The 503696-nt window shown below is 41.3% G+C and overlaps 9 protein-coding genes and 1 long non-coding RNA gene across 19 annotated transcripts; 5 read left to right on the forward strand and 5 right to left on the reverse strand.

The window, feature by feature from the left end:
* Window positions 1-48705: 48705 nt before the first annotated feature.
* Window positions 48706-49200, reverse strand: LOC140458292 (achaete-scute homolog 5-like). The gene has a single exon (XM_072552694.1). It carries the CDS (start codon window positions 49198-49200, stop codon window positions 48706-48708), a length of 495 nt encoding a protein of 164 aa, XP_072408795.1.
* Window positions 49201-50012: 812 nt separating this feature from the next.
* On the reverse strand, window positions 50013-51708 carry LOC140457799 (uncharacterized). The gene is made up of 3 exons (XR_011953365.1): window positions 51481-51708; window positions 50653-50730; window positions 50013-50037 (listed from the first exon to the last, which is right to left on the reverse strand). It is a non-coding gene; the product is annotated as an uncharacterized lncRNA (long non-coding RNA).
* Window positions 51709-54030: 2322 nt separating this feature from the next.
* On the forward strand, window positions 54031-79169 carry prdm4 (PR domain containing 4). Of its 4 annotated transcripts, none has more exons than XM_072552204.1 (12): window positions 54031-54049; window positions 55192-55258; window positions 55843-55973; window positions 60041-60226; window positions 60556-61350; window positions 64221-64370; window positions 65142-65260; window positions 67453-67538; window positions 67834-67961; window positions 71265-71531; window positions 74564-74732; window positions 77729-79169. In XM_072552204.1, the coding sequence occupies exons 3-12, from the start codon at window positions 55844-55846 to the stop codon at window positions 78036-78038; spliced, it is 2340 nt and encodes a 779-aa protein (XP_072408305.1). In that variant the 5' UTR covers window positions 54031-54049; window positions 55192-55258; window position 55843; the 3' UTR covers window positions 78039-79169. The 4 variants fall into 4 exon arrangements, with proteins under 4 accessions (XP_072408305.1, XP_072408306.1, XP_072408303.1 ...); XM_072552205.1 differs by lacking the exon at window positions 54031-54049 and adding an exon at window positions 54114-54232; XM_072552202.1 differs by lacking the exon at window positions 54031-54049 and adding an exon at window positions 54119-54874.
* A 4966-nt stretch (window positions 79170-84135) lies between these two features.
* ndufb2 (NADH:ubiquinone oxidoreductase subunit B2) lies at window positions 84136-91960 on the reverse strand. 2 transcript variants are annotated; one of them, XM_072552207.1, is made up of 4 exons: window positions 91781-91960; window positions 87842-87986; window positions 85234-85330; window positions 84136-84439 (listed from the first exon to the last, which is right to left on the reverse strand). In XM_072552207.1, the coding sequence occupies exons 1-3, from the start codon at window positions 91924-91926 to the stop codon at window positions 85256-85258; spliced, it is 366 nt and encodes a 121-aa protein (XP_072408308.1). In that variant the 5' UTR covers window positions 91927-91960; the 3' UTR covers window positions 84136-84439; window positions 85234-85255. The 2 variants fall into 2 exon arrangements, with proteins under 2 accessions (XP_072408308.1, XP_072408307.1); XM_072552206.1 differs by having other exon boundaries at window positions 84136-84233; window positions 91781-91957.
* Window positions 91961-97370: 5410 nt separating this feature from the next.
* Window positions 97371-133951, forward strand: LOC140458115 (uncharacterized). The gene is made up of 8 exons (XM_072552208.1): window positions 97371-97862; window positions 108837-109049; window positions 112908-113267; window positions 114704-114843; window positions 117575-117743; window positions 119409-119637; window positions 123743-124483; window positions 133339-133951. The coding sequence occupies exons 2-8, from the start codon at window positions 108846-108848 to the stop codon at window positions 133347-133349; spliced, it is 1854 nt and encodes a 617-aa protein (XP_072408309.1). The 5' UTR covers window positions 97371-97862; window positions 108837-108845; the 3' UTR covers window positions 133350-133951.
* A 7329-nt stretch (window positions 133952-141280) lies between these two features.
* adck2 (aarF domain containing kinase 2) lies at window positions 141281-158270 on the reverse strand. Its single transcript, XM_072552209.1, has 8 exons — window positions 156814-158270; window positions 152339-152485; window positions 150842-150970; window positions 146321-146416; window positions 143333-143584; window positions 142323-142451; window positions 141936-141989; window positions 141281-141834 (listed from the first exon to the last, which is right to left on the reverse strand). The coding sequence occupies exons 1-8, from the start codon at window positions 157738-157740 to the stop codon at window positions 141697-141699; spliced, it is 1872 nt and encodes a 623-aa protein (XP_072408310.1). The 5' UTR covers window positions 157741-158270; the 3' UTR covers window positions 141281-141696.
* Window positions 158271-164183: 5913 nt separating this feature from the next.
* LOC140458118 (DENN domain-containing protein 2A) lies at window positions 164184-308239 on the forward strand. 5 transcript variants are annotated; one of them, XM_072552212.1, is made up of 20 exons: window positions 164184-164322; window positions 241730-241825; window positions 253771-255036; window positions 256550-256701; window positions 258741-258889; window positions 259621-259821; window positions 260150-260243; window positions 261004-261054; window positions 264586-264773; window positions 265746-265855; window positions 266935-267004; window positions 267127-267204; window positions 270133-270273; window positions 273609-273757; window positions 289116-289293; window positions 294217-294258; window positions 295095-295206; window positions 303325-303564; window positions 305584-305670; window positions 305878-308239. In XM_072552212.1, exons 2-20 carry the CDS (start codon window positions 241740-241742, stop codon window positions 305907-305909), a joined length of 3426 nt encoding a protein of 1141 aa, XP_072408313.1. In that variant the 5' UTR covers window positions 164184-164322; window positions 241730-241739; the 3' UTR covers window positions 305910-308239. The 5 variants fall into 5 exon arrangements, with proteins under 5 accessions (XP_072408313.1, XP_072408312.1, XP_072408314.1 ...); XM_072552211.1 differs by lacking the exon at window positions 164184-164322 and adding an exon at window positions 195616-195956; XM_072552210.1 differs by lacking the exon at window positions 164184-164322 and adding an exon at window positions 195617-195961.
* Window positions 308240-309207: 968 nt separating this feature from the next.
* Window positions 309208-355771, reverse strand: agk (acylglycerol kinase). Its single transcript, XM_072552217.1, has 15 exons — window positions 355564-355771; window positions 349466-349505; window positions 347276-347355; window positions 346365-346440; window positions 342296-342388; window positions 338091-338123; window positions 337574-337668; window positions 336014-336083; window positions 333338-333417; window positions 331460-331517; window positions 327522-327669; window positions 321195-321292; window positions 316765-316835; window positions 315488-315572; window positions 309208-314922 (listed from the first exon to the last, which is right to left on the reverse strand). The coding sequence occupies exons 1-15, from the start codon at window positions 355662-355664 to the stop codon at window positions 314800-314802; spliced, it is 1251 nt and encodes a 416-aa protein (XP_072408318.1). The 5' UTR covers window positions 355665-355771; the 3' UTR covers window positions 309208-314799.
* A 19365-nt stretch (window positions 355772-375136) lies between these two features.
* LOC140458293 (stimulated by retinoic acid gene 8 protein homolog) lies at window positions 375137-412386 on the forward strand. Its single transcript, XM_072552695.1, has 10 exons — window positions 375137-375182; window positions 377066-377272; window positions 378203-378278; window positions 387158-387239; window positions 389861-389929; window positions 392834-392986; window positions 394363-394648; window positions 397257-397345; window positions 402705-402816; window positions 412225-412386. Exons 2-10 carry the CDS (start codon window positions 377072-377074, stop codon window positions 412384-412386), a joined length of 1230 nt encoding a protein of 409 aa, XP_072408796.1. The 5' UTR covers window positions 375137-375182; window positions 377066-377071.
* A 39264-nt stretch (window positions 412387-451650) lies between these two features.
* Window positions 451651-489355, forward strand: slc23a4 (solute carrier family 23 member 4). 2 transcript variants are annotated; one of them, XM_072552219.1, is made up of 13 exons: window positions 451651-451674; window positions 452373-452613; window positions 457709-457855; window positions 459034-459191; window positions 460979-461138; window positions 465089-465270; window positions 475576-475696; window positions 477530-477686; window positions 480595-480848; window positions 481923-482087; window positions 486095-486203; window positions 487844-487939; window positions 488837-489355. In XM_072552219.1, exons 2-13 carry the CDS (start codon window positions 452566-452568, stop codon window positions 489061-489063), a joined length of 1824 nt encoding a protein of 607 aa, XP_072408320.1. In that variant the 5' UTR covers window positions 451651-451674; window positions 452373-452565; the 3' UTR covers window positions 489064-489355. The 2 variants fall into 2 exon arrangements, with proteins under 2 accessions (XP_072408320.1, XP_072408319.1); XM_072552218.1 differs by lacking the exon at window positions 451651-451674 and having other exon boundaries at window positions 452244-452613.
* Window positions 489356-503696: the final 14341 nt, after the last annotated feature.

Below are 503696 nucleotides of genomic sequence, written 5' to 3' on the forward strand. Positions count from 1 at the left end.
TACCCAGACTTTCCAAAGTCTGACAACCATTAGTCTTTTCTGTTGCTTTATGACATTGGTAGAGTTCAACACCATTTCATGCCTGAAATTTATTGAGGCAGGGCCAAAGCCAGGTTACAACTAGCTCTACACAGAGTCCTAGACGTACAGCATGGAAACAGACCCTTCGGTCCAACCCGTCCACACCGACGAGATATCCCAACCCAATCTAGTCCCACCTGCCAGCACCTGGCCCATATCCTTCCAAACCCTTCCTATTCATATACCCACCCAAATGCTTGTTAAATGTTGCAATTGTACCAGCCTCCACCACTTTCTCTGGCAGCTCATTCCATACATGTACCACCCTCTGCGCAAAAAAGGTTGCCCTTTAGGTCTCTTATATCTTTCCTGTCTCACTATACCCTCTAGTTCTGGACTTTCCAACCCCAGAGAAAAAAGACTTTGCCTATTTATCCTATCAATGCCACTCATAATTTTGTGAACTTCACTAAGGTCACCCCTCAGCCTCCGATGTTCCAGGGTTTCTTTGTTCAGCAACACTCCCTGGGATCTTACCATTAAGTGCATAAATCCTGCTAAGATTTGCTGTCCCAAAATGTAGCACCTCACGTTTATCTGAATTAAACTCCATCTTCTACTCAGTCCATTGGCCCATCTGATCAAGATCCCGTTGTAGTCTGAGGTAACCTTCTTTGCTGTCCACTACACCTCCGATTTTGGTGTCGTCTGCAAACTTACTAACTACCTCTTGCGCTCACATCCAAATCATTTTATATAAATGACAAAGTAGTGGACCATTCATCCGATCCTTGTGGCACTCCACTGGTCACAGACCTCTAGCCTGAAAAACAACCTTCCACCACCGCCCTCTGTCTTCTACATTTGAGTCAGTTCTGCATTCAACTGGCTAGTTCTCTCTGTGTATTCCATGAGATCTAACCTTGCTAACCAGTCTCCATGGGGAACCTTGTTGAACGCCTTACTGAAGTCCACATAGATCACATCTACCGCTCTGCCCTCATCAATCCTCTTTGTTACTTTCAAAAAAACTCAAGTTTGTGAGACATGATTTCCCATGCATAAAGCCATGTTGTTTATTTCTAATCAGTCCTTGCCTTTCCAAATACATCTATATCCTATCCCAGAGGATTACCTCCAACAGCTTGCCAACCACCAATGTCATACAGTTGACTTCTCTATTAAGGAGATGAATTCTGATTGATGGACAGTGGCCATCAATCGGAATTCATCTTAATAGGGAGGTCAACTATATGTAGAACTAGTTATCAGGTAGTGGCCCTGCCTCAATGAATTTCAGGCGTGAAATGGTGTTGAATTCTGTTGTTTTCATTTCCATGTCAATTTCCTTAGGGAAAAGTCCTGTTACTGTCCCACAGACCCCTTCGCAAGCTTCCAACACATTCCCTTACTCTGGCCTTTTCCTGCACTTAGCATTGGTTGCCTTAATTTTTTCGCCTTTAGAATAGTCCCTGCAGCATGAAAGCAGACTGTTTGGCCCATCAAATCCACACCAACCCTTCAAAGACCATCCCACCCAAACCTATCCCCGTGCTCCTGCATTTCCTGTGGCTAATCCACCTGGCTTGCACAGCCCTAGACACTCTGGACAATTTTTAGCATGACCAATTTGCCTAACCTACACATCTTTGGACTGTGGGAGGAAGAAACCAGAGCACCCGGAGGAAACCCACATAGACATAGAGAATGTGTAAATTCCACAGTCAACCCAATGTTGGAATTGAACCCAGGTCCCTGGCCCTGAGGTAGCAGTACTAACCGTTGAGATACCATGCCACCTTACTCACTGGTTCAACCTATGTCCCTTGAAGCTGACTGTATTTCATTCTTTCGGATCCAACCCTAACTAACCAAGTTTGCTAATAAGGGTGGTGCTGTTGTGTGGCACACTGACCTCTATTCAGCAGAAGCTGACGGACATCACCTACCAACCCAGTAAGGCCCGCTATGACCTTCCCCAAAATCTACAAATAGGACTGCACAAGTAGACTCATTTATGCCTGCTCCTGCCCCATGGAACACACCTCTTCCTAATTTAACTTGATTTTTTTTCTAGTCATTATGCAGTCCCTTTTTACTTAACATCTAATTCTTCCAACACTTCTGTCAGTTTCAGAATTTCCGGTTTAAAGGCACAAATTTCCTCCTCTTACACCATGGACATGCAATCACCCTACATATCCATCCCCATCCTTCACCATTCCTTTCCATCTAAGACGATAAGACTTGGGAGTGAAGTAAAGCCATTTGACCCATTGAGTCCACTCCTCCAATTAATCTTGGCTGATGGATATTTCAATTCCACTTACCTGCACTCTTCCCATAGCCCTTAATTTCTTGCGAGATCAAGAATTTCTCAATCTCTGCCTGAAGACATTTAACATCCCAGCCTCCACAGGTCCACCACTCTGGCTGAAGAAATGTCTCCTCATTTTTGTTCTAAATTGGCCCCCTCTAATTCTAAGGCTGTGCCCACAGGTCCTAGTCTCCCCACCTGACGGAAACAACAGTCCAGCATCCACCCTTTCTAAGAGAAAGTGAGGACTGCAGATGCTGGAGATCAGAGCTGAAAATGTGTTGCTGGAAAAGTGTAGCAGGTCAGGCAGCATCCAAGGAACAGGAGAATCGACGTTTCGGGCATCAACCCTTCTTCAGGCCCTTCTTTCCTGAAGAAGGGCTGATGCCCAAAACGTCGATTCTCCTGTTCCTTGGATGCTGCCTGACCTGCTGCCCTTTTCCAGCAACACATTTTCAGCACCTCCCTTTCTAAGCCATGCATTATCTTGTAAATTTCTATTAGATCTACCCTCAACCTTCTTAGCTCTAATGAATACAATCCCAGGATCCTCAACCGTTCATTGTATGTTCGGCCTACCATTCTAGGGATCATCTGTGTCAATCTCCGCTGGATACACTGCAGTGCCAGTAAGTCCTTCCTGAGGTGTGGAGCCTAAAATTGGGCATAGTATTTCAAATGGGGTCTAACTTGAGCTTTATAAAGCCTCAGAGGCACATCACTGCTTTTATATTCCAACCCTCTTGCGATAAATGACAACATTTGCTTTCTTAATCACTGACTCAACCTGCAAGTTAACCTTTAGAGAATCCTGGAGTTGCACTCCCAGATCCCTTTGCAATTCAGATTTATGAATTTTCTCACTGTTTAGAAAATAGTCCATGCTTGTATTCTTTTTTCCGCAGTGCAGGAGTTCACATTTGCTCACGTTGAATTTCATCAGTCATTTCCTGGACCACTCCTAAACTGTCTAAATCTTTCTACAGCCTCTCCACCTCCTCAGTACTACCTGTCTGTCCACATTACTTCGTATCATCGGCAAACTTCGCCAGAATGCCCCCAGTACCTTCATCCAGATCATTAATATATAAAGTGAACAGCTGCAGCTCCAACACTGAACCCTGCGAGACATCACTTGTCACTGGTTGCCATTCTGAAACAGAACTTTTTATCCCAACTCTGCCTTCTGTCAGCCAATGTTTAATCCATGCCAGTAGCTCACCTCGAACACCATGGACCCTCACCGTAGCAGCCTCCCGTGAGACACCTTATCAGAGGCCTTTTGGAAGTCTAGATAGAGGACATCCATGGGTTTCCCTGGTCTAACCTACTTGTTACCTCTTCAAAGAATTCTAACAGGTTTGTCAGGCGTGACCTCCCCTTACTAAATCCATGCTGACTTGTTCTAATCTGACCCTGCACTTCCAAGAATTTAGAAATCTCATCCCTAATGATGGATTCTAGAATTTTACCAACAACCGAGGTTAGACTAATCAGCCTATAATTTTCCATCTTTTGTCTAGATCCTGTCTTGAACAAGGGGGTTACAACAGCGATTTTTCCAATCATCTGGGACTTTCCCTGACTCCAGTGATTTTTGAAAGATCACAGTCAGCGCCTCCACTATTTCCTCAGCCACCTCTCTCAGAACTCTGGATGTAGCCCATCGGGGCCAGGAGATTTATTGATTTTTAGACCTTTTAACTTTTCTAACACTTCCTCTTTTCCAATGACTACCATACTCAACTCTGCCCCCGACTCTCCTTAATTGTTGGGATATTTCTCATGTCTTTCACTGTGAAGACTGGCACAAAGTACTTATTAAGTTCTTCAGCTATTTCCTTCCAACATCCCCCAATTTGGAGTGGCCCAACTTCTACTTTTGCTTCTCGTTTGTTTATTATGTCTTGAAAGAAACTTTTCCTATAGTTTCTAATATTACTGGCTAGCCTACCTTCATATTTGATCCTCTCCTTCCTTATTTCTCTCTTTGTTAACCTCTGTTTTTGTAGCCTTCCCAATCTTCTGATTTCCCAGTGCTCTTGGCCACTTTATAGGCTTTCTCTTTTTCTGTGGTACATTTCCTGATTTCCTTAATCAGCCATGGCTGTCTAACCCCCCTCCAGATAATCTTTCTTTTCTTTGGGATGAACCTCTGTACTGTGCCCTCAATGACACCCAGAAACTCCTGCAATTGTTGCTCTACTGTCTTCCCCGCTAGGATCTGCTTCCAGTCAATTTTCGTCAGTTCCTCTCTCATGCTCCTGTAATTACCTTTATTTAACTGTAACACCATTATATCCAATTTTGCCTTCTCTCTTTCAAACTGCAGACTGAACTCTACAATATAATTATTGCTGCCTTTTAAGTGTTCCCTTACTGTAAGATCTTTTATAAAGTCTGGCTCATTACATTGCACTAAGTCCAGAATAGCCTGCTCCCTTGTGGGCTCCATCATAAGCTGTTCCAAAAAGCCATCCTGTAAGCATTCCATGAATTCCCTTTTTTTGGATCCACTGGCAACATTATTTACCCAGTCCACCTGCATATTGAAGTCCCCCATGATCACTGTAGCCTTGCCTTTCTGACACGCCTTATCTATTTCCTGGTACATCTTGTGCCCCTGGTCCTGACCACTGTTGGGAGGTCTGTACATAATTCCCATTATGCTTTTCTTGCCTTTGTGGTTCTTCAATTCCACCCACACAGAATCCACATTATCTGACCCTATGTCATTTCGTGCCATAGATTTAATTTCATTCTTAACTAACAAGGCAACCCCGCCCCTTCTGCCCACCTACCTGTCATTTCAATAAGTTATAAATTCTTAGATGTTTAACTCCCAGTCCTGAACCCCCTGCAACCACGTCTCTGTGATGCCTACCACATCATCATCATTCACACTGATTTGTGCTGTTAATTCATCTGCTTTGTTACGAATACTACGAGCATTCAGGTAAAGTGCCTTAATGCTAAGTTTCTTATCATTATTGGAGATATTAGAAATTATAAGAACCTAAGTTACCCTTCCTTTTTGCTGCATTCCAGTCTGCCTCGAGCTTAAACCCACCTGCACACGTGCTATCCTGCTGCTTATCTTTCCATTTAACTCCATACTCTCTGTCACTTTCGCTCCCCCCTCCATCGACTCAGAAGTTTAAGGTCCTACTGATCACCCGATTTATCCTTTTTGCTAGAACACTGCTTCCAGATCGGTTCAGGTGGAGACTGTCCCAATGGTACCGATCACCCCCCCCCCCCCCCCAGTTCCAAAACCGATGCCATTGCCCCATGAAATGGAATCCCTCTTTCCCAGCCAAGCTTGTTCTCACTGAACAACTTCTTTAAAGCTTCTCTCTTTTCTCGGCTCAGATGTGTGGCCGTGGATACCTGCATGTGCCAATTATGCCTTTCTCTTTGTGGGGTTCATGGAATCTTGTATTTCGAACCTACTTGGGTCACACCCCATAATTCTCTCTGGTACAGCAATGACATCTTTAGTGCTGCTTCCCCCTTGTCTAAAATTGGAAATAAATTATGCACCCTGCTCACATTCATATGGTCTGTCTCTGACTCTTGCCTTACCTTTTTTTGTCATTTATGTTTCTATTTTTGGGGATAGTCTAGCCACCAATATCCACTACAAACCCACTGACTCCTACAGGTATCTAGATTGCATTTGCACACCTGGAAAGAGTTCATTCTCCTTGTTTTTCCATCTACGTTACATCTGTTCTGTTGATGCCATCTACTACAGGGTGCCCTCAGAAATGTCCATTTTCTTTCCTCAACTGAGGACTCTACACCACCGTGTTTGATGGATTCTAGCCGTTTAACCTATTTCTCCACTTATATCCTCACCCTGTCTCTTCCCACCCACAATATCAATAATGCTTCCCCAGTCGTCATTTTCCATCTACCAGCATTCACATCCAAAGGATTGCAAGCTTCCACTTTCATCACCTCCAGGGGGATGCCCACCAGACAAATATTGCCCTTCTTTGTCAGCCATCCATAGGAATCAAACCCACTGGTGCACCTTGGTCTGCTTTGCTGCCAAGCTTTCCCCTCAGCACCTGCCTATGAATTGCAGAAGGTGTAACATATGCCGTTTATTTCCTTCTCACTATCCAAGACTTTAGATATCCTTTCCATACAATATTCTGTGTTCACTGCTCACGATATAGTCTCCTCTACAACACAGACTGGGCAACTGCTTTGTGAAACACAATGTTCTGTCTGATTGCCTGGTCAACATTTCTACCTTGGACTTGCTGCAATGTTCCGACGGAGTTCTGTACAAACTGGAAGGACAGCATCTCATTTTCTACTTAGGGACCCTGACGCCTTTAGAACTCAGTATTGAGTTCAATAATTTTAGGGCCTGAGCACTTCCTTCACTGTGTCTTACTCATCCCCACACCCCAGGCCTTGTCATCAAATGAGTTGCTTTCCTCACAGCCAGTCCATTTTCACCCATTAATGGTACCCATTAGCTTTTCTTTCTCCCCAACTCACCATTATTCATTCTTTTGTTTATCCAATGCAGGTCATTCTCTCTGGAGTCCATCCCTGACTATCATTTACTCCTTTCTTCACCAAACCCCGATTTCAGCATACATAACAGCTTTTCCTAATTACAATCAGTTCTGAAGTAGAGCCACTGAATCCAAATCGTTAACTTGGTCTTCTTTCCACAGATGTTGCCAGACCTGCTAAGTTTCTCGTGCAACATTTGTTTCAGCAGCATTTACAGTACCTTCATTTTGGTCATTATCCTAGTAATTCAAGGATCATTAGTGTGAAGAAGTTCGCTTTTTTGAATAGTAGACAGTAACTTCATTGTGCAGTGAATCTTGGGGAGAGTAGAGAGAGAGACAACAGCTCAGTCAACAAAAAAATGCCATGATCGTTGTGAGCAAGGAAAGTCCTTTGAAGGGGAAACCTGCAAGTACACATTTAATAGAACATAGAACAATACAGCACAGAACAGGCCCTTCGGCCCACGATGTTGTGCCGAACTTCTATCCTAGATTAAGCACCCATCCATATACCTATCCAAATGCCGCTTAAAGGTCGCCAATGATTCTGACTCTACCACTCCCACGGGCAGCGCATTCCATGCCCCCACCACTCTCTGGGTAAAGAACCCACCCCTGACATCTCACCTATACCTTCCACCCTTCACCTTAAATTTATGTCCCCTTGTAACACTCTGTTGTACCCGGGGAAAAAGTTTCTGACTGTCTACTCTATCTATTCCCCTGATCATCTTATAAATCTCTATCAAGTCACCCCTCATCCTTCGCCGTTCCAACGAGAAAAGGCCTAGAACTCTCAACCTATCCTCGTACGACCTATTCTCCATTCCAGGCAACATCCTGGTAAATCTTCTCTGCACCTTCTCCAAAGCTTCCACATCTTTCCTAAAGAGAGGCAACCAGAACTGCACACAGTACTCCAAATGTGGCCTAACCAAAGTCCTGTACAGCTGCAACATCACTTCACGACTCTTGAATTCAATCCCTCTGCTAATGAACGATAATACACCATAGGCCTTCTTACAAACTCCAGGGGAATGCCCACCAGATGTCCAACACATTTTCCTTCCTAACAAGTATCTCTTCTAGCTTACCAGTCCGTTTCATACTCTCGTCTTCAACAATACGGTCCCTCTCGTTCGTAAATACTGAAGAGAAGTACTTGTTCAAGACCTCTCCTATCTCTTCCGACTCAATACACAATCTCCCACTACTGTCCTTGATCGGACCTACCCTCGTTCTCGTCATTCTCAGGTTTCTCACATACGCATAAAATGCCTTGGGGTTATCCTTGATCCTATCCGCCAAGGATTTTTCATGCCCTCTCTTAACTCTCCTAATCCCTTTCTTCAGCTCCCTCCTGGCTATCCTGTATCCCTCCACTGCTCTGTCTGAACCCTGTTTCCTCAACCTTATGTAAGCCTCCTTCTTCCTCTTTACTAGACATTCAACCTCCCTCGTCAACCAAGGCTCCCTCACACGACCATTTCTTTCCTGCCTGATAGGTACATACATATCAAGGACACGTCGTATCTGCTCCTTGAAAAAGTTCCACATTTCCACCACATCCTTCCCTGACAGCCTATGCTCCCAACTTATGCTCCTCAAATCCTGTCTTACAGCATCGTAATTTCCCTTCCCCCAATTGTAAAATCTACCTTGTTGTGCGCACCTATCTCTCTCCATAACCAAGGTGAAAGTCACAGAATTGTGGTCACCATCACCAAAATGTTCACCCACTAACAAGCCCATCACTTGTCCCGGTTCATTACCGAGTACCAAATCCAATATGGCCTCCCCTCTGGTTGGACAATCTACATACTGAGTTAGAAAAGCTTCCTGGACACACTGCACAAACACCGCCCCATCCAATCTACTTGATCTAAAGAGCTTCCAATCAATATTTGGGAAGTTGAAGTCGCCCATGACTACGATCCTGTGGCTTCTGCACCTTTCCAAAATCTGTTTCCCAATCTGTTTCTCCACATCTCTGCTGCTATTTGGGGGCCTATAGTAAACACCCAACAAGGTGACTGCACCTTTCCTATTTCTGACTTCAGCCCATACTACCTCCAGAGGCAGATCCCCCTCGAACTGCCTTTCTGCAGCCGTTATACCATTTCTAATTAGCAACTCCATCCCCCCCTCCTTTTTTACCACCCTCCCTAATCTTACTGAAACATCTGTAACCAGGAACCTCCAACAACCATTCCTGTCCCTCATCTATCCACGTTTCCGTGATGGCCACAACATCGTAGTCCCAGGTACCGATCCACGCCTTAAGTTCACCCACCTTATTTCTGATACTCCTTGCGTTGAAGTATACACACTTGAGCCCATCTCTGTGTCTGCAAATATTCCCTGTCAGTGCTACCTTCTCACAGCCTCCCTACAGTCTTGGACATCTGATACACAGCTAGTTTACTTGCTGGACTACAAGTCCGGATCTCATCCCCCTGCAAAATTAATTTAAACCCCCCTGAAGAGTGCTAGCAAACCTACCCCCCAGGATATTAGTGCCCTTCTGGTTCAGGTGCAACCTGTCCTGTTTGTACAGGTCCCACCTTCCCCAGAATGCAGTCCAATTGCCCCAATACCTGAAGCCCTCCCTCCTACACCATCCTTGCAGCCACGTGTTCAACTGCACTCTCTCCCTATTCCTTGCCTCACTGTCACGTGGCACCGGCAACAACCCAGAGATGACGACTCTGTCTGTCCTAGCTTTTAGCTTCCAGCCTAACTCCCTGAGCTCTTGAATGACCTCCCCACCCCTCTTCCTACCTATGTCGTTGGTGCCAATGTGTACCACGACTTCTGGCTGCACACCCTCCCCCTTAAGGATGGGGGGAGGGGTAGAACAAGAAGATAACTGATTACTTAAGCAAGATCACTCTTGTAACATTGTTTTAAAACTAAAACTTAACAGGTTTAATAGATGCTCTGAAAAATCAAAAGTAAAGCAGAAATGCAATATTAAAGCAATTGCACAACATGTGATTTCAGCTTAGTAAGCACAGGGAAATAGTATTTTATTTGGCAGTAGGTCATCTCAAAGTGTTGATCTTTGCTAAAGTTATTCTTTCTCAGGATGGTCAACAGCACATTGGAAGGATTTTTACTGTATGTTAACTGAATAGTTAGATATGAAACTTTTGTTTTCTGCCACTTTGCAAATGCTTCTGCTCAAGAAGAAATGTGCCTCCGTGACGATGTTTTTTTATGGGTTTTCAGCGTTTGGATTTTTGATCAGGTAACATTGATCCTTGGGGCTGGGATTTTCCGTGACAGACAGCCCATATCACCAGAGAGGTGGAACAGAATCTCTACTCATTGTTGCAAACTATGGTAGTGACCTTGATTCATTTTCCTGTGTCAGGGTATATGCAGATCTTTGCCACTACTGCTTGGGAAAACCTGATGCTGTCATTAGTACCTCATCACTTGCAACCCTCTAGTTGCATGTTTATTGGTTGAAAGTGCCAACTTTGAAAGCTAGCAAGAACAGACCGTTCAAGGTAATTGTATTATTTAAATTGTAAGTGCAGGTAGTTCTTGAACACGATGGTTGCCTTCTTGTCCAGCCCTCCATTATAGAAAAATTGAGCTTTAGAAACACCACTAAAAGTGTTGCTGTTGAAATAGCATTACAGCCAACACGTATTTTTACAGATATATTTTTTAAAAAGATTTTTGAGATTTTTTACAAAGTTACAAAAATAGTACAAACAGGATAAATAGACAAAGTCTTTTCCCTGGGGTCAGGGAGTCCAGAACTAGAGGGCATAGGTTTAGGGTGAGAGGGGAAAGATATAAAAGAGACCTAAGGGGCAACTTTTTCACGCAGAGGGTGGTATGTGTATGGAATGAGCTGCCAGAGGATGTGGTGGAGGCTGGTACAATTGCAACATTTAAGAGGCATTTGGATGGGTATATGAATAGGAAGGGTTTGGAGGGATATGGGCAGGTGGGACTAGATTGGGTTGGGATATCTGGTCGGCATGGACAGGTTGGACTGAAGGGTCTGTTTCCATGCTGTACATCTCTATGACTCTAGTGTATTCCACTTTACAATATAATAACAACATTCATATAGAATTTTTAAAAAACTAACTACTAGTCTATTGTACAAACTACCAAAACATAAAATAGGATATTATACATTACTAACAAAAAACAAAAGGAGAACAGAAAATAAGTAAGTAATTAAATAAGATACATATTCAAAATAAATTTATATCAAGTCATAACAAAAACTGTGTTGATACGGGATTCTGCCTCCCGGGAGCCCCCGAACCAACCAACACCATCCCCACGGCAAAGCAAAGGCCCTGGACTGTATGGCCAAAATATCTGTGTCAATGTAGTTCAAAAAGGGCTCCCATGTCCTATAAAATAATTCTGTTTTTTGACCCACCATATTTGTAAGGAAGTTAAGGGGGATATATTCCATGACTATCCTGTACCAGTTTGAAAGTCCTGGGGACCTTCAGATACCCAATTCACTCAGGTGTTTTTCCTCACACAGAAGGAAAGGATAGTGAATAATTTCCTCCTGTATACATCCATAGAGGGGAAATTTGGGGAGCCCAAAAGTTGAGGCACTGGCTCCAATCCAATCTCGGTTCCCAAAATCTTTGTCAAGGCATTCACTACTCTGTCCCAGGATCTGCGGATCTTATGGCATGTCCACAGACAATGAGTGAGAGTACCAACCTCGATTTTGCGTTTAGGACACATTGGGGATGCTCCTGCCTTGAACTTTGTCGCTCAGGTGCCATGTGAGCTCTGTGAAGTATCTTCAGTTGAATCACCTGAGTTCTGTTACAGATAGAGATCTTCCTGGCATTTTCGCAGACATCCTCCCACATCTCTAAGGAGATTTCCATCCCCAATTCTTGACTCCAGGTTTTATATAACCATTCCATGTTCTTCGATACCTTATTGCATAGTAGGTGGTAGAGAGTACTGACCGAGGGCAGACCCATCGGCCAAAGCACTCTCCTTTTCCTATCCGATTTACAAGGATTGATGATCAGTGTGGTCTTCTTTTGTATAAAGTCTTGTATTTGAAAATACCAAAAGAGATCCCTGCTGGGCAGCCCAAACGTCTGTTGCAGCTGTTCGAAGGACATCAAGACCTCCCCATCGAACAGATCTCCCAAACAGGAGATAGCTCTGGACTCCCAGATTTTGAATACAGCATCAGTCAGCCCTGGCTGGAGTCCTAATGTTCCCACTATAGGGGTATAAGGGGAGGTTTTTTGCAGGTTACCCTCATCCTGTCGCATTATCCTCCAGGCTTTGATTGTATTTAGTACAATAGGAATTTTACAATGATCTGTAATAACTCTCATCTTGTCCACAAATCGTAGATTGGTATGGAGATATTTCGCTTGGGAGGCCTCAGTATCTAACTAGATTGATTGTGGGTCACAACAGACCCAATCAGCTACATAAGATAATAGGGAGCTCAATTGGTACCTCCTGAAATCCGGAAAGTCCAACCCTCCCATTGTGGAAGCTGCAGCATTTCTAATTTAAAAAGGGATGTCTTTGATTCGAAATAAAGGAGGCGAGCCAACCATAAACCTTACACAGCGCCTGTCTTGGCAGCATCAAGGGGACCATTCTCATAGGGTATAAAAGGTGAGGTAGAATATTCATCTTAACCAAAGCTACTCTACTTAGCCAGGATATCGGGAGATCCTCCTAGTGTTGAAGGTGCTGTCTTATTTTGTCTAGTAAGTGTGTGTAATTGGCTTTATATAGCTGACCAAATGCCAGAGTAATAAACATACCTAAGTACAGAAAACCTTCTAGTGACCACCGAAAGGGGAAACAGGATCTGTCCGGAAAATTGGATATACTGGCAAGGCCTCCCAGCGGCATGGCCTCCGATTTCATAAAATTGATTTTGTAACCTGAGAACATACCAAATACATTAACCACTTGAATTAAGTGAGGCACAGATGTCAATGGATCATTTGAGAAAAGGAGGACATTATCTGCATAGAGAGTAATTTTGTGCTTGCCCTGTCCAACCTCCGGAGCCGTTATGTTAGGGTCAGTTCGTATAGCTTCCACCAGCAGCTCAATCACTAGTGTAAATCATAATAGTGAGAGAGGACATCCCTGATGACAGCCTCTGCTGATGCTAAAGCTATCTGAACTTAAACCGTAGGTAATCACCGCTGCTTTGGGATCATTATATAATATAGAAACACATTTAGCAAAGACCTCTCCAAAACCAAACCATTCCAGCGTATAAAAGAGATATGGCCATTCTACCCGATCGAATGCCTTCCCTGTGTCTAGGGAGACAACTAATCCCAGTATCACTCCCTGCTGGCAGGCTTGTACCATATTTAAGACTCTTCTAATATTATTAGCTGATCTGCGACCCTTTGTAAACCCCGTCTGGTCCTCTTTTATAATGAATGGAAGACCCTCTCCAGTCTTAATGCTGACATTTTTGAGAGAATTTTAAAATCCACATTCAACAAGGAAATGGGTCTATACGAAGAGCAGTCATCTGGGGCCTTTCCCTTCTTAAGAGTGAGAGAAAGATTTGCTTCTCTCAGCGAAGGTGAGAGGCAGCCCTGACTATATGAATAGTTGTACATATTTAAAAGTGGCCCTATAAATTCTATATAAAATTCAGCCTGGAATCCGTCTGGTCCAGGCACTTTGCCATTCAGAAGCTGCCTCACCGCTTCCGGTACTTCCTGGGTTGCCAGGGGGACATTCAAGAACGATACCTGCTCTGAGGTTAGGCCGGGAGGGCCAGATTTTTAAAAAAAGACTCCATCTTCCTCATTCTGTCCTCACAGTCCTGTGATTTATACGGTTTGAAATAGAACTTTCCAAAGGCTGCATTGATCTTTTTATGATCAGAAGTCAGGGTACCAGCACTCTCTCTAACAGATGTAATGGCTCGGGGAGCCTTTTTCTTTCTGGCAAGGTACACTAGATACCTGCCAGACTTGTCACCAAATAGTCTCTGCTTTGCGAATAATATCTCCCTCTTTGCTGTTTCAGTAAGTGCGGTATTCAAGGTTGCCCTAAAGGATGTGATCCGTTGTAGCTTAGTAATGGAGGGCCTATCAACATACACTGTCTCAGCTGCCCTTAGGCAAGCCTCGAGCAGACGCTGTTGCTCACCCTTTTGTCTTTTCCAGTCACAGAATATAAGATGACCAGGCCTCGTGCGTATGCTTTTGCAGTCTCCCACATCGTCGAAGGATTACTGGACGTGCCTGAGTTGATATCCAGAAGGTTTTAAATTCCTGCGAGAAATATTTTATGAACTTACTATCCTTCAATAGGAAAGGGTCGGGAACCTATCTCATCATCACTAATCTTAACCTCCATGTACACTGCGGCATGGTCGGAAATAGTTATATTACCTATTTTACAAAACAATATCAAGTTCAAAAGGGTCAAGGGGACAAAAAACATATTGATTCTGGTATGACACTTGTATGGGTTAGAATAAAAAGTAAAGTCTCTACCCTCAGGGTGAAGACACCTCCACACAGCTACCAGCCCCAGCTCCCTATTCAGATCAGCCAACAGCCTAGATCTCAAATATATGCCTGCAGAGCTCCTAGATATCCGGTCCATCTCTGGGTCAATGATACAATTAAAATCTCCCCCTATAATTGTATGGCGGATCCTGAGAGCCATCAACTTAGAGAACGCTTCCATTACAAATTTAAAAGGGTGTGTTGGGGGGGCAATAAAGTTTCAAAATCCCATATTCCTCTCCATATATTAGAGCTTTAATTAATATATACCGTTCAGACTCATCTTTTATCTGGCTTAGCATTTGGAAGGGCTACTTCCCTACTTTTTGAGCTGAAAGATGAAAAGAACACCTGGCCAAATTCATCCCATTGCAGCTTCGAGTGCATCTTAGCAAGTAGATGTGTCTCCTGTAGAAGGGCTGTATCAACCCTTTCTTTTTTAAGACTTGATAATATATTTTTCCTTTTGATTGGTGAGTGGCTCCCCTTGACATTCCAGGTGCATCACCTCAATGAATGGCTAGCCATGATTGTCCAGGCAAGGCCCGAGACCCCCCAGGAGGAAGAACCCCACTCAAAACACATTGAATAAAAACCAAAAATGACTCACATATAAAAACACTCTTTAATACAGCTTAAAACAACTAAATCAAAACAGCTAAGAACTACTCCTAAAAACAAATAAGATAAAACATATTTAAAAGGAGACTTTCCCCTTTGTTCACAGGAGGCACTACTACCTTCCAGTAATCCCACCATAACATCTCCCAGCTAGAGCCCTACCCTCGCCCCAGGCATTACGAAGTAGAGTAAATAAATTCCAATATCTTATAAAACAGGAGTTAAAAGTGGGCGACCCACCCATCCCCCTACACTATCACCTAGATACTCTTAGCAAAACAACACAAGATAAAAATATATAAAATTACAAAATTACAATCCGAGCAAGTATTAAGCAACCAAATTTTAAAAAACACTCAGAAACATCCTCCAATAATCGAATAAACCACGTGAGCTATAGATGAGTCCAAAGAAAGGATAAGGAACGAGCCCCCGCCTCCCCCCCCCCCCCTCCCCCCCCCCGCCCCACGCAAAGAAAGATGGAGAAGAGAAAGAGGGAGAGAGGAGGAGGAAAAAACAAAAGGGGGGCAGAATAAAGTCATTATCCATACAATTCAATCCCGCAGTCTATTTGCGAACATCCAGGAATTCTTTTAATTTTTTCAGTGACCTGAAGTTATATACAGATTCTCCATGACTGAAGCACAGCATTGCCAGATATCACATAGAATATTGAATACTTAAATCCCTCAGACCCTTCTTCATCAAATGCCTTCCTCTTGCGAACCACAGCCAGAGAAAAGTCATGGGGCAACATTATCTTGGAGCCCTTGTACATCATGGTATGGTGATCCTTCCCCAAGACTCTGGAGGCCTCCAGCAGCATTTGTTTTTCCCTGTAATGTTGAAGTCGAACTAGGACCGGGCGGAAGTGCTGGTCCGACCCGGGCCTGCGCACAGCAACCCAGTGGGCACACTCAACCCACACCCGGCCCTTGATTTCCGAGGTCGTCGAAATGTTCCTCTAAGGTCCAGACTTGACGTTCCAGAGCCAGACCTGACCCACAGATGACTCAGCAGCAGTCTCAGAGGCCATGGCCCATTCCTCCAAACCCCCACCCCACCCCAACCCCGATATGCTGCCCAAGTTTCCAATGCTTCTGCAGCATGGCCAAGATCGACTCCCACCACACCGGTGGATGCGTCGATCTTCTCTTGGAGCTTAATGAACTCCGAGATCAGGCTCACCTCTTCAGGTAAGTCCCCCGGGGGCGGCCGCGGACGTCTCTGTTGCTGCGGGGTGGGGAGGGGTCCCTGTTTGCTGCGAACTGCGAGAGCCTTTGCCTTTGGCTATTTTAAAAAGCATCAACTGCTAACATTTGCTGCAGAATGGCCAAGTCTGCTGGGCAAAAACTATTTCAAACAATTTAGCAGGTGATGTGAGGATGGGTACCCCACTTTGCTTGAGTCTTGGGCAGAGCTCTGCAGACTCAGACCTACTGGGTTGCTGCCATCTTGGATCTCCAGAAGCAACACGTTTTAAAAGTTTGTGCTTTAGAAACAGTGTCCCCAATTTGTCAATCACGTTATAGCAAATTTGCATTAACAAAACATGCATTATAGCAGAACGACCCATATTGTGAATGATGATTCTATCTGTCTGCCTTAGGCAATGATGGACTGTGGCCAGACTGTGTGTCCCTCCTGCATTTAACATCATCTTTTGTGACAGTACAGGAAGATTTGTGAGTTCTTCAGTCTGGTCATTTCCTTTGCCCTCTGCCTTTTTTATAGTATAACCAGTATTATTTCATTACAGGAGTATTAAACTGTTCTATAAGAACTTAGTAATAGAAAATGCCATAAGGAGCAAGCTCCTCCTTCCTGCTACAACCACTTCTTGGGAAGTATGAGTATCTGCAGCAAAATGTATGTTATAATCTGGAGCACATTGTGATGGTAAAGGCTCCAGCGTTCTTTCCACCCATGCTATCTACTTGTCACTTGCTATGTGGATCCTCTATTCCTAGATGGCAATCTTGTCCAGATTCTAATACCTACCATGTCCTATGGATTGGCAAAACATTTTGTTCTGTACAGACATTTAAATGCTTGAAGTGAAGAATTGAAATGTGATAACGTCTATTTAAAGTCCACTTAAAGCAGATTAAATTTTACTATTAAGTCTTAATTCTCCATGAGAATTCATAGCTGCCATTATGAATTTGATCTAATGGTATAATATAGACTAAACTGTTCTATGGTGAATGCTAAGATTCACTGAACCGAAACTTACTTTTATCCTGTTTAGTAAACTTTATGTTCTTGCAGTAGGAAAATGTCGACTCGTCACCTTGCAGCAATCTCACATGTAGACCATTACAGTGCAGTACAGGCCCTTCAGCCCCGATGTTGCACCGCCCTGTGAAACCAATCTGAAGCCCATCTAACCTAAACCAATCCATTCTTGTCCATATGCCTATCCAATGACCATTTAAATGCCTGTAGAGTTGGTGAGTCCACCACTGTTGCAGGCAGTGTGTTCCACACCCCTACTACTCTCTGAGTAAAGAAACTACCTCTGACATCTGTCCTTTATCTATCACCCCTCAACTTGAAGCTATGCCCCTTTGTGCTAGCCATTACCATCATAGGAAAAAGGCTCTCACTGTCTACCCAATCTAACCTTCTGATTATCTTATATGTCTCAATTAAATCACTTCTCAACCTCCTTCTCTCTAACGAAAACAGCTTCAAGTCCCTCAACCTTTCCTTGTAAGACCTTCCTTCCATATCAGGCAACATCCTAGTAAATCTCCTCTGAACCCTTTCCAAAGCTTCCACATCCTTCCGATAATGCGGTAACCAGAACAGCACGCAATACTCCAAGTGCAGTCGCACCAGAGTTTTATACAGCTGCAGCTACTTGATCCCTCTACTAGTAAAAGCTAACACATTATATGCCTTCTTAACAGCCCTATCAACCTGGGTGACAACTTTGAGGGATCTATGTACATGGACACCGAGATCTCTCTGCTCATCTACACTACAAAGAATCTTACCATTTGCCCAGTACACTGTATTCCTGTTACTCCTTCCAAAGTGAATCACCTCACATTTTTCTGCATTAAACTCCATTTGCCAACTCTCAGCCCAGCTCTGCAGCTTATCTATGTCCATCTGTAACCTACAATATCCTTCGGCACTATCCATAACTGTACCAACCTTCGTCCACAAATTTACTAACCCATCCTTCTATGCCCTTATCCAGGTCGTTTATAAAAATGACAAACAGTAGTGGACCCAAAACAGATTCTTGCAGTACACCACTAGTAACTGAACTCCAGGATGAATATTTCCCATCAACCACCACCCTCTGTCGTCTTTCACCCAGCCAATTTCTAATCCAAACCGCTAAATCACCTTCAATCCCATGCCTCCGTATCTTGAAAATGACAAATTTTGAAGTGAAATGTCTGGCTTTTTAAAAAAATTTGAAACATGATAGCATTGTGTAAAAGCCTTTAAAGCAGAAATATAAGTAGACAGAAGAGGTAGCTGGATGATAGAAATAAGGGATTGAAAAATGTAGTGAGAAACCTTCTTTAAAAATACACATTCTTGGATTAACAACCTCACTTCAACATATCCAAGGACATGTTAAAATCAATTATTTTCACACAAATATTGAATAGCAAGCAATTTATACAATCTCTGTAGCCTGTCAATATTGTTTTAATTAGCATAAGTACTGGGGATATCTGCATTTTTCTTCATTGTGCAATGGGTCATTTAGATTAGATTCCAAACAGTATGGAAATAGGCCCTTCGGCCCAACAAGTCCGCACCAACCCTCCAAAGAGTAACCCACCCAGACCCATTCCCCTATCTTGCATTAACCCCTGACTAATGTACCTAACACTATGGGCAATTTAGTATGGCCAATTCATCTAGCCTGCACATCTTTGGACCTTGGGAGGAAACCAGAGCACCCAGAGGAAATCCACACAGACACAGGGAGAATGTGTAAACTTCGCACAGACAATCACCCGAGGATGGAATCGAACCCGGATTCCTGGCACTGTGAGGCAGCAGTGCTAACCACTGAGCCAAGCGTTTGCTATTCGAACCAGTAGGTAGAGCCTATTTTAATATTGCAGGAGGAAACATCTCCAGCAGGTCAGCACCCCTCAATAATACAACCATGTAGTCATAGATCTAGCATCTTCATGTATTGTTGATAATGAATCACTGATTATAATTATTACAAAGCTTCAATGAAATATTAATTTCTTTCAGTTCCTGAAGTTTCTCTGTGTAGAATCACCATTGGCATTTGTTGTGCTGGCATTTGTGCTAAATCTGCCCTTTAAAGATTTCTAGTCTTTATGTAACTTTTTAATTTAGTTCTGTTCAAGTTATTTTTTCTTTTCACAATCTAGAAGAAGATAATAAATTAGCTGTGCCTAATTCAGTGAATACTAAAATTGTTATCTTGCCTATTCACAATTTTATGTTTACTTACAGGCAAAGGTCTAACTTTGAGTCTTTAATGACTTTCTAAAGACAATCTTATTGAAAGGAAAATGGATATTTATTATTGAGTTTATTTATAAATACTAGGACATTAAATGCTATGGCTGTTTGGGCTTATAACAGATTCGCAAAAGGTCATTTAAATTTTAACATGATCTGGCATTCCAATAGCCAACAGAATATAAATCTGAAAGGGTTGAGAAAAATGTATAGCTATTTAGATTCTACAATTTGTTCTGAATCGGAGCAGATGACGAGTTTCAGTGGCTATGATGGTAATGATGGTTGATGGCAAATGCTTAAAGAGAACTTCATTTATTTTCATTGCAGTGATTTTCAACAAGTTTAATTCAACTTAAGATCCTTATCAATATAAAATTCCTGACTTGCAGTCTGTTCACATACCTCTTTAATAACAAGGCTTCCTGATAGCTTGTGTTCTCTTTTCATAGCTCTTCGTATTGAATCAAGATCTCTAAAAATGCAATCTTTTTGCAGCATCTTAACAACATTGTGGATATAATAAGATTTTACAAAGGTTCCTTTCTGCCTGTATCTCAATCTGACTGATGACAGATAATACTTAGAAAGTTAGTAAATAACATGAGAAAGGCTTTAGGAAGGTCATTTCTCCCTAATTCTCATCACCTCCTGCTGGTCTTTCACTTGAGAGCAAAAATTGGATCAGGTTGTCAAGCGATTTTATTGCAAGAGGTCTGATGGTTTATATGATTGAAGCAGATGTAGTCTTACTTTCTTTCCTGAGTTTAAAGTTATGTTCTTTTGATCTTTTCTTATTTCTATAAAGATGGCGTCTGCAGAGAAAACAGGGTGATGTTACATTTTCTATTGTAATTGTCATCAGATAGAGAAAATACCTGCCTAGAGGACAGGTCCATAAACATCAAGCAGTAATATGCTGCAGAAACCCTCATAACACTTAAGAAGTATTTAGGTGTGCACTTGTGATGCCACAGCGTACAAAGCAGTGTGCCACGTGTTAGAAAATGGGATTAGAATAGTTATGTTTTAGTTTGACCAGTGTGGACACAATGGACTGTGCTGGAGGTCTCTATCGCACTATGACTATCACTCAATCATCATTCATTGACATTTTATGCAATGTTTAAATCACCTGCAAACATTATCTGCAGAAGAATGTATCATTTGGCTCCCATCCACTGCAAAAAGGAAAAGTTAATCGAAAGAGGAATATAGGATCAGAAGTTGGCTATTCAGCCCTCAAGGCTGCACTGGTGATACTATGTCTAGATTAGAGTGGTGCTGGAAAAGCACAGCAGGTCAGGCAGCATCCAGGGAGCAGGAAAATCAATGTTTCGGGCAAAAACCCTTCATTAGGAATAGAGGTGACAATTGATTGTTTCTGAAATCGTTGTAGCCACCATCTCTCTAATTCCTTGATAATTACACCTAACAAATCTGTTGGCATGTCTTAAATAAACTATTAGAACAGTGGTGATAGGTTTCCCCTGTTATTGGTCCTGTGAGTCAGAGATTAAATTGTTACAAAGGGATAGTGGTATGTGGAAATAACAATTGACCCTTCTATTCTTGCAGACTATAGCACAGACTACTCCCACCTGTAACCTGCAACCTATGATGTTCTTGTAGTATCATTCTTTAAATATAGATCATTAGGCCCTTCAAACAAGAGGTGCCACTTCCTCAGGCAGTATATAGGAAGTCCAGAAGAGTATTGAAGAAGTAAATGAATGGAAAGAAAGAACATGAGAGACTGGCAACTAACATACAGAAGAGTCCAAAATCTTTTGTGGGCATATAAATTGTGAAAGTGTAGTAATAAGAGATATAGATCCAATTAAGGTTTTAAAAAATCAATCCATGCATGGAGGCAGAGGGAAATACAGAGGTGCTAACTGAGTACAGGTAGATCTCCTAACGCTGTAGTTACGTTCCAGCGAAACCATGCTTAACAGGAAATCACTTAATATAAATAATGGAGCCAATGGGAAGAGTGGGGTTAGGGGTAGACCAGCAAAAAGTATCACTCTCAATCACCCAAAAGCCAAACACAAAGTCCGAATGAAGATTAAAATCATATTTATTAATGAAACAAAAGTAAACTTAACATAGTATATTTATAAAATGTAAGGAAGCTGCTTTCTGTACAGTTTCTGTCACAGAAAGCTGCTCCATCAGCAGCTGACATCAGCGCACACACAGTACGGCACGGAGATTTCAACACACACACACACAGAACAAACCATGCAAACTGATCCCTGCTGGAATCACGTGCTATTGCAAAGAGAGGTAAGCATTCTCTAAAATTCCTTCCTGAAGAAGGGCTCATGCCCGAAACGTCGATTCTCCTGCTCCTTGGATGCTGCCTGACCTGCCGCGCTTTTCCAGCAACACATTTTTTCAGCTCTGATCTCCAGCATCTGCAGTCCTCACTTTCCCTAAGCATTCTCGAAAATACTGTTCCCTAATTGTTCAGTGATGTTATCGCCAAATCGTGCTGCAAAAATCAGGTGTTATCTCAGATAAACCTGTACCGTATCTATCTTGACCAAGGAAGAGGGTATGCCCAAGTCATTAGTGAAGCAGGACATGATTGAAGGAAATTTAGCAGTTGATAAGGAGGCATTAGAAAGATTGGTTGTCCTTAAACAATGACCAATTTATATATATCCAAGAATGATGATTGAACTGAATGTACAAATTGCTGAGGTACTGGACATAATTTTCCAATCTTTAGATATGGTGGTGGTGCTGGGGGACTAGCTAGATTCTTGATAAGCGAGGGATCAAACATTTGTGTAGGTCAGCAGGAATGGAGAGTAATTAGTTCAACCTTGACCTTATTGAATGGTGAAGCAGCCTTGAGGGACCATGGCTTACTATTTGTACAACTTTGGGGCTTCAGTGAAGAGAACAGAGAGCAGCAACAAAATGGAGCTTCAAGCAGCATGGGGAGGGCTGTTGTGTTCCTGCATAGGTTCTAGGCTGATGAGCATGTACCTTTAAGACAGAAGCTCCTTGCACTTAATTTAAGGAAGTGACTACAGACAAAGTTGATGCATTAGTAATAATCTTCTCAGAATCCTTAAATTCTGGAATAGTCCCAGATGATTGAAAAAAAACTACCAATGTCACATTCGTAGTCATAAAGGAAGGGAGACAAAAAAGGAGTGACTGTAGGCCAGTTAGCTTAATGTTTGATGTTAGGAAAATGTCTGAGTCTATTATAAAGGATGCAAAAATAGAGCATTTAAAACCCCTTAATATAATCCAGCAGAGTCAGTGTAGCTTCATGAAGTGGTAATCATGCCTGCTAAATTTACTAGATTTTTGAGGAGGTAACAAGCAGGCTAGATAAAAGGGAAGCAGTACATGTTATATATTTGGATTTCCAAAAGGCATTTGTTAAGATACTGCATATGAGGCTATTTAATAGGATAAGAGCTCATGGTGTCAATGGTAACATATTAGAATGAATAGAATTGGCTAATTAAGAGAAGACAGAGAGCTGGGATAAAGGGGCATTTCCAGAATGGCTAACTGTCACTGATGGAGTGCCACAGAGATCAGTATTGGGGCTACAATTATTGACAATATATACTAACATCTTGGATGAGGGAAGTGACTGTACTATTGCCAGGTTTGTGAATGGCACAAAAATCGGTGGGAAGGCAAGTAGAGAAGATGACACAAGGAGTCCCCAGAGGGATAGAGACAAAAAACTTGGCAGATAGAATATAATATGGGAAAATATGAAGTTATGAACTTTGGCAGGAAGAATAGAAGAGCTGGATGTTATTTCAATGCAGAAAGATTGCAAAAAAACTGAAGCACTGAGTGATTGGGGGTTCTAGTGCATGAATCACAAAAAGCTAACATCCAAGTTCAGTGGATAATAGGGAAGCCAAATGGAATGTTGGCCTTTATTTCAATGGGAATGGAGTGTAAAAATGGGTAAGTCTTGACAAGGCACTAGTTAGACCACAACTGGAAAATTGTGAACCTTTATCTAAGGAAAGATATATTGGTAATGGAGGCAGTCTGGAGAAGGTTCATTAGATTGGTCCTTGGAATGAAGGGATTTTCTTATGAAGAGATGTTTGGTTTATACTCATTAAAGTTTCGAGGAATGAGAGGAGACTTTATTGGAACATATAAGGTTCTTCGGGGGTTTGATGGTTAGATGTGGAAAGGTTATTTTCCCATGTGGAAGGGTCTAGGACCAGAGGGCATAATTTCCGAATAAGGAGTTACCTATTTAAGGCAATGATAAGAAGGACTTGTTTCTCTGAGAAGATTTGTGGAATTCTTTACTGCAGAAAGCTGTAGAGGCTGGGTCATTAACACTTCTAAACTCTCATGAGAAAGAGAAATGGTCCAACAAGCATAGACAACCAAAGTTTGGGAGAAGATTTGTAGCTCGGGTGCTCATTGTTGTGGTTCTATTCACCGAGCTGGGAATTTGTGCTGCCACTCTCAGACAACAACTCACCAGAACGAAGGACCCGATACCCAGCGTGAGCAAAACCAATGTAGTGTACAAAATCCCATGCAAGGACTGCACAAAACACTACATAGGACAAATAGGAAGACAACTAACGATCCGCATCCATGAACACCAACTAGCTACGAAACGACATGACCAGCTATTCTTAGTAGCCACACAATCAGATGACAAGCAACATGAATTCGACTGGGACAACACTACTATTATAGGACAAGCCAAACAGAGAACAGCCAGGGAATTCCTTAGAGGCATGGCACTCATCCACAGATTCAATCAATAAGCACATCGACCTGGACCCAATATACCAACCACTGCAGCGGACAGCTGGAACTGACAACTGGAAGCGGCAGACACAAATCACTACAAATGCCGGAGGAAAGATCACAGAAGCGCTTCACAGGAGGTTCCCAAGCACTGAGGATGTCACATGGACAGGGGACGAAACGTCTGCAACACAAATTCCTAGTCGGCGAACAGAACTACAACATAGACAACCAAATTATCACATTCTCCCAAAGTTTATTGAGAATGGAGTCTCCACTGTCGTACAGAATAGTTTGTTGAATTTCACTATAACTACCAGCTCTCTGGCCCATCCAGTAATCTTTTTCCTTTTGACATTAAGCATTAATAACATAAATAATGAGAACATGAGCAATGATCAGGCTGAGAGTGAGTAAATGCTATGACTGTGAGCAAAGAGCCTGGAGATGCAGCCTCATCTAGTCCATGAGCTGGGGTTGGGTCCCTGAGTGCACAGTATCCCTGCTGTAGCAATCCAATGACAAGTGCCGATACAGCCCAAGGTGAAACATTAAAGTACAGAAGCATTCTGTAAATGGATCAGCGATCTGCCATGAAATGACACATTTCAGACATTGATGTCTATGGATGTGGGGTGCATGTGGGCCAGAGCTAATGGAGTATGCACTGAATTGTTGATGCCCATGTCCAATGTGGAGGTCATTCAGAGCAAGCAGTGAACTCAATCTGCCAAGCACCTGCGTTGGTTTCCATCTCCTGGTATCTACTTTGCTGGGCAAATTTGATCAGATTAAAACTAAGATATTAACAAATCGAGTTGGGCCATCAACAAGGTGCTTAACATATTTTAATTGCTGTCAATTGGCAACCCTTTGCTACTCAGCATGAATCTCACCATGACACTGGAGAAAAGTATTAAAAACGGAACAAGACAATCTTACCATTGAGATTGACTTCTTGTGACTCCTCACCTGATTCTACTGTACATTGACCATAGCCCACATTGTTTAAACCCGTGTCAAATTCTGACCACAGTGTATAAATCTATGATATCCTAGGTGATGTAAATAGTTAAGTGTTGTAAATAAATATCAGACATCTGATTCAATAAGACCCCTTTGATATATGTAGTGCAGGTAGTGAACATAGTAAACCATAAAAAAGATATTAGTATTGATGCAAAGCCTGGGCAACACACTAGGTGCATTAGTACAATAAAGCCATCGAACCCATTAGCCAGGAGCTAGCTCCATGCTCTTCACCTGAAGGTACAGTTATCAAATAACTCTGTATGATAGGATAAATAGACAAGGTGTTTTCCCTGGGGTGGGGCTGTCCAGAACTAGAGGTCATAGGTTCAGGGTGAGAGGGGAAAGATTTAAAAGGGACCTAAGGGGCAACTTTTTCACACAGAGTATGGAATAAGCTGCCAGAAGAAGTGGTGGAGGCTGGTACAATTACAACAATCAAAAGGTATCTGGATGGGTATATGAATAGAAAGGGCTTAGAGGGATATGGGCCAAATGCTGTCAAATAGGACTAGATTAGGTTAGGGATATCTGGTCAACATGGACAAGTTGGATTGAAGGGTCTGTTTCCGTGCTGTATATCTCTATGACTCTATGATTCCCATCTCACTATCATTGATCAGCTCCCTTGATGGCATCTGAGCAATGTCCAGCACTGTCCCTCCACTGAGATCCAAATGTCAAAGTCAGCCATACCATCACACACTGAGATGTTTCCTTGCTTCAATGCACTCTCTTTTCCTACTGGATAAGGAAAAAGTATTCGTGTGATGCTTGGCATCCTTCATGTATTCCAGCAAGAACATTGACATGAAATATTGTGCTCCTCAGTGTGAAAGAAGCGTTGGAAAAGCTTGGTACTACCCACGGACAGTTGTCGTGCCAGTGTTAACCCTTTACACACACTACTGATCCATCACATCAGTGAATGACAAGTTCCATCATGGCTGTTGGTTGCCTTTTCAAAACTCTTTGCTTACTTTGGTCCTGCCTTCAGGCTACTCCCAGCACTTCTAATTGGATGCTGAAGCAGCCCCCGGCCAATTAGCCTCTTTGCATGGGAAAATGGCATTGCCTCACTGATACTGACATAATGCAATGTGGAAAGCCAGAACTGGTCAAAGCATCGGGTTCCCGACTCCACATTCAAACTTGAGGCCACTGTCCCTCATTCCTTTCTTTCCTGTTGCTTTCTGATTCTCTGAACCCACTCTCTCTGTCACTCTCTCTTAAGACATTAACCAGAGAATATTCGAGTAAGAATAAAGTACGAAACAAAAATGACAGAAATTGAGTAATTAGAGCACATAGAATTTTCTTGTGCTCACCCAAGTACACATACCTGTCTCAGAATAAAATGTTGACCTGATTAAAAGTTTTGAAAGTTCTATTCCAAAGGCACATCTAACTATGTTATCATCATGATTTTAAAAAATGATTTCTGTTTAAACATTTGTACTGTATTTAAGGAATTTTAGTGTCTGAAAAGAAATGGACATCAAAAATGTTCAGATGAAGGTTGGTTATGCCACTAGGACACTGTGGTGGCTATAGGCTAAAACTACATACAATCAAGTCTGTTGTTTCTATCAAAGACGTTGTACAGTTGAGATAAAGTTTAACTTTGATTCTGGAGCAACTAAATGAGAGCATGTTGATTAACTATCTATTCCAGCAGCAAAGAGGTTCTCATGATTTTTATGTATTAATAACATTCATGTAAATCACTTTGATGGAACTGATCACATGACTGACATCAGTATGATAGATATTTCATTAGATAGCCTTATTCCATAACCCATTGTGGACAGATGTAATTAAGGCAGCATTACACGTATATAAGGAGCTGAAGAACCTTATTTAGAGCTAAAAAAACAAACATCCTCAGGGATAGTTTATGTTAAGACACCCATTGCCCAAGATACTCCAGACCAGTTTCTCAAAATGCAGGTAGCAGTATTAGTTTTAAATACAACATAAAAAAGGCAACAACTAGGGAAAAACCCTTAGAATCAGGACCCAAAGTTAAAACAAAATCCAGCTGAAAAGGAAAACTTTGAGACATCGGAAGACTTTGAAGGTACAGTTGAGTAAAATCCAGGCAGCCTCTTTGAAGGGAAGCCAAAACTTTGGAAGACTTTCAGAGAAAAGCTGCAAAAGGAGGAGACTCTGAAGGAAGGGAATAGACTTCAGAGGACTTTAATTTCAGCACTACAAAGTGGGAAGACTCCAATGGGTGGGAAAATGAAACTTGGAAGACTTTGAAGCCTAGCCATGAATTGGCAATACTCTGAAGAGGAAAAAGCACAGAATCAGAACAGCTCTACAGTCAGAAGAGAAACCTAAACGCTCACCCAGATCAGTCAGGCACAATAGTTAATAGGGGTGGCATCTGCAGTGGAGACTTTGCCATCACCTCAACAATTTGATAAAGTGGGAAGGCCTACAATGAGACCAGAAATGGGAGTTCAGTGCTACAGAATGGCTTGAAGCTAACATGTGAAGGAGCAGTGCCATTAAGTCAACATGCTTTCTTATACTACAGGCCAAGTTCTGTTAAGACAAAGCAGGACACAAAGTCTTATGGAATATGATGCATTGATTGAAGCATTGAATAGGTACTTTACACTCAAAACTAAATGTAATTGTAGAATGGGCAAGATTAAATCAGTGATCTCAATGTTTGGGTGAATCAAAAGAAGATTTTCAATTAATTTATATCCTCTAACAGGATGTTACAGGTTTGGAACTTTGAAATATAAGTTCATTAGAAACCATACAGAGTTGGTGTAAGAGTTGAGAAGTTATCAGACTTTCTTGAATCTATGGAGGATTTAACATAGAAACACAGTCCATTTTGCAACACAGGCAAATATTAGGGCTTATAATCAGACAGGATTGTGAGGAAACAATGAGGAAACAGTCGGATAAAAGATCCCTCAAAATCCCAACAGCAAGGGAATCAATGTCATCAAGCATATTGAGTTGTACAAGATGTAGTTCCAAAAATCACAAGTGCAATGAATATCCTGCAGGGTAGGTGAGCTCTATTTGTGGCTAGTTGGGACACTTTAGAAAACATAGTAGGTTAACAGGTCTTGCAGCAACTCAAAACCAATGAAAAGATCCTATGAAAGAAAAGTTTCCAGGCGCATGGAAATCATGTAACCAAAAAAATCTCAATAAGTTAAAGATACAGAACAAAAGATAAATACAACATTCCCACGGGAGTTCAAAGAATCAAAACAGATTATGGATCATCAACTTGAAGATACAAGAGTTTGAAACAAAATTTAAACTCAGCACAATAGGAGCAGTTCCAATACTGGTAGACAGCTTGCCATGGTTAAAGTCTGTGAAAGTCAAAAATGCTAACATAAAAGCCCAAGGTCCAGGAGGCTCAAACCTTTAGGCATATGGGCAAATCATCACAAAGTTAGACATGAAGGGTCAAATTTTGGTGAAATGTTCTGTCTGCCGAGCAACCAAATTCCTTATTGTTGAAAGGAAATCCATGTATTCATTCAGGTATCCAAATGGATATAATACTGTACTTCAAAATGAAGATAAGAGAGAATTTTGGCAAACATGACAGGAGCTATTCAGAGGTTTAGGCAAACTGAAGTATGAGAATCACATTACTCTGTGAGAAGATGGTAATCCCATCTGCTTCCAAATTCCCAGGAAAATTCTTCAGCCGTTGATGGAAAATAATCTCAGTTAGATGCTATGATTGAAAGCAGGTTGTATTGCCAGCGCCAGAATTCTCACACAATGGCAGTCAGCATTAGTAACTGTATCCGAAGAAATAGAGAACCAAAATTACATGTGATCTCACTCAGTTAAACAAAAGAGTTAGGCGAAAACTATCTGTCGACAATAGTTTGTCAAAACTGGATGCAATTAGGGGCCTCTGGCAATTAGACAACAGTGAAGGCTGCTGACTGCATTATGGATACCATTCAGATATTGTTTCAACTATCTACCATTTGGGATCACTTATGCATCAGAGATTTTCCAAAAGCATGTGCTACAGGCACCACAGAATGCAGGCCTTATACTAAATGAAACAAAACCAGCACACTAGAGCAACAATTACATTTCTAGAATATATTGTGTAGAACAAAGCATTGCAGTGGTTCGAAGGAAGACTAGAGCCATCAGTGAATTTCCAGCACTAATGTGCATAAATGATGTACAGTGCTTCTTGGGGCATGGTGAATCGACTTAACTGTCTTACTCAATCCATTTGAGAGCCTTTGAAAAAAAAACAGTAATGGTATTAGAGTCAGAAACAGCATTCCAATGATATTTTAGCACATTTCACTCTAGGCTAATTCATGAAAGAAGAAGAATGTCTTTAATTGTGAACCAGTGAAATATGTAAACTAGCCCAGTTTATGTTCAGAGCTTTGGCAGAGGCTGAACAGAGGCGATCTCATTAAGATTGCCACTCTGCTCCTCTTTTATGAAACAAGAGAGCTCAACATTTCTGACATAGATTTGAATGATGGCACGCTCAGAAATGTAGAGCCATACTTGCATTTTGACAGCTCTCTCATGGTGCAGAACTGTCAGGAGTCAGGAAAGCCTGCCCCCCTCAAGCCCTCTTCACACAGTCAGCTGCTACATTCTGACATTTAAAGGTTCAGAATCACACTCAGTCACTTTCATAACAGCTGTTAATTGACAAGTGTAGGGTGGGGATACACAGAGAAGGGGAAGCTAGATGGATATGGTTATAGTGTGCCAGGCAAGTAGAGTTCATGTTCGGGAGGGCGGCAGCTGAGTAGTGGGTAGGTGCCAACTGGATAGTATTCTAAGTAGGTAATATAACCAGCTGGTAAGGGTGCCTATAAGTGGGGTGCCAGGATTCAAGATGACAAAGGAGTCAGATAAGTGTTTATCATAGAATCACTACAGTGGGGAAACAGGTCATTTGGCCCGTCGAGTCCACACCAGCCTTCTGAAGAGCATCCCACACCAAGCCATTCCCCTGACCTATCCCTGTAATCCTACATTTCCAATTGCTAATCCACCTAGCCTGCACCACCCTGAACATTATAGGCAATTTTGCATGGCCACTCCACCTAACCTGCAATCTTTGGACTGTGGGAGGAAACTGGAGCACCCGGAGGAAACCCATGCAGACACGGGGCCAACACACAAATACCACACAGTCAGCCAAGACTGACATCAAACCTGAGTCCCTGGTGCAGTGAGGCAGCAGAGCTAACCACTGAGCCACCATAATGCACCATATAGGTTTGGTTAGGGTGGGTTGGAGGATTCAGATCCAGCGGGCGGCTGTTGGGTTTTGGATGGCAGTTGGGTCTGGCAGCAGGAGAAGGGGTTCAGATCTAGAGTGGTTGGGGAGATACAGAAGTGGATAGTGAGAAAGGGATGTCAGGTCAGGGTCTGAGATGTATAACTTGTCTACTGGGGGGTGCAATTCCATGAGGTAAGTACGGGATCATTTGAATAGTTACTCAGGAGTTAAAATATATATTTAATAATTCAATGTTTCCTGGGTATCTACTTACATAACTTCATGGGAACCTTCAGTATTGTCCAATTTAAATTGATATTTTGGAGGGTTCCAGTTATAGAAGAATTGTCCAGCGGAATCTTCTGTTTCTGGGCAATTCCTTCAGAGGCTGCTACAATGGAGATTCAGCAAGGTGCCCTGCACAATTCCTATCTATGCTTCAGAAACAATTATCTCAAGACTGGAAAGCCCAGACCTCTCCCTCACTATGTCTAGTGCATATATATTGAGCAAATAAACTTTAATTGCTGCCTGTGATATGCTCAGTAATGAAACATTTTTATCTGAGCTCCTCAAACTTTCAATGAAATCTCATATTTATCCTTGTTTCCTTAATACAGGAAAATATGCAAAATTGCTTCACAGGATAGATTATCAAACAATTTTTGGTCTGTAGCCATATTAAGTGACATTGGGAAAGATGATCAAAATCATATTTAGAAGAAGTGAATAGTTTAGGGAGGGATTTTGAGAGTCCTGAGCCTAAGATGCTGAAGGCACAACCACCAATGGTGGCCCAAAGAAAATCAAGAGTACAAGAGATCAGAACCACAGGACTGTAGATTTTAGGGGTGGAAGAAATTAGAGATAAGGAGGAATGAGGCCATGAAGACAATTGTAAACGAGGATGTGAATTAGCAAATGAGTCTCTTGTTCATCTTTCTATATAGTGATGAAAAAAAAGTATTGCATCAATTATTCTTCACAGGAGGGCTGGCCCATTGAATAAAATTCATCCGTGCAGGTATTTTATTGTTGATAAAAGAAGTCAGGTGGCATTGAATGAGAAAAGTTGATTGGAAAAGCGTGTAGATTTTTCTGTTGATAGCTTTGACATACCTTGTATATAGGTGGTCCAAAAACATGCTCCTGAAAACCATAAGGAAACATCCAAAGCCATTCTGATTAATTGAATTCTTCCTCCTGTAAAGACTGGCATGCACCTACATGCTACAGTGATATTTTGTCTGATTGCTCTGAAGTTGTGCTTCAAGGGAATAGCTAAGTGTGTTTACACTCAGCGTGAACAATGCCTAGGGATGGTCGCTGCTCAAGTTGGCTGGGTATTAACCATGCAGATAGCTTATCTAGCAAGTACATCAATGCACTACCACCAGCATAGATCTGTATACATGTAGGAACAGGACAGAAAGGTGGAGACAGAAACTAGTCCCCTTGGTCAAATAGGGAGAACATGTTCGTTTTCAGAAAATAGAATAAAAACAAGACAAAGCAATGAAAAATTGCTGAACACAGCATGGAGACCAAGAAATATTGCAGTTGAAAACATTGGAAATCTGAGGTAGCTTTAGTGTGTTTAGGAAGCCATATCATCTGGGCAAGAAAATGTAAGATCCAGAACAGAAGAATCTCTCAGTAGATTAAGCAATTGTGGAGAAATCTTATGAATGAATATGACAGGAAATGGATTTAAAATGAAATAACACTTCTTATAGCACAACCTTAGAACATTTCAAACTGTATTTCAACAAATTAAATCCTTTTGAAAAATAGCAGGAAAGAAGTTAGACAATTGGCACTTAAAGAGATCCCACAACCAGCAATGTGATAATGATTGCATAGTCTGCTTTAAATGATTTTGGTTGTGGGATAAAAATCGATTAATTTTATTGCGTTTCCTGATGTTAATTTTTTAATAGGGGTTCATCCCCTAGATAAACTGATCAACTGAATGTTTTAGGTCTTCTTTCTCATTCTTCCCTCTTCTGAATCTCACAATCCGAGTTTTAAGGATTAGGACACAAATTAAAGCGGCACCATGTGTGACAGACTTAACAGAAATGAAAAAGGAGCCATAAAGCAATAGCTGTAAGTGATGTATGACATGAGGACTCATAATACAATGTAGCTACAATGTGTATGTAACGAGGCTCCTAACACTAATAGTAATTGCACATCAGAGCTACATGGTTATGTCCCATAGTACTGTAGTAATAGTAAATGCCTTGCCTATCTGTAATGGATATTATTTCTTGAGGGTATACAGCAACACACTGCTTTAACTATTATTTTGTCTTCCATGTTGCAACAAATACAGTAATCTCAATGGTATATTTGATGTTTTGCATGGCCGCCATTATGCTTTGTTTCATATTAATTACAGGCAACTTTTGAATCTAATGAATTATCCATTCTTATTTATTCTGACTGCTACATTTGTCTGCAGCTTTGATGCAAATAATCTTTCCCAAAGGTTTCCCAAAAAGAATTGTGTAACTACAGCCCCACCCCCTTTTGGAGTTCAGTCTCTGCCCTGTGTTTTGGCTTCTTTTGAAGCTTTTAGTAACTTTTCAAAATAAAGTCTGGAGTTATAATCAAAGCCTCTTACAGGTTTAAAGAAAGTACTTTGATGTAAGCTGCTTAATGCTTCCAACTCTCTCACTAATATTCAAAGATGTGTGGCTCTTGTAATCTTGGTATCAAGATTGATTAAAAAGCATGAAGCACAGGTTGTGGCTCAACAAATAATCACATAAATTGTGAAAACTCTCAGCCAAGGATATTGAGGAAGCACCAAGAAATGGTGGACTGGTTACACTTTAGGGATGCTGCTGAAAACTCTAACTGCGGCACATGTGGAAGATTTGAATCTATTACATTTTATAAGGTGACTAAATTCTAGTTATTTACAGCTCTGAAAGACTGACAAGTGGAACCAAACCTGCTCCTTTGTGAAATTAAGCTGGGAAATATCAGTGGGTTAATCTCAAGTGGAAAGCCAAACTATCCAGGCTGAAGTAGGTAGATATCTACCTTAATAGTGAAATCAAATCTGGGAATCTGAGGGGTCTGGGACAGTTGCTGAAAGGACCTCTGCACTTTATTAAAAGCTGATCCTAAAATACCGTGCCCGATACTTTGAGGAGATTTGGTGGTAGTTATGAAAATATAAAATGACAGCTAGCTAGGGATGGGAGATAGGCTGAGCAAAATAGAATACAGGCAGCTACAATTTGAATGTGTTGTATACTTTTGAAGGGTGCAGCATGGGAGACTGACCAGGACTGCCTCACATTGAATAAATCAAGCTGTGAGATTCTGAAAGTGTAGATGATGGCTTCAGTGTCAGAATGGGAGAGAAAGTATGGAGGCAGGCAATAGTGCAGAGGTAGAGGTAAGCTGTTTGGTATTGGAGAAAATATATTTATCTTCAGGACGGCAATGATGCTGGTAAGGCTGTAGTTTTTATCAATCTCTAATGACTAGTGGGCTTTGTCCTAAAACAGCTACAATCCGTGTGGTTATGGTACTCGGATGAGCTGAGCTGATTGTCAGGCAGGGTACCAAAGTTGCTCACATCCTGACTCAGCTTGAAGAAAAGGTTGATGGTTTGGAGACCAGATGATCAGGGCATCTAGTTAGCATTAGCTCATCAGATATTGCCATCAGACATAGAATTTATACAGTAACCTTATACAGTATGATTTTCAGGTTAATATAGTAATGGACAAAATTAGATTAGATTAGATTACTTACAGTGTGGAAACAGGCCCTTCGGCCCAACAAGTCCACACCGCCCCGCCGAAGCGTAACCCACCCATACCCCTACATCTACCCCTTAACTAACACTAGGTGCAATTTATCATGGCCAATTCACCTGACCTGCACATCTTTGGACTGTGGGAGGAAACCGGAGCACCCGGAGGAAACCCACGCAGACACGGGGAGAACGTGCAAACTCCACACAGTCAGTCGCCTGAGGCGGGAAATGAACCCGGGTCTCCGGCTGTTCCCATTTTCAAGCAAAGTGTTTGTCCACAGCACAGTGACTCAGGACAATTTATGTAATCTTCCACTCTTCACCTCGTTAATTAAGTATTCAGCCTGCATGGAGCCTCTTACGTGCAATTAGGCAGCAGGAGAAGCGAACATGCTCACCTTTACCAGGGCCTTCAGGGACTCCATCCACTGGCACCATATTTAATCCCCGATTCCAAAGAACTTCAGACTCTGCAAGCGAGGAACTGCCCTTCACAGTGCGGTCCTGCACCATTAGACCCAAGGAAATAGCCTGGAGAGGGAAGAGAGACCTGTATGTGCTGGCAGATGGAATGATGTGGAGGAAGATGATGCAATATCCTGCTGACTGGCAAAAGAAGCCACATCACCAGACTTAGCTGGCCTTGATCCTGATAGCAGCCCATGTCAGTGCAGTGGCCTTGGTGAAATGCAATGCACATTAAGAGAGGAAGTAGATCTTCCACGCGCCACAAGGGTAAGTACAACTATCTTCTCCCTCCAACACCACATTTACAAAGCTACCACCCACTGTAATTCTGCCACCGCACCTTGTTCTCACAAATGTTTCACCAATGTTTCTCACCAGTAAGCTTCACTGTGTTGTACTGATCTCCCATCACCACCCTTGCTAACTCATTTTCGACAAACACAAGCTACTATTCTTCTTACATAATTAATTGTTTATCTTCTCTTATGTAAGCATTCGTAGTGTCCAGCAAACCTCCACACTGTAGAGACGCTTGTCAAAGATCCTCATTGAAAATACCACATCTTCTTTATTTTTCTTTATTTTGGATTGTGGACCAAAATGAAAAGGTCACTGTTGTAAACCAAAAACTGAAGGTGAAGCTGCTGCATTTAAGAAAACAATTTACTGGAACTCATTGTGAATTGTGTTTACATAGTTGATTTGTTTAAATAGTTGGGGGAGTATATCTAAAGTGCCATAGCACCAGGGCTGTGTGTGTGTGTGTGTGTGTGTGTGTGTGTGTGACTCTCTGACAGGCTTCTGGATGAATAAACAGTTTGTGTGCTTACTATAGAGGGAGAGAGGTCTCCAGACTGCAGAAAAGACAAGGTCACTCTCTCTTTCTGTAGTAAAGCGACCAAATCTTAGAAGATGGTGAGACACTCTCTTCCACCAGTTGCTGTAAGCTGTTGTCCTAATCAGTAACTGAAAAACGTTACAATTAATGTACAAACCACCCTGTATCTTCTGCCAAGTATTGAAAGAATATGGAAATGAAGAATGGAGAACAGACGTCTTGGAAAGCAAAAACTTCCGTGCACTGGAGTTTTTGAACTGTGGTGCCCCAGTACTATTTCCTCCAGCCATAACAACCATATTTTTTTGTTTGTGTGTGTATGTGTGTGTATTTAAGAGGGGGTTAGTGTTTCCGCTGATAGATTTATAAATTGATAATTCATATTTTGTTTTCCTTTGATTGGAACTGATTTATTTATAATAAATAGTCATTCTTATTGAGTATAGAATCCTGCTCAGAGTGTTCTGTTAACCTGAGTCCATCAAGCAAGTAAATGGACAACTTTGAGTTACTTGATCAAATCATTAATTTTTGTGACCATCCTGGGAGTAGTGAGGCACTTTCTAAAATGGCTCAGTATAAAAGCAGAGTTGAAAAATGTGGTGCTGGAAAAACACAGCAGGCCAGGCAGCAACATTCCTGAAGAAGGGTTTACGCCCAAAACATTGATTTTCCTGCTCCTCGGATGCTGCCTGGCCTGCTGTGTTTTTCCAGCACCACATTTTTCAACTCTGGTACTCCAGCATCTGCAGTCCTCACTTTCTCCTCAGTATAAAAGCAATCAACCTTGATCCTTTTCAAACAATGGCTCTTTTCTGCTCCTTTTTCAGTTGTTCTGTATGTCAGCTAAAAGTGAAAATAGAACATTACATTTCAAGATAGTATAACACTTTAATGACTTATCCAGTCACCCACTATCCTTTAGCATGGTGTAGTCCTAGCTACCTGGACAGGTGTTGCTGGTCCCTGTCAGTCTGCTCAGTCCTTGTGTCCAACCACATTATGACACACAATCACCTTACCTTAACTTTATATTCCCTGTGCTCCTACAGATTGTCTGTGACTCCCCCAACATCTCTATTTCTTTGGACTGCAGCTTCTCTATTCACAGATCCAAACTGGTCTGTCTCCCCTATGGCATAAGCTTACCACCATAGAGTCTCACAGCACAGAAACAGACCCTTTGGTCCAACTCATCCATTTGAACAAGTTTCCCAAGGTCAGCACAAAATCAAGGGCCAAAGGGCCTGTATTCTGCTGTACTGTTCTATAAACTAGTCCCACTTGGCTGCATTTGGCCCATATCCCTCTAAATCTTTCCTATTCATGTACCTATCCAAATGTCTTTGAAGTGTTGTAACTGTACCTGAACCCTTACCATCTGACGCCTGGAGGAAGAACGACTCATATTCCACCTTGGGACCCTGCAACCACAGGGGATCAATGTGGATTTCAATAGTTTCCTTATTTCCCCTCCCCCCACATTATTCCAGTCCCAAGCCTCCAAGAGGCTAAACACCTTCTTAACCACCCTGTCTACCTGTGATGCAACTTTCAAAGATTTATGACTTCACTTCAGCTCTGATGAAGAGTCATTTAGACTCAAAACGTTAGCTTGCTCTCTCTCCATGGATGCTATTTGACCCGCTGTGATCTCCAACATTTGTTGTTTTCAGTACAGATTCCAGCGTCTGCAGTAACTTGCTCCTATGTACCTGAATCTCCAGGTCCCTCTGTTCAACAACACTACCCAGGGCACTATCATTAATTGTACAAGTCCTGTCCTTATTTGTTTTACCAAAATGCAATAGACTTAAAGGGCAACGTTTTCACACAGAGGGTGGTACGGGTATGGAATGAGCTGCCAGAGGAAGTGGTGGAGGCTGGTACAATTGCAACATTTAAGAGGCATCTGGATGAGTATATGAATAGGAAGGGTTTGGAGGGATATGGGCCAGGTACTGACAAGGTTGGGTTGGGATATCTAGTCAGCATGGATGGGTTGGACCGAAGGGTCTGTTTCCATACTATACATCTCTATGACTCTATCCAAATTAAACTCCATCTTCCACTCCTCAGCCCACTGGCCCAATTGATTAAGATCCTTTTGATATCTTAGATAACCTTCACTATTGACTATACCACATTGTTGGTGTCATCTGCAAACTTATTAACCATGCCTCCTAAGAATAGGGCAAGAGAAGAACAAGTGGAGGTGATTGCATTTGGTAGCGTTCATCAGGAGTGCAATTTGAAGGAACCTTCCTGCATTTTCTTTCTCAAAGTGAAAGTTTTGTGCAAAGTTACTTTCCTGGCAGAACAGTTGTGAAAGTTATTCAAAGGCTCAGCCCAAGTTGAGATTCAGTTTTCAAGATGTAGCTTATTTCTAATTACAATCCATTTAGTGATTTTAAAAAGTCCTTTAAATTGGATGACCAGATAATAACTATTTCCTCTGCCTCTGTGAACAGTTTTCCTTGTATGATCAAAGGATCTGGTGAAATTATAACAACAAGTTATTGCATAAGGAAGTGTTTCATGTTGATGACTGAAGCAGGTGCTAACCTTTAATGTTCACTTGCTAAACAGATGATTGAGGCATGTAAAGCATTTCCGTTAACTGAAACTTGAGAGAATCAAGGATCATCAAAAGCATCAAGATATGACACTCTAAAAGGTATATTATGTGCAAATATTGCAAATTCATTTGTTTCCGAATGTGGGAAACTTCCTGTGAAATTGAACATCAGTTCATTTTAGTCATATTGTATTTTTCTTGTCAATTTTCCCTTTCCCCTGTAAGATTTTGGAAGAATTGCAGGATCACTTTTCTGAAAGATATGGCCAATAATCACACAACAATGTTGTTTGGCCTGAGGTTTCCTCTTCCTGGAACATCTTCCTTAGTAGTTTTGTGGAGGGGCCCTCAGCTTTTCTGTATCTGCAATGGCAATGTTTAATAATGGAGGAGGGCACCAGCCCAAGCTGTCTCATGTTACTGCTCAATGACAAAGTGAGAGGTCGCATTTTACAACAACCTCCTACTCTGGTGTTACATACTTCACCATAAACTTGGTACAAAATGGAAATGGTAATTTTAAAATCATTAATATTAATTATTATTTTAAAGAGCTGGAGGTCTGAGAGTGACAGCATTCACCATCCATTGCATACCACACTAACAGATCTCAGTTTATCTGGTCAAACTCTAGCCCCTTTGTTTCTAATCTGTGCTGTAGTTTCACACCAACGATGAATCAGAACAAGCCAACTCCATTTCATGTAGAATCCAAGCCACTCAAAATGCCTTGTCAAATCTCCAAATATTCAGTTGATGAGCTCATTCTGTCAGTTAGCACAGAATGTGTGCAGGAAGTTGAAGATATGATCTAGTGCTGGTATATCTGTAATCTCACGTGTGGTAGAAGCATAGGGGTGATTGCTTCATTCAGTCAGCAGATAAAATTATTTTAAAGGTATAGCATCTGTAGGTATTTTTACGTGTATGATGGCAATTCTTCAACATAAATAATAATGTTAATTTATGGTATGTTTAGATAGTTAACAAAAATTAATATCTTTACTTCTGATATTATAATGAAAGTGGGTCTTGTGTTCATGCAGCAACTTTCACCACAACCTGACATACCAAATCACCTATAGAAAATGAAATGTATTTGAAGTGTAATTCGCACACTTTGCACACAGCAAACAGCTAAAATGGCAGTGATTTAATAACCAAATAATATTTTTATTGTGACGTTGATTAAGGGATAAACATTGGTGAGAATATTTCAGATAACTCTCCTGATTGTCAGGAACATATTGCCTTGGGATTTGTTATATCCACCTGATGAACCTTCCAACAGTGCAACACTTTCCCAGTGCAATGCTGGAGTGTCAGCCTTGAGTGTTACACACAAAACCTTGCAGGAGGTCCTGAACCTAGTGTCCTGTGGCTAAGAGGTAAGAGTCTTAACAATTGAACCATGGCTGACACTCATTACATATTTTGTTAAGTTAAAAATCACACAACACCAGGTTATAGTACAGCAGGTTTATTTGGAAGCACTAGATTTCGAACGCTGCTCCTTCATCAGGTGGTTGTGGAGTATACAATTGTAAGACACTGAATTTATAGCAAAAGTTTACAGTGTAATGTAACTGAAATTATATATTGAAAAAGACCTAGATTGTGTGTTAAGTCTCTCATCTTCTTGAAAGAACATGTTGGTTTCAGTTCTTTCCTTTGTAAATCACAGAACTTTTTTAAAGGTACATTCTCAAGTGAACTTTAAAAATTGGTGTCATGTCGGCCCAGATAATGCATTGAAGGTGTGAGGTGTCCTGTGTGAGACCGTCTGTATAACAATGTTCAGACTGATTCTAATCTAAAAAATGGATTTTCATAATGTTACATGGGTTCATGCAGTTTTTAAGCAAAATAAAATGTAATTCTGCAAGTGCAAATTCACCCCACAAACTTATATATGTATGTGTGTGCATGGTGGTGGGGGAGGTGATTATGAGTGTCTGTGACACTGTGTATATGTATGTGAGTGTGAGTGTAAAGGGGTATAAGTCGGTGAGAGGGTGCATGTGTGGGAGTGTATGTGTGAGCATATGAGAGAGAGCTTGTGTATGAGAGAGGGTCTGTGTGAATGTATGGGTCTGTAGGGTCTGTGTGTGTGTTTGTGTCTGTCTGTCTGTCTGTGTATAGTGCAATGTGGTCACCTGTGGTGCAACATGAACCCAAGGTCCCGGTTGAGGCCCTCCCTATGGGTACCGAACTTAGCTATCAGCCTCTGCTCAGCCACTTTTCGCTGCTGCCTGCCCCGAAGTCCACTTTGGAGGATGGTCACCCAAAGGTCTTGATCGAATATTCCGGACACATGAAGTGTTCTCCAACTGGGAGGGAACACTCCTGTCTGTTGGTTGTTGTGCTGTGCCCATTCATCCGTTGCCGTAGCCTCTGCTTAGTCTCGCCAATGTGCCATGCCTCAGGGCATCCTTGCCTGCAGCGTATAAGATAGACAACGTAGGCTGAGTCGCGTGAGTACTGCCATGTACACGGTGGGAGGTGTCCCCACGCGTAATGGTGGTATCTGTGTAGACACTCTCAGTCAGAGAACACTTCAGTGGTCCAGGTCATGCGACCTTGGACCTTCGGGTGATCGTCCTCCGGCAGATTTCGGGACAGGCAACAGCAAGCAAAGTGGCTGAGCAGAAGCTGATATCCAAGTTTGGTACCCATAGGCTTGGCCACAACTGGAACCTTGGGTTCATGTCACATTGCAGGTGACCACACTGCAGTACACACATAAACACACACATGCAGACACACTCACATACACACATTCATACACACACACTCCTATACACACAGATTCCCACAGATACACCCGCACACATTCCTACAGACCCTTAAACTCATGCAGACCCTCTCTCATACTCAGGCTCTCTCTCATACGCTCACACATATACTCCGACACTCACACACACACTCACCCCCTCACAGATTTATAACCCTTTACACTCATACTCACACATGTACACACAATCTCTCACAGACAATCATAAACCACACACCCCCACCCCACCAACACACACACACACACATGCACACACACACATATAAGTTTGTGGGGTGAATTTGCACTTGCAGAATTACATTTTATTTTGCTCAAAAACTGCATGAATCCATGTAATATTCTGTAAATCCATTTTTTAGATTAGAATCAGTCTGAAAATTGTTGTACAGACAGTCTCACACAGGGCACCTCACACCTTCAATACATTATCTGGGCCGACATGACACCAATTGTTAAAGTTCACTTGAGAATGTACCTTTAAAAAGGTTCTGCGCCTTACATGAAAGAGCTGAAACCAACATGTTCCTTCAAAAAGGTGAGAGATTTAACAAACAATCTAGGTCTTTTTCAACATATAATTTCAGTTACATCACACTGTAAACTTTTGCTATAAATTCTGTGTCTCACAATTGTGTACTCCACAACCACCTGATGGAGCAGTGCTCCAAAAGCTAGTGCTTCCAAATAAACCTGTTGCACTATAACCTGGTGTTGTGATTTTTAAGTTTGTACACCCCAGTGCAACACCGCCATCTCCAAATCCTGCAGATTTTGTGATTGTTTCAAGAAATGCAGAGTGCTGACTGACTTGCCATAATCACTTTTGTTATTCATTTGAGGATGTAGGCTTTACTGTCATTACCACTAATCCATACTTGCTCTTAAGAAAGTGATGGTGAGTTGCCTTCTTGAACCACTGCAGTCCATGTGCTTTGGGTACCCAACAATGTTATTGGGTTGTTTTGTTTCCATCTATTTGCTGCCCTTGCAGGAGAAGAGCTTATGCTCAAAACCTCGATTCTCCTGCTCCTCAGATGCTGCCTGACCTGCTGTACTTTTCCAGCACCACTGCCCTGAAGAACAGCTGTAGAGATTTCCTAGAGCTCAGATGACTGACTTCCAACAACTGCAACCATCTTCCTTTGTAACAGCTATGACTCCAACTGGTGCAGAGCATCTCCCCATACCCTGATGCCCACTGACTCCAGTTTTGCTTGGGCTCTTTGATGCTAATATAAAACAAACAACTATGGATACTGGAGACCTCAACTAAAACAGCAAGCGCTGGAGAAGGTCAGTAGGTCTGGCAGCATCTGTGGAGAGAAAAACAGTTAATTTTTTGAGTCCAGTACCTCTTTGACTCAAAATGTTAACCCATTGTTTTTCTCTCAAAACATGTTGCTGAATCTTCCGAGCAATGTATTTTTTCGCTCCTTTGTGTACAGGTCAGTCTAATGCAGCCTTGATGACATCCTCATCATTGAGGATGGGGATATTTATAGAGCATCCTTCCCCATGAGTTGTTGAATTGTCCACCACCATTCAAGACTGAATCTAATAGGTCTGTAGAGCTTAGATCTGATCCATTTGTTGTTGCATTACGTAGCTCTGTGTACAACCTTCTGCCTTTGTTGTTTGGCACTCAAATAGTCCTATCTGTTTACTTTATGAGGTTGATACCTCACTTTTAGGTAGCCCCAGTTCTTCTGCTTCTGACATGCCCTCCTTCCACTCCTGCATCCAGGGGTGCATACTCTAGCCTGATGATAATTGTAGAGTGGGGGACATGCCTGGCCATGACATTGAAAATAATGTTAGAGTACAACTTGGCTGCTGCAGATGGCCCACAGTGCCTCATGGATGCTTAGTTTGTTGCTGCTAGATCAATTCAAAATTTATCCTGTTTAGATCAGTGATAGTGCCACACAACATGATGGATGATATTCTCAATGTGAAGATAGGAATTCAACTCCATAAGGACTGTGGGGTGATCACTCATATCAATATTGTCATGAACAGATGCATCTGCAGCTGGCAGATTGATAAGGATGAGGTCAAGTATGTTTGCCCCCCTTGTTGGTTCCCTCACACCTGCTACTGCCAAGCCACTCTTGGTGATAGATGTTGAAGTCCTCCATCCACAGTATATTTTGCATCCTCAGTGTTTCCTCCAAGTGATGTTCAACATGGAAGAGTACTGATTCAAGAACCAAGGGAGGACAGGACATGGCCAATCAGCAGAAGGATTCTTTTGTCCACGACTGACCCGATACTATGAAACCTCTTGAAGTCCAGAGACAATTTGGATGCTCTGAAAGCAACTCCCTCCTGACTGTAAAACACTGTGCTACCATTTCTGCTGGTTCTGTCCAGGCACTGAGGCAGGATCTACCCAGGAGTGGTGGTATTGCTACTGGAGGTTGGACATTAACTGTAAAGTATGATTCCATGATTATGACTATGTCTGACTGTTGCTTGAACAGATAGGGACAGATTGAGACAGCTATCCCAATTTGAACACCAGTTTCAGATATTAGGCAGGAGAACTTTGCAGGGTCAACCGGGTTGAGTTTGTATTATAATTTCCTGCTGTTGTGGAGAATACAGGAGACAGAATTGGATTTTATTTTTCACGCTCAGTGGCAAAGCCATGAAATAAGTAATTAGTAATCCTGACATCCATGATTTGGGGTTTCAGAGCAAGTTCTGTCGAGTTGAGCCAGAGAGAGTCTCAGGAGGGTAATTGGGAGGGATGCAGAGGGTATGCAGGAAGGCAGTGGGTATGAGTAGAGGGATGGTGAGGGGTTCAGTGGAGGGGTCTGATAAGTAGTATAGCTACTCAGGAACTGGTTTTAATCCTTTGAATACATTCTAGAAAAATGCACAGACCTTTTTAATTCAGCTCATAATTCAAAGCTGCATACTGTAGTTTTTGAATTTTTTTTCAATATCCGACTCTCTTTCAACTTGGAAAGTCCACCCTTTCAGCTGCTCCACTCTAATATCAGTTAAGTGGGTCAGGACCTCTGAAGTCTCCATCTTTAGCTTAGAGTTGGAAATTTTTTAGAGGGTTCTGGACGCAGACTAATTGCCCATTGAAAGTTCAAACTTGCTGAGCAATTCCCTTGACCTCAACACATTAGGATTTCCAAAAGGCGCATCCTTCAGGGCATATCTGGTATCTAATTCTGGAAGATCTCTGCCAAAAATGGCAAAGTTAAAAATGATGGATGTATTGAACACATACTTTTTGTCTGTCTTCTCATTGGAAAAAACAAAAAAAACCTCTAAAACTTGTAAAATCAGGAAGTGAAAGGGAATGAGGAATTTAATACAATTACAATCACTTGGGAAAGGGTACTGAGAAAATTATTAGAACTAAAGGCTGATGAGTTTTCTGGTCCAATGGGCTCCATCCTAAGCCCTGAGATAGTAGATGCATCGGGTTTAATTTCCCAAAGTGTAATTGAAGGTTCTGTATGATTTTCAAATAGCGAATGTATCCCACATTCAATAAAAGAGACAGACAGAAAGCACATTAGTTAACCTAACATCTGTCAAAGGGAAATTTCTGGCATCCATTACTAAGGAGCCTTTCACTGTACCCATTGAAAATCTGAATGCAATCACATAAATCAATCCTGAATGCTAAATCGAAGTTTGACTCATGTATTAATGTTATTTGAGGAAGTAACAAACACCATGGATGTAGATATAGTTTACCTCTTCCCACCATACCTTTATGGTCTACTGGGTTTCCAGAAGCCATTTGACAAGGTGCCCCATTAAATGATACTATAAAGAATAAGAGTTCATGATGCAGAAGTTGACATATTAGCATGGATAAAGGATTGTTGGGTGACCGGAAACAGAGAATAGGGATAAATGTGCCTTCATTTGTCAAGATGTAACCAGCGGAGTGCCACAGGGATGAGCATTGGACCACAATTATTTCCAAAATAGTTTGGATGTAGGGACCAAATTTATTGTTGCTAAATTTGCTGATGGCACAAACATGGGTAGGAAAGTAAATTGTGAAGAGGTCATACGGAGTGTGCAAAGGGATGTTGTTAGGATGGCTGAGTTGTCAAAATAAATGGCAGGTGGAGTATAATGTGGAAAATGTGACCTTTTCCACTTTGGCAAGAGGAATAGTAAAGCTGAATATTATTTAAATAGAGGTTGCATAAATCTGTAGTAAAGACAGCTTTTTGCTCCAAAACAGTAGTAAGCAGGTAGAGTGAGTGATTAGGAAAGCAAATAGAATCTTGTTAAAGGGAATGGAAGATAAAAATAGGGAAGTTTTGCTACAATTCTACAGGGCATTGGTGAGGCCACATCTAATGCACAGTGTGCAGTTTTGCTCTCTTTATTTATAAAAGGATATAATTACTTTAGAAGCAATACAAGGAAAGTTCACGCACTTGATTCTGCGAGAAAGGGGCTGCTTTACAGGAGAAAGTTAGATGTGTATCAATTGAGTGTAGAAGAATGGGAGGGGATTCTTTTGAAACATAAAAGCTCTGAAACTGGTGTAGATTTGACAGGGTGGATATTGAAGTGACTATTCCCCTTGTGGGAGAGACCAGAACTAGGAGACACAAGTTAACAACAAGGAATTTTCCATTTAAGACAGAGGTGAGGATTTTTGTTTCATTCAGTGGTTTGTTAGTCTATGGAATTCTCTTCCCTAAAGAGCAGTGGAGGTTGAATCATTGAATATTTTTAAGGCTGAGTGAAATAATTATCTGATAAGGGGGTTAAAGGGTATTTGGAATGACATCAAAGTAGAAACCACAACTGGATCAGTCACAATCTCAACAAACTGCACAGTAGACATAAGAGGCTGAATTCCCTATTCTTGTTCCAAATTTGTGTTCATATACCCCTGGTTTGACATTTGATTCCCTTATGTCCTTGTGAGGTAACGTGAGATGACCTTTGATGTTGAAGGGATTGCACAGATTCGAGACATGCTCTCTGTTTTGTACAACTGCATGCCCAGATCTTTATATTTTATAAATAGTCTCTGTATGTTTCTGAAAACATAGTGGATGTTTTCACTATGTTTCCACCTAGTTTACCAGTATGCTCACCTTGTCTCGTTTATTGTTGTTTGGAGACACTAGCTCACTTGGCTGGAAGGCTGATTTGCAACACAGAGTAATGCCAACAGCAAGGGTTCAATTGCCTGCACTGCCTGCATTGAAGATCTCTCCTTCTAAATCTCACCCCTTGCCTCACAGTGACTCTCAGGTTAAACCACCACCAATCCTCTCTCTCTCTTTCTCTCTCTCTCTCTCTCTCTAATGAGAGCACAGGCCCATGGTCTGGTAGGAGTATGGTAACTTTCCCTTTACCTTAGATGAATGCAACTTCTCTTAAATCCTCAGTTGTTAGAAATCTATCTGACATCCAGAATTGGATGAAAAGAAAGCTTCTCCAATTAATTATTGGGAAGACTGAAGCAACTGTTTTCTGTCCATGTTCCAAATTTTGTTTCATAGTTACCAACTCTATTCCTTTTCCTGATAACCATCTTACAGCAGACCTTCCTAGTGTTGATCTTGGGGAGGAATTTAATACCTCTCCAGAGACAGATTTGGAGGTTTGGCATTGGGATGCATGGAGAGAATTTGAGAGGATGAATATCCTGCTGCCAATGTGATTCCTGTGTTCAAGCTTCAAGTGGGAATGGTGGTCCAGGTAAAAACAATGATTGCTGATGCTGGAAACCAGATTCTGGATTAGAGTGGTACTGGAAAAGCACAGCCGTTCAGACAGCATCCAAGGAGCAGGAAAATTGACATTTCGGGCAAAAGCCCTTCATCAGGAATACAGGCAGAGTGCCTGAAGGGTGGAGAGATAAATGAGGGGAGGGTGGGGGTAGGGAGAAAATAGCATAGAGTACAAAAGGTGAATGGGGATGGGGATGAAGGTGATATGTCGGGGAGGAGGGTGTGGGAAGGTAGCAAAGAGTACAATGGGTGGATGGGGGTGGGGATGAAGGTGATAGGTCAGAGAGGAGGGTGGAGTGGATAGGTGGAAAGGAAGATCGGCAGGTAGGACAACTCATGGGGACAGTGCTGAGCTGGAAGTTTGGAGCTGGGGTGAGGTGGGCGAGGGGAAATGAGGAAACTGGTGAAGTCCACATTGATGCCCTGGGGTTGAAGTGTTCCGAGGCGGAAGATGAGGCGTTCTTCCTCCAGACGTCAGGTAGTGAGGGAGCGGCAGTGAAGGAGGCCCAGGACCTCCATGTCCTCGGCTGAGTGGGAGGGGGAGTTGAAATGTTGGGCCACAGGGCGGTGTGTTTGATTGGTGCGGGTGTCCCGGAGATGTTCCCTAAAGCACTCTGCTAGGAGGCATCTAATTATGGAGGCCAATACCTTATCCATTAGCCCACAGGGACAGCTCAGTGGTTGGAACTCCTGCCTCACAGTACCAAGAAAGCAGGTTCAATTCCACCCTTGGGTGACTGTGTGGAGTTTGCAAATTCTCCCTGTGTCTGCATGAGTTTCCCCCAGGTGCTCTGGTTTCCTCTCACAATCCAAAGATGTGCAGGTTAGGTGGATTGGGCATGCTAAATTCTCCATTGTGTTCAGGGATGTGTAAATTAGATGGATTAGTTGGAAATGCAGGGTTACAGGGATAGAGGATAGAGGGGTGGGTCTGGATGGAATGCTTTTTGGAGGGTTGGTGTGCACTCGATGGGCTGAGTGGCCTACCTCCAAACTGTAAAGATTCTATGATTCAAATCCCTCTATGGCTCCACCCTTTTCCTCTAGCCCCACAACCATCCAAGATATCTGCACTAATCTAATCCTGGTTTCCTGGGCATCCCAATTTTAACCTCTTCACCATTGTTGGCACATGCAGTTATCTAATCACTCTCTGCTTCACTTTCTTTCTTTAACAGGCTCCTTAAATGCATCTCCTTCAACAATCATTTGGTTTTCTTGTCTGACCTAATATCTTTTTATGGAGTTTCATCGCATATTTTGTTTAATAATGCTTCTATGATATTTTACTCTGGTATCCGTACTAGAAAAATACAAGTTGTTGCTGTTTGAAGCATACTATGCAAATAAAAATTCATATTTTTTTCCTCAAGTTTTATTTCCACTCTACACAATAGTCTTGAATGACTCGAATATATGTGGCTTTGTGAAGAAGTGTTGATCTGTGTAAACATACTGTTAAATATCTACATTACAGAGCTCAGTCACTGACAATTTTCAGCTGTGTCTTCTCCCTCCTCTTCAGAATCCTTTATATATAGATTTTGCTTTGAGGGACACAGAAATAATTGAAGCTTGAAATGAAAATGTCAATGTCTACAAACTCTAAAACATCTTCCATTGTTTGAATAGCAAAGATTTGCCCAAAATTACCTTCTCTATGATACCTTTTCTGAATTTTATATTTTCTGTGTGAATTTTGTGAATTTTATGTTTTGCCTTCTTGCTTCTTGTTTCCATCTGTTTACCTGCCAAGCCTTGGAGATGGATTGGCTTAATGAGATAGCATTCATGTTTCACATAGAAATGAATTGCTACAAGATCATTTCTGCATGAAGGAACAGATTACAGTTCACCCTAAAAAAGGACGGGCAAACAGTATTTTGCACAGACTGCTTGTTAAATGGATTGCATTTTCTAGATGAAGTATGTTGGTTAGCTGCTTAGTTCACTAAGTTCACTGAAGGGTGAAGAGGATTTGGATTCTCCATCACTATTACCATCTCTCCGTGGACCAGGGCATGGAAGTTTATGGATCTCCACGGCTTTTGGAGATAGAGACCTTCTCTCTTTAGTCTCTGAAGGGTTCAGTAACTCCTGAAGGTGTTTGATGTAGCTGATCGCAGCCCTTAAGGTCTCTACTTTGCTCAGTCTTTTGTCTGCAAAATCATCAGGAAGATGCTCTCTGAGTCGTGCGTAGCCTTCATTAACATAACGCACTCTCTGCCGTTCCCTTTCATTGCGTTTCCTGATAAAAGCTGGCTCAAAGGAATAATCATAAATCCCCAAGTGGCTGTGAAAAGGTAGATAAGACAGCCTGCTGGCATATCCTTCACGATATGTACCATCCAGGTATGCAGGATCAACAGGAAAAGACAATGACAAACCCTCTGCAAAAGGCATCCCAAGGCACTCGTGTACCCTCGCCATGGGCACCCCAATGGGTCTTGGGTAAGGAATTCTTTCCAGTGTTGATCCTCGTTGATTGTCATCCATTTCAAATTTCAATGCTTGAGCACCCTTTACGGCAATTTACTGTCAAAAATTATGTCAGTGTTGGTAATGCCAATATTCCCAGCTTGAAATTCTCAAATGCACCTCATGTCACATTAGTCTATTTCAAACTTCAGAAAAAAAGTCAATAAATATTAAATGGTACAGAAGCTGTTCTGTGTGTTCTTGATAGAATACTCTGTTCCAAAATTAAAATGCAAATAATGTCAGTTACACAAAAAAAATCTGAACTGGTCTTTTTCTGAATTTATGTCAGTACTTAAATATTCACAACATTGATAATATCTTATATATGATATTTTGGCAAACAACGTTTTAACGAGACACATTATGGTGGTATAGGAGAAGGCTAAAAGCAAATGGCTCTTAAATTAACTTTCCTGGTCACCGAGAATGTAGAAAAACTTGCTGTAATTACCCTGTAGTGTTAGCTATCACCTAATGTGTGGCCTAACAATTGTAAATCAGTAGATTTGTTTGTTCCACTATGCTTTCTGTGAGAAGTTCTGAATTAATATTATTTGTTCACCCATTCTCAACTGTGATATTCAAACTACCCTTTGTCCAGCAGTAATAGGGAGAGATAGAAGGGAGAGGATTTTCAATTAAAATTGAGCTAAAAACTTACCTACTAGCCAACGACATCCACCATAAACAAGCGGATCAATTTTTGACTATGCAGACTGAGTCCAGATGGTACAATTGGAATCTTACTGCAGTATGATCCACTGGCAGGCCAAACTGCAAGAAAACCTTCAACGAGTTTTTTTAAAAAAATTGTTTTACTGTGATGCCACTGAAGCATGAGTACAGGTATGACCCTCACAAGGAGGCTTTGAAGCACATTTATTCTAGGTTTCCATTTATCCTCAACTCCATTACTTTCCCCAAAACCATGATCACCTTCAGACTGTCCTTTCCAGACCTGATGCAAGACACCTTTCCCTTGAAACTCTGGGTGTGGCCCCTTGCCACCAAAAGTCTCACTCCTGCCTGTCAACCTCGTTGATAGTGTCACTTTGTTCAGAAATGAGTTTGTCCAGTAGACTATTAATGACTCCTGGTCATTAAAGTCAGATGGAGCTTGTACTGGTAATTTGCTAGGTCACAATCTCACCAGGAGTTGGACAGAACTGAATCCATTGTCTCTGTAAAACATGAAAAGTATTCCTTGCTTTCTTACACTTGGTAATTTATATTGTCACCACATCACTAAATTTTCTATAAGTTGAAATGACAGTGAATTGTCTCTTCATGAACTCAATCAGATACGATAAAGGCTGAGACAACATCGTGAAGAAAACATCTTCAAAGCAACAGATCAGTAAGATATTTAAACACTGAAACTCACGGTTAGATGTAACTTACTGTGAATTTTGAGCAGACCTTTGCTTGTTTTGCCTGAATGTTTTCCTTGCATCACGGCTTAAATTTCATTTATAAATACTGCAGAAGGAAATAGTGTCAGACATCAGTGTAATAGTTCATATTATTTACCTTGTGGGTTTACTGGGATTGAATATTCAGGAATTACTATCTCTGTGGCAGTATCTTAAAATAGGCGGAACTAGAAATTAATCTTCATAACAAAGAAATAAAAGTAAAATGAGAGATAAAAGACAATGAAATACATTAGAAAGAAGTAGATAATAGGCGAATATACTTACTCTCAATCCCAGTACTCAGAAAACGAAGAGAAGAAAGCGGAGGATTGGGACAGATATAAAGAAAGAGAAATTGATCTCTATTAGTCAATATCCCTGATTAGGAAATTTGTATGAGTATTGTAACATTAGAAAAACATGAAATATTGAGATATAACTATATAAAAAAACAGTTTTGTAAAAACTGGATAACACCAAAGCCCAACTGGAGAATTTAACAGGGATGAAGAGTGAAATGTATAAAGTCAAAGGGAGAAAAACATTCCTACAATGGTTGAAAACAAAAATCAAAATAATGAAGAAAGAGTTAGGAAGAAAAACAATACATGAAAAGAAAATACTGAAAAGGAAAGAGATATGGATTTAGAATAGAGGCAAAGAGAGAGAGAGAAAGATAAAGAAACAAGTTGAAAACAAAGATGGCACAAATAACTTATACAAGAATTAAAAAAAGCAAGTTTCTTTGAAAATCATAATACTCCTGAATATTATTTTCAATTACTGTGATTGGTTTCGGTACAACTTTCCTTACCTTTGGTTCTAGAATTTTCTGGCCACTTTAGTGTTCACCATACTCTTCGCAGATTGATATTTCTCTGAGGAAAACAGGAAGCACAGACACTTCTGATTTCTTAAAACTTGAAAAGTCTTCTGAGATTTTTCCAGTGTTTGAGCAGCTTTTCAAATTCCTGTCTTTTGACCTCAAAGAGTTGAGGAAAGCTTCACAAACCAGAGGCAAATGGATGGTCTCTTGCTCTGATTTTCAAGGTATACTGAAGACTGCTTCAGGCTCTTGTGTTTTGGGATCAGATAATTTCTCTCAGATCAAAGAGTAGCACAGACTCTTCAGAGTCTTGCCTCCTCCCACCCAGACACTTGGAAACGTTTGAATAGTGGCGATTGAAATAACATCACTACTGCATAAATCAGTGATCAGATTTCAGCTTTGGTACGAAGAGTACCGCAGATGAGCTGGATAAATGGAAAGGGAGCTGGAAATCAGACCCAGTCAGAAATATAGAGCTGCATTAATATAAAGACAAATATATGCAAATATACACACGATGATAAATGGGATTTATAAAAAAGGTAACACAATAGTTATACTCCGATGAAAACATTAAGATAGCACAGTATTTATACTCAAATGGTAACATTAATAAAGATAGACACAAAGTAGTAGCTTAACTGATAGATAAAAGACTCAGTAAACTGGGGGAAACTATTCAGTAGATGGTTATGATGAGACAATGAAGTTGGAAACTGTCCAGACTTTTCTCCTGCCTGGCATATATTGTTCAGGCCTCCTCACAACCTCCGTCACATTATCAATGCTGATTAACGTCAGTGTGACACAACTTTGCCTTGGTTCTGAGGTAAAAAAGCTTGTTGTCAGTTCTGGAATGAGTGGATGATCTGAAGGCATATAATAGCTGCAAAAGGAAGGATATGCCAAAGAATGTCAGTGCCATAATACAACTTTGTTTGACCCACTCGATCTCAAAGGATTAGATATTGTGTAATCATTGTGGGTGCTACCCATCATGTTGTCATATTGAAAAGCTTCGGTGCACAGTCAACTGTTGTACTGTAGTGCCAAGAGAGGAGCATCAGCAAGTTTAAAAATAGTATGGAGGAAAGGAGAGGATTCATACTAAATGTATTGCTGAGACAGGGGGCACAGCGAGTTTAAGGAGAATGGAAAAATTAATTGCAAACAGTGATGAGCAGCAAGTTTATAAATTGTGGAGAGAGAATTCATTCTAAATGCAGTGCTGAGACAGGGGGAGGAGTAAGTTAAAAATAGTGTGGAGAACAGGGAAAAGGTTCATTCTAAAAGCATTACTGAGACATGGGGAACAGTGAGTTTCTTTCCCGAAGTCCATGGTTGAGTTTTGAAAAAAATCATATGAGGCCCTGCAGCAAGAATTTAGGGCGCTAGGCAACATTTTGAAAAGCAGGATCTCAGAGGCTGTAATCTCTAGGTTGCTTCTGGTGCCATGTGCTGATGAGTAGGCAGATCACTAAGTTAAAGCATGGCTGAACAGTTGGTACAGGAGAGAGGGCTTTAGATTCCTGTTTCACTTTCTGGGGAAGGAAGGTCCTGTATAAAACTGATGGGTTGTATCTGAACCCAAACAGGACAACATCCTTGTCTGTGGGGTTGATGGTGCTGTTGGTGGGGGTTTAAACTAATTTGGCAGGGTGGTGAAGTACAGATTGGAGGTGTGAAAGAGGATACACACAAACAAATATAGAAGAAAAGCAGAGTTTGTCAGGAAAGCATAGTGTACATAATTGAGGTAATGTAGCTCGGAATGTTGGATAGGGCAGGTGGATTATGGGTGTTGATTAACACATGGATATGTGACATCATTACTAATTGCAGAGACAAGGTTGAGGGAGAGCAGGACTGATCTTCCCATTCTGTAAATACACCTAGAGGTCCTGCTTCCACAATTAGTTTCTGGACATGTATGCTCGAGCGGAGATCCTTACATAAGCTGGACTGGAAAGAAATTATGGTTACCAGGAAATTCATTGGATTTTGCTACCTCTTACTTTGTAGAAAATTTGGAAGCAAGGACATAGTTTTTCCAATTTCAGATGGAACTCCCAGATCACTTCCTTTGCTGGTTTCTTCCTACATGGCAAGCAATTCTGTGCCCTAAAATTACTGTTGTAGCTCATTAATTACATAGTTATTAAAATTTTAAAAATGTTTTTCCTTTCCATCTGCAAACTTGTATGTTGAAAGCCCCGCGTTGGCTCCATTTAATATGCTTTCTTAGTGAATACAAATTGATAAGCCTAGTTTGCTTACATGAAAATGATGGCAATGCAGAGATATAATTAATTGGAGTCAAAGAACTCTGTGTCATCCGGATATGATTGAACAAATGAATTTTTTTTCTTTAGCTTCCCCAATGTCTTGACAGTCTTGTCAACCTCGTTGATCCTGCCCTGCAGCCTCAGTGTAACAGTGTGGGGCTGAATGGCCTCATTTCTGAGATTGATCAGCTGTGGGCGGAGTGGGACCGCGCAGGCGCACTGCGGCTCCGTGGGCCGGGCTGTGGGTGTGCGGCTGCGCAGACTGTCGGGTAGGTGACAAATAATCGGCGCAAAAAAGACAGCCGAGAGGAGGTGAAGTAAGAAACCCGGGAGAGTGGGGAGCCCGGCTCCGGCTCCGGGTCAGGGCCCAGGCCCCAGGCCCCAGGCCCCAGGCCCCAGGCCTGGTTTCCAGCAGACATTAGGATCATTGGGGCCGGCTGCCTATCCAGGGGGTCAGTGAGCATCATTTGCTTCAGCAGTGTTTGTCACCCTGAGACTGACAGCCCTGACTGGGCAACTTGGAACCTGAGCCGAGCCGAGCCGAGCCCACCCGCGGGGGGGCACCTAGCATTGCTTTCTCTCCTCTAACCTGACTACACGCCCTTTGCCCAGCCTGTCCCTACAGCAACCCCTGTCCCTGTCCCTGTGCCTGGCCCTTTCCCTGCACCCACTGTGCGCCTGGCCTTGTCCCTGAATCCACTGCGTGCCCAGCAAGGTCCTGCTCTCACCCTGTGCCCAGCCTGTCCCCTGTGTACCTAGCTCAGGCTTGCACTAGGCCCTATGCAGGACTTGTGCCCACCTGGCACAGGCCATGTCTAATAAGACTAATTGGCTAGCATAGATCTGTCCATTTTTTAGCATGACGTGCAACATCTGCGCAATTTATATGTTCCACAGACTAAAAACGTGTGGTAAAAGATCTGTATCTATTAATGGATTCATGGGTGTAGCCTTACACTTTGTGCCATTCCATTAGATTCCTGTAGTATTCAATGGGTTTTGTGGATGTATGTATGCTCATTGCATTTGTATGTAGTAAGCATGATATATACCAAGATACTTCATGCAGCGATGTGACCTCGATAGTAAGGCAGGTTTGTATTGATACTGGGTTGGGGCTACAGAATTGTATTCTGATTGGGTGTGTCTGTGTTAGTATTGAGTGGGATTTGTGAGGGATGGTGTAGATGGATATGAAATTTATGTGGTTTATGTTGTAACTTGACTAGTGGAAAGACAAAATTTTTAATCAACCTGTTCAGATATGTTGTTATACACCTCTGAAGCAGGTAGGACTTGAATGCAGGCCACATGACTGAGGTAGGGATACTATCACAGTCCAAGTGTCTTCGAAACTGTATGCTGAAGTTCATATATTATCTTTACTTTAATATTCTCTTGCTTTTCATAGTGGGACTAGATGGATACTTCTGCAGCAAAAACCTTCTGGGGTCAGATAAACCAGGAGATAGCTTCAGGTAAATTCCTGCTTTTGTCATAACAGTATGAAATAACTACCTTATTTTCTCTACAGTGCAGTATCTGAATGTTTTTCTTTCTTTGGTATTACAATTGATTGCACAGTGAGAAGGTGAGTAAATACAGAAGAATCTATTATATGACTGTTCAGAATGGTGTGATTTTTTAAAAAATGGCATTTGGTCATTGAGCTATGATCAATTAATTGTCTCTAGCTCATAAGTGAAGGAAGTTAGTGATGTTCAGAAGTGCAGAGTCCACATCATGACAGTACAAACATTTGAATTATACAGATTTTACATAATCAAACCTCTGATTCCAGAATGGTCAGGTTTGTAAAGTAGGACTAGAAATTCTGTCTTGTTGGATTTGTGGGTTGGAGGTGAACATTATTACTAATTACATTTGGCAGTGGTATTGAATTGGTGTCTTTCCTTTTAATGGAAGGAAATGTCTTTGTTACATATGCGTTTAAGTATTAATTCCTGCAATTTTGATGAAATGAACTTCTGTTGAGAGAATGCTACATCTGCAGTTAATCTCAGGCCACAATTGCTGATTAATAACATTGTCTATTTTTAAGCATGAATGACATCAACCTGAGCCCTGTGGGGATGGATCAACTGAATGCTTCATCTGTTAGCAGCACCTTACCTGTCACAGGAAGTCACTTGGGCATGGGTTCACCCACCCACAACCCTCTCCCAGCTCCAGGTATGAAAAGCTGATGTAAACCGAAAAACTTCAGGTTGCAATAGCTGATATTTCCCACTAGCTAACGGACAGCTGACTACACATTCTGTTAACCAGTCACCCATCAATCTCTTAGAGTGCCAGTTGCATTTTCCTTGTTTAGGATTACTACTACTTATAAGTGTCTCATAAAGCTTTTGAGATCATCTTCCTAGATGTACTTGCCTTACCAAATGCATAAAAGTCTAAACCTTTGTTGGGATTAGCAATCGCAAGCACATACATGCACGCACACACTCCTTGCTGACAGCACCAGTTTGGGAATTTGTGGATGATCAGTACTATTTTAGAACCTCAATACTGTTTTCATTCAAATTTTGTCAGCCTTTTTGGACCGTTAGATTCCTATGGTCTTAAACCTATTATCGAGATTGTAAGAGTTTTGCCTGTAAAATTACTGTGCCTTAGGGGTCTCGCTAATTTAACTTGCATTTGGATTTGGCTTTTATTGAAATCTAAGTTGAAGTTTAGAATGGATTGAAGAAGGGTCACTGAGCCTGAAACGTTGACTCTGATTTGTCTCCACAGATGCTGCCAGACCTGCTGAGTTTCTCCAGCAAATACTGTTTTTGTTTCAGATTTCCAGCATTTGCTGTTCTTTGATTTAGTTTTAAGAAAAGTGGAAATTATAGTCTTAGGTTTTGTTATTGAGAAGTTTTTGGAACTAAGGAAGGAGCAGCAGAAATTTAAAAGATTGTAGTAGAATCAGGCAGAACATGGATTTGTTAAAAGAAGGTATTTCAGCATGGCTTCCAGTATACCAAGCCGGGTGTTTGGCTGTCAGAGGAACAGTGTATTTAATGACAAAGACCTCAAACTGACACCAAGCTCATCGTCTGCTAAGCAGCAGTGTTACCAGCCCTCCTTTGAAGACATGGACAGTGCAGGGCAGACATCCATTCAGTGATATTTCATTGAAATCCTGGAAATCTGCTAGGACGATGGGTTCTGGTATCAGTATGCTGTCTTAATCCAACATCCCCAGTATCAAGGCACTGATTACAGTCAATTATCTGGGTTGAACAGGATACGTAGACTGATACGTACAGTATTTACAAAATAAGCTGTTTACTGTGAGCTCCATTGTGGCAAGAAGTTATCAGGAGAGCAGAGGAAATACTTTAAGGACATCCTCAAAGCTTCCATTAAACAAATGCAATATCTCCACTGACTCATAGGAATCTCGAGTTCAAGACTGCTCAATCCGAAGAACCATCTTGAGTGTCTTTACAGGCCCAGATGGAACCCAAGCTCAAATAGTAGAAGATGTGTTTGAAAACTGCAGAACCCACCTGCACACTTCAGCAAACAACACCTGCCCAACCTGTGGCAGGGTTTGCTGATCCAGTATTGAACTGTTTCATCACTTGAGAACGCACATTACGGGAGTAGAAGAAAGTCTTCCTTGATACTCAGGGACTGACTAACAGAAGACGAGAATGAAAGGGAAATCATGTTTGACAAATTTAATAGAGTTCTTTGAGGATGCAAGAGGGTGAATAAGGGGGAACTAATAGATGTGTATTTGGATTTTGAAGAAGCATAAGTTTACTACATAATCTAAGATATTAGCATGGATGGAGGTGCATAACTAACAATAGACAGAAACCCTGGATAAATGGATCATTTTCAACCTATCAAACTGGAACTAGTAGAGGGCATCAGTGATGTGACCTCAACTATTCACAATCTATATTAATGGATAAAGGCACCAACTGCAAATTTGCTGGTGATACAAACATAAGAAAGCAAGTTGCGACGATGATAATAAGACTCTTCAATGGATAGGTTGTTAGTGGGTAAAAAATATCACATGAAGTGTAATGTGTGTGAACTTGTCAACTTTGACAAGAAGAATAGAAATGTAGTACATTACTACTTAAATTTTTTTAAAAATCATAGAACTGTGTTACAGATGGATGTGGAAATCTTGGAACAAAAGTTTTAGTATGCAGCTGCAACAAATTATCCAGAAGGCAAATAGAATGTTGCCATTTATTGTGAGGGGAATGGAATATGGAAGTAGGATAGTTTTGCTACATTTATACACAGTACTGGTGAGGTGATCTTATTTAGACATATCAGATTCTGAGAGGCCATTATGGGATGGATGCTACAAGATTGTTTCCTCTCTTGGGGGAATCCAGAACCGGTCTCCCATTTAACAGAGATTAGATGAAATTTCTCTTGGAGGTTTGTTAATCTTTGCTGTTTCTGAAAGAAATTTCCAATGAAGGCTGTATGTATATTATTCCAATGTGGGCATCACTTCCAAAGCCAGGATTGTTTCTAATCCCTAACTTCTTTGAACCGAATGGTCTTCTAGGACACTTCCTTGGGCATTTAAGAATGAACCACACAATGTGGGTCTAGAATCACATGTATGCCAGACCAAGGAAGGAGAGTAGATTTCCTTCCCTAAAGGAAATGAGGGAACAGATTGGGTATTAGTATAAAATTTCATGATTATCATTATTGAGACTGGCTTTTATGTCTATTTATATTTTAGATTTATTAATTAATTGAATTTTCCCCCTTTCAAGGCTGAGTTAGATTGTCGATCTACAAGGAAGTTGAGTAATGGGGATAGGCTAGAAAATAGGATTAAAGCCACAATCAGATCAGTCATGCTGTTATTGAGTTGCAGAGAAGAAGTGAAAGGCAAAATGGTCTGCTCCTATTTTTCTTTCTCATGACCTTCCCATTATCAGATGGATGACTGTGGAGAAAATAAATTCATCTATCTTTGCTAGGTTGTAGGCTGCAAATGATGGTTTTGATACCGCAGCTGAGTAGAAAGTTGGTTGGAAGAATGGCACTTGAAACTGGGCAGTAGAAAAACAAGATATTAAATAAGAAGCAAAGGTGGAAGGTGAGATTCTAAACCAAGTGACAGTACCAGAGGAGTAAGAGGACAGACTAAGTTCTAGTTAGGTTATTAGAGTAAGTGGTAAGTGAACAATAAATTACATTTCAACAGTCATAGAAGACTCCACCAGATACAGATAGGTAATTTGATTTTCTCAGGTTTCTTAATTTATCACATTTTGATGCATTGTAATGAGAATACTTTGATGTCTTTGATTTCAGCTAATTGTTGAAAAGCTCATGCAAATTCACATTACTGCATGTAATTCGTATAGGGCAAAATCATAGTCAGGGTCACCGTATAATCGAACATGCCAAATTATTTTCCAAATTGTTTAGCAAATTTACTGGTATTTAAGGATCTTGCTTTCTATAAAAACCATATAGTTATGTTCTGAATATACTATCAGAGTGCATCAAATATGCACAAGAATTGTATATATGATTATTAGGAGGGACAGCAATCTACTGCTTATAATATCCTGCTAATGATGCAATTTCTTTTACATTGTTGAGACCAAATGTATACTGGGTGACTGCTTTGTGGAGCACCACCCTTTTTGTCTGTAGGAATGATCTAGGCCTTCTAGTTGCTTGCCATTTCAATAAACCACTTTGCTATTATTGCTAACATTTCTGTCCTGGGCTGGCTGCAAATTTCCAACAAGGTGCAACTTCAGTTTGAAGAACAACACCATCTGAAAGTGACTGCCTTATGTCTGTCCTCCATTTTTCTTACATTCTCTCTTCCCCATTGTCCAAAAGCCTTATGTTCTTTGTGACTTGCCTATTTTGCTCTTCATAGGAAAATCCATTCTCTCTCTTTCACACCCATTTTAAATTTCTTTCTCTTCACCATTATTAACAACTCCTTTCTCTTTTGCACTAGGCATATCCACCATCTTCCACCTTGCTTCTCTGTCTCTGTCAAAAGTATTAAAAAATGATCCATCATTTCAGTTCTGAAGAAGTCATATCCCCTGACTTGAAATATTAACTCTTTCTATCTCGGACCGACTGAGTTTTTCCACTATTCTTTGTGCTTGTAGCAGTTAACTTTTACTTATTTGAGCAAAACATAATGTGCTGTGCAGCATATATGAAAGATGTTTGGTATATGCTTGAATACTTCATTTGACTTCTTGGTGTTTAAATTACAGGAATGCCAGTGGCAATACCGAACCTTAGTCCTTCCTTAGGCTCCCTCCCGTCAGCTCTTTCATTAATGCTTCCAATGAGTATTGGAGAACGTGGAGTAATGTGCAGTATTCCAGAGCGGAATTATACTTTGCCACCTCCTCCATATCCACATTTGGAGAACAGCTACTTTCGGCACATTCTCCCGGGTGAGTAAAGATCTCGCAACAACAGGGAACTGTTTAGTGTTTGCTTTCTTCCAAAGTTCTAAACATCTTGCCAGAAATGTATTGTGTATTCCTTCAATACATGCCCAACATTTGGGCAATTGAACAACAAAAGGATTCAGGTTGTTGTCACTTTGCATATTCACATTGAGATGAAAAGCTCTGTTCCTGCCCAAGAAGTGGTGTTAACACTCCACATTCTGCTATTCTCTTCTTGTACCTTGCCTCGAAAGTGAAGAGAGGTATAATGTTTTAATATGAAATTAATGTTTATTACTTTATCATTAATTTACACTTGTTATTTACTGTAGGTATTTTGTCTTACTTGGCTGACAGACCACCTCCCCAGTACATCCATTCTAGCGCTATCAGTGTGGATGGAAACCCTGCACTGCCTGTTTCTAGCAACCCACCTACCCTTGATCATTATGAACCTAATGGTGCTGTGGGCTTGGAGTCAAGCATCGTTTCCATTGACTCAAGACATGTAGGCACTCACAACTCCCAGAATCTGCATCAGAGCAACAACCAGGAAGTTCCACTGAATGCTAACATCTCCATGGAAACAGTTTCTAGAGTTAATAGTCCCATCGCGACAGAAGGGATGAGTGAAGATTTGACTATGAATGGTGTAACAGGAAAGCCACAGGCATTGTCTTCTAGCTCCAGAAACCATGAAACAATAACTGTGGACTCCGTGGGGAATAATTTGGAAGCAGAGGCCGTAGGGCAGAATACAATAATTCCAATACATGCTAATGCAATAGAGTTACCAGTTGTCATGGAACCAGAACAAATAACTGGTCGGGTAAACAACATGCCAGAGAATTCTCTGAGTGACTCCATCCATGCTGCTACAATAAACCCAAATCCAGTAGGAGTGGCACTTTCATCTTCTCACTCACTGCCTTCACTTGAGCCAGTGTCTCTTCATGGATCCAGTGTGGGACTGGACAGAGTTTCTGTTTCCACTATTACAACAGAGGTCTCCATGAGGACCAACCAGGTAGATGGGTCCTCAGAAAACCTTTCATTTGTGTCAGGATCTCTACAAATGGAGGATTCCAGCTCCAATAAAGAGAATCTGGCAGATTCCTTTACGATTTGTAAGTAATGATTGTTTGTTAACATTAATATTTATAGAATGAAACTTTTTACTTTTTGAGTACTGAAGATAAAATGTCTCTTTGTTAACATACTGCATGACTGATGTTCTCTAAGGCTTTATAGATAAAAACAGAGTAAAGCAGTTAATTTCAGCCTATTTCTAATGCCTATTTCACCCAGTGGTACCACTTTTGGGTTGATTTGAGGCTGCACCAGCAACTATCACAGTAATATTGCTGCAAAAATGCTGTACACTCATGGACAAGCACCAGATTGGTCCAGGTGTATCTCTGGCCTATTGGCTTGCACCTATTTACTCCAAGTTTATTTGCTTCCATTGTCCTGCCTTGTCTTGCTATTTAGCACAACACAAAACCAGGAAGGTTGTTATGTTTATCAGCAGTCCTCATCAGAGCAGGGAAGATAGCCTCAGGGGTCATGGTGCACTAAATCAAGGTCATGCTTCAGTACCAGTCCAGGATTTAGACACGGTCGGTCAATCAGTGACAGTCAAGAGTAAGGAGCCGAATGTTGGGCAGCCCACCACCCATCTAGACTCTTTGTCTCATGGGACTACTTTCTTCATGAAATGAGAGAGAGAGGCAGTTTTTTTTTCTTTTTTGAAGCGGAGAAATTTCCTGTTTATTTTTTTTTTCTCTTTTTTTTTCTTTATTTACCCTCACACTACCACCTAACTGCAGTAGTGCTTATTTTACCCCAGCACCCATGGTGTGTGTGTGTAGGTGTGAGACACAGTGAAGGACACAAAGTGCACGAATCTTTATTCAATTTCCACCACCAGGAAGATATGAAAAACACCCAAGTGGCTAGTGACAAGCACTGCCCTTCAAATCAAAGGGCAATGCTGTGTGATCAAAAAGGTGAGGGGGAGGGTAGGGACTAAATCAAAATAGAGTTGGAGGGAGAAATGATGCACTCCATTCCCTGCGGCGCCCACCTCTCCCTGAACAGCTCCAGGGTGTTGGTGGACACCGCGTGCTCCTTCTCCAAGGACACCCGGGCTCTAACGTAACCGTGGAAGAGGGGCAGGCAGTCGGCCCTAACGACCCCCTCCACGGCCCGCTGCCTGGACCTGTTGATGGCCAGTTTGGCTAGGCCCAAGAGGCAGTTATTAAAGGAGTTGAAAGAGGGAGGCACAGCTGCTATTTTGGGTGTAGATGGAGGAAGTGTTCTGAGTGAATGAGTCAGCAGCACAGAGGCCATGCAGTGTATTGTGGCCCTGGACCAAGGAGGTCCAAACAGGAGCAGGAAATATTAAAGGGAATGTAGGTGACAGCAAGTGAGGGAAGATATTGCAAGCAATAGTGAGAATGGTACAGCAGGAGTTTTGGTGGGAGCTAGGTAAGAAGCTGAGATAATAAGTTTTAGTTATCAAAGAGTCAGATGTGGCACTGATGCAGGCTGAGTGGAGAATGTCATTGACATTCTTCCTACACTACTGTTCATTCCTCCAGACAGCTGAGACTGCACTGTCCTGGGTGGCAACCTCTGACCAGGCAGGTATTGTGTGATGTTGTGGCCTCCATTGCTATTTTTGCAGGTGGAGATCTCCTCACATCTGCCCTATCTCATCCAGCAGAACATCCAAGCCAATCCGTAAAGTGGAGCACAAGTTTGCCCTGTCTGCTATATCTGGGCAGAAACTGTGTAGGGCAGCTCCAAAGTCATTGTGCTTGTGCAGGTGCACAATGGACTTCTGAAGTGATGCAGACATAAGATATGCTAGTGTTTCAATAGATATCCAGAGATTAGCGAATCATTCTGGCAAATGGTAAGATGGGGATAGAATTGAATGAGTGTGGTAGATAATTAATGATGCACTTTTGATAAGATAGTGAGAAATCTCACTGGGATTTGTAACAACAATCCCTCCAAAAGGCGTGATGCAAATCAGACTTCGCCAAAAAAAACATTCAGCCAACTGTATAACTGGTAGTTGAAACCGTGAATTTTATTTTGGTTTGATACTCTTTACTATAGTACTTACATTGGTTGAGTTGATCCATTGTTAATTTGTTTTATTTAGCTTTTGGAAATGTGAAATCTGCCCGTTCATTCAGAAACCAAAGCGCTGTTTTCAATAAGTGTCACAAGCTGATGACTCATAGTCAGAGAGCTCATATTGTCATCATATGGCAATCTTCCTTAAATTTTGGATATGTTTGTTCAATGGCAGAAAATATTTTCTAATAATGCTTCAGCTGCTTTTACATTATAGCCTGGATCTTAAGAGGCTGAGCGGGGTGGCACATTGGCTCAGTAGTTAGCACTGCTGCCTCACAGCACCAGGGTCCCAGGTTCGATTCCAGCCTTGGGTGATTGTCTGTGTGGAGTTTGCATGTTCTCCCCATGTCTGCGTGGATTTCCTCCGGGTGCTCCGGTTTCCTCCCAAAGTCCAAAAGATGTGAGAGTCAGGTGAATTGGCCATGCTAAATTGTCCATAGTGTTAGGTGCATTAGTCAGAGGGAAATGGGTCTGGATGGGTTACTCTTTGGAGGGTCGCTGTGGACTTGTTGGGCTGAAGGGCCTATTTCCACACTGTAGGGAATCTAATCTAATTACACCATTCTCCTGAACTTATTTTGCAGGCCTTCTAAAAATTGGCCACACTGTGGGATTCACCATTGTTTTCAAATGTAGACTAGGTATCACATTTTAATCACCACCAGAATGCAGCCTTTTCACCAGCTGTTTTTTTAAAAAATCTATTATATTTATCTTGATGGCTGCAGATTGTACCAGACCTGGGAGCTGACAGGTGAATTCTAATGTAAAAGCAGCTTCAACAGCCAGTGATGAAAATGTACATTTTTTGATATAGAAGTTTGTTTTTTTTACTATCTTTCAGGGTGTACTGTATGTGACCGTGCTTATCCTGCTGACTGTCCTGAACATGGGGCAGTAACTTTTATACCAGACACACCAGTCAGCAGCCGAGCCCGACTGTCAATTCCAAAACAGCTAAGCCTCAGACAGTCCATCACGGGAGAAGATGTTGGTAGGCAGATGTTGGTTTCATCTCATTGTATAGTCTACCTATTTAGAGAGGGAAGTTATTATCTTAAGGATTATTTTGAGAACCTTCTGGAATAGCTTAGACTGAAAACTCATTGTGTTGGCTACAGTGGAATTAAACTTAAACTGTCTGCTGTGCTTTTAATTTCCCGAAATGTGTTTCTGTCTTTGTTTACTTTGAAAAGGTTTGATTTTCCTTTAGTTTTAATGGATATCCTTCGTGTGGCATAATTTTAAAATGTGTCTTCTTTAGGGTCCTCTGACATGCCCTAAATCTAATTGTAGCCTCATGTAGATATTTTCTAATCAACCTGTCAAAAATGCTATTAAACACATCTGGAGCATGTGGAATTTAAACCCAGGATCTGCTGGTCCAAATTATGGACATTACCACTGCACCACAAGTTCTCCTTGTACCCCATTTATATGGTCCAAAATAATTACCCCTTTCTAAAGCCAAACAAATGGCACTTCCATCTAAATGACCAATCACAGCTGTTCCTTCCCTCCATCCTGCCCCTTCCATGGCAAATTTGTGCCTACTAACTTAATTGGTGCTGCCTCCTAGTTCTGTAGCCCTCTCAACCAAACAACCTGCACCCACCCCATTGGAATCAGAAAACCTACTGGCAGGTCTAATAATGTTTGATCATTCAATTTGCCCAAATGCATCTGTTGACCCAGACTGCCTCAGTTACTGGATCTCTTTGCAGACTCTGCCGCAGCCTTATTCACTGGGTCTGATCTCTGGCAGGTGTGTGGAGTCAAGAAACAATTCCCATACGCACTTGTTTTGGACCTCTGATTGGAGAAGAGATTAACTTGTTGGAAGTTGCTGATTGGACAAACAAAAGCAACACTAATATCTGGAAGGTTAGTATGACTGATATATATCATAAAATCAAACCTTGTACTTGAGTTTTTAATACTATTTTAACTCTAGATAGTAGAGGGTGCAGGGTGAATGGAAAGGAACACAATAACATGCCCAACAGAGTCTTGTGTGAATGCATTAGCCACTGGGATATGCAACTAATTGGAAATGTAGTTGTATCCAGTTGAATATATGACTCATTATAAACTAAGTAATACAGACAGTTGTTTAACATGTGATCTCAGTTAAGCAAGGCCCGTGCGCACGTACCACATCTTGCACATTCACTGAATTAACTAGGAAAGAAAATCAGATCACAGTGCTTTTATGATTTGACTTATTATAGATCTTTGTTTACCTAGCTCATAAAATGCTGAAATCTGTTGGCAGATTAGCAGAACGCACTCTGAGGCAGTTCTCTTGAAGATCTGTTGTACTCTCGTCAGACCATCTGATTTGAGCACTGCAGTCATTTCATGAACTGAGGCACATGGGAAACAATAAGGGACAAAACAAAATAAAGCTTGATGCCTGGAACCATTTGATAGCAATTCTAGAATGGTCTGGTGTTAAAAAAAAACCTCTTCATTTAAATGTGATGAGTTCGGGGAATTTCAAAAGTTTAGGGAATCATAAACATCTGGACAAGGATGCGATAGATGGACTGAATGCTCCTCATTTAGATATCTATCGCAATATAGATATTGTAATACCGTTTTGTGGCAGTTTGAGAATTGTAATACAAGTAGTTCTTTGAAGGTATAATCCCATAACTATATAAAAATAGCACTTAGTGTTGGCAATGCAATCATATTACAACCAACACATGGTTTTAAAAGTTCATGCTTTAGCAACACCATTCCCTATTTGTCAATCACGTTACAGACAGTTTGAGTGAGGATCGGTGCTGGGTCCTCTACGTTTAGTCATTTACATAAATGATTTGGATGCAAACACAATAGGTACAGTTAGTAAGTTTGCAGATGACACCAAAATTGGAGGTGTAGTGGACAGCGAAGAGGGTTACCTCAGATTACACAGGATCTTGACCAGATGGGCCAATGGGCTGAGAAGTGGCAGATGGAGTTTAATTCAGATAAATGCGAAGTGCTACATTTTGGGAAAGTAAATCTTAGCAGGACTTATACACTTAATGGCAAGGTCCTGGGGGGTGTTGCTGAACAAAGAGACCTTGGAGTGCAGGTTCATAGCTCCTTGAAAGTAGAGTTGCAGATAGATAGGAGAGTTAAGAAGGCATTTGGTATGCTTTCCTTTATTGGTCAGAGTATTGAGTACAGGAGTTGGGAGGTCATGTTGAGGCTGTACAGGACATTGGTTAAGCTACTTTTGGAATACTGCGTGCAATTCTGGTTTCCTTCCTATTGGAAAGATGTTGTGAAACTTGAAAGGGTTCAGAAAAGATTTACAAGGATGTTGCCAGGGTTGGAGGATTTGAGCTATAGGGAGAGGCTGAACGGGCTGGGGCTATTTTCTTTGGAGCGTCTGAGGCTGAGGGGTGACCTTATAGAGGTTTACAAAATTGAGGGGCATGGATAGGGTAAATAGGCAAAGTCTTTTCCCTGGGGTCGGGGAGTCCACAACTAGAGGGCATAGGTTAGGGTAAGAAGGGAAAGATATAAAAGAGACCTAAGGGGCAACATTTTCACACAGGGTGGCACGTGTATGGAACGAGCTGTCAGGGGAAGTGGTGGAGGCTGGTACAATTGCAACATTTAAGAGGCATTTGGATGGATATATGAATAGGAAGGGCTTGGAGGTATATGGGCTGGATGCTGGCAGGTGGGACTAGATTGGGTTGGGATATCTGGTCAGGATGAACGGGTTGAACTGAAAGGTCTGTTTCCATGCTGTATATTTCTATGAAATGCGCGTGTAAGCAGAATGACCTGCGCTGTAGTATATTTTAGATTAGATTACTTAGTGTGGAAACAGGCCCTTTGGCCCAACAAGTCCACACCGCCCCGCCGAAGCGTAACCCACCCATACCCCTACATCTACATCTACCCCTTACCTAACACTACGGGCAATTTAGCATAGCCAATCTTTATTATGAATCTTTATTAGACTAATTTCCTCTTAACATTTTCAAGTCTCCTTCTTTATCTATTTCCTGTTACAGTCCCAAAGTATTTTACCATATGATGGAATTGTGTTTGTTTTTTTAATTCAGATATTTTGCAATTATGTTTTGGAATTTCTGATAGTGACAGCAGATGAGAACATCTGTAACTGGATGATGTTTGTACACAGAGCAAGGTGAGTACATTGTAAGGATATATGCAATGTAGATATCACAAAAGATAAAATACTGACAGCAGGTTACAGCTTGCTTGTGCAAAACTCATAAGTTTATTGCTCATCTGCTTAAATTATATTTAGCAAAGAAAATGTTCCATTCTCAACATTATTTGCATAGATCTCCTGCTAATATGCTACAAAAAGGCCAAACATTAGTGCCTGCTTATTCTGCCAGTGTGATGAAAGTGGTGATTTGGACGGTTTTTAAAACTTACAATATTTAAGTCTGTAACAATTATTACATCTCCTGTAGGACACGGGAGGAGCAAAACCTAGTAGCCTATCCTCACAATGGGAAGATTTATTTCTGTACATCCAAAGAGATTCCTCCTAACCATGAGCTACTTTTTTACTATACCAGGGACTATGCAAGGCAACTTGGTAAGTGGTACTCTCAGTCTTCCCATTAATTTGTTTTAAATTTAGTTAATTACTCTGGATAATTCAAAATGCAATAACTAGACGTTATTATCTGTGCTCTGTAGCAAGGCTGAAATCTCTTCATTTGGTCCCTTATCAGGCTTCTCAGGACAGTGTAATGGGATTGCATGGAACGTGGTTGTATATATTTTCTAATCTACTCATTCAGAGATAGTATTACATACCTCTGGAGTATATGGGACTTGAACCTGGGTCACCTGGCTCAGAGGCAGGGACACTACCACTGTGTCACAAGAGCCCTATGGAGTGTGATTATATACACTTGGATATCCAAAAAGCAAGTGATCTAGGAGTCAGCAGCTATTTTGTCTGTGTTCCTACTCAAAAAATCTGCATGAGTAGAAACTGAGGATTGATTTTCAAAGTCTCTAGACTGAAGACAGAGAAAGTGTGGGCAAGACTTGTATGTTTAAAAATATTTACTGTCCATCTATTCTGATTTGTTTTGTGTTCAGTATGCTGTTTCCTCTTAATTTGTTAATCTTTATTTTCTGTCTCAGTTCATACCAAAGCTAGGAAATTCAACTTAAGTACAATTGCAAAACCTGAAACATGATTATGTCAACATTTGTTACTGACTACTTGCCTTTGTTGCATGGGTCTCTAGCAATTAGAAATCAATACTGTCTTCACAATTCTGATTCTCTTTGAAATGTCTACTTGAGTTATAAAGCCATCTATTAAATTCATTTGTGAAAATGTATGCTATTGTATGGAGATTCCTTTTTTATGTGCTCTACTACTTCAAGAAGTTCAGATATGTGTGCATTGTGGGAGACCAGTACCTGGAGTTGTTATCTTCAATTGGTTTGCTGTAATTTAAGGTGGCAGTAAGAGTTAAAAAGTTCTTTCTCCTTTCCCTAAAATTTGGCAAATGGAGTGTAATCTAGGAAAGTGTAAGGATTATTGCTGTAGTTGGAAGAGTGTTGAGTAGAAATTTAATTAAATGAAGAGAGACTGCAGACTATTGTAGTCGAGATCTGGGTCTCATTGTATATGAATGACAAAAAGTAACCATGCAGCTTCGGCAAGTAACTAGGAAGGCAAATGGAATCTTGGTCTTTATTGCAAAGAGATAAAGCACGGAAATGGCAAAGTCCTGCTAAACTGTCCCAGGCACTGGTGAAACCACACCAAAGTACTGCCTGCACTTTTACTCCTCTTATTTCAGGGGTATACTTTGGTGGAGACAATTCAGAGAAAGGATTCTGGATTAGTGGTGCTGGAAGAGCACAGCAGTTGAGGCAGCATCCAAGGAGCTTCGAAATCGACGTTTCTGGCAAAAGCCCTTCCTCATGAATAAAGGCAGTGAGCCTGAAGCGTGGAGAGATAAGCTAGAGGAGGGTGGGGGTGGGGAGAAAGTAGCATAGAGTACAATGGGTGAGGGGATGAAGGTGATAGGTCAAGGAGGAGAGGGTGGAGTGGATAGGTGGAAAAGGAGATAGGCAGGTAGGACAAGTAATGGGGACAGTGCTGAGCTGGAAGTTTGGAACTATGGTGAAGTGGGGGAAGGGGAAATGAGGAAACTGTTGAAGTCCACATTGATGCCCTGGGGTTGAAGTGTTCCAAGGCGGAAGATGAGGCGTTCTTCCTCCAGGCGCCTGGTGGTGAGGGAGCAGCGGTGAAGGAGGCCCAGACCTTCATGTCCTCGACAGAGTGGGAGGGGGAGTTGAAATGTTGGGCCACAGGGCGGTGTGGTTGATTGGTGCGGGTGTCCTGGAGATGTTCCCTAAAGCGATCTGCTAGGAGGCGCCCAGTCTCCCCAATATAGAGGAGACCGTTATTGTATTTGTTGCTTCCGATGCGGTCTCCTCTACATTGGGGAGACTGGGCGTCTCCTAGCAGAGCGCTTTAGGGAACATCTCCAGGACACCCGTACTAATCAACCACACCGCCCTGTGGCCCAACATTTCAACTCCCCCTCCCACTCTCTGCCGAGGACATGGAGGTCCTGGGCCTCCTTCACCGCCGCTCCCTCACCACCAGACGCCTGGAGGAAGAACGCCTCATCTTCCGTCTTGGAACACTTCAACCCCATGGCATCAATGTGGACTTCAACAGTTTCCTCATTTCCTCCCCCCCCCCCCCACCCCCCCTCACCCTAGTTCCAAACTTCCAGCTCAGCACTGTTCCCATGACTTGTCCGGACTTGCCCTACCTGCCTATCTCCTTTTTCACCTATCCACTCCACCCTATCCTCCCTGACCTCTCACCTTCATCCCCTCCCCCACTCACCCATTGTACTCTATGCTACTTTCTCCCCACCCTCACCCTCCTCTAGCTTATCTCTCCACGCTTCAGGCTCACTGCCTTTATTCATGAGGAAGGGCTTTTGCCAGAAACGTCGATTTCGAAGCTACTTGGATGCTGCCTCAACTGCTGTGCTCTTCCAGCACTACTAGTCCAGAATCTGGTTTCTAGCATCTACAGTCATTGTTTTAACTTTCTCTGAATTGTAGAGGTAAACTACTGAAATTAATGGGTTTTCTTACCATGTAATGTTGACCATGTTGATATTTACTCAGTAGGCTATTGAAGAACAAGAGGTGAACTTTTCAAAATAAAAAGATTTTGAAGGAGCTTTGTGCAGTAAATGCTGAGAAGGTGGTTTTTGGGGGAAATCTAGAAATAGGATTCCCAGTTTAAATATACCGAGTCTTCCATTTAAGTTGATAAAGATTTCTTATCAGAGGGTAGTTAGCTTTCAAAAATTCTCTATTCCAGAGATCTATGGAGGCTGGGTAATTGAATATCATTGAAGACTTAGTTCAATAGATAATTGCACTGACAAGAGACCTACAACTGCAGTTATTTCTTGTTGTAGAATCCTACCATGTGAAAACAGGCCCTTCAGCCCACAAGTCCATACTGACCCATTCCTCTCCCATCCCATATTTACCCCTGAGTAATGCCCTTAACCTACATATCCCTGAACACTATGGGGAATTTAGCATGGCCAATTCACCTAATCTACACATCTTTGGACTATGGGAGGAAACCGGAGCACCTAGAGGAAACACAGACATGTGCAAACTCCAAACAGACTGGCACCCAAGGCTGGAATTGAACCTGGGTCCCTGGCGCTGTGAGACTGCAGTGCTAGCCACTGAGCCACGGTGTCCTACCTTATGTATTGTTACAGAAACATTCATTGCATCTATAGGTCTATTTCAGAACTTGATATGTACCCACTGACCAATTGAGGAATAGAATGTGTATCTTTGTGTATATATTTTGTTGAAGGAGTTCCAGAGCATCCAAATGTACACATGTGTCACTGTGGCAAGGCATATGGTACATACAGTGAGCTGAAGTCACATCTGAGCAGTCATGGACAGAGTCGGGAAAGGAAGTGGAAGTGTTCCATCTGTCCAAGAGCATTCACCTCTTCTACCAAATTAAATGTTCACATGATGGGACACATGGGGATGAAACCACACAAGTGTGAGTTCTGCAGCAAGGCTTTCAGTGACCCCAGCAATCTCCGAACTCACCTGAAAATTCACACAGGTAAGCTTACAATATTCAGTTTTTGCTAAATATACCTCTGAGCAGTGTATCATAGAGTTATACAGTGCAGAAACAGATCCTTTGGTCCAACTCATCTGTGCCAACTGGATATCCTAATCTGATCTTGTCTTATTTGCTAGCATTTGGCCCATTTCCCTCTAAAACTTTTCCTATTCATATACCCATCCAGAAATCTTTAAAATGTTGTAATTGCACCTGTCTCCAGCACCTCCTCTGGCAACTGATTTCAGATGCGCATCACCTTCTGTGTGAAAAGGTTACCCCTCGGGTCCCTTTTAAATCTTGCCCCCCTCACTTTAAACCTATGCCCTCTAGTTTTGGACTCCCCTCCCCTTGGAAGAAGACCTTGGCTATTCACCCTATCCAAGGTCATGATTTTATAAATCTCTAGAAGGTCAGCCCTCAGCCTCCAACACGCCAGGGAAAATTTCCTCAGCCTATTCAGCCCCTCCATATAACCTCCTGTCCTTGCAAAGTTCTTGTAAATCTTTTCTGAATATTTTCAAATTTAACAACATTTTTCTTATACCAGGGAGACAAGAATTGAACACAGTATTCTAAAACTGGCCTCACCAATGTCCTGTACAGCTTCAACATGACATCCCAATCCCTATAATTAATGTACTGACCAATGAAGACAAGTATGTCAACTGCCTTCTTCACCATCCTGTCTACCTTTGACTCCACTTTCAAGAAACTATATACCTGGACCCCTAGGTCTTTGTTCAGCAACACTCCCCAGGGACCTACCATTAATTGTAAAAGTCCTGCCTTATCAAAATGCAACACCTCATTCTTACCTAAATTAAACTGCACCTGCCACTCCTTGGCTCATTTGATCAAGATCCCATTGTACTTTGAGATTCACTGTCCACTACACCACCAATTTTGGTGTCATCTGCAAACTTCCTATCTTCACATTCAAATCGTTTATAATGATGAAAAGCAGTGGACCCAGCATCGATCCTTGCGACATGCCACTGGTACAGGCCTCCAATCCTAAAACAATCCTCTACCACCACCCTCTGTCTCCTACTTCAAGCCAATTTTGTATCCATTTGGCTAGCTCCCCGGTTTCCACGTGATCTAACCTTGCTAACCAGTCTACCATGCAGAACCTTGTCAAATGCCTGAGATAACATTTACTAGTCTGCCTTCAGCAATCTTCTTTGAGAACTCTTCAAAAAAACTCAATCAAGTTCGTGTGACATGATTTCCCATGCACAAAGCTATGTTGACTATCCCTAACCAGTCCTTACCTTTCCAAATACATGTCAAAAAGCGTGGTGCTGGAAAAGCACAGCCAGTCAGGCAGCAACTGAGGAGCATAAGCTCTTCATTATCAGGTATAAGCTCGGAACATCGACTCTGATTCTCGGATGCTGCCTGATCGGCTGTGCTTTTCCAGCACCACACTTTTTGACATGTATTTGGAAAGGCAAGGACTGGTTAGGGATAGTCAACCTCCAGCATCTGCAGTCCTCACTTTCTCCTCCTTTCCAAATACATGTAAATTCTGTCCCTCAGAATCCCCTCCAACAACGTACTTGCCACTGATGTCAGGCTCACTGGTCTATAGTTCCATAGTTCCCTAGTTTTTCCTTACTACCTTTCTTAAACAAAGGCACTACATTAGCAACCCTCCACTTTTCTGGCACTCTCCCTATTCTCTTCAGGAACTGTATTTCGAATACATTAAGCATTTTTTGCAATACGTTTCCGTTACTAGAACAATAAAAGCACAAAGATTAAGTATATTTGTCTGATTTTTACTACTAAAAAAATCCAGTACTTCATGATGCTATTGAACTTAATGTGTAGGTTGAAAGAATCTGAATTTTTTTACGTAAATATAAGCCCACTCTCTGTAACTGAGACAAACTTTAGCCGGGAATCTGGTGCTAAATACAGGTATTTCTGGTATAATGCGCACTTCATCAACGTGAATTGGCTATAACACAGTTGACGAAATGTAGATGCCATTTGGATAATGCGAACTTTCTGCTGAACGGGTATAGCAAGTTTCTATAGCGATTTTCTACAGGGTACTGTAAGCAGAGTGGCAAGTTTTCTTAGGAGCTGCTCATTTAAACACAGGCTGTTTCTCTCTCACATTAGCCTGTAGAGCTTTTCCGCAGCAAGTTTAGATGCAAAATAGGCATAGCTAGATGAGTAGGGAATAGTGAGATTGTGAGGCTCACTCTGCCTGACCTCTGACTCATTAAGGTTGGGGGAAAGAGGTTACAAGGGAGAAATTGCCTCAAGGGAATGTGGAGGAGACAGACCAAATGGGACTTCAGGGAGGAGTTGTGTGCTGTAGAGTAGTTTGGGGAAATAGCCCAGAAGTCATGAGATGACATCTAAAGGATATTGATAAATTGATGGGAGCTGATGGATAATTGGCAGATGAAGTTTGTTGCAGAAAAATGTGAAGTGATAGTATAAACTAAAGGATATACAGAAGACAGACACCTGGCCATGTAAATCATAAAAGGTGACAAGACAGGTAGAGCTGTTAAAGCATACAGTATTTTGCAGTTCCTTATTGAGGCATAGCATGGAAGAGCAGGAAAGTGAAAATAAACTTTTATAGGACACTATTAGATCTTAGCTGGAGCATTGTGTCGAGTTCTGGGTGCCATATTATAGGAAAGATGTAAATGCATCACTGAGACTCCAGGAGAGGTTCATGAGAATGATTCCAGGGATGTAACATTTATGTTATGAGGAACGGTTGGAGAATTTGAGACTGAGAATTTGGTATTCCTTGGAGAGGAAAAGACTAAGAGGAGATTTGATAGGTGCTTTCAAAATGATGAACTCCCTGTACAGAGTAGACAGAAAAGAAAACTGCTGCTGCTTGTAACAGGTCAAAATCCTGGAACAACTATCATAACAATATTGGGTGTTTTGACATAAGAACAGTATTAGGATATTAATGCAAATAAATGTAAAGCAGTGAATTAGCCGGTTTTAAAAATATATATGCATATGTTTACATTTGCTTTCAGGTCAGAAAAACTACCGCTGTGAAATGTGTGACAAGTCTTTTACTCAGAAGGCTCACCTGGCCTCTCACATGATAATCCACACAGGAGAGAAGAACCTGAAATGTGATTATTGTGAGAAAATGTTCATGCGGCGGCAGGACCTACGGCAGCACATGTTGACCCATACACAGTAAGTCATCCATTAGCTGTTCGGGCTCTTTTGTTTTCTTGTTAGTACGGAGTATTTGCTAAGTTTATTTGCAGAATCTAGTGTGTCAATCCAACTATAAATACATACCTCATTGAATATAATCCCCTTTTTCAGCATTGCTGTAAGGTTGGAGCATTGGAAAATGCTGGCCAACAAATGCAATATTTATGCTCGAAAGTGTCAAAAGTCATATGGAAACCAAATTGAGACTCACAAAGCTAACATATTACAACACAAATGTTTAACACTGCCCAGATAAATTAAGTATAGTCTCATTCTATGCAGTTAAAAATCTCACAACACCAGGTTGTAGTCTAACAGATTTGTTTGGAAGGACAAGCTTTCAGAGCGCTGCTCCTCCATCAGGTACCTCGCAAAGAAGCAGTGCTCTGAAATCTTGTCCTTCCAAATAAACTTGTTGGACTATAACCTTGTGTTGTGTGATTTTTAACTTTGTCCACACCAGTCCAACACCGGCACCTCCACATCTTCCTATGTACATAGTATTGATATGAAATGAGCCCCTTGCACAACCACATTTTCTAATTCAGAGTTTTAACTGAACAATTTGCATGATACAAAATTAAAAATATTAAAATGTGATGTTAGTAGTAATGGAAGGTTTAATGGAATGAGTCATCTTCCAATTAATGTCTTCTCTCTGACAGAATTATGCACACATTATTAAGTAATCATAGCTGGATCAATTAACTAATTGGGCAAAGTGGGTACTGCAGATGCTGGAGATTAGAGTCAAGTCACAGCAGGTTAGGCAGCATCTGAGGAGCAGGAAAAACGATGTTTCGGGCAAAAGCCTGATAAAGGGCCTTTGCCCAAAACGTCTATTTTCCTGCTCCTCAATTCTCCATTGTTACATTTTAAGATGATTGCAAATGCAGTTACATTCACTGAACCCAATAACAACCGTATAAGTAAATGGCTTTTAATTAGTGACATGAACAACAAGAAGCTTATCAACATACCGATCGTATTAGCAGTGTGGGACTGACTCTTGTCATTTCACTGGTCTTCCTGTGGCCCTGCCAATTAGTCCACTTATCTATCAATCAGCATTCTCCTGTCATACAGTCTCAATGTTTGATTTCTCTCTACACTAGTATTTCTTGTGAATTGTCCTGAGAGATGAAAAACTTTCTCTTCAGCAATACTCAAGTTCTGCACTATCAAATGACTGGTTACATTTTCAATTATTTGTAAGAAAAAAAGCAATGGCTGGTGAATTCCTAGTTTATTCCCTATATTTAACTTGTCAAAGAAATAATATAAACAGTCAGCTTAAAGCAGAGATGGGGACAAAAAATCCATACTAAAGGAGTAAACAGCAGAACAGCTAAAAAAGTGAGAAACATAATATTGTGCAGTCAGAATGGATTTTAGAAGGGAAAATCTTGTTTGAGCTACCTTATTGAACTGTTTGAGGAGATAATAAACAGTAGTAGATGTTATTTATCTGGATTTTCAAAAGGCCTTGGTTCCGATGTTCCATCATAGGCTAATGAATAGAGTATTAGAATGGGGAGTAAGGGAACAAGTGTCAGAATGAATTGCTAGCTGGCTTCAAGAGTGGGAGTAAAAATGTATTTATTCAGTGGCAGAAGATGGGAAGTGATGTTTCACAAGGATCAGTGCTAGGATGACTACTGTCCCCAATTTTTATTAAGGATTTGGACTTTAAAATCAAAAAACAAAATTTCTATATTTACAATGACACCAGATTTGGGAGGATGGTTATTAGTGCAGAGCATTTCTACAGATTATGAGGACAACAATAAGATTGCAGAGTAGACTAATGAAGTTCCACACAAATGTAAGGTGGCACATTTTGGTAGGGAGAATAGTACGGTCACATTATTTGGAAAGTGCAAATATAGATTAGGTAGAAGAACAAATGGATCCATTAGTAACTAAACGTTGCACCACAGATTAGCAAGGCCTTTGTTTGACTTATTTACTAAGTGCTTTATTTCTAGAAGGATGGAAATGGAACAAAAAGTTGCATCTGCATTAAATCTGCATTGAACTTTGATTGCACTGTATTTGGGAAGGCTGCTGTTTCGGTTGCATTATTTAAAAAATTGATATAATGGCATTTTGAGGGTTCAAAGGTTTTTTTGTTGTTATTTCACAAGACTTAGGCGTCATTAGCAAGGCCTTCCCAAGTTGCCCTTGAGAAGTGGTGATGGACTGCCTTCTTGAACCATCACAGTCCATTGGGTGAATTTAGATTTTAAAAAGTGGAGTCTGATTTCTGGGCTGTATATTCTCTAACAATGTAAGTCTGTTTAGCAGCAAGCAACAAAGAGTTCTAGCATTGTTATAAGACTCTGGGGGAACTGTCTTGATCTTAAAAGATCCCATGGTTGTATTTAATGTGGAGAAAGTGAGGACTGCAGATGCTGGAGATCAGAGCTGAAAATGTGTTGCTGGAAAATCGCAGCAGGTCAGGCAGCATCAAATGAGCAGGAGAATCAATGTTTTGGGCATGAGCCCTTCTTCAGGATCTTTTACGTGAACTGAACATATGGACTTTATTTAATGTTTCATCCAAAATATAACGTGACTGAGCAATATTTCTTCAATAGTGTACAGATGTCAGCCTAGATTATATAGTCAAATCATTGGAATGGTCCTGAATTAAATCTCTGTCTGAGCCAAAACTGATAGCATACTAGGATCATCTCAAAAACCGTAAATTAATGTCACCACGTTTCTTGACTAGAATGGGCCAGTGTAGCTTTGAATGCACTTAAAGCATTACTGCTCATTCGTGTAAGTTGCCATAAATTGTAATGAAGAAAAAAAACTGTTAAACTATGTTTAGACATTGAGAAAGATTAGGGGTTAAGGATCTGTGACTTCAATATTATAACACCATACATGGTACCTACCAAAAATAAGCATTGAATTTTAATTAACACCTTCTCTAAAATAATTCTTTTTACGCTTTTGTACAGAGAGAGGCAAATCAAGTGTCCAAACTGTGACAAACTCTTCTGGAGGACAACACACTTAAAGAAACATCTCAATTCACATGAAGGAAGAAGGGATTTCATCTGTGAGAAGTGTTCGAAGGCATACTTAACAAAGTATCACTTAACTAGACACTTAAAGATCTGCAAAGGTTCCAAGACATGCCTGCCCATGCAAGATCTGGAGGAAGAGGATGAGGATGTAGATAGTGAGGATGAAGAACTCTTGCAGTCTGGTAGAGGGACCTGCCAGTTGAACAATGACAATTACACCACAGAAGAGGGTGGGCAGTAGGAGTTGCAAAATATTTCGGATGTGACTGCCCTATTGAGCAAGACCACCTTCATGGATTGAGTGCAGAGCTTTCATAATCTAATGAACAACATGCAAATGGATTCCTTATAGAAGATCACAGCAGCTCCCCTGAACCAAATATTGCAGAAATGTAAATAATGGAGCACATTAAGCAAGAGTAGATGAGCACAGAGCAGTGAGGCACCATTAAAAGGAGTATCAGGGACGTGAATCAGACACGTACTGAATATGAAGCTAGGTCTTAATTCTAAATTGGTCAATTCTTACTCAGGATCAGTCCAAACATATAGATTTTATGAGGTGTATCTTTTCATTTCTATAAAATCATACAAGTATCTTGGAGATTGACCTGCAATATGATTATTAACCAGAACTAGTCTGCTGATGTGAGTTTTAAGAACATAACAATCTGTCACCCTGAGAAAGGGAGACACTCATTTACCTGAATTGCTGTTCTAGGAGAAGCATGGCTCCTTGCTGCCCACAATTAATAATATCAAGGATTGGTGAGAAGTTTGGTTAACATGCAAAATAAATCAATGCACTTGTAACCTTGCTTCAAAGTGTTAAGCATAAACTGAGTTCAAAGTGTGCATCTTAAATCTTACTCTACAGTGCTTAGTCCAGTGTGAATCAATCTAGTGGAAGAACAAGTGTGCACCTATTGTATATCAGTATTCAGCAGGTATCTTCTAATGGACCTGATTATCTAGACAAAATAGAAATTAATTTTTCATCTGAAACGGTTTTGTGAATGCATGGAGGATGCTACAATGCACATTGGAAGATAATTGACTTTTTGTAGCAAGTGAGATAATTCACATGTTTTGCGAACTGGAAATGAACAGTGAAGGCAAAGTTCAAGTAGACTGTAAAATATTTCAAACTTGTGTTGCTGCCTCACACCAATGTAGTTCTTGTGACTCTCCAATGGCATAGGAAAAAACATACGCAGGTAGGCAACAAACAAGATGTTTGTTTTTGGCCAAAAGGACAATGCTGACCTGTGTTTAGCTGTAATATATTGTACATCTTTTGGTAATATATTTTCCTTATGTTCCATTCAAAGTAATACTAAAAAGATGAATTAAAATTATGATGGTTTTATCTTAAAAGACAAAAGATATAGTCTCATTTCAAATTTAAGAAATCAATTTTTACAATATTTCACAAAAAAGCCAGATAAACCACTCTGTTTTGATACTAGTCAGAGAAATGTACAGCACGCAAGAAAACCCTTCAGTCCAACTCGTTCACGCCGACCAGATATCCCAACCCAAATCTAGTCCCACCTGCCAGCACCTGGCCCATATCCCTCCAAATCCTTCCTATTCATATACCTATCCAGATGTCTTTTAAATGTTACAATTGTACTAGCCTCCACTTCCTCTGGCAGCTCATTCCATATACATACCACCCTCTGTGTGAAAAAATTGTCCCTTGGTCACCCCTCAGCCTCTGACATTCCAGGGAAAGCAGCGCCATCCATTCAACAGCTCGCTCTAGCTCAAATCCTCCAACTCTGGCAACATCCTTGTAAATCTTTTCTGAACCCTTTCAAGTTTCACAACATCTTTCCAATCAGAAAGGAGACCAGTACTAGAAGTCTTTTATTCCGTGCACTCCTTGTTGAGCCACCTACTCAACTGAAGTCATTAACCATGTGGGGAACTGTACAAGGAATATAAATTTGAGTGTTAGTCATAGAGATGTACAGCACGGAAACAGACCCTTTAGTCCAACTCTACCAGATATCCCAACCCAAATCTAGTCCCACCTGCCAGCACTTGGCCCATATCCCTTTAAATCCTTCCTATTCATATACCCATCCAGATGCCTTTTTAAATGCTGCAATTGTTCTAGCCTCACCACTTCCTCTGGCTGCTCATTCTACACACGCATCACCCTCTATGTGAAAGAGTTGCTCCTTATATCCATTTTATAGCTTTCCACTCTCACCCTAAACCTATGCCCTCCAGTTATGGACACCCCACCCCAGGGAAAATACTTTGTCTATTTATCCTATCCATGCCCCTCATGATTTTATAAACCTCTATGAGGTCACTCCTCAGCCTGATGCTCCAGAGAAAACAGCCCCAGCCTATTCAGCCTCTCCCTATAGCTCAAATCCTCCAACCCTGGCAACTTCCTTGTCCATCTTTTCTGAACCCTTTCAAGGAGACCAGAATTGAATGCAATATTCCAACAGTGGCCTAACCAATGTCCTGTACAGCCACAACATGACCTCCCAATCCTATACTCAGTACTCTGACCAATAAAGGAAAACATACCAAACACATTCTTCACTATCCTATCTAACTGCAACTCTACTTACAAGGAACTACGAACCTGCACTCCAAGGTCTTTGTTCAGCAACACTCCAAAATGCAGCACCTCACATTTATCTAAATTAAACTTAATCTGTCATTCCTTGGCCTATTGGCCTATCTGCTCAAGATCCCATTGTAATCTAAGGTAACCTTCTTTGCTGTCCACTACAGCTCCAATTTTGGTGTCATCTGCATACTTACTATATCTCCTACGTTCACATCCAAATCATTTATATAGATGTTGAAAAGTAGTGGACTCAGCACCAATCCTTGTGACATTCCACTGGTCACAGTCTGAAAAGCAAGCCTCCACCTCCACTGTCTTCTACCTTCAAGCCAGTTCTGAATTCAAATTGCTAGTTTGGTAATATGGACATTTTTGATGTTACCATCTATTTCCCCACATTCTGTATCTTCCATGTCCTTCTCCACAGTCAACACTGATGCAAAATACTCGCTTAGTATTTCCCCCATCTCCTGTAACTCCACACATAGGCTGCTTTGCTGATCTTTGAGGGGCCCTATTCTCTCCCTCATTACCCTTTTGTCCTTTAAGGTATTATAAAAACCCTTTGGATTGTCCTTAACTCTATTTACCAAAGCTATCTCATGTCTCCTTTTTGCCCTCCTGATTTGACTATTAAGTATACTTGTACTGCCTTTATTCTCTAATGATTCTCTATATCTCTCTTGTCTGTACCTGACATATGCTGCTTTTTCTTAACCAAAATCTCAATTTCTCTAGTCATCCAGCATTCCCTACACCTACCAGCCATTCCTTCCACCCGAACAGAAATATACTATCTCTGGACTCTCATTATCTCATTGTTGAAGGGTTCCTATTTTCCAGCTGACCCTTTATCTGTGAATATCTGCCTCTAGACTTTGAAAGTTCATGCCTAATACCATCAAAATTAGCCTTCCTCCAATTTAGAACTTCAACTTTTAGATCCAGTCTATCCTTTTCTTAGTTTTAAAATACTGATAGAATTATAGTAGTTGGCTCCAAAGTGCTCCCCCACTGACACCTCAGTCACCTGCCCTGCCTTATTTCTCAACAGTTGGTCAAATTTTGCAACTTCTCTAGTAGGTATATCCACATACCGAATCAGTTTTCTTGTACACAATTAAATTCCTCTCCATGTAAACCCTTAACACTGTGGCAGTCACAGTCTACGTTTGGAAAGTTAAAATAACCTACCCTAACCACCCTATTATTCTGACAGTTAGCTGAGATCTCCTTACAAATTTGATTCTGTTTCCCACTGACTATTAAGGGGTCTATAATGCAATCCCAATAAGGAGATCATCCCATCCTTTATTTCTCAGTTCCACTCAAATAACTTGCCTGGATGCATTCCCAGGAAGATCCTAAGTATCACAGTAATACTATCCCTTATAAAAAAACACCACTCTTTTTCCCCCCACCCCCGCTCCTCTGTTGCCCGCTTTTCTATCTTTCCTCGAGCATTTGTATCGTGGAATATTAAGCTGTGAGTCCTATCCATCCCTAAGCCACATTTCTGTAATTGCTATGATATCCCAGTCCCATGTTCCTAACCATGCCCTGGGCTCATCTGCCTTCCTTGTTCGGCCCCTTGAATTGAAGTAAATGCAATTTAATTATCAGTCCTACCTTGTTCTCTTTGTCCCTGACCGTTTGACTCCTTTTCCCAACTGTACCAGTCTCGGATTGACCTCGTTCCTCTATCTCCCTGGGTCACTCCACCCTACTACATTAAATCCTGAGAAGATTTGTAGCTCAGGTTGAGGTTCTGGACTCAAGTTTACATGCTGAGTTGAAAGGTTAGTTTTCATGAAAATGAACCTTCCAGCTCAGCGAGCAAACTTGCATCCAGTTTAAATCCTCCCGAGCAGCTCTAACAAATTTCCCTGCCAGTATATTAGTCCCTTTCCAATTCAGGTGCAATCCATCCTTGTACAGGTCACGTCTACCCCACAAGCCATTCCAGTGATCCAAAAAAAAATGCAAACCCTCCTCCCAGCTCCTCAGCCATGCATTCATTTGTTTTATCCTCCCATTCCCACCCTCACTAGCTCATACCACCAGGAATAATCCAATATTACTACCCTAGAGGACCTCCTTTTAAAATTCCTACCTAACTTTCTTATATTCTCCCTTCAGAATCTCATCCTTTTCCCTTCCGATGTCATTGTTCACATTGGAACTAATGACCTCCTGTTGGTCCCTCTCCCCGTTTGAGAGCATTCTACACCCTCTGGAGGTATCCTTGATCCTGGTACCAGGGAGGCAACACGCCATTCAGACTTTTCACTGCTGGCTGCAGAAACATCTGTCTGTGTCTCTGACTAAAGAGTCCCCTATCACAATTGATTGCTTGGAACCAGACAAACCCTCCATTATGTTAGAGACTGTCTCAATACCTGAAGCCTGACTGTTCATGTTCTGTTCCATTCATAAATTCAATTCATTCTCAAGAGTCCATCACCCCATACACTTTCCAAAATAAGATACATGTTTGAAATGGAGATAGCCGCAGAAGAGTCCTGCACTACCTGTCTACCTCTCTTACCTTCCCTGGAGTTAACCAATCTACATGGCTGTATCTGCAACTTTTCTCTCTTCCTATAACTACCATCCATCACACCCCCGGCTCTTAAATTCCTTGTTGCCTCTAATTGTTGCTCCAACTGATCCATTTGATCTGATAGGTTGCACAACCCAAAAAAGACATTATCCTCTGTAACATGTAAACTCTCCCTAAACTTCCACATCAGACAAGAGCGTATTCTTCTACTAAAGGCCATCTTTGATCCTTCACAATCTCCAGATCCAGAAAACAGCACCATCTTTTGCTCTTAAAGTATGCCAGGCTAACTTAGTACTTATGGTTTATATTTAAAATTTAATTGAGACATTTCAATACAACACAATCAAAGAATGAATCCACTCACTACTGTAGACTTACAGCTAAGTTATATGTTAAAAACTATGCACTTATCTGTCCCTGTGTTGTAAGCTCTCCCACACCAGGTTCCTCCAAGATCATTTGTGAATTTCACTATTTGTTAAGTTTTTCTTGATGCACTCCAATGTCCAGGGATATATGAATTCAAACAGCAAAGGCTGTAACTGCACAGATTCACTATTGTGTCAGTTAGCAGTGTGGGTTTCTTTCTGTCTTTTTGCCTTTTGTCTGTCCTTCTTCCTTCTAAAGTGCCATTGTTTTGATTTTATTTTCCTCAAGTTCCAAAACAATGCAACAGCATATAAAACAGTAATTGCTGCTCCTGGAATTTCAGGAAATCACCACCAACACCTAAATGCCTCAAAAAAAAAAGCAGCTCTTATATCCAGAATTTCTTCCCATCCTCCATCTTGGATTACCCAGAATGCACTTGAACAAATCATTTTAACAGAGGACTTAATACAAATTGTACTGGTGTGAAAAATGGTGATTAAGGCTAATCCTATCTGTAGTCAAATCATATCTGTAGTCAACATTCTTCTTCCCCACTGCTCCAATCACTGTTTATCAGAACACTAATTCTGGCACTGTACATTGACTTGCTTGACAGTACAGAGGCACAGGGAGACAGTGAGGTCTGCAGATGCTGGAGATCAGAGTCGAGTGTGGTGCTGGAAAAGCACAGCAGGTCAGGCAGCATTCGAGGAGCAGGGAAAAAAAAAAAGATGTTTTGGGCCAGAGCCAATCAAGAATAAGACAGACAAATATTTGGAAAGAAGAAATTGCATAACAGAATTGTTCAAATAATATATTTATTTCAATTTAATTTACAATAAGTTGTTTTTTTCCCAAATGTTAGACGAACATCCCCAGAAATGCCCACCAAGGAAACACTGTGGAACAAAAGGTACAACACTATTGTTTAGCATCCAAGTATTCTTAAAATGAACAAGTATTTACAAGAAAATAATAGTTGCCTAGTGGCTCTGTGGTGAAGTGACTATTTAACATGGAATGTGCATGCAGACTAGAAAAAGATTCAGACTTTGATTCTTAGCCTGGCTATTAGCTCAGTGCTACATTTTGTTTTCTGGTGAACCTGGAAAGAAATAAAAAAAAATAAAAAAATTCAGATTGGCAGTAACTCTGCTCCACACTGGATGCAAATTTTGTGGTGGTGCTGATCAATAGTCTTCAGTCACCATCTTAACTCAAGGCATGAAGAATGGTATTTTGAGGGAGATACTGAAGAACTGCTGACTCCTACTGAACCAATGCACCAAATCAGTTACCACAAACAGGGAGGCAGCAAAACAGAATTTAAAGCAGTAGCTTAAAAGTAGAAATGACTCAACCTCCAAGGAATATATTAACACAGAAGGCTAGTCTCCAAGGTTATATTTTTATATATTAAATGTATTAAGTGATCTGGGTTTACTGCAGGAAATGTTGAGGTAATAAAAATCGACCATGATATTACTGAACCAGAGCAAGGGCCCATAGTCATGTTTTGTACATGAACGACAATCAGATTTCTGGGAAGGCAGGTTGATCAGATTGATGAAAACAATGGAGTAGGAAAAAGTACTAATGACAACAAGAGAGCACAATCGTCATGTGCTCCTGTGTGTAAGTTTCTGTGCTGGTCAATATTACGGGTAAGAGTTCTAGCACAATTTCTCAAATCAGAATGGTGTTTCCCAGTTGCTTCTGGGAATCTCTTACCAAGCTTTTGGTCATCTGCCCTAATACCACCTGATGTGGCTTGGTGTCAAATTTTTCTTATAACATTCCTGTGAAATATCTTGGGCAGTTTTATTGCATTAAAGATACTGTGCAAACAAGATATTTCCCCACCTCTACAAGTGTAGACTGTAGTTCTATGGAACTTACATTTCAACAAAGCTAGTTCAGGTTATTCCTCATCAATTGGAGGTATGCCCAGCTCCTCATCAGTCCATTTGGAGGGATCAGGATAAGGAAAATGACCCTGTTTTAAAAATATGTAGTTAATAAATAGGGCAGGAGCTAATAGCTTAAACATCAATACATCCAGAAATGTAAGGACTAATTTGTTACATGCTTAAATCGGAGAGAAATTACGAAAGATTATTAACAGGAAATCAAAACAAACTACACTGTAGGTACTGAAACAAAATGTATTTTTTTATTACAGTTAAGCCTTTCCAACATTTTTGCTGTATTGTTTTGCAGTGTATTCATTTACATTTTCTCTAGATAACAGACTCAAGTGTTTATTTTTATTTGTGTACACATTTAATTTGTTTAGTTTATATGGATACAGGCAAAGATCTTCCACTCTGGTAAGTTCGAGACCAGGATGTACCCTGAAAGATGCACATTGGGATATCTTGTAAATCCCAACATAATGATTACCTGGTAACTGCGTGCGAAGTTTAAATTTCCAATGGTCAACACCTGGAAGTTTCCAAAAATGTCCTCGATTCTTAAGTTATAGCTGGAGGCCTTGGAGTGTTGACTTATTGACCTTTATAGTTAGTCAGGAAAAGGTAAAGGAATTAAAAAGCCCCATAATCCCTGACTAACTACAAATCTGGACCCCACCCACCAAACTCTAACAAATCTGTCACCCCCTCACCACCCATACACAAACTTTCAATCCTGGACAATACCTTGTACCTTCCTTACTCCTGCCTTTTCAATCAATTGCCTACCATACTACCTCCTCCTTCATCCACTTTCCTGCCATAATACCCTTGCCACCCACGCATTATACTACTGCCTCATCCACCCAGCTGCTATCTTGTTCCTTCAGCAACCCAGTCAATAACTATTCTATCCCCATGCTCATCAATCCACCTGTCACTCTACATTTCCCCTTACCCACCTACCTTACACATTTACCCTCTCAGCAGATGTCTAAGTGGCTTTGGGACCTTTAAACATTTTATTTACTTGTATATGCCAGCTATTGCTACAAAACAGGGTGTGGTTTCTGCAACCAATCCCTCCAATGCTGCCCGTCAGGTTATTGGATTGCATGTGTTGTGATAAACCCTGCATCACAAATCCAGCCAGGAAAATCCCAGGAAGTAAGTGAACAAACCTTTGTCTAACCTGGATTGAAATCCCTATTTCCAATCAGAATTGGAAAATCCAGGTCAATGTATTGACATTATTTCCACAAAAAGTTCATATCGGCTAGTGTGTTCAGTCAGAACTCTTTCAGCAGTCACTTACTTCCTTAATAAGGCATCTTATTCCTGTATTTAAGTGGTTTTGAGCTACTTGAACCCAACTCTGATTCTTTCAGTTTTAGGCTTTAGGAGGTAGGATCAAAATGAAGTTAAGTCGAGCAAAAAGGTAATCAATTTGTGAAATTCTGCACTATAATCTACCAAGAAAATAAACACCACCAGAACTAGGAAAATCTGTTGAAGCTTATTGGACTTCAGTGTCCATTTCCTAACTGACATGGTGTATTGACTTCCTATTGCTTCTATGCATGATGGCCTACACTTGTTCCTAGTACAGCAATGCTTTGACTTTTAAATATAAGTTTTCATCATTGTTTACAAAGTTCTCAATGACTTTACTTCCTCTATTTCTGTAGATCCTCTATCCTCAAATCTATAGAGATCTCTTCACTCTTCCATTCTCGCCTCTTGTTTCTTTCAGACTTTTAACTGTATTTTTGGCAACCATATCCTCTGATCTCTACAATGTCTACCTTGCTGTCTTCAAGATAATCCGTAAAACTATCTCACTGGTCAAAGCTTTGATCATTTGTTCTTACCTCCTCACATGGCTCAGTGTAAAATACTGTTTGATACCATTGATGACAGAAGAAAAATAGCCTAAATGGAGAGAAACTATCTAAACCTTCATTGTTTTAAAGAACTCAGTCAAATCTCTTACATTTCTCTGCTCCAAGTAAACCCCAGTTTTGCTAATTAAACCAAGTAATTAACAGCCTCATTCCTAGAATCACCAAGTTCCTCACATCCTTCCTAAAGGAATTTAATACTGCAACTGGAGCTGAACTCGTGTCTTATGTACATTTAGAACAACTCCCTGTCTATGCCTCTATTTATAAATCCCAAGGCCCAACATGTTTTATTAACTGCTGTACTAATATTGAAGGTTCCAAGACAGATAATGTGCATAAACATCTGTTTTTGAAATTTAAAATCATTTAGCTGTATTGTCACTCTTAATGTATACTGCAAATATTTTGTGGTGCTTTTCCTTACACATTAATTTGACAAACACCACCTCATGTCTTTGATTTTCCTTAAATTGTTAGTAAAATTCTGCATTGCTTAGAAGTATAACCAGGAAACACAATGGAAGTTCTAGAACTAGCAAAGTACTTTCACTTCTTTTTACAGAACCATCTCTTAAAATGGTCATTTGACACGAATCCTAAAAGCAAAGCAAATCATAAATCTTCACTCATTTTTAAACTGTAAAGTGAAAACCATAAGATGCTACAATTCTGGAGATTCGAAGTACTCACAAGGACTGCATCAGGATCATGCCATAGGTGCCAGAAAATCCAGAACCACATGAAACCACTAAGAAACTCAGCCTCCAGTACTTGATTTTTGGTCAATTGTGGATACTGTCGATATTGGGGCTCAATATGTGGCCCACCACCAGCTCTGCGAAAGATTAGTTAAGATATGAATACGTCAGAAAATGTGATCAAATGCATGAGTAGTCATAATTTTAGAAATATTTTAACCTCTTTAGGGAGATGAATAAACCCTGGTAAAATTGCCAAGGATACCTCAAATTTCACTATACCACCGGAGAACCTCAATGTCAACAAATGCAAAATCTCAAAACTAATTAGAATTAGCAAGAATAAGAAGGACCATTGAATGTGCATATATTTCAGATAATAGTTGGAAAGATTTTTAGGCCGATCAATTCTGTCCTTCCTATCAAAAGAAAAATGTATAGCTATTGGACAGAATTTAAAGGGACGAGAGAGAGAGAGAAAGCATTTTCAATACAGGATTTTCACAGGTGTAGAAACTTTAAACTCAGATGTTGCACCTGACCCAGAATCTGACAACAAGGTGGGCACACTTCAATGTTACTGGAAAGAAAGGAAAGAACTCTGCTTTAAGCGGGTGACAGATCTATCAAATAACAACAGGGGTAGTGAAATGAAACTACATAATGTTTCTTTGCAAGTACCTGGATTCGTTCATTCATTTACAAAGTCGGCCTAAGCTACCAGTTCTAAAATTAAGAAAGAAAATGGTCAAAGGTTATAAGGGCCATTGGCTTCCTACTTATTGCCGAGTTACATTCTATTTCCTACAGTAGGAATGATTACACTTCAAAAATGCCTAATTGTGAAGCTCTTCGGGCAATCCTGAGACACTACATAAATGTACATTTCTTTTGCTTGCAATTTTTCAAAAGTTACTTGAAATTTATTAATTACAATATCAATTCACACTTAGGAAAGTGCAATACACCTTAATTTCTTTCAATACAGTACTAGGTATTGAGATATCCCTATACTTCCAATTCTAGTTACACTTCCAATATATACTCCACACCTCAACGTCACTGGTATAAAAAGCCAGAAGGAATTTTCAAAAGTTCCAGCTCAATGGTGAGTTATGACAGGAGCTTACACCCATGTGGCAGCTGCCACAATGTTTGGTCATGCTTCAATCATAGTCTTGACACTCTGTGCATAGAAATTCATGTCTCACAAACTTGATTGAGTTTTTTGAGGAAGTAACAAAGAGGAGTGATGAGGGCAGAGCGGTAGAGGTGATCTATACGGACTTCAGTAAGGCGTTTGACAAGGTTCCTCATGGGAGACTGATTAGCAAGGTTAGATCTCATGGAATACAAGAAGAACTAGCCATTTGGATACAGAACTGGCTCAAAAGGTAGAAGACAGAGGGTGGTGGTGGAGGGTTGTTTTTCAGACTGGAAGCCTGTGACCAGTGGAGTGCCACAAGGATCGGTGCTGGGTCCTCTACTTTTAGTAATTTTTATAAATGATTTGGATGTGAGCATAACAGGTACAGTTAGTAGGTTTGCAGATGACACCAAAATTGCAGGTGTAGTGGACAGCGAAGAGGGTAACCTCAGACTACAACAGGATCTTGATCAGTCGGGCCAATGGGCTGAGAAATGGCAGATGGAGTTTAATTTAGATAAATGTGAGGTGCTGTATTTTGAGAAAGCAAATCTTAGCAAGACTTATACACTTGATGGTAAGGTCCCAGGGAGCGTTGCTGAACAAAGAGACCTTGAAGTGCAGGTTCATAGCTCCTTGAAAGTGGTGTCACAAATAGATAGGATAGTGAAGGCGGCATTTGGTATGCTTTCCTTTATTGGTCAGAGTATTGAGTACAGGAGTTGGGAGGTCATGTTGAGGCTGTACAGGACATTGGAATATTGCGTGCAATTCGGTCTCCTTCCTATTTGAAAGATGTTGTGAAACTTGAAAGGGTTCAGAAATGATTTACAAGGATGTTGCCAGGGTGGAGGATTTGAGTTTTAGGGAGAGGCTGAACAGGCTGGGGCTGTTTTCCCTGGAGCATTGGAGGCTGAGGGGTATCCTTATAGAGGTTTACAAAACGATGAGGGACATGGATAGGGTAAATAGGCAAAGTCTTTTCTCTGGGGTCAGGGATTCCAGAACTAGAAGGCACAGGTTTAGGGTGAGAGGGGAAAGATATAAAAGAGACCTAACTTATTCACACAGAGGGTGGTATTGAATGGGCTGCCAGGGGAAGTGGTGGAGGCTGGTACAATTGCAACATTTAAGAGGCATTTGGATGGGTATATGAATAGGAAGGGTTGGGATGGATATGGGCCAGGTGCTGGCAGATGGGACTAGATTGGGTTGGGATATCTGGTCGGCATGGACGGATTGCACCGAAGGGTCTGTTTCCATGCTGTACATCTCTATGACTCTATGACACTTCGAGCTGTTCAAGCTGCACTCGGCCACAATCAGCTCTTTGCATTGGAAGAGCAACAAGTTTCAGGCAGACCAAAAAGTACCTAGAGTTGATTACTCTCCAGTTGATGTTTGTTTCATTGTGCAACAAACCATATAACAGAGTATCTGTTATAATGTTTAGACTTACTCAGAATGAACCTCAACAGATAGGTCTGCATATCTTCCTACAGCACTTTGCAAAGGCACATTTACAAGAATGTGTCTTCCCTACTGCAACCACCAAGATGATCGTATATTGTGTCACAGAGTCACATAACAGACCTTCCAGTCCAAACAGACTGAAGCAGACCCTTTAGTCCAAACCGAACATAATCCCAAGCTAAACTAGTCCCACCTGTTGGCTCCTGACCCACATCCCTCCAAACTTTCCTATTCACGTACTTATCCAAATGCATTTTAAACAATTGTAATTGTACCCACATCCACCACTTCCGCAGGACATTCGTTCAACATACAAACCACCTTCTGCGTAAAACATTTGCCCCTTGTCTTTTTTTAAAATCTCTTTTTGCCTTAAAAATTTGCCCCCTAGCCCTGAAACCTCCAGGTGCTCTGGTTTCTTCCCACAGTCCAAAGTGTGCAGGTTAGGAGAATTGGCTATGCTAAATAGTGTTAGGTGACAGGGTAAATGTAGGGGGAATGGGTCTGGGTGGGTTGTGCTTCGGCAGGTCGGTGTAGACTTGTTGGGCCGAAGGGCCCGTTTCCACACTGTAAGTAATCAATCTAAAACCATCACTGTCTACTATACCACCAATTTTGGCGCTATCCACAAACCTAACCATGCTTTCTCCATGCTCATCCAGATTATTTATGTAAATGACAAACAAAAAAAGGAACCAGAGCGAATCCCTATGGAACACTGCTGGCAACAGGCCTTCTCCAATCAAAAAAAATCAACCTTCCACCACCAACCAATCTGTCTCCTGTCGTTATGTATCCAATTGTTGCTGAGACTCAAACTGTGCAAGAAGCTGACCTTCTGAGCATTAACCAAGGTACATCTTGGAACTTGCCTGAATCTTTTGACAAGCCACTCTTCTAAACGGCTTTGATAGTCTCCCCATTCCTGAAGAAGGGCTTATGCCTGAATCGTCGATTCTCCTGCTCCTTGGATGCTGCCTGATCTGCTGCGCTTTTCCAGCAACACATTTTTAAGCTCTGATCTCCAGCATCTGCAGTCCTCACTTCCTCCTAGTCTCCCCAGGTAACCATTCAACAGAATCTCTGCTATCATTTCTTTATGCAAAGTCACAAGACTACTGCAGCCTACTGAAGTTGGGTCAGAAAGGTGTCTCCATGAGGGCAGGTCTACAGCACGGTCCAACGGGGGACAACGTCCTTCACAATACACAGGCAACTTCAGCAGATAGTGACCCTTCGCGATGGCATTCTCAGAACCTGTATTACAGTTTGAAACAGCATCAGCATCTAATTAATGAAACGGCTACTCACCTCCTGACCGAGGGCTTGCCAGGACTCCGGCCCTGCAGAAACCGGGAACCACTCCTCAGCGCCGTCCCGATTGTCCTTACCCAGAACATGGCGCCTGTTGTCTCCAGGTACAACCGCTTCCACCCTCCAACAAGCTCTACTCTCATTGGACAGCAGCTTCAAGAACAGCTTGCGGTGGGCGGGGCTTTTTCCCCAGGTGGGTAGGACCAGACCAAACACGTCTGGTGAGAGCCTCGTGGTCAGAGAGAGTGGCAGTGGATGGGCGTGACCTGGGTGGGAAGACTGAAAACGAATAGGGCGGGGCCATGCCTTACAGGGGCGGAGCTATGCCTTACAGGGGCGGAGCTGGCAGTGCAGGGGCAGATTCTGTTTGTTGGGTGCGACCGCATTGGGTGGAGCCACGCCTCATAGGGCGGGCTCGGTGGTTGATGGATGCGACCTTATGGGGTGGAGCCATGCCTAAGAGGGGCGGGTTCGATAGCTGATGTGTATGACCTCATGGGGTGTGGTTTAAATGACCGTTTGAGCTTCTCTTACAGAAAGTACTGGAAAGGCGCGAAGGTCAGATAGATCCAGTTTTTACTGTGAGCACCGACTGATTAAGAGAATGCGTTAGTCATTGAGCTTCATAGGTTCTTTCCGCACTGAAGAGACTCTGTTAGGCCCTTCCACCGACACACTCATTCGTTTGGCCGAACTGGTCCTCACCCTTAACAATTCCTCCTTTGAATCCTCCCACTTCCTCCAGACCAAAGGGGTAGCCATGGGCACACGTATGGGCCCCAGCTATGCCTGTCTCTTTGTTGGCTACATAGAACAGTTGATCTTCCGTAATTACACCGGCACCACTCCCCACCTCTTCCTCCACTACATTGATGACTGCACTGGCGCCACCTCGTGCTCCCGCGAGGAGGTTGAGCAATTCATCACCTTCACCAACACATTCCACCCTGACCTTAAATTTACCTGGACCATCTCTGACACCTCGCTCCCCTTCCTGGACCTCTCCATCTCCATTAATGACGACCGACTTGACACTGACATTTTTCACAAACCCACCGACTCCCATAGCTACCTGGATTACACCTCTTCCCACCCTACCTCCTGCAAAAATGCCATCCCGTATTCCCAATTACTCCCCCCTCCGCCGTATCTGCTCCCAGGAGGACCAGTTCCACCATAGGACACACCAGATGGCCTCCTTCTTTAGAGACCGCAATTTCCCTTCCCACTGGTTAAAGATGCCCTCCAACGTATCTCGTCCACATCCCGCACCTCCACCCTCATACCCTACCCCCCAACCGTAACAAGGACAGAATGCCCCTGGTGCTTACCAACCACCCTACCTACTTTCACAAGCCAAATCATCTACCGACATTTCCGCCACCTCCAAACGGACCCCACCACCAGGGATATATTTCCCTCCCCACCCCTTTCCACCTTCCCTCCGTGACTACCTAGTCAGGTCCACGCCCCCCTACCATCTTGGCACCTTCCCCTGCCACCGCAGGAATTGCAAAACCTGTGCCCACACCTCCTCCCTCACCTCTATCCAAGGCCCTAAAGGAGCCTTCCATATCCGTCAACGTTTTACCTGCACATCCACCAATATCATTTATTGTATCCTTTGCTCCCGATGCGGTCTCCTCTACATTGGGGAGACTGGGTGCCTCCTAGCAGAGCGCTTTAGGGAACATCTCCGGGACACCCACGCCAATCAACCACACCGCCCTGTGGCCCAACATTTCAACTCCCCCTCCCCCTCCCCTCCGAGGACATGGAGGTCCTGAGCCTCCTTCACCACCAGACGTCTGGAGGAAGAACATCTCATCTTCCACCTTGGAACACTTCAACCCCAGGGCATCAATGTGGACTTCAACAATTTCCTCATTTCCCCTTCCCCCACCTCACCCCAGTTCCAAACTTCCAGCTCAGCACTGTCCCCATGACTTGTCCTACCTGCCTATCTAATTTTCCACCTATCCACTCCACCCTCTCCCCCCTAACCTATCACCTTCATCCCCTCCCCCACTCACCTATTGTACTCTATACTACTTTCTCCCCACCCTCCTCTCACTCCACCCTCCTCTCACTCCACCCTCCTCTCACTCCACCCTTCAGGCTCTCTGCCCGTATTCCTGATGAAGGGCTTTTGCCGGAAACATCGATTTTACTGCTCCTCGGATGCTGCCTGAACTGCTGTGCTTTTCCAGCGCCACTCTAATCTAGGCTCTGATTTCCAGCATCTGCAGTCATTGTTTTTACCACCGAGTCAGCGCCAACCCTTCGAGATTAACTCCACTTTATCTTACAGATGATGCCGGACTTGCTCAACTTTTCTCTTGTTTCACCTGCTGTATCCCAGGCCTAGTGGGGCGGGGTCACGATTAGTGTGATGCTGGAAAAGCACAACAGGTCAGGCAGGAACAGGAATCGACATTTCAGGCAAAAGCCCTTCATCAGGAATGAGGCTGGGAGCCTCCAGGGTGGAGAGATAAATGAGAGGGGGGTGGGGCTGGGGGAAAGGTAGCTAAGAGTGCGATAGGTGGATGGAGGTGGGGATGAATGTGATTGGTCAGAGGGGAGGGTGAAGTGGATCGGTGGAAAGGAAGATTGACAGGTGGGACAGGTCATGAGGGCTGTGCTGAGCTGGAAGTGGGGTAAGATGGGGGGAGGGGAAATGAGGAAACTGGTGAAGCCTACATTGATGTCCTGGGGTTGAAGTGTTCCGAGGCGGAAGATGAGGCGTACTTCCTCCAGGCGTTGGGTGGTGAGGGAGCGGCAGTGGAGGAAGCCCAGGATGTCCTTGGCAGAGTGGGAGGGGGAGTTGAAATGTTCGGCCATGGGGCGGTGGGGTTGATTGGTGCGCGTGTCCCGGAGGTGTATATGGAGGTACACATCGCATCATCCGCCGACATTTCTGCCACCTGCATCCGGACCCCACCACCAGGGATATATTTCCCTCCCCACCCCTATCTGCTTTCCTTAAAGACTGTTGTCTCAACGAGTACCTGTTCAGGTCCACCATCCCCAACAGCCCACCCTCCCCTCCCGGGACCTTCCCCTGCTACCACAGGAATTGCAAACCCTGTGCCCACATCTTCCCACCCCTCCTCACCTCTGACCAAGGCCCCAAAGGAGACTTCTACATCCAACAAAGCTTCAACTGCACTTCCACACATGTCACTTACTGTATCTGTTGCTCCCAATGTGGTCTCCTCTACATTGGGGAGACGAGCTGCCTACTCACAGAGCACTTCAGAGAACACCTCCAGGACACCCGCACCAATCAATCCCACCGCCCCATGGCCGAACATTTCATCTTCCCCTCCCACTCCACCGAGGGCATGCAGGTCCTGGGCTACCTCCATTGCCACTCCCTTACCAGCCGATGCCTGGTGGAAGAACTCCTTTCACCTCGTGACCCTTCAACCCCATGGCCTCAATGTGGACTTCACCAGTTTTCTCATTCCCCCCCCCCCCCCCCCCCCATCCCAGTTCCAACCTTCCAGCTCAGAATTGTCCTCATGACCTGTCCCACCTGTCAATCTTCCTTCCCACCTCTCCACTCCATCCTCCTCTCTGACCTATCACCTTTACCCCACTTCCATCCACCTATTGCACTTTCAGCTACCTTCTCCCCAGCCCCACCGCCCCATCCTATTTATGTCTTCACCCCTAAGGCTCCCAGCCTCATTCCTGATGAAGAGCTTTTGTCCGAAATGCCGATTTTCCTGCTCCTTGGATGCTGCCTGACCTGCTGTGCTTTTCCAGCACCACTCTAATCTTTACTCTAGTCTGCAGTACCCACTTTCGCCTGCAAGGAGAGGGTGATTTCCTGGGACTTGGTCTGAGTCTGAGTTTGCATCAACAGCTTTTCGATCCAGTGCAAGGTGATGCTGACCTTGGCTGCAATGACCTGCTGCTCGTGGTTCAGCAACATGAATGTTAGCTGCACTCTAAATTTCAATGCATTGAAATTTATTCTCCTTTATAGTGCTTTTTTATGTGGATCACTTGCTGGGTCACTTCAGTTGCTGTTTTTAGTTTATGAACTATTCACTCTATTTCGAACTCCATTCCCTCCTTTTGTTTTGCTTGCTGCCTATGAAATAACCTGTTCCCTTTTGAGGAATAAAACTACAGTAAATGTGATGGATTTCAGTGAGAATGACTCCTAGACTGCTTTGTACTGGGGCTAGGGTGATTCCTAATACAAAAGAAGACGGTTTTGGCTGATGGAAGTCAACCATTACAATCCCCAAACTCATTTCTGCAGGTGATTCCCAGAGTAGTGCACACTATCTTCACTGCTTCATCAATGGCCTTCCCTCCATCAGGAGGTCAAAATTAGAGATGTTAGCTGATGATCACACAACGTTCACTATTTAGAACTCTCCAGAAGCTGAAGCATATGCAGCAAGACCCGAGCAATCCCAAACCAGAAAATATAAAACCTGCTGGCACATCCCCCACCCTTCCCCAACCTCCTCACCTCCATCCAGGGCCCCAAACAGTCTTTCCAGGTGAGACAGTGGTTCACCTGCCTCTCCTCCAACCTTGTTTCCTATATCCAGTGCTCCTGATGTGATCTTCTCTACACTGGGGAGACCAAATGTAAACTAAGTGAATGTTTCGCCGAGCATCTCAGCTGGGCCTGGAGGGGCTGACATGACCTACCATTCACTATCCGTTTTAATTCCACTTCCCACTCCCTTTCCGACATGACCATCCTTGGCCTCCTCCATTACTACAACGAATCAGACCACAGATTAGAAGAACAACACCTCATCTTCTGCTGGACAGCGTACAGCCCAGAGGACTCAACATTAAGTTCTCTAATTTTAAATAACCTCCCTTCCCATCACCCGACTCTCTTCCCAGCCCCTCCCCTCCCTTCCATTCCTCTCTTTGACCCATCCTTCTAGCCACCAACCAGATTCATTCCTCCCATCGACCAACCAGGTCATACCCTGTAGCAATGTTCACCTATCCCCACCTCACCACCCTGCCACCCCTCCCTTTTATCTTACACCACACCCAGACCTGAAGAAGGGTTACATCCAAAATGTTGACTTCTCCACCTTGGATTCCAGCATCTGCAGTTTTTTGTCTCTAATTAAGTTATTACATTAAATGGCAGAGCAGGCTTGAAGGGTTGAATGGCCTACAACTGTTCCTACCTTTTTTATACATTTGTATCTCTGAACAGGTTGATTAATAAATATTTTTATATTTAGAATCTTGTGTCTTTGTACGGAGTTGTATCTTAGTAGCATACAGTGAAACAAAAGCTTGGTATTACCTGGATTAAACCACTAGATGCATTAACATTTCAGTTGATTCATTCTGTTACTAAAGCTTGTTTGCTTTAAAAATCACTTTTTATGATTGTAGCTAGCTGTGGTAGTAGCCTGAATGTTTAGTTGGAGTATCATAAAACATGGATAGTCAGAGTAATTTAAAACTATCTCTGCGTTGAAAGATTAGTATACACCAATTGTATGTGATCTCCTAGGTAACAACAGAAACAAACTCATAAGAAGGAGGCTTCAGAATAGAAACCGAGAGAGACAGGAGGGCATCGATATAGTGAGTTATTGAGTTAAGTCTCTCGTGACAAAAATAGAATGTAGGAAGACAGTGAAATGGAGTTACCAAAAAAAAACAGAAGAGTAAAAACAAATGAGGAATTCACAAACAGACATGTTTCCAGGCTGGTAGTTTGAAACTGAGATGTACACAAAGAAATAAGCAGTCGTATAGAAGACACATACTGGAAAGTTACAAGCATAGAGACATTGTACAGTCACAGGAGGAATGTACATGTATGTCAAAAAGAATACTACAGACAAAAGGTGAGGCACACGTAATCAGAATTAAAGCTGGAGACTAAGAGACAGAGAAAGAGATAAATATCAGAGAAAATGACAAGCTGAGAGAATATTTTTGCAAATTGAGATCCAACCTGAAAGGATCAAAGAATACCCTACAGCTTCAAGCAAAATACTGGACGGAATAAGTGTGTACAAGACAAGAAGCAATCCAGACATTAAAAGGAAAAGGATTATTTCATCCTGCTGTGAGTCCCTTTTCACTGTAGAATAGCGTATTTGAAAATTGTTCAATGTTTGTAATAGGAGCATTTTGTGTGTATGTGAACAAGTTTTCTGTATTCAGTTTTGGGGATGTTATGAAAAAGTGTTTCTTTGTTATATTATTCCTTCACTTTTTCTCAGTTTGTGGTTGCAACAATAGAAGACCACTGATACTAGTAATGCCAATATTTATTCAAGTATCTGGTGGTAATTGCAATGGAGATAAATCCTTGATGTATCTTTGTGGGCTAGGTGCACATTGATTTCCTGGCGGAGACCATGTAAAAATGTAATATCTAAAAATCTTGAACTCAAGGCTACTTGTTCAGAGTTCAGGTATTTAGGATCTTCTTAGATAACCATTTCTGACAATGTCACTGCATTGATATACCTCCACCCTCATGATTATTGATTTTCTTCTCTCCTTGGATGGCTCTCGCTTGATGTCACAGGTAATTTCTGGAGCCTGCTCAAATTACCAATCTTAACTATGGCTGGCATCATACATTGTTAGTACTTGCTGGTGGATTATACTGTGATAATTGATGGAAGAGAGGAAGTCAAGATTATTTCTCTAAAACGCAACAAAGCCCATATTTACATCATTAGTTGTACTGGAAACAAGTTTCTTTATTAGTATGCTTATCTCAAGCACATGCCTTTTTGAATTCTTTGTAGCTACTCTCACCTCTTGTTGCCTCGTTAACAGGCAAAAAGGTGACAAGATCCTTATGTCCTTAAAAAACACAATCAGTTGGGCTCTGTCAATGGACTCATTGAACTGCAGCAAAAAGTGTTCACAGTCCTTCAAATTCTGCAGTAGTTGCTGAAAGATGTCTGTGGACGATGTTCTACACATCATGCTACTGAATTGCCATTATTTCTTCTTTATTCTCAAAGACTTTGAATGTAGAGTTCATGGCCACAATCATTTTTTAAAATTACTTCACCATCTGTGAAAATGGCAAATGTGAAGTGATGCTTCAATGTAGGTCTTATCTTTTGTTGCAGGTTTGTAAACAAATGACTTCAGCTTTCAAATACAGCCTTCAACTCCTCAACTTTCTTGTTTAAAGCATGCTGTTCAGGGGAAACCTAACCTTGAATTCACTGCAATGTTATGTGGTTTCATTCCAAATACCCACTTCTACTTATCAATATACTCTGGTAGCAGAGAAGGCAAATGTTCTTTTGTTTTAAAGTTATGAACAGAAATTTATATTCATGGAAGCTGTATACTTTTTTGGTTTCTTTTTAAATGGCCTGGATTCCCCAGTCATTATTATTGCTTTCCCTTGTAGTTTGTAACATCACTCAGCTACTGCTCATACTGCAGGGAAGCCTCTGGATCCACATCTCTAGAACATTCAGAATTTTGCTGCTTTCAACTGTGATGCACCAGAGGTCACTTCTGTGATTGCAATTTGCTTCAGAGCTCTGGATTGATTTGCATTACTTGGATATTGGATATGGGTTGCAGCAGTGTTCCCCATAATTTGTTTTTTATCCAGCACAGACTTTTTTTGATGATCAGGTGAAGAACAGAAAGCTGCAGGTCTAAGAAACAGTGGAGCAGGACTAGCTGAGCTGCTCTTGCAGGGACCTTGCATGGATATGATGGGCTGAATGGTCACCTATGTTTCTAGTACTGTAATACATTGTCTTCACTTCCAAGTATATTTCTGATTCATTAGTTTGTGTTTCCAACACAAAACATACATTATCATGCAATGATAGTCCATCTGGACCAAGTAGAAACATGATGATAAAGTCTGTTAAAGCCTGTGCTTTTCTCTAGCTGCACAGCTCCCAAAAGTAGAAGTCATGCAGGGGCATGATGGTTGATGTATGCACATTGAGGGAATATGGGCAGATGATGAAGTCAACTGTCAGACATGCCTAGTGAAGGAACACTGGCAGGCAGTGAGATTGACTATTAGAGACTGCGATCAACTAGTCAATTGCAATCTACAAGTTGGAGACAATGATGGTAGAGTGCACTTAACTTTCCCTTTTTAGTATTATTCTGCATTCCAAGCATAGTTGATATTTGCCTTCATTTCGCCTGCCTTCTAGTTTCATTTACCATTTTTATGATTTTCTATGACCATTCTTTAGGTTCCATCTCTGAGAAGCTAGTTTAAACCCTCCCAATCAGCACTGGTGAATTTTCCTGCATGAGAGGGTTGGTGTGAACTTGATGGGCTAAATGGCCTGCTTTTACACTAGGGATTTTATGAATATCAGCCCCAGTCATATTAAAGTGTGATACATCCAACTTGAACAGGTCCCATCTGCCCCAGAATTAGTCCCAATTCCTCAGAAATCTGCTATTCTCCTTCCTCGACCAATTTTTTTTCCATATTTTTCAATTGATAAATCCTCCTATTCCTATGCTCACTATCACATGGCACTGAGAGTAATCCTGAGATGACTGCTCTAGACATTTTACTTTTTAATTTACTTCCTAATTCCCTAAAATCTGCTTTCAGACACTCGATTTTTTCTTCTCTAAGATCAAAAATCAAGCAACATTAAGTTAGAGTCAAACAGGTTTATTTGAAATCACAAGCTTTCAGAGCGCTACTCTTCCATCAGGCATGCAAGGAGTGGTGCTCTGAAAGCCTGAAACATTGACTTAGCTACTACGAGGGCAGTGCCCGAAGCAAGGACTTCTGGCTGTGGGTCCTCACAGAGATCTTGCAAAAGCCCTGTCTTTGTAGACCCCCTTGTTCAGAAGATTAACTCTATTTATGTAATTTCTTCTTTATTCATTTGTAGTTTGGGGGCTAGGTGCTGACACAGACTGGGGTAGAAGGACTATAATTCTGAACTTTGTATTCCTTTATTTTCCTACTTTATCCCTAAATTTTGTATTATTCTAATACATTCTGAAGAATCAGTATCTAGGAACCTTTGTACCTAAGATGCCAACTTGTAAACTTTTCACTGTACTTGTATGTGTACATGTGACAATAAAGTTAGTTCTAATTCTCAATTTAAGTGTTCCATACATGGTTCTCTGCCTTGTGGATGCACATTGTGTCTCCAACGAGTTCTGAAACCCAGAGGTCAAGCTTACACAGCCACTTATACTACTTGCAGATATATTTGTCTAGGGCACATGGTACATCCATGACTTCCCACATACTGCAGGCTGTATTCCACTTGACTGAGCTAATCGGCTATACTGTAACTTTAAAAACTCTTTATTACAATTAGAATAAGTAGTGAGTAACCGGTAAGTTATTCTAATCAGTTTCTTTTCCTATACCAAAGTAAAAGCCAATTGCTGGAGGCTGAAAAAGAAAGAAAACAAAACATTTCCTTTCCCTCCTGTTTGAACTTCTTTATTGAACAATTCCCACTTTACACTCTACAGAAATGCAGTACAAAGAAAACCTTTCCTTTTTTTTAGTCTCTCAAACAACTGCATTCAAACTCCTGAAAAAGTCTGTTTTAACCAGGCAATTTGTTAGCTAGCTGGAACCGCATTCAGAGACCTTTATATTACTATTGTAAGGCTAGAATAAAACGTAACATCTCTTAATTTAAATAGTATCTTTAGTTAATTGTTAACTTTACACAGAAATTAATGCTCACCAGTTCTCAGTGCAGATCAAAACAATAATAAAGATCTTTTTAAAATAATATTTTTCATTGTTAATATCAGCTAATATGGGAGACAGGAATGGAGTTTTGGTAGTCAACATAATTTGGCATAATTTGGAAATGACATGAAGAGATAAATAAGCGATAAACTGGAGATAAATTCAAATTCAGAGTAAGATGGGGAACCTTTGACCTAGAAAGTTTGGTGGGTTAAAGGAAAGAATAGAATTAATAGAGGCAGTGAATTGGTCTTCAGCTTATTGCTAATAAAATGCATGATCTCTGGAAACTATTGTTGAAGGTGAGGGTGGACATGACAGGATTGTGAGCTTTTTTTGTAAATATTTTTATTGAGAAAAAAGATTTTAAATTTTTTACAAAGTTACAAAATCACTACAAAATAGTATAACAACTTTATAATGACAATAACAAATAAAACTACTACTCTACTCCACAAACCACTGATGAGAGAAAATTTAAAAAACCTACAAAAACTACAATTCAATAAATAACTAAAAGAAAAAAAATTAAATTAAACCAAGGTAAATTAAGTTATATTCAGTTAAGTTACTGCAGTTAGCGCAATCCCACTGAAGCTCCCCACCACTGTGAGCATCAGTAAGCAAACCTGTATTTGTTCAGGATTCTTCCTCCCAGGGGCCCCCGGACTGCCAGACAGAGCCCTCATGACTACACAAAGACCTGCCCGAATATAGTCAACAAGTCTGCATCCAAATAATTCAGTTGTGTTTTCTGGTGCACCATTCTCATAAGGAAGTCTGGGGAATGTGCTCCATAACTAACCTATGCCAACCCGAAAGTTCTGGGGGATTCTTCGACACCCAGCTCATTAGAATGTTCTTCCTCGCACAGAATGAAAGAATATTAAATAGTTTCTGCCCATGCACATTCAAAGAGGGGAGATTTAGCAAACCCGAGAGGCGGGACACTGGATCCAATTTAATCTCAGTTCCCCAAGACATCTTCCAAAACACTCGCTATGGCACCCTAATACCTATGAAGCTTGTGGCATGACCACAAACAATGAGTAAGAGTGCCAACATCTGTTTTACATTTGGGACACGTTGGGGATGCTACTGTCTTAAATTTCTCAAGCCGCTCCGGTGCCAAATGAGCCCTGTGGCATACCTTCAGTTGCATAGCCTGCAACCTATTACAAATTGAAATCTTCCTTACATTTTCCCAAATATCCTCCCACACCTCTGACAAGATTTCTACCCCCAATTTCCGAATCCAGATTCCGCATAGAGTCCTTTGAAACATTACTTCCTAACAAGTGATAGAGGATGCTGACCGAGAGTGTGCGGGAGACAGGAGCACTCTCCTCTCCATATCTGACTTATAGGGACTAACCATCAATATAGTCTTTTTCTGTAGAATGTCCCTAACCTGAAAGTAACGAAAGAGGTCCCTCCTAGATAGCTCATATTTCTGACTCAGCTATTCGAAAGGCATCATGACCTCCCCATTGAATAAATCTCCTTAACAGGAGATGCCTCTAAACTCCCAAAGTTTAAAGCCAGAGTCCAATAACCCAGCCAGAATCCTGACATTCCTACTATGGGAGTGAAAGGGGAAGCTTTTTGTAAGCACTCTCCAAGCTTTAACCATGTTAAGGACAATCGGATTCTTGCAATGGTCCATAACAGTCCTCATCTTGTCCATAGACAACAAATTGATGAGGGGGATTTTGCCTGGGAGACCTCGATATCCCGCCAAGTTGGTCACGAGTCCTGGCAGGCCCAGTCAGCCACATAGGATAGTAAGGAACTCAATTAATATTTCTTAAAGTCCGGAAAATCCAAACCTCCCATCCCCTGTGGGAGCTGCAATTTGTCCAGCTTAATAAGAGGCCGCCTATGACACCAGATGAAAGATCTAAGCCAACTCTAAAGCTTCTGTAGTGCTTGCTTTGGCAGCGTCAAGGGGAGCATTCACATGGGATATAATAAGCGAGGAAGAACATTCATTTTAACTAGAGCTATTCTACCCAACCAAGATATTGGAAGATCCCCCAACGCTGAAAGTCCTGCCTTATTTTCTCTAGTAACTGCACAAAATTACCTTTATATAATTGATTGAAGGCCGGGGTGATAAAAATTCCTAAATACTGGAAATCTCCCTGTGACCATCTGAAAGGGAAACGGGTTCCATTCCCAAAATCAGATATTTTCGTAAGGCCCCCCCACAGGCATGGCTTCCGACTTCATAAAGTAAATTTTATACCCGGAGAACAAACCAATTTGATTAATCACTTGTATTAAATGGGACACAGATGTCATCGGATCAGTTAAAAAGAGAAGAACATCATCCGCATTGAGGATGATCTTATGTCTGCCTGACCCTATCTCCAGGGCAATTATGTTGGGATCCCTCCAGATGGCCTCCGCCAGCAGCTCAATTACTAATGGTAAATAATAGTGGCGAGAGAGGGCACCCTTGTCAGCAGCCTCTGCCAACCCTAAAAGTATCTGACCTTATACCATTTGTGAGAACTGTTGCATTTGGATCACTATATAACACTGCCACCCACCTGGCAAAAACCCCTTCAAGACCAAACTGCTCCAGTACATAAGAGGTACGGCCACTCCACCCGGTCAAACACTTTCTCTGCACCCAGGGAGACTACCATGCCCAGAATCGAACATTGCTGGCATACCTGGACCATGTTTAATACTTAACTAATGTTGTTGGTAGACCTATGTCCCCTGATAAAACCTGTCTGGTTCTCCTTTACAATGATGGGCAAACCCGCTCCAACCTTAACGCTAGCATTTTTGACAGAATTTTAAAATCCAAGTTCAGTAATGTTATGGGCCTGTATGAAGTGCAATCCTCTGGAGCTTTCCCTTTCTTAAGAATAAGAAAAATATTTGCTTCTCGCAGAGAGGATGGGATGCAGTCCTGACTTTATGAGTAGTTGTACATATCCAAGAGTGATCTGGCGAGCATGTCTATAAACTCCTTATAAAAGTCACTTTGAAAACCGTCTGGGCCGGGCGCTTTACCACTCTGGAACTGCCTCACCGCCTCCAATATTTCCTGGATTATCAACGGGGCATTCAGAAAGGATGCCTGCTCTGAAGTTATGCCTGGGAGGTCCAGGATCTTAAAAAAGGACTCCATCTTCAAAAATCTGTTCTCACAGCCCTCTGACCGGTACAGCTCTGAGCTTCCTAAATGCTGCATTAATCTTTTTGGCATCGCAAGTAAGATTACCACTTTCTCTGATGGATGTGACAGATTGGAGGGGGCATTCTTCTTTCTGGCCAGGTACACTAGATACCTATCTGGTTTATCACCATACTCAAATAACCTCTGTACTCACAAAGGAGATTTCCCATCTTGCTGTCTGGGTGATCGCAGCATTCAAAGTAGCCCTAAGGACTGTAATCCACTCCAATTTGGTTACAGACAGACTATCAAAGTAAGCTAACTCAACTGCCTTCAGGCGAGCCTTGAGCAAACATTGCTGTTCTCCCCTCTGCTGCTTCTGGGTCACTGAGTAAGAAATAATCAAACTCTTGCATAGGCCTTTGCAGTCTCCCAGAGCACCAATGGATTACTGGCCGTACCCAAATTAATATCCTAAAAGTTTTTAAATTCCTGTGAAAAATACTCTATAAACTTGCTATCTTTCAAGAGGAAAGGGTCCATGCGCCAGTGCTGGGAGCCTATCCTGTTACCACCAAACTTGACCTCCAAGTACACTGCCGCATGATCGGAAATGGCTACGTTCCCTATTCTGCAAGACAGCACCGAATTCAGTCAATTCTGGTATAACACTTAAGTGGATTAGAGAAAAAGGTGAAATCCCTTCCTTCGGGGTGAAGACATCTCCACACATCCACCAATCCAGCTCCCTGTTCAGGTCCACCAACTGCCTGGATTGTGGGCACATACCTGCAAGACCCCTAGGCATCCTGCCCACTTCAGGGTCAATAAGATGATTAAAGTCTCCCCTATAATTGTATGACGCGTCCCAAAAGCCATCAACCTGGAAAGCATATCTGTTAAAAATTTGAGGGGATGTGTCGGGGGCAATATTCATTCAAAATCCCATATTCCTCTCCATGTATTAAAGCTTTAAAGATTATAAACCATCCATATTCATCCTTAATTTGGTCTAACATTTGAAATGGGAGATTATTCCAGATGAGTATAGCAACCCCTCGACATTTCGAATTAAAGAATGAGAAAAGCACCTGTCCAAACCCTCCCTGTTGCAATTTCAAGCGCTCCTTATCGGTTAAATGTGTTTCTTGCAGCAAGGCTACATCGACTCTCTCTTTTCTAAGACTTGAAATTATCTTTTTTCTCTTAATTCGTGAATGACTCCCCTTAACATTCCATTTAAACGAATGGCTAGCCATAATCATCCAAAATGGGTGGGTGGCATGGTGGCTCAGTGGTTAGCATTGCAGCTTCACAGTGCCAGGGACCTGGTTTCGCATTCGTACCTTGGGTGACTGTCTGTGTGGAGTTTGCACATTCTCCCCGTGTCTGCCTGGGTTTCCTCCAGGTGCTCTGGTTTCCTCCCACAATCCAAAGATGTGCAGCTCAGGTGAATTAGCCATGCTAAATTGCCCATAGTATTAGGTCCATTAGTCAGGGGAAGATGGGTTTGGGAGGCTTGCTCTACGGAAGGTCAGTGTGGACTTGTTGGGCCAAATGGCCTGTTTCCACTGTAAGGAATCTAAAAAAAAAAGGCTGTGACCCCCGGGAGGAAAAAACCCACTCATAGTGTGCCAAGTGAAAACAATAAACAGTTCATATAAATTTTTAAACTACCAAATCAAAACTTCTAACAGCTACTTCTACAACATACCAACAGAAAACACAAATAAAAGGAGACTTTCCCCCTTGCCCACAGGGGGTGCTCATACTACCCACGAATCCCTCCATGGTTCCTTCTAGCTGAAGCCATGTCCCACCCCAGACAACACAAAGTAAGAAAAAATACACACATCTTACAACAAGAAAGTTAAAAGTAGACACTCAACCCATCCCATCCATACTGTAATCCTAGGCACTCCTCGTAGAACAGAAATACATAGCCTCTCTAACCCCAACCGCCCCACCCACATCCCATGCCAGAAGGGAAAAACAAAAGGAAATGATAAGAAAAAAAGAACAAAGGATTATGGGAGGGTGGAGAGAAGGGAAAAGAGAGAGAAAAAGAAAAAAGAAACAATTATGACCCCACACATATTTTAAAAAAGCTCCTTGACAACAAGGAAAACCAGGCAAATTACAAGGAAAAACAAAATAAACATTATTGTCCATATTATTCAAGCCTGCAAGTCTATTTTAAAGCATCCAGAAAGTCCTTTACTTTTTCCAGTGAGTCAAAATTGAACACGGACCCTCCATGGCTGAAACGTAATATTGCTGGATATCTTACAGAATATTGGATATTCAAGTCCCCCAGTCGCCTTTTTACCTCATCAAAGGCCTTCATCTTATGAATCACAGCCACAGAAAAGTCTTGGAAAACCATAATTCATGATCCTTTGTATATCAGAGCCTGTGGATCTTTCCCCAGTGCTCTAGAGGCTTCCAGCATCATTTGCTTATTTCTGTAGTTCTAGAATCGCGTTAGGACCAGGCAGGGGCGCTGGTCCAATCCAGGCCTGCGCACTGCAAATGGGTGGGCCCCCTCGACCTGTACCCAGCCTACCTCAACTTCCAGCTTCAGAAACTGCAGGGGACATTGCTCCAAGAAGCTGACGAGCTGGCCTTCCTCCTCCTGAATTGGAAGCCCCACCAGACGGATGTTCTTCCAACAACCTCGATTTTCGATGTCATCAACCTGCCCCTCCGATGCCCATGCCTGCTGTTCCAGGGCCTGGACCTGATCTACCGAGGAATCTGCTGCAGTTTTGGAGGCCACGGACCATTGCTCCACCTCCCCAACACGCTGCCTGAGATGCTGGATCTCCTGGTCATGTTTCTGCAGCATGACAGAGATCGGTTCAAGCCTGGCCTGGGTCTCCTCCATCGCTGAATGGATCTTCTCTCAGAGTTTCACAGAGTTCGAGGCCAGGCTCTGCTCCGGTCCCCTGGGGCGATTGCAGAGGCTGATGCTGCGGCCATGGGTGTGTCTGTTGTTGCTGGGGAGGGGGAGGGTGCCCTGCTTGCTGCAATCCCTGCGGTCCCTTCCCTTTGGTAATTTTCCTAACTATTTTAAACTGATACTGAAAAATTCTAGGAGTCAAAAATAACTATTTCTACCACTTTGGGTAATAAAGGGAAGGTGAGTGCACCACTTTGTCTGGGTTCTGGTGCAGAGCTCAGCAGAGCAGACCTACTGGGTCACCACCATCTTGAATCCACAGGATTGTAAAATTTAAAAATGCAGCCTACACGAACAAAAAGCAATCAACTATAAAGTGCCACACATGGAGAGCCAGCTGGAATCTTCTCTGTCTTCCAGAATTTGTTGTTGTATAGAGTGTGCATGTGTAATGAAAGAACAACCATTCAATTGCAGCTGAGTTCAAACATTAACCTCTCCACTTCATCAACAAGGAACTTAATCAATTGGCCCTAGTGGTATACCACAGAGACTAATTGGGACATTCTTCATATCATTATTGTTTTGTCTTATTGGTACTAGGTTTAATCATCATATGTAGTTTTCCTGTAACAAACCTTCAGTAATAACTTGTAAGTAACTAAAACTTAACAGAAAGTTTGATTGTTGATCAGCTTTAACTAGGATCATTACGAACTAAAATGTGGACTAAGCAAGCTATATTCATTCAGTTTACTGACCAGGCTAGTGTGACAGGGCTGGTAGCCACGGCATAGGTGCTATTTCTCAGATGGTATTTTAAAATTGAGGCCATCACTGCTTGCTTGGGTGGGTATAACAGATCCTGTGGTGTTATTTCAAAGACATGCAGGAGGTTTATCTTCAATAAGCATCACATAAAACAACCTCCTGTAGTGATCTGTAAAAATAAATATTTTGGGCACAATTTATATTGGGTATGATGTTTGGAGACAGCATGATGTAATATTGGGGAAACATTGGATTGTTATTTGATGGCATAATTTGCAGATGGCGCAATTAGTATTAATACCAAAATATCAGAAGTAGGAAAATGCTGTTGGGTCTAATAGTTTGGATATAGTGTTACATTAAATACAATACTTCAAAAGTAACATTGTTATTGTGCGGGATTTTCCATCGTGCATTGTGAAAGGGACTGTGCTGCACAGAATTGTGGAATGTCAGTTTTAAACACCTTATTGGACCTGAGGAAGAGAAACTGGAGGCTCAATATGGTGCATAATTAATTACATTGTTTTCATTTCAGGGGCTCATTATGGCAGTCTTTTTTCCTTTATGTTTCACCGGGAGCCTTCTTTTCAGGAGTATTAAAGACAAGAATGTAACCTTTGTTCTGGACATATCTGGAAGTATGCATTCCAAACTAGAAGCAGTGAAATACTACTTAATCCAGGCCCTGTTCACTCAGGCCTCTGCAATGATTAATAGCAAATTCAACATCATTGCATTCGCTGGCAAGGTAGGTTGTTCAGTAAGTTGCTTCTTTAGTTTATTAAGTCAATAAAAGACTTAAGTACAGTTAAGAATAACATTGTAGACATAAATAAATATTTATCTAAATCAATTAGTGTAATTATGTCACTAGTTCATGTTCACCCTAGCATCTTGTGATAGGAAAGGGGTGTGAGACTGTTTACACCTGCATCATTTATGAGAGGGGATACTTTTGCTACCCTCCTTTCACATGCTTGTACTTTCCTATTTCAAGCTTGATACTAACCTGTCTCATTGTTATTTAAAATTTATAATGACACCAGGGTCTTTTCCACTTTGAACCTCTCCATTTGCAATTCATCTGATTGCTTCATCTTTTCCTGTTGTACCCATTCTATTCTCACTTTCTATTATGTCACATCTATATGTTCCATAAGGTTCTGTTCTTCATCTTCAATGGATCTTGTTCTTTTACTGTGACAATTATTTTACTTAGTTTACTGTATGTTTTCAAGGAATATGCCCTTGAGAGATGAGTGGGTCCACGTACTGAGCTGTGTCTAGTTTCTGTCCTGCAAAAATGATGTCATGTGATTGGAACAGTCTTTGGTACTTAGCATTGTGTTATTGTCAGTCTGCTTCATCCTCCTCTTATCTTCTCTAATTTGTGTTGTTTTCCTTTATGTTTAATTTGATTTGGATTTGGATCCTTGGGTCCAGATTTATCAATACTCCTCTCTAAAGCCTCTTAGAATATCTTCACACAAAAGTGGCTATTCAATCCATTATGCTCTTTAAAAGGGCTATCCAATTATTCAATCTCTTCTGCTCTTTCTTAATTATATAGCAACTTTTCCTTTCAATTTATAATCTTAATTTTAAATTCACTACTCATCCAAAGAATTCCAGTTTATTCTGCACTTTTTCCTCTGGCAGTATGCCAAGAACAAAGTTTAATTGAGTTCTCTTTAAATGTTTTGCATTATTTGTACAATATATTTTCTGTAACTTTTCTTTCTAGTTTATTTGGGCCAGTTCCCACATCTTAGTAAACTTGGACTTTTCCAGTAAAGGTCTTTACCATTCTCTTTCTTTTTCAATTTTAATTATATTGTCATAACTACATCTTAGATGTTACGTGATCCTTTTGTTGCCTTCCTATATTTTCTACTATTAGAGCCAACAGTGTCTTCTTTGTCATTGAGCTAAAATCGAACCAATCTAACCAGTTGTCCTGAGCACATTTTTGTAATCATTCACCAGGTGTGGTGTCTCTGGACAAGCCAACATTTATTGTCCATTTATAATTGTCCTTGAGAAAGTAGTGGTGATCTGCCTTTTTGAATGCAATAAAGATATTTTAGAGAGCAGTTAAGAGCCATTTAGATTGCTATTGGATTTATAAATAGGCCAGAATGGGTAAAGATGTCTGATGTCCTTCATAAACTACTTCAATGTTTTGTTTTCTTATTTCCTAAACTTATTTAGTTAACTGAAATTCCATAGCTATTGTGGAAATAGAGACAAGTTGTAAGTTTAAAAAAAAATTGACTGTCTGCATGTCACTCATCCTATACCTGATCTATTTTCTCAGAAGTTCTCAAGCATTGTAATTAATGTACAATATTTGTAGATTGAGATCTATCTCCATTAGATGGTGCCTAACTTTCAAGTGCTCACCGGGATAGAGAAGAGTACTGGTTATCAAACCTATGCTTCATCAGGTTTAGAACTGAGATCAAAATGTGTAACAGTTTAGCTGCACAACACTTTGGTTTTGGGTCTTGAATATATGAGGACAGGAAGTTTTAGAAGGCTGGCATTTTGAATATACTTGCCAACACACTGCCCCACCCCCCAAAAAAAAGACAGGCAAAAGATGAAATTACAAATGAAAAAAAAAACATACAACTGACACCTGAAGTGCAATATATGCAACACATCTGGTGAAAAATCATGGGCTCAATGTAGAGCTACCCACTGGAGCAGAGAATCATGTAGGAGGCCACATGTCTGAATTCTAACCGCTGGAAATGTGCCCAGATATTAAGTGTGTGGCAATAAGGTAATGACATGGAAAAGTTGCCCATTGGTAACAGAACCTCACTAAAATGATTCATAGGCCATTAAATATAATTTACATCAGTTTAGGCAATTTAACATCACCTCCCAAATATAATTTAAGCAACATAGCTTTCCCATGCCTTCATTAACCAGCCCAGTTAAAGCTGGTTACTTATAAATAGCTTAAGGATTGCTTTGGCTTCTTGGACAGAAGATATAATTTTGAAGACTTGTTCTCTGTGTAAAAATGTACAGATCTGAAAGGCTGAGGAATGGTGACTCAGTCAGCATGCTGTATGATCCCAGCTGATGAAATCAGATTCCATAGTAGAACCTGGCTTGATAGATCACAAGTTTTATTCTTCTTTTATGTTTATCACGGAAGTCAGTCGCTGAACATTGTAACACTAAGCTGTCAATATACTTTTAACTGAAGAAAGTTTATTACACAAAAATAATATTCTTTATTAATATTATTATTCCTAATTCCTTCCTGACATCAAATTTGCCCTCACCATAAGATCTGACCATGTCACCATGTCACCCTCACTAATTGACCAGCCAGATTCCTGATGACTTCCAATCTCACTGGAAATAGCCATAGCAGGAACACTATATCCATCCCAAAGCTTTCTTAGTGAATTAACACAACCTCTATTTCTACAGTCTACATTCTAGTGGGCGGCACGGTGGCACAGTGGTTAGCACTGCTGCCTCACAGCGCCAGAGACCCGGGTTCAATTCCCGCCTCAGGTGACTCTCTGTGTGGAGTTTTCACATTCTCCCCGTGTCTGCGTGGGTTTCCTCTGGGTGGTCCGGTTTCCTCCCACACTCCAAAGATGTGCAGGTCAGGTGAATTGGCCATGCTAAAATGCCCGTAGTGTTAGGTAGGGGGTAGATGTAGGGGTATGGGTGGGTTGCACTTCGGCGGGTGCGGTGTGGACTTGTTGGGCCGAAGGGCCTGTTTCCACACTGTAAGTAATCTAAAAACAAAATTCCTGATATCTCTCATGGTGATCGTTCATGACAATATGTCTTAGTAAATTTCAGTTACAAATTTCATCTGAAAAAATATGTTAGTGTTGAGTAGATGTGTAAAGCCATGCTTATTGCTATCTCTGCCTAAAATCAATGGTTGCTTTGATTTGTCATTCTAAGCTAAATATTTACTCCATTGCATGTGTGTGTTATTCAGTTGCACTGGATAGAGTAAGGTGACCAGACAAATCTTCTCATTAAGTATCCTGATTTCTCAACAACTTCATATGAATAGATCAAATTTCGTTGTTTTCACCTTTTCCATTTGTGTCAAACAGAGAAGCTGGGTCTCGAGGCAGAAAGGCTGCATGAAATGGTGTCATTCTCCCTGTAAGCACCCATCACATAGAATTGCATTGCAGGCAGCAGATCCACACCAATGCCCACCACCACTCCCCTATACCCCAATTGAGTTGCCACTACCTTTTTGGTGCTGATAGCTCCAATGCTGCTGAAGCTTTTTAAATGATCTGCAAAATAATGTTGCCAACTCCGGGTGGACATAATCCAGGAGATGACAACACATGATCTTCCATCTTCAACTGTCCTTCCCTCCAGACTCCTTGTCATCAGTTACCCAACAATTCCAACATCACCCATCCTCACCTCCACATGGTTTCACAATGTATCCCAGTTTTGACTTTGGACAATCTGAGCAGGTCACCTGAGAATCAAAAACATCCAATCCTCCCCTGTGTAAACCAATGCCTGCTTAGTTACACAATTAAGGCTTTTGCAAATCTGAGTAATTTAACATTTTTTTAATTTATCTATTCACTAGGTTGCAAAATACAGTGACGATTTGATTGATTGCAAACTTCAGGCAGTAGAGAAAACTATCCCATGGATCAAATCTCTGGAGTGTCAAACTGGTAGAGACATGCAACGTGCTTTAGCTGTTGCATTAGATGATCCAGCCACAGACGCAGTTTACCTGATAACAGATGGGATACCTGACATCAACCCGCAAGAAATCTACACTATGTTGACGTATGCAGCAAAAGGTCGACCGGTACACACTCTGTATGTGATGGGACGTCACAGCAGATCTGAGGCTCACGAGTTCTTGGAAAAGATAGCATGGCAGACTGATGCTTCCTTTCAAACAGCAAGACTCAACAGAAGTGATTCAACAGAACAAGTGGGTTTGTAAATGTCTAAAATAATGATAGTAAAACTGAGGATTTAATACTTGTGGTGTATGGGACTGTCTTTTACCATCTACAATAGCAGCCTTTCAATAATTGCATTACAATTAGGGACATGCTAAAATTTGTGTGTAACAAGATAGCTTATTTCCAAAAATGTAAAAAGAGAGTTCCATCCATTTTAAAAACTTAGATTTAAGAGATCAAAGGGTATTAACAGAAGTTTAAATAATTTTGTATTTTGTTTATACTTCCAAATGTTACAGCAAAAGTACTAAAATTAAAATGTAAATAAACATCTTTAAAATTGGACATTCGTTCAATAGATCCACACTGACCCTCTGAAGAGCAACTCACCCAGAGCCATTCCCCTACATTTATGCCTTACTAATGCACCGATCACTACAGGCAATTTAGCCTGGCCAATTCACCTGACCTGTACATCATTGGATTGTGGGAGGAAACCCACACAGACAAAGGGAGAATGTGCAACCTCCACACAGACAGTCACCCAAGGTGGGAATTGAACCCTGGTCCCTGGTGCTGTGAGGCAGCTGTGCTAACCACTGAGCTACTATGCTGCCCCAATACTTCTCTTCAAACTGAAATTATTTTCTAGAATTTTCCACTCATGTTTATCATTTTGTGTTAGTTGTGTTTGAGATTCATATGGTTTAACTATTTAAAATACATTAAAGATATCAAATAATGGCAAAGTGTAAAGTTTCACTTGTGGTACAATTACAACATTTAAGAGGCATCTGGATGGGCATATGAATAGGAAGGGTTTAGAGGAAAATGGGCCAAGTGCTGGCAAATTGGAGTAGGTTATCTAGTCAGCATTAATGAGTTGGACCGAAGGGTCTGTTTCTGTGCTGTACATCTCTATGATCTATATCCTTTTGATCGTTTTATTCTGGGGTTGATGGAGAATTTTCAGTATTTTGCTCATGGTTTACTGGATTTTAGGCTAAAGCTTTTGTTTGCACTTGATTATGGTAGTAGAATTCTATGTATGCCATAATCTCATAACTTCATTCCACAGTATCAGTGGAAAATTACTAAAAAGAAGCCATTATAGTAAACTCTTACATTTTGTTTTGAAGTAACTTTATTTCTGCAGTGAGGATCTTCATAACATGGGTCCCAGTGGAAGTCTGTGGAGGCAGAGTGATGGGGTTCTTTACAGAGCACTTAGCACCCTTTCTCATGGACCCTTTCTCACTGTACCTAATCTAATACTGAGAGCTTTCTGTTGTGCTCACTATCTTTTCAATAGGGATTATTTGACGTTAATATTTAGGACAACAATGATAGTTATTGTGATGACTACAAAGTCAATACATTTTTAAATATTTATAAGAATAAAAATTGAAAATAATGTTACAAGGCTTCCTATCAACAGTCCTGGAAATCTTATCATTTGCAGCTTATCCCAGTCTACCAATTCAACTATTCCGACCCAAAGATGATAAACTCTACAGAACCAAATTGCTGCAACATGGTTGCTACATTGAGTGGAGATCCCTACAGCCCAATCGGGCCTTTACATGTGGCTGTGCCTTTCAGGTATGACATTATGAGGAGCAAATACTGGATTAGTGGTGCTGGAAGAGCACAGCAGTTCAGGCAGCATCCAACGAGCAGCGAAATCGATGTTTCGGGCAAAAGCCCTTCATCAGGAATAAAGGCAGTGAGCCTGAAGCATGGAGAGATAAGCTAGAGGAGGGTGGGGGTGGGGAGAGAGTAGCATAGAGTACAATGGGTGAGTGGGGGAGGAGATGAAGGTGATAGGTCAAGGAGGAGAGGGTGGAGTGGATAGGTGGAAAAGGAGATAGGCAGGTTCGGCAAGTCCGGACAAGTCAAGGAGACAGTGCTGAGCTGGAAGTTTAGAACTAGGATGAGGTGGGGGAAGGGGAAATGAGGAAGCTGTTGAAGTCCACATTGATGCCCTGGGGTTGAATTGTTCCGAGGCGGAAGATGAGGCGTTCTTCCTCCAAGCGTCTGGTGGTGAGGGAGCGGCGGTGAAGGAGGCCGAGGACCTCCATGTCCTCGGCAGAGTGGGAGGGGGAGTTGAAATGTTGGGCCACGGGGCGGTTTGGTTGATTGTTGCGGGTGTCTCGGAGATGTTCCCTAAAGCGCTCTGCTAGGAGGCGCCCAGTCTCCCCAATGTAGAGGAGACCACATCGGGAGCAACGGATACAATAAATGATATTAGTGGATGTGCAGGTAAAACTTTGATGGATGTGGAAGGCTCCTTTAGGGCCTTGGATAGAGGTGAGGAAGGAGGTGTGGGCGCAGGTTTTACAGTTCCTGCGGTGGCAGGGGAAAGTGCCAGAATGGGAGGGTGGGTCGTAGGGGGGTGTGGACCTGACCAGGTAGTCGCGGAGGGAACGGTCTTTGCGGAAGGCGGAAAGGGGTGGGGAGGGAAATATATCCCTGGTGGTGGGGTCTCTTTGGAGGTGGCGGAAATGTCGGCGGATGATTTGGTTTATGCGAAGGTTTGTAGGGTGGAAGGTGAGCACCAGGGGCATTCTGTCCTTGTTACGGTTGGAGGGGTGGGGTTTGAGGGCAGAGGTGCGGGATGTGGACGACATGCGTTGGAGGGCATCTTTAACCACGTGGGAAGGGAAATTGCGGTCTCTAAAGAAGGAGACCATCTGGTGTGTTCTATGGTGGAACTGGTCCTCCTGGGAGCAGATATGGCGGATGCGGAGAAATTGGGAATACAGGATGGCATTTTTGCAAGAGATAGGGTGGGAAGAGGTGTAATCCAGGTAGCTGTGGGAGTCGGTGGGTTTGTAAAAAATGTCAGTGTCAAGTCGGTTGTCACTAATGGGGATGGAGAGGTCCAGGAAGGGGAGGGAGGTGTCAGAGATGGTCCAGGTAAATTTAAGGTCAGGGTGGAATGTGTTGGTGAGGAGCAGCATGGTGTTTATATTCTACCCTGAAGAGTTTGCCTTCTTATCAGTTTGAACATCTGATCAGTGGAAAAATGTTGATTGCTATCAACAATAACAGCAGCTTGCATTTATATAGCACCTTAATTGTAGTAAAATGTTCCAAGACACTTGACAATAGTAAATATCAAACATTATCTAACACTGAGCTTGTGATAATGGTTTATTTCTTTAATATATTGTTATTATTTGGAAGTTTGGATTTTAAAGCAGATGAAAAGCAATTTGGGCTTTAACTCTGTGAAGATTACATTTTTATAACAAGTCAGAAAGTCATTTGTGAAGGGGCTTAGATAACTTGTCAATTATGTGCTTAAATGACTACATAAACTTCCTGGGGAGTTAATTGCTGAATTTTTACAATACCAAGTTAAATGATCTGCTCAGAAACAAATGGTCAGGAGTCATTAATAGGTTGAGTTCAGAAGAAAAGAAGTCATCCTAACAGGAGGGTAGTTTATAGTTTGTAAGAAGTGAAATGAAATCCAGCTGTCAGGATTAGAAAGAGCTGGTAACCCTTGGTAAGAAGGAAATCTTCAAGTTAAGGTCAGAGATATAATTCTCTGGGGCTGAGTGACTGGAAAGGATTTTGATGGGAACAAGATTTTAGTCTTTTTTGTTGTTTATAGTAAGATCTTTCAAAAGTGTCAAATTATATATAGGTTAATTTTTATTTCTTTTATGTACTCAAGCTATTTTCTTTTGTTTAAAGAACATTAGTAACCTTTACAAATACGTTCAGCCAAACTGCAAAAATGAAACTTATGATGTACTAAGCTAGGTTTCACTCCAGGACTCTGACTCGTCCAATATTACCATTCGCTGGGATTATGACAAGCTGCCAAAGGAGACGGATGCATGGCCAAAAGCACAATCAAAGTAGTAGGGTTGTGCCCATCAGAATGCATTGGACTGTTTAATCTCCTTGAGGATTATGTCGTTGTCTTCATTGCAGCACTACTAGAATTCTGTTTTTTGGATTGATTACTGATCTTCTGACAGTGGAAATCCTGATTGTATTTCACAGTTAGTACTTAATGTAGCCATGATCCAAGAAAGTGAATTAGGACTGGAATGACTATGAGGGCTGCTAGAAATCTTGTCCTGCCAGGTCTACAGTTCTCTGAAGAGGGGAATGTGCCCCAGTGCCCAACTTTATAGGAGAAGTGAATCATTTACATTGCAAGTATTTGCATTAAGTCAAACATAAAATTTTGGATATTTTTCAAACAATTGGCTGCACGCAAAAGCATGATCAAAAATTTACATTTCAACTAGTCTTTTTTAACTAGTTACTGTGTATTCTGTATATATTGTCTGTATCTGTCTTACTTACACAGGCCTCTTCTATGTAGCTGGAGTACATTGCATCCTTGTGATGTGAAGGTTATAACAAAAGGAGATTTAATTGATTCCTATGCGGGAGAGCTGATAAGGGGAGCTCGTGTTTTGGCTCGAAGGGAAAGTGATGGATATTATTACCTGGGAAGACTTGCCCAAGAAGTTAAGGTGCCTGTTTATGATGTTTCTTTACCTCACCATTGTTATGCACCAGACCAAACTTTCTCAAAATATATCAAAGAGATAGCCAAGACACTAACTTTTATCTTATTTAAAGGCAGGCATAAGGTACTGTGTTCCAGATGTAATTTGATTGGTCCACTATTAAGCTTTGAACAAACCACACATTATTCTTACACCAAAGTCAAAATACAAACAAATAAAAGTATGGGCATAACCTTAACTCTATTGAAATACTTAACAAAAAAAACCAAATCATTAACCGTTCCAATATATCACCATAAACACACCCCTGGCAAAGACAAATTCAGCAAAACAGATTGTCTAATGTGCTATCTCTAGTCCAGGAGAAAGGAACATCAAAATAAACAATCTAGCAGCAGAGAAACAACTCCAAGTATTAGCTGCAGTGGAGAGAGCTGTATCTCACTCCCAACTGAAGTCTCAACTTCAACTTCAACTGAAAGCTAAACTAAAACCTTGGGTCTGTGTGAGCATGCATTTTTTTTTGTCTAATAATTAAAAAGAAACACTCCAGGAGCTCAAAGCTATTAACCTGCTGCTTATGAAGCAGACATTACAGCACCACTGGCAACATCTCTCTGCCAAAACAGCACAGAACAAATCCCTCTTAAAAGCACAGTACCGCCACACCAGGTTGAACATTATTCATGCTCCTGACATTGCAGTCCCTTCCTAAGATCTTGGTTGATATAATGTCTTATTAAGATTAGACATCGTTTTTCTCATGTGTTCTTGAGATGCAGAATTCCAAACCCTTTCCAGACAGATGGCATGGTATTCTTTTACTTTTTTCTTACACTTTCTAACAACATGACTCTAACTTAGTACACCTAAATAGTATCCATCAGTAGAACAGTAGGAAAAGGTAGGTGTTCCTCTCAATCTCAGATCAATTTTAGATATTTCAATGTCGTGAGAACTCTCTATTGTATATGGCCAGTGTTGCTTACAATCTGCAAGTTCTTTAGTGCAAATTGACATAAACCATTTTTGCTCTTTATTTTAAATCTAATGCTAATATTTAGCACTTCTGCTTTTTGATTAAGCTCCTAATCTATCATTCCAATAGTGGTCAGAGTTTTTAAGTTTTCTGCTATGAGGAAAACGCCATGTTCTCTGCAGAAAAATATACATAGGAGATTTTGATTAACAAAAATGTCAGCTCATGATTAACCTCTGAGACATTTTCAAGCAATTTCTGAATTGGTGCATTATTTACCAGTTAAACCTAATGATGAGATTAATGTTCTGACAATGCCAGTCAAACTCCTCAGCCTAGAAAAGAAACCATTGATACTATGAAATGTTATTCCAGCTGCTAATAAATTGTTGACCTGCCCTTTCTTTTCAAATTAACTGCCCCCATTGTCATCTGCAGAACCTTTGTGATTAGCCTATAATATGTTTTTAACAAGTAAACATGTATTTTATATTGTGTTTAAATAACATTGAAATTACATTGGATTGAATCACTCCTCTGAACAACACAATTATTCTGTTACTATTCATTCTGAGCTGCCACATTTACCTTTTTATTGAAACTAGAGATTAGAGAAGAAAAAGTATCCTTTAAAGATGAAAATAATGGCCAAACACTATCCATGATGTCTGATAAACTGTTATATTTAGGGATTTCCAAGTCGATTCTTGGTGCAGTTCGACAAAGATAAGAAAACAAAGCGAAAGGCCTACTGTTGCATGCATGAAACTGCCCTTTATGATATCATACACTATGAAGATGCTCGAAGACATGCCATTGGACCTGGATGCAAAGTCTTGGCACCATGGGAGATTGGCATGAACTGTTATGGCCCAGGAACAGTGTTACAAGGAAGGGAGGAACGGGGATTAAATTCAGGTAAAGAATTTCAACAAAACACACAAGAAATATATATGAAATGAATTTTCTGATAGGTGATCTTTTGATCTCAGTAGTATTTTAAGCACTATTCCATTTAAGATCCCACATTAAGATATCAACCATTGTAAAGAAATACCCCATACCAGGCATCACGTTTGTTGTTAGAATGAATGAGAGAAAGATTTGCTTTAAAAAATAAGTTTCAATTCCACACCACTTCTTACTTCTTAATCCTTTTTAATCCTGCACCACAAAGACATCTAATGTACCTACTTTGGAAGAAATAGATGGACATAGAACAATTAGTGAAACCTGTCAAAATCTAAACCAATTAGGTTTTGCCATAGTTAACATCAAACAGACATGGAGTCAGCCCTAACATATATTTAAAATAATACAGACATCTTTAGCATAGGAGACAGCTATTTGGCCCATTGTGTCCAAGCCAGTCAACAAAGATCAGACTACACAAATCCCATTTTCTAGCTCTTGGCCCGTAACATGAGACCTGTAATGCCATGGCAATGCAAATGAATATCTAAATATTGTTTAAAATATTACAACCACTCCTTTAAACAGTAAGTTCCAGGCTCCTACCACCCTCTGGGTGAAAACATTTCTCAACTCTCCTCTTGACTGATTACTGTTTACTTTGAATCTTTGCTCACTGGCTATTCACCCCTTGGCTACAGGAGAAAAAACTTTCCTATTCACTCTCTTTATGCCCCTCAATCTTACACACTTCTCTGGGACACCCGCACCAATCAACCACACTGTCCTGTGGCCCAACATTTCAACTCCCCCTCCCACTCTGCCGAGGACATGGAGGTCCTGGGCCTCCTTCACCGCCGCTCCCTCACCACCAGACGCCTGGAGGAAGAACACCTCATTTTCCGCCTCAGAACACTTCAACCCCAGGGCATCAATGTGGACTTCAACAGTTTCCTCATTTCCCCTTCCCCCACCTCACCCTAGTTCCAAACTTCCAGCTCAGCACTGTCCCCATGACTTGTCCTACCTGCCTATCTTCTTTTCCACCTATCCATTCCACCTCCTCTCTGACTTATCACCTTCATCCCCTCCCCCACTCACCTATTGTACTCTATGCTACTTTCTCCCCACCCCAACCCTCCTCTCATTTATCTCTCCACCCTTCAGGCTCTCTGCCTGTATTCCTGAGGAAGGGCTTTTGCCCGAAACATCAAGAAAGATTTTACTGCTCCTCGGATGCTGCCTGAATTGCTGTGCTTTTCAAGCATCACTAATCCAGAATCACACTTCTATCGTGTCTCTCTTAATCTTTGCTGCTCCAAGGAAAACAACCTTTAACCTATCCAGTCTCTGAACATAGCTCAGATTCCCTAGCCCAGGCAACATCCAGGAATGAAAGCATTCCCTTTGACTTTTGCCTTGGCATCCTTATCATCTGCCCCTCCTTACCCTCTGTCTACAGCATAAAAAACACCATTTTCCAGCCCCTTTCAGTCCTAAGGAAGAGTCATGTCAGATTCATAATGTTAAAACAGTTTCTCTTCCATAGATGCTGTCAGATCTTCTGAGTTTCTCCAACACCTCGCTTTATTTCAGCATTTGTGGTTATGCAATCCTAAGATCGGACTGCTCTTCAGTATTTTCCAGCATCCTACCATAGTGTCATCCCTTGCCTTTTTAACAAAACAGAAATTGCTGGAAAATCTCAGCATGGCTGGCAGCATCTGTGTACAGACATCAGAGTTAACATTTCAAATCCAGTGACCCTTCCTCCAGAACTGGAGGTAGCTAGGAAAAAGTTGTTTTTTATGCAGAGGATAGGGTAGGAGGAGGGGTGAAGGAATAAATGATAGGTGGAGATAGAGCCCAAAAAGAGAGAAGAACAGTTGGACAGACAAAGGAATGGATTCTTGCCAAGGAGACTGAATAGTTGCGAATGGGAGACTCACTATGGGTAGTGATGATGTCCTTTTTTGTTACATTAATGCTAGTTTCTTTGATTAAAAATTTTGTGCATTCATCATTCCATATTCTTGTATTCTTCTTTATTTTTAACCTGTGAGACGGCAACTGAACAATGTAAATTTATTAGCCATTTTTCCTTTAAACTCCTGTCTCTGGTGCCATTAACATTTCTTTAATATTTTAATTAGATAGAATAATGTCCTGATTGTTTATAATGTAAATCTAAATTAATAATTGCCTTATATTCTACGTTCAGTTTCATTTGAGCTTTTTTCCATGAATAGCTTGCTTAGTGTATTTCCCTTCCCTTAACCTTACCTAAGTCTTTAGTATTTCAAGAATCAATGTAGTATTTTAACTTATTTGCTTAACATACGTAGATGCGCATCCACAGTCCAGCACAACACAACTGAATGAATCTATGATTTGAAAGTTCAATACTGTCAATACAATTCCTCCTGAACCTTCCATGTCATGTATCATCTTCAGAACCTTGTTACTGAATTTAGGACAATTCGTTATGCAACAATACTTAAGAGGCTCATCTGAGACACCTGTTTACCACTTCCCAAGCATTCTTGGGGTTCATTCTTCAGTTGATAATTCCCCAATTCCTGTTGTCTGTCATAGCTGCCATCCTTTTTGTTATAATTCTTTTGTAGATGCTTGCAGCCCATAATGGTATTTTTAGACTATCCAGCCATCATTGAACTTTCCACTTTTTGTGTTGCTACCGAATGCTGCATTTCAGACATTGAAAGCCATTGGAAATGAATGTTTTCCTCGGAAATGTTTAAAAGCTTCTGACATTTGTTCAAAAAGGATATTTTGTCCTGAAAATTTAATTCTGGTTAATAGTTGGAGTCTATCCATGTTAAATGCCTAAGCATAATGCAAATAATTATGCACTAAATTAGCAATCACCAAATAGAAGTTTTTCATTCTTGCATAATGTCTACTAAATTCCATCACCTTTTTCTTACAGAATAACCATCCAGCTTTCTAAATTTATAAAAATCTGACCATGTCTCAATACATATGTTAGATTGTTTTCTTATAAATTTCAATAGAATTTCCAAACCTTCTTCAGTGTCCAATTGTTTAGCCTCTAGCTCCAAAAATACTTTACACCTGAATGTACTTCCAATAGGAAACAACAACGCCGAGGTCATACCTTTCTTTCCTGGGTGTAGACATGACCCATATCCACATATCCATTTCATTTTTCCATTCACTTGAAGGTTCAGTTTCAGAGAATGTTGGTTGGAAATCATATCCTGAAACTTAACGCTTCATTTCACCTACTCTTCTCCAAACTGCCTTTACTTACAACTTGCAGTTTTAAAGAATTTGTAGTTTCCAATCTCAAGCTTTAGGCAACCATACTGTATTCCCATTATTAATAGCTTCTGAGCTAATCAGAGAGGTAGAAATGCCCGAAACATCGATTCTCCTGCTCCTTGGATGCTGCCTGACCTGCTGCACTTTTCCAGCAACACATTTTCAGCTCTGATCTCCAGTATCTGCAGTCCTCACTTTCTCCTAGAAACCAAGACACACAACTTCACTTTGTGAAGTGAGTTTATTGACTTGCTTAATCTTTTAGTTTCATCCAACCTGATGACCTTGATGCCTCTCGTTTATAAACGCTCAAAGAATTTTAATAATCACCATCTCTTTCTCTTAACCTGAACAATGACATTAACAGACCATAGCAGTGTGATTGAAAGATTAACTCCTAGCTGGGAGATTTAAGAAGAAGTTGGCTTGCCCAGCTCAGCCACAGCCTCCTAAAGTTTGCAGTATATTTATTACCGGATATCAACTCTACCTCAGGCATAGATAAAATGTGCAAGGTTCTGGAGAAAAGCTGATGAATGGTTTAAGTTAAAATATTCTCAGAGAACCAGTGTGGATATGATGGGCCAAAAGACCTCTTTCTGCACTGTAACAATTATGGTTCTGTATTGCTACATATGTGTTCTTTCAGTCATTTTTCTATTCACCCTGTCATTAACTTTACCTTTATTGTTGTTAACACTTAATCCTCAGTTGAGATATTTTTGCATAAGAAAACAGTTGCAAGTTCAAAGTAACCTGAAGGCAAAACAATAGGAAAAGAACTGAAATCTAATTTTGTTTGTAGATCATGTATGCAGAGAAGGTTTAATAGTGAATTTCTGGAATGGCAGAACAGAGAAAGTTCATCCTGGAATAGCTGTATGGATCCCTGTGCTCCAGAGTCAGCGAATCATTTTGGAACTCCAGATGACCACCACAGCTAAACAGAAACTTCTAGAAACTTACCCTGATTATCCACAGATTGTGCCACCCGGGTACCCAGGATTACAGAGTAGTGTGGAGCCTATGCATCATTTCAGGGGCCTTTTTGATTGCCAAGGCATTCAATCTGATTGCAGTCAAGCAGTGTGCTGGATCCCTGATAACCCACCATGTTCATTGAGCCCTGATGGAATATCTCCTGTCATGTCTGTTGCCTCTAGAAGTGGACTCAAAGATGAAAAGGTCCCTGCGATTGACCTGACGAGAGGGAATCTGAATCAGAAAGTAACAGAACAACTCGCTCAACATGATCTACCTGTTCAGTCAAAATCAGTAATGATGAAAAAGAAAGGCTTAAATGTCGTATTTGATGGGATGGGAAGCAAGACTTCCCCTGGCAGGACCACTGACAAGACAACCTTAAGGTGCAAATCTGCTAACCTGATTGACATTAACTGGAGTAAGCCAACAACTGGAGGTAGAGCCTTAAATGCTGACTGTGGACTGTTTAATCTTCATCAAGGCAAAAAAGACAAAGTGAAAGAAAAGGATATATGGACATCTGGGAAAAGGATCCCCCCAGTTCCTCTTCAGAAGAAATCTGGTGAGATATTGTTTCATTTCCGAGACTAATGCACTTCATTTATACTTGTAGCATATCCAGCAAAAATCCCAGGTGTTGGTTATGTACTCTGACAGCTGTTTTTGATGGATCCTTTGATAAATGTTTCTCACAGTTAGATTTAGAGTTGTGTTCACAGTGTTAGAACTCCAATATCATGTCACTTATTAGCATTATCTACAAGAAATGTCAGGTGCATTCTTCATCGCCTGTTGCCATGCATCCATATGTAAACAACCCAGTTGATCAGAAATTGATATAAACTCTACTGATTTGGCCCCAGAAGCCTGTCCAATGCACTCACTTGGTAGGCCTTGATTACAGGTTCAAGCAAGGACTGCAGATGCTGGAAACCAAAGTCTAGATCAGAGTGGCGCTGGAAAAGCACAGCAGGTCAGGCAGCATCCGGGGAGCAGGAAAATTGACGTTTCGGGCAAAAGCCCTTCATCAGGAATAGAGGCAGGGTACCTGCAGAGTGGAGAAATAGAGGGGGGTGGGGGTGGGGAGAAAGTAGCATAGAGTACAATAGGTGAATCGGGGTAGGGATGAAGGTGATAGGTCTCCTTCTATAGAGACCACAATTTCTCTTCCCAAGATGCCCTCCAATGCATCTCGTCCACATCCCGCTCCTCCGCCCTCAAACCCCACCCCTCCAACCGTAACAAGGACAGAACTTCGAACAAACCACATCATCCGAAGACATTTCCGCCACCTCCAAACGGACCCCACCACCAGGGATATATTTCCCACCCCACCCCTTTCCACATTCCGCAAAGACCGTTCCCTCTGTGACTACCTGGTCAGGTCCACGCCCCCTAATAACCCACTCTCCCTTCCTGGCACCATCCTCTGTCACCGCAGGAATTGCAAAACCGTGCCCACTCCTCCTCCCTCAACCCCATCCAAAGCCCTAAAGGAGCCTTCCACATCCATCAAAGTTTTACCTGCACATCCACCAATATCATTTATTGTATCCGTTGCTCCGGAAGTGGTCTCCTCTACACTGGGGAAACTGGATGCCTCCTAGCAGAGCGCTTTGGGGAACATCTCTGGGACACCCGCACCAATCAACCACATCGCCCTGTTGCCCAACATTTCAACTCCCCCTTCCACTCTGCCGAGAAGTCCTAGGCCTCCTCCACCAATGCTCCCTCACCATCCAAAGCCTGGAGGAAGAACACCTCATCTTCTGCCTTGGAACACTTCAACCCTAGGGCATCAATGTGGACTTCACCAGTTTCCTCATTTCCCCTTTCCCCACCTCACCCCAGCTCCAACCTTCCAACTCAGCACCTCCCTCATGACCTGTCCTACCTGCCTATCATCCTTTCTACCTATCCACTCCACCCTCCTCTCTGACCTATCGCCTTCATCCCCACTCCCATTCACCCATTGTACTCTTTGCTACCTTCCCCCACCCTCCTCTCTGACCTCTCACTCCACCCCCACCCCCATTTACCTATTGTACTCTATACTAATTTCTCCCCACCCCCAGCCCCCTCTCATTTATCTCTCCACTCTGCAGGCACCCTGCCTCTATTTCTTTGCCCAAACCGTCGATTTTCCTGCTCCTCGGATGCTGCCTGACCTGCTGTGCTTTTCCAGCACCACTCTAATCTAAGCCTTGATTAGAGAGCTAGTGCTCCTATCTGAAACATGTGTGAACCTAATGTAAAATGTAAATAAGGGTCCTAATTAGTTTTAGGACCAAATATAATTCATATTTATTACTTGTCTACATTTCCAGCCTTGCATTCTGCCCAGTTCCAGATTCAGCGTTTCATAAATTAAATCAGCATTACCCAGTTCAGTACCATTCCTGCCAAGTTGGCCAAATTTGGAGTTCAATCTTCACCACATATTATTCCCTCCAACAACCCTACATCCACAACCCAACCAATTCCTGAAATACAGTTCATAGAATACTGAATTATTATGGAGGCCATTCAGCCCATCAGGAAATATACTTGAATTAGAGAGTATGAGCTATAATGAGAGGCTAGAAAAGCACACATTGTTTTCTCTAGAGGGCAGAAGCTGAGGGGAGACTTGATAGAAGTCTATAAAATTATGAGATGCATAGATAGGGTTGACGGTCAGAATCTTTTTAACAGAGTTGAAATGTCTAATACTAGGGGGCATGCCTTTAAGGTGAGCAGAGGAAAGTACAAAGGAGATGTGAAGGGCAGGTTTGTGACATAGAGAATTGTAACAGTCTGGAACGCACTCCCAGGGGAGGTGGTGGAGGAAGCCATGATAGGGGCATTTAAGGGACTTTTAGTTAAGCTCATGAATATGCAAAGAATAAAGGGATATAGACTAAGGCAGAAGGGTTTGGTTTAATTGTGCATCATGTTCAGCACAACATCTTAGGCCAAAGGGCGCGTTCCTGTGCTGTACAGTTCTATGTTCTATCTCTGCACTATCTCTCCAAATAAGCATTCTTTCTTAGTGCTATTCTTTTGTTTTGTTCCATAACCCAACACTGTTTGATTCAGTAAATTTTCTAATGCTCCCGAAAGTGCATTCCCAATCCAAATAAATTGTTATGTGAAAAGGTTTCATCGGCCACTACATTTCCATCTTTTGCAGTTTACTTTAAATCCGTGCTCCCTCAATCTTGACCCTTTTGAGTGGTAGCAGTTTCTTGCTATTTACTCTGTCCAGACCACCAGTGAATTTGAAAACTTCAACCAATTTCTTAGCCTTCTCGGTGCTAAGGAAAACAATCCCAGGCTCTCCAATCTACCTTCATATCTCAAGTTCCTCATTCCTCAACGCATTCTTGCAAACCTCCTTCTGCACTCTTTCGAATACATTTGCACCCTTCCCAAGTATGGCACCCAGTACTTCAGCTGAGGTCTAACTGATGTCTTAAAAATATTCAGTTTGACCTCATTGCTCTTACACTCTACATGTGACCCACCTCTACTGCTGTGTATCCACATAAGATTTCCAGTGCTTCTGCACAGCAGGGAACAGGGTTAACACTGGTAGCTTACTCTGATGTAAACTGGGTTCCCTGATGTATTTTATGTCCAAAAACTGATCCCTAATTTGGGATGTTACGGGTCAATTGTGGATGGACAAAAGGCTACAAATGTTGTGAACCTATTCAGGACGTTGGAAGTTTGGTGGGATGGGACATCCACCTACCACTTTGGCTCCACCTAAATCTTTGGAGTGAATGATCCCCACCTGTGGAGATACAATAGAAGCACCTACTCCATTTTTCTGTCTAAAATCCACATCGCATTGTGTCATTCCTAAAAGGGAACTTGAGGACAAAGATGTAAGTTCAAAATATATTTATTCCTCAAATTGCAACCACAACCTCCACCAATCCACTACCAAAACTACATTAGAACTTTCCCATAGACATTTGGAATGTTTAGCCGTAAACTCTGTTATCTATGTATCTAATGTAATGAACTTATTTGCTTTCCTCATTTTCCTCTCAAGTACCCTTCAGCCAACAGCACAGGTAGTTAAATCCTTTCCCAGGGTTTCCCACATGTTCTCTGGACATGTGAACCAGAGAATCATTTTGAAAATGGATGACCAAACTCTGGAGCCTGATTATAGCGGTTCACAGGTGTCCCTTCAGCAACTAAGTCCTGAAAAGATTAATCCTGCTCAGGTATTATTAAACACACTGTCAGCTTGCAGAAGCATTCATTTTAATGTTTTATTTCCCCTTTTCCCCAGCAAGTTTTAATTTCCAATTTTCTGCGCAATGAGTTCCAAACTTGTTGTGGAAGTTGTTTTCCTAGTCACAGCCCCTTTCCCCTCTCATCCACTGCCCTGCTCTTCTAATCTCACTATGGTCAGATTATCTTTAAACAGCACTTTATTTCCACAGAAGTGTAGGAGAAACTTCTTTCAAACAACACTTGGGACAGCTTGGTTACCATGAGAACGATGTCTATAGAGGGGAATCATGTCAAGGAAAATTGCTTTCCTGCAGCTCAATGCAACTTGACATTCTTGCATTTCTACCAGGTCAAGTGCAAAAGAGGGATCTCAGCCTTACATATCCTATCATTCCACAAATCCCACTGTCTGACATTACAAATTGTGACAATGCTGCTCCTTTATGTTGTCCTTGGTTTTTTTTCACAGAAGACTCCAGGAGGTCAAGGTTTAAAGGGTTTTAGGGCCAATTTGATTATAGCTAACAGATACTGCCTCTGCCAAAAGACTTTAAAGTTTAAAAAACACTGGTGCAATGAAAGGGGAGTGGCCAGTTCTCCTTGCTCGGCTTTTCTCTGGTTTGGTTTGGTTTTAGCAAGCAGAGTTTTTGAACCTGCTGGACCCAAAGAAGCAGGTCTGTGCTGATCCTCCCTCTCTCTGACACCTCTCCTGTAAGAACCTGAGTTTGATCTTTCCTTATTTGCCAAGGGGTGTTTATGGGGATTGTTGCAAGTGTGTGGAATTAAGTTGGGACAATCTGTTGGGTTTTCGGATAGATTAAGTTATTCTATATTCTGTTCCCTTTTTTTGTTTGTGGTTCATTTAGAAATCTTGTAAATAAATGCTGTTTTGTTTAAAACTAAATGTTTTGACCAGCTGCATTCCTTCTAGAATATCCGCTTTATATGTGCTTTAAAAAACTAGCAAAGTTAGGGCCCGGGTTACTTTCTTGAAATATTTTGAGGGGGTCTGGCCTGGTCTGAAGACAAAATGCAACAGCTACATTTACATTCTTACAGTTCCAAGCAAAATCGTCGTACTCCATTTCCTCACTCCATCTAATAGCTCCTTACAGGTGTGCTTTGGAACCAACCAATATTGAATCAAACAGATGAGTATTTAGTGGTTAGTGACATGCAGCGACCATAGATACTCGGACATATCAGCCTCACTATTTTCTTGTTGAACTTAACAATACCCAGTTATTACCAATATTTAACATTCTTTAAAGAGATTCTTAGATGTAAGATTAAAATTGGTTCAATGATTCACAAAGAAGCAAGTTTCTTTTCACAACAAAAAGAAAATTACTGTGCCACAAAATAATTTGCATTTAGGCTTGTTTTTAAATGTTCATCAAGCTATGGAAAATAGAAACATAGAAGATAGGAGTAGGAGGAGGCCATTTGGCCCTTCGAGTCTGTTCCACCATTCTTCATGATCATGTCTGATTGTCTAGCTCACCAGCCTCATCCTGTTTGGATGGCTGTTCACTTTGCAGCCCACTAGGACCATCCCATTTGTTAGTGCTTGATTGAAATCTGTGTCTATAGATAAGACTGTATAATCCATAGTGACATTCAGACCCTCAGGATTAAATATTTTAACAAAATATTATTTATTTCAATTAGTTTAAATTAATAGTTTGATATACTTCCTCTTATTAACAAAACATAAAATAATTTACAGAGATGCCAGTTTAAAAATAAAACATCTAATGTTAGTGACATTAATATATGATAGAACAATGCTGCAAATTCCAACTAATCTTTCACATGATAAACTTTCGATGCTTTACCCACTCCAAACAAAAATGTATCATAAGGGTAGTGTATGTATTACCTGTGGAAAAGAGGTATAAATTGGTGTGAGTTTGCCTCTAGCATGGTGTTTTACCTGATATGGCAATGCTTATGATATCTCCAGTAAGATAAGAAACTGAGCATGGATACTTTACTATTGAATAATCCAACAGATGTTTATTATAAGTAGCTCTTATGTACAATTATTAGTACCTGGGCTAACTTTAAACTATCACATTACACAAAGCAGTATACTTTTCATAGTGTATTATGCTTCAAACAATTTAAGGTAAGAGGAGTATGGGATCTTTATACTTTTAGGTCACATGCTATGATGCAATGATGACATCATAACCATGTCATTTAAAGGCATAGTGACCATGAAACATAATACATCATTAAATTGCGACTAATTCTTCTTTCTTTTGTTCGTATTTTAACTGTAGAGTAAAAATAAAGAATGGTTTTCTTAAATCCAAGTAGAATAACTAAGTGAATTGCCCAGTGCAATTTTGGTGGTTCTCTACCTACGCAGCTCACGTGTATTCTTCACTTTCCTTCTTCTTTGAAGAAGAATGTGCTGTGTCTCAGAATGCTGAGGTAATTCGTTGCCTTCATGTTCACTTCTGAGCTTAGGTTGTGCTGGGATGGTAATCCTTTCTCCATCAATGTAGCAAAAAAAATGCAACAATGCATTGTGAAAATCTTATTTAGTTTCTTGATGATAATGGTAATTGATTTTGATAGTAAGTGCTGTAGATTCTGCTAGACTCTCTTGGATAGTGGGATAGCAATGTGATATGAGTCACTCATCACTTAGTTTACATGTCTTGAAATGGTAATGCCAGTAAACTGCAGTCTGTTTTCTGATCTAGGACACAAAAATTGCTAAGTCACTTAACAATAGGAAATTTAGAGAAGTAATTCTTCCACAAGAATGAAATTTTCCCCATCCACTAAGAATAAATCTGTTGCTGTTTTCATTCAAGGAGTGGATGAAAAATTATTTGCATATAGAGGCTCCCTCCACTTTTGGACTGATACGTTTAGCATCTCTCATATGCATGCATGAGTTACTTAATATCTTGATTTATTGCTGGTGTTATGGACCAGACCAAACCCCCTACAAATATATCAAGGAGATGGCCTAGACCCTAACCTTTTTTATTTTTAAGGCAAGTGTAAGGTGTTGTGTTCCAGATGTAATTCACTTGGTTATTCTACTTAGCTTTCAGAAAAACATTCTTTATTTTTACTCTACAGTTAAAATACAAACAAAATAAAGAAGACTTAGTTTAAATTTAAATATTGGAAAACTTATGTAACTACTAAACAGCAACTGTATAGTAATATAGTAACATCCTATAAACACACCCATGGCAAAGGTGAATTCAGTAAAATAGATTGTCTTATGTGCAATCTAGTCCAGGATGAAAGAGCATGAAGAGAAAATTCTGGCAAAGAGAGAGAACTCAAGCATTTTACTGTAACAGGGAGAGATGTATGGCAGCTTCAAAACCCCAACAACTACAGAAAGCTAATCTAAACCCTTGATCTATGGGAGCCTGACTCAAACCCTTCATGCTGCTTGTACTGTTCCACCTTTAAAAAAAACCCAAGACCCCACAGGCTGTTTACTTTATTGGTTTGGCTGAGAGGTGTCCACTCAGCACCTCTGTCTTAACCTCCTTTTGCAAAACAATGGACAAAATACACCTCTTAAAGACATAGTATTGTTTTACTAAACAGGACTAGATTTGTATGCTAGCTGTTTTATGCATTCAATACGCATGTATCTGTCATGTAACAAACATATATGATCTTGATGTAATACTTTTGGTATTAGGACTTGCAAATGACTTGTCATGATATCCCAAATTTACCTCTGCACAGCCAAAATGAATTAATTTTTTCAGGTACTTCTTCAGTACTTTTAGGTCATCCTGTAGAACTTTTGGGAATGGCTTTACTTCAACAGTTGACAATTGCAAGGCTTAAAATGCAGAGCATAATTCTGTCAAACTCTCCTATGTACAGATACTGCATGGAGTTAATATCATTCCTGCTACTTGCCTATAAAGTATTTACATGGAAGATCTTGCATCTAAAACATTGATTAATTATACCCCAAGCATTTCTGGGATTTGTTCCCTTATTATAAATGTCAAATATTAAAATTATCTGTAGCATTTCAGTCCTCATTTCTTTTAGTTACAGCTCTACTTTCAGATTGTCACCTGTGACCTGAATCTAAATAGTCTTATTAATTTGTTAATATTGTTTTCTCCATTTTCTGTCATGTCACAGAGTGCATCCTTTGCACTACAAAACACTGCTGCAAAGGAATAATTTTCTAGGAATTTTTCTTAGAGTTTCTGACCATTGTTCGAGCTGTGTATATTTGTCCACAGATTTAACTATGGTCAATTTAGAAGTCATTCCATGCTTGAGACTTTGGCAAATGTCAGTAACTTAAGTACCAGCACTGGCTGGGTTGGGGGGGGGTTCGAAATGAAATTCCTGCAGTCTTGCCTACTGAATTCCATTATATACTCTTCAACATTACTGGCATATCTTTCTAAATTTGCCAAAAATCTGATGTTTCATCAGCAGTCAGTAAATCATCTTTTTCATAAATTTTATTCATGTTAAAAAAGAAAGTTAACATTTTGTCCAAACCTTTATCCATGTTAAAATGATCAGACTCCAATTCCAAAAAGAAACCTTAGCTCTTATCTTGTTCTTGGATGATAACAAAAGTGTTAAGCTAAACCTTGTTTCCTCTTTGTTAAAGAGGTAATCACAAATCCTTAAATCTTCCATGGATCATAAGGCTCATTTTCAGAAATCTTTATATTTTGACTCAACAATCTTCTGCTGCTATTGTCCCTATCAGCTGTTTATTTGAAATTTAAATTTCTCTTTAAAAGTTATGAGTCTTTATGTGAATCACAACACCTTCCAATAGATTCCCAATTCAAGTACTTTCTCTTATAGTTTGTCCACAGGTTCATCATTCTCGTGAAAAGTCGGATGGCGGGTGTTGGGAGGTGGGGCAGTGTGGGGTGATGAGTAGTGGCAGGAATCGGGTAGCGGGGGTCTGTAGGGAGTGGGGGTGAGGAGGTAGGTGGGGAGAGAGGTAATGGGAGAAGGATGGGAAGTGGGGTGGGGGGAGTGGGGAAATGTAGGGTGAGGTTTGAGCAGAAACAAGGGTGGAATGTTCTCATTTCCGACCTTGGTCAAGGGTTGCAAATTTTTTTATTGGTCTAATTTAAATTTATAGTTTTTTTTTCCAATAAGTGGCTTAAGATTTTGTTAATGTCTTCTATGTACTTCCCGTAGCAACTGCCTGATGGACAAACTTCAGTCATGAAGCAAATGGAGAAATGGCAAATTGGTGAACAGAAGATGACGGGCAGGAGTAGGAAAAGCATTTGCTAAGAACAGATTATGAGCGACAATGCAAAGGTTGCAGCTTACCTTCTGAACAAGCTGTAATGAGATTTCTGCTATTTTCCCACTCTATAAAATATCTATATCTCTTTGAAGTTCTGCACTATCTCCTCAAATTTTACAATTTTCCCAAGTTTTGTGTCATCCACAAGCTTTTAAAATTGTCTCCTGCACATCAAAATTGTTGATATATTTACATTTATATCTACTAGGAAGAGTAGGGAGGCTCAATGCTGATCCAACTTCCAGCCCCAAACATTCTCATTAGTCATTACTCTCAGATTCCAATCTATCAATCAAGTTTATATCCACATCACTGCTGACCCTTTTATTCCATGACATATAACTTACCTCATAGATTTGTTGTGCAGCATAACATAGAAAGCCTTTCGTAAGTCCATGTACATTGCATAATTAGCTTCCATTTCATCAATCTTCTCTGTTACCTCTTCAAAGAACGTCAGCATCATTTTCCCTTCAACATCCATACTAACTCTTTCAAATCAATTCATATTTTTTTCATTTGCTTGTTTATTCTAACTGCAATAACTTTTTATATGTTTGTTGGGCCATCATTTATTACCCATTCCTAACTGGTCATGAGAAAGTGTTGGTGAGCTGCCTTCTTGAAGCTCTGCAGTCCATTTGCTGTAGCTAGATCCACAAAACCATCAGAGGGAGTTCCAAGATTTTGAACCAGCGGCACTGAAGGAACAGCAGTATATTTCCAAGTCTGGATGGTGAGTGGCTTGGAGAGGATCTTGCAGGTGGTGGTGTTCCTATGTATCTGCTGCCTTTGTCATTCTAGATGGTAGAGGTTGTGGGTTTAGAAGGTGCTGTCTTAAGACCTTTGGTAAATGTTTGCAATGCATCTTGTAGATGGTACACACTGCTGCTACTGTGCATCAGTGGTGGAGCCACAAACAATCAAGCGGGCTGTTTTGTCCTGGAAGATGTCAAGCTTCCTGAGTGTTCTTGAAGCTATACTCGCCCAGGAAAATGGCATCACACCCCTGATTTAGACCTTATAGATGGTGGGTAGGCTTTAGGGAGTCAGGAAGACAATTACTCACTGCAGCACACTTAGTCTTTGTTCTGCTTTTATAACAACTGTACTTGTGGAACTAGTCCAGTTCAACTTGTAATCAATGATAATCCCCAGGATATTGATAATGAGGGTTTCTGTAATGGTTATGTCATTGAATGTTATGGGGCAATCATTAGGTTCTCTCTTGTTGAAAATGATAACCACTTGGCACTTGTGTAGTCAAATTATTACTTGCCAGTTGTCAGCCCAAGCATGGATGTTGTCCAAGTCTTACTGCATTTGAACATGGACTGCAACAACATCTGAGGTGTTGTGAATGGTGCTGAACATTGTGCAATCATCGGTGAATATACCGACGTCTGATTAAAGGAAGGTCTTTGATTAAGCAGCTGAAGATAGTTGGGCCTAGGACACTATCCTGAGGAACTCCAGCAGAGATATCCTGGAACTGAGATAACTGACCTCCAACTGATCACAACTATCTTCCTATGTGCTAGGTGTGACTCCAATCATTGGAGAGTTTTCCCTTTGCTTTCCATTTGCTTCAGTTTTGCTAGAGCTCCTTGATGCCACATTGGTCAAATGTAGCTTTGATGTCAAGGGCATTCTCTTGGTAGAGTCCAAACTCAGCATCAGTGAGTATGTTATTGCTAAGCATGTGCTGTTTGATATGACTGTTGATGATTCCACCTTCCATCACTTTATTGATGATGGAGAGTAGACTGATGGGGCAATAATTGGCCAGGTTAGATTTTCCTGCTTTTTGTGCACAGGTAATTTTCCACAATGTTGGATAGATGCCACTGTTATAACTGTACTGGAACAGCTTGGCTTGGAATACGACAAGTTCTGGAGCACAAGTCTTCAGTACTATTGCCAGATGTTGTCTGGTCCATAGCCTTTACAGTCTCAAGTACCTCCAACTGCTTCTTGCTATCATTTGGAGTGATGCAAATTGGCTGAAGACTGGCATCAGTGATACTGAGGACCTCTCTTTCTAGAAGTTTTCCAACCATCAAAGTTAAACTTACTGGGCTGTAATTGCTGGGCCACTCTTTACAAACTTTGAACAAGGCCATCCTGTTTACATCTCTTGAATCCTTCAGCACCATCCCCAATCCAGCAATGATTGAAAGATAATTCTGATGTCTGTCATTTCCACACTAACTGTAATATCTTTGGATGCCTGTCATCTGGTTTTGGTGCCTTATTAATTTGAAGTCTCAACATCTTATCCAATATTTCGTCCTTATTGATTTTACACCCTTCTAGTAACTGAGTTTAAGTATTATTTCTGCTAACATCATGGCCTAGGCAGCATAGGTAAAGACAGTGCAAAATATTCATTTAATAACTCATGCCTCTTGCCTTAAAGTGTAGTTCCCCTTTTTGGTCCTTAGTCAGTCCTACTCTACCTTTCACTACTGATGTGCTGATAGAAGACTTTGGGATTCCTCTTGTTAGCTCCAGTTGTTATACATAATCTCTCCCATGTATTTAGCTTGGTTGGTTATCTATGACCTGCAATTCTCCTGAATAAAATCTAGAAATGTTTGTCTCTTGCTACCCCTTACACTATCACTATCTTATTCCATATATGGATTAATTAAAACCCCCATCATAAATACTGTCTGTTTACAACTCTGTAATTTCCTTGAAGATTTGTTCCTCTATAGCCTTTCCACAGCTGGTGATCTGTGTGTTACAGTGTGCAATGTAATTGCATCCATCTCTGCAACTTACACTCTCACTACCTGCAACATCCTTGCATCTGTGCAAAAAGAATGAGAGTTAATATTTTGAGTCCAAAGACTCTGCCTTCTTCAGATTTTCAGCATCCACAGTATTTTTCTTTTATATTACTACTTTAGATGTCCATCTTGCTAATTTTCTAAACAGCTCTTTAAATTCTGATTGCAGGACCATATCCCCCTTCCAACCTGTGTCAGCAATACCAATAAGGGTCGTGATCTCTGGCTTTTTGATCTCCCCAGACAAAAAGTTCTGCAGCTGTTCTGTGTAATCCCTGACCCGAACACCAGGCAGGCAAGTCATCCTGGAGTCACATTGATGCCATGATTGCTGAAATACCAGTGTGATCCCCTAACTAAAGAATCCTCAATCAATTCTGCCCTTCCAGTCTTCTTCCTCCCTTCCTGTACAGCTGAACTACCTGTGATGCCAAGGGCTTGGCTCTTATTGCACTCCTTCAGGAATCCATCACCCTCACTGATATTCAGACTGGAAAACCACTTAGTGAGTGGAACTCTGGGGATTCCTGCACTATCTGCCTGCTTCTCTTGGACTGCCTGGCAATTACCCATTCCCTACTTGCCTGTTTTACCCCTTATGTACCGTGTAATCACCTCTCAGAATATACTTCTCGGGCTCAAGGATGGACCTCAGTTGACTCCAGCTGCTGCTCAAGCTCTGAAACATAGAGCTCAAGCTTGTGTAGATGAGCACGGACTCAACCAGGTCACAAGAAGCATCTGTGATTTTCCACACGTCATTGGATTGATATCCCATTTGCCCACTGCCCAGCCTCCAATCTTCCCTTAACATGTACTTTTAACTTGCTTAACTTACTGTAACTTTAATTACTTTAAGCTTACTCTTACACTATTAGCTACAAGCTGAAGATTAGCAAAGTGTGCTATTTCTTTGCTCTTATCCACAAATCAGCTCCCTCTCCTGTGCCTACAAATTCTTCCTTCTCTGTGCAAGATTAGAAATTTGTTTTTTCAAAATTACAGAACTGAAACACAGGCCCCAACAGCAACTACTCAACAACCAATCAAGTCACACCTGTGTAATGTCAGTTTTATACAATTTTTTTCTTCTCGTGTTTTATCTGGAATCCACTCTCTCTCTCTCTCTCTCTCTCTTGAGATTTTAGGTATCTCTGAGTCCTCCTCTTTCCACTCATGTCGTGCTGTTGACTATCTCTGGGCCCTCCTCTTTCTTATTCATCTAAGGAAACCGCTTCCTGATGTAACAAAGTGTGTAGTATGTATTATTGTTTTTGGAATTTTGATTGCTTTCAAGCAGATTGATCTGAGTCAGTTATGAAAAGGTTTTATTAAAAATTAAAAAAAAGGCCTGCAACTCATCATGGAGCAGAAAAATTCATCATTGTTTATAAATATTATGACTGCAGACCTCAGTGAAGTTAATGAAACCATGTTTATACGTTTCAGTGCAGGACACATAGAGTAAAGATATTAAGGCCATTAACTTTATTTTCAGTTCAGTTTAGAAAATCAGGGATTGAGTTCAGAAGCAAGGTCTTCAGTTCAGTACAGCCGACAACAAAGCTGAGTTCAGAACTTCATTTTAGTTCCTCTCCCAGTAAGAGTTATTCCTGTTCAGTTCAGGGAAACCAGCCACCCCGGCAGAAATTTCTAGTTTATGCAGCTTCTAGGTCAGGAGAGTTTGAACTGAAAGCTGCATGTCCTTGGAACCTAGAACATTTAGGCTTTCAGATTTGTGAAGAGTTTCAGACAGCAGACTCGGAAAGAAATCATCAAACAGTCTCCACAGTGCATTTTGAAGAAACTAGAAAGAAGTCAGTGAAGCAGAAACGGAAGCAGTTGAGATGTGGGTGTAATCTCTCTGGGCTTGACACTCTAATGGGTGATATTGTGAAACATGTTGAAACTTTGCTGTGATGTTTTAATATCGTTCTAACTCTTGTGTGTATGTATTTGCAGCTTCGTTTACTTGTTTTTTCTTTAGTGTAATAAACTTACGTTCAATTATTTTAAAAAGGATCTGCAGTCTTGTGTGGATATGTTTCAGTCATTCACTACTAGGTTAATGAACAAAAATATCAAACCTATGATCTAATAAGCCAGTGTTCATTCTGAAATCTTATTTTGTTCAGTATTGCCATCAGCTAGGATCGTCACACTAACCACCAATCTTGTTTTATGACAATGGCCTTTTTCAAGATAAAACTTTCAAAGCAACATTATAACTGCTGCTTCCTGGAGTCGATATTTGAGTAGTAGCATGCATGGAAGTTAGACTGTCTAAAAACTCTGAAGATATAGATCTTCCATGTCCATAAAATCAGTGCTAATGTACTGGTTTAGTTCACCTGACAGCTTTCCTAAAATATATTCATTCAAATCTAGTGAATCTTGCTTTTTAGCAGAATAAAGAGTTGTTGAAAGATGGCATTATGCAACCGATGCCGTTATCTACCACGCTAACCAAATTTGTCATTTCTTCCCCTCCTAATCCATGCCTCACAGAAACAATATGGAGAAAGAGGTTCAGGAAGGACAAAACGAAATAAGAATTTTTTTCAGAAATGAGATCAGAGAAATGGATGGTCAACTCAGATGGAATTTGAAATCAAAAATGATGAGTCACTCAATACAAACATCAAAGCAAAAAAAGGGCAGAGATCTTGGAGAAAAGTTCACAAGGTGGGTTTTGGGTTCTGATAAGGAATGAGAATTTTGAAGAAGGTGAAAGGTGTGGAACAAAATTCAGAACAGGACAAGCCAGAGTAGTGGGAGAGATCAAAGTGTCATTAAAAGACTTTTTGTCATTTACATAAATGATTTGGATGTGAGCATAAGAGGTACAGTTAGTAAGTTTGCAGATGACACCAAAATTGAGGTGTAGTGGACGGCGAAGAAAGTTACCTCAGATTACAACAGGATCTTGATCAGATGGGTCAATGGGCTGAGAAGTGGCAGATGGAGTTTAATTCAGATAAATGTGAGGTACTGCATATTGGGAAAGCAAATCTTAGCAGGACTTATACACTTAATGGTAAGGTCCTAGGGAGTGTTGTTGAACAAAGAGACCTTGAAGTGCAGGTTCATAGCTCCATGAAAGTGGAGTTGCAGATAGATAGGATAGTGAAGAAGAGGTTTGGTATGCCTTCCTTTATTGGTCAGAGTATTGAGTACAGGAGTTGGGAGGTCATGTTGCAGCTGTACAGGATATTGGTTAGGCCACTGTTGGAATATTGCATGCATTTCTAGTTTCCTTCCTATCGGAAAGATGTTGTGAAACTTGAAAGGGCTCAGAAAAGATTTACAAGGATGTTGCCAGGGTTGGAGGATCTGAGCTATAGGGAGAGGCTGAACAGGCTGGGGTTGTTTTCCCTGGAATGTCAGAGGCTGAGGGGATGACCTTATAGAGGTTTACAAAATTATGAGGGGCATGGATAGGATAAATAGATAAAGTCTTTTCCCTGGGGTCGGGGAATCTAAAACTAGAGGCCACAGGTTTAGGGTGAGAGGGGAAAGATATAAAAGGGACCCAAGGGGCAACGTTTTCACGCAGAGGGTGGTACGTGTATGGAATGAGCTGCCAGGGGAAGTGGTGGAGGCTGGTACAATTGCAACATTTAAGAGGCATTTGGTTGGGTATATGAATAGGAAGGGTTTGGAGGGATATGGGCCGGGTGTTGTCAGGTGGGACTAGGTTGGGTTGGGATATCTGGTCGGCCTGGACAGGTTGGACTGAACGGCCTGTTTCCATGCTGTACACCTCTATGACTCTATGTGCCACATGACCACCACTCAAAAGACAAGTGAAAATATTCAGTCAGGAGTAATCCATTTCCACCCATCAGCCAAGTTTCACCTAAATTCAAAATGTTCATATAATCATCCACAATAGCTGTTGTGGTAAACAAGGCCCTGTTTTTGATAGAGTGGGCATTTGGTAAGAAAATGTAAAGGGTCTGATTGTACATCAGCTATCATCAACCATGGAGGCAATGATAGGTGAAGTGTGATGACAGGAAGCTAAGCATCCAAGTTACACATGAAATGGAAAGATTGGAACGCAAGGATATTTGGTGTTGTAGTTGGTGATGAGCCAGTGCTGGGGGTATAATTGGGCCCTCTGGAGGATGGAGAGGCAAAGAGAAGATCATTGTGCATTTAGCTAAGAATTAGAGCAAAAAAGCAGAGAAACACTAATCAGCTAAGGAAATTCAGGGGAAAAAAAGCTCGAGGAGAAATGAAGACTGGAATGGCTAGGTGACCAAAAAACCCCCAAAAGAACAGTTTTCTACCCTGTGGATTGTAAATGATTTGAGAAGGTTTTGTGTTGCAGTCATGACTTGTTTATAACTTTTTTTTGCTGCATACACACAAATACTTGTGCAAATCTCAAAACAAATCATGATACAAATATTTCAACTCCATCAAAATGAAGGCTAAATGAGATATTCTTGTTACAGTTATGCAATTCCAGTCCTTGGTGGTACAAAAATTGTTCTAAGCAGTTTTTCAGATCATCGGCCCCTGCAAAGTATGATCAAACGTTCCTGCTCAGACTGTTCTCCGTACTTGTGCTCTTCTTAGCTGTAGCTAAGTCCCACTCCAGAGATCAGAACAAATACAATTTAGTTGACATTCAAGTACAACATTAAAAGGGTACTGTAGTGTTGGAGGTGACCTTTTTAGGATAAGATGTTAAATGGAGGTCCTCAACAGCCCTTTCTGTTGGCCATCAAAGATCCCTTGGCAGTATTCCAAACAGAGGGTGAGTTATTCCTGATGTCTTGAGCAATCTGTATTGCTCAAATCAGTATCACAAAATATGGATTATCAGGTCATTGCTGTTCATGGGAGTTTCATGTGTGCAAACTGGCTGCTGCTCTTCCTACATTACAGTAGTAACTGTACTTCAACAGTGGTCCTTTGGCTAAAGTCATGAAAGATGCTACACATTTGTAAGCACTATTTCTTTCTCTCTTGAAAAAAACATGAGGCATACTACAGTTAAAATTAGAGACATAAGAAATGGTTGAGTTGCAGCATTTTATTAGGTTGTTGTACAAAGCTCTGCAGCATGGTACGCACTGTACCAACTTCTTAACCTGCACCCCCCCCACCCCCCCATTTCAAATCACCCACAAATGAAAGCTACATTTGTTCAATTTGTTGGTGCAGTATAATAAAATCAATATATCCAAGAAGTCTATTTGTACACACATAACCTTGCATTTTCATTTTGTTTACACTGTCACAAGGGCTCAACAGTCTGATTAAACACAAATAACTCCACAAATGGATTTTTATTGGACTAGGCATCATCCTGTAGTTAAATCTCTACTTTTGCATTGGTCAAAGTTGAATAGATGCAGATCTCTGGTAAAGGTGTTCTCTCTCCTTTCAGGAGTAAGGGTGGTCATAATGCAATGCCACAGTTTGAGAACATCATTACAAATTTTGGGTGTTCTTCAGTAGCACAGGTCTGGCCATTTCCAGAAAGTCCAGCTTGGGATCCAGGGAATGACTGAGGCTCTCCAAGACCATGAAGGCAAAAATGATGGAGACCAGGTTACTTTCCACCTTGACCTGGAGTTGAGAGAAGAATTGCAAACAAAGATGCAGTCACATTTTAACTGATCAAAAACATGGATTTCCACCATGTCATCAAACTCAGAGTTTCACTTTACCTTGTGTGCAAACAGTGTCTCCAAAACCTGAGACAGTAAACCTGCAACATGGAGCTGAGAAAATAAGAGGGGAAAAAAGACATTTAAAATTGATCAGCCAACAAAAAAAAAACATCTTTCTTTCTTCCTCATCAACTGGTACTATCAGCCCACTTTCCATTCTATCTGACAGCAATCTAGTGATTAAAATAAACCACACAACTGTAGTATTTCATGGAGTCACTTCACCTGGGGACAAATATGTAGAAATCACCATTATGACAACAAATACATTAACTGGATATTTCTATTAAACCTTTACAATGAACATTTCCTGCATGACAATGCTGAATTATATCAGTATTATTATAATGCAGCCTTAACTAAGGAATGTCAATGTGCTAATACCTCTCCCAGAGAACCTGTCTTCTTCCTGGCTTCACTGAAGAGATTTTTTATTTCAGATTTAAAAAGTTGTATGTCCGGACATTCATTGGTTCTGGACCGAGTCAGGACTAATTCTGCAACTTGTTCTCCCTGAAAATAAAACAGCGTGCAGTATTACACAAAATCCAGGTAAATTTAGTACACCTATCTTTGTTGACCTGCAATTTGACCACCTACGCCCAACACACTGCTTCTCTGGATAAAAGCTCAAATTAAGAATGAGGAAAGCAGAAATATAGCTTTAAAAAATGAATAGGAAACTAACCTGGATGCAACGACCTAAAGAGGAAAGCTTAATGAATACAAGTTACTGAACAGTCACCATGGTTACTAAGATCAAAATCAAATACACAATTCAACTGTTAAATACTTAGTGGTAGAATTAATTAAATGACTTTGATACTGCTACTAAACCCCATCAGCAAGTATCAATAAAATTTATCAAAATCAGTTAATCTCAGCAAGAAGCAGCTTTTAAACTTTGTCTGGACCAAGAAAGGGCCATAAGGCCCACAGAGCCACTCAGTGAAGAATACCTTAATCTTTAAAGGAATGCTCTCTCATAAGCAAATGATAAATGAATTTATGCCTTCCTGTTAACTAATGCTCTATGTCACCAATATCACATATAGGGTAGGGTTAGAATGTACAGCTTCTAATATTGGCAGAGCATGATATCCAATATATTTACTCAGGATGGGTCTCATGATTTGATATCCAAATATTACAATTTTATGTTAAATGTTTGCAGGAGGAAACTGAAAATTCTACATTAAAGTGGATTGAAGTAATAGATTTTTTATCGTATGTAAAAAGCAAACTTGAAATTCTCAAGTTAGATCAAAAGTAAAGTAAAATAAAAACACACGATTACAAGAGTTGATTGACCTACATTTTGCAGCACTTCCCTTATCTGGTCTTTTGGGGATGGAATGGTACATACAGAGGAAGAAGAATTTACATACTCTTACCTGCCCTTCAATTAAAGCAGTGAAGACAGCCTTGAAATTATGCACGTCAGATGGATGGAGTTCAGTAACAATGCCAGTATCTAGAAGAATAAGCTTTAATGGGCATTGGGAATGATGCACATTAACAATTAGCGTATCACACAAGTCTACAATCGTCGTCTTGTCATCATTTTGTAAATCAAATTGATTAGCCCCCTGGATGAAAATATTTCTAGAGTGAAGGTCTCCATGAATAAAGTTATCCACAAACACCTATGGAGAAAAACAATATTTCAACAGGGAACACTGTCACAGTAACACAGAGAACTAAACGTCTTTTTCAGAATCATTAATTTGCTACACTTGATAAAGTACAGCACCTGATGTAGATCATTCAAAGATGTAGTTCACCATTCTCTTCCTGCATCTCTTCCCCAATTCCATTTTCTCTGAACTCCTCCTATTCATCACATCCCCTCCTTTTCTTCCTCTCATAAATCGCTTTATTCACCACCTGATAAAGAGGCAGCGCCTAAAAACCTAGTGCTTCCAAATAAACCTGTTGGATTATAACCTGATGTTGTGTGATTTTTAACTTTGTACTGGAAAAAGACTGTTATCACAATTTGAGTCAAAACAATGTTCCTTCTATCAGTTGGCTTTCAATTCCTTGAGACTGTGTTTATTTATGACCCAACACTAGGAAAACACTTCTGGCACATGGTAGTGCCAGTCACTGATTAAAGTAACAGGTGCTTTGAAATGTTTTCTGTCACTTTGAAAGTAATTATAATTGTCTTCTTAATAACAAAACCAGTAATGGAAAAAATGCAGCTACGTCAAAGAGCAACCCTTTTCGAGTCTAGTCAAATAGTCAATACAAGCTCAACTCAAGCAGTCAATACAAGATATCTAGGAATGACAGTCTTTCTACAGTAATCAATTAGTCTTCTGAACTATGGAGTTTCAGCATTGGTAAAAATCAGTAAAATAATTTTTTTTAAAAATTATTGATTGCAGGGCTTGTAACAATGATTCTCAGATTAGGAGACCAATTATCTGCCAACTAAGCTTGCCAATTTGTGTAGGAACTAAGCTGCAGTGTTAAACTGTCCTTTTTGCATCATTAAACTGTTTGACAGCAAAGTGACATGGATCCACCAACTTGTATGCACAGAGGCAGAAGTGAGGGGTGAGAACAAACACAACTGTTCTTGATGCCTTTACTGTCCACAGGACCATTTACCCCCAACTTATTGCACTATACTTCCTTTAAGACCCGAGATCATATCCTTCCCTGGTTTCTGTTCTCTTATTGACACTAACAGCAAATTTGCATCAGTTTTTCTTTATGATCACATAGCAACTTCTCTGAGCCTTAGCTGCTTCACTCTACTCATTACTTCTTTTCCCTGTGACTCCGCATCAATGCCCCATTGTTTCCTATGCCTTTCCTAATCTCATACACTTTCTTTGTCTGTCTTGCCCCAAACAGCTTCTTCCCCTCCACCAATCCCCAGGTTTGCTTATCTGCCCTGCTCTCACCCTATCTCCTCACTCATCCATACCCTTTATCAACCCATTCCCCAACTTGGCTCATCATTCTCCTCCTGCATCTCTTCCCCAATTTCATTTTCTCTGAACCCCTGGTATTAATCACATTCCCTCCTTTTATTCCTCTCATAATCCCTTTTATTCACTCCCTTATCACCTAACTATCCAACAATCACTCATTCAATAGGTCTGTGAGCAGCCTTGAATTCCCATGTCCAGTGCCACTGGAGATTGACTATTTGTTATTTTAAAATTGGACATTGTTATTCCTAAAACACCACAAGCACCCAACTTGGTATAAACACCCTGTGGCTCACCATAAGCAACACAATAAGAGACATTATTAGAATGTATTAAACTGCTGAGTCTGTTTGATTTGTGTTTCTCTTAACTATGACACTTGGTACATTGTCTGCAATCAATTACATATAAGTCTGCAGTTTATCTCAATCACTAATGTGGTGGTGGTAATGCCTGCTGTTCTTTCTTCTGATTGTACTGTAACCTTTGATAAACAAGAATACAAGAGTAGATGAGTCATTGAAGCGAGAGGGAAGGGAAGAATCGGTACAGAGTAAGGAAGGCAAAAAGAGAGTATGGGCTAAGGGAAAGGATGGGAAGCAATGAGGGTGATGTGGAATAACAAATGAAGGAAATTATATGTTATTTTGCTTCCACTGCACCCTACACCTGTTGTACATTAAAGGAGTGTTCAGTTTACTCCGATTAATTTTGAGCAATACAAATGATACAAACATTTTATATTAAGCACACAAACACATTAATTAATAAAAAGGTGTTGCATTCTCCCAACATGTTATGCAGTGAATCAAACAGACCACAAAAAAAAGTCCAGTTTAACTTCAGGCCTGTTCTGGTGAAAATGATTCAATTGGTCTTACAGTTCCCAAGCTAGGGACAAAAAGGAAAATCAATTGAGGTGATTTTTAAGAGAAAACACTTGCATGTTAATGAACAAGCGCTGATTTTGTGATGCCACTGTTAAACAACCTGGCAACACTCAATTAAAACAAAGATCTGCAGATGCTGGAGATCTGAAATGAAAACAGAAATTGCTGGAGAAACTCAGCAGGTCTGGCAGCATCTGTGGAGAGAAAACAGAGTTACTTTTTGAGTTTGGTGACTCTTCATCAGAAGAGTGGTAATACACAATGCCCAGTTACAGATACAAAAAGCAGGGGAAGTACTTATCGCAGCAAGAGTCAGTAATTTTAAGTCAGGTAAAGTGTTGTGCTTGGAAAATGCTTAATGGGTTATTATTAATAGTGACACAGGTGCAGCTCTCTGTATAGCCTGTTTTCACATATGCAATTGTAATTGTCTGGTCCAATTAATCAGTACTTCTCATATTCTCCCTTTACATACTGTCGAACAACATACTAAATATTTTGTGGACCCTCTCCTCACATCATTTTCACAGCCTATGACCATTACCATCTTCAGCAGCATCTCCACCCCAACTCTTGCCAACTTCTGTTTCAGTACGTAAGGTACATCCTTTGCCAAGTACATTGAGATGGGTTCATTCTCCTAAACACAAAGAACACAGAAAAGTTAGACTCTCACTATCCCTTGTGATTGTATACAGTAGCATTTAATTAAATGTTGAGTGTTCTGAATTCCCTGTCCAGACTCTAAAATATCAGTTTATTGGTCAAACAGTTGTTTTGTATATGACATTGAACCAGTGCTACTACTGCTGCATAAAACTTACACATTCCCAGTGTAAATAAAGGATGATGTGAAATATAAAATAAGATTCTGTAGTAACCATGCGCTGAGAGAACAGAGAATGATGGTGGAGGGGTGCTTTTTGAATTGGAGGTCTGTCACCAGCAGTGTTCCATAGGAATCAGTTCTGGGTTCTCTTTTGTTTGTCATTTATATAAATGATTTGCTTAAGAATATATAAGAGGCATGGTTAGTATGTTTGCAGATGACGCCAAAATTGGTGGCATAGTAAACAGTGAAGAAGGTTTACTAAGATTACAAAGCGATCTTGATGAAAGGGGTCAATGGGCTGAAAAACAGCAGGTGGAGTTTAATCTGGATAAATGTGAGGCATTTCATTTTCGTACAACAAACATGGGTAGGACTTATACAATTAATGGTAGGGCCTTGGGTAGTGTTGTAGAACAGAGGGACTTAAGGGTGCAGATATATAATTCTTTGAAGTTTGTGTCACATATAGACAGGGTGGTTAAAAACACGTTTGGCACACTCCCCTTATTGCTCAGTCCTTTGAGTATAAGAGGTGGGAAGTCATGTTGAGGTTGTACAGAGGACATTAGTCAAGCCTCTTCTGGATCATTGTGTCCAGTTCTGGTCACCCAGTTATAGAAAGTATGTTACTAAGCTGGAGAAGGTTCAGAAGAGAGTTACCAGGATGTTGCTGGGTATGGAAGATTTCAGTTATAAAGAAAGACTGGATAGGCTGGACTTTTTCACTGGAGTGCAGGAAGTTCAGAAGTGACCTGATAGAAGTTTATAAATTAATGAGAGATATAGATAGAGTTAATGGTAGTTGTCTTTTCCCTAGGATAGAGGATTTCAAGATGAGGAGTCACATTTTTAAGGTGAGAGGAGAGAGATTTTAAAAAAGACAGGAGAGGCAAATTTTTTCAGAACATGTTTTGTGTGTAAAATGAATTTCCTGAGGAAGTGATGAATGTGGTACAATTATGTTTAAAAGACATTTGGATAGCTACATGAGTAGGAAAGGTTTAGAGGGATATAGACCAAGAGCAGGCAGTTGGGGCTAGTTTAGTTTAGGATTATGTTTGACATGGACTGGTTGGACCGAAGGGTCCATTTCTGTGCTGTATGACAATGACTCTAAAGCACACATCTGTCTTAGAACGTAGAGGAGAAATGCTCCCTACAAACTTACTGTACAGCTACATCCAACGCACAAGATAACAGGACTGCAAGAACTAGAAAACGTTATTGACCTCAGTTGGTTTATCCTTTTGTTTTTGGAGAGACATTGCCCAGCATAAGCTCCCTCTTTCCAAAGAGAAACTGCTGCTCAGAATAAATTTTCCAATCAGACATGAAAAGCCAATAGGCCTGCCAGAATGATTCTTTAAAAATTATTTTTTCAAAAGAATCATTATATTGGGGTAAATGTTAACCTTTACTGTACCATGGCACCCCACCCCACCCTCACGTTCATTACAAGCACCTTGAAACTTAATTCGATTGAAACCAATAGAGTGATAATTAAGGTGGGGTGGGGTCACAAAGTGCTCCATTACAACAAGCTCTCCTCTCCTCACTGTTTGATCACACAGCATTGCCCTTTGATGTGAAGGGCACTGCAGGTCACTGGCCACTTGGGTGTTTCATTGCTTCCAGGTGGTGGAAATTGAATAAAACTTTGTGCACCTTGTGTCTTTCACGGTGTCTCACACCTGCACACACACAACATGGGTGCTGGGGATAAAATAAGCACTACCGCAGTTAGGCAGTAGTGTGGGAAAAAAAAAGACAAAGCTCTCCTCTCCTCCAGATTACCTTCCATGCTGTGAACACAATGTAAGTTTACCATACACGACACTTCCAGAACTACACTGTGCATTCAAAGAGTTTTTCGATATTTCCTTAACCCATTCTAAATACCACCTCATACTTCTTCTACTGTCTCAGGTGTACGTTTTTCTAAGCATTTGACAATATTTATCTTAATTGCTCCAGTTTCTTACAGGCCTGTATGTTCATGAATACAAATACATTCAACTTCATATTATTCAGTTGTCTAGGAATAATAGGTCCATTCTAAAGGTTGTTGAGAGATAATTATTTGGAAGCTCTGTTTTGCAGTTAAACTCACTTATCTTCTTTCTGAGGCAAAGATTAGTATGTGCTAGGATTTGTAGTTAATGCATTCTGAAGAAGAGAAAAATTTTAAGGACCACCACTTCTAGGACCTCTTAAGTTTCACCTGTGTTATGGCCTGGTAACAAAACTGAATTTCTGTCTATTGGGAAACTGAGGCCATTTCAACCTTATCTTACCAACCTCTGTTAATTAATATTTTTGTGTAAAATCACAGCAGATTAAATGATGTCACTTAAATTTGATATGCTTGCAATATTAAGAATTCTCAGGAAAGACTAGAATTTTTGAACAAACATGCCTGTATGCACTTTAATCACATTCCTAACCAGATGTTTTAAAAATTCAATTTATCAATTTCATGTAATTTCCAAGTTCTTCCATGCAAGTAATTTTTTTTGGGCTGTTATATTAGGTGTCATTTCACACATGATTAACTGCTAATTACTAGTGTTCCACGGAGAAATCATTTTTCCAACCATCAGCTTCCTTCAAGAGCTTTATTAGCTTTGATGTTCTACTGTAGTCTTTCAATTGTCATTCAATTGCCATAACTTCATTCTTTTGAACTGCAATAGATTTGAGGCTGGGTGAACAAATTGCAAAGAATGTTCCTGCACTATATGTCAATAAACGGCTAGTGATGTAATTGTCATGATGAAGGGCTTTTGCCCGAAATGTCGATTTCGAAGCTACTCGGATGCTGCCTGAACTGCTGTGCTCTTCCAGCACCACTAATCCAGAATGTAATTGTTCATGTAAATGAACAAATATAAATGTTCATTTATCCATTTACCTTCGACATTTGATGCAAAATCAAAAGTAGGCCATTCAACCCATCCAGTCTGATCTGCCATTCAATGAAATTTTGGCTGGTTTGATAAATCTCAATTCCACTTTCCTAGCTTTTCTCCATATCCCTTGAGTTACTTAATGATTAAAAATCTGCACATCTCAGCCTTGAATATACTATGATTTGGAGGACTAGTGTTGGACTGGGGTGGACAAAGTTAAAGATCACCCAACATTAGGTTATAGTCCAACAGGTTTATTTGGAATCACTAGTTTTTGAAGCGCTGCTTCTTCATCAGGTGGTTGTGGAGCAGAATCATAAGACACAGACTTTTTAGCAACAGGATTGCAGCGCCATGGAATGTAATATTAAAAGCTAGATTTGTTTAATATTACATTCCATGGCGTTCAATCCTGTTGCTGTAAAGTCTATGTCTTATGATTCTGCTCCATAACCACCTGAAGAAGCAGCGCTTTGAAAGCTTGTGATTCCAAATAAACCCGTTGGACTTTAACCTGGTGTTGTGTGATTTTTAACTTTGAATGTACTAAATGGCCTAGCCTTGAAAGCCCTCTGCAGTCGAGAATTCCACAGATTTGGAATCCTCTGGAGGAAACAAAGATCTTCTCATCTTTGACATAAGTGTACGACACCTTATTCTGATATAATGCCCTCTGGTCCTAGAATTTCCAATATGGGGAAACAATCTTTCCACACTTAGCCTGTCAAGTTTCCGTATAACCTTCCGGATTTCGGGAAAGAACCTCTCATTCATCTATATTACAATGAGTAAAGGCACAATCTAATCAACTTCTCCTCATAGACAGTCCCTTTATATCTGGTATCCGTCTATCTGGTTTGCCACTAATCCCAATACATCTTCCCTTAAATAAGGGGGACAAAACTGTTCACTGTATTCCAGCTGTGATCTGACTAGAATGGAATTAAGTCAAAGTTCATCTTTTCTCCTGCGGTTAAATTCTCATATCTATTGCTTTTATGTTTCACTATTGCGGTGTCTCCATAGTCTTACCAAACCATAGAGGCTTCTCTTATTAGAGAGAAGCGACTGGTGGTGATTTAATCGGAGGGCCACCAGACCTCAGGCGAGTGAAGAGATTGAGAAGGAGAGTCCTTCATGGTAACCTCAAACCGGTGATGGGAATCGAACCCACACTGTTGGCATCACACTGCTCTGCAATACGACAATCCAACCAACTGAGCTAAATCAATTCCCATGTTTTACAATGGCAATCAAATTAAAATCCTGTTTCACCCTGTTCCAACAACAAATTTCAACAACAACTTGTAGTTTAAAAAAATACCTCAAATGTTTCAACCAGAATTGTTCTTGTGACAAACGGCCTGAGAGGTATTGGAAACTTGACTGATTCCATATTCTGAAAATTCTCTCGGAACTTCTCCATATTCTTTGCTTCATGGCGCAAGTCAATCTGTCGGGTAATGCCAGGAAACAGTGTTTAGTTTAGATAAATGCTGTCTGAGTTGAACTACAGAAGGAAGTAATTTCTCACTAGCTAATCCAATAACTTAAAAAAAAATCACAAGACACTTTTTTTAACCTGAGACAAATCATTAAAGATTAAAAAGAGAAAATTTTAAATTCCATTAAAGAAAATTACAGGAAGAAATATTATTATTAGATTTTTTTTATTATTAGATTCCCTATAGTGTGGAAACAAGCCCTTTGGTCCAACCAGTCCACACCGACCTTCTGAAGAGTAACCCACCCAGACCCAATTCCCTCTGACTAAAGCACCTAACACTATGGGCAATTTAAAATGGCCAATTCACCTGAACTGCACATCTCTGGACAGTGGGAGGAAACCAGAGCAGCCAGAGGAAACTCACACAGACATGGGGAGAATGTGCTAACTCCACACAGAATTGAACCTGGGAGCCTGGTGCTGTGAGGCAGCAGTGCTAACCACTGAGCCACCGTGCTGGGAAAGCAAGCACTAATTCTGCACTGTTAATTCGAGGTTTTGTTCTCCATTTGTACTTATTCTATAGTATTGCTACAAAATTAGTCGGAGTTTACCATGATTAACATCAAATGTAGCCAATCTCATAACTACGGCATTTACAAAAGCAGCAGGCAAAACAGCTAATCGAAGTTCCAGTTAAGTTCTTTAAGAGCTTAAAACTAAGTGATTGACTGTCAACCCATGAGTAGGTCTCTCTGAGAGAAAATACTTTACAGTTAACTGTATGACAAAAATAAGCATTTTCTTCTGAATTATTTCTGCTTCTGTGAAGTAGGTCTTATGGTTACAGTTGTTTTCAGTTGGAACAGGAATGCAGGATGATGAGTCCAATGGAGTTCACTAAATGTTTGTTGATCTGATTGATCACTGCTAGTTACTTGCCAGCCTAGAATTAATATTTATTATTATCGGATAATTTGAGATTGCTAACCAGTTGAAAAATGTAAACTTTATCATTGCTCAGTTCACTGCTGCTGAATCATTCATCATTTTAATGAGTTGACACAGTCATGTTTAGTCAATGATGTATACAATTATTTCACTTTAGTTTCAGAAGTACTAATTTTCACAGGCTGACGTAACACCGACTATTAGCCATTTTAGTCATAAGAACTTTAAAAAAATGTAATATGACGTAGGTATATCTTTTACTAAGAAGATTTCTGAAAAGCACTTGAATTGCAAATAAGATGGAAAAGAACATCTATCTCCTCCAACTAACACACTCTCCTGCCTCCTCACTCACAGAGACACCTGTCCAATCTTTCAGAAAGGCCATGGTCAAAAGTAGACTTAGGTAATTTGTGTCCTCACCAGTCGTTTCATGACCTCTTCAAATTCTCCTATTACTTCAGTCAACCTCAGCCACTTTAGACCTGGCAGGAGATTGAGAACCCAGCTTGCTGCTTTCATCAGCATCAGATCCATATTGACTCGATGGGCTATCCCAGGGTGCATCACCTACAAACAGAAATAGTAGATGTGAGCCTTTGCAAACTGTCTTACTCTGCAGTCTCATATTATAAAATCCAAATGGGACGAAATGAATATCATCTCTTTCTGTTAATTGTAAATTATCTCCAGAAAACAGTTTGGAGAACTTAGCCATGGTTGCAGAAATGCCTAAAATGTAATATTAATTGACACAGACATACAGGCAGACTCAAAGATGGCCTTGTATGAAATGAAAAGGTCATGCTGGTTTGCTTTATTGACACTGGTGATTACGGCACATTGATCCTACAAACAGGAGGATAAGTGCGCAGCATGCTGACTTAATCTGAGACCTGCTTGTGAAATAAGCGAGGAGTATAACAAGTTGAGCACTGCTGAAAAATCCCAGAAATGCTGCCGAAGCTTTTTGTCTTGCACTCATCAGACAGAATCAGAAGAATACCATATCTGAAAGGGAACAATGATTTATATTGCATGAAGAGAGGGTTCTGATTGATTAGTAGAGGCATTGTTATGAAGAATCTATTGTAAAAAATTAAATGCTAAGCTCTTGTTAAATTCAAATCAGGCAAGTTGTCACTAATTGGTCAAGACATTGCTTTGGGTAATACACCAGGAAACAACTATCTCCAAAGGTTTTGTTATAGCACCTTCCAGCATGCACACAAATGAACCTGACAGATAATTATAAAATTGGTTAGAACATAGAACAATACAGCGCAGAACAGGCCCCGCCCTCTATGTTGTGCCGACCTGTGAACTATTCTCAGCTCGTCCCCCTACACCATCCCATCATTATCCATGTGCTTAACATAATTGGGATTTTTTAGCCATTGATGTCCAATTGTAGAATTACCACCTCGAATGTTGGATACCACATTCCAGCATTTAAAATACATTGGAACAGTGGTTAAATTCACCATGAAAGCACCCAAATACCTGGAGGAAAACAAAATCAATCATATGTTGACCAATTCCAGTAAATAAGCCAGAGTCTGTGAATTGTTATTTCTCCAAAGGTCCTGTGTTTCTCATGCTCCTCCAATCACCAGTTCCCACTTTCTCACTCTTGCTGCTTCTCAAGAGACAGAATATATCATTGCAGGAGCAGCAAAGTAAGAAAATCTTGGTTTGGAGGAGTTGGTCTGACCAGACGCACAGCCTGCAGAAGACTTTGACAAGGTGACAGCACGCCCGGGTAACTGTCTCTCACTCAACTTGAAGGAAGTATGTGCCCATTAGGCTGGCCCCAAATTTCACCGCTGATTGAGGGTGACAGGTTCAGAGGCCTGAGTTTCAGCCAATCAGGGGCAGGGATGCTGAGCAAAAAAAAACCAGACTGGAGAGCTTATAAAGTTTCTGGCCAGTTCAGCATCATTCTTTCTAAAGTTACTTTAGCATTTTCTTTTGTTTTCACAAGCAAACATTGGTGAGCTTGAACATTGTACATTGAACATGGTCTATAATCATATTTACCTTCTATAATTATCTTCATGTGAGCAACGAACCTCCTTCATTCATGTTTCTTTGGAGTTGTAAATTAAAATTTGAGAATCTTAATCTTGACCTTTATTTTGCATTGCTTTCTGATGATTTTAAGTTATGCATGATCAATTATTAACTTAAAGTGTAAAGGAAAATAATTGTTTTGACATACTATGTAACATTCTGTGCAGGGCCTGAGTTTGAGTCTGGGGAGGTGAAGCAGAATGGCAGCTGAGTGAGTCGGGGAAAAAGGAACATATAATGTTGAGATATTCAATTTTTAAAAATTAACATCAATATCTTAAGTTAGAGATTCCAAGTTAAACAATTTTATATATAAAAATACAATCTTTAATAACTTTCCTTTCTTGTTGAAGCAAAAAAACCCACCTAAAACCACACATATAGAAGGCAATGTTACTTTGTGACTGCATTATCTAAAGGGTCTAAATCACTCTAAAGGAGTGCGGGAATGAACAAGGTGCAACTGAAAACCAACAGGTAGACCCCAAACATGAAAAGTAGCCATGATAAAAATCACGCAAGCTGCCCTTGGAAATATATATTTAGACCACTGTTATGTTCTGAGTTTTGCAAGTATGGAATAGTCGAGTATCGTTAATGCTCTGCTTGTTGCAAACAAACAAATGGACATGCTATTTAATATAATACATCAGTCGTTGGGACATTATGGCCCACATATCTGGTATCACACTGTCCACTGAAATTTATATACAATGGATCCCCTTCCTGTACCCACAGAGGATACGTTCCAAGACGTACCACGGAAGCACAGAACAACGGATAGGAGCGAGCCCATTCATTTCAATGGTAAATTTACTTTCCTGACAGCCTCCTGGTCCCTTGTTCTGGAAAGTTCCCCATAATATATTCGGGCTGCAGTAAACCATGGGTAACTGAAACCATGGAAAATAATTCCGCTGATACGGGGGTTGCACTGTATTTACTTATTTGGGTAGTAGGCAAAAAAAATTTATATTTGGATTGATGGCAACTCCTGATTGTAGAGAATAACATTCCTGTTGAAACTATTTAGCAGCAGCCTGGAACATCAATTTTTCTTGGCTAATCTAGAATATTCCATAGTAATCAGAGATAGACAATAGTAAAATGGATGATATGCTCCATTAACACAATGCTACCATCAAGTCAAAAAGATATTCTACCTACTACTGTTACAACATGGAGTAAACCCCTCCGCTAATTTAAACCAGACACACAGAAAAGCTCACCTCACCTCGTAATCTGTTAAAGTTTGAGTGACAAAGAACTACCCTAAATATCACTATTTAAAGAAAAAAAATTAACAATTTTGTTCTTTCAGTCCAAAAGAGAACATTAGACAATGACTATTTACAACTCCTTTCTCTTAAACCTATCTTTTGCCTCCCACTCTACAATACTGGTCTGATAAAAAACTAAATTAAGATTTACAAAACAAAAATCACATTTCAAAACCAGCCAGCTGTGTCTATTCTCCTTTGTAGATTTTCCTGGGTCATCTTTTCTTTGGTTTTTTGCTGGGCAAATTTCTGACAGACAGGTACCTTTTAGAGAACTAATCTTCTAGCAGTCTGTTGATGCTTGGCTGCTCTTTGCTGTTCTGGCCAACTGTTCAAAATACCCGATTTCATATACCCCCAAAACATCAGACCGTCTCATTGGTTTGATGCCTTCAAAACATTAAAATTCAAACTCGATTGGATTTTGGTATCTTGGGGCATAATGTAAACTGATTTGCCGAATTTGAATTTGTTGAGTAACATAGCAACCCAGCTCCAGCTATTTGTTTCACAGCCAAATGTTACATTTTTAAATTGTTCAGCACACTCTGCTTTCAGTCAGTCCTTGCCAGCTTTCACTCTCTTTTAAAGGTACGGTACACCTATAACTTCATAACACTATACAATGTGGCATATGAATTTCAGTGAATGTGATGCTAAGCAAATGGGCCATAGGTTCCAATGACCGCATCAAACCTTTTGGGCGTTAGCAACAGACAATATAATGACCATACTCAAACCCAATTTGTGTTTGCCTAAAACATTGGGATCAACGTATGAGTATACGACTGGACAGCATTTGGCAAACAATTCTGTTTGTACAAGGATTATAGTAACGACCAATTTAAGATTAACAGGTGGACTTGCACTGTAGCTCACTTACACTTGCTAGAAGGTACACAGTTATTTGCAGAGTCCTGTCCTTTGCAATCAAGAAGAACTGAGCAATTTCCAACTAAATAAAAGATTGGAGACAGGCATTCCCTAGTACATTTCCCATGGCTTGACTAATCAACATTTACTTGCTTGGATTTAAACAAAAGCTTGGACGTTAAGTGTTCCCTGGTGCACTGTCTATGGCAATGTCTCTACCAATCATAGTCCATATGCCAACTCTCTCCTTATGCAGTATGAATTATCACTTCTTTTGAAGTCAGGCATTCTTGCAAAGCTGATCTGATGAACACAAGTTGAAGAACTAGAATAGTGTCTCTCTTTTCTCAGCAATACTCAGGGTTTGGATTACCAAGTGACCATTATGTCTAATTATCTTGATGCAGACATTGTACACAAAAATGACAAAAGTTATTCTTTTCATGAACTACCTTCTACTCCATGGCAAAATAAAAACATAAATATCTAGCTTTAGAACTCTTTTCATTTGCACCAGCACCCTAATACAGCTGCACACATATATAAACGCACCAATAATAACCTAACATTCGTATTTAATTTTTAAGCACTAAAAATGGCTTCTACAGGAAAAAAACTAAACTTGAAAGGTTATTTATAGCACATGTGTAGTCTTCTGTAGAACTGCAATACCTTGATAACCACTGGAATGAGTGTTATTGGTTCAGGGTGATGGTATGCCTTTCTATCCTCCAGTTCTGGTATTCCAGCAGATTCCTCAGCAGTTTCAACCCCATTTTCTGGGTCATTATGGTCAACTTTCTTGGTCTGATCTTGAAAATCATTCTGTTTTTTACCAAATATGTAATGAAATATCCCTTGAAGCCCAAATACCTCCCAGGCTTCAAAGTGATCCTCTTTTTCAAAACTTTCAACAAGTTTCTGAAATTCAGAGCTATTAATGTTCCTTGGATCAGTGTAACCTCTGTAGACTTGAGCAATGCAGCCCGATCTGATGGGTTTCTTATTTTCAAACTGAAATATATTACTCCAGCCCTCTCCAAAGGCCCTTTTCATACTATATTCTGTGTAGTGCCATGGATGTGGTACACCATGGACATGAAGTCTGGAGAGCTTATCACAGAACTCTGCTGAGAAGAGATCCCTCCTGGTGCTGAGCCACTGACCAAGTTTAATGTAAGTAGGACCTGCAGCCTCAATGGATCTCAAAAGCAAATTACACCAGAAAGTACCAAAACTGGAAGACGCAAGACAAACTGGATACAGTAGCAACAAAGGTCCAAACCTCAACAGCAGAATCACAGCTCGAACAGCCACTTGAACAGTTAAACGAAGCTTCCAGAATAGATCTTTCAAAAATGAGTGTTTAGCCTTTGAATTTGGCCAATGTAACACTTTTGCTTCCATAGTGACCGCCTTCTGGGAATTTGCAACTGATGAAGCTCCCAGACCTAGATAAGCAAGAGTGAGTTTGGGAAAATACTTCAATCTGAAAGACGCTTTCAAAGCAGGTCTGCCTGACATCAAGACAGTGATGTTCAACATAGGTTTGAACATCACTGAACGTATCCTGCAACTGAAGGAAAATGCAGCCATCATAGTGAAGGGATACAGAAACCAGACAAGATTTACAGATGTTGAGCCTGGGAAAGCCAGGCTAATTTCTACCGTTATCTTCCATGTGGTCCAACGCAGACCTGCAAAAATGTTGCTTTGTCTTGCAGTTCAGTTAAAAACACCAAACTGCAGTCTCAATCTCACAGCAGCCAGTGTCCTCATTGCCAAGGGATAATGCAGCGGATTCACGCGATGATGAACGCCTCAGTGAGCTCTCTCCAGCATTAAGGAAGCACAGGTAATGAATGATTCTCCGAGGCTGCTGTCTTACCAGCACCTTGTCTCTTATACTGGGCAGGTCTCTCCTCTGTCTTTTCCTGATCCTTCCACACTGTCATTCCATATCAGGAACTCCCTCCTGGCTGGACCTGGAGACCCCCCGAGTGTTAATACACCTGAACCGAGCCAAGCCGAGCCGAGCCGAGCCGAGCCGATCCTCTCTCAGCGACAATGAACAAAACAACCCTCCTCCCGGAGACCAGGGCACTGCGCACGCGCAGCCGGCCGGCTCTCCACCATCTCTCCTTCTATTGGTGCCACGGGTTACAATCCCCTTCCATCCTCCTATTGGTCATTGTCCGTTTAACCCGCCTCTCCCCCAGCTATTGGACAGTCATCAGGCCGATCCTATTCTATTGGTCAATTTCTTCTGGTCCCCGCCCCCTCCGTCCTCCTATTGGCCTGTCTCCTGACACCCCGCCCCTACGCTTCTGTCTCTGTGATGTTGGATTGGGCTGGACAAAGTTCAAAATCACACAACACCAAGTTATAGTCCAACAAGTTTATTTGGAAGTACAAGGTTTGGGAGCACTGCTCCTTCATCAAGGTAGCTAATGGGACAGGATTATAGGACACAGAATTTATAATTAAAGATAAAAGTGTCATACAACTGATGCAATATATTGAACAAACCTGTTGAAGGGCTTTTGCCCGAAACGTCGATTTCGCTGCTCGTTGGATGCTGCCTGAACTGCTGTGCTCTCCCAGCACCACTAATCCAGTATTTGGTTTTCAGCATCTGCAGTCATTGTTTTTACCTTGTTGATTTTAAACCTAGATTGCTGTTAAGTCTTTAATCGCTTGTACGGGTTGCAGGTCTGGATTCATTAATATGTAAGTTGTATGACACTTGGATCTTTTACTTTAAATTCTGTGCCCTATGATCCTGCCCCATTAGCTACCTGATGAAGAACCAGCGCTCCGAAAGCTTGTACTTCCAAATTACCCTGTTGGACTGTAGCCTGGTGTGTGATTTTGAACTTTATCCACCCCAGTCCTACACCGGCAGCTCCACATCATGGCTACCATCAACACCTCCAACTGCCAGGTCAAAGTGGAGAGGATCTCCAAAATGATTGTGCATATAGACATACACACCAAGTTTCTGCAGAAATGCAAGAAAGCAGGAAAGATTCCAAAACGACTACAGATCACGAACCCTCTCAAGATGACCTACAACACAGGCTATGCTGAGAGACTTTTGCAATCACACCTCTTGCAAACACCTCAATCATTTTTTACGCGAATTCTATAGCAGGCATAACCTTGAAATTGAGATAGAGTCCATATTCTGAGCTTGCACACAAGATACATCAATATAGTTACGAGACATTGCCAAGCAGACAAGGTGATGGAACTACACCACCTACATGCACACCAAGAACAAGAAACTGGAGAAACTTGGCATCACCACCAGCAGTAGCCAAGCATCCCCTGGCACCACCATTGAAAACAGTACCACCATGGGGATATCGATCATCAACTTATTGGACCACACTCTTCAACCGAAGAGATTGAAGTTCTCAGCTAAGTGTTCAATTTTTGCTGTTTCCCCACAGTCCAGCCTGTGGGATCCTCAGACTCTATTTCCTACCAGATCCTAGTGAAGGAGCTTGCAAGATCTCGTGAGATGTTGGGCAAGCAGATAGAGGAAAAGCTAGCCCCGATCTCTATCATGCTGCAGAAGCATGAACAGTAGCTGGGAGACCTGGAGAAAAGGACAGATGAAGTAGAATACAGAATCGCAGTGGTGGAAGCTGATAACGGTTCCTCCAAGAATAGGATCCAGAGTTGATCGGGTTGATGACCTCGAGAACAGGAGCAGGAGAAAAAATATTCGGATCATTGGTCTGCCAGAAGGTAAGGAAAGTGAGCGGCTGGTGGAACTTATTGAGGACTGGTTGCTGAAATTCCTTAACTTGGAGGCTGGAATGAGAGGTTTGAAGATTGAGAGGGCTCACCGGACCACGGTGCAGAGGTCAGGTCTGGACCAACGTCTTCATCCTATCTTGGTGCAGTTTCATCACTATAGGGATAAGGAGCGAATCATGGAAGCTTTCAGAATCCAGGGGAAGAATACAAAGACCCTAGTTTACGAGGGCTCTAAGATCATGTTCTTCCAGGACTTCTCAGTAGCGGTGATCCGGAAAAGAATATCCAATGACAGCGTCAAGAGAAGACTGAGGGAACTCGGGATTCAGTACTCTCTGAGATATCCAGCAGTGCTTCAGATCACTTTAGATGGATCTGTACATCTCTTTGACACATTGGAGAAGGCAAGAGACCTTGTGGACAAATTAACTTAATCTGAACAATTCAGTACGTACAAATAGGAGTGTTGTTTGGGTATGTCTCTGTTTTTCTTTAAAACATAAGGAAGTCCAGTCATGGCTCTTTTTTCCCTTTTTTCATTACTGGTAATAATCTGGTCTAAACTATGTTCGGGGCAGTTGGGATGTGTACTTTCAATTTCTAATTTAAGTTATACCAAAGGATGGGTGGGGGACTTACTCATTTTTTTTCAAAATTTCTTTGTTCACATTGCTATTCCATGGTGTATTTTTTTTCTTTTCTGCTTGTGTTTGCAGTGCAGCTCTAGCTAGGAGGAGGGAAAATGGTTGGGATGCCTAGATGCCTACTTATGGGCAGTTTATGCCCAGTTCAGGTATTTAAATGCCCTGCCTGCAGTATTGGCAGCGGGATGGGAAGTTGGATTCTGAGATGTGTAAATGCCCCCTTTGGGCGGGGGTGAGTTCCCCTATTCAGCTTCATTGGACTCTATATTTTGGTTTGTTTTTTGCTTTTTGTTGCATATAGTTTTTGAAAGCTTTGTAGGTTTGTTAACTGTAGTGGTTTTAGTTTATGTTGTTTTATATGTTCGATGGACCTTGCCACACTAAGGCTCAGCAATTTGTAATCCGAGTTCCTCCTAACTGGAATTTAAATGTTACTGCAGAAGGTTATGGCTAATGACTTGATTAAATGGTGTACCTGGAACATCAAGGGGAGTCACTCACCAATTAAGAGGAAGAAGGTACTTTTGAGTCTTAGAAAGGAAAAGATGGATATTGCTTCATTACAGGAGAACACTTGGATGATAGGGAGCATTTGAAGTGACAGCAGAGTGGCTTTGATCGAGTTTACTTTTCATCTTTTAATACCAGAAGTAGGGGAGTGGCTATATTGGTTCGGGAGGAATCTCCCATTTAAGCTACTAGAGTGTGTTAAAGACATACACACACAGGAGGTTTGTAATCCTCAAAGCCCTGATAAATGGGGAATAATATGGTGTTTTAAATGCTTATTGTCCTCTGGCCCATCCCCTCAAATTTCTGGTTGATGCATTTTTGAAAGTGATCAGTCTTGAGTCCTGGCATATCATTATGGGGGAGATTTTAATTGTCTAAGGGATCCCACAGTAGACATGTTGCCCAATGGTTCCTCGATACCCTCTTACAAACTAAACAGTTAGTGGATCTGCATGTGGAGTTAAGGTTGGTGGATGTCTGGAGGCACCTCCATCCTACAAGCAGAGATTTTACATTTTTCTTTCAATTCACACAGATGGAATATTGCGTGCAATTCTGGTCTCCTTCCTATCGGAAAGATGTTGTGAAACTTGAAAGGGTTCAGAAAAGATTTACAAGGATGTTGCCAGGGTGGAGGATTGGAGCTATAGGGAGAGGCTGAACAGGCTGGGGCTGTTTTCCCTGGAGCATCAGACGCTGAGGGGTGACCTTATAGAGGTTTACAAAATGATGAAGGGCATGGATAGGATAAATAGGCAAAGTCTTTTCCCTGGGGTCAGGAGGTCCAGAACTAGAGGGCATAGGTTTAGGGTGAGAGGGGAAAGATATAAAAGAGACCTAAGGGGCAACATTTTGACACAGAGGGTGGTGCATGTATGGAATGTGCTGCCAGAGGAAGTGGTGGAGGCTGGTACAATTGCAATATTTAAGAGGCATTTGGATGGGTATATGAATGGGAAGGGTTTGGAGGGATATGGGCCAGGTGTTGGCAGGTGGGACTAGATTGGGTTGGGATATCTGGTTGGTTTGGACAGGTTGGACCTAAGGATCAGTTTCCATGCTGTACATCTCTATGACTCTATGGCTATGTCACACCAGGCTTCAAGCATACTAGAGCATTGTAGTGGGTCAATGGAAGGGATTTTGTGTGTAAGGGTGGAGAAGGACCTGGTCCCTCTTCTTCTTGGCCTGCCCAGTGTATTCCCTGTCGATGCACATAAGAAAAAAGTTTTCAACTTCCTCATTTTCTGCGCAAAAAAGAATATCTTGTTCAGTTGGGTATCCAACAATCCCCTGATACTGTCAGGTTGGCAGAAGATTGTTATGGAACATATACCCCTGAATCTTTTTACAAGTATGGTACATCACAAAACTGAGAATTTCTGTAAGACGTGGCAGCCATTTTTGAAAAACCTGGATACAGATTTGTCTGCTACACTACTTAGGGCCTTTATGTAGCTGTAATGATTGTGCTTTATGAGTCCAATATCCAGAGAGGGGGAACTGCAAACTTATGAATAGGTGAAAATTAATACTCTCGATATTCAAGAGTTAGTGTTTTGTTTGGCTGAGTTGTGTTATTACTATTTATTAGGTTGTTGTTAGTTATTATTTATTTATTTCAGTAGTTAATGGGTTTTAAAAAATTTTTAAAAATACATATTTATATATTTGTACATGAGGGCGGTTTGGGTTTTTAACACTTTTTTGCCATTCTTTCTTTGTATTGTTTTGAATTGTATTGTTTTGTATTATAAAATGGTATTAAAAAATCTATTTTTCAATAAATATATATTTTAAAAATATACAAAAACAGCCATCCTCAATGGACAATCCCTACACATACACGGGATCTGTTCAGATGAGGAGGAATGCAATGGACACTTGAAGGTGTTGAAGATGCCCTCATAAGAACAGGATATGATGCTCAACTCATCGATCACTAGTTCCAATGTAACACAGTGAGCAACCGTAATGACCTCCTCAGGAGACAGACACAGGATGCGACCAATAGGGGACCCTTCGTTTTCCAGTATTTCCAGAACACGTTCTTTGCAGCCTGCAGAACCTTTTCGATGAGGATGAGCACCTCGCCAAAATCTTCCCTATGTCTCCACTTCTCACTTTAAACAACCACCAAACCTTAAATAGACCATTGTTTGCAGCAAACTACACAGCCTTCAGGATATCATCAATCATGAAATCATACAACCCTGTTATGGCAACCACTGCAAGATGTGTCAGCGTGTCAACATGGATACTACCATTACATGTGGGGACACAACATGCATGGCAGGTACTCATGTGACACGGCCAATGTTGTCTATCTCATACGCTGCAGACAAGGGTGCCCTTGGGCATGGTACATTGGCAAGACGCTACGACAACAGATGAATGGACACTATGCAACAATCGCCTCACAAGGATGTTCCCTCCCAGTTGGGGAACACTTCAACGGTCATGGACATTCTGCCTCAGATCTTCAGGTGACTATACTCCAAGGCTACTTTGGGATATGCAACAATGCAGAGTCGCCGAGCAGAGGCTGATAGCCAAGTTTAGTATTCATGAAGATGGCCTCAACTGGGACCTTGGGTTCATGTCACACTACAGGTGACCCCACTACACTGTACACTCTCACACAAACACATACACACACGCGATTACACTCACACAGACTGTCTCTCATGCACATGCTCTCTCTCAGACACACAGACTCATGCTCACACGCACAACCCCTCACACGCACATACACAGTCACACACTCTTATCAAGCATACAAACACAGACACACACACACACACACACGTAAGTCTATCGGATGAACTTGCATTTGCAGATACATCCTATTTTGCTTAAAAAGCTTTTCAATCTGTGGGCAGTCACTCCATGTGACATTTTATCAATTGCTACTTTGGAAATAGAACTAGTCTGACACCTCCACGTCCTCCTATTGGTCAGGGTATCTGGGCCCCGCCTCTACCCCTCATTCTATTGGTCAGGATGTCCAGGCCCCGCCTCCCCGCGTCCTCCTATTGGCCAGAGTATGCATGCTCCGCCCTGGTCACCCCGGAAGCTCCGGGAGCAGCTCTCTGTCTTTCATGGTATGTTTTTCTAGATGCAGCAGCGACGCTGCCTCTGCCTGTGTGTGTTTTAGTGGGGGATAGAGGACAAGACAAGCCGATCCCGGAGGCTAGCGGATTATGTGTCCGGAGCAGGAGCAGTTTGTCTCCCACCCACTGCAGTCTCTGCTCAGGTACCAGCTTGCAACTGTCCTCTCATTATTGCAGTTATTCGGCATTTGTAAACACAGTTCAGAATTAGAACTAATTGTGTGAGAATAACAAGGCGAACGCCTCAGTAGAGTCCTGTCCGTTTCTGGGTCTGCGGGATTAGGGGGGCAGGGTCTTACTGATTTGCTTTGAATGGATAGAGATTTGTCTTCTTTGTAATTTTCAAACTAAGAGCGGGACGGGAGCAGTTGCTGTAACGGCAAGATGAAGAGTTTTCTTTGTTTAACTGACAGCATTTGCCGTAGTTAAAGAAACAGGTGGTCGCTGAGATACAGTGACAAGAATAAGGATATTCATGCGAGAGTTTGGCTCCACTAATCTCCAAAAGAGGACTCCAGTCTCAACATTTAAAAAGACACCGCTTGAGAAATCTTTACGAGGTTTCTGAGTGATCTTTTCTTGCTTTGTGAAATAACGGTTACATTAGATCTCATGTAAGTTAAAATCAATGTTTTAAATTTCCTACATTACAATGACGGCTACAATTTAAAAACACTACTTTAGCTGCAAGGATCTTTGAGTTTGTGGTGCTTCAGAAATGGCAAGGTTCCTTTTAAATTAACTAAGCTCTCTGCCCTGAGACAGGAATGAAGTCCAAGTACAATGTTTGGGTCCGGCAATATCAGAGGGAATGGGGTCTGTGGACCAGGGAGACAATAGCTGAGGAACATCTCTCATTCCTTTCTTCTCTTTCCCATTCACCACCCCTTTTCTTGGGATTCACTAATACTTAGTCAGGCATATACTGTATTATGTTCCCTCAGAATAAAGTAACTAGAAAATCAGCATCCAATCAGATCAGGTAACCATGAGATTTAGATTCAAATCATGATCCCAACCGTATTCATCTCTTGCTGGTTTTAGAATTGCATCTATTTGAATGGACCTAGGAATACTTGCATTTCAAGACATCATAAATTTGCTTCAGATTTCCAGCCTGCACATTGCAGTGACTTTATTGCTTTGCACTGACAATGATTCCTTATCACAAAACAACTATTGGACCCTTTTTCTCTGTCCACCCCTCTCAACCTCTCACCCTTGCAATGTACAGCCCTCCACTCCCTCCGCTCCAACCCCAACCTCACTATCAAACTGCCTCCTCCATTGCCAGACCATGGCAACATGATGCCTTGAGGAAGAGCGCCTCATCTTCCGCCTAGGAACCCTCCAACCACAAGGGATGAATGCAGATTTCTCCAGCTTCCTCATTTCCCCTCCCCCCACCTTATCTCAGTTCCATTTTGTTGGTATCACTCTGTATTAGAAACCAGCTGTCCTGTCAACTGAGCTAAACTGTTACTTTGTGTGGTCAGATGGTCAACTCTGGGTTGTCCCAGACCGTGCTGTATCGGATTGTATTCACCTTATGTGTGACCTGTGAATACGGATTCTAACTTGATGGGGTTTTTTTAAGCCCCAAACTGTGGTTGCCAAACCACTTGGTTGCTTTGTGAAGTTGAACTTCTTGTCTATTGCAGCTTCTCTAAAGCATTTCTGTTCATAAATTATGTAGTTCAAGCAGCATTGTTGTTACCACTGTCAGACAGCAACCGTTGTGTGCAGGCCTCTGACAAACTGAGCAGGGGACCATTTCCTGCTTGTCCATGTGTCACTACCTTTTCTTTCCATGCCTCTTCCTGTCACCTAGATGGATCTGTTTTTGCAAGCCATGGTGCCCTATTTACCAAGTCTATTTCTGAGTACACAAGGGCTTACATTCTGTTAGGAGAAAGTGAGGACTTCAGATGCTGCAGATCAGAGCTGAAAATGTGTTGCTGGAAAAGCGCAGCAGGTCAGGCAGCATCCAAGGAGCAGGAGAATCGACGTTTCAGGCATGAGCCCTTCTTCCTGAAGAAGGGCTCATTCCTGAAACATTGATTCTCCTGCTCCTTGGATGCTGCCTGACCTGCTGCGCTTTTCCAGCAACACATTTTCAGCTTACATTCTGTTATTCACTGATATCCATTTATGACATTGTGTCAGATTCAATAAAACTCTCTTTATCCAGCAGGCCACTATACATAGTTTACATGTCTGAATATACCCTCCTTGCATCCCCAGCTGTTATAAAGCATCTGTTCTTCAAATAAGCTAATGAACATTTATGATGTCAAATATTATCTATAGATCATAAGATATAGGAGCAGAAGTAGACCACTCAGCCCACTGTGCTGTGCCATTCAATGAGATCATTCATGATCTTAATTCTCAACTCCATTTTCCTGCCTTTTTCCCTATATGTATTGATTCCCTTCCTGATTTAAAAATCTCTGTCTCAGTCTTGAATGTACTTAACAATCCAACCACCCAACCTCTTCAGTCCTCTGTGGTAAAGAATTCCACAGATTCACTCTCCTCTAAATGAAGAAATTGCTCTTTATTTCTGCCTCATATGAGTGACTCCTTATTTTGAGATCAGTCCTTCTGTTGCTAGACTCTCCTGCAATAGAAAACGACATCTACTCTCCAAGAGACTTGTACGTTTCAATCAGAGGTCAGTTCTTATTCTTCTAAACTCCAATTAATACAGGCCCAACCTATTCAACCTCTCTCATAAGACAGTTCCTCCACACCTGGAACCAACGGAGTCAACATTCTTTGGAGTGCTTCCAATGCCAGTATTGCTGTCTTTACAAAAGGGGACTGAAACTGTTCAGGGTTTTCATGGTTTTAGTGCCTGCAGCCTTTCTGAATTTAAATAATATTCAGCTCCTCTATTCTTACTGCCAAAGTGCAGGACATCACATTTTTCGACAGTATATTTGATGATTGATTTGCTTTGATGTCTTGACCACCTGTTTCCATATTGTTCATATACTTGGCTGTATTACATTCACTTCCCTCATCAAAAACATTCATATATACTGTAAGTTGTGAACTCGGCACTGATCCCTGTGTCTCCTTATTAATTACAGGTTGCCATCCTTAAAATGACTCTCCATTATTAAGAAGCATCAAATGCAGGACCTTATCAAACCTTTTCTTGAAATTCTAAATTATTACATCCATTGCTTTTCCATTATCTATCCTGCTCAATACTCTCCTGCTTTTCAGGTGCTACCTGACCAGCTGTGCTTTTCCAGCACCACATGTTTTGACTCTGTTCTCCAGCATCTTCAATCCTCACTTTTTCCTAGTTGATTATGACCTCCTCAAAGTATTCTAATAAATTTGTCTGATAGGCTTTCTTCTGTGAAGCTATGCTGACTTTGCTGAGCTAAAAATCACACAACACCAAGTTATAGTTCAACAGGTTAAGTTGGAAGTACTAGCTGCTCCTTCATCAGGTGGTTGTGGAGCATAAGACACAGAATTTATCGTAAAAGATTGCAGTGTTATACAACTGAAATGATATATTGAACAAACCTGGATCATTGTTAAGTCTTTCATCTTTTAAAATGGGTTGCAGTTTTGGTTCAACAACAATCCAGGTTTGTTCAATATATCATTTCAGCTGACCTGCAATGTTGTCATACTCTTTTGCTTCGTAAGCCTACATTTTTGCTTTCCCAAACGCTCCTTTCCCTCCCCCAAATTAGTTTAAAGTCCTTTCTACTAGTTATTTGATTTACCAGGACACAGTCCAAGCATGGTTCGAGTGAAACCTGTCTCACTTTGACCCCACACTGGTGTCAGTGCCCCGTGAACTGAAACCCATTCCACGTGCACCAATCTTTGAGCCACATATTTAACTCCTTGACTTTATTTACACAATGACAGCATACCTGTAGTTCGAGTTGTAATCCAGAGACTAATACGTTGGAGGTTCAGCTTTTTAATTTAGCTCCTCGCTGGTCAAATTCTTTCAGCTAGAGCCTCATTTCTAATCAGTCAATGTTCTTGCTACCAGCCTGGATGACTCTCCAAATCTTTATCAAGCCCTGAGAAAATATCCTGAACCCTGGCACCCAGCAAGGCCTCCCGCTCACATCTGCAGAGGATAGTTGCTGTACGTGGCTCCAAACACTAGCCTCGCACAACTCCCAACACTGGGCGAAAGTGAGGACTGCAGATTAAGGTCAAGGTTAGAGTGGTGCTGGAAAAGTGCAGCAGGTCAGGCAGCATCCGAGGAGCAGGAAAATTGACGTTTCGGGCAGGAGCCCTTCATCAGGAAAGTTTCTCAGCACATCAGATAGGCCTCCTGAAACATCTAGAAGATTTTATACTTTAGGATTAATTCAGATAATTTTGTTATTGTGTTTATGATGTTGCATTCTTTGTGCATCAGTGTTTGCTTGAGATTTATTTTTGATGCGAGAAGTTGCTTGCATATATTCACTTTTTTTTTGGAATTGTTTGTTAATACAAAAGATTTCAAGTGAAAAAGAAGGTAGTGATGGCATTTTATGTTACCACCCTCTTGTGGCTTGAGCGCCATTTCCCATGTGGCTGTGGGCATCGTTATGACATACTGCACTGTTTGATTTTTGTGATTGTATTAAAACTCAATGTTTTCACCAAAAAAACACTGTGTGCTGCTATTGTGATCCAGTTTACATGCAAACTCAAAAATAAATACACCTTGCTGGCAGTGTGCTACGTAAGATATTAGGGTGGCAGATGAGAGAGAGGTTTTGAGGATCATCTTATAGGAGGAAACAAGGCAGAGAGGTTTCAAAATGGTTTAGAACATAGAACAATAGAGCGCAGAACAGGTCCTTCGGCCCTCGATGTTGCACCGACCTGTGAACTATTCTCAGCTCATCCCCCTATACTATCCCAAAATCATCCATGTGCTTATCTAAGGATTGTTTAAATCTCCCTAATGTGGCTGAGTTGACTACATTGGCAGGTAGAGCATTCCATGCCCTTACCACTCTGAGTAAAGAACCTGCTTCTGACATCTGTCTTAAATCTATCATCCCTCAATTTGTAGTTATGCCCAATTGTACAAGCTGACATCATCATCCTAGGAAAAAGACTTTCATTTCTACCCTATCTAATCCTCTGATCATCTTGAATGTCTCTATCAAATCCTCTCTTAGCCGCCTTCTTGCCAATGAGAACAGGTTCAAGTCTCTCAGCCTTTCCTCATAAGACCTTCCCTCCAGACCTGACAGCATCCTGGTAAATCTCCTCTACACCTTTTCCCATGCTTCCATATCCTTTCCGAAATATGGGGACCTGAACTGTACACAATATTCCAAGTGTGGCCACACTAGTATTTTGTATAGTTGCAGCATGATATTGCGGCTCCGGAACTCGATCCCTCTACCAATGAAACCTAACACACCGTATGCCTTCTTAACAGCACTATCAACCTGGGTGGAAACTTTCAAAAATCTATGTACATGGACTCCAAGATCCCTTTGCACATCCACACTACCAAGAATCTTTCCATTGACCCAATACTCTGCCATCCTGTTATTCTTCCCAAAGTGCATCACCTCACATTTAGTTGCATTGAACTCCATTTGCCACCTCTCAGCCCAATTCTGCAGTTTATCCAAGTTTCCCTGCAACCTGTAACATTCTTTCAAATTGTCCACTACTCCACTGACTTTAGTGTCATCTGCAAATTTACTAATCCATCCGCCTGTGCCTGTGTCTAAGTCATTTATAAAAATGACAAACAGCAATGGTCCCAAAACAGATCCTTGTGGCACACCACTAGTAACCGGACTCCAGGCTGAATATTTTCCATCAACCACCACTTGCTGCCTTCTTACAGAAAGCCAGTTTCTAATCCAAACTGCTAAATCACCCTCAATTCCATATGTCTGCATTTTCTCCAACAGCCTACCATGTGGAACCTTATCAAAGGCTTTGTTGAAGTCCATGTATACCACGTCAACTGCCCCACCCTCATCTACATGCTTGGTCACCTTCTCAAAAAACTCAATGAGGTTTGTGAGACATGACCTGCCCTTGATGAAACCACATTGACTATCTGAAATCAAATTGTTGTTTGCTAGATGATTAAAAATCTTATCTCTTATAATCCTTTCCAAAACATTTCCTACAACAGAAGTAAGGCTCACTGGTCTATAATTACCTGGGTCATCTCTACTACCCTTGAACAAGGGCACAACATTTGCAATCCTCCAGTCCTCTGGTACTAAACCTGTTGACAATGATAACTCAAATATCAAAGCCAAAGGCTCTGCTATCTCCTCCCTAGCTTCCCAGAGAATCCTTGGATAAATCCCATCCGGCCTAGGGACATGTCTACTTTCACTCCTTCTAAGATTGATAACACCTGTCGTAACTAACCTCGATCCTTTCTAGTCTAATATCTCGTACCTCATTCTTCTCCTCTACAATATTCTCCTTTTCCTGAGTGAAAACCGATGAGAAATGTTCGTTTAGCACCTCTCTGATCTCCACAGGGTCCATGCTCAACTTCCCACTTCTGTCTTTGATTGGCCCTATTCTTACCCTAATCATCCTTTTATTCCTCACATACCTATAGAAAGCTTTAGGGTTCTCCTTTGTTCAATTTGCTAAAGACTGCTCATGTCCTCTCTTTGCTCTTCTTAACTCTCTCTTTAAATCCTTCCTAGCTGATCTGTAACTCTCCATCTTCCTCATCAACACACAAGCCTCCTTCTTCTTCGTAACAAGAGATGCAATTTCCTAAGGTTTCTTAAGTTCTACCCTACATTTTCTGTACTCCACTAATGCTCCTGCTGATTTGTTCCCCTTGTATCTGCGAAATGTCTCTCTTTTCCTTCTCATTGTATTGTGAATACCTCTGATCATCCATGGGTCTCTGGGCTTGTTACTCCTTCCTGTCATCCTAGAGGGAACATGTTGAGCTTGTAGCCTTCCCATTTCCTTTTTGAATGTCACCATCCCCACTACTCTTCTATAGATTTCCTTATGGTAGCTGTTACAAATCTATCTTGGCTATACCCTGCCTTATTTTACTAAAATCCGCATTCCCCCAATCCAAGTTTTGCAACTTGTCTATTTCTTTGTCCATAATAAACATAAATTGTACCATGGTGTGATTGCGACTTCTCTCACTAGCACCTCACCCACCTGACTGCTTTCATTCCCCAGAATTAGGTCTAAAACAGCTCCGCCCTTTGTAGGTCCCTCTACATTCTGGTCTCATTCTGATCTAAAGAGGCCTCCTGCACACGTTTCAAGAAATCCGCTCCATCCAAGCCCTGAACACTTTGTCTATCCTACTTACTGTTAGGAAGGTTGAAATCACCTGCTTTAATTACGCTTTTCTTATTATTTATACACGCATCCGTGAATCGTGTACAAATTTGCTCCTCAATTTCTTGATGACTCTTTGGGATGCTATAAGAAACACCTACCAATCTCTCTGTCCCTTTTTTTATTCCTAAGGTCTACCCACAAATCTTCATTTGATGACTCCTTCCAAGATGTCATCTCTCCTTACTGCAGTAACTGACTCCTTAACTTATAATTCAATGTTTTCTCTTCTTTTACCTCCTCCTCTGTCCTGCCTGAAGATCCTATATCCCAGAATGTTGAGTTGCCAATCCTACCCTTCCCTCAAGCATGTCTCTGGGACAGTTACTATATCATGATTCCATGTGTCAATTGTCATCCTTAACTCATCTCTTTTACCTATGATGCTCCTGGCATTAAAGTAAAGACCGTCCAGCCTTTCCTTATTCCCTTGAAAATTAATTCAGCTGCACCCCCTCTGAATTGATTGTTTAACTGTGTTGTGATAATGCTGCTCCTTTAACAAGGTTAGGTTGTGCTTGGTTATTTTTCAGAAGGGTCGTAAATGCATAGATTCCGATTTGTCTGGTTTGAACGGTTTCAGGGCCAATTTGATTATAGCTAACAGATACTGCCTCAGGCAAAATTCCTTCAAGTTTAAAAACAAACTTGTACAATAAAAGGGGAGCGGCCAGTTCTCCCAGCTCAGCTTTTGTCAGGTTTGAAAAATGTGATGCTGGAGAAACACAGCAGGCCAGGCAGCATCCAAGGAGCAGGAGAATCAACGTTTCGGGCCTAAGCCCTTCTTCAGGAATGAGGCTGGTGTGCCAGGTGGGCTGAGATAAAAGGTAGGGGAGGAGGGGATTTAGGGGAGGGGCGCTGGGAATATGATAGGTGGAAGGAGGTGAGGGTGAGGGTGATAGGCCGGAGAGGGGGTGGGAGCGGAGAGGTCGGGAAGAAGATTGCAGGTCAAGAGGGCAATGCTGAATCCAAGGGTTGGGACTGAGATAAGGTGGGGGGGAGGGGAAATGAGGAAGCTGGAGAAATCTACATTCATCCCGTGTGGATGGAGGGTTCCTAGGTGGAAGATGAGGCACTCTTCCTCCACCTTGGAACCCTCCAACCACACCATGCAGTTCTCACTTTCTCCTTTTGTCTGGTTTGGTTTGGTTTTAGCAAGCAGTCAGTTTTGAGGCTGCTGGTCAAGGAAACAGCTCCATGCTGACTTTCTCTCTCTCTCTCTTTTTCTTTTTCTTTCTCTCTCTCTCTCTCTCTCTTCTCTCTTCTCTCTTCTCTCTCTCTTTTTCTCTCTCTTTTTCTTTCTTTCTCTCTCTCTTTTTCTCTCTTTCTCTCTCTTTTTCTCTCTTTTTCTCTCTCTCTCTTTTTTTTCTCCTCTCTTTTTTTTCTCCTCTCTTTTTTTTCTCCTCTTTTTTCTCCTCTCTTTTTTTCTCCTTTTTTTCTCTCTTTTTCTCTCTTTTTCTCTCTCTCTTTTTCTCTCTGTCTCTCTTATTCTCTCTCTCTCTCTTTTTTCTCTCTTTTTCTCTCTCTCTTTTTCTCTTTTTTTTTCTCTTTTTCTCTCTCTCTCTTTTTCTCTCTCTCTCTTTTTCTCTCTCTTTTTCTGTCTCTCTCTCTCTCTCTGTCTCCGTCTCTGTCTCTCTCTCTGAGATCTCGCCTGCAAGAACTTGTGTTGGATTTTGCTTTTTTTTGCCAAGGGGATGTTCTAAGTATTTGGAGCAGCATCGTTACATTGCAATAGAGTTGATTGGGTTTTTAAATAGTTATGTTGTTCTCAATTTTATTTTCTTTTATTCGTGTGTAAATAAATTCTGTTTTGTTTGAAACAGAGTGGTTGGGCCAGCTGCATCACTCCCAGAATATCCACTCTACACCTGCTTAAAGTAACTAGAAAAGTTAGGGTCTGGGCTACCTTCTTGAAATGTTTTGAGGGGAATTTTTTTTTGGTCTGGCCCATAACAATTCTTTGCACGTACTCTGCTAACAGTTTTTGTCCCCTCCCCCTGCTAAACTAGTTTAAACTCCTTCCACTAGCAAACCGCCCTGCGAGAATGTTCATCCAGCTCTGGTTCAGATGTAAACCTTCCCTCTTGTGCAGGTCCCACCTTCCCCAGGTCCTAGTGGTTCAGGAATCTAAAACCCCCTTTCCTGCACCAACTGTTAAACCATGCATTCATTGGCACTACCCTATTTCTGTACTTGTTAGCAAGTGGCACTTAGTGTAATCCAGAGATTACAGCCCAAGATGCCCTATTTTATGGTCTACTGCCTAGCTCCCTGAATTCTTCATGCAAGACCTCATCCCTCCTTTCTACCCATATCACTGATACAAACATGGACCATGATCTCTACCTTATCATCCTCCCCCTTCTGGATGCCCTGCAGTCATTCAAAGACATCTCAGACCCTAGCACCAGGGAGGCAACCATGGAGTCATGTTGATGGCTATGGTACTGTAGAATCCCCTATTACTAATGCCCTTCCTCTCTTCCTTCCCTCATGTACAGACAGGCTGCTTGTGGTGCCAGAAGCTTGGTTCTGTCTGAACTCCCTGGAGGAACCAGTACCTCCTTTAGCTTCCAAGCTGGAACTGATTTACGAGCAGCACCCCAGGGGTCTCCTGAACTACCTGCCTGTTTCTCTTGGACAGCCAGGTCCCTTCACGTGCAGTGTGACCACCTCTCTACGTGTGTTATCCACAATCTCTCAGAGTCACGGATGTTCCACAGTGTCCCCAGCTGCTATTCCAGCTCTAGAATCCTGAGCTTCCAGGAGCTGCAGCTAGACACAGTTCCTGCACACAGGCTGGCCCCAGGCACTGGAAATGTGCTCAGCCTTCTACGTGGAGCAGGAGGAGACAACATGGCTTCAGGTTCTCCTACCACTACTGAACCCTTTAAATTTTAAAAAACTTTAGAGGATTTTAAAATATATAAATAACCCAAATAAGTCCATAGCCTTGCTTAAACAATGATTTACAATTTAATACAGTTTGGAATTTACTCCCCAACCAGCTGCTCCCATTGATCCCACATCACTTTCTGATCTGTGATGTCTGTTTGTTTTACTCTCCTCCCAGTGCTGCCATCGTTGCTGCTGAGTGCTACATTGCTACATAGCATGAGTGAATGTAGAGTTGTGCATGTGGGTACGAGGAAAAGTTGCTGAATGGATAGTTGCTGACCGAAGAGCAGAAAGCACACAGTACTGTTAAAGGTTAACCAGGAACACCACAAGGGTATTTGCACTCACTCACTTCACACACACACACAACTTTTGCCTTTGTCTTGACAGAGACTTCAATAATACACCTTCTTCTATAAAAGTGCATTTGTTTTCTCCAAAAAAATATCATGTGGGCAATATTTAATTTCCTTGGTGTGTATGTACCTGTAATAATCATCATTTCAAAACAAACAATTTTGTTTAATTATTGAAATTGATAAATAGAAGAGGTTGATCTTTTGATATTAAGGAACAATTGAAGGGAAAACGGAAAGTGTTATTTTGATACAATGTATGCAGTCACAGTCCAGCTTGTGATTTTAACAGGGACTGAAGTATTTGTAGATATAATTACCAGTCTGGCATAATGAGATTAACTTATCAAAATTAAAATATGTTATCAGGTTTATTGGATTAAATTTATATTTCTCTCATAAATTAGTGAAATTATTGTGGCCACAAAATCCCAACATGTTATTCTTCAGGACAGAGCAAGAAATTTAAAAATCAGTTATTTTAATAAAATTAATCAAATGAAGTAAGCGTTGATACATGTATTGCGTTATGGGCAACATCTGACCAATGTTGTGTGTTCAGCATCATGTTTCTCATCTAGATACAGGGAACATTGCAAGATGGGAACTCTGCAGACAACTTAAACATCATCATGTGGTGAACCAGAAGATGCTGTGACCCTAAAGTAATTTGTTTGTAGTTTTTAAGCATGTTACTTTCTTGAGACTGCACATTGGAAATTATGTCCTCTAATGACATTGTTGAACATTCTGTTAACTATATGAAATGTGTAATTCATAATGTTTAGATGGAAACTCTGTTTTCTACAGATGTTCAGCTCCATTGCTGGTTTGAATGTTCCAACTTGTTTCAGAATTCCTTTCTCTACCTGCATTGATGGGTTAGGCTTAAAAGGGCTTTGTTTTTAGCAACATGACCTTCATCATTCTAGACTGAATAAGCATAGATAAGCAGGATCTTGTTTATGAAGCTGATACTGTAAAGGGAAGCTAAGTACCAGTTTTGGGCACTGTGCCCTGTGCCAGTCCCTCCAGCAGGTGTCCCCACAGGCTCAACTGGATCAGACCACGCAATATCAGACACTTCCATAAAGTAAGTTGGGTCTATCGTTCACCACCAGTTAGCAATGACATATTTCTGTGATAGTAACTTGTCCCTTTGTGCTGTCACCAAGAATATTATTATGATTCATTTTTATGATCAAGCAAGAATGTTCAATATTTTCGTTTGCTCTTTAAACATTTTTAGATTTTTCGACTTTCACTTCTTCCACTTAGATCAGATTTTATTCAAGTCTTTTTCAGCAAAGTCGGCAGTTTGAGTCTTATCTTCTTTCCTTTCTTTCATTTTTTTCCTAACACCTTTGAGTTACGGAGAGGAATCAATTCAGTTTATGAAAGTCATGTTTGAACTGAGTTCTATTTCTGCAGCTGTATTCTAAGACTCTGAGACACTAATGGGTGTGGTGAAGCTCTGTGCTGTCTTACAACAGACCAGTCTATTTGATCAGTGATAGCTGCCATTAACTCTTTCGGATTTCTCTGTGGTCTGAATCCATCCTGTGGTGACTTTTCATCGCAATTTTCAGTTGATCCCTTTCTTGCCTCTTTCAATTCACTGTTGGCTTCAGTCCCTTTAACACTCAAGTGACATTCTTCCGGCTCTACAACAAGTGAGGATTTTCCCTCACCATCTCTTTCTTGCTAGAAGACTTCTCTGGTTTATATATAATTCTCTGCTTAACCATTTTCACCTTCATATCACCACCATTGGAACTTCCGTACCCCTTCACCTGCCTGCATCCTCTTAGAATCTTTCCAAAATTGTTCAGTCTGATCAACTTCTCTGCATTCAACTCAAGTTTTTTTAAATCATAGGATGAGTAATGCCCTCTGGTCTTCCTGGTCATTTCCAAGTGAAAGGAGCAGCTCTTGCATGAGCTACCTGAATGACTCGAGTGAGTCCTTTGAATATCGCAGCTGGGTTTGTTCTGGATTTGTGTGGGATATCTTCGACATTCCCCATTAGTAATCTCTGGAAACAACCAGTGCCCTGGAAAACATTTGCCGGTTCTTTTAGACCAATAAGCACTATCCTTCTCTTAGACACAAACTCCTGATGAAGCAAATATGAAAGAAGCCATCAAAACCAGAAGTTTATGGTTTTAGTGACTGTAGCAGAGTGCATTACATGGAATGGTTGGACAGATTGGGTTCACAACGCAAGAAAAAACATGGTTTCCATGGTCATCGTGTCCAGACCATTTAGGATCTGGTGTATTTCAATTAAGTCACCCTGTACTCTTTGAAAGTCTAATGAAAACAAGTCCAGTCTGTTCCTCATAAGATATCCCACTCTGGAATGACTCTAAAGCATTTACGTTCTTCTTTAAGTAACAAGGCCAAAACTGCAATGTTCAAGATGTGGTCTTACCAATGTTCTGTAGAACTGTAGCATAACATCTTTACTTGTGCATTCAATTTCTCTTCCAATAAAGAATATCATTCCATTAGCTTCCTTAATCACTTGCTGTATCTGCATACTATGAGAACAGAAGAAAAAGGAACAGGAGAAAGCCATTTGGCTCCACCATTCAATAGGATCATGACTGACCCGGCATTTCTTCATGTACATTTTCCTGCCCTTTCTCTGTAGCCCTTGATTCCCCTACTGATCAGGAATCTAGCTGCCTCAGCCTTAAATATACACATTAACTCTGCCTCCACAGCTCTCTGCTTCAAGGAATTCCAAAGATTTTTAAATCCCTGAGAGAAAAAGTCATCTCCTCTCACCCCTTCATTTTGAGGATACGCTCTATGGTTTTACACTGTCCTATGGTGGGAAACGTTCTCTCAGTATTTATCTTGTCACGTGCCTTAAGAATCCTATATGCCTCCATGTGATCACCTCTTCTTCTTCCAAACTCCAGTGAGTGGGGTCTCAACCTGTTTAGCCTTTGCTTAGTAGACAATACCTCCATACCAGGGATCATCCTAGAGAACCTTCTCTGTCTCCAACAAAATATTTTTACTTGTATCAGAGGACCAGAACTGCTCACGGCACTCCAGATGTGGTCTCACCAGCACCTAGTATGGTTGCAGTAAGACTTCCCTACTCTTATAGTCCAAACCCCTTGAAATAAGGGCCAACATTCTGTTAGCCTTCCTGATTACTTGCTGCACCTGTGTGCCAGCTTTCTGTGTTCCATGTACATGTATTCCCATGTTCCTTTGTGTTGCAGCGTTCCGCAGTTTTTCTCCACATAAATTATATTCTGTTTGTTTGTTATTGCTTCCAAAATGAACAGTATCACATTTTCCCACATTATATTCCATTTGCCATCTTTTTGTCCATTAACTTTTCTCACAACCTGCCTTTTCACTTACTTTAATGCATGAGTCACAAGAGGTATCAAGATTCCTTTGCAACTCAGCAATCCACTGTCATTCTCCATTTAGGTCATATTCTGTTTTTTTTATCCTTGTCCAAATAAGCAATTCTCACACTGTACTCCATTTGCCAGATATTTTGTCTAGTCATTCAACCCTTTTACAGCCCCTTTATATTTTCTTCACAACGTACTTTCCTATGCATCTTTGTGTCAGTTGCAAATTTTAGTCACTATGCCTTCATTCCCCTCACCAAGTCAGTGATACAAAATTGCAAAAAAAGCTGAGGTCCTAGTAGATGCCGACAAGAATCACATCCTACCAATCCTGTTTTCTACAAGCCAACTATTGTATTACCCCGCACTATGTGCTTCTACATTGCACAATTATATTTTATGTGGAACCTTGTTAAATGCTTTCTGGTAATCCAAATCCAACATGTCAATGGATCCACCACCACCACCTCTCCCAAAAAAATCCTGAATGCATATTATTGTTTCAAAGAACTCCAATAAATTAGCTAAACACAATTTCCCTTTCACAAATCCATTCTGACTCTTGCTGATTACCTTGAAATTTTTTTTGTGTCCAGCTACAACCTTTTTAATTAATTCTAACACCATTGCCATGATGGATGTTAATCTACCTGACATAGAGTTTCTTGTTTTCTGCCTACCTTCTTGGATAGAGGGATTATATTTTCTTGTTTTCAGTCTGATGGAACCTTTGCAGGATCTCGTGAATTTTGTATAATTAATACCAATGCAGCCACTATTACATTTGTTACCTCTCTTAAGACCCTCCATTTCCTTTTTTCTACTATTAATTCAATATTCTAACTCTCATGAGGGCCAACACACACTTTATTTACTCTTTCTGCTTTTTAATTGCTATCCATTTTTAAATTTTTAGCTAATGTCCTTGCATAGTCTAATTTCTTTCTCCTTATTTAACCTTTTAGTCATTCTCTGCCATTTTTTGTAGTCTGACCTGCACTCTTCTTTGCACAATCTTTCTTTCAGTTTGTTGCTTTCCTTAACATTTTTTTGTTGACCCCAGATGGTGGGTCCTCATCTTGAGAATCTCCTTTATAATAGGAAGTTACTTATTCTGAGTATTCTGAAATATCCCCTTAAATGTCTGTCACTGTGTCCCTATTGATCTATCCTCTGCTTTAATGCCAATTCACTTCAGCAAGGTCAGGTTTCCTGCCCGAGTAGTTGTCATTATTTAAGTCTAAAATACTAGTTATACATTCAGAAAATGGCTAATTTCACACCCCTGTTTAAAAAGGAAGGGAGGCAGACCACAGGAAACTATAGGCTGGTTAGCCTGATGTTAGTTGTTGGTAAAATTGTAGAGTCCATTATTAAAGGATGAGATTGTGGAGTACTTGGAGGTGATGGTAAAATGGGGCTGAGTCAGCACAGCTTTATCAAGGGGAGGTCATGCCTGACAAATCAGTGGATGTGACTTATTTGGATTTCCAGAAGGTTGCTAAATAGGCTGAGAGCCCATGCTGTTAGGAGCAAAGTACTGGCATGGATACAGGATTGGCTGACTGGCAGAAGGCAGAGACTAAGGAATTAAGAAGTCTTTTTCAGGATGACAGCCAGTGACACGTGGAGTTCTGTAGGGGTCAATGCTAGGACCTCAGCCATTCATGTTGTATGTTCGTGATCTGGACAAAGGAACTGGGCATTGTTGCTAAGTTTGCAGATGACACAAAGATAACTGGAGAGGCAGGTAATGCTGATGAAGTGTGGAGGAAACAGAAGGATTTGGGCAGGCTGTAAGAGTGGATAAAGAAGTGGCAATGGGAATACAAGGTGGGGAAGTGTAACATTATACACTTTGATTGGAAAAATAGAGGCAGAGACTATTTTCTAAATGGGGAAAATTTTCAGAAATCTTAAGGTTCTTGGAAGTCCTAGTTCAGGATTCCCTGAGGGGAACATGCAGGTTCACTTGTCAGGTAGGAAGGCAAATGCAATGTTAGCATTCACTACAATAGAGCTAGAATACAAGAGCAGAAACATACTGCTGAGTTTGTATAAGACTCAGGTAAGACCACATTAGGAATAGCATGAACAGTTTTGGGTCCTGTATCTGAGGAAGGATATGCTGGTGTTGGATGGTATCCAGAAGAGGTTTATAAGAATAAATCCTGGGATGAAGGGCTTGTCATATGAGGAATGCTTGAGGACTCTGGGTCTGTACTCGATGGAGTTTGGAAAGATGAATAGGGATCTCATTGAAACGTATAGGATGCTGAGAGGCCAGGATAGGATGCAATTAAGAGAATATTTCCAGATATAGGAAGGGCGAGGACACTAGGGCACAGCCTCAAAGTGAAAGCATCACCCTTGAGAACTGAGATGAAGTTTTTGATTAGTAAGGGGATCAAGGGTGACAGGGAGAATGCAGGAGAATTGGATTGAGAAACATATCAACCATGATCAAATGGCACAGCAGTCTGGAGACTGGCCTAATTCTGCTCCTATATTTTATGATTCTTAAGACCTACATGCTTAGCTTTGACTTGTACTTGCTCCATGTCTAAGGATGCTGGTTTTCCAATATTACGGCAATTTTCCAGAATCTAAGAATTCTTGGAAGTTTAAATATAGAAGCTATGAGCATCAGTAGGCTACTCAGCCCTGCACTTGTTCCACCATTCAATATGGTCTTGGCTGATAATCCAACTCAGTGCCCTGTTTCTGCACTTTCCCCATACTCTTCGATCCCTTTAGCCCTAAGAACCATGTCTAACTCTTTGAAAACATTCAATATTTTGGCCTCAACTGCTTTCTTCGGCAGAGAGTGCCACAGGCGCATCTGTCTTGGGTGAAGAAATTTCTCCTAGTTCGATATGACCTACCCTTATCCTTAGAATGTGCTTTCAGGTTTTGGACTCCCCACCTGTCAAGAACATGCTTCCTGTGTTTAGCCTGTCTCGTATTCTTGGAATTTCATGGATTTCTATGGCTCCCCACCTCAAATCCGGCCCTGTACAACTGCAAAATATCCCTGCTCCCGTACTCGAATCCTCTCCCAAAAAGACCAACATACTACTCGCCTTCTTCACTGCCTGCTGCATCTGCATACTTACTTTCAGCATCTGGTATACACGCTCACCCAGGTCTCCCTCCACCTCCCCCTTCCCAATCTATCACCATTCAAATAATCAGTTGCTTTCTTGTTTTTGCTACCAAAATGAATAGCCTTACATTTATCAATATTCTGCGTAATCCAAGATGGAGGACGGGAAACATTTCTGGCTGTTTCTGCTCCTTTTTTTTGAGGTATTTTAGGCACTGGAGGCAATTTCCTCGAATTCCAGGAGCAGCAATTACTGTTTTATATGCTGTTGCTTAGTTTTGGAACTTTGGGGGAAAAAAAGTCAAAACAAAAGCAGTTTTAAAAGAGGAGAGCAGACAAAGGAAACACATGGTGAGGACAGTGCAGGAGAGAGAGAGAGAGAGCCTGCACAGTTACTGCCTTTGCTGTTTGAATTCATGTATTGCTGGACATCAGAGTGCATCTGGCAAAATTAACAAACAGTGAAATTAACAACTAATCTTGGAGGAACCGGTTTGGGCAAAGTTCACAACACAGAATCAGATAAGTTAATTGTTGTTTTAAGTCTGTCCAAGAGAAAGGCTGTATTAGTGAGTACAGAGGGTTCTTTCTTGATTATATGTTTTTGGAGATAAGTCTCTTGATTAAACTTAAAATATAAGCCGTAGCTCTTAATTTAACCTGGTGCAGTGTTTTGTAGAGGAATAAGACGGTGTTATTTTCTGGGTCTGTAGATTGTGAAGGAACAAAAATGGCCTTTGCAGTGATATGTACTTCTTGTCAGATGTGGGAGTTTAAAGAGAGTTTAAGGGTTACTGCGGATTATATCTGCCGTAAATGCTGTTGGATGTGAATCTTATCAGATCGAGTGGATCGGTTGGAGAGACAGATAGAAGCGATGAGGAATTCGCAACAGCAACAGTATGTGATGGATGGCAGATATAGAAAGGGGGGAAAGTCTCAGATACAGTCACATAGATGGGATAACTCCAGGAAGGGTGAGAGAGGTCGACACCGAGGGCAGGGGTTTTTTGTGGATATACCCATTTCAAACAGGTATGCTGTTTTGGAAAATGTAGGGGGTGATGGATTCTCAGGGGAACGTAGCACAAACAGGCAAGTTTCTGGTATTGAGACTGGCTTTAATGCAATGAGGGGTACGTCAGCTTCCAAGAGATCAATTGTATTTGGGGATTCTGTAGTCCGAGGTACAGACAGACGTTTCTGTGGCCAGCAGAGAGAAAGCAGAATGGTGTGTTGTTTCCCTGGTGCCAGGATCAAGGATGTCTCTGAGAGGGTGCAGAATGTTCTCATGGGGGAGAGGGGCCAGCAAGAGGTCATTGTCCACATTGGAACCAACGACATTGGAAGGGAAAAGGTTGAGATTCTGAAGGGAGATTACAGAGAATTAGGCAGCAATTTAAAAAGGAGGTCCTCAAGGGTAGTAATATCTGGATTACTCCCAGTGCTGCGAGCTAGTGAGGACAGGAATAGGAGGATAGAGCAGATGAATGCATGGCTGAGGAGCTGGTGTATGGGAGAAGGATTCACATATTTGGATGATTGGAAGTGATCTGTACAAGAAGAACAGATTGCACCTAAATTGGAAGGGGACTAATATACTGGCTGGGAAGTTTGCTAGAACTGCTTGGGAGGATTTAAACTAGTAAGGTGGGGGGGTGGGACCCAGGGAGATAGTGAGGAAAGAGATCGATCTGAGACGGGTACAGTTGAGAACAGAAGTGAGTCAAACAGTCAGGGCAGGAGGGACAAGTAGGACAAATAAATTAAACTGCATTTATTTCAATGCAAGGGGCCTAATAGGGAAGGCAGATGAACTCAGGGCATGGTTAGGAACATGGGACTGGGATATCATAGCAATTACAGAAACATGGCTCAGGGATGGACAGGACTGGCAGCTTAATGTTCCAGGATACAAATGCTACAGGAAGGATAGAAAGGGAGGCAAGAGAGGAGGGGGAGTGGCATTTTTGATAAGGGATAGCATTACAGCTGTGCTAAGGGAGGATATTACCGGAAATACATCCTGGGAAGTTATTTGGGTGGAACTGAGAAATAAGAAAGGGATGATCACCTTATTGGGATCACCTTATAGAACCCCTAATAGTCAGAGGGAAACTGAGAAACAAACTTGTAAGGAGATCTCAGCTATCTGTAAGAATAATAGGGTGGTTATGGTAGGGGATTTTAACTTTCCAAACATCGACTGGCACTGCCATAGTGTTAAAGGTTTAGATGGAGAGGAATTTCTTAAGTGTGTACAAGACAATTTTCTGATTCAGTATGTGGATGTACCTATTAAAAAAGGTGCAAAACTTGACCTACTCTTGGGAAATAAGGCAGGGCAGGTGACTGAGGTGTCACTGGGGGAGCACTTTGGGGCCAGTGACCATAATTCTATTAGTTTTAAAATAGTGATGGAAAAGGATAGACCAGATCTAAAAGTTGAAGTTCTAAATTGGAGAAAGGCCAATTATGACGGTATTAGGCAAGAACTTTCAAAAGCTGATTGGAGGCAGATGTTCACAGGTAAAGGGACGGCTGGAAAATGGGAAGCCTTCAGAAAAGAGACAACAAGAATCCAGAGAAAGTATATTCCTGTCAGGGTGAAAGGGAAGGCTGGTAGGTATAGGAATGCTGGATGACTAAAGAAATTGTGGGTTTGGTTAAGAAAAAGAAGGAAGCATATGTCAAGTATAGACAGGATAGATCGAGTGAATCCTTAGAAGAGTATAAAGGAAGTAGGAGTATACTTAAGAGGGAAATCAGGAGGGCAAAAAGGGGACATGGGATAGCATTGGCAAGTAGAATTAAGGAGAATCCAAAGGGGTTTTACAAGTATATTAAGGACAAAAGGGTCACTAGGGAGAGAATAGGGCCCCTCAAAGATCATATTCTGGGTTGGTGGTGCTGGAAGAGCACAGCAGTTCAGGCAGCATCCAAGGAGCAGCGAAATTGACGTTTCGGGCAAAAGCCCTTCATCAGGATGAAGGGCTTTTGCCCGAAACGTCGATTTCGCTGCTCCTTGGATGCTGCCTGAACTGCTGTGCTCTTCCAGCACCACTAATCCAGAATTTGGTTTTCAGCATCTGCAGTTATTGTTTTTATCCCTCAAAGATCAGCAAGGTGGCCTTTGTATGGAGCCACAGAAAATGGGGGAGATACTAAATGGATAGTTTGCATCAGTATTTACTGTGGAAAAGGATATGGAGGATATAGACTGTAGGGAAATAAATGGTGACATCTTGAAAAATGTTCAGATTACAGAGGAGGAAGTGCTGGATATCTTGAAACGGTTAAAGGTGGATAAATCCCCAGGACCTGATCAGGTGTACCTGAGTACTCTGTGGGAAGCTAGAGAAGTGATTGCTGGGCCTCTTGTTGAGATATTTGTATCATCGATAGTCACAGGTGAGGTGCCAGAAGACTGGAGGTTGGCAAACATGGTGCCACTGTTTAAGAAGGGTGGTAAGGACAAGCCAGGGAACTATAGACCAGTGAGCCTGACCTCGGTGGTGGGCAAGTTGTTGGAGCGAATCCTGAGGAACAGCATGTACATGTATTTGGAAAGGCAAGGACTGATTCGGATAGTCAACATGGCTTTGTGCGTGGGAGATCATGTCTCACAAACTTGATTGAGTTTTTTGAAGAAGTAACAAAGAGGATTGATGAGGGCAGAGCAGTAGATGTGATCTATATGGACTTCAGTAAGGAGTTCGACAAAGCTCCCCATAGGAGACTGATTAGCAAGGTTAGATCTCATGGAATAGAGGGAGAACTAGCCATTTGGATACAGAACTGGCTCAAAGGTTGAAGACAGAGGGTGGTGGTGGAGGGTTGTTTTTCAGACTGGAAGCTTGTGACCAGTGGAGTGCCACAAGGATCGGTGCTGGGTCCACTACTTTTTGTCATTTACATAAATGATTTGGATGCGAGCATAAGAGGTACAGTTAGTAAGTTTGCAGATGACACCAAAATTGGAGGTGTAGTGGATAGCGAAGAGGGTTACCTCAGATTACAACAGGATCTGGACCAGATGGGCCAATGGGCTAAGTGGCAGATGGTGTTTAATTCAGATAAATGTGAGGTGCTGCATTATGGGAAAGCAAATCTTAGCAGGACTTATACACTTAATGGTAAGGTCCTAGGGAGTGTTGCTGAACAAAGAGACCTTGGAGTGCAGGTTCATAACTCCTTGAAAGTGGAGTCGCAGGTAGATAGGATAGTGAAGAAGGTGTTTGGTATGCTTTCTTTTATTGGTCAGAGTATTGAGTACAGGAGTTGGGAGGTCATGTTGCAGCTGTACAGGACATTGGTTAGGCCACTGTTGGAATATTGCGTGCAATTCTGGTCTCCTTCCTATTGGGAAGATCTTGTGAAACTTGAAAGGGTTCATAAAAGATTTACAAGGATATTGCCGGGGTTGGAGGATCTGAGCTACAGGGAGAGGCTGAACAGGCTGGGGCTGTTTTCCCTGGAGCATCGGAGGCTGAGGGGTGACCTTACAGAAGTTTACAAAATTATGAGGGGCATGGATAGGGTAAATAGACAAAGTCTTTACCCTGGGCTCGGGGAGTCCAGAGCTAGAGGGCATAGGTTTAGGGTGAGAGGAGAAAGATATAAAAGAGACCTAAAGGGCAACGTTTTCACGCAGAGGGGAGTACGTGTCTGGAATGAGCTGCCAGAGGATGTGGTGGAGGCTGGTACAATTGCAACATTTAAGAGGCATTTGCATGGGTATATGAATAGGAAGGGTTTGGAGGGATATGGGCCGGGTGCTGGCAGGTGGGACTAGATTGTGTTGGATTATTTGGTCTGCATGGATGGGTTGGACCGAAGGGTCTGTTTCCATGCTGTACATCTCTATGACTCTAAATATCTGCTTATTCCAAATCCTTGATTCCCTTTTGCCAACCAGTTCTGTATCCATGTCAGTACATTACCTCCAATCTGGTATGCTTTAACTTTACCTGCTAATCTCTTATGGGACCTCAGCAAATGCCTTCTGAAAGTCCAAGCTGACCACATTCATTGGTTTCCCCCATATCAACTCGACCTGTTGTGTCGCCATAATCTTACTGGGGTTGCTGTCTTATCAGAGAAAAGTGACTGCTGGTGATTTAACCCAAGGGCCACCACACCTCAAGCAAGGGAAGAGGTTGAGAAACATCCTCAAAAAATTCCAGTAGATTTGTCAAGCATAACATCCATTTTATTTCCATGTTGACACTGTCCAGTCCTGTCACTGTGCTGTGCTGGCATAACTTTAATAATGGACTCTAGCATTTTCCCTACTCCGGCTGACCATCTACAATCCCTGTTTTCTCTTCACTGGCTTTTTTAAAAATAGTGAAATTACATTAGCTATTTCCAAATCCATAGGAACTGTCCCAGAGTCTACAGAATCATGACAGATGGCCACCAATGCATCCACCCTATCTCAGGCCACTTCTTTCAGTACTCTGGAATGTGGGTTATTGGCCCAGGGGATTTCTTGGCCTTTAATCCCATTAATTTCTCTAACACCATTTCCCGACCAGTACTGATTTCCTTCAGTCTCTCCCTTTCTTTACTCTGTTAACTCTGCCATTTTTGCAAGTTATTTGTGTCTTCCTTTGTGAAGACAAAAGCAAATATGAAATTTAGTTAGTCTGCTGTTTCTTTGTTCCCCATCCTAAGTTCCCTTGCTTTTGATTGCATGGGACTTGCATTCAGATTCTCTGTCTGTGGGATTTGTGTCGTACAGACTGGTATAAAAGGATTTGCTGATCCTCAGTATGTCAGACTGAGATGACATGCCCAAGCCACGTTGCTCCTTTAGCTTGCTGAGCACAGAGCTCTCCGAGTGCACCTCCTGGAAGGAGAAACACTGAGCACATCCTATCCTGCTCCACGGTGCAGACCCTGCACTGGAAGATTATCTTGGAGGCCTCCAAGGCAAACCGTGAGGTGTGCTGGCCCGTTACCTCCTTGAGATCCTCCAGGACACCGGCCCCCATCACCTGCAACAGCACTTGGAAAAGGAGGCTTTTCTGCAGTTTGGACAGTTTTCCCCTTACTCTCTGCTTGAGCTCCCTCTCCCTCTCCGACTGATCTCACTCTGATCCCACGCCCTCTCCCTCTCCCGCTCCGACTGAGCTCGCTCTGCTCCCGCTCCCGCTCCCTCTCCCTCTCTGACTGAGCTCACCGTGCTCCCTCTCCCCCCCTCCCTCCCCCCTCCCTCCCCCCATCTCTTCCCCCCTCTCTCGCTCTCTCTCTCTCTCTCTTCCCTCTCTCTTCCCTCTCTCTCTCTCCTCTTCCCTCTCTCTCTCTCTTCCCTCTCTCTCCTCTCTCTCTCTCTCTCCTCCCCCTCTCTCTCTCTCTCTCCTCTCTCTTCCCCCCCTCTCTCTTCCCCCCCCCTCTCTCTTCCCCCCCTCTCTCTTCCCCCCCCTCTCTCACCCCCCCCCTCTCCTCCCCCCCCCCCCTCCACCCCCCCCCTCTCACCCCCCCCCCCCACTCCCCCCCCCTCACACCCCCCCCTCACTCCCCCCCCTCTCTCCCCCCCTCACTCTCCCCCCCTCTCTCACCCCCCACTCTCTCCCCCCCCCTCTCTCCCCCCCCCCTCTCTCCCCCCCCCCTCACTCCCCCCCCTCTCTCTCCCCCCCCTCTCTCTCCCCCCCCTCTCTCTCCCCCCCCCTCTCTCCGCCCCCCTCTCTCTCCCCCCCCCTCTTCTTCCCCCCCCCTCTTCTTCCCCCCCCCCTCTTCTTCCCCCCCCCTCTCTTCTTCCCCCCCTCTCTTCTTCCCCCCCTCTCTTCTTCCCCCCCCTCTCTTCTTCCCCCCCTCTCTTCCCCCCCCCTCTCTTCCCCCCCCCTCTCTTCCCCCCCCTCCTTTCCCCCCCCCCTCCTTTCCCCCCCCTCCTTTCCCCCCCCCTCCTTCCCCCCCCCCTCCTTTCCCCCCCCCCTCCTTTCCCCCCCCCTCCTTCCCCCCCCCCTCCTTTCCCCCCCCCTCCTTTCCCCCCTCTCTCTTCCCCCCTCTCTCTTCCCCCCTCTCTCTTCCCCCCTCTCTCTTCCCCCCCTCTCTCTTCCCCCCCTCTCTCTTCCCCCCCCCCTCTCTTCCCCCCCCCCTCTCTTCCCCCCCTCTCTTCCCCCCCTCTCTTCCCCCCCCTCCCTCTCTTCCCCCCCCCCTCTCTTCCCCCCCCCTCTCTTCCCCCCCTCTCTTCCCCCCCTCTCTTCCCCCCCTCTCTCTTCCCCCCTCTCTCTTCCCCCCCCCTCTCTTCCCCCCCCCTCTCTTCCCCCCCCTCTCTTCCCCCCCCCTCTCTTCCCCCCCCCTCTCTTCCCCCCCCCTCTCTTCCCCCCCCCTCTCTTCCCCCCCCCTCTCTTCCCCCCCCCTCTCTTCCCCCCCCCTCTCTTCCCCCCCCCTCTCTTCCCCCCCCCTCTCTTCCCCCCCCCTCTCTTCCCCCCCCCTCTCTTCCCCCCCCCTCTCTTCCCCCCCCCTCTCTTCCCCCCCCCCTCTCTTCCCCCCCCCTCTCTTCCCCCCCCCTCTCTTCCCCCCCCCTCTCTTCCCCCCCCCCTCTCTTCCCCCCCCCTCTCTTCCCCCCCCCTCTCTTCCCCCCCCCCTCTCTTCCCCCCCCCTCTCTTCCCCCCCCCTCTCTTCCCCCCCCCTCTCTTCCCCCCCCTCTCTTCCCCCCCCCTCTCTTCCCCCCCCCCTCTCTTCCCCCCCCCTCTTCCCCCCCCCCTCTCTTCCCCCCCCCTCTCTTCCCCCCCCCTCTCTTCCCCCCCCTCCCTCTCTGACTGAGCTCACCCTGCTCCCTCTCCCTCTCCGACTGAGCTCGCCCTGCTCCCTCTCCCTCTCCCTCTCTGACTGAGCTCACCCTGTTCCTTCTCCCTCTCCGACTGAGCTCACCCTGCTCCCTCTCCCTCTCCCTCTCTGACTGAGCTCACCCTGCTCCTTCTCCCTCTCCGACTGAGCTCGCCCTGCTCCCTCTCCCTCTCCCTCTCTGACTGAGCTCACTCTGCTCCTTCTCCCTCTCCGACTGAGCTCACCCTGCTCCCTCTCCCTCTCCCTCTCTGACTGAGCTCACTCTGCTCCTTCTCCCTCTCCGACTGAGCTCGCCCTGCTCCCTCTCCCTCTCCCTCTCTGACTGAGCTCACTCTGCTCCTTCTCCCTCTCCGACTGAGCTCACCCTGCTCCCTCTCCCTCTCCCTCTCTGACTGAGCTCACTCTGCTCCTTCTCCCTCTCTGACTGAGCTCACCCTGCTCCCTCTCCCTCTCCCTCTCTGACTGAGCTCACTCTGCTCCTTCTCCCTCTCCCTCTCCCTCTCCGACTGAGCTCACTCTGCTCCCGCTCCCTCTCCCTCTCCCTCTCCCTCTCCGACTGAGCTCGCTCTGCTCCCTCTCCCCCCTCTTAGTGGGTGGCACGGTGGCACAGTGATTAGCACTGCTGCCTCACAGCACTGGAGATCCGGGTTCGATTCCAGCCTTGGGTGACTGTGTGGAGTTTGCACGTTCTCCCCGTGACTGTGTGGGTTTCCTCCGGGTGCTCTGGTTTCCTCCCACAGTCCAAAGATGTGCAGGTCAGGTGAATTTGCCATGCTAAATTGCCCGTAGTGTTAGGTAAAGGGTAAATGTAGGGGTATGGGTGGGTTGCGCTTCAGCGGGTCGGTGTGGACTTGTTGGGCCGAAGGTAAAAACAATGACTGCAGATGCTGAAAACCAAATACTGGATTAGTGGTGCTGGAAGAGCACAGCAGTTCAGGCAGCATCCAAGGAGCAGCGAAATCAATGTTTCGGGCAAAAGCCCTTCATCAGGAATAAAGGCAGTGAGCCTGAAGCGTGGAGAGATAAGCTAGAGGAGGGTGGGGGTGGGGAGAGAGTAAGCATGGAGTACAATGGGTGAGTGGAGGAGGGGATGAAGGTGATAGGTCAGGGAGGAGAGGGTGGAGTGGATAGGTGGAAAAGGAGATAGGCAGGTAGGACAAGTCCGGACAAGTCAAGGAGACAGTGCTGAGCTGGAAGTTTGAAACTAGGATGAGGTGGGGGAAGGGGAAATGAGGAAGCTGTTGAAATCCACATTGATGCCCTAGGGTTGAAGTGTTCCGAGGCGGAAGATGAGGCGTTCTTCCTCCAGGCGTCTGGTGGTGAGGGAGCGGCGGTGAAGGAGGCCCAGGACCTCCATGTCCTCGGCAGAGAGTGGGAGGGGGAGTTGAAATGTTGGGCCACGGGGCAGTTTGGTTGATTGGTGCGGGTGTCTCGGAGATGTTCCCTAAAGCGCTCTGCTAGGAGGCGTCCAGTCTCCCCAATGTAGAGGAGGCCACATCGGGAGCAACGGATACAATAAATGATATTAGTGGATGTGCAGGTGAAACTTTGATGGATGTGGAAGGCTCCTTTAGGGCCTTGGATAAAGGTGTTGGGCCGAAGGGCCTGTTTCCACACTGTAATGTAATGTAATCTCTCCCGCTCCAACTGAGCTCACTCTGCTCCCTCTCCCTCTCCGTCTCCCTCTTCGACTGAGCTCGCTCTGCTCCCTCTCCCTCTCCCGCTCCCACTGAGCTCGCTCTACTCCCTCTCCCTCTCCGATTGAGCTCGCTCTGCTCCCTCTCCCTCTCCGTCTCCCTCTTCGACTGAGCTCGCTCTGCTCCCTCTCCCTCTCCCGCTCCCACTGAGCTCGCTCTACTCCCTCTCCCTCTCCAATTGAGCTCGCTCTGCTCTCTCTCCCTCTCCGTCTCCCTCTTCGACTGAGCTCGCTCTGCTCCCTCTCCCTCTCCCTCTTCGACTGAGCTCGCTCTGCTCCCTCTCCCTCTCCCTTTCCGATTGAGCTCGCTCTGCTCCCTCTCCCCCTCCCACTCTAACTGAGCTCGCTCTGCTCCCTCTCTTGCTAATAGGCTCAATCAATTATTTTGTTTGTAATCCGAAATGGGGACGATAATGGACAGTCAGAAGGGGCCGAGAAACCGAACTGTTTCTATTTGTATTTCTGGGCCAGCAGGAGAGAGTCTCTAAGATCATTTGTTTAAAGGAAGGATATTACCTAAGTTCTGAAGTTAAGACAGATTTTGGGTATTGTCGAAAACTGAAGGGTTTGTTTCGTGAATTCCAGGACCTGCACGTGTGCGACCAAATGTTGTCTAACTTGGCAACTTGTCTGTGGACAATATTCTAAGTGCACGAACAATGTGGCCATCCCTGACAATTCAGGCTTCCCTTACAGATCATCCATTAAGGAGTACCTGGATAAAACCATGTCCAATACCTGTATCACCAACACTCAAATCATAGCTTCCAATAACAACTTCCAGCCTCTGCCTTCTTTGTACCTCTTCCACTTTCCTTGGTTGCCATGATTCTGGTAGATCCTCCTCCTCCATCTCTTCCTGTCAGTCATTCCTCTACCAATCCCACTGGATTTCAGCCTCTTGCTGTTGCATTTTCCATCCAGTCTTGGGTCTTTCTCAGCTTTTTCTTCTTGGAAGTCCCATTTCCATCAGTCCCTCATCATGTTTCCCCTCTGCAACAGATGATCGCTTTTCAATCCCCTTCTCATAGCTTCTTCCAATGCCCCGCCCCCCCATAATCTTCACTGACCCTCTAATGTTTCGGATCTTGTCTTCTTTTATATCTCCATGTTTGGCACAACAGCGGGCATAAGCAAGTTGCCAAAGATTTCCAATAATACCAACAATTACCCATCGTCTTGGGTACATTAGTCAGGGATAAATATAGGGTTGGGGTTGGGTCTGGGTGGGTTACTCTTCAGAGGGCCTGTTCCCATACTGTAGGGAATCTAGTCTAAAAATCTAAACGTTATGGTACAGACAGCTGCACACAGGGTGCTAACACTTTCAATAGCTTATCTGGCCTGACACCAATTGTTACAGTTAACCTGAGAATGTAACTTTTAAAAAAACGTTTTGTGATTTACACATGAAAGAAGTGAAACTATCATGGTCATTCCAACAGATGAGAGACTCAACAAACAATCAAGGTATTTTCAATGTATAATTTCAGTTACATCACACTATAAACTTTTGCTATAAATTCTGTGTCTTACAATTGTGTCCTCCACAACCGCCTGATGAAGGAGCAGCACTCCGAAAGCTAGTGCTTCCAAATAAACCTGTTGGCCCATAACCTGGTGTTGTGTGATTTTTAACTTTGAACACCCCGGTCCAACACCAGCACCTCCAAATCATAATCTAAAAATGTTTTTGTATAATATGACACCTTTTAAACCTAGAAAATGGAGAAACTATGGCCTGACACTCGTATCTGATCTGCCTCTTTAAGCATCTTGAGGTCCTCCGATAGAAAGCCTGGTGTTGATCTGGAATGTTTCAGTCTGGCCCCTCAGGAAGATTAGCCACAGAAGATTGTGTTTTCGCCTCTATGCACTTGCAGTGTGCTTCATCCAGTGGTCAACACCAGGAGTGAAATATACACCCTCCTGCCACCAAATGGGATCCACAAACTTTGTTGAATATTGTGCACGGCCAAAAGTTAGACCACAGTTTGAAATCTGAGATTCGTGGAGAAATAGTTTTTTTTCCTTGGAGCTGTGCCCAAAGGCATTTATCCCTTGAAGAGATTAAATAGATTCACAAGATCCTTGATGGTACAAGGTATATATAAAACAGCAGTGTGGAAGGAAACGACCCCAATCTGGCCTTTTTCTTGCTTGTGAGTGTAGTGCAGAGTGAAGGGGGGGGTGGGGGGGGGGCTTCCCCCTGACCCCCGGCTGGTATTGAACTGGAACCAGCTGAGGTGACTGCAGCAATCGCTGACGCAGGCTGTTGCCCCCACCCTTACAAGTTGCTTCTTCGAAATGAATCCAGTGCTTTTTTTTATTGTAAATTTCACAACTTATTTGCATATGACTGATCTTTCGTCGACCCGAGTTGTGAAATTTCCCGGCACTTGGGCTAATGCATGAGAAACGGGAGTGTCAGCGATCGGTACACGCCCCAACTCGTTATCCTGCCCGCCCAAAGGCAGGAGCTGTGGTTGGGGCGCTGCTGTGCCCAGTGGACACACAGAGGTGGAGATGTTTCCCTCCCTCCGTCGAAACAGGCAAACCTCAACACCGTGCCCTTACAGTGATCCGGAAATGACAATGATCCAGGATGGAGAGGAGGGGGGAGGAGGAGGAGGAGGGGGGGAAAGAAAGGCGTGGAGAGGGGAGGTAGTTGGGTTTTGGCGAGGGGGTTGGGTGGGGAAAGGGGTTTGGTAAAAAGGGACGGGAAAGGGGAAAGGAGGAGGAGAGGATTGGAGGAGAGGAGACAAGGGGTAGGGAGGAGGAGGAGGATCAAAGTGGCTAAGGAGGAGATAGAGGGGAACTAGGATGGAGAGGGGAGGAGGAGATCCCAGTGAGATTGTGTAAAGGAGGATGGGGAGGGTGGTGAGAGGGGAGAGAAGGGCTATGGAGGAGAGAGTGACTCTCTGGAAGGGGGCTGGGTAGCAGTAGAGGGGGTGAATGGAATTGGGGGAAAATGAGAGGGAAGTAAGAAGCAGGGAGAGTGGGGCTGGTGATTGCAGGAGGTGGAGGTGGAGTGAGGGTAAGGGTAGTGTAGGGTAGGGAAGGGCAATAAGGTTGAGGAGGGATGGTAAAGGGGTTGGGGAGGTCAATATTGGGTTGGGCTTGTGGAGGAGAAGGAATGTGGTGGAATTTGGGGAAGGGACTGGGAGAAGAAGGATATATAGCAAGGGGGGGGTGATGAAGGAGGAGAAGTAAGGAAGTGAGGAGAGTGGAAGGGGAAAATGAAGGAAGGAAGGGGAGGAATGGACAGATGAGAGATGAGGTTGGAGGGGAAGAGAGACATGTCTATAGGAGAGGTAGGGGAGTGTCAGAAGGAATGAAGGACTGAGGGAGGGAGGGGTTATAAGAGAGAACTGGAAGAAGTCATAGAATCCCTACAGTGTGGAAACAGGCCACAAGCCCACACTGACCCTCCGAAGAGCAACCCACCCAGATTCATTCCCTGATCCTATTGCTCTACATTTATCCCTGACTCATGTACCTAACCTTCACTCCCTGAACATTATGGGCAACTTAGCATGGACAATTCACCTAACCTGCACATCTTTGGACTGTGGGAGGAAACTGGAGCACCTGGAGGAAACCCACGCAGACACGGGGAGAATGTGCAAACTCCACACAGACAGTTGCTTGAGGCTGGGCTGGTATCAAACCTGGGTCCCTGGTACTGAGAGGCAATAATGCTAACCACTGAGCCACCGTGACGCCCAATAAGTGGTGCAGAGTCTGGTGGGGAGGGGGCATAGGAGAGCAAGGGATGGTGGAAGATGAGAAGAAAAAGTTGGGGAGTGGGGGAGTGGTAGATGGGGGTGGGAAAGAATGTCAGAAGAGGAAGAGGGACCCTTCATCACCATTCACAATTATTTGTCTATTTTTGGAGGCACACGAACACAGCATTGCCAACTTGAATGTGCAGAAATAATCTCTCCTGAGTTTTCTCAGATCTTCAGTTTAAGAGAGTGACCCCAGGAGACAGTGTACTGGATGTTTTATACTGTAACTCCAGGCCAGTTTAAAATCACTGTTTGAAGGTGTCTCAGCATTTCCTCAATATTCCTGTGACATTAGTTTGGAAACGTTTCAATATTGAAGATCATGCTTTCTTTGTACAGAGTCAGATTTGTTAGTGCGGTTTAGTGGTTTCTTAATGTTGTTTCTACTTAGACTAAGAGGAAAGTCCATAAAATTGCAACAGAAAATGCCGGAAATATTTCTCAGGATGTGAAGTTTTGATCATCAACCTGAAACTTTTAACTCTTGTTCTCTCCACAGATACTGCCTAACCTGCTGAGTACTTCCAGCTTTTATTTCAGATGTTCAGCAGCTGGAGTATTTTGTGTTATTGAGCTGCCTGTGTAACTTGTTCAAAAATCCAGAAAGCACAGAACAGAAATTGTAAACTAATCACTGTGTGCACAGAATTGTTGCTGGTATTATATTAACCCATGGCAAGCAGCAACATGATCTGTGTTTATAGATTTTGTTTTATTTAAAGCTTAATTATGGTTAAATGGAAAGGGGGAGGGAGAGAGAATATTTCGTGTTTACATTAGCAGTAAAGTCCTGCCGTATTATCAAACGGTTGCCAATGACTGAAACAATATTTGGACTGTCGAGTTGTTGCCCCTTTAATAGCACGTTTGATGTGCCTGAAACTGTAGAATGTGTGTTTATTGTAGTCTTGGCCCAGTACAGTTGGAGAGGGGACAACGGTTGCTATGGCAACAAAACTGTTCAGAGGCAGCTGGTGATTAGTTCAATGGAAAGAAGTCAAGGGAGGTCAAAGGAGGGAGGTGTGGGAATAGGGAGGCAGGGGCTGAGTACAGACGTCAGAGCCAGTAAACTGGAGGCCACTGAAGAAAGGGAGTGTGCAAAAGAAGGATGACAGAGAGGAAGCTCCAAAAAGACCTGAAACAAAGCAAGCTCCCGGTGAACCAAGCATTCCCTCTCACTGGCTGAGACATGGAGTTTCCTAGCGAAGGTCCTCGGCTCTAAAGCAAACCAAAGGCAGAAGGAGTCGATTTTACTTCCCTCGCCCCCCTCCCCCAGTTCATCCCAAGTGAAGTTTTTTTTTGGAAAAGGAAATACAGGCAAATGCTGCCTAATTGGGTTATTTGTTGCAGGAATGAAGCTGCAAGCAACAGAGTTTCACCAGCAACCAGAATCGGTGAGGTAGGCAATTCCACAAATTGAGTAATTTTCTGTTTTCCTCCCATGTGTTGGATTATAACCGACCCTGACAAAAGACAGAGCTGAGTTTCAAAGAGAGTCTGAGTTGAAAAGCGCTGGGGGTAGGGTAGGGAGATATCATGTGAATGTACCGAGAGACTCTTCGCTTCAGGGCAAACAGACTTTCAGCTAGAGCCCAGTTCATTTTTTGCAACCATTCCATGTTTATGAATACTTTATTTTTTAATCATCTGAATTTAAGTAACTGGTTAAATATGTATGGATGACCTATTCCTAACCCAGGCTTCCTGTAGAATACGTGTCTGCTATCTGTAGAGTGTTCTGTGAAGTTTTAACCCTCTGGTCGCTGGAATGACGGTTTGGTAGAGTTTTTATCCTGCTCTCTTGAGAAGTTACTGATACTTGTGTAGATCACTGATTAAGTTCCTGCTTTTTTCTGAAGTATGTTCTCACCCTCCCCTAGGGTTCGCTCCCCGAAGGTCTGCTGCGCATGATTCCTTAAAACATCTCCCATTCCCAAGCTTCAGTGCTGTCCTCTGGGGAGCTAATAGGGGCTACACAAGTAGTTTAAGTGCCAACTTTTTATACTGTAGACGGGGAAAACCCACAATCCTTTTCCCAAACCCGGTAACTGAAACTAAAAACCTGTAGCTTCTGATGAGAGTTGGTGAAAGAATCTCGGTCATATCTGAAACATTGCTGCGTTCTTTTGAGTTACTCAGTCAGGGTCCCTGCATGCTGCTTTTGTGTGCCCTTCAGATGAAACAGCCAGTAGAGTTGACGCTTTCGAGATTACGCGTAATATAAGACACTCAATAGACTGAAGCATTCAGACGAACACCTGCCACTGGTCTGGTTTGTGTGCAAAACACGAGCTCTGCACCTTTTTCTGTCTATCATCAGTTTTTTTCAGAATAAAATGCAGTTGAAATATTTATTTTTAAGCTTCAATATAATGTGGAAGGACAGCATTCCTCTGTGAAAATCTTTGGCAAGTGTTTGCTTTAGGGATGGATGTTAATTACTCTGAGGAAAATCAGAGCCTTGAGATGCTGTTACTAATTCAGCATATTGAGTCCAGTTATTGTACTGTGCTCAGCTGGTGATGATTCTAGTGCATGAGATTTGAAGATAAAAATGGTGTGGTTCTTTTCCTCATTTTTTCATCTGACTTTTTCCACTTTGTCAATCTTGTTTCAAACATAATCCCAAAGTAATCAGAATTGTATCCAAACAACATATAAGGGTTTCGAGGAGATGGGTGCTTGAATTTACAGTAGAGATTGCCTCCACAGATTTATGAGTAAATGCTGAATTTGCCCTGCCAATTCTATTGTGTATTGTGTATGAATGACTTAGCCAGGATGTGATGTTATTTGTGTGCTTACTGTAAGACAGTGAGAGTAAATGAGAGTACACACAAAGCATGCTATAGAGTCATGGAGTTTATTTTTGTTATGTAGTATATTACCTTCATGATTTGATTCACTTTTAAAGAGGGTGCCTCAGTGTACCTTGTGAGGAGAAACTCACAAACCAGCTAATTTTAACAAGAAAGTTCTGCAGACAGTGTTCTTTGCATTGCTGAATGGGTTTTAAAGTGAATCTTTCTCTACATTGATTTGTCTTTGGAGCTAAAATTGGAACTTACTTTTTTGTCTCTAAAATTCAAAATGTTGTGAAAAAGTTTGATTCATTTAACATCAACCACAATAACAGAGGTTTACAATGCTATTTAGGTGCTGGTGGCAATCCCATGTAGGTACCTTTTTTTAAAAAAGAAAATAAATCTATAATGCAACACATGAAGGTTATGTTTGTTTAGTGAAATAAGACCTAGCCGTGTAACTTATACCAATTCAGCACCTTCTTGCGTCAGACTCCCTATGCTTTGAAAGCAAACCTGTAGATGATTTTAAATCTTGCGTATATCCGACATATGAGACATGTCCTTTAACATGTCTGATTCATCAGGTTTCTGGGATAGCTGAGTTTTTTTGTTTCTTTTGGAGAAGGTGAGAATTATTTTGAGGAATAGGTTGGTTTTGTTGGTAGCAATTTAGTTTACCTACAAGTCAAGAAAGATGGTATGTCCAAATTCACTTCAAATCATTGGCATATAGTATGAAGAGCCATTTCGTTGAAATGTTAGGGAAGGGCTACATTGCCAACCATTCCATCCTTCAGTTCAGAGCTAAAGCTAAACCCCTGCTTGTTTGTTTTGATGGATGGGAAAATAATAGAAAATCTCATTATCTGAAGAAGAAGAGCATTATAGTCATGACAATTCTTGCTTCAGCATACACCATCAAAACAACTGGATGAATAGATCATTCAGATCTATTTTTGTTCATGGGACATAGTGGTTCACAAATTATTGGCCATCTCTGGTTGTGGTGACTCTGGTTGTCTGATGCATTGAATGCTAATATGTAAAAATAAATTATTAAAACATGATCTAGCTGTATTACGTTTACAGAACTTTAAAGTTTTCAGTTGGCATTAGGTTTGTCTTCCAAGATATGGAAAGACCTCAACTTTCAGCACTTGACCCTCCCATTTGATGGCCATGTGAGTTGGATTGCATCTCATGTGAAACTTATTCAACTCTTTAGTATTTCTGGAGTAGATAGTCCACATTTCACAGGTACATTAAAGGGTTCATATTATCACAGTTTTGTGTGCTTTTCTGTAGGTTTGATTCCTCATTGCCTCCACAGATTTATGAGTAAATGCTGAATTTGCCCTGCCAATTCTACTTGCTGCCTCACTGGCAATTTCTGGAGATTATTCTTCTGTGATAGTAAAGTTATCTACATCCTGCTGGATTGTGTGATTGATAATTATAGCATGTGGGGCATCGTGAGACTTTAACAATGGTTGGTGAAATATTTCTGCCTTCATCAAGTTGACGGTCTTCTCTCAGTCATCAGCCCTTTTGAAAAAAACAGACCATGATTGGCTGAAGGCTATGTTCAGAAAATGACATGTGGGCACAATCATGTCCCATCACTGCCATTAAAAAGCATGGCAGCAAAGAAATAGGTCATCACAGCATTTTAAACAGTAGTTATTTATAATTATTAACTATTTTCTATCTGTTCACAAAGACACTATCAGGCTATTATATCAAATCACATATAAATTAATGTATGGTCTTTAATTGACCTGGCAATGGTCCTATGATGAAGAGTCTCTGTTTGGTCATACTCCACGGTTTGTGATTTTCTTGACTTGCACTTGAGGAGCTTCCCTATTTACATCTGTATATCTGAATAGTCTTGTACTAAAAGAAGTATTTTTATTTCACACTGGGTTACCTTTGATCAATTGTGTTTGGAGCAGCACGGTGGCTCAGTGGTTAGCACTGCTGCCTCACAGCGCCAGAGACCCGGATTCAATTCCCACCTCAGGCGACTGACTGTGTGGAGTTTGACCATTCTCCCCGTGTCTGTGTGAGTTTCCTCCCGGGTGCTCCAGTTTCCTCCCATAGTCCAAAAATGTACACGTTAGGTGAATTGACCATGCTAAATTGCCCATAGTGTTAGTCAGAGAGAAATGGGTCTAAGTGGGTTACTCTTCAGAGGGTCGGTGTGGACTTGTTGGCCTGTTTCCATACTGTAGGGAATCCTAATCTGAAAGATGTCTATAAGTTTGGTTTAAAAACAACAGAAAGGTTTACTACTGGGATTAGGTGAGGAGATCATTGAAAGACTATGTGGACTTAATTTTCACCAAATCTTTTCCTCAGTGACATAAGGTCTTTGTTTTGCAACTGGTAGCGATGCAAACATGCAGAGGAACATATGAATGAGAAGTTAATTCATTGCATCAGTGTTACTGTATGCTAATGCTAGACAGTGTGGTGCTAAAGTGCATCTCTGATGCATTGAATGCTAATATGTAAAAAAAACATTATCTAGCTGTATTACATTTACAAAACTTTAAAGTTTTCATATCACTGGAAAAAGGTAAAAGTCATGAGAGATACACATCTAACTAATAGAGAAAATGAATTTGCATGGATTATTCTTTCCTACAGATGAATGCATAGAATGGTGAAGTCATGTGACTTGAACAAAAGATTAGAGCTGAGGCAGACCATTACATTGTGCTTAACCCATAGCACAGGGTTGAGTATCAAGCTGGATTTATTGGCAGTGAAGAAGATTTTCTGCTGTGACTGGAAGAAGCCCTCTGCTCAAAGCATGCTGCAGATCACTGACTTAACACAAATGAGAATTTTATGAAGTTGGGAGTGAGTGACAGGCTCAAACTGTGCTGTAATCTGTCTCTTATTAGATGGGGTGCGGTCTGCTACTCCATTTCCAAACAGATTTTCCACTCCTCCTTTGCAGTGAGATTTTGATTTTCTCCTTGCTGGAGGTTTATCTGGTGTCCTTTGTCTTTGTTGCAGCTTTTACTGTGCCGAGAGTACCGCATTAATTTAAAAAAAAAGTGGAAAGATGGCTGGAATTCCTATTGTTTAACCAGGGAGCATGTCTGGCTTCTCACAATAGAATCAGTGTATTATGGTACCATCTTGTTCCTCGTAGTTTCCAACCCAAACAATTCATTTTTGCTTAAAAATAGAAGTGTTTACATTTTGTGGCAGTGGTGTCAGTTGATGAATGGATCCAGCTGGTAGAAAGCAGCATTTCTTTCCAGTGAGAAGGGTGCATTTCGTTTTGATGACTTGGCACATTCATACGTATTGTTGGTCTAGATAGTAATTTATCTTCAGGTGTTCAAATTTTTTTCAGGAAAAAAACAAGAAAACTTTTTTTTTGCAATGCAATGAAATGCCTGACTTAAACCCTTACCTTACAACTCCTGTCCAAACATTAACAAGAAGTGAAGGGAAAGTAATTGCCCTTGACATCAAAATAGCCTTTGATTCAGTGAGGCATCAAGGAGTCCAAGCAAAATTGGTTAATGAGAATTTAGATGAGGGATGGGGGATTTTGATCGGATGGAAATTATTTCCATTGTACTAGGCATGAAACCAGTCAAAGGGAAGATGGTTGTTGTTTTTGGAGGTCGTTTATCTCAGCCCCAGCCATCTCTGCAAAAGATTCTCAGGTTAGTAGCCCTACCCAATCATGTTCAACGCCTTCCTTAATGACCTTCCTTCCATCATAAAGTCAAACACTCGTTGCTGTAGTTTGGAGAAAGCTGTGCTGAAAGAGTTAATCTGGTATTGGCACTTATTATTTGTCATTTATGTTTGATGGAAGTGATTGTCAAGGTTTGGAAAGTATGTGACAGAGTAAGGGGGAAAAACATTGAGTTTTTTTCTCTTTTACGCCTTCCACCGTATGGACGTCACCCTCTGTCTCTTCATTCCCTTACCTACAGTAGGATGAGGTGATGCATCAAGAGTTGATAAAATCATGGTGAACGTAAGAGGTAGGAACAGGGATAGGCTATTCAATCCTTTGAGTCTGCTCCATTGTTCAATAGTCATTATTAATATGTTGCCTTAAATCCACTGCTCACTCTTGCAGCATATCCCTTAGTTCCTTAATAGGCAAAAGAGTATATATTTCCCCCTTGAATACATGGTTCTGATCCCAGCTGATGATGGTATTGGACCAGTCAGATTTGAGTCTGAATTCTTTATGGATCATATTTTGTTGGTTTTAATAAAATGGTCTTTCACCAAAATGCAAACATGCAAATTAGAGATTAGAGGTTAACAACAAAACTGGTGTTTATTATGGAAAAGAGATGAAGGTAAAATAGAATGAACGGAACTGTTTATGTATGACATAAATTAAAAGATTTAGAAACACACAATAAAGTATAATCCCATTAATTCCAAAAGCGCTCCTTTACATATTCACACCAGAGAGAATTCTCCTGTCTATCACCCGCATCGGGATTAGTTTAAGCCCATAAAACATAGAAGTAGAAGTTAGGCCATTCAGCCCATCAAGTCTGCTCCAGCATTCAATCATGGCTGATAGGTTTCTCAACCCCATTCTCCCACCTTCTCCCTGTAACCCTTGATCCCCTTGATAATCAAGAACCTAACAATCTCTGCCTTAAATACACTCAATGACCTGGGTTCCACAGGTCATAAGTTCCATAGATTCACCATCCTCTGGCTGAAGAAGTTTCTCCTTACATCTGTTCTAAAAGATCTTCCCTTTACTTTAGGACTATGTCCTCGGGTCCCAGTCTCTCCTATCAATGGAAACACCATCCCAACATTTACTTTTGTCCAGGCCTTTCAGTATTCTGTAAGTTTTAGTTAGATCCATATCCACCATCCTTCTACAGTCTTTCGAGTGTAAACCCAGACTACTCAAACATTCCTCATATGTTAAGCTTTTCATTCCTGGCACTGTTCTCATGAGTCTCCTCTGAACACGCTCCAGGGGCCAGTACATTCCTTCCCAAGATATGGGGCCCAAAACTGCACACAATACTCCAAATGTGGTCTGACCAAAGGCTTATATAACCTCAGAAGTACATCCCTGCTTGTCAAGTCCTCTCAAAATAAATGCCATTGTTGCATTTGCCTTCCTTATTACTGACTCAACCAGCAAGTTTACCTCGAGAGTATCCTGGACAAGAACTCCCAAGTCTCTTTACACTTCAGTCTTCTGAATTTTCTCCCCATTTAGAAAATAGTCCATGCCTCTTTTCTTCCTATCAAAGTGCATGACCTCACACATTCCCACGTTGTACTCCATCTGTCACTACTTTGCCCACTCTCTGAACCTGTCTAAATCATTCTGCAGCCACCCCCTCCCTCCCTCAATGCTACCTGTCCCTCTACCTATCTTTGTGTTGTCTGCAAACTTAGCCAGAATACCCTAAGTTCCTTCATCTAGATTGTTTATGTATAAAGTGATACTGAGCCTTGCGGAACACCACTTGCCACCAGCTGCCATCCTGAGAAAGATCTTTTATCCCCACTCTCTGCCAGACTGCCAACCTTCCATCCATGCTAGTACCTGGCCTTTAACACCACGGGCCCTTCTCTTACTCAGCAGCCTCCTTTCTGGCCCTTGTCAAAGGCCTTCTTGAAGTCCAGATAGATAACATCCTTGATCTAACATGCTCATTACTTCCTCAAAGACTTCCAGCAGACTTATCAGGCATGACCTCCCCTTGATGAAACCATGCTGACTTTGCCCAATTTTACCGTACACTTCCAAGTATTCAGAAATCTCATCCTTCACAATGGATTCCAGTATCTTACCACGATTGAGGTTAGGCTAATATGTCTATAATTTTCTATCTTTTGTTTTATTCTCTTTTTAAACGGGTGTCACATTAGCAGTCTTCCAGTTCTCTGGGACCCTCTCTAGTGATTCGTGAAAGAAACTGTGACTTCAATTCTCTCTTTTCTGAAGCCGATGGCTGCTTCCTGGTGCCTTCAGACAGCTGAGCTTAAACTTTCTCAGCTTCAAGTAATTCCTTCAGGGATGTAACCAATCACTTCCATGCTGGAGCTTTCATTCTTAACTCCATATACTGAAGTAATGTATTTCTTAACAGCTCTAAAACATCTCATTTTGTCACGAACAATTCTTTTCCACATCCAGGTTCAGCCAAGACCTCTGCAAAAACTGCCCCAAACTGAAAGTAAAAGGTTTTTTCCAAGTTATGGTTGTTTCTCCTAAGCCAAGGAAAACCATTCCAAAATCTTTTATTTGAAACCCTTGCACTGTCTAGTTTATTCACTTATAAACTTTCCTAATGTAAACAAAACTCCATTACTCTCCAGAAATTTTCTAATACCGTATTTTAAAAGAAATTACAATGGCTATGAAAATGTTTACAAGTTAATCATGACCTCATAGGCGAGTCCATTGAATTATCCCATTAAATCTGCATTGCATTTTTTTTTAATGCAAGTATATCCGTACTTTGGTCAGGAGGTGGAAACAGTATTTCAATTGTCTCACAAACTCTTTAGCAAATCTCTGCATTTTTACATTTGAGTAGAAACTTTTGAAGTTTATTTTTAAGTTTCTTATTAGTTTATATTTTCCCTTTACTGATTTCTTGAACCTACCTTCATTTCAAGTAGTGGAACCCCAGTACTGTAAGCTCCAATATAATACTGATGGTGAACTTCCAGGCTATAAGTTTGAGATCATAATGTGCATGACAAGACAGACTAACATCTGTGTCACTCAGTTATTTAAAATACTAACAGCCAAATCATTGAGAGGTTTGGAGATAATTTTGCTATCTCTTATTGATCTTCTGTTATGCACAACTTTGAATAAAGATGCCTTTCTGAACAGTTTCCTTTCTAATTCCCAATCTGATCTCTCAACATAGGGTCTGTTTCTGTGCTGTATGATGCTTTGCTCCAATTCATGAGTGCCAACCAATCATCCCAACCTGACCTAGTCTCATTTGGCAGCATTTGGCCCATATCCCCCTCAATCCTTCCTGTTCAACATACTATTTGGAAGAAGAGCTTAAGAGTTCTCCCCAAAGCCCTGGTTGTTGTGTAAAGGGTATAGGACCCTGGAATAGCCTTCAGATAATGTCTTGGAGCTATATGTCACTGAGTATAAATACTACAGAGTAGGCAGAGCTAGAACATTCTGGTTAAGTACACTAGAAAACACACTGGAACATGAATTTCACTGAAAGAAATACTGAAAGTATGGACATGAATCCTTGCAAAAGGTAGATTAGTTAGTACGTAGTGTAAATATAAGAGCTTGGTACATGTTTACCATGTAAAGTACAAGTCAGTATGAATAGCTAATAAAGAACATTACTTTGAAATATTAACCTAAAGCCTTTGTGTAAACAGGTTGCCCCTCATAGACTGTTTATGGATAAAACAGAGTGTGATTCATATATGAAGTTAACTGCCAGAGGAAATAGTAGATGCAGGTACAGTTACAACATTTAAAAGACATCTGGTTAAGTTCATCAATAGGAAAGGTTTGGAGGGATATGGGCTAAACGCAGGCAAGTGGCACTTGTCCATTTGGGAACATATCGCTATAAACTAGTTGAACCAAAGAGTCTGTTTCCATGCTGTATGACTGTATCATTCTATGCACCCGTCCAGATGCCTTTTAAATGTTGTAATTGTACCAGCCTTCACCGCTTCCTCTGGCAGCTTGTTCCATACACGCACTACTCTGTCTGTGAAACGTTTTAAAAACTTTTTGCCCCTCTCACCTTAAACCTATGCCCTCCAGTTCTGGACTCCCCCATCCTAGGAAAAAGACTTTAGCTATTCACCCTATCCATACCCCTCATGATTTTATAAACCTCTGTAAGGTCACCCTTCAGCATTCGACACTCCAGGGGGAAAAAAGCCCCAGTCTATTCAGCCTCTCCCTGGAGTTCCAACCCAGGCAACATCCTTGTAACTCTTTTCTGAAACCTCAAGTTTAAAAACATCCTCCCTATAGAAGGGCAACCAGAATGACCTCTTCTACAAGTGGAATACTTTCTCCATCATATCCAGGCCTTTCATTATTCTGTAACTTTCAATAAAAGCCCTCTCTCATCCTTCTAAACTCCATCCAATACAGAGTCCAACTGGTCCTCATGACAAGGCCTTCATTCCTGGGCAAAAAATTGAAAGATATGCGGATTCTGGAAATCTGAAACAAAAACTGAAATTGCTGGAAAATCTCAGTAGGGCCGGCAGCAACCATGGAGAAAAAACAAGCCCAACACTTCCGGTCCAGTAACCCGAAAAACCATCTTTCAATACTTAGGAATACATGTATGTTATTAGATTAGATTAGATTACTTACAGTGTGGAAACAGGCCCTTCGGCCCAACAAGTCCACACCGCCCCGCCGAAGCTTAACCCACCCATACCCCTACCCCTACATCTACATCTACCCCTTACCTAACACTACGGGCAATTTAGCATGGCCAATTCACCTGACCTGCACATCTTTGGACTGTGGGAGGAAACCGGAGCACCCGGAGGAAACCCACGCAGACACGGGGAGAACGTGCAAACTCCACACAGTCAGTCGCCTGAGGCTTCTACAGGCCATTAGTAGTTGTATGCGGTTTGTACTGTTTTTCTTTCCTTCCTCTGGATTTTCATTGCACTTTTCTTTAATCAGGACAGCTAAGGTTGGGAACTTCCCTTATTTTCTGTGCACAGCTACACCCTATTAAAGCAAGTCACAGCATGTGGATTTTAATACATTGCACTGCTATTGTGCTAAGTAGAAAGACGATGACGTCCTAACTGCTAATGATGACTGAATTAATCCATATGCAGATTTTTATTCTATTTGTATCCATTTTACAGGGAAGTTGTCTCTTTAATGAGATTTTATCACATCATGAAAGTGGAATTCTGGCAGAAAGCTTTCTGATAGATCTTAGCGAGCTTTAAGAAGATTTGTAGCTCAGGTTGAGGTTTTGGATGTAGGTTTGCTCACTGAGCTGCAAGGTTCATTTCCAGATGTTTTGTTACCCTACGAGGTAATATTTTCAGTGGGCCTTAGGCGAAGCAATGCTGAAAATTCCTGCTTTCTATTTACGTGTTTGGGTTTCTTTGGGTTGGTGATGTTATTTCCTGTGGTGAAGTCACTTCCTGTTCCTTTTTCTCAGGGGGCGGTAGACTCCATCTACCACCCCCTGAGAAAAGGAACCGGAAGTGGCATCGCCACAGGAAATGACATCACCAACCCAAACATATGAATAGAAAGCAGGAAATTTCAGCATTGCTTCACCTGAGGGCCACTGAAAATGTTACCTAGTAGGGTAATGAAACTTCTGGAAATGAACCTTGCAGCTCAGCGAGCAAACCTACATCCAAGATCATAAACTGATGAGGAGTAATGGGATCACTATGGATCTGGTTTTAGTGAGTTATAGGTAAACGTTCCATCTAACACTGAATCGATGTCCAGCCTGACTTCTGGGTGTTTTTGGGATGGAGTGTGAGTAATCCGTTTGGACTACCATCCAAATGAAATGTGACCAACCTATTTAATAATTATTGCTGCTCTTCACTATGCAGCTCAGCTGATCACCAATGCATGTATTGGCTTGATATGTAAGTGTCGAAGAGTGTGGTGCTGGAAAAGCACAGCCAGGCAGCATCCAAGGGAGCATTCCTCAGATGTTGCCTGACCTGCTGTGCTTTTCCAGCATTCTTTGATTCTGATCTCCAGCATCTGCAGTCCTTGCTTTCTCCTAGTTGGTATGTAAGTGTGACAGTCTAGAGTTTTGTATAGGCAATCGGGAGTTACTCAGAAATCTCCAACTACAGGCTGGCACTGGGCTGGTTAGTTGTTCACCCTCTCATGTTTAGGATCAGATTTACCTTGCAGAGGCAGGAAATAGCGTTAAACAATTATGATAAACTTTCAATATGCAACATCTTTAGGAACATTACATTACATTGATATCACAGTCAAACTCTCAGCTGTCATTTTGGCACTTGCCAATTTAAAAGTTTCCTACATACTTTAACCTGCCAGCTTGGTGTGGTTCAGTTGGTGAACATTCAAGAATGAATGTCTCTCTTTAGAAAGTGAGAGTTGGGAAGCAGAAATTCTTGCTTGTATCACTGGTGAAAGACTTGGACCTGATGATCTAATTGATTGAATTTAGTGTCATGTGGACCCAAATACAGTAAAAAGCTTTGTTTATGAGCAGTACAGGCAAATCATAGTAACAAAGGACATACAGATCATAGGTTGAAAAAAATCTTGGACAGTGTAAGACATGAAAGTTACACCGCACAGGACATGCGCTAGGCAAGATCAACATTAACAAGATCAGTATAATTTGAAGTTAGTCTATTCATCAGACTAATAATGGTAGGGAAGAAGCTGTTATTGAACCTGTGTGTGCTGAACCTGCTGTGTTTTCTGCCTGATGGGAAAGGTTGTAGGAGAGCATTACTGGGGCGGGATGGGTCTTTGATGCAGAAAGGCTGGCAGCATCATCGAGATGTATAAATGGAGTCCATGGATGGGAAGTTGATTTCTGTGTTGGTCTGGGCTGTGCACACAACCATATGTAGTTGCTTACGGTCCTGAACAGAGCATGTGCCATACCAGGCCATTATGCACCTGGTCTAATGCATTCTATAGTGCTCTGTAATAGTTGGTGAGGATTCTTCTGGACATACCAAATTTCCTGAGCCATCTGATTTCACTCAGCCTTTTGGCTGACAGGAGGAAAGGAGTCAGTTCACAAGCTCTGAAAATTAATAGAAAAATCAGCCTTGAACATTGAGTAAATGCTATTATTTTTCTTCTTGTCAGAATATGCCCAACAATAATGACAGAGTGACGCAGTATAGTGGTGAGTGGTGTGGAAATATTCCAAGCATAGAGCTGTGGCTTTTTGATTTTCCAATTAATTTAAATCAGATTAGCCTTAGTGACAGAACCATAATCATGACTGGCTTCATATTGAGACCTAGAAACCACAATAGTTACGTATCACAGGAGTTAAGGCAAACCACATTTAGAGTTGCACAATTTGTGCCAAAAATTTGACTAGTCAATAGTGTGTAAAGTGGACCCGGCTATCTCATACAGACCAAGTTAGTTTTGTGTTTTTAACAGGAATGGTATTGTTTCATATAGTTTGTTTAATGGCTGCTGCAAACTGAAATTAATGTACTTACAGCAGAGATAGAGATCACATGACTGCAGCCAACTAGACAGCAGACTATGTACTGGCTGCTCTCTCTTGAGAGAGACGTGACTGATGGTGGTTTAACCTGAGGGTTGGTTAGCCCATTTGGTTGAATGGCTGGTTTATAATGCAGAGTGATGCCAACAGCAGAGGTTCAGTTCCCATAGTGGCTGAAGTTACCCCCAAAGGTCCCACTGTGTCTGTCTGTCTCTCTCTCTCTCTCTCTCTCTCTGACTTACAATTGTATTCCTTCAAATACCTCAGTTGTCATGAAAAGATATGCTTGTCCCTTAGTTTGGACTTACAAATTATTGCCACTGCCCAATATACTTGTTCAACAAAGAAAAGTATAATACCTTAACAAAGCCATGTGTTAATTCAGTCCCATTTTTGCTTGTCTCTGCATAAGCATTACACATGCCTATAGTGAAGGAACAGCTTCTTTAATTGTGCAATTGCAACTACATATCTGGTTATTTGTGTTCACTGTCGATGATAACTATTGTACACAGGTTCCAAGTTGTCCCATGGGCTACCCTTGTTGAAAGCATTGAGTGATTTCTTTCTGATGTGCTCTCCTTTACTTATCTCTGACAAAGGTTGCTGGATGAAAGTCCTCGAACTCCCTCCCTAACATACTGGGTTTGCCTACTGTAAAAACACAAGACAGCAGCTCACTACTATCATGAGGGCAGCTAGAAATAGGCAATAAGTGGAGGCCCAGCCAGGAATGTCCACGTCCCAGAAGTGAATTTAAAGAAATGATTTTGTATTGGTATGTGAAATCTGGTTTTCAGTCATTTTACCTTGGTTTTGTCACTAAAACCTTAGACCATAGAATCCCTATGGTGTGGAAACAGGTAATTTGGCCCAACATGTTTGCATTTATCTTCTGAAAAGCAATCCACCCAGACCCATTTCCTTACCCTATTACCGCTAGCCTACACATCCCTGAACACAATCGGCAATTTAGTATGTCCAACTCACCTGACCTGCAAATCTTTAGATTGTGGGAGGAAACTAGAGAACCTGGAGGAAACCCACACAGACACTGGGAGAATGTGCAAACTCCACACAGACTAGAATCGCACTAGGCTAGAATCGAACCTGGGTCCCTGGAACTGTGAGGCAGCAGTGCTAACCACTGTGCCACCGTGTTGCTGTGCCACCTGCTGCTACTTCTGATTTCAATAGTTTTTTTGTGTTATTTAAAGAGCAATTTGGGTATGCTGCGACATTAGTCTTTGGACTGGACTATTTCCCGTGCCTTTGTGTTTCTGGACATAAGGATTTCTTTGTTCAAGTGGATTCACTCAATTCCTTTGTGCTTCTTTTGGTGATTTTTTTTTTGCTGCTGCCCAGCCTTTCCATTTTACTTGGGATGGTGGGGAGATCACATTGAATTCCTCAATCCTCAACTCACAAGTGAAGAATTCAACTGCTTAATAGAGGGCCTTTGTCATTCATCACAATGTTTGGAATACTGTAATGGTCAAAGTGTGCTTTCAGGCATTCTACAATCTCACTGGTGGTTGTTGATGTCAGCTGATCTAACTCCAGTCGTTAGATTAGTAGGCAATGGTGACGAGAGAATCATTTCCTGCGAAGTGAAGACACTCGCTCCAAGTGTCCACCATGGTCTGTCTAGGATACCGTGCATCATTGCAACTCTTTAATTTGCTCAGCATGGTCTTCATTACAAACACAGGACAGCATGGTGGTTCTTGATCTCATTGCTCAAGTTTGACCAGTTGAGTAATTCTCTTGCCTTCCTTAGATGAGACTTCCTTAGATGCGCATTAACATCTCTCCTCATCTTCTGAGGGATAATGATTCTATTTGCTTTAGTAAGATGTTGTTTCTTCATCTCGGTTTGCCCAATCCTGTCTTATAGGAACAGGTGATGCTTTCAGGGCTGTGCTTTCATCACTATTTCCTGCATGACTCAGTTACATCTTGTTTCATTTGTTTGATTTGAGCAAGATGTTTCTCTTTCAGATTCAATGTCTCTGCTAGGTTAGAAGCTTGTAGAGCACATTGAACTGTGATTTCTTATGAATCTGGAAGATTTTACACTTTGTCTTCATATTCTCAACTTTCTTCATTGAGAATGCGACTGTCAATAGAATGTCAGCAATGTACGTCCATGTATGTCATGGCCAGATGATATCTCTGTAAATGAAGTAACATTCTTTGTAGATGCTTTATATCAGATAGAACAAGTTTAAGGAAGATGTTTTGGAGTGGTTTGTGGTCAGACTGCACTGCCACCTTGTACCTTCCAAATAGATATTGGTTGAAATGCTCATAAGCAAAGACAAAGGTCAGGCACTTTTTTTTCTAAATCTGAGCATAGCATTGCTCATTTTGCATTAACATTGTGGTGTAGGTTATCCTCACTGCATAAGAGTTGCTCCAAGTACTGTCTTTATGGCATCTCACTGCAAGATGACTTCATTATGAACATTGTAATAAGTAAAGTCATTAGCTCAGCACTGGCAATGTCACCATCAGTTGTTTGATTCTAGTGAAAACTGCTTGTTCTTTTGCCAGAATCATTAAAGATCCTTAATGAGCTTGCATAGAGGTTTACACTCTCTGCCAAATTAGGCAAGAACTTCAAGAACTAAATATTCATGAACCCAATAACAGTTAATGGCAGGATCCTGAACAGCACTGATGTACAGAAGGATCTTGGGGTTCAAGTCTATACCTCCATACAAGTGGCCATGGAAGTACATAGAATGGTAAAGAAGGTGTATTGTATGCTTGCCGTTATTGGTGAGGGAATGGAGTACAGGAGTCAGGATGTCATGTTGCAGCTTTGAGCTTTTGGTTAGTCCACAGTTAGAGTACTGCATTCAATTCTGGTTGCTAGATTACAGAAAGGATATGGAGGCTTGAGGATGCTGTCTGGATTAGAGGGCATGAGCTATAAGGAGAGGCTAGAAAAACTCAGGTTATTTTCTCTGGAGTGGCGGAGGCTGAAGGGAGACTTGGTAGAAGTCTATAAAATTATGAGATGCATAAATTGGGAAAACGGTTCTGACCGTCAACCCTGAGTTGAAATGTTTAAAACTAGGGGGCATGCATTTAAGGTAAGAGGGGCAAAGTTCAAAGGATGTGTAAGGGGCAAGTTTTTTTCACACACAGTGTGATAGGAGCGTGGAACACAATGCTGGCAGTGGTGTGGAGGCAGATATGATAGGGGCAGTTAGGTGACTTTTAGATAAGCATATGAATATGCAAAGAATGGAGGGGTATGGACCAAGAACAGGCAGAAGGGATTAGTTTAATTTGGCATCATGTTCAGCACAACATCGTGGGCAGGAGGGCCTGTTCCTGTGCTGTACAGTTCTATGTTCTAACAAATTGTTGCATAGCTTTCACTTCCATTGGTCACTGGAGCTTTGCCACAACTCTGACTGTGCCAGGATCCAGGCGGAGTCCCTTTGCTGTGAGTTTATGACCCATCTACTTAACTTCAGGCACCTTCAGTTACACGTTTTTCAGTTTCAGGTTCATCTGGTGCCCTTTCTTTAGTAGTGACGTTAGGTTTTGATTATGGTCTGCAATGCCTCCTTCTACTATATTTCCATGTCTATAAATTAACAAGTCATCTTTCATTGCTCCTACTCTGAGATCATCACTAACATGGCCTGTCTGAATTGAATTGATACTCTTCTGGAGCAGAGGAAATGTCAAACAACACGTGCAACCATCTATATGTCTTGAATGGTGCTCTGAATGTAGCTAGAATATTGCTGTTTTCATCCGGCTTCACTTGCAGGCAGTTGTCCTTGGGCATCAGGGGTATAAAGACTTTTGCCTTTCAAGTTGTGACAAACTCTCCTCAACGGTTGGTAAGTGGGAATGAGGTCTTTTCGAAATTTTATTGAGATTCTTGGGATCTATGGATACAATCTTTTTTTCACTTACAACCATGCTGCTAATTCAAGATGTGGGAGTTGTCACCTTCTTGATTAGTTCCCCAGTTTTCAACTTTTCTATTCTATCCTTTTAGGTTGGTCTTGAAGGCAGCTGTAATACATCTCCACAAATGTTGAATTGGTCATGTTTCTTCTTTACTTCAAAAATTATATTCACAAGGAAGACATCCAAGTCCTATAAGAGTATGCTTGATATTCTTTTAGGATCTATTCATCAGTCATGGGCTTGGTGGCCTGAAACATTATAAATCACTTCTGGCAATATGTAGCATTACCAGTCCATACTTTGCTGAGATGCTTAGTTTCTACTATCTCAAACTTCAGATTTTCTTTTTTTTTCCCCATTCCATTGGGCTGTTAACTTTTTTCTCTGCTTGTGATGCACATATAGCCTTAACCTTCATGGTTTTTAGGGTCACCATCTTGAGCCATTTTGCACAGGTCTGTGATGCTTGTGATATTGTGTGAAGTATCGGTGTCTGTCTGACACTTCACATTTGCTGATTCCGTCTTTCTGCAGTCATCATTCTAATAAGTCGTAAACGATTTATCACCTTAAACATCATGGTGCCACCCAATTAGATGGTATAGAGTGATTTCTTAGAATTATCAGCTGACATCTCTCCAGCAGCCACCTTTAAAGACTTCTTTCACTTCATTCTAGCTAACATTTGCATGCAATGTGATTTAGTTACTTGCAGTTCAAGAACTGCTTTCCCATGCCGGATATTCTTGCTTTTCTTTTGTGATGTCTTCTGCAATACTGACAGCCTATCCTCTGGCATTGACCTTCCTGCTGGCTCAACTGCAAATACTTATTTCTTTTTGTTCTGATATGTTGTTTTCATTCAGCCTGGAATATGTCTCCACAGTAAACAAACTCTAGTCTTTTCTCCCATTAATATGCAAATATGCTTTCCCCAACACTGATGACAAGGTTGCTACTTATTTAGTTATTCTTTTCATTCAATTCTGTGGCTGATAAATTGTTTTGTCGTTGACAGTGGAAAAAAATTCCAATTCTGCCTCCTATCTTTGTTCACTTCCACAGCAGGAGGGTTTGGAAAATTCACAGCCATTCTGATTCACTCAACACTTCAAAATTACATACTGCAGTTTTTAACTCTGCTCTGCTTTTACTTTTACTACAGTTGTGTTTCTTATGCTTTGAAAATCCATATGATTTCCTCACACCATGTTTCATATACTGTTTTTAATAACTGCCACAAATCAAAATGAAAGAACTTTCAGCAGAGATGGATTTCACAGGCCTATGACAAAACAGCTAGTACATTATGTTAAACATTTACCCCATAAACTAACTCGTACATTGTTAAAAATGTACCCCACCAACCAGTGAGTACATTATGTTAAAAATATACACCACAAAGCAGCTAGTACATTGTTAAAAATGTACCCCACAAACCAGCTAGTAGACTGTTAAAAATGTACCCCACAAAATAGCTATTTCAGTACAAGCCAAGAAAAGGATTGATAATCTCAGAACAGACTGCATCAGGAAAAAAATCTTTTTTAGTGTTAATGTTTACTATTGTATTGACATTTTAAAATGGCTGCTGCATCTGAACTTTAAGACACTTTGAAAACTAAGTTACTACAAACTTTTATGTGCGAAGTATATGTGGAAATGAAAGTGACAGAGCAGATTCTGGTGGATTATAATGTACATATTAAATATTGGGTTGTGTAATAACAATTTCTTAATTTGGGTTGTGAATTATAAATTGTAAAGTAAGTGATTACATTGCCACAACTACAGCTATCTATTTGAATGGAAAATCAGTAGACAGTCTAATTTACTTGCGAACTTTGAGATGTATTCACAAATACTTTTTGTGTTGATGGAAAGTGAACACCCAGAGCAGCTATAATCAGATTCCCTTAGTTTAACTTGTATAACTTTTCTCTGTACAAAAGAGCACTTCATATTGTTTAAACACCTTAACTGCTGGACAAAATGTCTCAATTTGTATCCCAGAATTCCTAATCTCTTTACCACAAGAAGATCCTCACAGTTTTCCCTGGCTGCATTCACAGCCTTCTCGTTTCCATTTCATTTTTTCATCAACTATTTCATGAAAAGACAAAATCAAAGACTTTCTAATTGTATCAAGTATTGTTTCATTTACACAGATAAGCTAACCATTTTATTATTGAGGCTCTGGGAAAATAACTTGTACTTTCAAATCCATTTTGTGGAAATCAATACAAAAACATGGAATGGGGCTGTCAAGTGTCAAATAACTTTACTCTTAGCCACTCTTTTTCTCCATACGCTGGGAGGAGAGGCTTGTGACTTGAACACAGCCTCTGCAATTTCTGCTGTGTAAGTGACATTGGAACTTTTGTCATTATAACCTAAGAAACGGGACACTCTTGTTTTGCCATTGTCCATATTTACAGGATGAGAGCACCTGGCAGTGCTGTAGCTCTGGCTATCTTACTGCTCTTGTGAAAATGAATTTGACCAGTAGGGCCTCACACATTGACCCATGAATGGTTCATTGCGTTAATGAAACACTATACTTTTTGTGGTTTCCTGGACTCTTCTTAATGGTGTTTTGTATGAATAAGGGAGTCACCTGTGAATATCGGCCACCAATCCTTAGGCCTGCAAATTACTGTTTAATATCAGTTTCTGCACCATGTTCATCCATAATTCATCGTTCTGTGCCACAGCTTTCTCTAAACTCTTAACTAGAAAGAAAATATATTTTGGAAATGCTCCACCTCCTTCTTGATTAGATTCTCCAGAGTGTGGAAACAGGCCCTTTGGCCCAACCAGTCCACAATGAGCCTCCAAAGAGTAACCCACCCAGACCCATTTCCCTCTGACTAATACACCGAACACTATGGGCAATTTAGAGTGGCACATCTTTGGACTGTGGGAGGAAACCCACGCAGACACGGGGAGAATGTGCAAACTCCACACAGACAGCTGCCTGAGGCCCTGGTGCGGTGAGGCAGCAGCACTAACCACTGAGCCACTGTGCTGCCCTAAGAAAACTGTTGGAGTAAGAACAGCAAACTCTCATTCTATGCATTTTATCATGAATCGCACCCGACCATTTCTGAGAGAGGATTCTGTGCAGGTTTTTTCAATCCTCCCCTCACCATGGTTAAATCAAGCAAAACTTCAGGCAATCTACTTAATCTTATATCCTTCATTATTCATCCTTGTTATGGACCAGGCCATACACTGCCAAAACATTTAAAGAAGGTAGCCCCGACCCTACCTTTTCTAGTTGTTTTAAGCAGGTGTACAGTGGATATTCTAGGATATGCAGCTAGCCCAACCACTCAGTTTTAAACAAAACAGACTTTATTTACGTGAACCAAAGAAAACCAAATTTAAAATAACATAACTATTTGAAAACCCGATCGACTCTATCACAACTTAATGCTGCTATTCCAAATACTTGCAACATCCCCATAAACACCCCATTGGCAAAAAAGGTAAAATCATACACGGTTTCTTACAGGAGAGATATCCGAGAGAGAGAGAGAGGATCAGTATGCTTATTTGAGTCCTCAGCAGCTTCTCTGGGTTCCCAGCTAAAACCTGACCAGCAGCTGCAAACAAAACAGCTTGCTAAAACTAAACCCTGAACTGGGAGAACTGGTCACTCCCCCGTTCAACTTGCAAGTGTTTTAAAAAATCACATTTAAGCTTCACAAGTAGATAAACCCAGACACATCAGAACCTCTGACTTTACAACCCCTCTGATTTAAAAAAAACAAGGACAACATAACCTTGTTAAAGGAGCTGCATCATCACAATCCCTCATCAGTTACGTTCCTGAGCCTGACCTTCACAACATACACAGAACTTACTTTGCAATCGTGAGTACTTATCCCAACAGCCCTCAGTATCATTGGATGTTCATTCAGTTCATTTTTTTCTCATTGTCTTAACAATAAGCTTTTGAAAGGCATCAATTCTTGTTTGGATAATCTAATATTTGGGTCAGTTTTTAGTGAATTGTTTCCTAACATAATGGAAGAAAAAGAAATTGTAATTGGTTCTCAGCTAATTCTGTCTTTTTATTTAACCTATTTTTCTAAGCAATCTATTCAGTGATGTTATTACATGTCTCTGAAGCAGGTGGGACATGAACCAAGGTCTCTTCATTCAAACTATGTAGCACACATCAAAACTGTCATAAAATAATGTTGGATATGGGAAGATAAATGACTCATTACGCAGGGATAACAGGATAGTGGTAGTAGACCACATAGAAAAGATTGCCTTCGTGGACAATACAGTATGCCTGTATTTTCATTTGTTTTAAAGAGATCAATACAGGCAATTGAGTCAAAACTCATGAGTGTTATGACACAAATTGTAAGGTGACTACTGCTGAGCAATGCCTACTTTGCCTCTTCTATCTGGAAGACTCCTTATGTCCTGGCCATCCGTCCATTGTAGCAATTAATTGATTCTTCAGTGATTTCAATTCTTTTTGACCAACCTGTTTGCAAATTGGTTCTATATGTTGGTCACTCTGTTTCTGCAAAATACATTTCCAATAGCTGCTCTAAAATTATGACTTATTCAATTGTGCCTCCTTGAGCTGTTCCTGCAGTTTGATTTAATATTCAGGGCCAATCTATTTTAATCACTTAATAATCTTATATGCCTATCAGCCCTGAGTTGGCTCCTTTCTACGTTGGAAAGCTTGTCTCTTAGGTTCTTCTCCAGAAACTAGGCCCTAGACATTTGTTCTTTAGTCTAGTTCTTCTCTGTCTGCAGCATATGAGTAATATTCTTGTTTCTTGGTAATCAGATTTGAGTGTGGCTAGACGGAATACTGCAGTTGAATCAGTACCTCCTGTTGACATGCTCTACTGTTCTGACTGTGTCCTATGATGTTGGATGTTGAATGTATTAGTTGGACATGTTTGGCATTGAGTCTCTTGGGTCTTCTTAGCTTCATTTATAGTTATTTCAACACCATTCATGCAGTATGAATGCGATCTACTTTTCATTCCTTTGGATTCTAAAAATGAAATTAATATTTTTGGACACAAAAACATTATCAAAGTCATAACAACAATTTAATTTAATAACGTGACTACCAATTGAGATAATAGAAATTGAGTGGCTTCAAAGCTCCCTCCTTCATCGGTGCTTTCTAACAAGTTACAGCTCCCCTGACTATTTTGTATTGAACAAGTCCAGGATAAAACTCAGCACATTCTTCCAGTCCTTCAGTCACTGCAGTAGAGACTCGAAGATCACTTTGGCTCAGATGTAGTTCTTGATTTGTTTTAAGGTCTGGGAGCTTGGACATGTCTGCAGACTGCATCATCAGATTAGCAAGCAAACAGTCTTACTCAGGCTTTTTGTAGATGTTTGATAGATATGTTGATTGAAGAATCTGCAAAGTTGGTATATTTTTGGAAGTAGAGGACAATCTACCCCTTTGTTGCTACACCAGCATAAGAGCAGATGGTAAAAGATCTGTAATGTGAGTTCCCCCATAGACCTGGTTCCACAATCTGCCCTAGATTGTGAAGCTCAGACCCTGCAAAGTACTGAAATCGTCATTCCTGAGAGGTACTGCAATTGGTAGCATTGCCTGCTGCATGCAGCATCCAACTACAATTATTGTGAACTGAATGAATTATATTGAAATAGTTCAGGTTGGTAGAAGGAGACACCAGGGTCTTGGCATGCACAGTAACAAACATCCTTTCTCTTTCAGTTTGCCTTCTTTACTACACCTTGCTTTCAAAGGCCATGGAGGTAATTCTAAAAACTCCAGCCTCCTCATAGGATGCTTGGGGGAGAAATACATGAAAGAAAATGAGAAATCAGAAACTATTCTATTGAGAAAGTGCTTACTTCTGATTGAACTACACAGATGTGTGATCAGGCAAGGAGCCTGTTCTGCAGAGCTTGGTAAATATCTATGCCTCCGATATTGTCAGCAATTTCAGTTTCAAGGGCCAAGAAAGAATGGCAGCTGAAGAGAAGTGAAAATTTCCAGATTTAATAATTAATTGGTTTTCTGTCATTGTGGGTCAGGAGGAGCAGAAGCACTTTGGGTTATTGAGCAAACCTATCCATAACCAACCAAGGTGTCCACTGCCTTCTCCCCATCCCTTAAACTGCACCTTCTCATCCAGACCTCTCCTCTTCTACCATGGCAGTGATGTTCCCACTAGAGTTCAGCCCACACCTCCGAACCCCTTTCTGTTCAGTAAGTGGCCAGATTCTCGATCTGGAGGGAAATGGAGTAAAATAGTTTGAATAAGTTCCTACAATTAAATTTGGTAGGGTTGCCATGTTCCCTTTATCTCAACATTTCATGATGGCTGTCTGATGTTCCAGCTTTGAGTCCCCTTCCCTATAAATGTTGGAGCCATAACTTTTTAAAATCTTATTCATTAGCAGTTTCATTATGCATTTGATCTCTCGTTACTGAATGATCCACAACCAAAATACTTCATGGGTTTCTATGAAGTTATAGTTTTCTGGTCCTTTTTAAAATTATTTTTGCATTAATCCTGTCCTTTTATACTTAAACTGATCCATTTTGAATTTATATCTGTTGCCTTGTTCCCTTTTTCATTTTTTTTATGCTGCTGCTATTTTAATTTTGTCATTCTATGATGCACATTTTTAAAGTAAGTACTTTTTTTTTGTATCTGCTATCCCAGAAGCTCCATTTTGTAGCCTGTCATTCTCAAGGTGGTAGAATATTCAACTTAGCAATGTGGGTTTCCCCACCTGGGCATGTCTACCTTCTTCCTTAATCTTTAGTGTAATGTTTAACAGTCTTTGGCATCCCACCAGGTCAGTGTATCCAGAGACACTCCAGATTGTTGGGAGGCCTCTGAGGTCACAACTGTGCTGTTGGTCAGATGTCCAAAAACAGCCCTTTAAATCCTTTTCCTGCTGCAGACAAAAGTATATTCCCAAACCACTTGTAGTAATGACAGTAGCCCAGAAACGGGATAGTGCTGTTTCCATTTTACAATGTACAATACATTTTACAATAGATTCCTGAGAATCCAATGTCATTGTCAATGTGTGTGCTTTCTATCTGGGGCCATTAAAAGATATTTTATGGAAATATATTTCTGAATTCCTCCATCACGTGGGCCAAAATGGTATTGTAGGTCCACCTACAGCACATAGACTTGCAATGGGTCAAGAAGGCACCTTCTCGAGGGCAACTCGGAATAGCAATAGTGACACCCAACTCTGGTGAATGAAGTTTCATTTAAAAAATTGGTCTATTGTGTCTTGCAGGTCAATTTACTGCAGTATGCTGCCAACACTGGGATCATGTATTGATTCAAACACAAATCAATTTCTTGACCAGCAGTTTCTAAAATGAAATATTCAAGACCCACTTTGATTATTTCCAGTTTTAGGTTTGCATTATCAGGCCTCCGTTTCAGCCGATGTAGTTTGGTGCTGGTTTAGTTTGTGCTCCCCATATGAATAGGAATGTAGGGGCAGGAGTAGGCTGTTCCACCCATTAAGCCTGCTCTGACATTCTACATCTCAGTTTATCATCTGCTTTTCGCCATACTCCAATGCTGTCCCCATATCCCCTAACCCTTTCAGAACCATGACTTTATGCAGCACATGCAGTGATTCCCTTGGAACTGCTGGGATAGCTATGTTAACCAGCTTTGCTCTCCATCGCTAACCTGTGTGCAACAGAACTTGGAAGTGCTTCAAAGGCAGTGCAAGGTGATCATTGTTCTCTGGGAGTGTTTAACATGGTGGCAAGAGTGAGGGATTGGTGAAAAATAAAACAATAACCAGTTACACCTCCAAGGCCAGCATTTCAAAATCTCTAAAACCTCTTGAATCTCGGCTCACTTTTCCCAGCACCAAATTTCCCTTCTGTGCAATACTGACCGATGAAGCAAGTGAGAGTAATCTGAATGTGTGGGTGGAAGTTGTCATTTAACTGTGTCAAGTACGGGTTTCTCCTTCCCCACCCCCAATACAGAATTATTTAAGTAATAGAATGCAGCAAACTCAATAATCGAGCTTCCAAAGTCAGATATCTGACTGAGTTTAGCAATTCACAATGTATAGAATGGTGTCTTGCTTATTGTATAAGATCGGTATGGCCACTCCCTTTGGCCAGTTCCAGAACAGTGCTGAAGGTGGGGGAAAACAGTCAACCCCTTTGGAAAATTAAGAGGAGTTGATCAAAAGTTTCTGTTTAAAGAATACCCAGCCTTAAAATCAACTATGATTACATGGCTATAAAGTGTTGTTGCTTTGTAAAAAGGTGGAAGCTGGGCTAGATGGAACTTAGGCTGTGGCTGTGGCAATATACCATCACGTGTTTAGTGAGAGTCCTGACTGAAACTGCGGGGGGTTCCACTCCTTTCACATTCCCCTCCCATTCCACAAATTTGTTGAGGCAAATTTCCAGGTATTTTGGGTACTTTTTTTTGTGTTGTCACTCAAGTGTAACTAATGCACTGTTTCTGGCTGTTGTTGCTGCTGCAATGTGGGCAGAAGTTCCCTAATCTTACAAAAATATCCATGAATCTTCCTGCACACAGCAAGGTTCAATCCTCCAGAGTTTCAAAAGCAGGTAGAGATGGAGCTAAGAGTAGTACTGACTTTAATCCATGAGCACTGACGTACAGGCACTAGCTAAAACTGACTGCAGATGTTTAGCATGTGTGGGGCAGGGATTGCTGCAAGTAATTTATTTAAACAAAAGTGAAACGTACAGTTCAGAATGTATATCATTCCAGACTTGTGTCTAAGCTCGTTCCTGCTTTTTGTGTTGTATATAGTCAAGACCATATTGTACAGTTTGTTTTTGCATATACTCCCCAAGTGAACACTCCTCACTGTGTTTAAAGTGTGCACAATTCCAATATGTTAGAAAATCAGACCACTACTAACTACTTAAGGTTTTGGAAACTAGATCTGTGAGGATTAGTACAAACTAGTGGCCTGCAACACTGGTGTTGGTCTGTGCTAATGTACCGCCTGTAACCTCTCCAATTACCAGTTTGATTCTTTTAGCTGTCAGCACTGAAGATTTTCTAGGTCTGCCAGGGTTAACTTCTCTACCTTTTTAAATTCCCAATGCCATGTAAGTCTAAATCACAGATAGGGCATTGTCCTGTGTTTCATTCCAAGGCTGTCTCCCCAGCACAAATAAGGACATCCCACAGGTCACATTCTTAACACTGGTTTTCATACAGGGTAGCCAGATGGCCTCTTTTGGCTCATAAGCAGCAGCTCGTGCTTTTGTTCCAGCAGACAATGGGTTATTCCTGGCAATGTTTAACACTGGAGCCTCTGACTGCACACTGACTTACTGGCTTGCTCCCTGAAGATTTACATAGTATAGACAAGAATCCTGGCTCGCTGTTTAGCTGCCTTTTCTGTGGGCCTGGATTTCTGCCAAGCTCCTTGAGAATAATTTTGAGGCCTGCTTGAGTTACTTCATGCATTTACATCATCCCCTAGGGAGTCAGACAGCCGAACTAAAAACAAGAAAGTTAATTAGATGGAGAAGTTTACATTGCTAAACTTGTCAGTGATTTTTTTGGTAACCTTGTTGATTCCACTTATAATAAATGTTTTCCTTATAGTTGTGAATTTTAAGATTACCAGCTTTTTTTGTCCTTTTAACATGTTGAGGTTTTCATTTCAAATGTTCAATTCCTAGCTCATTCATTGAAAATTCTGTTTTATACAGTCATGTGCTGGAGTTTCACCAATTATTTTGATGTAGTAAACTTCTCAACATTGTTGATCAACTTGGGTGAAATAGAAGAAAACAAAGTGACAAGTAACCTTTAAATATTTGAAATTTCACATAAGAACACGATGCTAAGCATAAATTATCATAAATTAGCTTTTGAACAAAGGGAACAGTTCATGATTAGATTAGATTAGATTCCCTACAGTGTGGAAACAGGCCCTTCAGCCCGACCAGTCCACACCAAGCCTCCGAAGAGTAACCCACCCAGACCCATTTCCTTCTGACTAAGGCACCTAACACTATGGGCAATTTAACATGGCCAGTTCACCTGACCTGCATGTCTTTGGACTGTGGGAGGAAGCCCATGCAGACACTGGGAGAACATGCAAACTCCGCACACAGTCGCCTGAGGCTGGAATTGAACCTGGAACCCTCATGCTGTGAGGCAGCAGTGCTAACCACTGAGCCACTGTACCGCCCCACGTTTAAAGTGATTCACCTAATCAAACTTTTTGATGAATTGTTAATCTGTAATGTCGAATTCTGTTTCACATTGGGATCTTCTATGCCCAGGTATTTTTTGCTTTTTTAACATTGAAAGGATCCTGTTCACAGGAATGTAGTTCCAATGTGTTGTTATAATATGGAAGGTGTTCCTGGAATAGCGATGGGTTTTGGGACAGAATGCCTTGAGGGAATTCTCCACTTCTGGCTCACTATAGTGCTGTACCATGACGTGTTCAGCTTGTAGTGCAGGGGCTGTGAACTGTGGAATATAGCTGTAGAGCTGTTCACAAAAATGTCATCACACTGAGATCCTGTTGTCTTGTTTAAGGACCCCTAAACTGCAGCAAGACTGACTTTTTAAACATCTTGTTGAACCCAGATTCCATTCCCAGCTCTTTACGTGAATAAAAGATAGTGGTTTAGAAATACAGTGTTTCCACACCTGTTACTTTGCTGTCAAACAGACACCTTAACACCCAGTATGATGGTCCTCTACCATTTGGTGAAAGCACATAAGGAGCATTCTAGGAACTGTGCCTGAAATATACCTGAGGACCCATTGCAAATGAAAATAGGGGATTTCAAGCCTGTCTGATGTATCCCATGCAAAGGTGGAGCCAGGAGTTCTTTTCCTAGCTCTGCTGCAGAATTAAACATAATTACCAGCCTTCACTAGAGCTCTTCTCTGTTGGACTGTCCCAATTGCTTCTGCCCCACCCCAATCTCTAGAATGGCCAAAGTGCTGCTATGGCTGAGAACTCAGCATTCCAGTGTTAAGATTCTATTCACTGGTGATGCGCAAAATGAGTACCTGTGTTGCTGTATCACCAAGGTCATGCCTCTACTCCATCTTCAATTTCTATTCGGCAAGGCTCACACAACATAACGGATTACAAAGTGAAGTCAAACAGAATCACAGGCAAAATACATCCCAACCTGATGAGCTCAAAGCGTTCTGTGCTCGCTTTGAGCAGAAGGTCAATGAAATGATGTAATCTACCCCAACAGCCTCCGATGCACCTGTATGGTCACCCCTGTAGACATTAGATCAGCCATCTTGAGTGTGAACCTACAGAAATTGTCTGGCCCAGATGGAGTCCCTGGCCTTGCACTCAGATCCTGTGTGGACTGGCTGGTGGGAGTATTCACAGACATCTTTAACCTCTCCTCACTATGGTTTAAAGTCCTCACCTGCTTCAAGAAGATCACCAGCACCCTGGTGCCAAAGAAAATTCACGCAACAACTATCTCCATGATGACCAATCGGTGGCCCTGACCTTCATAATTATGAAGTGCTTCGAGATGGCTCACATCATCTCCAACCTATCAAATGCCTTGACCCTTTGCAATTCACCTACCGTTGCAACAGATCCACAGCAGATGCCATCTCCCTGACCCTATGCTCATCCTTGGAAATATGTGCATAGCAAGAATGATCTAAGTCAGGCTCCTACTTAGTCACTACAGTTCTGCCTTCATCGCCATAATTCCAAATAAGTTCATCTTTAAACTCTGAGACCTAGGTCTCGGCTGTCATCTCTGTAACTGGAGCCTAGCCTTCCTGATCCAGAGACCACTATCACTAAGAAAAGGAGCCAACACCTCCTTCACCATAGCCCTCAACACTGGTGCCCCGCAAGGCTGTGTACTCAATCCCCGACTATACTCTTTAAACACTCACAACTGTGTCATCAAATTCCACTGCAACTCCATTTACAGGTTTGCTGACGACCCCACTGTCATAGGTCGGATCTCACACAATGATGAGACAGATAACAAGAAAGAGATGGACTGCTGAGTAGTGTGGTGTAAAGACGACAATGTCTCCATCTACAATCAGCAAAATGAAGGAGCTGGTCATTGACTTTACGAAGCTGAATGGAGGGCACACTCCTGTCTGCATCAATGGTGCTGAGGTGGAGATGATCGAGAGAGTCAAGTTCTCAGGAGTGATAATCACCAACAATCTGTCCTAGTCCACCCATGTTGACATGACAGTCACGAAAGCTAAACAACATCTGTTTCCTCAGGAGGCTAAACAAATTTGTCACGTCCACAAGGAACCTTACTAATTATCGATGCACCACGGGGGCAGCATGGTCGCTTAGTGGTTAGCACTGTAGCCTCTCAGCACCAGGATCCCAGGTTCGATTCCAGCCTTGGGTGACTGTCTGTGTGGAGTTTGCACGTTCTCCCTGTGCCTGTGTGGGTTTTCTCTGGTTTCCTCTCACTGTTCAAAGATGTGCAGGTCAGGTGAATTGTCCATGCTAGATTGCCCATAGAGTTAGGTGCATTAGTCAGTGGGAAATGGGTCTGGGTGGATTGCTCTTCGGAGGGTCAGTGTAGACTTGTTGAGCCGAAGAGCCTGTTTCCACACTGTAGGGAATCTGATCTAAACATCCGATCTGGATGCATCACAGCGTGATATGGCAACTGCTCTTCCCAAGACTGCAAAAAATTACAGACAGTTATGAGCACAGCCCAGTCCAACACACAAACCAGCCTTCCATTCGTTTACTCCATTTCTACTTCCCGCTGCCTTGGGAAAGCAACCAATGTAATCAAAGTCTCTTCCCAACCCAATTATGCTCTTTTCCACCTTCTTCCGTTGGGCAAAAGATATAAAAGTTTGAATATATGCGCGAGTAGACTCAAGAACAGCTTTTTCTACTGTTACTAGACTTTTGAATGGACCTCTTAAATATTAATTCTGATCTCTCTGCACATTCTCTAAAGTTGTAACACCATATTCGGCACTCTGTTCTACTACCTTGATGCATACCCTTTTGTAAGGTACGATCTCCCTGCACAGCACACAATACAATACTTTTTACTGTATCTCAGTACATTTGATAACAATTGGTCAATCAGTCAATCAACAATTGTCTAGGCTGATGTTCTCGTGCAGTACTGAGGGAGGACTGTACAGCTAGAAGTCTTAACTTTCTGATAAAATGTTTAAACTGTACAGATGAATAGTGACAATCCCAAGGCACTGTGAAGAAGCAGTTTTTTATTTGTAACTGCTGTGGCCAAGATTTCTTCCTCGAAACAATTCCTAAACAAAGTGAAAGCATTCATCATGCTGCACATAAAATTGTGCTGTGTTTATAAACACGATGACAATGAACCATTATATATGTGGTATCTTCAGATTTTTAAGAAATGATCAGGTGCAGAGGAATATAGACACTATAAGAGAAAATGTGACAGGAAATTAAAGTAGAGTGGGAATAAAAATGTATTGGCAAATAAAATTAAGGAACTTTGAATATGTTTTACATAAATAAAGTGCAGGAGAATAATTATGGAAAGAGTAGAACTTAGTAGAGACCAAAAAAACTGTGTTGAGGTGGAATTCATGGACATTGTTTTTATTGAAAAATTTCTGCTAGTCTTTCCAAGTACAAAAAGAACAATGCAGATATTGTAGTTCAGAAAGAGCAATGAGAAATATTGAAGGGATAAACAAAGTGATCCGCCTTGAGACCCTTCAACCACACGGCATCAACATTGATTTCACCAGTTTCCAAATCCCCCTCCCCCACCTCATCCCAGATCCAAACCTCCAACTCTCCATTGCCCTCTTGACCTGTCCTATCTATCCATCTTCCTTCCCACCTATCTGTTCCATCCTCTCCACCAATCTATCACCATCACCCCCGCACCTGCATCTACCTATCACCTTCCCAGCCAGCTTCCTCACCCACACCCACCCTTTGACTTATCTCTCAGCCCCTTCCTCCTCCACATCCTGATGAAGGGTTTATGCCCGAAATGTCGATTCTCCTGCTCCTTGGATGCTGCCTGATGTGCTGTGCTTTTCTAGCGCCACACTTTTCAACTCACGGAAGTGATTGGGAAGGCAGGCAAAGACAAACATTCTCATTGTACTTAAAATATACTTTGATAAGCACCGAAAGTGCTGTAACCTATAAGAATGTGGAGTAAGAGCTGGTCAGGAGAACGCCATACCTTTTTTGGCTTGCATATATGCAAACGGTTTTCTTCTGTACCATAAATTTCAGATGATATCATTCTAAATTAAGTTACTATCCCAGCATAAATCTAAATGAATGTATGTTTCAAACCTTTTTGAGTTATGACCAGCTTTTATATCCTTTTGTACATGGTTATGTATAAATTATACCCATTTTTAATCATTTCAACTTTTTATTCTATCTGCATTTGTCAAACACTTTGTTTAGTGTCTCTTTCTACAGATATAACATAAATGGGAAGTGGTTTCCATGGTGATAATCTGAGGAATAGAAGATAAGGTGATTAAAGAGCAGCATTTTAAACTGATAGGACCTGACCAAGTGGCAGGTCCTATGTAACTCTTCAAATCTCCATGAGTGTGCTGTGACCTTTCTTTTTAGCTGACCCACTTTGTTAGTTTCTTGCTTCTGAGTTTCCTGATTAAGGAAGAATGGGAAGCTGGATCTGTCAAAGAAAAGATTTCTAACTAAAAGGATTCCAGCATGGATTAGGAAGGCTTAAGTGGACGTGGGTCTTTTGAGTCTGCAGCAGTCAGAGGAGTAGAGAGAAGACCTGGAAGGCTGCAGTGAGGTGATCTTTACATCTCTGCATGGGATTAACCAACGAAATCAGCAACAGGAGGGTGGTCTCTCCAACCTGGTGACCATGCACCATGAGGAGCCAGGGCCTCTGGAGAATGGTTAAAGTGAATAACACACACATATACATTTTAAAATCCCATACACTGATTTTCTCAGCATTCTTGCACATGGCATTGCTTGCAGGTTTACTCATCTCCCCTCTCTCTACCTCCTCACATCCCCATCTAAGCAGCCAACAGGCATGCTCATTTTAGCCTATTGCACTCTCACACTTGTGCCTCACAGTCGCCCTGCATGAGCGTCCAAATAAATAATTTCTAAAATGCACAGCACGTGTTTTGTCCTTGTGAGGGATGGTTCTTGCTGGCAGGCATCTTGATGGTCACTAGTATTGCATAGTTCCCAGCTCCTCTGGGAAGGAAGTCATGTTCAAGGAGGCAGCAATGACTAGCTATGTTCTGGGTCTTATCTGTTTGGAGCTGAATCTCTGTGTCCGTTCTGGTTGCCTTGTGGCTCTGCTGAGAGAATGTAGCTGGTTTGGACTTTTTCCTGTTGCTAGCGTTGGTTCTCCTGCTCTTGTGATGAAGATCTGCATAAGCTGCATCTGTTTCTATAGTGAGGGCTGACGGTGGGGAACACGAGACTAAGGTAATTGGAAGTGGTTGAAGGGACTTTCACCAAGTTGGAAATCACCTGCTGAACACTGAAAGCTGTTCCTGAGAGAGATTGTTGTGTGTAATAATCTCTTGTCTGGAAATAGCCGTAGCCACTAGCCGCCCGCATGGGACCCAGCTATGCCTGCCTGTTTGTCAGATATGTGAAATATAGTCCATTTTCCACAGTTATACCGGTACCAACCCCCACCTGTTCCTCCGCTACATTGATGACTGTACCCATGCTACGTCATGCTCCCACAAGGATGTTGAACAGTTCATCAATTTTTTACCAACACCTTCCACCCCGCTCTCGGACGATCTCGGAAACCTTCCTCCCATTCCTGGACCTCTCCATCACCATCTCTAGCCACCGACTAACCACAGACATCTACTGCAAGCCCACCGACTCCCATAGCTACCTAGACTGCACCTCCTCCCACCCTACCCCCTGTAAAAACACCATCCCTTTTTCCCAATTCCTCCACCTCCACCGCATCTGTTCCCAGGACGACCAATTCCACATCAAAGTCCCAGACGGCCTCCTTCTTCCATAATCACAACTTCCCTTTCCATATGGCTGACAATGTCATCCCGTGCATCTCCTCCACTTCACGTACCACTGCCCTTGAACCCCACCCCTCTCAGTGCAACAAGGACAGTACCCCCCCAGTCCTCACCTTCCTCCCAACCAACCCCTGTATATCACATCATCCTCCATCACTTCCACCACCTACAAACTGACCCCAACACCAGAGGCATATTTCCCTCCCCACCTCTATCAGTGTTTCGAAAAGACCATTCTATCCACGACTCCCTCGTGGAAGTGACAGAGGATGATGTGATGTATGCGGAGGAAGGTGAGAACTGGGGGGTTCTGTCCTTGTTGCATTGAGAGGGGTGGGGTTCAAGGGCAGTGGTACGTGAAGTGGAGGAGATGCACGGGATGGCATTGTTAGCCATATGGAAAGGGAAGTTGTGATTATGGAAGAAGGAGGCCGTCTGGGACTTTGACGTGGAATTGGTCATCCTGGGAACAGATGCGGTGGACGCGGAGCAACCACATGGGATAAATGTGGATTTCAACAGCTTCCTCATTTTCCCTCCCCCCACATTATCCCAGTCCCAAGCCTCCAATTCGGCACTGCCCTCTGGACTCGTCAGTCCCCCCTCTGACCTCCTTCATCCACCTATCACTTTCTCAGCTACCTTCTTCCCCACCCCCTCCCATTTATCTCTCAGCCCCAACTCACAAGGCTCATTCTTGATGAATGGCTTACGCCCGAAATGTCAATTCTCCTGCTCCTCGGATGCTCCCTGACCGGCTGTGCTTTTCCAGCACCACACACTCGACTCTGAGCTCCAGCATTTGCAGATCTCACTTTCTCCCAGGAGAAGCACACCCCATGTCCCACTACGTGCATACTTTGCTGAGCCTGGTAAGTTGTTGGTACCTATTTTAACACACATTAGGGCCAGAGTACAGTGTTAAAGAAACCTTAACCACCTGTTTGTATAATTGAAGGCAGCAACATAGCTCAGCTGTTAAAGTACCAGCTTTACAAACAGGAGATCCTTAGTTCAAATCCCTGTTGTGGTGCAGTAGTAATCTCTGCTACTTACTGCCTCAGAATTATGCCATAGCCTATCTAAACAGGTAGATTAAAAATATCCACATAATTGAACTCCTTTCCTGTTAGCTCAAAGGGGTTCACTGCACACCTTCAACGAGGTTTGTTGAGTGACTCAATGCAATGTAAAATGAATTTAACTCTCAAAGAGACCCAAACCTGCCTCCCATTTCCTGAGACTTATAGAGTCATAGAGATGTACAGCACGGAAACAGACACTTCGGTTCAACTCGTCCATGCCGACCAGGTATCCCAACCCAATCTAGTCCCACCTGCCAGCACCCGGCCCATAACCCTCCAAACCCTTCCTATTCATATACCCATGCAAATGCCTCTTAAATGTTGCAATTGTACCAGCCTCCATCACTTCCTCTAGCAATGCGTTCCATACACGTACCACACTCTGCGTGAAAAAGTTGCCCCTTAGATCTCTTTTATATCTTTCCCCTCTCACCCTAAACCTATGCCCTCTAGTTCTGGACTCCCAACCCCAGGGAAAAGACTTTGTCTATGTGTCCTATCCGTGCCCCTCATAATTTTATAAACCTCTATAAGGTCACCTCTCAGCCTCTGTTGATCCAGGGAAAACAGCCCCAGCCTGTTCAGCCTCTCCCTGTAGCTCAGGTCCTCCAACCCTGGCAACATCCTTGGAAATCTTTTATGTACCCTTTCAAGTTTCACAACATCTTTCCAATAGAAAGGAGACCAGAATTGCACATAATATTCCAACAGTGGCCTAACCAATGTCCTGTACAGCCACAATATGACCTCCTAACTCCTGTAATCAATACTCTGACCAATAAAGGACAGCATACCAAACACCTTCTTCACTATTCTATTTACCTGCAACTCCACTTTCAAGGAGCTATGAACCTGCATTCCAAGGTCTCTTTGTTCAGCAACACTCCGTAGGACCTTACCATTAAGTGTATAAGTCCTACTAAGATTTGCTTTCTCAAAATGCAGCACCTCGTATTTATCTGAATTAAACTCCATCTGCCACTTCTCAGCCCATTGGCCCATCTGGTCCAGATCCTGTTGTAATCTGTGGTAACCCTCTTCGCTGTCCACTACACCTCCAATTTTGGTGTCATCTACAAACTTACTAACTGTACCTCTTATGCTCACATCCAAATCATTTATGTAAATGACACAAAATAGAGGGCCCAGCACAGATCCTTGTGGCACTCCACTGGTCACAGGCCTCCAGTCTGAAAAACAACCCTCCACCACCACCCTCTGTCTTCTACCTTTGAGCCGGTTCTGTATCCGAATGGCTAGTTCTCCCTGTATTCAGTGAGATCTAACCTTGCTAATCAGTGTCCCATGGGGAACCTTGTCGAACGCCTTACTGAAGTCCATATAGATCACATCTACTGCTCTACCCTCATCAATCCTCTTTGTTACTTCAAAAAACTCAATCAAGTTTGTGAGACATGATTTCCCACGCACAAAGCCATGTTGACTATCCCGAATCAGTCCTTGCCTTTCCAAATACATGTACATCCTGTCCCTCAGGATTCCCTCCAACAACTTGCCCACCGAGGTCAGGCTCACGGGCTATAGTTCTCTGGCTTGTCTTTACCGCCCTTCTTAAACAGTGGCACCATGTTTGCCAACCTCCCCTGTGACTATTGATGATACAAATATCTCAGCAAGAGGCCCAGCAATCACTTCTCGAGCTTCCCACAGAGGTCTAGAGAACACCTGATCAGGTCCTGGGGATTTATCCACCTTTAACCGTTTCAAGACATCCAGCACTTCCTCCTCTGTAATCTGAACATTTTTCAAGATGTCACCATCAATTTCCCTACAGTCTATATCTTCCGTATCCTTTTCCACAGTAAATACTGATGCAAAATATTCATTTAGTGTCTCCCCCATTTTCTGTGGCTCCACAAAAAGGCCACCTTGCAGATCTTTGAGCTTTGATCTTTGATTTACCTCCAAAGAGTTATTTGAAGGTGGAATGAGGGGCATTCGACACGTTTCTGAAGAGGTTTATACAGGAGTCTGTGAAGTTGTATTTTCCATCTGGAAACAAGATTTTTTTCTTTTAATTTTTTAGCCAAAATTTATGTCATTTCTCTCTCTCTCTGAAAAAGTTGTCTCTTATATCTACAGGACTGGAGCTTCAGGATCACTGATAAAATTGGTATATTACTCATGTGCCTATTACTTAAGTATGAACGATGAGAGTCCTGGCAGGCGAATCAACTGCAAGAGAATCTCAGTTATCCCTCAGCCTGCAATTCCCCGTTGTCAGTGTGCACTTTCATTGGGAGTTATTGGACAACAATACAGGATGGGAACTTTTCCATTTTTGAACTGTGTAATCCAGGATTTACAATCTTTTACATTCAGATTCGTTAAAAGTAGGATAAAAGGCCAGCACAACATTGAGAGCTGAAGGGCCTGTACTGTTCCATGTTCTGTGATTTCCCATGCCTCTATCTCTACTTTTACCACCTCTGTCTTCCCTTTCTTTGGCTGAAACCACCAACCCTTAGGATCAAGCCATATTTTAGTTTGCTTGGCTCTAAGCTAGTCACTGCCGTTAGAGAAAACCTTAAAAGTATTTTTTGAAAGATACAGTTGGAAACTATCCCTATTTCTATCAAGTTACAGTGGAGAAGTCTTTTTTGGGAGTTTTAATAGCACAGAATATGAATTTTTTACAGTATTTAAGTATTTAAATATTCAGTGAAAATACTATTGAGACATAGGTGCTTTTCTGCTGTGAAGTTAGTGTGTAGACTATCAGTTCTATACGGATAACTCAGTCACTGTGCTACGCAAATAACACTGAATATGCAAAACAAACTCAAACAAGTACAACTGACCAGTCTGACGCAGCGTTTGATTGTCATGAGAATTTTCTTGACCAAATTTAGTCATATTATGACTGATCTCCTCGTGTGTTTAATTTACTTAATGGAGTACAAGTAAAAGAAGAAGCCAGGAAGAGAGTTAAAATTTTTCCTAGTTCTGGGCACAGTGCCAAATCTGAAATGTACAGTGTCTGGAAAAATAGAACGTTCAGCATTTCACATATTTTATTGAAGCTTCTTTGTTTGACAGACAATGGTATCTTCCTGTTTTCCTTTCTATCGAGTTACTATGGTTATGTAATCTCCATTGGGTATATAGGAGGGGAATCTTGTGGTTTCCTCGGTAGGGCTTATCTACTGTATCCTTCCTTGATCAGAAGATATGCAGGCACCTAAGAGCTGTTCTTGTACACGAGTATAATTTGTGATGAAATGTGTAACCACTGTGCGTCTCCTGCAAGGTTTTGATTATGGGTTAGATCCCCGAAAAACAAAGAAGGTACAGCAGGACCCTTTTTGACTAATGTTGCAACTTTTTAGAAAATATGATTGGGCCTGTGGAGTTAAGAGGCAAAGACCCATGCTTTTCTACAGAATTAGAGATACCAAGCCGACAGTGTTGCAAACACATGAATTGAAGGCATGGTTGCAATTTCCATGTGACCTCTGGCTGTCCCAAAGGCAATATAATGGAATACCATTTCTGTTACACTCAGTGCTCTTTACAAAATCCTGAATTTGTTTGATGTAATGTTCAACCTGAAATAATATTAATGTTGACCAGTAGATGGATTGTGAATGTGGTTTCCACTTACTCTAGTACCATGAGAAGCTTACCATTTTATGTGTGTCTCAAATTCCTTGGTGAGAAAATGCTTGTTGCTTGGGTTATTCAAAGTTGCGACTGAAAACTCAGCTAGAGAGAAATATTCTGACTGTGGTAACGTGCATGTACACCCAAATCTAAGGTAATTCTCCTCAAAGACATGGCACAAGCAACAATGGTTTGTTCCATCAGTAATTGAGAGTCAAGTAATTTTCTTGCATCGCAATCTACCTTCCACATGGTACTACCTGACCATGCTACTACCTCAGTGAGCTAGCAGGGACAGGCTGGAGTGGAATCTCCACCTCAAGGAGCAGACCTGAGGTGGAAATAGAAGTGAACAGGTTAAATGACCTACCTCCATTCACTGGGATATCAGCTCATTCCTGTGCACCCATGTTAGGTACCTTACCCCTCCCACCACAGCTCCTTAGTCTTTATTCTCCTTCTAGAACACAATGTATATCCAGTATTCATTATGGATTCATTTAGTCTATAATAACATTGAGAAGTCTTTATGGAACCTGCTTGTGAAACTGTTAAAATAAAACAAATGATCATTCAGAAATTTAATCAAACAACCTCCATTCTCTAGGGAACTTATAAAATGTTAAATCAAATTCCACTTGAGGGAAAAAGAGATTTTTGAAATCTACAAAGCTGTCTAAGTAAGCACAAAGACCTCTATAAAAATAATCCTATTAACTGTTAAGCTATTAATCAAATTAATCTCTGTTCCCCTAGACAGCATTTGTTAACAACCCATGCTTAGCTGAGTCAATAGTAAGATTTGCACCTCAGCCAAGCATTTATAATGAAATTCCATTGCACAACTGTGTCAAAAAAGTCTTCAGAGCTGAAAGTATGAAAAGTCTTTGAATTAGTGGAACCACTGACTCATAGACTGTGCTTTCAATCAAAATAAAGATGAATACACAGAGCCAAATATTCCATTAAAATCAGAATTGCAATACCATTAAATGCACAAGAGCACTTAAATCAGTGGATGACATACTCTCATTCTTCTGAAAACTTTCATGAAACTGATCGTTGGTCACTTTTCTTTTAAGAACAAAACCCAATATCAATCGCTGCATTAAAAATGGAGTTAAGTTATTGGACAGCATCCTATGACATGTGAAGTCAGTTATTTTTAATTTCACCTGTCAAAAAGTTAACACTGACTTGGCTACCCTTTTGGTTCAGAACCCCTCTTACCTGACATGGTTAATACAGGTTTCAGAAAATAACTTGCTTTGTTGAAAATTGCCACCTGCAGGAAATAAGAAATTGTGGTTGGTAGTAACATGGAAATCCTGGCATCATAAGTTTTGCATGCGGCAGGTTACCATGATTGCTGCATCAGTTAAAATGGCAGCAAGCCGAAATGTTGTCATAATTTTGGAGTTCAGTTCCCTTTCACCTCTTCACTTTTTATTACTCAGCCAGAGTATTGTGTACAGTTCTGGGCATCGCACTATGTGAAGGATGTCACTGCATCGGAGAGACCACAGAAAAGATTTACAATAATGGTTTCAGAGATGGGGCACCCCTGTTATGAGAAAAGGTCAGAAACATTAGGACTATTTTCCCAGAGAATGAGAAAGTAATGTGGGGATTTGATAGAAGATTTCTAAGTTATGAGACATCTAAACAGAGTGGATAGGGACAAATTGTTCCCACTTGTAAAATTATCACAAACCAGAGAACACAGGTTTACAGTGTTTTGTAAAAGAAGCAAATATGAAGGCACTTTTTTACGCAATGAGTCTGGAATGCACTGCCAGGAAGTATGGTGGAGGTAAAGTCAAGGCCAAAATGTGTTGCTGGAAAAGTGCAGTAGGTCAGGCAGCATCCAAGGAGCAGGAGAATTGACGTTTCGGGCATGAGCCCTTCTTCAGGAATGAGGAAAGTGTGCCAAGCAGGCTAAGATAAAAGGCAGGGAGGAGGGACTTGGGGGAGGGGCGTTGGAAATGCGATAGGTGGAAGGAGGTCAAGATGAGGGTGATAGGCCGGAGTGGGGGTGGGGGCTGAGAGGTCAGGAAGAAGATTGCATGTTAGGAAGGTGGTGCTGAGTTTGAAGGTTGGGACTGAGTCAAGGTGGGGGAAGGGGAAATGAGGAAACTGGAGAAATCTGAGTTCATCCCTTGTGGTTGGAGGGTTCCTAGGCGGAAGATGAGGCGCTCTTCCTCCAGCCGTCGTGTTGCTATGGTCTGGCAATGAAGGAGTCCAAGGACCTGCATGTCCTTGGTGGAGTGGGAGGGGGAGTTGAGGTTTGAGCCACAGGGTGGTTGGGTTGGTTGGTTCGGGTGTCCCAGAGGTGTTCTCTGAAACGTTCCGCAAGTAGGCGGCCTGTCTCCCCAATATAGAGGAGGCCACATCCGGTGCAGCGGATGCAGTAAATGATGTGTGTGGAGGTGCAGGTGAATTTGTGGCGGATATGGAAAGATCCCTTGGGACTTGGAGGTGTGGGTGCAAGTTTTGCATTTCTTGCGGTTGCAGGGGAAGGTGCCGGGAGTGGAGTTTGGGTTGGTGGGGTGTGTGGACCTGATGAGGGAGTCACGGAGCGAGTGGTCTTTTTGGAATGCTGATAGGGGAGGGGAGGGAAATATATCCCTGGTGGTAGGGTCCGTTTGGAGGTAGCGGAAATGACGACGGATGATACGATGTATATGGAGGTTGGTGGGGTGGTAGGTGAGGACCAGTGGGGTTCTGTCCTGGTGGCAATTGGAGGGGCGGGGTTCAAGGGCAGAGGAGCGGGAAGTGGAGGAGACCACGTCTGGGGGGAAATTGCGGTCTTTGAAGAAAGAGACCATCTGGGTTGTTCGGTATTGGAGGTAAATTCAATCAAGGCATTCAAGAGAACGTAAGATGATTTAGATCCTGGGTGACTTGGGAAGTTGGATCGAAAATTGGTTTAGAAGTAGGAGATAGAGGGTGGTGGTAGAAGGAAGTTTGTGTGACTGGAGGCTGGTATTCAGTGATGTATCAAAGGGTTCAGTATTGGGTTCCTTATTGTTCATGACATATATGTAAATGATATAGAAGAAAATACAGGAGAATGATAAGTATGTTTGAGGATGGCGCAAAGATTAGTCAAGTGGTTGACAGTGAAGAGGAAGGTCTCAGGTTCTTGGTGGTTACAGTTAGGTTGGTCAGATTGGCAAATCAAGGGCAGCTGAAATTTAACCCTGGTATAAATGTGAGGTGGTGTACTTTGAGTATTCCCTTGATTTATTATTTCTTCCAATGAAAGGTAGGATACCAGGAAGCTCAAAGGAACTGAGGGATCTTGATGTGCTTGTCCATAGATCCCTGAAGGTGGCAGGACAAGCTAACAGGCTGATTAAGAAGGCATGTGAGATACTTGCCTTTATCAATTGTGGCATAGATAACAAGAGCAGGGATATTATATTGGAGCTAGCCTTTGGTTAGGCCATAGCTGAAGTACCTTGTGCAGGTCTGGTCACCACACTATGGAAAGGATGTGACTGCAGGAGATGCAAAGGAGATTTACGAGGAAGTTGTTGTCTTGGATGGAGCAATATGGCTATGAAGAGAGGCTGGATAAGCTTGGGTTGTTTTGTTAACAACACAGAAGGCTGAAAGGGGAGCTATATGAGCATATAAGATCATGAGGGGTATGGACAGGGTAGATAAAAAGCAGCTGTTTCCCTTGGTTGAAAGGTCATAACAAGGGGGTATAATTTTAAGGTGAAAGGCAAGAAGTTTAGAGAGGATTTGAAGAAGATCTTTTTCAGCCAGATGGTGTTGGAAATTTGGAATACACTTTCTGGGAGGATGGTTGAGGAGGGAAACCTCTCAACCCTTACCTGGCTGTGGGCCAAGTGCTGGAAAGTGGGAATGGTGTAGATTTGGGATCATTTTGATCAGTGCAGACGTAATGTGGTTGAAGAGCCAAACGCCACTGTGTAATTATCCTAATAGAAACACTGCACGGTTCAGGGAAAGGTTGGAGATTGGCATTAAGGTAAAATGCTCAGAAATCTAGCACAGGCATAGTGAGCTGAATGGTTTCCTCTGCACCATAGCAATTCTATGTCTCTGAATTTAGTTTTATCTGAGGCCTATTTAAGTTGCTGGGTACTGTTAAAATTACAAATGTCCTGTATAACAAGAGACCATTTTAGTCCTAGTTAGTAAGATTAATGTTGTTGAAGCCGCTTTATTCTGTTGTTTGAATTAATTTTGATTATTTGTCTTTTGAACAATGAGTGGCGATGAAAATAAATTGCTTAGAAAATACATTTGAAACCTGAATACATGTAACACCAGATACTAGAGGGCATAGGTTTACGGTAAAAGGAGAAAGATTTAAAAGAGCCAGAGGGACAACATTTTCATGCAGAGGGTGATGCGTGTATGGAATGAGCTGCCTAAGGAAGCAGTGGAGGCTGGTTTAACTGCTACATTGAAAAGGCATCTGGATGAGTATATGTATAGGGAGTTATTAGAGGGATATGGGCCAAATGCTGGCAAATTGGACTAGATTAATTTAGGATAACAGGTTGGCATAGATGAGTTGAATCGAAGGATGTGTTTCCATGCTATACATCTCTATGACTCTTATGACATCAGCAGAAACCTGTTCATTACCCAGCATACATTGCGTATTCTCCTTGCTCTCTGGGTTCAATGATTCCTCCCACTATTTCCTTTCATCTTCATACTGCCTACCACAATATTAAATTTGTCAACAGAAGTTTCCGATCCATTACCCCACTTGTCTATAATTAACACATTTTTGACAAATGCGATCAATGGTGCTACCGAAAAGCTTTAATGCATTGAAAGTTAGCTGTTGATGACCCCTTTATTTTCCTGTTATCGTGTCAGTTGCCCAGGTGTGACATACATCTAGGTTTTATGGTCAAGCATTGGTTGTGGAAATGTTTATTTAAGAAGTCAAAAGAAAATAAATGGTAGAACTCAGGGGATGCAAGATTTCTTGTCTGCCATTCTCTTTCACTTTGGTTTCTTTTTGAAATATTGAGACCTGGTTCCTGGCTCTGGTATACTTTGCTCAAAGCTTGTGTTTCCCTGAATGTTATACTCTTTTTATATTACTTGGAGGCAAGCAAAGAAAAGAGGCCATACGAGCGAGCATGCCTGGTGATTTTCCACAGACTCCAACCTTTCTGTTTCTCAACTGCACATGTCTGAGAAACACATGATCAACAACCTCCTGTTTAGTAGACATTACTTCAATCCTTCATCCTATCAGACTGAGTAAATCTTATTATCCTATTTGCAAGATAATAATCACTTCAATTTCTCATATTAATAATGTAAAATATAAATGGGAGAATAGTATTGGCATCCAGAATCTCAATTGTGAAGACGTTGCCATCATGCCTAACCTTTTATCTTCACCTCATCATGACCTCACAGACATGTTATGCATGTGTCTTCCAGAGATGGGTCAAAGTATAGTAATTCGTGCATAACTTCACACTTGTTATCCTAGATCTGTCAAAGCCAATTTTAAACCCCCAAAATTGGGCTGACAAGTAACAAGTAACATTGTAACGAGTAACAATTACCTTCTCTAATAAGGACAATCTGACCACTGTCCCTCGACATTCAATGATGTAACCATTACTGAATTCCCAATGTTAACATCCCAGAGGTTACCATTGACCCAAGATTCAATTGGTTTTGCCATGTAAATACATTAGCAACAGAGTAGGTCAGAGGCGAGCAATATTACCTCACCTTCTGACTCCTGTCTACAGTGTGAATGTCACAAGTCAGGGACATGATGGAATACTCCCCACTTACCTGGTTGAGTGCGACTCCAACAACACTCGAGACCTACAAGATGCACCACAGAAATTTATCCAATATCCTTAAACAGCCCCTTCCAAACCCACAACCACTTCCATCTGGAAGGGCAAAGGCAGCAGAAACATGAAACACATCCACCTGCAAGTGCATCTCTAAGCCACAGCCACCTGACTGTTACTGGATCAAAATCCTGGAATTCCCTCATTATTGGCATTGTGGTCTAACCCACAGTGGGTGGACTGCAGTGGTTTAAGAAAGCAGCTCACCTTCACCTTAAGAAAGAGCATAGAAAAAAGAAATCCATCCCATCTGAGCTCAACTAGCAATCATATCTAGATCTTTGTAATATGTTGTATGAAAAATATAATTTATTTCCTGAACTACTGAGGAACCTTTCTTCTTTATTGTGCAGATTGTCCAAATAATCATGGCAACAGAGCGTTGAAGTATAGAGGGTAATGAATTACTGCATTGAGCTTGTATCCATTTGCTTAAATTCATTGATCAGCCTTATAGGACTAGCTGATTCACGGAGTAGAACATGGAAACTGCATATTTAAATCCTGGGGCTTGTTCTGCAGCATTACTTTGTTGATCGTTACAGCATTTATTGAATACCTTTCATCAGTAATCACATTGGAAAAGGGCAACGTTAGTGGGAATGTGGGAGACACAGGCTACAAGATTAGATGGGATTGAAGTTGACAAAGAGGATGTTTTAGCAATTTTGGAAGATCTGAAAATAGATAAGACCCCGGGGCTGGATGGGATTTATCCTCTGATTCTCTGGGAAGCCAGGGAGGAGATTGCATAGCCTTTGGCTTCAATCTTTACTGGCGTCATTGTCAACAGGAATAATGCCAGAAGACTGGAGGCTGGCAAATTTTCCCTTATTTAAGAAGGGGAGTCGGGACAACCCTGGTAATTATAGGCCAGTGAGCCTTACTTCGGTTGTGGGTAAAGTGTTAGAAAAGGTATAAGAGATAGATAGGATTTATAATCATCTGGAAAGGAATAATTTGATTAGGGATAGTCAACACAGTTTTGTGAGGGGTAGGTAGTGCCTCACAAACCTTCAATAAAGTGACAAAACAGGTGGATGAAGCTAAAGAGGCTGATGTGGTGTACATGGACTTCAGTAAGGTGTTTGATAAGGTTCCACACGGTAGGCTATTGCACAAAACACAGAATTTCGGGATTGAAGATGATTTAGTGAATTGGATCAGAAATTGGCTAGCTGAAAGAAGACAGAATATGGTGGTTGATAAGGAATGTTCATCCTGGAGCTCAGTTACCAGTGGTGTGTCGCAGGGATCGGTTTTGGGACTACTGGTGTTTGTCATTTCTATAAATGATCTGGATGTGGGCATAGAAGGATGGGTTGGTAAATTTGCAGATGACACTAAGGTAGGCAGAGTTGTGGATAAAGCCGAAGGATGTTATGGGTTACAGAGGTACATAGATAAGATGCAGAGCTGGGCTGAGAAGTGGCAAATGGAGTTTAATGCAGAACCATGTGAGGTAGTTCACTTTGGAAAACGTAGCAGGAATGCAGACTACTGGGCTAATGGTAAAATTCTTGGCAGTGTAGATGAACAGAGAGATCTCTATGTCCAGGTGCATAGATCCCTGAAAGATGCCACCCAGGTTGATAGGGTTGTTAAGAAGACATACAGTGTGTTGGCATTTATTGGTAGGGGGATTGGGTTTCGGAGCCACAAGGTCACGCATCAAGACACTGGTAAGGCTGCACCTGGAGTATTGCATGCAGTTCTGGTCTCCACATTATAGGAAGGATGTGGACGCTTTGGAAAGAGTTCAGAGGAGATTTACTAGGATGTTACCTGGGATGGAAGGAAGGTCTTATGAGGAAAGGCTGAGGGAACTGAGGCTGTTTTCGTTGGAGAGAAGAAGGTTGAGAGGTGACTTAATTGAGATGTATAAGATAATTAGAGGGGTGGACAGGGAGAGCCTTTTTCCTCAGATGGTGAAGGCTAACATGAGGGGACATAGATTTAGGACAGATATTAGGGGTAGTTTCTTTACTGAGAGTAGTAGGGGTGTGGAACAGCCTGCCTGCAACAGTAGTAGACTTGCCGACATTAAGGGCCTTTACATGAACATTGGACATACATATGGATAATAATGGAATGGTGTAGGTTAGATTGACACCAGATTATTTTCACAGGTTGGTGCAATGTCAAGGGCGAAAGGGCCTGTATTGCTCTGTAATGTTCTATGTTCTATGTTAGTGCATCTCTGTAAAAACTTATAATTGAAGCTTAATACTGCCTACAATTCATTGGCCACCATAACAGTAAAATGTGCTTTATAATGTCTTAGGGGTACCAAGCAACATATGGATGCAAAGCACATTCTTGCAGAAACAAAGCACATTCTTGCAGAAACAGCGGGTGGGTGATTCTCCCTGCCTCTGGCACATGTCTAGGCTGGGGAGAAAAATGTTGCATAAGGAATTGGTGTGGGAAACCCTGTCTTGTCCCTTACATTCACCTGTTATTGTCATTGATTACACCATTTTTGTCACAAGGTTATTAATAGTTATCATAATATTCATAAATCTGATTGAGTTATACTTTGTGTGTACATAGGTGAAAGAACATGCCTTTTACCAACGCAATGACAGCCAATAAGACAACAGTGTTAAGCTGGACAACAACCACCTGCAACTCAAAGTCCACTGAACAGTGAGCAAAATCTGCCATTTCACTTTATAGAGTCAGGATTGTAATGGTGAACTAACTTGCATGACTTGTAAATAAAACTGTCATAACACAACGAATTACGCAATACGGTGAGTGACCAGTCTCAAATATTGTTAGTAGTTGTGAAGAATTAATATAAAGATTGAAATCTCGGTTAAAGTAAGTTGTGTTGCAGAAAGCACTGGATGAAATTCATCTTAGTTGATTAAACAGTCAGTAGGGAACTTTCAGCATCTGCCCAATTAACATCTCTGTCATCAAGAAAATTGGGTGAGGTGGGAAAAGGAGGTTCAATTCAGTATCATGCATTTTTAGCCAATAATAAAAGCTAAATTTACCACATTGAGTTTATATTGTTGGTCGTTCTGACTAACTATCAGACCCCTGAATTTATTTACAAAAGGTTAATTAAAAGGCTGCAGGTGTTGTAGCTTTGTGACAAAGAATTCACATGGAATGTGTACATGTATCAAAACTATTTTCTGAAAATATACTTGCAGGTTTCCTGTGATGAGTCAAAAATTGTGGTTTTTGGGACAGAGAAGTTGATGACAGGATGTGTGATGGAAAGATGTTTGTTTTGAAAGACAGAATTTGGTGAAGAAATAATTACTATTTTTCTTATGAACTGCATCCAGATAAAAGAGAGAATTCCATAAACAAATTTGTTTATTTTGAAAAATGTTGTTCCCAGTTACGGCAAAACAGTTGGGTGATCTCACTATATATCAGGTATTGGAAATGTCTAGATTTTCCTGTTAATTTTTTGGTGCCCTTGTTAACCATTTATTTTAGGTGGGAGAGTACCATGCTGGGATCACTCAGTTTAACTGTTGTTTACACCAGGGGACTTCTCAGATTTTGCCTTGCAGTTCGGAAGCATTTTAAGATTGCTTTTCTGGTATCATGAAATTTAATGCCTGCAGTATGCTGTGTTCACGTGCATTTTATCACTAGAGAATCTTTGTGTCATTGTCACTGATTTGAATTATATTCTCAGCAAGGACTTGAGTGGGTACACAATGCTGAGGTCCTAAAAGTGGAGGGACTGGGGTGGACAAAGTTAAAAATCACACAACACCAGGTTATTTGAAAGTACAAGCTTTTGGAGCACTGCTCCTTCATCAGGTAGCTTACTAGGGCAGGATCATAGGACACAGAATTTGCAATTAAAGATCTCATTAGCACATCTAACTTTGTTTTTGTAATCACCTGCTGTCCTTTTTTGTATTTTATCATCATTTTTCTATCCATCTCAATCATTTGCATTTTTATCGAGAACGTGGCGCTAATGATGGTAAACTTTGGCACTATATTACAAGAGCATTTCTGTTAGTAATGTTCCAGCCTGGGGCAGTCCAAACTTTCTTACAGATGTGGTTGGCATCTCTGAGATATTCAGAGAGGTACAATTTATTCAAAGTGTTAAGCTTAAGTAGAGATGAACTCTGATCAATCAGCGACCTTTCAGGGCCTGACCACAGAATGTAGCTGTGGGTCTAGAATGCAGAGTAAGGGAAATGTGCAACAGGGAACCGGGACACAGCTGTATTTTCATTCAGGCCCACTCAGTGCACTGCTGTTGTTTTGCTTTTTTTTAATCGGTCATCTCATTTTTCTTTTTTTTTTGCCCAGGCTGCCATTTTTGAATGCAATGTTACAGGCGATCAGTGATATCCATCCCAGCTTTCCACCCCATCCCCAAGGGCTAACTTTCTGTTCCCTACAATGTCTGTTTCAGTGCATTTCTCCAAGTATAGCAATCAGATGCAGCCTTTGCTCGACTTGGACTGTAGTCAAACTCCTTTGAAGTAATCGGAGAAAGTGAATGTGGTGCCTAATGTCAGACAGCGTTGTAGTGGAATAGGTTTTTAAAATTATAAGCCTGGTGAACATTTTATTGCTTTTTTATATCTAGACTGAAGTCAAGTTGGAGTATTCCCTTTAAACAGGAAAAATGATCATGATAAAGTTCAAACTAAACGGCAGATTCTAGTTGCAGGTTCTCTTTTGTTTTCATTTCTTGGTATTTACTGAGCCAAATCTAGGCAACTTTTGGAGTGGGTGTGACATACCTAGAGGAATGTGGTGAGGGGAGAACTGACTGACTCAACAAACTAGGTCCAGAATCGAAATCAAAGATCTTTCTCAGGATCAGGGAAATGAGAAACACTGAATGAAGAACATGCACTATTATCTTCCACAATAAAATGTCAAAGAACTACTCTGAAATTCAGTCACGGTTGTCTGACAATCACACTATATGGCAGGTGAGTAGAGAGAAAAATCTAGAAAAACTTATCGTGCACCATGTGGGTGTGCACACACCTTGCGTCTCCCTGGTGAGCAGGGAGCAACCTCTTGTGTGACTCTAATGCCATTTAAAGTCTCTAAATCCTATTATTGGATGGCTACAAATGGGAGAAAAGCACTAAGTGAAATGGCTTCTTGGGTCAGAGTTCAGGCACCAAGGTTCTCTGTCATGTTTAGAGCTGCTTTTCCAGATTGTGGATGAGAGGAGGAAACTGCCTTGGTAAGTCCTGTACCCGCATCAGGAGAGATCCAGAGCTGGTGATTTTTGTGGGTTTGTTGGGAGGAGCAGCTCTTGAAATCCAGAACCTTGAGGTCTCATGACATTCAGCGATATGTGAGCAAGGAAGGCAGTTGATCATCACCAGGGTTATATGCCAGGAGCAGTGCTAGGGGACCGAAGAATGAGGAATCAACTTCAAAGCAATGGCAGCATGCTATAGATGAAGCTAAGTGAACCCACAACCAATAAATCCGATCAAAGCTCTGCAATCCTGCTGTATCCAGTCATTAATAATGATACAAAACCAATGAATTGGATAAGGAGGCCCCATGAACATCCCTATCCTCAATGATGGCAAAGCCCAACAAATCAGTGCAAGAGACCAGACTGAAACATTTGCAAGCAATCTCAGCTAGAAGTATTGAGTGGATGATCCATCATAGCCTTCTGCTGAGGTCCATGTCATCACCTATCAAACTTCAGTCAATTTGATTTAGTTCATATGACACAAAGAAGCAGTAAAGATTATGGTCCCAACAACATCCCAGGATGTCATGCTAAAACCTTGTGCTCCAGAATTAGCAACACCCTAATCAAAACATTTCATGCAGTTTCAGCACTTCCACCTATCCAATCCCTGTGGATATTAATGACCTGTCCTCGTGAAGCACAAACTCAATCCAGTCAAATACTGTTCCAACAGTTTGCTCTCAATTGTCAACAAAGTGATGGCAGAGGAATTGGTGGAGGCTTGGACAATTAGAACATTTGAAAGGCATTTGGATGGGTATATGAATAGGAAGGGTTGAGAGGGTTATGGACCAAATACTGTCTAATGGAACTAAATGTATTTAGGACATTTGGTCTGAAGAGTCTGTTTCTGTGCTGCATTTCTCTATCACTCTGACTCTAAGTGATAGAAGTTACTGTCAGCAGTGATGTCAAGAGATATTTAGTTCTCCAATAACCAGCTCACCAATGCTTAGTTTGAGTCTTGTAACATCCACACCATTTCAGATCTCATTAAAGTTTTGCTCCAAACTTGGGAAATAGAACTAAACTAGAGGTGAGGTGAAAGCGAAAACCAAAAGCACTGCAGATGCTGTAAATCAGAAACAAAAACAGAAATTGCTGGAAAAGTTCAGATCTGGCAGCATCTGTGAAGAGAAATCAAAGTTAACATTTTGGATCCGGTGACTTTTCCTCAGAACTGATGTAGCTCGGAAAATGTTGGGTTACATGTACACTGGGGGTGGGGGGGGGTGGAGGTGGGGTGGGAGTAAATGATAAGGAGGGGTTTGGGGGGGAGGTGGTGGGAGTCAATGATAAGGGGGGGATAGAGTCCAAAGAGAGAAAAGGACAGTTGGACAGACAAAGGAATGGATCTGGCTGGGAGGGTGGATAGCTGTTAATAGAGATAGTTAGTAGCTAACAATAGGTCGTGTGTAATAGCAGAAAGTGAAGTAAAAGTGATAGTCTGACTTCAAGGGAGTACTTGACTGAGTGTGGCATCAAGGAACCCTAGCAAAGCTGGTGTCAACGGGAATTGGTCAGAAAGCTCTGCACTAACTGGAATCATATCCTACACAATTAATCTGATTGTTGGAAGCCAATCATCTTAAGTTCATGAATTCATAAGATATAGGAGCAGCATCAGCCCTTCAGCCCATTGAGTCTGCTCCGCCATTTGATCATGGCTGAAATGCTCCTCGCCCCATTTTCCTGCCTTCTCTCCATATCTCTTCAGCACAATACCAATGAAAAATCTGTCTAACTCTTGTTACTCACTGTTGCAACATCCACTGCACATTTTCACAGATTCACAACCCTTTAGGAGGAGTAGTTTCTCCTCAACTCTGTTTTAAATTTTCTATCCCTTATCCTAAGACTATGACCTCTAGTGCTTGAATACCCTATAAGAGGAAGCATCCACTTCATGGCTCTTTGATTCATATCTTTTTGTCATTTTGAATACCTCAATTTGATCTTCCCTCATTCTTCTCAGCCCGAGAAAGTTCCTCTGGGTAGTGTCCTAGGTCCAACTATCTTCCACTGGTTCATCAGAAATATCTCATTTTCATTTACTTTGGAAGTGGGGATGCATACTGATGATCGTACAGTATTTCAATACAAGCAGTCACTTTGTCAAAGCTTTTCACTTTGCAGTCATCAGTACAAACACAAGAATGGCAGATTTCAGAACAATTGCAGCAGTTTATACTATGGGGAAAGGGGTGCTGTTTGGATGGCAAGTTAACTCTAACTGGATGGGCATTGCTATGGAAAGACATGAGGCTCCCCATGCAACTAGGTCATTCAAAAAATGCACAAGGTGTGAACATATTCCTTTTGTTTGCAGAGAACAGATTCTTGCATGTGAATATATTTAGTTTCTGGCAAATGTTTTGAGCCGTGTTATGAACTCAACTGTTTATCTTAAACTAATTGTTAGTTTAGCTATTTGAACCCTCAACCTTCATCAAGGAAGCTCATCAAACAATAAATGTTTCATCTTGGGTTTTGTAAGTGTGGGTTGATTCAGTTTGGTCTGTACTCTGCCAATCACAGACAGCCAGAGGAATATGTTTGGTACAATCAGCCACCTTTTGGATTTATGGTTTATATTCCTAGCATTACACTGGTATTGAAATTCACCAATTTTGTTCCTCAATTTTATGGGAATATAGAACGTCTTCAAGCCAAAATCAAGCCACTGTCTCACTCCTCGCTCTGAGACACTATGTTTAAACTCTTTGCCACTTACTCACCCATCTCTCCATCTCCCCATCTCCCCATCTAAAAAAACGATGCATGGTATTCATCTTCAAGTGAGAACAGGTCAAATACGGTAGGTTTAGAGAAGAGCAAACCAAGACTGGTGAAGAGAACGGCAGGCAACTTAAATTAGAACCGAGAAATGATTTTCGACATCAAGAGTAAATTGGTAGTAAGTGGCAAAGTGGACCCTATTAGGGACAAAGAGGGTGATATGAACATAGGGCACTAGAATACATAGTGAATACTTTATAGTTTCTACTAAAGAAGAGGAATCTGACCAACTTTCAACAGAAGCAATGGATAAGATGAAAATTGAGGAGGGGGAGGAGGTGATATTCACCAAGGCTCCTTAGACAGCACCTTCCAAACCCAAGACCACAGACATCTAGAAGGACAAGGACAAGCAGATACATGGGAATATCGCCACCTGCAAGTTCCCCTCCACTCATCATCCTGACTTGGAAATGTACCACTGAAGGAACAGTGATGTCCTTAAGAGGTTTCCGAAGAGGTCCAAGACAAAGCACCTTGCTTTATTGGCATCTTCAACTTTCAATCCTTTCTCTACAAATATACTGTGGCAGCTGTGTTTACACTGCACTTTACAGGATTCGCTGCAGCACCTGAGGATCCATCAACACCTTCCAATCCCACAAGCTACACCGTCCAGAAGGACAAGGGTAAGAAATCATGGAAAAAGCCCCACCTGCAAATTCCCCTCTAAGCCATTCACCATCTTTTACTGTTGTTGGCTGAAATTCAGGAACTCCCATTTGTAGTGATTATAACAAGGTCTGCCATATGGGCCACATAGAATATGAGTTACCTGATTGGGGCTGTTAATCTAGTCCAATCAGGGAGACCTGGAGTGCCCCTCTGAGAGCTGGACCGGTATCAAGAACTTTTCACACTTTAATAAAGGGCAGCTTGGTGATGGGATACCAGCCTCTGTGGAGTTAGTTCACCATCCTAATAGCACTGTAGGTATACCTACTACTCCACAGACTGCAGCAGTTCACCACCATTTTTAGAGATCAATTTGGAATCTGCAGCCTAGCCAAAAAATACCCATGCATCGTGAATGAATTAAATAGTGATATTTACCAGAATGGTTCCAGGGAAAGTTAGGTTGGAGGAGTTGGGCTTGCTGTCTTTGAAGTAAAGGAGGTAATGGGGAAATGTGAGAGAAGTGTGCTCTCTGCCTACGAGGATTGTGGAAGTGGAAGCGATCAATGATTTCAAAAGAAAATTGCTTCGGCAGTTGAAAAAAATAAACATGCAGGATTACAGGGATTAAGTGGGGAAATGAGACTGACTGGTTTTGTCTGCCAAAGGCCAGTGTGAAACTGGCTGAAAGGCCTTCTGTCTGCTAAATGACTTTGTGACGAATATTCCAAATGAGTACCAGGTAACAGACCTTTTCAGCAAGAGAATCTAACCAACTCCCCATGTCATTTAAAGGCAACAGCATTCATGAAAACCATCCTGGGATTTAACATTGACCAGAAACCTAACAGATAAATGTAGTGGACAAAATCAGACCAGAGATTAGGGATTCTCCTGACTTCTCAAAAGCTTTGGACCATTTACAAGGTCCAATTCAGGAGTGTTATACAACACCTTCCACTTGCATGGACAAGGACAGTTCCAACAACACTCAGGAAGCTCAAGATCATTCAGGAAAAAGCAGACACCTTGACTGGAACTCCATCCACCACTGCACTCGCATGCTGCAGTATGTGTCAGCAACAAGATGTACTAAAGCAACTCGCCAATGGCTCTTACAGAGCACCTTCTAACCCCGTTGCATCTATTGTGTAGAAAGACAAGATCGGCTGATGTTTAGAAACATTACCATCTGCAAGTTTCACTTCTGACTTGGGTGAATAGTATAATTTATTTACTGCTGCTGGATCGAAGTCCTGGAGTTCCCACCAATGCTCTCCAGAAGCATCACCCTCACCATTCATAGAGAGTTCAAGCATCACTACTCCTGTCTTGTCAACATTCTTACATATTTTGGATGAATTTAAAAAAGGAGATCCTGTTCCTTACCACTGCCGTTTTCCCCCCCTCCATACCCATTGCTACACAGTCCAATGCCTGGAATGCTACTTCCCAAACCTATCCAAACACTACCACCACCAGATTTGCATACAAGGTGGGACTAACCCAATGTCGGACATGCATCTTGTAGACCTACTCAGCAGCACAAACCAACATTGTGTACGTTGTTGCAGAATGAAACACACTGATACGTACCATATCGGATCATATTCGTTATAGAATATAAAGAACCAAGAAATCAGATTCTCTATAAGAATTCACTAGAGGATTTCTGAGTAATTCTTAGTTACAGTTTAAGAGATTACCAGACCAAGCTTTTCCGGTATCTCATGCAGGAACGAATTGACAATGTGCCCCTGATGTGGGCTGACTTTTGTCTTTGTTTAAATGCTGGGAAGGTCGTCAGTATCCTGCAAAGAGAAATATAAAAGGAGCACCCTAACTGCACTTTCCCACAGTGCTTATGTTTTCCATTGAGGCTTGCCAGCTGTGTGCACAGTTCTTCAATATTGCTACACAACCCATGTGCGGGAGTTTTATTGCTGCATTCTATGTATCTCTCATCTAGTATACATATAGCACAATAAATGAATTATATTTTGACAAAGTTCACAAGGGGTGACTAGACCAAAGTTGACTCAGATTGACTAGTCCAAGAAAGAAATGGTGAGGCCTTATACTATTCCTAAATGACTGCATCGTGATGGTATTTTGGTAATGATACAAAAGGTGACTCTACTGTCTAAAATGTTCTCCATGTTTGTTTCCAGTGCGATTTAGCAGAAATATTCTGACATGTCAAGAATGCAATGGGGAGTGAGTGGTCAGGACATCCATCAGTGGTCTCACTTTTGGAATTCTCATGAAATATAATTTAAATTAAACCTAATTCTAGTTCCATGTACTTTATTGTGTTTGAAATGTGCATAAAATAGCCCAGTATTAAATCTGAGGTGGCTACTGAGTTTGGGTTGAAATCAAAATTATTACGACATGAGGCAATTGACCCATCATATCTACACTGGCTCTGCCAATCAGCATTTCACTCAGTGCTCTTCTCCTATCTGAGTATTGTTCTTTTAGAATAATTGCATAATTTTCTTTTGATTGTATTAGTGGAACCTGATTTCACCAGATACACACAGACAATGCAGTGCAGATCTTCACCAGTCTGTGTAAAAGGCTTTTTGCTCCATACCTTTTTTGTTTCCTTCTCTGTGTACTTTAAATCAACATCATCTTGTTTTGAACCTTTTATAATTGCAGACAGTTTTTCTGTCCTGACTTCTCATAACTTATGAATATCTCTATCAGATCTTCTTTGAGTCCTCGCCTCCCAAAGAAAGCAGTTTTAACCTTTCCTAATATATCTTCAAAACCAAAGTTCCACGTTCCTGGAATCATGTTGGTAAACCTCCTCTGCACTCTGGCTAACGCATTCACATCCTTCCTAAAGCCTAGAACTGGATGTAATACTCCAGGTAATGTTGCACTGGCTTCATAAGTGAACAATAAATTTTAATTCTTTACCCCTATTAAACAAGCCCAGTTTAATGTTCCAGCAAGACTAGGAGGCCAAAGGGTTAACAACAGGAGCTTTATTAAGGAGTTATTTACATTGCAGACAGCAAGGTTAGACCAAGCTCTTTCCCTCCCAAAATAGCGAATTATGTCATTATTATGTCACATGATCAGACTCTTCAAGTGACAGTCCACCATATGTGTACAAGTTCACAATACTCAGAGTATTGTAGACTCTATTAATTGCAGTCTAAACCTGTCCTGCCATCTTTAATGACTTATGCGCGCACACACATACGTGCCACTACTCCTGCGTCCACTTTAGAGATGCAAAACAGCAGATGTAGCCTCCTGCCTGTCTACTCTTATTGGCAATGTTCATTCTAACAAAATGAATCCCCTCACATTTCTCCATATTGGCCTACACCTTCCATCAACCTGCTCACTCCTTCAACTTATCCATGTCCTGTTGAAGTTCCAAACTATACTCTTCACAATTTACAATCTTCCCAAATTTTGTATCATCCTGACATACTTTGAATACCAACATAAATCTAATGGCCTGTTTCTGTGCTGTAAGTACTGCATAATATTTTGCATGTCTGTTTAAAAAAAAATCACTGGATATAAAGTGGATCCCTCTTAAATTATTCAGGTCGCAATGTTGAAAGAAAAGTGCTTGTTTGCTGGATTCTTATCTAACCAATAACTAGTTTACAACTATGCTCACTGTACCTATGAAAGCAAATGGATGATTATTAGGCCTGAAAGTGTGAGGAAACACTGAAGATTTGGTGGCTTATACAGGGTAGTGTATTGGAAATGTACTCAAAATGATAGCTCTGTATAAACAATGATATTGCATCACAGAATCACAGACCTGTTCCAGCACTGCAGGAGCCATTCAGCCTGTTGTGCCTTTGGCAGCTTCATGTGGGAACAAGTTAATGAGTGCTATTGTCCTGTCTTCTCATGGCCATGTGCATTCTTCAGATATCAAGCCATTTCCCTTTTGAATGTCTTGACAGAATTTTCCTTTTTCATGCACTCCATGAGTGTATTCCAGTTCCTAACCACTTTGCATGGAAAGGATTTTCCACCTGGTGCAATTGCTGCTCTTATCAATTATCCAGGTGACACCAAAATTGGAGGTGTAGTGGAAAGCAAAGAAGGTCACCTCAGAGTACAAACAGGATCTTGACCAGATGGGCCAATGGGCTGAGAAGTGGCAGATGGAGTTTAATTTAGATAAATGAGAAAGCAAATCTAAGCAGGACCTATACACTTAATGGCAAGGTCCTCGGGAGTGTTGCTGAATAAAGAGACCTTGGAGTGCAGGTTCATAGCTCCTTGAAAGTGGAGTCACAGGTTATAGGATAGTGAAGAAGGCGCTTGGTATGCTTCCTTTATTAGTCAGAGTATTGAGTACAGGAGTTGGGAGGTCATGTTGCGGCTGTACAGGACATTGGTTAGGCCACTGTTGGAATATTGCATGTAATTCTGGTCTCCTTCCTATCGGAAAGATGTTATGAAACTTGAAAGGATTCAGTAAAGATTTACAAGGATGTTGCCAGGGTTGGAGGACTTGAGCTAGAGTGAGAGGCTGAACAGGCTGGTGTTGTTTTCCCTGGAGCATCGGAGGCTGAGGGGTGACCTTTATAGAGTTTTACAAAATTATGAGCGGCATGGATAGGGTAAATAGGCAAAGTCTTTTCCCTGGGGTCGGGGAGTCCAGAACTAGAGGGCATAGGTTTAGGGTGAGAGGGGAAAGATATAAAAGAGATCTAAGGGGCAACGTTTTCACGCAGAGGGTGGTACGTGTATGGAATGAGTTGCCAGAGGAAGTGGTGGAGGCTAGTACAATTGCAACATTTAAGAGGCATTTGGATGAGTATATGAATAGGAAGGGTTTGGAGGGATATGGGCCGGGTGCTGGCAGGTGGGACTAGATTGCGTTGGGATATCTGGTCGTCATGGACAAGTTGGACATAAGGGTCTGCTTCCATGCTGTACATTTCTGTGACTGTATGACTCTTATTCTCAATCCTTTCATCAGTGCATTTTTCCTGTCTATTTTGCCCAGACTCCTGATTTTGAATACCTCCGTCAAATCTCTTCTGAAGTTTCTTCAAGGAAGACCTCACAACTTATCCAATCTAGCTAAATGGCTGAAGTTCCTCATTCTTGGGACCATTCATCTGAATTCTTTCTGCACCGACTCCAATATCTCTGCATCTTTCCTACTGAAAGTGGTACACCAGTTGAGGCCAAGATAGTGCTACATATAAGTTTGACAAACCTCTTTGCTTTCATATGCCATCATATTCCTGATGAAGGGCTTATGCCTGAAATGTCGATTCTTCTGCTTCTCAGATGCTGCCTGACCTGCTGTGCTTTTCCAGCACCACACCTTCAACTCTGATCTCCAGTATCCAGTCCCTACTTTCTCCTATGCCAAGTCCTGCCACTTTTAATGTTTTATCTGCATATATATCCAGATCCCTGTGTACACCCTTGGTGTTATGCTGTCTCTCCACATTCTTCCCAAAATGAATCCCTTCACATTTCTCTGCTTTAAGTTTCATCTGTTACCTGCCTGTCTTGTCTGTGTCCTTTTGAAGTTCTACATGATCTTCCTCATGGTACAAGCAATGCATCCAAAGTCTGTATAATTTACAAGGTTTGAGCTTGTGCCCTGGACACCAAGGTTTTTAATGTATATGAAATACCTCATCAGGTTTTCGATGTCCTGTCCTATAAACAACATTTAAAAATTCTAGACACTATTGTCTCAAATTAGCAGCTCACACCACCAGTGTATATAAAATATTACATGGTCAGCATAGAGAGTTAAGATAGCACTCCTAGTGATAGCCTTTGTTGTGGTCTAAAAGTAGGATTAACAAACAAAACCAGAAAGTTCTGAGATTAATACGATTAAAGTCTATCTAAAGATGACCACGTGTAAGACACAGTAACCACTCTATGATATTCTGGATTATAATGCAGATTTTGTTTTAATTTCCAGGGTCAGAACAGCCGGTAAGAACTTTGTCCTCTTTGTTGAGGAGCCATCAAAGTTTGAAACTGAAAATATTGGTAATCTGCACCGGAGTTCCACTAAAAAGAGTTCAACGCAAGTCCTGATTGGTACACAAGCAGTTGACAGCACGGAGGTGAAGTGTCCCTTAAAGCAAGTCAATAACTGCCTTTCAAAGTCAAGTTCAGCTGGTAGTGAGCAGAAAATGTTGAATCCCAAACTTGGCACTGGCAACCCAAGCCTGGATATCAACAGCGTAAAGGAAAATGAACTTTCAATGCAGAAACCATTAAAGAATACTTCCAATGAAAGATACCCTCCCAGTAAAATGAGCATCATTATTAGGAATCCAAGTATCAAGCAAAAGATTTCGGAATGGGAGGGGAAGAAGGAGCTAGTGATTTCAGCAGATAAAGAAAAATTAGAAAGTAAAGAAGCAAAAACACTTGATAAATTGGAACTGGTGAAAGGTGTTGAAGGGAATGTCATTAAAAAAACAGAATGTAAACACTCAAAAGTTTGGAATTTAGATAGCAAAGATGCTGGGAAAGAGAATGAATACAAAGTAGATGATGGAAAGGCTAGGTCCTTGGAGACTGAAAGTAGGTTATCTGGGTGCAGACAGAATGAGATGATAAAGTCTGACCTGACACAGCAAATTGGCAGAAAGGTAAAAGAGGTGACCTGTACAAAACTTGCTACAACGCAGCCCTTGAAAAGGGACCGAACAACTGTGTTGAGTCACATCAAGAAGTTGGAAGAAAAGGCCAAGGAAGATTCAGCATCAAGCCAACTCAAGCTGCCAGGTGATTACTACACCCCTCAGAGACTTCAGGAGGCACTGGCAGCCCAGGGTCCAACAACATCCAAGGAGAAAAAGGATGGCAGCTGCAGTTCTGAGCTCAAGCGCAAGCACATCCAATCCAATTCAGATTCTGAGGCAAGTGAGCTGAGCTTTGGCACTGTGGACAAGGTGAAGGTTTCCTGGGCAAGCTGTAAAATTAGAAACGTGGAAAATATCTACTCAGAACCTGGAACTCTGGAACAGGAGCTTTCAGTGAATCCTGTGCCCAAACCTCGGCGAACTTTTGAATATGGGACAGAAAAAGTGGCTGGCCTGCATTCGCTAAGGAAGAGCACCCGGCAATTGCCAGACTTACCAACCATCCCCCCACCTTTGCCATTGTCACCTCCCCCAACAATCAGTACAGGAGCACTAAACGGGAAACCAAAAATAAACAGTAAGGATATCCGGTAAGTAGACATCTTGTGCTGTCAGAAAGGTTAGTCATGGTGGTATAATGGAAGTCATGGGTTGGAAATCTGCAATGTGCATGTACTGAAATGTGAGGATCTAAAAGAAAAAGTGAGTAAACTAGAATAATAAAGTAAACCAGTGCAGCTCCTGCAGATAGTTCTGTATCATGGCAAGTTACAATTCCTGCTTGAATTCCTCTACTACTGAACAACTGATTTCAGTTGGTCTGTTACAATATGCTAGTGGGAGGCTAGATACTTTCCCATAAAGTGTAAAATGAAAAATCATTCCAAAAATGGCTGCCCTTTGTGGATCTACAGGATTCTGATCTTCAGCCAACTTTGATCGCGATCTGAGACTATGTGTTAAATGGGAAGGTTCAATCAAGAGAAGAGAGAAATATAAAAGGAGTTTCATTCTCAAACGTAAAACTTGATGCTACCTCACATTTCCCTCTGCAACTCTGGTTCAATTGTACCCTGAACTCATTGAACAAAAGTGACCTTTGTCTACTATTTTAAAATTGAATTTAGACAATCTCTAGGTAGTTTTTAATGACCTCACGTTATATTTCAAGACTAATTTGCTAACATTTAGAACTGAGGGGTATTTATACAAAATGCTGAATAAGGCTGTTCACTTTCACTATCTTGGGGAGTCAGGGATGAGCACCAAATGCTGGCCTTGACACTGACCCTCCCATCCCATGAAAGAATATTTTTAAATGTTGCTGTATTTATTTCAAAATGCTACAGGATGGTTAGTGTGGGAAATGATTGATTGCATCTATACAATGAGTGAAACATTGAGTTGGGTCTGAGCCACATTGTTGACTAGAGAAAAGTGAGTTTTATTTTGTCTCAAACCCATTATAAACTGACCTGACAATACAGCAATCCATAGGACCACACAAGACATGAGGTCCATCACAGAGGAGACTATTCATTCCATTGAACCTATATTGGATCTTTGGCAAAGTCATCCATCCAGCCATAACAATCTCTGTTTCACCATAGTCACCCTTCATTCTTCCTTCGTTTCCTTTTGAAAGTTACCATAGAAACTGCTTTCATCACTCTCTCATGCAGTGCTTTCCAATTAATAGTAACATGTTGTGTAAAACAAAAAATTCTTCGTCATTTTTTTGTCACTTTTGAAATTGTCCTCTGATTACTAATGCTACTGCCACTAGAAACATTTCCTCTTTAGTTACTTTATCAAAATCCTTAATGATTTTGAACACCTCTCTCCTCCTCTGCTGAAGAGAACAGCTGTAATGTCTCCAACTAGTACCTGTTGCCCTATATCATTGCAGTAAATTTACTTTGCAATGTATGACTTTGACATCCTTCAAAAGCATGTGCTCAGAATTGACTACAACACTCTAGCTGAGGCCTACGTAATGTTTCATAATGTTGCATAACTTACCTGCTTTTCTTCGTACTTTGGGGAGTAATACATTAACCCCAAAATGTGAATCAAAACTGTCATCTGTTTTCATTGACACAGTCGGAAATCCTTTGAGTTTGAAGATGTAAAAGATTTTCAGAAGCTGAAATCTCCCAATTTCTGCAGAAATGGGCAAGTGGATTGGTATGCTCAATCAAAGTTAGCACTAAACTACACTGCATCCGAAGAAAACATCTATGAGGATATCCTTGGTAAGACTTGGGAACTGGGAACTAACTCATCTGATATTCAGTTTGTCAACCTGATTTCTAACATAATCCACGATAATATATTGAATTGATATCTGGAAAAATCAGCCCAGAATTCTGAGAGAAGAGACCGTATTAGACCTGATATCATAATAACCCAGAATTGGTGGAGTAGGTCAGAGTCCAAATGCCCTTTCGAGTTTACAATTAAATTTATGAAGACTTTAATGCACTACAGGTATTGATTTCAGGTATTTTTGAAAATTAATTTTTAAATTTGAATTTGAGCACCTGTTTTACCTTCAGATACACTTTTAAAATGCAGTGGAGTCTCAAGCTTGCATGTGTGATTGGCACACAAAATGAGCCCATATCACATTGAATCGGGTCTTTTCTCATCATCCATCACTTTTTTTTTTGCGAACTGTAGGTTGTTTAACATTGCCCATTAAGGATCACTTCAAACATCTCTGATATTATAATCAGTCAACTTTAAACCAGTCTGAATGCTGTCATTTCTAGTGATGTTTAAAGGAATCATGAACTTCTCCCAGATACTAGATTGTTTGTTTAGAATGTTCCTGTGCTGTTTTTGAGCTTTTTGGGAGTTTTAGGTTACTGGAGTTAACAGAAATCATTTGTGAGATTAATTTGGTGACATAAGATCAAGGAACATTTTAGATTGATTTCAGTGTATTTAACAATTTTTTTTACTGCCATTTTAGTCAGAAATGTCAGATGAGAAGAAGCAGCCTAGAATCAAGGGATCTGCAGCTTCAGAGAGAGACGAGGGAATCTCACAGGAGGCCATATCCCACATAGGTATACAGGCCCAGAGCTCTTAGCTGCAGTTCATTAAAGAGCAGTGCATGGGAAAGTGGTGGCAAGACTATCACCTGCAATATGAACAGCAGTCCAGCACATGGTCATGTGCACCCTTTTCTGTGGCTACCGCAGTCATTGTGAACCTCATGTTTATCTTTCTCATCGTTCCTGGCTGCAGTAGGTGAGATCTGTAATGTTAAACACTGATGAACACATCGATGCTACAAGAGAAAAGGCTGTTGATTGTTTGGTAGGTTGACTCTGGCGATGCAATTGCTGTGGAAGAAGTATAATTTGTTGTTGAGAATGTGGTGCTGGAAAAGTACAGCAGGTCAGGCAGCATCCGAGGAGCAGGAGAATCGACGTTTCGGACATAAGCCCTTCATCAGGAATCCCAAAATGTCGATTCTCCTGCTCCTCGGATGCTGCCTGACCTGCTGTGCTTTTCCAGCACCCCACACTCAACTCTGACCTCCCGCATCTGCAGCCCTCACTTTCTCCTAGTGTAATTTGTTGTGATGATTTGAAATTTGGCATTCTTGTGTTTATCCTGATGGCGCAACATGAAAGACTTTGGCAACTTTGTAGCAATATTCAAGATTTAATTTGCTGCATCAAAGAATATGGAGGCAAGAATGGTTTGGTCATTCAGCTATTTAACTAAATTAAAGGTTATTTCATGTTAATAAAGCTTTGGTGGAATCATCAGTTCAAGGATGGGGAGGACTGGATGATGTGAAGGTGTTCGTTATTATAAAAGAATAAAGGACAGGTTTCAGAACTCCGGTGATTCCCAGAGTTAATGATTTAATATCTAACTGTGGCACTGATAAAATGACTTGAGTAAACTAGATCACTATGCAGATTTCTTTTGGAGAGAGTTAGCTGTTAGCTATGGTAGCTTCTTTTCTGGCATGACATACTTTTGTCAAAAGCATTGGAGATGATATATTGTATTGAAGAACAGAGTTCCAGTGATGTACCTTGCATTGGCAACATGATCATCAATGGAAGAGCAATATTAAAAACCACCTTGGCAATCATTTTGAAAATTTGTTTTAAAAAAATCAGTTTCAAAGTTAGAAATAATTTGCAAGTTAACAACAGCAGCCAGAACTAAGGTGATAGTTTGAAGGGAAAGGAGCATCAAGTTTCTGAAGGAGTTCTGAGAATGCTAAAAGACTAACATACTGGTATTATTTCTATTGATATCACAGATGTTCCTAAGGAAAACCCTTATGAAGATATAGAGTTGTCTGACAGGCACTTGTTGGGAAAACAGTGTGTCCAAGTTCACCCTTCATCAGCTGGATCCACCCCTAAACCAGGGTCTCCATCAGAAATTAGGCCAGAGACTCCTACAAAGGTAATGGGGCCTATTTTTATAATTATACACCTCTGGAGCAGGTGGGACTTGAACCCAGGCCCCTCTGTTCAGGGGTAGGGAATTACTATTGCATCACAAGAGGGCCTCACAAAGGTAATGGGAATGAGGCAAGTTTTTATCTTTACCACCTGGGCAGTAATCTGCCAAATCAGAACCTGTCCAATTGTAGTTCTATTAATTCCTACATAGTTGACTTGATAGATATTGGCTTTTGCAGACTGATGGGTGTAGCCAACTATTCCCGTGTATTCTGCCAAACTATTGTGTTAATACTGAGCACTTCAATCAGCAGACCAAAGGAAATCAGATGCAAATTGACCAATAAAATTAATCCAGATTAATCTCAAATTCTCAAGAATTTGAATTTTGATCTTTAGCATTTTTTGAAATCCATTACTTTATAACTAAAGCTGGAGCCTTTTGGGACTAGTCTGGAGGGTTTGTCATTAGAGTTACATATTCATTTTTTAAAATTCTGATACATTAAGAGGATTGGGAATATGGAGGATTGGGAAATCTATTTTACAGATTTAGAACTACCTGAACATCATTACTTCAATTCCTTTTGGGCAGGTGTTAACGCAAGTAGTCCAATAGTGGAAACTTTAGTTCTAAGCATCATGTATTTATGCTGTAGTACCAGTAAATGATATTCATTAGTCAGTCAGATTCATTGTGACAGCTAACTTGGAGATCCATCATCTCTTCAGCTTCCAGTGAAGACTCCCTCCCTTTTTCGACACTCATCAGACAGAAGAAGTTTCAAATTGCTGGATCTGAGAAAAATGAATAAAGATGGAATAAGCTCACCACCAAAAGCCAGCCCACCATCTACTCCCAGCAGTCCAGATGATTCATTGAGCCTGGCAGGAGACTCTCAAGTATTAAAGAGAAGAAAAAAAATTCCTAAGGTATCTGTCTACCTACAGGGCATTCTTGTAAATTAATTTAAGTGGCAGTGTTAATAATTGTCTGAATTTGCCTGTGGCAGTCAATGAGAAAAACAAAGAAACTGATTGCAGTTGACTCAGTGAAATTTGGGATAGTCTAGCCATCCTTGACATGAATGATTGTACTATCTTCCAAAAATGCCCACCACTGCCTCTGTGCAACAAGATGAATTGAACCTAAATGAAATATCCTTTAAACTCCTTGAATACAGATTATTGCATATCAATTGCCAATGTTAATCCCTTAACCTGAGATCACCACTAATTCCTCACTGTTTGCCTAATGCAGGTGGTATTGAAAATTAATGCAATCTATGAAGCTAGGAGGGGGAGGAAAAAAGTGAAGAGAATCACTCAATCTTCAGAAACCAGCACAGGAAGAGGTACTGTTTTTGTGTGATTGGTATTAAACTATTGCACAGCTCATTGTTACCAAACAGCATTTATTGTTCACAATAGATCTAACAGTAGGCCAATGTTGTGCCCACAAAAATAATGATGACATTGAAATGTATTTTGTTATCTTTCTGATTATAGGGCACATTACAAATCATTAACTGCTTCCCTGTTTGATTTATAAACTAAACCACTCCATTTGGCTCAAATGTTTTAATTAGTCTGACTTTCGAATTATTGGAGTAGCACTCAAGATTATAGCATCTGATCCATACAATAAAGGGTGCTTATAACTCCCAAATACTACAAAAAGTTAACAAGTCAGAGAGACATTAAGATAAACTCCTGATCAGTAGGAATGTAGGATCACACTGACCCTCCGAAGAGTAACCCACCCAGATCCATTTCCCTCTGACTAATGCACCTAACACTATGGGCAATTTAGCATGGCCAATTCACCTAACCTGCACATCTTTGGACTGTGGGAGGAAACCGGAGCACCCAGAGGAAATGCATGCAGACACTGGGAGAATGTGCAGACTCCACACAGACAGTTGCCCTAGGCTGGAATCGAACCTGGGACCCTGGTGCTGTATGGCATCATGCTAACCACTGAGCCACTGTGCTGCCCCTACTGTATATTTACTGTACATTTGAAATTTATGATGAACCTGCTGTGTTGCCTTAGTTTGTAACTAACATTGTATCAAAAGACCCTCCTTAACGTGACTTCTTATGTCAATTCAGTTACAGATGAAAATAGTGAAACTGATAGTGAGACTGAAGAAAAACTTAAAGGTAAGTGTTACAACATGGAGTAAACCTCTCTGCTATCTTAAACCAGCAACACAGAAAAGATTCACCCTCATGCTGTAATCTGTTAAAACTCAAGAGGCAAAAAACTATCCCAAAGGTAAATATTTAAAGTAAAAAATAACTACTTTATTCTTTAAGTCTAACCGAGAATATTAAAACTAACAAATATTAGCAACTCCTTTCTCTTAAACCTATCTTTTACCTCCCACTCTACAATACTAGTCCGATTTTAACAAAATCTCAATTAAGATTTACAAAAAAAAACATGTTTAAAAACCAGTCAGCTTTGCCAAGTTTCCTCTCTAGATTCTCTCCAGATTGGTTTCGATGTTATGTGGCACAGACTCTCCACAGACAGGTACCTCTCCGAGAGCTGTTGAGCTAGCAGCCTACATGTGTTGGTCTTTTGACAGTTCTCTCTCAACTGTTCAAAAATGTCCAGTTTTATACCCCAAAATATTGGATCATTTCATTAGTTTTAATATTATTAAAATACTAAATTCAAACTTGTTGGAGTTTGGTATCTTGGGGTATAATTTTAACTGATTGGCCGAATTTGAATTTGTTTTTTGTCTCATGGCAGCTCAGCTACTGCTAGCTGTTTTGACCAAATGTTAGATTGTTACCTTGTTCAGAACACTTTGTGCTGTCAGGCAGGCCTTGTTAGCTTTTCAACTCTTTTAATTTCCCCTGCAATTTTCACAGATTTTCTGGCAGTCACTGCATTAGCTCACTAACTGGTATCAACTTATTGTACAAATGGTAGCTGCCTCCTTGTGGTCTCAAATAATTGAGGGAGTGCTAGAGCACCAGAATACCCAGGTAAACATGGTAAACCTGGACTCAACTGACTGCCTGAAGGACCCCTGGGGTACATTGAAAATTCAAAGATCAATAACCTTCTTCAATTACAACCTTTGCCAGCTGCGTAGGCTCAACAAACAGCATTTTGCATTTACATAACTCCTTCAATGTAGGAAAATATTCCAAGGTGCTTCATGTGTGTATAATCAAAAAAATGTCAAGTCAAAGATGGAGATATTAGGAGGGCTGGCTGAAATTGTAGTCCAAGAAGTTTGAAGTATGGTCATAAGAAAAGAGACAGAGGTGGAAGTAGTGTCATTTAAGGAGGCAATTTCTGACCATGGGGCTAGATAGCTGAGGTCAAAAATCAAACAACACCAGGTTATAGTCCAACAGGTTTATTTGAAATCACAAGCTTTAAAAGCTTTAAAAGTCCAAATCTAGCATCTCCTAAACTGCTGTGCTTTTCCAGCACCACTCTAATCTAGACTCTGGTTTCCAGCATCTGCAGTCATTGTTTTTACCTAGTTGATTTTAACCCTACTCCTCTCTCTACAAGAATCTCAGGGAGTCCCTCTCCCACTGCAACTCCCAGGTCATTTCCTCTGCCCTGAAAATCTTCAACCATGTCCTGCCAAACTTCCAGCTCAGCACTGTCCCCATAACTTGTCCTACCTGCCTATCTTCTTTTCCACCTATCCACTCCACCCTCCCCCCAACTCCCCAACCTATCACCTTCATCCCCTCTCCCACTCACCCATTGTACTCTATGCTACTTTCTCCCCACCCCCACCCTCCTCTCACTTATCTCTCCACCCTTCAGGCTCTCTGCCTGTGTTCCTGATGAAGGGCTTTTGCTCGAAACGTCAATTTTACTGCTCCCCAGATGCTGCCTGAACTGCTGTGCTTTTCCAGCACCACTCTAATCTAGACCATCTGCACATCATCACTGGGTAGCTGAGATATAGCTGCCAAAAATAAGGCAGAGAATTGGCTACTTCAGAGGCCAGAGATGATTTTAAATTTGTAATTTGAAATTCTTACAAATATACACAATTCATTTACAAGATAAGATCAGCTGGCTCATCAAACTGTTCTGTGCTGTCGTGTTATTGTGTGCAGTTTTGGTCGCCATACTATAGGAAGGATGTGGAGGCATTGGAACGAGTGCAGAGAAGGTTTACCAGGATGTTGCCTGGCATGGTAGGAAGATCGTATGAGGAAAGGCTGAGGCACTTGGGACTTTTCTCATTGGAGAAAAGAAGGTTTAGGGGAGATTTGATAGAGGTGTACAAGATGATTAGGGGTTTAGATAGGGTTGACAGTGAGAACCTTTTTCCGCGTATGGAGTCAGCTGTTACTAGGGGACACAGCTTTAAATTAAGGGGTGGTAGGTATAGGACAGATGTTAGGGGTAGATTCTTTACTCAGCGAGTCGTGAGTTCATGGAATGCCCTGCCAGTAGCAGTGGTGGACTCTCCCTCTTTATGGTCATTTAAGCGGGCATTGGACAAGCATATGGAGGTTATTGGGCTAGTGTAGGTTAGGTAGGCTTCGGTCGGTGCAACATATAGGGCCGAAGGGCCTGTACTGCGCTGTATTTTTCTATGTTCTATGTTCTATGTTATGAGTAAGCATCACAACACTATGCTCCCACCCACCCACCAGCCACTATATAATCTATGTTTCATATTCCGTCATCTTACTTCTACCAATATTCTACTGGCTTTTTCTATAACCTTGTGGAACTGATTGTGAACCTTTAGAAACTTGTGCATGACAACATTTAGGTCCATTTCCCTGTTTATAGACCTGAGTTTGGAGTTTTGCCTCAGGGTAGATCAATGTTCACCTAGTTGGAAGTCAGAACACCTGACCGGTTAGCATAATCCCTTCCTGGAGGTGAAGAGGTGAGAGTTCATAATGAAGTTAGAATTTTAAAAGAACAAAGAGCACTACAGCATGAGAACAGGCCCTTCGGCCCACCAAGCCTGTGCTGTAAAGTTAATGGTCTGCTCTGCGCTCTGGATGTGAGTCAGTAAACTTTAGCTGCACAGCTTCTAGTCAGTTTGAGGATACATTGGTATAGGAAAATCTTATGAGTTTAATAAATTCAAGTGATAATAAAGTATGGCCAAGTTGAGTGACCTAACGCAGTCAAGCACTTTCACCTTTGAATAATGGTATGTGCGGTGAAATCAAATCCACAGCTAAACTGAGCCTGCCCTTCACCACCTGGTAGGTTTTGATGATACCATCCTGTTTAAGGTTTGAGTCAGTTGGTCTAGTTTGGCCAAGGTAAATCACTTCCTGGTCTAACAAGAGGAAACTTTTGTTTTGGGCTAAAGTATTTTAATAGTAATTAGAATAGTTTAGGCATAGATACAGAGTTTATGATGAGAACCTATATACGTGAGGACCTCGTCTTACTCCTCTGAGATCCTAAACTGTTCTCTCACCAAGTCCATGTGACATCATCATAGCAGGTCATGCTTATGGTATTCCTCAGTATTAACTCTTTCAGACCCTTTCAGACCAATCTATAACACGTGGGTTACATCCATGAATAAATGCTGCAGTTGACTTTGAACAAGATACTAAAGTACTGTATTCTAAATAAATGCTCAAATTCACCTCAGTTACTGAGATTATGAAATGATAGATCATCAAATACAATGAAATTAATTTCCACTTTCTCCCCATCCATAGCTCACAGCCAGCGCCTTGTGTTGGTCAAGTCCATGCTGAAACAAAAGGGTCGCTATCGGACTTTAGAGAGAGATCTCATCGAATTTCAGGAGTGGCAATTATTTGAGTTCTTTGTGGTGGTTGCTCTCCACATGAAGAAGGGAAGTAGTCTGTATATTCCTGAGGTTACCCAACAGTTCCCTCTAAAGGTAAGAAAATGTTTTGATTTAGAGAAGGAAGAGACCTTATGTCCACTCTGCTCCAATGCTCTGGGATGTGGAAGTTTACAGCTTTTTAAAATAATTGCTGGAGTTTCTCTTGTAATGACATCTAGTTGGGGAAGCATCATCACTGACTCAACATTCACAAATTAAACAGAAAAGAACATTTCAGGAAGTTTAATTTGTTTCAAGTGCCCCTCTTAACACACAACCATACAGCAGACATCTGTCATTTCAAACTTTCCTTCTGATTTATTGAAGCAATCGCTTCCCTGAATAGCTGTGTTTATTTTGAACAGTCACTGTAGCTCGAACTTCAGTCTGGGATTTGAGCTTAAACCACCTCACACAACAGAACTTTTGGGAATGCTGTTTACTTTGCGAGCACCATTTTATCCCAGAGTCAAGCATCTGTAGTCTGGCTACCAGACTGATGAGTAATTTTGGAGTCCATTAAAGACCTAAATGGCTGATCTGTGTTTATGACATAATTGGAGTGAATTCTGAAGCAAGGAAATCCAAAATATTATGACTAGCTATTTTATAAAACAGTAAATATTTTTTATCACATACCTTCAGCATGGATGCTAGTATCATTTTAAAAGGCATATTACCTGGAGAATTAAATACTATCCTACTGTTGGAAAATTGAAGATTTGGCTAGGTTTTCTGCAATGAAGTTATTGATCTCCCTTCTGATGATTCAATACTGATGTGATACTGATGTGTTTCCCAGAGGCAATGTAATATTCCCTAGTGTCAGGAAGATTTGGGATATTTTATAGTGAGAGATGAATAATGAGGCATGATGTAGAATGAGAAGGCTGATGAGTATCACATATACATGTTTGTAATTATATGTATTTGAAATATGCAAATCTCTGTGTGCATCATTGTGTATGGAATGAAGAATGTGAATATAGTCTGGTGTGTAATATGATCTTTTTCCCTCTGGTTCAGCTGGATAAACCATTCAAGTTCATGCGAGAAACGGAAGATCAGTTAAAAGTTATCCCACAGTTTTGTTTCCCTGATGCCAAAGACTGGGTTCCTGTTTCTGAATTTGCTAGGTATGCATGTTAATGGGCTAGATTCAATATAACCTCTTAACCACTGGATGAGGGAAATGGGTTGGTGTGGTCGGGAAATTGAGACCAATATCTCGTAAAGGGCGTGTGTTCATCTATTCTATTTAATGAAATGCTTCATATGTTAATTTTTACAAAGTTTTCTTTAGCTGTTCCTTTTTCACCATTAAAATCAATTAAACAATGCTTAGTATGAAATAGCATTATAAACAGTCAAATAATATGGTGTTGGTTGAAGAATAAATGTTTGGGAGGGCAACAAGAGGACTCCCCTGTACCTTCCTAGCCAGTGGCATGTGATCTTCTGAATTCAAGGACTTGGTTCAGCATCTTACCTGAAAGATATGGCCCCTGATGGTGCAGCACATCCTGCAGTATCAAGTGTCAGCCTGGATGATCTGCTGATCTCTCACAGGAACTCTTGAACCTATGACCTTCTGACTGTCTAAGGTAGAAGTGCTACTGCTGAATCACTGCTAACTTAGGACTTAAGTATAGCCTACTAATTGATGTGGTTTTAAATGAGTAATACAATGATGCAATGAAAGTGTCTCATGGTTGTTATGTACTGGTACAGTGTGTATTAAGTGAGACATCTTACCTGATTTCTCTATTGGAAATGAAGCCTTGGTTCTTCTATTTCTGTCTGGATGCTATTTTTGTTCGAGTCAAGAAGTGTGGTGCTGGAAAAGCACAGCTAGTCAGCAGCATCTGAGGAGCAGGAGAGTTGATGTTTCGAGCATAAGCTCTTCATCAGGAATATGGGGGTCATGCAAGGGGGGCTGAGAGATAAATGGGAGGGGTGGTGGGGCTCAGGAAGGTAGCTAAAAATGTGATTGGTAGATGAAGGTGGGGGGTGATGGTGATAGGTCGGAGCAGAGGCTGGAACGGATATGTTGGACTCTATTAAAATCCTAGTGCTCCTTCACACCAGTTCCAACATTTGTTGTAAAGCACTCTGCTCATTTTCACTTTGAGTTCTGCTTGTGTGTTTAATAGGGATACTGCTTCCAATAGTACTGAGTATTCTAACCAATATTCCTTGTTTTCCATGATAACAGTGAGACCTTTTCTTTTGTCTTGACTGGAGAAGATGGAAGCAGACGATTTGGTTATTGCCGGCGCCTATTGGTAGGACTGCCTTTAAAACCTTCACTTAAAATTTAACTGATATTTAAATTCCATTTGTTTCTGATGACAATAAGACACTGTTATAACTTGTTAAAGGGTTCATTTTCTAATCTTCCTTGTAGCCCACTGGAAAGGGAAAACGTTTGCCTGAGGTTTACTGTATTGTCAGCCGACTGGGCTGCTTCAACCTCTTTTCCAAGGTATGAATATTCATCAGTAACATTACCATGCCCCATATATTAGTAAACTGTGTCAACGTCTTGCCCATTCCTTTGGTTTTTGATTTTAGTGCCTGGATGTTATGTTCTTCCGTCATCCAACCTTAATGCAAAAATACTGTTTCATTAGAATTCTTTGTGAAAGTGTTTGTGGTACGTTTCCTCATACTTCACTCATACTATTAAAATACTTAAGGAATTCTAAGTACTTACCTCATCATCAATCCAAGAATATTTTTTCCAGGTTGCCTAAAAACCCATTTACTGAGCTATGCTTTGAGACCTTTATTTAAGGTGAAGTGGACACAACAAGTCCATCTTGAATGTGTGTCCACTTCATGACACTGCAGACAATAATAAAGCCTATGTGTTCATTATGATTGTGTGTCAGACACCTTCTCTGCCTGTCCTTCATGTATTTGGTACTGATTTGAGCAGGAAGGATATGACATTGTAGGAACTCCAATGTTCACTCCAACTAACAGTCAGTGGCTATTGTGATTCAATCCAACTATCCATTGCTGAGTGCAGCTCTGACGACGTTACCATTTTTGACTGGATAGTTAATCTAATTAGTAACACTTATAGAGTCATAGAGATGTACAGCACAGAAACAGACCCTTTGGTCCAACTCGTCCATGCGGACTAGATATCCCAACCCAATTTAGTCCCACTGCTGGCACCCGGCACATATCCCTCCAAATCCTTCCTATTCAAATCCCCATCCAGATGCCTTTTAAATGTTGCAATTGTACCAGCCTCCACCACTTCCTCTGGCAGCTCATCCCATCCACGTACCACCCTCTGCGTGAAAAAGTTGCCCTTTAGGTCTCTCTTATATCTTTCCCCTCTCACCCTAAACCTATGCCTCTAGTTTTGGACTCCCCCAGAAGAGACTTTGTCTATTTATCCTGTCCATGCCCCTCATGATTTTATAAACCTCTATAAGGTCATCCCTCAGCTTCCGACGCTCCAGGGAAAACAGCCCCAGCCTGTTCAGCCTCTCCCTGTAGCTCAGATCCTCCAACCCTCTCAACATCCTTACAAATCTTTTCTGAACCCTTTCAAGTTTCACAACATCCTTCCAATAGGAAGGAGACCAGAATTGCATGCAATATTCCAACAGTGGCCTAACCAATGTCCTGTACAACCACAACATGACCTCCCAGCTCCTGTACTCAATACTCTGACCAATAAAGGAAATCATACCAAATGCCTTCTTCACTATCCTATCTACCTGCGACTCCACTTTCAAGGAGCTATCAACCTGCACTCCAAGGTCTCTTTGCTCAGCAACAGTCTCTAGGACTCCACCATTAAGTGTATAAGTCCTGCTCTGATTTGCTTTTCTAAAATGCAGCACCTCGCATTTATCCAAATTAAACTCCATCTGCCACTTCTCAGCCCATTGGCCCATCTGATCAAGATCCTGTTGTAATCTGAGGTAACCTTCTTCACTGTCCACTACACCTCCAATTTTGGTGTCATCTGCAAATTTACTAACTATACCTCTTATGCTTATATCTAAATCATTTATATATAAAGGATGAAAAGTAGAGGACCCAGCACTGATCCTTGTGGCACTGGTCACAGGCCTCCAATCTGAAAAACAACCCTCCACCACCACCCTCTGTCTTCTACCTTTGAGCCAGTTCTGTATCCAAATGGCTAATTCTCCCTGTATTCCATGAGATCTAACCTTGCTAACCAGTCTACCATGAAAACCTTGTCGAACGTCTCACTGAAGTCCATATAGATCAGTCCACCACTCTGCCCTCATCGATCATCTTTGTTAATTCTTCAAAAAGCTCAGTCAAGTTTGTGAGACATGATCTCCCACGCACAAAGCCATGTTGACTATCCCTAATCAGTCCTTGCCTTTCCAAATACATGTACATCCTGTTCCTCAGGATTCCCTCCAACAACCTGCCCACCACCGAGGTCAGGCTCACTGGTCTATAGTTCCCTGGCTTGTCTTTACCGCCCTTCTTAAACAGTGGCACCACATTAGCCAACCTCCAGTCTTCTGGCACCTCGATGTTACCAGACTATCGATGATACAAATATCTCAGCAAGAGGCCCAGCAATCACTTCTCTTGCTTCCCACAGAGTTCTCGGATACACCTGAAGAGGTCCTGGGGATTTATCCACTTTTATGTGTTTCAAGACATCCAGCACTTCCTCCTCTGTAATCTGTACATTTTTCAAGATGTCACCATCTACTTCCCTACAGTCTATATCTTCCATGTCCTTTTCCACAGTAAACACGGATGTAAAATACACGTTTAGTATCTCCTCCATCTCTTGTGGCTCCACATGTTCAATTCATCTATCACTAGTGATGCAAATTAAGTTGTGATTTCTTTCATCCAGCTCAATCCCCTCCTCCTCCTTTGCCATACAATGTCAAATCAGCATTTGTATACATTGTAAACTATTTAATGCGTTGTGTTGTAATTATTTATTCTTTTACAGCTGTCTTGCATATCTCAGACTAACGCTGTCTGTTATTTGAGTAGTGTGTTTATCGAGATTATTCTCTTCAGAAAATATTAGAGCAGGAGTATTAGCTACCCTGATCATGGAGATCCTGGCTTTTAGGGCAATAAATGTAACAAGTGCTACAACTATGGAATGTTTGACACAGAGTGGTGTTGCTTTTCATTCTTCCTAATTGTCCTGATGAAGGGTCAAGCCCGAAACGTCAACACTCTCGCTCCTCAGATGCTGCCTGACCTGCTGTGCTTTTACCAGTGCCACACTTTATTGACTCTGAATTCTCTAGCATCTGCAGCCCTCACTATCTCCTCCTTCCTAATTTATGCCCATATCTGTTCAGCATAAGTGGTTTAATTTTTCTTCAGTGAGCAGAAAGCTAATGTATTTCTGATACTTGCTGCTGTACTACAGATCCTGGATGAGGTGGAGAAGCGACGAGTGATTTCCCCGGCCCTTGTTCAGCCATTCATGAGGAGCATTATGGAAGCTCCATTCCCTGCTCCAGGGCGAACCATCACTGTTAGAAACTTCCTTCCAGGATCAGGGAATGAGGTAAAGGAAAATCTCCAATCTTTTTTCAATCTTGATGGGTGTATATTACTCTTTGAGTTTATAAAATTTACATAAGAATGGGTGAAAGTAGGATGAGTGAAGTGGGACATGAGCAGAAATGGAAACTAGTAGATTGGAGTTTTATTATTTGGCATTTCAATTGTTTAATTAAAAATGTAGAATCATGCAAGAAATGTTTCCTACATTTCTTCATTGCATACCTAAGAAAGTTTACATCTTTTCCTTAAATTTTAAATCCATTAAAAGCAGATATTGAAATCAAATGTTTTAGAATCCCCATTCTTACCCTGCTGAGATCATCCATCCTCTGGATCTGACAAACAAGTACCTCAGGCAACCCATTAGTCTATGACCAACTGATCAGTCTCATGAGGCCGGGACTTTTCTCTCACCAAACAGCACCTCAATAATAGAGGCCCAACAAGCCCACCCAGACCCATTTTCCCTCTGATTAATGCACCTAACATTATGGGCAATTTAGCATCTGACCTGCACATCTTTGGACTATGGGAGAAAACGGGAGCACCCGGAGGAAACCTACACAAACACAGGGAGAACGTGCAAACTCCACACAGACAGTTACCCAAGGTTGGAATCGAACCCGGATCCCTGGTGCTGAGAGGCAGCAGTGATAACCACTGTGCCGCCTCATATGGCACTTATTTTGAGACGACTTGAATATGAAAGCAGGAATGTACTTCTGAGGCTCTATAAGGCTCTGGTCAGACCACATTTGAAATATTGTGTGGGTCCCATATCTCAAGGAGGATGTGAGGCCCTGAAGTGTGTTCAGAGGAGATTCATGAGAATGGTCCCAGAAATGGAAAGCTTAACATATGAGGAGCTTTTGAGGACTCTGGGTCTATACTCAATGGAATTTAGAAGGATCAGGGGGATTTAATTCAAACTTACAGAATACTGAGTGGCCTGGACAGAGTTGACATTGGGAAGATGTTTCCATTGCTAGGAGAGACTGAAACCCGAGGGCACAGCCTTAGAGTAAAGAACAGAGATAAGGAGAAATTTCTTCAGCCAGAGGGTGGTGAGTCTGTGGAATTCATTGCCGCAGATGGTTGTGGAGGCCAAGTCATTGAGTGTATTTAAAGCTGAGATTGTTAGGTTCTTGATTGTCAAGGGGATCAAGAGTTACAGCAGAAAGTGGGTGAATAGGGTTGAGAAATTTATCAGCTGAATGGGCTGACTAGCCTAACTTTTGCTCCTATGTCTTAAGGTCTATCTTCTCATTATAGTGCACTCAAAACAATTGAGACTCATCTGTTGTCTTGATAAGAGACTCTATACTGTTTCTACATATTCTCTACAGGAATCACACTCAGCCGACGCAATTAAAGTTTTTGAGGACTGAGTAGTTTTAAGATTTTGTTTTGTATGTAACACATGACCCAGAGGTGTCATAGAGTCTACAGCACGGAAACAAACCCTCCAATCCAACCAGTTCATTCCGAACGTAATCACAAACTAAGCTAGTCCCATCTGCCTGCTCCTGGCCCATATCTCTCCAAACCTTTCCTATTCATGTACCTATCCAAAAGACTTTTTAACATTGTAACTGTACCTACCAGTTCCTCAGCAAGTTCATTCCACACGAGAACCACCCTCTGTGTAAAAAAAAAAATTGCCCCCCCATGTCTTTTTCAAATCTCTCTCTTCTCACTTTAAAAATGTGCCCTGTAGTCTTTGTAATCTCCCATTCTCAGGAAGAATACCAGCATACCAAGCCTTTCTTTATAACTCAAACCTTCCAAACCCAGCAATATCCCGGTAAATTTCTTCTGAACCCTCTTCAGCTTGATAATATCCGTCCTATGACTGGGTGACCAGAACTGGACACAGTATTCCAGAAGAGGCTTCACCAATGTCCTGTACAACCTCAACATGACTTCCCAACTCCTATACTCAAAGGACTGAGCAATGAAGGCAAGTGTGCCAAAAGCCTTTTTAACCAGCCTGTCTATATGTACCCAAACCCCTCAGAGACTCTGTTTAATAACCAAGGCCCCACCGTTAATTGTATAAGCCCCACTCTTGTTTGTTGTACTAAAATGCAATATCTTGCATTTATCCAGATTGAACTCCATCTGCCATTTTTCGACCCATTGATCCATTTGATCAAGATCCTTTTGTAATCTTAGAAAACCTTCTTCACTGTTTACTATCATGTTGACATGTTCTGTATCTAAAGAAGCATGCAGTGGAGTGAATGAATAACCCAGTAATACTACTTCGTTGTTTACATCCATTGACATGACATTTTTAATTGTTATCACACCTTGCGTAAAGATGTTGCCAAAGTGCAAAACTACTTTCAGAAACTGTTTAAAGTTGTTTGAACTTTGCAGATATTATCATAGTGACATTGGCTAACAATCCTAGAATCACAGAAATTATAGTACAGAAGGAGGCCGTTCAACTCTCACTGTCTGGATGTAGGTTTGCTCGTTGAGCTGGAAGGTTCATTTTCAGACGTTTCGTCACCATACTAGGTAACATCGTCAGTGAGCATCCAGACGAAGCACTGCTGATGATTCCTACTTTTTATATGTTTGGGTTTCCATGGGTTGGTGATGACAAATGAATCTTCCAACTCCGTGATCAAACCTACATCCAGAACCTCAACCTGAGCTACAATCTTCTCAAAGCTTGCTCACATTGTCTGCGTCAGTTGAGAAAAATCAATCCAACCTAAATCTAGTTTTGAGGCTGAACCCATGATAATTGCACTACTTCAAGTTCAAGTTCAGATTTTATTTTAAGTGTAATGGTTCTAAGCCTTGCCCACTCTTTCAAGCAGTGAATTCAAGGCCCCAGACACCTCTAGCTAGCAAATGTCCCAGCTTTCATCGAATGCTATTATATCTTTATTATTCACCTCTCTGCTGAGAGAAATAGGCTTTTTATACTGTGTCGGTCTGGGTTCTTGATAATTCTGTATAACTCAATCCGATTCCCCCCACAGCTTACCCTGTTCCGAAGAAAACAATTCCAATTTGCCCTTACTCCTTATTTCTACAACATCTTTGGATCCCCTCTGATGTGATCAAATCCTTTCTTCAATGATTTGATCAAGTCTGTACAAAGTGCTCTAATTATGCCTTAATGATTTTGTTAATATCGTTCTCGCATAGCTCCCTTTCTTATATTCTGTGACTTGTTACATACCATATAAAACAGATTTGTTCTGATTTGAACCAAGGTTATTCCTAGCTGTTACATCAAAACAACCTGGCAAAAATGATTAGTTAGTGGTATCTTTGTTTCTCATTCAGTGATTTGGCAACTCTCCTTTTCTGCAGGTAATCCAGCTCTGCAGGCCCCTGGACTCGCGTCTGGAGCATGTAGACTTTGACTGTCTCTTTTTGTCACTGACTGTTCGCCAGCTGACTAAAGTTTTTGCTTCTCTTCTGCTAGAAAGGAGGGTGATTTTCACAGCAGACAAACTCAGGTAAAAGCTAATAGTCATTGTTGTTACAATCAAATATAGTAGGGTAAAGAAACAGATAATTGGAGATTCTGTACCAGTTAACAGCAGCTGTTTCATCATCTAATGACATTTTAAAAATAAACCCAAATCCTATCTGCTGCTCATTAAATACACTTCTGATGTATACTATCTGATATACAAGGGGCAATAGTATATTAGTCATTGCCTGTGTATATAGTAACTGTAGGAATTCAAGCAGACTTTAATGAGGCCTGGTAGTGCTGCTATTCTGAGGAACAACCTTTTGCATTAATACTGCACCACAAGTATTGGACATTATTACTGCATGTGCAGCACCAATCTTGTTGCTCCAATTGCTTAACAGTTAGAAGGGAAGGTCCCCCCCACTTTTAATTTCTGTGGAAACCATCTGCATGTCTTATGGAGTGCTGGGCAAGACCTGGAGGGACTAGGTGTGTTTCCCTCGTCTGCTTCGTGAAATGCAACTGGAAAAGGGAAAGAAGGCTAGATTGGGTTGTTAAGGAGCAAAGTTTACATGACAAAGGGTTTTGTTACTTTTGTGTTCCTAGTTTATTGGTAGATATTACCAAATATGACAGAAGTGGAACATCATCCAGATCTAACGTTGATAATTGCCTGTTGACACCCCAGTGTCTGATTCCTTGTAAGCTTCTCTCCCTGAACTCAAATGCTTTTTCGCCAGTAATGAAGTAGGAACTGTAGATTTTATATGGATTCATTTCCAATTGTAGTTGGTTACATTCTTGCAAAAAGAGAGACAAAGGGGCCAAAGTATCTTCCGTAACCCATGAGATGCAATAAAATCCAAGTGTCTGCATGGAACCTGTAATGGGAGTGCCAAGCAGTTACATTGCATGTAATAGCAAAGAGTGAGTGAATGAAGGCATACTTGCAAGCTCCGAATGTAAAAGACTTGGCACTATCAAAACATTTTAACAAATTGAGAGATAGACAGAGTTGCAGGTAGCAGGAAGTTGCCATCATTTATTTGTTGCTCCAAAATCATCATGATATTTATCCTGAATGATAACAGTTTGCATGGTCCAATCCATTCTTAGAAGATGAAGCTGTTGCCTCTTGATTTAGTAATATCACAAACACTTTGTGGTTTTGAACGATGGCAATATTACAATTGGCACTATCTTGATAACCTCCCCTCACTTACTCACTACTCCCCTTCTTGATGTCCTCAACCAATCACTGCCAAGCAGTCTTTTGTGAAAATTCTTTAACATTTTTGACTGGGTCATTGTCTTGTAATTGACTGGCAGCCATTGAGTAGTCTCTAATGACCACTATGTTCTGTGTCTCGCTATCCGAGTGAATTTGATCAACTTGGTTGGAAATCAATGGGTTAGAAGTCTCTCATGATTTATTTTCCAAGAATTCAAGGAATATTGGTTAATTTAATAGGCTTGAAGGTCACCTTCTGTGAGCTATGCAAATTGGCTATGAATGTTTAGAGACAGCATTGCATCCAGAAACTCCAACAATCTATGTCCCAATGTCAAAGTGGAATATAATGCAGCAAAGGTGAGATTTTTAAAAGAATGTTTATTTGGATCTCAGCCAATTTGCTTCCCCTAAGTGCCAAGAAGAATGAAGGGCCTGCAGCAGGTTGTTTGGAAATGTTTTGTTTTTCTATAGTTTCCATCCAGCAGATTCTTTGGACACAGTTTTTCCAAAATTTGGCAGTGTGTCAATTTCAGGGGGTTTCATGGAGGATTCTTCCTCTGAGCTCTAGCCAGTTTTCCTGTGCAACGTTATGGCGCTAACCTCATTAAGTACACACTCGTGCTTTCCAATGCCGAGATCCTCTGCATTCCCACTGCCAGTGCCATATTAAAAGCTCAGCTGTGCACCAAGTCAAACGCAGCAAACTAGGAATAGCCCTTCACAGTTCCAGTGCATGAGGATCTCCAAGTGCTATGGCTAATGGAAGCAAATTGACAGGCTGGTTTGTGGTCAGGGACCTGGACATACTGGTAGATGGGGTGATGGAGAGGAGGGTTTTCTCAGGTTTGCAGGTCATTGTGCCAGACCTGGCAGATTGGTCTGAGGTCACTCCAGAATTGGTTCTGTTTGCACTCTGTGGTGGAACTCTCAGCAATGCTCTGCAAGGATAAGCACCAATATCTTCTCTCCTCACACACACTCTCTCTGCTACTACACTCATCTCTGGCCAAAGCTCATGGTCAAGCACTCTCATGATTGCTTGTGGCATTGTCACTCAATGGCTGTTACCTACTGCGTTCCCCAAATCCTACTAACCCATCGTGCTCTCTGTGCTTCCTAATCACTCCTTGAGACTTTACAATCTTCCCACCCTGCTTTTTCATCAGTACTAACACTTTGATTGTTTTCATCTCTGTGAGTCCCTCCCTTTGTCTCAATTAAGATGAAAATGGTTCACAGTAGCATGACAGAGCAAAAGAGAATCAAGCTGATGGTGGAGTGGCCAATATTTGTCTGCTGTCCCCCTCGAGGTGCGAATCCTTCACCTGTGCCTTCCAGCTCCTCCGCACTCCCTCAGTGGAAGAAACCAGTAGAATCCAGGTTTGTCAGAGACTGGTTCAAAGGTTGAAGAAGTCCACTGGTGCCATCTGGTACTGTGTTGCCTCTGGCATGCATCAGTTTGGCTGTTGCTGACAGGTTGGCAGCTGCCAAGTCCTATGGCATACTCATCGCCCGTCCAGGAGGCATAAAGAGCCACACTCTGTTATTGTAGGCACTGGTAGTTAGTATGAATGGCAAAGAGATAAGGGGACAAGAGACTCTGATCTCACTCCTGTTGTGAAGCTTTCCCCCAAGGATTTGGGCCCTTAATGTTTATGGTGCAACAGGGAAGGTGAAGAAAGAACAAACTGAAAAGTTGCACTTGCAATTGGGAATAAACAAAAGCTATATGCTCTTCCAGCATCAATTCATTTGCAATTAATGAATGATGGTTTCACTCAACTCTCTTCCATTGGAAGCGAGTGTCAGGTAAGTTCTCTCTGGCTTACTGTGCCTATCATGGTAAAAGTGATTTCCTCCTGATAAACATCCTCATCTTCCTGCTTGAAAGAAAGCTGCCACCTTCACAGCTCCTCATCGACCAACATATTCCCTGCTTTGCCTGCTCATTTTGTCTAGAGCATAGCAATGTAAAGGGTATGCAATCTTCTGTGTGCAGGGTCTGGCAAAGAAACTACAGCCCTGTCCAAGCATGGGAATCTTATCTTCAAGATGTAATTAGCCCCATGATGGTTCCAGTGGATGAATGTATTGCATTGCATCCATGTTTGACCTCATGTGGTTGTATTACAGAATCATCAACCATTTTCAGCCTCATTGTAAAGAATGCAGCCATTGTAAAGAAGCAAGAACCTAAGACTTATCAAAGATATATGAAGCATGAAAACTTCCAGGGTACGTGGTGCAGACTTCTAAGATGTGGTTGTCATTCAAGTCTGTAGTTCCCGGCACCTGGAATGCTTTAGCTGATGATTCACTTCTGTCATCTGTTACAGGACTGAACCTAGCTCATCTGGTCAACATTCCATTGAAGATTATTTTTGATTGTGATTTGATTTTTAATTGTCACATGTATCTTGGTACAGTGAAAAGTCTTGTTTTATGTTCAGGCCAGGCAGGTCACACCATACAAAGTGGGTTAAGGTAAAGAACAGAATACAATGTTACAGCTGCAGAGTAGGTGCACAATGAGTAAGGTCAACATTTAAACTTAAAATCTGAGAGGTCCATTCAGAAGTCCGATAACAGCGGGGAAGAAGTTGTTCTTGAATCGGTTGGTATGTGTGTTTAAGCTTTTGTATCTTCTGCCCGGTGGAAGAATTTGGAAGAGATTATAAGGAGGGGTCTTTGATTATGTTTGCTGCGTTTCCGAGGCAGCAAGAAGTATAGATGGAGACAATGGATGGAAGGCTAGCTTGCATGATAGACTAGGCTGTGTTCACAATTCTCTGTAGTTTCTTAAGGTCTGGGACAGAGCAGTTGGCATACCAAGCTGTTATGCATCTCATATAATGCTTTCTCTGCTCCAAGTATAAACATTGGTAAACGTTTTTATGGACATGCCAAATTTCCTTAGCGTCCTGAGGAAGTAGAGGCTGTGCTTTCTTGGCCATCACATAACGTGGGTGGACCGGGACAAATTGTTAGTGGTCATCACCCCTAGGAACTTTATGCTCTTAACCATCTCCACCTCAGCACCACTGATGTAGATGAGGGCGTACCCTCCAACTTGCTTCCTGAAGTCAATGACCAATTCTTTCATTTTGCTGACATTGAGGCAGAAATCCTCATCTTTATACCATACCACCAAGCACTCTCTTTCCTGTGTTCTGTCTGATCATTGTTTGAGACCTGGCCTACAATGGTGATGTTGTCAGTGAATTAGGATGAAATTTGACCATACAGTCATGAATGTACAAGATACAGTAAGGGATAGAGTATGAAGCCTTTTGGGGTGCTGCTATTGGGGATTTTGTGGAGGAGGTGTTGTTGCTCACTAATAGCAGGCTGTAGGTCAGGAAGTCAAGGATCCAGTTGCAGTGGGTGGAGCAGAACCCAGGTCTCTTGAGTTTGGAGATTAGTTCAGTTGAAATTATAGTGTTGAAGTTAGAGCTGTAGTCAATAAGCCAGAGTCCTTGTTGTTCAGATGTTCCGGCTTGTGTGTAGGGTCAAGGAGATGGCGTCTGCCATTGACCTGTTGTGACAGTAGATTAGATTAGATTACAGCGTGGAAACAGGCCCTTCGGCCCAACAAGTCCACACTGACCCGCCGAAGCACAACCCACTCATACCCCTACATTTACCCCTTACCTAACACTATAGGCAATTTAGCATGGCCAATTCACCTGACCTGCACATCTTTGGACTGTGGGAGGAAACCGGAGCACCCGGATGGAAACCCACGCAGACATGGGGAGAATGTGCAAACTCCACACAGTCAGTCACCTGAGGCGGGAATTGAACCCAGGTCTCTGGCGCTGTGAGGCAACAGTGCTAACCACTAATTCACCGTAGGCAAATTGCAAGTGATCAGGGCAATCTGGGAGGCTGGAATTGATGTGAGCTATGAGTAACCTCTAGAAGTACTTCATAAATATGAAGGTCAGAGCACTTGATGGTAGTCATTGAGGTGCGCTGCATGGTTTTTTCTTTGCACCGGGATGATTGTGATCTTTTAGAAGCAGGCAGGGGTGTCAGATTGAAGTAAGGAGTGGTTAAACTGCAAATACCCCCACCAGCTGCTCCACATGGGATTTGAGTGCACACCCAGGGACTCCATCTGGGCTAAACGCTTTCTATGGGTTCACTCTCAAAAAAGCTGATCTGACATCAGCAGCAGTGACTGAGGGAACAGGGATATTCAAGGCTGTCAGAGCAGGTGACATCATTTCAGTGGTCTTCTGTTTGAAAAATGCACTAAAAGTATTGACCACATCAGGGAGGGAAGTACTTTTGTCCACTATTCTGTTCTGCTTCACTTTATAACGCATTATGTTGCGTAGGGCTTGCCACAAACAGCAGGTGTCTGTGTGGTTAGTTTCGATCTCTAGCTTAATCCAGTATTGCCTCTTGGCATCTCCAGTGGCCTTACGGAGGTCGTATCTGGGTTTCTTGTAAAGGTTAGGATCGTCTAAACTGAACACAACTGGACTTCAGTAGTCAATGGATCTCCTGGTTCATCCATGGTTTCCAGTTGGGGAGCATTTGGATTGACTTCTTTGGTATGGAGTCTTCTACACACTTGCTAATGATGTCTGTAACAGTAGAGGCATATTCATCTACTTAGGTGCTGAGTTCTTGAATGTGGACCAGTCCATCGATTCGAAGCGGTGCTGCAGAAACTCTTTCTTTGCCTCAAGCCAACTCTGTACTGCTTTCTGTACTGGGTCCTCCTGTTTCAATTTCTGTTTGTAAACAAGGAGGAGGAACACAATATTGTGATCTTATTTTCCAAATCAGATGGAATATGGAGCAGTCGGCATCATTGATGATTGAGGGGCAATGGTCAAGAATGTTCAGCTTTCTAGTGGGATGGGAGGCATGTTGATGGTATTTTGGTAGCAAACTCTTGAGGTTAGCTTTGTTGAAGTCATCGGCTACGATGAATGAGGCCTTGGGGTATTCTGTCTCAAGTCCGTTTGTAGCGGTGTATATTTCATCCAGAGCACTCTTCACTTGTAGTATATACAGAGGAGCCTCGATTATCCGGTATTCGATTAACCGAATCTCAGATGATCTGAACACGATCGCAGGGTTCCGCTGCGTGGCTAACTATGTTATCCGGCATCGATTATCCGGCATTCAATTAACCAAATGAAATACTCCCTGCTCGTGACCTTCGGATGATCGAGGTTCCTCTGTAGACAGCTGTCAGGATAGCGGAGGTGAACTTGTGCAGGAGGTAATAGGGATGGCATTTCACTGTTAGATAGTCTAGGTCAGGGAGCAGTAACTTGCCAGGATCGCCATGTCTGAGCACCAGGAGCTGTTAATTAGGAGTCAGTGCCTATCACCTTTGCCTTGCCCAAGGACACCATGCAGTCCATGCGATGTATAGAGAAACCTTAAGGTTGTAAGGCAAAGTCAGATGGAGCAGGAATTAGCCATTTCTCAGTAACACAGAGCATGCAGCAGTCTCTTAGTTCCCTTTGGAAGGATAGTCTAGCTTTAAATTCATCCATTTTGATCTCAATGGCTTAGATGTTTGCCAGGCGTATGCTGGGGAAGGGGACATGAAACCACGTTGTTTCAGGTCTCAACTGCAGGCCAGTACATCTCTCTCATTTCTTGGTAAAGTGCCTGCTGGTAAGATGAAAGTCTGTGGGCCTCCTGCATTTTCTCTGCATCCTGAAGTGACCTTTTGCCGCAAGTCTTGCATTTGAGGGCTACTGAGAATCTGCTGGAGCTTTCTGCTGGTTCTGGGCTTGTAGATACATATGTTCCTCATTTAGTGTCTATGGCCATCCATTGATGCTGCGGCCACGGGGATGATAACACTGACTAAGCGTGGATACATTGGTGCCGCTCCAATGAGCCTGCATGGGGGATATCAGAAACTAGGAGGAAGTGAGAACTGCAGATGCTGGAGATCAGAGCTGAAAATGTGTTGCTGGAGAAACACAACAGGTCAGGCAGCATCCAAGGAGCAGGAGAATCGACGTTTTGGGCATGAGCCCTTCTTCAGGAATGAGGAAATTCCTGATTCCCTCATTCCTGAAGAAGGGCTCATGCTCGAAACGTCGATTCTCATGCTCCTTGGATGCTGCCTGACCTGCTGTGCTTTTCCAGCAACACATTTTCAGCTCGGATATTAGAAACAAAGCAACTCCTTAGTAATTATAAACCTCAGCAGTCACCGCATACATGAGTGATAGTTTACTGTTGTCCTTAAAACACTGGAACATGGAATCCTCTGACAGGAGGAGGGCAGTGGAATGTCTGTACATGGCTCTTTAAATAGTACACCTTATTCAAACATATGTTGCACAAGCCAAGTCTCTCACATACAGTGGGAGATCGATCCTACCACATTTACAATGACACCGTCTCCCTCACCCTTCACATGGGGGTAACCAGGGAAGGCAACGGTGCACATAACGACACGTTGCGCAGCCTATGAGACCATGCAATGTATTTTTGACTTGTGCACAACAGTTAACACTTTAGATTGTTACTTCTGCTTCACAGGGATTACTAAGATTAATTTGTAATGATCAATGCCACGGTCAAGATTGCTTGTTGCAAGTATTTGTAATCAACATCATTGGCATTTGTAATCAGCATAACTTGAGGTACACATACAGAATGTTGTCATTATACATACCTTTAATGTCTAATGTGAAAGTGCCTGATTAATGCTACTGTCCTTTAAAAGGCCCACGTTGCTCACAAGTGGAGCTGCTGCCTCAGGTAAGAAAATGTCTTCCTCCGCCCACTCCAGATGTGCTAGCTGATACTTTTCATTTTCATTGTAAACGACTGGCACATGATGTAGGTGTGACATGGATGCAACACATTCCCATGCAACAACATGTCCACCCCTTGACTATTCATTGTAGACAAACAAGCTGCCTGGTTCTCTGTCTATGATAAAGAACAAGGTAAGGCATGGAACTGGGAGTCCAGTAAAGCAGCCGGCAGATGCAAGAGATGGATGCCTGTCCCTGCGCTCAAAGTATCCTGGCATTAGCATTGTATTGTGTGGTGTCAATGAGCTATAAGTTTCATAATGTATCAAGTGAGTGTGGGATGCGCCATGATGGTGTGATGAAGCTGCTGCTGTTTTGAGGCCAACCTGTGTGGATAAGGGGTGCCCATGGAACATGCCTGAGGTGTAGGGGAAAGTTGAACAAGATGGACAACCAGTGAAGACATTGTCAAACTGCAGCTGCCAGGTAGGTGCACTGACTTTCATGTTGAGAGATGGCATCATCTAGATTCTCTCCTCTGCTTAGGAAAATAGCAACCTGTATATAAATGAGGCAAGGTTTGGTAATACAGAGATGTTAATGCATGCAAGTAGATTCCTCACAGCTCAAGCATGATTTTCATCTAGTTGTTAAAACCTTATGAGGAAATCAAATGTTTTATCTGAACGTTGAGATCCTAACTTTTCCCTTCTTGCCTTACTTTCCAAACTGTCTAGGCATTTCCCACATCATTCAGTTCTGGGAGAATTCTGCCATATATCTCAGTTTGCAAATTAATGTTTGAATTCAAATGCTGTTGTTGACTGATGTTAAAAGGCCCTTCTGTTGTGCCATTCTCTGCCCAGGATTTTACAATGTCCTTATTTAGAATTGTAATGTGAATAAACACGTTTTTTTTTAAATCTGTCATGAATATTTGTAGATGGAGATTTGTGTTAAAACATGAAGATAAATTTTGTGTTTTAACCATTTAAAGAAATCCACAGAAAATAAGTTTCATTTCAAATTTTATTCCTAAAAGCCTTTTCTAAGTTCCTTTAAAATTGAACGTATCACAAATTCCTTTTAAGCTCAATACCCTTTAAAACTCAGATTGTCGGTTGTATTGCTTTGTGTGATAATCATTGACGTGTCAGACATTCCAGCCTCATTTTAGTTCTTAGAGAGTCTGGAAGGAATGTTGTATCTGTTTTTTCATTGCATCACTATGGAAACCTCATCAGGGCTCCAGAGAGAACTTGCTGTCCAGTTGGGTTCATTTCAAATGGGCTTTATTTTACTCCAAAAGGGGTGATGCTGAAAGAGTCTCATTGTGGCCTATGAGATCTGAAACTAATATTGGAAATCATTTGTACAAGATGCTGTTTGTGGCACAATAATGGAGGACATTCAGGTGCTGATTTATATGATAATCTCTTTGCTTCTGAATTGCAGCTCAATGTAAAGTACAGTTAGTTCTGATATAATGCGATAGTTCCTTCCCGTGTGACCCTGCGTTATAAGAAAATTGCCTAATAGCAGCACCATTTAAACTAATGAGGCCAGTATCGGGTTATAGCCAATACAGGTAATGAAATGATTTGGAGATGCCGGTGTTGGACTGGGGTGTACAAAGTTAAAAATCACACAACACCAGGTTATAGTCCAACAGGTTTATTTGGAAGCACACTAGCTTTCGGAGCACCGTTCCTTCATCAGGTGATTGTGGAGGACACAAAAGCTAGTGTGCTTCCAAGTAAACCTGTTGGACTATAATCTGGTGTTGTGTGATTTTTAACCAGGCAAGGAAAGTTTGTGTTCTACAAGTAATGGTCTAAATTCATCAATCGCATTATAGCCAATTTGCTTTGAAGAAATGCGTGTTATAGCAGAGCTGACTGAAGTCTATTTGGTTTTTAAAAAACATTTCAAGTCATTAGGGGAAAGATCAAGTTAAAGGCGTGTAGCCAATAGGTCAGAAGAGGGTGAAATGTAAGTTGATGATAATACTAACACATGTATCTGCGTCCGCACTATCACCAACATTTATCAGTGCTTTCAGGACACTGATACTAAGTAGGGAAGTGTAAACACTGAGAAACTGACTCATTAATGCTAATTGTCTTCTAATCTAATTTTTTTCTCCAAAGCAGGAGAAGGAATCATTCAACAAATAATTAAGCTTTCCAATTTGTTGTTTCATTTTAGTTGATTATCCATTGAAAATGAGAGAGTGCGAATACTATTACTTTTGAATTCTCCCTCTGGAAAATACATTTCAGATATAGATATTGAATAAGGGAAGATAGCCTTTTATTCTCAAATACAGCTCGACTAAAGACTACAAAGAGACATATGATTTGAGTCCCAATGAGAGGTGTTCAGATCTTTGCACCACTCCCACATTTAAAGTTGCAAATGAAACTCAACATAAGAGTCATTAATGTGCTCAACTCAGAATTGATTCTAGTTGCATTATCACATCAGCAAGCATAATATCATTTCCAAGTGCTCATCATAATTGGGTCTTAAGTGGATGCATTATATTTATGTCTCTGGATGGAAGTCTGCGCTGCCTTCTGAGGGAGTTGTTTAGTGCCTGGAGATGGGGGGTATTTAAACAGGTGAGACGGTGACAGGTGGGGACCTCCTCCCTTTCTGCATAGTTATTCACAGACTCCTGTGGTTTGGAATTGCATTGTCAGGTGCTCGGTACCTGAGCAAACATTGGGAAGGTAAAGACCACTGAAAGTCACACTACTGCCTGTGCAGCTGGCCATCCTTCCCCACGCCACTTTCAGCATCACTTAATGCGGCCTGGGATCCAGCAACAATCCGAGGTCCTGCTGTGTGCAACAAGATACAACGTCCATTCTCTGAAAGAGGCGATGCAGGGTGCTCGCTGGCTCTCCAGCTGGTGGCTGAGATCCCTGACTAGTCTTCAGAAGATTCCTCTTCAACACTGAATCCCTTTGCAAAATTCCAATCTAAAGTTGGTGGATTCAGCAGAGCTCAGATGTCAATCTTCTGTCACATTATCAGTACACATTAGTGATCAGCAGACTTGGACTCTCCATTTGCCTAATCTAGAAGTCGGGAGCTGGCTGTGGAGAAAAACAAATGTCCACATTAGGAGCAGTTGGCTCCTTCAGCGTGACCCAACATTCAAGAAAATCATGACAGATCTGTTTGTGTTTCCAATTTCACGTCCCCATTTACCACCTTAGATTCTTGGGAGGCAGTGGAATCAGCTCACCTCCACCTTAAAAAATATTGAATGACTCCACTTTCACTGCCTTCTGAGGAAGAAATTTCCAAAGTCATGCAACCTTCTGAGCAAAAAAAAATTCACCTCACCCCTGTCCTAAAAGGAAGACCTCTCGATGATTGAGAGATCTTTCTTAAAATGTGATCGTCTGCTATGATTTTCTTTCCTGAAACATCTGCAAAAATGATCTTCTGCGAAAAAAAGAATGAATATTGGAGAATAAAAGGTAAAACAAAAGCTGAAAAATGGAATGAAGTGTGAAATAGAATCACATTTTCAGTATAAACTAAAAGACAAAAATTTGACTAATGTAGAAGTACAAAGTGTTTACAACAGAGAAGTAGGCTGGTTAGCCCAAAAGGGCTTTAAGCAGCTCTTTATGCTCCATACATGCTTCCTTCCACCTTGCCCTAAGTTTGCAGATGACAAATTGGAGGTGTAGTGGACAGCGAAGAAAGTTACCTCAGATTACAACAGGATCTTGACCAGATGGGCCAATGGGCTCAGAAATGGCAGATAGAGTTTAATTCAGATAAATACAAGGTGCTGCATTTTGGGAAAGCAAATCTTAGCAGGACTTATACACTTAATGGTAAGGTCCTAGGGCGTTTTGCTGAACAAAGAGACCTTGGAGTGCAGGTTCATAGCTCCTTGAAAGTGGAGTCACAGGTAGATAGGATAGTGAAGAAGGCGTTTGGTATGCTGTCCTTTATTGGTCAGAGTATTGAGTACAAGAGTTAGGAGGTCATGTTGCGGCTATACAGGCTACTGTTGGAATATTCCGTACAATTCTGGTCTCCTTCCTATCGGAAAGATGTTGTGAAACTTGAAAGGGCTCAGAAAAGATTTACAAGGATGTTGCCAGGGTTGGAGGGTTTGAGCTACAGGGAGAGGCTGAACAGGTTGGGGCTGTTTTCCCTGGAGTGTCAGAGGCTGAGGGGTGACCTTAGAGAGGTTTACAAAATTATGAAGGGCATGGATAGGGTAAATAGACAAAGTCTTTTCCTTGGGGTCGGGGAGTCCAGAACTAGAGGGCATAGGTTTAGGGTGAGAGGGGAAAGATATAAAAGAGACCTAAGGGGCAACTTTTTCATGCAGAGGGTATACATGTATGGAATGAGCTGCCAGAGGATGTGGTGGAGGCTGGTACAATTGCAACATTTAAGAGGCATTTAAATGAGTATACGAATAGGAAGGGTTTGGAGGAATATGGGCCGGGTGCTGGCAAGTGGGACTAGATTGGGTTGGGATATCTGGTCGGCATGGACGGGTTGGACCGAAGGATCTGTTTCCATGCTGTACATCTCTATGACTATGAACCTTGACATTTTATTTTTTTCTCCTTAAAATACCTACCTAGATTTTCTTGCAATTAATCTATTTGCCTCCTATACTCCGTGTGTAACAAGTTCCACATCCTAATTGTTCTGAGTAAAGAATCTTTCCTGGAATCTTTTTTGCATCCATTAATGACTGCAGCCAGTTATTGTGAACACAATTAGAAACAACTGTCTCTCTTATTGAACCCCTATAATTTTATTATGTTACTGTTTGGTGTTTTCAAGAGATTAACCCCAGCCTTTTTTTATATTATATAGATAATTGCTTCTGTATATGGATGTTAGGACTTCTTGCAAACTAAGGTTTGCTTGGTTTTTGCAGGGTGTATATTTGATTGCATGTCTCTAAGCTGTACAGGGTTTTATTTAACTTTTTGTCCAAAGTGGTGTCAGCCTCTGAAGCTTCAACACAAAATGCTTGGACAAGAGTGCACAAAGATTTTCTGCTCAAATGTGGTGCTTCGATACAACAAAAGGGGGAACAAGTTAACAAGTGAAGCTGCAGGCCCTGTGGAATGAGCCCGTTCTGTCCCGATCCAGTTTCTAATGGTAGATAACTCAACTCAAAACTGAGTTATCTATCAGGGAGTTTCATGTAGCGCCAAAGGGCACAACCCACCAAAAGAAAGGTGAAGTAGATGATTCAATAAACAAAAATAAACAATTGCAACTAATACAAATAAGAATGATTTGGAAAAGAAAAATACATAAAACATGGCAGATTGAGAGTAGTGGTTATCCCATTGCCATATTGTCTGAAATCAGCTGCCCTTCTACAGCCATTGAAGCATAAAAATCCTAAATCACCATAATTTCCAAGTTCAATAAATACATTGTAAGGGATCTTCCCCCTACTCCACCTCACTAAATCTACAAATTCTGAGGGAAGGGCTGCTACTTTAAGCAGAGCTGATATATATCCCACACCTTTCTGTTTAAATTCCATTCTAAGACGCAGGCTGATTGAGCTCAGAGAGAGATGAAGGAATCTTGTTCTGCCAAATCCTGTTCACTCTTAACAAATTCTGGTGTTCCAAAATCTAATGGGAAGCAGCTGTTCCCATACTCTGGCTGTCCATCATCTTGAAGTCTTGCCGTATAAACATCACATTTAACTCAGTCTTTCACTGGGAATCCTGCCCACGTCTAATGACGCATTTCAGGGAAAGAGAGTAAAAGAGGAGGATAAAGTACCGAATTCTCTCCAATATAGAGATTGCTGAGGATCAGAGGAGACCAGTCCACATCTGTTTGGCTCCACTGTCTATTCAATTGCAGGACAATGACAGTTTGAAGGTTTAATGTCATAAATAGTGGGAGCTGGAATAGCATTAAATTGACTCGAACATATTTGATTTTACTATTCAAACTATTGCATAAACAAGACATCGAAACAAAAAAAGTTGATATTTTTCATGCATCTCCCTGTAAAATATTGTTCCAAGATTACAAAAGCCTGAATCTTGAATTCATTATGATTTGATAGCAATTTATTGCATATATTAACACATTTTCTGAGTCATTTTAAGCATTTTTTTTTTTGCTTGTTAAATTGATGCATATTAGTGCCAGGAAATGGAACACATTTCCTTTCAGATACTCCATTTGAACATCAACTACATATACGCTATCGAATTTCTCTCTATCTCACTCAAATAATGCTTCTCAAACACAAATGTCCCACATTGTACCAGTGGGAATTGTTGGTGTTTTCACACAAGCTGTCCTGTGATCTCTGGGTTTTGTATCAACTCATACTAAATATGAGACCAACATCCATTGGGGATTGGGCTGAGACAACCTAAACTCACCCAATGTGTTATTATAACCAGCAGGTGTATGACTTTCACCCATTGGCCTGGGGATTTGAAAGCAGAGGTGAAAGAATAATTCATTGGAAGTTTCTCTACATTGCTGGATATTGTATTTCGGGTTAATCTACATTTTCAGTCATTTCTTTACTTTTATTAAGTTTTTAGTAATTTTGTCTTTACGTTGTAAGATCTACAGAAGTTTATTAGCTGAGAAATTAATTATCATGACTATAAGTGGATATTTATAGTAAAGTTAAAAGATATATTTTGCAATAATTTTCAATCCTACACAGACAACAAATCCTACAACACAAATAAGGGGCACCAATATTGTTGTATCGTCAGTCACATTTTGTTGGTTGGAGATTCAGTGAGAGATCCATGCTGCCCCTTCTAGGAAGGAGTCACAGGATCACCTTGGACCCAGGACAAAGAAAAGGAAAGTTGGGTGGTGGGCTGTTAGAATGGGACTCAAAAGTGGGTCAGAAACAAATGCACGGGGTGTCTACAGCACCCTGGCCAACTATGGGGCAATTTAGCATGGCCAATTCACCCTAATTTGCACATCCCTGGACACTATATGGGGCATTTTATCATGACTAATCCACCGAATCTGCACATGCCTGGACTCTATGGGACACTTTAGCATGTTGATCAGGCATTGATTCACCTTTCTTTGATGATGTTGGCCACATCAGTCTCAATGCTGACCCTTTAACACTGATAGTGATGATGGCTTGAGACCCTGCGAGCTCTTTAATTGTCCACTTAAGACGCCAGGGTTTAAGTCTGCTCCTATCTGCTTAAACAAGTGCCCTTCCCACCTGCAAGTGGCCACTTCCAAGATCAGAAGGTTTGACCTGATGGGAATTTTTCTGGAATTCAGTTTTTGTGTTCATCAGATCTGAAGATGAAATTGTATTTAAAAACCGTTACTTGAGTGGCCTAGTACTATTGCAGTTTCTGACTGGTGTGCTCTTTTTCTTGCAGTACCTTATCCAAGTGTTGCCATGCAGTGATGGCACTTCTGTATCCTTTTGCCTGGCAGCACACTTACATCCCTGTACTACCTCCATCCATGATTGACATAGCCTGCTCTCCCACTCCATTTCTGATAGGACTTCTCTCCAGCTCCTTGCCGAAGCTGAGGGATCTGCCACTCGAAGAGGTAAGGACTGAAGGCAAATAGGAATGAAAAATGAGCAATATGTGGACTTGAGAGATAGTGTATACATAACTGAGGAAGACTGTGAAAGAAAAGTAGGAGTTTCAGTGAACTCGCACTCAAATGTTCAACCAGTATGTAACAGCACCGAACAAACCCAAAACGAATATTGAATTACCGAGTCAAAAGCATAGAAAACAAGGCAGAAGAAGCTGACTTCTATAACGCTCTGGCTACACTAATCTTTCTCACTACCTCCCCCCGTTGTGTTTTTGCTGCCTTTCTGCTACTTTTATCCCCACTACCAGTTTTGCGATTTCCCACTGCATTAACGATGAGACAAATCCAACAACTGCAGATGGCAGCACCTACATGGCTTTCTTTGACCTTCCAAAAGCCTTTCAACACTGATATCTTGGAGGGACAATGGAGCACCCTGCTCAGATTTGGCTACCTGCAGAAATACATCAGTATCCTCTACCTGCTGTACAATGGCATGCAACCCGTGATCCTCACTTACGGATACAGCACAGACTCCATGCATATACATGCAAGGGTCAAACAAGTCTGTGTCATTGCACCAGTGCTTTTCTCCAATTTCCTAACCATGCATCCCTACTCCTGCATCTGTCCAGGCACACCTTAAATGAATCTACTGTACCTGTCTCTGCTGGCATTGCGTTCCAGCTACCTACCACCCTCTGTGGTACTTTCTGCATGTATCCCCCTTAAACTTTTTACCTTTCACCTTGAACGCGTGACCTCTCATTATTGAATCCTTCACCCTGGGAAAAAGCTTATCTCTATCTACCCTTCATGATTGTCCATATCCAGGAAGCTACCCCCTGTTGAGCAGCTAACCAACAGGACAAGTGGGAAACTGTTTAATCTGAGTTTCCTCCAGTCCATAACCAGGGCCATCCCAACCCCTGTCAACAAGCTGTGGTACTTGTGTGTCAGCACACACTGTTTGGAGCTCAGCTGCTATCACAGAGGCATGTAAGAAAATAGGCCTTCAGCTAAACATCCAGATGCAAAAGGTCTCTACCCAGCCTGCTGTACTTTGCATTGGTATTCACCAAGGAGAGGGACATGGCAGATGTTGAGGTTAGGGATAGATCTTTAATTACTGTAGGTCAAGCCGGCATAAGGAGGGAGGAAGTGTTGGGTATTCTAAAAGGCATTAAGATGGACAAGTCCCCAGGTCCGGCTGAGAGCTATACCAGATTACTGAGGGAAGCAAGAGAGGAAATAGCAGGGGCTTTAACAGATACCTTTGCAGCATCCTTGAATACAGGGGAGGTCCCAGAGGACTGGAGAATTGCTGAAGTTTTCCCCTTGTTTAAGAAGGGTAGCAGGGATAATCCAGGTAATTACAGACCTGTGAGCCTGACGTCACTGATAGGGAAGTTACTAGAGAAGATACTCAGGGATTGGATATACACCCATTTGGAAGAAAATGGGCTTATCAGTGATCAGGCAGCATGGTTTTGTGCAGGGACGGTCATGTCTCACAAACGTAATAGAATTCTTTGAGGAGATGGCAAAGTTGATTGATGAGGGAAGAACAAAGAACGAAGAAAATTTACAGCTCAGGAACAGCCCCTTTGGCCCTCCAAGCCTGAGCTGATCCAAATCTGCTATCTAAACCTATCGCCCAATTCCGAAGCCTCTGTATCCCTCTGCTCCCCACCTACTCATACATCTGTCCAGACGCACCTTAAATGAATCTACTGTGCCTGCTTCTACTACCTCTGCTGGCATCACGTTCCAGGCACCTATCACCCTCTGTGTAAGGTAATTTCTAGGTATATCCCCCTTAAACCTTTCACCTCTCACCTTGAACGCATGACCTCTCATTATTGAATGCCTTACCCTGGGAAAAAGCTTATCCCTATCTACCCTGTCCATACCCTTCATTATTTTGTAAGCTTAAATCAGGTCCCCCCTCAATTTCCTTTTTTCTAATGCAAACAATCCTAATCTACTCAACCTCTCTTCATAGCTAGCACCTTCCATACCAGGCAGTGTCCTTGTAAACCTTCTCTGCGCCCTCTCCAAAGTGTCCACATCCTTTTGGTAATGTGGCGATCAGAACTGTACACAGTATTCTAAATGCGGCTGAACCAATGTCTTGTACGATTTTAACATGACATACCAGCTCTTATACTCGGTACCCCGTCCAATGAAGGCAAGCATACCATATACCACCTTGACCACTCAATCCACCTGTGCAGCCATCTTCAGGGTAAAATGGATCTGAACTCCCAGATCTTTCTGCTCATCAACATTTCCCAAGGCTCTTCCATTTACAATATAGTTCATTCTAGAATTAGACTTCCCAAAATGCATCACCTCATATTTGCCTGGATTGAGCTCCATTTGCCACTTCTCCGTCCAACTCTCCAGTCTATCCCAGCACTGACCCCTGTGGAACACCATTGGTCACCTTTCTCCATTTCAAGGAACTTCCTTCAATTATTACTCTCTGTCTCCTGTTGCTCAACCAGTTCTTTATCCACCGAGCTAGAACACCCTGCACACCATGTGACTTCACTTTCTCCATTAGTAGAACCTTCAAAGTTTGTGAGAAGATTTGTAGCTCGGGTGCTCGTTGTTGTGGTTGTGTTTGCCGAGCTGGGAATTTGTGTTGCAGACGTTTCGTCCCCTGTCTAGGAAGCAGCAGATTCAAACCACTATAAATGCTGGAGGAAAGATCACAGAAGCGCTTCACAGGAGGCTCCCAAGCACTGAGGATGTCACCTAGACAGGGGACGAAACATCTGCAATACAAATTCCCAGCTCGGTGAACACAACCACAACAGTAGAACCTTATCAAATGCCTTACTAAAGTCTATGTATATGATGTCGAAGGGATGTAGATGTCATATACATTCACTTTAGTAAGACATTTGATAAGGTCCCCCATGGTAGGCTGATGAAAAAGGTGAAGTCACATGGGGTCCAGGGTGTTCTAGCTAGATGGATAGAGAACTGGTTGGACAACAGGAGACAGAGAGTAGTAGTGGAAAGGAACTTCTCTGAATGGAGACGTGTGACCAGTGGTGTTTCACAGGGATCCGTGTTAGGACCATTGTTGTTTGTGATGTACGCAAATGATTTGAACGAAGGTGGAGGTTGCCTCATTAGCAAGTTTGCAGATGATTAGATTAGATTAGATTAGATTACTTACAGTGTGGAAACAGGCCCTTCGGCCCAACAAGTCCACACCGCCCCGCCGAAGCGCAACCCACCCATACACCTACATCTACCCCTTACCTAACACTACGGGCAATTTAGCATGGCCAATTCACCTGACCTGCACATCTTTTGGAGTGTGGGAGGAAACCGGAGCACCCGGAGGAAACCCACGCAGACACTGGGAGATGATAGTAAGATTGGCAGAGTAGCAGATAGCGAAGGGGACTGTCAGAGAATACAGCAGAATATAGATAGATTAGAGAGTTGGGCAGAGAAATGGCAGATGGAGTTGAATCTGGACAAATGTGAGGTGATGCATTTTGGAAGATGCAGTTCAAGAGAGAACTGTACAGTAAATGGAAAAGTCCTGGGGAAAACTGATGTACAGAGAGATCTGGGTGTTCAGGTCCAATGTTCCCTGAAGGTGGCAACGGAGGACAGTAGAATGGTCAAGAAGGTGTACTGCATGCTTTCCTTCATCGGACAGGTATTAAGTACAAGAGTTGGCAGGTCTTGGTACAGTTGTATAAGACTTTGGTTTGGCCATATTTGGAATATTATGTACAGTTCTGGTCACCACATTACCAAAGGGATGTGGATACTTTGGAGAGGGTGTAGAGGAGGTTCACCACGATGTTGCCTGGTTTGGAGGGCGCTAGCTATGAGGAGAGGTTGAGTGGATTAAGATTATTTTCATTGGAAAGGAGGAGGTTGAGAGGGTACCTGATTGAGGCCTACAAAATCATGAGAGGTGTCAACAGGGTGGATAGCAAGAAGCTATTTCCCAGAGTGGGGGACTCAACTACCAGGGGTTACGAGTTCAAAGTGAGAGGGAAAAAGTTTAGGGGAGATATACAGGTAAAGTTCTTTACGTAGAGGGTGGTGGGTGCCTGGAATGTGTTGCCAGCGGAGGTAGTAGGGGCAGGAACGATAGCGTCATTTAAGACATATCTAGACAGATACATGAATGGGCAGGGAGCAGAGGGATACAGATTCGTAAAAAAATAGGCGACCGGTTTAGGTAGAGGACCTGGATCGGCGGAGGCTTGGAGAGCCGAAGGGCTTGTTCCTGTGCTGTACGGTTCTTTGTTCACATCACAACACTGCACCCTTGATAATGAGACCCATGGCAAGGCACTGGTCATTGTGGATCAATTGCCACGCTGTAGACTGATCTTGTATCTTGAGTTTTACTTTGCATTTAATCTATGTTGATCACTTGGAAGTTGATGAGTCATTTCTTGAGACGATCTTTCTCTTGATGTAATGGGCAGTTGTTTTACCTATTTAGCCTTCTGCAGAACTGAAGAAAGGAGATTTAATAATGTAAGCTTTGCTTTTCAGTACATACTTAAGGCAGAACATAAACACGTACTGGAATTGTTTTAACAGATTAACGGTATCGTTCATTTCCACTCTCGGACAGCTCTTGGCTGGCACTAATGTTGCAAACTAAAGGTTTTAAATCCATGGGAAATTATTAGCAAATCTTTTTTAAAAAAACAGTATTTTTCACCCAGTAAGGGTGATGAAATTGGTTGCATGTGGGTTATGTCTAATAGTAAACGGAATTGACGTCTCCTGCCTTAAGGGATTATGTACGTTGGTTGTTCTCCTTTCATGTTATGGCCAAAATTATTATGATGTCAATATTGAAATGTAAAAGGGAAAATCTCTCTTAAAGTAGAGTCAAGGTGTGAAGGTGCTTTATTTTTCTTTTTACAGGTCCTGGTGGTTAATCTTGGGACAAACAAGTTTCTCAGACAGGTGAGTGCCACATTTATTTCAGATATGATTAGAGATGGTCAGAGCCACGATGGCACAAAACACACTGGTATCTCACTGTGAGTTTGATTACTGTGTGTGTGTGTTTATGCATGCATGCATAGAGTGAATTTGTTGTGACATGTTGGGAAAGCTATCCAACAATGGAGGACGAGTAGGAAATTGAAAAGAAAGCAGTGAAGTAGTCCACCCATCTTAACACCTCCCTCAATATTAGCATATAGTCGAGAATTATAACATTATGCAAGTGTATAAAAGAGGTGATAGTCTCAATGCAACTAGCAACCAGGAAAAGTGGAAAGTGGCCTGCCAACTTCTCTCAACATTCAACACCAGTGGGTAAACTCAAAATCTATTCAGAGTGGAGGCAGATACCAGTGAGTTTTTTTTAGTTCCTTATTCATCTTTAGAATATTCAAAAACATTTAACAACCAATGAATTGTAATTGCTGTTATTTTGTAGGCAAATACAACGCCAATTTTGATTAGAGAAAGATGCTTCTAAAAGCAGTGGTATGAGTGACCAATTAGTTTGGTTTCTTATTGTGCTGGTTGAGAAATAAGTGCTAGCCAGGGCACAGGGAGAACATCCCAACACCACTACTTTCAGCGGTGTCACAAAATATTTCGATGCTCCTGAAAGATGGCGCATTTGAAAATGCTGAGTCCTGCCTGATCCATCACTCTTGACTCAATGTTATTGCTGTGGTCACATTACTGAGACTTACTTCAGGCATCACTACCACAGACCTAACTGGTACCAAATGCAGCTGTTAGCTATGCCTACTGCTCACTACTTATTTCTTTTATTTGTTTAGGTGGATGATGAAGATTCCATTCTACCACGCAAACTGCAGGTGGCACTTGAGCATGTCCTAGAGATGCGGACTGAGTTGGCCAGTCAAGAAGAGGAGGACTCTTCCCTGGATAGTAAGAGCATCAGTGAATCAGGCAGCCTTTCTGTTAATGTAAACAAAATACAGCAGAACCTCAATTATCCGGATATGAATTATCTGAAAATTGAATTATCTGAAAATTAGATTATCCGAAGGAGATCTAGAGGTCTCGACAGAAACATTACATCAAAGACGTGTGTCCAACACTGATCACATCTTTTGTTTACAAGTTTAGAAATGCTTTCGAGAATAGTCCTGGACTGATGGGAGCACAGGCACCATCTCAAAATGACTGATCTCCCACCACCTCCCTCTCTTGCTCTCGCTCTCGCTCTCTCTCTCTCCTTCCTCTCACTTTCCCTGGAGTTCTACACAGGGGTGTACCCTAAACCCCCCCCACCCTCTTTCCCAGATAATCTGTCCAATATTATCCTGCACAGGGCAAAGGTGGAATCTATTAAAATGTTGTGTGCACGCACTATTTGGAGACTCATCCTCACCACCACATCCCCACCAAAAACAAGGCAGTCTTGTTGTTTGTGTCCAGTCCGGCTGGCCCGGAGAGGGGGTAGGGGTGGATGGGGGGGCGGATGGAGGGGGTGGTGTTGGACAGGGTTGGGATGTGGGCGAGGAGACAGTGTCGGGCAGGGGTTGGTGTCAGGGGCGGGTGGGAGGCTGTGTTGGATGGAGGTGAGGGAGGGTGCTGGGTGCAGTGTCAGGGCGGGGTTGAAGGGGGGGTTTGGGGTGTGGTGTCGGGGGTGGGGGTGGTGTTGGTGGGTAGAGGGCGGTATTTGACGGGTTTGAGGGGTGGGTGGGGGTGGTGTCGGGGGCGGGTGGGAGGCAGTGTTGGATAGGATTGCGGGGGGTTCAGGATGCAGTGTCAGAGGCGGGGGTGGTGTTTGTGGGTGGAGGGCAGTGTTTGACGGGGGTGGGTGGGGGCGGTGTTGGGGGCGGGCGGGTGCTCATGCGTGCTGTGCTGCTGCTAGTCTCCTGAATGGGGAGCAGACTTAATAGAAAACTACAAGCCTGAGAGGAAAGGCATTGAATCAATTAACCGAATAATCAATTATCCAAACAAAATAGTGCCCGCCCATCTCATTTGGATAATCGAGGTTCCACCGTACTGCAGATGCAGGATATCTGAAACAAACACAATGCTACAGAAACTCAGCAGATATGGCAAAATCAGCTCTTCAAAGGAGAGTCATACCAGACTTTTTATTTCCACAGATGCTGCCAGACCCACTGAGTTTTTCCAGCATTCTCTGTAGTTAATTCTAATATATTTACAGTAATTCAATGGCACCTGACTGCAAACTGAGTGAGAGTCAACAGTAAAAGAATAAACAGAAATTAAAAGCCTCAGTCTGCTGGCACAGGCAATAACATACCAACTCATTTGACCTTGTTGGAAGCATGGTCTCCAGTTCAGATCAGGATCCCTACATTACAACAGAGCTGTATGTGCTGGAACAAGTGTCCTGTATGTTCAAAGTACCAAGAGTTACATCCATAACAAACCCTTGCTCTCTTTGGATTGCAGTCTACCTTTTATTTACTCAATAAGTGGTACAGTAGCAACTCCAGAGAATGAGCAGAAACTAACATCACGATACTTAGATTGCTGGATGTGGCAAAAAGACATATCAGCTGCCATTGGTACAGCGTGTATCAGAACCTGAGGGGACACTGTTGTATTTTACACCCAATGAAGTACGTTTCAATACTGTTATAAGCAGCCAATTGAAGCACAGCAAGGAATCAACTAAAAGCAAAATAATAGCGATCATGCAGGATTTCATTACAGCAGACGTTTTGCTTCTGCCTATTACATACGGTGTATGCCAGCAATCCCTGAACATTACAGCATTTAGGGAACAAAATTCTAACAGAATATTATATTTGACTGTTCAAAATATTAGTTATATTCAATATTGCTCACAAACAAAGGTGGAGTTTGTTGAGCGCTTTTCAATAGGTCCCTCAGAACAGTTCAAGGGCAACCAAACAGTCATTTTTAGGCAACTCAATAGAGGAAGTCAGATGAGAAGGTTATCACCTTCAGGATGTTATTCTATCACAAGCATAGAAACAGAAATTGCATCCCAAAGAGGTGCTGCTGTGGCAGTGTCCACTTGGAAGGGATGTGGGAGAATCCAGGAAGCCAATAGGTGCAACTAAGTCTTTTTAAGTCTTAGGAAAAGCCCCTGGAGCTGTACAAGGAATATTTGTTTTGTGCAGCCAAGCAAGAGTAGGACCCCGAGAAATGCAGGGATAGGGCTAACTTGCTGGAGTTTGTTATATGCAGACAAGCTGACAATGTGCCTGTGAGTACTGGAGAGCAGAGTCCCGAATGTGAACCTCAGTGAGGTAGTCTATAATCCTGAGTGGCTTTTGAGAAAACGTTAAAGCTAAATCTTCAGTCGTGATGAATTGGAATTCCTTGTGAAGTTTTATTGACCCACAGTGTCAGCAACCCCTCAGATATTAGTGAGAAATATGATAAATTTGTCTTCACCAGATTTGCTATTTGAGTAACCTGTTTTGTTGTTGGAATATAACATATAAATATTTAATGTTGTATTAGATTAGATTACTTACAATGCGGAAGCAGGCCCTTTGGCCCAACAAGTCCACACCGACCCTCCGAAGAGCAACCCACCCAGACCCATTCCTCTACACCTTGCACTACAGGCAATTTAGCATGGCCAATTCACCTAACCTGCACATCTTTTGGACTGTGGAAAGAGCACCCGGAGAAAACCCACGCAGACATGGGGAGAATGTGCAAACTCCACACAGACAGTTGCCTGAGGCGGGAATTGAACCCTGGTCTCTGGCGCTGTGAGGCAGCAGTGCTAACCACTGTGCCACCCACAAACAAGGGTGGAGCTTGTTTGGAGGTTTTCAATAGATCCCTCTGAACAGGTCAAGGGTAACTGAACTGTTCTAACTTTGTACAGTTAAAATTATTGTTCTCTTTTGAAAATTATGAAATCTTGTGGTTTTAGTCTCGGTAAGATCCAGGCTAGCTCATAACAAATTAGGCAGTTTCATAACCCTGTTCCAGTCTTGTTAATTCAGGCATAAATGCTATTTACTATACTGAAATAAACTCCCCTGTTCTTTCTCAGAATAATGTCATGGGATATTTTTAAGACCACCTCAAAGTGCAGACTGGGCCTGAGTTTTGCATTTCATCATATGGACAACACTTCTGGGGCAGAACTCCCCCAGTACTGGATGGTTCCCCTAGTACTGCATGGGTGCATAGCTCCCCGAGTACTGCATGGGTGCAGAACTCCCCCAGTACTGGATGATTCCCCTAGTACTGCATGGGTGCATAGCTCCCCGAGTACTGCATGGGTGCAGAACTCCCCCAGTACTGGACGATTCCCCTAGTACTGCATGGGTGCATAGCTCCCCGAGTACTGCATGGGTGCAGAACTCCCCCAGCACTGCACAGGTACACAACACCCCCTGTACTGCATGGGTGCACAGCTTCCCTGCTACTGTACTGACATTTTAGATTAGATTTACAGCTCAAGTTTCTGCAGATGGACTTGAACCCACAACGTTCAGATTCTGAGGCGAGAGTTGGCACGGAGTTACTGGCTGTCTTGTGCTCCCCTAGGCTTTTGCAGTCTGGTGGTATCTATCATACTGCTTTCAGTGTAGTTTATAACTATGAAGCAGGTCTATTAATAATAATATAAGCAGCAGTAACAACACCATGCAGAAAATTAAAAACGTGCACAGATAGAACAGGGTTGTGAAGGAAGCATTTGGCATGCTTGCTTTCATTGGTCAGAGCATTGAGTACAGGAGTTGGGACATCATGTTACAGCTGTACAGGATATTGGTAAGGCCACATTTGGAGTACTATTTACAATTCTGGTCGCAATACTATGGGAAGGATGTTATTAAACTGGAAAGGGTGCAAAAAAGATTTACAAGACTGGAAGCTTTGAATTACAAAGTGAAACTGGGATTTTCTTCTCCGCAATGTAGGAGGCTGAGGGATGACCTTAGAGGTTTATAAAATCATGAGGGGCACAGATAAGGTGAATAGCCAAGGTCTTTTTCCCGGGGTAAGGGAGTCTAAAACTAGAGGGCATACGTTTAAGGTGAGAGGGGAAAGATTTCAAAGTGACCTGAGGATTAACGTTTTCATATAGAGAGCGCTGCATATATGGAAGGAGCCGCCAAAGGAAATAGTAGAGGTGGGTACAATTACAACATTTAAAAGACGTTTGGATAGACATATGGATAGGAAATGTTTAGAAGGATATGGTCCAAAAACAGGCAAATGGGACTGGTTTAGTTTAGGAAACCTAGTCGGCATGGAGGAGTTTGGCCAAAGGGTCTGTTTCCGTGCTGTATACACCTCTATAACTCTATGCACTTAGAAGGTTCCAGAAATGAAAAGTGATTATTTGGTTTGTCGTTCCTCCTGGAAGCTATTACAACTTATCTGAACACTGCTTAAATGTTATTAGAGTTTCTGACTCAATCACTCCTTCAGGCATTGTGTTGCAAATTCTCATCACCCCCTGGTGAAGATATGTCTCCTCCACTCTCCACTTAACCTTCTAACTCTTATCTTAAATCTATGCCCCGGGTTATTGACACCTCTGCTATTGGAAAAAGTGCCTTCTAATCCACTCTACCTCATAATTTTGTACACCTTTATCCAGTCCCCTCTCAACCTTTTCTTCTCCAAGGAAAACAACCCCAATCTAACCAGTTGTTCTTCACAGCTCAGACCCACCAGTCCAGGGAACATCCTTGTATACTGCCCCTGCACCCTCTCTAGTAATCCTATCTTTCCTACAATATGGTGACCAGAACTGCACACAGTACTCCAGTTTTTTTTTTAAAGATTAGATTCCCTACAGTGTGGAAACAGGCCAACAAGCCCATACTGACCCTTTGAAGAGTAATCCACCCAGACCCATTTCCCTCAGACTAATGCACCTAACACTATGGGCAATTTCTCATGGCCAATTCAACTGCACATCTTTGAATTGTGGGAGGAAACCGGATGTGGATAACCAGTGATTTATACAGTTCTAGATAATGTTCCTGTTCTTATTTCTATGCCTTGGCTAATAAAGGCAAGTTATATATGCTTTCTTGACCAGCTTACCTACCTGACCTGCTACCTTCAGGGATCTATGGATGTTCTCTCCAAGGTCCCTCTGATCTTCAGTACTTTGCAGGGTCTTATCATTCATTTTGTAATCCCTTGCCTTGTTAGCCCTCTCCAAGTGCATTACCTCACATTTTTGTGTTGAATTACATTTGCTACAGCTCTGCCCACCTGACCAGTCATTGATATCCTCCTGCAGGTCACAACTGTTGTCATTATTTACCACTGGATCAATTTTTATGTCATCAGCAAACTACTTAGTAAGTTTGCAGATGACACCAAAATTTGAAGTGGAGTGGACAGCGAAGAAAATTACCTCCGTGTATAGCATCTTGATCAAATGGGCCAATGAGTGGCAAATGGAGTTTAATTTAAATAAATGTGAGGTGCTGCATTTTGGAGAACTTGTACAAGGCAGAACTTGTACACAGGAGAAAGTGAGGACTGCAGATGCTGGAGATCAGAGCTGAAAATGTGTTGCTGGAAAAGCGCAGCAGGTCAGGCAGCCTGCTTCAGAAGGACTTATGCCCGAAACGTCGATTCTCCTGTTCCTTGGATGCTGCCTGACCTGCTGCGCTTTTCCAGCAACACATTTTCAGAACTTGTACACACATAATGATAAGGTCTTAGAATGTGTTGCTGAAAAAGAGACCTTGAAGTGCAGGTTCATGGTTCCTTGTAAGTGGAGTCACAGGTAGATAGGATAGTGAAGAAGGCATTTGGTATGCTTTCGTTTATTGATCAGGGCATTGAGTATAGGAGTTGGGGGGCCATGTTGCGGCTGTACAGGACATTGGTTAGGCCACTGTTGGAATATTATGTGCAATTCTGGTCTCCTTCCTATCGGAAAGATGTTGTGAAACTTGAAAGGGTTCAGAAAAGATTTACAAGGATGTTGCCAGGGTTGGAGGATTTGAGCCAAAGGGAGAAGTTGAATAGGCTGGGGCTGTTTTCCCTGGAGCGTTGGAGGCTGAGGGGAGAGGTTATAGAGGTTTGTAAAATCATGAGGGACATGGATAAATAAACAAAAGTCTCTTTCCTGGGGTAAGGGAGTCCAGGATTAGAGGGCAAAGGTTTAGGGTGAGAGGGGAAAGATATATAAGAGATCCTAGGAGCAACATTTTCACGCAGAGGGTGGTACATGTATGGAATGAGCTGCCAGAGGAAGTGGTTCAGGCTAGCACAATTACAACATTTAAAAGGCATCCGGATGAGAATATGAATAGGAGGGGTTGGAAGGAATATGGGCCAGGTGCTGGTAAGTGGGACTCAATTGGGTTGGGATATCTGGTCGGCATGGACGAGTTGGACTGAAGGGTCTGTTTCCGTGCTGTATGTCTCTGTGACTCTATGAGCAGACTTGATGGGCCAAATGGCTTAATTTCTGCCCTTATGGTCTTTGGTCTACATTCCTGCATATCCTCTTTCTTGACCATCAGCCATGAGGAACCTTATCACAAGCCTCGCTAAAGTCCATGTAGACCACATAAAATATATTACCCTCATCAGGATTCCTGGTTACTCCCTCAAAAGATTCAATCATATTTATTAGGATATGACCTTCGCTCAGCAAGTCCATGCTAACTATCTGTGATTAATCTGTGGGTCTTCAAATGCAGATTTATTCTGTCCCTCAGAATTATTTCTAATAACTTCCCCACAATTGAGGTTAGACAGATAGTTAAGGCAGCTAACTTGTTCAGCACCATAACCTCTATGTTATTTTAATACTTAACACTCCTCCCTGATATCTATGTGTGTGTTATTCTTTTTCATTGTGAAGACCATTACAAAGTATTCATTAAAGACTGTGTTCACATCTTCTGGTCCAAGCAGACGTTACCTGTATGGGACGTACCTTTTCTTTGGTTATTCTTTTGCTCTTTATATATTTTTTATAAATCCTTCAGGTTTTCTTTTATTCTAGCTAGCTTTCCTTTTTAAGTTTCCCCTGCAGTTTTTATTCTTCTTGAGGGACTCTACCATATTGACCTCTCAGTATTTTCCATGAGCTTCCTTTTGTTAAAAAAAAATCAGCCTTCCTGTTCCTTTATATCCAGAGTGATCTGGTCTTGGTCCTACCCATTGTCTTTACAAAAACATTTTTGCCCAATGCCCTTGCCATTTCCTCCTTGAAGGCCTTCCACTGCTCTGACCGTTTTAGCTACAAGTAGCTATTCCTGATCTATTTCAGACAAATTGTATCTTAAAAGCTTTTTCCCAGTTTAGAATTTTTATTCCCAGCCCATCCTTTTCCTTTTCCATAACCATCCTAAATCTATTTGAGTTATGGTTACTATCTCCAAAATACACCCTCACTGATGCACTTTCTACCTGCCCCAGCTAATTTCCTCATTAGGTCCAGAGCTGCCCTCTTCCTTGTGGGGCTTATTATGTGTTGGCTAAAAGAAAAATTCTCCTGAATGCAATTTAAGTATTTTGCTCCCTCCCTATATTGCGCACTAAAAGTACTCCAGTTTATATTTGTGTAGTTAAAATCTCCTATTACTGCATTATTTCTCTTACACCTCTGAAATTTGATTACACATTTATTCCTGTGTCCCTCCTTGATTGTTTTGGGACCTATAATACATATTCAACAGCTTGTTTGCCCATTTCTATTGTTTATTTCTACCCACTTGGTCTACATTTGATGATCTTTTCAAGGTATCACCCCTCCTTACTGCATTAATCAGTTTCTTAATCAATACTGTGATCCCCTCACTTCCCACTCTCTCTGCGCTTACACTTTGTGAAAACCTATTTAATTAGTTCTACAATTTCCACTCCCACTTCTTAATCCCCCTCATATCTTTCCCCAGAACTGTACCAAATTGAATTTACAATGATTGGCTTAAAGTTCTCCGTCTGTGCATCAATTGTAACAATGGGGAAGCATACATAAATACTTACACACTTGCAAATAGCACATTGTTATGGAGTCACGCAAGCCTCCCTATCAAAATTAATATTGTGGTTTATGTTCATTTCTCTTTGTAGATCCTGGCTGTCTTAATAGTGTGGTGTCTGAGACCTTTGTCCGTTTCTTTGTGGAAATAGTCGGTCACTACTCTTTGTACATGACTTCCAATGAGAAAGACGAAAGATTATTCCTTTGGGAGGCATTTCGCAAGTCTATCACGTCAAAAAGTGTCCGACGGTTTCTGGAAGTTTTCATGGAAACACAGATGTTTGGTGGATTCATTCAAGATCGAGAACTAAGAAAACTCGGGGTGAAAGGTGAAAACACTAGTCATAATATTGCCGCTTCTTCCCTCCTACCTTTCACCCCCTACCTTACAACTTTGTCAAACTCATTCATGTATTTTGTTAGTTAACCATGTCACATATAAGAATAAATAATATGATTATAACATACAAATGCTGTCCTTATGGAAACATTTAATAAAATGTATTCTGTTCCCCCCCTCAGACTGTCTGAAATAAAGCATGATGTGGAGGCACCAGTGTTGAACTTGTGTTAAACAGTTAAAAATCGCACAACAGGTTTATTTGGAAGCACAGGCTTTCAGAGTGCTGCTCCTTCATCAGGTAGCTGTGGAGCAGAATCATAAAACACAGAATTTATAGCAAAAGATCACTGTGTCACGCAACTGAAGCGATATATTGATGATGGGCAACAATGCAGAGTGGCTGAGCAGAGGTTGATAGCCAAGTTTGGTACCCATTGGGATGGCCTCAACCAGGACATTGGGTACATGTCACTCTACAGGTGACCCCACTACACTGTACACTCTCACCCACTCTCTTTCTCTCACACACACCCTCTCACAGGCTTATCCTCCATCACACACACACACACACACACACACACACACACACACACACACTTTGCCAAGCTTTCACACATGCAAACACACTCTGTCTCTCATATATGCACACACACATAAGTCTATGCAGTGAATTTGTATTTGCAGATACATTCTATTTTGCTCAAAAATGCACAATCTGCAGGCAGTCACTACATGTAATATTTTGCAAGTTCTACTTTGGAAATAGAGCCATATGGCACGGTGGTTGGCAGTACTGCCTCAAAGCGCCAGGAACCTGGGTTCAATTCCAGCCTTGGGTGACTGCGTGGAGTTTGCACATTCTCCCGTATCTGTGTGGGTTTACTCCCACAATCCAACAATGTGCAGGTCAGGTAAATTGGCCATACTAAATTGCCCATAGTGTTAGGTGCATTAGTCAGGGGTAAGTAAAATTGGATAGAGCTCTTAAAGATAGTGGAGTCAAGGGTTATGGAGATAAGGCTGGAACAGGATACTGATTGGGAATGATCAGCCATGATCATATTGAATGGCGTTGCAGGCTCGAAGGGCTGAATGGCCTACTCCTGCATCTATTGTCTATTGTCTATAGGGTAGGGGAATAGGTCTGGATGGGTTACTCTTTGGAGTTTGTGTGAACTTGTTGAGCCAAATGGCCTGTTCCACATTGTAGGGAATATAATCTAATCAAACCAGTTTGACTCAAGATTGGGATACAGACAGACTCTGACCTCACATCTTTAAGGCATTGTCTGAACTGAAATGTCACCTTTTGTTATAAAAACTAATGTTATCTTGAGAAGTGACTTAAAAGAAATTCTGGGATTTACATATTAATGAACTAAAACCTGCATTCTTAAAGGTGAAAGACTTAACAATCCAGCTTTGTTCAATATATCACTGAATGACACTAATCTTTTACTATAAATTCTGTGTCTTATGATCTTGTACTGCACAACCACCTGATGAAAGCTAGTGCTTCCAAATAAAGTTTTTGGTGATCTTGCAGCTCCTTTACAAAGGGTTTGATGGGGTCAAGGGTTTTTATGGCTGGTTAGAGGTGGGAAGACTGTACCCAGTACTCAGAACTGATATGATTCTGCCAATGGTCAGGTTTCTGAGTTAAGAAGGTAGTGTTCAATGAATCATTCAAATGTAACTTACCCTTAATACACTGGTTTAACAGAGTAACCAAGAAGAGGTCTTGGGTGGGCAATAACACCAATTCTATTGAATATTTATATGGGCTTGCCTTTGGTATGTTCATCAGAACCTAGCTTTCAGTTATTATTAGATAAACGTTATCTGTGACATATCCTACATGCCTATGTGGGAAATGGAGAAGCAAGAAAAGATAGAAGGAAGTGGGTGTCTTGCAGCACTTATGTTGAGGTGCATGCTCTGACATGTTAGCCCTATTTTTCCTAATGTACCCATTCCTTATGTAAATATTTTTTATCGTCTGCAGGGTTATTTGAGGTCCGAGCACAGGACTATCTTGAATCTCTCCCTGGGAGTGAACAAAGAGGGATGAACCGATTTCTTAGAGGCCTAGGTAAATGCATTTTCATTTGCTTTCGAAATAGGACTTGGATCAATTTCTTTCAGTCATTTATGATCTTCACACTTTGTGGATTACCAACTGTCTTAGTCAATATTTTAAGTTTCATTTCTTGCATAAGTAGATATTAGCTTTTTTTGTCTGTTTGATGTTCATACTTTCAATTTTGTGAAAGTTAACCAAATGTTTGTCTATTTCTAGGAAGTAAAATGAAATTCCTTCACAAGAAGTAAAACTAATCATTTGAAAGGCATCTTAATGCGAAAGAAGGCTAAATCTAGCAGAGTCACTTTTTCTTTGATTTGATGGATCATTGATTTTAGATTGTCATTACAGCAATATCTGTTGAAGAGAAAAGGGAGACTGTTGCTTCAAAGCTGTGCTCGATCTAATGTGAAAGCCTTGAGGGGGAATAAAACCCAGTTCCATTGAATATTTATTATTTAGACTTGCATGAAGTCTACCTTGTCTCTGTTTGGCTTTCACATCTCATTGGATAAAGATTACCTGCAGGGTGTCACACCCTAATCTGTAGAAGAGTTGGAGAAACAAGCAAAGGATGGAGAAAGTACTATTTGGGAGCGGTCTACAGTAAAACAGGCATGGCACGTGCTGGAAGATGAAGGAAGAGGAAAGAAAAAGTAGACATTTGTAAATTTGTGAATTAATAAAGACTGACTTCAGACACTTTTTTTCTAAAAACTTGGTTTGAACTCTACTGTTAATACTCAGGAGCCACAATCTTTGTCCTTTTCAGTTTAGCATGATACACCAGAAATATAACTGCAGCACGATGTTTGAAAAGTCTGTCATTCTCTGTGTAACACATTGTCAAATGAGAGAATACTGGGTTTAAGATTGTAATATGATTTTACTGTCAGGAGTTTGGCATGAACAATATGATTGATCAGTACAATCTTGTACTGTACATAATGTGCATTTGTGCTGGTCAGTGAGGGAGGGACTAGAAGTGTTCGGTAAAGACTTTGCTTGATAATGGGACCAATATGCTGAGGGATGAGGTACACAATGCATGGAATGAAGCCAGAGGTCCAAGTATATTATCATAATGTATAGTATTGTCAAACTTCAGAACCACTTGACTGTATCAATATAATGTCTATTGTCCGAATTGCATGTCTTTGTAGCATTCAAAATTGAATTATTATTGACACCATAAGTTGATAGAAAACTTTTGAGGAGTTCTTGGTTTGGGAGAGTATAAGGGAGTATCCAATTTCATTTCATTTGAAATAAGCCTTCTTTGGTTGCTCTTAACAAATATCTGTCCATATTTGAGGTAATGGTAAATATGAAAATGTTACCGCTCACCTTCTAGACAAATCCAGCAACTATCCATATCCAAAGGCTTATAATATTTTTTTTAAATTCAGCTTGTTTTCTGTATGCTGTTAAACACAAACTAGCAAGATGGGTCTGCAAGAGTTTCTTTCTGTAGTGGTCTCACTCAGCCTTGACTGTATGCAGATAATTAGATTACAATACTCTCAAGCAGGATTTAGTGTGCTGCAGATCTTTTAGCAACAAGATTTATGCTGTAGATTGCAAAGTACAAAAAATCAAATTTTGCAATAAAACACAAAGAGCTGGCTTGCAGCAGAAGAGAGTAATTGTAAGTTGATCAGTTTGCCATTTTTTGCATATTACCTGTGGACCCTCAACACCATGAACGGTTGTAACACAGTTCTCTTCAGAGATCTGCACTTTTTCTAGCAAGCATACATACATCTGAAAAATCAGTAGTGTCCAGCAATGACTGCATGTTGCTAGACTGATTTTTCAAGCTTAGAGTTAGACTGACAACTAGTGCAGGAAGAGATTTAACAATACAGAAAATATTTACAAGAGGCTGAGAGTGAATCATAAAGTAACTATGCACATTGAAATAGGTTTCACATAAAAGGGCACTGATGTTTTAACCACTGTAATGTAGCTTCTACTCTAGTTTAACATAGACAAATTATAATACCAGCATGATTACTAGGAGGCTCTTAGTTTACATATTCCTAGCAAAAAGAAATTCCAGAATGCTAGTCTTTTAGAAGCACTCCAACTGCTGAACAAGTCAGTTCAGTATTTACTTTGGATGTGCTCAACTTTGATTAGCAAAGTGTGAACAAATACCCTATGGAACTAATCCTTGGTGATGGGAACTGTCAAATCTGGAATCCAGATTTTTTTCTCATCCCTCTATCATCTGTCATTCCTCAGCACAGAGAATATTCAAATGAGTAGCGTGTTGCCAGTCAATGCTACTCTTTAACTAGCCTTTAGAAATTGCACAATAATGACAATATGGAGATGAGATATCACTTCCAATCTCTATTACCTTCCCAGTTCTGGGAGAGAAATGCTTCAATCACGGTCAACTCTTTCTCTGCGGTCAGCTGAGATTAGGATCTCACTTTGTCAAGAGTATCAGATCTCCATCCAATTCAGAATACTTTGGAATTGTACTTTCATGGGTCAACATCCTCCATTACTCTGTATATGATACTTCAGTGAGCAGAGATTCAGGTGCTGAGATAAACATTGAATTGACTCCATTTGGTGCAAGGTTTCATTTTTAAAGTAGGCTTGTGGTATTTTTTTCTAATTTTGCTAACTTTTGTAGTCAAAAGCTTCATGAGAAAATCTTGTCCTTGAGCACTATTCATTCTCTTGATTTGGACCAACCACCTCTCTGCTGAACTACTCCATTACAGGATCAATTATTGGGTGCAGTGTACTGAAGTAAAAGACAAAATGGAACTGTGACAGCAATAAGGTGACTGGAGGGATTTGTAGAGAAAAGGATAACATAGAGCTCTCTATTCAGAGAGTCAGATGTTTAAGGCAAATGATTAATATGAAAGTGTGTACATGCACATGTCCACAATATGTTGTTTACATTGTGACATAATGTTTTGTCTTATAATTGGGAATGGGATTTTTGAAACCTAATTCAAAGGAGAGGATGGTCCAAACTGAATGGAGTCCACTTAAAACATGCTCCCTGTCACTTCTATTTCCTATAGCTAGAGTATAACACTATAAAAGTTGGGATCGTATCATGTAACTTAAAGAAAATTCTATTTATTTCAGTGATCTGATTAACCAAAGTCTGTTGTTTGTAATTTGTCAAATTAATTTTGTTGGGTATGGATGGTCAATTTAAAAAACATTTTTAAATGCATTAAATGGAGAGGCAAATCTCAACAGAGTTTGCACTGATATGGTTTCTTTTATAACCTCAGGGCATTCCACCTCATGAAGTATTTCCTGAAATGTGGTTACTGTTGTAATGTGGAAATGCTGGTAATCAATTAACAAGGCCCCATAAACACCAATGTGACAAATGGCCATACAATCAGTTTTAGTAGTGTGGGGACATAGGTTTGCCTGGACAAAGTAGTTGTTTGCGACAATAAAAACATTGTACACCAGAGTGCTGCAAAAAAGTCACTTAATTTTTGGAAACCTGCATGGTATCAGAATTGAATAATTTGTTATCTTAAAACAAAGCAAGAAATACTTGAGGACTTTTTATTCAATGTAAATGAAGTACATGCTTTCCAGCAGGAAAGAATTTTATGTTGTTGCAATATCCTGGCTTGTGATGGTTCCAAGCTCTTCCATTCTCTTTGATCCAGAGACTTTTTTTCTCCACCTATTTCCTCTTCATTTCCAGATTAAAGTTTCAAATATTTTGTAATGGAGAACCATGGTGTATTATAGGGAATTGAAGCAAGTCCAGCAATTTCCAATAATTTGCTGAATTGTTCTTCATATAGCACTCTATGTTTGATTGTACAAACACTGCTTAGAACAGGCAGGTTGATTTGAATGTGGTCAATGTATTAGCATAACAAGCATTGCAGGGAAAGATACTTATGAGAAAATCTTTAAATATGCTGTGAATGTTTCTGTCCATGTCTCTGGCATTTTGGTTTTACGTTTTTGGCAAGTTTTAATGGATATTGCATAACAAAATACATTTCCCAAAGTATAAACTTTCTAAAACAAATTACACAAAAGCAAAGAATAACTGGGAAATAAAGCTGTTAATTTTCATGCATTTTTTGTGACTGTCACAGATGTCAATAGGTTTTGAATGTCCCTGCAAAGGTACTCTAGCATGATCACTCCATCATCTGCTTTAAACATATTGCCATATAAAAGTTAAAATACCAACAAAGTTCTCTTCGTTTTTCTAAATTCATAACAGTCAAAATCTCCCCATTAGATTGGCTGTTTTATTAGGTATGAACCTCAAGTCATTACTTATCTAGCAGTATTCCTAATGAAATATAAATTAGTAAGAGCCTTGCTTCAGCTGTACAAGATAAAAGGAGCACAAAAGACATTATAAGCAGCAACATAGAAATCAATGTTAATGCACAGTTAATTTTTGCCAATACAAGAATTGGATGGTTTTAAGTGTTGAGGATTGCACATGTTTTCAACATCTGATATTGCTTGATGTCAGAAATAAATAGCCATGGCTGAAGCAGGTATCTATGTTTCCTATCAGTCATCTTGAAGCACTGTTAGGCCAAACAGTTGGTGGGTGTGGTTGTCAAGGGTCCTAAGGAGTGCAGGAAGGTGGTAGAGATCGAGGGGTCAGTTTAATAGTAACGTTTCCTGGGTAAATATTATGCCTAAGTGAGTTGGAACCCTCTGAATTCTCCAATTTTAACAAACTCGGGCATCCCATACATTGGGGAATCATATTTTTCTACATTGGAAAATTAAAAACTCTGGACGATTCAGAGTCAGCTGCTAGGCTGCTCCAACAACTCTCTGGCCATCAGAATATCTGGACTATTGTTGTTAATAGATAGAGTTTGCAAGTAAGATTCCAACAGGTGGAATATCTTCCTGCTAACAAAGCTAGGCAGACACTGATTTAGGTATCTATGATCTGCAAGTTGCCTTGTTGCCCCACACTCAAATTATCATTATGTCTTTGATGTAAAAATCTGAAGAACAAATACCTGTAGGCCTAAATACCTCTGCATGAACAAAATATTAATAAAGGAGGTATTAGCCCAGTAGAAAGAAAGATTAACTGCGTACATCGGAACAGGAATAGGCCATTCAGCCCCTTGAGCCTGTAATCAAGGCTGATCTGTGGCCTAATTCCATATTTCTACCTTTGACTCATATCCTTGAATACCTTAAGTGCTGGAAAGCAAGATGTAAGAATGGTTTGTTATTTTTCATCTCTGTCCAAATGCAAGAAGTCACTTGTGGATGGGGTGTACTGACCCCAACAGTTACCACACAGTAGGACAGAGTATACAAGAAGAAATAGTAGGATCTTGTCAGCAAAGTCTGGTAATTGTCATGAAGTTTTTAAAATCTATATATAGACTGGAAACATCAGACTGGCAAAAAGGTTAGCCGAGATAAGGCTTTCATTGAATGTTTTTCAGGACAGTTTCTTAGAATAGCACATTCGAGAGCCAAGCAGAGAGCAGGCTCTACAAGACCTGACTGTGCAGAAGTTACAATTAATTCATAACCTCATTGTGAAGGCATTCCTAGGTGCAGCCAAGTATAACAGGCATAAATTTTACATTTAGTTCCAATATTTTAAACTTTAAACAACAGCATTTTGGACAGCAAAGTGACAGACATTTAAGAATATACAGAATAGATTTGTTCCATCAAGGAAAGGCTGCAAGCACAGAATCATTCTCTATGGTCAACTAGAAATGTTAAAGATGGTATCAAACTTAAAGCAAAAGCAGAGTGGCAAGAATTATAAGGAAAACTTTTGGGTCCAAAAGAAAATAAGCAAGAAATATAAAAACAAATATTAAGAGTTTCTATACATATTTGAAAAAGAAAGGAGGTGCTAAAGTGAACATATAGAAAATGATTCTGGACGTAATGAAAAATAAACTGGCAGATGAATTAAACAGGTATTTTGCATCTCTCTTCACAGAGTATTCTAGTAACATTCTAGAAACAGCTGTAAATCAGGAAATGGAAGGGAGAGAGGAATTCAAGATCATAATTACTATGAACAAGTACTGATCAAATTGTTGGAGCTACAGGCTGATAGACCCCTGGATTCTGATGGATTATAGCCTAGGTCCCAACACAAGGACTTAGTAAGATAGTTGATATATTGGGTATAATTTTCCAAAATTCTAGAAATACATTACAAGTTCCATTAAATTGGAAATTACTGAACATAACTCCTTTAGTCAAAAAAAAACTGAAAACAAGAAATTGCAGGTTACAATGGTTTAACATTTGTCACAGGCAACTTGTTAGAAGCCATTATTAAAGGTGTTATGACAGGCACTTAAAAACATTCAAGGTAATCAGGCAGAGTCAACTTGATTTTGTGAAAGGAAAATTATGCTTAACTAATTTGAAGTAGTTCTTTGAGGGAGTAACATACGCCAAGGATGAGAAAAGAAACTGGTGGACCTACTATATTTATTTCCAGAAGGCATTTGATTAGGTGCCATTTCAAGAGTTATTGTGGCTAAAAGATTGGCTAGCCAACAGGAAACAGTTGACATAACAGTCATTTTCTGGTGGGCAAGATGTAATGAGTACTGTGACATGGGGAATCAGTGCTGGGGGCCCTACACTTTATAATTTTATATAAATAATAATTTACAATTTGCTGATAACACAAAGAAATATAGGGAAGTAAGTTGAAAGAGGACATCCAAAGCTACAAAGATGTACAAATAGGTCAAGTGGGTAAAGATGTGGCAAATGGAGTATAACAGAAGAAAATGTGAAATTGTAAGGGATGGATAACATTGTGGATTAATTAGATCAACCCATGATCTCATTGAATGACACAGCAGGATTGAGGGGCTAAGTGGCCTACTCCTGCTTCTAATTTGTATATTTGTATAAATGATCACAAAATCATCAGAAACAAGAAGCAGGATCCTTCTTCCTCATGATATCTACCTCTGAACTAGTAACCCAGTAATTACTTTGGATGATACGGTGACAACATTTTGAAAGACTTCTTCCTAGCCTTACAGATTTTGGCTAAGAGTTGATAAATGATTACTATGGGCAGTGTTTTCCTGCCATTTCTACAGCAGGAAGAGAAATAATTGGGCTGGTTGACTCAAGGAAAATACCTGCCCCTTCCTGTTACCTCTGCGATATAGTGCAGGGCAGGAGTGTCCATTGTCATCTTCCCCACACTAAAACAGATTAAGGCCCTTAACTGGTCAATTTGCAACCATTTAAAGGCCTCAACATACCACCAGCCTGATTATCCATTTCCAGAAGGCGACAAAGGAGGCAGCTTTTCTGTCAGGTTTAGGGGTACTTCACTTTGTCATAATCTGGTCAAATGAATGAATGGAGAGATAGGAATACGGGCATTGAAAGTCACCCCCTGTTCTGATGCCTGATCTCTCAACCCACCTCTCCCAAATCATGTCTGCCTTCCTGAAAAATCACTGATTTTTTTTTGCCAGTCCCAATCTTCAATGCTGCTGAACAGACTGCAGTCCAGGCCTTAGCTGCTGTTCCCGGTGGCTGCCAGTTTTGGGCTGGTCAGCAGTTTGACAAGGAATGGGACATTTGTGCAGGAGCCTAACTAACTGGCTTTCCCACAGGTAGGGGCAGGGGGTCTTGCTCTGAAAAACAACTGCATTTATACTTTAAAAAAATAGCTGATGTATCTCAGCCTTTGATGCTTTTAATCTGGCTGCTAGAACGTATGCAAGAATGCTGCTAGTATCTCTCCCCAGGCAGCCTCATTGAAGGACAACTGTGACACTCTTAAATTGGCATTCTGCTACAGAACATTAACTTGCACGCAGGAACAATTAGGATTTTTTTTTCACCAGAGAGATTTTCAGAGGTACAGAATCTGACTTTACAGAAATTCAGTTACAGATTCCCTCCCTCCCTCCACACCCATAATACGTGATTCTTACAGGTCAGTCAATCCCATTTACAAAACCATTTTTGCACATACGAAGATATTATTAAACAACCTTTGTTTACACAAACTTATAGTGAAATAATAGCTATGAAATAATCAGTGTCATCACAAACACAGTACTAACAGATAAACATTTGGTATATTTTAGCCCACATCCTACTTTGGTCATTTAACATCTAAAATAGGAAAATACTGTGGATGCTGGAAATTTTAAATGCAAACAGAAGATGCCGGAAATATCTAGCAGGTCAGGGAACATGTGGAAGGAGATCTTACCTGATAATTAAAATGGAAAGTGCTGGAAATAGTTAACATTTACTAACTGGCAAAAATGTAAAATTATTTTTCTCTGTTCAATTCATATAAATGACAATAACACAAGCATTATACTAGCCAGTGTTCATGTAATGTTTAACTATCTCTCAGCTTGTTTAGGTGTTGTAAAAGATCTCTATGAAAATTAACAAGCTCTGACAAATATTCAGCATATTCAAAAAGTACCACAAAAACTAACTTCATTTGTTGTTTGTGGAACCTTACTCTATAACATTGAAATTCATATCTACACAACAGAAGTGATCACTTTTCAAGAATAATTCATTAACTGCAAGGTGTTTCAAAGCATTCTGAAAATGTGAGCAGCATTGCTAATGCAGATTCCTTTTATATAAACAATAAGCTCTTCAGACAGACACTAAAGAATGGATTACTACCTACTGCAGCTTTGTATAACTGACGGATTATAGTTCCCAATTTCAAAACCTCGATTCAGTTGCATTTCCTTCTTCGTAAGGGTCAGTTTTGCAGAGACTAGATGCCTGTACAAGAAGGTGGAATAAAAATTGACACTAGCAGGAAACTCATCTAATCCAGTAAAAAAGGCTTCCAAACAACAGCAGCTTTTGGAAAATATCTGCAAGATCATTCCATAGTCTCAAGTAATATTGGGCAGTGTTGATTTGGAAAATACAAGTTTTTTTAAAAATCAGTGTCCTCTTGCACTCCAAACCCCCAACTTCTTGTCGTCTTACAAATCCAAGAATATCAAAACAAAATATGTGCTTCTGAACATAAAATTAGATTCGGCAAAATTAAAAGGATAATAGAAGACTTTTTATGGATGTATTGAGTAAACAGGTAAAATTAGCTGAGGGATATTGAATGTTGCGTGTTAGCAACTACTGCAGCTGTTGCTTTTTGATAGAGTCACAGAAAAACCTGAGTTTTCGAGGAAGTAGTTTCACATCCACAGAGACAGCTTCATAGTCTTCGTTATCTATACTGAAGAAACCTTGCGTTCCCTGAGAAGAAAAAGCGAAAATACTTCAGTCATTCAGAATGGATCCAACTCTCTTGTAAAAGAAATGAGCAGGATATGCTTTAATCAATACACTCCAAGATACAATCTCATCTGTATATTTCAGCCATCCAGCAATGGGCAATGCCAGACATTTTGAAGTTTTTCTTTATGGAGATGATTCAAGAGATTACTATCTTCTGATGTCTGATTGGCAGTTGAGCTATTATGAAAAGGAAAGACTTCAGTAAACTAAAATTTGAGAGAAATAATGGCAGTTAGGTTTCAACCTGTGAGAGGTCAATGGAATGTGAAAGATCATGAGAATATGAGGCTGAGATGTTGTTAGGCAATCTATTTCTACCCCCATTAGGCATTATATTTCTACCACCCCGTCCATTTCCACATATCCTTAAAACTGTTACTAGTGAGGAGTAAGGCTTAATGCTATTGGGAGTTCAGGTTAATACTCACTACATTCTTGAAGTGAGATAAAGATGTGAATACACAGAACACACCTTATACCTTTTCGTTTGTTAAAAAGTATGGGTCGAAAAGTGAGACCTTACCTGGGGTAGCTGTAATTTACAGAAACTGGCTTGGAGAACTTGGCTGCCTTCAGGACACATCAGTGGATCTGTTAATTTCCGAGTCCTGTTAATGGTCAAGCAAGAAATGTGTGCAATCAGCCAAAACACCAACTGATAGACAGCTACACAATTTCTCACCTTATAACTTGAATGGAGCAAAATGGGATAGTTTCTGATTCATTGTAAAATCATTGCCAAAGGTCACAAGATTTACAAGGTAAACTGTATGCGACTGAATACTGTGATTTTACAAAAGGAGATGGAAATATGTTTATTTTCTAATTTTCCTTACTATTTTGGAACCATGCTTGATTTTACTTGCCTCTTTCTAACCAATGACAGACCACCTTTCTAGGTGTTCCTGACAAATCTATAGGTCCACTTCACATAATTTATTGCTTCCAACAAAATTATGGATTAAGAAATTTCACATTCACATATGGCAAAATAATGCACAACTTCTTTAAATTTTAAACTCTTGACACTTTGTTTTCAGTATGGTAAAGGATGATGCAAATTCAGATGCGAATTGAACCCTATTTTATATTTCTATCAATATCTCGGATTTCCATTGCACTCTGTTTCATTCTGTCCTGGCTGTTTGTTTAAATTATTTAATTATGTCCAGATGATGGGTTCTATTTAATTAAACAGGAACCACTGCTTAAATGGAAAACATATAAGTAGTTGCTCCTTTCTACTTTTCATCTAATGCTACATTTATTCTTTCATGCAGTGGAGTGAACGAGTTGATAACATTGTTCAGGATGAGGTGAGAAATGGAGGGTGATTTACTTACATTGTTAGCTCTCAAGTATCTCAGCTCCTATGCCCCTGTGTTATGGGAAAATGCCCACCAAATACTGATGTGAAATTCTCAAAAAATTGATGTAGCAGTGATTTGCCACTGATACATATTACCACACATTCTCCACACTGAGTTTTGCAAACGAATCGGAAGCCAGGTTATTGCTTAATATTTATACATGAAATTTCAGGTCTGAGTTCACCCCCGTATCCATCAGTGCAGAAAAAAAATCACAAGGCTCTGTAATTAAAACTGGGAAGGGGCAAGTACTTTTTAAAATAATGAATATCATTTACTGAAAAGCTTTAATTATTACTGTTTGTTTTAGCGTAAACTTGGAGTTGCTATCAACAATGGCAAGGGAATGTTTCTGATACCTGACCTTCCAAAATCTGAGCTCTGCATCAGCAAGTTATTTAATAAGTAAACGAGGGACAACGATACTTACGCCGTAGCTACAAACTGCCGCTTGCTAATAGTATCTGGTTCTATACAAATGTTCATGGCATCTTCAGTACGCTGTAGAAAAGCAAAGAAACATTTAGCAGGATCTCCCTTGCCCTACTGAATTGCTTATTCAAAATTTGTCTGAATATTTTTGTCAATTAAATATATGATAAGGCTAAGACGAATATTACTTGAACACAAAGCTAGGAAATGAGACTGGTAGTACTACAGCTAGTAGAGAGCTGAGATCACGGCCTTTGCATGATTTCCTCCATTCCCATTTCACATGAAATACGTCTGGATCCACAGGAAGTAAAAGTAAAACAGATGTAAATTGCCTATTCCATATGATTAGGTAGCAGCATCATTTGAGGGTAAAATTCAATGGACCAACAACTCTTTACTAGGCAATTGAAGTTTCAGTGGGGTAGCATTTCAGGAGTGGTGACCATAAGACCATAAGTTACTCATAGATAGGGATAACGGCAGTCTTTGGGTGGTGTTAAATTAGGGGAAAGCGAACTTACAACAATATTACGCAGGAACTGCAGAGTGTTGTTTGGAAGTGGCTGTTTGAGGGTAAATCCACATTGGACGTGTGGGAGTATTTCAAATGGCAGTTAAGAGTTCAGGAATGGCATGTTCCTATGAGAATAAGGAATAAGTATGGCAAGTTACATGAACTTTGGATGACCAGGGATGTTATGACCTTGGTCACAAAGGAAAAGGAAGCAATGTAAGACCTAGAAGAATGGGAACTGACAAAATCCTTGAAGTATATAAGGAAAGTAGAAATAACTTAAGCAAAGAATTAGAAGGGCTAAAGGGGGTCATGAAAAGTCATTAGCAAACAGAGTTAAGGAGGATCCCAACGCTTTTTATACACATATAAAAAGCAAGAGGGTAACCAGGGAAAGCGTTGGCGCACACAAGGACAAAGGAGGGAATGCATGTACATAGCCAGAAGAGGTAAGTGAAGTCTTAAGCAAATACTCTATATCAATATTCATCAAAGTGAAGGAATTGGTGGAGGATGATCTCAGGGAAAGGAGTGTCAAATTTCTAAGCCAAGCTGTTATTAAAAAGAAAGAGATGCTGTGCGTCTTAAGAAGTATTAAAATAAATAAGTTCCCAGGTCTTGAATATTGAGGGAGGCAAGAGAACAAATTGCTGGACATTGACAGACATCTTTGAATCCTCTATGGCCACAGGTGAGGCCCAAAGGACTAAGAATAGCTAATGTTGTCCCATTGTTTAAAAAGGGTAACAGGAATAATCCAAGAAATGACAGGCCTGTGAGCCTTATGTCTGTGATAGGAAAATTATTGGAAGAGATCCTCAAGGACAAGATCAAAAGTATTTAGAAGCAAGTGGTCTGATTAGCGATGAACAGCATGGTTTTGTGTGGGGCAGATCATGCCTCACTAACTCAATTGATTTTTTTGAAAAGTAACAAAGATGGTTGATAAAGGAAAATCAGTTGATGTTGTCTACATCAATTTCAGTGAAGTCTTTGACAAGGTCCTTCACAGTAGACTGGTACAAAAGATGAAGTCACATGGTATCGGGGTGAGTTGGCAAGATGAAATCAGAACTGTCTTAGATATAGGAGACACAGGGTAGCGGTGGGAGGCTGCTTTTCGGAATGGAGGGCCGCAACTAGGATGTTCCACAGGGATCAGTGCTGGGACCTCTGCTGTTTGTGATCTCCATAAATGATTTGGATGAAAACATAGCTGGTCTAATTATTAAGTTTGCAGATGAAACAAAGATTTCATGGGCCAAAAAATGGAAGATCAAGTTTAATCCAGACAAATCTGAAGTAATGCATTTTGGAATGTCAAGTAGAGGTGGAAATTATACAGTGAATGACAGAACCCTTAGGAGTATTGATATGCAGAGAGATCTGGACATGCAGGTCCACAGATCACTGAAGGTGGCAGCACAGTTAGAAAGGGTAATAAAAAAGGCCTATGACATGCTTGCCTATATTGGAAGGGTTAAAAATGTGTTGCTGGAAAAGCGCAGCAGGTCAAGCAGCATCCAAGGAACAGGAGAATCGACGTTTCAGGCATGAGCCCTTCTTCAGGAATCATTGAATTCAGGATATATTGGAAGGGGTATGGAGTATAAGGATAGGCTGATTATAAATTATGCTGCAGCTTTATAGAACTTTAGTCATGCCACACTTGGAATATTGCATACAGTTCACCACACTACCAGAAGGATTTGGATATTTTGGAGAGGATACAGAAAAAGTTTACCAGGATGTTGCCTGGTATGGGGGATTTTACACTGGATAGGTTTGATAGACTGGGTTTGTTTTCACTGGAACACAGGAGGTTTGAGGGGTGACCTGATAGAAGTTTAAAAGATGTGAATGGCATGGATAGAGTGGAAGGAATGAGGTTTTTTCCCCTAAGACATAGGACCAGAAATTAAGCCATTTGGCTCATTGAGTCTGCTCTGCCATTCAATCATGGCTGATAGATTTTTCAACCCCATTTTACTACTTTCTCTCTGTAACTTTTGATCCCTTGGCAATCTGTTCTAAATGACCAGGCCTCCACAGCCTTCCGTGGCAATGAATTCCACAGATTCACTACTCTCTGGCTAAAGAAGTTTCTCCTTATCTCCATTCTAAAAGATCTTCCCTTTGCTCTAAGGCTGTGCCTTCGGTCCTAGTCTTTCCTACCAATGGAAACATTTTCCTAATGGTCATTCAGTATTCTGAAAGTTTTAATCAGATGCCCCCTCTCTTCCTTCCACACTCCACTGAGTATAGTCCTAGAGTCCTCAAATGTTCCTCATATGTTAAGCCTTTCATTCCTGGGACCATTCTCATGAACCTCTTCTGGACCTGCTCCAGGGCCAATTCATCATTCCTGAGGTATTAGCCCAAAATTGCTCACAGTACTATAAATGTGGTCTGACCAGAGCCTTACGAGGCCTCAGAAGTACATCCCTGCTTTTATATTCTAGTCCTCTTGAAATGAATGACAACATTGTATTTGCCTTCCCTAAATACTGACTCAACCTGCCAGTTTACCTTAAGAGAAACCTAGACTAGGACTCCCAAGTCCCTTTGCACTTCAGACTTCTGAATTTTCTCCCCAGTTAGAAAATAGTCCATGTCTCTATTCTTCCTACCAAAGTACATGACCTCACATTTTCCCATATTGTATTTTATCTGCCACTTCTTTGCTCACTCTCCTAACCTGTCCAAATTCTTCTGCAGTCTCTCTGCCTCCTCAATATATCTGCATCTCCACCAACTTTGTGTCATCTGCAAACTTACTAGAATGCCCCCAGTTCCTTCATCCAGATCATTAATGTATAAAGCGAAAAGTTGTGGTCCCAACACCGACCCTTATGGAATACCGCTAATCATTGGCTTCCATCCTGAGAAGGACCCTTTTATCCCCACTCTATCTTCTGCCAGGCAGCCAACCTTCTATCCATGCTAGTCCTTGGCCTCTAACATCATGGGCACTTATCTTACTCAGCAGTCTGCTGTGCAGCACCTTATCAAAGGTCTTCTGGAAGTCCAAATAGATTGGCTATCTTTGGTCTAACCTACTCATTACCTCAAGAATTCTAACAGATTTGTCAAGCATGACCAGGGTGGAGGGGTTAATTACTAGGGGACACAGGTTCAGTGCAGGTGGAGGAGGGGTGGGGTTTAAAAGAGATGTGCAGGGCATGTTTTTCTCACAAAGGATAATGAGTGCCTGGAACATGCTGCAAGAGGTGGTGATGGAAGCAGAGTGTCATCTTAGGATTTCCCAACTTTATAAGAACACCTTGCTGCAACCAATATCCCAGATAAGTCAAATCATGAGCAAGTAACTTCGTACACACCATTAATTTGTATAACAGTTTTCTCCCCACAAGCTTATAATCTCTACGATTATACAGCCAAGTTTCCAAATATGAAAATAATCTTTTTGATAAATTACAGTAAAATAGGACTAAATCAAGTCTGCCATCATAGTCAGTTCCTGGCAATAGGTACTGACAATAACTACTCACATCTGTAAGAGATGTCACAGCTGGTACAATGTCTTATGAGGTTTGTTGGGTAGATTTGCTGCAACAAATCATCTTTCTGATACTCGCCTACGTGCCTTACCAGCACTATGTAAGGAAGGATGAATTACCAATAAATCTCTAGCAGAAGAGGCACATACGTGAGTAAGGGTAGTTTATTAATAGTTTCATTAGCCTAAGACTAATTAAATACATTAACGCTATACAACTAGGTTTATGCTACATGGCATTAGACCATAGAACTGACAAACAACCAGTAACAAACTTGAACAACTACTTAGAATAGACTAATTCCTCCCATGCATATATAAGTAGGTGGAGTTGTTCCAAATCTTGAATGTTAACTCTTTTAGGTCAATTGCCTCATAACAACACTCTCACCTTAAGGTCTGTCTGCTTGTTGAGTGTGCTGATGGTTACTTCCACTGCTGTTTTCTGTACTTCCTCCCAGTGCTTCGGCTGCATTGGCATCAGCATCACTGTAGTCAGTTTAGGAATTTCAATGAAAACCCTGAGCACCATTTTTCAAAGACAAATTACTTACAGGCAGTATTATTTCATTCTCTTCCATTTTGTCTGAGTTGACATTTTCTGAACCCAGGGAATATGCTACACTCCCGTCCTGCATGGCATAGCACAGATGAGAAGGAAAAAGGAAGATGATGGAGTAATAAAGTCAGACAGCATGAATTTAGTTTTGTGACCTTTCCATGTTGCTGGTCATTAGTGTCCATCACTGAGTTTCCACAACATAAACACTGATTTTTATTTCCTAATTTGGGAGATATAGAATTGTACAGCATAGGCACGGGCATTTTGGCCCATATCTTAATAGAAAAGTAGGATCTAAATTGGAGCTTGCACAGGCAGGTGGGATTAGTTTAGTTTGGGATTATGTTCAGCATGGACTGATTGGACCAAAGGGTGTGTTTCCATGCTGTATGACTCTTTCTCTCTGCTGCTGCCGCCAATGCGGTAGAGTCCTCAGAGGGTCAGATTTACATGGCAAAAAACATTTACATTCATGTTACGGGTCTAAAGTTACAGGTGGTGAGGGTTGAAGCTTCCAGTTTTCTTTTCATCACTTGGCTGATCAGGAACCACACAGGCTCTTAAAGTATATCTTTGGCTTATATTGGAAGAATTTATTGATTGTTACTTAACCGCTGCCTATGTTATGAACACATGCTCCTTAATCACCAAATCCAAGGGTAGGACTCAAACCTGGAGTTTTTGGCTCAGAGGCAGAGCCATGTGCCATGAGATCTCCTTGTTAACACACGCTATACCCTGGAGTATTTGACTCTTGAAACTAAGTCAAATAGTTCAGGGTGTTTACATATTGAATAGCAAATACTCAGAATGAGCTACAGACTGATATTTAATTCAGTGAGTTATGTACAGGCTGTCAAGCAGTCGTCAGGATGTGAGGTACAAAATAAATCAGAAGATAGAAAAGGCTTATAAGAAAAACACTGACAATGATCGTGGGAACTTCAATGTGCAGATGGACTAGGAAAATCAGGTTGGTAGCAGATCTCAAGAAAATAAATTCGTGGAATGTCTACAAGATGGTTTTTTTTGGAACAGCTTGGGCCAGAGCCCATTAGGGAATAGGCAATTCTGAATTTGGTGATTTGTAATGAGGAAGACTTGATTAAGGAGTTGAGGTGAAGGATCCCTAGAGGGCAGTGACCATAATACGACAGATTTCACCCTGCATTGAGAGGGAGAAGCTGGAATCAGATTAACAAAAATACAGCTGAAGAAAGAACTAGATGACCTCAGGCTCATCCGAGAGAACGAGATCTTTCTGGACAGGACCTTCGATGAGGTTATTACAACGAACATACCAGAAGAGAGTAGAAGAGAGAAGACGATGAGGAAGGCAGAGATGAGACAAGTGCAAGAGACCCCGGGAGAAGTACCTGTCAGGAACAGGTTGAATCTCTTGCAAACCGTAGAGACAGACGTCATTGCCAGTCCGCAAGGCGGTTAGGTCTGCCAATCAGATATTGGCATGGAGGCAGAGCCGGGAGTCAGACATCACACAGAGCCATGGTAATAGGGAACGCCATAGTGAGAGGGACTGAAAGGAGTTTCTGCGGCAACAGGCTGGATTTGAGGATGGTATGTTGCCTTCCTGGTGTCAGGATTAAGGACATCGCAGACAGAGTGCAGGAAATCCTCAAGGGCGAAGATGAAGAGCCAGACGTGATGGTGCATGTTGGCACAAATGACATCGGGAAGAAGAGGAGGGACATTCTACAGCTGGACTTCGGAGAACTTGTAAGAAGGCTGAAAAGCAGGACATCCAGGGTGGTTATCTCTGGTTTGCTTCCAGTTCCTCAGGCTGGAGAGGACAGGAACAGGGAGATAATGGACCTGAATGTGTGGTTGGGGAACTGGTGCAGGAAGCAAGGATTTAAATTCTTGGATCACTGGGGTATGTTTAGCGGTAAGGATAAATTATACAAGAGGGATGGGTTGCACCTTAATAGGTGGGGGACCAGCATTCTGGCAGACAGGTTTGCCACTGCAACACAGGTATGTTTAAACTAAATAGCTGAGGGGGGGAGGGGGGGGGGGGTGGGTGGGGAGGGGAAAGGAGGGACTGGAAGTTTAAGAAGGAAGTTAAAGGGAAAGCTAGAACAAGAGAAGTCAAGAAAGACAACGGAATCAGTGGAGTAGAAAACTCAAAAAAGGATCATGCTGTAAGGTCAAGTGAAATAGGGATTGATAGGAAAGGTGAGGGGAGTAACAAATTAAAAATATTATATATGAATGCACTAGGAATAAGATGGATGAGCTTGAGGCTCACTTGGAAATTGGCAGTTACGATGTTGTGGGGATAACTGAGACATAGCTTCAAGTGGACAGGGCCTGGGAAATGAATATGGCAGAGGGGGTGGGGTGGCCCTGTTGGTAAGGAATGATATTCAGTCCCTTGCACAGGGGGCACCTAGAATCAGGGGATGTAGAGTCAGTATGGAGAGAGCTGAGAAATTCTAAGGGTAGAAAGACCCTAATGGGAGTTATCTATAGGCTCCCAAACAGTAGCCTGGATGTAGTGTGTAAGTTGAATAAGGAGCTGCAATTGGCCTGTCGCAAAGATATTACTACAGTTGTTATGGGGGATTTCAACATGCAGGTAGACTGGGAGAATCAGGATGTACTGGACCCCAAGAAAGGGAGTTTGTGGAGTGCCTCCGAGATGGATTCTTAGAACAGCTTGTGCTGGAGCCTACCAGGGAGAAGGCAATTCTGGATCTGGTGTTGTGCAACAAACCGGATTTGATCAGGGACCTTGAAGTAAAGGAGCCATTAGGAGGTAGTGACCACAAGACAATAAACTTTAATCTGCAGTTTGAAAGGGAGAGAGTAGAATTGGAAGTGACAATATTTCAGTTGAATAAGGGGAATTATGGAGCTATGAGGGAGGAGCTGGCCAAAGTTCAATGGTGCAATACCCTAGCAGGGATGGCAGTGGAACAAGAATGGCAGGTATTTCTGGGTATAATGCAGAAGATGCAGGATCAGTTCACTCCAAAAAGGAAGATCCTAAGGGGAGGCAGGCGTGGCCGTGGCTGACGAGGGAAGTTAAGGACCATCTAAAGACAAAAGGGAAAAAGTAAACATAGCAAAGATGAGTGGGAAATCGGAAGACTGGGAAGCTTTTAAAGAACAACAGAGGATAACTAAAAAGGAAATACGCAAAGAAAAAATAAGGTACGAAGGTAAACTGGCCAAAAATATAAAGGAGGATAGTGAAGGCTTTTTTAGATATGTGAAAAGAAAAAAAATGGTTAAGACTAAAATTGAGCCCTTGAAGACAGAAATGGGTGAATTTATTACGGGGAACAAAGAAATGGCAGAAGAGTTGAATTGGTACTTTAGATCTGTCTTCACTGGGGAAGACACGAGCAATCTCCCAGATGTGACAGGACCTGAACTGAAGGGAATTTATATTAGGCAGGAAATGGTGTTGGAGAGACTGTTAGGTCTGAAGGCTGATAAGTCCCCGGGACCTGATGGTCTGCATCCCAGGGTACTGAAGGAGGTGGCTCTAGAAATCGTGGATGCATTGGTGATCATTTTCCAATGTTCTATTGATTCAGGATCAGTTCCTCCGGATTGGAGGGCGGATAATGTTGTCCCACTTTTTAAGAAAGGAGGTGGAGAGAAAACAGAGAATTATAGACCAGTTAGTCTGACCTCAGTGGTGGGAAAAATGCTGGAGTCAATTATAAAGGACGAAGTTATGACACATCTGGATAGCAGTAACAGGATAGGTCAGAGTCAGCATGGATTTATGAAGGGGAAATCATGCTTGACTAATCTTCTGAAATTTTTTGAGGATGTAACTGAAGATGGACAAGGGAGATCCAGTGGATGTAGTATACCCATCCACTACAGAAAGCCTTTGATAAAGTCCCACATAGGAGGTTAGTGAGCAAAATCAGGGCACATGGTATTAGGGGCAAAATACTGACATGGATTGAAAATTGGTTGGCTGACAGGAAACAAAGAGTAGTGATAAATGGCTCCTTTTCGGAATGGCAGGTGATGACCAGTGGTATGCCACAGGAATCAGTGCTGGGACCACAGCTTTTTACAATGCACATTAATGATATAGATGAAGGTATTAAAAGTAATATTAGCAAATTTGCTGATGACACAAAGCTGGGTGGTAGGGTGAAACGTGAGGAGGATGTTATGAGATTACAGGGAGACATGGACAGGCTAGGTGAGTGGACAGATGCATGGTAGATGCAGTTTAATGTGGATAAGTGTGTGGTCATCCACTTTGGTGGCAAGAACAGGAAGGCAGATTACTACCTAAATGGAGTCAAGTTAGGTAAAGGGGCAGTAAAATGAGATCTAGGTGTTCTTGTACATCAGTCAATGAAAGCAAACATGCAGGTACAGCAGGCAGCAAAGAAAGCTAATAGCATGCTTTTTAGATTAGATTAGATTAGATTACTTACAGTGTGGAAACAGGCCCTTCGGCCCAACAAGTCCACACCGCCCCGCCGAAGCGTACCCACCCATACCCCTACATCTACATCTACATCTACCCCTTACCTAACACTACGGGCAATTTAGCATGGCCAATTCACCTAACCTGCACATCTTTGGACTGTGGGAGGAAACCGGAGCACCTGGAGGAAACCCACGCAGACACGGGGAGAACGTGCAAACTCCACACAGTCAGTCGCCTGAGGCGGGAATTGAACCCGGGTCTCCGGCGCTGTGAGGCAGCAGTGCTAACAACTGTGCCACCGTGCCGCCCACTAATGCTGGCCTTCATAACAAGAGGAATTGAGTATAGAAGCAGAGAGGTCCTTCTACAGCTGTACAGGGCCCTGGTGAGACCGCATCTGGAATATTGTGCGCAGTTTTGGTTTCCAAATTGGAGGAAAAACAGTCTGGCTATTGAGGGAGTGCAGCGTAGGTTCACGAGGTCAATTCCCGGAATGGCGGGACTATCTTACGCCGAAAGATTGTAGCGACTGGGCTTGTATATGCTTGAGTTTAGAAGGTTGAGAGGGGATCTGATTGAGATGTATAAGTAAAGGATTGGACACCCTTGAGGCAGGAAGCATGTTTCTGCTGATGGGTGAGTCCCGAACCAGAGGACACAGTTTAAAAATAAGGGGTAGGCCACTTAGAACAGAGTTGAGGAGAAACGTCTTCACCCAGAGAGTGGTGGGTGTGTGGAATGGTCTGTCCCAGAAGGCTGTGGAGGCCAAGTCTCTGGATACTTTCAAGAAAGAGTTGGATAGAGCTCTTAAGGATAGTGGAATCAAGGGTTATGGGGATAAGGCAGGAACAGGATTGAGGATGATTAGCCATGATCATAATGAATGGTGGTGCTGGCTCGAAGGGCAGAATGGCCTACTCCTGCACCTATTGTCTAAAGGTAACTACAAAGACACAGGGAGGAGCTATCCACAGTGGATAGGAAGGGGAGCCTAGCAGGGAGGACAGAGGAACTGCAATGGTAGGAGTTTCTGGAGGTAATTCAGGAGACACAACAGAAATATCAAAGGCTTTCTGGAAATCCAAATAGTTTAGATCCACTGACTCGCCTTGTTCATTAACTCCTCAAAAGAATATATTTGTCAGGCATGACCTCTATTTTACCAGGGATTTCCAAGTAAGCCACAATTTCATCCTTAATAATGGATTCTAAAATCTTATATTACACATTGTGACCTGCCAAGCAATGTATGGTGACAGTATAGCTACAGATTATGGATTCTCATTTCTCGTGCTAGAGGGTGTAAATCAAAGTGAGAGGCAAAAAGAAAAGATTGAGAAATGTGCTTCTCCTCAATGCATGGAATCACAATATTTACAGTTCCACTCGAAAAACATACAATTTATTGCAAATTCATTCTTATGTCTATATGGTAAGTTGACAAATTCTTATTATAGGAGAAAGTGAGGACTGCAGATCAGAGCTGAAAATGTGTTGCTGGAAAAGCACAGCAGGTCAAGCAGCATCCAAGGAACAGGAGAATCGACGTTTTGGGCATAAGCCCTTCTTCAGGAAAGGGCTGAAGAAGGGCTTATGCCCGAAACGTCGATTCTCCTGTTCCTTGGATGCTGCCTGACCTGCTGCGCTTTTCCAGCAACACATTTTCAATATCTTATTATAATCTTCTGAGGAGCAATAAGATTTGGAACATTTGAGCATCTCACCCTCTTTAGGAGTGGCCCAGTATGATTCCAGTCTCCTTAATATGCGTTGCCATAGACTGGGCCTCGGTAATTTCTCTTCTGGTTGCTCTGGTGGTCTCTCTGTGGGGCCGAGGTATGCAATTGAGGTCTGACGAGTCTGTGGCCATTCCTAAAAAATGAACAGAGAAATATGGCTCAATTTCGAAGCCATTTTCACACTGTTGTCTCAAGAAACTTGAACCAAACTTTCAAATACAATTACATGAAAACAACAACTTGAATTTATATAGCAGCTTTAAGATAGTAAATTGTCCCAAAGTGCTTCAGTGCAGCGTTTGCTCAGATAGAAATTGACAATGAGTCAAAGTTAGAGACAACAGGACTGGTGACCAAATGCTTGGGCAACAAGGCAATTTTAAAACAGCATCGTAGAAGAAGATAAAAAGCAAAAAGACTCAGATGTGGAATTCCTGAGCTTATGTTTGAGACAGCTGAAAGCATGAACACCATCAGCGGAGCAAAGTAAGTGGGAAACATGAAAAACTTTAAGAGATGGAAGAACACAGAGTACCAAGAGGAGGCTTCAGTAAAAACATACAACAAGTGTCAGAGGGGAAGTTGTATGCAAGTGCTGTAATTTTAATTTATATTTCTAAACTCTCTCCATACAATTAGATTTACTTTCTTTTTCTGTACTGGTGTGTTTTTTAGCTGTTCTGTTTTTGATCAGTCAAATTCAGGCAAGGTAAGCCAAAACGAATGTACATCTATCTGTCCCATCCAGGGTTAAAACTCCACTCATTTCAGTTAATGCAGCATCAACAATCAAGAGAATAAAGGTTGAACCAGTTCACAGAATCATAGATTCCCTACAGTTTGGAAGCAGGCCATTCAACCCATCGAGTCACATCAACTCTCTGAAGAGCATCCCACCCATACCCACCCCCTACCCAATCCATGCATTTCCCATGACCAGTAAATTTACAGATGACACCAAAATTGGAGGTGTAGTGGACAGCGAAGAAGGTTACCTCAGAGTACAACGGGATCTTGATCAGATGAGCCATTGGGCTGAGGAGTGGCAGATGGAGTTTAATTTAGATAAATGTGAGGTGCTGTATCTTAGAAAGGCAAATCAGGGCATGACTTATACACTTAATGCTAAGGTGTTGCTGAACAAAGAAACCTTGGAGTGCAGGTTCATAGTACTTTGAAAGTGGAGTCACAGGTAGATAGGATAGTGAAGAATTTATTTGGTATGCTTGCCTTTATTGGTCACAGCATTGAATATAGGATTTGGAGGTCATGTTGCGGCTGTACAGGACATTGGTTAGGCCATTTTTGAAATATTGTGTGCAATTCTGGTCTCCCTCCAATCAGAAGGATGTTGTGAAACTTGAAAGGATTCAGAAAAGCTTTACAAAGATGTTGCCAGGGTTTTGTCCTTAATGTATTTGTAAAATCCCTTTGGATTCTCCTTAATTCTATTTGCCAAAGCTATCTCATGTCCCCATTTTGCCCTCCTGATTTCCCTCTTAAGTATACTTCTACTTCCTTTATACTCTTCTAAGGATTCACTTGATCTATCCTGTCTGTACCTGACATATGCTTCCTTCTTTTTCTTAACCAAACCCTCAATTTCTTTAGTCATCCAGCATTCCCTATACCTACCAACCTTCCCTTTCACCCTGACAGGAATATACTTTCTGCGGATTCTCGTTATCTCATTTCTGAAGGCTTCCCATTTTCCAGCCTTCTCTTTACCTGTGAACATCTGCCTCCAATCAGCTTTTGAAAGTTCTTGTCTAATACCGTCAAAATTGGCCTTTCTCCAATTTAGAACTTCAACTTTTAGATCTGGTCTATCCTTTTCCATCACGATTTTAAAACAAATAGAATTATGGTCGCTGGCCCCAAAGTGCTCCCCCAGTGACACCTCAGTCACCTGCCCTGCCTTATTTCCTAAAAGTAGGTCAAGTTTTGCACCTTCTCTAGTAAGTACATCCGCATACTGAATCAGAAAATTGTCTTGTACACACTTAAGAAATTCCTCTCCATCTAAACCTTTAACACTATGGCAGTGCCAGTCGATGTTTGGAAAGTTAAAATCCCCTACCATAACCACCCTATTATTCTTACAGATAGCTGAGATCTCCTTACAAGTTTGTTTCTCAATTTTCCTCTGACTATTTGGGGGTTGGGGGGGGTCTATAATACAATCCCAATAAGGTGATCATCCCTTTCTTATTTCTCAGTTCCACCCAAACAACTTCCCTGGATATATTTCCGGGAATATTCTCCCTTAGCACAGCTGTAATGCTATCCCTTATCAAAAATGCCACTCCCCCTCCTCTCTTGCCTCCCTTTCTATCCTTCCTGTAGCATTTGTATCCTGGAACATTCAGCTGCCAGTCCCTGAGCCATGTTTCTGTAATTGCTATGATATCCCAGTCCCCATGTTCCTAACCATGCCCTGAGTTCATCTGCCTTCCCTATTAGGCCCCTTGCATTGAAATAAATGCAGTTTAATTTATTAGTCATACCTTGTCCCTGCCTGCCCTGACTGTTTGACTCACTTGTTCTCAGCTGTAGCCGTCTCAGATTGATCTCTTTTCTCACTATGTCCCTGGGTCTCCGCATTAAAATGGGTATATCCACAAAAGACTCCTGCTCTAGCTGCCTACCTCTCTCACCCTTCCTGGAGTTAACCCATCTATGTGACTGTATCTGAGACTTTCCCCCCTTCCTATATCTGCCATCCATCACATACTGTTGCTGTTGCAAATTCCTCATCGCTTCTATTTGTCTCTCCAACCGATCCACTCGATCTGATAAGATTCACATCCAACAGCATTTATGGCAGATATAATCCGCAGTAACCCTTAAACTCTCTTTAAACTCCCACATCTGACAAGAAGTACACATCACTGCAAAGGCCATTTTTGCTCCTTCACAATCTACAGACCCAGAAAATAACACCGTCTTATTCCTCTACAAACACTACCCCAGATTAAATTAATAGCTATGGCTTATATTTTAAGTTTAATCAAGAGACTTATCTCCAAAGACATATAATCAAGAAAGAATCCACTGTACCCACTACTGCAGCCTTTCTCTTGGACAGACTTAAAACAACAACTAACTTATCTTATTCTGTGCTGTGAACTTCGTCCAACAGTTCCTCCAAGATTAGTTGTGAATTTCACTGTTTGTTAATTTTCCCAGATGCACTCCGATGTCCAGCAATACATGAATTCAAACAGCAAAGGTGGTAACTGTGCAGGTTTTTTTTCTCTCTCTCTCACTCCTGCACTGTCCTCACCATGTGCTTCCTGTGTCTGCACTTCTCCCTTTTAAATTCCTGTTGTTTTGACTTTTTTTTTCCAAAGTTCCAAAACAATGCAACAGCATATAAAACAGTAATTGCTGCTCCTGGAATTCGAGGAAATCACCTCCAACATCTAAAATACCTCAAAAAAAAGGAGCAGCTCTTACAACCAGAAATTTTTCCCATCCTCCATCTTGGATTACCCATGCTGTACATCTCTATGACTCTAATCTACCTGGGCTACACATCCCTGGACACTATGGGCAATTTAATGTGGCCGGTCTACCTAACCTCCACATCTTTGGACAATGGGAGGAAACCATACAGACACAGGGAGAATATACAACTCCACTCAGACAGTTGCACAAGAGTAGAATCGAACGCAGGTCCCTGGCACTGTGAGGCAGCAATGCTGAGCCACCACGCCACCTAGTTGTTTTGATCTAGGCTGTAAGTTAGGAGACAAGGCTACTGACCAGCCTCTTGTAAAAGAAAGCAGTACTCCTGCGCAGTGTTGCTCAGTTTGTAAAATTTGAATGAGGTCTCTCAAGTTTGTTCCCTCCCAATAATATCAAAGTTCAAACAATGGCAAAACTCAAACAAAATCTCTGCATTAAAAACAAGCACTTACCTTAAATATACTAAATAGATGACATGCCTTGTCTTTGAGGGGACCAAGATACCAATACCTGTAGAATGATAAAATTTAAGCAGTACTGTCAACACATGAAATACTAGGCCGAACAACAGAAATGTGGCTTTCATAAAGCGTGGAAGTATTAAAGAAAGAAAAGAAACATGTATTATATGTCATCTCTAGAAAAGTTCGCTGTATGTTCCTACATCTTATGGTCTAACTACATGCACGATTCCAAAGTAAGGCATCTCCTACTGAACAGACAAATTGGAATTTCGTCGCTCATAGGGTCACTGCTCTTTAGAACTCTTCCCCACCAAGCAGTGGGGCTACATTATTAAATCGAATCAAAGGTGAGTTTAGACGGACTTTTGATAGACAAGCAAAGTAAAATTCAGGGGGGTGACAGGGCATGCAGGAAACTGGAACTAAAGTCACTATTGGATCAGCCATGATCTTACTGAATGGCTCAGTGGGCTCAAGAGGCCCAATGATTTACTCTTGCTCCTAAGTTTTGTTTTTTTTCATCTTCCATGAAATATAACATTGCTGAGCCAAGAGGTTAATTTGTCAGACATCTGCCAGACACCTTGTCAATGACCTGAGAATGAGCCACTTGCACATAATATTCACATACTTGCACCACTCATATGTGGAATTGGTTCTCTTCCAGTTGGACCTCGCCCTTCTGGCAGGGATAAGAAATCATTGTTGAGAGAAATATATATAATCACACTTAAGCTAATTTAACTTGCCACGAGTGTCTGGAAGTTTTTTAAATTAATACAAACTTATTTTATCATGGTGTTAAAAAAAACATAAGGTAAAGGTATTAAAGATGTCAGCACCAGAATAAATCAGTCATCAATTGTAGTCGTTACAACAAAGATGCTTTAATATAGGATAATATCTTTTGTTTTAAACTGAAGAACTTCTCCCATTAAATATAACATTAATGAGCCAAGAGGTTAATTTGTCAGATGTCTGTCAGACACCTTGTCAATGACCTGAGAATGAGCTGCAGCACAGTGGCTCAGTGGTTAGCACTGCTGCCTCACAGCACCAGGAACCTGAGTTTGACTCCCACCTCGGGCGACTGCCTGTGCAGTTTGCAACTTCCTCCCACAATCCAAAGATGTGCAGGTCAGGTGAACTGATCATGCTAAATTGCCCGTAGTGTTAGGTGCATTAGTCAGGGGTAAATATAGGTTAAGAGAATGGATCAGGGTTGGTTACTCTTCAGAGGGTCGGTGTAGACTTGTTGGGCCAAATGGCCTGTTTCCACACTGTAGGGAATCTAATCTAAATCTGAAAAAAAAACTAACTTAGCTATAAGGTAATAGTATATGCTGTGAAACAAAAACAAATTTCTGGGAAAACTCAATAGGTCTGGCAGCACCTGTGGAGAGCAAGCATAGGTAATGTTTCACGTCCAGTGACCCTTCTTTAGAACTGATTGTAGCTAGCAAAACATTGGTATATATACTTGCTTTGGATTGTGGTATATATACTTTGGATTGTGGGAAGGGGCAGGAGCAAACAAAAAGGTGGAGAAGGAGCAGACGGACAGCGAGAACAACAGCTAGACAGACAACAGGAGGGGGGAAAAGGGTCAGCCTTGGGGAATCAATAGCTGCTAACTGGGACTGGCAGTAGCCGACAATGGGTTGGTTGTGGTAGCAACCCATTGGGTGACAAGGCCTGGTGTGTCAGAGTTGGAGTAAGGACCTGGTAGACCTGCTGAGTTTTCACAGCAATTTCGGTTTTTGTTTCTGATTTCCAGTATCCATACTTCTTTGGTTTTTTGATATGCTGACAAATCTTGTATTTTCCATTGTGCTTTTTCATGCACCTCTTACAGCTTTCTCTTACTTGCTGAGTTTTACAGATGCATCCCTGTAAGCTCCCCATCGCAGCCCAGACACTGCAAACACTGGACGGTCTTTATCACCCTGAAAATACAACCGGAAAAATTAGCTTCAGAACCTGAATTGCTCAGCTCTGCAAAAAAGTCCCTCAAAACAAAACTAAATGCTCCCAAACATTCAGGACGGTGGCTGCTCATCTGTAAAACTATTGTGCTCTCTATATTGTCATGTTAAAAGTTGCAACAATGAAAGAGGGCTTTGATAGTTTATTATGGAAGCATTGTTAATATAATTTGCACTTCTGGCAATACATACTTTCTAAGATGTGCTTCCATCATGCCTGTCAACATGTTTAAACTTATCTTCTAACTTTAATTTGTATGAGTCATCCAAGCTTTCTGTAAGGTGATTGTTAGGGAGGAGAAAGCCAACACAGGGAGAAAGCGAGAAGGGTGGAGAGCAGAGGAGAGTGACGGCATAAAGAGAGAGGGGAGAGAGGGTAGACAGGAAGAGGGGAGGGAGAGGGGAGAGAGGAGGGTAAAGAGGAAAGAGGGAGAGAGGGTTTGAAGAGAATGCATGAGGAGAGTGAAGGGGAGATGAGTGAGAGGAAAGGGAGGATAGAGATGGAAGAAAGAGTGCTAGGGAGAGGAGGATGTCGAAAGGGGGAGACAAGGGTGCAGAGGGAGGAAAGCTGATGGCAAATGGGGCAGCACGGTGGCTCAGTAGTTAGCACCAGGGACCCAGGTTCAATTCTAGCCTTGGGGGACTGTCTGTGTGGAGTTTGTATATTCTCCCAGTGTTTGTGTGAGTTTCCTTCGGGTGTTCCAGTTTCCTCCCACAGTCTAAAGATGTGCAGGTTAGGTGAACTGGCTGTGCTAAATTGCCTATAGTGTTCAGGGATGTGTAATTTAGATGCATTGGTCAGGGGTAAATATAGGGTAGATTAGATTACCTCCAGTGTGGAAACAGGCCCTTCGGCCCAACAAGTCCACAGCGACCCTCTGAAGAGTAACCCACCCAGACCCTATAATTACCCCTGACGAGCACACCTAACACCACAGGCAATTTAGCATGGCCAATTCACCTGATCTGCACATCTTTGGATTGTGGGAGGAAACTAGAGCGCTGAGAGCAAACCCACACAGACACAGGGTGAATGTGCAAACTCCACAGACATTTGCCTGAGGTGGGAATCGAACCCGGTTCTCTGGCGCTGTGAGGCAGCAGTGCTAACCACTGAGCCACCATGCTGCTCCAAAGGGAATAGGTCTGGATGGGTTAGTCTTCAGAGGGTTGGTATGGATTTGTTGGGCTAAATGGCTTGTTTCCACAAAGATTCGATGAAGTTCTATGAAAGTGCAGGGTGGCAGTGAAGTAAGGGGAAGGGGGAAAAGTGAGGGGTTGGAGGGAAAAGGGGGAGAGTGGGGAAAGGGAGAGAAGAAGAAATGAGTGTGGGGAGAAGGGAAGGTAAATTAAATTAAGGGGTAATTAGAAGATGGGGAGGAATAGAGCGAAGAAGATTGAAAAGGAAGGAGAGAAGGCTGGAGAGAGAAGAATGAGCAAAGCTGCAAGATTTGTTGTAGAGGAGTACTGTGAACATAAGAATGTAAAAAATAGGAGGAGTAGGCCGTCAGGCCCATCAAGCCTGCTCCGCCATTCAATAAGATCTTGACTGATCTTCTTGTGGATTCAGCACCACTTACCCACTTGCTCACCATAGCTCTTAATTCCTTGATTATTCAAAAATCTATCTTTGTCTTAAAAACAAATAAACATTCAACAAGGTAGCCTCAACTGCTTTACTGGGCAGGGAATTCCACAGATTCACAACCCTCTGTGTGAAAAAGTTTTTCCTCAACTTAGTCCTAAATCCGCTTTCCCTTCTTTTGAAATTATGTCTCCTAATTCTTGTTTTATGAGCAAACAAATAAGAAGTTGAGATTGTAACCACACCTATGGAACTTTATTAACCACACCACAGCATGATATTCCACCCACATTTGTGTTGGGACCACAGGAAATGTCTATTTGGTGCCACTTTGCCAACTACAGACTCTGTCAATAGAACTAATCAGTCAGTAAGGCTTGGACCACTTGGCATGTGGATAAGTAAAGACAGTGGGAGAAATATTATTTGACAAACACAAATCATCAAGGAAAGATAGAGAAAAAGAAATGGTTTAACCTTGTGCGTAATAAAGTGAAAAATGTCAACTTCAGGATGCAGGAATTGTATATTAAACACAATGTACCTGAAATCCATCATGAAAGGTAGAAGAAAAACATTAAAATGCAAAGAACTGGTAACGAAAATTAGAGATTTTGAGGAAGGAAGAACAGTTAATTATACATTATGAAAAATGGTGAATAAAAAATATTGGAATTATTTCTGTATCCCTTGTATTTTCATCTTGCAATAAGCTCTATAATATTTTTACTTCAAAGCAGTCACATTAGATTTGTTCACTAAGTTTACTGTAAGATAGCAACACTTGAAGCAAGATAACAGTAACTACTACCCCAGATCCTGGTTTACCCATTCACAATGTCAGAAGAGACCTGTTAGTGCATTTTTATTTAATTTTCTTAAACAGAGAGATAAATTCCTGAGTAATAATAGCTATTGGAACTTATTCTGTAAGTTTACAGAAGTATGAGAATTACTGGGAAATATTTTTACCTTTATTTCCAGTACATCCAAGGGAATGGTCTCTCCTTTCACGATAGCAAGTGTGGCATTTAAAATGTGCCTGCAACAAAGAGCAGTGAAAAATGTGACAAAAGAAAATAAATTAACCACAAGTACCACCTTCAGATTGCTACCGAACCCCTGATAGTGGTGTGGGCCTCAGGTAAAAATAATACTGCTCACATCTTAGTCAGTTTTCAAAAGGTATCTACAGAGAAGGCTGGAGCTCACTGCATCAATTAAAAGGCAATTTTAAACATCACAAAATACAAAAGGACTTGCCCAAAAGGCTGAAGATATAAATAGTTGTGAAGTTCTCTGATGGAGTATTTGCTTGCTACACCATCAGGTTGAAACAATGCCACATGAGTCAAGAATCATAGAATTATTACAGTGCAGAAGGAGGTCACTTGGCCCGAGGATGTTTGTCACTGCAGCAATCATTGGAAAATTTTAAAAAATGAGACCTGGTAAAGTTGCTCCCTGGTCTGTCACTCTCCACTAGACCACCTGCTGAGACATGCAGCGAGCTGATCTTTCCCAACAGTTGGTGAAAGAAGACAACTTCATCATCAAGCCAAGGTTGTCAGCAGCACAAAAAATGAACCAGATTTAAACTCTTAATTGTACTTAGCCAGCTGGATGATGGGAATGGTCTGTAATTGGCTTTTGTGGCTAAGGGAGTAGAAAGGGAGATGACAAAAGAAAATAAATTAACCACAAGTACCACCTTCAGATTGCTACCGAATCCCTGATAGTGGTGTGGGCCTCAGGTAAAAATAATACTGCTCACATCTTGGTCAGTTTTCAAAAGGTATCTAGCTCACATATGATGAGAAACTGGAGAAACGGTGGTATCCATGAATTCAAATCATAAGCCCATGTCTTCATGAGAAGAGGGATAATTAGAAGGAAGTGATTATTTTATGAATTACCTGCAGTACAGTCAAATGGACTTTCTACACACAGGTAGTTCTGCTATAACGCACATTTCATCAGCACAAATTGGCTATAGTATGATTGACAAATTGCGGACTTTGTATAATGCAAACTTTGTACTGAATGTGTACAGCGATTTTTTTTATTAGCAATCATCTACAGTGTGATGTTCTAGAGCAGTTTTCCCTAGCACAATTTGCTATAGCGCGAGGTTAAGGAGAAATACAACTGTCGCGTTATAGCGGAAAGACCTATATCAACTTGCAATCCTCAGCTGGCTAAGTGGAATGAGGGTAACAGAAGAATGCGACATATCCTGATTTCACTTGCTGAAAATGTGAAATTGTAAAGGTGGACATCATCTCTCCCCTTTTCCATTAAACATAATAAAACACAGTATTAACATTTAGCAAAACGTTAATAATTCTAACATTAGTGACCAGGAACAAAATGGAATGCTGCCCACAGGAAACCAAGAGGAAAGCTGATTCACAATCACTTTACACACAACTGGACACAAAGCTAAGAATGTATTAGCTTCTTACAATCTAACCATGCCCCATAATCCGTATTTCCTTGTTACAGTAACTCAAAACTTTAGTTGTATTTTACCTGGCCTGTTCTTTGTTGGTAGAATACAGTGACTGGCTCAAGGAGTTCATCTTTCCCAATGGAATAAATCCTATGGGGATCCTGCTAAAGACAGCCTAAGAATAGAAACACAGCAAATATATAAACGTATTTTTCTCTCCATAAAACTCGAAACAGTGAGTGTTTTTTTAAGCGATCAGTGGTCAAATGAGAAAGATTATTGCTGACTAATTATTTTATCTCCTCAAATCCAATACTGCACTCCTGAAAATGGAAAATGACCTTTTAATCAGGCTCATCATCTCAACAGCTAAAATATTAAAATGTCTCTATGTTTAAAAAGATGTGAGTAAGTAGTTTTAAAAACAGATACTTTCTACAAATTGGTTCTCTTTGGAATTGTGACTGTCTTCCCTGCTTTTACACTAGCCTTGGCTCAAGAGCAAAACACTCAAGCCAAGAATTATAATTCTTATTCTATGTATTTGTACCAGTATACAGTGAGTCTTAATAATGAACCATGATATTAAATGCTTACCTCATCCTCTCGACGAAGAAGTCCAGTTATTACCTAAATGTTTAAAGAGAAAATGGTGAAAGCACCAGCCACAGCATCAGTACCTCTACAGCAAAGTCTTTGTTGCCCTCCAACAGATTTCAGGTTACTTAATAAAATTCAGTATAATGTCAGTTGATGTAACACGTGCAAGAGTTCAATATTGGCACGCAAGCATCATTACATACATACATATTTGGCACTTGCATAAAAGTGTTTTACAAGATTAGACCCTGTTCTATTACATACAGATTCAATTTTTGCAAAACACCAATTTTTGTTATATGAATCAGTGGCAGCAACCATCAGCTGTGTCTGAGCTTCAAGTATTTATCCAGTCATAAGTATTTCGTGAAGGAGGTCAGTTCCACGAAAAAGAGCCAAAGGCCAGTCTAGCTGGCTAAAACATTTTTTGTCACTTGTATTTATAATGAACAATTTTCAATGAACGCAAAGAAATAGAATGTTTGAAATAATCACTAATAGTAAAAGGTGCTATGAAGGAATGCCAATTAGTCATTTGTCTTGGGTGCATGAGATATCATGTCATACTAACTTGGTTTGAGTTTTTTTGAAGAAGAGACAAAGAAGATTCATGAAGGCAGAGCAGTAGACATTGTCCATATACGGATTTCAGCAGAGCATTCAATTTGATACAAAATTGGCTCGAAAGTAGGAGACAGAGGGTGAAGGTGGGGGGTTGTTTTACGGATGGGAGGCCAATGACCAGTGATGTGCCGCAAATATTGGTGCTGGGTCCACCTGCCTTTTATGTAATCATTTGGACGTGAATATAGGAGGCATAGAGATGTACAGCATGGAAACAGACACTTCAGTCCAACTCGCTTATACCGACCAGATATCCTAAATTAGTCCAGTCCCATTTTCCAGCACTTGGCCAATATCCCTCTAAACCTTTCCTATTTATATTCCCATCCAGATGTTTTTTAAATGTTGTAATTGTACTAGACTTCACCACTTCTTCTGGCAGCTTATTCTATATACACACCACCCACTGCATGAAAATGTTGCCCCTAAGATTTCTTTTAAATCTTTCACCGCTCACCTTAAAACTATGCCTTTTAGTTTTGGACTTCCCTACCCTGGGGAAAAGACCTTGTCTATTTTCCCTATCCATACCCCTCATGATTTTATAAACCTCTATAAGATCACCCCTCAGCCTCCGACTCTCCAGGAAGACTAGCCCCAACCTATTCAGCCTCTCCCTGTAGCTCAAGCCCTTCAGCCCTGGCAATATTCTTGTAAGGCTCTTCTGAACCCTTTCAAATTTCACAACATTCTTCCAAGAGCAGGGAGACCAGAATTGCACACAATATTCCAAGATGGCCTAAACAAACTTCCTGTACAACTGCAACATGACCTCCCACTCCTATACTCAATGCTCTGACAATTAAAGGCAAGCATACCAAATGCCTTCTTTACTACCCCATCTACTTGCGACTCCACTTTCAAGAAACCATGAATGTGCACTTCAAGGTCTCTTTGTTCAGCAACACTTGCCAGAACCTTAGCATTAAGTGTATAAATCCTGCTCTGAACTGCCTTTCGAAAATGCAGTACCGCACATTTACCTACATTAAACTAGAGTCCAAACTAGACAACATAGGTTTAAGGTGAGAGGGGAAAGAATTAAAAAACCTAAGGGGCAACTTTTTCACACAGTGTGTGTATGGAACAAGCTGCCAGAGGAAGTGGTGGAGGCTGGTACAATTACAACATTTAAAAGGCATCTGGATGTGTACATGAATAGGAAGGATTTAGAGAGATATGGGCCAAATGCTGGCAAATGGAACTAGATTTATTTAGGATATCTGGTCATCATGGATGAGTTGGATCAAAGGGCTGTTTCCAAGCTGTATAACCCTATGACTCCATAACAAACTTCTAGATACCCCACATTTGATTCATTCCTTCCTCCAGTCAATCAGTTCTGATACTGAATCACAATTGCTGCATCTTGAATAGTAACTTCTTGTCAATTCTAAGTAAAGGAGGAGAACCTGAGCGAAGTAGTATCAGGGAAAAGAAAGACAGGACAAAACAACATTTCCATCAAAGCAAATGTCCAACTCCATAAGCCCTGGGTGTAATACCTAATTATGTGTAGTTGAGAGTACTCTTTTAGCAGAAAGTGAGGACTGCAGATGCTGGAGATCAGAGCTGAAAATGTGTTGCTGGAAAAGCGCAGCAGGTCAGGCAGCATCCAAGGAGCAGAAGAATCAATGTTTCGGGCATGAGCTCATTCTCCTGCTCCTTGGATGCTGCCTGACCTGCTGCGCTTTTCCAGCAACACATTTTCAGCTCTAGTACTCTTTTAGCAGTCTGACAAAGGTGATACTTGCCACAGAGTCTGAAGAGTAGAGAGAGAGAGTGAAGGAGCGACAAAAGGTGACAGCGGGAGAAAAAGGTGACAGTGGGAGAAAAAGGTGACAGCGGGAGAAAAAGGTGACAGCGGGAGAAAAAGGTGACAGCGGGAGAGAGAGGCTATAAGGGATGGGGTGCAGTCAGTGCAAGGCAGAAGAAGTAGGCAAGAGACAAGAGAAACAGCACACAGAGAAAAAAGTTCCTCATTGGCAGTCAGTCAGTGATCTTCGTGGAGTTGTATACATCCTTGAGTTCTCTACATGTATTTGCTTCTTTGGCTTTGTCATCTGCCTTGCTGCAAAACAGACTCAGAGAAACAGGCCTCAATGTGATTATGCACTGGACCAATCTCTCTAACTGTTGAAGTCAAAGCCTTTCTTCTTGTAGTAGGCTTTCTGAGCATCTTTCTAGTGGCCATATCTGTCAGGTCAAGGACAGATTCCTACTCAGAGTCGAAACCAAGTACAGATTTGACAGGGAGCTTCTTAATCTACAAAGGCTGAAAGTGAAAATGAATGTCATGCACACAAGCATAACAGACCTTCAATATGAGATGACTGTGCTATCCTGGCACACACAGAATATGGCCTGTAAGCCATCCTTGACCTGTTCAAAGAAATGTATCAACCCTTAGCACAGCCAATAAGATAAAGACCCTTTTCCAACCAAAACAAGAGTTTGCACCAGATCTCCCCAGCCTCACTTCCTGGAGTTAATATAGCCAGCTCAATGCCATGTGTCTCAGGAGAAAGTGAGGACTGCAGATGCTGGAGATCAGAGCTTAAAAATGTGTTGCTGGAAAAGTGCAGCAGGTCAGGCAGCATCAAAGGAACAGGAGAATCGACGTTTCGGGCATAAGCCCTTCTTCATGAAGAAGATTCTTCTGTTCCTTTGATGCTGCCTGACCTGCTGCGTTTTTCCAGCAACACATTTTTAGGCTGCCATGTGTGTCAGTCAACAACTACAGACACGTCAGGGAGTACCACCGATCTGGACACAATTTCCTACATGGGTCACCATGGATAAACAACAAAAATCAACTTTCATCATATGGGGTTGCACGTTCGCTCAGTGGTTAGTATTGCAGCCTCACAGCGCCAGGGACCCGGGTTCAATTGTGTGTGGAGTTTGCACGTTCTCCCCATGTCTGCGTGGGTTTCCTCCAGGTGCTCCGGTATCTTCCCACAGTCCAAAGATGTGCAGGTCAGGTGAATTGGCCATGCTAAATTGCCCACAGTGTTAGTTGCATTAGTCAGAGGGAAATGGGTCTGGGTGGGTTACTCTTTGGAGGGTCGGTGTGGACTTGTTGGGCCGAAGGGCCTGTTTCCACACTGTAGGGAATCTAATCAAATCCTGGAAATGCTGAACTTACAGAAATTCTACACAAGGTTGCAGGAAAATCAAGGATGATAGTAGGAAGATCCATTGCTGAGTTTATAATCAAAATACTCTATATCCAGCCACAAGCAGATATTCTGCTTTCCCACATGCACCAATTCTCAGCTTGGAGGAAAGCCAATGCCAATCTGCTACGAGGTAACAGGGTGATTTTCCAGTGGTTTCTTTCTGAACTCCATTGGTTCTTTATAAGCTAAGAATCAAACTTACACCCTCCCACTCCCATGCACAACATCTTCCCAAAATAACATTTCCATCAGTGGGGACCTTTGGATGAAATTAATTCGGCCAACATCTTCCCTTTCTGTCAACTGTGTGCCATTTCAGAGTAAATATGTTTAAATTATAAAATGTCATATGGGTGCATATCTGCACAGGACTGATACTTCAAAGTTTTACCATACCTCTTGTAAGGTGCCATCCCCTCCAGCAACAATAATCATATCAGTGTCTTCCATCAACTCCAAGAGTTTCTTTGCCTGGCCCTCATAATCAGTCTGCAACAGGAACAGGGACAAGATCACTTGAGTTGTTCAGAACATGTAGAACAACGACAAGCTCAGCAAACCCAACACATTTCACTACATTTTAAAGTAAATCCTCAAATGTTATTGATTCCAATTACAAATCAAGCAAACAGGGACAAAACCTTGGGATACTTTGTAGTTATTCAGAAGAGGTTAAACAATATAACATTTCAGAGAGAACAACAGGTAAAAAGAGGAATATGACATACAAAACTAAGAGGTCTCAGTGAAACTACTGAGGACAGAAGGTAGATGTAGCAGGACGAACTTCATTACTACATACAGCAGATGGAATTTACAAACTAAAACTAAAAATATGCCCTCTTATTTAGTCGCTTCCAGGGGTTAAACATTCTATACCATCAGTTCTTTGCCTCCTAAAGTGTTCATAAGTTGATTGGTTTCAGTCATTAGATATTACAAGGTCAGATTTTGGTTACCAAATAAAATTCCAATGTTCAGGCTTATTTAAATTACTACCAGTTCTGTCATTTTCTGTAATTAGTCAGAGCTAATTTAGATTTTAAAAATCTTGTCAAGTTGCTGTTGGTCTTCACTGAGCTCTCCAATGCTTATTAGCATCAAACTCTCTCATCTTGCTGCCTGACATGTCATCTCAAATGAAATCTTGGATAGTCTGGAGACAAAATTATCTCAAGATTTAGAAGTGTGGTTAAGTTTTGCCATAGATTAATCAGTTTATTTCAAGGATCAACTTTATTGAGCGCAGCAATTTATTTCAAGGGATAGTCCTAACCATATCGATTCTCTGGAGGGAAGATGCAAGTTTGGATTCATAATGGTAATAGAGGTACTTCTGAAGCCTTGTCTACTGCTACTTCTGGCCACTTGTAGTTGCTGATTTTAACTCTATACCACTCTGTCATGGTTCAGCTGAAAAGTTCATCATGTGCTGTCCGAAACATTTAGTCCAAATAGAGGGGATTGCCCAAAGAGTACCAAAACCATGCTGTTTGGCCAATAGCTGAAATTTTACAGTCTGTACTACTCATGATCAGAAGTAGGGCAGTACATGGAACATAAATTACTGAGACCTACAGCACCAATCCAGGATGCAATTTTAAGGTTAGCCTCTTTATAATATTGTGGACAAAACGCCAGGTGCTACAGTATTATTTAAAACACATGACAGGCAGTATTATTTGAAGTTTCAAAAGCAGTAAAGAGTGCAAGAATTTAGAAAATGAATAATTTCTCAGTTGGGGTCAATGAAATTGTATTGAAGGATATGAGCTTGAGATTGGCCTTCTTTGAAATAAGCATCGCAGAACCACAGGGAGGAGGTAGCAATTATCATAACAGTTAACCTGGAATCAGTACCAGAAAAATTTTAATTATTATAGCAGTTCAACAAAGATAACAAAGTGCATCACCTTTCAGTAATGCAATCTAGTAAACATTCTGTTTTACCTTCCTTCTCACTTTAAGAAAATACGTGTACATATTACCATGAATTTATATGCAGAGGAGCTCAATCCCTATTTTCGTGTAGAAGTATTAGTTTACTAACATCCTTATGACATTCAGCTCAAAAGAATAATTTCTTCATTTTGTGTGTACACATCACCATGCATTCCTGAACTCTACTAACCTGATCACATAACGCAGCCCATAGAGGGAGAGAATACTCATGGTAGGCCCTCCTAAGACCTGTCCCCCTAACTCAATTTAAGGTTGAAGCTCTGAAAAGGAAGGTTATAGAGGATTCTGGATGCAGACAGAAAGCCAACAGCTAAACATCATGAAAGCACTTTCTTCCTAATCTGTCATTCACTCAATGGCAACAAAGTAGGTCACTTCTTTGAGTAAGAATGCTGTAAACACTGTACATTCTTTGGACAATTTTCAGGTATCACTGAATTCTAGCACAACGGCACATAGTACACACAGCATTTTGGAGACCATTCCCTCCACGACTCCCTTGTCAGATCAACACCGCCACCTCCCTATCACTCCTGCCACTGCAAGAATTGCAAAACCTGTATCTAAACCTCCGCCCAAGACCCAAAAGGATCCTTCTACATTCAACAGAAATTTACCTGTACCTCCACAAATGGCATTCACTGTATCCATTGCACCCAATGTGGTCTCCTCTACATTGGGGAGAAAGGACACCAACTTGTGGATTGTTTCAGGGAACATCTCTAGGATACCCACACCGACCATCCCCACCATCCCATGGCTGAACACTTCAACTCCCTCTCCCACTCCACCAAGGCCATTCAAATCCACCTCCATCTCCAAACCTTAACCACGCGACACCTGGAGGAAGAATGCCTCAAGTTCCGCCTTGCGACCCTGCAACCACATGGGATTAATGTGGATTTCAACAATTTCCTTATTTCCCCTCTCCCCACCTTATCACAGTCCAAAGCCTTCAACCCGGCACCACCCTCTTGACCAGTCCATCAAATTTCCCATCTATCTGCTCCACCCTCCTATCCGACTTATCACCTTCTCCCCCACCTTCATCCACCTACTGCCTTTCAGCTACCTTCCCTGCAGCCCCAACTCCCTCCCAACTATCTCTCAGCCCCTCCGGCCCAAAGCCTCATTCCTGATTGAAGGGCCTATGCCTGAAATGTCTATTCTCCTGCTCCTTGGATGCAGTCTCACCTGCTGTGCTTTTCCAGCACCACACTCTTGACTCTGATTTCCAGCATCTGCAGTCCTCACTTTCTCCTCCTCAAATGACTGAATGGCATAGTCTTGTTTTTATGTTTCTAAACCACTGTTGTCAGGGACCATGAAGGTGTAATGAGCCACAGATGCTCAGCATAGGCCTGACATGGTGTGGTGATAGTGGGCCTGCCTCTGGACCAGGAGGCCTAGGTTCAAGTCCCTTCTGTAGTAGAGATGTGTAATAACATTTCTGAGCAAGTTGATTTAAACAATCTGAAGCGCCTTGTCTTAAAATGAAGGCACTCTGACAACTATTTGAGAGACACACTTGCATAATAAAGGTAAAGATGCCTTTGCCCCACAGGGTTATAGGGCTGCTCTCTGGTTAGAGAGAGATAACTGGTGGTAAGTTTAACCTGAGGGTCGCTACACCTTGGACAGGAGGTGAGGTTGAGAAGACGGAACTTTAATGTGACCTCAGTTGGTGTGGGAATTGAATTTGTTTTGCTGACATCAATAAAACCGGTCATTCAGCCGACTGACCCCACTGCTACTAATAGTTATGAACCTTTTGAACATTCTCAACTTTTAGCCCACTCTGACTTTTCTGTCCTTGGTCTGCTGCAACAAAGCTGAACACTGGACTGCATCTATTGAAAAGGCACTAAATAGTTTTTTGAACTCTGAGTTCAACAATCTTCTATTTAACTTGTGCTTTCTATTTAATGCATTTGCCAGATCTGCTGAGAATGTTGTGATTTTTGTTTTTAATTTCAGATTTCTAACATCCATAGTATTTTGCTTGTGAACATTCAGATAGTAGAACCCTATCTGGCTTATGCAGACATTATACAAGGGAATATTCAGCTACAATCAGTAATCTGCTGGCCAGTCAGAAATAACTACTTTACCATGTACTGCTTTATTGTAGCAATCCACTTGTAATAGTCACCAATACTTTAAAATGTACTTAACCCTTCATTTTGCAGCCTAATGTGACCATTGCAAGTTAGAAGTCAAGACAAGTCTTGTGAATAAGTTCTCACTCTAAGCAGCATATCTCAAATCCCAACTTCAGATAAATAGCTATTTTTCAGATTCATCAAATTAGTTAAATTAAGTCTTTATTTTCATCTATTAGGATTCATGCATTAAAGACTGTGAACCAGCTATCTTTGTGATCCTTGAACATGTGCGACATATCTCAGGGTGAAAATTAATAACTGGACATCATTTCATCTTTGGTTTCTGTCACTCATAATGCAATCAAATGCATGATCCAATTTTTTGACTGAATTCTCACCTTAACCACTGTTACATCAAGTCCAGCAAGATGCAAAATTGGTGCTGCATTCTTTTCAAAGAGACTTCTTGCTTTCCTGAAAAGATTAAACATAAAACATTTGGGATTAAGCAGTTTCTTGAGCCCTGTTAGCACAAAAGATGTGCTAACAGTGGACTTACACATACTTTTAACAAGTTAATCAAGAGTGTTCTAGCGATTTACATATTCAACAAATGAGCTGGGACCAGATACTGAACTACTTATTAGAGTCTGACAGTAACTCTCTCCAATCTGTCATTGACAGCGCTTCCACATTACACCTTTAACATAGTTTCCATTGCAGAATGTAGGAATTTTAAAAAAAAATTGTCCAACTTAGTTTGTCCTGTTTCTACACTACACTGGTGACTACTCTTCAAAGGTAGCTCAGACTGAAGTACTTTGGGGTATCCTGAGTTTATGAAAGGCAGAGTGATGTGGCATTGCATATTGCATTCATTTTGATGCCAAAGTAACATATTCAAATAATCAGGCCTTTAATATGTTTCAATAATTAGTCTGAGTATTTATTCAAGTTTCTACTCTGACTCATTGTGTTGTGAATGTATTTAGACGCCAGAGGGATTACATTTTGTTACTGTTACATCTGACTGTGGAGACGGTCACACAGTTTAATTTTCTAGATAAACATATTAGAAGTCATCCAGATATATACTGTTAGAGCTAGTGAAAATGGAAGACTTAAAGCACTATGTATTAATGATTCTCTAGACTAAAACAGTACTGACAATAATTTTATTATTTATCAGCACTGTGGCAAAGAACAAGTGATTAACCACATTCATAACATGCAATATTTCTAATGAGAAATATAAGAAACACTGCCATCCTTTAATATTTAATAAAACAGCCTCAGAGAAATCTCTTACCCTTTGCAAGCAGCAGGATTGAGAAAGACAGTGGCTTTCTTCACCTTTGCACTGATTGGCAGTAGCTGGTTTCCATATTCCTAAGCAGAAATACAAATGTTAAATAAAGAGGGCTGTTTTGTGGCACAGTGGTAGTGTCCCTACCTCTGGACTGGGAGGCCTGAGTTCAAGTACCACCTTTTCCAGAGGTATGTAATAACATCACTGAACAGGGTGTTTAGGAAAATAGGTTCAATACAATAAAGTAACATAAAATGCTGATCAGAGAATGTATGCACACTGAGGAAGGAAAAGCAAAAATCTCTCATGGCATCAGCAGGGATTCAGACAACTGGGTTGAAAATCTCAGTCTCACCAAAGAAATGCTTATAAATTATTAAATTTGGAAATAAAAATGATATACTGGTGCAGTTTGGGTTTCTACCCTATCCTGGAATATACAGACATGCTTTTGGGTAATAGTAAGGACATTTTCACTCAAAATCAGACACATACTGTGCTTGACATTGAAATGATTTGGTGGAAAGTCTGCCTGGAGTTTTGCTTTACATCTAACCCATACCATACCTGACACGGGAGTGCTAAGCACTGACAATGAAGTTAAAACGTGATCTGTTAATAACACTCTACCCCTCTACAAAGGCAACTACAAAATGCATCCAACAATACAAGTTGGAATTTTGATCAACAATCTGATATTTCATTAATGCTGCCTAGTTTAGTTATTTAAAAATATTTCACCTTGACTAATACAATGAAACACAAATATTAATAAAATCACAAAATTTTCAAGTTGGTAATAAAGGCCCTTGAGAGTAGGTTAACTGTCATATCAACTCAAACAAGTTTGTTTGAAACTTTAAACATCATAAATAAGCAGCTTACTTTTATTTATTTATTTCAGAGTTTTAAGTTTCCATTCTGTTCAACACCTGCCAATATAATGGCAGCTTTGTGCTCAGTACAGTTGAAGAAACAGAATCTAAAAGTGCAATAACCTACATGCGTTTATATATGGGCTAATACCAGTGGTGCACCAAGGCCACGCGCTAATAAAATGCCAGAAAGTGTTAAAATTGCAATTACAAAAAAATTATTAAAATTAAATGCATATTTGTGGTTTGCATTGTAGATATGCTAAAGATCCTAACTTGGAGCTAGCTGAACATTTTAAATATTCAGACTCAACTGTCAGACAGCTAAGTCTCAGGACTCATGGAGGAAATCTTCACAGGTCTTTCAGGTCATTTGCAACCCAAGATTCAACACAACAAGAAAATAAATCTACACACCAGTGTCAGAATACTGTCATGCTGCCTCTCTAATAGTTAGAGATAGGGACCTCACCAACCTTTTCAGGTTAAGCTTTATGGAATTATACAGGAGGTTATTGAATCATTCTTGAAAACACCGTGTTTGTGGTGCTGACACAGTCATATAGAATCTACTATAGGTAATAGCCTACAAAAATAACAGCAAAAATTGATTGCTCACATTTTTCAATTGGATGGGAGTAGGTTACCCGAAGTAGCAGAATAAAGCATAATCCTTAGTCAAGGTAGGTAAAGATACATTAGGAGCAATAGTCCTCTTGGAGCACAGATTTAGTAATGTGCCAATTGCTCTTGCAACTTCAATGTTTGGCAGGAGGTATGATGCCATGAGAGAGTCAAATGGACATAAAAGTCATTTCTTAAAATCTGCATCTAATGAGAGGCGATCAAGAGCAAAATGATACCCAAGCAGCAAAAAGTATACTATTAGGCAATAGTACTGTTAAAAAAAAACCTTCAGGTTTGCACTGAATAGTCTTTTGGGTTTGACATCACCAGTCTCTTCCAAATAGCCCTTAAAATAAAGATGTTACCTTTATGTCCAAAGTTTAGTCATGATAATATAAACTGGTAGATTCATCGCAATTAAAAATGCAATGTTGCATGAACTGGATACTGTAATCTTGTATCCACATACATTCTGCAATACAAACAGGAAGTGCTGGAGAAACTCAGGAGGTCCGACAGCATCTGTGGAGAAACAGCATTAACATTTCAGGTCCAATATGATTACTTTTCAGAACCCAAGAAAAATTATAAATTGAACAATTAACCCAAAGCCTCAGCAACTACACAGTTTAATTACAGACGCTAACTAATAAGCAAAAGAAAGTCTAATAATTTCCGAATGCCTTACCTCTGCCTGTTGACATGCTGCCCTGCGCAAGAGATTGTCCCTAAATAATACATTAGAAGACATGTTAAGGGACTATATGGAATTACAAACATTATTATTGAAAGTACTGTTAATAATAAACTTTATACCAACGACTGCAAACATTTGTGTAAAAATATTCCACCAGACTTTAACTTTTAACTTGATAAAATTTTTAATGTTCTTCAAAGTTGGGCAGAATAGTTAACGTTCCAATACTAACTATAAAATTATAATTGTTGAGCAGTTCCATTATGGGGTAAACTCCAGTCAAATATCTTGAGCCTTGTTTGCTTATCACACCTAAATAGCATATCTGTTTTAAACAGAATTACAATTGCATTATGGCTCAGGCAACACTTGGACAATCATAAGACAATGATTTTTTTTTGGCATTAATTCTTCCTTGGACTGATATTAGCCTCCTTGAACAACCAGCTCTCTGATAAATTTAGATTAATTTGCCTTTTCATACTCATTTGATTTACAGGGTCTCAACCTAGTTCGTTTGATTTTAAGATCTTAGGTTTGACAATTACCTGCCATTATAGAAATAATCCAAAATGAGTTAGCAAAACTACGGCAGGTAGAAGTCATTGTGGGAAGTTCAAGTAATCTACTTCAAATCCAAAAAAGACTGTTGAAAAAAGCAGGTGATTTGTTGATAAGTGACAATCTAATGGAATTAAGGGGAAAACAGCAATATCCATATTAAATTGGCTTAATGACAGGGAGCAGAGGGTTGTAGTGAATTGGATGCTTTTCAGACAGGTGGTTTGCAATAATGTCCCACAAAAGTCAGTTTGGGGTTCATTTGTCCTTTAGATTTTAATAAACAATCTAACCCAGTTGCAAGGAAAAATTATGCAAAATGTGTACATAGAGTGCAAGACTTGGCAACAAGATAGACAGTGGTGACAATAGTTATAGACTTCAGGATGGCATAGAAATAAAGGTGAAATCTGCAATTTGAGAGGGAGTGGGTACAATCGGAAGTGACAATATTTCAGTTGAATAAAGGGAAATATGGAGCTATGAGGGAGCAACTGGCCAAAGTTCAATGGTGCAATACCTTAACAGGGAAGACCGTGGAGGAACAATGGTGGATATTTCTGTGTATAATGCAGAAGTTGCAGGATCAGTTCATTCCTAAAAGGAAGAAAGATCCCAGGAGGAGACATGGGCGGGCGTGGCTGACGAGGGAAGTAAAGAAACATATAAAGTTAAAAGAGAAAAAGTATAACTTAGCGAAGATAAGTGGGAAAACTGAGGACTGGGAAGCTTTTAAAGAACAACAGAGGATTAGTAAGAAGGAAATACGCAGAGAAAAAATGAGGTACGAAGGTAAACTGGCCAAGAATATAAAGGAGGATAGTAAAAGCTTTTTTAGCTATGTCCAAGGCAAAAAAATGGTTAGGACAAAAATTGGGCCCTTGAAGACAGAAACAGGGGAATATATTATTGGGAACAAAGAAATGGCAGAGGAATTAAATGGGTACTTCAGATCTGTGTTCACTGGGGAAGACACAAGCAATCTCCCGGAGGTAACAGTGGCTGAAGGACCTGAACTTAAGGGAATTTCTATTTGCCAGGATTTGGTGTTGGAGAGACTGTTAGGTCTGAAGGTTGATAAGTCTCCGGGACCTGATGGCCTGCATCCCAGGGTACTGAAGGTGGTGGCTCGGGAAATCGTGGATGCGCTGGTGATTATTTTCCAGAGTTCAATAGAATCGGGGTCGGTTCCTGAGGATTGGAGGGCAGCTAATGTTGTGCCACTTTTTAAGAAGGGTGGGCGGAAGAAAGCAGGAAATTATAGACCAGTTAGTCTGACCTCAGTGGTGGGAAAGATGCTGGAGTCTATTATAAAGGATGAAATTACGACACATCTGGATAATAGTAACAGGATAGGACAGAGTCAGCATGGATTTATGAAGGGGAAATCATGCTTGACTAATCTTCTTGAATTTTTTGAGGATGTAACTCGGAAGATGGACGAGGGAGATCCAGTGGATGTAGTGTACCTGGACTTTCAGAAAGCTTTTGATAAAGTCCCACACAAGAGGTTAGTGAGTAAAATTAGGGCGCACGGTATTGGGGGCAAAGTACTAGATTGGATAGAGAATTGGTTGGCTAATAGGAAACAAAGGGTAGTGATTAACGGCTCCATTTCGGAATGGCAGGCAGTGACCAGTGGGGTACCGCAGGGATCCGTGCTGGGACCGCAGCTTTTTACAATATATGTAAATGATATAGAAGATGGTATCAGCAATAACATTAGCAAATTTGCTGATGATACAAAATTGGGTGGTAGGGTGAAATGTGATGAGGATGTTAGGAGATTACAGGGTGACCTGGACAAGTTGGGTGAGTGGGCAGATGCATGGCAGATGCAGTTTAATGTGGATAAATGTCTGGTTATCCACTTTGGTGGCAAGAACAGGAAGGCAGATTACTACCTCAATGGTATCAAATTAGGTAAAGGGGCTGTTCAGAGAGATCTGGGTGTTCTTGTCCACCAGTCAATGAAGGCAAGCATGCAGGTACAGCAGGTCGTGAAGAAGGCTAATAGCATGCTGGCCTTCATAACAAGAGGAATTGAGTATAGAAGCAAAGAGGTGCTTCTGCAGCTGTACAGGGCCCTGGTGAGACCACACCTGGAGTACTGTGTACAGTTCTGGTCTCCAAATTTGAGGAAAGACATTCTGGCTATTGAGGGAGTGCAGCGTAGGTTCACGAGGTCAATTCCTGGAATGGCAGGATTGCCTTACACGGAAAGACTGAAGCGACTGGGCTTGTATACCCTTGAGTTTAGAAGACTGAGAGGGGATCTGATTGAAACGTATAGGATTATGAAAGGATTGGACACTCTGGCAGGAGGAAACATATTTCCGCTGATGGGGGAGTGCCGAACCAGAGGACACAACTTAAAAATACGGGGTAGACCATTTAGGACAGATGAGGAGAAACTACTTCACCCAGAGAGTGGTGGCTGTGTGGAATGCTCTGCCCCAGAGGGCAGTGGAGGCCCAGTCTCTGGATTCATTTAAGAAAGAATTGGATAGAGCTCTTAAAGATAGTGGAGTCAAGGGTTATGGAGATAAGGCTGGAACAGGATACTGATTGGGAATGATCAGCCATGATCATATTGAATGGCGGTGCAGGCTCGAAGGGCTGAATGGCCTACTCCTGCATCTATTGTCTATTGTCTAAATGATCAAAAGCACGGTAGGTGGAGGGCACAGCAGAGAAATGTGAAATGATACAGTTTGGAAATACAAATATTTTAAGATAGTACTCTATATGTGACATATTTTTAAAATGCACAGTTGAGTGGAGAAACCTTTGTGCCTGCACACACACATCCTTAAAGGTTGGAAGCAATATTGATGTGCTGCTGAAGAAATCATATGGGTTTATAAATAAACATAGAAATAAAAGGAAAACATTCATGTTAGAACTATACAGATCATTAAGCCTCAACTGAAATGTCATCAACAATTTGCAAGATGTATCAGAAAAGTAGTAAAGGCCACAGAAAGAATTCAGAGAATGTTGTTTAGGATGTTATCAAGGATGACAGTGTTCAGTTGTGGAAAGGCTGGAAAAATTAAGAATGTTGCCCTTTGTACAGAGAAAGTGAAGAGGTGACCTAATAAATGTTTAAATTCATGAGAGGGTTTGACACAGAAGAAAGAGAATAAAACTACTCCCTTTTTCGAGTGGGTCAATAATTAGAGGTCATGGATTCTAAGTATTTGTCAAGTTTGAGTGGAGACTACAATGTTGCTTAATTCAGAGTTGGCAGGATCTGGAATGTTGAAAAAGATAGTATATGGTAATTCCTTAAATGATTATAAAGGGAGGTGGACAGGTACTAGAACATGAGGAGCTTAAAGTGTTACAGATAGAAAGAAGGGGAACTGTGACTAAATGCAGCTGCTCTTTCAAAATGCCAGCGGATGCATGATAGGCTGAACAACCTGTAAACTGTCCCGGATTCTGACAAGGTCAAAATCTGTAATGCACTGCAGGTCGTACCTCCATAATCCAACCTCTCTGTTACAGCACTTGAAGTAATTTTAGATTTTACTGTTGTGGCATCTGGTGCTCTGTTTTGATCTTCATTTATATTACTTTTGGTTACACTTTGTCCAATTTGGATGCCTATACTCATTTTTTGTTGTTCAATTGGACGAAGTACAATTACAACCTTTAAAAGACATTTGGATAAGTAAATGAACAGGAAAGGTTTGGAGGAGTATGGGCCAGGAGCAGGCAAGTAGAACTAGTTTAATTTGGGATTGATTTCGGCATGAACTGGTTGGACCAAAGGGTCTGTTTCCATGTTGCATGACTCCATGACCTTTCATCCATTAGGCATGTGATTGATACAAGTCAAGCTTATTTTTAAGAAGTGTTTGCATATTGAATATACTGGACATCCCATGGTCTGACAAATTCTCTGATCCAACAAAAATGCCAAGGATAACAGATTAGGGTAATACAACATATACCTAATAAAAGGGGGGAGGAAATCAAATTCCAAAAGAAATTATAAATGATTTAGTTATTCTGCAGGAAGTGACTAATTCATACAATTATGTGGAAAAAGCAATGATATGTTGGCCCAGGTGTGGTAGACTGACTTCCACTTCTGTTGAGTAAAATTCGATGATTCTATCAACATTTTCTCTGATGGAGTACACAAAATTGTGAAAGATCAGAAGGGTCAGTAGACACATAAATTGTAAGTACTAATTTAACTGCACATAAAGTCATCAAAAACGTCAACAATGTTACCCTTTAATGTAAAGGATTTGTAATACAAAGACAGGAAATTACTCTTCAATTGTTCAGATGACATCTAGAATATTGCATTCAGCTTTGTGAAGCAACGGTATATGGTCCTTGGAGGGAGTACAGCATGGATTCATTAGACTACCTCACCTTAAAAAGATGTTCTACTGAGATTGAAGAACGATCTGTTTGAAGTGTTAGAATTTTTTTAAATCAAGAGTCAATGCTGAGAAGTCATGGCCTCCATGTCTTCCTTGTGGAAGTCAGAACTATAGGACCCATTCTTAAAATTGGAGCTAAGCTACTGAAGAATCAAATTTAAAAACATTTTACACCACATGGAAAATGACAGAATTCTCTACTTCAAAAGGTCATAAGTGAAGACTGAAGTGAAATTTTGAAAATTGAAGTAAATTAGTAGATGGAGATGCATTTGCTCAAAAGCAAGTAAATGAATAGCAAAATAGCCTGAAAGATTAATTCCTGGTCTTGTGTCTGTGCTGACTGTCCCTGGGGAATTTACAGGCTACCTATTTCAAATTGCTCTCTTGTGCTAAGATGTACACTTGTCAAATTCCTAACCAAATCTGCAACCCCACTAAAAAGTTCATATCATCCTGTCTATGTACAACTGCTACCATGATCTACGACTTAAATGCGCCCCCTAAAATTACAACCAAAAAGCAAGCATGCAATGCTGGTTAGATTCCAGTCTTTATTTCATATAACACTATATTTTTAGTTCTCCAGTTCTATAGCTTATGTAGAGGTATGTAGTACATATTAAATGACTGCAAAGAGTGCACTGATTCTATCTCAAGTGCATTTGATATGTGGTGCTGAGTTTGTATTGTACGATAACATGATTGAGCTGATGTCCCAGGTTGTGCATTTCATAGCTGCCTCACAAGATCACATATATCTTATGTTACAGCTGTCTCAGTGAAAAGGCAGTTCCTAGCCCCAGCCCTGATTAAAAGATGGCTTCAAGCCTCTTTCCTATATATTCACCCATGGGATATGAGCATCGCTGGTTCGCAAACATTTATCTCCCAGTCAAAGGGCAGTGCCCAACCCACCCCCACTCCCCCGGTCAAAGGCTTGAGTCTAATCTCCCCCCCCCAGCTCGAAGGGCTGGATCTAAATCTCTCCCCCCTCCCCCAGCTCAAAGGGCTGGATCTAAATCTCTCCCCCCGCCCCGGTCAAAGGGCGGGGTCTAATCTCCCTCCCGCGGTCAAAGGGCGGGGTCTAACCCCGGCCCCGGTTGAAGGTCTCTCTGATACCGGTATCTCTTGTGAACCCAGTGCGCTCCCCAGCTCAGTCCGCAAACCCCGGCCGCTGTTTTCTTCCAGTGATTGCGGAGCGTCTTTAACACTTTAGCCATTTCCTTGGTTCTAGATGTCGATGCCAATTTCACGTGAAATAAACCACTTTTAATCCAAGTGCGAACATGAAGCTCCTTGTTGTTCACATGGAGACCGGTTCCGTGTATAAAATGGTCCGGCCAGCAACAACCCGCTTTCACAGCCGTTCCACCAGTCAATCCCCAATAACACTCAGGGCAATTTAGGAAAGGACACAACTTTTACAATTAGACAGCTGCTGACCAGGTGCAAATTGATAATGCCATAGATGTGGAAGAGTAGAAATTATTAATATATAAACAAATGTATATTTTCATATTTTTATAATGAGAGAACCTTGTTCAAGATGGGAAAGGCATTCAGTTCGTGAAGGAAGCTACACTAAAACCTCAATAAATCATGAACAAGTCTACAGTACATACCAGATGTACTGTGTTGGCCTTACTAAGTACAGTCACATCCACATTCCTATATTGTCCTCTTCTTTGTGTAGGGGGCCGTATCCCTGCTCTAACTAAGTATGAACAGAGGACCTGTTTCCCACTAAGTACTCTTGGTGCCATCACAGAAACATCTAGCTTAGATAGAACAAAATAGGTGAACCCCTTCAGGCTTCACTTCTCTGCCTTTCAGGCTTATCGTTTCTTAACACAATACATGTCATGACAAAAATAAAGTCAAAATTCATTTAAAGTTATTTTAAACAAATTCAAATCTGTAATTCAATCAATACACCAATAACATTGCAAGATATATACATAGTCGCGAGCAAATAAATAGATCTACACTGATTCTATTTCCTTGTCATGACTGGCCAACTTAACCATTCTGATTTGAATATCAATCCTCTTTTCAGATCATCTTTTATGCCCCTTTGCGAGATTGTTTGGACCCTATTTCCTAAAGATCTTCTAAAATAAGCAATAGCATTGAGTTATTTGTTTCAAGCCATGCAGTTAAAGTCTACCTTTAAGTTCCTTCTATGTTCCATGCTGTAGCCTTTGTAAAATAAATGCAATTTTTAAAATTAAATCGTTTCCAGTCTCTCATTGCCAGTTTCAAACTCCCTTGAGTACGAACCTAAACCATCAAAGCTTTCCAGGTTCATATTTACCCCTCAATCAGTTACTCACACCCAAGACTACCCATTGGTCATCCAGTCCAATAATTATCTCATGTTGGGTGATTGAAACAAAATGAGCAAAATTTCCCCAATCTCTGAATTACATTAACAATGTCAAAACAGTGGGGAAATATGGTAAAATCGGAAAAATGAAGCTCTTGATGTTGCAAAAATAGTCATTTTTTGCACTCAAGGTCTGAACATCAACGGGACAATTTTGCATGTGATGAGCCAGAGGACAGTTTTCATGTATTAACATCTCATTTTAAATATTCTGATGACATTTATATGCAGTTTCCCATTCTCCCACGTGGCAGAGAGAAAGTAGATAGTTCTCAGCCTGGAAGTCAGAGCACGTATGTGGCAATTCCAATTCACTGCTGCTTCCTGTGGGTGTCCATCTTCGCCAGCAGTCGCAGAGTATAAAATAGAATAACCTTTATTGTCACATATACTCAATGAGTATAGTGAAATGTTTATTCGTCATCAATTACAGTACTGACTTAGATACAAAAGTACTGAAGCACAGCTTCTTTTGTTACAAGATGTATTACAGAAATAAAATGTCCATCATTAGAGAAAAAGAGCTCAGTACAGCAGACTGTGCTGGCATTTAGCTTTCAGTCCACACTGGGCCCTGGCTTCACACCGCATAAGCTACTGTGGCAGGCTGCTGCACCAGGCCATGAGTCGTCAGAGGACAGCGGGGATTGTTGCTCCTCACCGGAGGCCATGAGCGAAAAAGAAGGAGAAGAAGAAGAAAAAAAACTTGGAGGAAGAGAAAGGGAAGACAAAGGAGGAAAGAAGAAGAGCAGGCGGAGCAGACAAGCTCTGGCTGGAGCGTCATACTCCGCCACCACCTTTCAAGTGAAGGGTGCTACCTGCCTGCACACGCAAGGAATTTAGCATCAGACATGCAGCATCCTCACCACATCAACAACACATATCTCTGAATCACTTTGGAGCTCACTGATAGCTATACTTTAATGCCACTGCCAGGCTCCTTTATGCCCAGGAAGAGGCACTCATATCATGCAAGACAGCAGGTACACCTAAGGGCTCTTTGCTTGCTCAGCACTTATTCACTGTGCACCTACTTGGAATGCTCACAGCATTTCTACATGGCTGTGCCTTTTCATGCTTTAATACCAATTCAGAATGTGCAGGCTCACTGTACTTCTCGCTTGCCTTGCCTAGCACAGACACGAAGACAGGTAGCTTGTCTTATTTGTCAGCAATGATCACTCAAAGTGGACATGTTAGTGTATGGGTCTATGCTACATCAATGTCGTAACTACAGTATATGTCAACAGCTTACACAGCAAACACATCGAATGTGCTTCAAACAAATGGCCATAACTCAGAGTAAAAGGGGAGTAGTTTTCTGCGAAGTCAAGGGGACCGTGCTCAGTCAGGTGGTCCCACCAGAGTCTGTCAAAGGCATTGCCCGATCTCAGTCTTGGGATACAATCCTGCTCATTTGCAATTATCACTTTTGTGGTCTGATCTTACTCAAACTATTGCAATATACTTGTCATTATAAGAAACTTAATTTTTTTTTTAACAAAGAATATCCCACTTTTAAGTACGGGAGACAGTGGTGTAGTGATGATGTCCCTTCATTTGGTTGATAATCTTGCAACAAGGGTTAAAAACCCAGTGTGGCAGCTGGTAGAATTCACATTAAATTAATACATCAGTTATAAAACTTGTCTCCGCAATAGTGACCATGATAATTATCATTAACTGTTGTTAAGAAAAATAACCCATCTGGTTCACTAATGTCCTTTTGTGAGGAAATCAGTCATCCTTGCCTGATCTGGCCTACAAGTGACATCAGGCCCAGATAATGTCTCAACTGCCCTCCAAATTGTCTGCAATTCACTCAGTGCAAAAGCAATCAAGGGTGAGTAATGCCCATAATGCCATTAGAAATGAAAAAGTGCTTATTTGCTGATACAAATTCATATAGGATGTTCTAGCATTATTTTCACAACTAACTGTGCAGTTAAAGTATAAGTGAGCAAGATTGTTAGTGCACACTGATAGTATAATCACGGGAGCAGTAAAAGCTTATCTTTTCCACAGTTTGCCATTTTGTGTAGGTATGCGCAACAGTGCAACTTTACTAATGCAGTTTCAAAACTATTTCCTCCTTATACACATAAAGATTATACAAACAGGATAGAACAGTTTGTGAAGATGATCTTACAATAAGAAATGAGCAAACGGAAAGGCATATTTTCACAGAGAACTGTTGCCTGTCATAAATTGTTTGAAAAATTAAAAGGTGTACAATAGATAAATATAATTTAAGGGCAAGGATATTACTTAAAAGTTCTAGCTTCCTACTGATTATTGAGAGGTAGATATTAATTGTTATCAAATTCTGGAAGCTGTGAGATGTGCTTATCTGGATCCAATTCCAATAGATCAGAGGCTGAAAGCCATCAAACTCTCCAATCTGGCACTCAAAAACTCCATGCAACAGTCCAATGCATCCAAGGCCAACGTATTCATTATTTCTTTTGGCATTAATAGGAAGGAGATGCCTGCAGATATGCCTGTAAGTCATGCATACTCCAGACCATATCACATTGGCACTGAGAAAACTCCCTTTAATGTGTTACAATAGTGGATATGGTATTCTGCTGCAAATGCTGGAAGATATCTTCAATAGCTCAATATCATTTCATAATGTGAAATAATCTTTTCTAAAGAAAAATTGAGGCCAACAGATTCTTTAAAGTTCATTTCTTGAGCCTTCACTAGAGATCCTCAGTTTCTGGGAGTAATTTCAAGGCCTGCGCCTGTTTCAGGCAACAATCATCTTTCCCTGAAGCAAAAGCACTTGTCACATCTGCTTCTTCATCTGGTTCTTCTTCCTGTGTCTCATTAAGAAGAGGAAGTAAAAGAAAATGGATGGTAAGAAACGGAAAAGCAACAACTCCATCAAAATAATCCAACAACACCAAGCCCATTATTCCTCTGCTCCCAAAAGCCTCTACAATGAACTTCACTCTATTGCTTCGTCCTCAAAGTATGTCAGAGACTTGACATCTGGGCATATTCACAAGTTCATTCCCACACTACAAACCAGGAGAATTTAAAGTGTGTAAATGTTCTATAATAAACTTCAACAAAACACAGGTTATTAGTGGTTGAGAATGTCAGATATTGAGAGGCAGAAAGAATATCAGGGAGCACATTCAGTTAGGTAAAGGGACGAATGACATTGTGTTTGTTCTCCTTTGAGCACTGAGGAGATTTAAAATAGATTTTCAAAAATCACAAAAGGCAGTGCTAAACTAAATAGGAAAAACTATATCCTGGTGGCAAGGAGTGTAGGAAACCAGAGGGCACAGGTTTCAACTAATCAGCAAAAAAAAAAGGCCAAGTAAATGAAGATAAAAAAACTGTGTAATCAGTTATGATCTGGAATGACCTGCTTGGGAGTATGGTGGAAGTAGGTTCAAAAATAAGTTTCAGAAGAAAATCAGCAAATTCTTGAAAGAGAGAAGCTGTAAAGCAATGAAGGAAGTGTGATGATGCAAGTCGAACTGAAAAACTCAAAACCATCACTGGCATGATGAACAGAATAATGCCCTTCTAAGCTGTAAGGTTCTACGGTCACAGCTGAATATTTTGCAAAAAGAACCTGGAGTAAAAACATTAAAGGGACATTTGAAACGTTGGAATGCATTCAAGCCTTGCTCTATCACATAGTTATACGGATCTCAACTAATGTGATTACTAATGTTTCTTTCCCAGTGAAGCCGCTAACAGAATGAACCTACTTTATTTGCATAGAGCAACCACTGTTTTTCTTTGTTAATCACAAAATAGCTTAGCTACTGTTACCTGCTCTCCATTAAGCAGAATTACTGTAATGACTGAATTAATGAGGCACAGCAACAGCTCTCTAAGATAAACTCATTAGATATGGAATGTGAAAACCTGCTTAAGGACTATAAAACGTTATTAAGTCTTTGCTATTCATAGCATCTTGTACCACTTCTAGAATTTAAACAGAAAGCAACTCTAGTTAAATCTTGTCGGTGTTATTTCACATAGTAAACTTGTGGATAAGGGTACCACCACCTGGTATAATCAATAAACAAAGATGTATTAGGTCCTGGCCATACTAATTGATCTTACCCATGAGTGTTTGATGCATTGCTATTGCCTTCAACATCTTCAGAAAAAGTAGTATTATCGTTAGACTATTAATCCAGAGAGAAAGTGAAGACAGCAGATGCTGGAGGTCAGAAGCCTGATGAACAGCTTATGTTCAAAACGTCAACTCTCCTGTTCTTTGGATGCTGCCTGACTGGCTGTGCTTTTCCAGTGCCACACTTTTTGACTATTAATCCAGAAACGCAGGTAATGTCCTTGGGACCCAGGCTTCAATCCCACCAAAGCAGATGGTGGAACTTGAATTCAAATTTTTAAAACATTTTGAATTAAGAATCTACTTATGACCATGAAATCATTGTTGATTGTCAGAAAAACCCATCTGGTGCACTAATATCCTTCAGGGAAGGCGATCTGCCATCCTCACCTGATCTGGCCTACATTTGACTCCAGAACGACAGCAATGTGGTTGACTCTACAGCACTCTGAAATAGCCCAGCAAGCCATTCAGTTGTACCAATCGCTACAATGTTTCAAACAAATGTAACTGGATGGATCACCTGGCATTAACCTAGGCACCAGAAAAAAACAATAGCAGAACAGTTGACCCCGCAAAGTCCTCCTTACTAACATCTGGGGGCTAGAGCCAAAATTGGCAAAGCTGTCTTTTCACCGGTGTGGGGGAATCCAGAAATAGAGTGTGACGGGAAGATTTGAAAGGGACCTTAGGGGCAACGTTTTCACACAAGAATGTAGTGCATCTATGGAATGAACCGCCAGAAGATGTGGTGGAGGCCAGTACAATTACAACAATTTTAAAATGCATGTGGATAGGTATATGAATAGGAAGGTGAGTTTTGAGAAGATTTGAAGCTCAGGCCCCTTAGATCTCTTTTATATCTTTCCCCTCCCATCCTAAACCTATGCCCTCTAGTTCTGGACTCCCCGACCCCAGGGAAAAAACTTTGTCTATTTATCCTATCCATGCCCTTCATAATTTTGTAAACCTCTATAAGGTCACTCCTCAGCCTCCGCGCTCCAGGGAAAACAGCCCCAGCCTGTTCAGCCTCTCCCTGTAGCTCAGATCCTCCAACCCTGGCAACATCCTTGTAAATCTTTTCTGAACCCTTTCAAGTTTCACAACATCTTTCCGATGGGAAGGAGACCAGAATTGCGCGCCATATTCCAACAGTGGCCTAACCAATGTCCTGTACAGCCGCAACATGGCCCCCCAACTCCTGTACTCAATACTCCGACCAATAAAAGAAAGCATACCAAATGCCTTCTTCACTATCATATCTACCTGCAACTCCACTTTCAAGGAGCTATGAACTTGCACTCCAAGGTCTCTTTGTTCAGCAACACTCCCTAGGACCTATACACTTTATGGTAAAGTCCTGCTAAGATTTGCTTTCCCAAAATGCAGCACCTCGCATTTATCTGAATTAAACTCCATCTGTCACTTCTCAGCCCATTGGCCCCTCTGGTCCAGATCCTGTTGTAATCTGAGGTAAACCTCTTCGCTGTCCACTATACCTCCAATTTTGGTGTCAACTTACTAACCTGCGAACTTACTAACTGTACCTGTTATGCTCACATCCAAATCATTTATGTAAATGACAAAAAGTAGAGGGCCCAGCACCGATCTTTGTGGCACTCCACTGGTCACAGACCTCCAGTCTGAAAAACAACCCTCCACCACCACCCTCTGTCTTCAACCTTTGAGCCAGTTCTGTATCCAAATGGCTAGTTCTCCCTGTATTCCATGAGATCTAACTTTGCTAATCAGTCTCCCATGGGGTACCTTGTTGAACGCCTTACTGAAGTCCATATAGATCACATCTACTGCTCTGCCCTCATCAATCTTCTTTCTTACTTCTTCAAAAAACTCAATCAAGTTTGTGAGACATGATTTCCTTAGCACAAAGCCATGTTGACCATCCCTAATCAGTCCTTACCTTTCCAAATACATGTACATCCTGTCCCTCAGGATTCCCTCCAACAACTTGCCCACCACCGAGGTCAGGCTCACCGGTCTATAGTTCCTTAGCTTGTCTTTACCGCCCTTCTTAAACTGTGGCATCACACTTGCCAACCTCCAGTCTTCTGGCACCTCACCTGTGACTATTGATGATACAAATATCTCAACAAGAGGCCCAACAATCACTTCTCTAGCTTCCCACAGAGTTCTCAGGTACACCTGATCAGGTCCTGGGGATTTATCCACATTTAACCGTTTCAAGACATCCAGCACTTCCTCCTCTGTAATCTGGACATTTTGCAAGATGTCACCACCTATTTCCCTACAGGCTATATCTTCCATATCCTTTTCCACAGTAAATACTGATGCAAAATATTCATTTAGTATCTCCCCCAATTTCTGTGGCTCCACACAAAGGCCGCCTTGTTGATCTTTGAGGGGCCCTATTCTCTCCCTAGTTACCCTTTTGTCCTTAATATATTTATAAAAACCCTTTGGAATCACCTTAATTTTATTTGCCAACGCTACCTCATGTCCCCGTTTTGCCCTCCTGATTTCCCTCTTAAGTATACTTCTACTTTCTTTATACTCTTCTAAGGATTCACTCAATCTATCCTGTCTATACCTGACATATGCTTCCTTCTTTTTCTTAACCAAACCCTCAATTTCTTTAGTCATCCAGCATTCCCTATACCTACTAGCCCTCCCTTTCACCCTGACAGGAATATACCTTCTCTGGATTCTTGTTATCTCATTTCTGAAGGCTTCCCATTTTCCAGCCATTCCTTTACCTGCGAACAACTGCCTCCAATCAGTTTTCGAAAGTTCTTGCCTAATACTGTCAAAATTGGCGTTTCTCCAGTTTAGAACTTCAACTTTTAGATCTGGTCTATCCTTTTCCATCACGATTTAAAAACTAATAGAATTACAGTCGCTGGCCCCAAAGTGCTCCCCCACTGACACCTCAGTCACCTGCCCTGCCTTATTTCCCAAGAGTAAGTCAAGTTTTGCACCTTCTCTACATCCACATACTGTATCAGAAAATTGCCTTGTACACACTTAAAAAATTCCTCTCCATCTAAACCTTTAACACTATGGCAGTCCCAGTCAATGTTTGGAAAGTTAAAATTCCCTACCATAACCACCCTATTATTCTTACAGATAGCAGAGATCTCCTTACAAGTTTGTTTCTCAATTTCCCTCTGACTATTGGGGGGTGTATAATATAATTCCAATAAGGTGATCATCCCTATCTTATTTCGCAGTTCCACCCAAATAACTTCCCTGGATGTATTTCTGGGAATATCCTCCCTCAGCACAGCTGTAATGCTATTCCTTATCAAAAATGCCACTCCCCCTCCTCTCTTGCCTCCCTTTCTATCCTTCCTGTGGCATTTGTATCCTGGAACATTAAGCTGCCAGTCCTGTCCATCCCTGAGCCATGTTTCCGTAATTGCTATGATATCCCAGTCCCATGTTTCTAACTATGCCCTGAGTTCATCTGCCTTCCCTGTTAGGCCCCTTGCCTTGAAATAAATGCAGTTTAATGTATTAGTCCTACCTTGTCCCTGCCTGCCCTGACTGTTTGGCTCACTTCTGTTCTCAGCTGTACCCGTCTCAGATCAATCTCTTTCCTCACTATCTCCCTGGGTCCCACCCCCCCACCTTACTAGTTTAAATCCTCCCAAGCAGTTCTAGCAAATTTCCCAGCCAGTATATTAGTCCCCTTCCAATTTAGGTGCAATCCGTCCTTCTTGTAAAGGTCACTTCTGCCCCAAAAGAGATGCCAATGATCCAAAAATGTGAATCCTTCTCCCATACACCAGCTCCTCAGACATGCATTCATCTGCTCTATCCTTCTATTCCTGCCCTCACTAGCTCGTAGCACTGGGAGTAATCCAGATATTACTACCCTTGAGGACATCCTTTTTAAATTTCTGCCTAACTCTCTGTAATCTCCCTTCAGAATCTCAACCATTTCCCTTCCAATGTCGTTGGTTCCAATGTGGACAATGACCTCCTGCTGGCCCCTCTCCCCCGTGAGAACATTCTGCACCCTCTGTGAGACAGTCGATCTTATTTATTTCTCCAGATTTCTGATGTTTTTTGAGTAGGGCTGTGATTCCATCACCAAGAGTGGCTCAGCAGCAGTATTACTGATCAAGCTGGTCAGGTCCTAAAGGACATCACTGCTAGAATGGGTCTACAGCAGATGGTGAGGGAACCAACAAGAGGGAAGAACATACTTGACCTCATCTTTACCAGGCTGCCAGCTGTAATGTATCTCTCCATGGCAGTATTGGTCAGGGTGACCACAGGGAGACAAGGTCCCGCCTTCAAATTGAGAATAACTTCCATTGTGTTACATGGCACTGTCACCATGCTATATGGGACACTCTTTGAACCAATCTAACAACTCAAGTCTGGGCATCCATGAGGCTTTGTGGGCCATTAGCAACAGCAGAATCATACTCCAGATCAATCTGCAATCTCATGGCCCGGCTTATCCCCTCTTAACCATTACCATAAAGCCAGGGGATCAACCCTGGTTCAATAGACAGTGCAGGCAAGTATGCCAAGAGCAGCAGCAGACGTACTGAAGATGAGGTATCAACCCAGTGAAGCCACCAAACATAACTACTTGCGTGCCCAACTGAATAAACAGTGATTGACAGAGCCAAGTGATCCCACAACCAACGGATCAGATCTAAGCTCTGCAGTCCTGCCACATCCAATCGTGAATGATGGTGGATGATTAAACAACTCACTGGAGGAAGTGGCTCCACAAATATCTCCATCCTCAATGACGGAAGAGCCAAACACACCAGTACAAAAGGTAAGGTTGAAGCTTTTGCATCAATCTTCGGCTAGAAGTGCTGAGTGGATGATCCATCTTGGCCTCCTCCAGTCATCCCCAGCATTACAGATACCAGTCTTCAGCCAATTCCATTCACTCCATGTGATGTCATGGAACAGTTGGAGGCACTGGATACTGCAAAGGCTACGGGCCCTGACAACATTCCGGCAATAGTACTGAAGATTTGCCCTGAACGTACTACTACCCTAGCCAAGCTGTTCCAATACAGTTACAATACTAGCATCTACTCAACAGTGTGGCAAATTGACCAAGTATGTCCTGTACATAAAAAGCAGAACAAATTCAACTCAAACAATTACCACCCCATCAGTCTCTTCTCGATCATCAGTAAAGTGATGAAAAGTGTCATCAACAAGGCTATCTAGCTGCATCTGCTCGGCCATATCCTGCTCAGTCATGTCAAGTTTAGGTTTTGTCAGGTTCACTCAGCTCCTGACCTCATTACAGCCTTAGTTTAAACATGGACAAAACAGCTGCATTCCAAAGGTGAGGTGAGAGTGATAGCCCTTGGCATCAAGTCTGCATTTGATCGAGTGTGGCATCAAGAAGCCCTGGCAAAACTGGAATCAATAGGTTCCGGCGGCAAACTCTTCAGTGGTTGGGGTCATACCTGACACATAGGAAGGTGGTTGTGGTTGTTGGAAGTCAATCATCCCAGCTCCACAATATCTCTGCAGGAGTTCCTCAGGGTAGTGTCCTAGGCCCAACTGTCTTCAGCTGCTTCATCAATGATCTTCCCTCCATCATAAGGTCAGAAGTGGGGATGTTCACCAATCATTGCACAATGTTTAGCACCATTCATAACTCCTCAGATACTGAAGCAATCCAAATGCAACAAGATCTGGACAATATACTGGCTTGGACCGACAAGTGGCAAGTAACATTTGTGCCACACTAGTGCCAGCCTATGACCATCACTAATAAGAGACAATCGAACCACTGCCCCTTGACATTCAATGATGTTACCAGCACTGAACCCCCCACTATCAAAGTCCTGGAGGTTATCTTTGACCAGAAACTCAATTGGACTCACCACATAAACACAGTGGTTACAAAAGCATATCAAAGGCTAGGAGTACTGCAGTGAGTAACACACCTCCTGACACCCCAAAACCTGTCTACCATCTACAAGGCACAATTCAGGAGTGTGATGGAATACTTACCACTTGCTTGGATGAGTGCACCAACAAGCAACTTAACACCATCCAAGGCAAAGCAGCCCACTCGATTGGCATTGCATCCACAAGTATCTACTCCCTCTATCACCAACGCTCAGTAGCAGCAGTGTGTACTGTCTATAAGATGCACTGCAGAAATTCCCCAAAGATCGTCTGACAGCACCTTCCAAACCCACGACCAATTCCACCTAGAAGGACAAGAGCAGCAGTTTTATATGGGAACACCATCACCTTCAAGTTCCCATCCAAGCCATTCACCTTCCTGATTTGGAAATATTTTGCCATTCCTTCACTGTCACTGGGACAAAATCCTGGAATTCCCTCCCATCTGCTGTTGGTTTAACCAACAGCAGATGGACTGCAGCAGTTCAAGGCAGCTCACCACCACCTTCTCAAGGGCAACTAGGAATGAGCAGCAATGTCCACATCCCACAAATGAATAAATAAAAATAAAGTAGACCCAAATAGTAAAATGTGTAGCTCTAACTCACCACTGACTTGTAATATTTCTCAAAAGATTTAAAAATGTTCCTTTTCTCATTTGCTAACATTGTCATTGTCATGATAATTTTGCTATGATATTGACAGTCTTGCTGCCACCATTTTCTTCCTCATCAGTCAGGTGCGCTGGCATAAAGAATCCTGTTGCCATGAAGAAATAATCCATTGTGTTCAAAGGAAAAATATATTCAGGTTTCTAAGATAAAATAAATAATTTACATTGAATTGTACTGTTGATTTGATTAGTGCTTGTAACGCCCTCCTCACTGCAACATTTGCCCTCCTTAGTAATGGTCCTATAGCAGAACATAAAACAAAGCAACTTTTCAACCTGAATTTGAGTTGAAGTATTGTACCATCCTGATTAAACACCTGAAAAGATGACCTAAGCTCCTCCACATTTATTGATATTTGGCTGACATTTAGAAATGTAAGATTTATTTGAATTCTTATCAGAAGGAACAGGAAAGTGAATAGTAGAGATCAAAGATGTCAGAACTCCATCATAGCACCATTAAAAGGGGAATAAAAGATTAAATCTGAAAATGGAATGTACAAAATAATTGAGAAGATGCATGGCTGAGTTTTAACTATGAACAAAGTTTTCCTTGTAACAAACTTCAAAAATGTAGTAAAGCAGGAGGGCAGCTGGTAAGGCATCAAAGTAGACCACAATTTCCTCAATGCAGCCAGGCCATCGCAAGCTATGTTCAGGACAGACAGATTTACGAATAAAGGCCTTAAACAGACATTTGCTCCATTATCCACATAAGCAAAGGGCCTGAGGATATCATTTAATACCTTTATCTACATGATAAAGGCAGACATTCAGTACAGAAGGTTTGTGTCCTTGCCACAATATTGGGTACTTTATCAATGTAAATGAAAATCAGAAGATATGATATTACTAATTTTACATGATCAGTCAGCATCAGAATTACCTCCATTTCATCACTGAACTCTTTTTTTTCTAAAGTGTTTAAAATACTTATACTTTGTTGCCAACTGGCATTTGGTGAGCAGTGCTGCTCCCAATAACTTTGCTAAGGTGAGGAGACAAACTACACTGATAACAAAATGATTATTGTCTCTGAAAAAAGTAGTTTAATAGTTTTAGAATCTACTTAAATATATGTTATAAGTTGGTCCATTTTGGGCTGCCACGGCAGTATTTCACACCAGCAGCATGTCTTGCTTGCATGGACCACAGAATTGAAGTTCACTGAAAAACGCATTCAGAAAAGCAACAGTGTGGTTTGTCCCCTATTTTATATTTGCATTAGTTGAACAATTGAGCCATTCTCTTCTAAGGAGACAAAATTAAATGTTTAATACTTCACTGGAAAAGCTAATAGTAGATTAAATTTAGATTGCAGTGATTCCGTGAATTATTTCCACATTATACCTAGCTCATATGTCTGCACCAACCGACCTCCTGTTGTCATACTGTTCTCACATTTATTACATCAGAGTTTTCCTGTTATAAATTATTACATTTACATTTATTATTGATCTGCTCTATGTCAAAATGTACAATTAAAATGTACAATTTGCAACAAAAGCTACTATAACTTTGAAATGGATAAATAGTAAATTGACAAACTGGCTCCTAGAGATCACATGTGACACAAGTTCTTTTCGGACCAGACTGAAAAGTTACAACAGGTCCTTTTAAATTCAATGAACACGTCTAAGGGTAAACCAAAACTCCTTGACAATAATTTTCCTGGAGATGTGACTAGCTCTTACCACCTCACTAAAAAAATCTGAGATAATGACAGCCATTCAAGTTAATGGCTGACACAGTTAAAAAGTTTGAGGAGAAAGTGAGGACTGCAGATACTGGAGATCAGAGCTGAAAATGCGTTGCTGGAAAAGCGCAGCAGGTCAGGCAGCATCCAAGGAACAGGAGAATCGACGTTTCAGGCATGAGTCCTTCTTCAGGAATGAGGAAAGTGTGTCCAGCAGGCTAAGATAAAAGGTAGGGAGGAGGGACGTTGGAAATTAGGAGGTTAAGGTGAGGGTGATAGGCCGGAGTGGGGTGGGGGCAGAGAGGTCAGGAAGAAGATTGCAGGTTAGGAAGGTGGTGCTGAGTTCGAGGGTTGGGACTGAGACAAGGTGGGGGGAGGGGAAATGAGGAAACTGGAGAAATCTGAGTTCATCCCTTGTGGTTGGAGGGTTCCTAGGTGGAAGATGAGGCACTCTTCCTCCAGCCGTCGTGTTGCCATGGTCTAGCGATGGAGGAGTCCAAGGACCAGCATGTCCTTGGTGGAGTGGGAGGGGGAATTGAAGTGTTGAGCCACGGGGTGGTTGGGTTGGTTGGTCTGGGTGTCCCAGAGGTGTTCTCCGAAACGTTCCGCAAGTAGGCGGCCTGTCTCCCCAATATAGAGGAGGCCACATCGGGTGCAGCGGATGCAGTAAATGATGTGTGTGGAGGTGCAGGTGAATTTGTGGTGGATATGGAAGGATCCCTTGAAGCCTTTGAGGGAAGTAAGGGGGGAAGTGTGGGCACAAGTTTTGCATTTCTTGCGGTTGCAGGGGAAGGTGCCGAGAGTGGAGGTTGGGTTGGTGGGGGGGTGTGGACCTGATGAGGGAGTCACGGAGGGAGTGGTCTTTTCGGAATGCTGATAGGAGAGGGGAGGGAAATATATCCCTGGTGGTGGGGTCCGTTTGGAGGTGGCGGAAATGACGATAGATGATACGATATATATGGGGGTTGGTGGAGTGGTAGGTGAGGATCAGTGGGGTTCTTTCCTGGTGGCGATTGGAGGGGCGGGGCTCAAGGGCAGAGGAGCAGGAAGTGGAGGAGATGCAGTGGAGAGCATCGTCGATCACGTCTGGGGGGAAATTGCGGTCTTTGAAGAAGGAGGCCATCTGGGTTGTACGGTATTGGAACTGGTCCTCCTGGGAGCAGATGCGGCGGAGACGAAGGAATTGGGAATATGAGATGGAGTTTTTACAAGGGGCAGGGTGGGAGGAGGTGTAGTCTGGGTACCTGTGGGAGTCGGTCAGTTTATAGTAAATGTCCGTGTTGAGTCGGTTGCCCGAGATAGAAATGGAGAGGTCTAGGAAGGGGAGGGAGGAGTCTGAGATTGTCCAGGTAAATTTGAGGTCAGAGTGGAAGGTGTTGGTAAAGTGGATGAACTGTTCAACCTCCTCGTGGGAGCACGAGGCAGCGCCGATACAGTCATCGATGTAGCGGAGGAAAAGGTGGGGGGTGGTGCCAGTGTAGCTGCGGAAGATGGACTGTTCCACATATCCTACGAAGAGGCAGGCATAGCTGGGGCCCATGCGAGTGCCCATGGCTACTCCTTTGGTTTGGAGGAAGTGGGAGGATTGGAAAGAGAAGTTGTCCAGAGTGAGGACGAGTTCAGTCAGTCGAAGGAGGGTGTCAGTGGAAGGGTACTGGTTGGTACGACGGGAAAGGAAGAAGTGAAGGGCTTTGAGTCCTTCGTGATGGGGGATGGAGGTGTATAGGGACTGGATGACCATGGTGAAGATAAGGCGTTGGGGACCAGGGAAGCGAAAATCATGGAGGAGGTGGAGGTGGTGTCCCGAACGTAGGTGGGGAGTTCTTGGACTAAGGGGGACAGGACCGTGTCAAGGTATGCAGAGATGAGTTTGGTGGGGCAGGAGCAGGCTGAGAAAATGGGTCGGCTGTGGCAGTCAGGTTTGTGGATTTTGGGCAAGAGGTAGAAACGGGCAGTGCGGGGTTGTGGGACTATGAGGTTGGAGGCGGTGGATGGGAGATCCCCTGAGATGATGTTAAAAAGTGAATTACCTGGACAAATGCAATGACCATTGTGATTCAACAATGGGATAATGGCCATTTTCAAGTTCTAAACTACATAAAAGTCTGACTGTGAACAGTCATTATGTGCCGTGCACTCAAGAGAAACTTGGGAGAACCTCAAGCCATCACTTCTAGCTGAATTGTGAACAGCATGTGAGAATTGGTATTTCCATTTGCTACCAGGAATTAGAGCAGAAGTTGCTCAGAACACCCCGCAGTTCTCTCGTAAAGAAATCCATGGAGTCTTCAAGTGCTGTTAGAACCAGTAAAGAAACAAGCAACCCCCTTAGTTCCCTGAGCTGCTGTACCAACAAATGAAAAATTCAACCATTCAACAGCAGAAGCCATTTCAACTGATGAATCTGACTTGACATTTTAACCTCTTCACTTTAGGAAAATTACTTCCAAGCAGGCCTGGCCTACAGCGACTGATCTTATTTTCATCTTATAGGTGTCCTTACTTAAAATCCTTTTATTTATGGAACATTCAGCAAACTATTGTTTCATAAAGCTGTGCTATTTAGTTTTAAATTTAAACAAAAACAAAAATGGGGATATGTATCAGGTTACACAAATTTTTAGCTCACAGACTACTCTGAGCACACACCTACTGTGCGGTCATGACAGCTACTAAATGTTGTCACCTTACAATTACACCCTTATTGCTATTGCAACTTTGCCTTTTACTTCCATTGTGAATAGTTCCTCTATAGTGCGTGGCTGTCTTGTTTTCCAGCTAATAAATTCTCCATTCTCTTGGTAACATCACTGCTATTGTAATGTCTATTGTTACAATTTCCACAGAGGCCAATAACTGTTTTGCTCCTGTCATTAGCTTTTTTCTGAGATACTTTGAAAGGTATTAGAATGGCCACCCCACCTGAATGGATTTGTATTTGAGTTCTTTCTCCATTGAAAGCAGAACACAAGGTATTTTCTCCCAATCAAGATGTTTATCAGGAATTCACCTTACCCATGTAAGCGATTCTCTCACTTTTCAGCATATTCTATCTTGTCTTATGATAAATGGGTCATTTTAAACATAACCTTTTTGTATCCTTCAACTATCTAGCTCATGATCCAAAATGCAGTTTCTGCAAAAAAACATTTTTAAAAAATGAAGTTAGCCATATTTTCCAAGCATCTGAGCTCTACAGATATAGGTCTTTAATGTGCCAACCCTGCTTTTCAAAGGTATCTGCTTCTTAGGCACCTCTTCAACTATCTGATGGTTTTCCTGCTGTGTCTAATGACCTTCCTATTACAGGCCCTCCACAATGATGTTTATTTGCCAGCAAAACCTCTGAAAGATGCACCAAACAATGCTGAACTTTAAAACATTAGTCTGGCTGTATCAAAGTATACCACCTGACCTATCAAGACACCTTGTATTCTTTGTTAGGGACAAAAAAAAACTGCAGATACTGCAATCCAAAGTAAACAAGCAGGAGGCTGGAAGAACACAGCAAGCCAGGCAGCATCAGGAGGTGGAGAAGTCAATGTTTTAGGTGTAACCCTCGTAATATTCTTTGTCAAAACGTGTGGTGCTGACAGCCGGTCAGGCAGCATGCGTGGAGGAGGAGAGTTGACATTTCAAGATAAGCTTGTGCTTGAAACGGCAACTCTCCTGATCCTCAGATGCTGCCTGACCATTGCGCTTTTCCAGCGGTGCACTTTTTGACTCTGATCTCCCGCATCTACAGTCCTCATTTTCTCCTACCTTATGTTCTTTGAAATTCTGATACATCTTCTGATTATTGTAATGGATGCAGAAATCTAAAAACGCATGTTCATAAATCCCTAGGACTATATTCCTAATAGGATCGTCCAATTGACAGCATCTTCCGATGCTGACCCGACCAAGAGATTGCACGGCAAGAAGGCATCTCATTTCCAAGGAATAAAAATGTAATTGCATCAGAAGCAGTTCAGAGGAGGTGCAATACATTAATTCTAGTGGTGAAAGTCTTACGGGGAGAGATCAAGCAGTTTAGGCCTATATTCACTAGAGTTTACAAGGAAGAAAGAAGGTCTAATTGAGGTATATAATATCCTTACAGTGATTAGTAAAGTAGAAACGGAGATGTTTCCCCTCATGTGGCAAATCTAGAATGAGAGGCTAACAGATGGCAAATTTAAAACAAGTGAGGAGGAATTATTTCTCTCAAAGAGCATGAGTCTGTGGAATTCACTAGCCCAGCCATGATAGTATTAAAATTCAGACCAGGTTCAAGAGGTTGAATTACCTACTCTTTCTCCTTGTTCTTATGGTTAAGCAAACCCAAATACCACTTCATGTCCAGTACCTGCCTGTCAGAATGTACAGCAATCTTGCCCTAAATAGCAAAATTTGTTTTGTTGGTTTCAATAACTTAATTAAAACAGTTAAAATCTTTGGATAGAATGTCAAAAGCTGCCTTAGTCTGTGCAACATCACAGGTGATTTATAATTATATTAAAATCATTAAACAATATATAAAATTGTTTGTGAAAAATTGGCCTGTGCTTTGGTAACCCACTTTGCTTTGTCAGTTTCATCTCCTGTGCATATCAACTCCAAGGTTTGGACCCTGAATCCTACACCTGAAGTCACCATTCATCAGACCTGAAATGCTCCTTTGAAAGAGCTACTCAATTCATAGAATCATAGAATCCCTACAATGTGGAAACAGGCCATTTGGCCCAACAAGTCCACACTGATCCTCTGAAGAGTAACGCACCCAGACCCAGTCCCCTACCCTACTACTCTACGTTTACCCCTAACTAATGCACCTAATCTAGACACCCCTGAACACTGTTGGCAATTTAGCATGGCCAATTCACCTAGACTGCACATCTTTGGATTGTAGGAGGAAACCGGAACCCCTGGAGGAAACCCACACAGACACAAGGAGAATGTGCAACCTCCACAGGAAAGTCACCCAAGGCTGGAATCAAACTAGGATCCCTAGCGCTGTGAAGCAATAGTGCTAATCACTGAGCCACCACGCCACCCAATTATTCCCAATCTTTCCTCTTTAATTATGCAATCACAAATTTTCCAGAAGATCACGGCCCATCACTGCATGCTTCCATATCTATGATGACAATTTCAGGCTGATTGGTTCCCCCAGAGCCAAATCTCCTCTCCCTATCACCTTATAAAAGAAATTTGCAATTCATATACTCTTCCAGTACATTAATGTCAAAATCCAATTCTTTCCTTATCCTACAGTCAGAATTACACAAACAACATGTTTCGTATAAGTTAACTGAGCCAAAAGGAATATGTACCCAATTGTGTAGTTGTGACCAGGACAGACCTACTAAACTTAATTGTAAAGAAGATATAATAAAATCAATATTGATTTTACTTGTGAATGGAATAAGATTGAAAACTATACATTTATGTTAGCCTCCCAGCCTGGAAACCTTCAAGTTAATTCTGGTTCCTCGAACTGGTTGTTGAATGTCCTGCTGGGATGGTGCAGAGTCTGAGGCTCAGGTGAGCACCCATATGCCTCACCCTTTTTCTTCTCTCTCCCTTCCTCCCTGTGCTCCACCTCTCACAACCCTGCTCCCTAACCCTTTCTCCCTCACCATTGCCTTCCTTCACTTCTCACTTCCTCTTATTCCCTCCACCACGGCCGCCACTGTTCCTACTCCCGCCCTTTTCATGCTCCGCTTCCATTGGCTGATGAGTTGCTACCCGGAGCACGCGAAAGCTTCCTATTGGTCCAAAGAAGAAAATGGAACGAAAGGTGTCAAAAACAATATGCGGAGGGCGCGAGCAGAAAAACATACAGGAGAGAGAGAGAGAGAGAAAGGAGTGAAAGTCAGAGCAAAATAGCAGTAGGAGAGTGAAGGTGAAAGCGAAAAAAACAGCAACAGGAGAGCGAGAAAGTGAAAGTCAGAGAGAAAACAACACGAGAGTGGTGAAAGAGAGAAAAACAGCAACACGAGAGAGAGAGGTCAGAGAGACGAACAGCAGAATCAGGAGTGAAAGCGGTCAGATGTGATTAAAAATCCCGGCTAGAATTGCAGGGCTTGTTTATTATACTTTGGATAATTGTGTAATATGGTCACTGTGCTCTATTACAAATGACAATAAGTATCACAGTCAGACTTAGGTTTGGTTTTATATTCAGATTATAGTTTATCAGAAAATCATCATGACACTAGTACAAAACAATATCTAGTCTGGTTAATCTTTGTACTTGGTTTCAGTATTCAGGATGAAGTCTTTGATGAATGTTACATTGGAAATAACACAACACCAGGCTATAGTCCGACAGATTTATTTGGAAGCACTAGCTTTCGGAGGGCTGCTCCTTGCTCCGAAAACTAGTGCTTCCAAATAAACCTGTTGGACTATAGCCTGACGTTATGTGATTTTTAACTTTGTACACCCCAGTCCAACATTTGTTACATTGGGGACTGACCTCTTGGTGCCCTTGTTAACTCCCTCATGTGGTTGGAGCAGTGAAAGGCAATGGTCAGAAATCCGTTACTGCTTTTTTACGTATTGTGTTTGGTATTGAAGCAGATTTTTTAAAATGATCATTCACTGAGCCAGGAACTACTTAAATACTTTACGTATATGAATTGTGAACAGTAACTTCCTTACCACCGGATTGCAATTGTCCTTTTAATGAGTGATAGAAAATTAAAACTAGCTAGGCTGGGGTTGTTTTCCTTAGAGCAGAAAAAGGCCAAGAGGGAATCGGATTGATTTGTACAAAATTATGAGGGATAGAGGTATAAGCTTTTCCCATTAGAGATATCAATAAGGTAAGAGTTGGAATTTAAAGAATTTTCTTCATCCAGAGTGTGGTGGGTAGCGGGAAGTCATGGCCTGAAGCAGAAACCATCACAATATTTAAAAAGTAATTAGACTTGAAGTGCTATACAAGACTACGGGCTTAGTGTTTGATAACTGGTGTGGAAACAATGAAGGACGTCTTTCCATGTTGCGAAACTCTATCACTCTAAAACTTACCTTAGTTTGTTTTGACATACCTGTCAATGCTTTTAAACTTTCAACTTCTAAATCAAGGATCCATTGTTGCATTGTCATTGAGGATGTACTGTATTAACATGGAGGACTGCTGTTTGCTAACAGTTGAATTGCTAAGGCCACTGTTCACTGCATATATTATACATGTGTATATAAGCACGTTTTCTCTTAGATATTGTAAATATGACATTGAAACATTCAGATACTGCCACGTTAGGGATATAGTAATTATGATGAGGTGTATACCTGAAGGATAAAACAAACAAATAGCCAGGTGTAGTGGGTAAATGTCAAATTTGGATTCAAAATGTGGAGAATATTTTATGCACATTTCAGTCAGTGCTATAGATTCTATGCTATAGATTCTGAAGTGATTTGAATGAGGACCAGGTAGATCTTACCGACCATGAGATCCCTGATTGGGGTTGTTAACCTGGGCCAACCAAGGAGCTCTGACTGACAGGTATAGACACAAGATTCAGAGAGTCTCCTCATTCTAGGGACTGGCTCTGAGCTGGCTGGTCAGACCCCTGTATTGTGCACATGTAAATAAAGGGTGATTTGGTGACAGGATGCCAGGCTCTTTGCAGTTATTTTAGACTGTGTTATTTAAATCACCCACTTCAGATACTTTATAAACTACTGAAACAGACAATGGAGTCCTATGAGTAATTAGATAGAATCTAATTGAGAAATATCATCAATCATGTACAGGTACCTCAATACTTCATAGGACAGTATTACAGAAAGTATTTCCACAAGTCTAATCTATGAAATGGATAGATCTGCTAGTCATGTTTAAAAGTTTACACATGTCTGTATACGTCCATGTTTTAGATTTAAATGGAGAGCTCTGGAGAATGCACTAGTCCTTACACAGATGCTAGCCCTAGCTTTTTGGCAATGCTGCAAGAAGTGGAGCCTCGGGTGGCTCGTCGCCGCCTTTCTCAAGCCCGACACCGTGCAAAGCTGGCAGGTCTTTTCAATCATCTACGGGACACAGTATGTCCTCAGTCCAAGAGGACCAAGAGGACCACTTCAAAAGTAAGAGAGGTTCGAGCATCAGTTTAAAAATAAAATACTGCATATGTGAAATTCTGAAGTAAAAACTGGAATACTCTGCTGCTCAGACAGTAGCTATGGAGGGAAAAATAGAGTCCACATTTCAGCTCAAATGATTTTTGATCAGAAAGGTATTTCTTGTTTAAATTGACCAACAGTGGTTTGTCCCCTGAAATGAATCGAATATGATCTGGTTTATAACAAAGACTGATATTGCTGGAAAACTCAATAGATCTGCAGCATTTGTGAAGAGAAAGCAAAGTCAATATTCGAGGTCCATCAGATGAAGGGTCACTCATCTAAGTAATGCTGACTTTGCTTTCACTCCACAGATGCTGAGTTTCTCCAGCAATTTTTGTTTTTGTTTCAGATTTCTAGCATTCACAGTTCTTTGTTTTATTTTGATGTGTGTAGTATTTCGTGCGTAAGTTAAAAGGGTCTCAAGGAAACATCAGACGGTAACTTTCATATTTTTAATTATGTATCAACAAACTTATAGAAATTGAAATCTTGTTTATATTACAAAATTTCAAGTTATCTATGTCTGTCAGTATTTGTTGTACAAAATGTTGCATTTTACAGTTTAAGATAGAGATGAAATATAGTAAATTACAAAAACAATACTGTAAGAAACAAATTATATTGTATCTATTTCACTTTATGCCTATAAAGCCTGCTATTTCCCTTTGGTTTGAGAATATAACAAAAGGTAAATTGACAGCATCAGAATGGTTCTCCTCGTCCTAATCTGTACTTTATAGTAGTTGCCATGAGGAATAAAACATGCAACCTTCCCTGTTGCTTTGATTTTAAAAACAGTCCTTGCATCTGAATTGATACCATAGAATTAAATGACTTTCTTTATGCTATGGCTTGGCTAAACATTTACTATAAACTGTATTTTACTTGAAGTGGCAGGTACTGCGTAAGACAAAGAATTACATCTTGGACTTAGAACGAAAGCTAGAAACTTTGCTGAAACTTAAAGGTCAGTATATGCAGACATATACAGCACAGAAACAACCAGTCCATGCAGTCCATAATCCCAAACTAAACTAGTCCCACCTATCTGTACTTCCCCCATAGCCCTCCAAACATTTCTTATCCATGTAATTATCCAAATATCTTTTAAACATTGTAACTGTACCTGCATTCACCACTTCTTCTAGAGGTTTATTCCACACAAGGGGCACTCTCTGTTTTTAAAAAATTGCCCCCATGTCTTTTTAAAATCATTCTTTTCTCACCTCAAAAATATGGCCCCTAGTCTTGAAATTCCCCACCCTAGGAAAAAGATACCTGCCATTTACCTTATGCAGAAGTATTATGTTAATTCAGTTTTTTAAAAAATTCCACATTCAGTGAAATGTCAGCAAACAAAAACAATGGTCACTGATTTCTGGTAATGCAGTGAATTTAAATTCATACATCTAGTTGAGTTTGGTTTAAAAGTTGCCTGTTGAGTGCTGAAGAAAATAGAGAATTGGGTGGAGAAGCAAAGTATTGAGGGGTGCATGTCTACAAATGTAATGAAGTCCTCTATTTGTATCTGTTTTTGTACTGAGCAAGCCAGCATTTATGGAAAAAATCGTGTCAAGAGTTATTTAGTGGTAGCATTCAGTTTTACCCAGCAACAGAGGAAGGAGCTTATTTTCAGCTTTTTGATAGGTCACTCAGGACAGTTTGGAAATTACTAAAGAAGATATCCAAAGGTTACAGGCAGGAACTGAGATTGTAAGGGAATGACAGAAGTAGACATTTTAGGAATATTGCACTTAGCTGTCTGGACAGGCAGCTGATCTACAGAGTCTGCGTAGGGTACTAAGTGAGGAGTCAAGAGTGTCTGGAAGGTTGTATGTTATTCGAACTCAGGAAGAATTCCCAGATATTAGTGGGTAGGTATGTGTTGAAGTCAGGCCTCAGAAGGAGCCCTTGTGTGTTGGGAAAATGAAAAGCTATGGGTTGTAGAAGGCTCTGAGATGCTTAGAAGAACTATGCAAGCTTTATACTTCACTACAGCTGAGAACGTGGGATTTGAAAAGCTTACCAGCAGTATTTGTTTGATATAACTAAACAAGATTGGAGTTTAAGGAAAGAAAATGAGGTAAGATCAGCTCATTGAAACTAGCTGTTGATGATCAGCTAGAGTTATGCTTGTGAATGCGTACAGGGACAACCAGGGAGCTGGTAAGCAAAGGAGAATGATTGACCAAAATGGGAGAAGTCATTGAGGCAGTCCATGGTGAAGTAGTTCGTGAGAGAGAGTACCAAGACCAGATCAACAGAAGTGAACAATTGTGATTTGTTATGAAATTTAGTGAGATCTGATGACCCTCTGCATTCAGTAGTGACTGGGACCTAGCTTTCTCTCATTTGCTATTTGACATGTGCTATGAAGTATTCAATCACCATCTATTACCTATGTTGCCACCTTTTTAATTTGGCTATTATAAATAATTATATATGTATTATAGATTATATTACTGTTCTAATGTTACTGTTTTAAGGGAGATGCTGGTTTGATTAAAGGACGAGGGTATTTGAGTGGGTTTTGGAGGAGCTGAAAATGTGTTGCTGGAAAAGCGCAGCAGGTCAGGCAGCATCCAAGGAACAGGAGAATCAACGTTTTGGGCATCAGCCCTTCTTCAGGAATGAGGAAAGTGTGTCCAGCAGGCTAAGATAAAAGGTAGGGAGGAGGGACTTGGGGGAGGGGCGTTGGGAATGCGATAGGTGGAGGGAGGTCAAGGTGAGGGTGATAGGCCGGAGTGGGGTGGGGGCGGAGAGGTCAGGAAGAAGATTGCAGGTTAGGAAGGCGTTGCTGAGTTCGAGGGATTTGACTGAGACAAAGTGGGGGGAAGGGGAAATGAGGAAACTGGAGAAATCTGAGTTCATCCTTTGTGGTTGGAGGGTTCCCAGGCGGAATGAGGGTTCCGCCTGGGAACCCTCCAACCACAAGGGATGAACTCAGATTTCTCCAGTTTCCTCATTTCCCCTCCCCCCCACTTTGTCTCAGTCAAATCCCTCGAACTCAGCACCGCCTTCCTAACCTGCAATCTTCTTCCTGACCTCTCCGCCCCCACCCCACTCCGGCCTATCACCCTCACCTTGACCTCCCTCCACCTATCGCATTCCCAACGCCCCTCCCCCAAGTCCCTCCTCCCTACCTTTTATCTTAGCCTGCTGGACACACTTTCCTCATTCCTGAAGAAGGGCTGATGCCCTAAACGTTGATTATCCTGTTCCTTGGATGCTGCCTGACCTGCTGCGCTTTTCCAGCAACACATTTCCAGCTCTGATCTCCAGCATCTGCAGTCCTCACTTTCTCCTCGTTGGTTTTGGAGGAGGTGGGTGAGGACCGAGGATAAGTGGGAGGTTAAGGGAAGTAAAGATGGTAGAGTGAATGAGGGGGACGTGGGACACATTCAACTCCTCCCATTTCTGCTGCCACGACTGAAGCACTACCTATCCCTTCCACCACTGAAAAACTGAAGGCGAATTTCTCCAGCTCAACAACTCTTGTTCTCCCTTTCCCCCTTCCAAATTAACTTCATCTGAGGTCACTTGAGGTTTTTGGCAAGGAAGCATTGTCCTGGGGCTTGAAATGAAATGGATAATGATATGGTAAATGTTCTGGATGCAGGTTTGCTCGGTGAGCTGGCAGGTTCGTTTCCAGATGTTTCATCACCCTATTAGGTAACATCTTCAGTGGGCCTCAGGCAAAGCACTGTACATGATTCCTGCTTTCTATTTATATGTTTGGATTTCTTTGGGTTGGTGATGTCATGTCCTGTGGTGATGTCATTTCCTGTTCTTTTTCTCAGGGGGTGGTAGATGGGGTCGAACTCGATGTGTTTGTTGATAGAGTTCCGGTTGGAATGCCATGCTTCTAAGAATTCTCGTGCGTGTCTCTGTTTGGCTTGTCCTAGGGTGGATGTGTTGTCCCAGTCGAAGTGGTGTCCTTCCTTATCTGTATATAAAGATACTAGTGAGAGAGGATCATTAGTATCCTTCCATACAGATAAGGAAGGACACCACTTTGACTGGGACAACACATCCATCTTAGGACAAGCCAAACAGAGACATGTACGAGAATTCCTCGAAGCACAGCATTCCAAATGGAACTCTATCAATAAACACATCGAGTTAGACCCCATCTACCACCCCCTGAGAAAAAGAACAGGAAATTACATCACCACAGGACATGACATCACCAACCCAAAGAAACCCAAACATATAAATAGAAAGCAGGAATCATGTACAGTGCTTCTCCTGAGGCCCACTGAAGATGTTATCTAGTATGGTGACGAAATGTCTGGAAATGAACCTTCCAGCTCAGCGAGCAAACCTACATCCAGAACCTAAACCTGAGCTAAAATTTTCTCAAAACTCGCTAATATAGTAAATGTGTTTAATTAATTCTCAGAATTCTGCAAAGAGTCTGTCAGACTGAAAGGCAGCAAATATAACTGCTCCATTTAAAAATAGAGAAAGGCAGGAAACAATATGCCAATTTTTGTCATGGACAAATTATTAAAATTCATCATTTATAATGTTATACCTGGTACTCAGGAAAATTCAAGGTAATCAGGAAGAGTCAGCATGGTTTTGTAAAAGGAAAATTATGCTTATCATATTAATTGGAGTTCTCTAAAGGAGTAACATGCTCTATGGATAAAGAGCTCTCGGTGTTATGAGCGTGGATTTCCAGAACACACACGACAAGTGCCAAATGAAAGATATTTATGCAGCACAGGATCTCATGGTGTGGGGGGTAACATTGGCTTGGATAGAAGATTGGCCGGATTTTCTTCTGATTGGCAGGGTTTGATTAATGGAGTTATGCAGGTGCCTATGCTGGGGTCCCTGCTTTTTACACTTTATATCAATGACTGATTAGGGGAGTAACAGCTTGGTAGCTGAATTTGCAGATGACATAAAGATAACTAGGAAAGCATGTTGTGAAGAGAATGTAAAGAGGTTGCAGATGGATACGGATAGGTTGAATGAGTAGATAAAAATCTTGTCAGATGTAGTATAATGTGGGAAAATGTGAAGTTGTTCACTTCAACAGGAAGAATAAAAAAAAGCAGACTGTTAAAAGGGGGAAATGACTCCGGAGTCCTGCAGAGGTGCAGAGGGATGTAATAATTGGTCTAGTGCATGAGTTCACAAAACATTACTGTATGGATACAGCAAGTAATTATGAAGGCTAATAGTATGCTATCCTGTTTTATGAGAGGAATTGAACATAAAAGTAAGGATGTTATGCTTCAGTCTAGCAAAATATTAGTGAGACCACTTCCCAAATACTGTGTGCAGTCTCCTTGTTTAAGGAAGGATGTAGATACATTGGAGCTGGCTAAGAGGTAACTTACTAGGTTCATACTTTCAATGAGCCAATTATTGTGAAAGGTTGGACAGAGTGGGGCCTGCTCCTTTGGAGTTTAGAATAGTTAGAGGTGCCTTGATTGAAGTTTACAAGGCATGAAAGAAAGACAGTTTCAGACTAACTTTGGGGGACTTCAGTATGGAGTTGGACTGAGAAAATCAGATTAGAAGAAAATAAATTTGTGGCATGTTTAGGAATTGTTTATTTTTGGAGTAGCTTATGGTAGATCCTACTAGAGAACAGACATTTCTGGGTTTGGTGATGTGTAATGGGGTAGACTTGATTAGTGAAATTAAAGCCAAGGAACCCTTAGGGGACAATGACCACAATATGATAGAATTCATGGGTGTAGGTTTGCTCGCTGAGCTGGAAGGTTCATTTTCAGACATTTCATCACCGTACTAGGTAACATCTTCGGTGAGCCTCCAGACGAACCTGGAGATAGAATTCATGTTGCAGTTTGAGAAGGAGAAGCTAGAATAAAATATAATATTATTTAAGTTGAGTAAAAGTAACTACAAAGACATGAGGGAGATGCTGGCCAGAGTTGATTGGAAGGGGAGCATGGTAAAGAAGATGGTGGAGCAGCGATGTCAGGAATTTCTGGGGGTAATTGGGGAGACACAGGAGAAATCTATCCCAGGGAAAAAGAAACATATTTAGAGGACGATGAGGCAGCCATGGCTGACAAGGGTAGTCATGACATGGTATAAACAAAAGAAAAGTATACAATGTGAAAATGTTCAGTGGGAAGCCAAAGGATGGGTAAGCCTTTAAAACCCATAGAGGATAACAAAAAAAAGGGGGTAGAATCTAAAATATGAGGGTAAGCTAGCTAATAATATGAAAGAAGATGGCAAAAGTTTTTCTAGATTTATAAAAAATAAGCGAAATGCAAAAGTGGAGATTGGACCACTGGAAAATGAGGCTGGAGAAGTAGTAATGGGGAACAAAGAAATAGCAGAGGAACTGAATAGATATTTTGCATCATTCTTCATGTTAGAAGGTACTTCAAGAGTGTCAGAGGACAGAGGTAAGTGTAGTAGCCATCACTAAGGAGAAGATGCTGGGGAAACTAAATGGTCTGAAGGTGGATAAATCACCCAGACCAGATGAACTACACTCTAGAGTTCTCAAGAAGAAAGCTCAGGAGACTGTGGAGGCATCTGAGGTGATCTTTCAGGAAACAATAGAGTTGGGGAGGATTCAAAAGGACTGGAAAATGGCTAATGTAAGCCCCTGATTAACAAGGGAGAGGGGTGGAAGATGGAAATTCTACGCCAGTTGGTCTGACCTCTGTCATTGGTAAGATTTTAGAGTTTATTATTGAGGATGAGATTGCAGAGTACTTAGAAGTGCATGGGAAAATAAGGCTGAGTTAGCACAGCTTTGTCAAGGAGAGGTCATGCCTGACAAATCTGTTAGAATTCTTTGAGGAGTTACTGAACAAGTTAAATAAAGGAGAGCCAGTGGATCTGAACTATTTGGATTTCCAGAAGTACCTTTGACAAGGTGCCGCACAGGAGGCTGCTGGGTAAGATAAGAACCCATGGAGTTATGGACAAGGTACTGGCTTTGATCAAGGATTCGCTGACTGGCAGAAGGCAGAGACTAGGCATAAGGGGGACTTTTTCAGGGTGGCAGCTGGTGACCAGAGGAGTTCTGCAGGATGCATTGTTGGGACCACAACTATTCACATTATACACTAACAATCTGGACAAAAGAACTGAGGGCATTGTTGCTCAGTTTGCAGCCACAAAGATAGATGGAGGGACACGTCGTGTTTAGGAAGCAGGGAGGCATCAGAAGGATTGGGACAGGCATGGAAAGTGGGCAAAATAGTGTCAATACAACGTTTGAAAATGTGAGGTTACTGAAATATTTGTATCATCAATAATCACAGGTGAGGTGCCGGAAGACTGGAGGTTGGCTAATGTGTTGCCACTGTTTAAGAAAGGTAGTAAGGACAAGCCAGGGAACTATAGACCAGTGAGCCTAATGTTGGTGGTGGGCAAGTTGTTGGAATCCTGAGGGACAGGATGTACATGTATTTGGACAGGCAAGGACTGATTAGGGATAGTCAACATGGCTTTGTGCATGGAAAATCATGTCTCACAAACTTGATTGAGTTTTTTGAAGAAGTAACAAAGAGGATCAATGAGGGCAGAGCAGTAGATATGATCTATATGGACTTCAGTAAGGCGTTCAACAAGGTTCCCCATGTGAGACTGATTAGCAAAGTTAGATCTCACGGAATACAGGGAGAACTAGCCATTTTGAGCTGGCTCAAAGGTAGAAGACAGAGGGGGTGGCGGAGGATTATTTTTCAGACTGGAGGCCTGTGACTAGTGGAATGCCACAAGGATCGGTGCTGGGTCCACTACATTTCAACATTCATATAAATGATTTGGATGTGAGCATAAGAGGTATAGTTAGTAAGTTTGCCGATGACACCAAAATTGGAGATGTCATGGACAGCAAAGAAGGTTACCTCAGATTACAATAGGATCTTGATCAGTTGGGCCAATAGGCTGAGAAGTGGCAGATGGAGTTTAATTCAGACAAATGTGAGGTGCTGCATTTTGGGAAAGCAAATGTTTGTAGGACTTATACACTTAATGGTAAGGTCCTAGGGAGTGTTGCTGAACAAAGTGCAGGTTCATAGCTCCTTGAAAGTGGAGTCGCAGGTAGATAGGATAGTGAAGAAGGCATTTGGTATGCTTTCCTTTATTGGTATTGAGTACAAGAGTTGGGAGGTCATGTTGCGGCTGTACATTGGTTAAGCCACTTTTGGAATATTGTGTGCAATTCTGGTTTCCTTCCTTTCGGAAAGATGTTGTGAAACTTGGAAGTGTTCAGAAAAAATTTACAAGCATGTTGCCAGATTTGAGCTATAGGGAGAGGCTGAACAGGCTGGGGCTGTTTTCCCTGGAGCATCAGAGGCTGAGGGGTGACCTTATAGAGGTTTACAAAATCATGAGGGGCATGGATAGGATAAATAGACAAAGTCTGGGGTGGGGAGTCCAGAACTAGAGGGCATAGATTTAGGGTGAGAGGGGAAAGATATAAAAGAGACCTAAGGGGCAACATTTTCACGCGGAGGGTGGTGCTTGTATGGAATGAGCTGTAAGAGGAAGTGGTGGAGGCTAGTATAGTTGCACCGTTTGAAAGGCATTTGGATGGGTATATGAATCGGAAGCGTTTGGAGGGATATGGGCTGGGTGCTGGCAGGTGGGACTAGATTGGGTTGGGATATCTGGTTGGCACTTTGGTAGGAAGAATAGAAACGTAGGCTACTTTCTTAATGTGGAAAGGCTTTGGAAATCTGTAGCAGAAAGGGGCCTAGTTCAGGATTCTCTTAAGGTTAACATACAGGTTCATTTGACAGTTTGGAAGGCACATGCAATGCCAGCATTAACTTTGAGAGGGGTAGAATAAAAGAGCAGAGATGTACTGTTGAGCCTGTATAAGGCTCTGATCAGACTGCACTTGGAATATTGTGAGCAGTTTTAAGCCCTAATTTAAGGAAAGATGTGTTGCCCTTGGGAAAGGTCCAGAGAAGGTTACAAAGATTGATGCTGAGAATGAAGACTTGCCATATGAGGACCGGCTTAGGTTTCTGGGATTGTGCTCAATGGAGTTGAGAAGAGTGAGGGGGGATCTTATTGAAACTTACAGAATATTGAGTGGCCTGGACAGAGTGGGCATGGAAATGCTTCTACTAGTAGGAGAGACTAGGACCCAAGAACACAGCCTTAAAGTGTAGGAATAATTGGTTAGAACTGAGGTGAGGAGTGAATCTGTGGAACTCATTATCGTAGAGGACTGTGGAGACCAAGGCATTGAGAGTATCTAAGACAGAATAGATATGTTCTTGATTAGTGAGGGGATCAAGGGTTATGGTGAGAAGACAGGAGAATGGGGTTGAGAAACATATCGAATACAATCGAATAGTGGAGCAGATTCGATGGACCGAATGGCCTAATTATGCTCCTGTATCATATGTCTATTATCTCATTTAAAATCCCCCAGAATTATTGCCATGTCTGTCTGACACCTTCCCATTATTGCTTCCGTTGTGCTCCAGCCGACTGTGTGGTTGTAGTCAGATGGAATGTCCACCACTCCCATATCTATCAGACATAATCATAAATGGCATTGTAGTTCTAAAAGGTTTCACTTTTGAGTGGCTAAAGGCATATTTATCGCACTCACCATGCTCTGCATCCTTGATTATGCATGGTACAAAGCAGTGTTATGTTGCTTTTATGCCTTCAGGACATCCAAAAGTATTGTTATTTCTTTACAGCTCTGGCTTTGTAGCATTCTTATGAAAAGGCTTACACCCGTTGGTTCAATTTTTTTTAATGCAATCTTAAAGCAAAACTTGTTCAATAATGTTTCAAACTGTAGTTAAATAGAACTGCTATGACCTTTACAAATCTGATTAACCTTTCTGATACCCTGCAAAATGACAGAAGCATATCACTTGGAAGATGGTCATCCGTCAAACCTGGAAGAAGTAAAAGAGCAATACATCAGTTACTACAAGGAGCATTGGTACAGTATGACAAACATCACAGATATACTTATTATAGGAATAATTAATTCAGTTTGAACACCAAAATACTGCCTTTCCTTCAAATGAGACCATTATTCCAGTTTACCTGTTTGAACTTCCATAATCTGAAGGGAGCAAGGCCTCTTGGAACGAGAGATTTTTAACCTTGCTCTGTGAAAATGCTCCAAGTTGCTTTGTCCCATTATGAACAGCTCATTTGAATATTAACAGCTGATGTGAACTTCATTATTCATTTTTCATCCTGTCATATTTGATGATAGTCATAATCATAGCTTGAACTACAAAATCTCTGCTAAATTTGTTTTTTTTTTGTTATTTTGTGTGTTCCAGTTGGGAATGGCAGGCATTGATATCCAATTTAAGACAAACTTTCAGTATTTTCACATTTAATTGGGTGATGTAAGCCCATTGTGGCTATGATATTGGTTGCTGTGTTAGGTTTGGTTAATAGCAGCATCATGCATCCATGGTGGATGAGCAGACAGGAACCTGACGGCTGATGGTCTGCCTCTTGCCTGCAGAGTTGTTCTTTAAATAGGGACGTCAAGTTTTGATTACATAATCACCTGAACAAGGGAGTTCTTCTGGTTTCCTGCTAGACTGAACTAGTCAGAAGAAGCGTGAAGGGGTAGTTTTAAATTTTCATTATTTTCCTTGCAGGACAAGTGTATCCCTTCAGTATCAGGAAAGTTTGGGTCCCATTTCTCCAGGTGCACTCCCTTGCTGTCACCATTCAACATCCTGTTTTATAAATGTGACATCTCTAAATCTCTTTCTCACAATATAAGTGAGAACAGGGATCATTTCATTGCTCCTCCTAGCAGCCTCCTACCACTCAACATTCTGCTCCTATCCACCAGCCAACTGTCACTTGTTGCTGATTTCAAGAAGACAACTAATTGAAGCATATAAATGAAAACCAAGGACTAAATTATCTTGGGGCTCACACTTCAGAGGTCAGGGAAGAGATTCAGCTCTTCTTGAACATCAGCCACCTGATTCCTTCCCCAGGTTAAATCAGAACTTTTGTGTGTTTTTCTTGGCCTTGTCTTTCACAGTACTACCCACCAATATGTATCTAAAAAGTCAGAAATTCCTTTAACATTTTGAAGGCAAAGCCATTGAAGAATCGTCACACTTTAGGAAGGAGTTTGTTGTCGGAGTTTCAGTTAACATAAAGCTATACTGGGCAAACGGATTCTGAAATGTGTCTTTGTGCTGAACACAGGGAGGTGTCCACCATTTAGAAGAGGGAAAAGTTGTTCTTGTTTTGAGGGTTTGGTTTATACATCCTAGTGAAAGGATAGTAAGGAGATAGAAGGAAATATAAAGATATTTACTACTGCCTTAGGTTCTAAGGCTGAAGTTGTTTTGATCTCCTGGAATTGGTTGGCAGCTGGGTGGAGGAGACATCAAGTTAGGTTCATGGCAATGGCACATGCTCATCGCGTACCATTCCATTCTCACTCCCACTGTGATTTTACTCTCATTGGGAAAGGTGTGAAGTGGCCTGCTCACCTGTGCACCAATGAGGTCTTTTAAATGGCTTTAAGGGACCCCTTCTCACTGCTGCTGGAAAATTAACTGCAGCCGAGGATACTGTTGCCAAATGTCCAAGTGGTAAGTGGACTGGTGACAGGCAAGGAGGATGTCTGCTTTTCAGGAACTCAGTGGCCGTTGGAGAGCTCCACTTCCCATCGGGCTCAATTCCCTTAACTCCACTCAGTCTATCCAAATTCCTTGCCAATTGCTGCTAGCCTGATCCTGACAAGACGCTGAAGTTAATTTTGTCTGGTTCTGTGGCTCCTCCACTTCAGGGGACTGGCTTCAGTCCAGCAGTAGTCACTTCAGGGTAGGCTAAGTCTGATTTTTATGCTGGGAGGTTAGGGATACACTCCATCCTTCTTTATATGTCAGGTGGCATAACTTGTTCAAACACCAGTCAAACTTGATGCGGTCACCTCATTTACCTAATTGTAGCATAAGGCTGACTTTGCATTGCTGGCTCGTTTCTGCAGACAGTAGGATCCCTCCTCATGGAATAATCAACCTTCTGCTCTTCAAGTCAAGCTATCCTAAATGAGAGTCTATACTGAATGGCAAAAGGCTACCACTGAGTACTGTTGCTATAATTCTAAATGACAGACTTTGAATGCCTATGTCCCAGAGTGCCTGATGCAGCACCCTTAGTGGTGGATATGGGCAGGAGGAAGATGCCATGGTCTCACTGGATTCAAGAGGCCCTGAAGGACAATACTCAGAAGGAACTGGGGAAACCAATGAGGTCAATTCCTGACTCTTTTTCTGAGGGTCCGACAGCAGCACCATAAGACATTTAATTAACCAGGAAAGTGGTCAAAGTCAACAAATGTAGTTTCGTATGACATACATCATCCACCATGCCACCAATATCTCATGTCACATAATGCATTACATTGTTATCAACATTCCTTGGTACTCAGAACTCTCACTGACCCGTAAAATTCCACCTTACTTTTACACACCTCCCAGTATCACTAATATCACATCCACATCTCATTACCTCTAACTATTTACATATGGCAGGAAAAGTACTGACATTCTTCCCTTTCTCTCACAGGTCAAGGTGGAATACAATAGTCAGGAGCACACCACAACAACTGGAGAACAAGGAAACTTGCATCTCCTGAATCCTATGGAGCAGATGATAGTCCAAATCAGCCTGACAAAGATCGTGATGTGCATTATTGCCACAAAAACTCAAGATGATTGTATATTCCTATCATGCCCCTTCTCAAATCCCAACACACATTTGTCCTGCTATTTGGCGTAATGAACAAGTTGCAAAATGTGTCACCATGGACCTCTTGCTTTCCATTTCACCCATCTCAACTCTACCCAATTGAGTTCTTGCTTTCAAATAAATAAGACTGCCACCTGACCAAGCTTAAAGAGAAGCATTGAGAGCAAAACCATACTATTGATAAAGAAGAAACACCCATTGATAAAGCACTCAGAACACATGTCCAGCTACTGGCACCATACATTAATGGGCGGCACGGTGGCACAGTGGTTAGCCCTGCTGCCTCACAGCGCCAGAGACCCGGGTTCAATTCCCGACTCAGGCGACTGACTGTGTGGCGTTTGCACATTCTCCCCGTGTCTGTGTGGGTTTCCTGCGGGTGCTCCGGTTTCCTCCCACAGTGAATTGGCCATGCTAAATTGCCCGTAGTGTTAGGTAAAAGGGGTAAATGTAGAGGAATGGGTGGGTTGCGCTTCGGCGGGTCGGTGTGGACTTGTTGGGCCGAAGGGCCTGTTTCCACACTGTCAGTAATCTAATCTAATTCCTGATAGACTCTATAGAGTTGGGATCTATAGGTAGTGAATCATTGGCAAGCTGGACTAATACTGGAGAGAGGAGAATTACTGGTAGACAAGCCACTGCAGAGGACTCAGATGTGAACTTTGATGGGATGGTGTGCAGGAGGTCACTAGTGGTTGTGTGAATCAGGGTGCTGGGTCCATTGGCAGATTTGCCTTGTGGTTTCTTATCTCTGTCAAGGCGCATGCAAAGGTTTGGCTCTGACTTTGTGCAGAGTTTGCACTCTTCACAGCCGCTCCATCATCCCCCTTTTGTGCTGATGATCCAGAGGCACTGTTACTACTGTATTCTTACTCATTCCCACTTTTGTGTGGACAGGTCTCTTACACCTCTGCCCTTCCTGTAACGATGCAGCAACTCTCTCAGTCAAATTCAGAAACTCACTCCAAAATACTTTCAAATACTTTGCCATGATAGATGTTCTTCACAATCAGCTTATCAGCAAGTTGTGTGCCTGGCCCTTTAGTCACATTGGAGCTGAAGTGAGTGAAATTTAATTGAATAGATTCTCGTAATTCAAATTTGTGAAATGGGCAAGCACCAACTGATAGAGCTGTGTGACAGATAGAATGTCTTTAATTGGCTTCCTGCGCACACAGAAAGTGCCTGTTCGAACATGCATCTCAAGGTTATGTGCCATGTGGGCTGCACAGGAAGTGGATGACACCACAGCTCACAGACCTGGACAGCATCAGTGTCAGTAGTGAGTGGCATTATTGATCTGAATATCACAAATGTATGAAAAGAATTTTAAGAGTTGCATCAATTGTAAAAGGGATTGAAATGCTGGTCTATGTGACTTGGTGATCCTTGACCTGGAAGGAAGTAATGCCAGAAGCTACGTGGATGGCAGCCAGAAAAAGGCAGCTACAAATCAGAGGAGCTGGAGGGTGAAGATGTCCATGCAGACACAGAAAGCATGGAGAGACAAAAAGAGGGGCATAGATGATTCTTGTCATGACAAGAAGCAAGTCACTTTTAGGAACAGATCAGGAAGTGGAATCACATTGGACTAGAAATACTCTGGTTCTCTCTCCACAAGGTTGCCAGATCTACTGAGTCTCTCCACAATTCTCTGTGTTTGTGGCAGTTTTTCTGTTTGGGAGAAAAGGAGACTGGAGTTTTGGAAACATTGTAAGGTCTAAATCCTAGAAACCTATTTATGTAGCTCAGAGATGGGTGTTTTTTCCAGAATGCCAACTGTAAACCAGGGTGTTAAGGTTGGTTAATATAAAACTCTGGAAAGCTGCATCATCGGGGCTGCCATGGATAGAGGGTCCAGAGAAATATGTTTTGCTAATGATAATTGTACCTGTGAAACTAGACTGTCAGAGCTATCATCAGACAGGTCTAATGACCTATTTGGCATGAATAAAGAACAGCGGATCATGGAACTGTGTCATTATGTCTTACAACAATTGTGCAAGGCATGATGCAAATGCTTGTGGTTATATGATATCTTTGTGTCAACTATTTAAAGTGAAATGTGCCCATTTCTGTTTGAATTTTAAATCATATTTCTTGTTTAATTTGCGTTCATTGATTTGTGTTAAAACTGCAAACAAAATTAAAAAGGATTTTTGTTGGTCTTTTTTTTCATTTGCGGAGCATTTAGTAAATTTGTTTATTTTGGTATATGATATCCCCAGGAGAATTGTAACAGTATATATTGTTTACTTGATTTTCCTACTTCCCAGTCTATTTGGATATAATTTGACAATTTGTGTATATTGATTATAGTAGATTTAAAGAATGAGGACTACCTTAAACAGTAGGTAACATATGATTAACTTAGAGAGAACAAAAATGTTGGAACATTAATATAGTGTTAATTAATATATTGAATGGCAGTGCAATTTCAACAGATGTACACCCAGTTACTATGTTTGCTGCTACATTAATGTGTAACAGGAATGCAGCATTCCCACTTAATACAAAGATTAGTGATGCTTTAACCATTGAAGATTACGGAGTATAAAGCAGACATTTTGAAATCATAAATCTAGTTTTATCTCTTGAAATATAAGAATCTTAATAAAAATACACCTTTTAAAAATTTTGATTCAAAGTCTATAATATTCTGATTTTAAATGACCAAATTGCAACATTTGGAGAGATTGTGTCCCTGAACTTAATGACTTTTGCATTCTTAACCATTTTTTCTCTTTTTATCGCTTAACATCCGTAACAATGCTTTTCCTGCCTTCACAGTGACTTGGCATCAGCAAATCTACCTGGTAAGACGAGGATGGCTCTTTGGCAGTGGCTGAGAGAATACAGAGGTCACCCTGCAGAGAGTGATTTGAAACCAGTTTATTCCCAGTCTCCTGTGAAATCCTCAGCAGATCTCATAGAATTTGAAGGGTTAGTTTTGCATAGATCATAATAATGTGGAGTGAAAAATAAATACAAGTTTCTACAATCATAGGATCCCTACAATTTGGAAAGAAGCCTTTCAGCCCATTGAGTCTGCACTGACCCTCCGAAAAGCCTTTGAGCCAGAGCCAACCTCCTATTCCCTACCCTGTAACCCCATATTTCCTATGGCTAATCCACCCAACCTGCACAACCCTAGACACTGTGGATAATTTAGCATGGCCAATCCTCCTAACTTGCCAATTTTTTGGATTGTGGGAGGAAACCAGAGCATCCAGCAGAAACCCATGCAGGTAAAAACAATGACTGCAGATGCTGGAAACCAGAGTCTAGATTAGAGTGGTGCTGGAAAAGCACAGCGGTTCAGGCATCATTCGAGGAACAGTAAAATTGACGTTTTGGGCAAAAGCCCTTCATCAAAGCTGTATTCCCGATGAAGAGCTTTTGCCTGAAATGTCGATTTTACTGCTCCTCGGATGCTGCCTGAACTGCTGTGCTTTTCCAGCACCACTCTAATCCAGAAACCCATGCAGACATGGGGAGAACATGCAAGCTCCACATGGCAGCAATGTTAATCACCTTGTTAGAAAGATTCTTCATATTGTCTTTCTCCACCCTTTACCCTATCAATTCCTATTTTCAGCAATGCTCCAACAGCAAAGTGCTAATCGGATGAGGAAATTATTCAATTCTTTATCTGTTGCAGGACAAACATTCCTCTTTTTGATTAGAATAAGTGCCGATTCTGTGATGTACATAGACTGATGCATCAGTAATTAGCACACTGAAAGGCATGTAGGGAGTACAGTTGATTGAAGTGAATTGAATCTGATATAGCTTCAAATGGCACAGGTTTGATTGGTCCTCTCATATCCCTCTCTTCATGTAATTATACAACCTATATTTCATGTTATTTGAATTCTAGGAAACATGTAATTGTATTTGTGTCTTCATAATAATGTCTAATAATCCTAATAATGTCCCTAATGATAATAATATTAGGAACTCTGTGTTGGGCACTGAATTGGGAAACCCTATCATTTTGGGAGTTCTGGATGTCTGAATAGCAGTGCAACCCATCACAAAACAATCAGAGAACACCAAAGGAATAAATGCAAATTGATGGTTGATATTCTGACACAGCAGTGTATCATGTTTTTGAATTAACAAGTGATTTTGGACCAAAGGCATGATAGCATGTGATATTTACGATTAAGAATTCCTAATATTATACATGTTCCATAGGCAGAAGGGTTAACCAACTTCTAGGCTTCTCTTCACAGACAAAATGCAAATATTAGATGCTGAAACATGCCAAGTTGTTTGTTTTGAAATGTTCTCCTCATGTATTTTTCTTCTGGCAGATACTTGAATTTTTACAAAGAAACTGTGGACCTTTTAGTGGAGAATAGGATAGTGTCCATGGAACAGATCACCCTCCCCATTGTATCAAAAGCAATTTCACATCTCTGGCAGAACATGTCTGGGGAAAAGAAGACAGACATCTTCAAAAAATGTTCTCAAAGGGTGTGTTTGTCTCCAGAAGAACAAATCACATTGCCGATCCCTTTACAGATGGACTGTACTGTGAGGGACAGAGCTTTAGACAGCCAGGGAGCAAGTGGTTCATCAGAATCCAATCACGATGAGGTACAGTATCAAGAAATTCCTTTACACAACTAATTAAAATAAAATAATTTTACTTATTATACAAATAAAAGACAAAAGTTTTACTTTTCTTCTAGTTTTCTGCTTCCTATGGAAAATAAAATATTTTCTGGACAAAATTTATAATGGGCATAAGGCATGTCCTCTGACACACAATCTACTCCCCTCTCCCTGTTGTGGATCTGTGGGGAAAAAATGGCTACTTAAGTCACTTTGTAAAACTAAAGGATGTTATGCTATTTATATTCTTGCAACAAGTAAGTACTAAGCATGTCCAACCAGCCCAGCAGTCCAAACAGTCAACATAGATGTGGTACTCAAAGCAGTTATACTTGTCCACCTCTAGGCCCCCATCACTGATCTCAGCAAGTTTGAGATGCAAGGACTAATATCACCTTCAGATACCTTTCAGATTGGGCAGTTTCTTACCATTGCAAATTTTGTCTTCTGTCTATTGCAGACTAAACCCTTTGGGAAATTCTAAAAATCCAGGAGTCCTGAATCCTGATGTATTTAATGTGTCATCCAATTTTCCTGACCATTATACCTAGGATTCAAGTGTTCCCAGGCACTCCATTAAGGACTATTGGGACCATGGGTTCTCTAGAGTAGCTTTGCTAGTTAGATAACTCCATTCTCTGGTATATGCCTGGTGCTACTATTGGCATGCCTATCTACTGATAGGCATGCCAATCAGTTACTGTATTGGCTTGGTAGTGGTCATGGAATTAAGTTTTTGTTAGCCTATAATGTTGTGGTAATTTGCAGTTCTGCTGCTACTGGCATATAAGCACCACCCAGCTATTTGGTTATCATAACTATCATGGACAAGAGAGGTATTACAATTTGCTCTTGTATAGCACTTTTCAAAGTAAAATATTTCAAATCACTTCATGGGCATAAACCATGGTTATTAGGAGGAGTGAGCAAAAACTAGGTCAAAGAGATAGGTTTTAAGAAAGCTGGAGGAGAAGGAATTAGAGAGGCAGAGTGTTTTGAGGGGGGACTCGGGTCATGAAGTGCCCTGAAACCAGAGCTGTGAAAGGTAGGGTGAAGGATGCGCAATAAGCCAGCATCAAGAAACAGTGAGTTCAGGAGAGGAATTGCTGGCAAGAAGAGCTTCGAAAGATACAAAGACACTCAGCTGTGAAAGGGTTTAAAAATGAGAATGGGATTTTGAAATGTAACAAATTAAGGATAGTAGACAGTGTTAGATGACCAGCATTTAGTGCAGGTTTAGATACAGAGCAGAGTTTTGTCTGTTCTGATGTTTACTGTCGATAGGAGGCTGGAAAGATGAACATTGCAATGCTTGGGTCTGAAGGTGATTTAAACATGGATCAGGAATTCAGCAACTGTTGGGTAGACATGAAGGTGCGAGGTATAATGGAATATTAAGTAAGCTGTTGTTAGGATGTGAAGAACAAAATCTTTGAATTCTAGGACAAACTTTGAAAGAAATAAGGTTACAGCTAACATGACTGGGCTAGAGTTAATTCCAGTATTGGAGGAACTATACTTATTGAAAAAGAAACCATAAGTGGTAGACCCTCAGAACAAGAATGACAGCTGCTTGTGGCAAAAATATGTGCATTGACTTTTTTAATATGACAGTAAGTTGTTGCAATGCAGGTACCACATTGTTCTAGCTGATCAGGAACCTTTTCCACAGATGTAGTAAAGGAGGTGTTGTGAATGAAATTGCTTACAAAAAAATCAAACCTGCAATAAACATTTTGGATACAATCTTCCACTTCCTGGAGGTGGAAAGAAGGGATATAATTAGCGGAGTTAGCTCTGGAGAGTAAGTTGTCCTTTATTGCTCCTTCAGCAATTAGATACTGAGTGAGAATGTCTCAACTAATGGTCCATTGGACTTAAATGCTGGCTCCCCTGAATGGCTGGCAGATTCTGGCAACATAACACAATACTAAAGCATCTGATAGTTAGCATATAGGCAAGTTTTACACATGATCAGCCCTCAATCAGCTGATATACAGGCAAGGCAATGAGTAATGAGAACCTTACAATTTGACTTTGTTTATTCTCAGAATATGTCCTGAGGTCATGGTGAATATCAGGTGAATTGGCCTGATATATATAAGTTTCAGGGGCCCGGCATGAATTGGCATTAATTTGGTCAAGGAAATTAGCTATTTACACTCCTACCTTTCTGCTTTTATCTAAGAAAGATGGAGTAGTGATATAATTTAACTAAGCCCAATACTTTCTCAAGGACAATTGGGGATGGGTATAAATTCTATATGGCCATAAAATATTCACATTTCATGAACTAAAACAAAATTGTTTTCTTCCTTGCTTGTTTGCCTTTGTCAAGATGCATAGCAAATTACCTAATCGGACTGTTGAAAGGATACAACCATTTTAGTCTGTAGCTATAAGTGTTTTTGGAAATAATGAGTAATAAAAAGATGTATGTTTTTTATCGATTCCCAACTTTGCTGTATTCAAGAATGAGCCTTTTGCTGAGAACATCTACAGAATGGTTCAGATGGTCAGACTTTTCATATGATCATGTTCTCTTGTATGAGTAATGAAGGTACTTGACTTTTTCCCCTCCTCTCTGCAGATGCTTTTTGAAGATGCATTTGATTTAGCTTCAGGATTCTTGGTAAAACCAGAGCTGAATGCACAAACAGGAATAAAATGGGAAAGCAGGTAGCAGATTTTCACTTGTCTTCTTGTGTCATGTTAAAAATGCTAATGTCATGAAAAACAGTACAAAAAATCCTGAAGAACCACAAACAAGTTTAACGGTAATTAGAATATCTTTGTTTGTGGCTGTGTAGTTCAGAGTTCCTGTATCGCCAAAGAATGATCTCCAAGATACAGTCAACTCAAACTTACATAACTTAAACCAAATTAGCACAGACTCAAATTAAATGCGATAACACTAAATTAACTTACAATCCACAAAAATTAAATTACACAACTCTATACTATACTATATTACATTGCTCCACTCGTCGCACCTCCATCAAGGCTCCTGTCCGCGGGAGCAACAGTAATTATACCTGTATTTACTAGGCCTCCCCAGCTCCCCTTCTTTACTTTTTACTCCAATTCGCACAAGTGCCACACAAGGATTGATATGTTCTTTGTTCCATCGGTTTGTTTGGATTTGGTGTTAGCCTACAGGATTGGGAGTATAACTATTTCGGACCACACGGCAGTATATGTAAATCTTAAGACTAAAGGTAGTGGAGTAGGCACAGAAAATGGCACATGGATCTGTTTCTGTTGAAGGATGGTAACTTTGTTCAGTATATCACGAGGGAGTTCAGGGCTTTTTGGGACATCGATCCAGATATGGCCAGCAATCCATCAGTACTCTGGGAGACCACGAAAGCATTCTTAAAGGGAATGGTTATTAAGGGGAATTTGAATAATTGCTTTTCCTTGTAATGCTGGAGTCGCACTAGGACCGGGCAGGAGCACTTGGCCCAGCCCGGACCTGTGCATTGTGATTAGGTAGGCCCGCTCCACACTCACCCGGCCCGACTCGATCTCCAGGCCCAGCAACTCCTGAAGCCATCCCTCAAGGAAGTCAGTGAAGTTTTCACCTTCTTCACACTCAGGTAAGCCCAAGATCCATAGTTTTTTTTCTCCAATCCTCAATTTTCGAGGTTGTTTACTTGTTCCTGCAGGGCCCGAATCTGGCCTTCTAAGGTTTGGACCCACTCCTCAGAGCTCATCTCCAAGGCCAAGGTCCTTTCTTCCACAGCTTCCATGTGCAGATCCAAGGTCTGGATCTCCTGCTCATGCTTTGCCAGCATGGCAGTGATTGGTTCCAGCACTCCCTTGATCTTTTCACCAGAGTTTTGTAATTTCCATTAGTAACTGCTGCTGCTCCATTGAACTCAAGGGTGGCGCCGCAAGAGTCGAGGTAATGGCTGTGGATGTACCCAACATAGTAAGGGAGTGCCCTGCCTCCTGCACTCCCCTAGGCCCTTTTCCTTCGATGTCTTCATATCAGCTCCAGATCTTCTGAATCCTGATTTAAAGGAGTTCTAGGTATTCTACTTATTTTAAACTACAGACTTTCCTCAGAAGTGAGTAATGGGGTTGGGGGGAATAGGAGCCCACCTTGCCTGGGGTATGGCACAGAATCTAACACAGCAGACTGTTCAGACTGCCACCATCTTGAATCCAATCGATTTTGTGGTTTTTAATTTTTACATAAACCTTATTTCTTTAAATTGAGGATCTGTCCTCACCACTTTGCTTGATGGTTGACAGGATATGAGTAATCCTTTTCTTGGCTTGGCTAAATTTTACCTGTTATGAGCCTTTTACGAATCTCTCAGTCTGACTGACTCTGAGAATCTTTGAGTTTGGACAGCAGCACAACTATCTATCTCCTCCTTTATGTCAAGTGTTAAAACCTTTATCTGACTTTGAATGAGTATCAGTTTGAATTTCTATCTGCATAGAAAGCAGGTCACATGGGCTTGTCTCTGGGAACTTTTAGTATAAGGTTACATATCAGTGACTCAGAACAGACCACGTAGGTGGCCCCAACCCTCTCTGCACACTGCTTCAGATGACCTTGAATTAAAGGACAATGTTCAAAAGAGAACCACCTTGAAGAGTCCAGAATTCATAATGCTGACCAATGGAAGACCTTCTGAATGACTCATGTTCACCCTTGTTTATTAAATCACTTTGGCACTATACCCCTCAAGTTCAATATTGGAAACTGCTTAAACTACGAAAAATTACCTAACTTCCTTTTCTCTTTTAAGAGCTTTGTTGAAAACCCATCCCTTTGACTAAGCTTTTAGCCATTTGTCCAGAATTTTGACTTCCATCATATCACTCTTCGTTTGATGCTTGTTTTGGTGCTTGCATTAATTGCTGTATATAATCCCATACTCTATACAAATGCAAGTTGTTCTTATAGTTAGTTGTTTTCTTTTCCTTTGATTCCTAACCTGTAAAATACAATTTTCAACTGTGAGGGCTTGCTATTTCTTCAGCTGAAACCACAACAGTTATCATTATTATTGGCAATGTTAAATGTATTTTAAAGTGCTTCCATCTTAAAGTGAAAATAGAAGTTTGAAGTCATACTGGTTTGTCACTGTTATTTCAGATCCCTGCCCACTGTCACCACACGGTGGGGGGGCGGGGTGGCACGGTGGCTCAGTGGTTAGCACTGCTGCCTCACAGCGCCAGGGACCCAGATTCGATTCCAGCCTTAGGCAACTGTCTGTGTGGAGTTTGCACATCCTCCCTATATCTGTGTGAGTTTCCTCCAGGTGCTCTGATTTCCTCCTGCTGTCCAAAGATGTGCAGGTTAGGTGAATTGACCATGCTAAATTGCCCATAGTGTTCAGGGATGTGTCAGCTAGGTGCATTAATCAATGGTAAATATAGGGTAGGGTGGGTTACTCACCGGAGGGTCGGTGTGGACTTGTTGAACTGAAGGGCCTGTTTCCACACTGTAGGGATTTTAATTCTAATTCTGTCACCAATGGTGAGATAACAGCAACAATCTTTACTTCCAGCATTAGCCATCAGGTCATCAGATGTAGTGCTGACTAGCTATTGGCACATAGATGATGGCAGAGGCAGTCAGGTTGGAGCTAGAATGAGAAACGCTGGCATCAAGTGGGAGCCTGGGTCTCAACAGAAATTCCTGCTAGGGTCTATTGCACCAACACAAAGAAAATTCAATCCCAACACCCATTGCCTCAGGGCCCAAGCAAGGTTGGTTGGATTCAGTCATAGATTTGTGATGATATGCTGTGAGATTATGCTGTCCTTGTTTTGTTTCAAGAGGGATCATAAAGGCAGAGGTTCCAAGATATCTGGAATTAGCTATTGAAAACAATGGCAGGGCAGTGGCCAGTTCTCCTAGTTCAGTTTCTTTTCTAGGTTGGTCTGTTTTTAGCAAGCAGTCAAAAACTGCTGGGGACCCAGAAAGGCAGCTACAATGAAAAGAGGTTCCATGCTTCAACAGAAGTCTTGCCTGAACTTTCTGTCTGAAATCTCTCCTGCCTGTAAGAACCTGTGTTTGAATTTACCATAGACCAAGGCCTGGTCCATAACAGGTTAGACCCAGGATCCTAACTACTAGGCTCCTGATGTTGGAAAAAAGACGATATTGGTTAGACCATATAATCATCAAACAGGACCAACAGCAGTGTCTGGGCACAGGAAAATTGTCCCAAAAAACGTACGATAGCAGAAGATTCCCTCCCATCAGGAGCAGGATGTTAGTTAGGCTCATTAATGAGCCAATTGAGCTTGATTAATCCTGTTCCCACCACAATTTAGTGGTAGTTCTGAGATTAACTGGAGGTTACCTGATCTCCTGCACCAGTGGAAGTCACTGAAAGCACTCCCTCTTCCTGTCTTTGTCTCTGATCCTGACCCCCAGTCTTCACCCTATGACCCACGCTCTGCCTTCACACACTTGTGATATGGAGTTCCCCTGTGACATTGGGTAATTGCAATGTCACTATCAGGCATCGCTCCTGTGGGTAGTGCATCTGTCAATAATGGAGAAACTTGACAGTGACTGATAAGTGCCTGTTAGTCTGTTGAAACGTACTGGGTTTTCCTCACAGAACTGCTGAGTGATCCCTGTGGACTTTTTAATTGATAGGCAAGACCTCTGTCAACCCAACAAAATCCTTGCATAATTTTTATAGGCTGCTATGATAGCGGTAAATATTGAGTATCAAATTTTAGCTTCCATAATCTGATTGTTATACCTGAAACTAAAATGGTTTGAGTCTTGATCAGTAGGCCACAGATTATGGAAAACAACATGGAACAAAATAATTATTTGCACTGAAATTACCATTCTATCGAAAGAAATTGAAACCAGGCAACTTGAGTCCCATCAATAAGTTTGTATCTCTGTTTTAATTTACACATGTATGATAATTTCACAAGTTGGGATAAGAAAGGCTTGCCTTCCACTTAACTAGCTTGAAAAAACAATGGAATCAGACTCAGTGATATATAAACAAACCATATTTCATTAGCTGTTTTGGAGAAACAAAGCAGAAAGGTGGAAAATGATCTCTATCTTCATGTTTTTCTGATTATCTTGGAAGAGAACATCCAGTAAAAAAGCAAATTGAAAAGCAACCATTCATCGAGAACTTCAAAACATCTACAAATTTCCAAGCAAGGAATAGTAATTCACAATAAATATTTGTATGTTGTTTTATTACACAGCTAATTACACTTAAAACTTTGTACTAATCAAAATTAAGAAGCTAATTACAGGGTTTATTCAAGGTAAGAAAGAAATTTTATTATCTGTTAACTCTGAGGAAAAAAGAAGTAAAATGTGATATCAAACACACAGGTAATAAGTTTAAAAAGAAGAGATTGCTTGCCTGATACAGCCAGGCAAAACAAAGGCTACATACTTCAAAAGTTCTTGAGGTGTTAGATTTCACCACTCTCAAGGACACAATCTTAGGTTAAAAATCTAACACCTCAAGAACTTTTAAAGTGTGTCACCTTTGTTTTGCCTACCTGTACCAGACAATCTCTTCTTTTTAAACTTATTACCTGTGTGTGTGTGTTTGACTTCACATTTTACTTTTTCTTCTTCAGAGTTAATAGATGATAAAATTCCCTTCTTACATTGAGAAAATCTCATAATTGGCTCCTTAATTTTGATTAGTACAATGCTTTAGTAGAAATGTAATTAGCTGTGTACTAAAATGAAATACAAATATTTATTGTGAATGACCATAAAGGGTTTGAAAGAGGGGAGCTGAATTACTATTCCTCGCTTGGTTTAATAGAATGAACAGATTAACAAACAAGAATCAAAACATATAGTTTCTTCAATGGTATAGTCAAAAAGTGTAACAAGGATGTGGGATGTGATAATGTTCTCTGGACAGAAATTTGTGAAAATGTAGGATTTTTAAATATTCCAGATATTTTGTTGGGAAGGAGAGTGAAAATAAAAGTTGTGAAACTAATATTGGTGAAATACTGATGTACTGTCTCCTTTTCCTTTGTTTCCTCCAATGATTTAAAGCTCCATCTTCACTCATTGTTCCTCTGAAAATCTGGAAGAGACTTGTATTCTATATAAGCAGATAATTAACTTTGTGATGGCTCGATCTGGTACAGTCACACATCATTCTCAGGTAAGTGTTATAAATAACTAAAGGACAGTAACTAAGTCTTCAGCTTGAGCTCTGTTTTAAGAGGAATAGCCCTGAAAATCCAAATGGTTTTATATATCCAAAAGGTAATACTTGATCTGCAGTTATTTTCTTTTAAATATTATTTTTCTGCTCCCTTCTTGGTGAGGTGAGAATGATGACCCTTAACATCCAGGCAGCATTTGACTGAATGCGACATAAAGGAAACTCTTGTAAAGGAACCCTTGTAAAATTGGAGTCAATGGGTAGCAGGAATAAAGAAGTCATACTAAGCAAAATGTTGGAGTTGTTGAACACCCTGGATAGCTCCAGAGCATTGCTGCAAGAGTTCCCCTTAGGATACTGCCCTCAGGCATCCATAACCTTACTTGCATCCTACATTCAGAAGTGGGAATGTTCCCTGATGATTGCATTATGTGACTCTCAGGTAAAGAACCAATCTACCTCCATATGCAACAAGTCCTGAACAACATTCAGACTTGGGCAGATAATTTACGAGTTATATTTGTACCACACAAGTGCCATGTAATAACCATTTCAAACAAGAGAGAGTCTGACCATCTCCTCTTGATGCTAAGCAGGATTACCATCACTGATTTCCCCCATCATCAACATCTATTGTTCAGAAATTAACATGTATCAGCCATATACACACTGTAGCTACAAGGGCAGGCTTGAGATTGAGACTTCTGTGCCAAGGTTTATCCCAAATCCTGTCCATTACGTAAAAGACACAAGTTAGGAGTGTGATGGGATATATTTGACTTATCTAAATGAGTGCAGCTCCAACAACACTGAAGAAGCCTTACACTATTCAGGAAAAAAAAGACTGCTTGACTGGCTGTAATCCCGTTCACCACTAACACACAGTGACTGTTGTTTGTAACATCTACAAGATATACTGTCACAACTCACCCAGCTTGCTTCAACAGGACCTTCCAAACCTGAAACTTCAACCACCTTAATGGACAAGACTGTGAATACGTGGAAGCATCATCATCTGCAATCTGCCCTCCAAGTCAAACACCATCCTGACTTAAAACTGAAAAGTTATTCCTTCACCAGACCAGCATCTGTTGCCCATCCTTAATTGTTCTCTGAGTAGCTTGCTCAACCATTTCAGAGCTAGCCACATTGCTGTAGGTATGACATCACATGCAGGTTAGTTCAGGTAAGGACAACAGATCTCTTTCCCAAACGGGCATTAGTGGACTGCATTTATTTTTAAATAACAGTAAATGATAACTGTCACAGTTACCATGACAGAGACTAGTTTTTAATTTCTGATTTATTATTTGAACACCATAGCAGCCGATGGAATTTAATGGGACTTGACTTGCTAACCATAAACATTAGCCTGGATTGCTAGTCCTGTCACATTACCAGTAGGTCACCATCTCCCCCATATAAATTGCAGTGGTTCATCAGCACATGCTCAGGAACACTTAGAGATGTGCAACAAATGCTGGCCTTTCCAGTGATGCTCACGTCCCATGAAAGAATAAAAAAAAGTGACTGTTTCAAGTGGTGATCAACAAGAAGATGAGAAGCTTATGTTTCCTGGAGTTGAGTGTAATTCCACTCTTACCCGACATACATGTATCGGTGGATGACGTCAACAGCATTAGCTCACCTTTGAGTGGGAAAGGACGGTGGAGGCCCTTACGCCATTGACCCGAGGGATGAGATCAAGGATTGATCGGCACATCTTTCCCGGGCCCGGTTGAATTTGATTTCAGCGGATTAAGAGAGCTAACAATTACCTCTGCGTCTCCATAGCAATCATACACCCATGGCATCTCCCCTTCCTTTAGTGCCAGGATTGGAGGATTTGAGCTATAGAGAGAGGCTGAATAGGCTGGGGCTGTTTTCCCTGGAGGGTCGGAGGCTGAGGGGTGACCTTATAGAGGTTTATAAAATCATGAGCATGGATAGGGTAAATAGAACATAGAACAATACAGCACAGAACAGGCCCTTCGGCCCACGATGTTGTGCCGAACATTTGTCCTAGCTTAAACACTCATCCATGTACCTATCCAATTGCCACTTAAAGGTCACCAAAAGACAAGGTCTTTTCTCTGGGGTGGAGCAGTCCAGAACTAGAGGGCATAGGTTTATGGTGAGAGTAGAAAGATATAAAAGAGACCTAACAGGCAACTTTTTCACACAGAGGATGGTACGTGTATGGAATGAGCTGCCAGAGGATGTGGTGGAGGCTGATACAATTGCAACATTTAAAAGGCATTTGGATGGGTATATGAATAGGAAGGGTTTGGACGGATATGTGCCAAGTGCTGGTAAACAAGACTAGATTGAGTTGGGATATCTGATCGGCATGGACAGGTTGGACCGAAGGGTCTGTTGCTGTGCTGTACCTTGTTGTGGTTCTAGTTACGTCAGTCTTTTAATATTGTCTAGCTGCTTCCTTTTACATTGACCTCTTACCCTTCTCTTGTTAATTTATCTGGTGATTAAGCATGGATTCTGTGAGAAACAAACTCACATATTAATAAATTTCAGTCCGAGTCAAATTCTGAAGCAGCGAATTTTATTGATACATACTTGCAAGAACATGTGCCTAACAGATAAGCACCCCGATCTGAGGGTTACATTCTGATTTATGCTGTTCAGCTGCGTCTTTTGGTCCTCCCCTTTCACCCCATTGCTGTAGCGCATAGCCTATCACAAGCTCTAGCTTCACTCCACCTTTGCCAAGCTTCTCTCCACCTCTGTTTACTTCTCCCATTACTCTAAGCCTGTCACTCCTTGCTCTTATTTATCTTATATGTGACTATCCTGGCATAGTTTGCTGTCTTCGTGCAATCATCCTGCCAAACTAAATTCCATCCATTGGCCACATCCCTCCTGCGACTGGCACACTATTCTCCCGTTACTGGTACATCCCGGTCCACGATTGCTCTGCCCTATTAGTCATAGATAATTCTACCTGTTTTCGCTTCTCACTGTTTAGAATTTGCATGTGCAGCCTAATTTTATAATGTAAACTTTTGCAGAAGCAACACCTGTTCCCTTATTCTGCACAATTTTAACCCTATACTTTACAATCCCCCCATTTTCTTCTTGGCTACTAAGTGTTGTCTTCTGCATTTGTCTCATACGTTGCCTTCCAGTTCGCTAGCATCATCCCTGAGACTTCATTTATTGTGGCTAATTCCTTAAGGTCACCCATCTCCTCATTGTTCAAGAGGTTGAGTCCCTCTGCCTGATTACCTTTTAGAGGCATTTATTTTGCCAAGGCCCTCTCGATTAGCTGCTGGATTAACCCCCGTACACAAGGTATGATACAACAGCCAATTGCTGTCAGTACCCCTGCTACCACTATCAGGAAGGTGAGGATGGAGACTACCACGCTTTTCCACTTCCCAGACCATGATTCCAACCATCCTGTGAGTGATGTGTCCACTCCTGAATTCTCAGCCAATTCTTCCGCCAAGGTGGTCAATCCTCGCATGAGAGATTGACCCATCAGGTGCTGTATTATTTGGAATAAAGGTACAACAGCTACCTCCTAACATCACACATACACCCCATTTTTCTGCTAGGATCATATCTACGAGACCCGTTTTACGGGGAAAGGACTCTTCAGAGGAGGTATTTCTAATGGTGAGATATATTGGGTGGCACTTTTTGTCAGGACAGTCTAGGGCTAGTGAAAGGGGGCTCTATGGATAGTGATGCCAGGTGGCGATTCTTGCGAACCATACCTTGTGTCTGGTCGGGTCTTAAGAAGGATTTCGGAGGAAATATACTCCCTCTGATATTTTGCATCTGTGCATTCTACTAGACTGCAAGCATCGACCTCTATTACTTGCGGATATTCAGACTCAGGGACTATTAATAACAAATATGGAGATGACAGCATTGTTTGACAAGATCCCAATACTAAGAAAGCTAATATGGTAACCCCAAGCGTCCCCAGCATTCTATAATAGTATTGAAGGATCGAGAGATTTAACATGCAATACAATATATGTTGTGGTTGTGTTCGCCGAGCTGGGAATTGTGTTGCAGACGAATCTGCAACACAAATTCCCAGCTCGGCAAACACAACCACAACAATGAGCACCCAAGCTACAAATCTTCTCACAAACTTTGAATACAATATATAGATATCAAAAAGAAACTATCCTGTGTCTGCATAAAAATCAGTTACTTAAAGTCTTTTGAGTCTGAGTTTCAGTGGTTCTTCCATCGATTCGGCTGTCCAGACTTCTTTCTTAACTGGGGATTCCACCGGTCCTTTAATCCTGGTGTAGTGAGTCCAACCTTTCTCCGCTGAGCGTATCGCTGTTTCCGTAGTCAAAAGAGCCTGGTACGGTCCCTCCCAATCCAGTTGCAATTTGGTTTCTGTCCATGACTTAATTAGAACCCAATCTCCCAGCCGGATGGGATGAACGGCGAATTCAAGGGGCGGAATCTGTGCCAGTAATCCTTGTTTCCTAAAAGACAAAGACGAGGACAAGCCCAGTACATACTTCTTTAAGAACAGATCTTTAGCCTCCAGGGTTGGTAGTTCCCCTTTCGTTCCCAGATTGGGCAGGCCAAACAATATCTCATAAGAGGATATGCACTCGCAAAAGGGCTATAGGTAAACACTTAGTCCAAGGGAGTCTGGTTTCTACTACTAATTTTGATAACTGCTTCTTGAGTGTCTGGTTCATTCTCTCAACCTTTCCTGATGAAGGGGGGTGCCAAGGGGTGTGGAACTCCCAGTAGACTCCTAACCCCTTCATTACTCCCTGGAGTACCCTGGAAGTGAAATGAGTTCCCTGATATGAATCTATGCATTCCACTATGCCGTATCTGGGAATTATGTGTTCAAGTATTATCTTGGATACCCCACTTGCAGTGGCAGTGGCTAAAGGATACACCTCCACCCATCCAGAAAGGTGATCAACCATTACCAGCATATACCTCAGTCTTCCCACTTGGGGTAATTCGGTATAATCTACCCGAATGCTCTGAAATGGTCGGAGCCCAGGTTCTCTCCCTGCTGGGACTTGTTTCCTCAATACCTTCTTGTTGATTTTCTTGTATGTTATACGTCCCTCACATATCTGTTTGGCTATCATATAGATCCCTTTGCATCCATATTTCCTTAAGACTAAATCACACATTGTTTGCACTCCCCAGTGACTCCCCTGGTGTAAGACAGCCATAATTTCTCGTTAGCATCTCCCGGCTATCGGGTAGCATCCAGCGCCCTTCTACTGTCTGCATAGCTCCCAGTTCTTCTAACTCTCTCTCTTCCTTACCGCTAAATATCGGTCTCCCCCCCAGGTTCCTGCACCATCGGTACCAAAATACATATTGTAGCGGGCTGAGGGTTCAGAGCTGCCTCCTTAGCGACTTCATCCGCCAATCTATTTCCCTTTGCTTCGGGATCATTTCCCTGCTGATGTCCATTTATGTGGACTATTGCTAATTCCTTTGGCAACAAAAGGGATTCCAATACTTGCTTTACCAATTCCTCATGAGCCAGTTCTTTACCCCTGCTGTTTATCAGTCCCCTCTCCTGCCATACCTTCCCAAATGTGTGCCACCCCAAAGGCATACTTAGAATCTGGGGATACAGTTCCTTCTTTGCCTTCCAAGGTCTTAAGGGCCCTTCCTTGTGCATAAAGTTCGCAAGTCTGTGCCGACCAATCATTGGGTAGTCTACTAGCTTCAATAACACTCCCTTCTATTCCATCCACTACTGCATATCCATTATGTCTTTTACCTTCAATCAATCTGGAGGACCCATCAATGAGCAGTCTGGCCCCTGCATGTAGAGGGATATCTCTAAGGTCCATTCTTACTTTAGTCTGATATTCTATAATGTTGAGGCAGTCATGTTCTGGGTCTGAGGGAGCTTCATCCTCCCCTTTCCAGAGAAAGGTAGCTGGATTCAGAAAAGTGTCTGTGATTAATGTAAGGTCATCCCTCGCTATTAAAATTGCTTCGTATTTTAGAATTCTAGAGTCCGTAAGCCACCGCCCTGCCTTCTGGTTCAATATAGTCCATACTTGATGCGGGGGGCTTACTATCAAGGCCCCCCTGAATGTGAGTTTTTGACTTTCTTCCACTAGTATCGCAGTCGCTGCTACTGCCTTCACACACTCTGGCCACCCTCTGGAGACTGGAGCTAACAGTTTAGACAAGTATGCTACTGGGTGTTTCATTCACCCCCATCGCTGGGTTAGGACCCTTAGGGCCGCTCCCTTATCCATGGTGGCAAACAAGTGAAAGGGTTTGTCCAGGGAAGGTAATGCCATGACAGGGGCATAAATCAAGCTTCTTTTCAACTCCTCTACTAACTCCTTTTCTTCATCTGTCCACTTTAACAACTGCGGTTCTTCCTCTAACAATTTCAAGTATAATTTCCTTGTCTGTTGGGCGTACGAGTCAATCCATAACCTACAATACCCCGTAAGCCCCAGGAATTTCCTTAATTCTCGCTTAGTCCAAGGAAGTGGCATTCCCACTATTCCTTCAATCCTTTCAGGGCTTATTTTCCTTTTCCCTTCACTGACCAAGTGTCCTAAATATTTCACTTCTCTCTCTACATATTGTAATTTGTTCCTTGAGACCCTCAATCCCTGTCGTCCCAGAAAGTTTAGCAATTGTAGTTGCTTCCGTTGTTCCCCTCTCATTTTCTCCCCTGACCACATATTGTAGTAAAGTCATCCACATATTGTAGTAAAGTCGTGCCTTGGGGACTTATAAGCTTTTCCAAAATTTGTTCTAAAACCTGGCCAAACAAGTTCGTTGATTCTGTGAACCCCTGTCCATCTATACTGTTATTTTCGCCCCGTTTTTGGATCTTCCCATTCAAAGGCGAACATGTTTCTACTTCCTTCTGCCGGTGGACATGTCCAAAAAGCGTCTTTTAAATCCACCACACTGAAGCACTTGTGGTCATGTGGAATCTTACTCAAAAGGGTATAAGGATTGGGAACAACAGGATGACCAATCTGTACTAAGCGCTCTCAAGTCTTGTACCAACCAATATGTACCGTCTGATTTTTTTTTACTAGCAAAATAGGGGTATCATAAAGGGACATACAGGGTTACAACAGGCCGTCCTTAATTAACCCCTCAATCACAGGTTGTGACCCCCTTCATCTTTCGGTCGAGATGGGGTATTGTCTTTCGCATACTGTCTCCCCCACCTTTTTCAAGCTAATCTCTACAGGAGGAGTATGCAATCCCCCTCGATTGCCTTCACATGCCCATACTGTGGGGTCTATTTGACTCTCCTGTTCCTCGGTCAAAATGGCCATTCTTTTTACTATTTTTCGGTCGCACACTCCAATTCCTAATCCTAAAAGTGTGATTAAATCCCTTCCTAACAAGTTGCTCCCTATGTCCAGAATATATAAGAATTGTCCTTCAACTTTTCTTTCATTATTTTCAACTGTTAAAGGTTCAAATACACGGACAGTAAATCCTTCTCCCTTCACTCCGGACACCGTTATTTTCTGATCTGTAAATTGTACTCCTCTGGGTATAAAATTTAAGGATGACCTCACTGCCCCCGTGTCTACTAGGAAAACTATATCTTCCCTATAAGGGCCCACCTTTACGTTTATCATGGGTTCCCGGTGGGTCTCTGGGAGCAGGAACCCCTGACACCCCTAGTCTTCATCAAAGTTCATGAGCAGGATGGTTTTTTCATCCCTTTGTATTTCAGGACACTCCTGCTTAAAGTGTCCTTTCCTTCCACAATGGTAACGCCCTGCTTGTTGGGGTGTCCACCTCTGTCCTTGCCCCTGTCGACTAGAACCTAAGAAAGGTCCTCCTCGTCTTCTACCCTTTCCTCTATGTTCTACGTGCTGCCACCCTCCACTCCAGTTGCTAGTCACCGGTTCGATTCTTTTCTTGACTACTTTATCAACCATGGCTACCATCATTTTCACCTTCTGTTTTTGCTTCTCGTCCTCTCCTTTTACAAACACTTTCTGTGCCTCTCTTAACAATTTATCAAGCGATTTCTCACTCCATCCATTTTTTTCTGGATGTCTGGCCATGCCTTAGTCACAAAGTGTACATTTAGGAGGCCTTGCGCTACTGGGTCCTCAGGATTCATCCCTGAGTATTTTCACATTGAATCTCGAAGTCTCTGTAAAAAGGCAGAGGGGTCTCATCTTTCTCTTGGTGGATCTCAAACGCTTTCGATAGGTTTTGTGATTTCGGGACTGCCTCTCTAATGCCCTTAATAATTAGGATTTTAAGATCTTTCATTTGGTTACGATGTTCTGCATTATTGTTGTTCCATTGTGGATCAACGTTAGGGAATTTTTGCTCTGCTGCTGGTGCCTCACCACCTGGGGGATTCTCGCGTTCCCAAGACCTTAAGGCAGCCCGCCTTAATAATCCTCTTTCCTCACCAGTAAAGAGAATGTTCAGGATGGCCATTAACTCAGTCCAGGTATACAGACTGGGTCCTAAAATTTGATCTACCTGTTCCGATAGTCCCACCAGATCCTCTATAAGGGATTTCATCTCTTTCTGAAATGCCCGCACTTCACCACTTGTCAGCAGTGCGTTTACAAACCCAATATCCCCTGCTCCTATCCAAACCTCCCTAAGCAGGCAGACTTGTACAGACATTTGCTTAGACTGTCCCTGTGTCACTGGACACCATGACCCCTTCTTTCCCCCTTCCCTCTCCCCCGTGTCTTCTCCCCCCCCCCCCCCACCCGCAGCACCAAGTAGTCCCCCTTGCCCCTGATCCTCATTTTGTGGGTCTTCCTGTGGGGGTTGATTCCTGGATTCCTGGAGGGGGGGGGCGGGAGTCATAATGCGGGGGTAAATGGTCAAGAACATCCCAAAAGGGGGAGGCCGAGGTGGTTCCACCTCTGGGACCTTGTTTAATTTCTACAGGAAACACCTGAGTGTTCTGACTGCCCTTCCAACAAGAGGTGTAGTCTGACACCTCCTGAGTATAAGGTTGTTTTTCATTGACATAGATATTGAGGAGTTGGCAGACCCAATCTTCATCGACCCATATTTTGGCCAAAAAACTGAGGAGAGTCTTATACTTTCCTTAGTCCATGCAATACTTTATCATAATCCTTTTGTTCTTAGTTTGAGTATAAATACTATCTTTCCAGTTTTTCAACATCTGTCCCAATGGACTTTCTGGAGGGATGTTATCAGGGATCCTTCCCTTATCGTTACCATTACCTGGCGCCTTGCCTTTACTAATTTTAGAGCCCATGATGATCAACTACAGTCAATTCCTTCGACTCTAGTATGTCATCCCCAGTCACCAAGGCAATACTTAAAAATCTCTTTTCTTTCCTTGGTCCATGCACGGAGTTGCCTGATTGCAGCTGTGCCTACTTAAATTCTCTATTCTCTACAACCTTTCACCTGGTTCAGATAGACTCTCATCAGATCTCAATCAGTCAACCAGAAGGGGAAGCCACCACCAAGGAACACGGGACCGTTCTAAAAAGAACGGGACGTGTCTTCCTAGCTGTCGACGGTGCCTACCCTGCCGGTGATGACGGACATCCCGGACGAGCCGCCAAATTGTCATAAACAAAACTCACATATTAATAAATTTCAGTCCGAGTCAAATTCTGAAGCAGCGAATTTTATTGATATGTACTTGCAAGAACGTGTGCCTAACAGGTAAGCACCCCGATCTGAGGGTTACATTCTGATTTATGCTGTTCAGCTGTGTCCCTCAGTCCTCCCCTTTCACCCCATTGGTTACTTTTGCTGTAGCGCGTAGACTATCACAAGCTCGAGCTTCACTCCACCTTTGCCTAGCTTCTCTCCACCTCTGTTTACTTCTCCCATTACTCTAAGCCTGTCACTCCTTGCTCTTATTTATCTCATTCCTTATATGTGACTATCTTGGCATAGTTTGCTGTCTTCGTGCGATCATCCTGCCAAACTAAATTCTATCCGTTGGCCACATCCCTCCTGAGACTGGCACACTATTCTTCTGTTACTGGTACATCCCGCTACATGGTCGTTCTGCCCTATTAGTCATTGATAAGTCTATCTGTTTTTGCTTCTTCTGTTTTCCTATACCTGGTATATCCCGGTCCACGATTGCTCTGCCTTATTAGTCATAGATAATTCTACCTGTTTTCGCTTCTCACTGTTTAGTATTTGCATGCGCAGCCTAATTTTATAATGTAAGCTTTTGCAGAAGCACCACCTGTTCCCTTATTCTGCACAATTTTAACTCTATACCTTACAATTCTAATGTGATACTGACAAAAAAAATAGTTAGATCTACTGTTGGATCATTCTTGAGGGCAAAGCTCAGATCCCTCCCTATGTGTGTGTTGAAATCTAGACAGTTATTTTTAATCTACCATGTGATTTAAAAAGTACACTACCAAATAACTCTAGAGCAGGTGGGACTTAAACCCAAGTTTCCTGACTCAGAGGTAGGGATACTACTACAGGGACTCAAGAATCCTTCAAAATTGAGATAAAATTTCAAGAATTGACTTCGTAGATAAACAGTAAACTCTGGTAATTTTGTGTCCCCTCAAGATCTTAACCCAATCTTTGAAAACAGCAGAGCATTACATCACAATGAGTTTTAAGTTTAAAATAATCAAACATTTTTTTCTAAAAACCAATAAGCATTTAATCCACAATCATATCTCACCCTCCTTCCATGGAACTCTGAAACAAACAAATTTTATTAAAAGATTCAAACTAGGTACAAAGCTGAACTTTTACTCAGTGTTTCTCACCCTAAAGTGGAACTGTTATGGAGTCTAAATAATCCAAAATGCCTTGGAAAATTCAGCAGCTGCCAAAAATTTGTAAGTAAACACAAAGTGCTGTGAATACTCAGCAGATAAGCAGCTTCGGTGGAGAGAAACAGAGTAAATGTTTCAGGTTCATGACCTTTCGTTAGCTGGAAAATGTTACAGAAGTAACATGTTTGAAATGAATGCAGGTGCAGTGTGAGGGAGAAAGGAAAGAACAAAAATCCTGCGACAAGTTAGAAAGCTGGATTCATTAATTGATAATCTGGATAATAGTGCAAAGGAAAATGGGGGGAAATGGAACAGGTAAAGGAAGAACAGCAAGTGGTGATAGCAGAATCAGTGGCAGCCCTTGCTGTCTGAAAACGAAATGGAGAATGGTTACTTTCTGAAACCTGGACTTCACATTGCCTATGGAATGCTGTAAAGTACTCAATCAAATGGTGAGCTGCTGTTCCTCAAGCATCTGTCAAGGTTTATTTGAACAATGTAGGATCCTGAGAATAGAGGATTCAGACTGGAGAGGGGATGGAGAATTAAAATGACACGTTTGTGACTGAATGGTTCCCCAAAGCATTCTCTGAATATGATCTCTCAGTTTAGTGGAGACGACACTAGAGGCTAATTTGACAGAAGTGTCCATGAATTGTTTTGCCTGGTAGGAGCGTATGGGGTTTTGGACAGTGAGAAGGGAAGATGTGAAAGGACAGGCGTTACTTCTGTGCTTGCAGGGAAAGGGAAGAGGACGTTGAGGTTATGAAGAATGGGTTGGCTGTCACAAATGAGTGATAAGTAAAGAACCAAAGAAAATTAGAAACAAGTTACTGCACTTCCATATGCAGCCATTTGTATTTCTGAATTGATCTCTCCTGCAGAGTTAGATAGATACTGGCCCATTATAGGTGCCATGGTTTACATTATTTGCTGAAGCACATGTTGTTTGGGGAATGATTGTCTCTGCCCCTGTAGGGGATTGAGAACTATCTATGGACTAAATTCTGACAAGTATTTTGGTTCCAGTGTCTCAACACAGGCATTTATCCAATCTTAGTTCACCAATTTATTAGTTCACCTATTTTGTTTCCCAGATACATTCTGTAATCTAATAGAAAGTGTGGGAGGCAGACGCTGGAGATCAGAGTCAAAACGTGTGGTGCTGGAAAAGCACAGTCAATCAGGCAGCATCCGAGCAGCAGGAGGATGAAGAGTTTATGCTCAAAATGTCGACTCTCCTGCTGCTCGGATGCTGCCTGATCAGCCGTGCTCTTCCAGAGCAATTCTTTTTGACCCCCATTCTGCAATCTATTTAGTTACAGAAAATACTCCAATAGCCCTGAACACAAGAATTGTGGATGATATTCCCAACACTGCACTGGTTAATTAATCAGAAGGATGTTATTTACAGTAATGTGATCTGTTGTAATTGATTGAGCAGATTACTTCCTCTTTTTGATACTAAACGATACCTGTCTCTGTCTGCAGGAGAGTTCGCCTAACATAGATGACGAGACAGTTCTGCTGAGATGCACGGAAACATTTGATGATGATTTGTAATGAAGGGAGCTCCTGCAAAAATTTCTGATATAACCAAAGAAGCACAAAGCAAATGATTAGCTTACGGCTCAATTAGCGAAATATTACCAGAAGTTCTGGTACATAGCGCCATGAGCTTCAAGTTAACAAAAATTGCAATTGTGATCTTTTGCACATTTCCTTTCTGTATTTGATAATAAGGAAGGGCTAAGCCCCAAACAAGAATATTTAACACATATGAGCTGCATCCAAACTCTAGACAATTCAGCTAATTATTGTTATTTATTCTGTACAAGGAAACAAATTTCAGACTGAAATTGTTCTGCTCAATGACAGCAGCCCATTGGTTGCTGCAGAGACCCAATGGCAGCTTTTTAATTATAATATTATAAGTTTCTGCTTGTAGCTAACCATAGTACACTTTAAAAATGAAAATATTCCATATCGAGGATTTAAAAAGCTATGTTTTATGGATGCTTATTAGCAAATTGTCCTCAAGGTTTTGCAGAACTTTGCATTATTTATTTAAAGCTTCCTATAACTAGACGTGCATAATTCCTAGAGTACAAGAAATAATTGTCACAATCTGGTGGCAATATTCTTAGCAAACTACCAATGGCCATCTCAGAGAGAGGCGTGCATCTAGTTTGAAAACTAGATTCTGTAAACGAAACAATAAAACAGTTGCTTCTGTCAAATAATTTTTTAAAAATCTCAACTGAGCAATTACACTTTGAAGTAAACAATTTGTACAAAATTGTATGTTTTAATTTTAGATTGTGTTTTAATTAATATAATGACGTTATTTATTTGTGAACATGTGCTAACAACTGCATTTCCAGAATCGAAGTGTTGTTGTCTTTCCTCCATATGAAATAGTGGAAGAACTTTTTTACTTATTGCCTCTTACTACAGTTTCCTGTTCCAGTCAACCATTACTTCTCTGGTACCTTGCCCAAGTAAACAAACTTTGTGCATGAGCCTTGACAGTGAGGACCAGGAGGCTCTAAGTAATTAATTGTGTCCTCGTCCAACATTTACGCACAGATTAATTCTTATCTTGGGTACTGGATCAGTCAATGCAACCCAAATTAGGGCTTGGAAATGGAACCCTTTGGTCCATTTGATTTAGCACATCAGCACATGATGCCTTTACCCACAAACATTGTATTAAAGTAACATCTCTCAAGATTTTACATTATTTGATTTTCCAAATGCATTTTTAAATGAACTTGATAGAGAAAATAACAACATTTCAGTTTTTCTATATTTATCTCTCTCTCCCATAGAGTCTATGACTTTAAGAAACTTTTTTTGATTTAAATTGAGTAAAATTGTTGGATACTGGTAGTTAATGGAAAATGTGAAATCAAACCAAAAGGTTTTCATTAAAATCTCTGGTAGTTAAAGAAAAGAATGTTGCCATTGTGAATTTGGATTCAGGTATCCAGGTTGTGCCCAGCTTCCTGGAAGTATAAATTATAATAGGCCTTAACTATGGTTCAAGCTGGGAATTAGCCAAAAGAAATAAATATTGTCTATCAATTTTAAAGAAGGACACATTTGTGTCAGCTTCTGCCCATTTCACATGTTTAGTGCAATGCCTTCTGAAAAGCCAGCTCATGCTGACAAGTGAATTTAAAAAAGGAAAGCTTTCCAACAGATTTATTTTTAAATTTCTAACAGAACAATGTTATTTACAATTTTCATACAAAGAGTTTCTCTTTGAAATTCCTGTTAAGAATCTTGTTCAGTGATGGGTTTTAACATCACAAAAGTAGGAAGGTATGTTAATATTGAGAGTTTGGTTAAAATAAAGATAAATTTCCATCTTAGTATTCATTGTACATAGTAATATGATTGAGGATGAGCCTGCGTTAGCTGGCTTTTGTGCAGAGAAACCTGTCACCATGTTGTAGAATATTTCTATTTCCATTTAAGTTACTAAATAGACAAATTAGTGGATTATCCTTTAGGAATTCACTACCACCTCAACCTTTTTCTGAATGATTTATTCAGAAGTAAAGAATTGACAGACAAACTACTTTTGCTGACAGTGTCCGCCCTGCAAAATCTCAGTGTGCTGAATGGGGGCAGTCAGCAACAGTAATTCCCCTGGCTTTCATCTTACATCTCAGAAAGGCAACTGTTAGGTTGCTCAAATTATTTAATTTAATTAAATGTGTCAGTGCTTTCTCTCAGTGAAGCATACTCTTTCATGGTGTTTAGCTGGAAAGGAACCATCATAAAATATGTTTTTAACTCAAGCCAACAATCCAGATTTCCCTCCTCTGCTTTTGTTGATTGTACTATTTTGCTCATTAGCACTTAAGCACCAGAATACAATTGGCTAAATATTTGAATTCATAAGATGTGGAATATCTAGGACACTGTTTTACTGTATTAATGTCTCTCAGAGGGTTTGTAACAGGATCATTAACATTGAAATGTCTTGAAACTTAACTCATATTGTTTCCTGTAAGTGACTAAGAAGGGATAAATTACCACAACTTGTTAGGATTTTTAAAATATGTTTACTTGTCTCTTGTACTGAGAAGTTTATTCTAATTCTCATGAGCATGAATGTTCTGATTTTAAAATACAGTAGTTTTAAAATATTTAAAAGAAAATCTTCAGCAATGTGCTCAATCTGTATTTGTGACATTTGTAGATTATAATACTGTTCAAACTGAAAGTAAATTATATGACTGTTTATTCTAAATCATTTATTCCAAGCTCTTCTTTCTGTGTTCAAAGTTAGCTGTCTTTCTGATTACAGAGTGACAGGGTAGGATTGGAAAGTCACTGGATGGGGGGGGTCCTGAAGGAGAGAGGAGAGTTCTGTGGCCTCACTTATCTCAAACAGAGGCAGAGACCCAGTAAAAAAGCAGAATATAAGGTTGCTGTTCCTTAAATGACTTACAGGAGGAATTAAGCAAAATGTATGAGAAGAAATTAACCAAATGGAATAAATTAACAGTTTGGAAATGGATCTGCATATCCTTGTTACAGGTATAAAGCAAGACACAAGATCTCAAAACAAAAGTGAAGTATGTGTTAAAAACATCACGGATATAGAGAGAGTGCAGGAAAATGGTACTTAGATCAAAGATTGGTTATGATCTCATTGATGGCAGAGTGGTCTCAAGGGGCTGTTTTCCCTGGAGTATCGGAGGCTGAAGGGTGACCTATGATTTGATTAGATTAGATTAGATTACTTACAGTGTGGAAACGAGCCCTTCGGCCCAACAAGTCCACACCGACCCTCCAAAGAGCAACTCACCCAGACCCATTCCCCTACATTTACCCTTCACCTAACACTACAGGCAATTTAACATGGCCGATTCACCTGACCTGCACATTTTTGGACCATGGGAGGACACCAGAGCACCTGGAGGAAACCCACGCAGACACGGGGAGAATGTGCAAACTCTACTCAGAGGCAGGAATTGAGCCCAGGTCTTTGGCGCTGTGAGGCAGCAATGCTAACCACTGTGCTTTATAGAGGTTTATAAAATCATGAGGGGCATGGACAGAGTAAATAGACAAGATCATTTCCCTGGGATGGGGGAGTCCAGACTAGAGGACATAGGTTTAGTTTGCGAGGGGAAAGATAAGAGACCTGGGGGCAGTGTTTTCACACAGAGAGTGGTGTGTATGTGGAATGGACTGCCAGAGGAAGTGGTGGAGACTAGTTCAGTTGCAACATTTAAAACACATCTGGATGAGTGTATGAATAGGAAGGGTTTGGAGGGTTCTGGCAGGTGGGACTAGATTGGAGTGGGATATCTGGTCGGCATGGTTGAGTTGGACTGAAGGGTCTGTTTCTGTGCTGTACACCTGACTTGATGCTGCACCTATTCTCATCTTCCTGTTTTGTAACTACTTGAAATTTGAAGTACAAACCTAAAAGGGTCAGAAATACTCTGGATTTGGCAGCATCTGTGGAGAGAAAACAGTTAATATTGAAGGCAGATTACCTTTTGCTAAAAGTGTGCGATGAGATTGGGAAGTAGAGAACCACCAAATTAGTATGCGTGACTGAGTGGCAGTAAATCCTTTGGTAATCTAAAAAGGCCAGAATAAAATACCTTCCTCCACCCCTCCTGGACTCTGCAATCTCTTTACATATGTTGCATTTCTTTATTATTTACCTTTTTGGTACTTGAGTGCAGCAAGGCAGCTGAAACCCCTCTGAAGTTAGCCCCCCTGACTCTCCATCTTAGATTTTTGGGATTCTATTCTAAAAGGAAGGATGTTAGATGAACAATCACACACACATGAAAACACTGATGATCATCTTGGAGGTTAAAACAGATGACTGGGCTCATGGTGCTGTACTAATGTTATCGCTAATGACATGTAGGTGTTAAGAGTCTGAGTTTATAATGGTGATGCAGGTTGCTGAAAAATTCTAAATGATTCAAGCAGTGATACAAAGCACCTCAACCCCAGTAGTCACATAATACCACAATTTATCCAGATACGTTTGGTTCACCTCAGGGATAACTCAATTCTGGTTTGCATGTAACACCTTAAGATCTCATTTATGACTTCTGCCCATTTCAGTTGATTGCATCATCATCATTAAAAGCCTTTGAAAAAGTGCAGAAAATGACAAATCAAAGGACTGGACTGAACGTGGTTTTCCTGATTGAGTTATTAATTTGCTTAATCAAAAATTTAATTTCAGACTTCAAAGCACTTGAGGCCACCTAAAAGAATGTATATGTTTTAATGTACATATAAGAATCTATATGTTTTAATGTAGATGTTTTCCAACACGTTCATCAGAAAAGAATTGTTCATTTGTTTGGTTGCAAAACAAATGCAGACAAAAAAGAAGTTATAAGCATCATATTTTAAAAAAAATACTAAGAGGGGTTGAATGGCATTGAAAACATATAATCATTGAAGCTGATGACTTTAGCTAAGAGATGACCAGATTTCATTTCATCACCATTCCAAACAGGATCAGCATTATATTTCTTAGATTATCATTAAATAATTTATTCCTATTAACGTATGCTGTGCCTTACTCCATTTTTTATTTATTCTTTTATCTTGCAGCTCTCAATAGTTTTTATGTTTGGCAACTATTTTCAGGAAAACACTCCAGGCAAAACAGTTGTTGACCCCATAGTCTATTTACTCTTCAACTATCACCTTGGTACAATAAAATTGATATAGGAGGAGAAAGTGAGGACTGCAGATGCTGGAGATCAGAGCTGAAAATGTGTTGCTGGAAAATCGCAGCAGGTCATTCCTGAAGAAGGGCTTATGCCCGAAACCTCGATTCTCCTGTTCCTTAGATGCTGTCTGACCTGCTGTGCTTTTCCAGCAACACATTTTCAACATTGATATAGGGTAGGACAGCAGAGAATCTGTGTGGGTACTATTGAGGAACTGCAACCAATGAAAGATCCTAATGGGAGTGATGTATAGGCTCCCCTGCAGTAGTCGGGATGTGGGGTAGAAAATAAATCAAGAAATAGAAAAGGCATGTAAGAAAGGCACTCCAACAATAATAATGGGGGACTTAAAAATACAGGTGCACTGAGAAAATTAGGTTAGTATCAGACCCCAAGAAAAGAATTTGTGTAATGTCTATGCATTTTTTTTGGAGCAGTTTACGATAAAGCCCACTAGGGAACAGGTAGTTCTGGATTTGGAGTGTGTAATGAGGCAGACAAGATTAGGGAGCTTAAGGTGAAGGAACTCCTAGGGGGCAATGACCATAGGTCCAAAGATGTGCAGGTTAGGTGAATTGGTTATGGTAAATTGCCAATAGTATTCCGGGATGTATATGTTAGGTACGTTAGTCAGGGGAAATGTAGAGTAATAGTATAGGGGAATGGGTCTGGGTGGGATACTGTTTAGAGGGTCAGTGTGGACTTATTGGGCCAAATGCTGTGTTTCCACACTGTAGGGATTCTATGATAATATGATAGAATTCACCTTGCAGTTTGAGGGGGAGAAACTGGAATAATATGTAGCATTCCCATTAGAGTCATAGAGATGTACAGCATGGAAACAGACCCTTCAGTCCAACCCGTCCATGCCAACCAGATATCCCAACCCAATCTAGTCCCACCTGTCAGCACCTGGCCCTTATCCCTCCAAACCCTTCCTATTCATATACCCATCCAGATGCCTTTTAAATGTTGCAATGTACTAACCTCCATCACTTCCTCTGACAACTCATTCCACACATGGACCACCCTCTGCATGAAAAAGTTCCCCTTAGATCTCTTTTATATCTTTCCCCTCTCACGCAAAACCTATGCCCTCTAGTTCTGGAGTCCCCCACCCCAGGGAAAAGACCTTGTTTATTTACCCTATCCATGCCCCTCATGATTTTATAAACCTCTATGAGGTCACCCCACAGCCTCCAACGCTCCAGGGAAAACAGCCCTAGCCTATTCAACCTCTCCCTATAGCTCAAATCTTCCAACCCTGGCAACATCCTTATAAATCTTTTCTGAACCCTTTCAAGTTTCACAACATCCTTCTGATAGGAAGGAGACCAGAATTGTACGCAATATTCCAACAGTCGCAACATCACTGACCAATAAAGGAAAGCATACTAAATACCTTCTTCACTTCCTATTTACTTGTGACTCTACTTTCAAGGAGCTATGAACCTGCACTCCAAGGTCTCTTTGTTCAGCAACACTCCATATGACCTTACCACTAAGTGTACAAGTCCTGCTAAGATTTGCTTTCCCAAAATACAGCACCTCACATTTATCTAAATTAAACTCCATCTGTCAGTCCTTAGCCTATTGGCCCATCTAATCAAGATCCCATTGTAATCCTAGGTAACCTTCTCTGCTATCCACTACACCTCCAATTTTGGTGCCATATGTAAACTGAATAACTATACCTCTTATGCTCACATCCATCTTGCGATTTGGGTTCCAGATAGTTCCAAATTGAATTCTCATTGTCAACTGGCATTGGTACCTGTTTCTCTAAATTAGTACACATTTAAAATATAGAATAGCTAAACAAAATGTTGAATTTATTAGACACTTCCAGCATGTGACCTATAACCAACTGAAATGAAGGAAATTGAGTCATGTATAGATATTAATAAGTTACATGGGAATGCTTGCTTCTGAGTGCAGTGACTTAAGAGCTACCTGACCCTCACCTGGATGTGTACCTGGTCCAAGTCAAAGGCCAGGTGCAAGGGAAAAAAAATGCTCCTTCTTTCTCTGCATTATGTTCCACAAATAGATGAAAGGGAATATCATAGAAAAGGATCAGTGTGTTTTTTAATTAGGTTTAACTTAGAGTAATGAAGTCTTTGTGCATTAGTGAAAACATTTTATAACTCTTCTGATAGCTGTTGAGAAGTAGTGTGATGTCATACAGGCTGTTGCTTGAAAATCATTGATAATTGTGTCCCACTTTTGCGAGTGAAAGGGAATAGGGTTATGTTTGTGCAATGCGTTGGGTCACCTATTGCCCTGGTTCTGGAGAAGTAGATCACTTCAATCTTGGAATCTATATATGACCCTTTACTTCTACCATCTCAATTTCTAGTCTTCTTTGTAGAGAGACTAAAATTTCATTAGTTTTATTTGATTATGTTTCTGTATCTATTCATGATATCCTAATAATCTATGTACCTTGACTCCGAAGTCTTTTTAGACCGTAATTTTTTTCAGCTTTTTACAGTTTAGAAAGTATCCTGTTTTATCCTCATTGGTCCAAAGTGGGACGCCTTATGTTTCTACTCACAGTCTAATCTCCGAAATCAGTGAAGTGACAGAAGGAGTCTCTGAAGTGTTCTCAAGCACCATTTGCTAAGCAATAATTTCCTCACTAACAGTTTGAATTCTGTCAGGGCCATACAGTGCCTGACCTCATTACAGTCTTATTTTGATCAGTAATGGAGCTGAATTTCAATGAGGTGAGTGCCCTTGACATCAAGGCTGTATTTGACTGAGCATGGCATTAAGGAGCCCAAGCAAAACTGGAGTCAATGGGAATCAGGGAGAGAAACTCTCCAACCTTGGAGAAGAAGATGGTTCTGGTTGTTGAAGATTGGTCAGCTCAACTTCAGGACATCTCTGCAGAGGTTTCTTAGGATAGTGTGCTAGGCCCAACCATCTTCAGCAGCTTCATCAATGACCTTCCCTCCATTATAATATCAGAACTGGGGAGAGAGTCATAGAGATGTACAGCATGGAAACAAACCATTCGGTCTAACCCGTCCATGCTGATCAGATATCCCAACCCAATCTAGTCCCACCTGCCAGCACCCGGCCCATATCCATCCCAAACCTTCCTATTCATATACCCATCCAAATACCTCTTAAATGTTGCAATTGTACCAGCCTCCACCACTTCCTCTGGCAGCTCATACCATACATGTACCACCCTCTGTGTAAAAAAGTTGCCTCATAGGTCTCTTTTATATCTTTCCCCTCTCACCCTAAACCGATGCCCTCTAGTTCTGGACTCCCCAACCCCAGGGAAACCTCTATAAGGTCATCCCTCAGCCTCGGACGCTCCAGGGAAAACAGCCCCAGCCTGTTCAGCCTGTCCCTATACCTCAAATCCTCCAACCCTGGCAACATCCTTATAAATCTTTTCTGAGCCCTTTCAAATCTCACAACATCTTTCCGATAGGAAGGAGACCAGAATTGCACGCAATATTCCAACAGAGGCCTAATCAATGTCCTGTACAGCCACAACATGACCTCCCAACTCCTGTACTCAATACTCTGACCAATGAAAGAAAGCATACCAAATGCTTTCTTAAGTATCCTATCTACCTGCGACTCCACTTTCAAGGAGATATGAACCTGCACTCCAAGGTCTCTTTGTTCAGCAACACTCCCTAGGACCTTACCATTAAGTGTATAAGTCCTGCTAAGATTTGCTTTCCCAAAATGCAGCACCTCGCATTTATCTGAATTAAACTCCATCTGTCACTTCTCAGCCCATAGGCCCATCTGGTCAAGATCCTGTTGTAATCTAAGGTAACCCTCTTCGCTGTTAACTACACCTCCAATTTTGGTGTCATCTGCAAACTTACTAACTGTACCTCTTATGCTCGCATCCAAATCATTTATGTAAATGACAAAAAGTAGTGGACCCAGCACCGATCCTTGTGGCATTCCACTGGTCACAGGTCTCCAGTCTGAAAAACAACCCTCCACCACCACCCTTGTCTTCTACCTTTGAGCCAGTTCTGTATCTAAATGGCAAGTCCTCCCTGTATTCCATGAGATCTAACCTTGCTAATCAGTATCCCATGGGAAACCTTGTCGAACACTTTACTGAAGTCCATATAGATCACATCTACCACTCTGCCCTCATCAATCTTCTTTTTAACTTCTTCAAAAAACTCAATCAAGTTTGTGAGACATGATCTCCCAAGCACAAAGCCATGTTGACCATCCCTAATCAGTCCTTGCCTTTCCAAATACATGTACATCCTCTAACAACTTGCCCACCACCGAGGTCAGGCTCACTGGTCTATAGTTCCCTGGCTTGTCCTTACCAACCTTCTTAAACAGTGGCACCACGTTTGCCAACCTCCAGTCTTCCGGCACCTCACCTGTGACTATCGATGATACAAATATCTCAGCAAGAGGCCCAGCAATCACTTCTCTAGCTTCCCACAGAGTTCTCGGATACACCTGATCAGGTCCTGGGGATGTATCCACCTTTACCCATTTCAAGACATCCAGCACTTCCTCCTCTGTAATCTGGACATTTTGCAAGACGTCACCATCTATTTCCCTACAGTCTATATCTTCCATATCATTTTCCTCAGTAAATACTGATGCAAAATACTCATTTAGTATCTCCCCCATTTTCTGTGATTCCACACAAAGGCCGCCTTGCTGATCTTTGAGGGGCCCTATTGTTCGGTGATGATTGTACAGGTACACAATCCTTTATCCAAAACCCACAGTTGACCAGAAACTGAACTGGACTAGCTATATAAATACTGTGACTACAATAGCAGATATGAAACTTTTGGAATCCAGCCTTTCCATCAGGTGAAGTGACCTGACTTCACCTGACAGAGGGGCAGCACTCCGAAAGCATGTGATTTCAAATAAACCTGTTGGACTATAGCCTGGTGTCGTGTGACTTTTGACTTTGGAAAATTATAATCGGGGCATTTGCAATGTTCCCTTCTTTTTTTGAAGACCTAGTATGGAAACTATGCAAATATTGGAGGAGGTGTCCTTATCTTCTTCATGAATATTAATTTGCTTATTGTCGATCTAGGTGAATCCCTGTTCCTGACTCAGTATTAGATTCCTTGCGATGTCCTACATGTTATTCCTGTCCTGTATTGTAAATCCTGATAATTACTCAATACGCCTGTCATTCCCTTTAGAGCATCAACAAAATCACCATTGTCAATTTTCAAAGAGCATCCATTGTGCCCGACCACACTCTTTATATTAAAATGGCTGTGTTGATGTTAATATCCCACACAATGTGTTTATCATATTTCCTTTGTGTAGCCTTTAGCACCTGTTTGTTACCCTTCTTGTATTTTTTTCCCAGTTGCCTGGATCTGTTTATTTTTGCATGCTATCTCTCGGTTTTAAGTTATCAATTACTGTTTTAGTAGTCAATGGTTTTGTTTTGTGACATACAGCTGTTGAATCTTATGCACATAAGCTGTGTCTGCATCACTTTTAAGTACTTTTTTTAATATTTCCTCACAATCATTTACCTACGTTATTGTGATAAATCTGTGTCTCATCACATTAGAATTAACCTCACTGGAATTTAAATCTAAAGTAGCTGTTTTGTGTTGCACTCTTTCAAACAGTACATCGAACTCAATTAATTTATGATTGCTACTAGATAAATGTTCATGCGTAATGATCACAAGGTATGTCAGGATGTTCCTAAATCAGGACGTGATTTTCCAACCTTTCTTTTTAAATTGATTGTCCTCTTCAAAAGCAGCAGCTCCATTCTACTGCTGTGAACACCACTGCTGTCTCTTCCCAGCTCTCCTCCATAATGCAGTGTATCTGGCATAGGCAGGAGTAATACTGGCAGAAATAAGCTTTTAATTTAAAAGCACTCATCTCAGAGTGTGTAACTCATGTGGATCCCACCCACATTAAACAGCACTCATTACAATGAAACTTTGGAATTTTCACCTTTAGAACATGATAAAAAAAAACCTCAGAGCAGCACACCAAACCTTAAACAAAGTTAGATGCACGTTTTGAATGAAATCGCTGTTTTAACAGAGCTAGAAGAACACAGAAGAACAATTCATGATTCTAAGAACCAATAAAAAGTTTGAATAACGAACTTGAATGTAGGAGGATTGATCAGTAAGTTTGCAAATGATACAAGAATTGGTGGGGTGACAAATAGTGAAGAGGATAACCTTAGATTTCAGAAAATATAGACACTGGTCAATTGGGCGGATCAGTGGAAAATTAAATCCACTTTGGTGTGAGGTGATACACCACCTTAGGTAAGCAAGGCAAGGGAATATGTGATGAATGGTAGGACCATGGAAAACACCATGGATCAGAGGGACCTGGCTGTGCATACCCATCAATCCCTTAAGGGAATGGGAAGGTAAATAAAGTGGTCAATAAAGCATATGGGAAATTTGCCTTTCTTAGCCAAGGCACAGAATTTCAGATCAGGGAGATTATACCAGAACTTAACAAGTGTTAGTTAGACCACAGCTAGAATGTTGTGTGCAGTTCTGGAATGCATATCATAGGTAGGATGCGATTGCACTGGAGAGGGCGCAGAGAAGATTTACCAGGATGTTGCCTAGGCTGGAAAGTTTTAGTTATGAAGAGAGATTGGACAGACTGGGTTTGTTTTCCTTGAAGCAGAGGAGACAGTGGGGAGATATTGAGATATATGAAATTATGAGGGGCATAGATGGGGTAGACAGGAAGGGACATTCCCCCATGATGGAGGGCCCAATGACCAGGAGCCACAGATTTAAGATAAGGGTTTAGAGGGGATGTGAAGAAAACAGAGGTCGATAGGAATCTGGAACTCACTTTGTAAGAGTGGTACAGGCAGAAGCCTTCAGAATATTTAAGAAGTATTTAGATATCACTTACAATACTAAGGCGTACAAAATTCTGAGCCAAATGCTGGAAATTGTGATTAGAATAGTTAGATACTTGTTCCTGATCAGCACAAACCTGCAAATCCAAAGAGCATTTTCCTGCACTCTATGATTCTAACTCCAGATTAGTGAAACCTCACTTTGACCTTTGAATGATGAATCACTATCAGTTATATTTATAACTTCATGTCATTAAAATAATTCTAAAAGTTAAAGTGCAATCAGATATAAAATGTTTCTGGTAACTCCATTTTACATGCAAATTACCCTCTTTAGTAGCGTGCATGAATATAGAAAAAGGCTTCAGATCTTTGTTGGCGAACGGATATATCTAAACTTGAGGTATCAACCTGGTGCTTCTAAACAGTGGAAACTGTATGTAATACATAGAGCTAAATTCCACAATCTATAGATCAAATCTAAGCGCTGCCGTCCTGCCACATCCAGTCATGGATGATGGTAGACAAGTAGCCAACCAATAGCAGGTGAAAGAGCCACAAATATTCCCACCTGGGGGTCCCAACAGTGCAAAATACTAGGCTGAAAGGTTTGCATCTATCTTCCAGTGGATGATCAATCTCAGCTTTCCTTTGAGGTTCCCAGCATCACAGAGGCCAGTCTTCAACTAATTCAATTGGCTCCATGGGACAACAAGAAGTGATTGAAGACACTGGATATCGCAAAGATTATGAACCCTGACAACACTCCAGCAATGGGACTGAAGACTTGTGCTCCAGAACTAATCTTGCCTATACCAAGCTACTACAACACAGGCACCCACCTGATAATGTGGAAAATTGACCTGAGCTCCAAACCAATGTTCTTGGGTCACAGGTTCATATCCATCATGGTAATCAATGGATTACCATTAATCATTAGATTAATCTGGAGCACAAAACATGTCTTGGTAATGGTGACAAGTACGCATCTAGATCATTGCAAGTTGGATGGATTATTTTTTTTACTCATTCATGGGATATGGGCATTGCTACTGGGCCAGTATTTACTGTCTATCCGTAGTTACATTGCGAAGGAGAGCTATGTTCTTGAATTGCTGCAGTCCATTTGCTGTAGGTAAATTCTAGTGAATGAATTACAATATTTAGCTTGCAGATATTGAGCAAGGCCAATTAGATGGTAGCCTTTATAAAGAGAGGAATTACATTTATGAATAAGAATATTTTGCTTCAGTAATTCAGGGATTTTTAAAAACTTTGTTCATGGGATGTGGGTGTTGCTGGCTAATTTGTCATCCCTAATTGTTCAGAGGGCAGTTAAGATTTAATCACATTGCTGTGGGTTTGGAGTTATGTGTAGGTCAGACTGGTTAAGGATGGCAGTTTCCCTTCCCTAAAGGATATTAGTGAACCAGATTCTTTTTACCCCTGATAATTAACAATTGTCAATGACTTCATAGTCATCATTAGACTTTTAATTCTAGATTTTTATTAAATTCAAATTCCACTATCTGGCATGATGGGATTTGGATTAATAGTCCAGCAATAATCCCAGTAGGTCATTGCATCCTCCCCATAAATTACTACATGTGATAAGACCACATCTTGAACACTATGTGCAATCTTGGTCTCTTTATTTAATGAAGTATGTAAATTAATTGAGGACAGTTCACAAGAGATTGATATCTGGGTTCGTAGCTGTACCTGGGATGAGTGGACTGAGCTTGCTTTCACTGGCGTTTAAAAGCCAAGAGGAGATCTGATTGAAGTTTATGTGATCCTAAATGATATTGACAAGGTGGACTTGCAAAGAATGTTTACTATTGATGGGAAATGCTGAATTGGAAAACATTTTTAAAATTCAGGGTCAACCCTCTTAAGGCAGAAGTGAGAGGTTTTTTTTTTCTCTCAGAATGTTGCTCTCTGCCTCAGAAAGTTAGAAGATTGTGTATTTTTAAGATGATCTGAGATAGATTCTTGTTAGACAAATGAATCAAAGATTACTTGGGACAGATGGTAATAGGGGAACTTGGAACACAAATAGGTCAGCCACTATCTTATGGAGGTCATGTTGCGACGATACAGGACATTGGTTTGGCCACTTTTGGATTATTGCATGCAATTGTGGTCTCCCGGCTATTGGAAGGATGTTGCGAAACTTGAAATGGTTCAGAAAAGATTTACAAGGATGTTGCCAGGGCTGGAGGGTTTGAGCTTTAGGGAGAGGCTGAATAGCCTGGGACTACTTTCCTTGCAGCATCAGAAGTTGAAGGGTGACTTTATAGAAGTTTATAAAATCATCAGGGGCATGGATAGGATAAATAGACAAGCTCTTTTCCTCGGGGTGGGGCAGTCAAAAACTAAAGGGCATCAATTTAAGGTAAGAGGGGAAAGATAAAAAAGGGACCTAAAGGGAAACATTTTCACACAGAGGAAGGTGTGTGCATGGAATGACCTCCCAGAGGAAGTGGTGGAAGTGGGTACAATTACAACATTTAAAAGGCATCCAGATGGGTATATGAGTAGGAAGGGTTTAGAAGGATATGGGCTAAATGGACAGTGACCACAATTCGGTGATTTTTACTCTAGTGATGGAGAGGGATAAGTGTGTACTACAGGGCAAGAGTTATAGCTGGGGGCAGGGAAATTATGATGCGTTGAGGCATGACTTAGGATGTGTGGATTGGAAAAGTAGATTCCAAGGCAAGAGCGTAATTGATATGTGGAACTTGTTCAAGGAGCAACTATTGAGTGTCGTTGATAAGTACGTACCTATCAGGCAGGGAGGAAAGGGTCGTGTGAGGGAGCCGTGGTTTAATAAGGAGTTGGAATCCCTTGTTAAATGGAAGAGGGCGGCCTTTGTAAAGATGAGGCGTGAAGGTTCAATAGGGGCGATTGAGAGTTATAAGGTAGCCCGGAAGGACCTGAAGAGAGAGCTAAGAGCAGCAAGGAGGGGACATGAAAGGTCCTTAGTTGGTAGGATTAGGGAAAACCCTAAGGCTTTCTATAGGTATGTTAGGAATAAAAGAATGACTAGGGAAGGAATAGGTCCAATCAAGGATAGTAATGGGAAGTTGCGTGTGGAGGCTGAAGAGATTGGGGAGGCGCTGAATGAATACTTTTCGTCAGTATTCACTCAGGAACAGGACATTGTTGTCGATATGAATACTGAGGCACGAATAAGTAGAATGGATGGCTTTGTGATATGTAGAGAAGAGGTGTTGGAAATTCTGGCAAGGGTGAAAATAGATAAGTCCCCTGGGCCTGATGGCATTTATCCTAGGATTCTCTGGGAAGCAAGGGAGGAGATTGCAGAGCCATTGGCCTTGATTTTTGTGTCCTCTTTGTCGACAGGAGTAGTGCCAGAGGACTGGAGGCTAGCAAACGTGGTTCCCTTGTTCAAGAAGGGGAGTAGGGATAATCCTAGTAACTATAGGCCAGTGAGTCTCACTTCTGTTGTGGGCAAAGTCTTAGAGAGAATTGTAAGGGATAGGATTTATGCACATCTGGATAAGAATGATGTGATCAAGGATAGTCAGCATGGTTTTGTGAAGGGCAGGTCGTGCCTCACAAACCTTATTGAATTCTTTGAGAAGGTGACTAAGGAGGTAGATGAGGGGAAAGCGGTAGATGTGGTATATATGGATTTTAGTAAGGCGTTTGATAAGGTCCCCCATGGTAGGCTACTGCAGAAAATACAGAGATATGGCATTGAGGGTGAGTTGGAGGTTTGGATTAGGAATTGGCTCTCTGGAAGAAGACAGAGGGTAGTAGTTGATGGCAAAGGTTCATCTTGGAGTGCCGTCACTAGCGGTGTTCCGCAAGGATCTGTTTTGGGACCATTGCTGTTTGTCATTTTTATAAATGACCTGGAGGAAGGGTTAGAAGGTTGGGTGAGCAAGTTTGCGGATGATACGAAAGTCGGAGGAGTTGTAGACAGTGAGGAAGGATATGGCAGGTTACAGCGGGATATAGAGAAGCTGCAGAGCTGGGCAGAAAGGTGGCAAATGGAGTTCAATGTAGCTAAGTGTGAAGTGATTCACTTTGGTAAGAGTAATAAAAAGATGGATTACTGTGCTAATGGTAGACTACTTGGTAGTGTGGAAGAGCAGAGGGATCTTGGTGTCCATGTACACAGATCTCTGAAAGTTGCCACCCAGGTAAATAGTGCAGTGAAGAAGGCATATGGCGTACTGGCTTTTATTGGTAGAGGAATTGAGTTCCGGAGTCCTGAGGTCATGCTGCAGTTGTATAAGACTCTGGTGCGGCCGCATCTGGAATATTGTGTGCAGTTTTGGTCGCCATACTATAGGAAGGATGTGGAGGCACTGGAACGGGTGCAGAGGAAGTTTACCAGGATGTTGCCTGGTATGGTAGGAAAATCCTATGAGGAAAGGCTGAGGCACTTGGGGTTGTTTTCATTGGAGTAAAGAAGGTTTAGGGGTGATTTGATAGAGGTGTACAAGATGATTAGGGGGTTAGATAGGGTTGACAGTGAGAACCTTTTTCCACGTATGGAGTCAGCTATTACAAGGGGGCATAGCTTTAAATTAAGGGGGGGTAGATATAGGACTGATGTTAGGGGTAGGTTCTTCACTCAGCGAGTCGTAAGTTCATGGAATGCCCTGCCAGTAGCAGTAGTGGACTCTCCCTCTTTATGGGTATTTAAGCGGGCATTGGATAGGTATATGGAGGATAGTGGGTTAGTGTAGGTTAGGTGGGCTTTGATCGGCGCAACATCGAGGGCTGAAGGGCCTGTACTGCGCTGTATTCTTCTATGTTCTATGTTCTATGCTGGCAAATGGGACTAGATGTATATAAAATAGGACATAGAACATAGAACAATACATTGCAGAACAGGCCCTTCAGCCCTTTATGTTGTGCCGACCTGTGAACTATTCTCAGCTCGTCCCCCTGCACTATCCAATCATCATCCATGTGCTTATCCAAGGATTGTTTAATCTCCCTAATGTGGCTGAATTGACTACATTAGCAGACAGGGCATTCCACGCCCTTACCACTCTCTGAGTAAAGAACCTGCCTCTGACAGCTGTCTTAATCTATCATCCCTCAATTTGTAGTTATGCCCCCTCGCACAAGCTGACATCATCATCCTAGGAAAAAGACTTTCACCATCTACCCTATCTAATCCTCTGATCATCTTATATGTCTCTATCAAATCCCTTCTTAGCCTTCTTCTTTCCAATGAGAACAGACCTAAGTCTCTCAGCCTTTCCTCATTTACCAGGATCCTGGTAAATCTCCTCTGCACCTTTTCCAATGCTTCCACATCCTTCCTGAAATATGGCGACCACAACTGTACACAATATTCCAAGTGTGGCCACACTAGTGTTTTGTATAGCTGCAGCATGATATTGCGGCTCTGGAACTCAATCCCTCTACCAATGAAACCTAATACACCATATGCCTTCTTAACAGCACTATCAACCTGGGCAGCAACTTTCAGGGATCTATGTACATGGACTCCAAGATCCCTCTTCACATCCACACTACGAAGAAACGTTACATTGACCCAGTACTCTGCCTTCCTGTTATTCTTCCCAAAGTGCATTACCTCATATTTAGCTGCATTAAACTCCATTTGCCACCTCTCAGCCCAATTCTGCAGTTTATCCAAGTTCCCCTGCAACCTGTAACATTCTTCCAAACTGTCCACTACTCCACTGACTTTAGTGTCATCTGCAAATGTACTAATCCATCCACCTATGCCTGTGTTTAAGTCATTTATAAAAATGACAAACAGCAATGGTCCCAAAACAGATCCTTGTGGCACACCACTAGTAACCGGACTCCAGGCTGAATATTTTCCATCAACCCCACTCGCTGCCTTCTTACAGAAAGCCAGTTTCTAATCCAAACTGCTAAATCACCCTCAATTCCATGTCTCTGCATTTTCTCCAACAGCCTACTATGTGGAACCTTATAAAAAGGCTTTACTGAAGTCCATGTATACCACGTCAACTGCCCTACTCTCATCTACATGCTTGGTCACCTTCTCAAAAAACTCAGTGAGGTTTGTGAGACACGACCTGCCCTTGACGAAACCACATTGACTATCTGAAATCAAATTGTTGTTTGCTAGATGATTATAAATCTTATCTCTTATAATCCTTTCCAAAACCTTTCCTACAACAGAAGTAAGGCTCACTGGTCTATAATTACCTGGGTCATCTCTACTGCCCTTGAACAAGGGCACAACATTTGCAATCCTCCAGTCCTCTGGTACTAACTGAAAAATATCCGGTCGGCATGTACGAGTTGGACCAAGGGATCTGTTTCCATGCTGTACAGCTCTATGACTCTATGAATGATAAAGCTGGTTTGACAAGTCAAGTTGCCTTCTTCTGCCTAAATTGGTGTGTGTTGGTGTATCATCTGCACAAAAAGCAGGACAAATCCAACTTGGCCAATTACTGCTCTGTCAGTCCACTCTTGACCATCAACAAAGTGATGAGGGGGTCATCATTAGTGTCCTGTTAAACAACAAAAGAACAACTTATTCTCTGATGCCCAGTATGGGTTCCACCAGGTCCACTCAGATCCTAACATTATTATAGCCTGGATCCAAACCTAGACTTAAGGACCAAATTCCAGAGGTCAGGTGGAAATGACTACTCTTAACCTCAAGAGAGAATTTGACCAAGCATAGCATCAAGGAGCCCTAACAAAACTAGAATAATTGACAATCGGGGGAGAACCCTCTGCTAATAGGAATCAATCTTAGCTCAAAGTCAGATGTTTGTGATTGTTAGAAATTCATCATCTCAACCCCAGGGTGCTACTGCTGGAATCCCTGAGTGTAACACCCAAGGCACCACCATCATAAGGTACAAAGTGGGAAACTTTTTTTTACTCACTCATGGAACACGGCCATTGTTGGCTGGGCTAGCATTTATTGCCCATCCCTTGGTATCTCGAGAATTCAAGAACTGCCTTCTTGAATTGCTACAGTCCATTTGTTGTCAGTAGACCCACATTATCATTAGGGAGGGAATCCCAAGACCTTGATTCAGTGACAGTGAAGGAACAGTGATATACCTCTAGGTCAGGATGGTGAGTAGCTTTGATGGGAACATGCAGGTGATGGTGTTCCCATGTATCTGCTGTCCTTGTTCTTCTAGATAGAAGTGATCATGGATTTGGAAGAGGACACAATGGCCTAGTGGTATCATTAGACTATTAATCCAGAAATTCTGCTAACGATATGGAGACCAAGCAAAAATAGCCCTGTCAACCCTGCGCAGTTCTCCTTATTATTATCTGTGGGCTGCATAAATTAATAAGTAACTGACTACTTAAATAAATAATGTTAGGCAGACACGAGGTGACTGTGACTACAACATGGGTAAATCTATGGATGGTTTGTCACCTTGAACAATCATATCTGTGGTAAGTGTTTATGGCTTGAGCAACTTCAGCTCAGGATAGCTGAGCTGGCGTCTGATTTATAGACTTTTTTGGGCATCAGGAAAGAATGAGTTGTCTATGTTCTTGTTCTAAGATTCTGTCACATCCCTTAAGATAGCTAGAACATTGAAATTCATCAATGATCTGGGATTGGAAGTTGTGACTGTTAGTCAGGCAAGTATGGGGATCCAGATGATAGTGACGAAGGAGCCTTATTCTTTGACTTTAACCAATGTGTTTGAGGTGCATGCTACTTGTATGGTTGAGGAGAAGGGTTTCAAAGTGAATGACCATGGCACAATGGTGCAGGATGCTGTTCAAGTGGCAGGAGTGGAAAAGAATTTGTAGAGAAAGAGTTCAGTAAAGTCAGGGGTCAGATAAAGTCCTCTGCAAGCATGCCAAAACTTCAAAGGTTTATATTTCTCATTATTGGAGACAGACTTGAATGTGAGAGAATCTTATTGTGATCTTAAGGAGCATGACACATATTGAACTGGAAATTACTGTTTACTAAGAGACTTAAGGAATTAAATTTTAAATAAAAATGTTGAACATTAAATGCAACAATTTCTGGATAGTTACCTAAACCATGTTCTATTTGGCATAGAGACAAAGAATTAAATATGTGACTCAAGAAGCAAGGTGGGAATAAAGATTGGCTCCAGTACTTGGGAAACAGAAAGCTGTTGAGATAGGCTCCACTTAAATTTAAACTTGTCATCTTGATGTATGAATAACTCAGGCTATGGGAAACGCTTTTAAACAGATGGGGGAATGAGGGTTCAACTAAAGGGAGGCTTAGATAGCTAAAAAAAAAATCAACTCTGCAGAAAATGAGTGAACACAAGCAGAGTGGAACAGGAAGAAGCTGAGTGTTTAACATTAGTTGTGCTTCAGCCAGTAAAGTCCATACAGGAAAGAACAGTAAGAAGAGTAAATTAAGGTTAAAATAAAGTCTTTTTATCTGAATGCATGAAGCATCAGCCATAACGCAGATGAGCAAATGACACAAATAAATATAAGTCATTTTGATTTAATCTCTATTACAGAGACATGGTTACACCGTGACAAAGATTGGAAGATAACTATTCCAGGGTACACAGTATTTTAAAAAGACAAACAAAATGACATCGGAGGAGGGGATTCCTGATAGCAAAGAATGACATTAGGGTATTAGTGAGAAAGGTTCTTGGTTCAGAAGGTCCCCAGAATTGCAGGTCTTCAGCCAATTTAATTCACTCTACATGATATCAAGAAGTGGCTGAAGGCACTAAAACAGCTTCACTTTGGGGCAGCAAGTTCTGGAGTACAAATCTTCAGTACTCTTGCTGGAATGTCATCAGAACTCAAAGCCTTTGTAGTATCCAGGGGCAGAGGTGAGGTGAGAATGACTGTTCTTGGAATCAAGGCTGCATTTGACTGAATGAGGAATCAAGGAACTGTGGCAAAACTGCAGTCAATGGGAATCAGGGTGACAACACGCCACTGGTAGGAGTCATACCAAGCACAAAAGAAGATAGTTGAGAATGTTGAAGGTCAGTCATCTCAGTTCTAGAAAGTATATACAGGGAGCCCTTAGGATAATATCCAGGCCTAACTATCTTGAGCTGCTTCATCAGTGATCTTCTCTCTATAACATAGTCACAGGTGAAGATGTTTGCTGATGAACACATGATGTTCAGCAACATTTGTGACTCCTCAGACACTGAAACAGTCTCTGTCCAAATATAGCAAGATCTGGACAATATCCAGATTGGGCTTATGCTACACAAGTGCCAGGCAATGACCACCTCCATCAAGAGAGAATATGATCATTACTCCTTGACATTCAATGGCATTGCCATCACTGAATTCTCCCACAATGTACGTTCTGGTAGTTGCTATTGACCAGAAACTGAACTGGAACTAGCTGTACAAAAACTGTGAATACAAGGGCAGACTAGAGGCTGGGGATCCTTCTGTAAGAAACTCACCTCCTGACACCCTAAAGCCTGTCCACCCTCTAAGGCACACAATGGAGTGTGATGGAATACCCCTTACTTGCCTGGATGAGTACAGCTCCAACAGCACTCAAACAAACTTGACACCATCTTGAATACAGCAGCCCATTTGATTGTCACCACATGCACAAACATTCGCCCTTTCATTACAGATGTACAGTAGCAGCAGTGCGTACCATTTAAAGATGCATTGTAAAAATTCACCCAGGCTCCTTAGACAGCACTTTCCAACCCACAATTCCTACCATTTAGAAGGAAAAGGGTAGCAGGTACTTGGGAACACTACAGGCTGCAAGTTTCCATCCTGGCCAATCACCATGATTTGGAAGTATATTACCATTCCCTCACTGCTACTGGATCAAAATCCTTGAACATCCGTTTGAATGACATTGGGAGCTTAGCTCCACCAAATGGAATGCAGTAGTTCAAGAAGATGTTACCACCACTTTTCCAAGGACAACTAGGACCTACAATAAATGCTAGCCTAGTCAGAAAAGCCCTCATGATTAAGTAAAATTAGTGTATTTAGAGATTAGGAATGGGTCAGAAGTCACTGTTGGGAGTAATTTGCAAGTCCTCTAACAGCAGTAATACCATTGAACAATGTATTAAACAAAAAAAGAGTGAACTTTGTGATAAATTAACTAATAATTGTGAGTGACTCAAATTTATATAAGCCTAATCAAATTCACAAGTGTGGTCTAGAAGATGAATTGTAGGATGTATTAGGACTGTAGGAGTTGGAGTACATGAGCAACCATGTTTTGTTATAACTGTACACAGTTTTAGTGATACCACACTGAAGTACTGTGCAGTTTTGATCCCCATATTAAAAGAAGTACATCCTTGCCTTGGAAGCAATGTAATACATGTTCACCAGAAAAGGAGGGTTGTCCTGTGATGAGGAGCTGAGTGAGTTGGATCTAGATTCTCGGGAACTTTAAAGAATGGGAGTTGATTTCATTGAAGCATTCAAGATTTTGAAGGATCATGACAGGGTAGACATTTGGAAATTGTTTCTGCTCCCTGTGGAATTTAATACACAATGCCATTCAGGATAAGGAAATGGATTGATACAAAGAGACATTTATTTACTCAGAAGGATTGCAAACCTCCAAGAAATCCCCACTCCAGCAGGTTGTGGATGTTCCATTGTTGAATATATTTATTTGAGGCTAGAACAGACACATTTGTGGTTGTTCAGGGAGGTCAAGAAACTGTGTTGAAGCCCAAGCTCAGCCATTATAATGTTGAATAGTAGAGCAGGTTCAATAAATCGTGTGATCTACTCCCGCTCCTACCTCTTGTGTTGTTATGTTCTGTGGTCACTGCTCCTGGTCATGCTGCCTCTAAGTGGCCAGCAACTCTTAGATGTAGGATATTTCCCCTACAGGATCCAGAAACTACAATCGCAGCCCACATACTGCCTACTTGGATTTAATCTCTTTGGGGCTCCTAGGCATGGCTGTTTTAATAACCAATGAATGGGACCAGCATGGTGACTACTGAACTTTACCTTAGTCTCTTCTCAACTTGGAAAAACTAACCATTTCTGATTGAAGGAATATCATGGTAGGAATTTAATGTAGAATGACTAATCATCATTAACTCCAGTCAATTTTCTGTGATCAACCCCATTTAAGTAAATTGGTTGGCTAAAGGACCAATAGAGGTCTTGTGGTACAGTGGATAATGTTCCTGCATCTGGACTTGACTCTGTTTGCAAATCTTGATGGCCAAGGAAAAACTTCAAATACACCAATAGCAGGTGGGAAGAGCCTCCTGGTCAGCCATGCATGACGTGGAATGGTGATCTGGAAGTTATAGCCTCTGATGACAGATTAGCAACCTGTTCCACAAAAAATGAGGTTATTCAAAAAGATATCAGCACGTACTTTGTCTTTCTCATGCATCATTAGAAATGGGGAAACCAGGCATCAATAAAATGTGATTATCCTTCCTGAAAAACATATCTAAGGTCAGATTAACTGCTTCTCTGTTTGCTCTGATGAATTTCAGAATTGATTTCAATGTCAAGTTATTAAATACAAAACCTGAAACTGCACTCCACATTTGCAGATGGATAAACTGCACAAAGTAATCAGTCAATCAGGTTCTCTCAGTCACTTCTGCATAAGCAATGGGCGTGCCTGTGGTTCAATAAGTTATGTATTCTCCTGATGGTGAGTTCTCTTATTGTTAAAAGTAATAAATTTGCTTTATCTGTAATGTCTAATAAATCATTTGCAAAATATAATCAGGTAACTGATAACATATGTAAGTGCATGTGGTAAAATATCCTTTACAGCTTTGCTGTCTCATAGCATCATAGAATTATAGAATCCCTAGAGTGTGGAAACAGGCCATTCGACCCATCGACCCACCAAAGATTATGCCACCCAAATCCAATCCATCTCTGTAACCCTGCATTTCCCACAGCTAGTTAACCTAGTCTGCACATCCCTGGATACTATGAATAATTTAACATGGCCAAACCACCTAACCTGCATATCTTTGGATAGTGGGAGGAAACCGGAGAACCTAGAGGAAACCCACGCAGACACCGGGGAATGTGCAAACTCCACTCTATCAGTCACCCGAGGCTCCACTGGGTGTTTATCCAGCATCTATGCATTGTACCCAATTTGCAATTGATAGGCTAAGATCAGAATTATTTTGTGTATGACATTTTACTGTCCACTCAGCATATTATTTTGGCTGTTATCATACTTCTACTATCTGTTTCTTCAGTTCTCTGCCTAAAGCAGATCCTTGGTGGTTATTTACCAAACCGCACATAGAACAAGGAGACAGTCCACATGTCTACCTGAACCCGTATAGGATTGATTCCTGTGCAATCAACGTTAATCTCATCTACACATATCTAAGTCAACCAGTCCTGACCTTAAGACCATAAGACCATAAGACATAGGAGTGGAAGTAAGGCCATTCGGCCCATCGAGTCCACTCCGCCATTCAATCATGGCTGATGCGCATTTCAGCTCCACTTGCCAGCACTCTCCCCGTAGCCCTTCATTCCTCTAGACAACAAGAACCTATCAATCTCGGCCTTGAAGACATTTAGCGTCCCGGACCTTTATCAGAACAACTTGTATTTTCTACAGAAATGTTCTCAAGATACATGGAAATGGGTGCATGATGCGATCAAAATTATATGCAACCATAGGGAGGTTTTATTGTGTAGAGGGGTAGCGTCCATTACTCTGAGCTAGATGCTCCAAGTCTTACTTCAGGACTTACTTGTTAAGAACAATGTATTCACAACACAGCTATGTGAGGTTGAGTATCAATTTGCAAATCCTTTCAACATATGCCAAGGGCAAGTGATAAAAACAGTAGGGATTCCTGGGCACACAAGCAATATTGGATGCAAGTTTTGATGTCTTAGAACCAAGTACTATAATGAAAAGTCTAAAGTTAAGGATACTTTACAGGCAAAGTATTTCTCCATCTTTAATTATTTTAGTATGGCCTGAAATTTCCACCTTTGAGTGGCCTCAGGAATATGCAATCAATAATTTTCAGCAATGTGTCTCATGTAAACCTCTATTGTGGGTTTTCAAGCCCAGCTGATCTCGTAATATTCATTTTTGGAAGAAAGTAGGAAATGTTGGGTTTGGATTGGGAAGCCAAGAAAATAAGGACAGTAGGTAAACATTCCTCAGACTGCTAAAACGTTTACATTTTTCTTTCCAAACATATTGGAAGAAATTCTATATCAAGGAAAGGTTGAAGAAAACCATCTCTATTGAATGCTGTACACAGTGTCTCCCCTTGTGATAATGTGTGTTTTACAACGTGCGTAATTGAGAAAGATTAAGAATCAATATTTTCAGTTTGAAAAAAGAAAGAACCACTAGAAAATTATGGCACAGAAAGAGGCCATTCAGCCCATCATGTCTGCACCTGCTGAAATAAATTAAGTCATGGCAAGAAATATTACTAAGCCTCATGGTGAAAAACTTTCCAAAAAAAAATTCAACACAATTCACATTTAGCCAAAATAACGCAAGATTCAACCCTCAGACTCCTGTGTAGCTCTAGCCATTTTTTATTTGACTGTCTCTTCCTCAGACATGTGCCAATCAAGTGTATCTTTGAACTTTGAACCTGTTTGTTCAATCAGTCTTCCTGGAGTGACAAGACCTTCAACAATTTCTGATTCTTCTCACCCAAGACAGCAGTGGTATCGTGAACATTTGTGTTATATTCAAAGAGCAAAACAAGATTCATTCTTCCTTCAATAAAACATCAACATTAGCGCATTATCAATCTCTACCATACTTTTCTGAAAAAAACTAAAGTCTAACATAACATCATTTGGATATTGAGTCCCACAGATGTGCCAGCATTACATTTCCTTGGGACCTTCATACTTGCTCCACAAGGTTTTTGGAAGACTGGGAAATTGTATTTAATTAGTATGGGGTCAGGAGGCAACCAGGCCCGTTGAACTCATCTTGCTCATACATTAGTCCAAGCTGTTCAGAAAAGTTTCTTCCCCATAGGTTTGCTCAAGTGTTCATAATATTATTAATATGTTATATTATCTGTTCCTGTTCCAACAGAACCATTGTTATCAATACCTAGATTAAACAGAACTTTCCTCACCTGGTTACCTTTTTGAAGACCATCTTCAAATGTCCAATGAACTTCTTCAGACCCAAAAAATCCAAGAACTGTTTTTGAGAGATTTCCCACTCTCAGACCCTCTTGGTCTTTGCCAGTGGCATTATATGGGGTTGAGATGAGTGGAAACTCCTACATCAGTCTGCACACTGTGGTGTTTGGGTCCCAGCAGATATTGTGGAGGTTCTGCTGAGTTATTACTAAAGTTACTTTGGGAGACCACTAGCATAGCCAGCAACCTCCCCAGCCAATGATAATCTTTAGGTCTTTTTTTATTCTTATTTTATCAGCAATTTGCTCATTGCTATTATTGCATCATATATCCCTGAGCACATGAAGACAAAAGACAGGTTTTACTTTATAAATAAAACAACAACAGGCAAATGGACAACTTAATTAAACTAAGATGGTGATTGAGGATCTGGTGACTGAGGATTAGATGACCTTATATGACATTTACACAGAAACAGGATTAACTCATGTCTGAACATATTGCTGAAAGTTCATAAGATATAAATGTCTATGTGTTGGTTGCCCTCCCTTGAATGGACATAAATGTAAATTATTATGCAATTCACCTATTCCATTGTTTGTGGGCTGATCCAAAATTGAAAACCTCGGGGCTTCTCGTCTGATTTTTCTGCAAATTCAAGACTTAACAATGAGAGCTATAAAGAAACCAGTTAAATTAGAAACTGGTATTAAATTCTACCATCCCTTCTCAATCACATAGCAATGGCTTCTAGCAAAATCATTCTCAGTAGACAATAGAAATATAGATCGTGTGACTAGAACTGACTACAGGTACAGATCATGCATGTTAAGAACCATGGTGAAACCTGGAAGTCTGGAACCCAACAAGTCAGGAGGGACAATTCCTCCCTGTCTTACAACATGTCAACTTGAGCAGTGCAAGGGGGTCTCATTTATCTTCACCTAAAATGATTCTCCTCGACAGATCCTTGGCCATAATGTCAGTAGGAAATCCAGAGATTTCTAACTTCATTCTTCTCTAGGGAACCAGGAGAGGAGAACTTATGTTGTCCTTCACTTTAAAGGATTGAATCACGATTTGCTTTTTATATTCTGTTGATAACTCAGCTACATGTTTTGACCTCTAGAATCCATCATTGCTTTAGCTTATGTCTGTGTGCTTAAGGCAGTGATTGTGTTCATTAAATATGAATTCTGGAATATTATATGAATAACATGAGTTCTTCTTCTGATTAAAAATGCACCTGAAAACCTGTTTTGTGTTTATGACTGAGAAAGCAGTCTACCTTGTTGAAGGTGAAGAGAAAGGGGGACCTTATCCCATTATCTCCCTCTCTTGTTTGTAACATGAAATAATAAAATAAGTTTTTCAGCCATTAAACGTGAATAGAGAGTCAGATTGGAAAGAATCACTCACAAAAGCTTAATACATCCATATTAGATTATGTAGTCATTGACCCAGTTAAAACTCAAAGAAGTTGCTTTGTCCAGTTTTCAACATGCCAGAGGGTAACTGGCTTACCGTGTGCATAAAAATAATATATGCAGGAATTCAGTACAAGCAATACAAGTATAAACTTTCCAAATTACAATGTTTTCCTTCATTTTTTTATATTAAACATCCTTTAGAAACTTTCCACCCGAGGAAATAGTATTTTTAAGTATTGAGAAATGTTGAGTGTTATTATAGCTGGCGTATTACTCAGCAATGATCTTGTATTACTCTTTTGGGTGCTATCGGTTTTCTGATCCACCAACAGGTAATTGGCAGATGCTTTTTCCCATAAAAAGTTTGGCCTGGTTGCAACATATCAATTTTCAACTTCCTAACTTTTGAACAGCTGTAAAAAAATTTGCATTAACATTTTAGCTAATGAAAATTAAAACAAGAAATACTCATAAACAAGTGGTGGAAAGCAACTTCCATTCACTATGCTGACCTCATCTCAAGATTAGGGATGGGGTCGTATACAGATTAGGCCAGATGTTATTGCTGCTTTCACATTGAGGATCTGCTAGAATTTCAGAGGCTTTTCTTATTCATTCATTTGTTGTGGGTATTGCTGGCTGGGCCAGCATTTATTGCCTATCCCCAGTTCCCCTTGCTCTGAATTGTCATTGGATTATCTTCATTGTAGCTTTTGTCTCCTAGGTACTCAGATATCCCAACTCTGCCATGTGTTTGGAGTCCTATGATTACGTTTAACTAGGTGGGATTGGCAACAGAATCTGAGTAACATTATCTTTAGGAAAATTCAAAAGGGCATCTGCCTCTGTCAATGAAAATGCTTATGATTTATTTTCATATTATGACAATGCTTTTCAAAATAATGCTTATTTCAATAATACAATGTCTCAGATTAGATTAGATTACTTACAGTGTGGAAACAGGCCCTTCGGCCCAACAGGTCCACACCGCCCCGCCGAAGCGTAACCCACCCATACCCCTACATCTACATCTACCCCTTACCTAACACTATGGGCAATTTAGCATGACCAATTCACCTTACCTGCACATCTTTGGACTGTGGGAGGAAACCGGAGCACCCGGAGGAAACCCACACAGACACGGGGAGAACGTGCAAACTCCACACAGTCAGTCGCCTGAGGCGGGAATTGAACCCGGGTCTCTGGCGCTGTGAGGCAGCAGTGCTAACCACTGTGCCACCGTGCCGCCCACAGTCTCAGTTGAAATATTTTTTTAAAACTAATTTAAAGATAATATATATGTGGTTATGGTCTCTTGATAGAAACTATGAATTCATGAAAATTAAAAATAATTTCTTAACATTTAGACATCACATGAGCAACAATCATCCTAGAGTTATTCCCAAGTGAAGTTATTGTTGATCTATTGGAAAATACGGACTTCAATTTTGCATAAAAATAGAGTCCAATAAATTTTAAAATGAGCAGCGTATATTGCTCCAAAAATTTCAAATACTGTAATTTAAACATTGAAGGCCAAGTTCAAAAATAGATCAGCAGGAAATACTGAAAGTGGAGTCACTGACTGCAGTCAGTGATTGCATCCTAATTGAATAAATGTTTTTCTCAGCTGACCCAACTAGAGAGGATTGGTAATGAATGTATGCTTGCACGTGTTCAGTGCATCTGACTTGCATTTTAAGTTCTTTGGCTCACTTCCTGCACATATCAATGATCAGGACCAAAGAACAAAATAATGTTTTATGTTCAATATGATGAATAAATCCAACAAGTTAATTTAAGGGCTTTCAGAGATTATCACCAGAATGCTTGTTTGATGCTGGAATCTTTGTACAACAACTTACCCAACTTAACTCATTGTGTATAGTACAAGGTAGCAATGTACAGGATGATTATAACACAATTCACTCTGCAGACACTAGACAAGCAAGCAGATTAAACCACAGGTAGATCAATACCCTGCAACATCTTGCAGCGTCCAGCATTTCTGCAAGTCTGGTTAAGCTGACTCAGTCCTTATTTAAGCACATAATTACATCATTGCTCCTTCAATTTTAAATCTCACCTGACCAGGAAATCACTGCAATTTCCCCACCAGGAGAAGACCAGATACAGAAGAACTAGAAGTATTTTCACATTTTCCTTGGTGGAGCTGGGAGAAGCAGTTGTGTTCACTCAGGTCCCACAAAGGAAGCTTATCACCTTGTCCTAGATCCTATCTCTTCCCGGACCACAAGATGTTGTTAAACACGGTGTTGGGTTCATACCTGACTGTTTGAAGGAATACATTTTTTAGTATGAATTGCCATAAGTATGTGACCTCTGGTATCGTTCCTTTCAGTTTAACAGCTGAAGCCACTAAAAGACGGGGAACATCATGTCAGAAGTGTGCAGCTGAAATTGTGTGCATTTTGAAGCTGTATGAGAGTCAGCGATTTAAGAAACAGCATGGAATACTTAGAACTGCAGTCTGCAACTTTGTATTACTGGGTACATCAGTATGTCTTTGCATATTCAAGTGAAAATGAAAAACAATGTGAAACATAATTGGAAATTCTTCTCAATAGTAAAAATTAAGAGGTGACCACAGAGTTAAAAATAAAATTGGATCAAATTAGAGCAGCAGCTCTATTCTCGGTTCTGGGGAAACAGCGTTTCAAGTCATATTGCACTCGAGAACTCACTAAGGAGCAGAACAGCCAGACTGTAGAGACTTTGGAAGGCTGTTAAGACCCACTTTAAGCTTCCAATGTTATTTCTGAATGGATTGTGTTTAATAAAAGAGCTCAGGAAGAGAGGGAAAGTATTGTTCAGTTTGTGATCTTATTGAGCCGTTTAGCTGAATCTTATGTATTTGTGTTATTGAAAAAATGATTTCATCAGAGCTAGCACTGTCTTAGAAAGAAATCCTGTTGCGAGAAAAAAGAAACTTGCTGTCGAGGAAGCTATTAATTTGGGCAGAATCTCTGAGGTTGTCAATTATCATCTAGAGAATATTAATGGGGGAAGCAGATGAGATGATGCATTATGCAGAGATAGTCTAGTTTAACAAGAACAATGTAATGGGAAAAAGATATATTTCCAGAGGGGGTAGCAGAGAGATCAAGTGCATGGAACGTAATAATAGTGTGGAATACACTGTGCGATAGGAAAAAGAAATGGAATCACTTCACACATAAGAATTTTAACGGCATGAAGCAAAGCAAGTCTTTAAAACTGGCTATTAGAGGGTCATTAGATGTTGATTCCAACTAATTACTCAATACAGGTTGGCATCATCTCATCTAAAGGTGATAGCTCATGACTGTTACATTGATCACTACAAAAAGTGTGTATCGTGTGAATATGAAATGTCAAATAGACATTGCGGTATGTAAAATCAGAAATTTCACAAATCCGTGTGAAGTGGCTGAAGCAGTGACCCAAACCGAAGCCATCAAAGATTGATGGTGGATTATCCCACAAGCAGAAACAAAACTGACAGCCGAATACAATGTGAAGAACAAACATATACATTTCCAGATGGTAAACATTTAAGCAAGTTTCACATTTCTGCTGAAACAAGCCTAAAGCTTCTACTGACAACCTTAAAGGTACCGACAAAGATTTGAAGCATTTCTAAAGGCAGGACATCATTGTCTGCTGAACAAATTCAACAAGGTTACAAAAATGCTTTTACAGGTCTTGGCTGTTTTCCTGTTGAATATCATCTCCAAGTAGCTGAGAGTGTAACAGTAACACAGCATCCACGAAGCAGAGTTCCAGCAGTCCTTAAGTCCAGTCTGAAACACAAGATAGAGGAACTGGAAAAGAAAGATGTAATCAACTCCTATGTGTTGGAATAACAGCACGGGATCAATGAACAAACCTGGAAAACTGATGGTATGTATAGATCCAAAGGATGCCAATAAAGATGAGAAGTGATCTCATTGCCTCATGCCAACTACTGAGGACATTTTGCCATGATTTGCTAAGCTAAGGTCTTTATTACCCTCTGTAATGTATGGCTACTGGTATGAAGTTAGATGAATGCAGCAGTACTCTAGTGAGTACTGTTGTGAAGTTGGGTAGAGTACTCGCGGATTGGGAGGAAGGAGATTAGAATTTGGTGTTTGTAAAATGCTAGGGGGGAAAGCATTGCATGGCCCCTTTAAAAGATCATGTGCTTTGTCTGTGCTTAGGGATTTAAGATGGATATCTGTGAGCAGCAGCTTGACAGTTTGCAAGTACATGGAGAGCACCTGAACGGAAACATTTGTATTGACATGCCATTTATCTATCAGCTTATTTTAGTGGATTCAAATTTTGTTCCTGTGTTGATGCTTCAGGATGTGAAGATGTTAACAGATATAGTGCCATCATATCCATATATTAGTTAGTACACAGAGGCAGAAGCCAGCACATGCGAGGATCTGCCTTACTTAAACAACCCTCTCTCCAAGTAGCATTGTATGATATCTGGTAACCAACAGCATCCTCAGCTGCCACTTGTTGGTGGTAAGGAAGTGTCCTGATTGCTCCCATATCTTCAGTAGTGATAGAGCCTGCTGAATATTTATACCAGGATACCTCAGAGCACAGGGACCATTGGCATCCTTGACCTTTTGGAGAAGCTGAGGATAGTCATAGAATGACAAGAGGAAGGCAAACTATAAAACGAAAATATATGCAAAGAGAAGCTTTGTTTTATGATGAAGTGCAGTGTTGTGAAGGCCTATTCCATGTTTTATTATTGGAAGCAATTTGCAACAAGGAGCAAATGATGTCTACATTTCTTTAATGAACAAATTGCTCCTCAAGCAGATGTCTTCATAACATTATTGAGGAGCAGAAAGATCTGGATAGCTTTGTGGAAAGATATTTTCTTATTTACCTTCTCCTTAAGTGTGATCTAATCCGAGGCATTTTCTCTTCCTCCTTATCATGTTCTGCATCCATCCTGAGGATATTTATAAGATTGTCCCAAGTAAACTCCATGATAAAGGCTCCACAACTAAAGTTTGGAAGCAAGAGATCTCCCTGCGTGAGACTGCTGATAGCAACTCGCTGAATCTTAGTTGCATTGCTGAGAAGATTTTTCCACTTATTTCAGACAAGACTTATGTTTGAAAGGCTGTGGATAATCACAGTTGTGAAGGCACCCTCTTGATGGTTTAACAGGTTATGCAGGTAGCTCAGTCCTCTCTTTCACATATTGAACTTAAGTCAGGTGCAATTCTGGTATAAATGCAACAGGAGATAGCCGGATTGAAACTGTTGTGGCAATAGCACATTCCAGGCTGAAAGTCAATTAGCCCACTTTATACAACAACTAATTTTTTTTCTTCCATTTTGTAATATGATGCTGAATTTTTTCAGACTGGAGGCCTGTGACCAGTGGAGTGCCACAAGGATCGGTGCTGGGTCCACTACTTTTTGTCATTTACATAAATGATTTGGATGCGAGCATAAGAGGTACAGTTAGTACGTTTGCAGATGACACCAAAATTGGAGGTGTAGTGGACAGCAAAGAGGGTTACCTCAGATTACAACAGGATCTGGACCAGATGGGCCAATGGGCTGAGAAGTGTCAGATGGAGTTTAATTCAGATAAATGTGAGGTGCTGCATTTTGGGAAAGCAAATCTAAGCAGGACTTATACACTTAATGGTAAGGTCCTAGGGAGTATTGCTGAACAAAGAGACCTTGGAGTGCAGGTTCATAGCTCCTTCAAAGTGGAGTCGCAGGTAGATAGGAGAGTGAAGAAGGCGTTTGGTATACTTTCCTTTATTAGTCAGAATATTGAGTACAGGAATTGGGAGGTCATGTTGCGGCTGTACAGGACATTGGTTAGGCCACTGTTGGAATATTGCGTGCAATTCTGGTCTCCTTCCTATCGGAAGGATGTTGTGAAACTTGAAAGGGTTCAGAAAAGATTTATAAGGATGTTGCCAGGATTGGAGGATCTGAGCTATAGGGAGAGGCTGAATAAGCTGGGGCTGTTTTCCCTGGAGCATCGGAGGCTGAGGGGTGACCTTATAGAGGTTTACAAACTTATGAGGGGCATGGATAGGATAAATAGACAAAGTCTTTTCCGTGGGATCAGTGAGTCCAGAACTAGAGGGCATAAGTTTAGGGTGAGAGGGGAAAGATATAAAAGAGACCTAAGGGGCAACTTTTTCATGCAGAGGGTGGTACGTGTATGGAATGAGCTGCCAGAGGATGTGGTGGAGGCTGGTACAATTGCATCATTTAAGTGGCATTTGGATGGGTATATGAATAGGAAGGGTTTGGAGGAACATGGGCCGGGTGCTGGCAGGTGGGACTAGCTTGGCTTGGGATATCTGGTCGGAGTGGACAGGTTGGACCGAAGGGTCTGTTTCCATGCTGTACATCTCTATGACTCTAAAATTATGGGTGCTGTTATAAAGTGGAGGTCACATCCACCCCCCACCCCAACCCTCGCCCCAAGAACTAAAACCAAAACACCCAAACAGGAGCACCTCACTTTACAATCTGTAAAAAGTGTGTGAAAAGTGGTGTAATCTGGTTTTCAGAAACTTCTGGTGGTTAAATAAAATAAATCCCTGACACTCACTTTAAAGTCAACAAGTGACAATATATTGATCTAACTCTAACAGTGAACAAATCAACTAAACTATTAACAAACAGAATAAATCCTCTCTAACCACTAACTATTCCCAAATAAAGCAAGAGTCTACTAGTTTACTGTTCCAATAAATATAATTCCCACTTACATATTAAAAAAAATTATTATAGCCAGGTTACATGTCTTCCACAATGTTCTGGGCCTTCGCTGTCGATTCTTCTGTCAGGAATATTAACTAGTTGTGCTGTTGGTACTGTTTTTATTGAGATGGTGCTTTCTCTAAGATATAGAGGAGATTGCGAGAGCCAGCAATTCTTTCTCAAGAACTGAGGGCCATTAGGTCTGGCAGATGGCAGTTAGTTCTGTGGTCTTTATCCAGCTGACCCCCTTCTTTTTGTACCTTTGATAACATATCAATATTTCTACAATAAGATTAGTCCTATATTGTCAAAACCATCAGCTTTAAATTTAATAGGTTTTTAGTATCTAAGTACCTGGTTCAAATTGATTAGCTAAATTAGAAAGCCTGTTGTCTTGGTTAAAAAAAATTACTGCTTGGTCTGCTAATTGTAAGATATCTGTCTTTTAAGGGTTTTGCAGTTGGTCTCTTAAAATCTATCAAAACTATTATTTGATAGATTACAAGAATGAAATAATCAAAAATTGTTTTAGGCTCCCAATACATCTCTGGAGCTACCATCAAGTTAACCATTTTTTTTGCTTGAATTTAAAAGCTGCTTATGGCAGTTGGAGGTGGGAGTGAGGGTTTGCTGTGGGGTGACCCGGGAGAACACATTTTTCCAGGTTAACAAAGCAGTATATTGTAAGGGTGACCTGTATCTGCTTATACCAAAATACCCATGTTTGTTTATACAAAATGGTCAACAAGGGAAAAGTAGAATTAAACAACACGTCTGCTTATACAAAATGGCTGACAAAAAAGATGGGCAGCCTGCCCCAGCACTAAAACACTAAATGGCTGAGAGGAGATAAACAGGACAAAGAGCCTGTTCCAATCATTAAGTGGAACAATGGTACCTTTGAACAGAGTTACTCCAAAGCCAGTAAAGCAAGCCCTGAGCAGCAATCATCCCAGATAGTTTTGATAAGAACACACCTATGAAACAAACAAGTGAGTATACCAAGCTTCATTAATGGAAGAATAACTGTCCCAGTAAATGAATGCCAGGTGCAAGATATGGCTTGTTAACTCCCTAGACAGCTGCCAGAACAACAGTTAGTTATCTGTAGTAAGTAGCTGTTTCTTTGAAATGAATTACTCACAATATCAAACAATAAGTTCTAGTTAAAGCTTCTCCAGAGAATCGTAGGGATGGCTTTCATTCTTGTAACCTATCAAATAATAGTTTTGATAGATTTTAAGAGACCAACTGCAAAACCCTTAAAAGACAGATATCTTACAATTAGCAGGCCAAGCAGTAACTTTTTTTAACCAAGACAACAGGCTTTCTAATTTAGCTAATCAATTTGAACCAGGTACTTAGATACTAAAAACCTATTAAATTTAAAGCTGATGGTTTTGACAATATAGGACTAATCTTATTGTAGAAATATTGATATGTTATCAAAGGTATAAAAAGAACGGGGCAGCTGGATAAAGACCACAGAACTAACTGCCATCTGCCAGACCTATGCCTATATGTGAAAATTAATTAGCTTTAGGAAACATTTTCTCAAACACCCTGAATAAAATAGATTGTTCACGGCCCATTAATCACAAAGTAAAAAGAGTAGAAATAGCTGTATCTAACTTTACACTTCATAACTAACTTCAGAACAGAAATCAATATTACAATCTCATAGCAACTAGTCTGTTGTATGTTTACATATATAATTAGGACAGTGGGAAATACAAGAAGAGTAACTGAATGGAATACAATGAACAACAAAATTCAAACTGTCCTTAGAGATAAGCCAATCTGAGACAGATCAGAGAGAGTATAGCCATTGATTTTGGAATGCAAATGAATACAATGCATCAAAAGATCCCAAAGCCTAGAGATTATAGTGTCTGTTGAACACTAGAAGATCATGAGAGCCTGGGCTGTCTATAGGAATGCCCATCATCAATTAGGTGCTTTACAGGATTGGGTGCATGCCTTCAGAGGGAAGGGCTGTAACCACATTGTATGTGATCATACAATTAGAATGTGTCATCGATCTCTCTTCCGATCTGAGCTAAAGATAAAGGGAAAAATTGCTTTCTCATGTCAAGGTCACATTCGGGAAAGATCCTTTTGCCCTTTGCATGCATTAACTGGTTTCTGTTTGAATAAACTTCTTCCACTTTCCTGAATCCTGCTTGCCTCCTGAGTTTTCATTTCCAGTCGGGGGTTATGCTCCTACACATAGGAATGTCCAAATGGTATGTATCATGTATGTACATTTACTTCAGTGTTAGATGTGATTTCAATGCCATGATTCCATTATCATTTGTCCAGATGATATTGCAAAACACGTCTGCAAGTATAACAATGTCTGGTGTTTCTTAGCTCATTTTTACAGATGTAAATCAAAAGGCAGGCCGTAGTAGCAGCAATGCAAAGGGTGGCATATAGGTTTTATGGCTGAAGTGACATCTCTGATATATAGGGGTAAGTTTTCAAGCTGGGCTCTTTCAGGTGTAAAATTGGTGTAGTGGTTCACAGCCCATTAAATAAACAGGCAAACTTTCATTTCCATCAGTGTAAAAAATTATCTCCATCCTTATCTAACAGTCACACTTTATCTAAATTCCTAAAAAAAAGTCATATTTGACATGTTTGCATATCGCAGATTACTTTTATGATGGCATTACTGTCACATTACAGTCTTGTATTGTAAGCATTTTAATTTTATTTTCTATTATGAAAGGATGGGAGTGGCTGAAATGCCACATGAGCATCAGGTTTATTCTGTTACAGTGGACTGAGTGCTTATGAGTTCCAGCTCTGTTCGAATTTGCAGGATTCAATGATTAATCAGACTATACAGTCAATATTTGTTTGCTATTTTTGGGGAGAACTTCTTCAAGATATGACTACAAATTTTAACTACTCTTCTTCCTTCCCTGTACTCTCAAAGGAATGATATCTTTCATCTAGAGAACTATGAAGAGTTTCTTTTTATGAGCGGTTAACTCCTGAGGTTGCACAATAGGTTTTTCAAAAGAAAAGTTCCAGTCCTTGTGATTATCTGGGATTAAATATTTGCTGCATGTCTTCCTGAAGGAGTTGCTTGTAAACGCTTACAGTTGTAAGGCTGGGTCTGAATTGCTATGTCTTCAGAGAAAGAAGTCCATGGGCTAAATAATTATGGATATATAGTAAGTATCAATTATTTTCTGAAATAATGTGTTTTTCTTTATATTGTAAGTATGATGATGTTCCAGTAAATATTAATGAAAAGTAATGAGAATTTTTCTGCTACTGATATAAAATGTAATTGTTGCTCATTTGTACTCCTGAAAAATAATCTAGTTGCTAGTTTTTGTGTTCTTCACCAACTTTCCTTTTATGTTAACATAGGAATCCATACCTTTCAGTATATTCTCCTTGACCCCTTCTCAATATTCCTGCCCCATATGTACTAAATATGCTTAAGAAATGAGGAGGATTTTCTGTGAGGTACCAAATCTTCGATCTGCCATCCCAATTTCCAATAAATCTATGAAATAAAATGGTGATTTCGTGAAGCCGAATTCAGCCATAAAGACATCATTCACACACCAGCATTTAAGTCATAGGCCTTGCATAATGTTGTCTTGAAACTCCAGACACACAAAAGAAGTTTGTTCTCTCTCCACTGTTCAATGTTTGAGGATGGTTTTAACCAGAAATAACTGCAGTACCTATCATAAGGCTTTTATTTTGTAATCACGGAGATGATCTTAAGATCACTTTTCAAAGTTCTGGTAAGGAAGTTCATTCTGTCATTAGGGGAACTCTAACCTTAACCTTAACTTGAACCCTAACCCTACATTTTCTTTTCAAATACCCAGTGTGTAGTGATTGTAACGAGGTTCGCCAGGTTGACCTTGTACAGTGTGAGTTCTCTGACTGGGGCTGTTAATCTGGTCCAATCAGGGACCCCTGGAGTGTCAGACATCCTGTTCATGCTGAGAGTTGACTCGAAGGGAGAGTAATCAGTGTCAAGGACTCTCTGTGTTTAAATAAAGAGTGTCTTGGTGAAGGGATACTGGCCTCTGTGGAGTTAGTTCAATAGCAATAAGAGAAAAGCAAACTCCTGAAGAAATTCACACGCAATAGTTATCTTTGTGTTGGGGTACACATTTCTGGCATCATGCTGTGATTTTGAAAGCTAGACTTGTTTGATCCTGCTGTTGAAGACTGTGCCCAGAATGTGGGAAGAATGTGTTATTTTTTCTGGGCAAATGACATCGGGATAGCTGAAAAGCAATGCGTAATTCTCCTGACACTTGTGGACCCACTGCTTTTTCAGTTATTAGAAGCCTGACTTTCCCTGAGGCACCAGAAACTTTCAAGAGTTGGCAGATTTAGTTAAGGAATATTACAACCCAAAGCCTCCTTTAATTCTGAGACACTATTGGTCTTACTCAGCAACTCCAGAACCAAGGGAACTCATATTGGAATTTTTGATTAGGTTAAGATGACAGGCAGAAACATGTGACTTTGGTTTAACTCTTACTGAGATACTGAGAGACTGTTTGGTATGTGGAATTAATGATGTAATAATGCAAAAGCATTATCAGTTGAAGCCCAGCTGGACTACCAACAGGATCTACAACCAGCTTTATCATTGGAAAATGTGGCAAGTAGAGCTTGAGTTGCAGGGTATTCTGATGGAAGTGGATTCCATTACCAGGGTGATTGAGCTTGGGTAACACCACTTGAGTGAAGGCAATTGCATAGCTTTACTCAGGATATATCCTGAATAAAGGGACTCTAGGTCAGCCCACAACAAAATCCTAAAACAAAGCCAAACCTTGTCAAATGGTTAAAGTTTTCTGCAGGACCTGGGCCGGCAGGCTATTGTAGTTGCTGCTTGTATGTGGACACAAGACAGCAAAAGGGTCCCACTCAGCCTATCTTAGCCAGTATCCAGGAGAGTGCACACCCTGGAAAGTCCAACTACATCTCAGTTGGAACAGTTAAATTGCTTAGCAAAATCCAAATCAGAACCAAACAAAATAAACATCTGGTTAAATGGTTATCTGGTTCAAATGGAGGTCGATATGGTGAGGCCGTTTCAATGATTGCAAAAGCTATCTTAAACAAAATTTGCCCCAGACTCCAACTCTTAAGTTTGCACAAGACCTCGGTGAGATGGAGAACCTACACCGGGAAAGCTTTACAGATTAAGGGGACAACTTTGGTTCTGGCCTCTTATGACAGGCAGCAGGTTCAGTTACCACTGATTGTATAAAAGGCTTGGGTCCAAGCTTGATGGGGCAAAATTGGTTGAGAAAGATTCACCTTGATTGGCTTAACATTTTTCAATTAGAAAATGGCTGCTTGCGTGAAGTCCTAATTAAAAACCCAGACATTTTTCAGGAAGGTCTAGAGACTATCAAAGGAGCCAAAACCACCTTGCAAGTTGACCAGAAAGTGATTCCACGATTCTGCAAGACCTGCCCAGTGCCATTTGCCTTACATGCAAAAGTAGAGGCAGAACCCAAAGGGCTGGGAAGCGAAGGAATCTTCAAACCATTCCAGGAGGCAAGCTGACCTTCACGAAGCTGGACATGAGCCATGTGTACATATCATTGTGGTTAGATGAGGAGTCCCAGAAGTATGTGACAATTAATGCCTATAAGAGTTTGTACCTATATATTGACTGCTATCTGGGATATCGTCACCCTGTGCAATTTTTCAGCAGACGATGAAGTACATTTTACATGGAATACCACAAGTCACGGTTTACCTAGATGACATGCTAATAACAGGAAAGACCAATAGGAGCACTTAGAGAACTTGGACATAGTCCTTAGACATTTCCCATAGGAGGGCATATGCCTAAGAAGGGAAAAGTGTGTGTTTCAGGCACCCCAAGTAACCTCCTTGGGCTCCAGAATTGACAAGACTGGGTTACACCCGTTGGAGTATAAAGTGAGGGTAATAAAGGTGCCCCGACTCCCACGTCTGTACCGGAGCTGAGGTCTTTCCTTGCACTGGTGAATTATTACAGAAAATTCATACATGACCTGGCAATCACCCTGGCACCTTTGTACCAATTCCTAAAAAAGTGTCAGCCTTGGAAATGGTTGTGTGGCCAAGCCATAGCTCTCAGGGAGGTGAAGAAACAGCTATTATCCTCTAAGAGATCTGGTATTGACATGCGATGCCTCCCCATACGGCATCGAGGTAGTATTAGCTCATAGGTGGCCCAATGGAGAGGAACGCCCAATAGCATATGCATCCAGAAGTTTGGCTAATGCAAAGCGTAAATACACCCAGATAGTGAAGGAAGGTTTGGTGGTCATATTCGGAGTTATATTTGGAGATGCCCCAGGTGCAAGAGGGAAGCAATTGTGCATTACACGCTGCCTGTATCCAAGCACAGTTGGAGGAACCTGACCCATTGCTAAAATGCCCCAGAAGGAGCCATAGATTAAAATAAATAGCCTATGTCCTCTGACTCAAGGGGGAGGGCTGTAGTGATTGTAATGAAGTCAGACAGGTGGATCTGATGGAATATGAGTTCCCTGATTGAACCAAATTAACAGCCCCAATCAGGGACCCTTGGCTGACAGACATAGATAGGAGCGTCAGAGGTTCAGTTCACTCTGAGAGAGCTGGATCAGTGTTAAGGACTCTGTACATACAAATAAAGGGTGATTTGGTGATGTGCCTCTGTGGAGTGGTTTCACTATGAATCAGCATGCCTGTACAAGCACCAGCTTTTGGCTCAGCCAAAGGAAATTGCTGCTAATGCTGGGGTTAGCTTAGTCTGATGCTTGGTTTGTGAATGAGAGTGATGGCAACAGCATGGGTTGAATTCCTGGACTCTTTAACATTATTATAAAGGACTCTCCTTCTCAATCTCCCCACTCGCCTGCAGTATGGTGGCCCTCAAATTAATCCATCACCAGTCATCTCTCTCTTCTGAGAGATCAGCCCTACGGTCAGGTTGGACTATGGTGACTTTATTGCAGATGCTAAAAATCTGAAGAAAAGTTGCTGAAAAATTCTGTGGAAAGAAACAATTAATTTTACAGGTTGTGGGCACCACGGTGGCACAGTGGCTAGCACTGCTGCCTCACAGCGCCAGAGACCCAGGTTCAATTCCCGCCTCAGGCGACTCTCTGTGTGGAGTTTGCACATTCTCCCCGTGTCTGTGTGGGTTTCCTCCGGATGCTCTGGTTTCCTCCCACAGTCCAAAGATGTGCAGGTGGGGTGATTTGGCCATGCTAAATTGCCCGTAGTGTTAGGTGAAGGGGTAAATGTAGGGGTATGGGTGGGTTGCGCTTCAGTGGGTCGGTGTGGACTTGTTGGGCTGAAGGGCCTGTTTCCACACTCTAAGTAATCTAATAATAAAGTAACCTAATCTAATAATAGATTCTCTCCACTGATGCTGCTTGATGTGCAGAGTTTTTCCAGCAAGTTTTGTTCATATTTTACGCTGTCATATTGATCAGGGAGAGCTCATGTCCAGTAATCCAGATATCATTACCTCAATCAGAGATGCTGGAATTAGCTTCTGGGCCACTGACTGTTGAGTGATTAAAAATTCTGAGAATTTCCTCCATACTGTCAGTGTACTGTCACCAAACCAATCACAGCTGTTCACACTTCCACCTTTACAGCGATTCTTAGGAGTGGACGAGTCTTGCCACCAATTTCCATGTTTTGAATGTTCTTGATTGTTACCTAACAACTCATGCCTGAAAATGCCCACATTCAACATGAGGCAAGAGTATGCTGTACTGCACGATACCAGTTAAAAGACTGCGCCGTCTGGTCACCTAGATACAAGCATGAGAATAGCATTATTGGCAAGGACTTCTGTTGCTGTGAAACTATATTCTAACGTGTGTCACTGCCTCAGGAACTGAAAGTAGGAATGGGCTGGGAGGTTGGCTGAAGAGTATTCCCTAAATTTGTTTTACTTTTTTAAATTTCAAATAGATGTCACAATATTAAATTTCTACAATTGTCCTGAAAAATAAGTTTTGCAGGGGTAACTAAATTAAATCTAAAACTAAATGTTTGATAATTCCATAGTCAATCTGCAAATCAACCTAAATTCTGATTAACTCAATAACTAATTAACTCACCCTGATAATTAAATATTTTGCATATTGTTCTATGTCTTTTGGCAAAACATAAATGGCAACAGGTTAAAACTGGTCAGAAAGGATTTAAGACAACTCATTGCAAGTAATTTTTAAAATAATTTCAATTGTTCTGTGGGTCATACACTTTTTAATTATCATTTAGAATGAAGATGGATACACTCACCAAACCAGTAAAATGGAGAAGATGGAGGACAACAGACAGTCTTCATTGAAGAAGAATGTGAACAAGATGACTTACTATGTCACTGATGTTCCTCCCTGGTATTTATGCATACTTCTTGGCACTCAGGTAAAAAACAGAGAGAGAGATAACAAGAGACAAAATCCTTTCCAGTCTCACACCATCCTCACTCAGGCTGACATAATTGTGATATCATTGTGGCTGGTTTAGAATCCTGGAATTCCCTCCAAACTGTAGGTGTACTGGCATCAAACTAATCACAGCTGTTCAAGAAGGAAACACCCCACCACCTGTACAGGGATTCCGAGGAGTGGATAAGTCTTGCCAGCAATTTCCACACCTCAATAATTAATTTTTAAAAATATATTGCAATGTACTTCACAACAATTAAATACTTTCAAAATATAGTTACTATTGTCATAGACACAAACACAGCAACCTATTTATATTTAGCTAAATTAAAGAAACATCATTTCAGTAATCTTGCTGTCATGTTTTTGTTGAGAATGCTGGCACATGTCAATGTCAATGGATCTTTAGATCTTATTTAAAATTTTATGAACAGTTCTCTAGTCCTTCAACACTGCACTGAAATGCCAGCCCACTGATGCCACTGAATCATCTGCTTAATGCCATAGTGGAACTCTGAAAGGAAACTTAACAAAGAGAGGAAAATTAAGAAAGAGAAAAGGAAAGAAAATGGAGAGGAGATGCAATGATCACTGGTTGTTCGATCACCAAGGAACCAACAATCAGATCTATGCAGCTCTTCTTCCTCTCTTTGAACATTTCAGACACAGGGAGAAAGACTAAGAGCTCCATTTCCACAAACGATGCAGTGACACTTTACAGTATTTATTGATGAATAGGGAAAATAAAGGTTTTCTTTGCAAATCTTATAAGTGACAGCATTCCTTTGATACTAAAATGTAAGAAGCAAAATAAGTAATAGTAGATACTCATCAATAGCGATTTTCAAGAAACTTGTGAAGGAATTTAAAGTTCTGTTTGAGAATACCAGCTGTTAGCAATGATTCTAATTTCTCAGTTACATCTCCTCAAGAACCATTTTTTGTTTCTCTACATGTGACATTGCCACCTTATTTTGATAAGATCATCCTTATTATCATTTAGTTTCTCATAATTTTCACCTTATCATGGACATTCCCTTTTGTTCTCCCTTCCCACCACCCTTTGAAATTTACCAGTATTTTCTGTTTTCATTTTCAGAGTCTGTTGCATTTTGCTTCTGATTAAAATTCTATTTGTAATGACATTTTCTCCAGCATTATCTGACTGCTTTGGGAGGTACTGTAGCCATCCCTCTCCTTCTGTCTCGGGAGCTCTGTTTGCAACACGACCTCATCACACAGAGCTACCTTATCAGCACCATCTTCTTTGTCTCAGGAATCTGCACGCTACTTCAAGTTCTTTTTGGGGTTAGGTAAGATATCTACGTATTTTAATTTTCAACCTTTGTCAACAATCAAAACTAATTTTTTTCTATTTTATCACAGAGCTTTCATAAAATATGGCATGGTGCACCCCCCACCCCCCACCCCCTCCCCGCCACCGGCCCCTGTCTTAGAGTCAAGATTAGAGTGGTGCTGGAAAAGCACAGCAGGTCAGGCAGCATCTGAGGAGCAGGAAAATCAACGTTTCAGACAAAAACCCTTCAAAAGGAATCAGGAAAGCTCTTCATCATCTCATTCCTGATGAAGGGCTTTTGCCTGAAGCGTTGATTTTCCTGCTTCTCGGATGCTGCCTGCCCTGCTGTGCTTTTCCAGCGCCACTCTAATCTTGACTCTAATATCCAGCATCTGCAGTACCCACTTCTGCGCATCAGACATAGCCTGTTAGAATATTGTAATGTTAATCGATATATCCCAGCGCCAGAGACCCGGGTTCAATTCCCGCCTCAGGCGCCTGACTGTGTGGAGTTTGCACGTTCTCCCCGTGTCTGCGTGGGTTTCCTCCGGGTGCTCCGGTTTCCTCCCACAGTCCAAAGATGTGCAGGTCAAGTGAATTGGCCATGCTAAATTGCCCGTAGTGTTAGGTAAGGGGTAGATGTAGATGTAGATGTAGGGGTATGGGTGGGTTACGCTTCGGCGGGGCGGTGTGGACTTGTTGGGCCGAAGGGCCTGTTTCCATACTGTAAGTAATCTAATCTAATCTAATCTAATCTCAGAAGACTAGAATACAAAAAGAGAACAAGTTATGCTCAAACTGTACAAGTTCTAGTCTTGAAATAATTATTTCAGTTCTGGGCACCACACCTCAGGATAATGTATTAGTCTTGGAGGTGCTTGGAATATAGCCTGGATTCCAAAGTTCATATTACAAGGTGAGATTCTACAAACTAGAGTTGAATTGCTCAAAATCTAAAAGGTTGAATTGTGATTTGATTGATATGTTCAAGTTATGAAGGGAACTATGTAGAGATGATAAAATGAAAACTTACTTCAATTAGAAAATCAGTCTAGCACTGCGGCACAGAGTCTAAAAAAAACAAAATTTCAAGCAGAGAAATTTGCAAAACAGGATTTAATGTAAAGAAGTGTGGAACTGTCTGACACTAGGTCAAATAATAATTTAAAATCTGAGATTCATGAAATTTAGTGACATTAATACGTAATAGGAAATGGAACAAAAGAAGTTAGGTTGAATTAAGGCACAAATCCGTCAGTAGCTACCTGAGTTGTGAACCAGCCTTTCCCTATATTCCTCGTCAGGATGGTTGAGAACATTTTCAAAGAATACAATGGCAAGCAACAAAGCAGTTTCCATCAGTGCTGACATCTTTAAAGTCTGTTTATCTTTTCATGACTCATAATACCAACATCTATCATTTATAACCAACAATCAATTGCAAGACAGCGGGTATGACCTTGCCCAGTTGACCCAGGAATAATTACTGAGCATCAAATTTGTACTGAAACAAAAATGGGAGTGCTTGAGTTCAGGTATTTATGACTGTTTGACATTGCTTATGAAATCTGTGAATCTCCCGTTTCCCTCAGCAGTTTTGATGGGCATAGGTGATGTGCCAATGGTGCACTTGTTAACTTTAAATAAAACAGTGTCAGCTGTAACTGTTCTTTGACAGCCAATAGTATTACTTAGTCTGGGATCAATTTTTTAGGCTCATATATAAATCCATTAACAAAAAACAGTAATTTGTGGCACTTACTGTAACAAGGAGAGTTGACCAATTTGTTATGTTTGTTTCAGGTTGCCAATTCTTCAAGGAGGGACATTTGCTTTCCTAACCCCTACCTTAGCCATGCTGTCTTTGCCTCAATATAAATGTCCGGAGTGGACCTATAACAAAACACTAGTCAACGTCAGTGATCCAATCTTTATCGAAGTTTGGCAGACACGTATACGAGAGGTACTTCTAAAACAGCATCTATTTTTTGTCTGACCACAGTGGATTAATGGCCTTTCACTTTTAGCACTTGGGCTTGACTCAAGTCCATATTGATGAGCTGAAAGCTTTCTCTTGCAACAATGGTTGTCTGTACAAGGAGTGGGACAGATTTCATGTAATTCCTATTGGTCTTGGTTTGAATAGAATGTTAAAGTTCACTCAGTCATTGATGTTATGATCAACACAGAGGCAAGGAGTTTTTTAAAAATTGAGATCCTAGTAACCAACTTAAAGGAACCGTACAATGACAATTCAAGTTTTAAGATTTTACTGTAACAAAAAAGTAGAAAGAACATTTACTAAAATTTACTCATTCAGCAACTAACAAACGAAACTACTGAAAAGGTAACCCTTAAGACTCTGATGGCCAAATTCTTTGAAGGCTTTTGACTCTAAGACATCTATCTCTGTCGAAAGGAAATCAGAGACCAAACATCAGTCTAAGCTGTTCTTGCCTTTGTATTCAGGGTGGGAAATATGTCAAGTACATTTTCAATAGCTTCTGACCTGGGCTTCCTTGTCCCCACAGTAATCAAACCAACCACAAATTTGAAGAAAGTCACATGACCCTCTACGTTCTTCCATTTTATATTGAAGATACTGTCCAAGACATAATCACCCTAATACTAACAATTTTTTATGAAATAATGCCAATTAAATTTATTTTTGCTTTTCATTTTCATATTTAGTACAGCCTTGCCTCACTTTTTGTCTATCCAGAGCAACCATGTATTCAATATTGAAGTTTTAATATCCATTCAACAAAACATGTCCTTCTACACAGGTCCACAGTACACATCAGAGAAAAAGAAGGCAAACATTCTTGTCTTTTACAGTTATGAACAGAAATTTATATTCATGGAAGCTGTATGCTTTTGGTTTCTTTTTAAATGGCCCAGATTCCCCAGTCATTATTATTGCTTTCCCTTGTAGTTTGTAACATCACTCAGCTACTGCTCATACTGCAGGTCAGCCTCTGGATCCACATCTCTAGAACATTCAGAATGTTGCTGCTTTCAACTGTGAGGCACCAGAGGTCACTTCTCTGGTTGCAATTTGGTTCGGAGCTCCTGGTCAGCTTGCGTTGCTCAGCTATTGAATAGTTGGGGGAAGTATTGTCGTGTTCCCATAACTTTTCTTTATCCAGCACTGGCCTTTTATGATGATCAACTGAAGAACAAAATGCTGCAGGTCTACAGAAAATGGGCAGTAGAGCAGGACTAAGTGAGCTGCTCTTGCAGGGAGCTCGCATGGACAATATGGGCTGAATGGCCGACTATGTTTGTAGCACTGTAATATATTGTCTTCATGCGTGACTTCCAAATGTATTTCCTATTCATTAGTTTTCATTCAATCTCGGCTGGTTGAAATCTGAGACAAAAACATCACTGACCTTGCTTGTGGAACTTCAGCATGTCGATGGCAATGTCATCTCTGTTCTCACGGAAAAGAGTCTTCAAGGTTCACTCTACCCTTACATGGAAGCGTATCAAAGAATTGATCTCAGCTGCAACCTCAAGAAGACTCAATGCTTTACCAACCTGTCCCAGGTAAAATTCTTCCATCAACATCAATGGAAAAATCCTCCCAAGACTTGGAAAAATTCCCTTTCTTGGGAAGCTACCTCTCATCTAAGGTTGACATTGGTGCAGAGATGCAACATCACATCCAATCCATGAGCACAGCATTCAGACGCTTAAGGATCAAAGTCTTCAATAACTGTAACACCCGTGCTGTTGCCAAGCTTTTGTCTCAGGCAGTCAGCCTTCCATCCCTTTTATATGGCTCAAAAACCTGAACAATGTATAGATGCCATCTCAAAGCACTTGAGAAGTACCATCAATATTGTTTGAGATGGATTCTCCACTTCAGCTGGGAAGCTAGGTGTACTAACATCAGAGTCCTGGAAGCAGCTAACAGCATGGTCATTGAGGCCATGATCATCTGAAACCAATTCTGCTAGGTCAACCATGTGCTTAGGACATCTGAGATTTGACTGCCAAAGCAGGTCTTCTTCGCCCAACTCAAGGAAGGCACTCAATAGAGAGGACGACAAAGGAGACATTCCAAGGACTCTCTGAAGGCTTCCCTCAAGACATGTAACAGAAATGGCAGTGTGTGGGAGACCCTCAATAGAGAAACAGATGTAGAGGAACCTCCTGTATGAACAAACACAATTCTTTGAGAACATTAGTTGGCAAGAGGTAAAATGGAAAAGGAATGCCATCAAACTCAATTCCCCCTCATGGAAACACTGATCAAATGTGTGGTTGGAGCTGTAGCTCTAGGTTCAGGCTCATCAGTGACACATGGACCCCCAGAACCCATGACTAATGACACAGGATTTCCTGGGTGGATAATCATACATGTTAGCAAGTGAGTGCCAATGATGATGACAATTGCCACTACAGAACTTACTTTATCCTGCAGTGACAGTGCATCCCAAACAGCTAAAACATGACGCAACAAGCTGGCAAAGTCTAATAAAAACACGTGCTTATCTCTAGCAATCTAACTTCCAGAAGTAGAAGTCACACAGGGGCTTGACAATGAACATGTGCACAGTGAGAGAATGCGGTCTGGCCGTGAGGTCAGCAATCAGAAACACATACAGCAAGGGAATGTGGACGGGTGGAGAGATCAACTGTCAGAGATTCTGTGATCAACCTAGTGGTCCCTGTCTATATGCTGGAAGTCATGGTTCTGAAAGGGGTTTCCTTCATTTACCCCATCAGCAATTAAGCTGACCTCATGTCTTGAAAAAGATTAATTTTGTTCTTTGCTTCATCTAATGAAAATATGAAGATTCCCACATTGGACACAAAACACTATAATCCTCGATTATCTTGTCTTTTTCAATAACAACTACATTTGAAGCGATTGGTTTGTCAAAAGTGTGACCTTTCATTTTAGATTTTCCACAGTCTTCAGTTTTTTTTAACTCTCTCGTTGGATATGGGCGTTGCTGGCTGGCCAGCATTTCTCACTCATCTCTATTGCCCTTGAGAAGGCTGTGCTTAGCTCTCTTCTTCGACCACTGCAGTCAGTGCTGTATGGATCTGTGTTATTGATGGAGGAGCTTGTGATATTTATGCTATTTTACCTCATCCAATGTCCCAAACCACATGCTTATAATCATTTGCCCCATTAATCTTCACTCGTCAAAATGTTTATTTATTGTCCACTTGGGTTTGTACAATGTCTGAAAAAAATGATGGCTCGGTCTCAATGCTGTTACTTTAAAACATCATACTTTTGTCTGAGCCTAGCTGAAAGTAATTTATTTCGTGTTGCAATCCATACTTTTCCACTCAGCTAGAAATATGAAGTGTGTGCTGAATGCATATTTCCCATTCTATTTCTGCAGTCAATAAATAGAATGGTATGTATTGACCTATCATTTTTCTTGAGCACTTGAAACCTTAAAGAACGTTACAACTGACTTTTGAAGTACACTGACTGCTGTAGGCAAGAAAATGTGAATCTTATTTGCACACAGTGACATCCCATAAATGGTGACCTAATTATGACCTGGCAATCTGTTTTTGAGATGTTGATTGAAGGTAAATATCAGCCAGGACACCAGAGTAGCTCACCTGCTGTTTTCAAATAGACTCACGTCCAACCCCCCCAAACAAGTGGGTGAGGTCTTGGTTGAGCATCTTATTTGAAAGATGGCATTCCTGACAATGCTGCGCTCATGCAGCGTGAGCTGGACTCCCATCCTTGATTCTCAAACTCAGGTCCTAGAATGGGATTTAACTCCAGAGCTTTTCAGACACGAGAGTGTTCCCAACTGATCTTCTCATGGTTTTAATTAATGATTGTCAGAATGTTGGAATTTCACTTTTTTAAAAAATTGATACAAAATAAATATGGCCATGGTAACCTGACAATCCTATTTTTTGCAGATCCAAGGAGCAATCATGGTGGCAGCCTGTTTCCAAATAGTTGTGGGATTTTCTGGTTTAATTGGATTTTTAATGCGGTACATTGGCCCTTTAACAATTGCTCCAACCATCTCTCTGATTGGATTGGCCTTGTTTGATTCAGTTGGGAATGACGCAGGGATGCACTGGGGTATTTCAGGCATGTAAGTACTCACTATTATTGTTAAATAGAAGGGCTACTTAATGTTATCACTTTCTAGAAAGCTTGTTACTGGTGAAAATGATAAATATCAATTTCTATGATAAGGCCATAAGACTTAAAGCAGAAATCAGGCCATTCGGCCCATCAAGTGTACTCATGGCTGATAAGGTTTTCAACCTCATTTTCCTGCTTTCTCCCTTGGCAATCAAGAATTTATTTATCTGAGTTTTAAATATACTCAATGACCTGGCCTCCACAGCCTTCTGTGGCAATGAATTCCACAGATTCACCACTCTCTGGCTGAAGAAGCTTCTCTTTTTTCTGTTCTTTACTCAAAGGCTGTGCCCTCGGGCTTTCATCTCTCCTGCCAATGGAAACATCTTTCCAATGTCCACTCTGTCTGTGCTGTTCAGTATTCTGAAAGTTTCAATCAGATCCCACCTCATCCTTCTAAACTCCATTGAGTATAGTCTGAAATCATCAAATGTTCCTCATATGTTAAGCCTTTCATTCCTGGGATCATTCTCGTGAACCTCCTCTGAACCTGCTCCAAGGCCAAGACATCTTTCCTGAGATATGGGGCCCAAAATTGCTCACAATACTCTAAATGTTATCTGACCAGAGCCTTTTAGTGCCTCAGGAGTCCATCCCTGCTTTTATATTCAAGTCCTCTCGAAATGAATGACAACATTGTATTTACATTCCTAACTACTGACTCAACCTGCAAGTTTACCATAAGAGAATCCTGGACTAGGACGCCCAAGTCTCTTTGCACTTCAGACTTGGGAATTTTCTCCCCATTTAGAAAATAGTCCATGCCTCTATTCTTCCTACCACAGTGTATGACCTCACACTTTCCCAGGTTGTATTTCATCTGCCCACTCTCCTAGTCTGTCCAAATCCTTCTGCAGCCTCCCCGCCTCCTCAATACTACCCGCCCCTTCACTCATCTTTTTATCATCTGCAAACTTTGCCAGATTGCCCTCAGTTCATTCATCCAAGTCATTAATGTATAAAGTGAAAAGTTGTGGTCCCCAAAACTAACCCTTGTGGAATATCAATAGGCACCAGCTTCCATCCTGAGAAGGACCCTTTTAACTCTATTCTCTACCTTCTGCCAGACAGCCACCCTTCTATCCATGCTAGCACCTGGCCTCTAACACCATTGGCCTTTTTTCTTACTCAGCAGCCTCCTGTGCAGCATCTTATTAAAGGCCTTCTGGAAGTCTAGATAGATAACATCCATTGGCTCTCCTTGGTCTAACCTGATCATTACCTCCTCAATGAATTCTAACAAATTTGTCAGGCATGACCTCCCCTTGATGAAACCATGCTGACTTTGCCTTATTTTACCATTCATTTTCAAGTATTCAAAGATCTCATCCTTCACAATGGACTCCAAAATCTTACCAACAACTGAAATCAGGCTAATCAGGCCTATAATTACCCATCTTCTTCCTTCCTCCCTTCTTAAACAGGGGGGTTACATTGGCAATTTTCCAGTTGTCTGGGACCCTCCCTGACTCCAGTGATACCTGAAAGATCACTACTAAAGGCTACACTATCCCTTCAGCTATCTCCCTCAGAACTCTAGGGTGTAGCACATTTGGTCCACGTGATTTATCCACTTTCAGACCTTCCAGTTTTTCTAGCACCTTCTCCTATGTGATGGCCACTGTTACTATCACTGCCAACATTCTCCCACCCCCACCCCCACCTCTCCCCCCCAGCCAATTCTCTTGATTTTTTTGGGATAATACTCATGTCTTCCACTGCAAAGCACTTATTCAGTTTCTCAGCCATTTCCTTGTTCCCCATTACTACTTCTCCAGCATCATTTTCCAACAGAGACAGTAACTGTGAATAGTGAGAATGGATATTAACTAAAGTATTTATGATAGCTTAAAACTAATAGTTAACAGGGATTACTCAGGCTTATTGCTAGAAATATAGAATGCAAGTAGGTATTAAACATCTGGTTAAGATTTTCACACTAGAATGTAATATAGGACTTGCACATCTGCAGACATACTAGTCTGAAATTGCCCAGTCCTATGTGATTTTGGAAGCTAAGCAAATCTAAGCCAGGTGAGTACTTGGATGAGAGATCACTTGGAAAGGATGGCAGATTTTGTCCTTTTGTGGCATAATGGTCGTGTCTTTACTTCTTGACTAGGAGGCCTGGCTTTAACTCCTACTTGTATATAGTAACTGACTGGCCAGAAAAATAAGTTAAATTTTAAAAAAATTAAATAAATTATAGGACTTGATGAACATTAGCATAAATATAGGCTAAAGTAAGCATACACAAAATGTTAAATACAGGGACTAAATATTGAAAACTATTATGAAGCAATTCAACAATATGGTGGGCTGTAAATATTTACCACAGGTAATAATGTAATGCTATTACCTCTACATAGGAAAAAGAGTGAAGTAACGAGCAGTTGTGAAAGTATACTTTGTTAACAGATTGTTAAAGTTAGCAATTTGGTTCAAGTGGTAGTTTGGTGCAGACAGAGAAGGAGATACAGTTTATTATTCCGGTCTTTTTTAACTATAGCTGCTGATACTTTACTGATTTACAATAGATTGACATGTTAGCTAATAAAACTAATCAATTCAATTTAAAAAGAAAAGTATGTACTAAGTCAGACAGATAAATAAATAGTCAGACAGAAATGGTGGTGTAGTATGTGAGAGATTGTGGAAAGGATTATGACCTGGACTATCTGTGGTAGATGTCAGCAGCTTGAAGAACGTTATTTAGTGACATCAGAAACAAGAAACATTACAGAACACTAGGGAGAGAAAGAGTTACTTAGAGATATTTTCTAATTAACCTCTTCAGTGATGTAATGATACAACTCTGGAGCAGGTGGGATTTGAACCTAGGCCTCTTGGCTCAGAAGTAGGGACACTACCACAGCGTGCTTTGTTTCAGGAGGTACTGAGGTCTTTATGTCAAGTAGAAGAGTTGGTCAATGGTGAGGGATGAGCGAGTGTCACTCTAAGCCAGGCAGGGATGGGGATTCAGGATATAATAATGGAGGAGCCTCAGCCCTTCACTTTGTCCATCAGGCACTTGGTTCTTGCTATTAAACACAATCTGCCTTTTGCAAATCTATGCTGGCTCTCCTTAATTAACTCAAATCTCTCTATAAGCTTGTTGATATATTTCCCTGATTAAGGATCATACTCTCCACTGATGATAAACTAACTATCCAGTCATTAGTAGAACTGTCCTTTCACTCTTGTTGAATCAAGATGCCTCATTTATGACTCTCCAACACCAGGGCAACCCTCCCCCAATATGTCGGGAAAATTGAAAGATTGAGGAGAACATTTTCACTCTCTCCCCTTCCATTTCCTTTAGCGACCTGGGATGCTAGAGACTGTTCTACCCTAAGCATACCTTCCAGTAGCTCTTTTAATTTTCACAATCTCCACTGTCTTCACCATCTCTGAATCTACCTTATTTTCTCAGAGCCTCTTCTTTTGCAAACACTGACACAAGTATTACATATTGTAGTCTTGTCCTTACTTTGATAATTTTTCACCCTTTATGTCCCTAAAAGAATCTATTCCACCTCTCACTACTAGCTGTTGGGAAAATACATATATTTATGGACTTCAGGTATATGTTAAAAAAACTGCCTAGAAACCCTGGTTGGATTTGACTTCTACTTCAAAGGACAATTATAAAGGAAAAGGAGAGAATCAGCAATAAAGTTGCAAGATCCCTTTTCTCTTTGCTAGGTAATTGGAAACCAGATAAAGCTTCCACATCTCAGTATTTTCAATGACCCTGATGACCATGAAAAGCTGAACTGTGACCATTTTCCAATGTATTAGAACCAGTTTATTTTCTATCCAAATCAAAGCTTACTTTGAGAATGTTCCATTGGCACACATTGTCAGCAATTCAATATTGTCAACAAGAAGCAGGAGGGAATTCATTCACATCTACCTTTTGTTTTACAAACCATTGGTCAAAAAGGATGTGTTGAATTTTACAAAAAATACCAGCTCGGTTTGAGTTTCAGGGAGGTTTATGGAGGATTTCTCTCTGACAGCTCTGGCAAGATCTCTTACACAATTTTATATTGTTCACCTCATTCTGTGCCATGCCTGTATGGCACTGCTGTTCTACCCTCCAATGTTGGAAACACTCCCTGCTGCCAGGATCTTCATGGATTCCTGTCATCTGCACAATAGCTAAACCAGGTCAACCGTTGCAAGTCAGGAACTGCCCTTCACAGTTGCAGATGGGGTAATTATCTGGAAATGGACAACAGTGGCAAATTGGCACCTCAGTTTATTATCAGGAGATCCTGATAAATCGAGCGGTTGAGAGGAAGGTGATCCACCTTCAAGACCACCAGAGTAGATCACGGCATCAGATCATTCTAGCTTGGTCTGAACTTGCCACTTGAGTCAGTGCAGTATCCGTAGTACAGAGGAACGCCTAACAGTGCAAATGTATGTGCCACCATCGTCCATCTGATACCTGACACTCTGTAACTCTGCTATTCAACCTGTCTCCCATCAAGGGTCATGGTCCTCCACACTCATTACTACATGCAGCAGCTTCTTCTTGCTCTTACCCACTCCAACTGCTGCACTAAAATCCCAGCATGGCCTCTGTGCTTCTTACACACTGACTCAGGATGCCTCACCACTTTTCCCCACCTGCACCATCATTAACCGATGTGCCAGCCACCTTCATCTCATTCAATCCCTCCTTTGGTCTGAGTCCAGGAGAAAATGGCACATAATCAGGGAGAGAGCCAAGACAGGTGGGATGGTAAATGAGATCTGTCTCCAAACCCACCACAAGGAGCAAACCTTTGCCCTAGTGGGTGATGACTGAGACCTCCATGTCCTGGCTACCATGTAAAATTCAGTGACAAGTGCTATGCGGCTGTTCCTTGACCAGCACTGAGAATGTATTCTGAACAAGTAACAGCATGCATCCATACAGTCTCAGGACATCCGCTCCTTCTCCACCTATGAGGAAGAAGCCATGGATCCCTCAGAGGGAGCACCAGCAAGACTGCCTCCTGCGCCATCCACCCAGCTCAGAAATTTTACATGGAGTAGAATCAGGAGCATATGCAAGTGTGCTCACTGAGGAAGAAATGCAAACGTCACTGGCACTCAGGACTGCCAAAGATCAGGCATCTGCTTGGCCTCCAGCAGGAGAAGACCCCATGGTGCTGACCATTGGCAGCTTTGTCCACATGCACAGAGAGAGGAGCAGCAGGCAGGTTTGACAGAGACATTCAGGAAGCTGACGTAAAGATTGGAGGACTATACCAGTCCTATCTGGACGGTGCTGTCTCTGGCATATGAGTGTCTGTCTGCCTCCATGGACACTTTGGTGGCTGCCATGGAGAACCAGGTCCAACCCACTCAGTGTCTGTAGGATATATGTATGGACTTGCTCCAAATCACTCTAGCCATCAATCACTCAGCACTAATTGCAATGAGTAAGGGGGACAAGGGAATTTGACCTCATCACACCCAACAAATCCCTCTCTGACAATATGACAGACCAAGTTGAAGTTCTGACTGCAACTAGGAGATCCAATACAAACATTGCTGTAGTGCAGGGCAAGTAAACTGAGAGGTACAGGGAGTTCCTGTTGAAAGGAAAAGTAACTCTTTATTTTCCCAATCAGACAAGAAAGTCGTTAGTAATACTTCAAGATGAAGAGGTCATTCACTGGTGGAACAGTAATGTCTTTCCCCGGGAGGTGACATAAATGCCACTATTTTAGTGAACAGTATTAGAGGGGAGTATTTCCCAATCTTTGTAATGAGGGCACCTAAAATGTAGAGTTTGTCCATATTGTATCTTTCGACAGAGTTCACTTACTCCTAGGAATATATTTGGATCAGTAAAGTTCTTGAGTCATTATGGAATGTCTAAGTGAGGTCAAGGGCACAGAGCAGTTACAGGAAAAAAACTCTTTAAAAATTGTCCTTCTTTTTCAGTGACTAAATAAAGTTAATCATCAAAGGTTGAATGACCCCACAAAGACATTTAGTCATCTGAAACGTAATTTAGGGATTTGAATAATCCAGATTAATGTTTAATAAGTTTCGCTGTTCAAGGCTCTGTAAGCTTTCCACAGTTTAGTAAAATAGCCCAAGCAGCTCAAATTGAAGTTGAAGCTGAGGGAGTTCTGGAATGCAACTATATAATAAAAATGATATTCTGATGAGGAAGTGGAGACCTCCCCTCGGTTAATGGATGAAAGTGAATGGTGGTGCATCAGGTTGCAGTAACACCAAAATATCATTAAGAAATATTAAGGAAACCCCTTGAAATTCCTATAGGCGAAGGTGGGTACTGCAGATGCTGAAGATTAGAGTGGTGCTGGAAGAGCACAGCAGGTCAGGCAGCATCCGAGGAGCAGGGAATCGACATTCGGGCAAAAGCCCTTCATCACATTTTGCCCAAAATGTTGATTTTCCTGCTTCTTGGATGCTGCCTGACCTGCTGTGTTTTTCAAGCACCACTCTAATCTTGACTTGAAATTCCTATGGCAGCACATGTGGGAATCAACATTTGTCATCAGAAGCACGTAGTACAGTTTTGTAAAATGTGCAATATTTACCAAGTGGTGGGAAAACCACAAGATGTAAGTAACACCTTTTATTTCCTAATTGGTATTTGAGGAACCATTAGTAGGGTGTTAGTAGGGTGTGGGGCTTTACTGAAAACAAATGTGGGGCACCAACATATCTTTAATGTCATGAATATGGCTACTCAATTCCCAGAGAGAACAATTACTGCTAAAATAATCATAGAAAAGTTCTTCACTCTGTATGGATTGCTGGTGGAGATTTAGTTAGAGTTAGCTTCCAATTCAAGTCTAAAATCTTTCAAGAAGTTACAAATAGTGTGGGTATAACATGATTAAAAATCTTCAGCATGAGAGCCATGGACACAAGCAGCTTCAGAAAAGTAGTTTCAATCCTCAAAAGAATGAACCAAGCCCATAGTCATTCATATGTTCAAGATCGGGACAAGAACTGGAATTTATTTTTTGCCACATGAGAATTCTCCTGAGTCAACTGTTTGTCCTTTTGAGTTAGTTTATGGTCATGTGGCAAGGGGAATGTTTCAAGGACTGAAGGACGAATCCTCTGTTTCAGACTTGTTTCATGTTTCAGAAGCAGTTCACAGGAACCTTCAGGGTAGCTCTAGAACACTGCAAAGCATCACAAACAATTGTGAAACAATTGTTGGCTGCAAGGAGCCTCCATGTTGCTCAGGAGCAAACAGCAGTTCAGGGCACTACCAGTGCGCTCCAACCACATTTATCCCTCATCCATGGACATTGACATCTGACACTTGCTGACCTGTCATGACCAATATGGCAGGACACCAAGGAAGCAGAGAACTTCATTGTGAGATACATCAGCAACGAATAAGAAGCTGCAGTCCTGCATTTTGTGTGTTGGGGCCAACCTTGTTGGGTTTGAACAGACTGCATCGCAGGACTGCTCACTTGCGCTCTTAGCACCCACTCAGTTAACATCTACCTGCTGTGCTCACAGCATCCATGTCTGCCTTGCCTTGCCAGTTCATGTGTTAGTGCTTCAGCCAGATCCAAAGGCTATAAGTACATCTGCACTGTCAGCTTTTTGTGAAGCCATACAGCCAGGTTGTCTGACATACTTGTCAGTAGGCACCTACCCAGGATGGGACAATGGAGGGCTGTCTTGATGTACAGCACACCAAGACATCAGTTTAACATCTAACAATTGTGCCAGGTCCCTGTGTGCGAACACATTGCACATGTATTCAACCAAATGGTCATGTCAGAAAGTGGATGGAGACTAGCTCTTGGCCAAGATGAAGGGGTCCCAGTACCATTAGTCATGTATACAACCCATACACAGTGCAAGGGTTTGGTCTGAGTCAGGTTACAGCCTGGGACCTCACGGTAAGGCAATCAGTCTGGTTACAGTGCAGGAGGTGGGCAGTGGGCAAGGCCAGCAGTGAGGAGAACCACGGATTGTCACGCAGGAGGCTGCAAACATGGTGGACAGGGTCTGATCAGTCATGTCTAGGTGCCATGGTGAAGTCGATCAAAGGTCTGGAATATACAGACTGGTTAAGGAGGATGCAAAGGGGGTGTCCTGAAAGGTCAGCAGGGGTGGTGGTCAGGGGTCAAGGAGACAAAATTGTGGGTGAGGGAAAGCAAAGACATTTTGGAGGTCGGATCATAAAAGGTGATTGTGCGAAACTCAATGTATATGTGGGTGTGTGCTAAACAGCAATGGGGGGGGGGGGGTATGGTAAGCTATAGGAGGTGAGTTATTGTCAGTGACAACCACTATGACCTTCATAAGGGGAGCAGGGTGGGGCATCATTAAGCAGTAATTCAGGTTTGGAGACAGTGAGGACTGATGTATGTAAAGTTCAATGTTGAGTGTCTCCACAATGGGAGAATGGATGGGAATGGGCTGCTGGGGTAGTCTAAGAAGAAATAGGACTTGGAAGCTTGGGTGGGGGGAAGTATACCTGGTGCTGACTGTGTCTGTCACAAGCTGTCTTCACTTGGTGTTCTCCTGATACACAAATGCAGCTGGAAAATGATTGGGACAGGGAGGGTAGGTGAAGTCAATGTCATTTTGATGGCCAAAAGCATGGGATCCACATCTACTGGATGCTAGAAATTCAAAGAATCAAATACATGATGCATGCATTTTCAAATTCCGGTTACATTTCATTTGCAAATGTTTCTTTGCAGATATGCAATGCACATAGAATGAATGTGCTTAGGCATCTGTTATTGGTCAAATGCAGATTGTACCATGCCATTGGTGCTGGCTAAATGAGTATTGACATCACAGCGATGCAGAAGTTAGAGGCAGTAGCCTAAACCTTTCAAGGAACTTCCAAGGGTATTGTGGGATGAGGGGATATTGCTGCATCAGATGTCATGTAAGTATGATGATGGACTCTAATGAATTCAATGGAGGGTGAAATGGTTAAAGGTCTGAGATGGCAAGGGCAGTGGAGAGCAACAGGCACACCCTATTTGATACAATGCACTGGTTGCTCAGCCACTGGGGCCCCTTCACTAAGTTGTTGCAATACCACATGCTGTGGTGGAACAGACGGTGGAGCTGAAGATATGGTTGGTGGGGGATGGGGGTCACCAGTCTAGTGCTCCATCATCCTGGTGTTTTGCGCTCTGCACAACTGGAGCAGGCAACAAGACAATGTGATAGAGGCTAAGAAATGGGAGCAAGGAAATTGAGCAGTCTTCTGAGAAGGAGCATGAAGACATTCAGCTAAAGAAGTCCTTCATGTGGCTGACAGAGCTCAACTGCATTGTTCCCTACAATGGGGGAGGGCCTATAGATGTGAGCTGGATGCAAAAGACATGGATTGTCAAGATCAGGATATCAGTATATGATGCATATTGTGGGTGTGAACTGCAGCCTGTATTCAGTTTCTACGAGTTCCCTTTCACTGGCCGTCAATTAAAACTCATGTTTGCATTTGTCTGAATGCTTGTTTGTATATGATCTTCCTTGCTGGACAATGACTAGTTGTGGATGACCACTGGGTATTGGTTAAAGGATAGTAAGTATTAAGACAGGGTCTTCATAGAGGACATGCCCTATAACAGGGAAAGTGTGTGGCTTGGTAGTTAAACAGTGAGTAGAATGAGAGAATGGATTTGAAAGTCTGAGAAGTTTTCTGTTTACTCAGTCATGATTTCTGGGAGTCACCAACTGGCCAGTATTTATTGCCTCTTCCTAATTGCTACTTAATTTGAATGGCTTGCTAGGGCCATTTCAGAGGGCATTTAAGAGTCATCCACATTTCTGTGAGTCTGGGGTCATGTGTATGCCAGACTAGGTAAGGACGGCAGATTTCCTTCCCTCAAGGTCTTTAATAAACAAGGTAGATTTTTACGACAAACCAACAATAATGGTTGCATGGTTACCATTAGATTAACTTTTAATTTCAAACTTTTATTGAACTGAAACATCATGTCTACCCAGTGGGATTTGATCCATGAATCTAGAATAACGGCCTGGAGTTCTAGATTACTATTGCAGTGATATTACCATAACATCACCACTTCCCCTAATTTACCATTCATGAGGACCTAATTATGACAATATCCATCTGGACTGAATGCATTGGGCAACCAGCAAACTCAAGCAACTAGTTTCCAGCTCCTCGGATTATGATTAATACAATTTCTTTAACAAGTGTTTCAAATAGATTTAAATCTTAATATTCCTTGTTACTGTCATTTTATTTCAGGACTGCAAGCTTCATCATAATATTCTCCCAGTACTTGCGGAATGTACCAGTACCTTTACCTGCTTTTAACAGGAGCAAGAAGTGTCACGTTTGTTGGACTAACATATTTCAGATATTCCCGGTACAATATTTACTGTTATAATTTTAGTCTTTATGTTAAAATCAAAACACAAATATTGCCATGCATATCCAGCAATTTCTAAACTATGTAAGAGAAAACCTCATGGCTGTTACTTTTTTTTGATAACATTAACGCTCATAAATGATGGATATTGGGACTGGAAGATTTTCCATTTTGTGTATTTGCATTCACATTCAGCACCTCGCTCCCTGATTGGATGCAACACATTTCGGTGCAAAGTTAGATTTCTTATACTCTGACTAAATAACGTTGCTTACCTTCGACCTGAGAAAAAACTTGCATTACTTCAAAAGTGTGATGATCATTTATTCCTCTTATTTGGAATATGAAATTTGCAGTTTTTTGTCTCTATATTATAATGCAGAAATGCAATACAATGGGCTCAATTTCAACGGAAACTATTTTGACACTATTTTAGTTCATTTCACGTGGCACTCCTATAGGTAACAAAAACACAATATAATTTTTTTCCCTGTAGCCTTGTACTTTACTCCATATCAAATGCTTATCCAACTTTCCCATGAAAGCAGCAATAGCCTCTGCCCTTCGGCAAAGCAGTGTCTAAATTCCAACAACATACTGACTAATGAACTTCCTCTTCGCTTCTTTATTTGCCGAGTAGTATTTTTAAATTGATGGTGTGTCATTGCCACAGGAACACAGGACTTAGGAGCAGGAATAGGCCCAGTGGCCCTTTGAGCTTGTTCCACCTTTCGATAGGATCACGGTCAAGCTGTTTTTGTCTCAACTCCACCTTTCTTTGCAGAAAGGAGTTGAGTGAATATTCTCTGAACTGCTTCTAATGCAATTATAGCCTAAGAGGCCAAAACTGTGCACAGTGCTCCAGCTGCAGTCTCACCAAGGCCCTGTACAGTTGAAGATAAACTGTTTTTATATTCTATCTCCATTGCAATAAACATCAATATCCAGATACCTTTCTGATCATGCACCACATACTAATGTTTTGTGATTTGCGCAGAAGAACATGCAGAGCTCTCTGTGATACCAACCTTTGTAATCTATCAGTATTTACACAGTAAAGTCCTTTTCTATGCTTCCTGCCAAAGTGGACAAGTTCACATTTTTTCGCATTATACTTCATCGTCCAAATTTTAGCCCACTCAGTAAACTTGTGCAAATCCCTTTGTAGATTCTCTACTTCTTGAAACCCCAGCACTGATCCCTCTGGAATTTCATAGTTGCAGCTTGCTAACCCATAAAATACCTACTTATCCTTATTCTCTATTTCATGTTAGTAAACCAATCCTTTATCTACACCACGTGCTCTTGTGTAGTAATCTTAGATATGCTCCTTGTTAATTCTTGAAAAGAAATGTGAATAAATGAGTGTACGAGGGGGCATAACTACAAATTGAGGGATGATAGATTTAAGACAGATGTCAGAGGCAGGTTCTTTGTGCAGAGAGTGGTAAGGGCGTGGAATGCCCTACCTGCCAATGTAGTCAACTCAGCCACATTAGGGAGATTTAAACAATCCATAGATAAGCACATGGATGATTTTGGAATAGTGTAGGGGGACGAGCTGAGAATAGTTCATGGGTCGACACAACATCAAGGGCCAAAGGACCTGTTCTGCACTGTATTCTTCTATGTTCTATTTCCCTTTCACAAAGCCACGTTGACACTGCCTGACTACTTAGTGATTTTCTAAGTAGCCGCTATAGCAAGTTCCCAATGAAAATCAGAGGAATTAATCTTTCCGTAATTATTAAAATCCTCAACATTTTCAAATCTCCATTAAACTAGGGGTTTGTAACAGCTTGAAAACTGTCTGATTTATTTTATGCTCAGGTACTTCTAGGGATTGTGGTTTCATGGGTTATTAGTGTTCTACTGACGTATTTTAACGTGTTTCCTGATGACCCTGATGCTTATGGATATTATGCAAGAACGGACATAAAGAGTGAAGTTATCATACATGCTGATTGGTTTCGTGTCCCATACCCTGGTAAGTAAAACAAGAAGGATAAAAAATTTATGAAGGTCAGGTATGATTTGGGTAATAAGCATGTGACAGATTGAGGAGTGGCTGATCTTATTCATGCAGTTGATAGAAAATGGCTTTCAAAAGTGACACCTTCCATTATATTCAAGTCCTGCAGGCTTGATCCTTGGCTCTGACCTCAGAGGTGCTTTTCTGCACTCGAGTGTGGACAGTCTCCTGCTCCAGGATATCATTCTTTTCTACCTCCTCCACCATGGCCTACAATGCAGCCCATTCTCTCCACTGTTTTGCCATTTTGTAATGTTTCTCAGGTCAGTCTCACTTCCTGGGATGCCCTATGAGCATCCACTCCAGCCATATTACACCTCCTCTTTCAAAGGGTTGGGCTAGCTCTACGTGGTAGGCTTGACTGGTGCTAACCACTTACAATAACGTGCCCTGCTGAGTCTCCCAGCCATTACTGAATGCTGAAATTATTAAAAGAGCAGATACATGAAGACCTGCTCTCTCCATGAAGATTCATAATTTAACATGTTTTCCAAAATAGATAGTAAGGATACAAACCAAAACACCAGTGAGGACCTTTTTTTAAGAGTGGAGGTGAAACACCAGTGATGCTACTGGGGCTGTCAGTGAAACTGTGCCAGGTTGAAGGTGTAGGAAAAGGCTCGGGAATGGGAAACACCCATTAGAATAAGTCATCTTTGTTTTTGTATTACTGCAGATGCTGGAATCTGTATTGAAAACCAAAAATGCTGGAGATCACAATGGTCAGGCAGCATCCATGGAGAGAGAGCAAGCTAACTTTGAGCCTCGTTGACTCTTCAGTGTGATCTTCAGCATCCCAGGAAGTGAGACTGACTTGAGAAACATTACAAAAAGGCAAAACAGTGGAGAGAATGGGCTGCATTGTAGGCCATGGTGGAGGAGGTGGAAAAAGAATGATATCCTGTATCCACAGGAGCAGGAAGTTTGCTAACGTGGTGCCACTGTTTAAGAAGGGTGGCAAGGACAAGCCAGGGAACTATGGACCAGTGAGTCTGACCTCGGTGGGCAAGTTGTTGGAGGGAATCCTGAGGAACAGGATGTACATGTATTTGGAAAGGCAAGGACTGATTAGGGATAGTCAACATGGTTTTGTGCATGGGAAATCATGTCTCACAAACTTGATTTGAGTTTTTTGAGGAAGTAACAAAGAGCATTGATGAGGGCAGAGCAGTAGATGTGATCTATATGGACTTCAGTAAGGCATTCGACAAGGTTCCCCATGGGAGACCGATTAGCAAGGTTAGATCTCATGGAATACAGGGAGAACTAGCCATTTGGCTACAGAACTGGCTCAAAGGTAGAAGACACAGGATGGTGGTGGAGGGTTGTTTTTCAGACTGGAGGCCTGTGACCAGTGGAGTGCCACAAGGATCGGTGCTGGGTCCTCTACTTTTTGTCATTTGGGAAAGCAAATCTTAGCAGGACTTATACACTTAATGGTAAGGTCCTAGGGAGTGTTGCTGAACAAAGAGACCTTGGAGTGCAGGTTCATAGCTCCTTGAAAGCGGAGTCACAGGTCAGTAGGATAGTGAAGAAGGCCTTTGGTATGCTGGTCAAAGTACTGAGTACAGGAGTTGGGAGGTCATGTTGCGGCTGTACAGGACATTGGTTAGGCTACTGTTGGAATATTGCATGCAATTCTGGTCTCCTTCCTATTGGAAAGATGTTAGATTAGATTACTTACAGTGTGGAAACAGACCCTTCAGCCCAACAAGTCCACACCGACCTGCCGAAGTGTAACCCACCGAGACCCATTCCCTTACATTTACCCCTTCATCTAACACTAGGGGCAATTTAGAATGGCCAATTCACCTAACCTGCACATTTTTGGACTGTGGGAGGAAACCGGAGCACCCAGAGGAAACCCACCCAGACATGGGGAGAATGTGCAAACTCCACACAGAGAGTCACCTGAGGAGGAAATTGAACCCGGGTCTCTGACGCTGTGAGGCAGCAGTGCTAACCACTGTGCCACCCACGTTGTGAAACTTGAAAGAGTTCAGAAAAGATTTACAAGGGTGTTGCTAGGGATAGAGGATTTGAGCTATAGGGAGAGGCTGAACAGGCTGGGGCTATTTTCCCTGGAGCGTCGGAGGCTGAGGGGTGACCTTATAGAGGTTTACAAAATTATGTGGGGCATGAATAGGGTAAATAGACAAAACCTTTTCCCTGGGGGCGGGGAGTCCAGAACTAGAGGTCATAGGTTTAGGGTGAGAGGGGAAAGATATAAAAGGGAGCTAAGGAGCAACACAGAGGGTGGTACGTGAATGGAATGATCTGCCAGAGGAAGTGGTGGAGGCTGGTACAATTTGCAACATTTAAGAGGCATTTGGATGGGTATATGAATAGGAAAGGTTTGGAGGGATATGGGCCAGGCACTGGCAGGTGGGACTAGATTGGGTTGGCATATCTGGTCGGCATGGATGAGTTGGACCGAAGGGTCTGTTTCAATGCTGTACATCTCTATGACTCTATTTTTTGTTTTCAGTACCTTCCTTTTTGTGGTGTCAGGAGCAGCAGGAGTGCCATCTCCTGGTGAGTGTAGGAACTGTTCCTTCAATCACTGGACTGGCTCCTGGCCACTTATCATATTCTGTTCTCACCCTTCAGGCAGCTATCATTTTAGTGTCTCAGGCCCCATGCAACCAAACACAGGATAATTAATGGTCCCCACTCCCTGTCCCAAATACATCTCCCACTCCCCCTGCCCCAGACAATTACCATCAGTGTTAAAATCACACTTTAATATGCCCCACTGTTGCACACCAGTACATTATCACAGACTGTGAGATCACACAATGAATGACCACTCTGTCCAATATTGGAAACTGTAATATCATTGACTTTGTCCTTCTTTGCTCAGGCCAATGGGGATTACCAACAGTAAGTCTTGCTGGCACTTTTGGAATTCTGGCTGGAGTGATCTCGTCAATGATTGAGTCTGTTGGAGACTATCATGCCTGCGCTCGGCTTTGTGGTGCACCACCACCTCCAAAAGAAGCCATAAACCGAGGGATTGGTATTGAGGGAATTGGTTGTCTGGTTGCTGGAGCCTGGGGAACAGGCAACGGAACAACCTCCTACAGCGAGAATGTTGGTGCTCTGGGGATTACAAAGGTATAAACCTAACTGGGAAGCTATTTTCCTCAATCTATAAATACAAAGAGGTTTCTATTTATTTTAATACTAGTTAAAAGGTAACCATTGATTCTTATTTTTATTCACCATGTCTACTTTGCTGCTTTTAATGATGCACAAATATAACTCTTGAGATTTAGGTTTTTGCCATTAAAACCAGCTGTATTTTTTGTGAGGATTTGAAAGGAGAGCTCCTTTTGTATTTGTACATTATATTCTGACCTGTGGAACAAAAGAGCTTGTGTCTAGTTCCTATACAGTAAGACATCAAACAACTGCCACCTCTGAGATGTCCACCTCCACAGCATTAACTGTGTGATGTAACTTAAACCAGGAACATGGTAAAATGAAGCTGAGTTCATCCTTGTGCTGTAGTATTGGACATTGGTCCTCCTGAGCCTAGCTGGTTAGTGAAATAAGGTATTAGCTCAGGAAACCCTCTCTTCATTCTTGCTTCATTTCAGTACATTTTTCTGATGCCATGATATAACTGGAACAACTCACTACAACAACTTAAAATGACATAGCACATCCACAGGGAAAGAATGTCCCAAGGTAAAGCGGGGGAAAACATTAAACCAAATAAGGAGACATTAATTCTCTCATGGCCAACACTCAATAATTTTGCCCCTGGATTGAATTCAGTTTTAAATACATCCTTCTGGGCAGTAGGAGAAATGCCCAGACCAAGAAACTGAGGCCCAACAAGCTCAACCCATTAACACCCACTTTTAAATATATTTAGCAGGAACTTCTCCACAGGCACACAGATGTCCTCTCTTAAAGCTATTCTTACAATAGTGTTCAATCCAGTTTTTCAAAGGTAAGTTTTGAACTACACAAATTTGAACTCTGTACGATAAAGGCCTTCTCTTCTGCCTCTGTAAAACTCCCAAATAAAATGAGCTTGGAGCCATCTGGTTCCAAACGTGCAACAGGACCACCACACAGAGTTAATAATGGATTGATAATAAATTGTTAGTCATTTCCAGCCAAAACTGATTAGACTGAGAAGTGGAAACTTATGAAATATCTCGCTCCTGTTGATTTCAGGTGGGAAGTCGCAGAGTTATACTTTTCAGTGGATGCTTAATGCTTCTTGTAGGACTGTTTGTAAAAATTGGAGCAATTTTCAGCACCATCCCACAGCCAATAATTGGTGGAATGCTGCTGGTGATGTTCGGAATCATTACAGCTGTCGGGATTTCAAATTTGCAGGTATTGTTGATTCAGTAGCATTTCCTTTTGTTTTCCAAACCACCAAGTTACTCTCTATTCTTGAATCAAAAATTTAATTCATCAGATAAGGAAAAATAATCCCTTTTCCTGTCTGCTTATCTCACTGTTTGTTTTATTGTAAATCTAATAACTGTCATTGATTTGATGAATTAAATAAATGAACATTTGTGCTCAATAATTTAACCATCCAGATGCTTTTCATATAGATCTCTGATCCTTCCAATCATGTCAGTGTAATTGTATATATCCCAGATACAGGTATCGGCTGTATGGACAGTGTGGTGCTGGAAAAGCACAGCAGTTGAGGCAGCATCTGAGGAGCAGGAGAATCGACTCCCCTGCACGATTCCCTCCACAGCTGCTGCCTGACCTGCTGTGCTTTTGCAGCACCACACTCCCAACTCTAATTGCCAGCATCTGCTGTCCTCAATTTTGCCCTGTTATGGCTGCATGTTATAGGATTTTATGTTGGTCAAGCAGCTTAGGAGCTCAGCTGTTAGCACTGCTGCCTCTCAGCACCAGGGACCTAAGTCTGACTCCACCCTCAGATGATTGTCTGTGTGGAGTTTGCACGTTCTCCGGTGCGCTCGAGTTTCCTCCGGGTGCTCCGGTTTCCTCTCAAAGTCCAATGATGTGCATATTATGTGGATTGTCCACGCTAAATTGTCTATAGTGTCCAGGGATGTTCAGGCTAAGTGGATTAGCCATGGAAATGCATGGTTTATGGGGATAGGGTAGTGGGATGGGTCTGAGTGGGATGCTGTTTGGAGGGTCAGTATAGACTCATTGGGCGAAAAGGCCAGCCTCCACACTGTAGGGATTCTCTGAGGCTATCAGCTTCACTGAGTTTCTTGAAGGGCTTGCATGCATCAGGCATTACATCATGAATCCTGAGAGAGTGTTACAATGTCAATGTTCTTAACTTCTTCAATGTTTGGGATAAAATATAATTTAGAAAACAGAGTAAAGGTTAAATTTTAAAATGATATCAAGTCTTTCTCTACACTCTGTGCTTGACATGTGAGGCTGAATGTTTGGGCCACATCAATGTCCCCAGGCCGATGGGGCCTATAAAACACTAGCACTAGCCAGCACATCAGCTTTTGAGCCACTTAGGGGAGACACTTATGGGTCTGATCTGAATGCACCAGCTCCACAAAGAGAGGGAACTAATTAGGTTCATTAAGAGACTTGTTGCTGGCAATTAAAGGGGGTCCTCTAGTTTTCTGATAGAATATGGAATAATTCAATTGTCTGAGGCAGGCACAGAGGCCCTCTTCCACATGGTTGACTTATAAATTGTAAACACAAGTTCACAATGCCCTTTAGCTATTTACTCATCAAATGGTCTACAAGAGACTGATCACTGGAAATCTGACTACAGTCATTGCTGAGAGAGTTTTGGTTCCCTTAACTTATCGTGGGTGACTTCAACTTCCCTAATATTGATTGGAACTGCCTTAGTTCAAATAGTTTGGATGGAGCAGATTTTGTCAGTTGTATTCAGGAAGGATTCCTGACTCAATTTGATGATAGGCCAACTACAGGGAAGGCCATAATGGATTTGATGCTTGGCAACAAACCAGATCAGGTGTCAGATCTCACAGTGAGAGAGCATTTCAGTGACCTTTACTGTGGTCATGGAGAGGGATAGGAGCAGACGGTATGGGAAACTATTTAATTGGGGGAGAGGGAATTACAATGCTATTAGGTAGGAACTGTGTAGTATAAATTGGGAACAGACATTCTCAGGGAAATGCATGATAGAAATGTGGAGGTTGATCAGGGAGCACTTGCTGTGAGTGCTGGATAGGTTTGTTCCACTGAGGCAAGGAAGGGATGGCAGGGTGAAGGAACCTTGGGTAATAAGGGATGTGGAACATCTAGTCAAGAGGAAAAGGAAGGTAACTTAAGGCTGAGGAAGCAAGGATCAGACAGGGCTTTAGAGAGTTCAAGATAGTCAGGAAGGAACTGAAGAATGGACTTACAAGAGCAAGCAGGGCGCATAGGATTAAGGAAAACCCCAAGGGGCTTTTCACTCATGTGAGGAACAAGAAGATGGCCAGAGTCAGGATAGGGGTAATCAGGCAAAAGTCCCCTTCACTATTCCTGGAGTCGGAGGAGGTAGGGGAGGTCCTTAAATGAATACTTTGCTTCACTATTCACTAGTGAGAGGAACCTTGTCATTTGTAAGGACAGCATGAAAGAGGTTGATTTGCTTGAACAGGTTGATGTTAAGGAGGAGGATGTGCTGGGAATTTTTGAAAAACATGAGGATAGATAAGTTCCCTAGGCCAGACTGGATATACCCAAGGTTACTACAGGAAGCAAGGGAAGAGATTGCTGCACCTTTGGCGATGATCTTTGCATCCTCACTGACTACTGGAGTAGTGCCAGATGATTGGAGGGTGGCAAATGTTATTCCCTTGTTCAAGAAAGGGAATAGGGAGAATCCTGGGAATTACAGACCAGTCAGACTTACGACAGTGGTGGGCAAATTATTGGAGAGGATTCTGAGAGACAAGATTTATGATTACTTGGAAAACCATAGCTTGATTAGAGATAGTCAGCCTGGCTTTGCGAGGGGCAGGTCATGTCTTACAAGCCTTACTGAATTCTTTGAGGATGTGACAAAATACAGTGATGAAGGTAGAGCAGTGGATGTGGTGTATATGGATTTTAGCAAGGCGTTTGATAAGGTTTCCCATGGTTGGCTCATTCAGCAAGTAAGGAAGCATGGGATACAAGGACATTTGGCTGTCTGGCTACAGAATTGTGTATGGTGTGTTGGCTTTCATTAGCAGGGGGATTGAGTTTAAGAGCCACGAGGTTATGCTGCAGCTCTATAAAGCCCTGGCTGGATCAAAGTTGGAATATTGTGTTCAATTCTGATTGCCTCATTATACGAAGAATGTGGAAGCTTTAGACAGGGTGCAGAGGAGATTTACCAGGATGCAGCCTGGATTGGAGGGCAAGTCTTATGAAGAAAGGTTGAGGGAATTAGGGCTTTTCTCATTGAAGAGAAGGATGAGAGGTGACTTGATAAGAGTGTACAAGATGATGTGAAGCATAGATAGAGTGGATAGCCAGAGACTTTTTCTCAGCTGGAAATGGCTATCATGAGGGGGCATAATTTTAAGGTGCTTGGAAGAAGGTTTAGGGGAGATGTCAGATGTAGGTTCTTTACACAGTGTGTGGGTGCGTAGAATGCATTGCTAACCGTGGTGGTAGTCAGATACATTAAGGATATTTAAACGACTCTTGGATAGGCACATAGTAAAATCTAGGGTCTGTAGGTTAGTTTCATCTTAAAAGTAGAACAAAAGGTCGGCAATAACATAGATAGCCAGAAGACCTATACTGTGTTGTACTCTTCTATCTTCTATATAGCTTAGGAGGGATACTATTGCCATAGACAAGTGCAGCAAAGATTCACAGACTTGTTCCTGGGATGGCAAAATTGTCCAACAAAGAGAAATTCAGTAAACTGGGCCTGGATTCTTTAAATTTTGAGAAATAAGAAATGATCTCATTAAAGAATACAAAATACTTAAGGGATAGACAGGGTAGATGCAGTTAAGGTGTTTCCCTGGTTGGGGGGGTCTAGAACCAAGGGTATAATTTTGGATCAAGATGAAGAGAAATATTTTTTACTATTTGAAATGGTCTATCCCAGAGAGCTGTGGAAATTCAGTAATTATATGTAAAGTGGAGATTGACAGATTGCTCAACGTCAATGATATTGCAGGTATGGAGATATTGTGGGGGAAAAGGCATTGAAGTGGGTGAACAGCCAAGATTGTAGTGAACAGCACAACAGGCTCGATGGGCTGAATTGCTTCATCCTGCCACGATGTTCCTAATTTAAAGTTCAAGGCAAATTCAGAATAGCAAATTATGAACATCTATCTGAAAGCATGAAGAGTCAAGCAACATTTTCACCCTCCTACTCTTGCTGATTGCAGTTATATTTACTCTCCTTTTAGTTTGCTGATATGAATTCATCAAGAAATATATTTATTTTTGGATTTTCCATGTTTTCTGGCATGGTCATTCCCAACTGGATGAACAAACACCCACTTGCTATTCAAACAGGTAGGAAATCAGCTTATTACTTCAAATATATACCTAGATTAAGGAATAACTAGGTGAGCAGACGGAAGAAACTGGAGTACCTTTCACACTTTGGTGTTCGGGCAGAAGTATTGTGTTGTGTAGGCATAATACAGGAAACTGTCTTATCCTTGCAATACGTTATTTTTCCTTCATTGGTGTTCTGATCCTGGGGAAGGAAAGGATGCACACAAGAATTTTCTGGATTGACTTTATTAAACTTCCTTTGTGTACCCACTATATTATTTATTTGTTCATCAAGGGTAAAAAAAAATCACAGTTGGGCATTGAGACAGGTTTCCTATTTCCCCTTGTCTGCATGAAACACTATATAGGTGTTTTGTAAAACAACTAGCTGCAGACCAATACTGCTGGACCAACAACACTTGATCCACATTCAGAACTACACTTAAACATTTTCACTTCTTAAATCAGTCATTTTGTGGCCTCTGAGTAAGATTGCATAGAGTCATAGAGATGTACAGCACAGAAACAGACCCTTCAGTCCAACCAAACATCCCAACCCAATCTAGTCCCACTGGCCCATATCCCTCCAAACCCTTCCTATTCACATACCCATCCAGATGCCTTTTGAATGTTGCAATTGTACCAGCCTCCACCACTTCCTCTAGCAGCTCATTCCATACACGTACCACCCTCTGTGTGAAAACGTTGCCCCTTAGGTCTCTTTTATATCTTTCCCCTCTCACCCTAAACCTATGCCCTCTAGTTCTGGACTCCCCCCACCCCAGGGAAAAGACTTTGTCTATTTATCCTATCCATATCTCTCATGATTTTATAAACCTCTATAAGGTCATCCCTTAGTCTCTGACGCTCCAGGGAAAATAGCCCTGGCCTATTCAACCTCTCCCTATAGCTCAAATCTTCCAACCGTGGCAACACCCTTGTAAATCTTTTCTGAACCCTTTCAAGTTTCACAACATCTTTCCGATAGGAAGGAGACCAGAATTGCACATAATATTCCAACAGTGGCCTAACCAATGTCCTGTACAGCCACAACATGACCTCCCAACTCCTGTACTCAGTACTCTGACTAATAAAGGAAGGCATACCAAACACCTTCTTCACTATCCTACTGACCTGTGACTCCACTTTCAAAGAGCTATGAACCTACACCCCAAGGTCTCTTTGTTCAGCAACACTCCCTAGGACCTTACCATTAAGTGCATAAGTCCTGCTAAGATTTGCTTTCCCAAAATGCAGCACCTCACATTTATCTAAATTAAAAGTTTAGCACTAAGTGTTAGTTTGGAAGTGGTGTAGGTTCCTATCTAGGTGAATCTAGATTCAAACTCTCCACACTCCTGAAAAGGCCTTTTACAACTAACAGATGGATGTGAATCCAAATTCCAGAGTAAATATTTGAATGTGCTGCACACTGAACTTTGTTCTACTCAGGAAGTATTTGGTCTCAATTATTTCTCTATGTTTGAACCACCCTAATTTTGGTGACTCTATCTTTCTCCTGGCTCTCTGCCTCTTTAATGCTTTTCCAGTTAATACAAAAGCAATTAGAATTTTTAAATTAGTGCTGTATACTTAATGGAATCTGGAGGAATGTTAACACTGATAGAAAGCTAAAGAAATGTTCTGTTTCACAGGAGTACTTCCACTAGATCAAATGATCCGTGTCCTTTTAACAACCAGTATGTTTGTTGGAGGATTTTTTGGATTTTTTCTGGATAATACTCTACCAGGTAAGCCTTTTCTCCTTCTTGCCATTCTGCTACAGTATTCTTCATATGTCCTAGAAAGACTTGCTTATTTCTTAGTGCAAAATAGAATTACCAGAGAAACCATTATTAATCTTTTCAACACTACTGATACTGTTAAGATTGCTAAATCTGATTATCATGTGACATTCTGACCAGGGGATGGCTGAAAATATTATTGAATTTACTTTATAAAAGTTGGACCTTGTAGTTCACGCCATTGCTCATGGGTTCAAGAACCAGAAAGCCAGCAGTGAGAAAATAACAAAGAAAAGCTGAGAATTGCAAAGAAGAAACCAGAGGTAGAGGAACTTTGATTCCATCAGCAACTAAATAACTTACTGAAAATGCACTGATAATTATCAGTAATGCTGGTAACATTGATCCCCCTTATAACCAACAGTAGTACAAATCACTGAGTTTATACTAATTGGGAAGACTAGGTCCGATATTCTACTTTGCTACTGCTACCCATCCATAATGCCAGCCAAAATCTCCTGGCTTTGCACAAAATAACTAGGCTCCCTTATTGATAGCACCTTTAACAAGCCTCATCTTTTGCTAACTACTGCAACTTAAATATTAAAATCCCTTGGCTGCTAACAGCAATTCCTGGGAGATCCATGCTTCATTTGGATGATAGTTGAGTAACCCAAGAGATTTGAATCTGACTTTAGAATGAAGAACAAAAAAAAAACGTGCATTTATGTAGTGCTTTGTTTTATCTCTGGGGATGATCCACATTATGTTACACTCAATTATTTACTTTGTACATTGCAAGGTGGATAAACACAGCTCAATGGGAGTCATTTCCAGTAGAAGATAAGGCAATTCATAGGCAGACAAAGACAGAAGTCAGAAGTGATTACTGATGTTTTACAGGTACAGAGAAAGAACGTGGGTTAATTGCATGGAGGGAAAATACCTTCCATGAGGATGATGACAAAGGAATAAATGAGAGTGGCTGCTACAATTTACCTTTCGGTATTGGCACAAAATGTTGCACTGGAGCCTGGAGAAGATACTTCCCCTTTTGCCCACAACCAAGACCCCCTGATGAAAGAGCAGAAGAGAATACTCAGGAAATCTTTAAAGAAACTCCATTTTAACAACACTGTGTAAACTCTTAAACAGACCATTCTCACATTGGACTTTGCCAAATATCTTCAATTTATTATTCCCAGACACTGGTGTTTGGTTTATATTGTAACAAAGAAGAATGATACGTCGGAGAAGATTTAGAGAATATATTGGGATGAGGGTTAAAGTATCATTCCTACAAGATTATAAATGGTACTGTCATAGCTTTGGAAAAAATACTTTGATTGAGTTCACTTGTTATTTTATACTTGTATTCTTTTGTTTAATGTTTAAAATCAACCACTCCAATGGCTTCTTGCTTGTGACCATCAAGAAATAAAACAATTGCATATCAACGAAAGTACAACTGAGGTGAACATCGACTTTCGCAATAATTCCATGTTATTTATACAACTTTACTGTAAAATTTGCACCTGTAAGAACCAGATTCAGATCATCCCAATTTACAGTAGCAAAGAGATCTTTGTTCTATGTACCCTGAAACTCAAACCCTGGAGAGGAAAGTCTGCAGTGCTCATGTCATACAAACATACAAAATCAGCGTACAAATGAAAAGTGAAATGAGGACAGGAACACATCAGATAATGAAGATATAAGATTTTACTCAACTTTTACTATCAATATCAGTTAATCTCAATATATAAGAATGATAAGCAAAGCAATTGATTGATGAACAGTTAGTGAGTTTTTAAATCTAACCAGGTTTAATACAAATAAACAAGTCAAATAAATAAAGGCTTAGCAGAACATTGCCTATCTTATGTGGGATCTCTGGAATAGTTCTTATAATGGATGTAGGTTTGCTCACTGAGCTGGAAGGTTCATTTCCAGAAGTTTCATTACCCTACTAGGTAACATCTTCAGTGGGCCTCAGGTGAAGCAATGCTGAAAATTCCTGCTTTCTATTTATATGTTTAGGTTTCTTTGGGTTGGTGATGTTATTTCCTGTGGTGAAGTCACTTCCTGTTCCTTTTCTCAGGGGATGGTAGATGGAGTCTAACACTACATTGGACAAACAGGCAGAAAACTAGCCACCAGGATACATGAACACCAACTTGCCACAAAAAGACATGACCCTCTCTCACTCGTATCCTTCCATACAGATAAGGAAGGACACCACTTCGACTGGGACAACAAATCCATCCTAGGACAAGACAAACAAAGACACACATGAGAATTCCTAGAAGCATGGCATTCCAACCAGAACTCTATCAACAAACACATCGAGTTAGACCCCATCTACCACCCCCTAAGAAAAGGAACAGGAAGTGACATCACCACAGGAAATGACATCACCGACCCAAAGAAACCCAAACATATAAATAGAAAGCAGGAATTTTCAGCATTGCTTTGCCGGGGGCCCACTGAAGATGTGCCTAATAGGGTATTGAAACGTCTGGAAATGAACCTTCCAGATCAGCAAGCAAACCTACATCCAAAACCCCAACCTAAGCTACAAATCTTTTCAAAACTCGCTAATAGTTCTTATATTCTTGGCAACCATGCGTGGAGGTTCTGAAGCTTGAGGAGCAGTTAGTGCTGCTGTGTGTAACTAAGAGCATGGGCTTCATGTAGAAGACATCTCTGCAGCTTGAAACTTTGCAGTATCGATGGAAAACATGACCACTATGTAATTGAGAAGGAACATTCATGGCCTTACGTCTGAATATGGGTAAGAGTGATTGTTTTTCTGGGGACTGTAGTTAGAGTTAACTCTGCAACCTAACTATCTCAACTGTCAGCTGTGTAGGGACCAGGAACAATTAGTAATATCAAAAAGGGACGATATAGTCTGAGGAAAGGCAAGCATTTCTATAGACACAGATGTACCTCCAAATTATTACAGTGAATCCTTGGTTTCTGGATGAAAGACGTCACTGCGCACCTACAAAGTATTTTCGGGGTATTTCGGGAGATGGGTTTTCAAGGTGGATAACATTAGCAGTTGTGGTCTCTTTCTGATATTCATGTGGAAAGCTTGCAAGTACTAACAGGGAGGGTTATAGGCAATTTAGAGGAATAAGAACCAGGATGTAAGTTAGAAAGGAAAACAAAAATCAACGGTGATTGACAGGATTGAGAAAGACAAACAACTCACGAGGAAGAAAATAATAAGGCATTGGGTGGGATTAAAGAATGAAGGAATCCATTAATGTCTAAATTATGTTTACAGTGCATGTATGTGAATGCACAGAGTGTAGTAATGAAAAGTTGGTGTGCTGCAGGTATAGATAGGCACCTCGGAATAGGATGTTATCATGAGAACAGTGATCAGGTTCAAATGAAGGAAGGATTGAGCAATAAACATTCCTCAGTACAGGGTGTTCAGCAAAAATAGGGAAGAGAAAACAAGGAGGGCTGGCAGTATTAAGGAACATTAGGATAGTAATAAGATAGGGAAGACAAAGCAAAGTATTGCTGAAATAAAACAAAAAACCATGAACACTGAAGGTCTGAAATGAAAACAGAAAATAGCTGGATAAAGTCAGCAGATCTGGCAGCATCTGCTCATCTCTGGACTCACAATGTTAACTCTGCTTTTTCTCCACAGATGCTTCCAGACCTGCTGAGTTTCTTCAGCTATTTCTCTTATGTCGAAGAATATTTGAAGTGGATTAAGGCAAAATATTCTATATCTGCATTTTTCTGGACTAAGGAGGAAGAAAGCATTATTGGATTTGGTTCTGCAGAAACTAGATGGGACAAGTTAATCAAGTAGCAGTGGAGGGACATTTTAAGGGGACTATAGTCATAATATTGACAGTTTAAATTAACTGTGGAAAGTGACAAAGAACAAGCCTGTCAGAATAAAATACTTCATTGGAAGAGGGCTAGCTTCAAAGACAGAACAAATATGGCCCACGTACATTGGAACCAAAGATCAGTACAGGCAATACTATCATTGATCAATGAACTGCCTTTAAAGAAGAGGTGGTTCAGGTACATTTGAGGTAAAGTCCCATAAAACGGAAAGTTAGCATAAATAAAATGAGGAGGTCCTTGAATGGTGAAAGAGGTAGAGATGAAATTGTTAAAAAGGGTCAAATGACAAATTAGGTTGATAACACAAGTGAGAATCAGGTGAATGAAGGAAACTCAGAGCAGATGTGAGAAAAAGTAATGAGAGAAGACAGACAGGAAATGGTAAAAAAAAGGGAGCTAAACAAAATGGAATTGTACAGTCTTTTACAAGAATAAAATTCATAACAGACTAGTAAGAATTTGGATAGGGCTGATTAAGGACCAGAAGTTACAGATAGAGTTAGAGGGCATCACTAATGCACTAAATGAAGTACTTTGGTAACAGCTCCTTTTAGAGACAGAGTCAAATGACACTGAAACAGGCCCTTCGGCCCACACTGTCTATGCCGACCAACAAAAGCCAAACTACACTAATCCCATTTCCCTGCATTTGGTCCATAGCTTAGTATTCCCTGGCATATTAACACTACCCTCTCAGAGTGTTCCATATCTTCTGGGTAGAAATATTTTTCTTCAGATTTCCTCCAAACCATGTATTGCTTACTTTAAAATATTATCGCCCTTGGTCTTAGGCATGTCTGCTATGGAGGAAAAGATTCTCACAATTTAATGATCATAATTTTGTATACCTCAATCAGATCTCCACTCAGCCTCCTCTGCTCTAAGGAAAACAAACCCAGTCTATCCAGACTCTTCTCACAACTGACTTTTCCATCTCAGGCAAAATCCTGGTGAATCTCCTCTGCATCCTTTCCAGTGTAAACAAGTTCTTCCAATAGCATGGTGTCCAGGATCTCACAGTATTCCATCTGTGGCTTAACCAATACTAAGAATACTCTGCGAAGGCAATCTAGTCTGCCTTCTTCGCTATCCTGTCTGCCTGCGCTGACATCTTCAGGCATCTATGGACTTACGTGCCAAGGTCCTGGATGCACTTTTAAAAAATCCACCACCTAATCTTTCACATGAATGAAAGCCTTAGCAAAATTGAAATCCCCTACCATTCTAACTCTATTTCTCACACACCACTCTGTGACTTACCTACAAAGAGTCAGAATCATACAGCATGGAAACAGACCCTTCAGTCCAACTAGTTCATGCCAAACGTAATCCTAAACTAAACTAGTCCCACCTGCCTGCTCCTGGCCCATACCTCTCCAAATCTTTCCTATTCACATACTTATCTAAATGTCTTTTAAATGCTGTTACTGTGCACACATCCATCACTTCATTCCACACATGAACCACTGTATAAAAAATCTGATCCTCATGTCTTTTACAAAATCTCTCCCTTCTCACCTTAGTCTTGAAATCCCAGTTCGAAAGGAAAGGACAACTACCATATCTGCTCCTCTGTCTCCCTCTGACTGTTGGGTGGCCTATAGTGCAATCCTAGCAAAACAATCACTGCTTTTGTATTTCTAAGTTCCACCGAGATGGTCTCATTCTTGGACATCCTCTCATTACTGCAGTGATGGTTTCCTTTATCAATAATGCTATGCTCCCACCTCTCTCACATCTCCCCTATCACACCTGAAACTTCAGTACCCTGGAATGTTGAGCTTCCAGTCCTCTCCTTCCTTCAACCATGTCTCAATGACTGCAACAATATCATATTCCTACGTGCTGATCAACACTCTAAGTTCATCCACCTTACCAGCCAGGCTCCTTGCATTAAAGTAGGTACAACGTAGCTTTCTAGATCTTCCATGTGCCTCACCATGCCCATGTATTGTCTGCCTACTGACTGTCCTGGCATTCCTTCTATATCTGATTGGACCTTGCTCCCAAATTCACATCTGTTTTGTGTCCCGTTCCTCTGCCAAATTAGTTTAAAACCTCCCCAACAGCATGAGCAAACCTCCCAGCAAGAGTACTGAGCTCAATCCCATTCAGGTGTAACCTGTCCAGCTTGTATAGGTCCCACCACCCCTGAAACTGTCCAAATGATCCAAAAATGTAAGACCCTCCCTCCTAAACCCTTTCTTTAGCCTTGCACTCAGTTGACCTACCTTCCTATTCCTATACTTAATAGCACATGATACTGGAAGTAATCCAGGGATTACAGCCTTAGTAGTCTTCCTCTTTAATCTACTACCTCACTGTCTAAATTCCTGTTGCAGGACCGCACTTCTTATTGTACCCAAGTCATTAGTACCAACATCTGTCTGTTCACCCTTCCACTTCAGGACACTCCACAGCTGCTTTTATAAAGCTAAATTCAAAAGGATGGTCCATACCTGGGAACTGGCCAAGCATGCCATGTCAGAGGGGCCAAATGCAGTGACCATGTACACCATGGTTTGGAGGAAATCTGAAGAAAAATATTTCTACCCAGAAGATATGGAACACTCTGAGAGGGTAGTGTTAACATGCCAGGGAATACTAAGCTATGGACCAAGTGCAGGTAAATGGGATTAGTGTAGTTTGGCTTTTGTGTTTTTTAAAAAACCAAAGACCCATGTCAACTCACCAGACCTGAGCCAGCTCTATACCAATACCATGGACAACAACTTGTGTTGGGAGGCTTGATACTGGCAACTTACCTTTGTCATTTTGCTTTTCCTTTGTGCTGTAGATTAAAATATTCAAGATTGCTCATTCCAAAAATATGATGGCTGGTCTTGTAATATAGTAATTTTTTAAAAAACATGATTAAAAGTGCTGTCAAGAACATGGGCTGCATGTTGGAAATAGCAGCAATGACAACACTTCGACCATTGCCAAGGCCAACAGTGATGGATTCAGTTCTAGAATTTGCCAGTCAGTAAGCCATTTAACTTTCACAAATTCAAAACACCCATCCTACAGAAGCATGAAGTATCAGAGAACCAAGCAAAACATTAGGCACATAGCTTTTTCATCTCAGCCCTCCTCCAGACTGTTACAGAAGAAATCACCCATGTCATCTTGCCTGCAGTTTACAGTGGAATCTATCAATCAGATCACCTTTTTTTTAAAAAAAGAACAAACCAGTGTCTTAGTTAAACAGTGAACAACATCAGAGCAATAAGCGAAACCAATGGAGATTTTTCAGCAAAGTCCCTCCTGTCCAGCATGTAACAGACCAAAAGTGAGCAACAAGTTTAGGAAAGGTTTCCACTTCATCGGTCTTCAAGTAATGCATGATAAACCACAGCAGCATTATTCAAATATGCATCAGCTGACAGCACCTTTATCCTGTGACACTTATTCAATGACTTTGTGAGACTCTTTCTCTCAACCAGGAACAGAGGATGGGCAGCTACATGACAGAAAATATCCCTAATAAATCTGTGTAACCCACCATATTTGAACACTGGATGTACAATCAATGTTATGGGACCAACATGAACATTTTGCTGCATTTTACTAATGTTTTCAAGAAAACAATTCATTACTCTGCTTGGTCTGGCTAATCCCAACAATACATCCTACAGAAATTATAATTTGCTGCATTCTGCACAATCTAACAATATAAAAGTGAACATTAAATTTGTAGTACAGAATTTGAGTATTACTGAGAAAATGTATTCTGTTGAAATTTTCATCTTCCACTGATCAGGGCAAATTCAAATATCTAATTAACAAAAAAAGTTATACTAAATGAGAGGAGACTGCTAATTTGTTGGCAGGTGAACTCTGATTGCAAGAGGCATTGCCATGGAGAATGCACCAATTAATGACAACTGACAGTTAACTGATATTTAGATTTTAAACAAGGTATGTTGAATCTGAGTAGTTCAAGCATTGTCCTAAGTAACAAGCAGTCAATGACCGCCACCTATTTTAATATACTGAAACAGGTTCCTTACATGTATATATTGTCTGCAAAGTACAGGGCCCAATATATTAATGCATATAGCTTTCAGTATATGAAGGTGTGCCATTCTGCAAGACTGACTAACAATCATAAATTGATCAGCATAATCCTTTGTACACTCTGGATTACGTAGGAAAGTGTGTCCAAATGCAGAATCATATGTTGGATACTGTTGTGTGAATTTTGCAAGTGCAGCATGGTTGTGTATGGTCAGTACCTTGCTTGTTACAAACCACCAAAGGGATACACACATACGACTTGTGTACTAAGCATCCCACCAACTCATAGAAAGAACACATACACAAACTGTACCTGTTGCAATGCAACAAAATAGGTGACATCCCCTGGTACAGCTTTCAGGGCAATGTCTTGTGTTATAAAAATATTTTATATTTAGTATTGCATGGAAGACTTACCTGGAGTGGTTTCTTTAAAATAAGTCATTGAAAGTTCACTTTGGAGATTTTGTTTCAAACCAAAGATTCCTAGTAATTACATGACCAGTGATAATTGCACGCTTTGCTGTTAACCCTGGTTGGGTTTGAACAGTGGCTGGCTGAGAAAGGACTTTTGTTTTAAGACAGCAGTTGGCTGGACATCTGGTTTGCAATGTTAAGCGATGTCAAGAGCTTGGCTTCAATTCTGGCACCGACTGAAGTTACCATGAAGAACTCTCCCCAACATCTCCCCTCACCTGAGACATGGAGACCCTCATGTTAAACCACCACCAATCTTCCCCGTCTAATGAGAAAACAGCCATGTAGTCTAGTAGGACTATGGTGTTACCTTTCAGTTGGAAGAAAACAGGGTTGAAGAAGAATTGCTATAAACAAGCTACCCAGCTTACCTCTCCTCTTTCTGAAAAGAGAACTCCTCTGTATCAGTTCAGGGAGTAACTTAACTGGCCTTTTGAAAGAACATCAAGAATGAGCAAGCTGTGTCTGCAAGATTTCAGAGGCAACTGTGCACGATTAGTGACTTGATCATATAAGTTAAAACATCACAGCAACAGACTCAGAACATCCTTCATTCTTCTCGCCTGATATCTTATTGCTGTACTTCCTTCAATTGAAGGAGTTTTTTTCTACCTCTAGAACATCCTTTTGCCTTCAAGAATAACTCACGCAAAGTGTTTCATTTTACTGAAAAAGTAATTTCGTGGGTGCTTGCACATGCAATTTGGGAAGTTAAATGTTTATTCCTCTATACGTCTATATTAATAACTGTGTATGTTAACCAATTATTACATCATTAGTGAATATATTTTATTTTAAAAATCCATAATTGTTTTTATTAGGAAAAGTGGTTGATGTATCTTAACTTTTTAAACTTAAAACCGGATATAGATATTTAATTTGTTATCGTGGTTTTTGGAAAAAGTATATTTACATTATGAGCCATACAGAAGTGATTCTAGAGTGAAAGGGAGTGAAGGGAAGATGCTGTTTGAAAGTAATCATACAGCCTCTTTGGAACAGTTTAATTCCTGTATAATGAGTTTATGATACTGACACTCACATAAAACATGCAAAGACTCTGACAAGATAGGAACAGCAATAATTCATTCATCATCTTCCCCTATTCAATTGAGTCATGGTTGGTCTCATCCTTAACTCCTATCCATCTTGACTCCATAATTCTCAAAACCCTTAAACAAATTAAAATCTAGCAATCGCAAATTTAAGATTATTAATTGAGCTAGCTTTTCTCTTTTATTCCACACTTCCAATAGCCTTTGAATGTGGAACATTTTCTGAACTTCACTCCTGAATAATGTATGTTTGATTTTAATGCTCTCGTTCCTTGTCCTGCACTTGCCCAGCAACAGGAAAAGTTCATTTCAACTTCATTTTAAATGCTTAAAGCCTCAGTCAAATCACCCCTCAACTTAATATTCTTTACTCCAGAGACTACCAAGTTAGTTAGTGTAATGTTTCACAATTAAAGCATTACAGCCTTGTCACAGTTGTGTGGAACGATTGTCTACCATAAGTCTGAAGCAGGAAAATATCAACATGCTTCTAAATCTTACAGCATGATCCTTCTTTACCAATGCTCTTGGAAATCCATAGCATAATATGAGAAGTAAGTGCTGACCACCATTATTGGAGGAAAACACTTTATCTCTAGCTTCAAAGCATCTTGATGCAAAGGATGCACATGAAATGTACATATCCCGGAGAACAGAACCAAGTGGGCAGTACGGTGGCACAATGGTTAGCACTGCTGCCTCACAGCACCAGAAACCCGGGTTCAATTCCCACTTCAGGCGACACTCTGTGTGGAGTTTGCACATTCTCCCAGTATCTGTGTGGGTTTCCTCCAGGTACTCCGGTTTCCTCCCACAGTCCAAAAATGTGCAGGCCAGGTGAACTGGCCATGCTAAATTGCTGTAGTGTTAGATGAAGGGGTAAATGTAGGGGAATGGGTCTGGGTGGGCTGCACTTCAGCAGGTCGGTGTGGACTTGTTGGGCCGAAGGGCCTGTTTCCATGCCGTAAGTAAGCTAATCTAAAGACGAGAGTTCTTAAGTTCCCCAATCTTCTGCTAAAGGACCTTCCAATCAACTTTTTGTGATCTGATGTATCTATTCTCTACACCAGTCACCTTGGATAATTTTCTGAATTAAAAATGTCCATTTAGGCTGGATGATAGATTTCAATGGTGATTTGTTTAGAATGGGCATTGTTAGTGTTTGAAAATTTTTTTCTCTGTGACAGCACCTCAATATCGGAAAAACAATTACATGAGAACTGCTCGATTCCCCCCTTGCTGACTTTCAGGAACGTAGAAAACAATGTTAGTAACAGAAGCCTTATACTATAAACTTCACTGCATTTAAATTAGAACCAATGTAAACTTAGTGCAAATTTTAACAAGTTATGGAAATGTTAAAAGAAATACAAATAAGAGAATGTATTTAACACATCCAGCTTATCCTTCTATTTTGTTCTTATTCACCAGAAGAAAGAATTTTTAAAAAAGATTTTCATGGACTCGGTATTTCCAGCTATACCAATATGTTTTGCTCTTTTGCCCTTGAGAATGTTGTGGTGAACCACCTCATTGAACAGCTGCTGTCAATGGGTGATATGTATGTTACAACATAGAGGTCGAACCCCACTGTTAATTAAAATCAAACACCCAGAAAAGCTTGCCTTGCTTCATAATCTGTTAAAATGTGAAAATGACACAGAACTCCTAATTTCCACTATTTAAAGAAAAGATTTATTTTCCAAAATTTAATAGTGAACACTACACAAAGCTATTCACAAATCTAAGCCCCCTTTTCTTAACTACTCGCTATCTGACTCCAACAACCCACTCATTAAACATTACATTAACTTAGTTTCAAGACCACACAGTCTCTGTCTTCTCCGATGTCTTCAATTTTCCATCCAGCTGCTGATCTCCCTCAGTTGTCATCTTTCCTTTTGTTTTAAAGCTGTGAGTAGGTTTTACATGAAAAGATACCCTTGATGGAGAGTGTTTTCCAATTTCTTTGAGATCAAGATGTTACATCGACAGTTAGCTCTCTGGCTCAATAGCAGTTGCTTTCTCTTTAATTTTCAAAATACCAGGTTTATATACCCTCCATGGCACATTACATTCTTATAATTTTATTGTCTTGAAACCTGGAAACCAACAAAATTCAAATTCCATTGGCTTCTAGTGTCCTGGTCATAATTTAAACTAATTCGTTAAATTCAAATGGTAGTCAAAACAACACCCAAACTCAAGTATCCATTTAATAGCCAATTATTATATTTGGATCAGTCTGACAGCTGTGGCTGTACTTTAAGTTAGAAAGTGCTTTTCTGAATTTAAAATGACCACATATGCTTTTGACTTGGTAACAGGTACACCGATTGCAGTTTTAGGGAAGGAGTTCCAAGATTTTGACTTCATGAAAGTGAAGGAATGGCAATATGGTTCTAAAGTCAGGACGTTGCATTGCTTGGAGGGCAACCTGCAAGTAGTGCTGGTCCCATGCATCTGCTGAGCATCTTTTGGTTGGTTGAGGCTATCGGTTTGGAATGTGCTGCTGAAGGAGTCTTGATGAATTGGTATAGTGCATGTTTATGATTAGATTAGATTCCCTACAGTGTGGAAACAGGCCCTTCGGTCCAACAAGTCCACACCGACCCTCCGACGAGTGACCCACCCAGACCCATTTCCCTCTAACTAATGCACCTAACACTATGGGGCAATTTCGCATGGCCAATTCACCTGACCTGCACATCTTTGGATTGTGGGAGGAAACCGGAGCACCAGGAGGAAACCCACGCAGACACGGGGAGAATGTGCAAACTCCACACAGACAGTCGCCAGAGGCTGGGATCGAACCCGGGTCCCTGGTGCTGTGAGGCAGCAGTGCTAACCACTGAGCCACCGTGCCACCCATAGTTGGTAGATAGTGCTGCTACTGTACATCAATGGTGGAGACAGTAAATGTTCAATGCGATGAATGAGTGTCAATTAAGCGGGCTGTTGTGTCTTGTGCGGTGTCTAGCTTGAAGGTGACTCATCCAGACAAGTGGAGAGTATTCCATGAAACTCCTGACTGGCACATTGTAGGTGGTAGACAAGCTTTGAGGAACGAGGCAAGGAATTATTTATTGCAAGATTTATTGCCTCTGACCTGCTCTTGAAATCACAGTAGATGCAGGTGGTACAGTTCAGTTTCTTGAAAATGATAATCCTCCTTCTATATTGTAACCAGTTGGAGGAGTCAGTGCTAAGTGATTAGGTCTCAATAAATCTGAATAATGAGGTAGACTCCTTTAAGAAGGGCACAGTCCAAATGAAAATTCATTTGTCATCACTTCTAATATAATTTCCCATCCTAATTTTCTTTAAAAATTATCTTTCTTTTTCAAGTTGTTCCTTGACATTCACCTCTTTGGCAAGCCTCTGGTCACGTTTCCTAACATCTCCTTCATTGGTTAGCCATCCATTCTTTGCCTAATACTGGGAGGCAACGGCCTTGCTGTATTAACGCTAGATTGTTAATGCAGAGACCCAGGTTGTGTTCTGGGGACCCAGGTTTAATTCCTGCCACAACAGCCAATAACAGTCTAATGAGGACCATGAACCCATTGCTGAGTGTTGGAAAACTCCATTTGGTTCACTAATGCCCTTTAGGAAGGAAACTGCCATCCTTACCTGGTCTGGCTGACATGTGGCTCCAGATTCACATAATGAGGTTGACTCTTAACTGCTTTCTGGAATGGGTAATAAAAATGCTGATCTAGCCAGCGACACCCTCATCCATGAATTTAAAAAAAATGATTCTATGAAAGTTACTCAAGGCAATTATCTACCTTACAGGCAATACTGTAATATAATTACAGTTCTTTGTTGAACTGAGCAACATTGTGATGTTGCACGAGAAGTTAGGTTGGGAAAATACAACTGAACATCAGATTTATTTTTGATTTGCTCAGGGGATGTGGTCCTGGCCCATCCTAAAGTGCCTCGCAAAAGGTGGTAGTGAGCTATCTCGGCCGGTAAGTGGCTCAGTCTAAAAGTATCCTCAAAGAAAAGGCTTTGGACTGGAAAAATGACATTTTCTTGGTTGATTTATAGCACTCATCAGGTTACAACAACTCCTTGAAATAGGTCCAGAAGTTTATTGAGACACCTTTATGTTAAATTAGTAAATACATATTCTTGAAGCTGGAATTGTATATTTCAGAAATATTTTTCCCCACAAGCGCACTAAATCAGAGATTTCCTAATATTGTTTACTATGTTAGAAGTCCCCACAGAATTTTAAATTGATGTGACATTAAATAAAAACAACCCACATATCATTTTTGTATCAATAAGGATAGAATTAAAAATTGTGAATGAAATAGAATACAAAAGAGCGAGATACATGGGGCAATGTATTGAATTGAGAAATTGTGGAGCTCATCATTCTTACATTACAGAAAAATGAATCCAGAAGTCAAGATGTTCAACTTCTAGCCAAGTCAGGCAGCATCCAAGGAGCAGGAGAATCGACGTTTCGGGCATCCTGAAGAAGGGCTCATGCCCGAAACGTCGATTCTCCTGCTCCTTGGATGCTGCCTGACCTGCTGCACTTTTCCAGCAACACATTTTCAGCTCTGATCTCCAGCATCTGCAGTCCTCACTTTCTCCTCCAACATCCAGCTAAGTCTGGTATAAGTAAATCCCATCAAATATTCCCAGTGATTCAAAATATTCTCTGAACAGTAAATGTCCAGATTACAGAGGAGGAAGTGCTGGATGCCTTGAAACAGTTAAAGGTGAATACATCCCCAGGACCTGATCAGGTGTACCCGAGAACTCTGTGGGAAACTAGAGAAGTGATTGCTGGGCCTCTTGCTGAGATATTTGTATCATCGATAGTCACAGGTGAGGTGCCTGAAGACTGGAGGTTGGCAAACGTGGTGCCACTGTTTACCACCCTTCTTAAAGACAAGCCAGTGAACTATAGACCAGTGAGCCTGACCTCAGTGGTGGGCAAGTTGTTGGAGGGAATCCTGAGGGACAGGATGTACATGTATTTGGAAAGGCAAGGACTGATTAGGCATAGTCAACATGGCTTTGTGCGTGGGAAATCATGTTACACAAACTTGATTGAATTTTTTGAAGAAGTAACAAAGACAATTGATGAGGGCAGAGGAGTAGATGTGATCTATATGGACTTCAGTAAGGCGTTTGACAAGGTTCCCCATGGGAGACTGATTAGCAAGGTTAGATCTCATGGAATACAGGGAGAACTAGCCATTTGGATACAGAACTGGCTCAAAAGATAGAAGACCTTTGGTGCAGGGTTATTTTTCAGACTGGAGGCCTGTGACCAGTGGAGAGCCACAAGGATCGGTGCTGGGTCCTCTACTTTTTGTCATTTACATAAATGATTTGGATGCAAGCATAAGAGGTACAGTTAGCAAGTTTGCAGATGACACCAAAATTGGAGATGTACTGGACAGCGAAGACGGTTACCTCAGATTACAACAGGATCTGGACCAGATGGGCCAATGGGCTGAGAAGTGGCAGATGGAGTTTAATTCAGATAAATGTGAGGTGCTGCATTTTGGGAAAGCAAATCTTAACAGGACTTATACACTTAGTGGTAAGGTTCTAGGGAGTGTTGCTGAACAAAGAGACCTTGGAGTGCAGGTTCATAGCTCCTTGAAAGTGGAGTTGCAGGTAGATAGAAGAGTGAAGGCGGCGTTTAGTATGCTTTCCTTTATTGGTCAGAGTATTGAGTACAGGAGTTGGGAGGTCATGTTGCGGCTGTACAGGACATTGGTTAGGCCACTGTTGGAATACTGGGACCAATTCTGGTCTCCTTCCTATCGGAAAGATGTTGTGAAATTTGAAAGGGTCCAGAAAAGATTTACAAGGATGTTGCCAGGGTTGGAGGATCTGAGCTACAGGGAGAGGCTGAATAGGCTGGGGCTGTTTTCCCTGGAGCGTTGGAGGCTGAGGGATGACCTTGTAGAGGTTTACAAAATTATGAGGGGCATGGATAGGATAAATAGACAAAGTCTTTTCCCTGGAGTCGGGGAGTCTGGAACTAGAGGGCATAGGTTTAGGGTGAGGGGAAAGATATAAAAGAGACCTAAGGGACAACTTTTTCACACAGAGGGTGGTACGTATATGGAATGAGCTGCCAGAGGATGTGGTGGAGACATTTGGATGGGTATATGAATAGGAAGAGTTTGGAGGGATATGGGCCGGGTGCTGACAGGTGGGACTAGATTGGGTTGGGATATCAGGTAGGCATGGACGGGTTGGACCGAAGGGTCTGTTTCCCTGCTGTACATCTCTATGACTATGACATGATTTTGAAATCTATTTCAATATATCATGAAAAGCTG

This window comes from Chiloscyllium punctatum, chromosome 32 (assembly GCF_047496795.1).
Source record: "Chiloscyllium punctatum isolate Juve2018m chromosome 32, sChiPun1.3, whole genome shotgun sequence".
Taxonomy (NCBI): domain Eukaryota; kingdom Metazoa; phylum Chordata; class Chondrichthyes; order Orectolobiformes; family Hemiscylliidae; genus Chiloscyllium; species Chiloscyllium punctatum.

Bases quoted from the DNA above. Each gene is read 5' to 3' on its own strand.
- LOC140458292 (XM_072552694.1), bottom strand. From the start codon at position 49,200: ATGGCGAGGGTACACGAGTGCCTTGGGATGCCTTTTGCAGAGGGTTTG.
- prdm4 (XM_072552202.1), top strand. From the start codon at position 54,844: ATGCAGCGATGTGACCTCGATAGTAAGGCAG. The intron at 65,261-67,452 runs GTTAGTATGACT...TTTTTAATTCAG, and splicing joins GCAACACTAATATCTGGAAG to ATATTTTGCAATTATGTTTT. The intron at 67,539-67,833 runs GTGAGTACATTG...CATCTCCTGTAG, and splicing joins ATGTTTGTACACAGAGCAAG to GACACGGGAGGAGCAAAACC.
- ndufb2 (XM_072552207.1), bottom strand. From the start codon at position 91,926: ATGAGAGTAGAGCTTGTTGGAGGGTGGAAGCGGTTGTACCTGGAGACA. The intron at 87,987-91,780 runs GTGAGTAGCCGT...AATCTTTCGCAG, and splicing joins GGCAAGCCCTCGGTCAGGAG to AGCTGGTGGTGGGCCACATA. The intron at 85,331-87,841 runs GTGAGTACTTCG...TTTTTAAAACAG, and splicing joins ATGATCCTGATGCAGTCCTT to GGTCATTTTCCTTATCCTGA.
- LOC140458115 (XM_072552208.1), top strand. From the start codon at position 108,846: ATGGCAGTCTTTTTTCCTTTATGTTTCACCGGGAGCCTTCTTTTCAGG. The intron at 113,268-114,703 runs GTGGGTTTGTAA...TATCATTTGCAG, and splicing joins GAAGTGATTCAACAGAACAA to CTTATCCCAGTCTACCAATT. The intron at 114,844-117,574 runs GTATGACATTAT...TTACTTACACAG, and splicing joins CATGTGGCTGTGCCTTTCAG to GCCTCTTCTATGTAGCTGGA.
- adck2 (XM_072552209.1), bottom strand. From the start codon at position 157,740: ATGATGGCTGCATTTTCCTTCAGTTGCAGGATACGTTCAGTGATGTTC. The intron at 146,417-150,841 runs GTATTTTTTTAA...CTTTGTGTTTAG, and splicing joins TTCTGGTTGAAACATTTGAG to GAGAATGAACCCATCTCAAT. The intron at 141,835-141,935 runs GTAAAGTGAAAC...TCTCAACTCCAG, and splicing joins AGACACTGTTTGCACACAAG to GTCAAGGTGGAAAGTAACCT.
- LOC140458118 (XM_072552212.1), top strand. From the start codon at position 241,740: ATGCCTTTTACCAACGCAATGACAGCCAATAAGACAACAGTGTTAAGC. The intron at 259,822-260,149 runs GTATCTGTCTAC...TGCCTAATGCAG, and splicing joins GAAGAAAAAAAATTCCTAAG to GTGGTATTGAAAATTAATGC. The intron at 264,774-265,745 runs GTAAGAAAATGT...CCTCTGGTTCAG, and splicing joins CCCAACAGTTCCCTCTAAAG to CTGGATAAACCATTCAAGTT.
- agk (XM_072552217.1), bottom strand. From the start codon at position 355,664: ATGGCTAAAGTGTTAAAGACGCTCCGCAATCACTGGAAGAAAACAGCG. The intron at 342,389-346,364 runs GTGAGAATTCAG...TTCCTGTTGCAG, and splicing joins TTGATGTAACAGTGGTTAAG to ACTGATTATGAGGGCCAGGC. The intron at 315,573-316,764 runs GTAAGTATCGTT...GACCATTAACAG, and splicing joins CGGCAGTTTGTAGCTACGGC to GACTCGGAAATTAACAGATC.
- LOC140458293 (XM_072552695.1), top strand. From the start codon at position 377,072: ATGGAGAGCTCTGGAGAATGCACTAGTCCTTACACAGATGCTAGCCCT. The intron at 377,273-378,202 runs GTAAGAGAGGTT...TTTTACTTGAAG, and splicing joins CCAAGAGGACCACTTCAAAA to TGGCAGGTACTGCGTAAGAC. The intron at 402,817-412,224 runs GTAAGTGTTATA...CACCTGGTTCAG, and splicing joins CAGTCACACATCATTCTCAG to ATAGACTCTCATCAGATCTC.
- slc23a4 (XM_072552219.1), top strand. From the start codon at position 452,566: ATGTCTTCAGAGAAAGAAGTCCATGGGCTAAATAATTATGGATATATA. The intron at 461,139-465,088 runs GTACTTCTAAAA...TATTTTTTGCAG, and splicing joins GGCAGACACGTATACGAGAG to ATCCAAGGAGCAATCATGGT. The intron at 480,849-481,922 runs GTATAAACCTAA...TGTTGATTTCAG, and splicing joins GTGCTCTGGGGATTACAAAG to GTGGGAAGTCGCAGAGTTAT.